The sequence below is a fragment of the Bos indicus x Bos taurus genome, chromosome 25 (genome assembly GCF_003369695.1).
Source record: "Bos indicus x Bos taurus breed Angus x Brahman F1 hybrid chromosome 25, Bos_hybrid_MaternalHap_v2.0, whole genome shotgun sequence".
NCBI lineage: Eukaryota > Metazoa > Chordata > Mammalia > Artiodactyla > Bovidae > Bos > Bos indicus x Bos taurus.
The window spans coordinates 20,597,839-21,146,481 of record NC_040100.1 but is presented as its reverse complement, the minus strand read 5'-3'; the positions used below and the strand labels follow the sequence as shown (position 1 = coordinate 21,146,481).

The following is a 548,643-nucleotide window of genomic DNA, read 5'->3' as shown; positions in this document are numbered from 1 at the left end:
TATTAACTCAAAAAGATTTTTATGAGTTGTATTAAGAATAACAAGATACAGGGGGGGAAGGGTAGTTAGGGAGTTTGGGATCAACGTGTACACACTGCTATATTTTAAATGGATAACCACCAAGGATCTATTGTATAGCACTGTATAACACAGGAAACTCTGCTCAAGGTTATGCGGCAGCCTGGATGGGAGGGGAGTTTGGGGTAGAATGGATACATGTATATGTATGGCCGAGTCCCTTTGCTGTCCACTTGAATCTATCTCAGTATTGTTAACTGGCTATACTCCAATACAAAATAAAAAGTCTAAAAAAAGAAAGAATAGCAAGGTGCAGAAAGAGCATTACAGGAACCTATTTTTGTAAAGCCATATATATGTATATATATGTAAATTATCTTATATGAATATGGATAATAACACAGAATGCAATATATTGGTTTGCTAACAAGGATTATGTGATATGCTAGAGATAGTATGTTATACTAAGAAAGAGGTAAAACCAGCAAAAAAGAAAAAAAAATTAAAGCTGATTGAAAAATATCATGTATCTATCCCTTTTATGTAAAAGTAGATGTATATATGTGGAATGTGTGTAGACATTTTAATGTGCATTTAACTCCTTGCACAAATGAAATAGCTGTTTGTATATTATTCAGAGCAATTTTAATCCCCGTATTTCCACACGCAGTTCTGTGCATAACGTTCACAAACAAAACAGAAGTCTCCTTTTCATTCTGATACTGAAAATAGTACTTCTGAAAAAAACACATGACCCTCTCCTTGCTTCATATATAGTATCTTACCTAGTCTTCAACTGAGCAGCAAGGAGGGTTTTATCGTTCCTGTTCTGTAGATGAGCAAACTAAGTATCAGAGAGGTGAAGTAAAATCCACCCAAGTTTAAAAACCTAGTGAGTGAAGAGGCAGTGATTCAAACCTAGCTTTGTCCCACTCCCTGTGAACTTCAACTCTGTTATACTTCCTTTCCCCTGTTCTCTCGACCTGCTTTCCCACGGGTTCACCTGGTCAGCTGGCTCAGTGATGACCCAGGAGGAAGCAGTCCTCATTCATTTGCCCACTGGCTCACTGGCAGACCACACTAGGGTTCGAGGACAAAGTCCCATTTGGGACTCCTTGGCCAGAACTTGGTCCCTACATCTCCCCTGGGACGTTTGTGGCTCCAGATGTTCTCCAGAAACTTACCAATGCTCAAATTTATCACTCAGTTGTTTCTCTATTTCCTCCCACCCTGGGTTGTGAGTAACAGAAGGTCCTCTTAGTGGAGAGAGGTGAGTAAGTGCCAGGGGACTGGGTTTGGAAGGAGCTTTCGAAGTCCTGCAGGCAGGGCATTCTGTCTGGGCCTCACAAGAGTCCTCTAGTGGTAACATTTCAAACTGCAGGCTTAAAATTCCGTTGGTGTAACCTGCAATGGAAACAGTGACAGACTTTCTTTTCTTGGGCTCTAAAATCACTGCAGATGGTGACTGAAGCCATGAAATTAAAAGATGTTTCCTCCTTGGAAGAAAAGCTATGAAAAACCTAGACGGCATTTTAAAAAGCAGAGACATTACTTTGCCAACAAAGGTCCGTATAGTCATAGCTATGGTTTTTCTTGTAGTCATGTATGGATGTGATAGTTAGACCATAAAGAAGACTGAGCACCAAAGAATTGATGCTTTCAAACTGTGGTGCTGGAGAAGACTCTTGAGAGTCTCTTGGACTGCAAGGAGATCAAACCAATCAATCCTAAAGGAAATCAATCCTGAACATTCATTGGAAGTTGAAATGAATTGATGCTGAAGTTGAAGCTCCAGTACTTTGGCCACCTGATGTGAAGAGCAGACTCATTAGAAAAGACCTTGATTCTGGGAAAGATTGAAGGCAGGAGGAGAAGGGGACGACAGAGGACTAGATGGTTGGATGGCTTCTCCGACTCAAAGGACGTGAGTCTGAGCAAACTCCAGGAGATATTCAAGGACAGGGAAGCCTGGTGTGCTGCAGTCCATGGGGTCGCAAAGAGTCAGACATGATTTAGCAACTGAACAAAAACACCAACCTACAACGCAAGCAAACAGATCCAGTGGTTGAAAGTCAGGCTGTTGGCGATCCACCGAGGCTTCTGGGGAAAGGAGTCCAGTGGCGACAAGGAGGGCCGAGGGAGTCTCCTGGAGATCCGATTATGCTGTGTATTCTTTCTTTTCATGGGTACTGGTTGCGTGCTTCTTTGTGCATATTTCATAGGTGGGCTGGAGTCCGTTCATGAGAGCAGACTGTTACATTTTCCAGAATTTTCAGAGTTGTCAGTTAATCACAGCCATTGTAAAAAATGAAATTATATTAACTTACAATGAAATATATATTTTTCGACAAATACAATAAATACTCAGAACTCATGACTTCCTAACTATTCTACTGTTCTCTCTGCCCTTGAGATTATTTACAACTTTGGTGTGTGTATGGTGGAACTACTACATAATGGTTGCTACCCGCATCAAATCGGCCCAGCTCCACTGTCATGAACATCACATTAGCAGCTTGTAGTCATCCGTAGCTGGAGTATTTACACCATGGAAATCAGCAGATGCGCTAAACCAGGGCTTGCTTTATTGTTCTGTGGATTGCCTAGAAAGAAAATGTTCACAAAGCATGTTAAATTTGAAGCTGTTCTGCATCTGTGAATAGTGTAAAAGAAATCAAGGAAATATTCTTCCTATTTGAAGTGTATTATCTGGTTCAGCAAAGAAGACTGAGCGAAGTTACGAAACAGGTCTTTGCTACTTCATTTCCCTCTTCCTTGTTGTTCGTGTAAACAAGAGTATCAACCAAGGTACACGTCAGAACTACATTTAGAGAGCCGGTTGTTAAAATTTTATCAGCACACCACTGCTGATACTTCAATAAAAAGTTAAAAACAAACAGAAAAGCTAGCTCTACGCTCTTATGGTCAAAGTGTGATGGGTCTCATTCATAGTAGTTTTGTTTAATTTCCTTAAGAAAATCTAATAATACTGTAAAAGAAAACCCCATTCCCAGCAAAAAACAAACCTTTGCAGTCTCCGCTCAAGGTTTGCTGAGCACCATGCTGCTGAGCAGTATCTACTTGTGGGGTCAGAAGACGTTGTCTTGTGTAGCAGACACTGTGATGTCCCACTGCTGCTTCCCTAAAGCAGCGAGCGGTGGCTGTTTACAGATCACAGCTGTCTTCCTTCTCCAGAGCATCGCTCTGGACTCCTGGGAGCTGCCTCTCCGGAAAGTCACCCCACCCCTCAGCTCTCTGTTGCCCTCCTGGCCTCAAGGAGGGACCATTCTGCGGTATTACTTATGCTCCGCCCCTCCCCACCAACAGACCACATCTTTGCTTCACCTCTTCTCAGGCCTTACCCTCTTTCTCACTCCCTGACAGGTTTCCCTGCACGAGATTCCCTCAGTGACCCCCTTCTCTAAGCTCTGACCCTACCTAAGATTCCCTGGATGTTCAGTCTTTGGGAGTAGTAGCACTTTTTGAGGGCAAGCTCCCAGCTCAAGTGGGCTGTGTGTGTGCTTAGTCACTCAGTCGTGTCCGACTTTTTGCGACCCCGTGGACTGTAGCCCACCAGGCTCCTCTGTCCATGGGATTCTGCAGGCAAGAATACTGGAGTGGGTTGCCATGCCCTCCTCCAGGGGATCTTCCCAACTCAGAGATCGAACCCAGGTCTCCCTCATTGCAGGCAAATTCTTTACCATCTGAGCCACTGGGGAAGCCCAAGTATACTGGAGTGGATAGACTATCCCTTCTCCAGGGGATCTTCCTGACCCAGGAATTGAGCTGGGGTCTCCTGCATTGCAGGTGGATTCTTGACCCACTGAGCTACTTCAACTCTTGCAAACTGATTTGTCTCCTGGGACTTGTTTCTAGTGCAGAATCTGAAAACATGTCACAATGATCAATTCTTCCCGCCCCCGCCCCCCTCCCCGGACCTACTGAATCAGAAATTCCGGGAATTTACCTGATGGTCCAGTGGTTAAGAATCCACCTGCTAATGCAGGGGCATGGGTTTGATCCCTGGTCCGGGAAGATCCCACATGCCGCAGAGCATCTAAGCCTGTGCGCCACAGCTACTGAAGCCTGTGCACTTAGAGCCCGTGCTCCATGACAAGAGACGCCACCGCAGTGAGAACCCCGAGCACAACCAGTGGAGAGTAGCCGCCACTAGCTCCAACCAGAGAAAGCCAGCGCACAACAACGAAGACCTAGCACAGCCAAAAGTAAACAAACAATTTAAAAAGAGAAATTCTGAGGGCGGAGCCCAGCAAGCTGTGTTTTAGCAAACCCTCCTGATAATCCTGAGGCACACTAGGGTTCAAGAACCATGGTTAAGTGTGTAAGACATCACTGGCTTAGAGAGATGATACACCCCATGGATAGTAGAGTTTCTTTCCACCTCATACTCAGAAGAAGAAGGAATTAACCACTTAATGGGGGATATCCCCCATGAATTTAAAGTCAGAGGTGGGTATATTAGGACAATCGGCTTCTTGGCAAAGCTAAGAAAGCAAGAAAGCATCTCCTCTCCTTTCTTTCTTCTGTCTTCTTTGCCTACACACTTTCCCTCAGGCTGGCCACAGCAACATGATTTGAGATGTTTAGATCAGGGAATCTTGCTTTGGGGTTGGAAAATGCTACCTTAGGAAGGAGTCAGTGATTTGATTTTAAGCTGCTGCTGTAGTCAGTTTAGGTTCTCATATTTGCTTGTGTTTTCTAAATTTTGGGGTGTCCTGAGATATCCTTCTGGATCCTACTGGCTTCTAGAACTTTGAAAAAGTGAGGCAGGTCAGATGCTTGTTGAAATAAACCACTTTATCCCGGAGGTGTTGATGGATCCACACGGTCCAAGCTGCCTCCTGAAGAGGAAATGAAACCCCTGAGTAAGTCCTTCCAGCCGTCAGGACTGGAACTGAGAGGAATGAGAAGGGAAAGCGGAGAGCAACACGACAGTAGTAAAGACACTGAGTGTGAGGCGTGCTGGCCACATACAGGATATTACATAGTTCTTGACTAGACACACTGTACATTTCGCACCCGGGACTCACTTATTTTGCATCTGTAAGTTTGAATCTCTTTCTCTCCTTCACCTATTTCTTTCCTTCCCTCACCCCAGGTCTCTTTTTCAAGCACCTACAGGATTGATTTTCATAGTTACCTTTTCTTGCCCCCTTGCCTGACAAGAGGCTTGGTTTTCAGTCTTTGAGTGGTCCTGAGAAAGGAGAAAGGGGGCTGGCCTCGAGGGGAGCCCAAGACCCCTCTCCACCCCCATCCTCAGACTTTGGCAAGATTATTTCACTTTTGTTTTTCTTGTTCATGGCTTTGAATAGTTCCTCTTTTATCTCCCTTGAGGCTGGTGTGGTAGAGAGATCTGGTACTGCTTCTTGCTGTGTGTGTGTGTATATGTGTATGCATGGGTATACATATGAGGGTTTTGTATGTATATATATGAGTGTGTATACGTGGATGTGCATATATGTGTATATATGTATATGTGTGAGTGTGTATATGTGTTTGTGCATATACGTGTGTATTATGTATATGTGTGAGTGTGTATATGTGTATGTGGGTACACGTGTATATATGTATATGTGGGTACACGTGTGTATATATGTATATATGTGAGCGTGTATATGTGTACGTGCATATATGTATGTGTATATGTATATGTGTGTGTATTTGTGTATATGTGTATGTGGGTACAAGTGTGTATATATGTATCTGTGTGATGTGTATTTGTGTATGTGCATATACTTGTGTATATAGGTATATGTGTGAGTGTGTACATGTATATGTGGGTACACGTGTGTATATATGTGAGCGTGTATACGTGTATGTGCATATACTTGTGTATGTATGTTTGTGTGTGTGTATTTGTATATGTGTGTGTGTGTGTATGTATGCACTGTGTATGTTTGTGTGTATGTGCACTGGCATGTGTATGTGTGTGTGTGATTTAGAAGAGTTTGGCTATAGATAGAGTTTTGATAAAAATTCTTTGCCCCTGGAGTCATCTTTCCTGGTCATTAACATCTTGGTAGCTACTCTAGTCACTTAGTCGTGTCCGACTCTTTGCGATGCCATGGACTGTAACCCGCCAGGCTTCTCTGTCCATGGAATTCTCCAGACAAGAATACTGGAGTGGGTTAAGGGTGGCTACAGCACCGACGAACAGCAGGGGGCAGTAAAGTGTAGCGGTTAAAAGTGAGGGCTTTGCCACTGTAGTTGGGTTTAACCCTGGCTTCAAACAGTCATTCCCCCATGCATCTGTGATCATGCAGTTCTCTCAGTGAGGAAGTTTTTGAATATGCACCCTCAAATATATGTAAAATTATTGATAATTATATACATAACTCCTTTCCTTATAGAAGAATTGTACATACTATAAAATATAACAAAATTGAAATTAAAAATAGAGAAAAATGGTAAAAACAACTTTTAAAAATGCTTTATTAAGATGTAATTGAACAGGGACTTCCCTGGTGGCCCAGTGGTTAAGAATCTGCCTTGCAATGCAGGGGACACGGGTTCAATCCCTGATTAGGGAACTGAGATCCCGGATTCCCCAGAGCAATTAAGCCTGTGTGCTGCAGCTACTGACATGGAGTGCTCTGGAGCCTGCAGGCCACAACTAGAGAGTCCACGTGCCGCCAGGAAAGACCTTGCATGACTCCACGAAGATCCTGCCTGCCGCAACTAAGACTCGATGCAGTAAAATAAATAAATATTTTTAAGATGTAATTGACCATAAATTGCACATGTTAAAAGCACACAATTTTATTCAGTTCGGTTCAGTTCAGTTGCTCAGTTGTGTTCGACTCTTTGTGACCCCCATGGACTGCAGCATGCCAGGCTTCCCTGTCCATCACCAACACCCAGAGCTTGCTCAAACTCATGTCCATTGAGTCACTGATGCCATCTAACCACTGATGCCATCTAACCATCTCATCCTCTGTCATCCCCTTCTCCTCCTGCCTTCAATCTTTCCCAGCATCAGGGTCTTTTGTAATAAATAGTCTCTTTGTATCAGCTGTAAAGTATTGGAGCTTCAGCTTCAGCATCAGTCCTTTCAATGAATATTCAGGACTGATTTCCTTTATGATTGACTGGTTGGATCTCCTTGCAGTCCAAGGGACTCTCAAGAGTTTTCTCCAACACCACAGTTCAAAAGCATCAATTCTTTGGCACTCAGCTTTCTTTATAGTCCAACTCTCACATCCATACATGACTACTGGAAAAATTTTACAGGTTTTGACATAATTCTTCAGGCCAGGCTTCAGCAATACATGAACCGTGAACTTCCAGATGTTCAAGCTGGTTTTAGAAAAGGCAAAGGAACCAGAGATCAAATTACCAACATCTGCTGGATCATCAAAAAAGCTAGGGAGTTCCAGAAAAACATCTATTTCTGCTTTATTGACTATGCCAAAGCCTTTGACTGTGTGGATCACAATAAAATGTGGAAAATTCTGAAAGGGATGGGAATACCAGACTACCTGACCTGCCTCTTGAGAAACCTATATGCAGGTCAGGAAGCAACAGTTAGAACTGGCCATGGAACAACAGACTGGTTCCAAATAGGAAAAGGAGTACGTCAAGGCTGTATATTGTCATCCTGCTTATTTAACTTATATGCAGAGTACATCATGAGAAACTCTGGGCTGGAAGAAGCACAAGCTGGAATCAAGATTGCTGGGAGAAATATCAATAACCTCAGATATGCAGATGACACCACCCTTATGGCAGAAAGTGAAGAGGAACTCAAAAGCCTCTTGATGAAAGTGAAAGTGGAGAGTGAAAAAGTTGGCTTAAAGCTCAACTTTTAAGTTGGCTTAAAACTCAAATCAGAAAACGAAGATCATGGCATCCGGTTCCATCGCTTCATGGGAAATAGGTGGGGAAACAGTGGAAACAGTGTCAGACTTTATTTTGGGGGGCTCCAAAATCACTGCAGATGGTGACTGCAGCCATGAAATTAAAAGATGCTTGCTCCTTGGAAGGAAAGTTATGACCAACCTAGATAGCATATTCAAAAGCAGAGACATTACTTTGCCAACAAATGTTCGTCTAGTCAAGGCTATGGTTTTTCCTGTGGTCATGTATGGATGTGAGAGTTGGACTGTGAAGAAGGCTGAGTGCTGAAGAATTGATGCTTTTGAACTGTGGTGTTGGAGAAGACTCTTGAGAGTCCCTTGGACTGCAAGGAGATACAACCAGTCCATTCTAAAGGAGATCAGTCCAGGGTGTTCTTTGAAAGGACTGATGCTAAAGCTGAAACTCCAATACTTTGGCCACCTGATGCGAAGAGTTGACTCATTGGAAAAGACTCTGATGCTGGGAGGGATTGGGGGCAGGAGGAGAAGGGGACGACAGAGGATGAGATGGCTGGATGGCATCACTGACTCGATGGACGTGAGTGTGAGTGAACTCCGGGAGTCGGTGATGGACAGTGAGGCCTCACATGCTGCAATTCATGGGGTCACAAAGAGTGGGACATGACTGAGCAACTGAACTGAACTGAACACCCACGAAACCACCACCAATCACCCTCACACCCCAAAGTGTCCTCATGTCTCTGTGATGCTCCTTTCCACCCTCTCTGATCTCCGAGCCCCTGATTTGCACACCACAGATTAGTGTGCAGTTTCTGGAGTTTAATATAAATGGCATCACACAACATCCATTCTATTTTTGGGAGTCTGGCTTCTTTTATTCAGCATAATTAATCTGAGTTTCAAAAAAATCATGGATTAAAGCATTAGGGCACTTTAAGAATAATGTTTTGTTCATATCCTGGCATGAAATACTTTGCACTCAGACTGTAGAGGTTCATCTTCATGTTCTGGATGCTAGACTCTTTTCCCTTTTTACATTGAATTTTTAAAAACTTGCAATTAAATATTGGAACAGGGAACACATTCTAACCAGATAAAAAGGTAAAAGTGAAAAGTCCCCCTTCAGCCAGTACCCACCCATCTAAGTTGCTCTGTGTCTTCCCACCTTCCAAGTCACTGCTTTGATTAGTTTCTTCGATGTCTTCAGGATTTACTTATGCAAACATGAATATATTGTTGTTGTTTAGTCGCTAAGTCACGTCTGACTCTTCATGACCCCAAGGGCTGTAGTGCGGAGCCAGTCTCCTCTGTCCATGGGATTTCCCAGGCAAGTATACTGGGAGTAGGGTGCCATTTCCTTCTCTGGATCTTCCCGACCCAGGGATCAAACCTGCATCTCTTGCATTGGCAGGCAGATTCTTTACCATGGAGCTAGCTACCTGGGAAGCCCAAATATGAATATATATATGCACATATCTTTTTGGATTCTTTCATATTTTTACAGAAAAGATAACATGTTTATTCACAATGAGACACGTTGTTTTGCAACTTACTTTCTTAACTTGCTCTATCTTGGTGATCTCTCTATAAATGTTTGTTGGAAGTACATTTGTTTTTTTACAGTTTCATTGTGTTTCAGAGTCCTGTAACTTATTAATCTGATGGATACTTGGGTGGTTTCCAGGGTTATTTTTTTTCTGAGAAAAACAATGCTGCATCAAATAACCTTGTGTATGTGCTATTTTACAAGTGTGCAAATGTATTTGTAGGGTGAATTTTTAGATGTTGGATTGCTGGGCCAGGAGTGTACAATTTATAACTTTGATAGGTAGTACCTTCATAATCTTCACAGAGGTTATGCCAAACAACACACCCAATTTCTGTGGGATACTCCCTATAGTCTCACAGAGTTTAACCAACTTTTGGATTTTTTCCAATCTCAAAAATGAATGTATCTCAGGGTAGTTTCGGAGAAGGCAATGGCAACCCACTCCAGTACTCTTGCCTGGAAAATCCCATGGATGGAGAAGCCTGGTGGGCTGCAGTCCATGGGGTCGCTAAGAGTCAGGCATGACTGAATGACTTCACTTTCACTTTTCCCTTTCATGCATTGGAGAAGGAAATGGCAACCCACTCCAGTGTTCTTGCCTGGAGAATTCCAGGGATGGTGGAGCCTGGTGGGCTGCCATCTCTAGGGTCATACAGAGTCGGACACAACTGAAGCGACTTAGTAGCAGCAGCAGCAGCAGCAGGGTAGTTTTAACTTGCATTTATCTTCATGAGACTCCAGTTGAATTAGATGCTTAGTTTTTAAACGTCTTGCTAATTGTGATGATTTCATAACATTATCTAACATCTCAAGGCATGAATCATGTCCAGTGCCTAGCTTTTGTGGTTTACCTGAGCTTTCCATGTGAAAGGAGACGCTTGGAAGAGTTGAGATTCTGATCTACTGCAGTTGAATCAAGCGCGTGTTACTTAACTTCTTTGAATCCAATTATATACCTAAAAAAGAGGGAAAATAATACTTTAAGTGGTGTTGTCATGAGACAAGGAAGATAATCCACCAGAGTGTATAGCACTCTTTTTTTCCTTACTCATCTTATGACAAATATCATTCACCTAGTTGTACTTATCAAACAAGGTCATAGACAAAAACCACATCTATGGAGTTTCATGGTAATAGATAATTTTGTCTGTACTTGATTTTTGAATTCCCTGTTGACTTAGGAACTGAATTTCCTGCCTAAAAGTAGCCTATTGTCCTGGTTATGAGAGTCTGTTTCCCTTAATTCTTAGCATGGAAGAATTGCATGGTCAGAGGAGACAGTATGCTGAATTCTCTGCTTCACGCCTTCTTGTGCTGAGGGAGGAACCACTAGTGCATTTGTGTGAGCCTGGTAATGTCTATTTGGCATGGTGTCTTGTGCTTTAGGGGCTTCCCTGGGGGCTCAGCTGGTAAAGAATCTACCTGCAAGGTGGGAAACCTAGGGTCGATCCCTGGCTTGGGAAGATCCCCTGGAGAAGAGAAAGTGTACCCACTCCAGTATTCTGGCCTGCAGAATTCCACGGACTGTATAGTCTGCTGCTGCTAAATCACTTCAGTCGTGTCTGACTCTGTGCGACCCCAGAGACGGCAGCCCACCAGGCTCCCCCGTCCCTGGGATTCTCCAGGCAAGAACACTGGAGTGGGTTGCCATTTCCTTCTCCAATGCATGAAAGGGAAAAGTGAAAGTGAAGTCACTCAGTCGTGCCCGACCCTCAGCGACCCCATGGACTGCAGCCTACCAGGCTCCTCCGTCCATGGGATTTTCCAGGCAAGAGTACTGGAGTGGGATGCCATTGCCTTCGCTATATAGTCTATGGGGTCGCAAAGAGTCAGACATGACTGAACAACTTTCTCTTGTGGTTTAGGGAGAGAAAAGGTGAGTGTGGAACATGCTTTGGGGTCACAAGTCTCATGCGTAATTCTTTCTGTGAAATTGACCTCATGGTCCCTGCAAAAGGAGTGGACTTAGGGAGTCATGTTTGCCTCAAATTGGCCAAGACTCTTAGGCTACAGCTGAGTGGATCAGACATGGATACCTGATCCTGGTGAAGCCTTAAAGTTTGAATCAAAGAAAGGAAAGTTTAGGGGCATTGGAGCTGTGATCTACTGAAGGATTTGGGCCACAGCTGATGCCATGGGACCCAAATTCAAGGGCAAGTCTAAATTATGGAGGAAAGAGACACTAGGAGTCTTTCAGAGGATACTGATCTGCAGAGGGAAGAGAGGATACACAGAAGAGGAAAAGAAGAGGTGGGAGATGCTTTGTGCCCGGAGAGGAAAAAAAGCCAGATTGTCTGGGAGCTGAATGCCTCACTCCAGGTTTCCATGAGATTCCTCAAATCCTGACACTAAAATTCCTTTTCTTTAGCCATTTAATTTCCTTTCATCAAATCCTGAGCCTTTGGATTATAAATGTCTAGGACAGGTGGCAATAGCTGTAAAGAACCCACCTGCAAATGCAGGAGACTTGAGAGGCAGGTTCGTTCCCTGGTTGGGAAGATCCACTGGAGGAGGGCATGGCAACGTACTCCAGTATTCTTGCCTGGAGAATCCCATGGACAGAGAAGCCTGGCAGGCTAGAGTCAGGTTTGCCTAGAGAATCCCATGGACAGAGAAGCCTGGCAGGCTAGAGTCTGGTTTGCCTGGAGAATCCCATGGACAGAGAAGCCTGGCAGGCTAGAGTCGGGTTGCAAGAGTCAGACACGTCTAAGCATGCATGCATGCTTACACGCAGGACGCTAAGACTATGCTGGGGAAGTGTAAAATCACAGCCAACACTTTTCAAAAAGAGTTTGATTTTATCTCCTCATGTTGAATATTCGCATATTCTGTTACCCAGAAATTTCACCAAGAAAAACTCTTTTGCCAAGAAAAACTCCTGCCGGTGTAAACAAGGATGTTTGTACCAGCATTATTTACAGGAACTGAAATCTGGAGGCCCATCAACCGGAGAGAGGGTGGATAAACTTTGGCAAAGTCACGCTGTGAATGTTAGCAGTCAAAATAATGGATTACTGAACAATACGGCTGAATATAAGCCCTGTGATATTAAGTGAAAAAAGTGCACAGCCGGGACCATGTCTGTTTTGTTCCCAGCTCTAGCACTCCATCCAGCACACGCCTGTTGGGTAAATATTTCTCGAATGAATTGGAAGAGCGATCTCCTAGGGAGACTGTCGTTTAAGTCCACCGGAGGCGGGGGACATATGCTACTTCCCTCCCAGCCTCTCATTCCTCCCTTTTTTCACCCATTTTGTCCTCTTCTGCTCTCTCTCTTTGCCCCACCTTTTCTTCTTTTGGGGCAGGAGATAACCAGTCCCAGTTTTTAGTTTTGTTGACATTGGTCACTGACTCAGCTTCTGATCTAATTGGCCTAAAGTTGGGCCCCCGGCAGCTGACACTTGAAAAAATGACCTGGTGGTTCTCATGGGCATCCAGAATTGCCCATTTGCCTTGCCAGTGTGTTTTGGTTTTGTTTTGTATGAGTGTGTGATGTAACCTCAGCTGATGAGATGAAGAGGAGGTCTGTTGAGGGAGACTTCTGGTTCCTCTTAGCAGGAACCCCCCACTATCCACCCATCTTTCCTTGTGTGTGTATATTTGAACAACTCAGAAAGAGTCACATGAAAGAGGGGAGGTGGTTGTTACCTCTGGGGATGAGGACTGGGGGATGGGAGCTGTCAGGAGAAGCCTCACTGTTGTCCAGGAATGCCAGAGACCAAGCCTTGAGTGTTGTCCCAAGATGCCTCCAGCCCTTGGGGTGCCCGAAGGCTGTGGGCTTCAGTGGAGAGATGGCAAGAATGGCCTCAGCCTTGACTCTGGGTCACGCTTCACTGACACAAACTGAGCTAAGAGAGACATGAAGCTCCCTGAGACTGGGGACACCGCCTCCCGATTCTGCCTCCAACCACAGGATCCAGGGAGGACAAGACCTCCCCCACCCTCCCCTTCGTCTTCGTCTCTGCTGGTCCCTCCTCCCTGCCCAGCCTCACTTCTCTGTTCTGTAAGGCTCCAGTGTTAGGCCGAGTTCCCTGGAAGCAGAACCAGACAGGGACTTTTGTTCAGCTGATTTATTTAGGATGTGAGGGAAGCAGGGCAGGGCAGAGAATACAAATCAAGGCAAGAAAGTGACCTCAGCTGAAGGCTCGCTACTTTTTGATCCCACAGAGAAGCTCTGGAGTGTAAATTCAGGACAGAGCAAATCCCCTCTGGGGGCAAAGGGGCTGGCCCATGGGCTGAGCTCAGCACTGGAGTGAGTGTGAGTGTGTGTGTGTGTGTGTGTGTGACCTCTCGGGAAGGGCGGCTCATTTCCTTAACCCTTTTTTTTTTGCCATATCCGGTGGCAGGTGGGATCTTAAACCCCTGACCGGGATCGAACCCATTTGCCCTCCACAATAGAAGCGTGGAATCTTAACCACTAGACCGACAGGGAAGTCTTAAAGTGGCTTGTTTTTGACCAAGCACAGTTTTCTAGAAAATGGAGGCTTCCTGAGTTACCAGCCAATACAGAAGCTGGGGTTTGGGGTGCACTGGGGTCTAAAGGGGAGAAGACAATGGCACCCCACTCCAGTACTCTTGCCTGGAAAATCCCATGGATGGAGGAGCCTTGTAGGCTGCAGTCCATGGGGTTGCTGAGGGTCGGACACGACTGAGCGACTTCACTTTTCACTTTCATGCATTGGAGAAGGAAATGGCAACCCACTCCAGTGTTCTTGCCTGGAGAATCCCAGGAATGGGGGAGCCTGGTGGGCTGCCATCTATGGGGTCGCACAGAGTCGGACACAACTGAAGTGACTTAGCAGCAGCAGTAGGGGTCTAAAGGGAACCGAGAATAGCTACTGCAGTTCTCCCTTCATGGACGCAGACAGGCATATAGGAAGGTATGTGTGAGTGTGTGTGTGAGAGAGAGAGAGAGAGAGAAATTGAGTGTTGGAAATGGAGAGATGCACTTTGTCATGTGTGCGTGCTCAGTTGTTCAGTTGTGTCTGACTCTTTGTGACCCTTTGGACTGTAGCCCACCAAGTTCCAATGTCCATGGGATTTTCCAGACAAGAACACTGGAGTGGATTGCTGTTTCCTCCTCCAGGGCATCTTCCAGACCCAGGGATCAAAGCTGCATCTCCTGCATTGCAGCAAATTCTTTACCACTGAGCTGCCAGGGAAGCCCCGTAACTGTCATAAACGAGACAAGAATTCTCTTCTTACATTGTCGTTTGCACAGGACTTAGCCTGCCCCGTCAGTCCTTTCGCTGCCTAAGGGGCAGAAGGGGAGGACATTCTTTTAAAGCCAGGGTCATTTAAAAAAAAAAAACAGCTTTATTGAGGTATAATTCACATACACAATTCATCCATATGAAATGTACTATTCAATGATTTTTAGTGTATTTACAAAGTTATGCAACCATCACCACAATTTGAAGTTTACATCATCCCAACAAGATGCCCTATGCCCTTCATTAGTCACTCCCCACCTTCTGTGAGCAGCCCCACCTTATCCGCAGGCAACCAAGGATCTACTTCTGTCTGTATGGATTTGTCTGTTTTGAACATTCCATACAAGTGAACTCTCATGACATGTGGTCTTATGTGCTTGGCGCTTTTCACTTAGCATAATGCCTTCAAGGTTCATCCATGTTGCAGATGCATTGGGTACTTCGTTTCTTTCTATTGCGGAATAATATCCCATTGTGTAGATATATCATATTTATTCATTCATCAATTGTTTCCACCTTTTGGTTTTGGGTGAATATATATTTTTTCATTTCTCTTCTACGTACCTAGGAGAGGAATTCCTGGGTCAACCAGTCATTTTTGCACTGTTTCTGTGATGGCTTCTGCTGTCAAGCTCTCCAGAACTGTCTTCTCGCCTTTTTCCAAACTCAATTCTTTAGCCTTCTTCCCCCTAAACCAGTTTGGTTTTCATTCTGAGATTTCCTCCCCGGATGAACAAAATTTTCCTGAAGGTCTATGAAAACAATGGCTTGGAACACTTGGGTTAAAGCCAGTGTTTCCATTGGCATTCATGAGGCATGGAGGTGCTCCAGACTGAATGCCCCCTGTGTCCTGGTTTGTTTCAGTCTTCATGCAAAATTCTATTTTCCTGGAGAACTCTGAAAAGAAAACATGTCAGTCTTTTACTGAGCACTGTCCGTAGAGAACGCAGAAGTTATAAGCACATTAGCAAACAATGGTCTGTGTGCTAAATCCAGCCTGTTCCCTATTTTTGCCTTTGTTTTCTTTTAACTTTTTATTTTACATTAGGGTAAAGCCAATGAACAATGTTGTGATACTTCCAGGTGAATAGCAAAGGGACTCAGCCATATGCATATACATGTATGCATTCTCCCCCAAACTCCCCTCCCATCCAGGCTGCCACACCACATTGAGCAGAGTTCCATGTGCTATACAGTAAGTTCTTGTTGGTTATCCATTTTAAATATAACAGTGTATACATGTCCATCCCAAACTCCCTAACTATCCCTTCCCCCATTCTTCCCCCTAGCAACTACAAACTCATTCTCTAAGTCTGTGAGTCTCTTTTTGTTTTGTAAATAAGTTCATTAGTATCATTTCTTTTTAGATTCCCCATATAAGGTATATCATATGATATTTCTCTTTCTTTGTCTGACTTATTTCACTGGCTATGACGGTCTCTCAGAGAAGGCAATGGCACCCCACTCCAGTACTCTTGCCTGGAAAATCCCATGGATGGAGGAGCCTGGTGGGCTGCAATCCATGGGGTCGATAAGAGTCAGACACAACTGAGCGACTTCACTTTCACTTTTCACTTTCATGCCTTGGAGAAGGAACTGGCAACCCACTCCAGTGTTCTTGCCTGGAGAGTCCCAGGGACAGGGGAGCCCGGTGGGCTACGGTCTCTGGGGTCGCACAGAGTCGGACACGACTGAAGCGACTTAGCAGGACAGTCTCTAAGTCCATTCATGTTGCTGCAAATTACCTATTTGTGTATAAAGCTAAGAATAGATTTTACATTTTCAGATCATTGAAAAAAGGACTAATGTTCTGTGATGCGGGGCAAACGATATGATTTCAAATTTTAGTGTCCATAAATAGTTTTGTCGGGATATAACCAAGTCCATTTGTTTAAACATTGTCTATGGCTGCTTTTTCACTGCAATGGCATAATTGTGTTGGAGGAGAAGGGGGAGACAGAGGATGGGATGGTTGGATGGAATCACTGACTTGATGGACATGAGTTTGAGTAAGCTCTGGGAGTTGGTGATGGACAGGGAGGCCTGGCGTGCTGCAGTCCATGTGGCTGCAAAGAGTCAGACAAGACTGAGCGACTGAACTGAACTGAGCTGATGGCTGCTTTTTCACTACAATGGCAGAATTGTGCGGTTGTGACAGAGCCTGTAGGATGCACAACACTGGAAAGATTTACCTTCTAGCCCTTTACAGAAGTGTGCCAACACTTGATGGTGCCAAGACCTAACTGCCTTGCAGCACTCAACCTGGCCTTTTAAGCAAAAGGAGAGGTGAGTGTTTTCAGTCCTCATTTAGAAAAGCACTTCATACGCACAATCCCCAAATTTACCTTATGATTATCCACATTTGAACCACAGTTATCCACAGTAACTCCAATTTAAGAATATTATACTGACTCTTATTATCAGACTCCTGTTCTTCACTTAGCTGGAAAACCACACTCCTGATTTTCCTTCTACTTCACTGGCCACTCCTTCTCAATCTTCTTTATCAATTCCCTCTCTCTTCCCAAGTTCTCAATGTTGGAGCATCTTCGGTGATTAGTCCTGGACCTTCTTATCATCTTCCTTCATTCACATCACAGATGATCCTATTCAATTTCCTTTTTTTTTTAAATTTATAAAAAGTTATTTATTTCTGGCTCTGCTGGGTCTTCATTGCTGCTCGGGCTTTTCTCTACTTGCGGTGAGTGGGGGCTACTCTCTAGTTGAGGTTCACAGTCTTCTCATTGCGCTGACTTCTTTTATTGAGGAGCACCGTCTCCAGAGTACAGGCTCGATAGTTGTGGTGGAAAGGCTTTGTTGCTCCAAGGCATGTGGGATCTTTCTGGATCAGGGATGGAACCCGTGTCTCCTGCATTGGCAGGCAGATACTTTACCACTGAGTCTCCAGGAAAACCCTCAGTTTCATAGTTTTAACACCATTTATTCAGTGATAATTCCCAAATGTGTAGTTCTGTCAATTCTTCAAGGAAATATAGCAATGAGAAAGGCATATATACCAAATAACAGAACTCCCGAATAGATGAAGCCAACATTTACAGAACTGAAGGGAGAAACAGACAGCTCTATAACAATACATTGTGATGTCAATATCTCATCTTCAATACTGGATAGAACATCTAGCCAGAAGACCAATAAGGAAATACAAGACTTGAACAACACTAGACCGACTAGACCAAACACTCAACCCAACAAGAGCAGAGTACACATTCTTTTCAAATGCACTTGGAACATTCTTGTGGATAAATCATACATTGGGGTCCACAAAACAAGTCTCAGTAAATTAAAAAATACTGAAATCATACAAAGTATCCTTTCTAATTGCAGTGGAAGGAAACTTGAAATCAATGAGAAGGGAAACTGGAAAATTAACAAATATGTGGCGATTAAACAATACACTCAAACAAGCAAAAGGTCAAATAAATCTCAGAGGAAATTAGAAAGTACTTCGAGATGAATGAGAATAAAAGCACAAGATAGAAAGCATATAACTCTTGTTTCAACTTCTCTCTTGGAATCCAGTTTGCCATACCCAATTAGCTATTTAACATCTTTAGTAGGATGTATAATAAGCAGCTCAAGGATTTTAAAAATTTCCCTCTTTAATATGCACTCTTTTCCTTCTATTCACCATCTCAGTTAGTGGTAGCTTCCAGTTGTTTGTCACCAAAAGCTTGGAATTATCCTTGACTCTTGTTTTTCTCTCACACCTTATATTCAATATATCAGCAAATCTTGTGGTCTCTTCTTGCAAAATAGGACCCACATTTGATCCCATCTCACCACTTCTGCTTCTAGCACCCGGATCTACCATTGTCGTCCATCCAAATTATCTGCAGTATCTCCCAGTTTCCATGTTGCCCCAGTTAAGTCTACACATAACAGCCAGAGTGATTCTTGTGATGTTATGAAAACAGAAATTGGGTTATCTTGTTCTCCAGCTTAAATCCTACCATCATTTCCTATCCTGAAGCTGAAGCTCCAATATTTTGGCCACCTGATGTGAAGAGCCAACTCACTGGAGAAGACCCTGATGCTGGGAAAGATTGAAGGCAGGAGGATAACGGGGCAACAGCAGATGAGGTGGTTGGATAACATCGCTGACTTAATGGACATGAACTTTAGCAAACTCTGGGAGATGGTAGAGGACAGGGAAGCCTGGTGGGCTGCAGTCCATGGGGTGGCAAAGAGTCAGACATGACTTAGCCACTAAACAACAGCAGATGTCCTATCACACTTAAAGCTCGTGTCCTAAAAGACTCTGCAGGACCCTGCAAGATATGACTCATACCTACTTGATGTTCATGACCTGTATCCTTGCCATCCTTTTTTTCTTTGACCTCAAGGCTTGTGGGATCTTAGTTCAATCCCAACTTGGACCCTTGGGACTGAAGCGTGGGGTCCTAACCATTGGACAGCCAGGAAATTTCTTGTATCCTTGCCATCTTGAGCACATCCAAGACACAAACAGTCTCTTGTTTTAAAAAGTGCTTTCACTCTGTGTCTTTTTTTCCCCCTAGAGACAATATATACTTTGAAACTTCCTGAGGTTAGGTATCTTCTTATGCCATTTACCATTTCTATTTCACATCTTATCCAATTTTTTTTTTTCTAATGAGAAAAGTGTGGGGAGTTTTGGGTTTTCTTTTTCTGTTGTTTTGTCATTTTCCTTTTGGTCTTTAACAGACCTTTGTATTCTAAGGAAATCATCTTTTGCCTTTTATATAGACTGTGAATATTTCCCCAGCTAGTCTTTTTGACCTTGAAATCTCTCTCTATATATATATCTTCATACAGAGACTTTAACTTTCACATAGTCAAATTAGCAAATCTTTTCTCTATGATTTCTGTGTTTTGTTTCATGTTTAGAAAGGCCTTCTTCAGTTCAAGGTTATAACAAAATCTAATATTTCTTCTCAAATTGTTTGGTTTCATTTGTATTTAAACCTTTATTCTATCTGGAATTAATTTTGGAAAGTAGGGGTACAGCTTTATTTTTTCCCCCAAAAAACAGATGTTCCAAATGACATTTATCCAGTAATCCACATTTCCCTCACTGATTTGAAATGTCATTTTTATCACATGCCACATTCCCACATGTATTTGGGTCTATTTCTGACTTTTTTGTCTGTTTCTCATCTGTCTATTCTTGCCCTATTACCACAAAGCTTATCATAACTTTATAATATTTACATTTAAAAGATATGTTAGAATTAATTTGTCATCATTACTTTTTAATTTCAAGAGCATCTCTTGCTATTCTTGGTTTTTGATTGTAAAAATCTTTTGTTCAGTCACTAAGTCATGTCCAGCTGTTTGCGACCCCATGGACTGCAGCACAGCAGGCTTCCTTGTCCTTCACTATCTCCCAGAGTTTGCTCAAACTCACTGAGTTGATGATGTGAGCCAACCATCCCATTCTCTGTCATCCCCTTCTCCTTCTGCCTTCAATCTTTCCCAGCATCGGGGTCTTTTCCAATGAGTCAGTTCTTCTTCGCATTAGGTGGCCAAAGTATTGAAGCTTCAGCTTCAGCATTAGTCCTTCCAATGAATATTCAGGATTGATTTCATTTAGGATTGACTGGCTTGATCTCCTTGCTGTCCAAGGGACTCTCAAAAGTCTTCTTTAGCACCACAGTTCGAAAGCATCAATTCTTTGGCACTCAGCCTTCCTTATGGTCCAACTCTCACATTGCACATAACTACTGGAAAAACCATAGCTTTGACTAGATGGAACTTTGTTGGCAAAGTAATGTCTCTGCTTTTTAATATGCCATCTAGGTTGGTCATAGCTTTTCTTCCAAGGAGCAAGTGTCTTAACTTCACAGCTGCAGTCACCATCTGCAGTGATTTTGGAGCCCAAGAAAATAAAGTCTGTCATTCTTTCCATTTTCTCCCCTTCTATTTTCCATGAACTGATGGGACTGGATGCCATGATCCTGAATGTTGAGTTTTAAGCCAGCTTTTTTCATTCTCTTCTTGCACCTTCATTAAGAGGTTCTTTAGTTTCTCCTTACTTTCTGCCATTAATGTGATATCACTTGCATATTTGAGGTTTTTGATATTACTCCTAGCAATTTTGATTCCAGCTTGTGCTTCATCCAGCCCAGTATTTCGCATGATGTACTCTGCATATAATTTAAATAAGCAGGGTGACAATATACAGCCTTAATATACTCCTTTCCAATTTTTAAACCAGTTCGTTATTCCATCTCCAGTACTAACTTTTGCTTCTTGGCCTGCATACAGATTTCTCGGGAATCAGGTAAGGTGGTCTGTTATTCCCATCTCTTTAAGAATTTTCCACAGTTTGTTGTGATCCACACAGTCAAAGGCTTCAGTGCAGTCACTGAAGCAGATGTTTTTCTGAAATTCCTTTCTCTATGAAAGGAATAGAAATCCCTTTCTCTGTGAAAGGAATAGAAATCCCTTTCTCTATGAAAAGAATAGAAATCCCTTTCTTGATGAAAGCAATTTCTGAATTGCTTTCTCTATGATCCAATGGATGTTGGCCATTTGATCTCTGGTTTCTCTCCCTTTTCTAAATCCAGCTTTTACATCTGAAAGTTCTCAGTTCATGTACTGCTGAAGCCTAGCTTGAAGGATTTTGAGCATAATTTTGCTGGAAGGTGAAATGAGCGCAACTGTGTGGTAGTTTGAACATTCTTTGGCATTGCCCTTCTTTGGGACTGGAATGAAGACTGACTTTTCCAGTCCTGTGGCCACTGCTGAATTTTCCAAATTTGCTGTCATATTGAATATAGCACTTTAATAGCATCATCTTTTAGGATTTAAAATAGCTCAGCTGGAATTCCATCACCTCTACTAGCTTTGTTCGTAGTGGTGCTTCCTAAGGCCCACTTGACTTCACGCTTCAGGAGGTCTAGCTCTAGGGGAGTGATCACACCATCAAGGTTACCCAGGTCATTTATCAACCTCTTTGTTGAGATATAATTCACATAGTATATAAATCACCACTTAAACTGCACAATTCAATAGACAGATATATTCACCATCACCACAGTCATTTTAGAATGTTTTCATCACCTCAAAAATAAACCTGTGGGACTTCCCCTGATGGTCTAGTGGCTAAGATGTCAAAATCCCATATGGGGGCCTGGGTTCCATCCTTGGTCAGGGAACTAGATCTCACACGCTGCAACTAAAGATCCCATGTGTTGTAGCTAAGACCTGGTGCAGCCAAATAAATGAATATTTTTAAAAGTTAAAAAAAATAAAATAAACTTTCTACCCTTTATCTGTAACTCTCTTTCTCACTGGCTCCCCTAGTCCTAAGTAACCACTAATTTACTTTCTGTCGCTATAGATTTTCCTATTCTTGACATTTCATGTTATAATGAAGTAATATCATATGTGGTCTTTTGTGACTGGTTTATTTTACTTGGATTGTTTTCAATGTCCATCCATATTGTGGCATGTATCAGCACTTAATTCCTTTTTATGGTTGAATAATACTTCATTGTAACATATATGTCTGGGTGTGCTCAGTCATGTCCAGCTCTTTGCAACCCATTGATTGTAGCCTCCCAAGCTCTTCTGTCCATGGGATTCTCTAGGCAAGAATGCTGGAGCGAGTTGCCATTTCCTCCTGCAGGGGATCTTCCTGACCCAGGGATCAAACTGGTATCTCCTGTGTCTCCTGCATTGGCAGGCAGATTCTTTTCCCACTGAGCCACCTGGGAAGCCCATAATTTATTTATCACATTTTATTCACCCATTAGTCAGTGGACATTTGGATTGTTTTCACCCAGTAGCTATTGTGAATAATGCTGCTATAAACATTCATGGACAAGTTTTTGTTTTACCACTTGTTTTCAATTCTTTTGGGTATATACCTAGGAGTGGAGTTGCTCATATGGTAATTCTGTTTAACTTACTGAGAAATCTCCAAACTGTTTTCGGTAGCAGCTGCACCATTTTACATTTCTACCAGTAATGTATGAGGGTTCCAATTTCTCTACATCCTGGCCAAGACTTATTATTTTCCATTGTTTTGTTTTGTTTTAAATTCTAGTCAGTCTAGTGGGCGTGAAGTGAAATCTCATTGTGGTTTTATTTGTGTTTCCCTGATGACTAATGATATTGAGCATCTTTTTCATGTGTTTCTTGGCCATTTGCACATCTTTGGAGAAATGTCTGTTTAAGATTTTTTTTTTTTCTCACTTAAAAATTGGGTTATTTGGGGGCGGGGAGCTTCCCTGGTGGATCAGCAGTAAAGAATCCACCTGCAATGCGCAAACTTGCAGGAGACACAGGTTCTATCCCTAGGTCAGGAAGATCCCCAGGAGAAGGAAATGGCAACCCACTCCAGTATTCTTGCCTGGGAAATCCCATGGACAGAGGAGCTTGGCAGGCTGCCATCCGTGGGGTCCTGAAGTGTTGGACACAACTGAGCCCAGCACAATAAAACTTTATTTAAAAAAAACTGGGTTATTTGGAACCTGCAGATTTTAGCCCACACATGGCTGCCCCATATCACAGAAGTTCCCAGCTTCCTCTGCAGGTAGGCTGGTTGTGAGACTAACTCTCCCTCCAAGATGGACTGGGAAATGATTTATATGACTTCTAAGGATATTTCCTAGGAGAGACAGGTCCTTTTTTCTGCTTCTTCCTTTATCCTGCTGCTGTTCTCAGAGCTCTGTGGCTGGAGGTCCACCCTGGCTGGTGTGCATCCTGGGTGAGGGCAACTCTCTGGGGATGGTAGAGCATCCAGGGAGAGGAGTTTCCTGGAGCAGCCCTGCCAGAACAGCCCAGGGCTGTTTGCCTCCAGACCCGACCATGAGACAGATGAAAACATCAATTTGCCGTTCTTATGTGAGGGTTCTTTGTTACAGCTGAACCTTAACCAAACCAGGACAGTAGCTATCTTTTTAAAAAATCAATTAATTAATTTTATTTTTGGCTGCATTGGGTCTTCATTGCTGCAAGAGGGCTTTCTCTAGTTGCGGTGCTCGGGCTTCTCACTGCGGTGGCTTCTCTTGCTGCAGAGCACATGCTCCAGTTGCTTGGGCTATAGTAGTTGCAGCTCCCAGGCTCTAGAGCACAGGTTCAACAGCTGTGGCTCATGGGTTTAGTTAGTCTGACACATGTGGGATCTTCCTGGCCCAGGGATTTAACCAATTGTCCCCTGTATTGGCAGGCAGGTTCTTATCCACTGTACCACCAGGGAAGTCCAGGACAGCTGTCTTGGAGGGAACTTCTTATGTAGTTACCTTGGGTAGCATTGCTCCAAGAACAACAGCTATTTGAAATTCTCAACTCTCCCTTCCTCGTGGTGACAGCCAAGCTCAGCTTCAGCCCACTCTCCTTTCCAAGTACTTCTGGAAATCTAACATGTGAAGATCCTTGCTCCCAACTAAACAAGCCCGGAGCTAATACCATCATCCAGGGGCTATGTCTTGTTTTTCCTCCCCGATTTGTGCACTCCACCCCTACTCTCTCCCAAAGAGGTAGCCTGTTTTGAAATATGCTTTCCCTGTGAATATCCATAGATTCTAATTAAATAACTCAGGAAACAGGCCACCTTGTGTGTGGTGTAACTTGATTATTGCTAGAAAAATGAGTTTGGAATGCATAAGTTCCCTGCTAAGCTGACAAATTTAAAAAGCTTAATTTGAAAAACTAACCAAGTTCCACTCATAGCATTAGGGCGGAAAGTTGGATTTGGTCAAGCCTCAGCCTGAGCTCTCAGCCTGAGGACACAGATATTTGGACTTCCCAGGTATCTGGCCTTGTCTATATAATATCTTATATGCTCTCCACCTTTAAGTGGCCTGCAATTTTATGGGAAAAAAGAGCTCTAACGTATTTTAAAATATTAGGACTTCCCTCGTAGTCCAGTGGCTAGGACTCTGTGCTCCCAGCGCAGGGGGCCCAGAGTTCGATATCTACTCAGGGAACTAGATCCCACATGCCATAGCTAAAAAGATCTCGCATGCTTCAACGAAGAGCAAAGATCCCAAATGTCATCACTAAGACCTGATTCAGCCAAATAAATAAAAATAAATATTAAAAAAATATTAAACTCGTTGTGAACACTGTAAAAACAATCTGAGTTTTTGTATTACTGAGTTGAAAGTGCTCTATATTTCCCCAACTATTTTTTTATATTTCTGAATTTGGAACAACAGACTGGTTCCAAATCTGGAAAGGAGTACTTCAAGGCTGTGTATTGTCACCCTGCTCATTTAACTTATATGCAGAGTAAGTACATCATGTGAAACGTCAGGCTGGATGAAGCACAAGCTGGAATCAAGATTACCGGGAGATATATCAATAACTTCAGATACGCAGATGACACCACCCTTATGGCAGAAAGCAAAGAACTAAAGAGCATATTGATGAAAGTGAAAGAGGAGAGTGAAAAAGTTGGCTTAAAACTCAACATTCAGAAAACAAAGATCATGGCATCTGGTCCCATCACTTCATGGCAAATAGATGGAGAAACAGTGGAAACAGTGGCAGATTTTATTTTGGGGGGCTTCAAAATCACTGCAGATGGTGACTACAGCCATGAAATTAAAAGACGCTTGCTCCTTGGAAGAAAAGCTGTGACCAACCTAGACAGCATATTCAAAAGCAGAGACATTACTTTGCCAACAAAGGTTCATCTAGTCAAGGCTATGGTTTTTCCTGAGGTCATGTATGGATGTGAGAGTTGGCCTATAAAGAAAGCTGAGTGCCAAAGAATTGATGCTTTTGAACTGTGGTGTTGGAGAAAACTCTTGAGAGCCCCTTGGACTGCGAGGAGGTCAAAGCAGTTCATTGTAAAGGAAAACAATCCTGAATATTCATTGGAAGGACTGATGCTGAAGCTGAAACTCCAATACTTTGGCCACCTGATGGGAAGAACAGATGCATTGAAAAAGACCCGGATGCTGGGAAAGATTGAAGGCAGGGGGGGAAGGTGATGACAGAGGATGAGATGGTTGGGTGATATCGCTGGTTGGATGGACATGAGTCTGAGACATGAGGCTCCGGGAGTTGGTGAGAGATAGGAAAGCCTGGCATGCTGCAGTCCATGGGGTGGCAAAGAGTCAGAGACGACTGAGTGACTGAACCGAACTGAACTGATTCTTGCACATGCGTTTTTCCAGTCAGACCTCTGTTATACTGAAGTTGGAAGTATTGCTTCTTCAAGAATGGCTAGCAACTCTTATGCAGCTTAAAAGCAGAAAATAATCCTGAATCCTGTTCAACAGATTCTTCAGATGAAATTCTCCCCAAAGCATCTCTCCTGTAAATGCCCTGAAAAGATGTGGCCAAGTATATATATGAAGTTGACTGGAATGCTACTTGTATGCATGAAGCAAGAAGGGGTTCTAACAGAGTGTTTTCCTGGAAGCTTGTGATGGTGTGTGGACGCAGGTTGTTAATGACTCGCTGACCTGATTTGCATCAGTGTAGCGCTGACTCAGAGATTAAGGCTGGAGGAGCTCTTTCCAAGATCAGCAGCCCAAGCTGGCCTGAGGTGATTATTGCAAATTCCCAGGGACTGTTATCACCTCCTGGGTTCAGAACCTAGCCTGACCTACACTCCTAGGGATGCACTGCAGTGATTGCTGGGCTTCATTAGGGAGCAGCATGGTTTCCCCGCATGCTTTAGTCCTCGGGGGGCGTTGAAAGGGAATCGAGAATTCTTTGTGCCAGTTGTCTAATCCTTGGGGTATCTGAAAAAGCAGAATGCACTTCTTAGATCAATATTTTCAAGGCTCATCTGATGTGAGACTCTGCCTGGGGCTGGAGGCTTGATTGTTTCCCTCTCTCCAGGGTGGGTATGAACTTGAACCCTTGAAATGAACAGCTAGCATCTTTTCCCCTTGGGAAATCTGTGTATATGTGTGATTATGATGGGGGAATACAGGGTAATGATACGTGCAAAGTTGAACTTGCAAAGTGGTGCTTGTTCCTTTACAACATGATTTTCTCAACTTTTTTTTTTTTAATTATCATCCCCATTGAAAGAGCATTGTTAGATTTTTTTTTCCTTAACTACCCCTCTCCCATGGAATTTTAATATTACAGATATGCTGTTGTTGTTCAGTAGTTAGTTCAGTTCAGTTCAGTTGCTCAGTTGTGTCCGACTCTGTGTAGCTAAGTTGTGTCTCTTTGTGACCCCTTTTGAGGACAGATGAAAGTGAAAGTCACTGAGCCGTGTCCAGCTCTTTGCGACTCCATGGACTATACAGTCCATGGAATTCTCCAGGCCAGAATACTGGAGTGGGTAGCCTTTTCCTTCTCCAGGGGATCTTCCCAACCCAGGGATTGAACCCAGGTCCCCCACATTGCAGGCAGATTCTTTCCTAGCTGAGATATCAGGGAAGCCCACCCTTTCCCCCCTTCCCTGACCTTGAGGATAGATGATCTGTCATAACTCGTGACTTTTTAAATGATGGCAGCATCCACCATAAAAAAGTGGGAAGATGGCCATCTAGCCAGTGTGTGAATTAGTGCATTTAAAGGGCTTTGCAAAGTGCAGGGTCTGTGGTGAGTGCTCAGAAAAATGAGAGCCCTTGCTGCTGTGGTCATTATGTTCAGGGTGGTCACAGTGGGATTTGTAACCCTCCCTCAGGCTGCTGTGGATTCTTTGGTACTTGAGGGCTGGTCAGAGGTCTAAGTCAGTTCCAGGCTGGAGCTTCTACCAGAGCCGACAGGGTTCATGGGGGAGCAACTGGGCTGGGAGGGGACTGCAGCAAGAGGACCCCCAGGACGCCCCATCGAAACATGGCCGCTGTTCCCAGGTGTATGCTCATGGTGCCAGGCAGGAGAGAGGGCCTAGTGGTGTTAGATCTCCTGATTTCTCAGAAATCGGGAATTTTGGAATTTTGGTTCTATATCTGCCTACGATGCAGGAGACCTGGGTTTCATTCCTGGTTCGGGAAGATCCCCTGGAGAAGTGAATGGCAACCCACTCCAGTATTCTTGCCTGGAAAATTCCATGGACAGAGAGGCCTGGGTGGCTATAGTCCATGCCGTGGCAAAGGGTCGGACATGACTAACTAACACGCAGAGCTATATTATGATTTTTAAGCACTGACTCAATTAGACATCAACAATGTTATATGGACCAAACAAAACAGATGAAACCAAGAAATGCTGACTTGTCCAGAGTTAGAAGCATAGCTGGGATTCCAATCCAAGTCCTCCAAACCCAGTGCTCCTTCCACTTAAAAGAGCCCTTCATCTATGCCTCACGACCCTCCCCACTCCAGCCCTCTTTGGAGCTCCTTCAAGGCCACTCCCACTGCCTGGGGAGGGGGCCCAAGTTGGGGCCTTCCAGTATTGGGACAAGGGTGTCTCGCTCCCCTCCCCAGCCGCCACCCACTTCCCAGAAGGGCTTGGATTCTCTCTCCAGATGAAGAAGGTCGGGACCTCAAGCCTTGCTCTTCAGGACCGGGGAGGCCTCGGGCTGGGAGGGCCGGGCCGGGCGGGAGATGGCAGGTCGGTGCCCCAGCGAGCGTGGGAACGCGGATTCGCCGGGCGTGTCGTGGCGGGGAGGCGGACTCGGGGGATGGGAGGCGAATCCTCGGGCGGGGTGCGGATCCTCGTGAGGGGGTACGTCGGACGGTGGAGGAGGGGTGGACCCGGGAAGGGGGACGGACCCGCGGGGGCGGGGGGGGCGGGGGTGGACCCAAAGTGGGGAGGAAGACCCGCGGTGGGGGGGCAGGAGGACCCTCGCGGGGGAAATGAACCCGCGGCGGGGGAGGTGGGGACTGATCCTTGGTTGGGGGCGCCGGCCCGCGGGCGGGGGGAGAAGCGGACCCTCGGGGAGGGGCGGAAGAGGACCCGGCGGGGGTGGGGACAGACCCGCGGGCGGCGGGGAGAGGCGGACCCTCGGGAGGGGGCCGGGCCGCGGCGGGGGGCCGGTGGGGAGTGGATCCTGGGTAGGCGGTCGGGCCCGCGGGGGGACGGACCCTCGCAGGGGGAGGAGGACACGCGGGGGGTGGGGACAGACCCGCGAACGAGGGGGAGAGGCAGACCCTCGGGAGGGGGAAGAGGACCCGCCGGGGTTGGGGACAGACCCGCGGGCGAGGGAAGAGGCGGACCCTCGGGAGAGGGCCGGGCCCACGGCGGGGCGGGCCCAGCCCTGCCCAGCCCCTCCCCGCCCGACTTCAGAGTCTAGGGATGAAACCGCCTGTTGTTCGCGCCCGCCCTGCTGACCCCGCCACCCTGGGCCCGGCTTTCCATTCGCCCGGGTCGTGGTGGGAGGCAAGGAACGCCGGGGTTCAGGAGCCTGGCTCCCCGCCAAGGCTGCGGCCTTCGGCCCCGGGGCCACAAGGCGGCCGCGCCTGGGCGGCGGAGTTGGGGGGGAGGACAGCGGTCCGGCGGCAGCTCGGCCATGGGCTCCCGCAGCTCCCACGCCGCCAGGATCCCCGACGTGGACAGCCTCCGGCAGGAGACCGGCTGTGAGTGCGGCGCGCCGCGTCCGGGGGCCCGGCGGGGTCCCGGGCGCCTCCGGTGGGGATCCCGGGGCCTGGAGAACCTAGGAGATCCCGGCAGCCCGGCTCGCTGCGGGGTGGGAGGCGCGTTCACCCAGGGGTCCCGGCTCCCGGCTTGCGGGCCCCAGAGTGGCCCCGGGCCGGCATTGAGGCGGACGGAGGTGGATGGAAGCCGTGGCTTTGGTCTCACGGATCTCCCGGGTCTCGTCACGCCCGCCCCCTCCCTGCCCTCTCTGCCCCTGGGAGCCCTCCTTTCAGCCAGCCCTCCGCCCCCCGCCCACCCCCTGCTGCCGCCGGGTGGACGGCGCGCGCCCCGGGATCCCGGCGCGTCCCCAGCGTCTACCTTACTCCCCTGACCCCCTTCTTTCCGCCCCTCCTCCCCGGCCCGCAGTCTCGCAGGCCAGTCTGCGCCGCCTCTACGACCGATTCAACGCTCTGGATAGGACCGGCAAGGGCTACCTGAGGTGAGCAGGAGCTGGCCTTCTGACCTCTCACCTCTGCTTTCTGACTCTGTCCCCTCCCTGGCCATCTCCTCTTTGAACTTTGTCTTTCCAGCCGCATGGATCTGCAGCAGATCGGGGCGCTGGCCGTGAACCCCCTGGGCGACCGCATTATAGACAGCTTCTTCCCAGACGGGTGAGCCTCCCGGGGTGGGAAGATGGAGGTGAGAGCTTGCCAGGGGAGGTCAGGACCAGAGGCAGAGGGATGGTCACGGTGAGCACCGCTTCTGCCCCATTGCCCACCTGCCCTCTCCCCTCCCAGGAGTCTGCGACTGGACTTTCCAGGCTTTGTCAGAGTCCTGGCTCATTTTCGACCTGTGGATGAAGAGGACGATGGAAACCGGGACCCCAAGGAACCCGAGCCCCTCAACAGCAGAATGAACAAACTTCGCTGTGAGTTTGTGCCCCCCTCCCCACAGTGAGACCCCAGATTTACCACGCCCCATGAGAGGCCCCAGGTCCCTCCTACTCCCTTTGGGAGCTCCGCCCCCGCCCCCCCCCCCACTCCCCCAAGATGAACTTTTGAGGGAAGAGAACCAGGGAAGACCCATCCTTTCCCTCCTCCACTTTCTTCCCAGTTGCCTTTCAGCTCTACGACTTGGATCGAGATGGAAAGATCTCCAGGCATGAGATGCTGCAGGTTGGAAGAACGCAGGGGCAAGAGATGTGACCCAGTTGTGGAAGATGGGGAGATGGTTTGTGGGTGGGAGATGCAGATGACTGGGGTCTTGGGTGGGCAATGGGAATGAGTGGTGTTGGAATGTGGGTTAGTTGGGAGATGGAATGGGGAACATTTTGGTATGAGGTTAGATATAGATCAGTGGCTGTCAATGTGGGGGTTGGGGGGGGGAAGGTTTTGCCCCCTGAATGATGTTGGCAGTATCTAAAAAGCATTTTTGGTTGTTGCGAATGAAGAAGGGGAAGGGGAAGAAGGGGAAGGGGCGGTGCTCCTGACACTTAGTAGGCAGAGGTCAGGAACTCTGCTGAACATTTTACAATACACAGGGTAGCCCTCTGCCCCCATGACAAGGGGTTATCTGGCCCCAAATGTCAATAGTGCTGAGACTGAGAAACACTGTGATGGAGCGGAGGATGGATTTGGGACTAATTGAAGGATGAGGTGGGGAAGAGGGTGGAAGATAGACGGAGGTTGGGTTAAGAACCCGCCTGCTAATACAAGAGACCCAAGAGATGTGGGTTCAAGCCCTGGGTTGGGAAGATCCCTGGTGAGGGCATGACAACCCAGTCCAGTTATTCTTGCCTGGAGAATCCCCTGGACAGAGGAGCCAGGTGGGCTACATTCAGTAGGGTTGCACAAAGTCAGACACGAGTGAAGCAACTTAGCATGCACGCAGTGAGCTTGCCGTATGTTGCTGAGGTGAACCTGGGATAGTGAAGGCCACATGGGGGGTTGGATGGAGAAGTGATGAGAATTATTGGGGGTTGTGGTGGGAAGTGAGTGGAATGGGGTGAAAAGTGAAGGAGGAATGGATTGCAAAATTGGTACTAACAGTTGGGGTGATGTGGACAAGGTTTGGGGGTTGGTGCTCGTGGTCCTTGTGCCTCCTCTTTATGGCTGTCTCTGTCTCTTCCTCCAACATCCCAGGCACTCCGACTGATGGTTGGGGTACAGGTGACAGAAGAGCAGCTGGAGAGCATCGCCGACCGCACAGTGCAGGAAGCAGATGAAGATGGGGATGGAGCTGTGTCCTTCCTGGAGTTTGCCAAGGTTAGGGTGCCCTCAGGCCTGGGGAGCTGAGATCAGGAGTCCCTGGGACAGGTGGACGTGGGGGATGATGTTGGAAGGAGGAGGGCATAAAGAGAGGGGTCCCCAGGGAATCATGGGGCCTCGGGAATGGGAAAGGAGGTTGGAAGCATAGAGGTTTGGAATTCAAGCCTCTTGACTACCACCCATCTCGCCCTCCCCAGTCCTTAGAAAAGATGAACATCGAACAGAAAATGAGCATCCGGATTCTGAAGTGACCCCCGTTGTGCCTTTGGGTAGCTTACATGGACCAGTTCTGCTTGGGATTCATCTGGGGAGGCACAGCCCCAGTGAACTGTATTCTTACGTCTACACTGAGCTCTATTTAGGGCCAAGGAGAGAAAACCGGAAGGGTGTGTAATAACTTACCTGATCTCAGATCTGTGAATGGGCCAGAAATCTTGGCGGTTTTAAGTGACCAAAAACCTAAATCAAAGTTAAAGAGGAATTTTATGGGCTCATACATTGAAAAAGTATGAAAGTGTCTTTAGAAAACTGGGAGTCTGGAAGTGTCTCAGGCACAGCTGGATCCAAGGGCTCAAAAGATGCTATTGGGACTCAGTTTTTCTCTGTTTCTCATCTCAGCTTTCTTTTGTATTGGATTCATTCTCAGGGGGGCTCTTTCCTTGTGGTGGAGGATGGTCACTAGCAGCTCCAGGCTTCCATCCTCCTAGCAGTGGGAAGAGATTTTCTTTTTTCAACAATTCCAAACAAAGAATGTCCTTAGCCCCACAGGAGCCTTGTCCCTTCTCCAGGGGAATGGAACTCCCTTTGGCCAGGACTGTGTCGTGTGCCAACCGCCAAAGCCAGGAAGTAAGGCCTGAGGGTAAGGGGTGGTTGCTTCAAGGAAAATGAAAGGCTTTTATCAGAAGGGGAAAAGATATTGGTCAAGCAAAACAAGAGATCTCCATTACTCTTGGGTTGACCAAGTGGAGGGATTCTTAAAGTCTGGTTTCTTAAATGGGTTTTCTCTGATCTCATAGGTATTTACCAGTGTGATGAGGATGGGTAGCTGGGGAAGAGGTGATATAAAAATAATAAAGAAGACGTCTTCCTAGAGTATGAGATAATTAAAAGGTTTGGGGAGTACTTCCTTTTTTTTCATAGTAAGATGTTCAAACATTGGCATTTCACAGAATAGAGTATAAAAGTCACATAAAATCTGGAGATCCTATGTCCGTCATGAAGCACTCTGGCTGTTCGTATAGGAGATGCCTGTATCCCTTCCCAAGCCTGTGCTGAAGTTGTCTTGTATCAGCGCATGGGAGGCAATTGTGCTTCGGTCTTCCTGACTCTGGCTTCAGTGATGTCAGACTTGGTGGCTTCAAACTGCTGTGTTGGGAGTCTTTACATCATAGACACTGGCAGATGCAACAGTCTGGGGCTTTTCTGCTTAGAAGAGCCTGTTGTTAAACATTTATTAGCATATCAGCTGCCTGGCATTAACCATTACTGTGTATGCCAATGACTTTTCCCCAGATTTATTGAGGTATAATTGGTGTACAAAAAACTACATCTAATTAATGTATGCAATTTGGTGAGTTTGGACATATGTATACTCTTGTATTACCATTACCACGATCAAGGTAATAAACATATCCATCATCTCCAAAAATTTCCTTGTGTCCCTGTGATTTTAATTTTTTTTTTAAATGAGTGTAATGTGTACTAAGAACATTTACTATGAGACCTATCTGCTTAACACATGTTTTAGTGCACAATATTGTTTACTGTAGGTGCTACGTTGTATGGCAGATCTCTGGAAATTACTCAGCTTGGATTATTGTTCAGTCGTTAAGTTGCGTCCAACTCTCTGAGTGCAACTCTCTGACTGCAGTGTGCCAGGTTCCCCTATCCATCACTATCTCCGGGGCTTTCCTCAGATTCATTTTCATTAAGTTGGTGATGCTATCTAACCATCTCATCCTCTGCTGCCCTCTTCTCCTTTTGCCTTCAATCTTTCCCAGCATCAGGGTCTTTCCCAATGAGTCGGCTATTCGCATCAGGTGGCCAAAGTATTGGAGCTTCAGCATCAGTCCTTCCAATGAGTATTCAGAGTTGATTTCCTTTAGGATTGACTGGTTGGATCTTGCTATTCAAGGGACTCTCAAGAGTTTCCTTCATCACTGCAGTTTGAAAGCATCAATTCTTCGACACTAAGCCTTCTTTATTGTCCACCTCTCACATCTCTATATGACTACTGGAAAAACCATAGCTTTGACTATATGGACCTTTATTGGCAAAGTGATGGCTCTACTTTAATACACTGTCTAGGTTTGTCATAGCTTTCCTGGCGGGCTACAGTCTGTAGGGTTGCAAACAGTTGGACATGACTTAGCGACGAAACAACAACAATGTGTATACCACTTTATTTTTTTGCTTCTGAACCAAACTTGGTCTCATTTTATTGGCTCCAACAACACAGGGCAGGAAGACTGAGAGGACTGACTCAAAAGCATTGGTAACAAGTTTTGGTGATCCAGATAGGGCAGATCATGGCTTTTTGGCCTGCACCGATCCCCTAGGCTCCAGTTTGCTCTCGTGGGAGGAGTGTGGTGGCTTTGGGAGGTTCGAGTTAGGATGACTGACTAATCTCCAAGTACAGTCTGATGCGGTAGAATGGTGGTGGCCTCTGGACGAACTCAGAACCCCTCTGCCCAGCAACCTGGTACCCAGGTGTGGTGTGCACCCAGCATAGCCCCCATAGTCATCTGGACTCTGCCCCCTTGAGCTGGTTCCTCCCACTGTGGCATCTCTGGGGATCAGAGACTGAAACTCACGCGTGTCTATCTGCTGTCTCTGGCTGGCCTCCCATGCTGCTGGATGCCTGGGGACAGGGGGATCCGTGGACCAGAGGGAGCCCAGCAGTCCTGCCTGCTGTCTTGCCAGCGGTCTGTCCTCTTGACCTCTGTACACGATGTCATGGCTGCACCAGAGCTTCTTACTGTCCTTGCTGACCTCCAGGGGTCAACAGTAGCATTCTCCATCATCACTTCCAGTTTAGTGAAGGAGCATGGGCAGCCCTGTGAGCCAAGAGGTGAGACCAAGAAAAACCCAGATCATGGGTACTCATGAAAAAACAGAATGAGTACACTCAGTCCAAGTTCAGGAAAAGGCACTAAAGACACCTGAGCATGAAAGGGTCCCAAGGGAGGCATGAGACCAGTGACCTGACTTCTTCCAGAAGTGGGCTGGGGAGACCTGTGAGCTGCTCTCAAAAAGCAGAGGATAAAAAGGCCCGGAGGCGAGGCCAGCTACTGGCTCCTGCCCTCCAACATCAACCAGTCAGCACGGGAACCTGGGCTAACCACCCACAGAGACTCTTGACTCTGATGAGTGCCCTCTGGCCCCCATTGAGGGACAGCAAGCCAAGGCAGCTAGGACCTAATCAGTGTGCCATATGTACACAAGAGGGACCTGGAAAAGAGAATGTGACACCCCCGAAAAGGGATGGAAATGCAAATCTCAGCTACTATCCTTGACAGCAAAAGGTTCAGAAAGATGAAGAATGTTGGGGTCAGGAGGCTCCTAAGCTGGCACTCCAACTGACCCTCAAGGAGTCCTGGCTGACTTTGGATACAAGGGCAAAGACTGCTGAATTCTTAGTGGACACCAGTGCCATTTACTTGGTTCTGAATGCTGGATTGCTTCCCAAGTGGCTCAGTGGTAACGGATCTGCCTGCAATGCAAGAGATGCAGATTCAATCCCTGGGTCAGGAAGATTCTCTGGAGAACGAAATGGTGACCCACTCCAGTATTCTTGCCTGGAAAATTCCATGGCAGGCTACAGTCCGTGCGGTCAGGACTTAGTGACTAAACAACAACAAAAACCGGATCAGGCAAACTTGGTCATGAAAAATTGTAAAATTATGGGGCTATCAGGGAAGGCCTAAGAAAGGACATTCATAGAGCTACTAGAGTGTGAACTGTATGAACACAGGTCACCCATTCCTTCCGGTTCATCCCTGAATCCCTGAATGCCCTTTACCCCTGCTAGGAAGAGATACCTTACAGAAACTGGGGGTAGTGTCTGTGCTAAGTTGCTTCAGTTGTGTCTGGCTCTTTGTGACCCCATGGACTGTAGCCTGCCAGGCTCCTCTGTCCATGGTATTCTCCAGGCAAGAATACTGGAGTGGGTTACCATGCCCTCCTCCAGGGGATCTTCCTGACCAAGGGATCAAACCCATGGTCTTTTATGTCTCCTACTGAGAACTGGAAGGTAGGTTCTTTACCACTAGCTCCACCTGGGAAGTAATCCCCAAATTGGGGGTTACTCTCCACCTAATCGGAGAAGGCAATGGCACCCCACTCCAGTACTCTTGCCTGGAAAATCCTATGGACGGAGGAGCCTGGTAGGCTGCAGTCCATGGGGTCGCTAAGAGTCGAATACGACTGAGCGACTTCCCTTTCACTTTTCACTTTCATGCATTGGAGAAGGAAATGGCAACCCACTCCAGTGTTCTTGCCTGGAGAATCCCAAGGACGGGGGAGCCTGGTGGGCTGCCATCTATGGGGTCGCACAGAGTTGGACACGACTGAAGCAACTTAGCAGCAGCAGCAGCTCCACCTAATGGGAGACAAACTGGAGACTGGTGTCCCCTTAGACAAAGAGGCAGAAGATGATAATGTTAATAACTGAGGACAAACCTCCCACACAGAGCAAGTCCATCTCCCTGGAGTAAATCCTGAGCTGTGGGCCCAGGGACAGGTAGGACCAGCTACCAGAGCCAGTCCTGTGGTAGTCCATCTAAAACCCAGACATACACGGCCCAATAGAAAGCAGTACCCTCTCTGCCAGCCTTCCCTTGTGACACAGACCGTAAATGACCAGGGCCTTATTAGACCAGGCCAATCGGCCTGTGGTACCCCATCCTCCCCCTAAAGAAACCCAATGGGGAATATTGGCTGGTACAGGACATCAGGGCGATTAATGAAGCCACTGAAGATGTACATCCAATTTTCCCTAATTGGTACACCACGCTGGCCATGCTGGGGCCTGATATTCTGCCCCAATCTCTGGAGAAATGACCTGAGGAAACAGACCAGACCCCCTGGACCACTTGTGTGACCCTCTCTGACCTGAAGCTTCTCTTCTGAGACACAACTGAAGTGTGGCAAGGGAGATTCAGGCTTGGCCATAAGCCTTGGGCCAGGGCCAAAGGCCTAGACATCTGCATTTTCAGGAAAAATTTGACATGGGAGTGTTATTCTTTTGCTAACATTTGGGCCGTGGATCTTAAACTGTTTGGGGTCCTTTGTCTCCCAAAGGTTAGACAAATGGGGATCGCCCATCTGGGGATGAGACCAGTCAGGACCGAGGCCTGGGGGCAACCACACAAACCTAGAGAAGTTCCTCTCCTCCGCTCAGGCCACCCATGCTCAGCAGGAAGCAGTTCCCGAAAAAGACCCAGGCCCTCAGCGTCCCTCAGATCCACACAGGGAGGAGTTGGACAAAAGGCATGGGGGGGGGGGGGTTTGTCACCAGCAAAGCCCATACAGAATCCCAGGGAATAAAAACAACCTGGGTGATAAAAAGTAAAGTCTGACCTTGTTTCCTCTGTGCCGAGTCTAGTTCACTGGCTTCCAGGACAGCACGTGGCCTGGCGCCAGACCTTCCCAACAGGATTCCTGGCGCAAAACGGTGGTGCTCATAGCTCAACCTCCTAGACCACATTTTTATCTATTCATCTGTTGATGGACATTTGGATTGATTATTGTGAATAATGCTGCAAAAAAACATGGAGTGCAGATATCTTTTCAAGATAGCCATTTTGTTTCCTTTGGATATGTGCTCAGAAGTGGGATTGCTGGATTATATGTTAGTTCTGTTTTTCATTTTTTGAGCAACCAACCCCAATGGCTGCTTCCTACAAGCATGGGGAACAGTCTGTCCTGGGGGCTTTGCCTGCTGTAGTCATGTGCTCAGCTTCTGTGAGAGGGGCTGGCTTAAGTGCCAGGGAGTCAGTGACCACGGGAGAGCTCTCAACCAATGAGAGATGGACTGACTGACTGAGGTGGGGTCAATCGTGTCCGACGGTTTGCAACCCCATGGATTGTAGCTCTCCAGGCTCCTCTTTTCATGGGATTTCCCAGAGAGAATACTGGAGTGGGTTGCCATTTCTCCAGGGGATCTTCCTGACCCAGGGATCGAACCCCCATCTCTTGTGTATCCTGCATTGGCAGGTGAATTTTTTTTACCACTGCGCCACCTGGAAATGGAAAGCTAAATACCTCACCTCTCAGGTGGGACAACAGGGGCGTGTTCTCTTCACTCTCAGACTCTCCAGCAGGCTTGAGCCCAGTTGCCCACGGTATTAGCCTACTCCCATGGCACCCTGTTTGGTTCCTTTTGTCCTGTCTCTCTTTCCCCTATCAGTGTTTCCTGGATCACCTCACGAGCAGACACCTTGCTCTCCAAACCTTGTCTCAGGGCGCTCTGGAGAAACTCAGCTTGACATGTGCCGGACCTTCCAGAACACAGGCTCATGATCCTCAGGTGTTGCTGGCGCTCCATGGGACACTTAGAAGGAGCCCCTGGTTAGGTGTCTGGGCAGCTCCTGGTGTTTTCTGAGTCCAGGGAGTTTGAGGTCATGCAAAGACTATGCACCTTTGGGGCTCTAGGAACATGGAATTATCTGAGGTGGTACATTGACCCCACTTAGACTTTCGAATTGTGATTATGTGATTCTGACAGATAAGTTTCACAGCTGAGGGGAGGGGGCAAAGCGGATGTTTGATTTCTGATGAAATTTTGGGCTTTTGTCCGAGGACTTCTGCTTGAACAAAGACTTTTTGATTGAGAGATGTTTCCTTGGTTTTTGGCTTCAGTGGAAGGTGGGGGGGAGGGTATAAATCTCACTGAATAGTTATTTTTTCCAGGCACTCTGGGGGAAGATTTGGTCATAGAGAGAAGAGGAGAGGGAAGGCGTGGGTGGGTGGGAATCATCCTTTATAGTTGGTCTTTTCCCCATTACAATGTTTCTCAAATTTTCCTGGCAGTACTATCATCTGATTAAAAGTTCAGACCCTTCGACCCCATTTGAGAGCTCCTGAGTCTCCAGGGAAGTCTATATTTTAAATACATGATTCTGATATTGGAGGTCCAAAGATTGAACTTTTAGAAACGCTGGCCCATAGGCTCTGGTTCCACACCTGCTCTGCATCAGTGACTAGTTGTTTAATTGCTAAGTTGTGTCTGAGTCTTTGTGACCCTGTGGACTGTAGCCCACCAGGCACCTCTGTCAATGGGATTTTCCAGGCAAGAATACTGGAGTGGGTTGCCATTTCCTCCTCCAAGGGATAGTCCTGACTCAAGGATCGAACCTGTGTCTCCTGCATTGCAGGTGGATTCTTTACCACTGAACCACTTGGGAAGCCCACAAGTGACTAGTGCTCCTGACCAGTAAGGGTCCCTGGAAGGACTGGGGGATTCCCCTAGTCTCTACTTGCTGTTCTGGTGGGTGGGGGAGCAAACCGCCCCCACCTTTTCTCAGCCTGAAATCCCCTGTATCTTGCTGAGCTCAGGAGGTTGGAGACCTTTGTCAGGCAGGAGGGTGGGGTGTCCATCTGGCTGCCGTGGTATAAACTGGTTGAACCTCACCCTCTTGATATCGACTCTGACAGAGTAGCCTGTGGATTTGTTCCATGGGGAGGCGGGTGCCTGACGACATGGGCGGGGAGCCCTGTGCTCTGAGCAGCAGCTGCCAAATGTCAGTGATTTATTTGCCACCCTCGGCACTGTTGCCTTACAGTCTGCGCGCTGTGCCATTATTCACTTATTATTTGCCAATGAATCGACTTGTTTAAAAATTTATGTCTTTGAGCTTATCAAGGGAACTGAATATTACTCTTGTAAATTACAAACTGCCATAAACAAAATAACCATACAAACACAATACACACAAAGGAACCAAAAAAAAAAAAAGTCAAAAAGGGAGATTAGCAAGCGTTAAAGAGTTGTAAAAGACAAAGCTACCTGAAGCACAACTCCTTTGTGATGATCTGAAGCATGGAGAAAGAGAACCATCTTGTCACTGAGTGATTGGGTTTATTTAAAGCTGTGGGGTCATCTAGGAAAATCATCTTGGGTACATGAGCAATGCCTTTCCTAACACATTGGGATCCACTGGCTTGGGGGAACTGGGAGGCAGCAATCCTGGGTCCAGGGACCATTTTGGAGGCAGCCATTGGTGGGTTGGGCATCCAGCTCCTCAGATGGGCTACTGGTCAGCTTGGGTTTGGTAGAGTGTGGCCACGTGGTGAGTCCACTCACCAGGTCAGGTCCAGGACAAGCAGCAGGGCGTTATGACAGATGAATTGTTACAGAGCTGGAAATGTTAAGAGCAGCAACCCCTTGCTGACATTTGTGTCCAGACCTGATAAGACTGTGGGCTTGGCAACAGGGCCTGTGAACCTGGCTGCCTGCTGGACTCAGACAACAGAGTCCTCCAGGGAGGGGCTGGGGGCTTGGTGCTTGGGATTCTCCCTTGAGAGAGAATAAACTCCCCGGAGAGGTGTGGGACAGGCTCTGAAGCTGACCCTCGCCTGTTGCACCAGAGATGCTGGGAAGGGCTTTTGCTGATCTGGAATTTTCTGGAAAAACTCATCTACATATTCCTGAAAATAAGATGAAAATTCCAAAATCCCCTTTCCTTGCCAAGGTGACTGAACCTGAGACAGCACGTGTAGGAGCCTTGGGGAGCAGCACTTAAGTAGTAATGTTGTGTAAAGCTAATTATGGCTAATCAGGAAAGTAATTAAGAATTCTGAACTTGACTCTCAAATACAATAGAAGGAAACTCTGGGTTGTCCTCTGCCCCACCCAGCCAACACCAATAAAACTCTTTTGATGTTTACAAAGCAAAATATAGACTTGACTCTTGGTTATACAGCTAACCTGAGAATCAGTGTGGTTCAGTAAAAATAACGAGTTTTGGAGTTCTATTAAGCCTGAGATTGAATCTGGATCCTTTTGATTACTCACTGAACAACCTTGGGTAAGGAACTTTACCCTTCAATGCCTCAGCCTCTTATATCTATGAAAGAGGTAGATAAAAGCAGTACTTTGTAGAGTGATTGTGCTTTATCCTTCCCCTAGTTCACCCCCCGCCCCAACCCCTGCTTTACTTCAGCTGAGGCCCCTTGGCACCACCTGTAAACCAGGACTCTGGTCTGTATCAGTCAGGAATCTTTCCGTTGTAACCAGCTTATGAAAGAATAGAAGTTTATTGTTTAATATAACTGAAAGAGAGTCCAAAGGGAGAGCTGGCAAAAGGTCCCAAAGGCTCAAGGATATCATCAGAAATTTGTCTTTTCACTCTCCATTCTGCTTTGTGTGTGCTTTCTGTGCCACTTTTGTTCCCCAGCAGCAATCTCAATGACAAGTGAACCTCTCTTTCCCTTTTCTCTTTCTCTTTTAGTGCTGCCAAAAGACCCAGAAGTGAACCTCAGCTTAAAGAAGTAAACCTCTATACTACCTGGCTATAGCCAGGTAGATGTAAAACTCTGATGGGCCAGACTGGTCATGTGCTCATCCCAGGAGCTGGAGATTGCAATCCCACTTGTACTAAAATATAGAGCATTGTGTGTGTGTGTGTGTGTGTGTGTGTGTGTGTGTGTGGTATGGATTCCTTAAAGGAATATCAGAATGCTCTTGTGGAAAGAAAAAGGCTGCATGCAATCAACAGGTAACTATATACCAGTTAGGGTTTTTTTGTTGGTTTTTTTTTTCGGCTACAAAAAACAGAATTACCAACTAACTGTGGCTTTAACAATTGAGACAACTGCCTCACATTATAAAATGTTTTTGGTGGTAGACAGTTCTAGAGCTGTCTCAACAATTTTATTAAAGCTCCAAAAATTTTTTAACCTTCCATTCCTCAGTATGCTGCTGCTGCTGCTAAGTCGCTTCAGTCGTGTCTGACTCTGTGCGACCCCATAGACGGCAGCCCACCAGGCTCCTCCGTCCGTGGGATTTTCCAGGCAATAGTACTGGAGTGGGTTACCATTGCCTTCTCTATTCCTCAGTATATTGACTTTTAATTCTCAGCTTTGTTGATTCTATTTACATAATGGCTGCTGTGGCTCTAACCATCACACCATCAAAGGAACAAAGTCTAGAACAGATGAATGGCTGGGGCAGCTAAAGTTAACTCCTTTCATGTCTATCTATTTTGATCATTGAGGAAATTTTTTTCCAAATGTATATCCCCCTCATAGATTGTCTTTTAGTTGTCATTGATCAAAATAAGAACACCTCTAGCTGTAAGAGGGGCTAGAGAAGTGAATATCTGGCATTTTCAGACTTTATCATGAGTGATGAAAAGAGAGAAATAACAGTTGTGTAGCGTATTATTCTAAATGTGACTGTGACAATGGAAAACTCCTAACGTTGATGGCTTAAGACAGCAAGAGTTTATTCCTTGTTTGCCCTGTATGTTGTTAGCTGTGGGTCAGCCCTCCTTGGCTCCGCATGGCTTCATGCTGCAGGACCCAGGCTGAAGGAGCAGCCCCCCTCAGGGGCATGCCTCATGCAGAAGGAAAGCAAAAGAGCTGCAGGAAACACGGCTAAGTTTCTCTGTGGACCTGCCTACTTGGACTTGTCTACTTGGATACCAGTGGCCAAAGCAAGCCACACTCCAACCTGAGGTCCACAGGGCAGGAATGTACTCCCCCTGCCAGGGAGTCATGATTTCTATCACATGATAGAACAGTATCTGTATAGCAAGTCACCCAAAAACTTAGCTTAAAACGACCAGCATTTTATTACAGCTGACAATTTTGTGCATCAGGGCAGGGCTCAGCGGGGCAATTCTTCTGCAGCACGTGGTGCTGACTTTGACTGAGGCCACTCTGCTGTATTTGGTTGGCCACAGGCTGGTCTGAAGGTTCTGACTTGGCTTTACTCACAGGTCTGGCACCTTGGTGGGGATGGCTTGCAGGCTGGGCTCCCTGGCATGGCAGTATTAAGGTTGTGGGCTTCCTCCATGGCAGCTCAGGGCTCCCAGAGACAGGGACCCTGGAGACAGGAAGTGGAAAATCCGGAACCTGGAAACATCACTTCCACCATAATGTACCAGACAAACCAGTCACAGAGCCCACAGGCGGAGAGGAGGTGGACTCCCTCTCTGGAGCAGAGGAGTTTTAAAGGATTTAAGGCCATCTTTTACTTGTCACGTGTGAATTTAGGAACAGACACATAATCTTACAGGGAAGGGAAGTGGGTTTTTAAGAAAATGATTTATTTTTGGCTGTGTTGGGTCTTCACTGTTGCGCAGGCTTCTGTCTAATTGTGGCGAGAGGGGCTACTCTCTAGCTGTGGTGAGAGGCTCCTCATTTTGGTGGATTCTCTTGTTTCGGAGTCTGGTTTCTAGAGCATGCGGGCTTCAGTAATTGTGGCACGTGGGCTCAGTAGCTGTGGCTCCTGGGCTCTACAGCACAGGCTCAATAGTTGTGGCCCACAGACTTAGTTGTCCCAAGGCATGTGGGACATTCCCAGATCAGGGATCGCACCTGTGTCTCCTGTAGGTGGATTCTTTACCATTGAGCCACAAGGGAAGCCTGGGAAGTGAATATTTATTAAAAATGAATTTTAAGATGGACCTTACCTTACCAATGAACATGATCATGAAATAAATATTATTAAAACATAGTTATGTTAAATAGTTAATAGCCATCATGAAATCTACATAATTAAAACAGAGTTATGTTAAATAGCACACATTATGCTTCATATATTTGTATATGCTTAACATATGTTTTAAAAGGTAATATTTATTATGAAACCGAACATTTTTTTTGGCATGTGGGATCTTAGTTCCCCAATGAGGGATCAAACCCATGTCCTTTGCAGTGGAGTCTTAGCCACTGGACCACCAAGGAAGTCCTGAAACCAAAATATTTAAGACAGTGGGGATATTGCTACAGAAGGACCAATGGGACAAAAAAGAAAGTACAGTCACACACACACAGAGTTTATACAGTATGATAAAACATGATATATTTATATATTAGATCCCCCCAAATCACATCACAAGATTAAATAAATGATTTAAAATAAAAAAGGATATAATGGAATATTAATGTAATCTTGAGTAGCCAAGCCTTTTCTAAGAATAATCACCAAGGAAACTATTAATAGTACTAAATATATAAAAATTCTGTATATCCAAAGAAACACGAAAGAAGTTAAAGGGCAAACTGAAGGATCCTTTACATTATATTAATATATGTTAAACATGGGGTTAAAATCTTTTACATATAAATAGCTCTTTCAAATCCTTTTAAAAAGATGAATATCATATAGGCATAGAGCAAGACAATTTTAAAAAGAAATACAAATGTCCAAAATCATATAAAAATATTCAGCCTCAATGTTCATTAAACTCTGATTAAAACCATGACTCTCCTAAGGATCACTCTGCTTTCATAAATCAAAAGCCTCAAAACTGGCCCTCCTCTTTGACTCAGAACTCTCATTCCTAGGAATTAATCCTAAGTAAATAATTATGGATGTGCAAAAAGATTGAACTACCAGATTATTCACCTAAGTCTTGTTTATAGCAGCATGAAAAACCGGAATCAATTAACCGTGTGCCTGTGGGTGGGGCAGCTGTGGGGTGCGCCGTGGCGGGGTCCCTTCAAGAATGAACTTGCTCTTCACTTCAGAGAGTGCTGGGGCTGGCAGATTCCAGCTTTGACCTGCTTGGGATGCACCTTACTCTCACGCAGAGGCCACGCTATTCTGAGGCAGTCCTGGCTGCTGAGGACCGAGCAAGGTGCAAGGGCCTGAGAGTTTTGCTTATCAGTGGGGCTCCTCTAGCAGAAACGGCTCCAGATTCCCTGCTGACATAGCTGAATCTTTCTTTGCCAAGTCCGCCTTGCTGTCTGAGGCGCCACTGGACCAGTCCTGCTTCCTCACTGTCTTATCTTCCCAGATGTTACTCCCAATGGCATTCCTCTGTCTGCCTCAGTGTCTGATTCCCGGAGAACCCGATGAACATAGAGGGTTAGGGTTCAGTTGGAGTTTCATCAGAGAAGTACAACCATAAAGGATGAAAGGGACTAAAGGACTTACTATAGAGCTCAGACGTTGCTCATCTGAGGTCATCAGTGGTCAGCTAGTCAGGATGTAAGGGGGAGGATTTTCTGAATCTGGTGTTGGGCCTGATGTCAACAACTGAGAAGAAAAAAACACACCTGAATTTGGGGAATGCAGAGATGAGCAGGAGCCGGTGAGGACAGAGTGGAACATGCCTCTGTTACCACCTGCTGTCTTGATGATGTGAGTAATTGGCAGGAGAAGCTGGCATCCTTCACCTGCTTCTTTCAGGATTTGGAGAAGCCAAAGAAGACCCAGAGTTGCCAGAGGAGCTGCAGGCCTGGCCACTGCCCCACACCAACGAGGTGAACCAGCAGAGGCGCTGCAATATGTGTGAGTGCACAGAGCCCTACACTGGCCTTAAGAGCATAAAAACGGCTGCTCTCTCACTTCTGCCTGCCCAATCCTACCTACGTTTTTCTCATGGCCAGCTATAACCCAGGTTATATAGGGAAAGGAATTCTTGGAAATATAGCTCCAGCTTAGCTAAAACTGAAGCCGAATGAAGCCATCATAATGGGACTGGTTAAAAATAGTACATATTCATAAAATGAGGTGGTATTTATCTGTTTAGAATGAAGCTGCAGATGAATATTTAATGTCATTAAAAGGCAACAATATATACATCATAACTCCATTTGTAAAAACTGTGGTGGTTTAGTCACTAAGTCGTGTCTGACTCTTTAACCCCCACGGGCTGTAGCCCATCAGGCTCCTTTGTCCATGGGATTTTCAGGCAAGAATACTGGAGTGGTTTGACATTTCCTTCTCCAGGAGATCTTCCTGACCCAGGGATCGAACCTGCGTCTCCTGTGTCTCCTGCGTTGCAGGCAGATTCTTTACTGACTGAGCCACCCAGAAAGTCCTGTAAAAATTGTATAAACATATAAAGGCAAATGTTCTAAGATATTAGAACAAACAAACAAAAGTCTGATTGGATCACTCTTCTCCTTTAAGCTCTTAAAAACAGTTTTCCACAACTTATAAGGTCTAGTATTTTGGTAGCTGCCCAGGTCCTCGTGATAGCATCACCTGTGCAGTCTTCTTAGGGCTTCCCTGGTGGCTCAGCTGGTAAAAAAAATCTGCCTGCAACGCAGGAGACCCGGTTCAATTCCTGAGTCGGGAAGATTCTCTGGAGAAGTGATAGGCTACCCACTCCAGTATTCTTGGGCTTCCCTGGTGGCTCAGCTGGTAAAGAATCCATCTGCAATGCAGGAGACCTGGGTTCAATCCCTGGGTTGGGAAGATCCTCTGAAGAAGGGAAAGGCTACCCACTTCAGTATTCTGGTCTGGAGAATTCCATGGACTGTAGAGTCCATGGAGTCGCAAGGAGTTGGACATGATTGAGTGACTTTCACTTCACTCACTGCATCCTTCTTAGCTTCATCTGTTATTCCTGCATGCCTATTATTCAATGTTCTAGGAGTGCTGAGGGCGTCCCTGGTGGCTCAGATGGTAAAGAATTCACCCACAAGTCAGGAGACTATGTGTCAGGAAGATTCCCTGGAGAAGGGAATGGCTACCCACTCCAGTATTCTTGCCTGGAAAATCCCATGGACAGAGGAGCCTGGTGGGCTATAGTTCATGGGGTAGCAAAGAATCAGACACGACTGAAGCCTTAAACATTCGAGGTTTTTACTCACTGGCACCGTGTGTTCTCTCACTGATTCTGGCTTTCCTTTTTCCTTGGACTGACTTTGCCCCCCAGACTTTGCCTGATTAATTCCTACTTATTATTCAAGACCTTTTCTAGTATTGCTTTTTTGAGCCATTTGCAACTCAGTGGCTCCCCAAACTGTTGGAACATCAAAATAATTTCCCTGGGAAACTTAATAAAATACAGATACTTGGGCTTCATCATAGACCTCCTACAATAAAAGTTTGCAAAGGTAGGGCCAGGAATTTTGTATATATGTATTTTGGAAATAGACTTGTTTTCAGGAGACAGAGACTCCAAATAATAATGGCTCAAACAAAATAGGCATTTATTTCTCTCTCACATAAAAGTCAAAGATGGCATGACAGCTCTGCTCTGGATGTCTGTTAGGAGACCAGATTCCTTCCACATTGTTGTTCTGCCATTCCTGGAAAGCCGTTCTCCACTACATGGCCAAATGGCTCACACTGTCTTCTGCATTCCAGCCAATGGGAAGAGAGGAAAGGTGAATAGGGAGAGAGCTTCCCACTGTAGTGCATTTCCTGGAGCCTGTGTATGTTACTTTCTCTCAGATCCATTGGCCAGAACTTAGTCTACTTAGATGCAAGAGAAGCTGGGAAATGTAGTCTTTATTTGAGATGGTCAAATGCATAGCTAAAAGTTCTGATTTTTAGGAGAGGAGAATGAATCTGGGAGAGAACTGTAGTGTCTACCAGACTATGTTTAAAAACTCAACTTCCCAGAATCTCATTCCTGATGGACATCAGGGTTTGGAAGTACTGGAAGTTTCTTAGAGCTATCCAAACCAGAATTACCTCTTTTTGATGGCCTTCACCTAAGAATGTTGTTTTCTTAAGAAAAGGGACAGTGTCTGTATTTCTGAACCCAACAGTTGTCTATAAATGCTCAATAGACTTTTGTCAAAGGAATTGAATGGTGAGTTCACATATCCTATGGGTATAACACAGATGTTAAGATTCCTTTTTCACTGATTACCAAAGTTTTCTAATAACCACATCACTCTAAACTATATCATTTGAAATGTCATATTTTTACTAATTTGTAGCTATTAAGGCATATCAGTAATAACGGCTCCTTCTTATTGAGCTAAGTCTTTCACAAGCATTACCTTATTTAATTCTTACAATAAGCCTGTGAGTAGGTATTTTTTATTAAGTCCATGTTATGAATGTAATGTAGTATTCTCAAGGTCATGGAGCTACTTAATGAAGGCCATGGTGCTTGCTCTTAATCATCAAGTGAGACACTGCTAGTTTCTAATCATGTAAGTATTTCTTTTAATTAAACATTCTCCCTGATTTTCCTTCAATTTCATATATGAATTTTTGTAATTGTACTTCCACAGGTTCTAACTTAATATTCAAGAGATCTACTTGTCACTTCCCAGCACAGAAGTAATTCACAAAACTATTTAATACTCAGATCACTGACTTTTTATTGAAACCTCTACCAATCTCTATCCTAAATCCGAGCAAAATTTTCAGATTCGGTTTTGAGCAAATGATTACTTAGTGAATTTTCATTACTATTTTAATTTCTGATTTATTTATTTTTGGTTGCACTGAGTCTTCCCTGCTGCACGCGGGCTTTCTGTAGTGGCCTTGAGCAGGGGCGGGCTTCCTCTTCGTGGCAGTGCACCAGCTTCTCATTGCGGTGGCTTCTCCTGTTGCCGAGCACCGGCTCTAGGGGCGTGGGCTTCAGCAGTTGTAGTACTCGGGCTCAGTGTTTGTGGTTCACAGGTTCTACAGTGCGGGCTCAGCAGTTGTGGGGCCTGGGCTCTAGTTGCTCTGGGGTACGTGGAATCTTCCTGGATCAGGGATTAGCAGGTGGACCCCTATTCCCTGTACCAGCGGGGAAGTCCTTAATTATTAATATTCATTAACCCTCTGGCTTGCCAGGCACTGAACTGAAAGCAGGTGTTACAGGGATTAGCAAAACAAACAATTTCACTGTCATGGAGTTGGTGTTCTGGAAGGAGGCAGACAATGCAACCAAACATGCATTAAAAAGTTAAGTTCAGATAAAGGTGAGTGCTGTAAAGAAGGTAAAATGGTGATTTTATAGGCAGTGATTGAGGGTGGGGTGGGGCTGGTTTAGATAAGGTGGTCAGTGAAGTGTTTTCTAAGGAAGTGTTGCTTGAGGTAGGGCCTCAAGGCTGAGAGCAAGTCTCCCATGGGAAGATTAGGAGGAAGAGTACTCTAGCCAGTGGGTAGAGTAAATGCATAGGTCCTGAGGCAGGAACAGAGAGTGTTTAGAAGTGAGGAGAGAGAGTTAAGAGACACATTGGAAAGAGGGGCAGAGGCCACATTAGGTACTGGAGTGGGTTGCCATGCCCTCCTCCAGGGGAACTTCCCAATCCAGGGATCAAACCCAGGTCTCCCACATTGCAGGCAAATTCTTTACCATCTGAACCAGCAGGGAAGCCCAAGAATACTGGAATGGGTAGCTTGTCCTTCCTCCAGGGGAACTTCCCAATCCAGGGATCAAACCCAGGTCTCCTGCATTGCAGGCAGCTTCTTTACCAGCTGAGCTACCAGGGAAGCCCTCAATATAATGAAGTTGGATTTTATTCTAAGAGAAGTGGGAAATTGTTGGAGAGTTTTATGTGGGATTGTAGGATGATCTATATTAAATGTAAAGAAGTTGATTTGGTTACTGTGTGGAGAATAAATAAGGGGGCAGAATGGAAGCAGGGTTTGGTGGTTCCTTAATAACTTGAAATGTGAAATTGATATGACCTAGAGATTCCACTCCTAGGTATATACCCCAAAGAACTGAAAACAAACCCTTGTACTTAAATGTTCTTAGTAGTGTTATTCACAATAGCCAAAAGGTAGAAGCAACTTAAATGTTTACCAAAAGAAGAATATACAAAATATGATATTTCCGTACAGTGGAATGTTACTTAGCCATAGAAAGGAGTGAAGTACTGACACATGCTACCACATGGATGAACCTTGAAAACATTATGCTAAATGAAAGAAACCATATGGAAAAGGCCACATGTTGTATAATTCCATTTATATGAAAGGTCCAGAGGAGGTGAATCCATAGGGACAGAAAGTGGATTTATGCCCGGGGACAGGAAGAATGGATTTTGACTGCTTAATGGTTATGAGGTTTCCACTTGTGGTGATGAAAAAAGGTTCTGAAAATAGATGGTGGTGAGGGTTGTACTACACTGTGAATGCATATAATGTCATTAAATTATAAGCCTTAAAATGGTACATTTTATGTTATTTTTATATAGTGATAATAATAATAAAAGAATTACCCAAGGGTTTAGTTAAAATGCAGCTTCTTGGGGACTTTTCTTTAGAAATCATGGTTCTGTAAGTCTGGGGAATCCAAGGGATTTGCCACTAAGAAAAAGAGAGAGCAGAAGCAAGAAGACCAGAATACAGGAGTAGGGGCGGCTTGGACCATGGTGACCGTGGAGGTTTGATTTAGAAAGGCAGGGGACATATCCTGGAGGTAGTGTCAACAAAACATGCTCATGGTTTGCATGAAAGGCAAAAGAAGAATCAAAGATGACTCACAGATTTTTGATCTGCACATCTGGTTGTAGAATGGTGCCCTTCATGTCGCAGGGAGATTCTAGAGCTACAAGACATTTGGGAAAATTAAGTTTTGTGCCTACCAGAGCAAAGTTATACCTTTTCTTGGAGAAGATGCCAATGCAGAGATTGCTAAATGCCTATTGTAGCCTCTCTACTTCCCCTTTCTTTAAAAATAAAAAGCTGATTTTATTTGGAGTGGCAAAGTGCCCAGCTAAAAGTCAACATTTCTTCAGTTTCTTTGCGGTTAAGGATGGCCAATGAGCTGTAAACAGGTCTTTAAAGCTCTTTAAAGGGCAATAATTTAAGCTTCGAGGGACAACCACTTTTCCCCTTCCTCTTCTTCTACGCAGTTAGAACATGAGCTCCATAGCTATAATATGAACGTGAAAAAGCTTGACCTTGAGGTTTGAAGTTACATGCAAAGAATCAGAAGCCTGAATTCCAAATAACTTTGAGGAGCTGCCATGCTTGTTCTAGCTTTTCACATTAGAGAATAAACCCTAAAATGTCTTAATTCACAGCAACTGGAGCTCTGTTGCTAGCTGCTGAATACAATTCCTGTCTGATACTGTGCCAACGCTAGAAAAATACATTTCCCTATAATTTCCAAAACTTCTATCTTATTACCCATCGTTCTCCAAGCAGCATGCTGAAGAAGCTGCCTAGAAATAGTTTATGCATAGTATGTCAATATAATGCATTAAAAAAATATATCCTAAACATGCTTTTGGCCTGATTTTTTCTAACCAACATGTCCTATCAGCAATATAAAGCAAGCATTTGTATTTTTAATGTGTTATTTTTGTGCAATCTCCTAAATTTTGATGTTTTAAGCATCATGCCTTTGACATTAGCTAAGAGGGGTATATTGAAGAGGTTGACTGCAGTTCTCTGGGTGTCAAAGATTATACTGGTTTCTGTCCCACAGATGAGAACATAAACCCTTCAGTGAAGATGGAACCATTGTTAAGTTCTCTAGGTATTTTCCTTACACTCATAACAGAGAGTCTGGTAGGGCCTGGACACTGATTTATAATTTTTTTGAGGCTCTAAAAATGGTTATTTAAAAAATTACAAACAATACACATTGATACTTATATGGAAAACACCCAAGAAACTGTTAATACTGCTACTTCTGAGCAGTGGGATAGAGGTCTGGGGAGGGGAGACTTTTACTTTCTAGATTATGCCTTAAATTTTTAAAATAAAATAGATTAACAAGAAGGTCCTACTGTATAATATAGAAAACTATCTTCAATATCGTATCATAAGCTATAATAGAAAAGAATATGAAAAGACATGTATATATATGTTAAGCATGTATAATTGAATCAATTTGCTGTATGCCAGAAACTATCACAACATTGTAAATCCACTATATTTAAAAAAGAACAAGAAAATGTAACATCACAGGTTTCGTGTGTGTGTGTGTGTGTGTGTGTGTGTGCGCTCAGTTGCATCTGACACTTTGTGACCCCATGGAATCCCCCACTAGGTTCCTCTGTCTACAGAATTTCCCAGGCAAGAATACTGAAGTGGGTTGCCATTTCCTTCTCCAGGTGGTCTTCCCGGGTCAGGGATCAAACCTGTGTCTCCTACATTGGCAGGTAAATTCTTTCCCACTTTAGCACAGGCAGATTCTTTACTACTGAGCCACTGGGGGAGCCCTCATCCTGTGTGCCAAAGCTGGGAGGGAAGGAGTTCCTAGCCTCGTGGGAAGGGTAGGTCAGCTCCTGGTAGATGGCTTTTGAGTCTGCATTTGGGCTTGTGCCCCGCAGAGAAGCTGAGTTGGGTGGTGTGTCTCATGAATTGAGAACTCTGAAAAGGCCATGTTGGGGCCCATCAGAGGGTGACACAGTGTCCTGAAGGTCACAGACTGCAGAGGCCTCAACGTGGTAAACAGGATAGGAGATGGGATATGAAAGCCCAGTTATGCACCGAGTTCAAGACAGAAACCGGTGGTCTCCTCCTCCACCCACCCAATCCCAGTTTAGAGAGGTGTATTCCTTAAATTCTTTGGCCATTTCTTCTCTGATTTACCTCCATATTTACAAATCTATGTCTCTGCTGCTGTTTCTTATCTTTTCAGTTATAGATACTACTGTCATGATCTGTTTCTACCCATGGAATGGCTCTGACACACACATGGGCTTTTCCCACCCCCACCCCCACCAACCAATTTTCTGATACTGGCTAGCTGTCCCACACTTCAGTAAACTCTGATACCCTCAACCTGGAGTTAGCCCTGTACCTGTGTGCATGCTAAGTCGCTTCAGTCATGTCTGACTCTTTGAGACTCTATGGACCATAGCTCTCCAGGCTCCTCTGGAGGGGAGGAGGAGTGCATGGGATTCTCCAGGCAAGAATAACTGGAGTGGGTTGCCAGGCCCTCCTCCAGGGGGGTCTTCCCAACCCAGAGTTGAACCCACATCTCTTATGTCTTCTTCATTGGCAGGTGGGTTCTTTACCACTGAGCCACCTGGGAAGCAGGTCACAGAAATTAAGGGCTCAGTCCTACAAGACTGTCTCCTCTTAAGAAGCCAGTCAGCAGTCAACCTCTTGTACTTTTGATTGATTGGCTATAAATCAGGGGTTCCCACAGCCGCCTCCTTCAGTTCATTAATTTGATAGGATGGATCATAAAACTAAGGAAAAGTTTACTTACTAGTTTCAATTCTTGTGAAGGATACAACTCAGTTCAGTTCAGTTGCTCAGTTGTGTCTGACTCTTTGTGACCCCATGGACTGCAGCATGCAGGCTCCCCTGTCCTTCACCAACTCCCAGAGCTTACTCAAACTCATGTCCATCGAGTCAGTGATACCATCCAACCATCTCATCCTCTGTCATCTCCTTCTCCTGCTGCCTTCAATCTTTCCCAGCATCAGGGTCTTTTCCAATGAGTCTGTTCTTCACATTAGGTGGCCAAACTATTGGAGTTTCAGCCTCAGCCTAAGTCCTTCCAATGAATATTCAGGACTAATTTCCCTTAGGATTGACTGCTTTGATCTCTTGCAGTCCAAGGGACTCTCAAGAGTCTTCTCTAACACCACAGTTCAAAAGCATCAATTCTTTGGCACTCAGCTTTCTTTATAGTCCAACTCTCACATTCATACATGACTACTGGAAAAACCATACCTTTGACTAGATGGATTTTTGTCAGCAAAGTAATGTCTCTGCTTTTTAATATGCTATCTAGGTTGGTCATAGCTTTTCTTCCAAGGAGCAAGTGTCTAATTTCATGGCTGCAGTCCACCATCTGCAATGATTTTGGAGCCCAAGAAACTAAAGTCTGTCACTGTTTCCATTGTTTCCACATCTATTTGCCATGAAGTGATGGGACTGGATGCCATGATCTTCGTTTTCTGAATGTTGAGTTTTAAGCCAACGTTTTCACTCTCCTCTTTCCCTTTCATCAAGAAAGAGGCTCTTTAGTAGTTCTTCACTTTCTGCCATAGGGTGGTGTCATCTACGTATCTGTGGTTATTGATATTTCTCCATCTTGATTCCAGTTTGTGCTTCATCCAGCCTGGCATTTCGCTAGATGTACTCTGCATATAAATTAAACAAGCAGGTTGACAATATACAGCCTTGATGTACTCCTTTCCCGATTTTGAACCAGTCTGTTGTTCAATGTCCAGTTCTAACTGTTCCTTCTTGACCTGCATACAGATTTCTCAGGAGGCAGGTCAGGTGGTCTGATATTCTCATCTCTTTAAGAATTTTCCACATTTTATTGTGATCCACACAGTCAAAGTCTTTGGTGTAGTCAATAAAACAGAAGTAGATGTTTTTCTGGAACTCTCTTGCTTTTTTGATGATCCAGCGGGTGTTGGCAATTTGATCTCTGGTTCCTCCGCCTTTTCTAAATCCATCTTGTACATCTGAGGAACAGATAAATGAAAGAGATGTACAGAGCAAGGCCTGGGGCAACAAAGTCAAGGGGCAGTGAAGCTGCAGGCATGCCCCCTTCCCAGCACCTCGATGTGTTCCCCAGCCCGGAAGCTCTCCAAACACCATTGCTTAGGGTTTTTATAGAGGCACAATTGATTAAATCACAGACCATTCGTGATCAACTCAATCCCCAGCTCCTTTCCCTTTCCTGGAGGTCAGGGGAGATTCCAACTTTTAATCCTGTGATTCTAACCCTTTAACCCCACGGTTGGTTTCTCCAGCAACCAGTCCCCATCTGGAACCCATTTAGGGGCCTACTGAGTCACCTTATTTGCATAAACTCTTATTATGAACAACAAAAGATACTTCCTTTATCTCATCACTCAGGGAATTTTGAGGGTTTTAGGATCTCTGTGCCAGGACCTGGGGACAAAGACCAAATAAGTATTTCTTCTATTGTTTTTAAATTTTATTTGTTATTTGTTTGGCTGTGTTGGGTCTTGGTCGCATCATGTGGGATCTTCCGTTGCAGTGCACGGACTCTCTAGCTGTGGTACCTGGGCTCCAGAGCAGGCAGCCTTCAGTATTATTGTGGCACTTGGGCTTAGTCTCTCTGTGGCATGTGGGATCTTAGTTCCCTGACCAAGGATTGAACTCTCGTCTCCTGCACTGCAAAGCAAATTCTTAACCACTGGACGGACCCTAGGAAAGTTTCCAAATACATATTTCTTATGATATTACCATATCATAAAAAGCAGAGACATTACTTTGCTGACAAAGGCCCATCTAGTCAAAGCTATGGTTTTTCCAGTAGTCATGTATGGATGTGAGAGTTGGACTGCAAAGAAAGCTGAGCACCGAAGAATTGATGTTTTTGAACTGTGGTGTTGGAGAAGACTCTTGAGAGTCCCTTGGACTGCAAGAAATCAAAGCAGTCAATCCTAAAGGAAATTAGTCCTGAATATTCATTGGAAGGACTGAGGCTGAGGCTGAAACTCCAATAGTTTGGCCACCTGATGGGAAGAACAGACTCATTGGAAAAAACCCTGATGCTGGGAAAGATTGAAGGCAGGAGGAGAAGGGGACGACAGAGGATGAGATGGTTGGATGGCATCACTGACTTGATGGACGTTAGTTTGAGCAAGCTCTGGGAGTTAGTGATGGCCAGGGGAGCATGGCATGCCACAGTCCATGGGATCACAAAGAGGCAGACACGACTTAGTGACTAAACTGAACTGAACTGATGCTATTACCGTATCGCAACATTATTTACTGACTTCCTAATATAAAGGATTTAACTCTTTTACACACTCTTCATTCATTTCCAGTCCCATCTTTAGCTTCGTCACAGCACAAGGTTTGGTTAAATCAATGTTTAGTGTTTATCCTAGTATGGCAATATAAATACCATATAAGCGGACCCACGTAATGTACTATGCTTCCCTTCCCTTCTCGTGTACGTTTTTGTTTTCCCTGGACTGAATAATCCCTTTGTTTTACTGTGCTTTGAACACACTCGTCACTAGTTCTGCCTGCATCAACAGCTTCTCAGTAATATCTTCACTCCAAGCACAGCAGGTAGTTTATCACTCGTCCCCCGCCTTCCCAAGACCTCTGCAGTCAATCGTATTTTGCAAAACTGGCCACAGCAATATTTCCTCTCCCACAAGCTCTTCCAGAGTCTTTTCACTCCACATCAAAGGCAGTGTTTATCTGACTTTTCTTGAACCTGGGTGGGAGCCTGTGATTACCGTGACAGATTGTGGTAGAAGTGACAGTGTGTGGTTTTTGACACCAGGACATAAAAAGACAGCTTGTTTTCTGCCTGGCTGTCTCTCTTAAGGCTCTTACTTTTAGAAGCCCGTCACTACTGAGAGAAAGCCCAAACCGGCCCAGATGGGCAGAGCACATAGTGAGGGCTGAGACCCCCAGCTGACAGCCAGCAGCAATCACCGGACAGGTAAGTAAATGACCCCTCAGATAATCACAGCCCTCAGGCTTCTCTAAGACTGTGAGCCAGTTGTGACTCCATGTTGGATCTGTTTCTTTGACTTTAACCTTTGCTTATTATTGCTTTTGTTATTATAATCATACATAATGCCCTACCTCAGAGAAGCAGGGTTCTCTGCCTGACTGTAAAAGTTCTTTCATTCACAGAGACAATCTGATGCTGTCCACTTGTTCAAGCCTGCAGAAAAGAAGTGAGCACATCCCCTCTTCAAGGCTGGCCATTCCAGGAGATATCTGCGAGACTTATGACCTTTGCACTTTACTTCCGCAGCTCCTCTCCCTCTCGGTTCTATAAAAGAACCTGCCATCCAGACCCCCCATAAGGTGGTTATTTTGAGACATTAGTCTGCCACCGTCTCGGTCAGCTGGCTTTCTGAATAAAGTCACACTCCTTGCCTTGGGCTTCCCTACTGTCTCAGTGGTAAAGAACCTGCCTGTCAATGTAGGAGATAGAGGTTCAATCCCTGATTTGGGAGGATCCTACATGCTGCAGAGCAACAAAGCCTGTGTACCCCAACTATCAAGCCTGTGCTCTAGAGCCTGGGAGCTGCAACTATTGAAGCCCATGCACCCTAGAGCCCTTGTGCTCTGCAGCAAGAGAAGCCTGTGTACTGTGACTGGGGAGTAGCCCCCACTGGCCACAATAGAGAAAAGCCTGTGCAGCAAGGAAGACTCAGCACAGCCATAAATAAATAAAAAATGTTATTAAAAAAATCAAGTTGTATTCCTTGCCTCAACACCTCATCTCTTGAATTTATTGGTCTTTTATGCAGTGAGCAGAGTGAGCTTGGACTCAGTAACACTTTGAGTCTTTCAGCTCTAGACATTGGGTAGCAGAGACAAGCCAACCCCTCTGTGCCCTGTCTGAATTTCTGACCCCCCAAACTCATATGCACAGTAAGTAGATGTTTTCCACCACTGAGTTGTGTTACACTGCCACAGTAAAGGGAATACTTCTGTAGTTGCCAGCCTCCAAGATGGCCCCAGGGATCCCTGTCTCTTGATACTCACATCTAGTGTGGTCTTCTCCCACCTCATGTAAGGGTTGGTCTCTGGTGACTGACAGAATACTGCAGAAGTGATGGCATGTTAGTCCCAAGGTTAGAATATAAGAGACATTGTGGCTTCTGTCCTGGGCTCTGTCCCCTTCTCTGCTGGATCAATCACTCTAGAGGAAGCCGGCTTCCATGTGGTGAGTGGCCTTTTTGGAGAGACCCACAGGACAAGTAAGTAACTCAGGACCCTTGCCAGGCACCCACATGAATGAGCAGATCCTTCAGCTCTTGTGAAGTCTTCGAATGACTGCAGCCTTGTCTGGATTGCAACCTGATGAAAGACCCTGAACCAGAAGCAGATTTTTGACCCTTAGAAACTATAAGATAATCAATGTTTGTTGTTTTAAGCTGCTAATCTTTGGGGTTGTTATCCAGCGGTGTTTAACTAATGTAGCTTCCCACCTGGGAGGCTCCCTTATCTTCTTGTTTCAGTCTGAACAGACTCTCCCTATGCCTGAAGTACACTGGATTTCCTTTCATCCTCATCCTAGGAATTCTCTTTCCTTTTCCCCTAGATCTCTGTTTTCCTCTTTATAATTTTAATTTCTCATTTTGATAGAGCATACTATTCAGTAGCATCCTAAAAAGAGTTCATTGAGGGAAATTATTTTGAGAGCTTGCATGATGGATACTGTCTTTTTCTGCCCTTATATTTGTTTGTTAGATATCAGGGTCTAGAATTTTAGGTTGAAAATATTTTTTTCATTCAAGAATTTGAATGGGTTGCTTCCTTTTTTGCCTGCCTTTCTATGTTGCTATTGAAAATTATGAATCTTTGTATGTGGCTCATTTTGGTTTCTGTTTTCCCTTTCTGAGAACTTTTCAGTTCAGTTCAGTCGCTCAGTCGTATCCAACTCTTTGCGACCCCATGAATCGCAGCACGCCAGGCCTCCCTATCCATCAGCAACTCCCAGAGTTCACTCAGACTCACGTCCATCGAGTCAGTGATGCCATCCGCCATATCATCCTCTGTCATGCCCTTCTCCTCCTGCCCCCAATACCTCCCAGCATCAGACTCTTTTCCAATGAGTCAACTCTTCGCATGAGGTGGCCAAAGTACTGGAGTTTCAGCTTCAGCATCATTCCTTCCAAAGAAATCCCAGGGCTGATCTCCTTCAGAATGGACTGGTTGGATCTCCTTGCAGTCCAAGGGACTCTCAAAAGTCTTCTCCAACACCACAGTTCAAAAGCATCAATTCTTCGGCACTCAGCCTTCTTCACAGTCCAACTCTCACATCCATACATGACCACAGGAAAAACCATAGCCTTGATTAGACGGACCTTTGTTGGCAAAGTAATGTCTCTGCTTTTGCATATGCTATCTAGGTTGGACATAACTTTCCTTCCAAGGAGTAAGTGTCTTTTAATTCCATGGCTGCAGTCACCATCTGCAGTGATTTTGGAGCCCCCCAAAAATAAAGTCTGACACTGTTTCCACCATTTCCCCATCTATTTCCCATGAAGTGATGGGACCGGATGCCATGATCTTAGTTTTCTGAATGTTGAGCTTTAAGCCAACTTTTTCACTCTCCACTTTCACTTTCATCAAGAGGCTTTTGAGTTCCTCTTCACTTTCAGCCATAAGGGTGGTGTCATCTGCATATCTGAGGTTATTGATATTTCTCCCAGCAATCTTGATTCCAGCTTGTGTTTCTTCCAGCCCAGCATTTCTCATGATGTACTCTGCATAGAAGTTAAATAAGCAGGGTGACAATATACAGCCTTGACGGACTCCTTTTCCTATTTGGAACCAGTCTGTTGTTCCATGTCCAGTTCTAACTGTTGCTTCCTGACCTGCATACAGGTTTCTCAAGAGGCAGGTCAGGTGGTCTTTTAGGAGGCACCAACTTGTAGGTGGTGGTCAAGCAGGCAGCTTCTAGGACCAGACTATCTGGTTTCAAACCTTAGTTCCAACAATTATTGTCTGGGAAAGTTTTTGCCTTCTCTATGCCTCAGTAAAGTGGGGATAATAATGGTACCTACCTCACAGTGTGGTGCTGCCCTACACCCATTGAGCTAGCTCCTTCTCAGATGAGTAAGTGTCCTAGACCATTTCTGGGGGAGCATTAGAATGGGCTTGGCAAGCTTTATCTGTAAAGGAAGAGATAGTAAATACTTTTGTCACTGTGGCTTATACAGTCTCAAACAGCTATTCAACTCTGCCATTATGGTGTGAAGGCCACCAGAGAAAACGTAAATGTATGAGCATGGCTGTGCTTCAATAAAACTTTATTTACACAGTGACACACTTTGGCCCACTGAGCATAGGTTGCAGATCCTGATGGGGAAGGCACTCTATCCTCTCCCTTGTGTGCTTTCTCTTTGACTCTCTCTCAGAGGTCTAGCGACGCCCCCTGGTGGAAGCATCTCAGACCAGAAAATCCTACTGTCTCCAGTGTAGGTCCCCCAATTCGATTATACTAAAATAAAAGCAGGGTTGTATTTTGCGGTGTTAATGAAATAACCTGAATGAAACTTTGGTGATAATGGGAGCCGATTACCAACTATGATATACCTGAATTTGCATTATTGTGGGCCTTGCGGTCACAGTTTCACTGTCCTTAAACCAATGCAGAAAATGCTTAACCCTTTATCTTTTTATTTTATATTGGAGTATAGTTGATATACAATGTTGTGTTAGTTTCAGGTGTACAGAAAAGTGATTCAGTTATACATATACACATATAAATTTCCTTGTATTATTTTAATATCAAGAAGACAACAATGCTATGGCACTTTTCATCATTAATCCCCGGTCATGCTTGGAATGAGAAGATGAAAACTACCATCTGGGGACTTCTATGGCAGTCCAGTGGCTAAGACTCCAAGCTCCCAAAGCAGAGGGCCCGGATTAGACCCCTGTTTGGGGAACTAAGATCTCCCATGTCACAATTAAGATCTCGAATGCTGCAACTAAAGATTCTGCACGCCACAACCAAGAGACCCAGTGCGGCCAAATAAAAAAATTAACAAAAATAAAAGGTTTTTAGGACTTCCCTGGTGGTACAGTGGATAAGAATCTGCCTGCCAATGTAGAGGACACAAGTTCGATCCCTGGTCCAGGAAGATTCTGCTTGTTGAGGAGCAAATAAGCCCATGTCCCACAACTACTAAACCTGCACTCTAGAGCCCTCAAGCCACAGCTACTGAAGCCCATGTGCAATCCCAGGGATGGGGGAGCCTGGTGGGCTGCCGTCTATGGGGTCGCACAGAGTCGGCCACGACTGAAGAGACTCAGCAGCAGCAGCATCATGTGTTTAGAGCCCGTGCTCTACAACAAGAAAAGCCACTGCAATGAGAAGTCCCTGCACTGCTAAGAGAGTAGCCCCTGCTCTCCACAACTAGAGAAAGCCTGTGCATAATAATGAAGACCCAGAGCAACCCAAAATAAAAATAAATAAACACATTTTAAAAAATAAAATAAAGTGTTTAAAAAAAGAAAAAGAAAGTTACTGTCTGATCCTTAAGAAACTGAGAGCTGTGCTTAGTCTCTCAGTCATGTCCAACTCATTGTGACCCCATGAACTGTAGCCCACCAGGCTCCTCTGTCCATGGGGATTCCCCAGGCAAGAATCCTGGAGTGGGTTGCCATGCCCTCCTCCAGGGGATCTTCCCAACCCAGGGATGGAACTCAGGTCTCCCACAGTGCAGGCGGATTCTTTACTGTCTGAGCCACCAGGGAAGCCCAAGGAACTGAGTAAGCAGGTAACTGAGAACGTGTTGACTGTGCCACAGTTGATTGATTTTCGGCCAATCAAGTTAGCAAAGACTAAAAAAACACAACAAAAGATACAATTAACACTTGTCAGGATATGATGAAAAGGGTGCTTTGTTGATTTCTGATGTCAGGCGAATTAGTCTGGCTAAATTAACCTTTTGTTGTTACTTCCATCCCTCCCGTTTTCTGTGCACTTCTTTCTTGGACCTGTGTGTCTTGCTTTGAGGATGGGAGTGGGTGGGTGGAGAGCAGTTTCCTTCTCACTTCCCATTGCCTCTTGGGGAAGGCCACCCCCAAAATGAGCTGCCATTAGATGTACCTTCCGAGTCTTGGTCCCCCAAGGACCGGGAAGAACCCAGGCCCATTTTTACAAGATGGTTGGTGGCTGGAGGAGCTTCCTAAACACTAATCAGGAGTTGCCCCTGCTGCTGTATTTCCAGCAGTGGACACATCGCACCACCTGTACAGTTCCTGCACCAGCTCACCCCACACCACATGGCCTTTGGCCACCCCTCACCTCAGTCCTCACCTGCCGCATCCCCCAGTGGCCATCAACAACCCCCAGCTGGTTTTCTCTCCTTTTCTGGTCCTTTCTTCCAACATCATTAGGCTAGTATTAGTTAACATGTAGCTTTTTGTTTTTCTTCATTTAAAATTTCAAATGCAAGAATGCTCCTTGTGAAAGTTAAAATAATTGAGAAGCATAGAAGGTAAAGAGGTGAGATTCCTTCCTTCACATGACTTATCCTAGCCCCCAGAGTTGACCATAGTGAGTAGTTTGGTTGTTTCTTTCTCTGGCTCTCTGCTTCTCTTTCTTTTCAAGACCCGCAGGGCACAACCTTGTCCCACTTGCTGCAGTGTGGCTCCCCTCATATTGAGGGTGACAGGAAGTATCCCTCAGAATGTGCAGATACAAGTAATGCTTGGGTGATGGCTGATGCTATTTTTGGGGAGCTGGTGGAAACGTGATCTCCAACCATGAAGGAGCCCAAGGATTCTCTCTCTCTCTCTGTCCTGTACAGAACCCTTATGCTTTTCTTTCCCACCTTACTCACACAACTAGTTCTCTTTCTCACTTCATGTCTCTGAGCCCTTCTAGGCAAGGATTTTCTGGGCCTCATTCCTAAACTGTGTTTCGGCCACTGCCAAACTCTGTGGCCTGTGTCAGATAAAATCATCAGATGATCCCCAAGGTAAAAAGCTTGGTGGCTGAACAAGCAGGGTGATAGACTTGGGGTTCTTCTGCTGTTCAATCTCCCGCCTTGCTCTGTGTCCAAATATGCCCCCGGGAATTCTCCCACCTCTCACTCCTCAGATCCTGAGCCCCATGGCATTTTACATAGCACCCGACTTCAATTTCTCCAGGGGTTCCTCTTTGCATCCATCAGACCCCTTCACTCCAGGCCACACTGCAATGGACAGTCTAATGGGCCAGCCACGTTCAAGCAGATCGCAATGCTACAACAGATCCCCCCTTCAAAGAGGGCCCCGGCAATGCACTGGCACCGGTTCAAAGGGATCAGGTCGACCTGAGAATCTGATCAGGGATTGGTGGGAGAGTAGAAGATGCTCAAAATCCCATCAATCAACAGGATTCTGAAGAAATTCAGAGGATGCTTTGAATCTCCTTCAAGTGTGTCTTAATGATGTTTTTAGAATGCTGGACTTCATTTCCAGGACTGCCGTTCTTGGTTGTAGGTTGCTCAACATGGGAGCATCCCTTTTTTCAGTTGGACTGAGAAAGGGAAAACTTCATTTTACTGTAATATTACCTGGTTTTAATTTAAGTTAGGGGGATGGAAAAGTAGCCTGAAAGTGTGTCTCGAGTTTATAATACTGTCTTACAATTAGATCTTTATTGCAACAAGATGGGAAAGTGGACTGAGGTCCCCTTGTGTTTAGGACTTTATGACCCTTTATCATAATCCTGATCTGTCTAGTTCCTATAATCAAAAACCTGAGGAATCAGAAAACTCTTCTGACATTCTAACTTCTCTCAACTCTCAGGGGAGAAACCAAGCTTCGCCCACTCCTGTAAGTTCGCTTACTCCTCCAGATTCTTCTTATCAAACTAAGATACCACCTCCCCAGAGGGATAACTCTTGTTGGGGCAAGAGTTATTTACTTTATCAGCCTGTTATCAAGGGTCAATTTGAACACTATCTGGTCTAAATTTTAGCTATGAATCTATGACTACAGAAAAAGAAAGTGTTTTTTTTTTTTTTTTTACATTGTGTGGCTACAGTACTCTTTAGACTCTAGAGAAAATTTTGTTTTGAAATTGCAAAACCTGCTCTTTTTTTGCATGTGCAATTAGAGAAAGCTAACTTGTTAAAATACTTTTTTTCCCCCCAGAATTCTGAACTTGAGGGAACAAGTACTTCTGGGAGAACTTGCATTTCTCACTCTGTGCCTTGAGACCAAAAGATGAGGAAGAAGCCTTTTAAAATTAAACTTATTCCAACTGTTATTTACAACTAGTGAGCTTTATATTGTGATATCTGATTTATGACTAAGTTTAGAAAAGGAAGCTATGCGATCGCTCATGTCTGTCTACATGTTTGTATGCATCACCTTTGTCTTTACCTTTAGATGGTATTATTAGAATTAATTTGTCAATGAACTCTACTTAATTGGCTTAAAGGATATTAAGTGTTTATGTAAATTCTGGAAAATACAGAAGGTAAATGACTGGAATTAATTGCAGGTTTGCATGAACTGGAAAATATTCAGTATTAAATTAATATCTGGTATTAATGTTTAGTTCTAAAAGGTCTTGTAGGTCTTCATAGAACCGTTCAACTTCAGCTTCTTCAGCATTACTGGTTGGGGCATAGACTTGGATTACTGTGATATTGAATGGTTTGCCTTGGAAACGAACAGAGATCATTCTGTCATTTTTGAGATTGCATCCAAGTACTGCATTTCTGACTCTTTTGTTGACCATGATGGCCACTCCATTTCTTCTGAGGGATTCCTGCCCGCAGTAGTAGATATAATGGTCATCTGAGTTAAATTCACCCATTCCAGTCCATTTCAGTTTGCTGATTCCTAGAATGTTGACATTTACTCTTGCCATCTCTAGTTTGACCACTCCAATTTGCCTTGATTCATGGACCTGACATTCCGGGTTCCTATGCAATATTGCTCTTTACAGCATCGGACCTTGCTTCTATCACCAGTCACATCCACAGCTGGGTATTGTTTTTGCTTTGGCTCCATCCCTTCATTCTTTCTGGAGTTATTTCTCCACTGATCTGCAGTAGCATATTGGGCACCTACTGACCTGGGGAGTTTCTCTTTCAGTGTCCTATCAGTTTGCCTTTTCATACTGTTCATGGGGTTCTCAAGGCAAGAATACTGAAGTGGTTTGCCATTCCCTTCTCCAGTGGACCACATTCTGTCAAATCTCTCCACCATGACCCGGCCGTCTTGGGTTACCCCACAGGCATGGCTTAGTTTCATTGAGTTAGACAAGGCTGTGGTCCTAGTGTGATTAGACTGACTAGTTTTCTGTGAGTATGGTTTCAGTGTGTCTGCCCTCTGATGCCCTCTTGCAACACCTACCATCTTACTTGGTTTTCTCTTGCCTTGGGCGTGGGGTATCTCTTCATGGCTGCTCCAGCAAAGCGCAGCCATTGCTCCTTACCTTGGATGAGGGGTATCTGCTCACCGCCGCCCTTCCTGGCCTTCAATGTGGGATAGTTCCTCTAGGCCCTCCTGCACCCACGCAGTCACGGCTCCTTGGAAAGCAGGAAGTCAAGAAACACCTGAAGTAACAGGCAAATTTGGCCTTGGAATATGGAATGAAGCAGGGCAAAGACTAATAGAGTTTTGCCAAGAAAATGCACTGGTCATAACAAACACCCTCTTCCAACAACACAAGAGAAGACTCTATACATGGACATCACCAGATGGTCAACACCGAAATCAGACTGATGATATTCTTTGCAGCCAAAGATGGAGGAGCTCTATACAGTCAGCAAAAACAAGACCAGGAGCTGACTGTGGCTCAGACCATGAACTCCTTATTGCCAAATTCAGACTTAAATTGAAGAAAGTAGGGAAAACCACTAGACCATTCAGGTATGACCTAAATCAAATCCCTTATGATTACACAGTGGAAGTAAGAAATAGATTTAAGGGCCTAGATCTGATAGATAGAGTGCCTGATGAACTATGGAATGAGGTTCGTGACACTGAACAGGAGACAGGGATCAAGACCATCCCCATGGAAAAGAAATGCAAAAAAGCACAATGGCTGTCTGGGGAGGCCTTACAAATAGCTGTGAAAAGAAGAGAAGCGAAAAGCAAAGGAGAAAAGGAAAGATATAAGCATCTGAATGCAGAGTTCCAAAGAATAGCAAGAAGAGATAAGAAAGCATTCTTCAGCGATCAGTGCAAAGAAATAGAGGAAAACAATAGAATGGGAAAGACTAGAGATCTCTTCAAGAAAATCAGAGATACCAAAGGAACATTTCATGCAAAGATGAGCTCGATAAAGGACAGAAATGGTATGGACCTAACAGAAGCAGATGATATTAAGAAGAGATGGCAAGAATACACAGAAGAACTGTACAAAAAAGATCTTCACGACCCAGATAATCATGATGGTGTGATCACTGACCTAGAGCCAGAAATCCTGGAATGTGAAGTCAAGTGGGCCTTAGAAAGCATCACTACAAACAAAGCTAGTGGAGGTGATGGAATTCCAGTTGAGCTATTCCAAATCCTGAAAGATGATGCTGTGAAAGTGCTGCACTCAGTATGCCAGCAAATTTGGAAAACTCAGCAGTGGCCACAGGACTGGAAAAGGTCAGTTTTCATTCCAATCCCAAGAAAGGCAATGCCAAAGAATGCTCAAACTACCACACAATTGCACTCATCTCACACGCTAGTAAAGTAATGCTCAAAATTCTCCAAGCCAGGCTTCAGCAATATGTGAACCATGAACTTCCTGATGTTCAAGCTGATTTTAGAAAAGGCAGAGGAACCAGAGATCAAATTGCCAACATCCGCTGGATCATAGAAAAAGCAAGAGAGTTCCAGAAAAACATCTATTTCTGCTTTATTGACTATGCCAAAGCCTTTGACTGTGTGGATCACAATAAACTGTGGAAAATTCTGAAAGAGATGGGAGTACCAGACCACCTGATCTGCCTCTTGAGAAATTTGTATGCAGGTCAGGAAGCAACAGTTAGAACTGGACATGGAACAACAGACTGGTTCCAAATAGGAAAAGGAGTTCGTCAAGGCTGTATATTGTCACCCTGTTTATTTAATTTATATGCAGAGTACATCATGAGAAACGCTGGACTGGAAGAAACACAAGCTGGAATCAAGATTGCCGGGAGAAATATCAATAACCTCAGATATGCAGATGACACCACCCTTATGGCCAAAAGTGAAGAGGAACTCAAAAGCCTCTTGATGAAAGTGAAAGTGGAGAGTGCAAAAGCTGGCTTAAAGCTCAACATTCAGAAAACGAAGATCATGGCATCTGATCCCACCACTTCAAGGGAAATAGATGGGGAAACAGTGGAAACAGTGTCAGACTTTATTTTTCTGGGCTCCAAAATCACTACAGATGGTGACTGCAGCCATGAAATTAAAAGACGCTTACTCCTTGGAAGGAAAGTTATGACCAACCTAGATAGCATATGCAAAAGCAGAGACATTACTTTGCCAACAAAAGTTCGTCTAGTCAAGGCTATGGTTTTTCCAGTGGCCATGTATGGATGTGAGAGTTGGACTGTGAAGAAAGCTGAGCACCGAAAAATTGATGCTTTTGAACTGTGGTGTTGGAGAAGACTTTTGAGAGTCCCTTGGACTGCAAGGAGACCCAACCAGTCCATTCTGAAGGAGATCAGCCCTGGGATTTCTTTGGAAGGAATGATGCTAAAGCTGAAACTCCAGTACTTTGGCTACCTCATGCGAAGAGTTGACTCATTGGAAAAGACTCTGATGCTGGGAGGGATTGGGGGCAGGAGGAGAAGGGGACGACAGAGGATGAGATGGTTGGATGGCATCACTGACTCGATGGATGTGAGTCTGAGCGAACTCTGGGAGTTGGTGATGGACAGGGAGGCCTGGCGTGCTGCAATTCATGGGGTCGCAAAGAGTCGGACACGACTGAGTGACTGATCTGATCTGATTAATGTTTAGACTTGTTAATCTAATTAATATAGGTATGTCTTTAGAGTCATCAACATTAAATATAAAACCTTTATTTTAATAGATGTCAAATAAGATTTTATTATACCTATTGCAATTTTGTCAGCATGTAAATAAATAAATAACTTGGTATGATAAAATTTTTACAAGTAAATTAAATGTAAATAAGATAAAAGCTTTTAGGTAAACTCCATAGGAATAATTATGCTTTAGGAATATCTATATAAAATAGTCTCTCCAGATTTTCATAAGTTGATATTCTAGTGTTGGACTCTTTTACATGATCTGTTTTGTATTTGTATTTGAAATCTAAGTTTCTGCCATTAGAGTGGTATATTAAGCATCATGACCTGTTTATAAATTTTGGAGACTAAACCTTTGACAGACATTATTTGCAACTGTTTTCTACCATTCTGTGGGTTGTCTTTTTGCTTTGTTTATTGTCTTCTTTGCTATGCAAAAGCTTTTGAGTTTAAGTAGGTCCCATTTGCTTATTTTTATTTCCATTATTCTGAGGTAAAAAAAAGATATTGTTGAGATTTATATCAGAGAGTGTTCTGCCTATGTTTTCCTCTCTGATTTTATAGTATCTGGTCTCACATTTAGGTCTTTAACCCATTTTGGGCTTATTTTTGTGTATGATGTAAAAGAATCATCTAATTTCAATTTTTTAAAATTACATAGCTGTCTGGTTTTCCCAGCACCATTTGTTGAAAAGTCTGTCTTTCCAATGTTGTGTAGTTTTGCCTCCTTTGTCATAGATCAATTGACTATAGGTACATAGGTTTATTTCTGGGTTCTTTATCCTGTTCCATTGATCTATATTTCTATTTTTATGCCAGTACCATACTCTTTTGATGACTGTAGCTTTGTAGTATAGCCTGAAGTCAGGGAGCCTGATTCCTCCAGCTCTGTTTTTCTTTCTTAAGATGATTTTGGCTATTCAGGGTCTTTTTTGTCTTCATACAAATTTTAAGATTTTTTTGTTCTAGTTCTGTGGAAAATGCCCTTGGTAATTTGATAGAGATTGCATTGAATCTGTAGATTGCCTTGGATAGTATAGTCATTCTGATAATATTGATTCTTCCAATCCACAAACATGGTATATCTTTCCATCTGTTTGTGTCTTCTTCATTTCTTTCATCAGGGACTTATAGTTTTCAGAGTACAGGTCTTTCAGGCAAATTAATCTTGATTTGACTGTATTTGGTAGAAATGAGGGTAATTTTAGAGAAAATAATTATGTTTCAATGAATATTAAATTCCAATTTTGTTAATGGAGGTCTGTATTTGCTAAGACTCATTTCCCAGGTAGTTCTTGCTGTTATGTTACATTAATGTACAGTTTAATTGAATTATTAAAAGGACACTCTAGGTTTGTTTCTGGAAGTTGTCTCAGTAATCTCTTTGGATGAAGATCAGATGCCCGATGATCTGCAACCAGGGGATTATGCATATTGGAAAAGATATAATTTAAAGGACTGTCTCCAACCTAGATGGAAGGACCCTTATCAGGTACTCTTAACTAGCTCACGTGCAGTGAAACTGAAGGGATTGTCTTGGATTAATTTCCAGTCACAAAGGAATCCTGCACTGGACTGGCCACAGAGAGGGTGACTGACCTCAAAATCATCTTAAAATAATTTTCAAACATAAGAGTAACTCCACGCACACCAGGATGAGAAGACGACGACATCAGAAGCAGGCAGCTTGCCCCAGATTCTCGGCCTGACTCATATGATCATTTATAATGTTTAGTGACTTCTTGGACCTTTGCAAATGAATCGAATTTTCTACATCATAGGCATGATCCTATGCTAGTTTTAAAAATCAATCTAATTGTTGGGTTTGTGGCTAATTACCTGTGCTTAATTAGTACTTTTGGGTTACCTTGGTGGATTTCTCCACTCCAAGGCTCTAATTGTTTGGCTCCATTGCTGTGTTCAGGAAATTTATTCTAGAAGAAAAAAATTATAGTCCTATTCAGAACACTATTGATATTACTAGATGGTATCCCCTTTCCTGGCCAATTAATAACGCCTGCTCTGACCCTGGCTGTAAATATGAATTTTCCTCTATCACTCAAGCTTGATCAGAGCAACAAGCAAAATTTCAGCCAAAGAATAAATCCTCCCACAAGCATGGGATGGATTAATGTGGTTAACACCAGGCTATAGTAATTTAAGTTTAAAGGCTCTTATATGCTGTGAACAGTTAAACTGTACTAGGGATAACCAGCTTAGTAACATCAGGAAATTAAGTCAGATACCTCATGGACAATACCAATATATCAGTTAAGTTCAGTCACTAAGTTGTGTCCGACTCTGTGACCCCATGGACTGCAGCATGCCAGGCTTCCCGGTCCATCACCAACTCCTGGAGCTTGCTCAAAGTCATGTCCATCAAGTCAGTGATGCCATCCAACCATCTCATCCTCTGTCATCCCCTTCTCCTCCTGCCTTCAATCTTTCCCAGCATCAGCAGATATATATGCCTATATATTTATTTATATAAAAATATATATTTATATATATTTCCCAGCATCAACATCAGCACATATATATGCCAATATATAATTTCCCTGAAAAATAAGAATTGGTACAGAATGAACTAAGTCAGATGACCTGGGATATATTGGGCTGCACCTAACAGAAGTTCTTGACTTGAATTCTTACTAATACTGCTAACTATATTATTATCTATATTTCCTGTTTTGTAAACGTATTGTTTCTTATGTTACCAAATGTGTGACTGAGCCTCTGATAAAGTGATGACCCGTAGCTCCATATGAGATCAATGACTGTAATAGTGAAAGTCTAGATATGAGAAGAAGCAACAGAGTGAATATTTTCTTGGGCCATAGAGACTAGTAAGAAAGGTGGTCCAGAGACTTTCTTAAAAAAATTATCTGTTTATTTATTCATTTGGTGCTCGGTTTTCATTGGTGCTCACAGTCTTTCTCGAGTTGTGGTGAGTGGGGGCTACTCTTCTTTGCTCAGGCTTCTCATTGCCGCGGCTTCTCCTGCTGTGGAGCATGGGCTCTAGATATGCAGGCTTCAGTAGTTCCGGTGCATGGGCTCAGTAGCTGTGGCACCCAGGCTCTAGATCACTGGGTCAGTAGTTGTGGCATACAGGCTTAGTTGCTCCATGGCATGTGAGATCTTCCCAGACCAGGGATAAAACCTGTATCCCCTGCATTGGCAAGTTAATTCTTAATCACTAGACCTCCAGGGATGCCCATCCCAGGGAATTTTGGCTGCTTTTAATAAGGCCTAGTCCTGTAAGAGCACATTGAATAGCCTATCAGCAAAATCTTCACCACACCTGGAAATGAGCATCCTTAACATGGAATGAAATGATCATGAAATGCTTCCAAATACATGGTCAAATTTATGACAATGAGCAGGCCTTGTCACCTACAAGTTAGCACTTGTCACCAGCACTTACCATCTGCCTCTACAAGGATTAAAGCATGAGCCACTGCAACTGCAGACCTGCAGCATCTTGGAAGGGGTTCAGGGTGGAGATCAGGAATGAAGTGCTCTGTGCTCTGAGAAAAACTAGAACAGGCCTTCAGCTAGTTAGATGCTTTCAGGAGAAGATTGTATGAGCCAAAATTCTTGCATCTTTTCATATCTAGAGAAACACAAAAATCATTAATGATGACACCTGCTTTAGCTATTAAGGAGAAAATTCCAATTAAAAGTGCTGTGGTTCAGACATCCAAGATAATACTAGGTGACACTATGGGTGTGTTTCAGACAAGTTCTTGTGCTTCTTGAGAACTTGTTTTATGAGCTCTGTCAGACTTGATGTCCCTAGCCATTCTTGAGACAACACTAGCTGGTAGCCAGTAGCTGTAACCTTACATTTTCAAGTGTCCTCTTGTAACTATGACACTTTTTACATGATAAAATTGCTTTAGATCATATATTACAAAAAGAGAAAAGACATGTGTAGTGACCAATAGCTCCTGTTACTTATGTGTTAATACCACGTTAGAGGTTAAAATTGACTTAGATAAAACTAGGCAACCAGCTACAAGTCTCCTCAAAGTGTCAAGTCCAGACTGGCTGTCATGCTTATTCTCCTGAAAAGAAATGAGATCTATTTTGTTATTAACATTCAGGTGGTCACTCACCCAACTACTTCTAACTGGATCTGCTACCCTGACACCAATCACAGTGGGATAATAGAAGTAGACAGCTACTGTATATCACTCCACATGGTTCCATTCCTCTGGACAGAATAACCCCAGAGCTGACTCTATCTGAACCAAGATCAGAATTGCTACCAAATGTAATGTAGTTCTTACTCCTACTTGGACCCCTGGTTATGATAATTCTTTTACTGGTCTTTGGATCCTGTCTACTTAATCTACGTGTCTAGTTTGTTCTTTTTAAGGACACAGTGTTTTCCCAGATGAGATGATGGTACTGCAGAGATTCCAGCCATTCCTCAGGACAGATTCTGCTGGAATAACAATAGAAGTCAGCCTGGACCACTTAATGAGACAGGACAAGAACTCTGTGACTCTGGCTAGGTAGGGTCTACGAGCCCCATGCTAGCCTGAAGAAGCTACAGAAGATAGACCTTCAACTTTTATCCTCCCAATAAAGATTTCTTGGGGCTCAGGTCTTTCTGGGGGGATTTGAGGCCAGAGATAGATAAGCTCCAGGTTAGACATTTACAGCCAGCCTCCTGTTTACACTTCCAGATAGAAATAACAACAGAAAGATAGTAAATAGCTGGACTTTTGTCTCTGGTGCTATGTTACTTCAGTTGTGTCCGACTCTTTGTGACCTGCCAGGCTCCTCTGTCCATAGGACTCTCCAGGCAAAGATACTGGAGTGGGTTGCCATTTCCTCCTCCAGGACTTTGTCTCTCGTGGACACTTTATGATAACAGTAATGGCAGGGGCAGAGAGGAACTGAGCCCTCTCATTCAGTTAAGAGATACAGAGACTACATACTTCTCATTCTTGAGATCAAGGAGACCTTTCTGGCTACGTGCACAGAAAGGATCTTTGAGGGTCAAAAGGGGTTGATGTCAGCCTACCCATAGGCCTCTTTAGTAGAATCCATCTTGGCTTAAGAGACGTTCACACACAAGGAGGACTGTGAGTTAAAGCAAATACGGACTCAGAGCCAAGCAAAGAAAGATGACTGGCCAAGAGGAAACACTGGAGAAATGACCCAAATAAGTGATTCAAAGTACCACGAGGGCACGGCTCTCTCTCTGAGCCAGCCCTGTGAGTCTATTCACATGTACTCTTTTTCCTCCTAATAAACAATTTACTTGTTTCACTACTTTCCATCTGTTTGTGGAAATGCATTTCTACACAACTGCAGGCCAGGGACTTGTCACTGGCCACCGGCTCTCATGGTCTAGTGGCTAGGATTCAATGCTCTCACTGCCACGGCCTGACCTCAATCTCTGGACTTCACTCCCTGGCCAGGGAATTGAAATCCTGCTCAAAGCCACTGCAGGCTGAGGCCACCTGAGAGCAAAGGGAATCACAGCCCTGGAGACTGGGCTGATTCCATGTATTTTCTATGACGTGCAGCATTTGACCACAACAACATGTTTTAAAAGTTGGCTCCTCCTAGGCTTCCTGGCCACAGTACGCTGGCTGCTCCTCCTCACTTCCTCTGAGGTCTTCTCTCATCTGCCCTCCTCTAAAGGTCAGTGTTCTTCTGGGCTCTATTCTCCTTTCTCTCAGTTGACTGGCCACAGAACATGAACCCTCTTTTTCAGACGTGCAACCACATACCCACTGTTGAAACATGTGCTGAGCTAAAGCTGAGTGCAGGGAGGGATTTTTTGGTGGTCCAGTGGCTAAGACTCCATGCTCCCAATGCAGAGGTTTGACCCCTGATTGGGGAACTAGACTGAACTGAACTAGAACTGGAGTTCTAGTTCCGAACTGAACTAGAACTGAGAGTTCACTTGCCACAACCAAAGATTCCTCATGCCTCGACAAGGATGGAAGATCCTGCGTGCTGCACCTAAGACCCAACACAACCAAATAAATAAATAAAATAAAATATTAAAAGAAATAAAGTTGAGTGGAGACCAAGTGTGGCTGAATGTCCAACTTGGGATGTACAAGTGAGTTCTAGCCTTGTTCCAACCAAGGTCCATATCCACGTGGAAGATTGTTACTGTTACTGCTGCTGCTGCTGTTACTGAGTGAAGCGTGAATCTGCTCATCTACTGGCAGTAAAGCCAACCTACGGACACCGGGCTGTGGTGAAGGAAAGTGCAGTGCTTATTGCAGGGCACCATGCAAGGAGTCCAGGACAGCTAGTGCTCAGAAAGCCTGAGCCAAGTTCCCAGTGGGGTTCAGCAAGGCAGTTTTAAAGGCCAGGTGAAGGAGAGGTGTCCCAGGGAATATGATTGGCTCATGGACAATTCTCAGATTGGCTGATGGTGAGGTAACAGGGAAGTGTCACAGGGGCTAACATTACCAGTCTTTAGGTGCCAGTGGGTCTCAGGGCTGTGCTCATGATCATCAGGTAGTTAATTTCTTCCATTTGGAGGGAGTTTTAGCTTCTGTAAAAAGCTCAGGAATTGTGCATCACATACTGTTTTCTAGGAATTTCAGAGAGGAGCTTAAAGCAAAGGTGTGGGGAAGGGAGTCTGTCCCAGAAAGGCTCTATAAGGGTCTTATTTGACTACCCTGCTGCTACTACTCCTGGTATTTTGGTTGGCCGAAGAGGAACTCAGACCTTATCGTAGAAGTAAACAGCTTTCACTCCCAGCACCACCATTACCAATATCCCTTTGCATCCACAGTGGTCATGGGAGTTGTTATATGACAGCTTAGGAAGGAAGTATGACGATTTGGGTCTGAGGCCATGAGGGGAGGCAGGAATAACAGGGGTGATGAGAGGATGTAATGGCATCTGTATCTGCTGGACTCCACAGAATGGGTTTGTGCCCCCATCATTAGAAGTGTGAAGAACATGTGCTATAGAATTGTTTTTCAAAAATCTTTTCTTAGGAGGTGGGTGGCGTATATAACACACAGAAAGAAAAATTCACGATTTCCCTGGTGGTCCAGTGGTGAAGAATCTGCTTTCCAATTCAGGATACACGAGTTTGATCCCTGGTTCACAAACTAAGATTCCTCGTGCTGTGGAGCAACGAAGGTACCACAACTACTGAGTCTGCCTGCCACAACAAACAAAGACCCAATGCAGCAAAAAAGAAAAAAAAATCATAAAATGTAAGTGGACAGCAAGAAGAATTGCTATAAAGCAAACACTCATATGGGGCTTCCCTGTTGGCTCAATGGCAAAGAATCTGCCTGCAATGCAGGAGATGTGGGTTTGAGCTCTGGCTTGGGAAGATCCTCTGGAGAAGGAAATGTCTACCCATTCCAGTATTTTTGCCAGGAAAATCCCATGGACAGAGGAGCCTGGAAGGCTACAGTTCATAGGGTCGCAAAGAGTCAGACATGACTAGCAACTGAGCATCCATGCATGCAAACACTTGTATAAATAACCACCACCGAGATCAAGAACTCGAACAATCAGCCCTCTAAGAGCCAGCCCCCACATACTTCTTTACTTTATAAACCTTTTCCTTCCCGCCTTCCAAAAGGAAACCATGTTCCTGAGTTTTTGGTAATCGCCCCTTTGCTTTTCTTTGCAATTTTATCACCTTAGAATGAATCTCTGAATCATGTCATTTCATTTTGCTTGTTTTTGAGCTTTATGTAGATTTATTGAAAATACTTTTTTTGTGGGTATTTTCTTTCACTTAACTTTATGTTTGTGAACTGCATGCATGCTATTGTGTGGAGTGCAATCTCACTGTTCTTTGGCCTCCCATCCACTGTGTAAATTAACCACACTTTTTAAAAAGAAGCTCATTCTACTGCTGAAGGACAGCAGGATTGTTTCCAATGCTTGGCTCTTACAAAGATGCTGTCTGTAGGACTGTTTTCTCTGAGAGCAGTTGCCGTGATGCAGCGACGGGAAGGGCCGCTCGTGTGCAGAATCCACTCTCTGTGGGGCCCCGAGACCTCTCTGCATTGTGAACTTTGGGAGGTGGCACTTCAACGCCAGCGCATTCTCACATGGGACACTGTCCGCTAGTGGTTCCTTGATGTGGCTTCTTGCATCTCAGTCTGAAGCAGAGAGAAAGAACTTGGCAACTTCGGTGTTTTCAGACTGCAGCGGAAAACTGGTGTGTGAGTGCAGATGAAGTTGCTTTTTATTTTTCCTGCCATGCTGTGTGACTTGTGGGATCTTAGTTCCCTGACCAGGTATTGAACCTGGACCCTCTGCAGTGAGAGTACAGAATCCTAACCACTGGACTGCCAGGGAATTTTCTAGATGTTTCTCTTTGGATATAGGGATGGGGAGAGGTGATAGGCTGAGAGGAATTGTAATTTGGGTTTAAGTGTAAATGTCCATATAGTGAATCCACTGTAGCCTCGTTCTGTCACACCTTGTTGACTAGTGGGGAAGGGGCTCTTGTCAGAGCACCTTGGTGGGTGAGTGTGTTACTCGCTGGGTCTCCGATGGGTTTTTGTTGGTGGCACTGGAGTAGAAGGGCCTGCCCCCTTCCCGCTGACTAATCCTTCAGCTGATACAGATCATCAAGATGATACTAGAATGAAACACTCACATCTGTGCAGATCAGCAACGACTGGTGGTGATTTTGCAGGGTCTGGAAGAGCCGCCTTGTGTGAGAGAAACAGGTCTGGCCCCATGCATTGTGTAAATGAAGCAGACTTTCTTTTCTTGCCTCTCTCTGTTTCAATGAAGATCATCTTCCAGAAGCTCCCAGTATCCTGGTTTCATAGATCCAATTATGTGATCCAAACTGATTACATGCTTACGTGTCAGGCACTGGTTGAAGTACTTTTTATGCATGTGTATTTACATCTCAAGCATCACTCTGGTGAGGAAATGTGTATTTGGTCAGCTTTTGCTGTGTGACAATCCCTCCTCCCTCAAAGGTAATGTCTTAAGATAACAAACATTTCTCACATTACTGTGGGTTTGTTGGGGGTTTATTCTGACTTGGGCTGGCTTGGCTGGAGCTGGATGGTCTAGGAAAGCCTCACTCACATGTCTGGGGGCTGGCCTGATGTCAGCTTGGGTGACAGTCACATGCTTCTCATCAATCAGCCCACACTTATTCACATGATGGCGGAAAGGTTCTTAACAGCAAGAGAGAGTAAGCCCTAATGTGCAAGCACATCTCCGGCTTCTGCTTGCATTGCATTTGCTGCTGTCCCATTGGTCAAAGCAAGTCACACAGTTAAAATTAGATTATGGAAGAAACCTCCTCAAGGAACGGCAATCAATTCACTATAGACTCTTATCACCCCCATTTTACTGATGAAGAAACTGATGCTTAGAGAAGTTAAGGAACTCACCCCAGCTCACACAGCTCCTATTGGGAAGAGCTCAGCTTCAAATCCAGGTCTATCTGGTGGTTAAGTTGGTATCTCAAGTTCTGTTTATATTGCCTCCTTCCTCAGACCTGAGCACTCGTGTCCCAGTGCATCAGCTTCAGAGAGGAGCAATGAACTCACTTAACCAGCCTCCCCCAAAGGGCCACTCAATCACAGAGCCTGGCAGTTGCCTTTGCAGCCAGCGGGGCTTAGCATCCTTGCACCTCTGGAGAAGAAATCCTCATGAATCCAGCTACTGCACTGGATTCTCTCCCTTGGATTAGTCTTGGGCGATCACATTCCATTGAATGTAGGAAATAGATGGAAAGAATAAAAGATGGCTGGAGAAATGGGCCATTTCGCTGCTCATAAATGTATTAGCTCAATGGGCAACCATTAAACACCCGCTGTGTCTGAGCTAGATCCTGATTGCTCAGGAGAAGTGCAGACAGGGGAACAGTTATTCTCTAAAGTGCTGTTTTCAACAATGTGTGTTAAAGTAACGTGTTGACGTGATGATGCTGTTAGGTAGTCAGAGCAGAAAAAAAGGGGAGTCCAAAATGGCGTTTAGAAAGTGGATGAAAAGGAGAACAAAGGAAAAGTCCAAGGACTGGAGTGGGAACTTCTGGTGGGAAAAAAGTGCCCCCTTCCTGATCAATGGCGGATATTGATGGGGCCCACGTGGGGTCTCACTGATAAGATGGGTTTGCCGACCTCGAAAACAAAGAATAAATCACAGTGATCCTTGAGACTGACCAAATTGCCCAAATGGCATCCTGTTACCTCACTGGTGCCTTTCTTCTCAAAGCTGCGAGACCATCAGATTCTAGACCTCCGGCTACTTGACCATGCCTCCAGAGGATTTTGCACTGGTGGGGTTTTTCATTGCAGCCCCGCTGGCTGCAAAGGCAACTGCTAGGCTCTAAGAAGGAATCCATCAGAAAGGGAGGATGCTGGTTCTCCTTAAGGGCCAGTCACCCTCTGTTTTCCCTCTAATAAATTCCCTTTTTCTTGCCTGACTGCCCAGCTCACTGTCTTTTTCTCTGTGCTTGCCTTACATATATGAGCCTTATTTTATGTATTCATGAACCAATCAGGTTCCAATGGGGAGGAGACAAAAAGTATTAAAAAAGGGAAGCCAAGACAGGTTGAGGCCACTCCTTCGGTGTGGCCTGCCCTCACTTCTCGGGGTGTACGATCTTCTGTCTGCTTAATAAACTCTTGGGCTGTTGCCGGGAGCTGGCATATTGCATATTGAGTGCATATTGCATATTGAGTGCAGCACTTTCCACAGCATCATCTTTCAGGATCTGGAATAGCTCAACTGGAATTCTATCACTGCCAGGAGCCAGCGTGAGGAACTCCACCCGTGGCAAAGGTCATGAGGAAGGAGGCTTGGCATACGCAAAGGCGGGATCCAGCCACAGGAGTCCCCCTGGAAATTCTCGAGCATCTACCCCCAAAACCAGAGTCTGCCTACTTTCTGCTTTGTGCTTTCACCTACACCTCTGACTTTACAGGGGGCTATCTCTCTCTGAAAAAAGAGTTAGCTTACAGCTCCAGTTAATAATTCCTGGGTGTGACAGTGTTTCAACCTACAAACTCCTTTGGAAATCCTCTAGCCTGCCTGAATAGGTTTTTCCGGCCACATGTGATTGTTCAGAGCCTCCCAACTGTGAGAGGCAGGAGATGTTCTAAACTGTCTAAACACAGATTCCTTTGAGTAGTTAAAAGATTGATTAGAAATTGTACTGGTGAAGGGTTTTTCACTTATTGGGCCAATGTTTGCTGCTAAGTCTCCATACTCCTTACCTACTGTGTCCTTGGCAGTGTATTGATTAATACAATGGGTGTATAGAAATGTAAGTAGTAGCCTCAATGTTTGTAACCTTGGACCCTTGAGTTAATTCTTTTCTTGATTGAGCCCACCTCACCTTTGCCGTATAGGAATGCAACTTTATTCAATGCTTTTTGGAGGCTGGCGCTTGACTTTAGAATAATCACCTTTAGAGAAAAATAAGTTTCTTAAAATGTTAACAGGCTTCCTGGCCAGAAGATGATGTAAATCACCTGAACTTTTGCATATGATAAGTTTGAAAGCCTGGCTTCGATTAGGACCAGGAACTGCTGTCCTTGCATGACTCCACCCCTTCCCCCATTATCCTCTATGCACAACTTAAGGTATAGAACTACTTTGGAAAATAAAACGCCCCTTTTTTGTCCACCGAAATTTGGTCTCCCCATGTGGTTCTTTCTTTCACCTTCTGGCTGAATTTTTCCTCTGAGGCGGGGAAGCTCGTCAAGCCTACTAATTTTGCCTGGGCTTCTAAGATCTGACTGGGGAGGCCTTAGTGTCTCCTCTCCTTCGGGAGGACGGGAGGATGCCTGCGGCCTTTGTAGGTGACGTAAATTCCCTGCTTTGGAATTTTATTCAGCCTCTTTTCTTCACTGAATTTTCCTACTGAGTTATCCTTGTTTCAGCCGCTTTTCTCCACTGAATTTCCTCACTGAGCTATCCTCATCCTATTACTCTTTATATCTTTGATAAATATTTAAATAAATAGGTCGCCTATGCCGTCTCTCCTTCGAATACCCTGGATCAGCCGGGGCTGGACCCCGGCAGGCTGTAACCGAGCTGTAACACTGTTGCATCATTTCAAAGCTTCGTTGTGATGAGACGGAACCAAGGGAAAGGAACACACACCCCCGACAGTGTTAAAGACAAGAGTCCCCAAATGAAGTCACTTGTGCGACCCTATGGACCGCAGCCCACTAGGTTCCTCTGTCCATGGGATTCTCCAGGCAAGAACGTTGGAGTGGATTGCCACTTCCTTCTCCAATACCAAGCCCCATATCAATCAAACCAAGACCTAATTACAGATTCGACTCTCCCAGAAATGGAATCTTACCCCAGTCAGTCAGAAATTGCCTGATCAGCATTAATTAGGTGGCCCGACAGACCCCTGACATCGGCTCTGAGGATAATAAGCTTGATCCACTTTCTACCTAGTGCAGCTTCCTTGTTCCTGCTCCCTTCTGCCCGCAAAATCTCTTGCCTTGTCTGTTCTTTGGAGCTCCTTTCTATCTGCTAGATTGAATATTGCTTGATTTGTGATTTGTTGAGTTGAATTTTATTTTTTAACAATGGATATCAAGAGTGCTTTTGAAATGTGGTGCTGGAGAAGACTCCTGAGAGTCCCTTGGACTGCAAGGAGATCCAACCAGTCCATCCTAAAGGAGATCAGTCCTGGGTGTTCATTGGAAGGACTGATGTTGAAGCTGAAACTCCAGTATTTTGGCCACCTGATGCAAAGAACTGACTCATTAGAAAAGACCCTGATGCTGGGAAAGATTGAGGGCAGGAGGAGAAGGGGATGAGAGAGGATGAGATGGTTGGATGGCATCACTGACTCAATGGACATGGGTTTGGGTAGACTCCGGGAGTTGGTGATGAACAGGGAGGCCTGGCGTGCTGCGGTTCATGGGGTCACAGAGTTGGACACTACTGAGCGACTGAACTGAACTGAACTGATCAAGACTAAGATGAAAGACTCTTAGACCTGGAAGCTACAAGATGGTAATATCTTAAGATTCAAGAGAGGTGGGAGAAGCAGGACATCTTTTCATAATACTGCTAGTGCAGACAGCCTCTTGTTAGATTGTCAGAACCTGTACTCAGGCAGGAGATAGATGGGTCCCAGGCTGAGCAGCTGGAGTTTCTCCCTTGTGGACATATACTCCATAACAGCAGGAGAGAGGAGCTGAGCCCTGCCCACGTAAGAGATAAAAGACCACTTATACCTTATTCTCAAAGTCAAGGAGACCTTACCAACTACACATGCCCAGAAAAGCTCTTTGGCGATCATCATCTCGTAGTTAGTGATGTCAAACCATCCATAAACTTCTTTGCTGGATACCATCTTGGCTAAAAATGTGTGCACACACAGGGGAGGACCTTGAAATAAACCGAATACAAACTCAGATCCAGGAAAAGAGAGATGATTGGCCAAAGGAAACCCAGAAGAAATGCCCCATAAAAGTGACTCAAACTACCACGAGGGTGTGACTCTCTCTGATCCACCCAGGTGTCCATCCACATGTACTGTTTTTTCCACCCCAGATCAGTTCCAGCTTCTATGCATATTTGAGCCCACTATCTCTTTTTAAATTTAAGGTCTACTCCAAAAGGACTTTTTTTTTTTTGATGACTCCGGGAGAATGGGGTGAGCAGGCAGGTTTGGGGTAAGGATTGGAAGAATAAAATATCTCCAAACTCCATATTAGATTTGCAATCAAGCTGAAATTCTCAGTCCCCCCAGGCCTTGTTATTTGTAAGAAACAAATGAAAAAAAGTTATTTGTAAGAAACGAAGACCTAGATTTGCATTTGAATGTGGTGCCAATCAGTGCTCATTAGCGGAAATACAGTGCGGCACCATTAGCAGGAAGGCAGCTTTGGCAATCGCTCATTAGCTTTGTAGATTCCAATAAGTATTCTAAGGGATGCTTGGTGTCTGATGAGATCCAGAGGCCACAATCATTTCCCACCGTTTCTCCCCAGGGAAAGGCAATTTTCAGCAGGGATAACTGTAGCCTCCTCTTCCTGCTTTTCACTCACACATGCCTCAGACTTCCCTGTGCTTCTAGGGCCATAGGATGTCAAAACTTTGAAGGACTGTAGGCCTAGAGAATCCCGTGGACAGAGGAGCCTGGTGGGCTGCTGTCCATAGGGTCACACAGAGTCGCACACAACTGAAGCGACTTAGCAGCAGCGGCAGGCATTTCTTGGTTAGGACATTACTTATGAAAAAAGTGAGAAGTCAGGAGAGAATCTGTTTATCACACACATTCCCTTTCTTCATTGAAAAGAAGGACTCTTGATGGGCTGAGGGCAGAAAGGAAGCACACTGTGGGGCCACCACTTTGTGGAGGATCCTGGATGAGACTTTCAAAGGAGAGCAGACCTCTCTCTGTCTGAAGGGCTGGAGAACTGAGCAGCCACAACTTTGGCCTTCAAGAAAAGTAAGCAGCTTTTGGCAAGAAAGAGCTCTCTGCAGGAGACCCTCTTGTCTTGTCACTAACCTGAAACCAGGCAGCCCCATGCTCTACTCGTCCTGGTCTTAGCACACCTCTCAAATCTCTTGACCACACACTACCTTGCCTAACCTGTTGGTCCTTTCTGTAGATCAAAGAAGTAGAAAAGAAGAATAAGTTCTTCACAGATAAGCAGATCTCTCCCCTAGCTTCCCCTTCAGTAATTGTGGGGACAAACTGTGAACAAGATGGCATCTAAAGAAAAAGCACAAGTTACCAAACTTGTACACAAGCCTGAACAAAGTGGGGATGACTGTGACTCTAACCCCCTGACCCCATCTCAATGATTAACCGAGACCACCTCCCTTTTCCCCTTAAAAACTTTTACCTCTGAGCAGAATCTTTGGAGATGGTTTTTGGGGACTCTGAGTCCACCATCTCCCAGGATTGCTGGCATTCTGATTGAAAGCATCTTTCATTTCTCCCAACACCTCTCTCTCTCCCCCTCTCTCTTTCATACTGATTTTCAAGCAGCAAATAGCCATTGGGTAACAGACTTGAGAGATTAACCGGGTCTCAGGGGCTCACTTAACTAAGGGAAACTTCTTAGCCTCTAGGCGTTAAGGGACCTCCTAGGGCAATAGCAAGCACATAGGAGCTCAATAAGACAGTGGCTATAAACCCAGATGTTAGAATTACATGAACTTCGGTTCAAGTTCCAGCCTTTCCACCAGTCTCCTATGGTGATTCTTGGGCACATTTATGTTTGAGAACTGCTGAGCTGGCCTGTCTTGTTTCTGACAGTTCATGCTCAACCCCAGGTGCTTGTACTTGAAAAGGGTGACTCCCAAGGTGAGGGCCACTCCTGTTAGCAAAGTGCAATGAAAATTTAATTTTCCCTAGACAGCAAGCATTGTTTTTCTTTTGTAATAGAACTTGCTTTAAAAAATTTTCATCTTTCAACTACCATCTGTACTCCATGAGATCTTGTTCTTCAGGGGTGGTGGCCTCTGCCCCCAGGAAGTGGCATAATTGATCTAAACAAACCACGTTTTCCTATTCCCTCTACTTAATGATGGGCTTAGAGGTGGAGACATGAGGCATTTCTGGCCAATGAGACATGAGTGGCGACTGTACTGGGGCTCCCAGTAGAGGTTTTCCTTGTTGATCAAGAGGAGACAAACAGGGAAGAAACAATCCCTCTCCTAACTCTGGATACTGTTGTGAGAAAATGCTGCCTGGAGCTTGGGCAGCCACTTTGAGGTCATGAGGAAGCTCCTAGGAAAGGATGGTAGAATGGAACAGCAGAAAGAAGGTGGACTTGATGGATGTTACAGAACTGCTGAATCCATCAGCTTTGCAGCCATCATTTTATTATGTGAGATAATTACACTCCCTCAAAGTTTAAAGACAGATCCATTGGTAGGTTTATTGCTGCTGAAACTTTCATAAAAAGAGAGATGGAGATGTACACTCTGGAGGCCCGAGAAAGGAAGTTCTGGGAGAAGGAGACCCTGAGGCCAAAACAGCAAGTCTAGGATCTGGACTGTATCTCTACAGTGGCGTGACCTTTATACTACAGTGTAGGGGCTAAAATGGAATCAGAGTACCTGGGTTCAAAGTCCAGGTCCACCACTGAACTATGTCATCTTGAGCAAGTTGCTTAACCTCAGTTTCCTCATCTGTAAAACAGGATCATAATAGTACTACACAGTAGGATTTAAAAAGCTTAAATTAGTCATCTGAAGTACCTAGTCCATGGTAAGTACTACATAAGTATTAACTATCAGGTGAGGAATACTTAACAATCACCTTTGTTTTTTCCTTTATATGTTATAACTTACCTTTGTAAAAAATAAACTTTTTATTTTGAGATAATTATAGATTCATACGCAGTTGTAAGTAAACATATAGAGAGATCCCATGCACTATGTACCCTGTTTCTCCTGATGGTAATGTTTTGCAACGGTCTTGTACGATGTCACAGTCAGAATATTGCCATAGCTACAGTGAGGAAATAGCCATTTCCACCACCACAAAGATTTCTCTTGTTACACTTTTATAACCACATCTACTTTCTCCTTACCTCCACCCCCGTCTTAATCTCTAGCAACCACTAATCTGTTCTTCATTTCTATGATTTTGTGATTTTAAGAATGCCGTATAAATGGAATCATTTAATAGGTGGATTTTAGTTTCCCTGATGGCTCAGAAGGTAAAGAGTTTGCCTGCAATGCAGGAGACCTGGGTTCGATCCCTGGGTTGGGAAGATCCCCTGGAGAAGGAAATGGCAACCCACTCCATTATTCTTGCCTGGAGAATCCCATGGATGGAGGAGCCTGGCGGGCTACAGTCCAGAGCGACTACAACTTTCAGTATGTGGACTTTGGGGTTTGGCTTTTTTTCCCACTCAACATTGTTCTCTGGAGATTCATACAGGTTGTTGAACGTATCAAGAGTTTGTTCCTTTTTACAGCTGAATGGTATTCCCTAATGTGGGTAGTCCATGGTTTGTTTAGCCATTTATCTAGTGAAAGACATTTGGGTTATTTCCAGTTTGGGGCTATTATGAATAAAGCTGCTGTAAATGTTCTTGTAGAGATATTTGTGTGAACATAAATTTTCATTTCTCTGGGATGAATGCCCAGGACCACAATTGCTGGGGTCGCATGGCAGTTGCATTTTTAGTTTTTAAAAGTAACTGCCAAATTGTTTTCCAGAGTGGCTATAACATTTTACATTCTCACTAATTATGTATGTTTCATCTTTGCCAACATTTGGTGTTGTCATTATTTTTCATTTTACTTATTTTGTTAAGTTTGAGGTGATATCTTACTATGGTTTTAATTTGTATTTCCCTCTTTCCATGTTCTTATTTGCCATCTGTATCTCCTCTTCAGTAAAATGTCTCTGCATATCTTTTGCCCATTTTCTAAATGGATTGTTTGTGGGTTTTGTTGTTGCTGAGTTTTAAGAGTTCTTTTTTTGTTATAATATTTATTTACTTACTTATGGCTGTCCTGGGTCTTTGCTGACGCATGGACTTTTCTCTAGCTGTGGTGTGCGGGCTTCTCACGGCAGTGGCTTCTCTTGTTGCAGGGCACGGCTCTAGGGCAGGTGGGCTCAGTAGTTGTGGCTTTCTGGGTTCTGGAGCACAAGCTAAGTGGTTGAGGTGCACGGGCCTAGTTGCTCCACGGCATGTGGGATCTTCCAGGATCAGGGATCAAATCCATGTCTCCTGCGTTGGCAGGCAGATTCGTTACCAGTGAGCCACTAGGGAAGCCCGAGAGCTCTTTATGTATTTTAGATACTCATCTTTTGGTGGATATGTGTTTGCAAATATTTTCTCTTGTTTGTAATCTGTCTTTTCATCCTCTTCAGATCAGATCAGATCAGTCACTCAGTCGTGTCCAACTCTTTGCAACTCCATGAATCGCAGCACGCCAGGCCTCCCTGTCCATCACCAACTCCCGGAGTTCACTCAGACTCACGTCCATCGAGTCAGTGATGCCACCCAGCCATCTCATCCTCTGTCGTCCCCTTCTCCTCCTGCCCCCAATCCCTCCCAGCATCAGACTCTTTTCCAATGAGTCAACTCTTCGCATGAGGTGGCCAAAGTACTGGAATTTTAGCTTTAGCATCATTCCTTCCAAAGAAATCCCAGGGCTGATCTCCTTCAGAATGGACTGGTTGGATCTCCTTGCAGTCCAAGGGACTCTCAAGAGTCTTCTCCAACACCACAGTTCAAAAGCATCAATTCTTCAGCGCTCAGCCTTCTTCACAGTCCAACTCTCACATCCATACATGACCACAGGAAAAACCATAGCCTTGACTAGACGAACCTTTGTTGGCAAAGTAATGTCTCTGCTTTTGAATATGCTATCTAGGTTGGTCATAACTTTCCTTCATCCTCTTAACAAAGTCTTAAAATCTTACTCAAATATTTCAGAGGCAGATAATTTTTGAAGGAGAAGGAAGGAAGCAGGAGCTTAGATAGCTTAGGTATCAGATAAGCATTAATTAATTAATTAGATAAGGTATTAATAAACACTTAATGAATGATATGTTTTCATAATAATAAATGTGAACTAGGAACACAGGGTAGAAAGTGAGATGGAGTGAAAGAAGGCATTTGTGACCCTCATGACCCACCCCACCCTAGCCCTCATGACCCAGAATTGGGAATTATCCTTAGTGAAAGCTCCCGTTTGAGAGAATTTAGAGAAACCAAGGCAAGAGGTAGATGAGACTCCCCCCAGGGTAGATCCTCCAAGACGAGAATGGGACAGTTGAGGAGTGAGTCTGGGTCCTGCCCAGGTAGAAAATGAGACCAAACTGTTCTCATTCATGAAGTCAGGGGATCTCCTGGACCACACAGGGGCAGAAAGGCTCCTTGGAGGTCAAAAGGCAAGTGATGCTAAGTGATGCTAACTACCTTTAGGCCTCTTTGGTAGAATTCATCTTGGCTAAGAGATGCACGGGCACATATGGGAGGATCCTGAGATACACCAAATATGCACTTTGAACCAGGGAAATTCAAATGATTGACCAAAGAAAACCAGGAAGAAATACCCCATACAAGTGATTTAAACTTCCACAGGGCACGGCTCTCTGAGTCCACGTGTGTGTCTATCCATATGTACTGAACTCTTTTTTTCCTTCTATTAATAATACACACTTTACTTGTTTCACTACTTGCCATCTTTTGGGGCTTCTTTCTCTGCAAAGCCAAAGGGCCTTGTCACTGACCACTTGTGTCGTGGCTAGGATTTGGTGCTCTCACTGTTGTGACCCAGCCTTAATCTCTGGCTGGGAACCAAAACCCTGCTTCAAGCTGAGGTCACCTGAGAACAAAATTACTTCTGGAGAACCATCTCTAGGCGGCAGCCAAGAAGATGGAAGAAAGAAACAGGGGGCTGAGGCAGGGCGTAAACTGTAGGATGGGGAAAACCACTAGAGAAGAGCATGCAGTTACCCTCGGCACTCAACAATAAGGACATTTAAGATCTCAGACAAGAATTACAGATGTAGACAGCTTTGGGTCAGTTTAGAGAAGCAACCATCAAGGTTGCTTGACCGGTTGCCAGGAGTCAAGGTGGAGAACTGAGCATGCAGCCTCTGTTTCTCATACTCACTCAGTGCAAGGGTTTCTGGGTCAAAGAAAGACAGGAGAGACTCTGGAACATTTGGAAAGGAAAATTTAAAAGTTTAAATCGGGCCAGTGGAACTAGTGGGAAGAAGGAAATGTCGGGAAAGATCTAGCAACTTGAGAGACCATCACTGAAAATTCAAAAATGTAGCTTTGGAGCCAAATCTAGCCTTTGTACCCCAACACTGAATTAGATCTGGGAGACAGAGTTTTGGGTGAAGTCGAAAAGAACAGCTGTAGTGCTTTGCCAGGCAAAAAAGGACACAAAAGGCTAATGCCTTAAATACTGTGTGTCCTAACTTGCAAGGGGTAGTGAGGAATGAGAGTGTTCAAGGAGCAGGATATGGTCAGCTCATGGACATTCTTCTGATTGGTTGGTGGTGAGGTATATGGGAGTGCGCATCATTACCATTCTGGTTCCAACTGGTCTGGGGTCTGGCTGCTTGTGGGCAGCATACTGTCCTTAGCCGTTAACTTCTCCTACCTGATGGGGCTTTCAGTATCTACAAAGCAGCTCAAGGACAGCATTGTAGGTATGCCTTGATGAGAGCCAGGACCCTGCCCCAAGACTGACTCTTGTTTCTCTTAACGGCTTGTTCTTCCCTTGTCTTACATCTTCCCCTCTCTTCCCCAGTTAACAACTGCTTGAACCTTCCAGGACTTTGGGGAAGGTCGTAGAGGCTGAATGAAGCCTATTTCCTATAATCAAAGAAATAGGGGACCCAGAAAGGCTTTTGTGCCTAGGAGTCCCACAGGGTCCTGCTTGGTATCAGCTTCTCAGACATGATGTTGGAACTGGCTCTTTCTCTCTGGAAAATGAGGGTTTCTGTAGAGTAGGGAGGGTGATCATTTGCCTGGATATGAAGTCCTTCTAAAGGGGAAATAATGTCACTAAAATGTCATTTAATCTCTCTTGTTTTACTTCCAATGATTTTTTCCCTCTTGTTGTAAAAATAAGGCATGTTCCTTTAAAAAAAGAAAAAAAAGAAATGGAAACTATTAACAAACTAAAAAAAAAGAAGGATAAAAAATCATATTCCTGCTACACTGCAAAGCTACTCTTTTATATTGGTTACATTGTATTTGTATTCCATTATATTTTGTATTATATTTGCATTACATTATAAACACATATTAATTTTACATTATTTTTTAAAAATGCTACAAAATTGGAAGCTTTTATCCTGCTTTTTATTTTTCCCTTTCCATTATATTGTGAATAGTTTTCCTTGTTAGTGTGGGTTTCTGGTCAAAGTAATTTTTAAGAGGAACCTGTACGCAGGTCAGGAAGCAACAGTTAGAACTGGACATGGACCAACAGAATGGTTCCAAATAGGAAAAGGAGTATGTCAAGGCTGTATATTGTCACCCTGCTTATTTAACTTCTATGCAGAGTACATCATGAGAAACGCTGGGCTGGAAGAAGCACAAGGTGGAATCAAGATTGCCAGGAGAAATATCAATAACCTCAGATATGCAGATGACACCACCCTTATGGCAGAAAGTGAAGAGGAACTCAAAAGCCTCTTGATGAAAGTGAAAGAGGAGAGTGAAAAAGTTGGCTTAAAGCTCAACATTCAGAAATCTAAGATCATGGCATCTGATCCCATCACTTCATGGGAAATAGATGGGGAAACAGTGGAAACAGTGTCAGACTTTATTTTTCTGGGCTCCAAAATCACTGCAGATGGTGATTGCAGCCATGAAATTAAAAGACGCTTACTCCTTGGAAGGAAACTTATGACCAACCTAGATAGCATATTGAAAAGCAGAGACATTACTTTGCCAACAAAGGTTCGTCTAGTCAAGGCTATGGTTTTTCCAGTGGTCATGTATGGATGTGAGAGTTGGACTGTGAAGAAAGCTGAGCACCGAAGAATTGATGCTTTTGAACTGTGGTGTTGGAGAAGACTCTTGAGAGTCCCTTGGACTGCAAGGAGATCCAACCAGTCCATCCTAAAGGAGACCAGTGCTGGGTGTTCTTTGGAAGGACTGATGCTAAAGCTGAAACTCCAATACTTTGGCCACCTCATGTGAAGAGTTGACTCATTGGAAAAGACTCTGATGCTGGGAGGGATTGGTGGCAGGTGGAGAAGGGGACTACAGAGGATGAGATGGCTGGATGGTATCACCGACTCGATGGATGTGAGTTTGAGTGAACTCCGGGAGTTGGTGATGGACAGGGAGGCCTGGCGTGCTTCGATTCATGGGATCGCAAAGAGTCGGACCCAACTGAGTGACTGAACTGAACTGAATATTGCTTAATAATAAATCAAGTGGCTGTATGGTAATTTCCTGAATAAAACATTCCCATTCGTTGGACAATTGAGCTTGTTTGCATTTGGAGCTATTAAATGGATGATTTGGTGAAAACTGCAATGAGAATACCCAGAGTCACTATTCAAATGAGCACTGACCAGGCTGAGTAGTTTACAGTTCACATTTATTTGATCCTCACAGCAACCCAACCAGGCAGAAGCCACTGTGGTTTATTCCACTTTTTATTATTAAACTATAAAAATAAAATAAAGCAATTCAAGGAGAACTAAAAGGACCTAATGGGAAGGCTCACTCCCTTTCCCTTGCCATCAGCCTCACTTATCCCCCTCCTCAGAGATAACGCAGTATATTTCTTAAGCATCCTTCCAGAAATTTTCTGTTCACATCCAAACACATAAACCACAGCATACATTTTACTCTGAAACTTCCTACCTGCCTGAGTGAAATATCTCAACATCTTTCTATGTTTAGTTATATCGATCTATGAACCAGCCACAATTATTTTCATTTTCATTTTACACTTGAAGAAGCTGAGGCCTAGGAGTTAAAGAAACATGCTGTTATTGGTTGAATTGTGTAACCCCCTCAAAGGGATGGTGAGGTCCTAACCCAATGCTCAGAATGTGACCTCATTTGGAAGAAGGGTCATTGTAGATGTAATTAGTTAAGACGAGGCTATAAGGAGTAAGGTGGGCACTAACCCAATATGACTGGTATCCTTATAAAAAAGGGGACATGTGGACACAGATACAGACATTTGCAGAAGGAAAACTAAGTAATAGACATTGGGAGACCACCATGTGAAAATGGAGAATAGCAGTGATACGCTTACAAGCTGAGGAATGTGGAAGAAATCGGAAAACTATTAGAAATTAGGAAGAGCCAAGTAAGGACTCATACAGATTTCAAAGGGAACAGAGTCCTGCCAGTACCTCGATTTCGAACTTCTAGCCTGGGGACCTGCGAGACAATCTAGTCAGGTATGAATGTGTGTATTCGTATAAAGCCAACACTTTGAGGTACGTTTCAGCAGGCCTAGGAAACCAATGGGCTTCCCAGGGGGCATGATGGTAAAGAATCCACCTACCAATGCAAAAGCCACAGGAGATGCGGGTTCCCACCCTGGGTTGGGAAGATCCCCTGGAGGAGGGCAAGGCAACCCACTCCAGTATTCTGGCCTAGAGAATTCCATGGACTGTATAGTCCATGGGGTCGCAGAGTAAGAATACGACTGAGCAACTGTCACTTCACTTCACGTCCACCAGGGGGCAGACCTGCGCCTTTGTGTTCAGAAAGGGGCAGAATACTGAAGTCAAATCCCTCTGAACAGATTGCCTATAAACAGTCCACTAAAGTAAGGGTCTGCCTAGAAAAGAGGGTGCAAAGAAACTTGGGGGCTCTCTACGAGAGAGAGAAGCAGGCCCCTGAGGGCATAGGCAGTCTGGTTTCTAGGTAGTTCTGTCATGAGAGGTAGGAGTCATATTATCTGTTTTTCCTCCAGAAAGATCCTGAGTCCATGCTATACGATGACCTTCTGAGGTTGATTGTGTGACAAGCACCAGTTGTGGGCATTGCGGTACAAAAGATCCACCTTTTTCCAGACTGTCTTAGCAGCTGTGTCTACGGTCCCATTACTTCATGGCAAATAGATGGGAAACAGTGGAAACAGTGGCAGACTTTATCTTCTTGGCCTCCAAAATCACAGCAGATGGTAACTGAAGCCATGAAATTAAAAGACGCTTGCTCCTTGGAAGAAAAGTTATGACCAACCTAGACAGCATATTAAAAAGCAGAGACATTACTTTGCCAACAAAAGTCCATCTAGTCAAGGCTATGGTTTGTCCAGTAGTTATGTATGGATGTGAAAGTTAGACTATAAAGAAAGCTGAGTGCTGAAGAATTGATGCTTTGAACTGTGGTGTTGGAGAAGACTCTTGAGAGTCCCTTGGACTGCAAGGAGATCAAGCCAGTCCATCCTAAAGGAAATCAGTCCTTAATATTCACTGGAAGGACTGATGTTGAAGCTGAAACTCCAATACTGTGGTCAACTGATGCAAAGAACTGACTCATTGGAAAATACCCTGATGCTGGGAAAGATCAAAGGCGGGAGGAGAAGCGGATGAGATGGTTGGATGGCATCACCAACTCAGTGGGCATGAGTTTGGGTTAAACTTTGGGAGTTGGTGATGGACAGGGAGGCCTGGAGTGCTGTAGTCCATGGGGCTGCAAAGAGTCGGACATGACTGAGTGACTGAACTGAACTGAACTGAACTACACCACACGACCCTATCCCCATTGGAAGCAAGTGGAGCCAGAGAGAGTCTGCACGTTCTTGCTGCTTCTCTGGCTTGAAAGCTGTCCTGTCTGCTCACACTGCTGAGCCCCGGCTGTTCAGCCCATCCATGGATTCTATAAAACACCCCACTAACCAGCCAGCACCCTTTTCTTTCTGCAACTCCCCACTCCTTTGCAAGCTCTAGTCAGAGCTAGTTTCTATTATTTGCAAAAGCACAGAAGCAAAAACCTGAGTTCACATGAATTAAGATGACTTTTGTGGATATAAAAAATAAAGGATTAAATGTATTATTTAAAATCATAAAGGCAAAAAAAAAAAAATAAGATAAAAATAAGAAAGCTGCAAGACCAACCAAGCACCCAGAAAAGAACTTACTGTGTGTGGACTCAGTGAATATATTTATTCACTGTCTGCAGGAATTCACTAAAAATAGTATCACATGAAACTGGAGAACCAGAAAAGGAGAGCAAAGCTGAGCTAAATTATATTTCTTTCTTAGCAATGAAGACAATATAGCTTCAAGTTAACAAATTAAGACATAAAGGTACTGTTATTGTTGTGTTGTTCAATCGGTCAGTTGTGTCGACTCTTTGCGACCCCGTTTATTGCACCAAGCCAAGCCTCCCTGTCCTTCACCATCTCCTGGAGCTTGCTCAAACTCATGTCCATTGAGTCAGTGATGCCATCCAACCATCTCATTCTCTGTTGGCTCCTTCTCCTCCTGCCCTCAATCTTTCCCAGCATCAGGGTCTTTTCCAATGAGTCTGCTCTTCCCATCAGGTGGCCAAAGTATTAGAGCTTCAGCTTCAACATCAGTCCTTCCAATGAAAATTCAGGATTCATTTCCATTAGGGTTGACTGGTTTGATCTCCTTGTTGTCTAAGAGAATCTCAAGAGTCTTCTCCAGCTGCACGGTTTGAAAGCAACAATTTTTTGGTGCTCAGCCTTCTTTACGGTCCAATTCTCACGTCCATACATGACTACTGGAAAAAACATGGCTTTGACTGTATGGACATTTGTTGGTAAAGTGATGTCTCTGCTTTTTAATGTGCTGTCTAGTTTGTCATAGCTTTTCTTCCAAGAAGTAAGTATCTTTTAATTTCATGGCTGCAGTCACCACCTGCAGTGACTTTGGAGCCCAAGCAAATAAAATCTTTTACTGTTTCCATTTTTTTCCCATTTTTGCCATAAACTGATAGGACCAGATATCATGATCTTAGTTTTTTGAATGTTGAGTTTTAAATCAGCTTTTTCACGCTTCTCTTTCACCTTCATCAAGAAGCTCTTTCGTTCCTCTTTGCTTTCTGTCAATAGAGTGGTATCATCTGCATACCTGAGGTTGTTGATATTTCTCCTGGAAATCTTGATTCCAGCCTGTGAGTCATCCAGCCCAACATATCACATGATGTAGTCTGCATAGAAGTTAAATAAGATGACAACATACAGCCTTGACGTACTCCTTTCTCAATTTTGAACCAGTCCATTGTTCCACGTCCGGTTCTAACTGTTGTTTCTTGACTTGCATACACATTTCTCAGGAATCAGGTCAGGTGCTCTGGTATTCCCATCTCTTTAAGAATTTTCCACAGTTTATTGTGATCCACACAGTCAAAGGCTCTGGCATAGTCAATGAAGCAGAAGTAGATATTTTTCTGGAATTCTCTTGCTTTTTCTATGATCCAACAGATGTTGGCAATTTCATCTCTGGTTCCTCTGCCTTTTCTAAATCCAGCTTGAACATCTGGAAATTCTTGGTTCACTTACTAGCTTGAAGGATTTTGAGCATTACCTTGTGAGCATATAAAATGAGCACAATTATATGATAGTTTGCCTTTCTTTGGGATTGGAATGAAAACTGACCTTTTCCAGTCCTGTGGCCCCTGCTGAGTTTTCCAATTTTGCTGCCATACTGAGTACAGCACTATAATATCATCTTTTAGGATTTGAAATAGCTCAACTGGAATTTCATCACCTCCACTAGCTTTGTTTGTAGTGATGCTTCCTAAGGCCCACTTGACTTCACACTCTAGGATGTCTGGCTCTAGGTGAGTGATCACATCATTGTGGTTATCTGGGTCATTAAGATCTTTTTTGTATAGTTCTGCTGTGTATTCTTGCCACTTCTTAATATCTTCTGCTTCTGTTAGGTCCCTACCATTTCTGTCCTTTATTGTGCCCATCTTTGCATGAAATGTTCCCTTGGTATCTCTAATTTTCTTGAAGAGATCTCTAGTCTTTTCCATTCTATTGTCTTCCTCTGTTTCTTTGCATTGTTCACTTAAGGCTTTCTTATCTCTCCTTGCTCTTCTCTGGAACTCTGCATTCAGTTGCTATTCTCTGGAACTCTGCATTCACTTTCCCTTTCTCCTTTGCCTTTTGCTTCTCTTCTCAGCTATTTGCAGGGCCTCTCAGACAACCATTTTGCCTTCTTGCATTTCTCAGAAGCACTTACCAGCTGGCACTTACCTTCTTTTTGCCAGTCCAACAGAGGAAAATGGTGTCTCATTATTGTTTTAATTTGCATTCCCTTAATTGTGTAAGAGATTGAATGTTTTCTCCTATGTGTATAAGCCATTTGTATTTCCTTTTCTGTGAATCGCCTTTTCATGTCCTTCACACTAATGGAAATTCTCTCTCTTGCCTTCAGTACTTTCTTTTTCTTATCTGATCGCATTATTACTCAGCTGCCTCCTCTAGGTTATTTTTGGCACACTTGAGCTGCTCTAAGTTCTCCTTTCCTCTTCCTCCTGCTCCTCTGCTGCCCTCTTCCTCCTCTTTGAATGTGTAAATGCCTCCTAACACTCATGCTTTGTTCTCTGCCTCTGTGAGGTGAATCAGACACCCCTGTGATTTGGGGGCTTCAAAAATCACTGCAGATGGTGACTTCAGCCATGAAATTAAAAGATACTTACTCCTTGGAAGAAAAGCTATGACAAACCTAGACAGCGTATTAAAAAGCAGAGACATAACTTTGCCAACACAGGTCTGTCTAGTCAAAGCTATGGTTTTTTCAGCAGTCACTTATGCATGTGAGAGCTGTACTGTAAAGAAGGCTGAGAGCTGAAAAACTGATGCTTTCGAACTGTGGCACTGGAAAAGACTCTTGAGAGTCCCTTGGACAACAAGGAGATCCAATCACTCAGTCCTAAAGGAAATCAACCCTGAATATTCACTGGAAGGACTGATGCTGAAGCTGGAGTTCCAATACTTTGGCCACTTGATGCAAAGAGACCACTCATTGGAAAAGATCCCAATGCTGGGAAAGACTGAGGGCAGGAGAATAAGGGGGCAACAGAGGATAGGATGGTTGGATGGCATCACTGATTCAATGGTTATGAGTTTGAGCAAGCTCCAGGAGATGGTGAAGGACAGGGAAGCCTGGCATGCGGTAGTCCATAGGGTCGCCAAGAGTTGGACGTGACGAAGCGACTGAACAGCAAGAGGGAACCTTCTGGCCAAGGATTTTCAAAGCTGGCTCTCTGCCTGTGAGGGTGCAGGAAAGACAGTGGGGAGAAAGTGTAGAAAAATCCATAAGTGAAAGCCAAATTATCATCCCATCCGTTTGCACAAACAGTTCTGCAAGAACCTGAGTTCAGTACTTGTTAGTGGTTAACTTGGGGGAGGGGATCTTATGTCTTTCTTTGTAAAAAAAAATTTTTTTAAATTAGATTATGGGTGAATTTTACTTTCTTTCATCTTAATAGTTTTCATGGAAATATTTAATAGAAAAAACAATAAAAGGGTAACATTCAAAGAGTAACAGTGTATAGAGTGAAAATGAAGTTTCTCTTATCTGAATCCTCGGGAACAATTACTAGTATCACTTTCTCTTGTAAGTTTTCAGACTTGTTCTGTTTATTGTCTGTCTGTCTGTCTGTGTCTCATATTTCGGTCTCTTATATCTTTCTCTCTCTCATCCTTGACTCTTTTTCCACTAGTGGGTATATCACACACAAACTTTCAAGCCCCAAACTGTATGTCTGGGGAATTGTTTAATATAATCCCATAAAAATCCACCTCATTAACAGTTGGCTTTGTAATATTCTTATGTGTAAGCTCTGTAATATATTAAACACTTTTCCTGTTAATTAGAAAAGATTATTCCCCATTTTTAGCTGCAAACAGTAACTGAAAAAATAACCTTGAGCAAACGCATCTGAGATTTGAGCATACGTCTAGGATAAATTCCTGAAACTAGATAGAGTTCTTGGGTCAAAGTTCCTCCCCCATTTAAAACTTTTGAGAGTTATCTAATAATTTCCTTTCAAAGGAGTTGTACCAACAAGTGCTCATACCAACAATGTGTGAAGATGTCTGTATTTATACTTCCTTTTAAACTTAGTCTCTTGACATTTTAATCTTAGCGGTTCTGATGGGTGAACACTGATATCTCACTGTTTCTTTACTCAGCGGCCAAGCTGAGGGTATCTGTAAAGATGCTTATAAATCCCTTACATCTCTTTTCTTGAGAACAACTTGTACGTGTTCTGCTTAACTTTGTTTGCTATTAGGTTATTGGTTTTCCATATATTAATTTTTAAAAGGTCTTTTTATATTAGGAAAATTAGCCCACACTTTGTTATATATGTTATGAATATTTTTCCTAATACATAGTTTGTTTTTTAATTTTGTTTAGTGTATATGTATGGAAATTAAAACTTTTCCCTATTGTAATTTACCAATCTTTTCTCTTATCACACCTCAGATTTGTGTCTTTCTTAGAAAGGTTTTCCCTTGTCCAAGATTATGAAAAAATTTTCCCATTTTTCTAGTAGTCTAATGACTTTATTTCTTTTTGTTATGTTTTATTTTTTTACTTTAACACTTTTGCCCCATCCAGAATTAATCTGATATAAGGAGTGAGGTAGGAACCTACCTCCTCTTTTGTTAATCTGAATGATTATCCAGATCTCCTAAAAGCATTTATTGATGACTCTGTCTTCTCCCCAATCACTTACAATGCCTCTCTTAAAGACAAATACCATATGATATAACTTATATATAGACTCTAAAATATAGCACAAATGAACCTATCTATGAACCAGAAATAGACTCACAGACATAGAGAACAGGCTTGTGGTTGCCAAGGATGGATTGGGAGCTTGGGACTAGCAGATGCAAACTAATATTTATAGGACTGATAAACAACAAGGTCCTACCATATAGAAGGGAACTATATTCAGTATCTATAATATTGGCAACTAAATTCAATATCCTATAATAAACCATGTGGAAAATAGAAATGCAATGAAAAAAAAATGTTTCTTGGGAATTCCCTGGTAGCCCGGTGGTTAGGACCCTGCACTTTCGGTGCTGAGGACCCCAGTTCAATCCCTAGTCAGGGAACTAAAAATCCCAGAAGCCACATGTTGTGGCCAAAATTTTTTTTTTTAAAAGAAAAAAGCTTCTCATATGGGCTTCCCTGGTGACACAGATGGTAAAGAACCTGCCATGCAGGAAGACCCAGATTCAATCCCTGGGTCAGGAAGATCCCCTGGAGAAGGAAATGGCAACCCACTGGAATATTCCACCCTGGAGAATCCCATGGACAGAGAAGTCTGGCAGGTTACAATCCATGGAGTCGCAAAGAGTTGGACATGATTGAGCAACTAACACTCTCTCATATCTTAGGCAGAAGCTGATTGATAGGGATACCGGCAGAAAATCTTGGCTAACGAAACTCTGAGATTCTGGTCAGTTCTTCGTTTTTCTTGCTGATACTGTTATCTTTCAAAAGGTAGAGGAAGTGTCTAGAGGAACCGTTGCCTTGACCCAAATTCTGGTCAACCAGGCGGAACAAGCTGATGAAGGGAAGTGACCAGAACCTCTGTAGAAAGTGATTGTGTCATTCTAGATGCTCTGCCTTCTCCCACGTTGGTTAGCCCTCCAGCTTCATCCAACCTGGTTGGCAACATCCCTTGTGGTCAGCATCCCTGACGGCCTGGCTCTGTCTCTAGCAATAGGAAGTCTGACAAGCAAGTTCCCCAAACACACCCTTCCCTCTCTTCCCTCCAGTTCTTTGCACACGTCCTCCTCTTTGCCTGCAACTCTTTCTGTCCTTCCTTTGCTTACGGCTCTTCATCCTTTATTTCTCAATTTAAAGGTTGCTTCCATTGTGGAACCTTTCCTGATACTTAAGCTGGATGCTCCCTGTGCTTTGTGCTAAGTCACTCATTTGTGTCCAACTCTTTGTGACCTTATGGACTGTAGCCCACCAGGCTCCTCTGTCCACGGAATTCCCCAGGCAAGGTACTGGAGTGGGTTGCTGTGCCTTGCTTCAGTGGATCTTCCCGACCCAGGGATCAAACCGGTGTCTCCCTCATGTCCTGCATTGGCAGGCGGGTTCTTTACCATTAGCGCCACCTGGGATGCTCCCTAGGAACTTCTGTTAATATTCCCGTCATAGTCTTCATCCAAGACCGGTAGGGTGGAGATGGAAAAGCACACTTACTCCAGGAGTCTGATGGTCTGGAAAGTGGCCTGGGGTAGAAATCTCAAGTGGAGATTTCTCATAGCCTATCTGCCCCAGGACCAGGAGTGCTGCATAATTTGTGGGGTTCAGTGCAAAATCCAAACTGTGGGGTCCTTTGATCAATCATTATGAATCTCAAGATGGTGATTGCAGAGCATTAAACCAAGTCTCGACTTCCCTGGTGGCTCAGATGGTAAAGCATCTGCCTACAATGTGGGAGACCTGGGTTCAATCCATGGGTCGGGAAGATCTCCTGGAGAAGGAAATGGCAACCCACTCCAGTATTCTTGCCTGGAAAATCCCATGGATGGAGGAGCCTGGTAGGCTACAGTTCATGGGGTCACAAAGAGTCAGACACGACTGAACGACTTCACTCACTTCACTCACTCAAACCAAGTCCGGGCCCTTCTGAGGGTGGAGTCCCCTGAGACTGCGTGGATTGCATGCCCATGAGAGTATGTGGAATGTTGGCCCCTGAGAGCTACGTGCATGTCCTAATCTGCAGCCCCTGTGCAAATGTGACCTTATTTGGAAGAAGGGTTTTTGCAGCTGTAACTAAACTAAGGATCTTGAGGTGAAGAAGTCACCTGGATTATCTGGATAATCCTCAGATCTAATGACACGTGCACTCCTAGGAAATACACAGGGGAGGTCAGACAGTAAGAGGAGACAGATGGAGAAGAGAAGAGAGACACAGGGGAGAAGGCAGTGTGAAGATGGAGGGAGAGATGGGAGTGATGTGGCCATAAAACAAGGCAGCCAAGGAAAGCTGACATCCCCTAGAAGCTGGAAGAAGCAAGAAAGAATTCCTATCTACAGTTTCCACAGGGAGTATGGTCTTCCATCACCTTAATTTCAGCCTTCTGGTTTACAGAACGATGAGAGAATAAGTTTCTGTTGTTTTTAAGCTACCTAATTTGTAACAATTTGTTATGGCAGCCACAAGAAACTAATATACACTTGAAGCTGGCTCTGCTCAGGACATGTGTTGAAACCCTGGAGAAATAAAATTTGTCTTTGCTTTGGAGTTACTAAGCCGGTAGGATTAAGTTCAGAGTTGCCAGGGCCACCATCCGGGTAGAACCCGTCTGAGGATGAAATCAACCCAGGGAAGCAAGGCCAAGAGAGGGAAACAGAGTGATTCTTGAAGATGTTGTTGGAAAACCTGGATCAAATTGTACCTGACAGTGAGTTCTAGCCCTGAATTTTTCAGTTATGTGAAATCTGAATTGAATCTTCAATTCAGTTTAAATTCAGTTTTTGTCACTCCCATCTGAAAGGGTCCTAACTACTACTCAGATATCAATCAAGAAAATTTGAGGCTTGGAGAAGAAGTTGTTACTGTTCAGTTGCTCAGTCGCGTCCAACTCTTTGTGACCTGATGGACTGCAGCACTCCAGGCTTTTCTGTCCTTCACAGAAAAATCTCCTGGAGTTTGCTCAAACTCAGGTCCGTTGAGTCAGTGATGCCATCCAACTATCTCATCCTCTGTTGCCTCCTTTTCTTCCTGCCCTCAATCTTTCCCAGGATCAGGGTCTTTTCCAAGGAGTCAGCTCTTTGCATCAGATGGCCAAAGTACTGGAGCTTCAGTTTTAGCACCAGTCCTTCCAATGAGTATTCAGGGTTGATTTCCTTTAGGATTGAGTGGTTGGATCTCCTTGCTGTCCAAGGGCTTCTCAAGAGTCTTCTCCAACACCATAGTTCAAAAGCATGAATTCTTTGGTGCTCAGTAGAAGTGAGAAATGCTCACAATGGTAGATTAGAATAAGGAGGAGAAAAGCATACCCAATGGAGTAGTATGATTACAAAAAAGAGCCTTTCAGTTAAGCTGGGTTTTAGAGGACATATATGAAAGATGGAAAGAAGGACAAGCTACCAATGATAGAGATGAGGTAAGATGTGGACTGCTAACAGGAGATTCTAAAGCAATCTTGGAACTGAAGCTGTGAACAGCCAGACCACGAGAAGAACTCCATGGTTATGTTAAAGCATGAAGAGGGACAATGGAGAAGAAGGCTCCTTGATGCTGTTGTGTGGATGGAGGAAAGAGAAAAAACCAAACTGCTCTGGGGGTCTCGTGGAAGCCTAAGTTGAAGATTCATGGAGTTAGGGAGTATTTGATGAGCAAAATTCCCCGGGAGATGGGCATGGGTTCCAGAGCCTATGGAGCAGGATGGATGGAGAGGGATGCTTATTTTTTTTTTTTTTGGAATCTTCTGTGTTGCTATCTGGACTGGACTGAGATATTTGGTCATGAGGCACTCTCCCCATTCATAATTTAAAAAATGCCAACACTAAACCATAAAAATGCCTAGGATGCATTTTTGCCCTTCCTTGCCATCCTTGTAGGTTCACTTTTTTACTTAAGCCAGTACTGTGGCACCCAGCTATGCCCAGGTATAAACAGTGAGCATCTCACTTTAGTGACTCTGTATGTATCACTTTCTGCCGCCTCCTGATGGTGCAACTGTAAGGACCTGTTCAGCTGTTCTGACTCAGTCACACACCTGGATGTGCAAGGGGCTGACCAACCACGGGGCAACTCTTGACAAATGAAGGATGGGAGCCATGGATGAATCACTCCCTTCTTGAGTCCCGTGTTCTGAAGAGCATCCCCCATGGCTCCTGCAGCACTGAGCCTTAGCCGCTCACATGCTCACCAGCTTGTTAACCTGTCCTCAGGGGGCTCTCACTCTTCTGCTTCATTTGTCTTCATCCTCCACCTCTTTGGAATTGCTTTCCAAGTTAAACTGGCTGTGTACAAGCCACACACGCCCCTCTCCCCCACCATCTTTCAGGCTCTGTTCTTTTTTTTTTTTTTTAATGAACCATTTTAAAAAATGGTCTGAGTCTGGTGGCTCAGATAGTAAAGAATTTGCCTGCAGTATAAGAGAGCTGGGCTCGATCCCTGGTCAGGAAGATCCCCTGGAGAAGGGAATGGCAACCCACTCCAGTATTTGTGTCCAGAGAATTCCATGGGCAGAGGAGCCTGGCAGGCTACAGTCCATGGGGTTGCAAAGATTATTTTTGGCTGCACTGGCTCTTGGTTGCTGCGTGCGGGCTTTCTCTGGTTGTGCTGAGCGGGGCTCCTCCCCAGTCGCGGTGCGCTGGCGTCTCCTGCTGCAGAACTCAGGCTCTAGGCACGTGGGCTCAGCAGTCGTGATGCACAGGCTTGGTTGTCCCACAGCATGAGGAATCTTTCCAGACTAGGGATTGAACCCTGCTTTGGCACTCAGGTTCTTAACCACTAGACCACCAAGAAAGTCCTCCGCTCTGCTCTTTTGAGGAACCGGGGCTGAGACAATAGTGTTGGGGGAGGTCATGGAGAGGATGTGATGGGCAGTTGACCCTCCAGCTGGACCCGGGCAATTGGAGACTCCTCGCCTCCACCCAGTCCTTGGAATGTGTGTTCAGCCCACTGTTCCCACAGTGAGAGCCACTCCAAGGACGCAGCCTTGAGTGAGCAGTGTGTTGTCAGTACCGTCTGGGCTGGTCATGTGACTGAGCCCCATTAAGGCCTCTCCATAAACTTTCCAGATTTTAGCAGGTGGGTGCAGAGATCTACTTGTATTGCTGTCACTGAGGACAAGCCTCGCATCTAAGTCCCTGGGCTTATTGCACCTGCCTTCCACCACTCTGGACTGGCTACCTCTTTCTGCTGTCTCTCCTCGCCCTCTGTGTATGTGTATCAACTTACCAACCAATAAAGAAAAATAAGGAATTCCACCAAAGTTTTGGTTCTTTCATGACTATTCCAATGCCCTTGAGTCACCGATGCTACTATTCAACGAGGTGGTTCCAGAAGACAGGGAAAAAGAAAGGCCCAGGAAAAATTCCAAACAGGACAGGGAGAGAGCAGAATAGGTTGGGGCCTAGTAAGAGACGCTCAGGGGGCTTCCCTGGTGGTCCAGTGGTGAAGAATCCACCTGGCAAAGCAGGGGACATGGGTTCTATCCCTTGTTGAGGAACGAAGGTCCCACATGCAATGGAGAAACTAAGCCTTTTCACCACAACTACTGAAGCCCACGTGCTCTTGAGCCGGTGTACCACAACTAGAATGTGTGTGCCACATTGAAAGATCCCTCATGAAGCAATGAAGATCCTATGTGCTGCAGCTAAGACCCAGTACAGCCAAAATAAATTTAAAAAAAAGAAAGAAAGAGAGAGAGATAGGCCCAGCCATGAGTGTGGCAAATTTAGGACACATTACCAGGAGCATAACATTAAAAACAAAGGAGGAAAAAGTTCCCCATCACTTGTGGAGCAGACGATGCTCAGAACACTGTGTCTCTTGTGGACACTCCACTCTGATGAAGGCAATGGAACCGCAGCATGCTTAGACAGAAGGTCAAGGAGGTCTTCAGAGACTTGTTACTATGATGCAGAAAGAAGTAGGAAGGTTTTACTTGCAAAACTGCTAGGAGTGAGGGATGGATGTGAGAGCTGTTTCCCAACGTGTGAAGTGTTGTCATATGGCAGCAGAAATAGATTTATTCTCGGAGTGAGGAATAATGTATGGAAGTTGGAGGAAGCCTGATTTAGATCAATGCAAGGAGAAACTCTCAAACCTGGAGCCTGCCTTCTGTCTTCCAGAGGATCCAGATGCCTGGGGTTCCCATGCATGACCTGGTTTCCCAACTAAGAAGAAGCAAAGCCAACGACGTCAAAGGATCTTAACGTGTCTCATTTCCTCCTTCCTTTCATTCATCCCATCAAACTGCTGAGCACCTCTAACACACCAGAAGGTCTTTATGGAGAATTGAAAACCTCCTGGTAACTCACATCTTTTGTTCCTAGGCTCTTTTCTTGGAAAGAAATCAAAGTCTCCAGTGTTGCTTTCTTTTGTCAGAGACTTGGAAGTGTGGCTCATGAATCTGAGCATGTCTGTGAGAACTGTCTCTATATCATGGCAACATGAGTCAAGGGCATTAGTGGATCATTCAGTATATGTTCATTGTAAACAATAGAAATGGACTCTGGCTAACCTTAGCAAAAAAGAAATAGTGGATTTTTAAATAGCTGCAGGTAAAACTAAAGGTCAGTCTTTGAGGCCAGGGATCAGGGATTTAAGGATCTAAGTAGCCAGAATACATGTACCTATATCATGCATCTATCTATCCATCCATCCACCCATCCATCCATCCACCCATCCATCCATCTACCATTCTATCTGAAACCTGTGCCACCATGTTGTAGAATTGTCTCCACAGGAAGCCAACTCTATGCTTTGCCTTAGTTGGAGCCTGGCTCTCTCTGGAGGTAATTTCTTCCTCCCCTGTCCATCCATTACCACTGTGAGCAATTTCAGTGTCCTTACAGATCACTTTCCCAAAACATTGGATGACTGTTCTACAGATCTCAACTAACCAACTTCTCCTTTACTCCCTCTTGGCCACACAATGACTTGGACATCAGCCAAAACTGCTCTATTTGAAAAACATTAAAAGGGACACTTCTACCCACTGATCATAGCTTCCCATCTTCCCACCTCTTCCACACCTTCATTCCCACTTAACCTATTTTTCATTCTCATCCAGGCCCCTGGGTCCCTCAGCCACTTTTGGCTCCACCCTTTTCACCAGCTGCAAGCCTAAGCTCACTCAAATGAACTCCTTTCAGATAACACTCCCAATTCTTCCACACCTCTGCCTTTCTAGCCATCTATTTTCTCAGTTCCTATTCCCAGGTTTTTCAATTTGACTGGAGAGAAGTCACAGGATCATTCTCTCTTGCCTTATGAAAAATTCTTAGTTTCCATCTTCTGTGCTTAATTTTGTGTGTCCACTTGGCTGGGAAACAGTGTCAAACATTATTCAGGATGTGTCTGTGAAGATGCGTTTGGATGAGATTCACATTTGAATCAGTAGAATGACTAAAGCAGATTGTTCTCCCCAATGTGTGTAAATAAAGTCACTCAGTCGTGTCCAACTCTTTGTGACGCCATGGACTATAGCCTACCAGGCTCCTCTGTCCATGGGATTTTCCAGGCAAGAGTACTGGAGTGGGTTGCCGTTTCCTTCTCCAGTGTGTGTGGGTCTTGTCTAAGTTGAAAGCCTGAATAGAGAAAAAAAGCTGATTCTCAACTGAGTAAGAGGGAATTCTTCCTGCCTGATGGTCTTTGAGCTGGGATGTTGAATTTTCCCTACCTTCACACTTGAATTGAAACATTGACTCTTCCTGGGTGTATAGCCTGTTTGCTTTTGGGCTGGAACTTACACCATCAACTGTCCTAGTTCTCAGGCCTTCCAGCTCAGACTTGGAGCTACACCACCATCTCTGTTGAGTTTCCAGCTTACCTACCCACCCTACAAATGTGGGGACTTTCCAGCCTCCATAATCACATGAGCCAACTCCTCATAATAAATCACTCTTTCTATATACACGGACTGTTAGTTCTGTTTCTCTGGAGAACCCTGACTAACATACCATCTTTAGCTTGATCCTTCTGCTAGTAAACATTCCTTTTATGAATCCTTAGTTGTTCTCTTTTCCATGACACAAGGCTTTACCACTTTCCTCAAACCCCTACCTGATTGTGTCTCCTTATTCCCAAGTTATGACTCTACTTCTAGAAAATATATAATTCAGCTCAGTTCAGTTCAGTCACTCAGTCATGTCCAACTCTTTGTGACCACACGGACTGCAGCACGCCAGACTTCTCTGTCCATCACCAACTTCCAGAGCTTGCTCAAACTCATGTCTACCAAGTCGGTAAGATCCACCGTCTCATCCTCTGTCATCCCCTTCTCCTCCTGCTTTCAATCTTTCCCAGCGTCAGGGTCTTTTCTAAGAGTCAGTTCTTCAAAACTACATAAGGCCCCAAAGCTAAAACAACCTCAACGTCTCCCTCCTCCCTTTTGTAAACATCTAAATTTCCCGGGTCCTTACCACCGTCACTCTATTCCTCTAGGACAAGGATCCTCTCTAGTTTTCAAGGGTAACTGTTCCATCTCTTCATCCACTGTATTTCCTCCCTTCTCCCCAGCAGCCTTGCTCCAGCAATGAATTCTCTATTTTCTGAACTTTCATCTTTGCCTTCTTTCTCCCCATATGATGATGTCTTATCATCTAAAAATAAAAATCCAACAAATCCCTTTTCTTAACACTACCTTTGCCTCAAATTCATGATCATATCACTCTCCATTCAAACTTCTAGAAAAGTATATGTGGTATACATTTTTTTAAACCACTGCACTGAATACTTTTGGGGCTTCCCAGGTGGTACTAGTGGAAAAGAACCCACCTGTCAATGCAGGAGACATAAGAGATGTGAGTTCAATCCCTGGGTTGGGAAGATCCCCTCTGGGAGGACATGGCAACCCACTCCAGTATTCTTGCCTGGAGAATCCCATGGACAGAGGAGTCTGGTGGACTACAGTCCATAGGGTTGCAAAGAGTAGGACATGACTGAAGAGACTTAGCATGCGCACATGCATTGAACACTTTATTTTTCAAATTATTTGTTTATGAATTTATTTGGCTGCTCTGGGTCTTGGTTGCGGCATGCTGGATCTTTGATCTTCATTGCAGTGTGTGAGATCTTTAGCTGTGGCATATGGGATCTAGTTCCCTGATCAGGGATTGAACACAGGCCCCCTGCATTGGGAGCATGGAGTCTTAGCCCCTTGACCACCAAAGAAGTCCCATGTGGCATACATTTAAAGATGTTTTTATTTGGAGATAGTTATAGATGGACAGGTGTTGTAAGAAATAATACAGAGAGATACATATGGTTTTGTCCATTTTCCTTCAGTATTTCTACTGTATACACCCTGTATAATTGTAGCACAATATCACGTATAATCAACTGATCTACTCAGATGTCACCAGTGTTACATAAAGCGTCATGTGATTTATCACATGTTTAGGCTTTTGTGAATACCACCGTAGTCAAGATAAAGGACAATTTCATCACTACAAGGACTTCTCATGTTATTTTTTGTGGCCACAACCTCTCTTCCTCCTTCTCTCTTACCCTTGAAATCAGTAGTACATTCCATCCAACTTGTATATATCAATATTTTTTTTGGAGGGGTTTTTATTTATTTTTTTAAATTTAATTTTATTTTTTAACTTTACAATATTGTATTGGTTTTGCCATATATCGAAATGAATCCACCACAGGTATGCATGTGTTCCCCATCCTGAACCCTCCTCCCTCCTCCCTCCCCATACCATTCCTCTGGGTCGTCCCAGTGCACCAGCCCCAAGCATCCAGTATCATGCATTGAACCTGGACTGGCAATTCGTTTCATATATGATATTATACATATTTCGATGCCATTTTCCCAAATCATCTCACCCTCTCCCTCTCCCCAGAGTCCAAAAGACTGTTCTATACATCAGTGTCTCTTTTGCTGTCTCGTATACAGGGTTATTGTTACCATCTTTCTACATTCCATATATATGCATTAGTATACTGTATTGGTGTTTTTATTTCTGGCTTACTGCAGTCTGTATAATAAGTTCCAGTTTCATCCACCTCATGAGAACTGATTCAAATGTATTCTTTTTAATGGCTGAGTAATACTCCATTGTGTATATGTACCACAGCTTTCTTATCCATTCATCTGCTGATGGACATCTAGGTTGCTTCCATGTCCTGGCTATTATAAACAATATTTTTTTTAAAACAGTTCAGTTCAGTTCAGTTGCTCAGTCGTGTCCGGTTCTTTGTGACCCCATGAATTGCAGCACGCCAGGCATCCCTGTCCCTCACCAACTCCTAGAGTTCACTCAAACTCATGTCCATCGAGTTGGTGATGCCATCCAGCCATCTCATCCTCTGTCGTCCCCTTCTCCTCCTGCCCCCAATCCCTCCCAGCATCAGAGTCTTTTCCAATGAGTCAACTCTTCACATGAGGTGGCCAAAGTATTGGAGTTTCAGCTTCAGCATCAGTCCTTCCAATGAACACCCAGGACTGGTCTCCTTTAGGATGGACTGGTTGGATCTCCTTGCAGTCTAAGGGACTCTCAAGAGTCTTCTCCAATACCACAGTTCAAAAGCATCAATTCTTCAGTGCTCAGCTTTCTTCACAGTCCAACTCTCACATCCATACATGACCACTGGAAAAACCATAGCCTTGACTAGACGGACCCTTGTTGGCAAAGTAATGTCTCTGCTTTTGAATATGCTGTTTAGGTTGGTCGTAAGTTTCGTTCCAAGGAGTAAGCGTCTTTTAATTTCATGGCTGCAATCACCATCTGCAGTGATTTTTGAGCCCCCCAAAATAAAGTCTGGCACTATTTCCACTGTTTCCCCATCTATTTCCCATGAAGTGATGGGACCAGATGCCATGATCTTAGTTTTCTGAATGTTGAGCTTTAAGTCAACTTCTTCACTCTCCTCTTTAACTTTCATCAAGAGGCTTTTTAGTGTTCCTATTCCATGATATGGATGTACTGTAGTTTAACAACTTGCCCACGTTTGATTGTTTCTAATTTCTTGCTATTATAAAGTTTCTATGAATATTTGTGTACAGGTTTGTGTGTGAATGAATTTTTATTTAGCTAGGATAAATATCCAAGAGTGCAGTGCATTTGCTAACTTTATATGACAAGCACATATTTTCTTTTATCTGTCTATCTATCTGGGCTTCCCAGGTGGCACAGTGGTAAAAAAATCTACCTGCAATGCAGAAGATGCAGGAGATGCAGGAGATTAGGGTTCGATCTCTGGGTCAGGAAGATCCTCTGGAGGAGGAAAGGGAAACCCACTCCAGTATTCTCACTGAGAGAATCCCATGGACAGAGGAGCCTGGTGGGCTGCAGTCCATAGGGTTAAAAAAAGTCAGACATGACTGAGTAACTTAGCATGCACTAACTATCTATCTATCATCTAAGAGCCTCTTGATGAAACTGAAAGAGGAGAGTGAAAAAGTTGGTTTAAAGCTCAACATTCAGAAAACTAAGATCATGACATCCGGTCCCATCACTTCATGGTAAATAGATGGGGAAACAGTGGAAACAGTGGCTGACTTTATTTTTCTGGGCTCCAAAATCACTGCAGATGGTGACTGCAGCCATGAAATTAAAAGACACTTACTCCTTGGAAGGAAAGTTATGACCAATCTGATAGCATATTCAAAAGCAGAGACATTACTTTGCCAACAAAGGCCCATCTAGTCAAGGCTATGGTTTTTCCAGTGGTCATGTATGGATATGAGAGAAAGCTGTGAAGAAAGCTGAGCACCAAAGAATTGATGGTTTTGAACTGTGGTGTTGGAAAAGACTCTTGAGAGTCCCTTGGACTGCAAGGAGATCCAACCAGTCCATCCTAAAGGAGACCAGTCCTGGGTGTTCATTGGAAGGACTGATGCTGAAGCTGAAACTCCAATATTTTGGTCACCTGATGTGAAGAGTTGACTCTTTGGAAAAGACCCCGATGCTGGGAAAGATTGAGGGCAGGAGGAGAAGGGGACGACAGAGGATGAGATGGTTGGATGGCATCACCGACTCAAGGGACATGGGTTTGGGTGAACTCCGGGAGTTGGTGATGGACAGGGAGGCTTGGCGTGCTGCGGTTCGTGGAGTCACAAACAGTCGAACATGACTGAACGACTGAACTAATCACTGTATTTTATCGTGAAAAAAAGAAAAACACTACATAAAACTCACAATCTTAACTATTTTTAAGTGTATAGTTCAGTAGGGCTAAGTATATTCATGTTTGATGTGCAGCAGATCTCCAGAACTTTTCATCTTGTAAATCTGAAGCCGTATCCCTTAAACAACTCTGCTCTCTCCCTTCTGCCAGCTCCTGCTAACTACTGTCTACTCCTATATGTATGAATTTGGCTGTGTTTGGGTACCTCATACAGGTATGAGGAAAAGTGGAATCATACAGTATTGGTCTTTTCTCTCACTGGCTTATTTTACTTAACATAATATGTTCAATGTTCATTCATGTTATAACTTGAGTCAGAATTTTCTTCCTTTTTATAAAATTAAAAAAAAATTTTTTTTCATTCTTATTTGGTTGTGCTGGGTCTTAGTTGCACCATGTGGGGGGTCTTTTAGTTGTGGCAAGCAGGACCTAGTTTCCTGACCAGAGACTGAATTCGGGCCCCCTGCATTGGGGGCATGGAGTCTTACCCACTGGACCACCAGGGAAGTCCCAGAATTTTCTTCTTTTTAAGGCTGTATAATATTCCATTGTATGTATATTCTACATTTTCTTTATCCATTCATCCACTGATGAACAGTTGGGCTGCTTCCACTTCTTGGCTCCTGTGAATACTAGTGCTGTTAATGTGAGTGTACAAATATCTCTGAGACACTTCTTTTGCTTCCATTGGATATATACTCAGAAGTAGGATTATTGAATTATAGGATAATTCTATTTTTAATTTTTGCAGCAACCTCCATGCTGTTATCCATAGCAGCTGCACCATTTTACAATCCCACCAACAGTGTATGAGGGTTTCAATTTCTTCACATCCTCACCAGCACTTGCTCTTTTCTATTTTTTTGTTTTATTTTTATTTTTTTTTAAAAAATAGTTTCCATCTGAATGGGGTGAGGTAATAGCTCATTGCAGGTTTGATTTGCATTTGTCTAATGATTAGTGATGTTGAGCATCTTTTCATACGCCCACTGGCCATTTGTATATCGATTTTAGAGAAATGTGTATTCAAGTTCTTTGCCCATTTTTAAATTGGGTTATTTTATTATTTGTTGTTGAGTTGCAGTGTTTTTAAAAAATATTTTCTGGATATTACCCCCTTGTCAAATATATGATTGGCAAATATATTCTCTTTCTCTGTAGATTGTCTTTTTATTCTATTAATTGTGCCCTTTGAGGCACAAAAGCTTTCAAATTTTATATAGTCCCAAGCATATCTTATTTTGTAAGAAACTGCATAAGAAACTGTTGTTCAGTTGCCTAGGCATATCCAACTCTTTGCAATCCCGTGGACTGCAGCAAGCCAGGCCTCCCTGTCCCTCACCATCTCCAGGAGTTTGCCCAAGTTCATGTTCCTTGCATCTGTGATGCCATCCAGCCATCTCATCCTTTGACACACTCTTCTCCTCTTGCCCTCAGTCTTTCCCAGCATCAAGAACTTTTCCAATGAATTTCATCTGTTTGCATCAGATGACCAAAATACTGGAGCTTCAGCTTCAGCATCAGTCCTTTCAGTGAATATTCAGAGTTGATTTTCCTTAAGATTGACTGGTTTGATCGCCTTGCTGTCCAAGGGACTTTCAGGATTCTTCTCCAGAACCACAGTTCAAAGGCATCAATTCTTTGGCATTCTGCCTTCTTTACAGCCTAGCTTTCATAACTGTACATGACCACTGGGAAGACCATAGCCTTAACTATATGGACCTTTGTCATCAGAGTAATGTCTCTGCTTTTCAATACACTGTCTAGGTTTGTCATTGCTTTCCTGCCAAGAAGCAACTGTCTTCTGATTTCATGGCTGCTGTCACTGTCCGCAGTGATTTTGGAGCCTAAGAAGAGGCAATCTGTCACTACTTCCACCTTTTCCCCTTCTATTTGCTATGAATAATGGGGCCAGATGCCATGATCTTAGTTTTTTTAATATTTAACCTTAAGCTGGCTCTTTCACCCTCATCAAGAGGCTCTTTAGTCCTCTTCGCTTTCTGCCATTAGAGTGGAATCATGGCTGAACCATTTTACATTCCCACCAACAATATATGAGTGATCTTGTTTCTCTGAATTCTTACCAACATTTGCTAGTAGCACTGTTTTTCAATTTTAGTCATTCTGATGAGTATGTGGTAATATATTTTTGTGGTTTAATTTGCATTTTCCTAATGGTTAATGGTGCTGAACATATTTTCGTGTGCTTATTTGTGATGTGAAATGGCTGTTCATGTCTTTTGCCCACTTTCTAATTTTTTATTGTTGAGTTTTGAGAGTTTTTAATATATTCTGGATACTTGTCCTTTATGGGTAACAAATGCTTCCTCCAGTCTGTAGCTTATCTTTTCATCCTCTTAACAAGGGCTTTCACAAAGAAAACATTTTTTAATCTTTATGATTAAATCTCCCAATTTATCATTTTTTTTGTTTGGTTTTGGTGTCATATTTAAGAACTCTACGATACTTTCCCCTTTTTTTCTTCTTTTAGAGAATCATTGCGCTCTTTCTTCCATAAAAATATTCCATCTGTGTGGTTTGGTGGAAGGGAAGCTAACAAGGGTACGGCCAATGAGAACACTCCATCTCCTGGGCCAGAGTGATTGGTTCAAGGGTGGTCAAGTCTCCCAAACTGGACCATTAAAAGCCCTTTCAGAGTCTTTCACAAGGGCCAGTTGGGGAGGATGCTCTCTACTTCTCCACGTGAACAAAGATTTTTCTGAAAAGAAGACAAGCAAGACTGAGAAATAGAGAGAAAAGGACACAGTGTTTAAGTCATGTAGGGTTTTTTTTTTTTTTTTTTTTGAGATTTCTATTTACTTATTTATGGAGGGGTCTTCATTGCTGTGCATGGGCTTTCTTTAGTGGTGGTAAGCAGGGGCTACTCTTCATTGCGGTGCCTGGTCTTCTCATTGTTGTGGCTTGTCTTGCTGCGTGGAGCAAGGGCTCTGGGCTCAAGGGCTCAGTAATCGTGGCACATGGGCTGAGTTGTCCCATGGCCTGAGTTGTCCCATGGCCTGTGGAATCTTCCTGGGCCAGGGGTAAAATCTGTGTCCCCTGCATTGATAGGTGGATCCTTAACCACTGGACCACTAGGGAAGTCCTCAGTCATGGAGTTTAAATGCCTGAATCCAGGTATATATTAAGCATACCTTTTGATATTTCTGTGATTGGAGAGACATCAAATCAATAATAAGAGCCACCCCACCAAGTCTCCACTCTCTCCCCAAGCTGGCTTAAATTAGGTTTGCAAGGCACACAATCACAATATTCTAGGGAATATGGCATTCTGTGTTTATCATTCCTCTTTTCTCTTCTTTATTTTACCCTTTAATTGATAGTATTTTTTTTTTTTTTACCATATCACAACTCTGAAACTGCTCTTGCTAAGGTTACTAATGACAAAAATTTTTCAGTCTCTGTTTCTAACCTCTTTGCCATATTTAACATAAAGTAAATGTCATATTTACTTGCTTCCTGATATTCCTATAGCATCTTTCTCTCTTTTTCTTTTTTATATTCCTTAGAATTGGCCAAATGTTAGGTTCCACACATCAGAAACCATGAGGAGCATCATCACACGCTATATATTTCAGTTCAGTTCAGTCACTCAGTCATGTCTGACTTTTTGCAACCCCATGAATCGCAGCACGCCAGGCCACCCTGTCCATCACCATCTCCCAGAGTTCACTCAAACTCATGTCCATCAAGTCGATGATGCCATCCAGCCATCTCATCCTGTCATCCCCTTCTCCTCCTGCCCCCAATCCCTCCCAGCATCAGAGTCTTTTCCAATGAGTCAACTCTTTGCATGAGGTGGCCAAAGTACTGGAGTTTCAGCTTTAGCATCGTTCCTTCCAAAGAACACCCAGGACTGATCTCCTTTAAAATGGACTGGTTGGATCTCCTTGCAGTCCAAGGGACTCTCAAGAGTCTTCTCCAATATCACAGTTATATCTTTACATGGAGCTAAAACCTTCAGGGGCTTCCCAGGTGACACTACTGGTAAAGAACCCGCCTGCCAACACAGGAGACATAAGAGACTTGGGTTCCATCCCTGGGTGGGGAAGATCCTGAGGAGGAGGAAATGGCAACCCACTCCATTAATCTTGCCTGGAGAATCTCATGGACGAAGGAGCCTGGCAGGCTACAGTTCATGAGATCGCATAGAGTCGGGGATGACTGAAGCAAGCACATCCTTTCACATCCTCTACATTTCATGTTGTTTAGTTGCTAAGTCATGTCTGATTCTTTGTGACCCCGTGGACTGTAGCCTACCAGACTCCTCTCTGTCCATAGAATTCTCCAGGCAAGAATACTGGAGTGGGTTGCCATTTCCTTCTCCAGGGGATCTTCCCGACCTAGGTATTGAACTCGTGTCTCCGGCACTAGCAGGCATATTCTTTACCACTGTACCACCAGGGAACCCCTACATTTTGTACCCTCTCCCTAACTATGCATTTGTGTATTTGTAATTTTGAACCCCAGATCTGGGCTTTGTTTGTAATTTTCTGGACACAATATTATATTAAGGATGCTTAAGTTTGATTTTGGGGTAACTACACCTCACAACTGGCTCATATTAGGCATACAATCAACCAGCACTTCTTCACAGAAATTTTTTTTATATCCAGGCAACTTGAGCAGTCTGGCTATGGGCAAAACCATCTTTTTGTTGTCTGGGAACTATCATGCCCAACACCTCAACTGATATACAATGATAATATATTACTGATTCAACTGTCTTAAACAGAAAGGAAAAGTATCTTGCATAACCAGAATTTTCAAGGTAGCATCTTCATAGAATTAATAAAGTCATTGGTTCAGCATCATCATTGAGAATCCTTCCCATTTTCTCATTTACCATCCTCAGGCTAGCACCTCTCACAGTCCCAAGATGACTAGAGTTCCAGGCATCACTGGGATAGACTACAAAAACGCCCTCTCATTTGTAGCTACGCCTATCAAGATACATACATACATATGTATGTATATATATAGTCCGTGTCTCCATCTAGTTAGGGCTTAGTCATGTGACTTGCTTAGGTCAATGGGACAATAGTGATGAGACACAAAAGAAGACCCTTGAAAAGTGCTTGCACGTTGAGTTGCTGTTTTCTCTTGCTGCGCTTTGGGACCTGAGACACTATTTAGTGATTAGCTTGCTGGCAGAAAAGAAATAAGCCACCCCCGACCCCTCCAGCTGACTCCCTGAAGACCAACCAGCTTGTCAATTGTCAGACACATGAGTGAGGCCATTCTAGACCATCCAGCACCAGCTGAGGAAGCCCAGACCACAGGAACCACCTGGCCAACCCACAAAATCATGAGAAATAATAAATGATTCTATATTAAGTCACCCAATTTGAGGGGTGGTTAGTTATGTAGCACAAGCTAATCAATTAATCACATGCAGCCATAACAACATGCAGTAACAGGTGAGTGCCCATCTTGACACCGTATCTGTTTTTAGTCAGGAATGTTTCCTTTTGTATCTTTGGCTAGAACCTCATCTGTCTATTCCTAAACCCACCCCTTGCAAAGGAAATAGAATTACTATGATTGTCTTGGAAACACACAGGGGCCATGCAGAGAGGAGCAGACCATCCCCCAAATGGGGCTCTGCCAAAAAATAGAAACCTTCTGTCTTTTTGGCAGGGTGCCCCATGGAGGATGGACCATGAGGGGCGCTGAGTTTTCCGTGGGCATCCAATAAGCATCTACCACAGGTGGGCTCCCAAAATTGCATTTTCTGAATCTTCTCATTCTCCCCACCTTCAACAATGGCTGATCAGACTAGGCGGGCACTGAGGCAGAAAGATGAATCCATGAGCGTCTCTCTGTATTTGGAAGTGTATTAGTGTTTATGGGGATGGGAAATGTATCAGATATGTTAGTGGGTTATGAGGAGGTTGTATTTCACAACAGTGGGGCGGGGTGTAGAGAGACACAGAGGGAACTGAGTTAATGTTTTTCCATTTTCTAGATCCAATCTTTCCTGGGTCTTGGCTAGCTTTCTGTTCTTGGCTTCATGAAACACTTCCATAATTCTTTAACTAATTTCCCCTTCATTTGCTTGAGCTAGCCCTAATGAGCTTCTGTCACTCATGACAAAAGTGTTTTTAACTCACTGTTCTTATGAAAAGATGCCCAACCTTCCTCATAATAAGATAAATGCAAGAGGAAATTACACTCAGATACCATTTGTCGCTTATCAGATTGGCAAAAAGAGAATATCCTAACGACTTTATTGGTAAGGCTGTGGGAAAACAGGCACTGTCTTCACGACTAGTGTGAGTATGAAACAGTCTGGCCCCCACAGAGGGTGAGCTGGCGGCAACTGTCAACCTTGAAAATGCATTTACCCTTTGACCTAGTGATCCACTGAGGTGGGGAGAACGTGGTGCGTGTACAGGGTCATTTTTTACAGTTTCATTTGCAGAAGTAAAGGTCTGGAAATAACCCAAATATAACCCACGAAGGACTGGTTAAACTATCCCAGTACAAGCTCACATGGAATACAATGCGGCTGTAAAAATTAATGAAATTCTCTATGCTGTAATATGGAAAAGCTTTCAGATAGTCTGTTAAAAAAGTGCAGAATATTATACATATTATACCTTTGGTGTCAGAAAGAGGGGAAAGAAGAATATATAAGAATGCTAAGTTGCTTCAGTTGCGTCCGACTCTGTGCGACCCCATCTATGGGGTCCAGGCTCCCCTGTCCCTGGGATTCTCCAGGCAAGAACACTGGAGTGGGTTGCTGTTTCCTTCTCCAATGCATGAAAGTGAAAAGTGAAAGTGAAGTCGCTCAGTCGTGTCTGACTCTTAGCGACTGCAGCTTACCAGGCTCCTCTGTCCATGAGATTTTTCAGGCAAAAGTACTGGAGTTGGGTGCCATTGCCTTCTCCGGTATATAAGAATATGTATTCTCATTTAAAAATATTTAGATGGGTAAAGTTAATAAAGAAATATGGAAAGATGAACAGAAAGTAAGAAAGGAATAAACCTGGTTACTTCTAGGGGCTGGAAAAAATGGCTGAGGTGGATATATCATTTTGGCTTTGGCAAATGTGAACACATTACTAAAAATGAGCATAAGCAAAAAATCATTTTCCAATTAAAATATCCTATCACTCTATTCTAGTCTGCTGTCTGAAGAACTCAGGATGGTAGGAAGAAAACATGCGAGGTTGATATCTTACTACTTGTTCATAAAAACACTTAAATCTGGAATGCACTGATGAAAATCCCAAAACAGAGAAGATGTGCAAGAAATATCCCCTTCACCGAATAGCTTCTCGGGTGCTTCCTACATTTGGCACTATGATTGCTTGCTGAAATCTTACCTCTCCAGGCTGCACTGCATCCAGAAGCCTGATTTTTTATGGATATGGGTATTTCTGCTCGGCCAGCCAAAGATTAAGCTGACCAGCCAAGCATATAAAAGAATTGCCAGACAAAGAAAGATGTTATATTAAAGATTTCTTTCCGACCTGCAGGGATCAGGTGGCCTCATAGAGAAATGACAAAATCTATTTTCTCTTCCTAGTATGTTCTTGCTGTTGGCACTCTCTCTTTATGGGAGAGGCTAAGTAAAGATTGCTTGCGGGGTGTTGGGTGTTGAGCTGGCACCCTCTTACAAGTGTGGGTAGCAGGTTGTGTGAGCCCAGGGAGCCGAGTCTCAGTGAGTGCCTGGTAGCCTGGCCTCTGGGGTCAGACTGAGGCGTTGGAGCACAGCCCTCCTACGTGGTGACTGAGTGATCCTGGACATGCATTCAAATTCTTTGTGCCTGTTTCAGTGAAAGGGGGATAAAAATTCTCTCTGTGTGATTATCAGGAGGATTAAGGGAGTTAATCTATAAAAAATAGTTTAGAACAACGCTTAGCACGTACGAAGTTCCCGATAAATGCTAGTACTAAAACAGAGAGGAGTAATAATTTTATTATAATATGACTTCAGGCTAAATAGCAGAGTTGGCAGGTATGCAAAACATTGCCACCCCTCACGACCCTCCACTCCCGACCAGTTCGGTGCAATCTTATGGAAGAAAGATTGAGGAGAGGTCTCTGGACACCAATTCTCAGTCATCTAAGATCATAAAAACAGTTTCAGAGGCTATAATGTGGCAGGCACTGTGCTCAGCTCTGAGGAGGATAAATTGATAAGATAGGACTTGCCTCTACCCTCCCAGAGGTCCTAGGCTCCCTGGGGAGACGGACAAGTTAAACAGATAGCCCCATCCAGGGTAAGTGCAATTGATCAGGTCGATTCAAGATGATTCAAGATGCGAGGGGACACAGGAGCAACTAATTTAAATTCAAGGAGCTAGGAAAGATTTCTTAGAGACAGGGATGGGTAGCAAATGATGCTGTCATCTCATATACCACCACTACACCAAATGATGAAACAACTCTCCCTCTCCTAGGAACAATGATAATAACTAAGTAATGATGTAATGATGATTATGAAATGCAGCTATACTCCGTAAAATTAATTAAAAATTCTAGAATCTGAGGTACAAAAAGCACAAAGGTAAACTTCAATTGTGGTGAGGCTGCCAGAGAACATATGTGTTAATACTTCCTTGCCATGGATTAATGAACTTCTCTATACTTTGCTTGCAGATTAAAAAAATATATAATTATTATGATTATGAAATAATAATGATGATAACATTTAACATATTTATGACTTTAAAATTATTTATTTATTTATTTGTTTTGGCTGCACTGGGTCTCAGCTGCTGTGCACAGGCTTTCTCTAGAGGTGGTGAGCAGGGGCTACTCCTAATAGTGGCTCATGGGCTTCTCACTGCGGTGGCTTCTCTCGTGGAGCACAGGCTCTAGGGTGTATAGGCTTCAGTAGCTGTGGTGCACAGGCTTAGTTGCCCGGTGGTATGTGGAATCTTCCCAGAGCAAGGGTGGAACCAGTGTCCCTGGCACTGGCAGGCAGATTCGTAACCACTGGACCACCAGGGAAATCCCCATATCTACAGCCCCTTCCAAGCTCTTGACATCATTAGCTCATTTAATCCTAACAACTTCTTTGTAGGTCTACCCTGAACCTCCTTAATTCAGCCTCACTTACTCACCCTGATCCCGGAAAAGACATCCTACCTTGGTTTAAAAGGTTGATGTTTTCTTCATCATGGGTTTTTTGCATTAGTTTCAATTTTTAACTGTATTACATTGAACTATTATGGATTTGCTTACTGGTTTATTGGTGCCCCTTAAATCTGGGACTCAAGTTGAGCGCGTCACGCTCCTCACCCTGGTCCTGGTCCTGCTGAGAAATGCTGAGTGAGGAAGGCTTAGGGCATAAGTGTTTATTCTGTCCACTTTGAGTTCTCTGTACAGATGGTGTTCCCAGTTCCTTCTTTTCAGATGGCATCATGGGAGGAAAGAGAAAACTCTTCCTATTCAGACTTAGTCTCTTGCATCTTGATTCCCCAAATGGGGACCCTGCCATACCGTTTCATGTTGCTTTCACATGACACCAAATCCCACTGAATCTCAAAACGAGAGTCATTCCTGATTTAACTAGCTATCAGTTATTCTGGGAACACCAAAGAGAAAGCTTCTATTAGGTCCTAGTGGGTTTTTAGCACTTGGCACTAGTGGTAAAGAACCCACCTCCCAGCGCAGGAAACAAGAGATTTGGGTTCAATCCCTGGGTTGGGAAGATATCCTGGAGAAAGGCATGAAAACCCATCTCAGCATTCTTGCTTGGGAAATCCCATGGACAGAGGAGCCTGCTGGCCTACAGTCCACAGGATGGCAAAGAGTTGAACACAATTGGGGTGACTTAGTATGCATGCACAGGCTTCGTTTAGCAAAGAATGAGCTGGCCTCTGACTTTCTTCCTTCAAACCTTGAATGAGGAGGGTGGCAGGGCTGGAACCCTCCAAGAGCAAGTCTGTCCTGGGAGCTGAGCTGTCATTATCGTGCTATCACTTCTGGGAGGACTGGAGGACTGTAATGGGAACAGAGCCTGTGGTCTGGATGTTTGTGCCTTCATGGCTTCATTTTCTCAGTTTCCTCTTCTAGAATTTAGCAAGCCAAACAAGAACTTTCTCTGACCTAATACTGAGTTTAATTATGGTGTGCTCATTATTATAGAGCATTTATCCCCAGTTACTTCCTGTTCAAGCTCCTGTTTGTTGCTATGTTCTGAGAACCCGCATAGACACTGGAGGCCCTGAAAGAAGTGAAGGGGAAACTGGAGACAGCCTCCTCCCTGAAGGACTCCTCAACCAAGAGAGTGGGGTATGTACAGACCATATGACGTCACAGCTGCAACCAGAACCAGCTGTTTGGAGTCAGGCCAAAGGACTTAAAATAACTGGTTGTAGACATTCCACTTTGGTTATTTATCTGAGACACATACAAGAGTGTTCACGGTGGAGTTTTCTGAAGTAGTCCCCAACTGGAAATAAACCAAATGGCCATTGACATTGACTAGATAAGCACATTGTGGTATATTCATGCAGAACAATGGGGGCTTCCCAGGTGGCTCAGTGATAAAGAATCCTCCTGCCAATGTAGGAGATGTAAGAGATGCAGGTTCTATACCTGGGTTGGAAAGATCCCCTGAAGGAGGAAATGGCAACCCATTCTAGTATTCTTACCTGGGAAATCCCATGGATAGAGGAGCCTGGCGGGCTACAATCCATGGGGCTGCAAAAAGTCGGACATGACTTAGCAGCTGAGCACCATGCAGAACAAAAAAAGAGAATGAACACTGACATATGTGTGTGTGTGTATATATATATATATATATAAAGCACAGATGAGTCTCACAGATATTATATACAGTGAAAAAAATTGGAAATGGTATGGTTCCCATTTATATGCAGTTGAAGAATAGAGACTAATCTTTGATCTCAGTCTTAAAAAGGAAGGAAATTCTGACACATGGCACAGCGTGGATGAACCTTGAGAACACTATGCTAAGTGAAATCAGTCAATACTACAAACTGAATGCTGTGTCCCCCCTGGAGCAAATTCATCTTTTGAAGCCCTAATTCCCAATGAGATGGTAGGTGCAGATGGCACCTTTGAAAGCTAATCAGGTTTAGGTGCAGTTGTGAGAGTGTGGCCCCATGATGGGACTAATACCCTTATGAAAAGAAGAGACACAAGATTCTCCCTTCCCTCCCTCCCTCCATCCCTTCCTCCCCTCTTCTCTCTGCATGCACCATGGAAAGGGCATGTGAGGACATAACCAGCAAGACAGCTCCCACAACAACCTGATTATGCTGACATACTTATCTTAAATTTCTAGTCTCCAGAATCATGAGAAATAAATGTTCATTTTTAAGCTACTCAGTTTAGGATAAGTTGTTAGCAGCCTGAACTAAGACCACCAGTCACATAAAGATATATACTATATAATTCAACTTACATGAATTACCCAGAATAGTCAAATTCATAGAGACAGAAAGTAGGAAGGTGTTTGCTGGTGGCTGGGGGGTCGGAGGACGGAGTGTGGTTTAACGGGGATAGAGTTTCAGTTTCCAAGATGAAAAGAATTCTGGAGACGGGTTGTTACTGAACCATACACTTACAGACAGTTTATAAAAATCACAATGAGCTATCACCTTACACCTGCTAGAATGATTGTCATCAAAAAGACGAGAGATAGCAAGCATTGGTGAGGCTGTGGAGAAAAGGAAACACTTGTGCATTGTTGGTGGGAATGCAAATTGGTGCAGCTATTATGCACAACAGTATGGAGGTTCCTCAAAGAATTAAAATTAAAACCACTCTGTGATCCAGCAATCCCACTACTGGACATATATCTGAAGGAAATTACAGCATTACCTCAAAGATATGTCTATATCCCCACGTTAATTGCAGCATTATTTATGAGAGGCAAGACATGAAAACAACCGAAGTGTCTTCAGTGGGTGAATGGATAAAGAAAATGTGGTACACACACACACACACACACACACACACACATATACACACATGTATGTATACACACACATACATATACGTATATATACATATACATCCATACACATGTGTATATATATATCATATATACATGCATACAAAGGAATATTATTCAGCCACAAACAGAAGGAAGTTCTGCCATTTGTGAGAACTTGATGAATCTCAAAGGTATCAGGGTAAATGTAATGCCAGGCAGAGAAAGATGAATACTGTATGACCTCACTCTGTGTAGAATCTTAGGAAGAACTAGACTCATAGAAACACAGACCAAATTGGTGGTTGCCAGAGGCAGGGGTGAGGGTGGGCAGAACGGGTGAAGGTGGTCAAAAAAGGCACAAACTTTCAGTTCAATTCTAAATAAGTTCTGGGGATGTATGTACACCAAGGAGACTGTAGTTAACAACACTGTATTGTGTTTTTGAAAGTTGCTAAGAGAGTAGATCTTAAAAGTTCTTATCACGATGAAAAAACAAACTATGTGAAGCAAATGATGTTAACTAAGCTTACTGTGGAGATCATTTTACTGTGTATCCATATATCAAATAGTTATGTTGTACACCCTAAAATAATACAATTTATATGTCAATTGTATCTCAATAAAGCTGGGGAAAAAGACACAGTTAAGATGGTGAATTTTATGTTATATATATGTTATACCAATTCATAAAGATAAATAGACCTAATCTATGATGAGAGAAGTCAGATAGTGGCTCTTCCTGAAGGGATATTTCCTGAGAAAGGGAAGAGGAAAGTTTTCTGTGAAGCTAGAACTTTTCTGTATTTTGATGGTGGAAATTAGATCTTGATGTATGTAAAAGCGTATACTGCTATTGACTTAAAATTAATGTACCTTATAGTTCATATGTTTAACTGCAACAAAAAGTTTCATTCTTTTTTTTTTTTTAAAGGTTATTTTTCTGGCAGAATCTTCCTATACAGAAGTGTCCTCTTCTTACCAGATATGAATATATTTTGCTATTTTTTTATATATACCTTATTTTAAAAAATTTTCTCATTTCCTGTATTACTGGCTTTTTGTTTAGCTGACTTTTTGTATGGAGCTATTTTAATTTTATTCTTATTTTATTTTGTGTATATTCTGTAACTATTTTCTTTGGGGTGACTATAGGGAATGTCCTAAGAGCAGCTATCGTGGTTACAGCATGGGCTCTGGGGACTTCTCTGGGGGTCCAGTGGCTAAGACTCTGGTCCTAATACAGGTTTGATTCCTGGTTAGGGAACTAGATCCCACATACTGTAAATAAAAGTTCGCTTGTCACAGCAAAAAGATCACGCATGCCCCAACTTAGACATGGCACAGCCAAAAACAAAAACAAAAACAAAAACCATGGACTCCAGAGTGAGAAGACCTGGACTTGAGTCTCAGTGCTGCTGGTTTATATAATATGGAGCCGAGCCTTGGAAGAGTTACTTAACCTCTCTGTGCCTTAATTTTCCCATCTGTATACAGCACAGGAATCATACATACAGTGGAGACATCAATGCATGTAAAGCATTTAGCACAGGATCTGGTTCAATGTTAGTGTCTAATCGACATTAGGGTTTTTTTCCCATTCACTTATTTTTATTGTGGTAAAGAATACAAAACATGAAATTTACAATATTAACCCCTGTTTGAAGTGGATGGTTTAGTGGCATCAAGAACATTCTTATTGTTGTCCAGCCTTCAACACCATCCAGCTCCAGAACTCCTTCATCTTTTCAAATGGAAATTCTGTATCCATTAATCCCTTTACTTCCCCCTTCAGTTTTTTAATGTGATAAATAACATGTAACACAAATTTTAACACCTTAACCATTTGGTGTAGAGTTAAGTGGTATAAAGTATATTTGTATCATTGTTCAACTATCCCCACCATCCAGCTCCAAAATTCTTTTCATTTTGCAAAAGTGAATCTCAATGTCTCATTAAACAGTAAGTCCCGGTTCTTCGGTTCTTCGCAGCTTTACTGCTCCACTTTCTGTCTCTGTGGTTTTGACTACTTTAGATTCCTCATGCAAGTTGAATCACACAGTTGTCTTTTTGTAACTGGCTTATTTCACTCAGCATAATGTTCTCCAAGTTTATCCATGTTGTAGCATATGTTAGAATTTCCTTTCTTTTTAAGGATGAATAATATTCCATTATATTATAAAAACATACCACATTTTCTTTCTTTCTTTTTTTTTAAGATTTATTTATTTATTTCACTTCTTGGCTGTGGTGGGTCTGTGTTGCTGCTGTAGGGCTTTGTCTAGTCGTGGTGAGCAGGGGTCGGGGGATGGGGTGGGAGGGGCTACTCTTCCTCGTGGTGTGTGGGCTTCTCTTGGCTTCTCTTGTTGGGGAACACAGGCTCTGCTCTGGGTGAGCATGCTTCAGCAGTTGCAGCGCGTGGAGCCAGTAGCTGCAACTCTCGGGCTTAGTTGCCCTGTGGCGTGTGGGATCTTCCCAGACTAGGGATCCAACCGGTGCCCCTTGCATTGCAAGGCTGATCCTTAACCACTGGACCACCAGGGAAGCCCTATACCACATTTTCTTAACCATTTATCTGTCCCTGCATACTTGGGTTGCTTATGCACGTTGGCTACTGTGAGTAATGCTGCTATGACATCTGTGTAAAAATATCTCTTTAAGATCCTGCTTTCACCATCTTTTAATCTTCAATCTGTTTGTGTCTTTGGATCTAAACTGATTATTTTGTAGATAGCTTATAATTAGAGCATATAATTTTTGATCCATTCTGCCAATATCTGTCTTTTGAGTATTTTACCATTAAATAAATTACTGATAAAGAGGGACTTACTTCTGTTCTTTTGCTATTTTTTCTATATGCCTTACAGCTTTTTTATTCCTCATTCTCAATAGTGCTGTATGTGTGTGTGTGTGTGTGTGTGTGTGTGTGTGTGTTTAGCTTTTTGTAGTGGACCATTTTGATTTTATTCTTATTTCCTTTTGTGTGTATTCTATAACTATTTTCTTTGTGGTTACTATGGGGATTACATTTAACATCCTAAAGTTAAAACACTCTAATTTTAATTTGTGCTAGCTTAACTTCAACAATCAGAGAAGGCAATGGCAACCCACTCCAGTACTCTTGCCTGGAAAATCCCATAGACAGAGGAGCCTGGTAGGCTGCAGTCCATGGGGTTGCGAAGAGTTGGACATGACTGAGCGACTTCACTTTCACTTTTCACTTTCATGCATTGGAGAAGGAAATGGCAACCCACTCCAGTGTTCTTGCCTGGAGAATCCCAGGGATGGGGGAGCCTGGTGGGCTGCCATCTATGGGGTCGCACAGAGTCAGACATGACTGACTCGACTTAGTAGCAGCAGCAGCAACTTCAACGATATACAAGACTGCTTTTACACAGTTCTGGTCCCATGTCTTAGTTATTGATACCACAAAATGACATTTTTTTTACATTGTGTGTCCAAAAACATAAAATAATAATATTTTTCATGATGTGTTAGTCTCTTAAATTATATAGAAAATAAAACGTGAAGTTACAAGGCAGAGTTACAATAATACTAGCTTTAGGCTAATCATTCTTTTGTAAAAAGTTGTGTATTACCCTCTTAGATCATGCAGAAAACAAAAAGTGGAGTTACAAACCATTTCTACAATAACACTAGCTCTTAAACTAGTCATTTGTTTGCCTTTACTGAGATCTCTATTTCTTCATATGTCTTTGAACTACTGTCTAGTATCCTTTCATTTCAATCTCCCTTCAGCATTTCTCGTAGGGCACATTTAATGGTTAAGAAAAAGTCCCTAAATTGTTGTTTTTCCAGGAATGGTGTTAATTTTCCCCTCAAAGTTTGAAGGACAGTTTTGCCAGTTAGGATTCTTGGTTGACAGTTTTTTTTTTTTTTTTTCTTTTTGCATTTTGAACATAGTCCACTGTTTTCTGGCTTCCAAAACTTTCTGATGAGAAATCTGATCATAATCTTCTCAAAGATCATTTGTATGTGATGAGTCACTTCTCTTTTGTTCCTTTCAAGCTTCCCTCTTTATCTTTGTTTTCTGACAGCTTGATTATAACCTGTTGCAGTGGGAATCTCTCTGAGTTTATTCTACGTAGTGTTAGTTGAGTTTCTTGGATGTTTATGCTCGTGTCTTTCATCAAATTGGGATGTTTTGGACCACTATTTCTTCAAATAATCTTTCTGCCTTTTCTGTCTCTCTTTTCCTTCTGAAACTCCCACAGAATATATCTTGATTTCTTGATTGTATCCTTTAGGTTCTGTTCACTTTTCTTCAATGTTTTTTCTTTCTGTTCTTCAATAATTTCAATTGTTCTATCTTCAAGTTCACTGATTCTTTTGTCTGTCTACTCAAATCTGCCTTTGAATCCCTCTAGTGAACTTTTCATTTCAGTTTCTGTACTTTTCAAACTCTTCCTGGTTCCTTTTCTTTTTCCTCCTAGAACTTTTGTAATTTTAATGACATTTTTTAGTCTAGAAAAAAATTTTTTTCTCATGTATTCAATTACTACTTATTTGTCTTAGTAAGTAAATATTGATTTCTTTTTTTTTTTCTTTCTGGTTTTCTTTTGAAGTTTTTTTCTCTTTTTCTTGATAGTTACATTTTTTTCACCCAACATTTTCTTGACTTTCCCTGTCTTCCTTTAGTTCTTTGATTATGTTTAAGATGGTTGTTTTAAAGTCTTTGTCTAGGAGGTTCTACATGTAGTCTTTCACTGGGATGGTTTCTGTTGGTTCATGTTTTTCTTTTGAATGGGCCAAACTTTCCTGTTGTGTAATATTAACTTTTAATCATTAATAATAATTCCCTGGTGGCTCAGATGGTAAAGAAGCTGCCTGTAATGCAGGAGACCTGGGTTTGATCCCTGGGTCAGGAAGATCCCCTGGAGAAAGGAATGGCAACCCACTCCAGTATTTTTGTCTGGAGAATTCCATGGACAGAGGAGCCTGGCAGGCTATAGTCCATGGGGTCACAAAGAGTTGGACATGACTAAGAGACTAAACACATGCAATCATTAATAGCAGCAGTCCTAGAAGGATCTTGACTTAAATTTTTAAAATTTCTGTTTCCTTGTATGCCAGATGGGAATTGTGACATATTGTTAATTCAGTAAATATTTACTGAGCTCTTCCTAGGTGGCCCCCCATTTCTTTGATACTCTTTTCATTGAGACTTGGAGTCTCCACTTGAACCTAGGCTTTGTGGCTATTTGATGAGCAGCATATATCAAAAATGACACTGTGGCAGTTTCCAGATCAGGCTTTAAGGAGCTACCATCTACTTTCTATCTCTCAGGACACTCACTCTTGGAATTCAACTACTGTATTCTTAGGAAGCTCAAGCTGCCAATGAGAGGCTCACATAAAGAAAAAACAAGTTCCCTGACTCAAAGCCCTGGGTGATCTCTCAACTAAAGTTCAGCACCAATCTATCAGCCATGTAAGTGAGCATCTTGAAAGCAGATCCTTCAGCCTCTAGTCAAGACATCACTACTGATGTCACATAGGATAGAGATGAGCTTTTATTTATATTTTCTACTTAAATTTTAAAATTTATTTTAAAAATCTATTCTTTAGATGGGACTTCCCCAGTGGCCCAGTGGTTAAGACTCTGCACTTCCAGTGTACGGGGTGAGGGCTCAAGTCTTGGTTGCGGAACTAACATCCCTTGTGCTGCACAGTGTGGCCAAAATTCTTTTTTAAAAATCCATTCTTTAGAATAGAGCTGTCCAAAAAATATAATGTGAGGCACATACATAATTTTATTTATTTTTTGGAAGCCACAGTAAACAAGTGAGAAGAAGCAGGTAAAATTAATTTTAGAGAGAAATTTTATTTAACCCAATATATTCAAAATATGTTTTCAATGTGCAATGAACATAAAAATAATTTATGAGATATTTTACACTCTTGTTCACACTAAGTATGTAATATTTTGGGGTGTATTTTACACTTGCAATTACATCTCAGTTGAGACTAGCTACATTCCATATGTGGCAACTGACTACCGTACTGTGAGAGTGTAGCCTTGTAATGAAAGAATTGGAAGGCAGACTATATCCCTGCTGCTATTTACAGTTGAGGAAAGCAAGACCCAGAGGGAGGAAGTGACTTGCCCAGGGGTGTGCCCTGTTGTGGACTGAATGGTGGCCCCCTCAAAGGTATGTCCATGTCTTTTTTCGGTTATTCTGGGTCATAGTTATGGTATGCGGGATCTAGTTTCCTGACCAGGGATTGCACCCAGACTTCCTGCATTGGAAGCATGTAGTTTTAACCACTAAACCACCAGGGGAGTCCCATATATGTCCATGCCTTAATTCCTTTGGTAAAACAGTCTTTGCAAATGGAATTAACTTAATGATCTTGAGATGAAGACACTATTACAGATTATCTGGGAATGCCCTAAACAGCCAGTGTCCTTGTAAGAGATACACAGAGAAGATTAGACAGACAGAGGAGAAGACTGATACATAGACAGAAATTGATGTGAAGATAGAGGCAGCCATGGGGGTGATGTGCCCATAAGCCAAGGAAAATAAGGAAAGCTGAGCCACCAGAACTTGGAAGAGGCAAGGAAAGATTCTTTTCTAAAACCTCCAGAGAGAGTAGGGCCTGTAGACATCTTGATTTCAGTCTTCTGGACTTCAGAATTGTGAAAGAATAAGTTTCTATTTTTTTAGGCACTTAGTTTTGCAATAATTTGTTATGGCAGCCTCAGGAAACTAATATATACAGCAAGTTTGAGGTGTGGACTTGAAAGCTCCTGAATTTCATCCCCAGCCAGAGCAGTCTGCTTTCTTATTGCCTCTGAAATCTTTCAAGTGGCCAGCATTCATTCTTTTACAAGCAGAGTGGATCACATGACCTAGAGGGCCCATGACCATTATATAGAGAGCCACTGTCCTTTTGCTCCAAGGAACACCATGAACTCTTGTCATCATCCTTTGCCTCATCTACTCAAATGACCTCAACTGCTCTCCCTGTTTCTACTCTTTCCACCTTCAGTTTTTTTTTATGCATAGTTTCCAGGGTAATCTTGAAAAAAAAAAAAAGAAAACCCTCCAAATATATCTAGCCAAATCTCTGCTCTCAATCTTCCAGTGACTTCACATTCACTGGAGTGAAGTCCAAACTCCCTACGACACATCTACAAGGCCCGGCTATTTTATGGACCTTGTTTGTATCTGTTCACTCCAGGCACAGAGAACTTGCTGCTTCTCCAACATGTTGAGCACAGTCCTTCTCCAGGCCCGTTACATTTGCTGTTTTTCTCTGCCTGGAACATTCTCTACCCTCATAGCCCCATGGCTCATCCTCTTATTTTATTCAGGTCTTTACTCAGATGTTCTGTTTTCATAAAGGATCTCCCTGGTTGCTGTTACTATTCATTCCTTTACCATGCTTTATTTTTCTTTATAGGATGAATCCCATGCCACTTAGTATAGATTTATTAGTTCCTTAGGTTTTTGTTCATCTTCACCTTTGGCTGTATGATGGCAGGAACTTTTGTCTTTTATTTAACAGTGTGCAGAAAAACACATAACAGATATTCCATAAATTCAATCCTGAATGAGTGAACAAATGAATGAGGAAGTAGAAGCATGCAGGCTCCATGGAATCATAACTTTTTTCCTAGAGAAGTCAGAATCTGGATATATAGGTGAAGTTCTACCAATGTGAACCAAAAAGTATATGTTCACTGGAATGGCTAAAAGAATGTATCCAAGGCCACCTGTTTGAGACCCCTGCCCTATAGGATCCGGGCCCACTGGGAACTGTGTTCCCCATCTTCAGATAGTGCAGCTGCTCCAGGAATTGAGTGGTTCTTAAGGATCTACCAGCTTTTTCCTCTTTAGGCCCAGGCCCCATGAGGTCTTATTTGTTGTTATAGACCAAAATCATCCAGAACTCTTCATTCAAAAGGCAGGATGTGGGCTGTAAGCTTCCAGCTCATCAGTTCAAAGAAAACCTACTTCAGCAGCAATGTCTCCTGGGATATTTTCGCAAGCCTCCCTGGAAGATGCTGGGGCCTCTTAAAGGACTAATAATAGACAGACACGTCCAGTTTCCCAAACATGTCAAACTTAAAAGTGAAGGCTATTTTTTCCTTGTTACCTTTGAATTACTACGTAGGGAAAGGACATTCCATTATGACAGTCATCGCTCTCCACATGCCACTTAATAACGATTTAGACTCAGCAGCTTCCAAGCGAAATCATCCTAGGAGGAGCTGAGCTTCATTAGGCAGAAGTTCAGTGTAACTGGTTCAACTCCATCCGGCCCTCCTTCAGCCCTTTGTCACCAGAATGCTTTGTGCTTCAGCAGGTTTAACCACTGTTCAATGACAATGTGACTTTGGGTGTCTCTTTTAATCACTCTGAGCCTTGCTGACTTTATCCATCATGAAAGTTCCTAAACTGACACAGGGTTACCTAGAGGACTGAATAAAACAGTGCAAGTATCTGTGACACTCACCTGGCACCTGATGTTTATTATTATTGAACACTTACTGGACGTGGGTGGGGGCAAAGAGGTAATGTCCTTTAAGTTTTCATTCATCCACTTGTTCACACAATTACTCATTCAACCAATGTTTATTGAGCTCTGGGGAGGTGTCAGGCACAGAGCTTGGTGCAAGGTGACATAAGGGTGAATAGCAAGAGGTATACATACTATGAAAATCTCTCCAGATGCTGCCACTTGCCCAAAACATCTGCGCCTGCTTGCTCTCAGAGCCTAGGACTAGTGCAGGAGTTCACAGTCTAATGCAGCACTGTGTTCCCAGAGTGTGGAGCATGGTGGGTAAATGTTCAAGTGCAGTTCATGCATGCTGTCATTTAGTCACTAAGTTGTGTCAGACTCTGCGATCCCGTGACCTGTAGCCCACCAGTCTCATCTGTCCATGGGACTTCCCAGGCCGTTCGCTTCTTGGATGGGGCACTAAATCACACTGCATTACTCATGTAGATAAGTATTACTCTTCGGTTGCCTTTCTAGCTTTCAGATTCCATCCAGGGGAGAGTCCCAGTTGAATGCTAGTGTGTCTTTAGCATCTCTCTAACATTTGGTAATCTCCCATAAACAAAAGAAGGCCTCAGGTGCAGATGTTTTGGGCAAGTGGCAGCATCTGGAGAGATTTTCAAAGTATGTGTACCTCTTGCTATTCAAACTCAGAAACTAGATAAATATTTTTCCCTAGATGGTGCACAAATGTGACCAGCATTTGTGAAGATGGGTCAGGAGTGAAAGCTGGGGAAACACTGGCCTCTTAAATTTCTCCCAACCCCCCTCCCCACCTATAAACATTTTTTTATTGGCGTATAGTTCATTTACAATGTTGTATTAGTTTCAGGTATACAGTAAAGTGAATCAGGTAGACATATATACATATATCCACTCTTTTTTTCTTCTTTTTTTAAGATTATTTTCCCTTAAAGGACATTATAGGCTTTCTTGGTGGCTCAGTGGTAAAGAATCCACCTGCAATGCAGAAGGCGTGGGTTCGATCCCTGGGTTGAGAAGATCCCCTGGAGAAGGAAATGGCAGCCCACTCCAGCATTCTTGTCTGGGAAATCCCATGGACAGAGGAGCCTGGTGCGCTACAGTCCATGGGGTTGTAAAGAGTAGGACACAACTGAGCGACTAAACAACAATAGGCCATTACAGAGTACTGAGTAGAGTTCCCTGTGCTACACTGTGTGTACTTATTAGTTATCTATTTTATATACAGTAGTGTATATATGTCAAGCCCAATCTCCCAATTTATTCCTCCCTCCACCTCCCCACTCCCTTTAATGGCCCCATTTTACAGTTGACAGAAACTGAGTCTCTTTGTGGAGGGGATGGACAGAAAGTAGGGAGTTTTCTTCTAAACGATCAGGCGAGCAAAGCCAAGAATTGTCTTCGTGGTCGAGTTAGACGTGTATGTATAAAACAATGATTACTCCTCCCTTCCCTCTGCAGTACGTGTGTGCGTCTTTGTGTGTGTGTGTGTGGAGCCACAGGCCTTTCCGAATGAGTGACAGCGGGAGCCCGTCCCTCCAGGAGCCGCGTGCTGAGTGACCAATGGCACAGATAGGCTGTGGATGGGTACCAGTCTCTGCAGAAGCCCGGTTGGAAACCGTCGCACCCACCCTTTCCACTCCCCACCGCTCCCCCTTTTCCTCCCCCCACCCCCCTACCCCAGCTCCATCAGTCTTTTTCCGCTCTCGGTTTCCCCGGGCGCACCCAAGGTGCTTATCGCCTTCTTGCAATCCAGGCCGAAGACAGGGTCGGGGGTGCGCGGCGCGGGGGGGCCGAGGCTCAGGTCTGGCGGTTGCAGACTGCGGTCCCCGGTGCCGCCGCAGCACTGCGGCTGAGAACGCTTCGCTGGGAGGCCGGCAGCCTCGGGGTGCTAATATGTAAAGCAGCTGGCGGCGCTGGGCGGGGCCTGGAGGCGATGCAAATGAGGGAGGCGGGGTCTGCCCGGGGCTCCGCCCCCCTCCCCCGCAGCTGGGGCCAGCGGTGCCAAGCGCAGCTGGACTAACAGCGGCAGCTGGGCGAGTGACAGCTCCAGCTCCGCGCGCCGCGGCCGCCAGAGCCGGCGCAGAGGAAGCGCCCGCGGCCCCTGGCGCCTTAAGCGGCCGCCTCCTTCCGCGCCTCCCGGGCCCGCAGCCCGCGGTCCCGCGGCCCCGAGCCGACACTTCTCGGGCTCCGGCTCCCCGCGCGCAAGATGGCTGACCCGGCCGCGGGGCCGCCGCCGAGCGAGGGAGAGGAGAGCACCGTGCGCTTCGCCCGCAAAGGCGCCCTCCGGCAGAAGAACGTGCACGAGGTGAAGAACCACAAATTCACCGCCCGCTTCTTCAAGCAGCCCACCTTCTGCAGCCACTGCACCGACTTCATCTGGTGAGAGCGCGCCGGCGCAGGGCACCTTCTCGGGGCCCCGAGGGCAGCGCCGCGCGCGCGGGGACCCTTGTCCGCGTCCCCCCTCCGCCCTGCGCCTCCGAGGGAGGAGAAGCCCCACATCCCCGGAGCTCCCCGCTACGGACCCTTCTGCCCTGGACTCCCCGGTGGACGGTCCTGCGGCTTCCCGCTCCCCCGGGTCCCAGACGGCCGACCGCGGGGTGCCTCCTGCCCTGTCTCCCTCCCAGTCGCCTCGGAGCGCCCTGGGGCCGCGGCGCGGACGGCTGTCCCTCCCCGGGAGGGCAGCGTCTCTAGTGCCTTTTCGCACGGGGTTCCCTGTCCCTCCGCCTCCTTCCGGGCTCGAGGCACCCTCACCCCCCTTCCCTCCTTTCCGGGGGCAGCGCCCTGAGTGTCCTCTCTCTATCTCCCTGCGGGCACAGGGCATCCTTTCCTCCTCCTCCGTGTCTCCGAGGGCAGCGCCCTGTGTTATCTCTTTACTGCTCCTCCCTGCGGGCCTGGGTTCTCCTTTCCACTCCTCGGTTTCCCGGTGCACATCACTGCGGGAACCCTCTGGTCCCCGGTCCTTCTGGGCATGGGGAGTCCTCTCTCCGTCCCTGTCCTCCCGGAAACACCATCGCCGCGGGGGCTCTGCCAGTCTCCCTCCCGATGCGTCTTTTTCTTTTCTCTTTCTCCGAGGGTACGCGGGCATCTCTGTGGGCAGATCTCCTGCCTGCCCTCCGCCCCCACCACGACGGAAACGCTCCCCCAACCCCGCCACCTGGTGGTCGCAAACTCCTCTCTCTGCTTTTTGAGGGGAGATGGAGGTTACCGCTGAACTCCTACCTTCCCCCTCCCCCTGAAAGGCGGAAGACTCTTGGGCACCCGCCTGTGGCTGGGAGGTTGCACCTGGGCCAGAGGGGCAGGGGAAGTGGGGTGACTCTGCGGGGGAACTAACCGGCGGCTGGGCCCCTCGGGCTGTCTGACATGCCTCCTTCTGCCTTTGCAGGGGCTTCGGGAAGCAAGGATTTCAGTGCCAAGGTAGGCTGTGGGGTTCTGGCCCATTTGTGCAAAGAGAAGGTAAAAAAAGACTTCCTAGAAGTGACTGAATTAGGCAGAGAGTGAAGGCACCACGGCTGTCAGAGTGACCCCCAACCTAGGAATTCATCACCACAGAAAGGTCTTGTTAATACAAGGGGTGCTGTATGTGGGGCAGAGGTGCTCCATCCAGGAAGGGCTGGTGGGGCTGAGAGGCCCCGCTGGCCAAGGAAGTGTATCCACCCTTTCTACCTTCCTGCAGCTATCCGAAGAGTGAACCTGTCCTGCCTGGTCAGTTCGCCAGATAGGTGCACGCATGAGTGCTAAGTCGCTTCAGTCATGTCCAACTCCTTGCGACCCCATGGACTGTACCCCACCAGGCTCCTCTGTCCATGGGATTCTTCAGGCATGAACACTGGAGTGGGTTGCCTCCAGGGGATCTTCCCGACCCAAGGATCGAACCTGCATCGCTTACCTTTCCTGCACTGGCAGGCAGATTCTTGACCACTAGCGCCACCTGGGAAGCCCCTCCCCACCGATTCCTGCTCTCATGCCTTTCCACATCCCTTGCCCCATGGAGGTCTCTACAGGTGGCCTCTGCCTCTGCAGATGGTGTATCCCCTAGAAAGGCGACTGTGATTGTCCCCTGGGCCTCTGCCCTCTCTGAAGAAGTGGTTCCAGATGGAGTGCTTCTCAGATCCTGGTTTAAATTGCCCTTTCTCTCTTCTGGCTAGGTACAGGAAGGCTCCAAGTGACTGCTTACCTGGGTCCTTGCATCAGGCCTGAGATCCTTGACCCTAGCCAGGGATGCGCAGCCTAGGGGTGACTCGGCTGTCGCTAGCTGCAGGTTCTCTCTCCAGATGCCAGATCACCTGTAGTCTTGTTTAGCCCTTAGGGTGTCAAACGTTTTCTTAATTTGATGTCAACATTTTAGAACTGAAGATTTCACAAACGTATCTGACTTTGCAGCTTCAAGTTTGCTGACTGTTGGTCCCACTTTCTTTTTAGACCTACCGTTTGGAGCTGAGAGCAGCTGTTTTCATAGGCAGGGTGCACATTCACCGTTTTGTCTCAGTCGATCGCGACCAGGCCTGCTTCACCCAGTTTTGGCCCCTGTAGGGCCAAGAGTTTCAACCTCTGGTCTGGAAAGTGCCTGTTTTTAGACCAGCTATGGCTGAGTTTGGTGAGAAATGTCACATTTCTGGGGAATGTCTTAGGGACCAGTTGATTGCCCTGATAAGCTGGGCAGAGATCAGGGGAAGAAAGCATTTGAATATTAAAGAGTCTGAGATGTGACTTAGCACTGACTGACAGTTTAGTTGTAGCACCTCCACCCTCCAGAGAAAGTAAAGTGATCCCTGGTGAGTGTGGGTGGCATTGTCAGTTGTACAGAATGCCTGCAGTGTGGCACTGCTTTCTTCTGAGACTTGTATGTCCTCTAACCTGAAATCTGAGCCGAGCCCGCTTAGCTGGTGAGTGTCATAGAACCCCATCCCCCTCCTCCTTTACCAGGATTTGGAGCCCCAGTTTTACACACTGCATGAGAGGATTTCCCACATCCCTTTAAATGGCAACATTTTGGTTCTGGTGCAAACTGTTGGATTGTTTTCTAGAACATTATTAACCCCTGGAGCAGAATGCCAGTGGTGTCTTAGCCCAGGAACACGTAGATCTTTGAGGTTACCTCTCACTTTCATGAATCAGTTTCTGCCTTTGTGGCTTGCTGAGGTCCAGGGTGATTTTTGAACATTTTAATGCAGCTTTTCTATCCCAGCTGCTCTGTAGTTATTAGCGATGGGAACGTTGCTTGCAACATGCAGGTAATGATACATCTGAAGCGGGAGATCCTTTTATTCAAAGAAGGAACAGTGGTCAGCATTTTCTGGTGCAGCTATTAAGGCAGAATTAAAGTTTCTAATGAAACATGGCAGCTTAAGAGGTCGCCATGCTTAATTTTTTAAATCGCTTTTCTTTATCTCCTCTCCAGGCAATGTAGGGTAGTGGGCATGTGCACAGCCTGTCAGGCTATCACAGTGGCTTGGAATCTTGGCCTGAGACTTTGCAGCTGTGTTACTTAGCCTCTTTGTACCTCAGGCTCTTCATTTATAAAATGGGTCCAGTAACAATACCTACCTTTAAAAATTGCTAAGTGGCTCCAAGTTGTTAACAGTATGTAAGATGCTTGGACCAGAGGTCAGCACAGACTCAGCACTCAGAAGATATCATCTCCTAGGATTGTCTCCAAACTAAACTAGTGGTGGGGCAGCTGTGTGTAAGAGGAGACTGGGCTGCAGGGTTACTTTGCTATGAAACCAGCTGCCATGTTAGAGTCAAAATCCAGCTGTGAACATGTGGTCACCTTGTGTTACTGCTTTGTTCATATATGCCAACTGGGCTGGATGGGAAGGAGCCAGAGAGGGGAAGGGGCAGTTTGACAGCCCTTGAAATTGAGTTGTTTAGGACTTCATGCTTAGGGATATTTAGGAAAGGGAAAGATTATCCTCTTATCCTGGGACTTCTTTGGCAGCTCAGTCAAGAATCTGCCTGCAAGGCCGGAAACCTGGGTTCGATCCCTGGGTCGGGAAGATCCCCTGAAGAAGGGAATGGCCACCCACTCCAGTATTCTTGCCTAGAGATTTTCAAGGACAGAGGAGCCTGGTGGGCTACAGTCCACGGGGTCGCAAAGAATTGGACACGGCTGAGCAACTAACACTTACTCCTTACTTAAGATTGTTCTCAGGTATGCTCAGAATTACCTGGGACTAATCTTGGAACCTCAGAGCTATTCCTTATTCAAGCATTTTGGGCACTGCGTATTTCCTCAGGGTGAATCTAATGAAAATGGGATCAGCATTGCATAGAAAATGCCTAAGGTTTTATTGTCACCAAAGTCAGAGGTCCAAAGGCCAGGGTCCTGTGTTCTTTTCAGTTTTCCACTCTACAACCCCAGAAGTGAAAATTATCTCATGGTTCAAGAAGGATGCTGGACTATCCAGTCATCACATCTTTATTTCAGCCAACGGTAGGAGGAATGGTAAAGGAAGGCGAAGGACACATGAACAGGAAGTTGCCTCTTACACTTCTGCCTGAATGCTGTTAGCTAGAACTTAATCAAATACCCACACCCTGCTGCTGCAAAGGAGTGTGTGGGAAATGTGATGTTAATTTCAGGTAGCCCTAGTCCCAGCTAAAAGCTAGGGTGGGGGGTTTTCCACCTCAAAAATAGAAGGGACTAGGGATCCAGCCTCTGCCATTCTTGGGTAGGAGGTGTGTAGGATGATCATAAGGCAAGGAAACCACTGAGCCCCAGGCTCCATGGTGCTGCCATGGAAATTGGGGATGCTAAGATGGAAAGTCCATAAACCACGGGAAATTGGAAATTTGTGTGTGCTCAGGGAGCTGAAGAATAGATTTTCTTGCTTTTGTACAAAAATCTAGATTGACTGCCACATAATTTCTCCCGTTTTGTTTCCACTCTCTGTATTTTCTATAAGACCATTCTCGGTGAGGTAGTTTAAGAATGTCTCTGGTGACAGGGGACTGGAGCTGAGAATCTGTATTATGACACTGCCTAAATTCTGAATAAGAAATAGGATCCCTCAGATAAGCAAGGCAGACTTGTCTCTGTAGCATTCTTTAGAGGAGCTGCAGACCTGCCATTTGTGCCTTAGTTGTAATTAAGACAAGGCTTTGGGTGGAATTAGACTCTTACCCCAAGAAGCTTTTGCAGTTTGGCAGAGAAGGAAAAAAAATTTTTTTTAAAGGAAGTGACATCATTAGAAATAGGGAGACAATAAAATGCAGAGATTTAGAATTCCTAGCATGTGGTTGGAGTCAGAAAGAACTGGGTTTGAATCTATGCTCTGCCACCTACAACTGTGTAAAATCGGGCAAGTCTTCCATATGTCGTGGCCTCAGTTTGCTCAGCTGTGAAATGGGCTGATAGTACCTACCTTATAGGGTTATGGTGAAAAGTAACGAAGTGGTACAAGAGAAGTATCCACTGTTGCTAATTCTAAGTTAGATGATAATTATTACTTCTTTAGCTGTAGGGAACTGTGTCAACAGGGGACAGAGTTAATACGGGAACTCATTAAATGACTGTGACTTTCATGTATTTAGGTGGGTTTTCTTCTTAGGTATGTTTCTTTGCAGACTTCAGGTGACATCAGTGAGTCTGGCCCCAGCCAGCCAGCTTGCTTAGATTATATTTTCTCACCCTTCTTGTGAGAAGAATCTAAACTTCCCATGGACTCACTAGAAAAACCCCAGTGCACTAATTTTCTGACTATGAAAACCTAGCATTGATGATTATAATGAATAAACCAGCTGTCCCCTTTCCTGCATAGATTAGAAAACGTGTTTTTAAGCCTTCTTTTTTAATTTTTATTTTTTATTGAAGTACAGATGATTTACAATGTTGTGCAAATCTCTGCTGTACAGCAAAGTGACTCAGCTACACACATGTAGACATTCTCTTTAAAATATTCTTTTCCATTATAGTTTACACAGGATATTGAATATAGTTCACTTTGCTTTTTAAAAACCTTATAATAGACATTATTCTTAAAAATCCCCAAAGTATTTCATGAATCCAGTCATTGCTGGTTTCATCAACTTTGACTTTATAGGATTCAAGTTTATTTTAGTCTGTAGTTAGCACATAGACATTAGAATATGTACTTTTTAAAAACAACAAAGATGAATCAAACGTTCATTTTATTTTTGGCATATTTTTTTCCCTAGGAACTTATGATGTCTTCAAGTTCACATTGAACTCTCTCAGTAAAATCATTAATAGGGCCCCCCCTATTTTTGGCCATGCTATGCAGCACGTGGGATCCTTAGGTCCCCGACCAGGGATTGAACACGCACCCCCTGTATTGGAAGCATGGAGTTTTAACCACTGGGCCACCAGGGAAATACCCAGAGGGCCTTTTTGTGTGTACAGTCACATGTCAGGCCACAGGCTACTGGAGCCTCTGTTATTCCACTTCTCTCCCTTCCCAGAAGTAGATCCCAGAGGCCTGTGAGTGAGACTCCACTTATCTCTTGGCTTCTTCTGAATGTGTTCTAGGGGTCCCAGGTGGATAAAAGGCACAGGCTTTTTGAATTTGTGTTTGTTGGCTTGACTTTTTATTTTTTTCCACCTGAAATGGGATTTGGGGCTCAAAGTCCCAAATGAAGTAAAAAATTTTAAGGGTAGATTAATGCTGGATCTGAACAAGAAGAAAGGTTGATTTGTTGAAAAGGCAGCAGCCAATTCATTTTGAGCTGTAGAGCACTCAGGGAGAGCTTGAAGCTTGGTCACTGGGCAACAGAATGCCTTTCTAAGTAAATATGGAAAATATGACCTTTGAAAATCTAGTTGATATGATATTCTGGTTATTAGAAACTCATTAAAAAATATATTATTTCTGAGTACCAGTGATACTCCAAGTACTGCCCGGAAGCAGATGCAGCATGCTTATGGTGCATTTGGGTCAGTAAAGAAAAAGATTCAGAGAACTTAACTGGTCAAAAGATAAACCAAAGGTGTGAAAATAATTTGTACATGTTCTTGCTGTTGGGGCCTCTGCCTCTGTCTCTTTATCCCTATCTTTTTGTTTCTGTCTCTGTCTCTCTCTACACATGCACACAGGCACACACACATGTGCATATACACATAAATAGACCAGTATATCACAATTTGATAACATGTGTCTCCTTTGGGTGCTTTTCAGCTACAAGTAGTTAAATTATTAAGTACAATTTTAATCCTCTGGTCTTTTGTCTTTGCAGCCCAATTAATTCCTGGGTTGGAGAGGGGAACCAGCTGAGAATTTCATTATCTGTGGCTCATGTTTTCAAAAGCTTGGTCCCTTATCATTCTTGGCATTTGATCTAATCACAAGGATTCTTTGACATCATTCATCCCGTGTCTTCATTGAAATTGTATAATGCTTCTCAGAAAGTTCTGTTGGATAGAGCTGCCTTAGACCCTAGCAGTAGGTTTCACAATAATCCTAATGTGAGCAGACTCTGGGAGATTGGGATGGACAGGGAAGCCTGGCGTGCTGCAGTCCCTGGGGTCACAAAGAGTCAGACGTGTCTGAGCGACCGAACAGCAAATGTGAGTGCATTTAACTTAACTGTCAACTCTTAACTCTTCTTAATATGAAATACCAAATTTAAGATTAAATTTAAAAGAAAAGAGGACATAAAAACTGACAAAAGATAAGAAAATGGATAAAATTAGAGAGAAAAGAGGCAGGTGAGGAGGGGATTTGGTGATGAGGTGGGAAGGAGGCCCTGCTTACCACTTGGTCCAGCACTTGCTTATGTTCTAAAGACACATACCAGAAACAGATGAGGCTTCACTGGTCCCCATCGGAGTGGATCCAGAGAGACCCCAGGGAAATAGCAACTTTGTGTCCTTCTCATCTTTCTTTTTAGACATTTACCTTTATGGGGGGTTGTGTTTAAAACACACATGGTTAAAAAATAAAGTAATACAAAAGTAAAAAAAAATTGTGTGATAGACTGTTGACCTTTTTATAGCATTCACAAAATCCAGAGCGTTTACATGTGGCATTTGGAGGTGTGATGAATGCTTGGAAATCTGGTGGGAAATTTGTCTATTTACCACATCCATCCATCCATCCTTCCTTCCTTCCAAAAAGTATTCACTCATTAAACTCCCTGTATCAGGAATTATGTTAGATGGCAGGAGCACAATGGTGAATGAGATTGAGAAGATTCTTATTGTCGTGGGGCTTCCAGTGTAATGGGAGAGATAAGACATTCTACCGATACAAATCATTGCAGCAATGTTTAATTTCACTCTTGTTAGAAAAACATATCATATATTAATGCATATATGTGGAGTCTAGAAAAATGGTAAAGAAGAACCTATTTCCAGGGCAGGAATAGAGATACAGATGAAAGAACAGACATGTGGGCAAAGAGGAGGGGAAAAGGGAGGGCGGGACGACTTGGGAGACCGACTGACATATATACACTGCTTTGCGTAAAGAGCTAGTGGGAACCTGCTGGAAAGCACAGGAAGTGCAACGCGGTGCTCTGTGAAGACCTAGAGGGCTGAGATGGGGTGGGTGGGAGGGGGCCCAGAGGGAGGGGATCTGTGTGTACATAGAGCTGCTTCCACGCTGCGTCCACACTAAATTGTGCAGCAGTAACTAACACAACATTGCAAAGCTATTATACTCCAATAAAAAGCTTCTCTCTTGTTAGACTTTGAAGGGGATGTTCAGGGTGCTGTGGGGGCATGTAGGGGATGCTAGCCTATGTAACAGTTGGGGTGGAGTCAGGGAATTAAACATCAAACAACTTCTCATTCTTTGAGGTAATCTGAGAAAGTCTGAGTTGTCAAGGAACTGGAGCTAAAAAATCTGTATTGTGAAGTGGCTCATATCCTAGATAAAGATACACAGGAGGTCTTATCTCTGTGACATTCCGTGGAGAAGCCCTGAATCTATCTGTGTCTTGGTACTATGAATATTGAGTAGAATTAGACAATTATGTTAAGATGGCTTCTCTCTCAGTTTGACAGACAGAAAACGTTGTCTCCTCTTAGCTAATAACTCAGGTGATGAGCTGGCTTCCTTTTTGTTCAGGGACTGCCGTTTGAGGTTGTTCTAAAGGAGAAAAATCACCATTTCAGAGATGGAGGGGCAAGTCTGAGGCAACAGACTGAGAATAAATAGAGCAATTATACATGTGTGTGTGTGTGTGTACACACAGAAATTCTTTTCCATTAGTTCATTACAAGATATAGAAGTATACAACTGAGTCGCTCTGCTGTACACCAGAAACTGAACATTGCAAATCAACTATATTTCAATTAAAGAGAGAGAGAGAGCAAGCAAAATCTATCAGCGAAAGGCATTTGTGAGCTAAAAGCCAGTTTGCAAGGGCACAAGATTAGTTGCATTTTCTGCTGAATACCTTCCTCACCCTGGGTCCATGGCTGATTTCCTATTGCTGGTTCATTCCATTGGCTTGGGCGGTGTGTTTTCTCTCGTTGGGAAGATAATTTTTAAGTAGTTTCACAATAAGCAGCATTGATTCACATGTAGAGGAAGATCCTTTGTCAGTTCTCTTTCCATCTTTCTGATTACTTCAAGAATAAAGTCTCAGTCTCATAAAAATCTGAGTCCTTTGTGTGTGTGTGTGTGTGTTTAATAAAGGGACTACAGGGAATTATAGAAACATACAGGTATATTAGTTTCTACCTGTAATCCACTTTTAACTAATGTTGAGCCTCATGCTGTTCTTCCTCTGGGCCTCATTTCTTACTGGCTCTTCCTCCTTGTGAGTCAGGAAGAGGGGTTTCAGTGTCTTCCCAGAAACGTTTGGTGTTGCAGGGAAGCTGTGTTGCACAGAATTGAAAGGCACAGCAGTTCAGACTCTGACAGTGTCTGGAAGAGATGATAGCGTTTATTCAGGATGATAGCCTTTATTAATGTTACTGTTGTTATCGTTGCTGTTGTTGCTACCTTTTCTTTTTTACTTTCTTTTTTTATTTTTTAAATAAGGGTATAGTGGTTTTATGGGGCTTCCCAGGTAGCACTAGTGGTAAAGAACCCACCTGCCAATGCAGGAGACCTAAGAGATGCGAATTCAATCCCTGAGTTGGGGAGATCCCCTGGAGGAGGAAATGGCAGCTCACTCCAATATTCTTACATGGAGACTCCCATGGATAGAGGGGCCTGGCGGGCTATGGTTGGTATGATTGGCAAGAGTCGGACAATGACTGAAGCGACTTAACATACACACATAGTCGCTTTACAGTGTTGTGTTAGTTTCTGCTGTACAACAAACGGAATCAGCTATGTGTGTGTGTGTGTCCTGTCCCTCTTAGACCTCCCTCCCACCCTCTTCCCCATCCCACCCCTCTAGGCCATCACAGAGCACCCAGCTGAGTTCCCTGTGCTATACTGCAGGTTCCCCTAGCCATCTATTTTACACATGGTAGTGTATATATGTCAGTCCTGGGAATTGTCCTTTGCTTGCTTGTCTATGTCTTTTGGATGTCTCTTTCCCCTGTAGCCCACATGCAAAAATTTGCCCTACTGGGTCAGAAGAACTCAGATCCAGACTAGGAGGGTTCTGGTCCTCCTTATTGAGTCTTGGCATTCGCTTAGTAAACAGAAATTAACTTTGCTCAACAGTAACAACGTTCCTGGGGGAAATTCTAGACTCTTCTTTCACCTTGCCACTGCCCACTGCCCAGTTAACCAAACTTTGTGTCTCTAGATAGGCAGTAAAAATTGGACTTGCTAGTGAAGGCTCAGAAATCAAATAGACACGATTTCCTATCCTGGCTTTGTCTTTCCATGGCCTTGTGACCCTGGGCTGGTGAAATATGATCCTGCCTTTATACACCTATCCTGATAGCTCAGTTGGTAAAGAATCCACCTGCAATGCAGGAGACCCTGGTTCAATTCCTGGATCGGGAAGATCTGCTGGAGAAGGGGTAGGCTATCCACTCCAGCATTCTTGGGCTTCCCTTGTGGCTCAGCTGGTAAAGAATCCACCCTCAATGTGGGAGACCTGGGTTTGATCCCTGGATTGGGAAGATCCCCTGGAGAAGGGAAAGGCTACCCACTCCAGAATTCTGGCCTGGAGAATTCCATGGACTGTATAGTCCATAGGGTCACAGAGAGTGGGAAAAGGCTGACTTTCACTTTCACTTTCACGTCTGTCTATCCATCTACCCATTTACCCACCAATCCATTCCTCTGTCCACCCAGCTGTTTTTCTGTTCCATCATCCATCCATCTATCCATCCAGCCATTTCCCCATCCATCTGTCCATCTGTCCATCTATCCATTCATTCAGTAAATATTCATTGAGTGCCTACCATGAATTGGGTACTGTTCTAGGAGCTAAAACTAGACCAGTAAAGGAGCCAGAGCCCCTGCCCTCAGGGACATTTATTGGAAGAACAGCAATTAAGTAACTTAGAAGAAATACATTGTTTAACATCAGGTTGCAGTATGGGCTTTGGAAAGAAAGAAGACACTGTGCTTGCCCTTGAAAATCTCTCTGGTCTTTGGAGGGGAGAGGAGAACAGCAGGACCAGTTACTTCCGGTACATAAATGAGAAGTATTACACCAAGGGTGTGAAAAGGCTTTGAATGACATCCGTACTCCTGGGAGGAAAGGAGAAGATTCCACACTGGAGCTGACATTTGGGAACAATCTTCCAGCAGGAGTGGGAGTTCCCAGATTGACAGGGGGTGAGGGCTGGGGTGGGTGTTTCGGGCAGAGGAGAGCAACATGGAGCCCTGGAAGAGTGAACGGGCTCCGCCGGGAACAGGAAGTGGGGGGTGTGCGTGCAGGAGGAGCTGGTGGGAGGGCAGCGTCATGTGGGGGCTGGGGCGGGGGGTGTCTGGACCTTGTGAAGGAGCATAGTGACTAGGAAGTGACTGTTGTCATTGCTGTAGAGCGGGATGTGTGGGGGTGAGTGAGATGGCCAAATGTTCGAAAAAGAGAATGAGATGTATTCTGAAACCGTAATTGCTGTGACTCAGTTCCTGAAATTCCAGGCTGGTGGGGTTGGAGGTCAGATAAGAGAAACTGAAATGACCATTTAGAAGCAGTGGTGGTGTTGATGGGCGGGGGGTGGGGGGGGGTGTTCCCAGAGCGTGGAGGGGCTGCTGCTATTTTGCACATCCTAAAGAGACATTTGGATTTTCGTGTCAGTCATATTGTTGATGATTCTATTTTGGGAGGTGGTTACTGGGTTATTTTTATGGTTCTAACAATAGGGATATCACTCTTTGCTGCATCTTTAATCGTAGAAGGCCACAGAAATGATGTTGTCTCTAGAAGGAATCCTCCTACTCCTTTTCTCCTCTCCTGCTCTCATGCACCCAGCTCGTGTTTATTGAGCACATGTTCCACTGGAGGTAAAGGATTTGTGCTTTGGAGACAGGATGGCGTCAATATAAATCTTGGCTTCTTTTTTTTTCTGCCGGGTGGCACGTGCGATCTTAGTTCTCCAACCAGGGATGGAACCCATGCTCCCTGCATCGGAAGCACAGAGACTTAACCACTGGAGCACCAGGGAAGTTCCTAAATCTTGGCTTCTTATAGTGGGCTTCCCAGATGGTGCAGTGGTAAAGAATCTGCCTGGCAATGCAGGAGACGCAAGAGATGCAGCTTCGATCCCTGGGGTTGGAATGATCTCCTGGAGTAGGAAATGGCAACCCGCTTTTACCTGGACAATTCCACAGACAGGGAAGCTGCCGGGCTACAGTCCACGGGGTCGCAAAGAGTTGGACACGATGGAGCAAATGAGTACACACATATGGGACCTTGATCCTGTTGCTGAAGCTCTTTGAGCTTTTGGTTTTTTCAGAGGTCAAAGGCTGTCATTAGAACCTAGTTTATAGGGCTCATGGCTGGTGTTTCCTGAGCTCCTTGCTGATTCACAGTAAGTACTTGATAAACAGAGTTGATTCCATTATTTCCACGGGGTGGACTCTGTCTTGTCCTTAACTCAGTCTATCATCTTGTTGGGAGGCAAGATGAATGCTCCCGAGTCAAGGACATGATGCAAGAATGAAGGTGCTTACGTGTCATGGTCAAGAGCACTCGGGGAAGCCGACAGTGGATTTGAGGGTGGAGCGCTCAGCTGTGGTGAGAGAGGCGATTTGAACGTGGCTGAGCTCAGTGCTTTCTGTGCTAGCTTCCTGGCTTTCAATGCTTTCATTGGCGGCAAACCTCAGAACTGAAATTGAAGTTGGATTGAATTGAAATCTGTGATTGCCCCACCTGCTGCCTCATTTTGAAAACGTGTTGATGGCATTTCAACTTTAAATAGATTTCGGACCAGTTTCCCTTTAAACTCTGGAGGTCCCTTTAGGCTGTGGGTGGGATGTCTACCATGCCCTTTGAAGAAGACTCCTATATAATGTGGGTGAAGGTAGAGAGTGAGGTCTGCAGGACTGTCTCTTGTCTGGATGTGATGGTGGGGGTGCTGATTCTTATGGAATAGCCCTATTTTGAAGACCTTCCCTCCCTAAAGGTAGGGTCCGTTCTTTAGAGTTTAGGCAACGTGGCAAAGGAGAATTTTGACAGTTGTCTGGATTTTTTGTGTGCCTCGAAAAATGTATGGTTGGAGGTATTAATAATTCTATCTGGGGCAACATTATTCTTTGGGAAGCAGCGTTGGCATATAGGATGGTAAAGGACCATTTTCCATTTTGGTTAGAGGTCCATCTTTTTGGTGGCTTGCTCTTCGTTGTTCCAGGATTAAGTCAGCATCCTTAACATCTGCCTTCTCTGGGCCCTCAAAAGCCTCTCTTTGAACCACACTGCAACTTGAATTTCACTTTCTAGCTGAAGACTCCAGCTGGTCTTGCTCAGTGTGACACAGCTCTGCCCGGCCCAGGGCTTTTGCACATGTTCTATCTTGAGCCTGAATCACTCTCCCCTCTCTTCTGACCCCACTGCCCTCCTACTCATTGTTCAGAATTTAGTTCAGCTGTCACTTCTTCAGAGAAGCCTTCCTTGATCTTCCAAATCAGGTTCTCCCCTGGTACAGCCTCCTAACCCCTTGTCACTTTCACATTTTCTAAGAAAAAAATGTTCATTCATTTATTTAGCTGCACCACATTCTAGTTGCCTCTTGTGTGACGTCCCTTGCGGCACCCAGGCTTCTTTCTAGTTGTGATACGTAGGGGCTCAGTAGTTGCTGTGTGTGAGCTTAGTTGCCCCACGGCATGTGGAATCTTATTAATAGTTCCCTGACCAGGGATCGAACCTCTGTCCCCTGCGTTAGAAGACAGATTCTTAACCATTGGACCACTACAGAAGCCCCTCCATATTCTAATTGTATGTTTATTTGACTGTTGAGTGTTCATCTTCCCCACTAGACTATAAGTTTCCAGAGAGGTGGGACTCCATCTCTCTCACTTCCTGCTGTTCCTGGAGTACCCAGGTCTATACCTGGCACGTGGTGTGTACTCGTAGATACCTTTTAAATAAATGAATGGTATGGGGAACATAAATCCACTGAGGGAGTCATTTGATTTGGGTTTTAGTGCTAGTTTTGCTGTAGCTTGATCTACAGTTTTCCTAAAGAGCGCATCACTTCCTGGTTTACAGGCTCAGATCATTTTTGTTTGAACAACAACAACAAAAATTGTCCTCATTAAAGCCTGTTGAGGAGTGATTTTCAGAAGTATGTGAACGCTTCAATCTTAACCTCAGCTTTGGCCATGTTTCTCGGTAAAGACAAAGAGTTTCTCCGCTGAAGTCCCTGACTTTAGGACCCTGGTAGGCTAGAGTGACAATAATTTCCTTTAACAGTATATAAACTGGAAGCTACTAAAATGGCTATCAGCAGTGCACAGTGGAATACTGTACAGTAACAAGAGTGAGTAAACTCCAGCTGTATAAGACACGGATGACTGGCAAAAAACGCCAGATGCACAAGAGTATGTTCCGTAGAATTCCATGTACTTGAAGTTCAGGGACAGATGAAAGTAATCATTTGTAGTAATCATAGGTGATAGCAGGTAGGGTGGTGATTACCTACAGGAAGACTGGTGGGGACTAAGAGGGGACACCAGGGTTTGGGTGATGTTGTTTCTTGATCTGGGTGCTGGTTACATGGTGGGTTCATGACCATCCACTGAGCTGAAGACTTGTACCCATCTTCTCTTATGATAGTACACTTCAACAAAAACATTAAAAAAACACTGAGCTTTGGAAATTTCCTAGTGGTCCAGTGGTTAGGACTCTGCCCTTTCACTGCTGAGGACATGGGTTCAAGCCCTGGTTGGGGAAATAAGATCCCACAAGTCATGTGGTACAGCCAAAAAAAGCACAGAGCATTAAGTCACTGAGAATCTGAGAAATGTTAGTGGGGACTTTTTCAGTTCTGCACACAGAAGTGAAATCTGTAGGGGAGACAAGCACCTTCTGGAGTCAACCACAGAGGGATGGTGCCGTTTGCCTTCTTGGGGGGACATCTGCTTTTCATTTCAATGTTGCCCATCCATTGCAAACTGTAGAACAAGGAAGCCAGGGCATCCTGACAGTTTTCCCACCCAGTAATGCGGCTCTGTTATTACCAGGAGAACTTGAGCTCATAAACTACTTTTCAGGCTTGCATTTAAAACATTCTCTCTTTGCTAAGGTATTAGTCAGAGTCTGTGAAAGCTGCTGTAACAGATAAGCCCTGACACCTTTGTGGCTTGACGGGAAGCATTTATTTCTCACTCATGGCACAGATCCACTGCAGGCGATCCTGGTCAGGCAGCCTCCCTTGCAGCCACCCAGGTCACTCGCCACTGGGCAGGAGGATGGGGAAAGGGAATATGAGAAAGCACACTCATTTCACAGCCACTTCAGCCTGGAAGGGACGCTTATTGCTTCTGCTCACATTCTCTTGGCCGGAGCTTGGGCACAGAGGTGCGTCAACCTCAGGGGGTCCTGGGATGTGTCGACCAGCTCAGGAGTAGAAGCAAATGGGTGCCTGCTGAGAAACAGCGAACCCTGCTCAAGCTCCCAGAGCCATGGTTTCCTTTGACTTCCTTGGAGCTGGGCTATTTGATTTTACCTCTAACTTGACTTCTTTAAACCTGAGAAGTGAAATGCTAGACCTCTTTATTTCGTCAAACACAGGAAGGGATGTTTGGAGGAGAACACAGTCTGTTTGTGTTGCTAAGGATGAAATAAAGAGACACTCTTTTTTGCTTTTAGCTGGCAGAACAATCTGGCTTTTGTCAGAATTTCCAGTTTTCCAGCCTGTCAGAATTCTTGCCGCTTCTGGTTGCCCGTGGACATCACAGACACTTTGGTTTGAGTCAGAGATGAGCTCACTCAGTTACTTCTTTGGAAAAGGCTTTTGCTCATTCGTCATCTCTCCTATGGAAGAATCCTTTGGTGGTTCTACTTTTGGATATTTGACCAGACACAATTACCTGGTGTTTAACAAACCACCCCAGTCCTTAGTGGCTTCACACCACCACTGTTTTATTTAGCTCATGTTTCTGTGGGTCAGTACCTTGGGCTGGGCTCAGCTGGGCGGTCCTTCTGGTCCAGGTGAGGATTGGCTGCTCGTGTCTGGGGCCCCGGAAGGCACACCTGAGACCCCTGAGGCTTTTCTCCAGGTGGTCTCATCTTCAGTGGGCTGGCGTGAGCTCGGCCACGTGGTGGTGGGTGCATGCCCAGTGCATGAGAAGCGGTCACAGGGCCTCTTGAAGTTTAGGCTCAGAACTTGCACAGTGGCACTTCTCCCATATTCTCTTAGTGAAAGCAGGTCACAAGCCCACCTGAGAAATAAGGGAAGAAAGAAAAGGGGAAGAGCCTATTCCTCTTGATGGGAAAAGCCGCAAAGACTGTGTGGCATTTTGGGGAACCCTAGCAGGCCAGTTTCACCGTGGCCCTCATGACTCCTTAGCGCTGGTACAGTGTGCATCTGCCAGACGGAACTCGAATCTGTGGCGGGTCCCAGGTGAACTTTGCTGTGTGTCGTGTCTGTCTCTGGGATCCCATGGACTGCAGCCTGTGTCTGACTCTTTGGAACCCTGTGGACTGTAGTCTGCCAGGCTCCTCTATCCATGGGATTTCCCAGGCAAGAATACTGGAGTGGGTTGCCATTTCCTTCTCTCAGAGATATTCCCGACCCAGGGATCAAACCTGAGTCTCCTGCATTGGCAGGTGGGCTCTTTACTGCTGAGCCACCAGGAAAGCCCACTCACCACTTAGACATCATAAAAGGACTCAGGTCACAGAGAAATGAAAGGGCCAAATGCTTTATGTAAAGGGCATAGCCCAAGGCTTAGTGCACATGAGGCACTGACTGCTACCACCATCACTACCGAGTATACCACCAAATATTGTCACATTACCACCACCCGGGTCCTGCTGTGGACTTGGCATTACACTAAGTACTTAAGATCCATAGCACGAGGGAGAGATTTGAGAAGGAGACAGACATGAGTGAATCCGTGTCATTCCACGTGGCCCGATGGATCACAGAGCTTCAGTGGAGTGAGATGAGGACTAGGGCTTGAGTTCAGACCTCAGCCCCTCCACTGATCACATGTGAGGGCTTGGGTGCCTTTCTTAACCCCTCGAATCTCTGGTTTCCTCATCTGTGAAATGGAGGTAACAACACAGAGCCCGCCTCCCAGGATGCCGCGTGGATTGAATGAGACCAGGAATGCAAAAAAACATGTGATTGCTCCTTAAATGTTAGTTCTGAAAAACAGTTCTCAAAAACATCTTTGAAAAAATGTCCTAAAGGTACCATTTTTACTTAAATGTCCTCCTGTGACCCTGGCCAATGTCATTGCAGCTTTGTCTTCAGAGATGGAGATTTGCAGACAGGTGGCTTATAGGAGGAGGAGCTCTTGGGAACAACATCTGTAAGGGAGGGAGGGAAGCAGGGAAGGGAGAAGTTGAACTGCAGTGCAGTTGTAATAGAGGCCAAAGCCAATCTGGTGGCTGGAGCTGTGATGGTCCTTCAGAAATGGGACAGTGGGATCTGCACCAAGTGGGCACTGGCTGTGGGCTGCTCTTGGGGAGCTGGAATTACCCTGGGCAAGGCAGCTTTCTTCTTCTTTTTCAAATTATTTATTCATTTGTGGCTGTGCTGGGTCTTTGTTTCTGCGTGGGCTTTTCTCTAGTTGCAGTGGATGGGGGCTACTCTCTCATTGCATTTGTGGGCTTCTCTTGTTGCAGAGCACAGGTTTCAGGCGCACCAGCTCAGTAATTGTGGAGCTTGGGCTTAGTTGCTCCATGGCATGTGGGTTCTTTCTGGACCAGGGATCGAACCCGTGTCTCCTGCCTTGGCAGGTGGATTCTTGACCACCGAGCTGCCAGGGAAGCCTAAGGCAGCTTTCTTCTTCAAGGGAGGAGTCCTAGGGAGGACTGTGAACCATTGGCCTTCTGAGGGAACTAGTGTCCTGATCCTGCAGGTGTGAGGAGGGTCTAGGGGATCCTCTGTGGGGCCCACAGCCTGCTTCCAGGTGTTTCTTAGAGACATTCCAAATCCTATCTCCTTGACTGTTCATAACCTTGTGGGCTTTTATCCTTGGTCCCTTCCCAAAACTGATTTAGTTGCCATGTAGGTTCATAGGCTGTATCTTCCAGCATTGAAATATAGAGAGTCTTAATCTAAGTAGGCTTAATCCAAGCAGGACGTGGGAATGACTTGCCCATGGTCATCTAGCTACCGGGCAGAGACCTGGTTTACATGCCTCCCCTTATTTCCTTCCACCATGCTCTCCTGAGTCACAGGCGATTCCAGCTTTATTCGAAGCCTGGACTCTGTAACCTTGGTGCCTTGACCTTCACCGTTCCACCTTCTTGCAGCTCCACGCTGGGAGGAGTTTTCCTAAATTCCTTTAAATATGTTTCTTAGACTGTGGATCATCACTCATTAGGGTGTCATGAAATCAATTTAGTAGGTTGTGAACACCGTGAAAAAAATAAACTTGAAAATATCAGAATGCATAACACTCACAACAAGTATGGTTTCATAAAGATTTTATTTCATGTGAACATTTATAGGCATGTGTGAACTGGGCCAGATATAAAATGTATTTCTCACTGTGGGTGACGGTCAACGTGGTTTCAAAGTCATTGTGAGAAATACAGACACGAGGTCTGGGGGCTTGTGAAATTGACTCTTGAGGTTCATGGACTGTTGAGGCTTTACTTATTTCTAGAGATGATGTACGTGCATTGTTTTCAATCCTTTATAATTAGATATTGTATTCTCATCCCATCCTGCTATCCCAAGGTTATTCTAATGATCATCTTTGAGCTTTAAACATATCACTGATGAAAGTTACTTTTCCACATAGAATTCTAAGTGTGGGATAGGAGTTTTCCTTTTTTTGTAAGTGAAATTATTGGTTTTGATGTAACTGCCTGGCCTGACCTGTCTCTTGGGTGAAGTGTCCCAGTGCTACGTCAAGTGCTGGCAGAGAGCTGTCCCTCTTCCGCAGATGGAGAACTGGTTATCCTGGGGGATAATGTGGGTTGAGGAAGAAGTGTTTTATGAACAGAATCAGCACAGGGGTAGGAAGGAGGAGGTGTTCAGGGGCCTCACGAAGCTGCCGGGAGATGTGGGAAGAGCGTGCAGGCAAAGAGGTGGGCTGTGTCGCCGGGGTGACTCTCTGCCGACGGCAGCCTCCAGCTGGGCCTTCCGAGGGCTGGGACTCAGGCTGTGTTTCTGTTCTCTGGTGTCCTTGATAGGTAGGGGCTCAAATGACAGCTGGCCTCATTGTGTTTCCCTTTTGGCTTTCTCTGATTTGGGGCCTAAGGGCCACTTGGGGGCCAAGGCACTCCAAGTGAGACCCAAAAAAAAAAAAAAAAAAAAAACCAGGTTCAAGAAAAAACAAAAATAAACAAATGGGACATAATTAAGGAAAAATGGTGCTGATGAACCTGTCTGCAGGGCAGCAGTGGAGATGCAGACAGAGAACAGACTTGTGGTCACAGGGGGGGAAAGAAAGAGAGGGACAAACTGAAAGAGTAACGTTGAAACACGTACCTTATATACATTACCATGTGTAAGATAGATAGATAGCCAATGGGAATTTGCTGCATGACGGAGGGACCTCAAGGCTGGTGCTCAGTGACAACCTAGAGGGGTGGGATGGGGTGGGAAGTGGGAGGTGGGAGGGAGGTTCAAGAGGGAAGGGATATATGTATATCTGTGGCTGATTCATGTTGATGTATGGCAGAAACTAACACAATATTGTAAAGCAATTATCCTCCAATTAAGAATAATAAATTTATTTACAAAAAGAAGAAAAAATGAGTCTGGGTTAGACCTGTTCCTGCTTGAGTGTGTGTGTTCCTAGGAGAGTCTCTATCAGCAGCAGAAGACTGGCCAGGGAAACTTCCATTTCCTGGACATCTTCACATAAGGCTTTCAAATGCTGCTGACTCACAATGACGTTTATTGAGAACTTACTATGTTCCTGGCATGGTTCTAAGTGTTTTACTTTGGCCACCTGATGCGAAGAGCTGACTCATTTGAAAAGACCCTGATGCTGGGAAAGATTGAGGGTGGGAGGAGAAGGGGACGACAGAGGATGAGATGGTTGGATGGCATCACCGACTGAGTGGACATGAGTTTGAGTGAACTCTGGGAGTTGGTGATGGACAGGGAGGCCTGGCGTGCTGTGGTCCATGGGGTTGCAGAGAGCTGGACATGACTGAGTGACTAAACTCAACTGAACTGAACCCTTTTAATCTTCACAACAGCCCAGTGAGGCTACTACTTTATTATTCCTATTTTATGCTGAGAAAACTAGGCACAAAGTTAAAGAGTTGTTTCCAAAGTTACAGGTTCAAACATAGATTTGAGTTCAGGACTGCATAAAAGGGATGGAGAGATGATGATGGTGACGGTGATGACGATGACAGCTAATATGTGAGGGCTTGCCGTGAGCTGGAGATTTCAGACTTCATCCCTTTGAATCATCATCCTTATTATCACCTCCATTCATCAGTGAGGAAACAGGCTTAGGAAGGGTAAAGAGTTTTCCTGAGAACTGCAGAGCCCAGATTGAATTCAAGAGCTCAGTTGGTAAAGAATCTGCCTGCAATGCAGGAGACCCCAGTTTGATTCCTGTGTCAGGAAGATCTGCTGGAGAAGGGATAGGCTACCCTCTCCAGTATTCTTGGACTTCCCTTGTGGCTCAGCTGGTAAAGGATCTGCCTGCAATGTGAGAGACCTGGGTTTGATCCCTGGTTTGGGAAGATCCCCTGGAGAAGGGAAAGGCTACCCACTCCAGTATTCTGGCCTGGAGAATTCCATGGACTGTATATATATAATCCATGGGGTTGCAGAGAGTTGAGAGACTTTCACTTTCTGTCTGAGTCAGATTCTGAGTTCCCAGTCACCAAGGTGAAGGGCTTGGGTGGGAGAGAGCCTTTGGGTGAGTGGAGGGCTCTGGCAGAGGGAGGGGGAACCGTGGTCAGGCAGGCTCTGGGGTGCTTGAAGATGATCTAGCTTATCCTTCAGAGCTAGGAAAGCTTGTTTGCCATAGCAGTGGGTGAAACTGGCAAAATCTGATGGACGAGAAAACTTCTTTGTGGGAAAAAATGTTTTCAGTAAATTGTTTTTGACCAGTGAAGGAGTTAGCACATGGGTAGATTTTTAGCTGTGGCCCTGAAAAAGGAATTCAGAAAGTGGCTTTAGGTCTGAGGTCTCTTGATGGTCATGTGACCACAGTCAGCTGATTTCTTTGTATGTGAGTTGCTGGGCTGGGAGGACAGGCTGAGAAGCATGAAGTCCTGGTGTCATTTGGAAGGAAGGGTTCACATACAGCAGACATGTCTGTGGGATGATAATACTTCCCTGAAGAGCTGTGCTCGTTTATCGAGGCCCTGAGCTGGATGCTTCACATATGATTGCATTTAAAGTCTGCAGCACCCGAGGAGATGGGTCTCATTTTCCCTCCATGAAGAAACTGAATTCCCTGGGAGTCCAGTGGTTAGGACTCCATGCTTTCACTGCAGGGGGCACAGGTTTGATCCCTGGTCAGGGAACTGAGATCCTGCAAGCCACGCAGTATTCCTCCACACCCCAAAAATAAAGGAATGGAGATTCAGGGATATTAACTTGCCCCAGGTCTTTTTTTTAGTATTTATTTATTTGGCTGTGTCTGGTCTTAGTTGTGGCATGTGGGATCTCTCTAGCTGTGGTGCACAGGCTTAGTTGCCCCGTGGCATGTAGGATCTTAGTTGCCTGACCAGGGATTGAACTTGCATCCCCTGCACTGCAAGGTGAATTCTTAACCACTGGATCACCAGGGAAGTCCCTGCCCCAGGTCTTGAAACTAAGAAGAATTTGAAGAGGATGACAAACCCAGGCCATCTGTTCTGAAGCTTGTGGTTCAGGGATTCTGCCAGGGCCCTTGATCAGCCTTTGGCTAGGGCATTGTGACGTATCATAGTGTGGTTTATGTGAATGAAAAACATTGCCTTCCATATTGGCAAACAAAGGATGCTGCAGCCATCAAGCCATCAGGATGGAGATAAAGGAGCTGCTGCCAAGCTCTCAGCCACTGCATGTGGGAGCCCAGGTTATGAATTGAGTTTTGAGGAAGTGGAAGCGGGTGAAGCAGAGTGTCAGTGAAGGGGGAGGAGAAGCAGGAGAGAGAAGGGACACTTGGCCAAGAAATAGTAGTTGAAGGATCAGGAACATTAAGCTTGAAGAAGAGAAACTTTGGAGGGGCAGAGCGAAGGTAGAATGTTGAAAGGAGAGAGAAAACTCCAGGGTTCAAAGAGAGCAGGACTCCTCTTAACGTGTTGAGGTTTACAGTGCTAAGTGCTGGCGAGAGCATGGTGAAGTAACAGCGGACCAAGGAAGGCCTCCTTCCGGGAGACGGCGAAACCATTTGGTGTCATTTCAGGGGGGCTCCAAAGAGCTCTGGTACCATGGTCCTTTATGTCTCAGTGTAGAAAAGAATTCAGCGAGGGACAGAGTGATAGATAAGAAGCGACATATTAGAATGGGACACTTGTGAGGTTTACAAGCAAGAGGTTGAGAAATGTGGCACCCCAAGAACTTAGCCTACAGTTTCATAATCAAAGGAAAAGTGGGGAGGAAGAAAAGAACTTGTTTGTCTTTCTTTCTTTCTTCTTTTTATTAAATATCCTGGGACAGTGCCCTGTATCTTCTGACACCCTCTCTTGACTCCTGATTGTCTGTGGCCCCTTACCCAGTGTGAGGTTTTTATTTATTTAATTTTTTTTAGCTGTGCTGGGTCTCCGTTTCTGCTTAGGCTTTTCTCAAGTTGCAGCGAGCAGGGCCTACTCTGTAGCTGTGGTGCGCGGGCTTCTCATTGCCGAGGCTTCTCTTGCAGAGCACTGGCTCTAGGAGCCTGGGTTTCAGTCGTTGCAGCTCATGGATCAATAGTTGTGGCTCGAGGGCTCTAGAGTGCTGGCTCAGTAGTTGTGGTGCACAGGCTTGGTTGCCCTGAGGCATGGGGATCTTCCAGGACCAGGGATCGAACCTGCGTCTCCTGCATTAGCAGGCAGATTCTTAACCATTGAGCCATCAGGGAAGCCCCTTGTTTGTCTTGAGTGGACGTCATGCTTCCATCATCAGCTCCTCCTCCCGGTTGAGCAGGGCAGTTTTCTTGTCCCTACATCGTCGAGCTAAGTCCACAAATTATTGTTTTTTATGCATGCAGAGAGGGTGTCCTAGGGATCGCTAACTCACTGAGCTCACCGGGCAGGTTGTGGATCTCATACCACCATTATTTTATTGTTTGGGCACATGTCCCATGCTTCTGTTGCACCATTTTGTTGCTAAGCAAGCCTGCTTTCTTGAGTAATCATTAAGTTACAGGGATCTTCCATATTTTTCTACCTACAATCCCATACTGGGATTTGGGCTTCCCTAGTGGCTCAGATGGTAGGGAATCTACCTGCAGTGCAGGAAACCCGGGTTTGACTACTTAATTACCTACTTTGTCCCTTTATTCTGTCCCTATCAATGAGAGGGGAGAGCACAGGTGGAATTAAAAAAGAAGGGAAAATGGGCGGGAAATAAAATAATTTTAAAGCCAGTTGGGGCTTCCCAGGTGATGCTACTGGTAAAGAACCCACCTGCCAATGCAGGAGACAGACATGGGTTCAATCCCTGGGTTCGGAAGATTCCCTGGAGGAGGGCATGGCAACCCACTCCAATATTCTCACCTGAAGAATCCCCATGGACAGAAGAGCCTGGCGGGCTACAGTCCATAGGGTCGCAAGGAGTTGGAGTTGGACATGACTGAAGTGACTTAGTACACACATGCATGCACAAGGCCAGTTGAGGGATTCTTCTTACTGGTCTCTACTTGCTTTGTGAAGTAGGAACAGAGGATTAGACAGATCTGGATTCAGATCCTGTGAGCCCTGGCAAATTTCTTATCCTTGACTTGGTCACTTTGAAACAAGGGTAAATGATAAGCGACAGTACCTTCTATAAAGATTTGTGACAATCACATGTAATAATGTCTGTGTGAGGTAGAGCCTCATTTTGGCACATTGAACAATAAAAGGGGTATGAATCATCGTCAGCTATTGAGGGATTTCTCATTTGGGTACTTGATGAAGAGGGATATCATAAAGAGCAGCAGAGAATTCAAGAAGAGGAGAAAGCTTAGGGGTAAAGATAGTGAATTCTACATGGGCTGTATTGAGTTTGAGACGCCTGTAGTATCTCCAGGTATAGATGTCCAAAAGGTAATTGGGAATAATGAGAAGTCAGAGATGACAGTAAATATTTGGGAGTTTTTAGTACAAGGCTGTTTTTTTTTTTTTTTTTTCAAAATACCTAGAGCATATTATCGGTGGTACGCAAAGATTTTAGTTGTGTGTAACACTAAATAGAAATACACACACACATATATTTCCCCCTCTTCAATTCTCTTTTTAATTCTTCTGGTTGTTAAGGAGAATTTCTCACTGTGGTGCTATCATGTCTTAGACACTTTTCTAATGCATGCTAATTTCTCTTTTAAATAAAAAGAATGAGGCAACCTCAGGCTCAGAGATATGTGGCTGCTAGGATTAGTAATTATAATTTTCATTGTGTTTTTTGTGCTTGTCTTATATTTAGAGCTAATGTTACTAGTTTTCCAATTCTGTTGGTTATTTCAGATAGTACGCTTTGAATGTTCATAGGAGAACATTTAACAAGTTATTTGGAGGTAGGTGATTTGAGGGTTACTCAGAGGCTTAACAGGGTCGTGAAAGACTGGGGATTCTCCCAGTTATTTGATCCACCATCCTCCAAGTGTCATCAGTATCTGCCTTCTTGGTCCCAGGAAGACTGTGATAAGTACCAAGAGTCATGTCCTCACAGGACAGCATACAAAACCAGAAGGAAGGGTACCCAGGACAAAGGATTTGTCTTCAAGGACCTCATGTCATGCCTTGGAACATGGCAGCTATTTTTGACCATGAAGGGCAAGGCTGGCATGCTGTGAGTGATAGTGTAGAAAAATAGAGAGGAATTGTGTCTTTCATGATGTCATTGAGCCACTGAATTAATTAACCTTGATATAGCCCTGATTGAATCCTTAAACAGCCCTATTTGTAGAAATTTGGTCTTGTTAGACCATGAATTCACTTATTGCTTAAGCCCTTTCAAGATGGGTTTTCTGTAACCTGCAGCTGAATGCCTTGTATCTCAGAGAATTTCAGAATATTGCCCTAACCTAATAGGAACTATTCCTCCCTTCTTTTCCTTGGCTGATTGTATTTTCTCTTGAGAGTGGGTCATATTTTCCTGGTTTTTCACGTGTTGCATAATTTCAGAATGTATCCTGGACATTGTGAGTGTTACATTGTGGGAACTCTGGATTCTGTTGTATTTCTCTGAGAAACGTTGATGCTTTCATCTTTGTAAGCTGTTGACTTGGACAGTAAACTATCTCTTGGACACCAGCTAAATGTCAGTCCTGCTTTTTATTTTATCTTGGGGCTTCTTTAAGGCTACCCTATGTGTGCATGGTTCGAGAGTCAGTCAGACACTTAGAGTTTATACAGGATGTGTGTGCTTGTTAAGTTGCTTTAGTTGTGTCCGACTCTTTGTGACCCTATGGACTGTAACCTGCCAGGATCCGCTGTCCATGGGATTCTGCAGGCAAGAATACGGAAGTGAGTTGCCATGCCCTCCTCCAGGGGATATTCCTGACCCAGGGATCAAACCTGCATCTCTTACACTGCAGGCAGATTCTTTACTGCTAAGCCATGGGGGAAACCCTTATACAGGCATACCTCATTTCACTGTGCTTCGAAGGTACTGTAGTTTTGTATTTTGTTTTTACAAATTGAAGGTTTTCAGCAAGTCTATTGACACCATGTTTTTCAAAAGCATTTGCTCACTTTGTGTCCCCAGGTCATGTTTTGGTAATTCACATTATATTTCAAATGTTTTCATTTTCGTTATATTTGTTATGGTGATCTGTGATCAGTCATCTTTGATGTTACTACTGTAATTGTGTTGGTATTTTTTAGCAATAAAGTATTTTAAAATTGAGGTATGTACATTGTTTCTATAGACACAGTGCTAGTGCACACTTGATATACACTACAGTATAGTGTAAATGTAACTTTAATCTGCACTGGGAAACCAAAAAAAAATGGGTGATTCACTTTATTGGAACATTTGCTTTAGTGTGGTGGTCTAGAATCAAGCCTCAGTATCTCTGAGGTCTGCCTGTACTCAGGAGTTGAGGCTTCTCTCTGAGCTTGCCCTAGTCCTGGATTCCCTCCGCACTTTCCAGTAGCTGTGGTTGACCTGAAATCTGTCCTCTGGCTCTGCAAGTCAGGAAGACTTAAGGTTTTATGTTGGAGTCTTAGCTGCCATTTGGTACTGACTGAAGCCTGTTCTCAGGGTAAAAGCTGCAAAATGGCTATTCTGTTCTTTCAAATTTCAGCTCCCTCCCTCTAGAATCTGCCTTCTAATGTTCATTCTTCAGTACATTCAGGTAAAAAAAGAAAAAAAATTTTTTGTCCAGAGTTAAACTTGTTATTTGTAGGAAATTTGGGTTCAATTGGAGTTTGTTCGACTGTACCAGAAACAAAAGCCTTTTTTCTTTCTAACATATGAGAAAATGGATGCCCAGAGAGGTTAAGCCACTTCCTCAACATCACAGAACTGGTGAGTAAGTGTCAGGGTCAGGCCCAGACCTGGGCTGCTGCACCCTGTGTCCAAGCTCCGTCCCAGGGATCTGGCTGCAGACTTGTGCCTCGGAATAGTCCGCCAGTTTGGGCTTAGTTTCATTTTGGCATGACAGGTGTCCGCCCTGTGAGTGGAGCTGCCGTAGCCACAAAGCTAAGCTGAGCAGTTTCTTGGCAGCCTTGGGACAGTTTTCTCCTCTTTCAGTCAGGATCTCTGGATGGGCTCCTTGAAAAACTTGGAATCGGCAGGCAGTGTTGTAGGCAGAGTCTCGGATAGAAACTTAGCAGCGCCAATAAGATGCCTCCTTATTATTTTGTTGGCAATTATTTTACCAAAGTAAGCTAGTAGTAAGTTGTGGTTAGAAGAGAGGAAGTTCAGAGTTCAGTAAGTTTTTTTTTTTTTCAAACATAAAAGAGGAAGTGACTGTTCTTATTTTGTACCAGTCTTGTCACTAATGGATATGGATTAAAATCTTAGCTAAGCTGAGGTCAAGCTTTGAACATTTGTTTTAAGAGTCTCCTTTGTAGAGCCACTGGCAGGATGTTTCTAACTTCTAAACAACCCAGAAGAATCCATGTGAAATCTTGTGACTTTATGTCCTTTACTGTTACTGTAGGGATGAAAAAAGCCCCCTCCAAAATGGTCATTTCCAGTTCTCTTTCTTAACCTTTCTCTCTGCTCAGTGATCTGTATCACCCTCAGGTACTATGCTTCAGGCTTCTTGCTATATTTCTGGAAGTAGCTCCACCTTCAAGATTTAAAAAGAAGCCTTATTGAGCACCTACTGTATGCCAGATTGGGGATACAGTGGTGAACAAGACAAGGGATTCCCTGGTGGTCTGATGGTTAGGACTCTGCGTCCGCCATAGCGGGGTGGGGGGGCAGGTTAGATCCCTGGTTGGGGAACTTAAGATCCCACACGCCGCTCAGTGTGTCCAACCAAACTGAACCAAAAAACCCCTAAAAACTGTGGTGAACAAGACTGAAAAAGTCCTTGCTCCTCATGTAACTTACATTTTCCTTGCTTGTAAACAAGCAAGGAGAAAAAGAGATCATTACACTATATTATGATAAGCGCTGGGAAAGAGAAAAACAGATTTCTTAAAGCAGAAACCTATTTTGGGGTGCTGTGATCAAACGGGAAACAAAAGAGAGACCCTTCTTTTCCATTTCCCCACCCTTTAGGCCCTTTAGTGGAGATAGGATAGTTCTTATCCCATGAAATCTTATAATGCAAGAAACTGTGGATGAATGTGCTGCTGCTGCTGCTTTTTTTTTTAGCCATGCAGCATGTGGAGTCTTAGTCCCTGACCAGGGATTGAAGTCATGCTCCCTGCAGTGGAGTCTGAACCAGTGGACCACCAGGGAAGCCCCTGCACGTGCTGCTGGAGCTGGTTCCTGTGTCTCAACTGATGCCTCTGGGATGGTTGGTTACTCCCTTCCATTGTCGTAGGTCTTACCCTTCACACTTGGCACCCCTTCGTGCTAGATAGAGCTGAGTGAAGGTTCTGGAATAGTAGACATAAGCCCAGAATATGGAAAGCTCTGGATGTCATGCTAAGAATCTACCTTTTAAACTTGGTCTTTGAACAAAAAAATTAATTTATTTAATTGGAGGCTAATTACTTTACACTATTGTAGTGGTTTTTGCCATCCATAAACTTGTCTCGACTCTGCATCCCCCTCTTTCAGGGTTCAGAACCTTTGCCTCACCGGATTGCCTCCAGGCTCTGTGGATTCCTTTTGAATTCTATCCCTTTCTCTTATTCTCCATTCCTAAAGCATCCATCCCATCCGCTTTTCTTTTTCACACCTGAGTATAAGTAGATAAGAGCAGCAGTTGTTAACTCTATTGATTGTAAAGTGCCTGTATTAAAAATGTTAATTATCACTCCTGGGAAGGGATTAAGCCTGTAGGCCTTCGGCAATTAGAAGAGCACAAAACCAGGTGTGCCTTGGCCTCCTGTTTCTCAGAGTAAAGAGAAAGCGTCGAGGGAGACAGAAGTGTCAGTCATGTGGTAATAATTATGGCTGTATTTATCCCCATAAGCATAGCTCTTCTGTCAATTATGGAATCAACCAGACTTTGTGACCCACCATGGCTGATGCAGTGAGATCGTCCTGCTGTGTTAAAGGAAAACATTAAATTCATAAGAAATGCTTAAGTGTCTGCCTGCCAATGCAGGAGACGCGTGTTCCATCCCTGGGTTGGGAAGATCCCCTGGAAAAGGAAATGGCAACCCACTCCAGTATTCTTGCCTGGGAAATCCCATGGACAGAGGAGCCTGGTGGGCTACAGTCCAAGGGGTCGCAAAAGAGTTGGACATGACTGAGTGAGTAAACAACAACAATAACACCTCATTAAGATCAATTAACTATCATAAGACATGGTATTAAAGATCTTTTTGGCATTTTTGACATCCCAGTCTAGGTACTCTCTCCCTTTCCCAGAGGTTGCATAATTGGTGTCTCTTTTTAGAACCTTTTCTCTGTTCGTATTTGTGTCCATACTGATTATGTGATACTCTGTGTGTGTGTCTTTCTAAATGGTGTCATATATCAGCTCATCATCTTGGAACTTGATTTTTCACATCGCAGAGTCTTGAAGAGCAGTCTCTGTTGTTACACTTTTAACTAGGTTCTCCGTAGTATTCTATTCCCATTTTTTATGGCTACTCTGTGTTTAGCAATGTTCAGATTCTTTTAGGGGTGGTGTTGTGGCAGGAAGGGGGACCCTTTCCAGCACCTGAGAGTGGGCTCTTGTGTAACACTTGGAAATGAATTGTCCGAGGAGACACTTGCTTACAAAGCAGGAGACTTTATTGGGAAGGGGTACCCAGCTGGAGAGCAGGAGGGTAAGGGAACCCCGGAGGACTTGCAACCCTGCAAGCCACTGTGCTGCGTGGCTTGCAGGCTCAGGTTTTATGGTAGTGAGATTAGTTTCTGGATTGTCTCTGGCCAATTGTTCTGACTCAGGGTCCTTCCTGGTGGCATGCGCATCGCTTGGCCAAGATGGATTCCAGTGAGGAGGATTCTGGAAGGTTGGTGGGACATACAGACTGGCATCTCGTCTCTCCTTTTGATTTTCCCCAAATTCTTCCAGTTCAGATCACATCAGATCAGATCAGTCGCTCAGTCGTGTCCGACTCTTTGCGACCCCATGAATCGCAGCACGCCAGGCCTCTCTGTCCATCACCAACTCCCGGAGTTCACCCAGACTCATGTGACTCCATCGAGTCAGTGATGCCATCCAGCCATCTCATCCTCTGTCATCCCCTTCTCCTCCTGCCCCCAATCCCTCCCAGCATCAGAGTCTTCTCCAATGAGTCAACTCTTCACATGAGGTGGCCAAAGTACTGGAGTTTCAGCTTCAGCATCATTCCTTCCAAAGAAATCCCAGGGCTGATCTCCTTCAGAATGGACTGGTTGGATCTCCTTGCAGTCCAAGGGACTCTCAAGAGTCTTCTCCAACACCACAGTTCAAAAGCATCAATTCTTCGGTGCTCAGCCTTCTTCACAGTCCAACTCTCACATCCATACGTGACCACAGGAAAAACCATAGCCTTGACTAAACGAACCTTTGTTGGCAAAGTAATGTCTCTGCTTTTGAATATGCTATCTAGGTTGGTCATAACTTTCCTTCCAAGGAGTAAGCATCTTTTAATTTCATGGCTGCAGTCACCATCTGCAGTGATTTTGGAGCCCAGAAAAATAAAGTCTGACACTGTTTCCACTGTTTCCCCATCTATTTCCCATGAAGTGATGGGACTGGATGCCATGATCTTCATTTTCTGAATGTTGAGCTTTAAGCCAACTTTTTCACTCTCCACTTTCACTTTCATCAAGAGGCTTTTTAGTTCCTCTTCACTTTTGGCCATAAGGGTGGTTTCATCTGCATATCTCAGGTTATTGATATTTCTCCTGGCAATCTTGATTCCAGCTTGTGCTTTTTCCAGTCCACTATTTCTCATGATGTACTCTGCATATAAGTTAAATAAGCAGGGTGACAATATACAGCCTTGACGTACTCCTTTTCCTATTTGGAACCAGTCTGTTGTTCCATGTCCAGTTCTAACTGTTGCTTCCTGACCTGCATACAAATTTCTCAAGAGGCAGGTCAGGTGGTCTGGTATTCCCATCTCTTTCAGAATTTTCCACTGTTTATTGTGATCCACACAGTCAAAGGCTTTGGCATAGTCAATAAAGCAGAAATAGATGTTTTTCTGGAACTCTCTTGCTTTTTCCATGATCCAGCGGATGTTGGCAATTTGATCTCTGGTTCCTCTGCCTTTTCTAAAACCAGCTTGAACATCAGGAAGTTCACGGTTCACATATTGCTGAAGCCTGGCTTGGAGAATTTTGAGCATTACTTTACTAGTGTGTGAGATGAGTACAATTGTGTGGTAGTTCAAGCATTCTTTGGCATTGCCTTTCTTTGGGATTGGAATGAAAACTGACCTTTTCCAGTCCTGTGGCCACTGCTGAGTTTTCCAAATTTGCTGGCATATTGAGTGCAGCACTTTCACAGTATCATCTTTCAGGATTTGAAATAGCTCCACTGGAATTCCATCACCTCCACTAGCTTTGTTCATAGTGATGCTTTCTAAGGCCCACTTGACTTCACATTCCAGGATGTCTGGCTCTAAGTCAGTGATCACACTATCGTGATTATCTGGGTCGTGAAGATCTTTTTTGTACAGTTCTTCTGTGTATTCTTGCCATCTCTTCTTAATATCTTCTGCTTCTGTTAGGTCCATACCATTTCTGTCTTTATCGAGCCCATCTTTGCATGAAATGTTCCCTTGGTATCTCTAATTTTCTTGAAGAGATCTCTAGTCTTTCCCATTCTGTTGTTTTCCTCTATTTCTTTTCATTGATTGCTGAAGAATGCTTTCTTATCTCTTCTTGCTATTCTTTGGAACTCTGCATTCAGATGCTTATATCTTTCCTTTTCTCCTTTGCTTTTCGCTTCTCTTCTTTTCACAGCTATTTGTAAGGCCTCCCCAGACAGCCATTGTGCTTTTTTGCATTTCTTTTCCATGGGGATGGTCTTGATCCCTGTCTCCTGTTCAGTGTCACGAACCTCCTTCCATAGTTCATCAGGCACTCTATCTATCAGATTTAGGCCCTTAAATTTATTTCTCACTTCCACTGTATAATCATAAAGGATTTGATTTAGGTCATACCTGAATGGTCTAGTGGTTTTCCCTACTTTCTTCAATTTAAGTCTGAATTTGGCAATAAGGAGTTCACGATCTGAGCCACAGTCAGCTCCTGGTCTTGTTTTTGCTGACTGTATAGAGCTCCTCCATCTTTGGCTGCAAAGAATATAATCAGTCTGATTTCTGTGTTGACCATCTGGTGATGTCCATGTATAGAGTCTTCTCTTGTGTTGTTGGAAGAGGGTGTTTATTATGACCAGTGCATTTTCTTGGCAAAACTCTATTGGCAAAACAGGACCTGTTGTTAAGATAACTCAGGCCAGTGGTTACTATGGTGCCTGGCCAGGGCGGGCAGTGTCAGCGTTTCCCCTGACAGTGTCTGTTATACACAGTACTACAATCAGCATCCCTGTTCATGTCTACACACATGCACGTGTTTCTCTAGTTCCTGAGAAGTCAATGGCATGGGGTGTACACGATTCAGATTTTAACAGACGTCCTCCAAAGTGACTGGTGTTACTCCCCCAAGCTATGTGTGTTTCTCTTTCACTACGTCTTCCTTAAATCGTAACATGGTCAGGCTGATCTCGGGTGGCCTTGGCCTTCTGTGGCTTGAAGCAGGATTTTGGTTCCTGGCCAGAAACTGAAGTCAGGCAGTGGCAGTAAGAACACTGAATCCTAGCCACTAGATTAGTGGCCAGTGGCAAGGCCCTGGCTCTTCGCGTTGTAGACATTAATTCCCACAAAGAAAATAGTGAAACAGAGTTTATTAGGAGGAAAAAGAATATGTGTGAATAGGCACACACAGGTGAGCTCAGAAAGAGGGACTCGAACACTTGTGGTAGATTAAATGACTTATATGGAGCATGTCTTCTGGATTTCCTTTGATCAGTCATCTTGCTTTGTCTGGTTATGAGTCTGTATTTGGTTTAATTCAGGATCCTGCTGTGTGTGCACATACATCTCTTAGCCAAGATGGATTCTAGCAAATAGGCTAGAATGACTTAGCATCACTCCCTTTTTGACCTCCATGGAGTCTTTCTGTACATTTATAGTCTTGGAAGGTCTCCTTGACCTCGAGAATGAGAAATATGTGGTCTCTGTCTTTTATCTGGGCAGGCCTCAGCCTCTTCTATTATATTTTATCTCAGTGTCTGTCCACAGGGGACAAACTCCAGCTGCTCAGCCTGGGGCCCATCTATCTCCTGCCTCAAAACTTAAACATTTTTGCCAATCTGAAGGGAGAAAAAGTGGCATTTAATTTTAATAGGCATTTTCTTGATTACTAATGAGGTTTCTTTTTATGTATTTCTTTGACAGTTGCATTTCGTCTCTGTAAATGCTCCCCTTTCACATTTTCTTATTACTTTGTAGGTATTTTTTACTTCAGTCTACTAAACACCAGTCATTCACTCATGTTGACTGAAAGAAAATGCAGATCTTAAGAGCTGTGAGGGCTTCCCTGGTGGCTTGGTGGCAGGGAATCTGCCTACCAATGCAGGAAACATAGGTTCAATCCCTGATCTGGGAGGATCCCACATCCTGTGGAGCAGCTAAGCCTGTGCATCCCAACTACTGAGTCCACACTCTAGAGCCTGGGGGCTGCAACTACGGAGCCCCTGCGCCCCAACTGCGGAAGCCTGAGCACCCTAGAACCAGTGCTCCACAGCAAGAAGCCAGTGCAATGAGAAGCCTGAGCACTACAACTACAGAGTAGCCAGCCCGCACTCACTGCAGCTGGAGACAAGCCCGGTGTAGCAGTGGAGACCCAGCGCAGCCAACAAACAAACCAGTCAGCAACATTAAAAAACAAAAGGAGTTGTGAGTTTAAGTTTTACTCAGGGAGCTTACTGAGGACTTTAGCCTGGGAGACAGTGTCTAGGCAGCTCTGAGGGACCAGCTCTGCAGAGATGGGGGAGAAGCCAGTATATGTATGATATTTGACCGGGGAGTGTATGTGTCATGCATACATCTCAGTAAAAGATTACTGTAGTCACAAGGAACAGATATCCCAAGTTAATGATTTTAATGCTTTACTACTTATGGGCAGATGCAAGATTCTGGATTCATGAAAATTTTCCTGAGATACATATTTGACTATCAGAGGGGTCTGTTTTCCCAAGTCTGTCCTGTGTCTCATCGGAATTCCCCTCTGGGTGCTCTGCTGGTCAGCAGCGGCAGTGGCTGGTGACTCCATCCTTGCGGAGCCGGTTGGTGAGCCACAGTCTTTGTTTTACACAGCATTCTTTGTCTGTGTTTGTGCCTGTCTGTTTTCATCAAATCCTGAGTCCTGTGTCACTCTAATATCTGAAATGACAGACTCCCTTATCTTGATTTGGCTCTTAAAGCCTAATAGTGTTTCCAAGCAATCCGTAATTCCCACTTTAAAGGTGAGAAAACCGAGGCTCAGAGAGTATACGTGATTAACTCAGAGTCTGAGCTGGTGCAGACATGAGCAAACGTTGAAAGCTTGAGCAGACCTAGAAATAGACTAGCCTGGGAATTCCCTGCTTGTCCAGTGGTTTGGGGTCAGAACTTTCACTGCCATGACCCAGGTTCCATCCCTGGTTGGGGAACTAAGGCCCCAGAAACTGTGGGGTGTGGCCAAAAAAGAAAAAAGAGAAATAGACCAAACTGCTGTGAACCACAGGGAAATGATCATCTCTGACCTTTCACTATTACCCAGACACTTCCACTTAGTCGTCTTGAGAGGAAAGTCTGTTTAATTATTCATCTCTTTTCCAAGTAATTGGTGACATGTTCTCCAGCTGGGAGATGGAATACACTTTATTGCTAAAATTGCCCACTACACATAAGACAGACGTTCCAGCCCCAAAGAAGAGTAAAAGAAGATTCTCTCATTGTGGGTCTGTCTTCCGAGGGTCTCCTTGTATGGTGACAGCAGCCTCTTGCTAAAATGCCTTGTGAACAGAAGGCTGGGGATACCAATGTTACCATTCATGGTCCATATCCACTTATCATGTTCAGAAATGACTTTGGTATCTTTTACTTCTACGGGTTCACAGAAAGAATTGAAAGTCCTTTATAGTTAGAGACAACGTCAGGGCATGTCTACAGGGTTTCCAGGGAGCAGAGCACTATCCCATGTCATAAAGTTGGAAACAAAAATTGAACTTGGACTTCTCCAACTGGTGTAAGCGAGGACCTCCCTATACTGGATGTGAGACGTTGATTTGAAATACTCAATGATACTTTGGGATGTGTACCAGCTTTTTAAGAGTTTCTATTTGAGTATTTATTTGGACCAGGCACATTAATAAGCCATACATATGACTTATCTCATTTAAGTTTCATAGTAACCTAGGACTAAAATAGATCTGTTTGTTGTTGTTCATTTGCTTACTTGTGTCCATCTTTTTGTGACCCAGTGGATTGCAGTACGCCAGGCTTCCCTGTCCTTCACCATCTCCCAGAGTTTGCTTAAACTCATGTCCATTGAGTCGGTGATGCCATTCAACCATTCATCCCCTGTCGTCCCCTTTGCTTCCTGACTTCAGACTTTTCCAGCATCAGGGTCTTTTCCAGTGAGTTGGTTCTTTGTATCAGGTGGCCAAAGTATTGGAGCTTCAGCTTCAGCATCCAGTCCTTCCAATGAATATTCAGGACTGATTTCCTTTAGGATTGACTGGTTTGATCTCCTTGCACCCCAAGGGACTCTCAAGAGTCTTCTCCAGCACCACAGTTCAGAAACATCAATTCTTTGGCACTCAGCTTTCTTTATGGTCCAGCTCTCACATCTGTGCATGACTATTGGAAAAACGATAGCTATACTGCCCTTTGTCGGCAAAGTGATGTCTCATTTTTAATACACTGTCTAGATTTGTCATAGCTTTTCTTCCAAGGAGCCAGCATCTTTTAATTTCATAGCTGCGGTCACTGTCTGCAGTGATTTTAGAGCTCAAGAAAATAAAGTTTGCCACTGTTTCCATTGTTTCCCCTTTTATTTGCCATGAAGTGATAGGACCAGATGCCATGATCTTAGTTTTTTGAATGTTGAGTTTTAAGCCAACTTTTTCACTCTCCTCTTTCACCCTCATCAAAAGGCTCTTTAATTCCTCTTCTCTTTCAACCATTAGGGTGGTGTCATCTGCATATCTGGGGTTATTGATATTTCTCTTGGCAATCTTGATTCCAACTTGTGCTTCATCCAACCCGGCATTTCACATGATGTCCTCTGCATATAAGTTAAATAAACAAGGTGATCATATACAGCCTTGACGTACTTACTCCTTTCCCAACTTTGAACCAGTCTGTTGTTCTGTTGTCCCATTTTATGAATAATTTGAGGCTCAGTTATTTAACTTCCTCAAGGTCATATACAAATAAGTAACAGCCATGATTCCAATTCTAAAATGTATGCTTTTTTTAAAAAAAATTTTATTTATTATTTTATTTTTTGGCTGCACCGGGTCTTCGTTGCTGTGTGTGAGCTTTCTCTAGCTGTCGTGAACGGGGCTACTCTCTAATTGCCATTTGCAGGCTTCTCTTTGCAGTGGCTTTGTTTGCTGCAGAGCACGGGCTCTAGGGCATGCGGGCTTCAGTAGTTTTGGTGCATGGGCTCAGTAGCTGTCCCTTGGTTGCTCCGAGGCATGCGGAATCTTCCCGGAGTGGGGATCGAATCCTGTCCCCTGCGTTGCGAGGCGGATTCTTTACCACTGGACCCCCAGGGAAGTCCCCAAATGTATGCTTTTAATCATGACACTAATATTACGATGTCAATTAATATAACCATTTCCTCTACATTTTTTCTTTAGTTCTGAAAAGGGTAAGTGTTTTTCCAGGAAAATTTTCATAAGGTGTTGACATGAGTGACATGGAGGGGAATGTGGCCAGCTTAGGAGGGGAGTACATTCATCTCAGCATGAACATTCATGGGGTTTATTTTTAACTGGTTACAGATCTTGGACTAAAGTTTGAATGCAGCTTGTCTACCATACTCTTTATTCTAATTTTGGTTTGAGCTGTTCTGAATGAATCTCAGAAGCGGAAGGGAATTCATATTTATTGAGCTTGACTCTGAAGTAGGTATTCTCATCTCAAAAATGGAGAAGTAAAAGTGAGGTGACTTGCACAGGGTCATTATGATGGATTATATTATTGAATCAAGTATTTGCTTTCTCCCTGTAAGAGGATCATATATTCTTACCCATTGCTTTGTGATAACATAGTATCTGCCTACAGGAGGAATGAGCTTTCCTGTTCTGTTGATGTGAGGTGTGGCCATGTGATACCCACTGACCAGTGTAATTGAGCAGCCGTGATATACTGTATATCTAAGTAGAAGCTTCCAGAGTCATTGCACGATTTGGCCCTTGCTCTTTTCCCCTGTGCCTCAGGACCAAGCAAGGACTGTTTCTTCAGCTTATATCCTGGCATATAAAAGGCACATGGAGTTGGGGGGGAAGTGGGAGGGAGTTTCAAGAACGATGGTGTGTGTGTGTGTGTGTGTATGCATTTACAACTGATTCATGTTATACAGCAGAAACCAACACAAAATTGTAAAGCATTTATCCTCCAATTAAAAATTAGAGAGAGAGAAAGAAGACACATGAAGGGAAGCCGCAGAGCACAGGCAATTGCGGTGACATGTAGCATGAGCAAGAGCTATGTTTTGCATGTTGTAAACCCCCACTGGAATTTGAGGTTGCTTGACATTGCAGTCTTACCTAGCAAAAGCTGACTAATACAGTTGTATAGCTAGTAACTTGGCTAAGCTGGAATTTGAGCCAGCTTGAATACCAAATTCTATCAATTCCATCAATGTTCTGTTCTTATTTCAGTTTTCCCTAGTATTCTGCTTTATTTGCTGTGTGCATTGTGTCCTTTAAAAAATGTCTTTTTAATGGTCTGCTTTTTCATTTAACACATTCATTTCAAAGAAACTTTATCACTGTGTAAATGGAAAAACAATATCACCCATAAAGAACTCGTAACTATAAAAAATGAACATAATTAAAAATATTATGAAATTCTCACAAGGTACTGTTGGCTGACAAGGATCTGAATTTGAAACATTCCCTCAACTTTGTTCCAAAAGGGAATTTAGCAGATATTAAAGTGATGTTCAAAATATACAAGCACCAAACAGAGACTTTCTCTTTTGAAAGAATCATGAGGATTGAAAATAATTTAAAAAGGGAACAAGTCCCAGTTATTATAGTTTGCTGTGATTGAATGCCGTGTCTATGTTCCACCTAAAATTCTCTCACATATGGCCAGTGAGTGATGCGCGCCTCCTCACGTGGGGAGTTTCCCTCCCTTTTGTTTCTATGTTAATGATTGTAAACTTCTGCAGCACAGACATGCTACGTTCATGTGACAGGTCCTCTCTAATGTGCTTTGTGTATTTACCCCATTATCAGGTGAGGAAGCAAAGGTGGGAGAGGTTTAGCCACAGCCTGGCAAGAGGCATGCATGATCACTTGCTCAGTCATGTCTGACTCTTTGTGATTCTTTAGACTCTAGCAAGCCAGGCTCCTTTATTCGTGGGATTTTCCAGGCAAGAAGTGGGTTGTTATTTCCGTCTCCAGAGGATCTTCCTGACCCAGGGATCGAACCCACATCTCCTGTGTCTCCTGCATTGGCAGGTGAATTCTTTACCACTGAGCCACCCGGGAAGCCCCTAGCAAGAGGCAGGGTTGGGATTTAAAGCCAGGTGTGTCTGGTTCTCACTGCTCACTGGGGAGTTTCAATGAATGAAGCCACTTGGGTGTTGCTGTTTCCTGATGTCAGAGCAGCTGCTGCTCCGGGGCATCAGCCTGGGGCCCTGGCAGGGTCTCCCTGCAGCGGTATTCACTGATCTGGACCCTGGCCAGGCTGCCAAGCACAGCCACAGAGCAGGCTGTCATGGACAGTTTCCGGCTGTCCCTACAGTCCCCTGTGCTTTCCTCTGTTCTGGCATCACTTTGGTGTTCAGTTCAGTTCAGTCGCTCAGTTGTGTCTGACTCTTTGCAACCCTCTGGACTGCAGCATGCCAGGCTTCCCTGTCCATCACCAACTCCTGGAGCCTACTCAAACTCATGTCCATAGAGTTGGTGATGCCATCCAACCATCTAATTCTCTGTCATCCCCTTGTCCTCCTGCCATACACCTTGGTGTATGAACTAGTTATTTCTTTATTACACACTACCCCCAAACTGCATGGAAGTGGGCATTCTGCAGACTTTGGCTGGGCTCACTTATGTGTCTGTGGTCAGCTGGCAGGTTACCTGGGGCCTGGAAGGCCTAGGATGGCTCCCCTCACTGGGATGTGTGTTTATTGGAGCAGAAGAGAGACTGGATGCTCTGTGTCTCTCCATCCACCAGGCTACTCAGGCTGGTTCATGGGCTGTTGGGAAAGGTTCCAGGGTCCTAAGAGCATAAGCATGCAAGGATTCTTGAGAAACACTTCGGAGTTGGCACACTGTCCCTTCTGCTGCTGCTACTGCACAGAAACCAGTCATGGGCTATTCTGGACTTGGGAAGTGGGGCATGGAGGAGAGGAGCCATCAAGCCACACTGCAGAGATTGTGGACACAGGGAGGAATGCGGACCCGGCCGTCTTTGCAGCTACTGTACTTGCTCCTTCACTAGCCTCTGAGTCTCATGAAGCCAGGCTGTGGAGCAGGGTCGCCTCTCTCTCCACGCACTCGGCCGCCCAAGGGGTAGAATGAATTGTGCACCAGCCACCATGCCCTCTCCTGTTCCTGGAGTTCGCCACGCTTATTCCCATCTCGGTGCCTCTCTGACTCCCCTTTGGACTCGGGTGGCTTCTCATCATCTCCATCTCAGCTCAGTCATCACCTCTCTGAGAAGCCTTTTCCACCTATGCTCCCTAAGTGTCCCTTTCAACACTCTCATCACACCACCCCCTGTTTTTCCTTCCGTGGCATCTATAGCCATGTAGAATTGTGCAGGAAAGGGGACCCCTTCCAGCGCCCAAAAGGGGGCTCTTGTCTAACACTCGGGAGTGAATTGTCCGAGAAGACACACATGCTGATAAAGCAAGAGACTTTACTGGGAAGGGGTGCCAGGTGGAGAGCAGCGGGGTAAGGGAACCCAGGAGTACTGCTCTCCCGTGTGGCTCGCAGTCTCGCCTTTTAGGGTGATGGGGTTCGTTTCTGGGTTGTCCCTGGCCAATCATTCTGACTCGGGTTCCTTCCTGGTGGCGCCAAGATGTTCCAGCGAGAGGATTCTGGGAGATTTGTAGGACATGTGGACTCGTGTTTCCACTCTCCTTTTGACTTTTCCCGAATTCGTCTGGTCAGTGGGAGCTTGTTAGTTCTGCCTTCCTTACCAGGACCGCCTGTTGTAAGATAACTCATGAAAGGGGTTACTCTCTTTCCTGGTCAGGGTGGGCAGTTTCAGTCTTTGGTTCCCCTAATAGAATCATTTGTACATCTCTGTCTTCTAGAAAGTAAGCTTTAGAAGATCAGGGCTCTAGCCTGTTTTGTTCTCTGTTAATTTTCCAGCTCCTAGAACAGAGGCTGGCACAAAACACAGATTGGTCCAGAGGATGCTATCTCAGTGCCTGGATGGCTTCCCCATGGCTCTGCTGGTGTCTGAAGGCCCTGTCCAGCAGCCACTCTGACTGCAGGAAGTAATCCTTTGCCGGCCAGCTTAGCAGGGAGGACTGGCAGGGTTCCCTTGACAGCGCCTTCCAGGTGGCTGCTTTCCCCAAGTCCATGTGGCCTCTGTGTGTCTCAGGCAGGGCTTTTTGGGTCACAAGTGATGGAAATTCACTCATGCAGCCTGAGGCCAAGAGGTAGAATAGTTCATGGTTAAATGCAAGGTCTCTGGAGCTACACTGTTTGGATTCGATTCTGGTTCTGCCACTTCCTAGCCAGATGCTCTACGGGGAGTTACTTAAACTCTCTGTGCCTCAGTTTGCTCACCTACAAACAAGGGAGAGGGAGGAAGGGGAAACAGCTGCCTCAGGGTTTTCAGGAAAATTAAATGAGTTCGTATATGTAGAGTATTTACTGCTCAGCTGATGGTAAGGATCTCTGAATTTAGCCACTGTTGCTGTCGTTACGATTAGCATTGGAGGCTTTCCTGCGTGATCAAAGGGCAGGAAGTTCAGCCAGGCTTCAGGAGTGACTGGATGGAAGAACTGGAAAACCGACCATTGGAAACTGTGCTTTTTCAGTGTCTCTATCTCTGGTTGCATTGCTCCCACATGTCTCCCTTGTTCTCCTTTCTCTGGCTTTCTCAGCCTGTGTTTATCCTGGGTCAGCCATGGTCTTTCTTACCATACTCACACTATTTTCCACCTGGGACAGATAGCATCTCTTAGGTCTAGTTCTAAGTTTCTGGGATAAGCTGATGGCCCATCTTTCGGTCAGGTGCCCTACACTCAGGCCATTTAGCTGTGCGCGCGTGTGTGTGCGTGTGTGTGTGTGTGTGTAGGGGATATGGATATGGAAGACACTCTAGCTGGGATCCTGCCCCTATACGTTTCAGAGCAGTCTTCCAGGGATTGGCAGAGACCCAGAAGACGTCAGCAATATATCTACTTTAAGGCTTCTCTTCTGCCTGCTTGTTGAGGCTCTCGAACTATAGTCCCACTCAGTCTCATCAAAATTATTATTTTTAAATATTGCCCAGCACTCTTACCTCTAATTATGCCAGACTCTTCTTGTCTTCTTCCTCTGTGAATCACTTGGTCATTTCCCAATCTTATATTTGGCTGTCATGAATATGGAAACATCACATAGAGTCTTAATTTCAAGGTTGGGTGGGGAAACTGCTCTTCTAAGCCTCTAACAAATAGACACCCACACCCACATATTCGTGTACTTACTAAAATAGTATTAGGCTAAGCATTCATTTCCACAAGTTTCTGAGGTATTGAAAGGAATGGGCAGCCTATGTGTGAATTTCATTGTATGCGTGAACTAAGAGTTCTTGAACTTGTCCTTAAATTTCCAACTTGTCCACGTACTTGATAAATAATGGATTCTGAAATCCTGTGTAACACTTCTGCAAGAGTCTGTCTATCCCTGAACAGAGATGAACCATGACATCTCACCAAGCTCCAGGAGTTGGTGAAGGACAGGGAAGCCTGGCGTGCTGCAGTCCATGGGGTTGCAGAGTCAGACACGACTGAGTGACTCAACTTAACTGATGACATGTCATGTTATAGATTGGTATTCACAAATTCAGATTCCTGCAGGAGCCTGGGCAGATAACTTAATTGCAGGAAACATCCTAGATTTAAGAAATATATAAAACCATAAGAGTTTTCTTCACTTATCCAAAGAGGTATATAATTTTTTGTAACATGCACTTTTTCTTGAGTGCAAGTTTTGGTTTTGCTCTTTTTAAAAGATATGGGTACAGAAGAATGATTTCTTTTAAGTGCACCATAGGGAAAGTAACCATCCAAGTGTAATGAGAGGTAACAACTGACAAGTCTTGGTAATGGGGAGACCACAGGGAGTGGTGGGGACTGTGGCAGAATAAATGGAGCGTGCCCCATCCCAAAGGAGTGGCCATGTAACTCAGGCCTGTTGTTGCCAGTGTGGCAGCACTGGCCTGGCCCTACCAGGGTTTTTTTTTTTTTTCCAGCAGAGACAATAAATCAAAATATTTATGGGAAATCTTCTAATTTAGGAATACTGATCATTTATTTAGTTTTTTCAAACTAAAAAACAGTTCTCAGACCAAACAATATGTGGGCCACCAATTAGTAATCACTGATGTAGATAATATACTTCAATGAGTCTCAAATCGTTAACTGTTTTTTTGGCAGCCCTCTCATACTGCTGACTCACTAGCTTTTTGTCTGATGAAATCCTTCAGTGATTCAAAAGTGCTTAATCTAAAATCCGCTTAATCCAAGTTGCATTCCTGGACTCAGAAATTGGGTTTCTGGACCTTCTGTTTGCTTGTGCTAAGTCCATCCTGTTACATGTGCTTAAGATGCTACTTCTGAAAAGAAAAAATGATGGTACTTCTGTCTTCCCACTCGTTTGATTCTTTCTTCAAGTTTTATCATAAAAATGGTGAGAGAGACAGAACTGAGGACCAGCAGCTGGTGTCCCCCTTTAGCAGAGCTTGGTTGTTGGTCCTACATATATTTTGCTTTGCTGGGATCCAGGGCAGGCTGCCCTTAAATGCACCTCAGTGGCATACTGATTATTTTGAATTAAAGTTACTTCAGAAATGACCGACACAAGAAGGATGCTCTGACCCTTCTGTCTGTCTCTGTGAAGGCAGGACACGAATCTCTCATGTGAAAGGGGCCTCCCTGCCTCTGGAGGTGGAAGACACTCAGTTGTATCACCAGAGATGGGACTTCAACCTGAGCACCTAAATAAACAAACGTTGTTACTTCTTTAATTTGCTGCTCCAGGAGCCCAAACTCTGTTTATATTCTTCACTCATCGAACATCCAAAAACCTAAGTTTCTTTGTCCTGTCAACTGCTCACAAATTTATTGTTTCTTGGCCTAAAAAGTATGAAAACCGCCTGCTTTGACCACTTCTTAGGTCCCATTTCTAGGAGACCTCTGTGTGCATGAATAAAATTTGTTTCTTTTTTCTCCTGTTAATCTGTCTTATGTCTTTTTTTTTTTTTTGGCTGAACCATGCAGCATGTCGAATCTTAGTTCCCGGACCAGGGATTGAACCCGTGCCCCCTGCATTGGGAGTATGGAGTCCTAACCACTGGAACATCAGGGAAGCCCCTTGTGTCAGATTTAGTCTTGGTTCAGCCACAAGAACTCCAGAGAGATGAGGGGAGGGTGGAATTTCCCTTTCCCTGACAGCTTCAGCTAAAAAGAGAGAAAATATTAAAAACTAGTGAGCTGTATTTAAGAACAGAATTTCACAATAAAATACCTGTATTTAGGCACCTTTTGAAAGACTGTGACAACTGGCAGCTCATCGACAGCAGGGCCTCATGCAATGCGGTTGACCCCTTTGGCTGGACGTGGCTCCTCCAGTCCCTCCGTTTGCTGCATTTTTTGGTGACCAGGCTGTCCCTGTAGGCATTACGTTTGTTATTCTTGTAGCGGTCTCTCCCCAGGTTGACATAAATTCACCGACTTATTCGTTCGTGCATGCACGCGTGCAGTAGTTTTGGAAGCCTGCTCTGTGTGGCAGGCAGGTGTAGCACTCACTGGAGAAGATACAGAGGTGACCAAGACAGGTACCTTCCCTCTCTTCAAGGATCCCACAATCTGCTGGGGAAGCTAGATATGAAAAGATGATGTCAGTCATTTCCTTAGAAGTGCCACAAAGGCAAATTGTGTTCGGGTGCCGCTTGACTTAGATGTTCAGCTTGTTCATTAATCCACCAAAGTGTCTGAGAAGACTGGGCACATTTTTTGCACTTTCCCAACAGACCATCACGAGTGACCTTGAGGAAGGTTTTGTTCAAGTCCAGAGACAGATTCCATATCATACTTCCCTCGTCCACCAGATTAGCACCGATCCTCGAACAAAGCAAAAACACAGAAAGCAAAACACAAAGTGAATGAAGTTGTCTGATGTGTTTCAAATCTCATTCTCCTTATGGGGGCTCTTTTGTCTACACAATCCACTGTTTCCTTTTTTGAAAAGCAAAATGACACTGGTGTACATTTTGGTGTTGTTATTGTTTTTATTGTCGTTCTCCAGGATTCTTTGGGGGTCCAAGGCACTGGTTTGGAGATCTCCTTTGGGAGATCTGTTGGTACCCTGGTGTGAAATTCATCTGGGCCCCCTATACTGGGAGCATATAAGAACATTGGGAGTGTTTTAAAGATGTATTTGCTCTGTTTTCTCCCTTCAGAATACCATCACTCAAAACAAGTAGGGAATGTGATTTGTGCTGGAATTTCCTTTATTCTGAGGTCTGGGTCTAAGGGAAGAGTGGATAGGGAAAAGGTTATCCCTTGAAATTCTTGTCTTGGTTAGGATCCTTGGTTGCAAATAGCATAAACTGACTTTAAGTTAAGCAGAAATGAATTTATTAGCGGGACATGAGAGAAATTAGCTATGTGAAGGAAAAGATGAAGACTTAGACTTTGGAAAGATCTGGAACGAGAGATGTTCTGGGGATGCAGAAAGCAAGATTTAACGGTTCATTCCTTGAAGACACCATAGGCAGGATGAATAACTTTGTTCAAGACGCAAAATCCAGGGAGTGAGCTTCTGATTGGCCTACCGTGAGTCACATGACCATCTCAGAAATGCTGACCCCACCAAGACCCCATGTAATGCTACTCCTCAAGGAGAACCAAGGAGAGTGGCTCTCAGGTGGGTGAACCTTGTGGATGTTGCCTGGAGTCTTCTTCCCTCAACCTAAAACCACTGTTGACTCTGTGGAGCTCATCACCAGTGGTGTGCCATACCATCACAGCTTCTTTCTGAGTATTTGTCTGGTTCCCTAGATTGTCCTATTTGATTCAAGTCAAGAGTGCTGGTTTTTCTAGGTGGGGCTCTAGTTCTCATTTATTTCATTTTAGTCTTTAAACTAAGAATCTGTATAAATGATAAAGGAAAAATGCCTGCATCGTCCTTCGTGTTGCCGGAGTCCTGCTCTAAATGTCTTGGTGATACCCACTCAAGACTGACAGTACTATGAAGTATAGTCAGTTCTTGCTACTTGTGATTGGTGGCTTCCGTGAAGTTGCTGGAAATGCTGAATTAGTGAATGTAGGACCATTGCTCTTGGGGAATTATGGGGTCAGGTTCCCGTGAGCCTCTGGCCATGACATTTTTGTCAACTAATCTGTAACCTTGTTTTATGTGTGTTTATGTTTAAAGTCATTTTATTTAATCTGTTGTTGACTTTTTAAACATTGAACTCGTGGCCAGCAGCACCACAACTGAATGAAACTTGCCTAACCACATGTATTTTCTTCGAAAGACACTATAACAACCCTCTTGCCCTTCGGGGCCAATTTTAATAGCTAAGTTTCCAACAAAAAGCACAGAAATGCAAAAAACATGGTATTGATTTCCCGAAAAAAGAATACTTGTTTATAGCATGAAAACTGAAACAAGGAGGCAGAGCGTAGCCTTGTCCAACCTCAACTGGGAATGTGTACGTTGATGACTCAAATCTTTCATCACTGTGTGTGTCCAAGAATGATCGTGAAAGTCCCATGAGTGCTGATTTTGGGGCTATAAGTAAATTTTATCAAGTAGGCAAATTTGCAGATATGGAATCTGTGAGTAATGAGTATTGACTTTAATACTGCTATCCTTGTTATACAAATGAAGTGGAATGGACGGGTAGAGAGAGATGAATTAACTTTGAGGGTAATGCAGGCGGGGATTGTGGAGCAGGGGCTGACTTTGCTTGCAGAAGGTGTGTTGTTATTAAGACAGTGGAATGTGGTGGGTGAGTGCAATGTGACCCCTGCCAAGAACTGGTTTTCATATTTTGTGGGCACTTAGGAAGCAGAGAATACTTAGGCCAATGGTCTGAAGAAAGAGGGCGGTGGGGGTGGTAAAGTGGTTTTCTCGGGTAAGCTTGGGCTGTTTTCATAGCCTGTGATGAGATGCAATGATACGCGACCCTGAGGTTTTCTATGTAATTTCTCCTTGAGATGAATTTCCTACAAACAGACGTCAGAGTAGTCTGAGAAAAACACTTGTTTGTGGTCTTTTGGATTTCTAAGAGAGAACAGCGAATAGGTTGGAGCATAGACTCTGGAGCCTCAACTTCCTGGGGTTTGAATCCTGGCTCTGCCATTAATTAACTGTGTGACCTTGGGTAGGTTACTTAACTTCCCTGTGCCTCTGTTTTCTCCTCTGTAAAATGGGAATAATAGTAATAACTATCTCATAGAGTCATTAAGAAGATTAAATTATATATATATAGAGAGAGAGAGGGGGGGGGCTTTCTTGGTGGCTCAGATAGAAAAGAATCTGCCTGCAGTGTGGGAGATCTGGGTTCGATCTCAGGGTCAGGAAGATCCCCTGGATAAGGGAAGGGCAACCCTCCAGTGTTCTTGCCTGGAGAATCCTGTGGACAGAGGAGCCTGGCAGGCTGCAGTCCATGGGGTCACAAAGAGTCAGCACGACTGAGCGACTAGCGCATACATGCACACATGTATATAAAATTTAGAATAAGGCTTGGCACAGATCACATGCTCTGAAAGTGTTTACTACTATTATTATTTGTCCCAGCTCTGAGACTCACACCACTAGACACTGGTGTGTGTATCCCCACCCATTCAGCGATCACTGTGGAAGCTGGGTCAGCTGGCAGCTCCTGGGTCTTTTCCACTCTGCTTGAGGGGCTGCCTGACTCACCTCCTCTGCTCATGCAGATGACAGCTAAATAAAAGGGCTCTTTCCTCTTAGCATTAACTTAATTATAGGGGCTTCCTTGAAGGGGGTGTGGGTAGTACGCTTACCAACTCTCCCCTCCCTCTCCGCTCCCCCAGCCCCCACTGGTACCTGAAATAGTCTGAGTGTTGACTCTTGCCTCCTCTTTCTCACACGCTCTTTTATCCCTGTGATTCTGCATGCCTAATCTTTCATCTCTGGATGGGTTCTGTTACTGTTTTATGTGTTTTCTCTGCCCTGGTTTGAGTTCCAAAAGGTCTGTTTGGGTCTCTGTGGGTGTCTGGCAGCCTCTGCGGGCCTCTCTGAATTACATAACTGAAGTTTTGTATTTTCTGTTCCTTGCTGGGGGTTCTTTCTGTGCTATAATTTGACTCTCAGGGTACTAGAATTTTCTTTTGGGATCCCTAGTGTTTCTTTAGACTTTCTTCTACTGTATACTTTCTTCTTTAAAATAATGCTTTCTTATTGTTGGAGCAATACATAATCATTACAGAACATTATAAAATACACAGAAAGCAAATAATCTCACCCCTCCTCCAAATGTGAATACCTTGGTGTATCCTTCTCCATCTCTGTCACACAAATGGGGTCATGATGACACTTGAGACTGCCTGTTTGTCAAGTCGCATTTCATTGTGTTTTTTTAAAAAATTGATTTATGTATTTATTTTATTTTTGGCTGCATGTGGGCTTTCTCCAGCTGTGGCAAGCAGGAGCTACTCCCTAGTGGCGGTGCATGGGCTTTTCCTTGTGGTGGCCGCTCTTGTGGAGCACTGGCTCTAGGCATGTGGGCTTCAGTAGTTGTCGTGCACAGGCTTAGCTGCCCCAAGGCCTGTGGGATCTTCCCGAACCAGGGATCGATCCCGTGTCCTGCTCTGCAAGGTAGATTCTTAGCCACTCGACTGCCAGGGAAACCCCATTGTTGCTTTTTTTTCATGTGACTCTAGAATCTCTATTGCATGGCTTGACTATCCTTTATTTAAAAGGTACCCCAAGGATGGTCATAGAGGTATTTCCCTTTCTCACCATTATAAACTTACCCCATGCCTGCATCCCTAATTAGGTCCTCAGAGCAGATTTCTAGAAGTCTTTAGTGGTGATGCTAATAGGAGTATTTGTTTCCTCTTGGCTCCCCCTGATGCTCATGGGGGCCCAGATTCTTGAGGCTCTGTGTTCATCTTCCCAATGTCAGAAAATGGACAGGACGGTTATTGTTGACTTCTTTTCTTCTGGCTCTTTCCCCAATTCTAGTGTTTTTTTTTTTTCTTCTCTTTTTATCTGGCTTAGGTAGCTTTCTATTTAGTTCCCTGAGATAGGTGAAAGTTTTATTGTTTTAAAAAATATTAAGATAATTTAAACTCATGGTAAAAAAAAAAACATATAAAATTCACCACCTTAGCCATTTTTAAATGTACAGTAACTTGTGTTCAACATATTCATATTACTGTGCAGCAGAGCTCCAGAGCTTTTTCATCTTGCAAATCTGAAACTCCGTCCCCATTGTAAACAACTCCTTTTTAAGCCCTACCCCCAGTCCCTGGTAACCAGCCTTCTACTTTCTGTTTCTATGATTTTGACTATACTGGATGCAGCCTACGGTGGAACCGTATAGTAGTCTTTTTGTGACTGGCTTCTTTCATTTAGCATGATGTCCTCAAGGTTCATCCATGTTGTAGCAGGTGCCGGCTTCCCTCCGTTTAAAGGCTATATAATATTCCATTTTACATATACACTATAGTTTGCTCCTCCATCTGTCAGTGGACACTTGAGTTGTTTCTTCCTTATGGCTATTGTGAATTATGCTGCCGTGAACATGGATGTTTGCGTAGACTCTGGCAGTTGGTGATGGACAGGGAGGCCTGGTGTGCTGCAGTTCATGGGGTCGCAAAGAGTCGGACATGACTCAGTGACTGAACTGAACATGAATGTGTGGACATCTCTTTGAGTACCTGCTTTCACTTCTTTTGGATGTGTATCCATACTGGCATGGCTGGAGTGGAAGCGTCTCTGGCAGACTGTCCCGGGGATGTGGCCCCTAATTCCTCCACAGCTCCAGCTGACACATCCATTCGGTCATTGGGCGTGTATTGGGCACCAGCCATGTTGTTGTCACCAGTCCAGGCTGTGGAGATAGAAGGGCTAAGGCAGATCCCTGCCCTCTTGGAGCTGATATTCCAGCAGGAAGGCAGATGATATCCAAGTAAGCAAATTGGAAAAAAACCAAGATGAGTTCCACTTGTGATAAATGCCATGGAGAGACTGAACCAGGAGACGGCAACAGAGTGATGTGGCAGGTGGCTTCTTTGGGTAGGGGAGATCTTCCTAACCAAGTGACATGTGACCTGAGAACCACAAGATAGAAGGAGCCAGCCATGAAGAATGGGGAAACTAATTGTTCTGAGCCCTTGGGATGAGCCGTATCAAGGCCATGAGGAGGAAGCCAACTTGACATGATCGTGTAGCTGGGTTCCAGTGGGTGTGGATGGAGAAGCAGGTGGGCAGAGACCATGTCACACTGGGGCCTTTTAGGCAGGGATAAGCTTCTGTGCTGAATGCAGTGGGAACGCGTATTAGGTGGGGGATGGAAAGGATTGGATCAGTATTTAAAACGTCTCCCACTGGCTGCTGAGTGGTAGAGACCAGATGATGATTTAAAAGATCGCTGTAGACATCCAGGTGAGAGATGATGAGAGAGACATGCTGTATTTGGGGAGACACTGGCCGGGTTGGGAGTTGGAAGGACTTGCTGGATCAGATGTAGGTGGGGAGGGAAATGAACACAAAACCGGATGCCTGGAACTCTTTTTTTTTTTTGGCCACACTGAGACAGGTGGGATCTTAGTTCCCTGACCAGGGATCAAATGTTTGCCGCTTGTGGTGGAAGCTCAACCACTGGACTACCAGGGAAGTCCCGTCCACGTTTTTAGAGCTCTTACCATATAACGTCTTCTTTGACTTCATGTCAGCCTCCTCACATTTTGTAGATCAGTGCTGGCTAATAGGAATATAACATGAGCCACACATGTCATTTAAAAATTTCTAAGTAACCACCTAAAAAGAGTCAAACAAATGAAATTAATTTTGATTAATGTTTTCTTTAATTCATTATATCCCAAATATTGCATATCAACATATAATCAATATAAAATGATTAATGAAATATTTTACTTTTTAAAAATATGGTGTCTTCAAATTTTGGCACATATTTTATACTTGTCCTATGTCTCAGCTCAAACTAACCACATTTCAAATATTCAGAAGTCTCATGTAGCTGGGCTACTGTATTGGCAACAGTTGTAGGTGAGGAAACAGAGGGTCAGAAAGTGTAGGTTACTTCCTCTAAATTACATTGGGATGTAAGCCCTAACTGGACTCTGAAATCCAGACTAAGCTTGCAGCACTGTGCCCATCCCCAGTGGCTAAGGCCTTCACGACGTAAGCAAAGCTCATAGGAAGTTCCGTAGACTTTCCCCTATATTGTAAACATGTGGGGCTGAGAACTTACATTTGTTATAAGTTTATGTTTTCCTTTTTAAACAGATCAACCCCAAGTCCCTTCCCTTAGCTCAAGCTTCTCTTTGTAGAGATTAATTCATCAGAAAAATGTGACCATTCTTTTTGTCTTTCTGTTGGCACGCTGCATCCTGCAGACACTGAGCACTTGGCCATCTCCTTGTCTTCAGGGGCATTCCAGCAGCCTTTTTGTCCATGGGGTTATTCATTTGTTCAGCAAATACTGATGATTGGATGGATATAGTAAGGAGAGATGAGATATAGGGGCTTTGGGATCAGACAAACCTGGATTTGAGAACCAAGTTCAACAGATGGATGATCTCGGGCAAGTTATTTTATTTCTCTGGGGGACTCCAATTTCCTCATCAGGGAACTAAATAAAATGATACATCTACCTTTCAGGGGTTATTGTGAACATGATGCTAGATGATACATGTAAAGTATCACTCAAAGGAATCAATAATAATAATGATAGAAATAATAGCAGAGATAATTATTATTAATCTTATATATAACAATTATTTAATAACAATAACAAATTTTGTTCATTAGAGCTTGCTATGTGCCAGTCACTATCCCAATGATGTTAACCTCCTCTCTCTTTACTCTTATTATTTATACTCATTTATTTATATGGCTGTGCCATGTCTTAGTTATGGCATGCAGAATCTCTTAGTTGCAGCATGTGAACTCTTAGTTGCGGTATGTGGGGTCTAGTTATCTGACCAGGGATGAAACCTGGGCCCCCTGCACTGGAAGCGGTGGAGTCTTAGCCTCGACCACCAGAGAAGTCCCCTCCTACTCTTATTGTTTCTTTTAGGGGTGAAATGTACTAATCATTATACCTTTTTATTAGCCTAATTAATCCTGTGTTTCTTAGACAGACTGGAGATTTTGAGACTTTTTACTATTTTTCTCAACTTTTTTTTTTTTTTTAAACACTCTTTACAATCCTGGTTGGCCCTCAGCTTTTTCACCCATGCTCCCTCCAGTGTAACCTACATCTGCACTGAATTTGTTTTAAAATGGGAAATGTGTATTTCCTGTGTGCTGGGAAATGTATATTTCAGGCTGTGGGAAGCTGGTGGGCAAAGTATGTTCTGGATGTCTTTCTAGAACCTGTAAGCTCTTCTGAACCCCCACCAAATTGCCCTTGTAACGAAGTGGCCTGGGTCGTGGTGTATTTCTTCTTGATTCTGTGTCAGGCACCAGCGGGTCTGAGGAGCATGATAGTAATAGCATTAGCACTCGCTAACTTTCACTGATTGATTGCCATGTGCCTGCACTGTGCATGTAGCACTATATCTGTTTTCTCTTTTAATCCTCAAACTGACCCTTTGAGATAAATATGTTGTTATTGTGTTAAAGATGAGAAAACTGAGGTTCTAAGAGGTTGACAGATTTGCTTGAGGTCAGGGGGCTGGGATTTGAACCCAAGTCTTACACTAAAAAGTGTTCTTAACCAGCATCTCTGCTATTTGTTGGCATTTGACTGAGTCTGCCACGGAATTCTGGAGAAGGCAATGGCACCCCACTGTAGTACTCTTGCCTGGAAAATCCCATGGACGGAGGAGCTTGGTAGGCTGCAGCCCATGGGGCCGCGAAGAATCTGCCGCGACTGAGTGACTTCACTTTCACTTTTTACTTCATGCATTGGAGAAGGAAATGGCAACCCACTCCAGTGTTATTGCCTGGAGAATCCCAGGGACGGTGGAGCCCGGTGGGCTGCTGTCTCTGGGGTCGCACAGAGTCGGACACGACTGAAGCGACTTAGCAGCAGCAGCAGCAGCAGCCACGGAATTCACTTTGACTTGTAGATGGATTAGGTCTTCCCTTGATAGGGCCTTCTCTTGCCTGGTTCCTCACTTGCTTCTGTTACTCTAGGAAATGGCTCTGGAGTGAGAGAGACTGAGGTTCCAGTTGCTGCTGGTGTGTCTTTGGGCAAGGCACTCAACCTCATCTTACCTCTTTAGAGTCTTCAAGAGGGCTGGGATATAACATGTTCAGGAGTGAAAAGAGTTTTTGGCCTCAGTAGGTGCTCAGTTAAAGGTTATTATTATTATTGCTCCTTTTTTTCCCTTTGGCGCCTCAGGTTGTACCTTTCCCCTTCTTTTCTGCCTAGAGCATCACACAATGGTGGTGTCTTTTCTTTGGGTCCATGGCTCTCCTTCTGCTGTTTGTACATTTCAGCCTGACTCAGTTCTCTAGATGTCATCTTCGTTTATTTTCAGCTGGGAGTCACTTGGGCCATGAACATTCTCTTATACCATTCCCTTCCCAAGGATGATTCGGGAACTAATCGCCAAATTCCCAGGCACTGCATAAAGTGAGCTGACAGGCAGTTCCCTTGAGTGAATCTCTTTACTTGGGGGTGCCGGCCCCATGACTAGCAGTTGTATGGATTTGGTTCTTTTCTCCCCAGCTGGGTTGCAGATGTCTTCCTAGGTCTGGACATTTTTTGGCCGAGTGAAATGTGAGGCCTTAGTTCCCCAGCCAGGGATCGAACCTCTGCCCTCTGCATTGGAAGTGCAGAGTCTTAACCATGGACCACCAGGGAAGTCCCTGTTTGTTTGTTTGTTTTTGAGTTGTTCTTGAGTGTTCCTGGGTGCTACTGCTAACTACAAGAATCTGACTTGCTGTACTCTGCTTTTCCACTTTCCCTTTAGGGCATCAGGTCGCCTTTCCATTTACTCAGCCTGGTTATACAGGGCCTGGCTAGAGGGGAACTTCAGGCAAGTCCTTTCTCCTTGGTGGGCTGCTGCAACCTCAGTGATAAATTTGATCCTCTCTCTTGACTCAGCTTGCCTTCTAGTACAGAGGCTGCATCTGGGTAGCTTTTGAAGTTGTTGAGACACTTGGGCTGAGCAGTGGAAAGCACAGCTCGGCTCAGCTAGAGGAAGCTCCGTAAAAGCTCTTTGGGTGGGCCTGCTGGCTTCCTGAGTTGGCAGACAAGGTCTCCTCCCCTGGGAGATAATGGGCCATTGTGGGCCGTAGCAGGGCCTGTGTTTCGGGGGTAGAACATTCAAGGCTTTCCTCCTTGCTGCCTTTTTGTATTCTCTTTATCCAGGAAGCTGAATATTGTTAGCAAGCACTATGCTGCTTGTTAAGTATTTCCCATTTTAAGTGTGTGCTGGTGCCAGAGAAGGGGAAATCCTCAAAACCCACTGCTCTTGACTCAGGCACCCTTGGTTTTGCCATAACCACCAGTTTGTCCCCTCTTCCTCCACCGACCTAGTCACGTCTGCTTGTTCTCAACCACAGCCTGACTGAGCCGTCCCTGTCTTTGTCTGTATGGAGTTACTGCACCCCACCTGCCAAGAAGGAATTTCTGTGTGGGGCCTGGGTAGCAGGCTTGTGCTTCCAAGATGGCTGGAAAGGGTTTAGGTAGCAAGCATGCAGTGTGTTTACAGGGGCCTCTGGCCTTCTGCTTGTAAGCCTGTGACAGCTTGTTTTACTGCTGGAGCTGTTTAGCATGTTAAGTGGTGACACAGTTGGATGACCAAGACTGGTGAAATGAATGTGAGACCTGCAGGTGTCTGAGTCCCCTTCTGCTGGTGGCATGAGTCAAGCTCTTTTTTCCTAGTTGACTTTAGTATTGCTAGTCAACATGACTGGTTATCCCTCCATCCATCCATTCATCCACCTATCCATCCGTTCATCTATATATTCACTCATCTACTCACTTATCCATTCACATACCCACTCATCCATCCACCTACCCACTCATCCATCCTTCCATCCATCCATATATCCACTTGTCGATCCATCTATCCATCCATGCATCCTTCCATCCTCTATCCACATTCAACATAGGATAATGTTTAAGAGCATAGACTTTGCAGTAATACAGCCTAGGTTGGAATTCCAACTCTGCCACTCCCAAGTACATGATCTTGGTTAAGTTTTTTCTTGAAATGAAAGTGAAAGTTGCTCAGTTGTGTCCGACTTTTTGTGATCCCATGGACTATACAGTTCATGGAATTCTCTAGGCCAGAATACTGGAGTGGGTAGCCTTTCACATCTCCAGGAGATCTTCACAACCCAGGGATCGAACGCACGTCTCCCACATTGCAGGTGGATTCTTGACCAGCTGAGTCACAAGGTAAGCCCAAGAATATTGGAGTGGGTAGCCTGTCTCTTCTGCAGTGGTCTTCCTGACCCAGAAATTGAGCTGGGGTCTCCTGCGTTGCAGGCAGATTCTTTGTCAGCTGAGCTATGAGGGAAGCCTCATAGCTCATGAGTTTTTTTTAACATCTCCTTATCTCAGCTTCCCCAGCTGTAAAATGAGATTGATGTTGAACGTAATAGTAGAGCCTGCCTCATAGTTTTGTTGTGAGGGTTATGTAAGTCTGGATGTATAAAGCACTTTCCATAGTGCATGTCTCATAGGCAGTGCTGTGTGTTAACAATTACTATTATTACATCTGTCCATCCATTTAACTGTTGTCTTTCATGATCACTCATGCTTTGCACTAAGTGTTTCTGGATTTTGTCTTCGCAAGCCATTGGTAGAGTTGCACTTTCTGGCTCCCTTGTGGGTAAGTTGGGCCATATGAGTGAGTTGCCCAGTGAGTTGTATTCCAGAGTGATGTATGTCACTTTCTGCTGGAGCATTTCATTGCTGATTCTTGACTCTCCAGAGTGATGTTTGAGGTAAGGCTTTTCTATCAACCTGATCCCAGAGACGTAGAGGAAATCCCCTAGCCAATCTGGCATGACCATGTAGTGTGAAAGGAGAAGAAACCTTTTGTTTGGGGGTTGTGTATTACCCAGCGATATGACCCAGCTCTCCTCACTAACTCTTGTCCCATCTGTCTGTATAAAGTAACACTACAGTCTTATTTTATTTCCTTTTCCGTTTCTTTGCAGCACTTATTACTAGCTGGCGTTTTCTTATATGTTTATTCATCTGTTAACTGTGTATAGTGTATTGTTATTTGTTCACTTCTCTAATTCTAGTATTTAGAATCAGAGCATTGCCCATAGTAGACACGCGATACGTATTCTTTAAATGAGTGTCAGTTAATGAATAGGTTTATTTAACTTTTAGAAAGTTCAGCTGAATCCTACATTCCACAGCTCCCTTGAAAATCCTCATTGAGGCAACTAATATTTGAGAAGGAACACACTGACCTTTCATTTTCCAATTTTATTACCTGAATTAAGAGGAAAAAAAATCCCTCAGATTTCATTGTCCCTCTGCAAGCCTCCTAATGCCCTTAGCCTATTGCAAGAAGTTGCCCAAATCCTATGAGACTGTTCGTGTCCAGATCTAGGCTCTGTTCTCTTGCTCTGAACCTTGTAGGGGCCTCTGCCCTCTCTGTGACAGCTGCCACCCAGAGCATTTGGGTCTTTGTAAGCCTAAGCATATCTTTTGCCACTTCTTTGAAACTAGGAGAGATACTCCCTAGGACTCTTAACTATTTCTGGAAGCAAAATGACATGTGCCCCACTGAAGACTTCGAAGACTGGTCATCTCCAACCACACTTCCCATCTTTGTATCAATTATCCTCAGTCATGGGCTGAGAGGTAAGCTCTGGTTCCTGTGCCATCGCTCGCCTCCTTCATACCTGGTTCTTGGTTCTGTTGATCCCTTGGTGGACTCTCCACTGTACTGTCTGGACTTGCCTATGTTGAATGCTTTCCCTTCCCCCTGCCTGCAGTCCACTCAGGAAGAACAACTTTTCTGGGGTCAGAAGTTTGCCTTCCTTTTGTTCTTTGTAGTTACTCTCCTCTAAGCCTCTTATTCAGTGACCCCTTGCTTTTTCCTGTCTTTCATCTATATACCACCAGCCTCTCCTCTCATTTATGGAAAGCACTGAGATCTGACTCATAATCTTCCTTCCCACACCAGTGCCTACCGTCATCTTAGGATATTTCAATATCCACAGAAGTGTGTGTATGTGTGCATGCTAAGTCGCTTCAGTCATGTCAGACTCTTTGTGACCCTATGGACTGTAGCCCACCAGCCTCCTCTGTCCATGGGATTCTTCAGGCAAGAATGCTAGAGTGGGTTGCCATTCCTTCCTCCAGAGGATCTTTCTGACCCAGGGATTGAACCTACATCTCTTATGTCTCCTGCATTGGCAGGTGGGTTCTTTACCAGCAGCACCATCTGGGAAGGCCATCCACAAAGGCATACCTAACTTTATAATTTTTCTACTTCCTTACTTAAATTATCTTCACTCCCAGAGCCTGTTAGGAAAGAGAGATATACTAAAGATGTATGCTGCTATTTGTAACACAGAATAATTGTAAATATCCAAGCTATCCAATAGGTAAATAATGTTAAGGCATGAGATAGACTGTTACACTGTTACAAAAAAAATATTTGTTGCCTTCCTTAGAAAAATGGTCATGATACATGGCTAAGCAGGAAAAAAACCAGATTATGAAATAAGATGCTTATCTTAATATATATGCTTAGGGAAAAAACAAAGGAACATAAGGTGTTCTTATATGTTTTTATACATGCTTATTGTTAAGTGGTGAGGTTATGTGTGCCATTGTTTGTGTGTGTATGTGTATGTATTATATATGTGTATGTGTGTGTGTATGTTTGCAGGTCATGCATCTTTCTCTAGTTTTTTCCCTTTATGCATGTACTAATAAATATATATATTTTAAATAATAAAAATCATAACTGATGTGCACGAGGCTCTCTTGGCTATTTCCTAAGGTACATTGCCCAGTTTCCTATATCAGGTATATCTCCAGGAGTTTGTCGGGTTTCCAGATAGCACTAGTGGTAAAGAATCTGCCTGCTAATGCAGGAGACACAAGAGACGTGCGTTCTGTCCCTGGGTTGGGAAGATCCCCTGGAGTAGGAAATGGCAACCTGCTCCAGTATTCTTGCCTGGAGAATTCTGTGGACAGGAGAGCCTGGTGGGCTACAGTCCAGGGGATGTCAAAGAGTCAGACACAACTGAGTGACTAAACACACACACATACATCAGGAGTTTGTCAGGGTTTATTATTATTATTTTTTTTAGACTCCCCAGTTCAACACAAATGCAGCAGGAGTTTTTAGTTAGAGGAACTAGTCAGTTGTGGTGATTTCAGCTCTAGATCCAGTGTTCAGTTGCACGGGGCTGTATTGACCTGTGGAGGTTGATGAGCATCTAAAAGAAGCCATTTGTGGAAGAAGATGCTGTGTGTTTGCCTATCACATTGACCCAGGAAAGGAGCTTTCACCCAAGACTGCACAAAAATTGTGCAGGGTAGTGTGCTGTGGTCCATAGGGTCACAAAGAGTCAGACACGACTGAGTGACTGAACTGAACTGACCAGAACGGTATTTGTCAGTGTTTTGCTTGGCTGACATCCCACAACTTACCTCCTTGTGCAGTTAGAATCCTTTCTAGGGTAATGTGTGAAAAACCATAGGCCTGTTGCCCACAGCCTCTCAGAGCTATAACACCAACAAGGTCTCAACAGTGTGCAGATTGGGAGATGGCTGGATCTCACCTCTCCTGGGGATATTTTCTGAAACAAATGCCTGTTAATAAGTGGCATGACTCCCTTGGTCTCAACGATAAAGTTGTACCTGTTACCGGGAGCCCTCGAGAGGAGACCTTTGATGAGGGTCTCAGCACGCAACATTTTAATTGGTGGTAGACTGATGTGTTGGGAAAGCTTGCTTTTTTCCCCCCAGTTGTTTCAGTAAGAATGTTGTGAAATAGCATACCCTTTGCCCTTCTGTGCTTTGTGTCCTGGACTTTAGAGGCTGACAACATGGCTGGTTAAAGAAAAGAAAACAAAACAAAACTCTGTTGCTTCAGGATGCAGTGTCGGCTGACTTGGTGGATTAAATCGTTTTAAGGTCATGAGCCTTAATTCTTACTTCAGTGATTCTCAAACTTTGTTTTGCAAAGCCCGAGAGCTTTTCTCTAAGGGATGAGCATGTTATTTCCAAGACAGTGTTATTTCTGTTTCATGTTAGTAAAAAAATTATTAAAACATACATTGTCTTTGTAATGTGATTTATACAGCCAAAGCCCTTGCATTCTCATTTCTCTCTTCTTCATACAAAGTCTTGTGTGAGTGAATAGATAGGTAGTTTTATTTATTTTGCTCAAGAGATATGTATTGAGTGCCTGTTGGTATATAGCACTAAGCAAACAAGACAAACATCAGTTTTCATCGGAGTGTAATAGAGTCTAAGGGGATGTTGTTTGTTGTTCAGTTGCTACGTCGTCTCCGACTCTTTGTGACCCCATGGACTGCAGCATACCAGGCTTCCCTGTCCTTCACCATCTCCCGCAGTTCGCTTAAACTCGTGTCCATTGAGTCGGTGATGCTATCTGACCATCTCAACTTCTGTCACCCCCCTTCTCTTCCTGCCCTCAATCTTTCCCAGCATCAGGATCTTTTCCAGTGAGTTGGCTTTTCGCATCAGATGGCCAGAGTATTGGAGCTTCAGCTTCAGCATCAGTCCTTCCAGTGAATATTCAGGGTTGATTTCCTTTAGGATTGACTGGTTTGATCTCCTTGCTGTCCGGGGAACTCTCAAGAGCCTTCTCCAGCACCGTAATTCAAAGGCATCAATTCTTCAGTGCTCAGCCTTTTTTATGGTCCAGCTCTCATACCTGATTTGCAGAGGAGGAAAAGATGGCTCAGAGAGATGAAGTAAATTCTTGGTTCTATATCAAGTTGGCATCAGAACTAGACTGTTACCTAGGTCTTCTGATCTCAGCCTATCATCTGACTAGGTCCTGTCTCCACAGTAGCATGTGACTGGAACCAGCTTATTATATGGGAGAAGGTCAGTCATTATCCTTTCAGCAGGATTGGAAATCTGGCTCCATTGGTCACTTAGTCTATAGGGTGAACTTGGAATGACTGGTGCTTATTTTTGAATTCCAGGGCTAGTCTGATGGAGGGTAGTGGAAGTCTTGCTAAGACCCTGGATGGGCTTCATCTTTGGATTATTCCCTGCCACCCTCCTGACTGAATCCCTCCTCTTTTTCTTAAAGGAACTCAGAGAAAATCCAAATTAAGAGTAAATAAAGGGAAAAGTAAGAAGGACACATGACAGAGAGAGGAAGGGAGAGGCTGGAAGAGAGACTGAGAGTTGAGGAATAGAAGGAAAAAGCCAAGTAAACTTGCTGGACTCGGAGTCCATAAATTGTTCATGGTGAAGGCCTTTGCCAGCAACACGGTGGCCTCTTTCAGCTCTTTTTCCTTTTCCCAGCTATGCTGACAAGCACCATGCTTTAGGGTGCTTTAATAGGGATTATACTAGGAGGATTTTCTAACATCCTTGCCTGGATTACTCCTTATCTGATTTCTCAGCAGTGGCCTTCAGTGGGCTCAGAGTATTCCAGGTTCAGCTCCCAGAGCAGCCCAGTGACTATTCACAAGCCCTGACTTAGGATCAATGCAGAAAACAGGAAGAGTGTAGGGGCAGGTGGGCGGAAGGAAAAAATCATGTTCGGAGACTGATAGTTAACATTTTTTTTTGCCATTCCAGTATTTTTTCCATGCATATAAATATGTATATTCTCATTTTTTATAAAAAGTTTCATAACATAATAATATTACTTTACATAATATTCTATAAAGTAATATTATCACTCTTTTGCACTGAGTGATATCTTGTAAATATTTTGTAGCCTCAAGTTTTTTTTCCTCTAAAAGATGTTTTATAGTGCCATAGACTTTCATTGAATAGATATTCAATTACGTGAGGAGCTCCTATTATTTAACATTATGTAATCACAGTTGTAAATAGCATCTTTGTATATTTATCTTTACATATGGCTACTTCTGAATATTTCCAAAGGATACATTCATGTATTAGTTAGCTTTTGCTGCATAACAAAAAATCCCACAGTTTAGTGGTATAAAGCAGCAGCTATTTATTTAGCTCCACAGTTCTGCAATTTGGACCAGGCAGTTCTTTTGGTCTGTGCTAGAATCAGCAGATGTATGTTTGGGACGAGCATGCATTTGGTGGACTGCATCCAGTCAGCTGGTGGGTTGCTCTGGATGATCGGTATCACATCTTCAGCCTGCCAGCCTTGTTTACACAGCTGTCACAGAGATGCAAGAGTAGCAGGAAGTCCTTGATACCCAAACTGTTTTCAAGGTTGTGCTTGTGACAAGTTTGCTTCTGTCCCATAGACCAAAGCATGTGACATGGCTAAGCCCTGAGCTAGTTTCAGAGGACATTACCAATGGGCAAAGCTACTGGATTAAACAAACAAACAAACAAACAGGACCTTTATTGCAGTCAACCCATCACAGTTCCCCAAACTGGGATTTCTGAGTCAAAGAGTATGACCATTTAAAAAGTTTGTGTTTCCAGGTTGCTCTACAGGGAGTTTGTAAGTATTAATAATTTATACCCTCACCTAGAGTGGTAAAGAATCTGCCTGCCAATGCAGGAGATGCAGGTTCTATTCCTGGGTCAGGAAGATCCCCTGGTGGAAGAAATAGCAACCCACTCCAGTATTCTTGCCTGGAAAATTCCATGAACAGAAGAGCCTGGTGGACTACAGTCCATGGGATTGCAAAGCATCAGAAATGACTGAATGACTGAGCACACGTTTCCAAATTTTCTTGATCACTGAATGTAATCATTGCTTTAATTTTCTCCTAGAGAATATGATTGTTGCTCTTGAAAAATACATGCTTATCGTAAAACACCAAAACAATGTGTGACCTTTATTGTTACTATCTTCCCAATACTCGATCCATTCTGACATTATTCCTATGTTACTGGGTTAAATTTATTTATATTTAAAATCTTGGAAATTATATTCATTGAAATTGTTCTGTAGTTTAATTTTTTTGGTTTGCTGTTATCATCTGTCCTTTCTCTTGACTTAAAAAGAGTCAAAATTGCAAAGGATTTATAACGTTCTTTAAAAATTTGGGTGAATTTTCTGTACCTCTAAATAAGACAACTTTGGGAGCATAATGCCCTTTTGGGTATTGCTTATTTGCCAATTTTAATAATTTATTCCATGAGCATTATTGATACACATTCAGGTCTATTCTGTTTTCCCAGGAATAAGTATTTAATTGAATTTCTAATTTATTAGTATGGAGCTGTATATATTGTTCTGTAGCGATCTGAACAATCTCCTTGCCACCTGTAGTTCTCTTTTCTCATTTTTACTGCCAAGTTCCTATTTTTGATTTTTGAATTTTTTCTTGATGAGCTTTGCAAAAATGTTAGTTTTATTTTCCCCCTCAAATAACCACACTTTAAATTTATCCTGTTCTGTTTCCTGATATTTTAATTCCTATTTTCCTCCTCACTCTTTTCTCAGTTTTATGGCTTCTTTCTAGTTTCTTGAACTAACTGTTCTCATTAAATTTTAGTGATGTCTATTGATTTGTCAAAGTTTGGGTTGTATGCAAGTCTCCTATTATGATGGTGATTTTTTTTTTTTTTAAAGAAACCATCTTTGTATATTTTAAAACAAATTTTGCTTTAGAATTCTGATTTTATTTTTATACTGTAGGAGTCAGAGTTTCAGTCTTCATTGTCAAGTCAGACAGATGTAAGCTTAAATCCTTCCTGGCTGTTCTAAGCAAATGATGGGCCAGTTTCATATTCTCCTAAAAGCTTGGTGGTAATAATGATGCCAGTGTAACTTTGGGTTTGTAAGTTAAATGATGTAATGAATATAAAGGGCTTAACAGAATACCAGGCACGTGATATCACTGTTCCTTTTTATTACCGATGTACTTTTTTGGGGGATGAGGCTGCACTGGGTCTTCACTCTGGCTTGTGGACTCTGCTGCAGCCTGTGGGCCTCTCGAGTTGCAGTCCATGGGCCTCTCTCTAGTTGGGCTCCAGAGTCCAGGCTCAGTAGTTGTAGCACCTGGGCTTAGTTGCCCCGCGGCGCGTGGGATCTTAGTTCCCACATCAGGGATGGACCCATGTCCCCTGCATTGGCAGGTGGATTCTGGACCACCAGGAAAGTCCCCTGATGTACTTTTTATGAATATAAAACACCCATCTTTGTTCTGTGTAATATTTTCATGCTTGAAATTTTCTTTGTGTGATATTAATATTTCTACTCATGGCAGCTTTCTCATTTCTTCGTTTTCATTTTGTGTCATTTTATTTTCCACACATCTCTTGTGAACCATATATATTTGAATTTTGATTTTTTTCCCTCCAAATTATGAATCTTTGTCTTTTAATGGAATGATTCAACTCATTCTCACTTTTGCAAAACAAGGGATTTTGAAAGCTTTTATCTCCTCCCTCTCTCAATCTTCTCTCCTTCTTTTGAAGATTTAACGACTAGAATTTTGTGAAAAAATTGGGATGTATTTTATTTCATCCCAATGAAATAAAAGAATGAGAAGAAGAAGAGGGCATCAGAGGATGAGATGGCTGGATGGCATCACTGATGCAACGGACGTGAACTTGGGCAAACATCGGGAGATGGTGAGGGACAGGGAGGCCTGGTGTCTACATCCATGGGGTCGCAAAGAATTGGATATGATTCGGCAACTGAACAACAACAACAATTTTATTTCACATGAATTGTTATTAATATTTGCGTTATTTCATATGATTCAAGAAGACTTTTTGAGATGCGACTCCTAAAATTTACTTGTTTCATTATTCACCTTTTATTTCAGGGGGCCCAATTCCCTCTTAATGAGTTTGATTGATTCATTAATTGAGTCAACAGATATTGAATGCATACTATTTGCAGACACCATACTAGGTGCTGTAGAAAAAAAAGTGTGTGATGTAGAGCTACTCTGTGTCTTCATCAGACCTCCTTAGAGGATGAGAGAGACAAAACAGAAGTAAACAGAAAAATACATTGAAAGTTAAAAGCAACTGTAAAGGAAACAGATTAGGGGCTTGAGGAGAGCATAGTGAGCATGTGGGGGGATATCTGTGTAGGAAGGTTAATCAGGGGGCTTCTTGTGTAGATGACATTTATGCTGGCACCTTAAGGAAGAGGTCGAATTAGCTCTGTGAATGAAGAGGGGAAGACGGGCCTTCCAGGCAGAAGGACCTCTATGTGTGAAGGCCCTGAGAGATGAAATAGCCTTATTCTAAAGTTGCTTCTAATTAGTTCTTTTTTATATTCACCAATTATCTTTTGAATTAAAGGCATACACAGAAGCACAGCTCATTTCTTACAGGTTACCGAATGTAGGGTTGGAGAGGGCATTTGGAAGCTAGATGGAATGGTCTCCATCCGTACACCCATCCATCCATCCATCTATCCAATAACCATTTCTGGAGTGCCTCCCGTGTGCCAGGCTCTGTGCAAGGTGTTGACTGTATAAAATAAGCACCCATCTATCCAATAACCATTTCTGGAGTGCCTCCCGTGTGCCAGGCTCTGTGCAAGGTGTTGACTGTATAAAATAAGCACCCCTTAGAGTGCAGAATCTAGTTGTGTAAACAGGCTAGAGGGCCCATGAGGATAAAGCTTGGTGGTTCTGTAGGAGTGGGATGGACCAGGGGTGGGGGAGGCATGTGCAAGCTCTGCAGAGCCCTGAGCAGGAGGGGGCTGTCGGGAAAGAGCTGAGAGCAACTCCTGCCAGATGGCTTCATTCTTCCCCCTGAAGGAAGTGGGGACTTCGTGCTGTGATATGATACACAAGAACAGCGTTTCCTGTGGGTTTGCAAGGGCATTTTGAATCTAAAGACTACAGCTTGTTGATGTGTGAAATAATTTTTTTTTCTTTTGCTTTTTTAGACTTTGTGAGGGGATAATCAGACTGATTTTTATAAGTGTAGCAAAAGGTACTTGGGGTGAATTTAAATGCACCCTTGTATTGGGTGGAGCCCTCGTCAAACGCAGGTATTACCTGTTGAGGGTTCTTCCAGGCACCCGCTGCTGGGGCATCCGGCTGTCACCCAGAAGCCCTTGTCCTCCAGTTCTGGAAACCAACTGATTTTTCTGCAACTGAACAGATCCTAATATTGGATCCTGTCTTATTCGACCCTCACTTCATGAACTTTATTGTCTTCAACTGTAAGATGAGGAGGGAGTAGATAACTTCATCTCTTGAGACCCTGCTTATCTTTATTTATTTTTATTGTTGTTTGGCTTTATTGTCTGGCTTATGAGATCTTAGTTCCCCAACCAGGGATTGAACCCAGGCCCTCAGCAGTGAAAATGCAGAGTCTTAACCACTGGACCACCAGGGAGGTCCCAACCCTTATCTTTAAAGTTCAGTCATTTGCTTATTCACTCACTCTTCCTCCTTGCCTTCCTCCCTCCCTCCCTCCCTCTCTCCCGTTCTTCCATCCATTTTTATGTCCATCTAGTACTTAATCAAGGGCCTACAGTGTGCCGGGTACTGTGCTAGGTACTCACCAATGGTGAGCAAATTAGACCCCGTCCCTACCTCATGAAGCTTACCGTTTAATAAGGATGACAGACAAGGAAATAATTATACAGATAATATGATTACTGTCATGGTAAGTGCTATTAATAAGAAGAGTAGAATGGGTGGGAGTATGTATCAAGATGATGTCTCTTATTTGGGGGTCAGAGGAGTCTGTCCTCACAAAGGGAAATTTAAACAAACAGTCGGTGAAGATTGACAGAAAAGCGTCCCAGGCAGAGGGCATGGTCTTTGCAAAGGCCTCGAGGCAGGAAGGAGTGTGGCAACGTTAATAAGATAAGACAAGTGCCTTATGAGGACCTGCTGTCTGCCAGGCACTATGCAGCCTTCACTGTGTGATCTTGATCAAGCCATCTCACCTCCTTGTGCCTTAATGTGTGTTATCTATAAAGTGGGGGTGGTTATGATCGTACTTATTTCGTTGGGTTGTCTTGAGGATCTAATGAAGTAATGACTGTGAAACCCTTAGCACTATGTCTAGACCATAGTAAGTGCCCCCCAAAGACAATAGTTGTTGCTGTAACTGAAAGTGGAGTGCGGCTGCTCACTACTCGAAAGCCAGTTAAGAGGTCAGGTTGGTGGAAGGGAGAGTTTGCTTAATTCTGGATGCCAGCAACTGGGGGCAGGGGGTGGGGGGAAGGTGGACCCCTGTCCAAAGTTGGACTCCCCACCCTATTGACAATCAGTAGGCAAGAGCTTTTATAGAGTGAGGGAGGGGCTCCATGCAGAAACATCACAGTTAGCTCTGACAGTCATCTTGAAATTGCTCATCAGTGATCTGACTACTGTCTTCTTTTTTTTTTTTTTTTTTTAAGTATTTTTTCAGCTGCATTGGGTCTTAGGTTACAGCATGCAGACTCAGCTGTGGCATGTGGGATCTTGTTCCCTAATCAGGGATCAAACTCAGATTCCTGCATTGGGAGCTTGAAGTCTTAGCCCCTGGACCCCCAGGGAAGTCTCTGACCATTGTCATCTTGATTATTTTAAGTACAGTTAATCTTCAGTTCCACGGTTGGTTTGTTCCCCTTTCTTCAAGGCCACTTCTTGGAATTGTGGCAGCTTATGTCGTGGCTCCAGTCTGGTCATCATGTAGTTAACTTTTTCCACCTGGTAGGGGTTTTAGTGTCTATAAGACAGCCCACAGAACATGGCTCAGAATATATAGCCCTTGAGAAGGAACTAAAAGTCCCTGAATATGCATACAAAGAAGGCAATGGCACCCCACTCCAGTACTCTTGCCTGGAAAATCCCATGGACGGAGGAGCCAGGTGGGCTGCAGTCCATGGGGTCGCTAAGAGTCGGACACAACTGAGTGGCTTCACCTTCACTTTTCACTTTCATGCATTGGAGAAGGAAATGGCAACCCACTCCAGTGTTCTTGCCTGAAGAATCCCAGGGACGGAGGATCCTGGTGGGCTGCCATCTCTGGGGTTGCACAGAGTTGGACACGACTAAAGCGACTTAGCAGCAGCAGCAGAATATGCATAATGACTACATTTTTATTATTTGATCTCTTTTGAATATATTCCTTTGTTTCTGCATTTTCTCACTTCTCTGATTAAACATCTTCTTTGGCTGAAGTTTTTCCACAGACAAAGGCCTGCGGAGGACATGGGGGACAAGACCCATAGGGTCCTGCTCCATTTCATTACTGTTCTTTGATGGATAGTGTTGAGTGAGAGAGTTCTCCCTGGGGCTCAGGACCTGTTCTCCATCCTGTGGGTGATCTCTTTCTTGGGGTCACTCTTGGCGTTTCTGCAGAAGTGGAAGTCTGCCACTCAGCACAGCCAAGCATGTGAAACAACTGCTTCTCCATCTGCTTCCGAGGAAGGAGGGGGTGTCAGGCGTCGTGGAACTCAGGGATGGCTGCTGGCATTTGTCGTGTTGGTTGGCATTGTGGCGGTCAGGGGTAGTAATGATCAAAGAACAGACGGCTTAGGGCAAAGACCACATTCCATTCCTTATCTGTTGGTGAGACCAATACATATGCTCCCTTTTCTTTCACTGCAGGAAGACATTTCCCCTAAATCACTCTGCTGAGAACCAGGGCCATTTCCCTGGTTACAAATATCAAATATAAATTCACTGGTATAAACGAATGATAGATGTACCCTTCTGAGCATTCAGACAGCCCCAGTGTCAAACTGTCTGTGTGTGTGTGTGTAAAAATTCGAACAAACCCTTGTGAATGACTTTCGTTTATTTGTAATTTTTTTCTTTTTTTTAATTGGAGCATAATTGCTTTACAATATTGTGTGGGTTTCTGCCATTTGTAGTTATTTATCCATAAGAACTGTCTGCATGTTATTAAGTGTGGAGAGAGAAGGAAATAAAGAAGGCACTCCATCATCTAACTCAGGTGATTTGTCCCCAAGGCCTGTCTGGAGACATTAAGTTTGTCATAACTTGGAGAGTTGCTGCTGGAATCTAGTAAAATACAGGCCAGGTTACACTGCTCAACATGATACAACACACAGGACAGTTTCACAGCAAAGAATTGTAGATTCCAAAATGGCAAAGTGCCAGGGTTGAGAAACCTTAATCTCACTCTATGAAGAACCAATTTTGTAAAACCAACAGAGAGGGGCTGGCATCAATTATCACCATTTCTAGGGAATTTCGTGTGTGTGTATGAGTGTGTATGCATGTGTTGATCTTTTTAAAAAAAGTATCAATTTTTTAATTGAAGGATAATTGCTGCATGTGTTTATTTTAATTGATATAATTCCTTTATCTTCTTTTTCTGGGTGTTTACTTATCTACTAGCCATTAAAATAGTTCGTTTTGAGTATATGATGCAAAGTTTGAAATCCTACAGGTATGACAGAGGTATTCAGTAGCAACAAATCTCCCTTCCAGCCCTGTCCCCTTAAGGCCCTTAAGTTCCTTCTCTGGAGGATAGCACTGTTACTAGTTTTGCATGTATTAATAAAGAGACTTCTTTGTCCACTTGATGGGAAGAGCTGACTCATTGGAAAAGACCCTGATGCTGGGAAAGATTGAGGGCAGGAAGAGAAGAGGGCGACAGAGGATGAGATGGTTGGATGGATCATCAACTCAGTGGACATGAGTTTGAGCAAACTCTGGGAGATAGTGAAGGACAGGGAAGCCTGGTGTGCTGCGGTCTACGGGGTTCCAAGGAGTCTGACACAACTTAGTGATTGAACAACAGTAAAGAGAAATTGCACACTTGAACCTTTTTTTGTACCATCAGCAGCACCTTCTGCACATTGTTTTTTGTTTGTCGCCTTTTTGTACTTGACTGTGAATCTTAGAGCTCTGTCTTCAGGCACACATAGAGCCGCCACATTCATTTTAACAGCTGCACCGTGTTCCCTTCTCCGGTTGTTCCATGTCTTCTGGTGATGGACGCTGGGCTCTTTCCAGTCTTTTGCTCTAACAAACAAGGCTGCAGTGAATATTCTCGTACCTAACCGTGGACGCACGTGTGTGAACACATCTTTCATGCAAAGTCCTGCAGATAGAATTGCTGGGCAAAAAGGCATGCGCATTTTAAACTTGGCCGGAGAGTTCTGACGGCAGTTGGATCTGACTCTGTGCGCCGTGCGTCATTCTCCGTGGGTCCCACTTCTGGTCCCTTTTCCTGTGGGGTTTCTGAGCTAAAAGCAGCACCTCTACCTCTCCCCCATTTGGAACTGATTACTCTAGAAGATGAACATTTTTCCAATCAAAATGCAGTGCCCAAGGATGCTTTGGAAATAGGAACAATATCTGTCATTCTGAGCTTTTGATGGTTTTGGATATAATTTTTCCAAATTGCTCATAGTCTTTAAGCACAGCAAGAGCCTCTCTCTGCAGCCAGTGCTTCCTGATCAATCCCACCCATCTCCCTTCCCCAGTGGGCTTTCTCCTAAGGGTAAGTAGAAGGCATGGGTTCTTTTGCTTTAAAAAAATAGCGTTAACTCCACGGGGGCGCCTGCTGCTTGATTGGGAGCGTCGGCATTTAGAGCTTGCTGGCTGCAATCTTGCTATGCAGACTGGAAGTTGTGGGGTGTTTTCATCTGCAGGAAACAGCTCGCAGCGGAAGGGGAGAGAGAGAAGGATAGCTGAGGAAATTAGAAGAGGAGGAAGCCGTGGGAGAGAGATGTCTTATTTTAAAGACGTCTTTGCCCATCTCTTTGGCATGTGAAACAGGACTGAAATGAGAAGTTGGGTTGCTTCTGCTGGACCTTCCCAGGAGCCAGCCTGGTTGGGTTTCCCAGGCTCCAGACTGTTGTCTGAGCTTGCTTGGGTACCCCCACCCCCTCCCCGGAGTCTCTCTTGTAAGAATGGGCTGGTAGCAGCACCTGCTCTGAAGTCCCAAAGGTTCAAGGGGCCAAAAAGAAACCCTGCAGTAACCATTTCTCAGCATTGGAGGCCACAGAACTCTGGTCTGCACATACACTCTCTAAGCTCCCGTCCCTGCTGCCAAAAGATAACCTGGGCTGTGTGTGTTGCTCATTGTATTTCTCAGCTCCTGGAGGGGGTACCTGGTACACAGTAGGTGCTCAATAAATATTCATTGAAAAAGGAGAAACTTGATGGCACTTAGAGCTCTGAGTCTGTTGGCATTTTTACCCCTGGGGAGAGACTTGATTTTAACTCACAGCCCATTGATAACCGGCTTTACAGCGTAGAGGACAGACTGGTGTGGAGTGGGCAGGGGTGTGCATGGCTCTTATTTGTATGGATAGTGTTCTGTCCTTTCTGAAACTTGGGTTTCTCTGCCGATGAGGGGAAATATCTGAGGAGGCAGTGAGAAAATAGTTGCTTCTGCCTTTAAAGAAAAAGCAAACCACTTTTTATTTTGAAATAGTTCTAGATTCTCAGGTAAGTTGCCAAGTCAGTACAGAAGAGTGCCTGTATACACCTCAGCCCATGTCCCCTGAGGCTGATCCTGCATGACTATGGCACGTTTGCTGCTGCTGTTTTGTAATCAGAAGTCCTTTGTGAACTCTGTCTTTGATTTGGATGTTAATAATAATAACAACAACGAAATGTTGATAATAGTTGTGGCATTAGTGGAGGTTAGCAATTAAGACAGCACTTACTCAGCACCAAGCCCTGTACTAAGCCTTTCTCCCTGTAGGAACTCATTGTCCTGTGAGGTGTAGGCACTTTTATAAAGATGCACATTTTACAGATGGGGAGACTGAGGCAGAGCCGTTGGGCAGACCGATCATGCAGCTCACTTCTGCTGCTGCTGCTGCTAAGTCACTTCAGTCATGTCCGACTCTGTGTGACCCCATAGACGGCAGCCCACCAGGCTCCCCCGTCCCTGGGATTCTCCAGGCAAGAACATTGGAGTGGGTTGCCATTTCCTTCTCCAATGCATGAAAGTGAAAACTGAAGTGAAGCCTCTCAGTCATGTCCAACTCTTAGCGACCCCATGGACTGCAGCCCACCTGGCTCCTCCGTCCATGGGATTTTCCAGGCAAGAGTACTGGAATCGGGTGCCATTGCCTTCTCCGTAGCTCGCTTCTGGCTAGGATGAAAACCGAAGTTGTCTGGCTCCAGACTCTCATTCTCCACCATTATTTTCTGCAAAATGATGATAATAGCTGTCATCTTTTGATGTGGATATGCTCAGGAGCTGGACTCAAAGTTTGACATGTATTTTTTTAAATTGGAGTATAATTGCTTTACAGTGCTGCATTAGTTTCTGCTGTACAACAGAAGTGAATCAGCTCTATGTGGAGATATATCCCCTCCCTCCTGGGCCTGCACCCCACTCCCCCCACCCCATCCCACCTATCTGAGCTCCCTGTGTTTAACAGCAGCTTCCCACTGGCTAGCATGGTAGACATGATAGTGTATATGTCATTCCTAATCTCCCAATTCACCCCACCCTCTCCTTCCTCTCCCTGTGTTCACATGTCTTTATGTCTGTGTCTCTATTTCTGCCCTGAAAATAGGTTCCACTATACCATTTCGCTAGTGGGAAAGAATCCGCCTGCTAATGCAGGAGATATAGGAGACGCAGGTTCAGTCTCTAAGTCAGGGAGATCTCCTGAGGAGGGCATGGCAACTCACTCCAGTATTCTTGCCTGAAGAATCCCACAGACAGAGGAGCCTGGCAGGCTACAATCCATAGCATCACAGTCTGACACGACTGAAGTGACTTAGCACATACCATTTTTCTAGAGTCCACATATATGCTTTAATATATGGTATTCGTTTTTCTCTTTCTCTTACTCAGAGGGCCGTGGTGAAGAGCACTGATTTTGCTTTCCTGCTTAGGAGAAAGATACGCAATCCTGCCGGTACTGCCACTTCATTCCTCTTCCATCAGTGGCAAAGATACTCAAAGCTTGGTCAGAACATGAACAGGCAGAGTACCTTAATTCCGAGAGTTAAAAAACACACTTGAATTAATCAGCAGGCACATGCCTCAGGACCATGAGAGGCTAAGATGTTTCTGCCTTAGATCTTGTTGGTAGCTGGCAGGGGAAATCAGCATAAAAGCAAAGTGCGGTCCGTGGGTTTTGGATTGAGAGGAGGAGATGCTTCAGGGCCCAGGTGGCGGGGGAAGGGTTCTTGGGGTTGGGGATGGAGAACAACTTGAACTTGTTTTCCACCCAAGGTTTTTGCAGCCCTCTGTGGATCTTTGCAAACCCGTGGGTCCCTCTGCCTGGAATACTTTTCAAATGCTGGACCCTTGCTGTGCAGTCTCACCCCCGCCCCGCCCCCAACCCCCAGCTCAGATGGCCTCTCCTCAGACAGGTCTTTGCTCACACAGTCTCCAGAATTCCTCTTGAGCTTCCCTGGTAGTCCGGTGGTTAAGAATCCGCCTGCCGATGTAGGGTACATGGGTTCGATCCCTGCTTCGGGAAGATCCCGCAAGCCACAGAAAAACTAACCCCATGTGCTCCAAGTACTGAGCCCATGCCCTGGAATTACTGAAGCCTGCATGCCTCGAGCCTGTGCTCCCCAACAAGAGAGGGAGAAGTCAGCGCACTGCAGCAAAGGAGAGTTTGTGCTCATCCCAACTAGAGAAAGCCAACAGGCAGAAACAAAGACCACAGCCAAAAAATAAATAAAATTAAAAAAAAAAACCAAAAACAAATCCCTCCCACATATTCACTGGACCGTAAGCTTCACAATGTCAAGGATCTACTTGTTGTGTTTCCAGCTGTATCCTTTACTGCTTAGAGCAAGGCTGGGCGCATGTTAGGGCTTCCCTGTTAGCTTAGATGGTAAAGAATCTGCCTACAGTATAGGAGAGCTGGGTTCGACCCCTGAGTCGGAAAGATCCCCTGGAGAAGGGAATGGCATCCCACTCCAGTATTCTTGCCAGGAGAATCCCATGGACGCAGGAGCCTGGTGGGCTATAGTCCATGGGGTCGCAAAGAGTCAGACACGACTGAGCAACTTTGACTACTACTAGTGCATATTAGGCTCTTGTTATGTCTTTGTTGACTAAATGAATGATGGTTTATTTCCAGTCCTTATTTGTCCTGGAACTCAGCACTTCAGCCACGAGCTTGTCTGCTTCCTGTGGAGGGTCAGATCCGCTCCCAAACTGAAAGCCTGCAGGGGTGTCAGTCTCATTCGCCACCCAGTGCCTGTGACAGGCCTGGCCTATGGGGAAGGGTGTGGGCTCTGGGGTCAGATTATCTGGATTCAGATCTTCTGCTTATGAGCTGTGTGATCCTCATCAGTTGCTGAGTCCCTCTGTGTTTCCACATGTGTACAAAAGGGATGCTACTAACATCTGTCTCATGGGGTTGCTGAGTTAATTAAATGAGTTAATATCAGTTAAAATACTTAGAAGAGTACCTGACATATAGTGAGTGTTTCATAACTATCAGTTTTTGTTGTTAGAACCCAAAATGTGTTTGGGATGTGAAGGTTGGGGAATCTTTATATAAAAGGCCCTTTCCTCTTTGATAAAATCTCCCCTAAGAAAGAGGTGAGGAGAGATGGAGATGATCTGAGAGGCCCCAGAGATCCTTAAAGCCAGGCTGGTAAAGAAATGTGACATCTCATGTCTCCCTGTTCTCTTGGAAAAGGCTAGTTTCTAGCTTGCCTGGTGTTTCTTTCCCCACTGTTTTCTACATTTGTTTCTTTGCATTGGGCCTGTTTTTTTTTTTTTTTTTTTTTAATAGCACAGTTAGGAATCCTGCTTGCTAGCTTGCTGCCTGGGACAGAGCGAAGCACTTCCATTTAGAGAAGCAGGCGGCCCTGGAATGCGGCTGCGGGCCTGCCAGGCTGACTCCAGGGCCCGGCTGCCCAGGAATGCACTTTGCAGCTTATACACGGTAGGGTCTCCTGTTCATGGAACTTCTCCTCTCTTATTCTTCTTTCGTGTCAGTTTTAAAAATAAAATAATACACACGCTTGCTTATCATTCCAAACAATGCAATGCATTTCCACATGTATTAGCATGAAGAAAACCTCCTTTCTATCCTGGCTGCCTCATTCCCCTCCCCTCACTTCCAGAGTAGGATTGCCCAGTTGGCACGATGCCCAGTGAAATCTGAAGTTTGAATAAACAAAGAATAACTTTGTATGTCTCTAGTATTGTATAGGGCAAACATTTAAAAATATATTTATTTAATTTTAAAACTTTGTATTTTGTTTTGTGGTATAAATCTGTCTCGGCTTCTCTGATAGCTCAGCCGGTAAAGAATCTGCCTGCAATGCAGGAGACCCTGGTTTGATTCCTGGGTTGGGAAGTTCCCCTGGAGAAGGGATAGGCTACCCACTCCAGCATTCTTGGGCTTCCTGGGTGGCTCAGATGGTCAAGAATCTGCCTGCAGTGTGGGAGACCTGGGTTCAATCCCTGGGTTGGGAAGACCCCTTGGAGGAGGGCATGGCCACCTACTCAAGTATGCTTGCCTGGAGAATCCCCATGGACAGAGGAGCCTGCTGGGCTACAGTCCACGGAGTTGCAAAGAGTCAGACATGACTGAGTGACTAAGCACAGCATAAATCAGCCTGCAGTACAGGAGACCCAGGTTCAATCCCTGGGTCTTGAATATCCCCCTGGAGAAGGGAATGGCAACCCACTCTGGTATTCTTGCCTGGAGAATTGTGTGGACAGAGGAGCATGGCTGGCTACAGTCCATGGGGTTGCAAAGAGTCGGACATGATTGAGCGACTAACATTTTCACTTTCACTTCACATAAGCGATTAACAAACAATGTTGTAATAGTTTCAGGTCAACAGCAAAGGACTCAGCCATCCATATACATGTATCCATTCTCCCCCGCCAAATTCCCTCCCATCCAGACTGTCACACAACAGTGAGCAGAGTTCCATGTGTTATACAGTAGGTCCTTGTTGGTTATCCATTTTCAATATAGCAGTGCATACAAGTAGGACAAACTTTTTATTTGCCAAGTTTGACAACCCAGCGCCTCCCCTGTTATTAGTTTCCTGTGTTTCTTTCTAGTAATTTTCCAAGCTTGTGCAACCCACACAGACTTTGATGGACTCACTGCTGGGGGAATCCCCAGCATCTGGAGCAGAACCTGGCAAGTTGTAGCTGCTTAATAAATGTTGGTTGAATGGATGAGTGACTGTACCCACCCATTTCTTTACATGGTTGAAAATATAAAAACATTGCATATTGTTTTTCTTCATGGGACTGCAATCTCATAGGATTGATAGAGTTACCACGCTTATTTTTAAGAGTTTTTTCATAGTATTCTCTTTGATGAATACTGTGGTCCCTTGACTGGGCTTCCCAGGTGGTGATAGTGGTAAAGAACCCGCCTGCCAGTGCAGATGTAAGAGACTTGGATTCCATCCCTGAGTTGGCAAGATCCCCTGGAGGAGGGCGTGGCAGTCCCACTCCAGTATTCTTGCCTGGAGAATCCCATGGACAGAGGAGCCTGGCGGGCTACAGTCCATGGGGTCGCAAAGAGCCAGACATGCCTGAATGACTGGGCACACACCCATGCATGGTCCCTTGACATGAGACACTGGCAGGGTTGACAGTCTCCTGCTCTTATAAACAATGCGGTAATGAATGTTCCTCACTGTATTTACCCGTTGGATTTGGGTTGGATACTATGCAAGGATAGATATAGCATTGGGATCACTTGGGCAGAGGTATGTGCTTTAAAAGGTGGATGGAGGGACTTCTTTGGTGGTCCAGTGGCTAAGACCCCATGCTCCCAATGCAGGGGACCTGGGTTCCATCCCTAATCGAGGAACTGGATCCTGTATGCCACAACTGGGAGTTTGCACGTCACAGCTGAAAGATCCTGCGTGCCGCAGCTAGGGGATCCCACATGCCTCAGCGAGGTTCGAGGATCCTGTGTGCTCCCACTAGGACCAGGCGCAACCAAGTAATAAGTAAATACAATAAATATAAGATGTGGATGGATGCTGCTGAATTTCTTTCCATAGCAGGTCTGTTTGCACTTGCATCAGACAGCTCCTCCCTAGATCCTTACTGGCACAAAATAGTATCAGAGTTTTCCATTTTGCCAACCTGATCGGTGGAAAACTGGCATCTCACTGTCTCCTTCATTTGCCTCTGTTTGTTTATGAGAACCTTTTTTGTGTTTGAAAACTCTCTGTAGTTCTCTTTCTGTCAACTGCCTCTTGTCTTTTGCCTGTTTTCGTCCCCTTACTTTCTTATTAATTTTTAACAGGTTTTTATTAATTGAAGAACACATCTGTTAACCTGATGTATGTTTCATATATAATGTAATAGTGTAGTATAGAATATAAAATCAGTTTTATAACTTTGAAAAAAAATGGTTTTTATTATGAAATTTTTTTTACCCTGCAGATTTTTTAAACATTCTCAACTAGTCAAATTTATGTATCTTTTCCTTCATGTATTCTACATTTTGTGTCTTGCTTGGAAAGGCCTCCCCCTCAATGAGATTATAGAGCAATTTTCCCACATTTTCTTTTACTACTTTAACTTTTTTTTTTTTTTTTCATTTAAATCTTTAATCCATCTGGAATTTATTTTGGTTTTAGGAGGGAGGTGAGGATCTAGCTTTATTCTCTACCAGATGGCCAGCCAGTTGTCCCAATACCATTTATTGAATAATCCATCGCTTCCCACAGAATTGAAATGCCGCCTTTATCATATATTAAATTGTGGAGGAGGGATTTTGTACTCATTTTCTGAGAACCTCCGGAGTCAGCAAGGATTTTAGAAGGTTTCAGCTGAGTAGAGGCAGAGGCCCTGATGACCTCAAGGAGGACATGAAACCAAAGCCCACAGTGGTTCAGACAAGCTCTGTGGGCTGGAGCAGGGGTTGCTTAGGGAACAAGAGGGGAAAGTGAGTTCCCAGTGGTGGGAAGGGTTTAACTAGTGCAAGATTTCTCAGCCTTGACACTATTGACATTTGGGGCTGAATAAATCTGTATTGGGGGCATCTTGTGTATCATAGAATGTTTAGCAGCATCCCTTACCTGCACCTACTAGTATTAACCTTTCCCCCAACTTATGACAATCAGAAATGTCTCCAGATGTAGCCAAAATGTCTCCAGGGGTCTCAGATCATCTCCAGTTGAGAAGCACTGTTTTATCAGACCAGGGTTGAGCAAGTCAAGCCCTTTCCTTTTCTGATATCCCACCATCCACAATCTCAAGGGTGCCAGACAGCTAGGAGCCAGGATGGGAGCTGCCCTTCTATCTCATAGACCAGAGACCGTGGTTCCAACCTGCCCCCCCGCCCCCCACCCCCACCCCCTGGGTCTTGCAGAGAATCTCCGGGGACTCCCTTGGGCCAGCCTGAGCCTTTCCCCTGACAGGTGCACCCCCGGTCTAAGGGCCACACCTGGCCGGGCATCCAGGAGCAGCGACTCAGAAACCTGAGGTGGCAGAAGCTTTGTGACTTGAGGGTGTGTCAGTTTATTGTTTTAGGAGTAAAGGAGTCATGTGTTTGAGAGATTGGGGTGGTAGGTGGGGAGAGAAATTCCATATTAAATAGGCAGGTGTGGGCGTGAGAGGAAAGAGAGATGGGTGAAGTCCCTGGAGCCTGGGAGAAGGAAGATACCGGAGGGGAGCAGTGGCTGCTGAGATTAGCCGATTAGAATGGGACCTGACTTCCTCCTGACAACTGCTGAGTAGGAACAGTTGTTACTGGGGGAGGGGGAGAGTGGAGGTGGGTGGGGACTCCCAAGTGGCTCAGTGGTAAAGAATCCACCTGCCACTATAGGAGACGTGGGTTTTATCCCTGGGTTGGGAAGATCCCCTGGAGAAGGAAATGGCAACCCAATCCAGTATTCTTGCCTGGAGAACCCATATGAACAGAGGAGCCTGTTGGGCTGCAGTCCATGGGACTGCAAAGAGTCAGACGTGACTGAGCCACTGAGCTCACATGCATGGCCATGCAGGAGGGTAAGAGTGACCTGAAGGTCCCATGGAGTGTGATGGATCAAGCAGAGAGTGTGGAGACAGCGGCTCTGGCAGATGAACAGCTTTTGCAGAAGCACCTGTGTGGAGTGTGTTGCACCAACATGCATCCTCCCAGGTGTGGCTCCAACATGGGATGCAGCTTCTGATGGGAAAGAGAGAGCCAGGCTCGGGATGCCTTGCTAAGGGGTCAGGTTTCCTTTTATTTCAAAGCACCCCTCAGCTACTCAATATGGGAAAACCACAGGAGGAAGGTGTGCAACAAGGAGTCAGTGGAGAACAGCCCACTGACCTCCCTGCCGCCTCCAGGGATCACCCCCTTTCCTCCCACATGTCATTAGAGTGCTCACCACACACCGCTAGAATGTATATCCTCTGAAGGCAGAGCTTTGTTTTGTTTTGTGCACAGTGCCTAGAACGGTGCGTGGCATTAAAATCCCATGGACGGAGGAGCCTGGTGGACTGCAGTCCATGGGGTCGCTGAGGGTCGGACACGACTGCGCGACTTCACTTTCCCTTTTCACTTTCATGCATTGGAGAAGGAAATGGCAACCCACTCCAGTGTTCTTGCCTGGAGAATCCCAGGGACGGGGGAGCCTGGTGGGCTGCCATCTGTGGGGTTGCACAGAGTCGGACGCGACTGAAGCGACTTAGCAGCAGCAGCAGCAGCAGCAGGTCATAAGGGATCTTAGTTCCCCAACCAGGGATCGAACTCTTGCCTTCTGCAGTGAAAGCACAGAGTTCCAACCACTGGACCTCCATGGAAGCCCCCAGCTGATGCTTAATACCCATTTGATGGATGAACAGATCCAGACTGCAAACCTGACGTCACTTATCCTTTTCACTGGGTGGTTCACGATCCATGTTCCATGTCAGTAGATACCTTCCCATGACACAAATTTTTCATGGTGCAGACTCTTGTGCTGTGCCCAAGGCCATCTTGTGCTTGGCCAAGTCCTCCTGCTCTTTGAGTTTTTTTCCCCATGTTTCTCTATTACAAATGCCTGTCTGTTCAGGCTGCTGTAACAGAAAACCACAGACTGAGTGGTTTAACAGTTTGTTGCTTACAGTTCTGGAGGCTGGAGGGCCAAGCTCCAGGTGCCAGCATGGTGAGGGCTTTCTTGTTGAGTCTCAGAGCTGTCTGCTCGTTGTTTCCTCATCTGATGAGGCCAGAGATAGGAGGCAGACTCTCTAGGGTCTCTTCTCATAAGCAGACTAATTCCATTCATGGGATCATGGCAAAACAGAAGGAACCAACATTATTTTGTCTTCTTTGTGGTTGGCTTCTGGTCATGTTAAGAGATGCTAGTTTTTTCATTCCATTTCCTTGGAGAAATTATTATTATTAAAATTATTAAATTTTATTAAAAGTTTTGAATACTCACATAATACAAAATTCACCATTTCACCATGTACAAATGTAAAATTCAGTGGTTTTTGTATTTACAGTATTGTGCAGTTATTACCACTATCTAAATTTCAGAACATTTTCATCACTCCCATAGGAAACCCAAATCCATTAGCGATCACTCCCCATTTCTTCGTCCTTATTTCTCCCTCTCCTAGCCACTAGCAACCACTAATCTGTTTTTAGTCTCTATAGATTTTTATCGGTTTGGGACATTTCATATCAATGGAATCACGCAACCGGTGGTTCTCTGTGACTGACTTCTTTCCCTTAGTTTCATGTCTTCAAGATTCATGCATGTATCAGTATTCCTTTTTATGGCTGGAAAATTTTCCATCAAGATTGATCACATCTTGTTTACCTGTTCATCAGTGGATGGACATTGGGGTTGTTTCCACAATTGGCTATGATAACTAATACTTCTATGAATATTCACATACAACTTTCGTGTGATTATGTTTTCAACTCTCTTGGATATTTACCTAAGAGTGGAATTGCTGGGCCATATGATTTATGTTCTGTGTTTACCTTTTTCAGACCATTTCCACTTTAAAAACACTTTATGTACATTGGCAGATGAATGGATAAGGAAGTTGTGGTACATAAACACAATGGAATATTACTCAGCTATAAAAAGGAATGCATTTGAATCAGTTCTAATGAGGTGGATAACCTGGAGCCTGTTATACAGGGTAAAGTAAGTCAGAAAGAGAAAGACAAATACTGTGTATTAATGCATGTATATGGAATTTTTAAAGTAAGTTAAAGAAAAATATGAATCGCATTGCAAGTGGCATGTGAATATGACAGATACCCAGAGAGTGGGGTGCAGTCCATTCACCTGGACATGACCCCCTCCTTACACCGTTTCCCACCTGTCTCTCCACCCTTATGTCCTTCCACTCCTTGGAGCCTCAGTGAAGCCAAACTGGTTTTCTCATCGTCCCTAAGAAGCTCTCTTTCCTCAAAGTTGCCGCCTCTTGGCCCTGACCTGGGGTGCGATCCAACTCTTGCTTATCCTCCAGAGAACTAGACTTCTCAAAATGCACCTTTTGCTTAAATCTATAGTTTAACCATCAATTGCGTGTTTTCTCCCTCTTGTTTCTCACTAACGGTTTTATTCATGAACCTTCTCCCTCCACTGTAAGCTCTTGACAGCTGCATCTATATTTGAGTAGTTCATTGTTCCCCTTGCTTGGTGGGTGCTTAATAGACACTTGGTAACTTGCCCTTCCTTGGAGCCTCCCCTCAGCCTGGAACCAGCCACAGGGTTGGCTCTTGGCCTGTTTGTGTTACCTTGGGTTTGTGGTTTACCCTTCGATTAACTTATTTCCACCTGTTTGGGTGTATCAGCCAGAGGTCTTCACATCCCAGGAGAGAGGGGTTAGTTAATTTTTTTTAGATGCAAGAAACAGAAACCGACTCGAGTCAGCTACCACTGGAAGGGGAATTCAGCACAAGGGGAAGGGGAATTTAGCAGAGACAGGGACTTCCCTGGTGGTCCAGTGATTACGAATCCGCCTTCCAATGTAGGGGACCTGAGTTTGATCCCCAGTTGGGGAACTAAGATCCCACATGCCGAGGTGGGGCAACTCAACATGTGCACGGCAACTACTGAGCCCACCGCCTCAACTAGAGAGAAGCCTGTGTGCCGTAAGGAAGATCCAGTGTACCGCAACTAAGACCCAATGCTGCCAACAAATCCATAAATAGAAACAAATGAATATTAAGAATACAGGGACATTGCTTGGGTACAAGAGGAAGGTCAGCCTGGTGAAGGGAAGGAGAATTGGGAACTGAAAGACTCTGAGGGGCCTCCATCACTCATCTTCACTTCTCCTCATCTGTATTCATCATGCTCACCTCCAGCTTTCCTTGTCTCTACATCTTAGATGGAAGATGACACCCCCTGGAATCTCAGCCTCCATTCTAAAGTCCTTGAAAGAATCTGATTGGCCCAGCTTAGATCTGGTGACCGGGGAACTAGGGCAATGGTATAGTGCAGCAGTACTGTGGAGTACTCAGCGTGGGGTCCCTGGAGCTGAGCCCTCAGTAGCATTCATTACTGAGTGAAGGAGCAGCTCTGGAGCTGTGAACCTCAGCTTCTTCTTTTCCAGCCTCTAGGGAAATCATGGGAGTGTGGGAGAAGAGCAGGATGTGACAAAAACAGTTAACATCAGACTTGGTAACCTTAAAAACTCCAGATGGAGATATCTTAGGGGAGGGAGGGGAAGTGTGGAGCCGCTGGTCAGTTCCACTTCTGGGAAAGGAAGCTCTCCTGATTTTTATGGCTCTTTGGTTGGGTAGGGGTTGTTGAAACATCTATTGGAACCTCTTACCTCCTTCTCAGAGTTCCTACTCAGGTGATTTTTGACTCTGAGCACCAGGAATGAAAAGGAAACTTTGTTCCCTGTAGCTGGGGGCTGTTGCCACTCTTCTGGATTTCCTTAGTCTAAGTTCTTCCCTGTTGTGCCACCTTCCTGAGGGCAGAGTTGACCCACCCTCCATTCCTGTTGAAGGGCTTAGAATGCTCCCCAGTACGTGCAAATATACCCAACTCCTTAAGTCTCAGTTACTTAATCTGCACAATGGGGCACATGCAGCCCACCATTGACATTTGTGGATTTGATCATTGTGGTTTCAGTCTCATTAGCTGCCTAGATCCTTGGGCCATGGTCCTGGGTCATCATCATAAAGCTTTGGTTTGAATTGGTTGCTTGGCAAGATTCGGAAGAAACAGAATGGTGTTGTGACCTAAATTGTGGTCTAGGGACTGAGATTTGCTTCCAAGTCTGGACACTGCCACATAGCTGGGTATCCTTGGGCAGATTTTTTTTTTTTTAAACTTTACATGATTGTATTAGTTTTGCCAAATATCAAAATGAATCCGCCACAGGTATACATGTGTTCCCCATCCTGAACCCTCCTCCCTCCTCCCTCCCCATACCATCCCTCTGGGTCGTCCCAGTGCACTAGCCCCAAGCATCCAGTATCATGCATCGAACCTGGACTGGCAACTCATTTCTTACATGATATTTTACATGTTTCAATGTCATTCTCCCAAATCTTCCCACCCTCTCCCTCTCCCACAGAGTCCATAAGACTGTTCTATACATCAGTGTCTCTTTTGCTGTCTCGTACACCGGGTTATTGTTACCATCTTTCTAAATTCCATATATATGTGTTAGTATACTGTATTTATGTTTTTCCTTGGGCAGATTTTTTAACTTTATGCTTCATTTTCTTGACCCATAAATGGGATGGTAATAGTACCCACCTCACAGGGTGGGCACTTTGGGTGGTTTAAATGAGTTAAGATGAGTACAGCCCTTCACAGTGAGCCTCAACACATGCTGGCCACAGCTCTTCTGCCAGGCTGGTTTCATTCATTCAGGTGATGCCTGGCCTCCAGGTGGACAGGGGGAGCCTGCCTGTGATGCTGTCTTTGTGATCTGGTCCAGCTGTGCAGGGATGCCCACTAGGCCTACTTTTTTTCCTTGGCAACCATTTAACAGGAAAGGTTGGGGCCAGCTAAGCCAGATGTCTAGGGTCCTGGTTGCTTCCTTTTTCTTAATCCTTGTTTACCTTTAACAAAACTGATGAGAGCCATGCAGCCCCTCTGGGTGGCCCTGCTCTGGCTGTTTTGAGTGTTTGCCTTGCCTTAGGAAACAGCAGGTGCAGTTGACAGCCTCTTTCCCCACCTCCAGCCTGTTAGCCCCAGTCTCTGGGGACTCCTTAGACTAATGCAGTTTTAATGAATACACATTACTGTTTACATGGCTGAAATGAGAGCCTGGCTGCTTATTTTATGCTGAGGTTTACAGCTCTGCCATTAAAAATCCTGCCTCCTTCGCTCTGCTTCTGGCCAGGGGGGCTGTTTCCTGGCGACCCTTCTCCCATCCCTCCAAATAAGGTCTTCACTGTGAGGTCTTGTGGTGTTAGAACACCTGCCTTGCCTAGAAAGGAGTCTTTGCCTAGGACAAAAACATAAATATGGGTTCTTCATTTTTAAAAATTTAAAAATATTTAAAAACTTCTCAATTAGAAAATGAAGATACACCAAGAGGAGAAAATAAAAATCACCCATAATTCCACTACTCAGGAAAAAACCAATTATTAACATTTGGTTTATATTTTTGCAGATTTTAATCAATACTTATAATAAGCATTTTAAATTAAAATTAGAAACCAAAATTAAAACACATTATTCTGAAATCTGCTTTTCATTCCCTGCAATTAATGTAATGTGAACATCTTTCCAAGACAAGAAACATAGATCAGTGGCATCTTTTATCAGGCATCGTTGTCTCCTCTGGTATGGCTGTACTTGAATCTCTTCGAGAAAGTTTAAATTAAATCAAATTTCAAATATTAATATACACTCATGGGTTAAAAATTGAAAAGGCACAGCAGAGTTTACCTTGAAAAGTCTCTCTCCTAACCTGGGTCCTTGGCCACCCAGTTTTGCTCCCTATAACAACCAGTATTACCTGTCTCTTGTGTATACTTCTGGAAGTAGCCCCAGAATATACATGCAAATCATATACATTTGTTTTCTCTCTCCAACACACACACATTCAAATGTTAGCTTACCTTGCTTTTTAAACTTAATATACCTTGGAGTTTGTTCTGTATCATTACGTAAAGAATGTCCTTATTCTATTTTATGACTGCATCGTGGTCCATGGAATGAATGTCCCTGGGTATGTTTTTTAAATTGTTCTGTATTGACTCAGAGAAACCTTTCCTGTGGTTTTGTCCAAGCTCCTTGTCCATATGGCCTGGCCAGGGACAGCTAAAGGAAGGATGCCCGTTCAGAGATTAGGAGGGCCCGCAGGTCCAGATTATGAATGGGATTGGCCTGGATGGATCTGAGTGACAAAGACGAAGAGCAGAGCTGGTTGAGCCACATGCCAGGTGGCGGTCACTGGCAAAAGGCCATTTGTGTCTTATCTGCCATTCTCCAGATGGACCACATTTAAAACAGAGGCATTGACCTTCATTTACACTTGGTTGAGAAAAGGTTTCAGCAGAGGCCCAGTGAGAGGATCAGATGTTTCTTACACTTTCTGGCAAGAGGTTGAAGGGTGTCAGCAGGTAAGTGATCTCATAAAGCTGATTCAGAGTGAGAAAGAACTGTGTGTCTGCTTTAGAAACATCCACCTGCCTCCCAGTTGAAGGCATGTGATGGACTAGTCAAAGCATTTCGTGTTGGACTTCCTCTTTCCTGGTGCTCTTAAGTCACTAGGCCAGATGCTTTGAATTGGTTGAGGAAACACTTCAAGTTAGTCTGATCAGAGGGAAATATGGGGGTCTTACTGAATGGGGTTTGTCAGCAAAGACAGTGAAGACCGCCTAGAGAGAGTGGGGATCATTTTGTGTAAGTAAATGAACCTTGTGACTCTCTAAACAGGAGGGGCGATTTGACTCGGGAATGGGGCATTTCCCACACTTGGAGGGATGGGAGGGAGCCCACAAGGATGGAGAGGAAACCAGGATGGTGCCAATGAGAAACTGAGAGGGTTTTTATGGGAACACCTAGGAAGTAATGATCTGTCATTGATGAATCAGGCCAGGTCCACCAGGAGAGACTTGCTCTATTGTGTTCCCCCTGGATTTCAGTCAATCCACATGACCAAGTTCTCATTATTGAGTGAAATCAAGTCAAGAATAGACTCATTGTTTATTATGCTACCTGTTTTGTGAGGGTTGGAATGAAACAAATATCCAACCAAACGTAATTATTAAACAATTAAAAATTGCTTTCTTAAATAGCTATTGAATTACATCAGACTCAAAACTATAATTGCCGAGAGGCTGTCAATGAAGAAAAATAGAGTGCTATGTAAAAAAACTTCTAGTGCTATGCTTAGAGAGAAGTTTATAGCCTCAACACTTTTTATGGTTAAAGATCTGTGTGATGCTCTGCTTTGAACATAATTTGGCTACTCACTAATTCTAGTGCACCTGTCATTGCTTGAAAAAGTTTCTGGTATACCTCTTTAGGAATTTCATGTAGACCCAGTTTTCTTTATTAAATCTTCTGAGGTGAATATTTTGAAGGCAAAGCATTCATTTTGTTGTGTAAATTTACGTATTTTGAGATAGTCATGTAGCTGTATTATCCACTGAATATATTTCTAAGTCCCACTTATTAGTTTTTCTTATTAAACAAAACAACATATCAGCATTGCGGTAATAAGAAAATAGGATCAAACAACAAGAAAAAAAAAAGGTAGGTAAGAATTTAGATAAACCAAAACTTGTGTAGCAGATAAGTGATATCTTTAAGGACTCGGGTTCCTTTGTTCTTCCTGCTCCATCAGCCTTAGCAGGTAGTTTTCTGTCACATGATGACAAAGTGGCTGCAGAACCTCCTACAACGTAAGGTACATTCCAGGCATGTGGAATATGGAATGGCCTACACCCTTTTTCTTGCAAGACTTTTTGTCTTTTTCACTGGAGAAGGGATAATTATACCCTTTCCAGGGAATCCGTCTCTATCTTTATTGGCCAAGACTCCAGGGCAAACAGGTTAGAATATTTTTATCTCGGCACACTGAACAGTATCAGGGTTCTGTTATTAAGAAGGAAAGGGGATACACATTGGTTGTACACCCAGCAGATCTGGCATAGAAGGACTCCCCTCCTGCCCTTAGTCCTCATCAGTGTGACAAATTTGTTTCATTCATAGAATTTTCTATATGTTTTGGCTTTATAATTGTTAATTTTTACCAGACAAAAAATGACTGATTTTTGTTTGTTTTCTCTGTTGGACAGAGATCATTTATGATTTTTAATTGGAGATAATAAATATACTTTTGAATGAATGCAGATGCACTCAGGGGCAAAGGGGCTTTCCTGTTCCTGGTTCTTTGCAGAGAAGGATGGTCTATATTTGTCTGGTATTGAGCTTTGAGATGGGTTTTGCAAGAGTTTGGGCGTTTCTCTTTTCACCATTTGAGTCTTTGACTAAAGGAGAAGAGAAATTTTAGACCTCTGGGAACTGACTCTGTCAGCTTAGATACTCGGAAGTGGCTGGGGAGAGAGAGGGAGCAGAGATCGAGGGCAACAGCTTCATCTTTGCGCTTCCCCACATCAGTCTCTTTTAAGCTATCGCCCACCTCCCCTCCCCTCTGCAGCTCAAAGCCCCCATGATGTTTTTCCTCTGTGCCTCTTCCCCTCAGCATCTCTCCTCTACCACTTGCCATGTGTGGGGAGCTGTAGAGACTCCCGCGATATTTCTGAGCCTCATTGTCTTTGTTTGATATTTGGGATCCTGGCTCATTGAGAACAGCAATTTGCTCCTGACAGCTTGTCTCCAACCCCTCACCCCCAACATAAACCCAAACTCCCATATCCCACAGGGCATCGATGAAGCACTTTTGAAGTCCTTGCCGGCTTGAAACTTTTTTTTTTACCATAAAGAGAGAGTACTTATTGATTTCCATGATTTTTAAAAATTGTGGTAAAATACCCACAACATAAAATTTACCGTCTTAACTGTTTCTAAGTGCAGAGGACTCTTTTCATCTTGCAAAACTGAAACTATCCCCGTTAAGAAGAACTCTTTATTCCTCCTTCCTCCCTCCCCCCAGTCCCTGGCAACCACTAGTCTATCTTCTGTCTCCGTGATTTTGATTACTCCAGGTTCCTTAGATAAGGGGTTGTATTTTTGTGACTGGTATAATTTACTTAGCACAGTGTCTTCAAGGTTCATGCATGTTGGAGCAGGTGTCAGAATTTACTTTTTTAAAAAATTTGTGTAATATCCTATTGTATATGTACACTACAATTTGCTTAGCCATTCATTCACTGTTGGACAGTTGGATTGCTTCTGAAACCTTTTGGCTATTCTGTTCAGAATGCTGCTATGAATATGGGTGGACAAATACCTCTTCAAGCGGTGCTTTTTTCTTTTGGCTATATACTCAGAAGTGGAATTGCTGGATCATATGGTAAATCTACTTTTAATGTTTTAAAGGAATCTCAGTGCTGTTTTCCATAGTGGCTGGACCATTTTGCATTCTCATCAATAGTGTCTAAGGGTTTCAGTTTCTCCACATCCTTACCAACACTTGTTATTTATTTATTTATTTATTTTTTGCCATACGATGATGCATGTGGGATCTTAGTACCCTGACCAAGGACTGAACACATGTCCTTTGTGGGGTATTAACCACTGGACCACCAGGGAAGTCCTCCTTTTTTTGTTGTTGATAGTAGTCATTTTAATGGATGTGAGGTGGTATCTCATTGTGGTTTTGATTTGCATTTCCCTACTGATGAGGGATGTTGAGGGGGCTTCACAGGTGGCATTAATGGTAAAGAACCTGCCTGCCAATACAGGAGACATAAGAGACACGGGTTCAATCCTTGGGTTGGGAAGATCCCCTGAAGGAGGGCATGGCAATCCACTGCAGTATTCTTGCCTGGAGAATCCCATGGACGGAGGAGCCCGGCAGGCTACAGTCCATAGGGTTACAAAGTTGGACACGACTGAAGCAACTTTGTATGCATGCATGAGTGATATTGAATATCTTCTTATGTGCTTATTGGCTATTTGTGTATCATCTTCGGAGAAATGTCTGTTCAAGTCAATTTCCATGACTTTGCATTATCACATCTGTATTGATTCAAGCAAGTCAACTGGAATAAACTCTGGCGTTTAGACTGATATTGTGGTTTTTCTGCAAATAAATTCTGCCCCCAAATAACCTCCAACTTTCTGGAAGCAGTCACCACGAGCACAGTTCTGAAGATAATTTTTTTAAAAAAGGAAATTCATAAAAGTATCATGCATCTTCCTTTTTTTTTTTGACACTAATGGAACAATTTAATGTAATTTCAGAGGGAAGCAGAGCTGCTGGAAAGGCTTGTGTGATGAGGGAAGGTTACCCAGCTCTGCTTTCAGGCAGCGTGTGGGAGCAGAGAGTGGTGTTCTCTGCAGGCTCTTAGGGAGGAGAGTGGGTGAGACAGCCCATTGCAGGCCCCCAAGGGCTTGGAGCGGAGTCCGGGGAAAGAGGATGGAAGAGGGGAAAGGCAATCCTTCAAGAGTCCTGCAGAATTGGGTGGAAATGCTCTTTCACCCAACAGATTCCACTGCCTTCTAAGTACAGGGTCATGTAGGCAGTGTGCCCTGGTGGAATGCTGATTAAGAAAACTGCTTTTGGACTTGTAGACTTAAAAATGATGCACAGCATGAGAGTTAAGTTTTATTTGGGGCAATATGAGGACTGCAGCCTAGGAGACAGCACGTCAGATAGCTCTGCAAAACTGTTCCAAAGAGGTAGCAGGAAAAGACGGTATATACATGATTTTGGTGAAGGGGAAGTACATGCAATCAAGCACATATTTTTTGCAGGTTTCTGCTGGTCTCATGAAGCTTCTGCTTGTCACAAGAAACAGTTGTCACCATGAAGGATTTTAGTTCTTTACTAGATATGAGGAGATACAAGAACTGGGCTCATAAAATCAGCTCTTGAGAACATTTAACTATCTGAGGACCTGTCTTGCCAGTTTTCCCAGAGCAGAGTGCCTTATTTCTGTTCTCCACTGTGAACTTCTTCAGGGGGGTGTTGAAGGTCAGTAGCTGCAGCAGCACATGATTTAATCCTTGTAGAGATAGATGGCAAGCACCCATGCCAAGTACCAATTTGTAGTTGACAGACTTTGAGTCTTTCTAGGCCTCAGTTTCTTCATCTTTCAAATGGGAACATTAACAGGCTCTACCTCATAGGGGTCGTGGTGGGGTTTAAACAAGAAAAGGCGAGTAAAATGCTGACACCTAGTGAGGGATTAAGTTATTAAGAAGGTGCTAGAGACTTGGTCTGGGCCCTTGGAAATCTACTGGTCTCATGAAGAGACAGCCTGGTTCCTACAAAATGCATAGTGGGAAGAAATAAGGGCTAGGATGTGATATGTTCTCTGGTGACAAGAATGCTGGGGAATGAACCTTAATTCTGAGTCATAATTCTTGGGCAGGCATCAAAGTGCACATCACGAGAAGAAGGCATTTGAGTTGACTCTTGCAGGCTCCGTTGGTTCCCAACCAGCAAAAGCTTAGGAAAAGGGCAGGACAGGCAGGGCAAAGGGTTGCGGCCATGATGGTTCATGGTTAATTACACTGAGATGTTTATGTGTTACACTGAGTGTTGTGGTACATGGAGCACTAAGTAAGATCATGAAAACACCGAAATTCACTGGTCAGAAAAGACTTTGGATGATTAAAATGACATATTCATATTTATATGTGAACACATACATAAATGTAAAAGGATTGAACTCAGGTTCTACAGAAGTCAGGCAGGAAGCATAAATGAGTGAAGTGGGTTGGGTATAAAAGTGATGGTGTTTGGACTTGTGTTGAGCTGCAGAGTAGATGCCTTATTGAAAGGCATATCAGGTGACTGACTTAATTCAGAAGGAAATTCATTGCTTTATGTAACTGAGAAATCTAAGGGTATCTGCCTTCAGGTATAGTTTGATTCAGGGACTCAGTATGTTATCAGGATATGGTTTCTCTCATTTCATCTTTCAGTTTAGTTCAGTCACTCAGTTGTGTCTGACTCTTTGCAACCCCATGGACTGCAGCATGCCAGGCCTCCCTGTCCATCACCAATTCCTGGAGTTGACTCAAACTTATCTCCATTGAGTTGGTTGACGCCATCTGCCATCCAACCATCTCATCCTCTGTTGTCCCCTCCTCCTCCCACTTTTAATCTTTCCCAGCATCAGGGTCTTTTATAATGACTCAGTTTTTCACATCAGTTGGCCAAAGTATTGGAGTCTCAGCTTCAGCATCAGTCCTTTCAATGAATATCCAGGACTGATTTCCTTTAGGATGGGCTGATTAGATCTCCTTGCAGTCCAAGGGACTCTCAAGAGTCTTCTCCAACACTACAGTTCAAAAGCATCAATTCAAAAGCATCAATTCTTCAGCACTCAGCTTTCTTTATGGTCCAACTTTCACATCCATTCATGACTACTGGAAAAATCATAGCTTTGACCAGATGGACCTTTGTCGACAAAGTAATGTCTCTGCTTTTTAATATACTGTCTAGGTTGGTCATAACTTTTCTTCCAAGGAGCAAGTGTCTTTTAATTTCATGGCTGCAGTCACCATTTGCAGTGATTTTGGAGCCCCCAATATAGTCTTTCACTGTTTCCATTGTTTCCCCATCTGTTTGCCATGAAGTGATGGGACCAGATGCCATGATCTTAGTTTTTTGAATGTTGAGTTTTAAGCCAACTTTTTCACTCTCCTCTTTCACTTTCATCAAGAGGCTCTTTAGTTCCTCTTTACTTTCTACCATAAGGGTGGTGTCATCTACAGATCTGAGGTTATTGACATTTCTCCTGGCAATCTTGATTCCAGCTTGTGCTTCATCCAGCCCAGTGTTTCTCATGATGTACTCTGCATATAAGTTAAATAAGCAGGGTGACAATATACAGCCTTGACGTACTCCTTTTCCTATTTGGAACCAGTCTGTTGTTCCATGTCCAGTTCTAACTGTTGCTTCCTGACCTGCATACAGGTTTCTCAAGAGGCAGGTCAGGTGGTCTGGTATTCCCATCTTTTTCAGAATTTTCCACTGTTTATTGTGATCCACAAAGTCAAAGGCTTTGGCATAATCAATAAAGCAGAAATAGATGTTCTTCTGGAACTCTCTTGCTTTTTCAATGATCCAGCAGATGTTGGCAATTTGATTTCTGGTTCCTCTGCCTTTTCTAAAACCAGCTTGAACATCTGGTAGTTCACGGTTCACATATTGCTGAAGCCTGGCTTGGAGAATTTTGAGCATTACTTTACTACTGTGTGAGATGAGTGCAATTGTGTGGTAGTTCAAGCATTCTTTGGCATTGCCTTTCTTTGGGATTGGAATGAAAACTGACCTTTTCCAGTCCTGTGGCCACTGCTGAGTTTTCCAAATTTGCTGGCATATTGAGTGCAGCACTTTCACAGTATCATCTTTCAGGATTTGAAATAGCTCCACTGGAATTCCATCACCTCCACTAGCTTTGTTCATAGTGATGCTTCCTAAGGCCCACTTAACTTCCCATTCCAGGATGTCTGGCTCTAGGTGAGTGATCACACCATCATGATCATCTGGGTCGTGAAGATCTTTTTTGTACAGTTCTTCTGTGTATTCTTGCCACCTCTTCTTAAAATATTCTGCTTCTGTTAGGTCCATACCATTTCTGTCCTTTATTGAGCCCATCTTTGCATGAAATGTCCCCTTGGTATCTCTGATTTTCTTGAAGAGATCTCTAGTCCTTCCCATTCTGTTGTTTTCCTCTATTTCTTTGCACTGATCACTGAGGAAGGCTTTCTTATCTTTCCTTGCTGTTCTTTGGAACTCTGCTTTCAAATCGGTATATCTTTAAAAGAAGGTTAAGTAAGTACTCACTGTACCATATAATGCTTCACAGTGTATTGTGGTGACCATCCAGTCTTGAGTTACTAACTTATGCTCTCAAAGTAGTGAGTTTGCACAAGTCATCAGAGGGTTTTCTGATACTGAGCTGATGTTGGCATCACTGTAGTCCCTGGCATTCTTTCTAGTCCCAATGACGATTAGCATGGTGTAGCTAGGATGGGAGGGGAGAGATTGCTCATTGTGGTCATAAAAGGGACCTGGCCAACAGACCCTCTAAGTTGAAGTATGCTTACATAATCATTAAGAAAGGAAAAGAGACCATGGCACATCTTGCAGTGGTTCTTGAAGTTCTCCCTGGCTGTACCCATCACTGCCAAACACATATCATCACCTGAAGCAAGTCACATGGCCATACCTACCTTCAAAGCAGGTGGGCAGGCACCATACTACTCTGTGCTTGGAAGGAAGGGTAGTCAGAACCTTTGCCCTAGTGTCCACTGAACTTCTGTTTCTGAGTTCCTCTTGCTAACCATTTATGTTTCTTCTATTGACATATATAATTAATTTTTTAAGACTGAGCACAAGAGTCTAATAGTCATCTTTGTTTTGTTTTCCTAACAGCCCATGTCAGCTCTAGATCCTGATTTTAAAATTCGAAGCCTCTCTAGGCCCACCTAGTTGCACATCATTTGCTCATTTAGTGAGTAGACCCCATGTAGCTTTGTTCTGGATCTGAGTAAAACTCTTTAACAGGCTATTGAGATTGGCTATTTCCTTGAGCCTTTTTACATTCCATTAGACAGAGCCTTCTAGGTCAGCATCTGACCATGAGTACATTTTGGGTACATTTATTTAACCACTTTGTGATTTACCTCAAATCCTGAGCCCTTAATGCAGGGAGAATGGAACATGGCCCCTAAAAGCGTGCTGAGAGATGGGGGAAAGGAAAAGGAGATAGAAAGTGCCCTAAATAGGAACACATAGAAATCATCCTTTTTGGAGCTATTTCTCGTTATAGAATCTCTGCTAGGGGTGTCTTCCACTGGAATTCCTGTCCTTTACTCTGGGAACGTCTCAGTGCATCACTGTCCAAAAAGAGGCATCATTTTCCCTTTTTGTTCTGTAGGACACACCTCTGGGATACCCTCAGGCCTGGCTGGTCATTATGCATCTGTGGCCGTGGATGCCCTCTCCTGTCCTAGTCACACCTTGACTCTGCCTAATTAACCATGATGTGTGTATTCTCTCTGTTTTGTTTTTCAATTATTTATTTGGCTATGCCAGGTCTTAGTTGAGACACATGAGATCTTTAGTTGTGGCATACAAACTCTCAGTTGCAGCATGTGGGATCTAGTTCCCTGACCAGGGATTGAACCGTCTTTGGGAGTGCAGAGTTGTAGCCACTGGACCACCAGGGAAGTCCAGTGTGTGTTCTTATGGTTGGAAAGAGAGCTTGTATTCCTGCAGTTTCTAGCAGAGCGCCAGAGACTCCATCCTTGACACTGTCTTGTCAGCCCTGTGATGCTAAACCCCAGGAGATCGTCCTGTCCCTCTTCCAAACAAGGAGATTTCTTAAAAACCTGAAGCAAGGATCTCAGTCGGCCAGATAGCTTCCAGGCTTCAGAATACTGCCTGGCAAGATTATTTCAATCAAGAATTTTCTTAGAGGCCTCAATGTACGATTAGCTGACTTATTTATCCATTGAAGTATTAATTGAATCCCTACTGTGTCAGGTGGTGGTGATGGGGGCATTGTCCAACAGTGATCACAATGGTAGGTCCCTGCGGTGATGAAAGCATTGTCTGGTAGAGAGTACAGACCCATGAAGAGGCAGGCACTCATGCAGGGCCTCCTTGCTATGGCCCCTCTAAGTGTGGGATCCTGAGGTGAGCAGAGTTGGGGCATCTAAGTAAAGCCCTCAGGGAACTTCCAGGGCTAAGTGATGTTCAAGCCTAGCTTTCAGGGTGACAGATTTAATTCAGTAAAGGGCGTGAAGAGAAGGAGAAGGGCTTCTCAGCAGAGGGAACAGTGAATGCACACAGAAAGGTTCAGGAACCAAAGTCAGTTTGTCTTGACTGGCACAGAGCATCTGTCCTTGTCTATTTATTAGGTGCGGGATCTGCTCGGGAAAGAGGAAGGCAGGAGCCTGCTCATAAACAGCTCATATGTCCCATTAACGAGCGTAGATGTTATTCTGAGGGTGCAGAAGTCTTTTTAAAATAAAGTGTTACATGATTGGATTTGCCTTTTAGAACCGCTCTGGCTGCAGTTGAAAGGTGAATTTCCCCGTGGCAAGGCTGGAGGAGGGGGCTTGGGTGGAGAGGCGGGTATAGTGATCCAGGCTGGACTTGATGCCTGGATTGCAGTCCGGGTTTGGAGGGATGTTTAGGGAATGTGGTTGAGAGATCTTGGTGATTGGCAGGGGAGTGGGAGGAGCGTGGGAGAGGGAGGAGTCAGGGGTGGCTCCCAGGCCTCCAGCTTGATGCGGGGTGGGTTGGTGGTGCAGTTCACAGAGATGGGACCCATAGGCAGAGTAACATGTTTTGAGGGAACTCAGAGTTCCCGTGATAGGTGCCTAATTGATGTCCAAATGGCACAGACTGGCTGGCGTGTGATCCTCAGACCTGGGGCTTTGGGCTGGATCTGGGCTCAGGACAGAGATTTGGGACTTGCTTGCCTGTCAATGGTAATTGCCGTCATGGAGTGTGATGAGCTTTCCCCAAGAGTTCATGTCGACTCTGGTGAAAGAAGAAGCAGGCCCCAGGCTGAGGGCCCTGGCTTTGGAAATATTGTTGAAATGTGTAAAAATGAAAGTGCTTACAGAGTTATTTCAGCGAACAGTTATTGAGCAAGAGCTTGTGCAAGGCACAGTGGCATGTGTGTTGTGGGAGGCCCTCCGATTGAGGGAGCTCGGCATTGTGTAAGGAAGTGATCACTATTGGGGCAGAGAAACTTTTTGTTGTTGCTGTTCAGTTGCTAAGTCATATCTGACTCTCTGCGATCCCATGGACTGCAGCACGCTAGGCTTCCCTGTCCTTCACTGCTTCCGGAGTTTGCACAAACTCATGTCCATTGTGTCAGTGATGCCATCCAACTGTCTCATCCTCTGTCGCTCCCTTCTTCTCCTGCCCTCAATCTTGCACAGCATCAGTGTCTTTTCCAATGAGTTGACTCTTTGTATCAGGTCCAAAGTATTGGAGCTTCAGCTTCAGTATCAGTTCTTCAATTGAATACTCAGGACTGATTTCCTTTAGGATTGACTGGTTTGATCTCCTTGCTGTCCAAGGGACTCTCAAGAGTCTTCTCTAGCACCACAGTTCCAAAACTTTTTGTAAATGCCCATAGTGTAAAAGAGATGGTGATAAAAGACTAGAGGCTGGGAAGAAATAGAGGGCAGTGAACAATATAGGCTGGAAAACACACTGCTGTTTGGGGGACTGGAGGGCTCCCTGGAGGAGGTGACTTTCATTTTAAACTGGAAAAATAACCTCAGTACATGGTTTTCATTTAGTACTCTGGCCTGGCAATGGATGTGAATAGTAGAGTAGCTGCTCTTTCCTCATAAGCAAAACTAAGAAGGTAACTTTTGTATTAAACTTTTGTTTAAAGAGATCTTTTGTCAGGTGGAGCTGGAGTTTGGGAATGGAGGAGAACTGAGGAGGACAGGTGGGTGAGGGGGCGCTGTAGGAAGGAGAGGAGGCGTGAGGATGTTCTCAGGAAATGTGAGTCCTTCCTCATGGCAGGAATCCAGGGCGCTGAAAGACATCTTGGGACATCAGAGTAGAAAGCTGGAGGAAGGTTTTGAGTGCCATGCTGCAGAGTCTGGAGTCCAGCATGAAGGCAGAGTACAGTAAGTCCCCTACATTCAATGAGTTCCATCCCGAGAGTGTGTTCATAAGTCCAATGTGTTCATAAGTCCAGTAAAGTTAGGCCACCTACCCAACTAATGCGATCAGCTTTGTAGTACTGTACTATAATAGATTTATAATATGTTTCACACAAATCATAGTAAAAAACAAAGAAAACATTTTAAATCTTACAGTATGATACCCTACAGTATACCAGCTGGCATTCAGGGACTGGCATCCAGTGAACAGGCAACAAGAGTTCCTGACTGGAGGAGGGAGAGGGGTGGAGGCTGGTAGAGATGAAGGATGCTCAGCAATAGGAGGTGGAGGGCAAGCTTCAGTTTCACTGATGCCTGATGTTGATGGTACAGGTTCTGGTTCCTGCTGCTGCTGCTAAGTCACTTCAGTCGTGTCCGACTCTGTGTGACCCCATAGATGGCAGCCCACCAGGGTCCCCCGTCCCTGGGATTCTCCAGGCAAGAACACTGGAGTGTGTTGCCATTTCCTTCTCCAATGCATGAAAGTGAAAAGTGAAAGTGCAGTCACGCAGTTGTGGTTCCTTGCTGGATTCACTTCTGTCTACCCTCTTGAGAAAATGATCCAGTGATGTCCGGGTAGGAGGTCTTTTTTTTCTCGTCATAATTGACGCTGCAGCACTGGCTTGCATTCTGAACGGCTGCTGCACCCTTCACGGACTGTTCTATGTTTGGGTCATGTGTCTCAGAAACTAACAGCGCCCCCTCAGATAAAGAAAACCCCCTCGCCATTTCCTGGGTTGTGAATCTCTGTGATTCCTCAAGTTACTTCGTCTTCCTCTTGTCTGTCTATGTCCTTTCTCTGGGCATGTTAGCATCTTTGAATGTTCACCACTTGAAGGTTTCTCTGTGGAGAACTTACTGTTGGTAGGAATTGGAAGCTGATGTGGCTTCCAGCGCACACTGGCTCAAAGTGTGAGCTTTTGAACCAGACAGTCCTTGGGTTCCGAGCTGGTTCCTGCTGCTTCCTGGCTGTGTCGTCTTGAGCAATAATCTCATCTGTCAAACAGGAGTGAAATACCCCAGAGGAGGCTGTGAGGAGTGAAGTAAGATAACGCATAGAAAGCACTTGGCAGTGCAGAAATACAGCAACCCCTCAGTACATGCTGCACTTTAGACATGCTCATACCCACAAGAACTCCAAGGCTGTCCTCTGGTTTACTTTGGGCACCTCAGGGCCTAGGATCATGTCTGGCCTATAGTAGATGCTCAATAAATATTTCTTGGATAAAAGATGAATAATGCCAGTTTTGTTTTGGAAGGGATCTTTGGAAAAATACTTGGATAAAGGCTTCAGGAGAAGGTGAAAATTCCCTTTCTCCTGGTGCCTCGGTTTCAGAGATGAGAGGCAGACCTTTCTGCAAGATAGAAAGGGGGAGCTTTAGGGGGATTCCTGAGACCATCCGGGAGGGAGCTGGTGAGGGGGTAGGAGACAGTGTCCTGTGAAATGTGCCTCCCCCCAGGGAACCCCCTGAAACTTTCTGTAACGGTTTGCATCTGTGATGCTTCCATCTGCCATCTGCTGTGGTCCAAATGGGATTTGTAGAGGCAAGTGACTCTCAGGCCTCCTAGTAACTCTGCTTCCATGGGAAGGCAGCTGCCTCCCAGCCAGCCAGTGTCTTCAAGATGTGGGAAGCTTGCATCTGGAGGAGGAAAACAGCCTGAGGAAAGATGGCAGGAAGTGTGTGGTGGGGACAGAGATGAGCCTCACTTTGTGTGGATGGACTGGTGCTCCAGGTGGACTGTTTTTTCTTTCCTGCCTGAGTTTATGGGGTTGCTCTTTTGAAGAGCATTTCAATGACTTGTCTGCAGATTCTAGGAAAGAAGTTAAAATTTGGTTGTCAGTGTCTGCCTTTCTAGATTTCTTCCTTCTAACTTATTGTTGTTATGACTCCAAACGAAAAGCATTTAGTACTTATTATGGGCTTCATTGGGTTGTTATGATTGAATACATGCAGGCTTTTAGTGCAGTATCCAAGACATAGATGGCATTTAATCTTATCATTGTTATTATTGGTTAGCCCCAAGTCCACTTAATTCCCGCAGCAACATTAGTGGTCGGTACTATTACAGTGTTGATGTTAGAGACACACCTTGACAATTTCGTGGTCATACCTTGTGGCTGAACAGATGCCTGGTCATGCCTGAAGGAATCGGAAGCTCCTAGAGGTTGATGACTGGCTCACGATCATTCACAAAGCAAGTAGCAGAGCCGATTGCCATGGTAACCATTTCTAAGCATCAGCGCTCCAGGATGGACTTCACGATTCTCAGTCTGGCTTTGGCTGGTCCCCAGTGCCAGGAGTGTCTGGTCAGAGAAGTAAAGAAAGCGGTTAATTCCTGAACAGTGCCTGCCATGGCTCAGGGGTTGGTGAAGACCACGCTCTCAAGGACCACTTGAGACACTCAAGGTGTTCACTGTCACCTCACCGTCCAAGCTTTTTTTTGTTCATTTCCCCTGATGCTCTTCACAGCCCCAGGAACTAACCAAGGGGGTAGTTTTCTCTATCAGCCATGGGAAGGGTGCCTCGGTTGTCCCGAGGTCCTGGGGCTCTTGGTAGGACCGGAACCAGACTTCCGTTTCCGTATTTCCAGATTCGGTTCTCTTCTGTCAGTAGACCACGAGGGCCCCCAGACGAGACAGATGGCAGACAGCTCCAGGAGTTTAAAATAGACTGAGCTCACTTCTGAGGTAGACATGTGCGTGGAGAGTGAGCTGGAAGGCAGGGACCCCTGTGTGGGAAAGCATTTTGGCAGAAAAGAGCCCAGAGTGGAGCGTTGAATGTGAGCATGAGTGTAGTTAGGTGGGTGTGAGAGTGTGAGAAGGGACTTGGGAGGGAGCCAGCATGAGGCAGGGCAGGGATGGGGAGGTATGGGAGCACCTGTACGGCTTCCTCCCTCCTCTCCAGCCCTGCCTGCCAGCTGCGCTCCCAGAGATGAGAGGGTCAGGTGGTCATACTGGCATGCCTGCAGTTTTTTCCTTCCCATCCTTCTGGCCTGCTGGGTCTTGGAAACTGATGTTTCAGGAGAACGGTGAATTTCCTGCAGAGAATTTGTACAGCCCCTTTAGGGTGATTCAAAGTCTATGCATTCCCTACTTTTTGGTAAAGAGGCCCCAAGGAATGATCCATCGCATCCACCTTTGAACCATGTGATGAAGTTGCCTGCCCATTGCTGATGGACCAGGCATGTCTTCACCTGATTCTTTCTCTGGGACTTGGACTTCGCCCTGAGTGATGCCAGCTAGCCTCTAATAACTCTAGACTAGAAGGCAGTGTGGCCTCAGGGACTGTGCGATGTGCACCAAAAATCAGAGGAAGCCTCACTGTTTCTGGAGCGGGTTCAGAGGCTGGGTTCAGAGATCGTGTGGACAGGGAGACAGAGTGGCTGTCTTGGTTCTTGATGGTCCTGCCTTGAAGCCAAACTAAGTGGCTGGCCTTGGTTTCTGTGAGTTACTTTGTTTCCTTGTAACAGGCTTCTTTCTTTGCTTGAGCTAGTTTTAGTGGGATTCTGACCGTTGTAATCCTAGATGCCCTGAGGAAGAGGCTAAGGAGATACAGGTGGAAACCTTGGCCATTATGGCAGTGAGGTTATCGGGATCTCTCTGGAGGGCACATTTTGGGAATTATCAGAGTGCATTTCTGACTGGAAGGGGTCTTGTATCTGAGGGATCTGGGGACTGAAAAGTGGGAACAGATGCTCTGGCAGAAGATGTTGGTCCATGCAACAGCCATTCCCCCATCGCTCCTGGTTTTACTTAGTGATAGGGTGCCCAAGGGACCAAGTACGAGTGACCCAAGATAGTTCTGTTTCCACCCTCAGTGACTGCTCTTGAGGTGAGCATGGGACCTAGTTTTGGCCAATGTAAAAGAGAAAATAACTCATTTTCCTCTCAACCCTTCCTGTCTTAGAGGTTGTCAAATATGAAAATAATGGTTGGAGCTATGGTGACCACCTTAGGACGATACACGGATGCCTAGAATTGCAGCTGACAGCCTGGAGCCACTCACAGCCCCAGAAACTTCCTACTCCAAGCGGTTCCTGTGTGTGATATTTGTTGATGAGCCCCTTTTGTTTAAGCAGCATTTAGTTGACTGTTATGTTAATTGAAGCTTAAGGCATCTTTTTTTTTCCTTAATTGGAGTATAATTGCTTTACAATGCTGTTAGTTTTTGCTGAACAAATGTGAATCAGCTCTATGTATATAGAGATCCCTTTCCTCTAGAGCCTCTCTCCCACCACTCCATCCCACCTGTTTAGGTCTTCATAGAGCACTGAGCAGAGCTCCCTGTGCTATACAGCAGTAAAGCCCAAAGCATTTCAGCTGATACAGTTAGGCTTTGTGATTTGGAGATCTGGGAGGAAAGCAAGGCATGTACAATAATCTCTTTAAGCAGAAAAATTAATGCTTTGCTTCATGAAGACCTTTAGCTCTGGTATTAAAGGCTGGTTTATAAAGCTTTGGCTTTGAGAATTGTGTGAACTGATACCAACCTGCGTATCCATCCATCATCCACACACTCATCCATCCATCTTGCATGCGTTCATGTTTCCATCCATCATCTGTCCATCCATTCGTCAGTCCATCTCTCTATTTGACTTTCTTTTTATGAAACTTTCCCTTTGAGTGATGGAAGATTTCCTTCTTGGCCTTGCTTGATTCTGTCTGTTGTCATTTCAGTATAAATGCTTCTCTTTCTCCAATTAGATCACATTTAGAGAGATGGGATTAGGTGGTTTTAGCAGAGTGAGAAGGATGTTCTGCAGCAGGCTCTCTCTAGGGACACCTGGTCTTTCAGTGTGTCTGGCATCTTAAGAGAAATGTTGACTTTTAGACATTGGGGGGAAAGTGTCTCTTCAGTTCTTAGGATGTTAAAATCTCCTATGTCCCCTTATTTCACTCCCTGGAGCTGCCTCAAATATACTCAAGCACTGTCGGCCTTAGGCCTGGATGCGTTGGCTTGAAAGGGCCAGAATCTGTCTGCAGAAAAATCGTGTGGGACTGACTTCAGGAAATACTTACTTTTTTCATAGCAGTTTTAAGGGGGAAGATACTCTTTATTTTATTTATTTATTTTGGCTGTGCTGGCTTGTTGTTAGTAGCAATGCTTACTAAGGCCCACTTGACTTCACATTCCAGGATGCCTGGCTCTAGGTGAGTGATCACACCATCGTGGTTATCTGGGTCATGATGATCTTTTTTGTATAGTTTCTCTGTGTATTCTTGCCGCCTCTTCTTAATATCTTCTGCTTCTGTTAGGTTCATACCATTTCTGTCCTTTATCGTGCTCATCTTTGCATGTTCCCGTCGTATCTCTAATTTTCTAAATTAGAAAGTGAAGAAGAACTGAAGAGCCTCTTGATGAAAGTGAAAGAGGAGAGTGAAAAAGTTGGCTTAAAAAAAAACCAAAACTGAACATTCAGAAAACTAAGATCATGGCATCCGGTCCCATCACTTCATGGCAAATAGATGGAGAAACAATGGAAACAGTGACAGACTTTATTTTGAGGGGGGGGGCCCAAATCACTGCAGATTGTGACTGCAGCCATGAAGTTAAAAGATGCTTGCTCCTTGGAAGTAAAGCCATGACCAACCTAGACAGCATATTAAAAAGCAGAGACATACTTTGCCAACAAAGGTCCGTCTAGTCAAGGCTATGGTTTTTCCAGTAGTCACGTGTGGATCTGAGAGTTGGACCATAAAGAAAACTGAGCGCTGAAGAATCGATGCTTTTGAACTGTGGTGTTGGAGAAGACACCTAAGAGTCCCTTGGGGTGCAAGGAGGTCCAACCAGTCCATTCTAAAGGAGATCAGTCCTGGGTGTTCATTGGAAGGACTGATGCTGAAGCTGAAACTCCAATACTTTGGCCACCTGATGCAAAGAACTGACTCATTAGAAAAGACCCTGATGCTGGGAAAGATTGAAGACAGGAAGAGAAGGGGACAACAGAGGATGAGATGTTTGGATGGCATTACCAACTCGATGGACATGAGTTTGAGCAAGCTTCAAGAGTTGGTGATAGACAGGGAAGCCTGGCGTGCTGCAGTCCATGGGGTTGCAAGGAGTCAGACACAACTGAGTGACTGAACTGAACTGAATTGGGTCTTCATTGCTGTCACAGGCGTTCTCTAGTTGCAGCAAGCTGGGGCTGCTCTCTAGTTTCAGTGAGCAGGCTTCTCATTGTGGTGGTCTGTCTTGCTGGGCTTCCCCAGTGGCTCAACTGGTAAAGAATCCCACCTGCCAATGCAGAAGATGCAAGAAATGCGAGTTCTATCCCTGGGTGGGAAGATCCCCTGGAGAAGGAAATGCAACCTACTCCGGTATTCTCGTCTGAAAAATTCCATGGATAGAGGAGCCTGGCGGGCTATTCCGCAGAGTCGGACACGACTGAGAATGCACGCTCACACATTCTTGTTGCCGAGCGTGGGCTCTAGGGTGCACCGGCTTCAGTAGTGGTGCATGGGCTCAGTTGCCCTGCGGCATGTGGAATCTTCCCTGACCATGGATTGAACTGGTGTCCCCTGTATTGCAAGGCAGATTCTTAACCACTGGGTCACCAGGGAAGCCCCTATTCTTTATTTTCTGATTATTAGGAATTGTATCTGCTTACGTAGATACACTGGCCTTTGTTTAAAAAAATCAGTTCCATAAAATATTTCCTGTTGATAAGATTTGTACCCATCTTGGACTGTTGTAGACAACGGTCTACTTCTGATTATAATGGAACGTGTTTGTATGTGTGCCTGGCCCCTCCTGGCCTGGCTGTTACTGGGGTGGTGGTGATGGGGTTCCTCGAGGCTGGGATGCTGGTTCTGGTAGCCTGTCTGGTGGTTTCTGACAGAGGTCCTTGGGGTTGTATGTGGGGAGCAAAGAGAACAGGGAGAAACACAGGGTGATAGGAATGTGAACCACATGCTCAGGAATGACTGAATCTGATTTCATTTAGCAACCAGAGTTCTTACTTCTTAAGCCAAGTGGGTTTTTCTTTCTGAACTTGGCCTTGGCTGATGCTTGAGTCTTTGCTTGAGTGCAGGTAAGAGGATGTCTTGGGCGGCAGCCACAAACCTGGCTGAACAACGGCTCACCTGGAGGCTGTGTTCATACATATGGAACCTCACCTCAGATCTACCCAGTCAGGAGGTTGTCACGAGTGGCTGTGTGTTAGACTGAGCTGGGGAGCTTTTAAAAGTCCCAGTGCCCTGGCCCTACCTCAGACCTGTTAAATCAGAATATCTGGGGATGAGACTGGAACAGCAGCCTAGTTTAGTAAAGGCTCTCAGGTGATTAAAAGGAGCAGCCAGGTTTGAGAGCTACAGGGGAGATAATCTGGACTTTCTATAAAGCCTGATGCAGTCAATCTTTTGAACATCACGGATTGGACCATGGTCACTTAGCAGTATAGACAAGACAGGCTCGCCTCACCTTCATGACTGTAACAGACTGTTACTAACGGGCCCTTGGAGAAATAGCAAACCGCAGGGACCCAAAAGGAATATAAAGTGAAAATTAAATCATGTCAGTCTTGGGCATCCATATCCCAGCTCTACATCAAAAATCTTTGAAGTTAAAAAATGCAGTGTTTTAAAATGCAATTTTGGGTAATATATAGCTCAAAAAAATACAAGCTCAAAAAAATACAAGAAAGGATACAGGTTTTAAATTTTCTCATTCACATCTTTCCTCCACCCACCCACTGCCCACCCTTTCTTGGGGTATCCTTCCAGAAGCTTTTCTTCTCCTCCCTTGTTTTCATAGAAAAAGGTGGCATACTGCAACCCACTTTGCTTTTTCTGCTAATATTTGGTTGGTAGCCTCCCGTGTGCTGGAATGGCTGGCATTTGTTCTGATTTGGTTTCCCTGGTGGCTAAGAAGGTAAAGAATCTGCCAGGAATATGGGAGACCTGGGTTTGATCCTTGGGTTGGGAAGATCCCCTGGAGAAGGGAAGGGCAACCCACTCCAGTGTTCTTGCCTGGGAAATCCCATGGACAGAGGAGCCTGGCTGGCTACAGTCCATGAGGTTGCAGAGTCAGACATGGCTTGAGTGACTAACACACACACATGCCATGCCAGTCTTTACATATTTGAATTAGTCTTGCCTACCTCTTGACTTTGCATCTTGGAGAACTATTTATGTGAGTACAAAGAGAGATTCCTTTTTTTTTTTTTTTAATATTTATTTGTTTGTGCCAGGTCTTAATTGCAGCATGTAGGATCTTTAGTTGTGGCATTTGGAACCTGGTTTCCCTGATGGCTTAGCTGGTAAAGAATCTGCCTGCAATGCGGGAAACCTGGGTTCAATCCCTGGGTTGGGAAGATCCCCTGGAGAAGGGAAAGGCTACCCACGCCAGTATTATGGCCTGGAGAATTCCATGGACTGTATAGTCCATGGGGTTGCAAAGAGTCAGACACGATTGAGTGACTTTCACTTCACTTCTTTGAAACCTAGTTCCCTGGCCAGGGATTGAACCTGGGTCCCCTTCACTGGGAGTGTGGAGTCTTAGCCCCTGTACTACCAGGTAAGTCCCCCAAAGAAAGCTTCCTTAAACTTAAAGTTAGACGCAAAGTTTTCCATTGTATGGATGATTCATAATTTATTAGAGCAGTTCTCTGTGATGGACTTCAGATTATTCCCAATTTGGGGCTGTTTCAAACAATGCTATTAAGAAGAATGCAGTAAATGTATCATTTAGATATGTAGAAATTCATCTGTAGAATTCCTGTAAGTGCTATTTAGTGGTGAAAGGGCATTTTCTGGAGTCAAATTAGCAATGAGAAATGTGGAGAAGATCTCATGTTCTCCAGCATTGCTGTGCCAGGCAACTCTGCTTCTGAATTGTACTAGATGAACAGCTATATTTGCTTTTTTCCTTTGTCTTTGAGGAAATATCAGAAGGAGCAGCTGAAAAATTTTCATCTGATGATTTTAGAGGAGATGTTTCAATTCTCCAAGGCTGGTTCTTGGACCACCGGCATGTATCCTATAGCATTTGTGAAGAATACAAACCCAAGGCTTCACTAGAACTTTTGGGTAGAGTGTGATCAGTTTTTAATAGGCTCCTCAGATGATGCTTCTGTTCACTGGACTTGGAGAACCACTGTTGTGGGGATTTGTTTTGGAGCAGTGCCCTGGGAGGAGACCCTCTCATATGATTACAGAGTAGGGCCACTCTAGTTCATCCCATCCATGATCTGTAACTGCTGTGAACATCAAAAGTTCTATGATTCCAAGTAGACTTGGTCGTGGCAAAGGCTGAATATAACATTTGACTATCAGTCCCTCTTTGCCCTCACATGACTAAGATAACATATAATAGGAGAAACACTATAGACAACTTAAAAATTAATGACCAGTTGTTGGAATCTCAGTGATAGCTCCATTATCTGTAAGACAGATGGGGCTGGCTTGGGTTCACTCACTCTAGGCATCACCCCTGGATACAAAGATCAACTGGAAACAGTAGAAAAACGCTTCGTCTCTCTGCCACCATCCTGTTCCTAGACTAGGAGACCCAAGTGAAAAGTCATCCTTCTTCTACTCAAGAGTATTTTTTTGAAATAACTGAAGGCTTCTTACAACCCTTGATCTTCCCGCATTCACTCAGAGAAGTCAGACAGGTAGAGGAGGCAGTTTACTTGTGCACTGGCTGGTGTAGGGAACTGTTGATAGCAGACTGATCCTTGAGGGTGAGGCTTGCATAGGTAAGGTGCATTGTTGTGGTGGTCGGGAAGATCTCCTTTGGAAGGTAAGGTGCATTATAGAGACCAAAGGAGCTACATTGTGCATCTGGGGATCAGAGAACGTAGGAGCAGAGAATAGAAGAGTCTGTTTAAGGATAACGGAGCTGCAGGGGATGAGTGCTTGCTAGAAACCTGGTGCTGTTTACATTGGCCTACCCTCCAGTGTGGCTTGACAAGGGGATTTGACCATCTCGAAAGTGGGCAGAGAGGGCTTCCCTGGTCGTTCAGTAGTAAAGAATCCACCGCAGTGCAGAGACATGGGTTTGATCCCTGGGTTGGGAGGATCCCCTGAAGGAAGGCACGGCCAGCCCCTCTGGTGTTCTTTCCTAGAGAATCCCATGGACAGAGGAGCCTGGTGGGCTACAGGCCATAGGGTTGCAAAGAGTTGGACATGACTGAAGTGACTTAGCATGCATGCATGCATGCAAAGTGGACAGAGAACAGGACCAAGGATACTCTATGCAAACTGTCTTTTGACAAATACAGGATCTGGATGTAGATTCGCAATGAGTAACACAGAGCTTACGACAATGCAGTCTACAGAGTTTTGAGGGACAATATTGGATTCTCAGTCATGCTGTCATTAATATGTGAAGGCGACAGAGCGCCAGTTTTCAGATATAAAAAGGTTTTGGAAATCTACCACCAATAAAAGAGTTATGTGAAGAGGTCCTCTCTCTGACTGAGAGAAGTCTAATACTAAGAACTTCAGGATGGAGTTACAGTTTAGAGGAAATGCGATGAATCCTTCAAGTAATTAAATGTAACATTGAGTCCAAATAATCACTCTTAGTCTTATGTTAAAATAGATGGCAGAAGATTTATCAGTCATAACAAGTATATCATCCAGATGTGGGGGATGTTGATAATAAGGGAGGCTATGCATGTTGTGGGGGTATATGGGAAATCACTGCACCTTCCCCTCAATTTTGCTGTGAACCTTAAACTGCTCTAAAAATTAAAGTCTTAATAATAAAATAAAATAGATGTTAGATGTTAAAAATATTTGTGAATGAAAGGCAATATGGTGTAAAAATAACTTCATAATCTTTTATGAAGATTTGAGTTTAAAATCCTAGTTTATGTTAATGAAGACTGCAAAGAAGATAGTAGGGGAGTGAGGTTAAGAAAAATGTATTCAGTTTACTGTCTTTTATATGGAAGACTTAATCAGAAAATATGCCATCAACTTTCTCTGTTAAAAATGAAGTAAAACTAGAAGTTAATAAAAAAAGATTATAAAATCAAGAACTTAAAATTGAAACACTTTCCTTAATAACCCTGGGACATATTCAGTATGGTGCTGGATGTTCTAGCCAGCGCTAAGCATGTAATAAGGCAAGAAAAGGAAATAAAAGGCATACAGATAAGAAAGGAAGAAATAAAACTGACTTTATTTGTAGATGACATGATTGTACGGAAAATCTGAAGGAGCCTCCAAGGCAACAACAAGAAGACAAAAAAATCCTACTACAACTAATTAATGAGTTTAGCAGTGTTGCAGGGTACAGGATAAACTACAAAAGTTGATTCTATTTTTATATACTAGCAATGGACATGAAAGACTCAACATTAGTTCTTCCCAAATTTGTGTACTGATTTGGTGCAATTCCTATGAAAATCCCAACAGAATTACTCTGTGGATAAAACAAGATTATTATATAATTTATATGAAAAGACAAAGAAGCTAGATGAGCTAAATCAGTTTTGAAAAAGAAGAATGAAGTGGGCGTAATCAGTCTTATTGTAATATTAATAGCTACAACAATCAGGACTTGGTGGTATTAGTGGAAGGGTAGACCCAGAGATCCTTGGAACAGAATAGAGAATAGAAGTAGACCCATACAAGTGCGCCCAGTTGATTTCTGACAAAGGCACAAAAACAATTCAGTGGAGAAAATACATTCTCAACAAGTGGCGCTGGGGCAGTTGTTTACCTATGGGCAGAAAAATGAACCTTGGCCCAAGTCTTACACCGTACAGAAAAATTAGCTCACAATAGATCATGGACTTACATGTAAAACATAAAGCTATAATACTTTTAAGAAAACACAGGAGAAAAATCTTTGGTATCTAGGGCCAGGCAAAGAGTTCTTTAGGTATTACGCTGGAAGCATGAACCATAAAAGAAAAAATTGATATGTTGGACCTCATCAAAGTTTTAACACTGTTGCATTATGAAAGACCCTGTTAAGAGGATGGAAAGACAGACTACATGTTGGGACCAAATATTTGCAAACCTCATATCTGCAAAGGACTATGATCTGGAATGTATAAAGAACCTGCCAAACTCAACAAATAACCTAATTAGAAAATAGGCAAAAGATATAAACAGACATTTCACTGAAGCAGAGATACACATGGTAACATAAGCACATAGTCTCACACATGCACAGACACACCCCACAATGAGATAGTATTGCACACTTACCAAAATGGCTAAAATAATCAACAATGACAGTACCAAATACACATGAGGATACGGAGCATCTCAGTCATTCTTATATTCTTGGTGGGAATGTAGAATGGGACAGCCACTCTGGAAAACAGTTTGGCAGTTTCTTAAAAATGAAACAGGCAACTGTGATATGACCCATGAATGATTCTCTAGGGCATGTATTCCCAAGAAATGGAAACTCATGCTCACACAAAAACCTCTGTGCAAATCTTTATAGTGTCTTTATTTGTAATAGCCAAAAGCTGGAAGCAGCCCAAATGTCCTTCAGTAAGTAAATGGCTCAACAAATTGTCGTCTGTCCACATCATGTACTATTAGTCAGCAATAAAAAGGAACAAACTACTGATACACTCAGCGACCTGAATGAATCATCAGAGAATTATGCCAAGTTAAGAAAGCTTATCCGCAAAGGTTCTACTCTACTGTATGATTACAATTACATAACATTCTCGAAATGTCAAAATTATAGAAATGGGGAACAGATTAGTGACTTCCAGGAGTGAGGAGAGGGTGGGAGCAGAGAGAAGTGGGTGCGACTGTAAAAGGGCAACGTGAAGCCTCCTTGCGAAGTGTTCTGTATCTTCACTATATTAATCTTAGTATCCTGGGTGTGATATCATATTATAGTTGTGCAAGGTGTTATCTTTGGGAGAAACTGGGTAAAGGATATATGGACTCTCCCTATTATTTTTTATAACTGCATGGGAATCTACAGTTGTCTCAAAATAAAAAAATATTAAGTAAAAGTTTCAAAATTAGGCTATTTAGTATAGTTTATAAACTATAGATGACACCAAGTCAGTATTCCAAATTCATAGTCATCAATGCTTTTTATAACTACAACCTCACTTCTTGTTACATATCAACAAACTGTAACTAGAAGTGGGGTCCAGCTGCTTGCTGCTCAGAAGCCAATAAAGAGGCAGAGTTGATCGAAAGGAAAGTTTGCTTGATTTTGGATGCTGCCATGAAGGTGTGGGGGAGGGCGGATGCCTGTCCAAAGGCCTACTTGCCCCCGTTGACAGTCAGTGGGCAAGAGCTTTTATAGGCTGTAGTGGGGCAAACATACAGAAACAATACAGTCCTGAGAGTCATCTTGAAATTGGTCATTGGTGGTCTGACTTGCATCATCTTGATTGTTTTAAATACAGTTAATCTTTAATTCCAGGGTCAGTTTGTTCCCATTCCCTTGAGGCCAATTCTCAGAATTTGTGGCCGCGTATGTCATGGCTAAAGTCTGGTCACTGGGTAGTTAACTTCTTGCACCTGGTAGGACTTTTTAATATCTGTAGGACAGCTCACAGAATATGGCTCAGAATATCTTCTATACCCCTTGAGAAGGAACTAAAGGTCCTTGGGTATGCTTAATGACTAAACCATTATTATTTGAGCTCCTTTGACCGTCTTCCCTTTGTTTCTGCATTTTCTCCCTTCTCTGATCAGATTTATTCTTTGACTAAACTTTGTCCGCAGACAAAAGGCAGGCTGAGGACATGGTGATAGGCGGAAAGGACCATAGGGTTCCGCTCCATTGCAAAACCATCAATTAAGCATTTCACTCAAGAAGTAAGGGAGAAAAAGTTCACAAGAGAAACCTAAGGAAAGCAGGAATAAAAATGCAGGATTGGGTCTCCTGTATTACAGGCAGATTCTTTAGAACCATCTGAGCCACCAGGGAAGCCCTGTAACATTTTATATCCTGTTGTAATAAAGCATTAGAATGTGCAAAAAGCATTGTGTTGATAACTCAAAGAATTAGCCCTGGAAAACAGGACAAAGCAAAACCAACAAAAGCCAATAAAATAGATCTACTTTTTTTTTTTAATTTAAATTTATTTATTTTAATTGGAGGCTAATTACTTTACAATATTGTATTGATTCTGCCACACATCAACATGAATCTGCCACAGGCATACACGTGTTCCCCATTCTGAACCCCCCTCCCACCTCCCTCCCCGTACCATCCTTCTGGGTCATCCCAGTGCACCAGCCCCGAGCATCCTGTATTGAACCTGAACTGGCAATTCATTTTGTATATGATATTATACATGTTTCCATGCCATTCCCCCAAATCACCCCACCCTCTTCCTCTCCCACAGAGTCTAAAAGACTGTTCTGTACAACTGTGTCTCTTTTGCTGTCTCGCATACAGGGTTATCGTTACCATCTTTCTAAATTCCATATATATGCGTTAGTATACTGTATTGGTGTTTTTCTTTCTGGCTTACTTCACTCTGTGTAATAGGCTCCAGTTTCATCCACCTCATTAGAACTGATTCAAATGTATTCTTTTTATGGCTGAGTAATACTCCATTGTGTATATGTACCACAGCTTTCTTATCCATTCATCTGCTGATGGACATCTAGGTTGCTTCCATGTCCTGGCTATTATAAACAGTGCTGCGATGAACATTGGGGTACACATGTCTCTTTCAATTCTGGTTTCCTCAGTGTGTATGCCCAGCAGTGGGATTGCTGGGTCATATGGCAGTTCTGTTTCCAGTTTTTAAAGGAATCTCCACACTGTTCTCCATAGTAGCTGTACTAGTTTGCATTCCCACCAACAGTGTAAGAAGATTCCCTTTTCTCCACACCCTCTCCAGCATTTATTGCTTGTAGACTTTTGGATCACAGCCATTCTGACTGGCGTGAAATGGTACCTCGTTGTGGTTTTGATTTGCATTTCTCTACTTTTAACAATCATATGTTTAAAATGGCCTTCCCAGGTGGCGCTAGTGGTAAAGAACCTGCCTGCCATTGCTGGAGATATAAGGGACACGAGTTCGATCTCTGAGTCAGGAAGATCCCCTGGAGGAGGGCATGGCAACCCAGTTCAGTATCCTTGCTTGGAGAATTCCCATGAACAGAGGAGCCTGGGGGCTACAGTCCATAGGGTCACACAGAGTCAGACACGACTGAAGTGACTTAGCATGCCTGCACATGTATAAAATGAATCTGTAAGATGAATATAATACATATAATGAATATATGTGTATCCACAGTATGCAAATTGGGAATGATAAAGGACAGGAATACAAGGATAGAAAACATTATAAGCTAAGACATAATACTATACAGGTATACATGGATTTATATGATAGCTTTATTTCTTTGTTTATTGGCTGTGCTGCGTCTTCAGTGCTGTGTGAGGGCTTTCTTTAGCTGCGGTGAGCAGGGGCTACTCTTTGTTGCAGTGTGTGGGCTTCTCATTGGGGTGGCTTCTCTTGCTGCAGAGCACAGGCTCTAAGCATGTGGGCTCGGTAGTTCCAGTACACAGGCTTAGTTGCTCTGAAGCATGTGGAATCTTCCTGGACCAGATATTCAACCTGTGTCTCCTGCATTGACAGGCGAATTCTTAACCCCTGGACCACCAGGGAAGTCTTACCATAGCTTTTCTACTACTCTCTTCTGATATTGGGCAAGTTATTTACTCTCGCTAAGATCAATCTCTTCCACTGTAAAATGGGGATAATAATGCAGCGTTTGTGTAGATTCTGTGTGCTGATATGTTTAAATAGCTCAACCCATCGCTATGTGCTTCATAGAATTCAGATGTTAGCTATTGTTAATTTTTGGTATTAACTTTGTTAATAGTTAAATGTCTAGGAAAGCAAAAATGCCCAAATTATCGACCATAAAAGAGAGCCTGCCTAGACTAGGCCTGGAAAAGTTTTTCTTATAGGGACAGAGTAAATATTTTAGGTTGTGTGGGGCATTCTCCAAGAACAACTCAACTCTGCCATTGTAGCATGAAACCAGCTATAGATAATTTGTAAAGATGTGGACATGACTGTATTGCAATAAGACTTTATTTATTAAAACAAGTGGAAGGCCAGCAGGGTGTAGTTTACTGGTGTCTGGTCTAGACCAAGAGCAAAGAAGGAAATAATGAAAGTTTCAAATCCATTAGCAAAACCCCCAGGACAAGTGATCCTTTTGGCTTTCAAAAATTTTCTCTAAACCATAGAAAAAGAAGAAAACAATCTCAGTTCTTTCCTCTGACCTAGCATTATACACAGAGAAGGCGATGGCACCCCACTTCAGTATTCTTGCCTGGAAAATCCTACAGACGGAGAAGCCTAGTAAGCTGCAGTCCATGGGTTTGTGAAAAGTCAGACACGACTGAGCGACTTCACTTTGATTTTTCACTTTCACTCATTGGAGAAGGAAATGGCAACCCACTCCAGTGTTCTTGCCTGGAGAATCCCAGGGGCGGGGGAGCCTGGTGGGCTGCCGTCTGTGGGGTCGTACAGAATCAGACATGACTGAAGCGACTTAGCAGCAGAAGCAGCAGCATTATATAGGCACACAAACCTGATAACACAATATATAAAGCATAATATAATATCACTTGTAAACACAGAAAAGATTAATCCTAAATTAAACCTGGACAAGTTGAATCTTTTTAATATTAAAAGAACAATGTATCATGATCAAGGAAGATTCATTCTAGAAATACATCATGGTTTATTATTAGGAAGTCTATTAATAAATTCCATCAATATCTCAGAGGAAGAAGTGTGATCATCTTCATAGATGCCAAAAAAGCATTTGTTAAAATTTCAGCATTAATTTTGGGTAAAAACTCGCAGAGAAAGAACTAAGAATAAGAATATACTTTCTCAGCATGATACAGACTATCTGTGGCCAACCAGTGGTCAAAATATGCTATCTTTTGTGATAGTTGAAGCATTTCTATTAAAGTCAAGAATAAAAGAATGGTGGTTAAAGGATCAACACTTATTTGTAAAAAGAATGCCAAACTGACCCTATTCATAGGTTACGTAATATTTATTTTAGAAACTCTAAAGGGATCAATTGAAAAGCTATTAGTACTAATAAGAGTTATAGCTAAGGGGTTAGTTAACAAAACCTGTCAACCAAAATCAATAACTTTCTAAGTAGTTGGATAAATGACATAATGGAAAATAATCCCTTCTGATCTCCAGTACCACCTCACTGCCCACCAGCTCCTTTTCCTCCATCTGCATGCTTGGCAGACAGCCAGCAAAGAGTGCTATAACCCTCAGTGACAGGAGGACATGTGGAAACTTGAATATTAACCATAGATTGGCAAAGCCACTTCTGCCCTGTGTCTGCAGCATTGCCTGCATAATGAGCATAATCAAACCTCTCTTCTATGGTATTGAGCATTAACTCTGATTTGTGTGTGTGTGTGTAAGAGATAGCATCTCAATGATGGTTCATTAAAAGTTAATTTCCTTTCTGCTACCTTCCTTTGTTGTTGTTTAGTGGCTCAGTCATGTCCGACTCTTTGTTACCACATGGACTGCAGCACACCAGGCTTCCCTGTCCTTCACCATCTCCTGGAGCTTGCTCAAACTCATGTCCATTGAGTAGGTGATGCCATCCAACCATCTCATCCTCTGTTGTCCCCTTCTCCTCCTGCCTTCAGTCTTTCCTAGCATCAGGGACTTTTCTAAGAAGTCGGCTCTTCTACCTTCCTTGGATTGGCTAATTCCCTTAGCACTTGAAAAACACCAGGAAGCCTGGTCTTACACTCCTTTTGGGAAAATAAGCACGGATTCCAGAGTTTGAGGCAGCTTAACTTCTGTTCCTTGTCTGGTTTAACTGCTGCTGCTTCTGAACTTTGCCCTTATTTCAGGAAAGGAGAAAAAGAAATGATTCACAGTGATCCTTTCTTCAGGGCAGTGACCATCTCTTTCATCTTGTTTCCCCTGGAGTATTCAGGACAATCCTGGGGATAGGAATGTAGAGATAAAGTCAGGCAAAGAGAGGGAATTCCTTGATTGACCAGTGGTTAGGACATAGCACTTTCACTACCAGGGCTCAGGTTAAATCCCTGGTTAGGGAACTAAGATCCTTCGAGCTGCACAGTGTGGCCAAAAATAAAAAAAGAAGGCAAAGAGAAATGGCAGAAACCGGAGAGGTTATGGTGAAGGAGAAAGATTTTGGACTCAGATGTCTTGAGTATTAACATTCAAGCCATTGCTTATGATCGACCAGCTTTGTTGCTTGGGAAATTCCATTGAACCACTCTGAAGATTTAGAGTGTTCTGGGTCGTAAAATGAGAAAATGGTGTCATCTACTTTAAGACATTGTTGTAACGACTACACATATGTGAATGTGTTTTATTTAACTGTGTTGCATACATAAAAACCCTGTAAGTTAATAGCTCATGTATAAGCTATACATGAGCTCAGTTCAGTTCGGTTCAGTTCGAATTGCTCAGTCATGTCCGACTCCTTGTGACCCCATGAATTGCAGCATGCCCCAGTACTTTGGCCACCTCATGTGAAGAGTTGATTCACTGGAAAAAAACTATACAGACTATGTGCCTTTAAAAATGTAAAGTTGGACTTACCTGATGGTATGGTGGATAAGAATCCACCTGCCTTTGCAGGGGGACATGGGTTTGATCCCTGGTCCCAGAATATCCCACATGCTGTGGAGTAACTACAGCCCATGAGCCCCAACTCCTGAGCCCACGGGCTGCAGCTACTGGTGCTCTCGAGCCGGTGCTCCACAGTCAGAGAAACCACCGCAGCTGGAGAAAGCCTGTGCGCAGCAACAAAGACCCAGTGCAACCGTAAATAAATAAAAATGGAAGGCTTTCCGAGATGCCTAAGACAGCTCAGAAACAGGGACTGTGTTTTTTAAATTAATTTTTATTGGAGTATAGGTGCTTTACAATATTTGTTAATTTCTGCTGTACAGAAAAATCAACCAGCCATACATGTACATATATCCCCTCCCTTTTGGACTTCCTTCCCATTCAGGTCATCAAAGGGAATGCACTTTTATAGGGAAAGTTACTGAATGGAGTGATTTACATTTTTTCCACCCTGCCACACAACTCTTGCATGAAAGAGCAACGAGCTTGAACCCCACGGGCAGCTAGGAGTGTGGTTCTTCCTCCCCCTGCTTTTATCATCTTTTGTTTCTTCATCATCAGTATCATCAAACCTAACTTTTATTGTGAGTTCACTACATGTCAGGTGCTGTTCTAGGATCTTGTTAATGAATTAATTCATTTTTTTCCCCTCACAACATGGAGGGAAAGAGATGGTAGGGGAAAGGCACTGGGTCTCCAGATTTTGCAACAGGTCACTGCTGGCATGGAGGTGGCAGCTTCTTTCCATATGGATCTGGATTAGATGCATGATTGGTTTGGTCTGGTCTCAACTCTCAACTTCCTGTATGTGCTGAGATAGAATCCTATCTTAGGAGAAAAATTTGGAGAAAACACTGAAGCTGGAGTGTTCTAGTCTTGCCTGCAGTCTCAGAAGGGTGCCGTTACTTCCACTTTTCCGAATCATCTACAAGAGGGACTTTTAGTGTATCCAGAAGATGGGGTACCAACATAGTATTGGCAAGTTGTGAAAAATTTCAAACTGTATCCGGAAAGGTTGCCTGACTGTATTGCCTCAAAGTCTGTATAATTAGAATCCCATGATGTCATCTTTGAGCTTTAATATAGCTTAAAATTACCCTTCTGTAGGTTGTGTTTCTTTCTGAAATGTTTTAAATTTAGAAAATTAACTTGTTAAACTTTTTTTAAGTTAAATCTTTAGATTTTTTATTCACCCTGCTGTGGGCGAGCTGAAATGACATACGCTTGCTTGAGTCATCCGAGTCAAATGTTAGGGCACTCTGGCTGTCCTGGGGAAGCCAAGTTCTTCATGGTCTCAGATGGTGCTGTTTGGCCAAATATTTCTTCTTGGTAGGACTGAGAGGTGCAAGTGGCCTCCAGTATGCCATGCATTACTCCAGCCAGGTCCCCTTCCTGCTGACACTGGTCCTTGAGTGACTGGAGGGGAGCTACAAAGGAGACAGGTCTTGATGGACTAGATTCTGGGAGTTCAGTAATTTTTCTCCATCACCTGTTCATAAACTCTCATGGGTTCTAGGTCATGGTGCAACTCTAGGTCAATCTTCTAAAAGCCAGTTTGCTGAAATTAGTTTGAGTTGACTAGTTTCATATCAGCATTTTAGGGAATGTCTGATTTGTCTCTATCCCAGTTCCCTGTAGTTGCAGGCCGAGAAGCACTGAGAGGGGATAATGAAGGACAGAGAGAGGAGTGGGCTGAGGGACAAGGAAGGGTGCTGATAAGCACAAAGAAAAGGGGCTGGAGGCAGAGAGGAGGCTGTGGAGGAGGATGAGGGGGTGGAGAGTGAAGTTCTGAGCATCACGGGGCAGCAGCCCCCTCATTTCAGTGACCAAAGATCCAAGTTTTGGACTTTTCAGGCCCCTCGGGGACAGCTTGACAATTCTGGCTGTGAGAACATGAAAGGCTAGGTCTTTCTTTTTTTCACTCAATTCCTACTGTGTGTGGTGAGTGTGGGTGAGCTCGGGGGAAGGTTATCCTGTTGTCAGGAGGTAATTTACCACTGATGGGGGATATTCGGAAATGATGTGTGTGATCCTTCCCCTGCCACCTTTGGGACTTATTATTAATTTCCTCCCCCCCACTTGTCACAGCTGTGAAAATCCATCTTCTGATGTGATGGATGACAGATGGCAGGGCACCTGCAACCCTCATGGAGGGATGATAGGCTATGCCTGCACATAATAGGTGTCCAGTAATTATTGGTTGGATGAGTAAGTGAAGGGTTTGTTAAGTGATCTCTCAGCTTCCTGGAAGTCACAGACCAGGAGCTGTAGAATCTTAATGCTGGGGGGGCCTACTGGCCTAGAGATCAGTGAGGGATGGAGGAAGCAGTGGCATCTGATAAATGTTCAGTAATTGGCTCTCTGGTTAAAAAGCAAAAGCAAAAATGCAACTCTGGTATTGTAAGATTTGTGTGTGTCCAGTCGTGTAAGACTCTCTGTGACCTCCATGGGCTGTAGCCCACCAGGCTCTTCTGTCCGTGGAATTTTCCAGGCAAGAATACTGCAGTAGGTTTCCATTTCCTTCTTCAGATAATCTTGCTGACCCAGGGATTGAAGCAGCATCTTCATGACCCTGGGATTGAGGCAGGAGATCCTGCATCGGCAGGCCGATTCTTTACCACTTGAGCCAGTTCTCATGGTGTAAATATCCTGTCCTGGTCAGTTTCATGTGATGTGCCTGAACACAGAACTGAGAAGAGATGCACAAGCTGACTGTAACACACCCCTGGAGGAGGGAATATGAATGGGGCAACATGAACAGCAGTCAAAAGCTCACACAGCTCCCTCCCAGCACAGCTTTGTGTGCATGGCATACACCCTCTCATTGCAGTTTATCCCTGCAATGACTCTGAAATCTGGGATTTCCCTCCCGCTCTTACAGATGGGGCATCCTAAGCTCAAAGGGGTTCAATAATGTATCTACTATTGTAACCAACAACAGAGTGGATTCTAAGGCCCGTGTCCTCTCTGCTCACCTCACTGGGCCCACCTCAGAGGGGTTAAATAATGTATCTACTATTGTAACCAGCAGCAAAGTGGATTCTAAGGCCCATGTCCTCTCTGCTCACCTCACTGGGCTCACCTCACTGCTCAAGCTCAAGGTCACAGGATGAGTTTCACAGGGCGCCTTTGGATATTAGAGACTAACAGGGCTGGCTAATTCTGCCAACACAGTATTGGAGAGAGGCTTTATTCAGGAATGGCTTTGCTAAAGAGGTGACCAAAGAATGCACAGAGAGTTGCCTGGGTTACCAGGTGGACATAGTGGTAAAGGGTGAGTTATATCTCCTGTCTAACTCTCAGTTTCCCCATCTGTAGAAGGGGGAAACTGAACGTCTACTTCAAAGCCTTGTTAAGAGGATTAAATGTGATGTAAAGCACTTAGTATCATGCCTGCTACATAATATCAATAGATTCACATAAATGCTGATTTTCAGCAGAATTTTTCTACTTGAATTCCTTTTCAGGCTTTGTCAAACTTTAATATACATTTGGGTCACCTGGGGATCTAGTTAAGATGCAAATTCTGATTTAGCGGCTCTGGGGTGGAGGCTTGAGATTCAGCATTTCAAACAGGATTGCAGATGGTGGAGAATCGCATGGATAAAGAAGCCTGGTGGGCTACAGTCCATAGGGTCGAACAGAGTCAGACACAACTGAAGTGACTCAGCACACACACAGCAGGTTCACAGCTCACACTTTGAGTCGCCAGGGTCTGGGTTTTGGTGTCCTGCTGCTAAAACTCTCTGCTGTTTCTTCTCAGGACCTCCAAGATTACTCTTCACAGGGCGGGACCCCAGTTCTTTCGAGCAGCCCTCTGCTCAGCCTTCCAGGGGCATCTTCTGTGCTGCAGCACCAGCTTGCTGTGGGAAATCTGGTTTCCCCTCTTTTTCATTTTCCTTGAGCTTAGTTTTGGTTCTGCCAGGGCTTTGCTGTGCAATCTTAGCCAAATCCCTTTTCCTCTTTAGGATTTAATTTCTTCTTCTTCTTCTTTTTTTTTTTTTTTTTAAAAAAAAAGGATTTAATTTCTAAATTTGCAAAATAAGATAGTAGGACAAAGTGACCTTCCAATTGGGGCTTCTGAAGTTCTGTGAATCTGTGATTACAGCTGGTTGGTGCATTCTGCCTCTAAGTCATAAGGAGAACTGGACTCCTTTTCTGGGCTGTGAGTTTCCAGGAGGGTCTCCAAAGGCATTTGGAGGAGTACAGTTAGGGCTTAGGAGGAGGAAGGATAAGGATTTAATCCAGACTTTCTGGAAAGATGACAGGTAGACCTGGAGGTAAAGGGGAAATGTTAGGGCACAGGAATGTCCTTGCTTTGGGGCCTAAACCACATTTCCAGGGAATGGCTACTAATTACTGAGTGTATATGTGCCAGGAGCTGTGCCAGAAACTAATAGGGGACGGATGTCATGCTTTCTGGACTCTTAAGCATCATTTTTATGTTGGGAGATTCCCAGCCTTATAAACCCCTGCCCCATGAATGTAGAATTCAGAAATCCACTTTCCCAGCCCCCCTTGCAGCTAGAGCAGAGACACATGACCTGGGGTCTGCCAATTGGTTGCATCTTGGTCGGACTTTGAATCAGCTTCCAGTGATGAGAATAAGCAGACACTGGCAATCCGATATGGAGAGAGGTGGTAGGTATGTCCAGACCAGGCAGGCGGCTGTGGAAAGGCTTCTAGGAGGATGTGTGGCACGTGAATGTTGGATAGTCACAGTGTCCATGGGGTAGATTCTAGGGTGGTGGCAGTGACTCCTCTCAGGATGGGTTCTGTGCTATGGTTTAGATGTTCCTCTGGGCTGTGGGGCCTCTAGTCAGATTCTGTTAGCCTCCCAGAGATTAAATGGTCTTTCTGCCTAAACTGGTTAGAGTGGGTTTCTGTTGTTTGTAAATAAGAATCTTAGCTGTCGAGAGCACTCTAATATGCATTGTCTCATGGTAGCCCAGTGAGGTATTAATAATATGGTAGTATAGGGCTTTCCTTGTGGCTCAACTGGTAAAGAATCTGCCTGCGATGCAGAAGACCTGGATTTTATACCTGGGTTGGGAAGATCCCCTGGAGAAGGGAAAGGCTACCCACTCCAGTATTCTGGCCTGGAGAATTCCATGGGCTGTATAGTCCATGGGATCACAAAGAGTTGGAGTCAACTGAGTGACTTCCACTTTCATGATAATATAACTAAGCTTCCAAGGTGTTGCTAGTGGTAAAGAATCTACCTGCCAATGCAGAAGACATAAGAGACTCAAGTTCTATCCCTGGGTCAGGAAGATCCTCTGGAGGAGGGCAATCCGCTCCAGTATTCTTACCTGTGAGGGCTTCCTTGGTGGCTCAGTGGTAAAGAATCTGCCTGCCAATGCAAGAGACATTGGTTAGATCCCTGAGATGGGAAGATCCCCTGGGGAAGGAAATGGCAACCCACTCCAGTACTCTTGCCTGGGAAATCTCATGGATAGAGGAGCCTGCCGGGCTACAGTTTATGGGGTTGAAGAGTCGGACATGACTTAATGATTAAACACCAGCGTGGTACTATATGGTAATAACCCTCTTTTTACTACTGAAGAGGTGAACTAACTTGCCCAAGGTCACATGGCTGGTAAGTGAAGGAACCAGGATTTGAGTCCAAATAATCTGGCTCCAAAGTGCATATTTTAAACCACCACCTATCTTCTGTAAGAGATTTGTGGATGTGGAAAGGCCCTTGTAGATCACTCGTAAATAGTATGGGCTTCCTCAGATCCAGGTCTAGTCACATCTATTGGGTTTTCACTGGCTACCCAAGGAGTTGTCGTAATAGAGCCAGCTGTTCTAGTGACAGTGATTCAGGCATATACACTTGAGTTTGGCCTGGAGCTATACACTCTGCCACAGAGCTTGCACTTTGCACTCTGTGCACATTAGATGATTATACTCTTCCAGAGTCTATGGGTGGATGCTGGGGGCTGAGAATGAGATTGAAAGTCAGAGGGGAAAGAAAGAACTGTCCTATGGGGCTTTCTTAGAAAAGAAAAGGAAAGGAAGTCTTTGCTCAGAGACTGATTAGAAAGTAAGCCTGGCCGTTGCCTACTTATCAGCCGTACTGTTTACTATGACAAAGCATTTAATATTCCTGAGGAGAGAATGGCAAAAGAAGTGGTTTGGCTAACTGGTTGACCTCCACTGCTAGGAATTTTCCTGGGGGTTCATGTGCTGCCTTCCCCTCTCTTTGTTTATCTCCTTTCATTCCTTCTTACATCTCCTGTAGTTTTCTTCAACAAATATTTTTGAGCACCTGGTATTTATTGATTCAACCAATATTTATTGAGTGCATACTGTGTGCCACACGTGGTTGTAGGTGTTAGAGACACAGCAGTGAAGTGGGCAGACAAGCTCTCATAGTGTCCGACTTGGTGGCAGAGGAGGTGGCCTGGTAAGCACAAAGCCAGCAGGTACAAGCTGTTTTAAGGGGAATCTCCACCCGCAGTCCTAACTTTGTTCCCTGGGAATAGACCATTCACATCCCTGTTTCACTGATGAGGAAACTGAAGCCGGAGAGCTTGAGTCAGCTGCCCAGGGTCTCACAGTTAGTGCCAGATCTCTCTGAGATCTGTCAGAGGCACAGGAGTCCAGCTAAACCCGACTCCAGGTTGCATCTCAGCCTGGGATGGGACTCAGAGCCTTTTTCCTTCTTCAGTTGGGCCGAGGGACCAGACTCCTTCCCTCTCCCCCTGTTGCCACCACCCATTATGTCCCAGGGAGCCTGGCTGTGGGGCGGATGTGGTCCCCCCAGCTGCCCACTTCCTTGCTGCTTCTGCCAACAGCGGCTTCAGCCCTTCTGAAGTGAATTTTTTTTTTTTTTCCTGTTGATCCCTCTAGGGGAAACAGATGTGGGTGGGGAGGGTGGTGAGCACACCCACACTCACCTAAGCCCGGAAGTACCCCAGGTTCCAGACTCCCTTCTGAGATGTGTGGGCCACTGGAGGCCCCAACTGCCCCCAGACACCCTCCCACACACCCCCCACCCCTGCATTGTGTTCCTGCTTTTCCTCTGGTGGATAAACCTCCTTCCAGTCCTAACTCATTGTTGGGCAAGACTTCCTGCTTGAGACCCAAGTTCCTAGTACTAGACCAGCTAAAAGCCAAGCAGTGTGGTTAAGAGAAGGAGGCCCTGGAGTTGGACAGACCTAGGCTCATATCCCAGTGCTGCCACTGGCAAGCTGTGTGGCCTCAAACAAGTTGATTAAGCTCTCTGAGTTCCTCTGTGAAATAAGCATGGATGTACCAATATCAGAGGGCTGTAGGGATAAGGCACCGGAAGGTCTTATAATTAGCTCAGTGCCCAGCACACAGTAAACAATAATGCTGGTTATTTCCATTACTGGGTGGAACAGAAGGGATCTCTCCTGGTGTCTTCAGGCCCCTCTGGCCTGGGACCTCCATTTCTAAGGCTTTTCTCTGCCTCCCAGGGCAGGGCTTCCCTGCAGTTTCACTTTAGCAAAGGCGTCTCCTTGCTCTCTGCTTTGTCTCTTGGTCTATTTCTTCCCTATTCTCCACGGTGAACAATCACACACACACACAACACACACCCCGCCCCGCCTTTTTTTTCTGGTCCCCATTTCTGTCTGTGAGTGAGAGACATGCAGAACACCCTGATTCACCTCTGGGGAGGACTGGGGAGTGGCCATCATTGAAAGAACACTTTGGGCCCTGGATAAAAAGCCCTGTTCTTCCTTGTCTCCAGCTCCTGCTCCCAGATCCATTAGCCTCCTTGAATCATCCCCAATCCCAGAAGAGCAATGGGGATGGGCATTTGAATAATAAGAAACCTCTACAGCTCAGATAAGTAGCAATATGTCCTGTTTCACTTGATTCACAGAGGACTGCTGAGTATCTGTCGTGTGCAAAGCACACAGGAGGAGAGGGAGAAGTAGCAAAAGAAATGGAATATCCATCCTCCAACCTGTGAGGGGCTTGATGGGACCTTTACTCCTCCGTTCACCATTCATTCAACCCACATGGGCCTCAACACTGGGACTTAACTGTTCTTTTCCATTTTTGCCAATCAAATGGGTGCAAAAGTATCTTGTTTTCATTTGCATTTCCCAGGTATTCATGCAGTTTGGCACATCTTCGTGTGCTTGTTGCTCATTCATATTTCTTTCTCTGGGAATCCCCTCTTCATATTACTTTGTCCATTTTTTGGTGGGCTTTTTCTTACTGATGGATACTAGCTGTCTTTAATATAGTGGAGACCAGTCCCTTGTCTGTGCTATGTGCTGACAATAAATCCCCCTGGTCTGTCGCATGCCTTTCCTTTTTGTTTATGAATCGTTTCGCCACGTGGGCCTGTCACACTTTCATGGTTGGATGTTTCAGTCTTCTGAATGGCTCTGGGTTCGTCTCCCCTCTGATAGCACTTTGATTTCTGCTGACTTGTTTGTTTCCCATCTGTCAGACAGTGAGAAACTTGAGGGCAGGGACTACAATTTATTTATGTCTTCATGTCTGTCTCTTCAGGGACCCGTGCAAGGCTGGGCATAGAGTTTGTGCCTGAATGAGTTTTTTTTTTTTTTTTTTTTTGCTGAAAACAGGTTTTATGCCTGAATGAGGGAGTGAATGAAAAAGCTGTGTGCTGCCCTCCCTGCAAAGATGGGGTCTTGCTGCAGAGAAGGGAGTGAGTCAAGGTGTGAATCAGAGCCTCTTCCCTGGTTCAGCTGACATTTCAAAAGCCCCGAGCAGAGCAGAAAAGACCCCTCATTCCAGGGAGCTCCCCCCCCCCCGCCCCAACCCATTTCCTGAGCGGGCACAGTGCAGTTCTGCTGGTTATTGTGCCTATGTGTGTACCTGCATGTACATGTAGGGCATTTATCATTTAAAACTGAGTAGGTCTTGCATTCTGTGTATATGTGAACAAGGCTGAAATATTCTCTGAGAGGACCTGTGCTTGTGTGTGGGTGCTCGGGGCACTGAGTGGAGAGGAACAGAGATGGCTGGGGGCGTGTGAAGAATCTTTGCCACGTACTGCTTACTGCATTTGCCACTGGGAGGATGGGGTGGCTGGAGGGTGTTCAGCGGCTCTGGGAGGCATCCTTAAGCCCAGCTTCCTGAAGTCTCTGGATCTGTGGCCACGTAATGCTCTTCCTCAGCCACGTGGCTGGCTGCTGTCCCCGCTGCAGCAGGCGCTTCCGTTTAGTTCCCAGAGGCTTGGCTTCTCCATTGTCATTTTCCAAAGCCGTGGAGAGTGCCAGTTAGATTGTTATACCCAAATAAGTGGAAATGTGTGAAAAAATAGTAAATATTTACTGTACCTTTTGTGGAGCAGGTTATTGCCATGGAAATGCTCTGCACATGGATCTGGTGACAGAGGGAAGCTAGTTCAGGAGCTTGGGGAGTGTTTGGATGCGATGCAGCTGGAGCTGGCAGGTTTAGGAGTGAGCGCTGTGGGTTTGGAGTTGCAGTGCAATAGGGTGAGACTACGAACCTTGGTCCCCAGGTGGCCTGTAGAGAGAGGGCATTTGGTTATGGCTTACCACGTGCAGGGTACTGTGCTGAGCCTTCCATGTGCCTTATTGCATTTCATCTTCATACCAGCCCTGTGAGATGCCATTATCCTCCTGGCTTCCTGGGGGCACAGATGGTAAAGAATCTGTGTGCAATGCAGGAGACCCGGATTCAATCCCTGGGTTGAGAAGATCCCTTGGAGAAACGAATGGCTATCCACTCCAGTATTCTTGCCTGGAGAATTTCATGGACAGAGGAGCCTGGCGGGCTACAGTCCATGGGGTCCCAAAGAGTTGGACACGACTGAGTGACTGACACACTTCCTGGGGCCCAGAGCCTGAACAGCTTGTGGAAGGGACTCAGTCAGTGAATGGCAGAGTCCCATGACCATGATTCTCCAGAGCCTGAGCGTTCACCACTAAGCCCTCTCTCTGATTTACTCCAGAGGAAGCTTAAATAGCCATCCACAGCAGGTTTGTTTTCCAGTGTTGGATTTGTTGCCAACGTTCAGAAACCATAGACTATTTCCAGCTTCTCTTGAAAATGTGGATGAGCTGGCTGTTGGCTGGGGGCTTCCCTTCCTGAGCGTCTGCTCCTCAGGGGCTGCCCGATTCAGGTGGGGCACCTGCTGTCCAGTTGGCACTGGGCACACTCCTGCTGCAGCTCAGAGAGAGCTCTGAGCATCACACTCAGGAGCTGTTGGAATTAATTGAGAATTTGCTACTGAGAGCTTTTCATCCTGTTAGGAAATGATGTTTCATTTTAGCTATTGTTTTCATTTACCAATTAGAGCTTTGGGGATTATTTGATTTTCTTCCTGTGGTCTCAAGAATTTGTGAGTGGTTGAGTGAAGAACTTTATGGCAGGAAGAAAGGGCTCCAACAGGAGATGTGATGTGTTAACATATTCATTCATTCATTTGTATATTCATTCAACATGTTCATTGAGAGTTAGATGCTTTAATTACAATGGACGGTAGTCTTTTCTTCAAAGAGCTCACCATCTAATTGGGAGAGATGTAAATCACCATTACAAAACAATGCAGAAATACCATGATTGAGGTGCTCCCAGGCTATTCTGAGAGTGTACAGGAGGACATCTGTTCACATCTTGGGGATAGATCTGGGAGGCCTTCCAAGAAGAGGTGATGTTTATTGATAATCAAGTTAACCGAGCAAAGAATAATTAGAGGAAGAACATTTCAGGCTGATGGAAAGGAAAGCATGGTGCATGAAGAGAATGCCTGAGAGTTCAGTATGGCTGAAGCAGTGTGTGTGTGTGTTTCTATGTGTTTGGTGGTACTCAGTCCATAAGTAAAATCACATAGTCATTTGTATCTCCTGGTCCAAGTTCTCTTGGGCACAGGGCTGCCAGGTTGGTGGGAAAGCAACCCCATGGGGAACAATAGAATTAAGTCTGGGGACAGCATTGGGGGCTACAGAGATCATTTTACAGCCAAGAACAGCTGTATTAGGTTTATTTGGTAGAGCACATCTCTCTTTGTGTGTTTTGAGGACTTTTAGAAAGACTCCCTTCTGTTTGAAGTTTTTCTCCTTACAGTTATTCCTTTGGCTTGAATCTTGGTCTGAAGTTAGAATGCAGTGAAATATCCCTGAGTGCTAAGTGGATTCTTCTGGTTGCAAAGGAAAGACTTGTCTAGAATACCTTGGGTAGAGTGAGGGTTAACTGCAGGTGTGTATGGGGAAATGGGATGGAGGGGACAGCGTTCTCCTCAGCCATATGGTTACCCCAAGACAGACTCTTTTACCACCCCTCTTCTAGAGCTGGGACTGTGGGCATCTACCCATGTGGGTAGATGTTCACCAAAGCTCACCAAAGCTATCTGCTTACGTTTCTTATCCTCTACCCAAGAGAGGCCCTCATTGGTTTACTTTGACTCTATCCAGTATGGATAATTTATGCCAAGCCACATCATCCATTTATCCATCCATCTATGTATTTGTCTATTCATCCATCCATCCATCTAGTTCCATAACAAATGTTCATTTAGCACCTACTCATCTGTCAAATACTATGCTGGATTCTGGATGACAGTAATGAATAAGACAGCTACAGTCACTGTTCTTAAAGAGTCTATAGTCAGAGGGCAGTCAGACATTAAATGTGGTGAATGGCGTAAAAGGACTAAAAAATACATAAATCTGAGACTTATAAGTGGGACATGGATGGGTAGACAGAAGGAGGTATCAAGGAAAGCCTCCTAGGCTGATTTTTGTGTCCAGGGGAGCTTTGTTAGTTCATAGGACAAAAGTCTCAGGGGCTGTTCCAGGGGGAATTCCTTAGAAAGGGGATTGGGCTCTGCAGGCTCTGTGCACTTCCTCTGGGAAGTGTCATATCAAGACCCATGGTTGGAGATTTTCCCCAATGTGGGTAAGCTTATCTTTGCCTTTCCATGAGAGTCAGTGTAGATGATACGGAGTAAAGAGAGGAACGAAAGTGTTAGGGAGTGGTCAGTGATGAGCGCACACACACTGAACTGACAGTGTATCATGGGCAGTAGAGCCAGGACACCTTGGTTCAGCTCAGTTGCACTGCCTACTGTGTGACATGGCTTCATGGCCCACTGCCTCCTGTGTGACGTGGCTTCATGCCTCGGTTTCCTTGTCTGTAAATTATGAATAAAATACCCACATCATAGGGTTAGAGTGAAGATTCAGTGAGTTGATATAAGGCACTTAGAACAATGCCAGGCACAGGATAAAGGTAGGCACTTATTAAATGCCAGTCATTAGTGTGAGTATCATGATCATCATATGGTGTCAGCCAGTCTTGTCTGCTTTTGACAGCTCTTTCTTTGGTGAACTATAACTGGCCTTTCATCCCATATGTATGATACATAAAAACGTATCTTTCCTATCTGACTACTTCAGTTCATTACTGTTCTCAGGCAGGTTCTTCACTGATTCTGTGGCCCCATTCTTGCCCCCATCCCCAACACAGCACAGTGTCTTAGCCTGGCCCAGTGTTCTGTATCTGGGGATATGTGAGCATTAGGGCAGGTGGATGTATTCTCTAGGGAGCAGAATAATGATTAAGGTTGATTATAACATCACAAAGGGCTTCTCTAAGTAGTGCTAGTGGTAAAGAATCTGCCTGCCAATTCAGGAGACACAGATTCAATCCCTGGGTCGAGAAGAACCCTTGGAGGAGGAAATGGCAACCCACTCCAGTATTCTTGCCTAATAAATTCCATAGACAAGAGGAGTCCATGGGGTTGCAAAGTGTCAGACGTGACTGAGCTGCTGAACACACACACCGTCACAGAAGCACATGGAGAGATGAGATGCAGGCCCCTGGCCTTCCAGGGCTGGGTATCGAGAAGTACTGGACTCAACCCCTTTGCTCCCCTGCTCTGGGTGCTGCTGAGGGACCTCAGCAGGCTCCAGTGAGGCATTTGCTTCTCCCATGCTGAGCAAGACCTTCCGAGCAAGACCTTGGAAGGGTCATCTTACCTCTCCTTTGGTTGCCTCTGCCCTGAACTGCCCACAAGTGACTAGTAGGTCGGTCCTGATGGAGGCGAGCCTGGTAGATGTGGGATAACCAAGGCCATGCAGCCGGAGCGAGGCCAGAGAGAGGGTGACTTGCCGAGGGGATGACATGCCGTGGGTCAGAGTGGCCTCTGCTCGGCAGGGCTGAAAGGACTTTTCCTTTGAATTTGAGCTTTGTTCCTGCACTGACTTCTGGTGCCATGGGATTCTCATTCATCAGATGGGACTACTTCATACTTACTCATTCGTAGGCTGTTGTCTGCATTTCTGTTTTTGTGTTTTTTAGTTATCTCTGTATTTTTGGTCACTGAAGAAACACTTATTATAAAAGAATGTAACAGTGTATAACTATGTAGTCTAGATAGAAAGTTTCTACCTTATAGAGCCTGCAGACTTAAGCTTTAGCTGTATTATCCTGTGAAATGTTTTACTTGTAAATATAAATTTCTAATTAACAAAAATGAAAGCATAGCCTGTATGCAATTTTTACAGCCTACCTTTTTGTGTGTGGGGGGGGGTTGTTATATCTTGGACTTTTTCCTAAATGAATACCTTATTAGATCTACCTTTTAAAATGGTGCTTCCCTGTTGGCTCAGTCAGTAAAGAGTCCGCCCGAAATGCGGGAGACCTGGTTTCAGTCCCTGGGTCAGGAAGATCCCCTGGAGAAGGAAATGGCATCCCACTTCAGTATTCTTGCCTGGAGAATTCCATGGACGGAGGAGCCTGGTAGGCTACAGTCCATAGGGCCACAAAGAGTCATACATAACTAAGCGACTAACTTCTACTTTCAACTTTATTAAATGGTGATGTAGTATTTCATAATAGGATGACTACCATATTGGGTATTTATATTTACTTTTATAATTTGACCAATATCCTATTGATGGGGATTTGGATTGAATCCACTTTTCTCTCTTTTTGAGTAGTGCATCTGTGAACATTCTTGGTCACTTCAGTGACTATTTCTGTAGAATAGTCTTTGAAATAGAATTTTTAGGGCAAAGGATGTGAACACTTTCACTTGTAGTAGATTTTGCTAAATTGCACTCCAGAAGGTTGTGCCAATTTATGCACCCACTGGCAGTGTGTGAAAGTGCCTCTAAGAAATGTCTTTTAAAAGATAAAATACCTATTGTTAAGCCATGAAACACTTCTCTAATAATTACTGAAAATTCTTCCAGCTGTGGCATAAGATGTGAGGCGTCCCGAAAGGACTGAAAGGTCTTGGGAAACATGGGAGCTTAATGTATTAAAAGGTGACATTTTGCATCAATGGGAAAAGGAATGGTTTATTTAATAAATGGTGCTGGCGTAATTGGATGGCCACATGGAAGGATGCAAAATTTGACTCCTAACTCACATCTTATAAAAAAAGAAATTATGGGGGGAGTAAATTATAGACAGAGTAATGATTTTAAAGTACAAATAATATAAAGAATATTAGAGGAAATTTTAGGAGCATATACAGGTAAGGCTGAGTGGGAGAAACCCAGAAGCCATAAAGGAAAAGATTAGAAAACTAATTTTTGATTATGCAAAAATGATTTAACCTTTTGGAAGGAGAATGTATTCATGAATTGCTTATTAAATTAAGAGATACTATTGAAAATAGACCTAGTGGATATATACAATGGTATCCAATATGAATAAAGTTGAAGTTAATAAAAAGTTTTTTTTTCTAATTTTATTTTATTTTTAAACTTTACATAATTGTATTAGTTTTGCCAAATATCAAAATGAATCCGCCACAGGTATACATGTGTTCCCCATCCTGAACCCCCCTCCCTCCTCCCTCCCCATACCATCCCTCTGGGTCGTCCCAGTGCACTAGCCCCAAGCATCCAGTATAGTGCATTGAACCTGGACTGGCAACTAGTTTCTTACATGATATTTTACATGTTTCAATGCCATTCTCCCAAATCTTCCCACCCTCTCCCTCTCCCACAGAGTCCATAAGACTGTTCTATACATCAGTGTCTCTTTTGCTGTCTCGTACACCGGGTTATTGTTACCATCTTTCTAAATTCCATATATATGCGTTAGTATACTGTATTTATGTTTTTCCTTCTGGCTTACTTCACTCTGTATAATAGGCTCCAGTTTCATCCACCTCATTAGAACTGATTCAAATGTATTCTTTTTAATGGCTGAGTAATACTCCATTGTGTATATGCACCACAGCTTTCTTATCCATTCATCTGCTGATGGACATCTAGGTTGCTTCCATGTCCTGGCTATTATAAACAGTGCTGCGATGAACATTGGGGTACACGTATTTGAGGACAAGAGCAGAAGGGGGTGACGTATGGTTGGATGACATCACTAACTCAATGGATATGAGTTTGAGCAAACTCCGGGATTTAGTGAAGGAGAGGGAAACCTGGTGTTCATGGGGTTGCAGAGTTGGACGTGACTTAGCAGCTGAACAGCAACACGCACCATAATTGTTTATATTAATGTTATTATTTGCATTCTGTACAATTGCCAAGATCCAGAAGCAACCCAAGTATCCATCAACAGATGAATGGATAAAGAAGATGTGGTATACCTAAGCGTAGAATACTACTCAGCTGTAAAAAAGAAATGACATGCTGCTATTTGCTATCATGTGGATGAACCTGGAGGGCACTGTGCTTAGTGAAATAAGTCATACAGGGAAATACTGTATATTAATCACTTATCTGTGGAATCCAAAAGCTACAATAAAGTAGTGAATATAACAAAAAAGAAGCAGACTCACAGACGTAGAGAGCAAACTAGTTGTTACCAGTTGGAAAGAAGGAAAGGGGGAGAAGTAATGATTAAGAGGTGCAGATTGCTATGTATGAAATAAATAAGCTACAAGGATATATTGTACAGCACAGGGAAGATAGACAACAGTTTATAACTTTAAATGGAGTTCAGTTCAGTTCAGTCGCTCAGTCCGACTCTTTGTGATCCCATGAGTCGCAGCACGCCAGGCCTCACTGTCCATCACCATCTCCCAGAGTTCACTCAAACTCACGTCCATCGAGTCGGTGATGCCATCCAGCCATCTCATCCTCTGTCATCCCCTTCTCCTCCTGCCCCCAATCCCTCCCAGCATCAGTCTTTTCCAGTGAGTCAACTCTTCACATGAGGTGGCCAAAGTACTGGAGTTTCAGCTTTAGCATCATTCCTTCCAAAGAACACCCAGGGCTGATCTCCTTTAGAATGGACTGGTTGGATCTCCCTGCAGTCCAAGGGACTCTCAAGAGTCTTCTCCAACACCACAGTTCAAAAGCATCAATTCTTCGGCGCTCAGCTTTCTTCACAGTTGAACCACTGTGTTGCACACCTGAAGCTACCTTGGTGTTGTAAATCAACTACCTCAAAAAGCTGCTATAAACATTTGCATATTTTTTTAAAAGAAAAAGTTTTAGGACATACGCTTGTCCAGGAGACACTGGTCAGGGCTTGAAAGTCTATGACTTTTAATCTAAGTAGAATTGGATGATAAACTAGAAATTGTATGGCCCCTAAACATAGTAAGCTCTGAAAGAGTAAAGAAAAAGGAAGGAAACATTTTCTGTTTCTTTTATTTTTTACTGTTTTGAACAACTTGAGTACCCACCCAAAGCCTCAGTTGTCCCAGGAGAGAGGAGACAAAAACACTCCATCAAAACAAAGCTTTAGCCACGCATTCTAGTTCTCAGGGGACACAGAGCTCCTTTCCCTTTGTGCCTGGTCCTACGTGAAACCTCAGGGCTCCCTGTCCTTCTTGAAGTCTGGGTCTCTCAGACTGTTCCTGAGAGTTTTCAGCAAATCCCCTCTCCCCACCATTCACTACAGTATTTGTACCATCCTCTGAATCAGCCCCAAAGACACTTCTTTGTATTAATCCTTTCCCCATTGTAAGGACTCCCCCAATGGCTCAGTGGGTAAAGAATTCAATCCCCTGGAGGTGGAACTGGCAATCCACTCCAGTATTCTTGCCTGGGAAAATCCTATTGATAGAGGAGCCTGGTGGGCTACAGTCCAAAGGGTTACAAAGAGTCGGACACGACTAAGTGACTGAGCACACGTTGTTTGGCTATCACCAGGGAACGGTGGTTGATGGACCCACTCTCCTTCAACTCCTAGCTCCATTATTCTCTACCTGTAGGGTTCACTGATCTTAAAGTTAGAAGTACATTTAGAAGGAGGCAGGCAGATGTGGCTTCCAATGCTTGCTTTCCCACTCTTGAGGTGAATGAGCTTATAAAAAGTTCTAAACCTCCATTTCCTCATCTATAAAACGGGGATAAAATGGTCCTGGCTTCCCTAGTGGTGCAGTTGGTCAAGAATGTGCCTGCAATGCAGGAGACCCGGGTTCCATCCCTGGGTTGGGAAGATCCCTTGGAGAAGGAAATAACAACCCACCCCAGTATTCTCGCCTGGAGAATTCCATGGACAGAGGAGCCGGTCGGGCTTCAGTCCATGGTATTACAACCAGTTGAACAGGACTGTGAGACTACTTTCACTTTCAAAATAGTCCTACCTCCTTGCACTGCTCTGAAGATTGTTGTTGTGATTATTGCTGAGTGCCGCACTTGGCATTTAGGAAATGCTCGATAAATGTTAGCTACTGGCGATGGTTATTTCTTCTTCTCTTTCTTTGTTACTTTAAGTGGCTCCTTACCGATGCCTGCAGAAATAGATTGATTTCGTGCCAGGGTTTAGGAGAGCTCAAGTTCACTCATTGCCTTAGGGGTAGCAGTGGTGGTTCAGAGCCAGACGCTGGATCCAGTCTGCCAACCGTCATTCAGCTCCTGGTTTTGCAGCTTAACTCCTGTGTGCAAATTACTTATCATCTCTGTGCCTTATTTTCATCATTTGCAAAATGAGAATAATAATGGAAGCTCATATAGCTAATTCTTACCAGGATTAAACAAATTAATATTTATAAAACAGTTAAAGACTGTCTGGCTCATTGTCAGTGTTATATAAATGTTTGTTAGGATAATTACAAAATAAACACTTAGATACATTACTTACCCCCTGCGGATCATGTCAAGGATAAAGGAAGCAGTACGCTGAAAACCCTGGTGAGCTCTGTGCATATGAGAGGTGTTATGGTGATTCATCATTATGTGCCTGGCCATTTTCCATTTTGCTTTTAGAATCAACCCCGGCCAAAAAAGGAGCTCTAACTGTTGAGAAACTGACACCGTGGGGGCAATTTCTGAATCTCTCTTTGTCCCTTTCTACTTGATCTTCTAAAACCTTTCACTAATGCGTCTTCGGGATAGGACCAAAAAAAAAAAAAAAAAATACTGAGTGAAGGTACTGTTGCTGTTTTGCTTCCAATAGTGGGAGTGAGTGATGTTTTCCAAAGGGATGGGTGGACAGGCAGAGCCTAGCAGGAAAGCCTTCTTGCTAAATTGAGGACTTTTGAACACAAATAGGCACAAGCTTGCTTGCTGTTTAAATAGAATATCAGCGATTATTATTTATCCAGCCGGAGTCTCCTGGGTTTGGTGCTGCCTCAGATTAGCAGTCTGCATTTCTGCTGCCACTTGTCGTCCCCCTTTCCATAACCCTGGATAGAAACCACTTCCCCAGAGGTCACCCCAAGTAAAAATATCAGCATGTGTTTATTAGCACCATTTCCCAGGCGCTGGGCTAAGTATGGATTTATCCTCATTTAATCTTCACAGCAGTTCTGGGTGATATTCCCCCATTCTACAGATGAGAACACTGAGGTGCAGAGAGACTGAGAACATGCGGTGGCAGACACTGCTGGGGGTTGCTTGTGTCCCTCCCCCATCCATGTCATTGCATTCTGGCCTGACTCCTGCCTGGCAGCGCCTGCATCTGTTTGTCTGAGGGCTTGCTCTGGACACTGGCTCATTCTGTCTACTTGCGTGTTAGGCTGGACAGGCAAAGAGTGACCCCTCCCCTAGGAGCAGTTCTCGACAGTAACTGATGAGCGTGAGGGAGAAATACTTCTGAGGCTTGTGATTCCTAGAGTTCCCCAGCAGGACGAAGATCTAGTTGCCCAAACTGGTAACGAGCTTGAAAATGCATCCTTTTTAGGCTACCTTCCCTCCCCGTCTCACTTCCCCACTCCGTACTGGTACTCCCGGGAATCACTGCTCAGAGGAACTGCTTGCGCTTCAGGCAGCATCTTAGGATCTGCTTCTGGGGCATCCCAAACCGTGGCCCAAGATCCTAACTTCAATGGCCTTTTATGTCTTCATCTTCCTGGTGGCATCGACATGACTGATGGCTGTCCCTTCTTAAAGCTCTTCCCCTTTTCAGCTTCTGTGACAGTTGGTATGATTCTCTTTCTTCCTCTGCTGCCTCCTTTTTTTTCTCATTCACTGATTTTTTTTCTTCTTCTTCTTTTTTTTTTTGGTTACTCAATTTTAGGCACTTCCAGTGTCTCCATGGGCTTCCAGGTGGTGCTGGTGGTAAAGAACCCACCTGTCAATGCAGGGAGACATAAGAGACCCGGGTTCGATCCCTGGGTTGGAAATATCCCTGGAGGAGGGCATGGCAACCCCTCCAATATTCTTGCCTGGAGAATCCCATGGACAGAGGAGCCTGGTGGGCTAAAGGGTCGCGAAGAGTCGGACAGGACTGAAGCGACTCAGCAGCAGCAACGGTGCCGAGCACATAATACATCCTCAATAAGTGGCAGCTCTTATTAGCCTGGGACAGAAAGTGAAACTTAGCAGGCCCTTTGGAGAGTTGAAATTTGCATTTTGAAAATTCAGGGGAGAGAGGGAGAGGCTGGGATGCCTCCTTTGCGGCACATCAGTGAGCAGCAGCCGCCTCATTGCTCTCCTTGACGGGGGCGGGGGGAGTCTCACTTAGGGGGTGGAGGCCACTGCCCTTCTGGTGGGAGGTGGTCTTCTCTGATGTCGCTGGGGTGTCCAGGTTGGTGGAGTGTTGCTGGCACATGTTGGCCTGTTTGATCGAAGGAGGGTGGCCTTGCCCCTCCTGGGGAAGAGGCTCATTAAGGTTGGGGAGGGGTATGTTTCCGAAGACTTCAAGGGTTCCCTGGAGTGGCTGCATGAGGCAGTCCCCTTGACTCATTTTGTCTCAATTAGTTGTTGATCCCTACACGATGTTTCTCCCTCTGGTTAGCCACAGGAATGGGTCATCCTTGGACTTGACTCTCAGCTTGAGAACTTCCCGAGTCACCATTGTCATTACAGTAAACCCTCTCCTGGGTTTATTGAGGGTGTGCTTGTGACAGCGTGCTGACACTTCGAGGACTTTAGGGCTGCCGGGAGGATTAAATGCCTTAGAAGGCATGTCTCTCTGTGCTGTGAACTGTGGTAGCCACAAGCCACATGCAGTTACTTAAATCTGTTAGTTAATGAAAGTTAAATAAAATGAAAAAATCCAGTTTCTCAGTCCCAATTGTTGTTGTTCAGTCACAAAGTCGTGTCCAACTCTTTGAGACCCCATGGACTGCAGCATGCCAGGCCTCCCTGTCCTTCACTCTTTCCCAGAGTTTGCTGACATTCATGTCCATTGAGTTGGAGATGTTATCTAACCATCTCATCCTCTGTCGTCGCCTTCTCCTCCTGCCCTCAGTCTTTCCCAGCATCAGGGTCTTTTCCATGAGTCGGCTCTTTGCATCAGGCGGCCAAAGTATTAGAGCTTGAGCTTGAGCTTCAGCATCAATCCTTCCAATGAATATTCAGGGTTGATTTCCTTTAGGATTGACTGGTTTGACCTCTTTGCAGTCCAAGTTACTCTCAAGAGTCTTCTCCAGCACCACAGTTCGAAAGCATCAATTCTTCAGTGCTCAGCCCTCTTTATGGTCCAACTCCCACATCCATACGTGACTACTGGAAAAACCATAGCTTTGACTAGACGGACCTTTGTCGGCAAAGTGATGTCTTTGCTGACACAATATTGTCAGTCACAGTGGCCACCTTCCAAGGGACAGTGCATATAGAGAACATTTCTCTCATTGCAGGAAGTCCTCCTGGGCACGACTGGTCTAGAGCAGGAATCAGTATACTTTGGCTCATGGATCTACTGGCTTAATTTGTAAACAGAATTTTGGGGGCACATAGCCATGTCTGTTCACATGTTGTCTGTGGCTCCTTGTTTGGGCTACACAGAAGATTTGAGTAGTAGTGACTGAGACGGAGGAGCCTGTGGAGACTAAAATAATGCTCTCTTAGCCTTGAAGAAAAGGTTTCCTGACCTCTGGCCTTGTGCTTGATAAGGAGATGTGTGCTATTTTTTACTTATATAAAAATAACTTTAGTTCCCTAAATAACCTCCCAAAGTCACTATTCTCTCCATCTCAGAGATGGGGAGACGGGACTGTAGTTCTATACAGCACCTTCCAGGAGGGCAAAGACCTTATCCGTCTCACTTGTCATTTACCCTTATGTCTGGGGCAGTGCCTAGCACACAGTAGACGTTTAGTGCATGTTTGATGAACAACGAATGGATAAGTAAATGTATAAATGACTTTATGTGCATGCCAAGTTGCTTCAGTTGTGTCCGACTCTTTGCAACCCCATGGACTGTCGCCTGCCAGGCTCCTCTGTCCATGGGATTCTCCAGGCAAGAGTACTGGAGTGGGTTGCCATGACCTCCTCTAGGGGTTCTTCCTGACCCAGAGATCGAATCCACATCTCTTAGGTCTCCTGTATTGGCAGGCAAGTTCTTTACCACTGGGCCCTACAATGTCTTTATGAACAAATACGAAAATCTGATCAGCTCCATTGTACAGATGAGAAAACAGAAGCCCTTCAAGAGGGGAGTTGCCTTGTCAGAAGGATGTGCTGCTGGATGTGTAGAGCTGGGGTTTTAGTTGAGTCGTCTGTGTGTTTCCTTCCGCGCCACCACTCCACCCCTCTGGAAGCTGCCCAGATGCAGAACGGGGCCGCCCCTCTCCCTGCTGCAGCCAGATGGTTGTTTAGTTGTGCGTATCTTCATCTCCAGCTGCTAGCCTCAGCTGCTCTGTGGCGCTCTTGGACTGGACGCTTCCTTTCTCCTGCTGAGGCCCTTGGGTCCAAGTAGGTCGGCCAAGTTTGAGTGATCTCCCTCTTGGCCGCTGCAGCTCCTGCAGTTTGAAGAAACACCATCTGTGATTTGATGTTTTTCTTAGAGCAAAACTAAGAGGACCATGGGGGTATCTTCAACTGAGATGCCAGAGGCCAAGTGAAACTGTGTGCCTTAAACATCTTCTCGGGTGGCTCCTGGTAGAGCATCTGCTCACAGTGGCTTCCCCATTGAATTGAGTCAAAGATGCGTTAAATGAATCCAGAGCATCACTGCTTCCAGCCGTGAAGTTCCAGAATTCCATCTCTGCTGGGCAGTGGCTTCATTAGGGCTCTGAGGACTAAGGCAAGGGGTCTCTGAGGTCTGGATGTTCCCTTCTCATCGCAGGGGGATCTCTGTGGCCTGGCTGTTCCCTTTTCACTGCAGGGTTGTTGATCATGTGCTCTGGGGCTCACCTGCCTGGATTTGAATCCTGCCCTCCTTGCCTGATGCTGTGTGATCTTGGTTAAGTTGCTTTCTCTTCCTGAGTTCACCTTCCTCCCTGCACATCAAGTGTAATAATAGGACCTACCACACGGCTGTAGTGAGGATTAAAGGAGCCAATATGTGCTTGGCATCTAGTGTTGTTGTTGTTCAGTCATCAAATTGTGTCTAACTCTTCCCAACCCTGTGGACTGTAGCATGCCAGGCTTCCCTGTCCCTCACCATCTCCCAGAGTTTTCCCAAGTTCATGTCCATTGAATTGGTGATGACATCCAAACATCTTATCCTCTGTCACCCGCTTCTCCTTCTGCCTTCAATCTTTCCCAGCATCAGGGTTTTTTCCAGTGAATCGACTCTTCAGGTAGCCAAAGGATTGGAGCTTCAGTCAGCATCAGTCCTTCCAATGAATCTTCAGAGTTGATTTCCTTTAGGATTGACTGGTTTGATCTCCTTGCTGTCCAAGGGACTCTCGGAAGTCTTCTCCGATACTACAGTTTGAAAGCATCAATTCTTCTGCGCTCAGCCTGCTTTATTGGCACTTCGTACCCTCTCTGTAGGGGATGATGATAATCCTGTCCTCTAATCTTCTCCTTCCGATGAGCAAGGACTGTGTCTTTCCTGCCTTTAAATCCCACACTGTGAGTTGGAGCAGTCTCATAACTCAGTCATCTGCAGGGGTCTGGGAGGAAAATTAACTGAGCACGTTGAGCTGGGTGGAGATTGCTGTGAAGTGGAGAATCCAAGGTGGTCTTGGAGGGGGAGCAATTATTCCTGCTTTCAACACATGCCTATTGAGTATCTTCCACGTGCCAAGCACTGTTGTAGGCGTGGAGACAGAGAATGAACCAGAGAGAACTCTCTGCCCTCTTGCAGTTTACATGTTAGTGGATTGGGGTTTAATGGCTTTGTCACCAGACAAGAATATGGGCCCACTGTTGCCATCACTTCTGTTTTTTGGAAAGAAAAGCCAGAAATCTGGATTTTTAAAAACCATGAGGGAGTGTGAGATTAGCAGTTACAAACTAATATACACAGCCTGTTCTACTGTATAGCACAAGGGACTTTTGTCACTCTCCTATGATAAACTGTAATGGAAAAAAATATGAAAGAGAATATACATAACTGACTCACTTGGCCATACAGCGGAAATGAACACAACATTGTTAATCAGTTATACTTCAAAAAATTAAAAAGCGACAACAACAACTATGAACCGGCGGTGGTTTTAAGTACTGGCTGTGGTTATATATTATTTTGTGAAGCACCGTGCGGTGCTTCATCATTCAGTTGTATCCGATTCTTTGTGACCCCATGAACTGTAGCCCACTGTAGCCTGCCAGTCTTCTCTGTTCATGGGGCATCCCCAGGCAAGAATACTGGAGTGGGTTGCCATGCCCTCCTCCGGGGGATCTTCCCAACCTAGGGATCGAACCCAGGTCTCCCGCATGGCAGGCGGATTCTTTACTGTCTAAGCCACCAATGTGGGCCAAACTCTGGGATCCCCAGCCCTCCAGTTGGCAGCCCCTGCTGTGAGATGCTCCCAAATGGTTCTAGGAGGAGGGGAGTCTCTGCTCTGCACATCAGCAGCTGGGCTGATGTCAAGGTCATCGGGGCAGAGGGCATCTCCTCCCCATCCTGCAGGAGGTTCCTGTGGCATTTCTGCCCACAACACAGATGACACTGCTGTGCTGCAGACTGCAGGCAGTGAGTGTGAATATTCCTTCTCTCATCCTTCCTGTTCCCAGCCCCCATCCAGCCTATATCAAGAGGACAGAAGCAGCATCCGTAGTTACCCATGGCGGGGAAGAAGGTGGTGGCTGTGGCCGACGTGGAGAAAATGCAGTGGGTCCAGGAAGCAGCCTTTGAAGCCAGATAATTAATTATCTTTGTTGCCTGAATCTTTGTTAAAGTGGAGAACTGATCTAAAAGCCTGAGTGGCAAGGATGGGGAATAGGATTGAGGAGAAAAGAACTTGAAGATGCTACCAGGAGCAGTGCCTAACAGTGGGAGGTTTTGGAGAGAGTGGTGAGATTCCTGCGAAAATGTGAGACATGCTTATGAAGGTACTTTGTGTTCGGTACATTGAGCACTGTGCTGCAATGCTAGCTTTTATAGGTGGTTACCCCTAAGTGGGGCATGTACTCTCTGGTTTGCCTCTGTCCCCCACCTCCTGCTGTTGCACTTCACCCACTTGTTTGACTCATTTAGCCACTGTCCTGACCTTCATAGGTCTCAGAGCTGGTGGCCCCTGCTTTGTGGAGGCCATATGGCAGAGTGCTTGAGATGGTGGACTCTAGGCTCAGAACGAGCCTGATCTGCCTTTCACTATCTGTGCGATTCTGGACAAGTTCTTCTGCCTCTGCCTCTGTGATTGTACCTGTCAGGATCCCAGCAGGAAACACATGCCCCAGAGGCCTTCAATGAAGGGGTTCTTTAACACCTCTAGGGGGGAAGACTCTGGAGAAGACTCTTGAGAGTCCCTTGGACTGCAAGGAGATCAAACCAGTCAGTCCTAAAGGAAATCAACCTTGAATATTCACTGGAAGGACTGATGCTGAAGCTCCAATACTTTGGCCACCTGATGCACATAGCCGACTCGTTGGGAAAGACCCTGATGCTGGGAAAGATTGAGGACAAAAGGAGAAGGGGGTGACAGAGAATGAGATGGTTAGATAGCATCACTGACTCAGTGGGCATGAATTTGAGCAAACTCTGGGAAATGGTGGAGGACAGAGGAGACTGGCGTGCTGCAGTCCATGGGGTCTCAAGGAGTCAGACACGACTTAGCAACCGAACAGCAACAACAGGGAGGAAGAAACTAGTGGAGTTAACTTGTGGGGACTCTGCAGCCTAAGGCAGAAGGAATTGTTGGCACAAGTGGTGGTCTTGAAGGGACATAACTGCTTCCCAATGGTGCCATCAATTTAAGGAAGAAGCGGGGGAGGTACCTAGCCTTTCTCCTCCTCTCCAGTCACCTGTTGGTTCTACCTGTCTGAGGCCAGCTGGAAACCAGGAGGCAAGGGGCCTGGATGATTCATTTTGTAGGGGTCAGCCTCCCAGGGCTCAGGTCACAGCAGAGGCAGGTGAAGACCGGATCTGGGAGGGAAGCAAGGAAAAATGGTTCACTGATCCTCCATTTCCTAACCTCGAAAGTGGAGGATAATATGGCTGCCTATCTCGGAGTGTTCTTGGGGTGAAAATACTCCCTCAGGGTGCCTGCCCTGTAAATGCTGAGAGTCCCTGCGGGTTTCAAGGCCTTCCTAGCGACCGAGGGCCCAGAGAGAAGTGTTCTGTGAGTTGTCTCATCATACAATTTTAAGATGAAGAACTCTTCCCCTCCATCCCCTGTAATGGGAACATGGGATGTTGGCTTCTTTTGGGGAGCGTGTAAGGTGGAAGGCAGCAGTTAAGAATTAAGACTCCAGAGTCAGATAGTCTAGGTTCTAGCCTGACTGTCACTTACTGTCAAGTTTCTTAGCTTCTTAAGGCACCCCCCCCCTTTTTTTATCTGTAAAATGGGGCTGTTGGTAATTCCTGTATCATAGCGTGGTGAGGATTAACTGTAAAGAGCTTAAAGCAGTGCCTGGAACATAGTAGGCAATCAATAGATAGTAGCTATTACTGCTGTTGCTGTCTTCCCCTCCTCCACCCCCTCTACATTTCTGTTATTGCCACCACCACCATCATCACCACCATCACCAACACCGCCCCTACTGTGGGTTGAGTGCGTGTGTGCTAAGTCACTTCAAGCCTGTTTGACTGTTTGTGACCCTATGGACTATAGCTAGGCAGCCTCCTCTGTCCATGGGAAAGTATCTAGGCAGAAATACTGGAGTTGCTATGTTCTCCTCCAGAGGATCTTCTTGACCCAGGGATCGAACCTGAGCCTTTTAGGTCTCCTGCATTGACAGGTGGGTTCATTACCACTGGTGCCTCCTGGGAAGCCCTACCTACTGTGTGTTAAGCAAAACTGACCTGTTACCATTAGAGAATTTCCCACTGCATGGAGTCCATCCACCAGCTCTCCCGGGAGCTTCATTGATCATCCCGTTAATCCTCTCGTCCTCCCACAGATATGATATTTCAGGGAGTGATTGATGGGTGTGTGTGTGTGTACGTGGGGGAGGGTGGGCTTGTGCCTGACTCCGGGGACACGGTGCTTTGTTATGCAGAATAGCTTGCCTGTCATCCCACTACGAGCCCCTTCCTTGAAAAGTTCCAGGCTATTTTTGAAGCCTTCGTGGCTCACATGTTCCTTTCTCCATCATGTCAATGCCAGTACAGAAACATCGGAACCTTTTGGCAGAATGTAAAGCAAAAGAGATTTCAAAGTGCATGGAGGATGAGTGTTGCTCAGATGACAGGGTATTAAGACATGACAAGAATGCTGAGTTTCCAGACTGCAGCAGCTTGTGCGTTTGTATTTAGCCCTCGTTGGATTTCTTGGGAAATCAGCGGAGGTGCCAAAGGCTAACGTCATCTCTAAGAAGGCACCAAAGGGTAGAAACACCCGCTGACACTCCCCCCCATAAATACACTCCGGAAGATCAGGAAACGATGCCAGAATGAGTGGGTGGTTGCCCTGGGCAACTCCAGGCTCCGGGCCACAGGGCGCTGCAGGTGAAGCAGCTGGCGATGGAGGGAAGCACATGAGCACCGGCCGCCCCAAAGCTTTGCTGCTGATGCAAAGCCCAAAACCCACACTGGAGTCTCCTGGTGTGCAGTAAATTCGTGCATCTAAGCGTGAAGGTGCCAAACCCTCACCATTTATACACTGTATTACAAATGTCATGTTTTATTTACCCTTCCTGTTCTTTCCTGAAGGGTAGGGAATGACTTTGGGCACAGGTAGCCCTGCGTTCTTGCATGCATGTTAAGTTGCTTTGGTCGTGTCTGACTCTTTACAACCCTACAGACTGTAGCCCACCAGGCTCCTCTGTCCATGGGATTCTCCAGGCAAGAATACTGGAGTGAGTTACCATGCCCTCCTCCAGGGCATCTTTCTGACCCAGGGATCGAACCCATGTCTCCTGCATTGGCAGGTGGGTTCTTTACCTCTAGCGCCACCTGGGAAGCCCTCTCTGCCTCGTACTAGCTCTTTGATCTTTGGCAAGTGGCTTTAAGATTCTGGTAATCTCTGGGCTCTGTGACATCCTAGCGGGGTGGGTTGGAGGGGGTGGGAGGGAGGTTCAAGAGGGAGGGGAAATACATATAGTTATGACTGATTCGCTTTGTTGTATGGCATAAACCAACACAAAGTTGTAAAGCAATTATCCTCCTATTAAAATAAAATAAATTTAAAAAGAAAAATGTTCCAGGAGTCTTCCTGAACCACTGTTTCTTCATTTGAAGGGAATTGTTGCAGCCCTCATGGGGTTAGAGATCATGGTGTTACAGGGTTCCTGGAGCTCAAAACAGGTTTGTGGAACTGCCCTGTTACGTTCAGTGCTCAGATAGTCCCAGGGGAATCAGTAGACCTCCTTCCACAAACGGGGAGACTCAGGCGGTGAGTACCTTGTCCATACCACTCACCCCAGGGTGAGCAGTGGTGCCTGAGTCTTTGGGGCCTCCTTGGAGGGAGGCAGTATGGAGTAGTGGTTAGGGCTTACCTACCCTCTGGAGTCCCTTGGGCAGGTTTTCTAAGCCTAGTAAGTCTTCCCTTTTTCTGTCTGTGAAGTGGGGATAATCATAGGCTTGCTTTCTGTGGTTGTCATGAGGATTACATGAAATAACTGTATAAGCACTTAGCCTGTGCTTGGGAGATGGTGAGCGCTCAACATGGTTGCTGTTGTTGCTGTTAGCGGTATTGTTGGTGGTAGCAATGGTAGTCATGGTGGTTGTTGCAGTTGTAGTAGTAACAGCAGTAATGATAACGTGGTTCCGTTGGTTCATGAGTGTTGACCTCCGGCAGCATTGCAAATCTTTGTTCTTCTTCTCCCTTCCTCTGAGGACAGACAGTGTCTAATTACTCTCCCCATGATCCTTTCTCCAGGGCCACTATTGTCCCCCTTTTCTTCCCTGCCCTGTGCCTGGTGAGGTAGACCTCTGTGGACCGCGTCTCCTGAGCTCTCCTGCTGACAGCCTTTGTCCTGAGTTGGGCCAATGGGAGGTGGTAGCCAGAGACTAAAGGGCTGGAAGAGGGAGGGTTTGGGGTTCTTTCCACCCTCACCTCCCTCCCTCCGTCTCTGGCTTCCTCCTGCAGTGACAGCTCCTGGCCGGTGGTCCTTCTTCCTTGATTCAGCTCTCACTGCGATCTTGTTACTCTGTGTCTTTAGATTATACCTCTAACCCTAGGTTGTGGTAACAATTTCCCACAGTTTCTAGTGTTTTAATTGAATATCTAGAGTGAATTCTCGTTCCCACAGAGACCCCAAGAGACCTATAAACGTATTAAAAAATAATGTATTGAATTGTTTTCATTCTAAAAATTGAAGAGGTACAATCATTTTGGAAAAAGTGGTGGTTTCTTATACAGTTAAACATCGAGTTACTACATGACACAGCAGTTTCATTCCTAGGTATTTACCAAGGTAGGTTAAATTATATGCCCACACAAAGACATGTAAATGAATATTTATAGCAGTTTTATTCATAATTGCCAGAAGCTGGAGGAAAAAAAATCCCCAAACAGCAATCAACATATGAACAAATAAACATACCAGAGAATAACTGTGTAATGGAATATTATTCAGGAATAAAATAACTAACTACTGATATTGACAACTGCATTATTAATCATTAATAATCAAACATTAATCAGAATGAAAGAAGGCAGGCATAAGATATTGTATACTGTGTAGTTCCATTAATCTGTGCTAACAGAAAGCAGATTGATGGCTATGAAGGGCGGCATCTGGGGTGAGGGGATTTCATTGTAAACAGGAACTTTTGGGATGATTCAGATGTTCTGTCTCTTGATTGTGGGTTTACATGGGTGTAATACATCTGCTGGACTTCCCTGGTGGCTCAGACGGCAAAGCGTCTGTCTACAACGTGAGAGACCTGGGTTCAATCCTTGGTTGGGAAGATTCCCTGGAGAAGGAAATGGCAACCCACTCCAGTACTCTTGCCTTGAAAATCCCATGGATGGAGGAGCCTGGGAGGAGCTTGGCGCAGGCTACTATCCATGGGGTCGAAAAGAGTCGGGCACGACTGAGCGACTTCACTTCACTAATACATCTGCTAGGCATCCCTGGTGGCTCAGACAGTAAAGAATCTCCCTGCCAATGCAGGAGACCCCAGTTTGATCCCTGGGTCAGAAAGATCCCCTGGAGAAGGAAATGACAACCCACTCCAGTATTCTTGCCTGGGAAATCCATGGACAGAGAAGCCTGGTGGGTTACAGTCATGGGGTTGCAAAAGAGTCAGGCACGAATTAGTGACTAAACAACAACACATGTATTCATGGGCCTGTTTCTGAATTCTCTCTTCTGTTCAATTGGTCTGTTTGTCTGTCCTTGCTCCATACCAGGCTGTCTCATCACTGCAGACTTGTAATAATACTTGATATATGGTGCTGTAAGTCTTTAAGCTTTCTTCTTCCTCAGGCATCCTTGGTTCTTTGCATTTCTGTAGAAATATTAGAATCAGCATATTCATTTTCACACACACACATGTGCATAATGCACTAATTTCTCTCAACAATATTTTATAAAATATTCTGTACTTTCTGTGCAGATTTATTTCACATAGTTCTTTATATGTATTCCTAGGTATAATGATACTATTGTGTAACTTATGTTTTAAATGTTTGTTGCTGGTATATAGGGAAGCCCTGGTGGCTCAGTGGTAAAGAATCCACCTGCCAACTCTGGAGACCTGGGTTTGATCCCTGGGTCAGGAAGATCTCCTGAAGAAGGAAATGGCAGCTTACTCCAGTATTCTTGCCTGGGAAATCCCATGGACAGAGGAGCCTGGTGGGCTACAGTCCATAGGGTTGCAAAGAGTCAGAAACTACTTAGTGACTGAACAACCACAGGATAAAGGAGGGAAAACTTGGGGGCCATAATTTCTTGCTCCATGGTATTGGACTTAAATGAGTTGAAATGTATTTCTGTGTGATAATTTAAGCTTCAATATAAGTTTGCTTAATTCTTTGTCGAGTGAAAAAGCCCCTAACCTCATGAAATTGATTAAATTCTACATTTGCTTTATCATATAAAAATATTAGGGAAATTAAGTATTATAAAAAGAAGATCAAGACCTCAAAGTCCTTACAACCAGAGATCACTCCCACCATCAACATTTCAGATGTAATGTGTTTTCTTCCAGTTTTTTTCTGTACTTAGATTTTCCACCCTCAGTGGTCTTATTCAAATAAAAAGGAAAGCAAGTGGAAAGTCTCCATCCTGTGGCATTTTTGTTATGACTTTACTTGTCTCAGGCACCTAGGGTGATGGTGAGAAGCTTGTGTTCTATATCCCAAATATACTGGGGGGGATGAAAATGTTCGGTCTGCTGAAGGAGACATATTGGGGGAATGGGTGGGATGGGGGCGTGATCTTCGGCTTCAAATCTCAACCAGTCAATCAGTCAGTTAAATATTATTGAGCTTCTTTCATGAGCTCACACTAGGAGTGCGGAGGTGAATAAAGCCTGTGGTTTCCCTGCTTGAATGGAGTCAGTCTAGGAGGGAAAGGTATTATTATTAATAGTGATAATAACAGTGACAATGGCAGTCGCTAATATTTATGATGAACCTACTATGTGCCAGGCACTAAGGCTTAATTTTTCTGTTCAAGTTTTTAATATGTCGTTCCATTTAATCTCCCAGTAGTCTTTGAGTAGGTACTCTTTCTAATCCTCATTTTATTATTGAAAAGAATAAAGTGGCTTAGAAAGTTTCAAACGGGATTGTACAATAAGCAGATTAAACTTAGGCTAGCAGGTCAGGAAGACTCTGAGGAAATGACATTTCACGTGTGATCTGAAGGATGACAGACATCAGAGAGAAACGATGCTGGCTTCAGAGAACCTAGACAGGGGCTGTTCCCCCCCCCCCCCCCCCGCCCCACACACACACAGAGGGAAGTAGGCTGGTTTTGAGTAGTAATTTGGGATCAGATTGGACAGAATTGGTGACCGGAAGTGAGTCGTGACACTGAGGGAAGTCAAGGGTGGCTCCCAGGGTGAGCGAGAGGAAACATCAGAAGTGAGGCAGAAGTTTAAGTTTAAATTCAAACCAAAGCTCTTGATTATTTTTCCACTGTCAAAAATATAAACACTACATTCAGATAGTCAATATCAACATAATATTTTTTTCTGTGAACACTGATGAACTTCTGAAAATTTGAAAAACCCTGATTTTATAAGCTTTAGCTAATTCTTTTTAAAATCTTTATCATTGATTTATTTGGGTGTGCTGGGTCTTAGTTGCACCATGCGAGTTCTTACTTGTAGCATGTGGGATCTAGTTCTCCAACCAAAGATTGAACCAGGGCCTCCTGTACTGGGATGTGGAATCTTAGCCACTGGGCCACTAGGGAAATCCTGTTTAGTTAATTCTCTAAGTTTGGGTTCAGAGGTGAAGTACTGTAAATGTCTAATGTAAAGAACTATAAGTGTACCCCTGAAATAGAGCAGTAGCAACCCTGTTTCCTCAACACACTTGTTTCTAGTGTGGAACTGAATATAAGGTGGATACAAATGGAGACTAAAGTAGTTGAAAAACCAAGCGTTTTCCTAAAATTCCCTCTTTACTTCCCCCAGATCTTTGATGAGATAGGATACTGTTAGTTGAATGTTCAGCTTCCCAGGTGACACAGTGGTAAAGAATCTGCCTGCCACTGCAGCAGACTCAAGAGATGCAGTTTGTCCCCTGGGTTGTGAAGATCCCCTGGAGAAGGAATTGGCAACCCACTCCAGTATTCTTGCCTGGAGAATCCCATGGACAGAGGAGCCTGGTGGGCTACAGTCCATGGGGTCGCAAAGAGTCGGACGTGACTGAACATGCACACATTTGAATATTCAGATCCCTTTTGTAGAGTCTGGGAAGCATAAATAAAAAGCAGGGATGGAGACAAGGGACTTAGTTTTTTGGATATATATAGCTTCACTGTTACCTATGCTAAAGTTGTAAAGAAAAATTTATCAATATGCTTGGGAAAAATTTGTCTTTATGGATATCTTATTTTATCAAACTTGTCTAGTAACAGGGTGAAGGAGAAGGAGTGTAACTGCTATTAATTTTAAAAATTGGCTACTACATGTTTTTCTAAGACTTTTGGATGTAGCTGTATTTCCTCTAAAGTATATATTCCATCATGTTAAATAATTTGTTTTTATTAAAAAACAAACAACATGAATGAGGCAGAAGAACAAGGATTTGGTTTGGAGCATCTTCAGTTTGAGATCCAGATGGTGGTACTTAGCAAGGAAGGAAGGGCTCTGGGCTGAGAGGTATAATTTGGAGCCACCAGCACAAACAAATTTGTGAAGTTTGTAGACTGACAAGGTGGTCTGTGGGGAGAGTGTTCACAGGGAATAGACCAGTACCTGGATAGAGCTTTGAGGAATTCCAGTAGGTTAATGGCAGGGTGGGGTGGGGCAGGGGGAACAGGAGGAGGAGCCAGGGAAAGGTAGAAGACGCCACGGAGGGCAGGATGGGGAGGTTACAGGGAAGCAGAGATCTGTGCGGTCTAAAGGACTTTCTAGTATCACTATTGTCCTTAGGAGGTTGAGCGCTCCTTGTTCTGCAATGAAATGAGAAGCTCAGGGACACTGTAGGAAGGGGTGGGGTCAGATGTCTTTGAATTGGTCAGAGTTTTTTGGTTCTTTGTAAGCAACAATTGACTGTAGGTGTCTTAAAAACCAAGTGGAAGGGTATGCAATTGTACATTCATGTCATGGCCAGGCCTTGGAAAGAACAGGGTCCAGAGTGGCTCTTGGCTCTAGGTGGCAGGAAGTCATGGACCACCTTCTTATGGCAGTACTACTGATTCAAGAATCAAATTCCCAGGAGGAGAGTGATTGGCTGATCTTGGGTCACATGCCACTCCTTGGCCAGGGGGAGAGCTGGGCACCTTGATTGACAGCACCACCAAGACTAGACATCATGGAGCCAGGCCAGTTTCCCAAAGGAAAGTCAAGATGGCACTTACCATAAGGGAGAGTGGCTGCTGCTGTGCAGGCAAAACCCACAGATGCCCACTGTAAACTCCACGGCCGTGTCTTGGATTGGATGTTCCCATGACAGGCCCTGCCTTCTTGCAGAGCTGTTGCTAGTGTTTTGCCTGCTGGAGGATTAAGTTTCTCTGTTTGCTTTTTAGAGTAAGTTTGGGGACTGAGATTGACATGAATTTATCTCTGGGCTTCAAGCCACTAGCTCTGGAGGCACAGTTTGGCAGATACGACTCATGTTATTTCTTGACATGACAGTCAAGAAAAGACTTGGCCTTGTGGCTATATGGCCCCTCCTTCGTGAGCAAGGCTAGGAGCTGGTAGTAGACAGATGGTGTAAATCTCTGTTGCGTCAGAGAGGTGGGTGTGACCATCCTACAGGCACTTACTAAAAAGAAGCCCAAGTAATTGGCACCTGTGGATACAGGAGATCTGTCAAATCTTATACCTTCCGGCACTTTCTCTTACCTGAGCAAACTTCTAAGTGCAGCCATCCTTGTAGGACTGTGGTATTTAGAGGATAATGGGCTTCCATGATGGCTCAGTGGATAAAGAATATTCCTGCAATGCAGGAGACACAGGCAGATGTGAGTTTGATCCCTGGGTCGGGAAGATCTCCTGGAGGAGGGCATGGAAACCCACTCCAGTATTCTGGAAAATCCCATGGACAGAGGAGTCTTCAGGCTACAGTTTATGGGATTGTCAAGTGTCAGACACGACTGAGCAACTAACACTATTTAGAGGATAAGGGAAGGATGAGACACTATATCACAGGTTTCCTCAGTTCACCAACATGGACTGATCCAACTGAGTGTTCTTAATAGCAAGTCCCTAAGTAAAAAAGCCCTGTGTATGAGACGGCAAAAGAGACACTGATGTATAGAACAGTCTTTTGAACTCTGTGGGAGAGGGAGAGGGTGGGATGATTTGGGAGAATGGCATTGAAACATGTATAATATCATATATGAAATGAGTCGCCAGTCTAGGTTCGATGCACGATACTGGATGCTTGGGGCTGGTGCACTGGGACGACCCAGAGGGATGGTATGGGGAGGGAGGAGGGAGGAGGGTGCAGGATGGGGAAAAAGTGTATACCTGTGGCGGATTCATGTTGATGTATGGCAAAACCAATACAATATTGTAAAGTTAAAAAATTCAATAAAATAAATATACTAAAAAAAGAATTCTTAAATCACAAAAAGAAAAAAAAGAAAGATATATTTATAGGCACACATGAAACACAGGAGAAAAGAGAGGCCCTCACTGCCCACCCTCCAACTTCTCATCTTTGGTTTATTAGTCATAAGTCCTTTGGTCTCAAGAACCAAAAACCCAATTCAAGTTGGTTTAGACAAAGAGGGATTTGTTGACGTATATAAAAAAGCCGAGGGGTTCTCCCTTCAGGCTTGGTTAATTCCAGGTGCTTCTTTGCGGTTATCAGATATCTTTTGGCTCTGCTTTTCTCCCTGTTGATTTCATTCTTAGGAAAGCTTTTCCTTTGTGATAATAAAGATGGCAGCGTGCATGCACGTGTGCTCAGTCGCTTCAGTCGTGTCTGACTCTGCAATCCTGTGGACTGTAGCTAGCCAGGCTCCTCTATCCATAGGGATTCTCCAGGCAAGAATATTGGAGTGGGTTGCCATGCCCTCTTCCAGGAGATGTTCCTGATCCAGGGATAGAATTCACATCTGCCCGTGTCTCCTGCATTGCAGATGGATTCTTTACCCCACTGAGCCACCTAGGAAGCCCAAAGACGGCAGAGGCAGACTTATTCCCCACCCAACTTAGCAGTACTCCTGGAAAATAAATCCTTTTTCCTAATAATTCTAGCAAGAGTCCTAAAGCTGATTCTCACTGGGTGGCTGAGACACATGCCCATCCCTGAATCCACACTGTGGCTGGGGTCCTGGGTCCCCCTGGCATCCAGGAGAAGGGAGGGCATCCTTAGCCAGCTCATGGAAACTGGGGATCTGATGCCCCAAATAGAAGCAGAGAGGATAGAGGCTGGTTGGGCATTTCGGGACCAGCTCTTCTCCTGGTCCTCCTGGTCTGAGAGCTCTAGGGCGGTATGTCTGGTGAACAAGGGATGTTGATGTTTCCTCTTAGGCCATGGCTTTTTTGTCTTGCTGCCCCCGCCTTTGGGGCATGATCAAAGCCAGGAGGCCACGGGGTCAAGAGCAGTCTCCAAGTGTTATCCAAACAAGCAGGATATTCCCAGTAGCTGTCCTGCCCAGACGCCTTCTCCCCGGGGTTATAGCAGAAGTTGGTGGCCGTGGGGGAGGGAGGACTTTCTTCTCATGAGTTTGTTTACTTCTGAGTCCTATCCTTTACCTCTTGTTGGCTCCACTGCTTTGTCTGGCTTAGTTAAATAAGTTTGGTAATGTTGTGAATGAAAGCATTCCTTTCCTGCAGTTGCTGACCCCTGTAAGGCTCTTGCTCAGTAGTGCTAGGCTGCTGCTAAAGAAATGACGTTTGCTCTTCCTTCCATCTCTTATGGGAGGAAATCACCATCATTAGAACTCTGCGAATTCCCTTTAACTCTGGGTAAATGGTTGACAGTCCATATGATGGAATAGGATGCAGTTGTGGAGACAGGATGAGGTCACTGTCTACATGTTGAGATGGCATGGGCTCCAAATGTGGTAGTTTGGGGAAATGCATGAGGAGAGTGTGCAGATCAGCAGCGCTCTGCACCATTTGAATCATCCGTTCCCAGCCTCTTAGTGTGTGCTCAGTCATTCGGTCGTGTCTGACTCTTTGCGACCCCATAGACTCCCCATGGAGCCCACCAGACTCCTTTGTCCATGGAATTCTCCAGGCAGGAATACTGGAGTGGGTTGCCATTTCCTCCACCAGGGGATCTTCCTTACCCAGGAATTGAACCTGCGTCTCTTGCATTGGCAGGTGGATTCATTACCACTAGGGCCACCTGGGAAGCCCTCCCAGCTTCTCCAGTCTTCCTCCCAATAAATCTGAATCTCTAGAGGGACTTGAGCCCTGTTTTGTTTTGAAAGCTCCAAGCGACTCAGCGTGCATCCCAGACTGAGAACCAAGGGTGTAGATTTGTAATCTTATGGATGAAACTAAAGAGGCATAGTTAAAACCAAAAAGGAAATAGAGAATTATGCTCCACATATAGGCAGGGACTCATACATGCTCACACAAATGCAGAGAATATTGCTAGAAGACTGACAAGAAATGAGAAAGAGTAGTTCCCTCTGGTAATGGGGTAGAGCCTTGTCTGTCAAACATATGCTAATCAGGAATGTTCGAATTTTAAGCCTTAAGCATGATAAACAGTTTAAAAAAGAAATCCTAACTGCGCACCTAAGGCCGGCCAGGCAGGGCTGTGAGATGACTCTGGGCTCATACAGCTTGACTGTGCTGCGGCCAGCCACCCACAGACGGGCAAATACCACCCACCACCCCGGCCACAGCTGCCTTCCTCTTGACTCAGCCGGTGAGAGTGACTTCTTGAGTGAGAGAGGTGACCAAAAGCCCAGTCATTCATTTATTCATTCACGGTCAATGTACTCATTCATATTTTTATTAAGAATCAGATGTGGGGCAGGTATGTGCCAAGCACAGGAATCTGGTCTCATCCTTATGACTATACATGAAGTGAAAGTGAAAGTGTTAGTCGCTTAGTCACATCTGACTCTTTGTGACCCCATGGACGGTAGCCCACCAGGTTCCTCTGTCCGTGGGATTCTCCAGACAAGAATACTGGTGTGGGTTGCCTTTCCCTTCTCCAGGGGATCTTTCTGATCCAGGGATGGAGCCAGTAACTGATCTTGTCCCCATTCTGTGGTTGGGGATATTTGAGCTCAGAGATAATGTGTAACCAAGGTGATAGTATTTGAATCAGGAAGACTAGCTAAAACAGAGCTTGTGAACTGGTGGGACTCAGATGTCTTTGGATGGTCAGCATGGAGTTTTCAAAAAATCCCATCTGGCAACACGGGACTAGCGCTCCCCGGGCCATTGCTGGACAGAGTTGAGTATCCCAGGGATGGGCATGTGCCGTCCAGTTCATCCCAGCCGCCCTTCCCTGCTGTATTACACCAGCCTGGCTTCACTCAGTCACACAGCCTGGCCTCTGCAGGGTTTTAAGTTTCTAACCCTTGCAATGAAGTAGGTGCATGTGTGCTATCTTTTCAGTTGTGTCTGACTCTTTGTGACCCTATGGACTGTAGCCTGACAGGCTCCTCCATCCATGGGAGTTCCTAGGCAAGAATACTGAAGTGCGTTTCCATGCCCTCCTCCAGGGGTTCTTCCTGACCCAGGGATCGAACCTGTGTCTCTTGCGTTGGCAGATGGGTGCTTTACCGCTGAGTCACCTGGGAAGCCCAGGGAAGTAGGTAGAATGAGCCAACCATTACTTGTCCCCTGGGGCTCCCAGACTGAATTATCCTGTGGAACATGTCATTTCTACTCCAGTCTGGCCTGCGGTCTGCTGATTGGAGGACTAAGCTCTCTGCCTTTAAATTTCCTCATGGCCATCATGGGATGGACTGTTGGTAGTGAAGTATTTATGGAACAGATTTGCACAGTAGAGAATGAGTGAAGTATAGAAAAGGACAGTCATCCAGCCTGGCAGGAATGTGGGGCAGTGGAGTGAGAGGAGGCAAGAGTAAAGTTGGATGCTGGTTTCATTGTGAATGGATGCCAGCCTGTTGGATTGGAACTTTATTCTTTAGGCCAGTGCTGTCCAATAATACTTTCTACAGTGAGTGTCCAATACTGTACCTTCTAGCCACATGTGACTGTTAAGCGCTTGAAATGTGGTTAGTGTGAATGAAAAGCTGAAGTATTTTTTAAACAATGGATTGTTCACCTCATTTTTAAAAAATATATTTGTTTATTTATTTGACTGTGCCAGGTGTTAGCTGGGGCATGCCGGGTCTCTGATCCTCACTGTGGCATGCAGCATCTTTAGTTGCAGCGTGTAAGATCTAGTTCCCTGACCAGGGAGTCAAACCCAGGCCCACTGCTTTGGGAGCATGGAGCCTTAACCACCCACTTGACCACCAAGGAAGTCCCAAGAACTGAATTTTAAATTTCATTTAATTAATTCAAATTGGCATAACCCCATATCGCCTGTGGCTACCGTATTGGACAGTGTGACTTTAGATGATAAGCAGCCAGTGAGTATGTTGGAGCAGGGAGATAGTATCAAGCTGAGTTTTCAGAAGATGAATTTTTCAGAAGTGTGTAGGCTGTATGGGGTGAGGGAAGTAGGCAGAAATAATATTAATGGTGTTTAGGCTGCAGTCCATGGGGTCCTTAAGAGTCGGACACGACTGAGCAACTTCCCTTTCACTTTTCACTTTCATGCATTGGAGAAGGAAATGGCAACCCACTCCAGTATTCTTGCCTGGAGAATCCCAGGGACAGAGGAGCCTGGTGGGGTCGCACAGAGTCAGACATGACTGAAGCGACTTAGCAGCAGCAGTATATGTTAGACACTTACTTGGTCCTCACATGACCTCATTTAACCCTCACAACAACTCTGTAAGAAAAGCACTATTATTTTTTCTATTTTATAGACTAGGAAAGCAAGACACAGCAAGGTCAATGAACTTAAGGTCATAGATCTAATAAATAGTGTGGCCTGGTGTCGTGTTCAGGCAGCTTGGCTGCAGAGTTCAGACTGTAAACCTCTCTAACCTGGAAGGAAGTAAATAAACCTTCACTGAGAAACTTCCTTTGTGCCCTGATGCTGTACACTGGTACATGATGTTTCATTTAGATTTCATGGCAATCACATAACACTGATGACCTTATCTCCTCTGTGATTATGGAAGCTTTGGTTCATAGAGATGAGACATGGCAGGCTTATCAGTTTCGGGGGAAACCAGTCAAGGCTTCATTGCAAAATTCCATTTCTGAGTTACTGAGGGCAGTTAGGGTGGAATCAGTGGGGAGTGTACAGGAGGATATGGTATAAAAGGTGTTGCGAAGGAAGAATCAGTAGGATTTAGCAACTGACTGGATGGCTGGGGTGAGGAAAGCGGGGGAGGATTTCTTCTGGAACAGTGAGATGAATGACAAACACAAATGCAGCCAGGCCGTATGAGCTGAGAGTGTGTGGGCTCCAGAGGAAGACAAACCTGGTTTCAAACGTAAGCGTGGCCACTGGCTAGCTGGACGCCCTCGGGCAAGTCATTCCTCTCTGTGTATCAGCATCCCTCTTGTTAAAACACAGATCAAAACACCTTCCTCCTGGGGCCGTGATGGGGCTAAGCTGCAATAACCATGGATGTAAAAGTCCTTTGCCAACTCAAGTCCATGGTCTTGTGAGTCATGCTTCTGAATAGTAGGGAGGCTGGGTGGAGGTGGTGACCAGGCCTATCTGCCTTTGATCATGGAGATGGTTCCAGAAAGCATGGGAGGGAGCACCACCTCATCTTGGACACTGGGCAGTTTCATGCCTGTGAGTCGTCTTTGACCCAGGAGGAAAGAGGGATCCTGCACACCCATCTGAAAGCAACATTTGCACACTGATGCCTCCACCTCAAATGACCCTTTCCACCGAGCACTTTGTGTGTGTGTGTCTTGTTTGACCTTCACAACAACTTTCTAAGAGTAGATAATGTTCTATACATCTGTATCTCTTTTGCTGTCTCTCATACAGGGTTGTCGTTACCATCTTTCTAAATTCCATATATATGTGTTAGTATACTGTATTGATGTTTTTCTTTCTGGCTTACTTCACTCTGTATAATAGGCTCCAGTTTCATCCACCTCATTAGAACTGATTCAAATGTATTCTTTTATTGTAAAGTAAAAAAAATAATAGTTTAAAAAAAAGGGTAGATAATGCTATCATTCCCCTTTTGGAGGATATGGGTGCTCAGCGAGGCATAGTAATTGGGCTGATGTCTTTCAGCTTGAGGTTCATAAAATAGTGGTTCAGGGGACTTCCTTGGTGGTCCAGTGGTTAAGAATCCACCTTGTAATGCAGCGGTCACAGGTTCGATTCCTGGTCAGGGAACTAAGATCTCACATGCTATGGAGCAGCTAAGCCTGAGGGTTGCAACTACTGAGACTGTGTGCCAGAGCCTGAGCACCACAACTAGAGAGTCTGTGCGTCACAATGAAGGATCCTGCATGGCACCATGAGGATCCCACGTGCTGCAGCGAAGACCTCACACAGCCAAATAAGTAAATAAAAAAAAAATTTTTTTTTTTAAATGAAAGTTCAAACTGAGGTTCATCTGATCCAGAGGCCTGGCCTGGAAGTCTTGCAGATGGTGGATTTCTCTCTTGAGGAATGGCTGTCTGGGGGCTTCCAGAGAGAGATGAGAGCTCAGGAAGGTGCTGAAGGCCCCTCTGTCTCTTCTTCCAACACAGACATCTGCAGCAAGTGCTGGAATGAATACTTCTGGTTAGTTTGGATTCAGGGACAAAGATTGCTTCCTAAAGATGACAGTTGCCCATTTTAGACTCTAGTGAGAATAGGGTACAAGAGATGGATCGACTCCAAAGAGAGAAAATAAAAATTTAACAACTTGATCTAGTTTCCTCTGGATACAACAAATGAATTGTAATGGTTAGAGCTGGGCATTTGTGGGTGGGTGCAGTATGAGGCAGAGTTGGGGTCCCATTGCTTCCTGGGGGCAGATACTCCAGAGAGGTCTCTTGGGCTTTTGTCTGTAGTCTTCTGCTTCTGGGATCATCCAAGTATTTCTGATCCTTGGCTGGTATAGTGGTTTCCTATTGCTAGAATAACAAATTACCACACACTTAATGGCTTAAAATAACAGATTTATTACCTTATAGCTCTGGAGGTCAAGAGTCTGAAAATGGGTCTCATGAGGCTAACATCAAGACAGCAGGATGCCAAGATGTCAGCAGGACGTCATTCCTTCTGGAGCCTCTGGGGACCGTCTGTTCTTTGCCTTTTCTAGCTTCTAGACACCATCCACATTTCTGGGAGTGTGTTCCTTTCCAGCAGTAGCATCACTCCAGCCTCTGCTTTTGTAGTCGTACCTCCTTCTCTGACTCTGACCCTCATACCTCCTTCTAATAAGGATCCAGTGGCTAAGACTCCATGCTCCCAGTGCAGGCGGCCTGGGCATTCAATCTCTGGTCAGGGAACTAGATCCCACATGCCACAACTAAGAGTTTACATGCTAAACGCAAAGATCTCACATGCCACAGTGAAGATCGAAGATCCTGCATGCTGCAACTAAGACTCAGCACAGCCAAGTAAATAAATTTTGAGGAAAAAAAGAAAAAAGTATTCTTTTTAAAAAAAGGACTCTTGTAATTGCATTAAACTCACCAGGATGTGTTAGTGTTATTCTCTCAGTCGTGTCTGACTCTTTGAGACCCCATGTACTATAGCCTGCCAGTCTCCTCTGTCCATGGAATTCTCCAGGCAAGAGTACTGGAGTGGGTAGCCATTCCCTTGTCTAGGGGATCTTCCTGACCCAGGGATTGAAACCGGGTCTCCCACATTGCATGCAGATTCTTCACTGTCTGAGCCACCATTCACACAGTCCAGGGATTAGAATGTGGACGTCTTTGGTGAGGCTGGGGGAAGACGTTATTCTACCTGTAGGCCTATGACTCTCATGATTTTAATGTAATGGGAGGATTGGAGATAAATGGTGCTTGGAATCTTAATCTCTTCCTCTGTGGGAGCCAAGTAGCAGTTCACTGCCCCCTGTTCTAAAAATTCAGTTTATTTATTTGTGGTTCTGCTGGGTCTTCATTGCTATGCTGACTTTGCTGTAGTTGCAGAGAGCGGTGGCTACGCTTTAGCTGTGGTTGCATGGCCTTCTCAGGGCAGTGGCTTCTCTTGTTGCAAGGCGTGGGCTCTAGAGCACAGGCTCAGTAGCTGTGGTGTATGGGTCTAGTTTCCCTGCAGCATGTGGGATCTTCCCAGACCAGGGGTCGAACTCTTGTCTCCTGCATTGGCAGGTGGTTTCTTTACCACTGAGCCACCAGGGACGTCCAGCAGTTTCCCCTTTTAAAATAGGTCTTGCATACATTCTCCCACCTGACACTCAGACATTTTCAGTGCTTGTCTGGTACATATACATTTGGGTTTGAGACTGCATCATGTAGTCCTAATAAAGCATGACAACGGTTAGATTCAGAAGGCTGTAGGCTGCAGGCTTCTAACCTCTATGGAGCAAAGAGTTGTTGCGTAAATCGTGAAGCATCTAGGAATTCTTGGTTCTTACCAGGTACCTGTTTGAAAGCAGGACCTAGAACGTGTTTCAGCAGTTTCTGTGAATGTTGGCTCTTCTTTAAGAAAAGCTAGTCTTACCCTGAATTTGCCAAACGAAATGAGGGGGTGTTTATTTGTATCACAAAAGGATTTAGTTTGTTTCTTTAAATAGCCTAAGCCCTACTCCTTTTCTTTGAAGTGTTTTAGTTAATGGGAAATTTGATTTGCAGAACTTTTTAGAAACACGATGTGTAAAGTAAATACCTGTGCTAGAAGCTCATCGACTTTTCAGCCTGTTCCCAGCTTCTCTGTAGAGCATGCTGGGGCACAGCCAAGTCCCTTGGCATACTGAGTCCAGCAAGGTGGAAGTAGATTGTTTATTTTCGTGGCTAATTGGAAGGCTGGCAGGAGAGACCTTGTCAATGATTGACCTAGTCCTACACTTGACTGTGGTGGCAGAATGTGGAAGGCCAGCCGGGAGCTATAGCTAGCATTACGTTGATTGGGTTTTCTTCTTTTTGTGTGGCTGATAATGCCCATTCTTTGTGGATTCACTCACCGAATATTTGTTTACTCAATATATGCCAGGACATGTGGTAGACACTAGGAAGCTAGAGATGAGCTTCCCTCAAAGAGAGTAAGGATAGATAAGACCTTAACTGATATTTTAGATATTTTGAAGAAGGGCTCTAGGCTAAAGTAATTGCTTATCAGTGGTGAGCTGGGGGGAGAGGAACTTTCCTAAACATTTCTGGGTTAAGGGAGAAGTGAAAACTTCAGTAATAGGCCAATTAGAAACTTACAACAATGATGGCAGTATGAAGCATAGGAAGTGGTCAAAGCTGTGCTCGAAAGTTTTTAGCCTTGAAATGTTAAACTTTTAATGAAGAAGAATGGGAAGAAATTAGCTGAGCAGTCAGTTCAAGAAGCTTTAAAATGAATAATGAATAATAGCAGGAGACATTTGTTGCATACTCGGAGAAGGCAATGGCACCCCACTCCAGTACTCTTGCCTGGAAAATCCCATGGATGGAGAAGCCTGGTCGGCTTCAGTCCATGGGGTTGCTGAGTCAGACACGACTGAGCGACTTCACTTTCACTTTTCACTTTGATGCATTGGTGAAGGAAATGGCAACCCACTCCAGTACTCTTGCCTGGAGAATCCCAGGGACGGCGGAGCCTGGTGGGCTGCCGTCTATGGGGTCACACAGAGTCGAACACGACTGATGTGACTTAGCAGCAGCAGCAGCATGGTATGTTAGGCTAAGTTCTGAGCATGGATTATTTCATTTAATTCTGACAATACTGCTGTGATATGAGTATTATTACTATTATCACCATCATTTTTCAGAAAGAAAACTGAAGCACAGGTAGATAAGATAATGTGCCTAAACATTATAGTTTGCAAATGTTGAAAGTGAAAGTGAAGTCACTCAGTTGTGTCCGACTCTTTGCGACCCATGGACTGTGGCCCACAAAGCTCCTCCATCCATGGGATTCTCCAGGCAAGAATATTGGAGTGGGAAAGCAGCATCAAAACCTGGCCATCTGACTCCAGAATTCATACTTGCAACCCAATAAATAATACAAGAACAAGTACACATAAAATAAGTAGGACAAATAGCAGTAAAACTAACAAGTAAGAAAGAAACAGTAGAATTGATAAGTATATCCATCATTTGCTTCTTTAAAATGAAAGAATAATAAAATGGACACTAAGGAAGACAAACCTCTGAAAAAAAATAAAGAGAGAGAGACTCCCCAACAATATAATAGACGAAAGCTTGAGAAAGGGCCTGGCACCATCCCAGATAAGATGATGCAGTTGAAACACACAGAGGAGACCACTGTGGATCATTCCAAAGGAAAATATAAATTCCCAAAGTTAGTTTGAGAAGAGCGTGAGGGAGAAATAAAGCCGGTAAAAGCTCTAAGCTGGATAGGACTGTTTGCTCGTCATCCCTTTTATTCCACATTGCTCTGGGAATTTTACATATGGACATATAAAGGGAAACACAAGAGGCATATCTATCAGGGAGGAGGAAAGAAAAATGTTATTACTGGGGATAACATGATTCTCTACCTGGAAAACTCAAAGGAAGCAACTGAAATCCCACAGCAACTCTCATGAATTTTAAAAATACTTAGAGAATAAATACTCTGAAAATTTATTGCTTTCCTATTTGTAAATGATAACCACTCGGCAAACAAAATGGAAAAGATGTCAAAATCACAATAGCAGAGAAGTAGGACTTCTCAGATAATACGAAGTTATAAATATGTAGAACTATAGAGAAAAGTGGGCTTCCCAGGTGGCACTAGTGGTAAAGAATCCAGCTGCCAATTCAGGAGACATAAGAGACATGGATTTGATCCCTGGATTGGGAAGATCCCCTGGAGGTCATGGCAACCCACTCTAGTATTTTTGCACAGAGAATTCCGTGGACAGAGGAGCCTGGAGGGCTACAGAATCCATAGGGTTGCAAAGAATCGGACACGACTGAAGCAACTTAGCACGCACACATTCATAGAGAAAATTAAATACTGGGATACATAAAATAAAATTTTAGCAAGGGGGCACTCTATTCCTGATAGAAGTACTCATTGTTATGCAAGTGTCAATTATCAAAGTCCCAATAAATTTTTTTCTGGGGGTGAGGGTAGGGAGTTGACTAAATACAATAAAAATTCCATTGGTATTTTTAAAAGCTTGATAAACTGATTCTGAAGTTCACTTGGAACTTGGAATGATTGCCAGTAGAATGTTGAAAATAAGGATAATGAAAGAAGACTTGCCCTGCCAAGATATAACATATTATAAAGCTACTATAATTAAATCCCATATTTCTTTATTATAAGACAGATCAGTGGAACAGAACTGCAGGCCCAAAGACAGACCCCAGTGTATATAATTATTTAGTACATAATTAGGTTGGCGTTTGAAATCAGTGATGAGGGGATGAATTATTCAATAAAAGATGCTGGCACAATTGATTACCTATTTGGGGAAAAAAATGGCTAGTTAAATTCCCATGTCATTTCAGATACAAAAAAAATTACAAATCGATGGAAGTTTAAAGTGCATATGATGCCAGATAAAAGTAAAGAGAAAAGAATGGTATAGATAGGAATTTGGATCATATGGGAAGGCCTTTTGAAATGTAGTTGGACTAAGTTTTCTTTGTCCAGTTTTTTTTCTTTTGGTAGTCTGCAAGTTATTCTTGTTAGCACACTATTTCAGCTTCAGTCAGTTCAGTTCAGTCACTCAGTCGTGTCCAGCTCTTTGCGACCCCATTAATTGCAGCACGCCAGGCCTCCCTGTCCATCACCAACTCCCGGAGTTCACTGAGACTCACGTCCATCGAGTCAGTGATGCCATTCAGCCATCTCATCCTGTCGTCCCCTTCTCCTCCAGCCCCCAGTCCCTCCCAGTATCAGAGTCTTTTCCAATGAGTTAACTCTTCACATGAGGTGAAAATGCAGTTTCTCCATACCTATTAACTCTTGAGGAATAAGACAAGGATCTTAGCATGTTGCAACTTTGTAGTCTTTTTCCCGTCCTTGTCTCTTAAGACTTGTCCCCCAACCCTCACCTTGCTTTTCTCTTTGTTCTTTCACCACTGTTTTATGCCTCTTTTATTCATTTTGTTGGTTTTTTTTTGTGGAGTGTATATTCTCTATTACTTCTTTGTGGGAAGTAAAATTTCCAAGTTCTTGTATTTTGGAAATGTCTTTATTTTGTTCTTTCACTTGAATGCTCGTTTGACTGTGTATGGGATTTTAGGTTCAAATGACTTTTCCTAAACCTTTGAAAATGTTGCTCCATTGTATTCTATTTTTTTTTTAGTTTTTAAAAAATTATTGCCACAATCAATTTAGTTAAATTTTTTAAAGATTTTTTTTATGTGGACCATTTTAAAGTCTTTATTGAATTTGTTACAGTATTGCTTCTGTCTTATGGTTTGGTCTTTTGGCCGCGAGGCATGTGGAATCTCAGCTCCCTAATCAGAGATCGAACTCACCCCCCTGCATTAGAAGGCGAACTCTTAACTGTTGGAAGTGCCTCCATTGTATCCTAGAATGCAGAGTTGCAGATGAGAAATCTGATGTTAAAATTATTTTTGTTCCTTTGTCAGTAACTTTCCCGTCTTCTCTTCCTTTCCTTGCTGGACACGTCCTCACAGTGATATCTCAGTCAGTTCAGTTCAGTCGCTCAGTTGTGTCCGACTCTTTGCGACCCCATGAATCGCAGCACGCCAGGCCTCCCTGTCCATCACCAACTCCTGGAGTTCACTGAGACTCACGTCCATCGAGTCAGTGATGCCATCCAGCCATCTCATCCTCTGTCGTCCCCTTCTCCTCTTGCCCCCAATCCCTCCCAGCATCAGAGTCTTTTCCAATGAGTCAACTCTTCTCATGAGGTGGCCAAAGTACTGGAGTTTCAGCTTTAGCATCATTCCTTCCAAAGAATACCCAGGACTGGTCTCCTTTAGAATGGACTGGTTGGATCTCCTTATAGTCCAAGGGACTCTCAAGAGTCTTCTCCAACACCACAGTTCAAAAGCATCAATTCTTCTGTGCTCAACGTTCTTCACAGTCCAACTCTCACATCCATACATGACCATTGGAAAAACCATAGCCTTGACTAGACGGACCTTTGTTGGCAAAGTAATGTCTCTGCTTTTGAATATGCTATCTAGGTTGGTCATAACTTTCCTTCCAAGGAGCCTTGGTAATTCTCACTGTTAGTCATTTTTCTTTTTATTCGTATCTGTTGACACTTGATAGTTTCTTTCAATTTCATGGCTCAAATTCTTCTTAATCTTTAGAGAATTTCCTTTCATTTTCTTCAATTACACCTTCTTTACTTTTCTTTCTGTTCTTTCCTGAACATCCTTCTGTATAGATATTAGAATTTTGAGATCTATCCTACATGTTTTGAGTCATTTCTTTTATTCTTTCTTGCCTTTTTTTTTTTTTTGCAAAATTCTGGGGAAATCACTCAAATTAGACTTCCAATTTGCTAAGTTCCTCTTTAGTTGTTCTCCACTTTGTATCAGCCCAACCACTGACTTTCCAGTTTGGGCAATCATATTTTTCATTTCCCGATCTTTGTTTTTCTTTGACTCTTTGTTTCAAAATGAAAGTAGGCTTATTTCCCTTGATATTATGTAATTAGCATATACTCTTTTGTCAGCATTTCAAACAATATGTATGTAAGGTTGTCAGTAAAAATAATCTGTAGTCCTATTGCCCAGTGATAACCATCACTGGCATTTTTTGGCCACTGCTCATGTATTACTCATGTAGGGCTTCCCTGGTGGCTCAGATGGTAAAGTGCCTGTCTGCAATGTGGGAGACCCGGGTTCGATCCCTGGGTTGGGAAGATCCCCTGGGGAAGGAGATGGCAGCCCACTCCACTACTCTTGCCTAGAAAATCCCATGGACAGAGGAACCTGGTATGCTACAGTCCATGGGGTAACAAAGAGTCGGGCATGACTGAGAGACTTCACTTTCACTTTCATATGTTACTCTCAACATTCACAGACTTATAGGCACAGAGGACTTCCCTACTCACAACAAACTTATATATGCTGTTTGACACAGATGTCTTTATACAAAGCATATATTACAAAATGCAATAAATCATAACAGAAAAAGGAGAAAGAAATTGACCCCTTTGGAACTCTTCTTTTTAGCTTTGCCATCTTGTGGAATCTTGGTTCCCTGAGCAGGGATTGAACCTGAGTCCGCGGCAGTGGAGCCACAGGGTCCTAACCACTGGGCTGCTGGGGAATTATCCCCAGGTTCACTAATAATCAGTCAAGACTAATGTTTCTTTCCCATCTATTACCCTTTCTGTCTCCTTTCTGTCATGTTGAATTATTTTGAATTGAATCACTTTATTCATAAAGATTATAGGATGTATCCTTAGAAGTAAGAATAACAAAAAAATCATAATACCCTTATTATATAAAAAATTATAATTCCCTAATACCAATAACAAAAATTCCCTCATATTTTCAAAAAATCAGCCATTCATTTTTCTGATTATCTCACAATTATTAAAAAACTGTTAGTTCATTTAAATTAGGACCCAAACAACATCTACATATTGTGTTTAGTTAACACCTTCTTAAAATCTCTGTATTATGTTCCTCCTCTGCCCTGCTATTTTCCTCCTGCAGTTTTTAATTTTTGTTCATTTATTGTTGGTGTTTTGAGCAGTTTTAGGCATATAGAAAAACTAAAATACAGTTTCTGTACATTCCCTCAACTTCATTTCCACCCTAGTTCCCCCTATTATTAACGTTTGCGAGTGACATAAATCAGAAAGAGAAAGAGAAATACCATGTTAACTCACTTGTATGTGGGATCTTAAAAAAAAAAAAGGAAACCCAAAACACCAAAACCAAGAAGTGAACTTGTGGATACAGAGAACAGATTGGTGGTTGCCAGAGATTAGGGTCGGGAGCGGGTGACATGGATGAAAGTGGTCAAAATAAATAAGTTCAGGGGATGCAATAAATAGCATGGTGACTATAGTTAGTAGTACTGTAGTGTATCTTTGGGCTTCCCTGGGGGCTCAATGGTGAAGAATGTGCCTGCCAATGCAGGAGATGTGTTCCATCCCTGGGTTGGGAAGATCCGCTGGAGGAGGGCATGGAAACCCGCTCGAGTGTTCTTACTGGGAAATCCCACAGACAGAGGAGCCTGGCGACCTACTGTCCACGGGGTTGCAGAAGAGCCGGACACAACGACTGAGCATGTAGTGTATATTTGGAAGTCACTAAGAGAGTAAATCTTAAAAAATCTTATCACAAGAAAAAATTTACAACTATGTGTGGTGATGGATATTCATGACTTAGAGTGATGATCATTTATAAATGTATATATGGAATCATTATGTTTTACACCTGAACCTAATATAAGATTATATCAATTATATCTCAATTAAAACATGAAGAGAACTGTATTTGATACCCTATTATAAGTCATAATGGAAAATAATATTAAACAATGTGAAAAAATGAAATAACATGCCTTAGAGTGTTGTTAGGAATATTAAGTGAATTAATATGTGGAAAGCACTTTTAAAGAATCTTGCATTAGTGTGGTACATTTGTTACAATTGATGGGCCAATATTGATACATGGTTATTAACTAAAAGCCATTGTTTATCCTAGGGTTCACTTTTTGTGTTGTAGATTCTCTAAGTGTAGTTGTCAGTACTATTTCATCCATAGTAGTCAACATAATTAGTAATTTGCAAGTTGTAACACCGGTGTACCCAGGAGTTTGACTTCAATAGAAGACAAGTGGCAGAAACTGAAGGCATTGTTTATCTGATTATAAAGCCTTTGAGTATAAAGTTCAGGCCTAATGTGTCTTCCTCTTCCCCTCCCTTCCTGTTCTCCACTTCCCCTCTCCCTTCCCTCCTACCCTCATTTTCTCTTTTGCAGTCTGCTGTTTTGTCGTGCACAAGCGGTGCCATGAATTTGTCACCTTCTCCTGCCCGGGCGCTGACAAGGGCCCAGCCTCTGACGTAAGTAACAGGCGCTGGTCACCTCTCTCTGTCCATAGTCAGTGCATCCTTTTGGGTGACTGTGAGTATACTGAGACAAAAAGTCAGGATGTCACGGTCCCTACGGCCTCTGAGACTATTTTCATCTTAATGCGAAAAAAAAACCAAAACATTTTGAGAGGGGTGCATGACTTCAAGAAACCAGTTTCCCTTCTATGATTTAGCACAATGTCTTCATCTTTATGGCTGAGGCATGGGGTTGATGAGCAAGGGTTAAATTGTGAACTCTTTGTCAGGGCCCCAGAATTAGGAGGAAGTGAGATTTTCCTGCTCCGTTTAACCCAAACTGTGATTACTGTTGAGGGATAAGGGATGCTCCTGGGTAAAACTGGCAAATAAACTGTTTTGATCATTATTGCTTTATTTTAATATGGTTTGAAAAATGTATCTAGTAGTGGTTTGTCATTTATGGTGAGGATTTAAAATTTCCTACATAAGTAAAGGTGTTTAGAGTTAAACAAAAGATAGGGCTTCCTTGTGGCTCAGCTGGTAAAGAATTCACCCACAGTGTGGGAGACCTGGGTTTGATCCCTGGGTTGGGAAGATCCCCTGGAGAAGGGAAAGGCTACCCAGTATTCTGGCCTGGCGAATGCCATGAACTGTATAGTCCATGGGGTCAGAGAGAGTCAGACATGACTGAGTGACTTTCATTTTCACTTTCCTTTCAAAAGATAGGGACTTCCCTGGCAGTCCAGTGGTTAAGAATTCACACTTGCAGTGCAGGGGGTACAGGTTTAATCCCTGGTTGGGGAACTAAGATCCCATATGCTGTGTGGTATGGCCAAAAATAAATAAATAAAAATTGAAAAAGATAAACTGACTTAAGGAAAATATTAAGTGAATGACAGCCTGAGTGCTGTGTATGAGTGCTCTGTGGCTAAAGTCTTGGTACAAGTTTACCTAAAGTTTGAGGTACATGTGGATCGCCTATCCAACAGCCATTCCTCACCCTCACTCTTCTTTCTGGCAAAGGCCACCTCTTAGTATAAAGCTGAAGATGCCTGCTGCTTGCTTTCACAGGCTCCTTTGTAGCTAGTGAATGAGCACGTGACCCAGTTCTGCTCAGTGGGACCCGAGGGGAAGTCTGAGCAGGGCTTCTAGGAAAGACATTCCTTTCTGATAAAGGAAGATACTCCTTTCTTTGTTCTGGTGGACATTTTTGAGTGGGCACATAATGAATGCATGGAGTTGTGGCAACCCTTAGGGTCAATGAGAAAGCTATGACTGACATCCTGAGCATGGCCGAGTGGAAGAGTTAAAGGAACCTGGGTCATGGATGACGTTGATGAACTGCTGAGCCAACGCTGAGTTCTCTTATGCTCAGACTGTGTATGTGAGATAAGAAGCACCTCTTACTGGTAAAGTAAGGGTATTCTTTTCCATGCAGCTGAAACCGTCCTGGCCCTTCCACCACGCACGCAGTGCTGTTGGCCCAGTCATGAACTCTTAAGTCTGTCACCCCAGTTCTCTTATTTTGTTCCTGCTTTGGTTCACCTTCCTGGAATTTTCCCCACTGGCTTTGTCTCCCACTGGTCTTGTCTTGATCACTTAGAGTGGACAGCTGATCTCAGCTTGCTCAAAGTGGGTAGTCACTACCTTCTGTTGTTGCATGTGCTCTTGCTAGCCTTCTAAAAGTGGTCATCTGCCATTTTGCTGCAGATCAGGGGCAGGCCATGCACACTCTAGAGCTGATACTGCCGTTATTTTGCAGACTGTGCTATTTGGGTTTAGGAACTCCAGGCAACAGAGAACAACCAAAACCCTCACAGGCCTATTTGCAGAGACGAGGATGGGACCATTCTTCATGTTCTCTCAGATCACATTCCCTGACCCTTTTAGTGCAGTTCCTTCCCGTGTACCCAGGAGAGAAGGTAAGTTTGGGGGACAGCCTGCTTCCATTATGCAGCTCTGAATGTTCATGCAGATCGAGGCGTGATGCTCAGAAAGCAGCCAGGAGGATGCTGTTTCCCATAGCCCTTCTTTATTCCTTGGCTTTTTATGTTGCCTGAGGGAGAAGGAGCTCAAACTATTTTATGTGGAAAGGGAAATTTTGGTCCCTGAAACTGAAAAGCTCGACCCAGTGAATCAAGGTGCTGAAATGAGATCTTCAGGGATCTCTTTCTCCAGTTCTTGGCTCAGTTTTCTTCTGGTTTCTTCTGTTTTCTTCTGGTTTCTGTTTCAAGAAGGCTTTTCTCCTATGGGAGCATGTTGGCCGTGGTACCTTTAGTCTTCATGTCTTGTCAGTGCTGCAGTTCTAGAGACAAGAGCTAACGTCTCAGTAAATCCTGGGCCATATGTGACTGAGGATGGTTATGCTGATTGGCACGCCTGGTATGGTCTTACCCCTGGAGAGGTCTGAGAGTGGGAGAGAGGTGATCGGTCCCTTGAAGGAAAATGAGAGAAGCGGTATTGTGTACTGGTTAAAATCACACTATGGATGGAGCCAGCATTTCGAGGCTCAGGTATGCTTGACCTTGGGCAAAGTACTTCAGTGCATTTATGCTTTAGATTGCTCAATTGGAAATGAATAAAGCAGTTGTCCCTACCTGATAACCTTGGTCGGAATATCTGGTGTGTATGTTTAGGACAGTGTCTGGTACATACTGAAGATGATAATGACAATGGTAATGAATAACAGTGAATGTGTGCTGGGTAGACAACGAGGACAGATGTCTACCAGGGAAGTCTGTTGAATGAATAGGTCCTCTGCCTGCCACCTGGCAGTTGTCCTTCCTAGGCATGTGTAGGCGCCATAAGTTGTAGGAGACCCTGCTCTGTGTGAATGGAACAGTGTAGTCATTCATTGCCTTGGGCATGGGGAGAGCAGGTAGTCCTCCCTACAGCTGGCATGCATAGATTTGGCAGCCAATCTCTGGACACAGTTCCAAGAAGGCCAGTTGGCACCAAGGATGATGAATTGGTCCAGACTCCTGAACTGGGTTGACTTTGTTCATTGACCTTTTTCTGTCCATGGTTGGAGACATGATTAAATATCTGACCACACCTGTTCACCTACCTGGCCAGGCTCTCTGAGGCTCATGCAGATCAGGAGGGGTGCCCTCCTCTTGTATGACCTTGGAGGAGCAGGTATGCAGCGAGCTCATGGACTAGAAAAGTGCTGCCTCCATTTGTGAGAAAGGAATTGTCCTTGTTGTCTTCTGCCCTCTGCTATTCCAAGTCCAACCTGAGCTGAGGAATATTCTGGGTATTAGTAGATCTTTGTGTGGTTGGCAGCCTTCTAGATCTCTATCATGGCATATTAGGCTACCTGATGGGAATTTTATGAATCAAGCTCTGTCCCAGTGAACCCAGCTACTGACCCAACCATTCAATGCCAATGGGAATAGACAGTACATATGGGCACCCACCACTGGGGGACCTCAAAACATGGCAGAGTTCCTGGGTGCTACGTCTGATCATCTGTAGGGATCCTACTGGTTCTGAGATCTTCTCAGAATTAGAAAGAGAAGCTTGTCTCTGAGGGCTTGGACTAGGATAAGTCAAGTGCAGGACTTGCCCTGGGCACAAAGATTAAGGGATTCTTGCTTGTGTCTGCCTGGTGGCTGGATGATCTAGGCTGGCCCCATTCACATGACTGGCAGCGAGCTGGCTGTGGGCCTAGGTGCCTTGATTCTTCTCCACATGGCTTCTCATCCTCCAGCTGACCAGCTCTGGTTTGTTCACATGGTGGTTTCAGGGTTCTAAGAAGAGCACATCCCAATGCATCAGTGCTTTTCCAGCTCATGCATCATGTCTGACAATGTCCCCCTGGACCAAGTAGTCTCATGTTATTCTTCAGTAGCTCAGTCGTGTCCGACTCTTTGTGACCCCATGAACTGTAGTCTGCAGGTTCCTCTGTCCATGGTGTTCTCCCAGCAAGAATACTGGAGTGGATTGCCATTTTCTACTCCAAGGGATCTTCCTGGACCAGGGATCAAATCTGTGTCTCCTGCATTGGCAGGCAGATTCTTTACCACTGAACCACCAGGGAAGCCCCCCAAGTAGTCTCATGGCCAAGCCCAAATTCAAGTGGTAAAGAAATAGACCACTCATCATGGGAGGGGAAAGAATCTCTGGTCAAGCTACTGCAGATCCTGTTGACTCAGGGGGTCACTGTGGAACAGAATCCCTGGAGGCCATCACACTGGGCTTCATAAAGGACTCTCAGGTCTCACTGTGGTTCAGAGAGTCAGACGGCCTCAGTAGGACAACAGGCCTCTTGTATTCCCTGCCCCAGCTCCCTGAGTGACTTAGCCTCCTCCAATGACAAATGGAAAGTTGGGCAGTTTATGGATCACTCCCAGAGACAATGGGCTTCCCAAGTGGCTCAGTGGTAAAGGCTCCGCTTGCCAGTGCAGGAGACAAGGGTTTGATCCCTGGGTTGGGAAGTTCCCCTGGAGGAGGAAATGGCAATCCACTCCAGTATTCTTGCTTGGAGAATTCCATGGACAGAGGAGCCTGGTGGGCTACCGTTCACGGGGTCACAAAGAATCGGACACGACTGAGTGGCTGAGACACACACACACCCAGAGACAATGGTGATTAAGGATGTGGACTCTGAAGTCAGTCATACCGTCTTAGTTCATGTTAGTTGCGCGTGAGGTGATCTCGGGTGGTCATTTTTCTTCTCTGTGGCTCAGTTTCTTTATCCACAAACTGGGATGTTAGTACCAACCACATAGGTCTATTGTAATAATTTTAAAAAATCCTTAAAATGAAAAAGAGCTAACTACATCAGCATCAAAAGGATTAACCACAGATGGATTAAAGAGCCATTGTGTGAAAGCGCTAAGCACAGTGCCTGTCACGTCCTAAGCCTTTGGTGCAGGTAGCTGATGGCTTTCCACTGATCTCCCTAATTGTGGATGTACTGATAATTCTCTCCATTCCTCCACCTACACCATGCACTCGTGTTTTCATTTCCATTGTGAGAGTGCTAAGTCACTCAGTTGTGTCCGACTCTTTGCAACACCATGGACTGCATGTAGCCCACCAGGCTCCTCTGTCCATGGATTTCTCCAGGCAAGAATACTAGAGTGGGTTGCCATGCCTTCCTCCAGGGGATCTTTCTGACCCAGGGATTGAACCTGAATCTTCTACGTCCCTTGCATTGGCAGGCAGGTTCTTTACCACTAGCATCTGGGGAGCCTTTCCATTGCCATTACTTTATACAAAACCTGAAATTTTGCAGTACAATGCTGAGAAAAAGAACCTAGACTCTGGAGCCAGAAAACCTTGGTGTCAAAATCCAGTGCTGAAGTCCCCAGCTCCATTGATCTTGGTAAAATTATTTCAGTTCTGTGATCTTAGTTTGTATCTTTAAAATGGGGCAAATAATACATAAATCATAGGTTCGGGGTGAGTAGTCAATGAAAAGCTACTTGAATCACAGCCAGAATAGTGTCTGGCACAAAGAAGGCACTCGGAAAATGGTTTCTAAATTATGATTTATCCCTGGAGGAATCTCTCCTACTCAAGAAGGGGTGCAGGTTACACTCTGACCTGCCAAGAAATAATAGCTAATAATAGCTAACTTTGTTGAGCAGAGGTTCTGTGCCAGGCATTACAAAAGTATAAAAGGACTCTTTAGCTGGTTTGTCTAAAGATAACTCCTCCAGTGTTTTATGGTTTTAGGAATAATAATTTCTTATCATTCATGGTCAAAGTACTGAATAAAACTCATTGTTATGCCTTGTACCCTCCTGATTCCATCACTAAATCAGTTCAGTGAAAGATGCAGGCAGTAATGTTGAGTTTTGTGTTTCTTAATCAAGTCTTACTTTATGAAGAAATATATTAAAAATGATAAATCATGCATTAGATGTTGAAGACTTAATAAAAGAGAAATAAAAGAAAATTTAAAAAGAATATATTACATTCACATATTAAAAGAATATGCATATAAATGCTAATGGGTTTGAAAATCTGGTTGAAAGGGATGATTCTCAAGGAAATTTTAAATTGGCAATTTTATCTCAAGAAAAAATTGAAAACCATAACAGGCAAATAATCGAGAGAAATGAGAACATTGCTTTTCTTCTCCCAAAGCTCCAGAATAATAGGCTTCATGGGTAAATTATTTTAAACTTTAGAAGAATGAAGAATTTCTGTTCATTTTATTTTATTTTGATTTTCATAACAGTGAGCCTGTTGTCTTAAAATATCTTTGTTTCCTTTTTGTGACATGCTTTACTTTTTTATTGAAGTATAACTGATGGATAAGATTATGTAAATTACAGGTATACAATATAATGCTTCACAATTTTAAAGGTTATACTTCATTTGTGTGTGTGTGTGTGTGTGCGCGCACACACACACACGCTAAGTTGCTTAGTGGTGTCTGACTCTTAGCAACCCCATGGACTGTAGCTGGCCAGGCTCCTTTGTCCATGGGGGTTCTCCAGGCAAGAATATTGGAGTCGGTTGCCATGCCCTCCTCCAGGGGATCTTCCCAACCCAGGGATCAAACCCAGGTCTCCCACATTGCAGGCAGATTCTTTACCATCTGAGCCACCAGGGAAGCCCATGAATACTGGAGTGGGTAGCCATTCCCTTCTCCAGGGGATCTTCCTAACCTAGGAATCGAACCAGGGTCTCCTGCATTGCAGATAGATTCTTTACCAGCTGAGCTACCAGGAAAGCCCATACTCCATTTATAGTTATTATAAAATATTGGCTATATGCCCTGTCTTATACAATATATCCTTGTAGTTTATCTTATACTTAATCTGTTCATTTTAAACTATATCAAATTATAGAGAAAAAGTAAACGTTCACAATTTAAAAAAATCAAAAGTGCAGTAAAGCCAACTCAAATTGGCACTAGATAAGAGATTGGCTCATGGGAAGGACATTGAGAAGGATTAAAAGCTTCAGGGATAAGAGTCTCAGATACTGAAACTGAGGATCCAGTACTTGTAAGATGCTTTCTCATTATTGGCTGTATCAGTCAGCTTTGCTGTGTAACAAACCATCCCAAAATTTAGTGGCTTAAAATGTTTATTATGTTTGGTGATTGTGTGGGCTGCTTGGGGCATTCTTCTGATCTGGGCCTATTCAGCTGATCACTGCTGAGCTCTCTCGTCCATTTGGTCAGCTGTGACTTGGCTGGTGCAGGATCACCTAGGGTAGCCTCAGGCACATGGCAGCCTCTTGCCTGGGCACTTGGTTCCTCCTCCATGTGGTCTCCTTTCCTCCATCAGTTTAGGCTCATCTGCACACTGGTCTCAGGGTGCCAAGCACAGCAAGAGAGGAAAGCCCCCACAGCATAGGTGTCTTTCAAGCTTTTTTTTATGTCACAGTGGTTGTGGCCAAGATCAGATTTGGGGTGGAAAAACAGACTTCACCTCTGGATAGTAGGGGCTGCAAAATCTCGTTGCAGAGATGCACGTGGGACGTGGGGACTTGGGGCCATTTTGCAGTCTACCATTCTGCAGCTGGCCCTCATCTGCTGTGCCAGCTGTCTCCTTGGTCCTTCCAGATCATCTCTGCTTTCTCCTTGAGAGACTGACCTGTAAGGGCTGCATCAGTGGGGGTTCCCTTACTCTCTGACTTCTGGTTGGGCTTAAGATGAGGGATTGATAGGAGACTGGAGGGTGAGCCCAGGGCGTTTGTCATAAGGTCTTCTTGGCTTTACCCTTTGACAGTGTTCCCCTCCTAAGGCAGTCTGCAGCTGTTCCCTCCCAAAGTCTCTCCTTTTCCCTCTGCTTGTGCTGGCTCTCAGTTACTGCACCCTCCCTCTTGCTTTCTCAACAGCATGCCCACACTTTTCTAAACAGTCCTTTTAATGGAATCTGCCTTAAAGTCTCCTAATTTGAATATGCCGTTCGTTTCCTGCTGGGACCCCAGCTGACTTGTCCTTGCTTTATTTGCTCCTATTGGAGACAGGACATGCCTGTAAGTACGTCTGGTAACCTGTTGACCCTAGGGAAAGATGGAAACCTAGTTGACACAGTGGCCTTCCTTCTTCCTGCATTCATAATCAGTCCCAGGAAAGGGTTCTGATTGGTTGGTCCTCAGTTGTTAGGGGAATGAACTCTTACAGTTTAACACGCCTGGACCATATAGCATCCCTCTGACTCAGAGAACAACATATAAGAAGAAGGAATGGGAGACTTGAAGGAGCTGACAAAATAAATAGCTGCCACACTGTATTGTTATAAGCTAGCTTGACCATGGTAACCAGCATACCCAATAAAGCTGGCTTACAAAACTAAACTGTAGTCAACTTAGAGTGTAAATTTAAAGATCCTAAGTAAAACATATCAGATCAGATCAGTCGCTCAGTTATGTCTGACTCTTTGCGACCCCATGAATCGCAGCACGCCAGGCCTCCCCGTCCATCACCAACTCCCGGAGTTCACTGAGACTCACGTCCATCGAGTCAGTGATGCCATCCAGCCATCTTATCTTCTGTCGTCCCCTTCTTCTCCTGCCCTCAATCCCTCCCAGCATCAGAGTCTTTTCTAATGAGTCAACTCTTCGCATGAGGTGGCCAAAGTACTGGAGCTTCAGCTTAAGCATCATTCCTTCCAAAGAAATCCCAGGGCTGGTCTCCTTCAGAATGGACTGGTTGGATCTCCTTGCAGTCCAAGGGACTCTCAAGAGTCTTCTCCAACACCACAGTTCAAAAGCATCAATTCTTCGGTGCTCAGCCTTCTTCACAGTCCAACTCTCACATCCATACATGACCACAGGAAAAACCATAGCCTTGACTAGACGAACCTTTGTTGGCAAAGTAATGTCTCTGCTTTTGAATATGCTATCTAGGTTGGTCATAACTTTCCTTCCAAGGAGTAAGCATCTTTTAATTTCATGGCTACAGTCACCATCTGTAGTGATTTTGGAGCCCAGAAAAATAAAGTCTGACACTATTTCCACTGTTTCCCCATCTATTTCCCATGAAGTGGTGGGACTGGATGCCATGATCTTCGTTTTCTGAATGTTGAGCTTTAAGCCAACTTTTTCACTCTCCACTTTCACTTTCATCAAGAGGCTTTTGAGTTCCTCTTCACTTTCTGCCATAAGGATGGTGTTGTCAGCATATCTGAGGTTATTGATATTTCTCCTGGCAATCTTGATTCCAGCTTGTGTTTCTTCCAGTCCAGCGTTTCTCATGATGTACTCTGCATATAAGTTAAATAAACAGGGTGACAATATACAGCCTTGACGAACTCCTTTTCCTATTTGGAACCAGTCTGTTGTTCCATGTCCAGTTCTAACTGTTGCTTCCTGACCTGCATACACATTTCTCAAGAGGCAGATCAGATGGTCTGGTATTCCCATCTCTTTCAGATTTTTCCACCGTTTATTGTGATACACACAGTCAAAGGCTTTGGCATAGTCAATAAGGCAGAAATAGATGTTTTTCTGGAATTCTCTTGCTTTTTCCATGATCCAGCGGATGTTGGCAATTTGATCTCTGGTTCCTCTTCCTTTTCTAAAACCAGCTTGAACATCAGGAAGTTCACAGTTCACATATTGCTGAAGATACTATTTAATTCTTGGCATAGACATATTGGTTCAAGTAGACTTTTTTAATATGAAAGAAACAATTTAGAGATAAAAATAATGAAAATTTTTGGTTAATGTAACAAAATATAAGAACAAGATAAAAATTAGCCAAGGAACTGTGCAATCTCAGAAGTAAAAATTTCAGTTTATCAGTTGCCTTGCACGTGCACTCAGTCGTGTCCAACTCTTTGCGACTCCATGGACTGTAGCCTCTGCCCATAGAAGTCTCCAGACAAGAATACTGGAGTGGGTTGCCATTTCCTTCTCCAGGAATCTTCCCAACCTAGGGATTGAACCTGTGTTTCCTGCATTGTAGATGGATGTTTTACTGCTTGAGCCATCAGGAACTAACCCAGTGTAAGTGGATTGAAATTCTCTACTAAAAGGCAAAGACTAATCAGACTGGAGAAATATACAATTCGAGGCATTGTATGAAAGAAATGTACTAGGTTAAAAATAAAAGAGTCAAAGATATAGCCCCCCCAAAAAACCACACATACATATAGAACATAATCTTAATAATACAAATCAAAAGAAATAGGATTCAAAGTAAAAAACATGAAAAGGAGGAAGAGAGGGAAAGTGCACTCTAATATATTACTGGTGATATGAATGTAAATGAATATTGGGTTGGCCAAAAAGTTCGTTTGGATTCTTCTGTAAGATATGATGAAAAACCCAAGTACACTTTTTGGCCAATCCAATGTAGTCTTCCTCAAGAGATAATTACCAACATGTATCAAAAGCCTTAATGACCTTTTTAGCCTAAGAATTTTGCTAAGGAATTATTTAAGGATATATGTATATATTTATAAAAAATTGGAAGCAATCTAAATGGCTGGAAATTAGGGTTTATGTAAGTAAAACATTTCCGTATGACAGGAGGCTGCACAGTGATTAAATGTTACAGTGTCTGGGTGATGGGAATGTTCTTTCTGTGTCTTGTTGAGTTGGCACCTGTATACACGCACACAGTATTCAAAACTCATGAAACTGTGTGCTTAAAAGAGGGAGGGGGACATATATACCTATGGCTGATTCATGTTGAGGTTTGACAGAAAGCAACAAAATTCTGTAAAGCAGTTAACCCTTCAGTTAAAAGATAAGTTAATTTAAAAAAGAAAGTCTGTACCTCACTGTATATCAATTATACTTCAATAAAAAGTCATCTGATTAAAATGTTATTGATATGGGACTATATAGTCATTATGAATGAAGAAAGCAGACAACAAAGCCCATGTATGGTAGGATATGTCTACAAACATACACCCTTGTGAAAATACAAGGCCACATTTTCTGAGCACATTTTGGTGTCCCCTTGTCAACTCTGCTCAGTATCTTATTCCAGACTGTTGGCAGAACTCTGAAGATCACTTTGGGAATTTCTGTAACTGTCTTCTGTGATCTTGTTTTTGGTGCCACTTCACCTCCAGCATGGACTCAGGCTTCCTGCTTAATTTGATTAGAATCAAACCTGAGTGAAGGCTTGGGTATAACTGTAAGGAACTATAGTTGCTTCTGGATGTGGTCACTCTTAAGATACTCCATCAGCTTAGTCCCCACATGGGCCTCTTCAGTGCTCCTGGTAAGATTCTGGCCCATTGGTAGACTCACCTTTGGCCCCCAAGGAGGGAAGTCCTAGCTCTGCCAGTCTGGGGTCCACTCACTTCCTGCTTCAGCACCAGTGGAGTGGGACATCCCTGTCTTCAGATAAAGGGCCCACCTCCTTTTCCTTGGCATTGTCTGGTCTCCCTGGCTCCAAGAAAGCAACATAACAGTTGGCTGCACTCTTCTCAAAGCCTGGGTTGCTTAGTCTTACATAACTCCAGGCAGGGGCACCCCACCATTCTGTTCTGATGATGCTCCAAGACTGTCTGGCTCTTCGAGGAGGTGAAGCAACAGTTAGGGTTGAACGTCCCTCTTGGCATCATGGTACGATTGCATCATTACCTGATAGCAGAGCTCATTTGTATCTCTCAAGGATAAGTAGTACCAGGGGCAATTCAGCCTGTAAACAGTGCAGACTCTCTCTCTCTCTCATATATCTACTACCTATCTCAATCTGGCAGGGCACCAGGACTCTTATTTATTACTTAACACTGTAGTCTATAACTTCTACATTCACGATGAAAGTGTTCAATAATTAGGGTGTATGTTCCAAATGAGAAAAGAACAGCTTACAAGGCAGAGTCTGAGAGTTGACCTGTCTTGCTCAAAGGCTAGGCTTCCACTTAACATTTAAAGAGCTATTGTATAGATTTTTGATGTAACTTCGGAAGACAGAAGCAGGCCTGAGAACCGTCTGTGCAGGCTGAGGAAGAACAGTCTAAACTGACTCACTGGTTCCTATTTAAGGATATTAACGCCTCATCCCAGTAGAGCAAAGACCGGTTGTCACCAGTTGCAGAGGGGATATCTGTGGTAGGTGTGGGTTTCTTCCACGGCTCTTTTACTAATGTTGTTTGGTTGCATGCAGCAGAAGCCACCTTGAGTTAGCTTAAATATCCACCTGCCAGTGCAGGAGACACAAGAGATTCGGGTTTGATCCCTGGGTCGGGAAGGTCCCCTGGAATAGGAAATGGCAACCCACTCCAGTACTCAGTTCAGTTCAGTTGCTCAGTCATGTCCAACTCTTTGCGACCCCATGAATTGCAGCACGCCAGGCCTCCCTGTCCATCACCAACTCCCGGAGTTTACCCAAACTCATGTCCATCGAGTTGGTGATGCCATCCAGCCATCTCATCCTCTGTCGTCCCCTTCTCCTCCTGCCCCCAATCCCTCCCAGCATCAGGGCCTTTTCCAATGAGTCAACTCTTCGCATGAGGTGGCCAAAGTATTGGAGTTTCAGCTTCAGCATCAGTCCTTCCAATGAACACCCAGGACTGATCTCCTTTAGGATGGACTGGTTGGATCTCCTTGCAGTCCAAGGGACTCTAAGGAGATCCAACCAGTCCATCCTAAAGGAGATGGTCCTGCCTGGAAAATCCCATGAACAAAGGAGTCTCGCAGGCTATAGGCCAGGGGTTTGCAAAGAGCTGGATACCACTGAACCACGGAGCATACACAAGCATAGTGAGATTTATTGAAAAGGGTATAATGTACTTTAGAGAACTGGAGGAAACCTCCCTAGACAACCAAATCAGTTGTATCTGATTTTGGTATTTGTGTTGCTTTGGCCCTAAATTCAAATTCCAGAAGAAGAAACATTATTCTCTGAAGCTTAAGTTACTTAACCAGCCATTTTCTTGGGCTTTTAAAGTCTTCCCTCTTTAGGGAACTAAATACAGTGTGGGTGGGTGGCTTTTTGAAGGAGAATTGAGACACTTATACCTCATCACTGAGGCAGAGATGTTTGCAGGTGAAAACCACACATGTCCACTACAATTTCTCAATGCTTCTTTGCAGAATACAGACAGGTTGAATGCTTAAGGATTATTTGGGTAGCCCACTCAGAACAGATCTCAGCTGAAGAAATACAGACAAGGGTCTGGGGATCTGTATTTTGAAGTCCTTTGGGTAATTCTCCTGGGGAGTCAAGTTTGGAAACCAGCAAAAGGTCCTATCTCAGAGTGGTTCTAAAACCAGAATGGTGGGGTTTGAATTCAAGGTTTGCCACTAACTAGCTGAATAAATAATCTTGGGCTAGGTATGTAACTTCTCTGCCTTGGTTTTCTCATCGGTAAGAAGAGGATAAAATAGCATCCTCCTAACAAGGTTCAGGCAAGGGTTAAATGAGTTAATCCATGTTGAGGGTTTCTCACCGTGCCTGGCAAATAGTAAGCGGGAGTTAATATGGCTACCGCCAGCGGCCCCTTCGAATCTTAGGATGTGAGTTTAAGATTGGAAAAGACCCTGATGCTGGGAAAGATTGAAGGTGGGAGGAGAAGGGGATCACACAGGATGAGATGGTTGGATGGCATCACCGACTCAATGGACATGAGTTTGAGTAAGCTTCCCTGTCCATCACAGGAAAGCCTGGCATGCTGCAGTCCATGGGGTCGCAAAGAGTCGGAGATAGCTGAGCGACTGAACTGAACTGAACTGAACTGAGCCTTATTTTTGGCATGGCATGCGTCCATCTTGCTTGCCACAAAATGGATACACAAAGGCACCTCCCGTGAGCTGGTTGAGGGGGAAAGTCTAATGAAAATGATGGTAATGTGGTGAAATGCAATTCTTTTGTTGGTGAAATGCATTCTGCCCAATTCTTCTCCCATTTGCCGCTTGCGGCTGATGGCATCTGCAGTGCGGAACCCGCATGTAAAGGTCAGAGTGAATTGCTTCTCCACAGCCCTCTGTCCCCTCACTGTCACAAAGACAGAGCTTCGTGCTGTGGATGAAGAAGCACGACCCCAGTATGCAGTGTCTGGAGAAGGGAAAGAGCTGTTTCTCTGGTGCACGAAGATCAGAGGTGCTGGAACTAAATGAGGCAGGCATGTCTTGTCTTATGAATTATTTTGACTTCTCCTGGTTAAGGGGCGAGACCGGCCTCAGAGACTGATAAAGGCAATTTCCCAGAAGACCTCAGCCTGTGGAGGCTGCAGACGGAGGGGGAAATAGAGCATTCAAAGGTAGATGACCCAGAAAGAGACATCTCTCACGTGAAAGGCGCTGGTCCTGGAGTCAGAAAGGCTCTGCCTCCAGCTCCAGTGGTCTGGACTCCTGGGATGTCTGAGTAGCAATATTTTATTTAAATAGTAGTATCCAAGAGCTAGCATTCATAGATAAGATTCTGTTTTAAGCACTTTCCGTAGAATCTTTCTTTATTCTTCGTTTCACTCTAGGAGGTGAGTCCCATTGTTGTCAGCCCCATTTTACAGATAAGGAAACTGAGGCTCTGAAGAGACTGAGGGACTTGCCCAGGGTCCCATGACCAGCGAGTAGCTGAGCCAGGATTCACACCCAGGCAGTCTGGCCCAGCTCCTGTTCTTACCCCGCACCCCAGGCTGCCTCGTTACTTCAGCCCCATTCACCTGGAAAAGCTAACTGAAACAGACAGCTCTTTTCTCCAGAACTGCCTTCCCACATCTGCGCCCCCAGAAACTGTCTGACCTCATAGCCTGGGTTCCGCTGGGTCCAGCTACACAAGTACACTTGCCCCAGACTGGACCCATCAGACCCCCTCTTCCAAGAATTTAGAATCTGGATTCAGAGGTGCTGCTTTTAGTCTGGGTTGGTCACACGGTTTTTGCAAACTGCTTCTTGTACAGGAAAGGGTCCATCTTGGTGAATTTTCACACAGTGAACATTTCTCTGTAACCAGAACCCCAGAAGCCCTCCTGTGTACCCTTATCATCCCTACATCTCCATCCCCTTCCATCAGGGTAACCACTACCCAGGCCAACAGCCGTTTGCTTGCTTGCTTTCTTTTATTGAGCTATTTAGTTTTATTTTCTTTTATTTCATTTTATTGTGGAGAGAACAAAACATCTGACCTACCCTCTTTGTTGAATTTGTTACAGTATTGCTTCTGTTGTTTTTCTGTTCTGTTTTTTTTTGGCCCAGAGGCCTGGGGGATGTTAGCTCCCTGACCAGGGGTGGAACCTGCACCCCCTGTGTTGGAAGGCGAAGTCTTAACCACTGGACCACCAAGGAAGTCACTCTTAATACACTTAAAAAAATGATTTTATTTATTTATTTATTTTTGGTTGTGCTGCTTGGGCTTTTCTCCAGCTAGGACGAGTGGGCGCTACTCTCCAGCTGTGTGATCCTCGGGCTTCTCATTGTGGCGGCTTCTCTTGCTGTGGAGCACAGCCTCTAGAGCACAGGCTCAGTAGCTGTGGTGCATGGGCTCAGTTGCTCCATGGCATATGGGATCTTCCAGGATCAGGGATTGAACCTGTGTCCTGCATAGGCAGGTGGGTGTTTTTTTTTTTTTTTAATCACTAAACCACCATGGAAGCCCTCCTCTTAATAAACTCTTAAGTGTACTATCCTGTATTGTTGACTGTAGACAGTGGTGGGCAGATCTCTAGAGCTCACTCATCTTGCTTAACTGAAACATTGATTAGTAATTCTGTTTCCCCCACCCCAGCTTCCAGGACCCATCATTCCACTCTTTGATTCTGTGAATTTGGTGTGATTGGAATTATATAGTCTTTCTGTTATATTTGTCTTTCTGTGTCTGGTTTATTTCACTTGACATAATGTCCTCAAAGTGTATCCATATTGTCCCGTGTTGCAGTGTATCGTTCCTTTTTAAGCATGAGTAAGAGCCCCCTGTATGTATATACTGTGTCTTCTTCATCCATTCATCTGTGTGTATGCATTCAGTTTGCTTCCTCACCGTTGCGAATAATGCTGCAGTGAACACAGGAGTTGTAAAGTCTCTCTAAGATCCTGATTTCAGTTATTTTTGGATAAATACCCATAACTGGAATGGCTGGATCATATAGTATTTCTCTTTTTGAGGAGTCTCTAAATGGGCCTAGGACTTGAGTAGACATTTATCTGAAGACATACAGGTGGGTAACTGGTATCTGAAAAGATGTTCAGCATTCATCAGAAAATTCAAATCAAACCCTCAGTGAGACCTCACACCTGACAGGCTGGCTGTTATCAAAACAAACTCCAAAGACAAGTGTTGGTGAGGGTGTAGAGAAACCCTTGCTCACTCTTGGTGGAAATGCAGAATAGTGCAGCCACTATAGAAGGAGAGTGCCTGCTTTGAACTCTGTACACATGGAGAGAGCCTCTCTTGTGTCTGGCTGCCTTCCTTGGTGTTTTGTTTGTGGCCACGTGACTTTGAAAAGGTGCATGCATTCATCAGGATGTCTGGCTTCAAAGCCAGCCAGCACTGGGCAGGTTAAGTAAATGAGTCAAGTGTGTGATAACAGGGACATTGCATCTAGAGTGTGTGTACTCTGTCTGAAAGGAATTTTTTAATTCCTGTTCTTTAAACAACCAAGATCCAGGTTTTCCAATTTTTAAAAGAGACATCTGAATCCCCTAAATGTGGGTGCTGACAGATAATTCGAGAACGACATATATGGTGCATTTAAAAAACATGTTTGGACTGGATTTCATTCTGTACATTTTGTTGTTCAGTTGCTAAGTTGTGTCCAACTCTTTGTGACCCCATGGACTGTAGTCCCTGCCCACCTCGCCACACCCCCAGGCCCCTGTGTCCATGGATTTCTCTAGGCAAGAATACTGGAGTGGGTTGCCATTTCCTTTTACATGGGATCTTATAGACCAGGGATCAAACCCATGTCTCCTGCATTGGCAGACAGGTTATTAAGCAGTGAAGTCCTCATTCTGTCTACCACCAGTTTATAACTTCTGAAGCTGGGAACTGTCAGTGGAAAGTCATGTCTCATGTCCCCAGCCTAGTCAATGAAGGGAGAAGGAAAAATATGGTCACCCTGGTTAAGGAAACTGCTGCTGCAGTGTCCCCCTGCTGTACTTGAACTCTCCGTGTCCCGTGGGATCTGCGGCGGGGTTGGGGTGCAATGTATGGGGGGAGTTATCTGGCAGCCACTTGCTTCTCCTACATGCAGTCTTCAGGGAGAATCATTCATCATTCCGTATATTTATTAAGGGCCTGCTGCTGCCAGGGACTGCTCGGCGAGGATTCAATTCAACTTTCTATATTTGCTCAGTTACCCCCCACCCTGCATCAGACCTTGCCATTCTTAATCCTTTTTTAATAGGAAGACCTGGGCCAGGATGCCTTTCCCTCAATTCAAGCCTCACCTTTTCCATATATTGAGAAACATTTCAGGAACTTTTGTCTTTTACTTGGCACCTTTCCCTGATTTTCTGGGCTGAAATAGATTCTATTTTTAAACAATTCCTTCTGGTACTTTCAGCAGTAGTTTGCAGGTGAGAGTAGAGTAAAATGTTCAGGTTCAGGTTTCTGGTCTTGCTTGTTGTTTGAAAGTATGGACTCTGGAGCCAGCCTGCCTGGGTTCAAATCTTGGCTCTGCTGCTTACTGGCTGCGTGACTCTGGATAAGCCACTTAACTGCTCTGTGCCCCAGTTTCTTCATTTTCAAGATGAGGACAATAATCTATCTACTGGGTGGGGATGTTGGGTGAAATAAGTTGGTTCATGCAAAGAGCTTAAAACAGTGCCTTGTGTGTTATGTAAGTGTTTGTTTGACTCAGAATCTTGGACCTGATTGCTTTCAAACTCAGCCCATTGGTTCTGACTCTCCTGTGATTCTGCATCTCAGCCTTCCTGTTGCAACTCTCTGCCTTTGATTCTCTTCACCCCTTGACTGAATCTCCAAAATTCTCCTGACCGTGGGTCAATTCTTGAGGCCTCTTCTGTGTTCCTAGACTTTCCCCACCCTCATATTCTCCCCATCGCTTTGTACCTCCTAAATAATAATCAAACCTGACATTTACAGGTGTATCTTGGAGATACCGTGGGTTAAGTTCCAGACCACCAGTAATGCAAATATCACATGGATTTTTTGATTTCCCACTGAATGTAGAAGTTATGTTCATACTCTACGGTATTCCTTTTAAGTATGCAGTAGTATTATGTCTAAAAAACAATGAAGTGAAAAAGTGAAAGTGTTAGTTGCCCAGTTGTGTCTGACTCTTTGCGATCTCATGGACTGTAGCCTGCCAGGCTCCTCTGTCTATGGGATTCTTCAGGCAAGAATACTGCAGTGGGTTGCCATGCCCTTCTCCAGGGGATCATCCCAACCCAGGGATTGAACCAAGGTCTCCCTCATTGCAGGCAGATCTTTATCATCTGAGCCACCAGGTAGCACCCCCCAAAAAAAATAGAAATTAAGAAACAGTGTATATATCTTAATTTTAAAATATGTTATTGCTAAAAAATGCTATCATGGGAGCCTTCAGCGGGCTGTAATCTTTTTTTGTGGGTTGAGGGTCTGAAATATCGTGAGACTTATCAAAATGTGACAGAGACAGAAAGTGAGCAAATGCTGTTGGAAAAATGGCGCCGATGGACTTGCTAGATGCAGCGTTGCCACAAACCTTTAATGTGTAAGAAACTCTTCTGCAGTGTAAGAAAACAAAACGAGGCGCACCCCCCACAGACAGTTCTGTCCATCCGCACAGACAGGACCTTCGTCCAGGCCCCACCCACTCTCCCTGGACCAGCTGCCTCTTGTCCCGACGCCCCGCTTCCTCTCTGTCTCATCAGCCTGTCATTTCCGCATTGCTGCGGAGTCATCTTTCCAAAAACCGGGTGGGATCTTGTCATCGTTCTTGCTGAAAACACGTCAGTGGCTTCCCACGGTTTTAGAGGCGCCGTTGATTCTCTGAGGGTCCATAAGCAGGATCTTCATACGTCCTTCTTTGTCACACTGGCCCGTATACACACCTGCTTATTCTGTTGCCTTGGGATCCTAAGGAGCGTGTGCCCCTGCTGTTCCCACTGTTCTCACAAGGGTCCCCTCTGGGACATGAAGGATATGGTTGCCCTGCTCCCAGGCCCTGCATGCTGTGGCCCCATCCATCCCTGTAGCCTCTTCCTGACTCCTCTCTCCTCACCCCGAGACTGAGCTTCCTTCTTTCAGTCTCCCATCCTTCCCAACAGCTCTTCCCCCACAAGGCACGTGCCTTGCTCTTCCCCTTGAACTCAGGGAGTCTCAGTTCTGGTTGCATGTTTGAATCATCTGCAGAGCTTTAAAACTGAGTGCTGGTGCCTGGGCCCATTGCAGACGAATGAAGTCAGACTTTATTGACTCAAAGCCTCTCAGTTGATTTTAATGTGCTTTGAGGCTTAAGAACCCTGATTGACTTGGACTCATCCTCTAGGCCACAGCTCAGCTCCTTAGGGAAGCCCTCCCTGGCCTCCCTGACCAGGTCACTTCTGCCTGTTTTGCACTCCTAAAGCCCCGCATACCTCTCCTTACTGTCACACATCATAGGGTCGCTTATTTATATGATGACCAAGAGCCTAGCTGCGTGACCTTGAACAAGTTACTTAACTTCTCTGTGCCTCAGTTTTTTCCCCTGTACAATGAGAATAATAAACCTGTTGTACAAGGTCAGTGAGGGTCAAATAAATTAATTATATATAAAGCTCTTAGAGGGCTTCCCAGGTGGCTCTAGTGGTAAAGAAACCACCTGCCAATGCAGGAGACATAAAAGATGTGGGGTTGATCCCTAAGTCGGGAAGATGCCCTGGAGGAGGGCATGACAGCCCACTCCAGTATTCTTGCCTGGAGTGTCCCATGGACAGAGAAGCCTGGTGGGCTACAGTCATGGGGTTGCACAGAGTTGGACACGACTGAAGCAACCTAGCCCACATGCACAGAGCTCTTGGAACAGTGTTTGGCATATGTTAGCTCTTACTGTAATGGTGATCATGGTGATGATGATGGTTATCCCTCACTGGAATCTAGAGAGCCCTTGAGGTGGGGTCAGCATCTGCTGTTGGACAGCTCCCCCCCCCGGGACAGCACATAGCACGTAAGAGCTCTTTAGTAACTGCTGACAGGTGTCCCAGTGATGCTCTTGGTGACAGGGTAATCAGTTGGTGTGCACAGGACTTGTCTTCTTCAGTTAGGTTCCTTGTCTGTATGGATCTATTGGTTTAGTATCCATGCTTCTAGTGCCCAGAGTTAGAGTCGTTAGGATCAGAACCTACACGGGCTTGTGCTGTCCAGAGTCCCAGGTGCTGATGGTGGCCTGGCAGACGTTCGCTTCAGCCACGTCCTGCATGTCCTTCTACGTAAGAGCTCTTTCTGCTCTTCTGAAAGGCAGGCGTGGGGGTGCCCAGGGCTTCTGTGGCAGAGGAAGCTGTCAGGAAGCCGGCATGGTGCTCTGAGTCTAGGAATCAAGCTGACAGCATCTTTTAAGTTAAGTAACCTCAGTAACCTCGTGTCCTGGTCCTGCGTTTGGGTGACCTGCACACAGCAGGGAGCAGGATGCCCCTCCCTTTGTTGGCTGATGGTGCTGTGGGGGGAAGGGGAAGCTAGGGGAGAGGCTGGGTGTGCATGTTTTGTGGTTGATGGAGGATTTATTTATAAAACAAGGGTGTGATCTGTGGCAGTGTGTCTGGTCCCTGAAAGGCTACTGTATACTCTGAGCAGTGAATTCACAGGAAGAGGCAGGGCAGAGCTGTGTGAACAGCCTGGAAGGCAGAGTGTAAGAACTCGAAGGGCCCTTGGGGAATACCCAGCTCAACTTCCTTGTTTTTTCAAGGAGGAACTGAGACCAGAGCATGGAAGTGACTTGGCCAAGATCACAGGTGAAGTCTTTATTTTAAGTTGACATCGATCAAGTGCACACTGTCTGCCAGTCACTGTGCTGATAAGCACAGTATAATCATGATTTCACGAATGTTCACAAATCTAAAAGCCAAAACATTTGTTTATTTATTATATTCTACCCACATAGAGTGTTAACTAATTGCCAAGCACCGCGCTGAGCTTTTTACAAAAATTAACTCAATAGCATCTCATGATCCTATGAACATTTAATGCTATTATTATTGTTTCTACTTTAAAAATGAGGTGGGACTTCCCTGATGGTCCAATGGCTAGGACTCTGCACTCCCAGTGCAGGGGGCCCAGGTTCAATCCCTGGTCAGGGAACTAGATCCCACATGCCCCGACTAAGAGTTCTCATGCCACAAAGATCCTGCACGTGCAACGAAGATCGAAGACCCCACGTGCCACAATTAAGACCCAGCACAGCCAAATAAATAAATACCTTTTAGAAAATGAGGAGGTGGAAGCACAGCAACGTTAGGTAATCTGCACCAAGTCACACGAGAAGTCGTTAAGTCTGGGATTCAGCCCAGGAAGCCCAGCCTCACAGTGTGTGTCATCCTGCTGTAGCGTCTCCCCATTTGACAGGTGAGAAAACTGAGGCTCATATAGCTTGAGGAACTTGCTCAAGGCCGCATGACTGGGAAGTAACAGAGCTGGGACAGAATTCGGACCATCTACCTTGAGAATCTGGCTCATGAGATCTCTACTAAGTCCTCTCTTATGGGGGCCGGGGTCTCACGGCTGAGGGATTTGAATTGAAGACAGGGGATGGGGGCTGAGGCAGAGCTTGGAGCCAGGCAGGGGGCAGAGGACTGTATCAGCCCGGCCTGCCTGTATTGAAGCAGGGTGTCTGCATCTGAATAGCAGGGTGTCTGCAGAGCCCTGTCAAGTGCCCCAAGTCCAGGTTCCACCCTCTGTCCTTCAGATGTTAGCTCGGACTTCACCTCCTCGGGGAAGCCTCCCAGATCTGGTGACGGAATCCCTCACCGTTAACTCTTTAAGCACCCCGAGCTTCTCCTGCACGGCACTCAGAAGTGTGCATTTGTTTGTACCTTTTTACTGTCACCTCCCAGCTAGGCTGGCAGCCCGTCAGGGTCCTGCAGACCCTGTGTTTGATTTTGTTCATCCAGCTTCTGACACATACCAGGCACTCAACAAACACTTGGTGAGTAAGTGGATCATTGCCAGGTGGCACTTGTAGTAAAGAACCTGCCTACCAATACAGGAGACATAAGAGATGCGAGTTCAACTCCTAGGTCAGGAAAATCCCCTGGAGAAGGAAATGGTAACCCACTCCAGTATTCTTGCCTGGGACATCCCATGGACAGAGGAGCCCGGTGAGCTACAGTCCACGGGATCTCAAAGAGTTGGACACGACTGAGCGTGCACACTCACATGTGGGCTTCCCTGGTGGTCTAGTGGCTGAGGCTCTGTGCTCATAATGGAGAAGGCCCAGCTTGGATCCCTGGTCAGGGAACTGGATCCCACATGCCTCAACCAAGAGTTTGCATGCCGCAACTAAAGATTCCACGTGCTGCAGGCTAAGACCCAACACAGCCAAATAAATAACATAAAAATAAATATTAAAACACACACGCACACACGCAGACACACTTGCGGTGTTAGATGTTGAAAGAAAGATCAACAAAATTTAAAAGGCAAGTGAAAAACTGGGAAAATGTTTACTGTGTATATCATGCGTGAGTGGGTAATGTTCTTTACGTTGTATAGGAAGCTTGTTACTAATCATTTAGAAAGAAGCAAACTTGAATTTAAACATGGGCAAAGGCTGTGGACAGAAAATGAATGATAACAGTGAACATTTAAAAATATTTACTTCCACCAGTGACCGTTAAGCAGTTTTCAGGCAGTAATGCATTGAGCTCTCCCATCAACTTAGGCAGTAATTATTATTATTATCCAGTTTTTAGATGTAGAAACTAAGACTTGAAAGGGTTAAATAATTTGCCCTGTAGTCTGGAAGCTAATAACTGCAAGAGCTGTGTCTTAAATTTGAATGTGGCTATTAATTAACCCCTGATGTTGACACTGGCTCCAGTGCAGATTGTAACCCAGGAAATCATATTTAAAATCCTACTGAAGTTGACACAGCGGAAGCTTGTCTTTAAATGGAACAATTACTTATTTGCCCAAGGGGTGGGGGTCGTAGCAGCCGTGGGTATCACAGCCTCCCGCAGGCACCGGAGCATCTACACAGCTCATCAGCACGATTCACTCTGCTCTCCCGGAACACAATGAAAGATCTTCTCCAAATTACAGTGTCCCCCTTCCAACTGTGTAATTACAGCTTCTAACATTCTACGCATTTCATGTGCACAGAATCTCAGTCCACATCGTCCTAATTAAGGTTCCCCTGCCTCTTTGTCTCTCGGGAATTCTCAGCATTTTGTCTGCAGTTTGGGACATGGCGATGCTGTTGGGTTACCCGGCAGGCTGGTACGTGCAGTGGGAGTTTCGTGATGTCCAGATAAACATGAAAATATTCTACTGTCATCAAAACTCTGCTGCTGCTGCTGCTGCTAAGTTGCTTCAGTCATGTCCGACTCTGTGCGACCCCATAGACGGCAGCCCACCAGGCTCCCCTGTCCCTGGGATTCTCCAGGCAAGAACACTGGAGTGGGGTGCCATTTCCTTCTCTGATGCGTGAAAGTGAAAAGTGAAAGTGAAGTCGCTCAGTCGTGTCCGACTCCTAGGGACCCCATGGACTGCAGCCGACCAGGCTCCTCCATCCATGGGATTTTCCAGGCAAGAGTACTGGAGTGGAGTGCCATCAAAACTCTACAGAGCTATATAAGGAAAAGTTGTATTCCTTTCCACTTTGTTCCCTCCTGCCTTCCTAAAGAAACACTTTTTTTATTAACTTCTCTTGCAGCCTCTCCTTCTCGCATTTGCTTTTGCAGACCTGAGTAATTTAAAATACACTTTCTTATCCTACCTCACTTTCTCAACCCAAAGGTTGCCTGCAGCATAGTTCTGCACCTTGGGTTCTGCTTTTTTTTTTTCTTTTTCGACTTCTCTTAAAAATATACTCTTAAGATTTTCTCCACGTTAGTGCAGAAAGCTTCATTTTCATCCTGAATGGTAGTCCATTGTGTAACTGCAGTAAGATTTGAGTATCTCCATCCCTATGACATTTGGCTCATTTAAAATCTTTCACTATCATAAACGATGCTGCAGTGAACAACCGTGTGTGTATAAAATTTCCTATGTATGTGGGTTTATCTCCAGGATCAAGTCCCAGAAGTGGGACAGCTGGGTCAAAACGGGAGAAGTATTTGGACTTTTGATATACATGCCCATTTGCCCCCACAGGGTAATGCTGATCGGCTTACTCACTGCACATATGTATGTCTGTGTTTCTACAGCTTGTTAATGCAGTCCGGTGGGATGAACATCTTAAAATTTCATTGTAAGGGTTGTCTATTTCATTTTTAAGGTGTGTTAGAAAAAAACATAACTTGCACACCGATCCCACAAGTTCACACTCTTAGTTTTATTTTAAAATAGGTTAAAATAGGTTTTAAAATAGGTGAAAGTGGCATTCTGAGTGAAAAAACAGCACCAAGTATGAATTAATAATTTTATTGGTAGAATGTAGGCATGCAAAAATATGACAGCTCAAGACTGAAGTTCGGGAGGTGTTACCGTGATTATCTTTTCTCTTTGGAATAATACACTCCAGAGCCTGTACGTCCTTCATGCAAGGCGCATGCTGGGAGCTTTAGCCGTCACATCCAGTCGATGAAGTGGGTACTGTGTTTATCTGCGATTTATGGACAAGGAAGCAGAGATGCAGAGTGCTCAAGTAACTTGCCTGAGGCCTCACGGTTAACTCCAGAGCCCAGGCTTGCAAGCTTCCTTTTCTTCTGACCCTATTTCCAGCTGGGGTCTCCAGGTTTGCCTTGCCTGTCTACCTCCTGGGAAACATACCTTCGAGGCTTCTGTGGCCTGTGAAGGGCCAGGGACGACACAGTCTGAATTTATAGGCTGCCCTGACTTTCTCCTCTGACTGACGCTGCGGTGCGTGCTCTCATGACCTTGGTGTTTCAGCGCAGCTTCCGTATTCCTGCAGCTTTGCCTCAGCTCAGCCGAATTTCAGCCCACCTGTGCACAAAGCCATACAGCCCATTCAGGCTGAGAGAGGCTATTTTAGGTTGTGATTTAGAGATTTAAAGTTCTTTTTTCCCCCTGATCTGTGCTTCCTTCATCCTTAGCTGCATGAGCCTGGAGGCAGGTGATGAGCGGAAGATGCTGAGCTGGGATGGACCTGTCCTTTGGTCCTGGGGAGTAGGTGTTCACAGTGAAGACTCTGGTTTGGGGATGGGGGTGGGGAGCTCCGAGTGACCTGACGGTGGCTGGTGCCACATTTGTGTGGGATGAGGGGTGTCATATAGCTGTAACCCCCTATTGGGTTGGAGGCCCTCTGGGAAGGCTGAGGAGCAGCCAGGTGACACTCAGGTGTCCCCACTCTGCTACCTGCATATTTGGAACCTGACAAATGTGATTGCAGTCCTGTCTCTTCTTCTTTCTTGCTTTGTGACCTCGGAAAAGTTCCTTCTCTAAGCCTCAGTTTGGTCATCTGGAATACCAGGATTATAACTCCTATGTCATTGGTCTTTATGGGGGTTTAATGATATGATATCCAGGTGGTGCTAGTGGTAAAGAACCTGCCTACCGGTGTAGGAGACATAAGAGACACGGGTTCGATCCCTGGGTCAGGAAGATCCCCTGGAGAAAGAAGTGGCAACTGACTCCAGTATTCTTGCTTGGGACAATGGACAGAGGAGCCTGGTAGGCTGCAGTCCATGGGGTCACAAAGAGTCAGACAGGACTTAGCTACTAAACAACAACGACAATAATGATGTGATATGGAACCCTTAGCACAGTGCTTGGAAGAGTGCTGAGTTCATGGTGGCAGTGAGAGTCACAGTAGTCGATAATCATTTTATTCTTGTTATTTGACAATGTCTTGCATGAGGATCAGACGTGGAAGAAAACTTGGAAATCCAAGTGTGCCTAGTATGAAGCATGATAGAGCTCAACGCCATGAAACAGTGGGTAGAGGCATCATGCCAGGATCCTGTGAGAACCTGATTGCTTAGGGATGGGAGAGAGGACCAGGTGGGAGAGATGACTAGAGGTCAAGAGGTGATGCTGCGGGAGGGATACAAAAATTTCAAGCCCATTTCTGAAAGCTCTTGGCACTGAACTGCATGAACTCATCATTCAGGAGTATGAGGTTATGTCCACATGTGGTTGGACCCCAGCCAGTGACACCTAGGAAGAAAGGACCCCAGTCAGTGGACTCCTAGGGAGAGAGGATGGGGAGTCTGGCAAAAGTCACAAACCCAGATTCCTACAGGGGCCAGGTGGGGAAGGGAAGAGAGTGAAGCAGGCAAGGTGTGAGACAATAGAGAATGATGGGAACTGTGGAGAATTAGAAAGCTTATGCTTTATCTAAAGGTGCCATCGCTGCTCCGCCCAGAGGAATATGTGTCCAGTGTTGCCCCAACTTGTGAGTTTTCAAAAGGAACCAGAAATCTGCATTTTTTTCTGACATTTCAGGATTTTTAAAATATTTTTAAGACGCTCCATATGGGCCAAATACCGCCTGTTTGTAAACTTAGTGTGGCCTTTGGCATCCAGATGGTAACCTCTGAACATGAAGAAGGACCCGGGCCAGGAATGGGGTTGGGCTATAGGTACACTGGAGGGGGTCCAGCCCTTGTGGGCTGGGCTGGGGAAGCCAACTGTAGAACAAGGTCGGGGAGGGATGGAGGCAGGGCTGGGCATTGCGTCTTTGACTGGGATCCAGACAGACCTGGGGGGAGAGTTCTGACTTAGAGGCCACGTGGATCCCTGACCTCATCCTGGTCAATAGTCACAGCCTCAGAGGCTGGGAAAGGAATGTACTTCAGCTAAAGGCAGGGCTGCCATTTAACCTGTATCCACCAGCACGACTGGACCAGTTGTGAAAATGATGAAGTATTTACCTGCTGGTTGGTGAATAGCCACTGGGCCGTCGGAACCTCCCCCTCCCACCTGCCACCCATCCACTTCTTTCCCTGGCAGCTCCTCCCCACCCTACCTTGTCATGATCTGGCAACTAAAGGGTTAACTCCCAGCGTAGCTAGGCCCTGCAGTCCATTCTGATCGTCAGTGGGCAGTATGGGCAGTACTTGAGCCAAAGTGATTGTAAATATCTTGACAATTATTCCACCCCCGCCCCTCCTCCCAGTGCAGGTAGCAGATGCCTGCTTAGGTTGGCTTAAGTACAAAGGATAAATTTTAGAGGACACAGGAGAGTCAGATGGAACTGGAGGGCAGAATGCCAGGCCCCTAGGAGACTGCAACCAGGAGCTCCATCCCTGGGGTCATGAAGCCTTTGTTCCTTTCTCCCTGGAGCCTGCTGTCAGTAATCACCACCTCAGCCCTACGGCTCTACATGTCCTGACGGCCCGTCCTCTGACACTTGAACTGAGCATCCACCTCTCCACCGGTCACCTGTGTCTGGTTTTGGGGGAGGGTCATCTCCAGGTGCAGACCTGCCCCTTGGGCCTGGGCAGACATAGACAGGCACCCTGAATGATTCTCCTTGAAGGTCCTAAGGACCCCAGCTGTGGGCGTGTGGCTTTGTTCCAAGCTCTCCCAAGTGGAAGGAGGGAAGGGACCAGAAATCAATCCGGAGATGACCTGTTTTCTGGGTCGTCTGAGAGATCAGAGCGGGTGTCGGGGGTGGGAGTGGGGATGGGTGGAGTTGGTATTTACAAGCCTTAGCCCTCCTGAAAGAGAAGGCAAGGGAATGAGATTGGAGGAGCCTCCATCAGCCTCTAAATAAACCACAGAGAAACAGATTTCCTCTGCATCCTGCCTGAGTGGCCTTTCTTTCTCCCGTCTGGTGTAATTCATCTTGCACAGGACTGTCCAGGTCATGTGCATCGTCTAAGGCCTCTTTGTGCTTCATAGCAGTGACTGCGGCCCACTGCTGCCATCACAGCTCACGGACCTCTCACTATGTGCCACCTACTGTGTGCCATGCAGTGCTGGCAGTGGCTGGGCAGCCCTGGGCAAGTCACTACACCTCTCGGTCCCTCAGTTTCCTCATCTGTAAAATGGGGGCAGTAAGCAGTACAGACTTCATAGAGGTGTTATGAGATTCAATGAGTTAATGTCTGATAACTCCCTGCAAGTGGCTCCTGGCATGAATTAAACACTCAATAAATGTTGACTCTCACTCATTAAGTATTTATCAAGCACCTTCTGTATGCTAAGTACAATATATGCTCTGGGATATCATGGAGAGCAAAATTGCCTCATGTTGCATGCAGCTAAGCATGAGAGAGATGCAGTTAAACACACAGCTACAACGCAGTGGTATAAATACTGTGATGGGAAAGATAGGGGTGAGTGTTAGACAGTCTGTCTGACTCTTTGCTACCCCATGGACTGTAGCCCGCCAGGCTCCTCTGTCCATGGAATTGTCCAGGCAAGAATACTGGAGTGGGGTTGCTGTGCCCTTGTCCAGGGGATCTTCCCAACCCAGGGATCAAACCCGGGTGCCCCCCTGTAGGCAGATTCTTTACCATCTGAGCCACCTGGGAAGCCCAAAGAGGTGAGGGGCATGGCATTTATTTTCTTTTGCTTTCTCTCTGCCATTAAAACATAAGTTCCACCAGAGGAGGTATTGTCTCCTTTGCTCACAGTTGTACCCTCAATGCCTGGGAAGAACCTTGCTCTCAGAATACATTTACTGGGTGAATGAACAAAGGAAAGCAAAAAGGAAGTGCTATTTTAGCCGGACCTGAAGGATGAGGCGTTAATGTAGTTGGGGGTTGCAGAGGAAAGAGAGAATACCCTGCTGTATTCCCACTTTGGAGCCAGGCAGATGTGGGGTGAGTCCCAGCCCTCCAGGGGCCGTTTGGTTGACCTTGGAGAAGGTCCTCTCTAGACTGGGCTCCTTTCATCGTCACTGAAATCAGCATGAGTAACACCTTCCACATGGCTGTCACTGGGCATATGGACAGCTCGCAATCACTGTGTTTTCTTCTTCCTTCCCTTTCTTTGTGCATCTTGGCACCTCCTGCTGCGAAAGAGACTTGCTAAGATGGAGAGGGGTTTTTGTTTTTTGTAAAATTTTTAATTGGAGGATAATTGCTTTACAATGTTGTGTTGGTTTCTGCTGTACTGCAGTGCAAATCAGTCACAACTATATGTATATATCCCCTCCCGCTTGAGGCTCCCTCCCACCCCCCATCTCACACCTCTACGTCATCACAGAGCACCAATCTGGGCTCCCCGTTATATAGCAGCTTCCCACTAATTATGTTTTACTGATAGTGATGCGGGGAGCTCGGCTTCTGTGCATCAGTGCTGGATTGAACCATGGAGACAGGGTTTTGGGTGAAGTAGAAAAGAATAGCTTCATTGCTTTGCCAGGGCAAAGCAGGTTCCTGCCCCTGAAACTGTGTGTCCCCACCCAGGACAGTTTGGTGAGGAGTTTTATAGCGATGGTTTAAGGATGGGGTTGCTGATAGGATTAGGGTCTGCAGGGCATACACTCCTTTAATCTGGTTAGAGGTAATCTTGAACCAGGACCCTGCCTGAAGGCTGTGCTGTGGTTTCTGCTCTTCCCGTTGGCAGTGTCTGGTTAGGAATGCTTGAGGTCTTCTCCCTGAGATTTCCCACTAAGATATAGGCATGGAGGAAAGTGCAATGCCAGCAAAGAGCAACTTTATTCTTAGTGGAGTTTTGCCTCCGATCTCTAAGTAGAGCTCATGAGGCCCTTGGGGACTCCTTTCTATTGAGGCAGGCCTCAGTCAGTCAGTTTAGTCACTCAGTCGTGTCCGACTCTTTGTGACCCCATGAATCGCAGCGCGCCAGGCCTCCCTGTCCATCACCAACTCCCGGAGTTCACTCAAACTCATGTGCATCGAGTTGGTGATGCCATCCAGCCATCTCATCCTCTGTCATCTCGTTCTCCTCCTGCCCCCAATCCCTCCCAGCAACAGAGTCTTTTCCAATGAATCAACTCTGCATGAGGTGGCCAAAGTATTGGAGTTTCAGCTTCAGCATCAGTCCTTCCAATGAACACCCAGGACTGGTCTCCTTTAGGATGGACTGGTTGGATCTCCTTGCAGTCCAAGGGACTTTCAAGAGTCTTCTCCAGCACCACAGTTCAAGCAGTTAAAATATCCTCAAAGCTAATTCTTGGCTCAAAAAGGTTAACATATCAGGGAACCCAGAAGCGAGCACAGGAACCAAGAGGAGAGAGAGAACTTGCCCCAGGACTTGGAGTGGAGTTGGTCCAGGCCAGTCATGCCCACCCTTCTTAGGGTGAGACCATGGGACCAGGAGGATGGAACCACCACTCAAAGGTGCCCGTGGCTTTAGGGCCTATGAAAGCTCCACCCACTGAGGTTGGGCCAGTCAGCGTCCTGGAATTTGATCAACCAGACTGGCTCTCATCTTCCTTAGAGGCCCAGGTGGCACAGTGGTAAAGAATCCGACTGCCAGTGCAGGAGACCCTGGAGATTCGGGTTCGGTCCCTGGATCCGGAAGATTCCCTGGAGTAGGAAATGGCAACTTGCTCCAGTATTCTTGCCTGGAAAATTCCATAGACAGAGGAGCCTGGCGGGATACAGTCTATGGAGTTGCAGAGTTGAGCCAGCCAGGGGAGTGAGAGAAGCCTTGAGCTCCCCCTTCAGGCCAATGCGGGTCAAGAACAGGTGGGTTTGAGGTGTTCATTTCTCACCTTTTAAGGTGGATTCACACGGGGCGGGCAGTGGAAAGCATTTTATGGCACAGAGCACTGGGACTGTTTCCAGGAACCTGATTTTTTTCTTTCTTTTTTTTTAGTCTCGTTGCCCAAGGATGGAAACATGGCTGGCTAAGCCATCAACAGGGAGCCTGTAGTTTTTGTTTTTTGCTTTCAAGCCCTGATGCTGTTACTGGGGTAGCAGCTCAGTCCTCGAGCAGGAGAGGTGGTGGCTGGGGTCCTTCTGAATCCTGGAGCTCTGCAGGTCCCACAGCCAGAGCAGAGCTGACCCTGCCTCTTCACCTGGGCTGTTCAGGGCTATGCAAGGGTCACCCCTTCACCTGCTTGACGTGACCACAGAGGTTTGGAAAATCAGGAAGGAAACACTGTAGCTCATTAAGAAGATGAAGGCCAACAAAAGCCTTCAGGGATGGAGGATATTTTAGGCAGACTTGTTGAAACAGAGTTTTCATGCAGCAAAATTCAATTTTTAAAACATATGTACAGTAACATTCACATGGTTGATAATATAGCTTATTCCAGTCACCCCATAAAAGTTCCCACATTCTGTCAACTTGTTATCAATTCCCTTTCCTCCTCTGATCCTTCTTAACCACCCATCTGTTTTCTGTCCCCATAGTTATGCCTTTTCTTTTCTTTTAGTTTTGCCTTTTCTAGAATGTCATTTAAACAGAATTAAACAGCATGTATTTGACATCGTTATCTTACCCTAATGCTTCTGAGATTCAGAAAGGTTACCTGTATCAGTAGTTCATTCCTTCTTACTGCTGAGAAGTATTCAATTGTGTGGATACACCACACGTCGTTTATCGATTCACATGGTAAATGTTGAGTACTTAGCTTGTTTCCAGACTTTGGATATTATAAATAAGGTGATTGTAAACTTTCAGGTTTTTCTGTGGATTCATGTATTCATCCCCACTCCAGTACTCTTGCCTGGAAAGTCCCATGGACAGAGGAGCCTGGTAGGCTGCAGTCCATGGGGTCACTAAGAGTCAGACACGACTGAGCAACTTCACTTTCACTTTTCACTTTCATGCATTGGAGAAGGAAATGGCAACCCACTCCAGTGTTCTTGCCTGGAGAATCCCAGGGACGGGGGAGCCTGGTGGGCTGCCGTCTATGGGGCCGCACAGAGTCGGACACGACTGAAGCGACTTAGCAGCAGCAGCATGTATTCATTTCACACCTAGGAGTGGGAATACTGTGTCATATATGATAAGGGGATGTTTACCTTTATAAGAAACTGCCATGCCACTTTCCAAAGAGACTCTACCATTTTGCATTCCCCCTGTATTGCAGGAGGGTTCCAATTAGGTTCTCTCCACATCAGCACTTGGTATTGTCAGTATCAGTTTTCTAAAATGTTAGCCACCCTAAAAGGTATAAAGATTATTTTTACATTTTGAAAATAACAGGTTCCTAAGGAGAAATGCTCATTATTTTTATAGCACATAAAATAATTTCTACTTATCGTGTCTGTTTCCTTATTTGTTCATTTTCTGTCTCTATTAGAATGTGTTTTGGAAAGGCACTTGCATCAATAAATATATGTGAATGGATGAATGAATGGATTAGGGAAGAGATAGGTGGCTTACAACAAAGGCTAGAATGTCAGCTCAGCCTTGGGTTGGAACCTGGGGCCCTTGTCTTCTCTTCTGCAATATACTCTTTCATGGAGGAAGCAACTTGCAGGCTGGGTTGGGAAAGAGAAGAAGACTTTTGTTTTTTAAATTAGAGCATCTCTTGAAGGAGACAGACATCATGTGGAGCCAGAGAGTCATGAAGGGCATGGCATGTTTGGGAGTATGAACCAGTCCTGGGTACAGAAAATGTAATGTGTGTTGGAGGCATCGTTGGGATCACATGGGCGATGTAATAATAATAATGCAAAAGCTTTCACTGCTTACTGTGTGCCGGGCGGTTCGAAGCTCTCTCCATAGGTTAATTCATTTATTACTCCCAATGGTCCTGTAAGCTTACAGCACTATCAGTCTCCTCATTGTCCAGACAAGGGAAGTGAAGCACAAAGAAATTAAATATCTTGCTCAAAATTATGCATCTAAGAAGAACCCAGGCGGTTTATGTTCCCAAGTCTGTGCCTTTAACTTCTGCACTGCACTGCCAGGTTAGGAAGGGCACGTTAGTTAGTTAGGGAACAGTGTGAGCCACTGTAACAGATAACCCCCAAATATAGTGACTTGAATAAGACAGAAGGTAGGTTTTCTCTCAGATGTCTGTCTAAAGGGACAAAGTACAGGGCCAGTGGGTCCAAGGTGGTCACTTCCACTTCTCACCATCTTCCGGCCAGTGGGAAGGGAAGAAGGGGCCTAGGAGGCTGTACCTTGCAGGGTGCTAAGTCACTTCAGTTGTGTCTGATTCTTTGCAACCCTATGCACAGTAGCCCACCAGGCTCCTCTGTCATGGGATTCTCTAGGCAGGAATGCTGGAGTGGGTTGCTATGCCCTCCTCCAGGGGATCTTCCTGACCCAGGGGTCGAACCCACATCTCTTACATCTCCTACATTGGCAGGTGGGTTCTTTACCAGTAATGCCACCTGCGAATCCTGGGAGGATGTATGTGCTTAGTCGTTCAGTCGTGTATGACTCTGTGACACCATGTCACAGAGTAGCCTGCCAGGCTTCTCTGTCCATGGGGATTCTCCAGGCAAGAATACTGGAGTGGGTTGCCATTTCCTTCTCCAGAGGATCTTCCCAACCCAGGGATTGAACCCAGGTCTCCCACATTGCAGACAGATTCTTTACCATCTGAGCCACCAGGGAAGCCTGGAAAGATGTACACCTTTCTTTTAAAGGAATGACTGAAACACATACATCCCATTGGTGAGAACTCAATCACATACACACGCCAAGTTGCAAGGGAGACTGGGAAATGTGGTCTATAGTTGGACAGCCATGAGCTCTGCTGCAACTCAAGGGTTCTCTTATTGAAAGGAAGACTGGGTATTGGTGGAAAGCTAGTAGTCCATGCCACAGTCTGCAAAGTATTCACTGGACTTTGAACAGATGGTGGTGGTGGTTTAGCTGCCAAGTCGTGTCTGACTCTTGCGACCCCATGGACTGTAGCCTGCCAGGCTCCTCTGTCTATGGGATTCTCCAGGCAAGAATACTGGAGTGGGTTGCCATTTCCTTCTCCAGGGGATCTTCCTGACCCAGGAATTGAACCTGAGTGTCCTTGCATTGTAGGCAGATTCTTTACCAACTGAGCTACAAGAGAAGACTTTAGATGAAGAGGTCCTAGCAAATGGCCTCTAAGTGGGGAGGTTTCAGGCCTTGGGTTTTAGATAATTCAGAAGTTGCTCGGAAGATAAAGGAGAGAGAAGTAGACAAGGGGACCCTTCTACTTCGTTCGTCTGGAGTTTTGTTTGCTATCTCTGCAGTCCTTGCTGCTGGCAGGAGTCAGTAGGTTGGGTTCTCCGATGGAGTGCTTCCAGGCACAGTGAGTATGTGTGCTGGGTGAGAATGGGAGCCATCAGCTGTCTTAGTCATTCATTCATTCATTCTTCAGTGACTGTTTATCCAGCCTGGTGTTTGGGTACAGCACTCCTGCGATGGTCCCAGCAGGTATGATGGATGCTGGGGGCCAAGTGCAGTTCTCAGCGTGTTCTCCAATGATGCTGAGTGCAGTGTGAAACCTTGGCATGCCACACTGACACCAACCTCTCTTGTTGTTTCTTTGGCCCTCAGGACCCCCGGAGCAAACACAAGTTCAAGATCCACACATACTCCAGCCCCACGTTTTGTGACCACTGTGGGTCATTGCTCTATGGACTTATCCACCAGGGGATGAAATGTGACAGTAAGTACATGTGCCCTCGAGGAGCCTCTGCTGCCCCAGCTGCTTCCTTATGGTTTGGGGCCCAAGTCTGCAGCACATTCTCCCAAGTCCTGGGTGGGCTGGGTACCCCCGGCGTGATGCTGAGTAACAATAACCAACAATAACCATTTATTTAGGGCACAATTCTTCAAGGCTGTCCTTGGGGCCTGGATTGGCCTTGCTCATACCTGGGTGATGGGGTAGCAAGTTGGTGCTGACGTAGGACCCTGAACTTGGGCATGCAGGTTCCAGGGGGCTCCCCATCCTTCCGCCAACCTTCTCTCCCCACAACTCATTTACAGTTTTTTTTTAATCTGCCTGCTGCCTCCTGGAGGTTGGGTGGGATGAGAAGGGATGCCATGCCCCCAGCTCCTGTGGAATCTCCTGAAATGCCCTGTGGGGTGACCCAGCCTCTCCTGACTTCTCAGACTGGAATGAGGGACCCCTAGTGAACATGGGACTCCAGGCATAGCCTGGAGCAGCCGAGGGGCTTAGGGGAAACCAGCCACCCATTGAAAGAAGCACAGGGGCACTCCAGGAGTGTGGACAGGGAGCCAGTATTTATCACGTCACACAGGAGACTTCAGCCAGTCAGATTCAGTTTGCATATTCCATTCGTCTTGCCCTGGGTCTTAAGTTTTTTTCTTGCAGTTAGTTATGGTGGATACTGTGGGGGCTCAGCTCAGGTTCCAAGATGATGCCCCTCCCAGGGCTGGTTCATGACCACAGATTGGCAGATGCAGGGGCAAAGGCTTGGCCCTCTTGTGTCAGTCTGGGACAACACTGAACGGTCCTCTGAGCCCCCGAGTCCCTCCTCTTGTCAGCCTTAGGGCATCCTCATGGGCCCAGAGCCCCTCACTGTAAACCTGCTCACAACTTCCATTCTCAGACTCTTTCCAGGGAACCCAGCCTATCATCAATATTTAAAAATCGGGAGAGGTCAGGATTCCTGCTTACTCCTGAAAAATGGGAAAATCTTGGCAACTTTGGGCGTGCACCCTGCAGGGCTGTGCCCTCAGTGGGAGCTGCTGTGTTCTCTGGTTGGCCAAGACCACCACACCCGCACCTTTCCTCACTATGTTAGACACCCCCGTGTCACTGGGGTTGGTGACTCTGGCTTCAGAGCCTTTGCGGGTGTGCCAGGTACCTCAGCCTTCCGGGAAGGACAGACACCTTCCGCCTCCTCTGTCCATGAGGGCTGGGGTGTCGGGGTTTTGGAGAGGGGGAGTTGGAGAAGCAAGCCCTTCGGGTGAGACCGGAGCAGGGCAGGCTGGTCTCCGCCCGCCTCGGAGGGAAGGAGGGGAACCGGAGGGGTCCAGCCTGGACCAGCCTGAGCCGCGCGCCCTGCCTCTGTCCCCGCAGCCTGCATGATGAACGTCCACAAGCGCTGCGTGATGAACGTCCCCAGCCTCTGCGGCACGGACCACACGGAGCGCCGCGGCCGCATCTACATCCAAGCCCACATCGAGAGGGAGGTCCTCATTGTTGTCGGTAGGTGGCGCTGGGGCTCCCTCGCCGGCTCCGCTCGACCTGGACCCGGCTGGAGCGCTGAGTCAGGGGAGCGAGGGATGGGCGGCGCGGGGGCGCGGCGGGAGCTGCGGTGATGCTACCTTCCTCCTCGGCCCCTGGCCCCATCCCACTCCAGCCTCTCCCCGCCGTAGGCATCCTTAGAAACTGCACCCTGCAGGGCGAGGCTCTCAGCACCTTCTGTGCGCTGGAGCTCAGAGCTGGAGCCGCCCCGGGAGTACGTTGGTTTTCTCCAAGACCTCAGAGGTGTTGTCACGAGCCAGTAGAGCAGACAAGATGCTGAACACCTTAATTTTATGGCAGGCTCTGGCCGGTGGACTAAACCTACTCTGAAGCCAGACACTGTACTTTGAAATGGTTTTCATCCTAATAACGGTGGAAAATAATTCAAATTTAGATTATTTCTGTTGCCTTCTTAATTTTCATTTATTGCTACCCTGCAGATCTATTATTTCCAGATTTTTGTATAACAATGATGGGCAATGCAATTGGTTTATCCCTTCCATGGGGAAAAATAAAGGTTTCCAACTTCGTTGTTGTTCCCCACCCCCTTTCGCTCTGGATCTTTGGAGCCTGCAGTTCTGTTCCCTTTATTACCATAGCAGAGAACGGATGCTTGGTTCTTCCCCGAACTTTTCCAGTGGGAAAACAGAGTCTTGATGATAAACACCCAGTTTGGGAGAGTGTTACATCTTAGGGACGAGAAGAGATGCGGTGTTTATCCCTGGGGCTTTCTGCGTATTTGCAGTGTTTCTTTCTTAAACCTGAGGGTTACTGCTCTGGTCCTGTTTTGTTATTCTCCATACTTTTTGCAATTCTGAAATGCTTCATACTACAATATAAGAAAGAGGGATAATAGAGCCTGCTGAAGAGGTGCAGCATGGTGTCTGGCCCTCCTAATGGAGCATTTAGGAAATATGTGGCTCAGACACATACAGCTCAAACGGAATGAAAGTGCAGCTGGCTGGTTGGGTAACTTAGCCATGTGTGTTAGGTGGGTGTGCTAAGTTGCTTCAGTTGTGTCCAACTCTTTGCAACCCCATGGACTGTTGCCAGCCAGGCTCCTCTGTCCATGGGATTTCCCAGGCAAGCATACTGGAGTGGGTTGCATGCCCTTCACCAGGGGATCTTCCCAACCCAGGGATGGAACCCGCGTCTCCTGGGCCTGCTGTATTGAAGGCAGATTCTTTGCCTCTGAGCTACTGGAGAAGCCCAACCTAGCCATAAAGCTGTGATAAATTCAATACTGAACTGGGCCAGAATGGGACTGAAACTTTGAAGGAATTCTCTCCCCAAGGTTTATGTCAAACTTCTTAGACTTCATCACTAATTAACTTATACAAAGTTTTATGACTTAGTATCTTAGAAGACAAATCATAGAAAGGATTTTTTAAAAATTTATCTCAGGCTCCAGAATGGTTCAGCTGCTCTGAAGAACTGTGCCTATACCACGTAAAAGTTGAAAAATATCCCTGTAAAATATAAACTGTTTTAAAGTGAGGTTCCTGACACCCAGTGGGCTCTTAAGGAATGTATGTTTCACTTGATTTGCTTTTTCCTCTGAGAGGAAGATGAGCAGCTGACTTTGTCCCAGTGGAATACCTGAGGGTCCCCAAGGAGTAGAATGTCTCTTAAAAATAGGCTTCCCTGGTGGCTCAGATGGTAAAGAATCTGCCTGCAGTGCAGGAGACAGGTGTTTGATCCCTGGACCAGGAGAATTCCATGGACAAAGGAGCCTGACAGGCTACAGTCCATGGGGTTGCAGAGTCGGACACAACTGAGTAAGTGTCACTCACTCTAGGAGTAGAAGCCTCAAGAAGAGCTGAATTCATCCACTGTCTATAAACTTCCTGGGTGGATGGGGCAAAAATGAGGCTCTGCTCCCCTCTACTGTTATTTTCTAGGAACTACACTGACTCATATGTTACTATGGACAGCCCCGTCTTTAACCAACCCATTGAACGCACATTGCTTAAAACCAAAGGACAGCATAATGCCCTCAAGGTCCATCCATTGTTTCCACCATAACAAGATAAATAATTCTGTGGCATTATAGAGGCCTTAGCTAATGCAGGGATGTAATCGTATTGCATTATGCAAATGTATCAGATCAACATATTGCATACTGTTAACTTAAACACTGTGCTGTGCTCAGTTGTGTCCGACTCTTTGCGACCTCATGAACTGTAGCCCACCAGGCTCCTCTGTCCATGGAATTCTCTAGGCAAGAGTACTGGAGTGGGTAGCCATTTCCTTCTCCAGGATATCTTCCCAACCCAGGGGTTGAACCCAGGTCTCCCGCTTTGCAGGTGGATTCTTTACCATCTGAGCCACCACGGAAGCTCCTAATCTAGTATGACCTCATCTTAACTTGATTGCATTTGCAGAGACCTTGTCTCCAAACAGGGTCACATTCAGATTAGTCTTGAGCATATCTTTTAGGGGGATGCAATTCAATCTATAATGAGGGGAAGGAAGGGAAGTAGGGGCTCCCTTAAAGTTAGGGACTGAATATCTGCATACTCAGGGTTCTGCTAGCACTAACTGAGTAGCTATCGGTGTATTAATAGTGGTTTTTTATTTTCCAAGTGCTTTGATAGGGGGTCATGCAATGGAGGTAGTGGTGTTGCCAGCATACAGACAAGGGAGCTAAGACTCGGTGAGGCTGGACGACTTGCCTGATGTCACGTGCAGAGCAGGGATGAGCACCCAGCCTCCGGCCTGCAGGTCACCGTGCTCTGCTATCACTAGCTCACCACGCCAGGCACGGTCCGAACCTGGCCTGAGTCAGTTGATTGATTGATGGTAGAAGAACCTGATGCTTTGACTGCGCTTCTCTAAATATAGACCTGAGTTGGAGATTTTGCTTCAAGTGATTTATTAGAGCTGTTCATGAAATGAGGCGTGAGGATGGAGCAGGGACATGCTGAATGGGAGTGTGATTTCCGCTCAAGACCAGCTTTGGGCAGACTCCATGGGGTTCTGGAACACGTGTGACAGTGCAGGGTGAGCTTCTCCTAGAGGCTGGAGGGCTGTTCTGACAGGTCCATTCTGTGGACTGAGTTGAGTCCCCCTAAAATCCACATGTGGAAGCCCCAGCCCTGTGAAATGCTGTTTGAAGTTGGAGTCTTTGGGACAATTAGGGTTAGATGAAGGTGGGCTTTTGTGAGGGGCTTGGTGGCTTTATGGCCACAGGAGGACACAATAAGGAGGTGGCCACCTGCAAGCCAGGAAGGGGGCTGTCACCAGGACCTGCACCTTGATGTCGGACTTATTGCCTCCAGAGCTGTGAGAAATAAGCATCTGCCATTTAAGCCACCCAGTCGATGGTATTTTATTACAGGCTGGGCTGACTGAGACCTCGCTCCCGGCTACTGAGATTGAAAGCAGGAGGGAGGTGTTACCTCCCAGGCTCCGTGGCTTCTGTGTGGCTGAGGGCAGCTCTCTGAACACGGGGCAGCTATGAGCCACACTCAACTGCAGCTGGGAGCTGGGTGTGGTGGCTAGCCTGGAGGGGGCCTGGGAGGGGCCCGGGTCACCTGGGTATCCCTCTGATCTCCCCAGCATCCTTCTGGTGTCATTGTTGGGACTCCAGGCCCTGCTCCTTGATCTCAGCCAGACAGAGCAGAGGGAGTGAGAGGCCAGATGCGGCCTGTGGTGTTGAGTTGCCCCACTTCATCTGCACTATAGAGGCATGCCCAGTGGTGTGACTCGCCACTCACCAGTCTTCTGCTCTGAGCGTCACATGCTCTTTGAAATCCCACCGTCTCCAGAGATACAAGGCTACACGTGCTTCTGAAAGATCTGAGGGTTCCCTCATCTCCTTTGGCTCCTGAAATCCAGGCTTCGTATCTGCCATCAAGGATCTTGCAGGGGAAAGCTCGGGATGGAAATCTGATCAGTCCTGTTTCTTTGAAAAGCTCATCAATGGTGTCTCATTGCCCTCGTGTGTGTGTTAGTCGCTAAGTCGTGTCCAGCTCTTTGCGACCCCATGGACTGTGAGGCCCACCGGACTCCTCTGTCCATGGAGTTCTCCAAGCAAGAATACTGGAGTGGGAGGCAGTACAATCAGAAGCCACCATCAGAGTTGTAAAATGCTCCTGGAGGTTATGAAGCCCATGTCCTTATATATAAAACACCTCCCCCATTCAATTGAGTATCTCCTTATTAACACACCAACTGATGTCCCATTTTTATATTTCTGTCTATATTGCAGCCATCTGCAAGTCCTTAACCATATTCATAGTTTTATCTCCCAGAAATTGGGACTGTTCTCACAAAAAGCCGAAGGAGCAGTTTTTTGGATGTTTCTCTTTGGAACACCCATTCAGTGTTCTTACCACTGTGCTGTTCTGTACACAACCTCATTAGCCTAAACCATCTCCTGGAATGACTTAGGAACTCCCAATATTTTGTGTTTAAATCCTTCCCAAAATCTGACATCCCCACATCCAAAGAAGAAGAGCAGGGGTCCAGTGGTTGGGTCCAAGCTTCCACTGCAAGGGGGATAGGTTCGATCCCCAGTCTGGGAACTTAAGATACCACTTGCTGTGTGTAATGCGGCCAAAAAAGTATTTTTAAAAATTGAAAAAAAAAGAAGAGCATTAGAGAGATGTAAATTCTTGACAGGCTATTATGAAAGGGTGAGGTTCGCATCCATCTATAGACTAGATTCCAAGAGAGATTTTAAAAGCATTGTTAAGAGAAAGGAAACTGATGTTGAAAGCTCACAGAAGCCCCTCTTGTTATGTAAAGAACTGCCTACCTTCTATGTGAAACTGTTAGTGTTAGCTGCTCAGTCCTGTCTGAGTCTTTGCAACCCCATGGACTGGAGCCCGCCAGGCTCCTCTGTCTATAGTATTTCCCAAGCAAGAATACTGGAGTGGGTTGCCATGCCCTCCTCTAGGGGATCTTCCCAGCCCAGGGATTGAACCCACGTCTCCCACGTTGCAGGCGGATTCTTTACCGTCTGAGCCACCAGGGAAGCTTCTGTGGTTGTATCGACTAGCACACTTGTTCTCTAGTTTAGACTGGGTTTGGCTGATGGTCAGTGGTGTAAAACCAATATGGCAGAACAAGACTAGACGAGCAGAGGGCAGTCCTGGGTATGCTGTACCTGAGGGGTGAGATGGGAGGTAGGGGTAGTTGGGAGTGATTGGGTATCTACAGTGTGAGAAAGGTGGCATGTTACAGGTAGGAGGGTGGGATGAGCTCAGTAAGCACAGACGTTCATTCAGGAAGGGCTTGGCTCCCAGATTGTATCCATTGACAAATAAGATCTCATCTCTGCCCGCGGGAGCTCACAGCTTAGTGGGAGAGACAGATACAGATAATTATATTACAGTGTGGCAAATAATGTGATTGTGCCCTGAGAGCACCCAGAGGGGCACCTGAAGCTTCTTGAAGGAAGCCATGGCTGAGTTGACTCTATAAGATATATAAGGGTTATCTGGGTAGAGCAGCTTTGTGTCCAGGAAAAGAAGAAAAATGACATCAGCTCTGTTTATTGAGTTCTTATTTCATGCCGGGAGCTCTACAGAGGTCAACTCATTAATCTTCAGAGCAGTCCTCTGTCGTAGGTATTATTATTGTCCCCATTTTACCAGTGAGAAAACTGACGCACGGAGTGGGTTAAGTAACTTTTACTGGAATCACACAGTAAGTGGTGTGATCTGAGCCCAGGCAGCCCGGCTCCATGGCCCTTGGTCCCACTGGGATGCTGAGTTCCAGGCAGAGGGATATGGTGCACAGAAGTCTGGAGGCTGGAAATGGCAGAGGGTCGGGGAGGCTGTTAGCGGTTCGGTGTGGCTTCCCTTCACTACGTTCTGGTTATAAGCTTCTCTAGAATCTGCTCACTCACTCCCAATCATTCACTTACTCATTAACGGTGTGTATGGAGAGGGACTGACTTCCCTGGTGGGCCAGTGGTTAAGACTTCACCTTCTAATGCAGAATCAGGGCACCGGTTCTGAAGGTCCCACAGGCCCCTTGGCCAAAAAACCAGAACATAAAACAGAAACAATATTATAACAAATTCAATAACGGCCCACAAAAAAACCACAAAAAATCCTTTGAAAATATGTCTTGAGTTTCCACGGCTTGTCAGGCATGTTCTGGACTCTTGGGACCCAACATGGGGAAAAACAAACCTCTTTTCCTGGACAAACATCACAACCTGGGGTCTTGCCAGTTGCAAGAGACTCTTGGAACTTTTTCTCATCTTTCTTCCTTTTGTTTGCTATGGAGAATGTCCTTCTTGTCAGGTTACATTCCTTGCCCTTTAAGTTTTTTTCAGATACTCTCTGTCCATTTATTTTTTGAAACCTTTGAGCTTTGGGAGTTTGGAAAACACAGCCAGAAAAACCTGAAGGCTATTTCTGCCATTTGCCCTGTCACATCCTTCCCCGAGTTGGTTCTCTATTTAAGGGGAAAGGGAAGGAGGGAGGAAAAAGGAAATGTAAAGAAGAAAAATTCAGGTGGACTAATATCTCAAAATGACTAATATCTCAAAATACCACCCAGCAATTACAAGGAGATAAAATGACAACAAGCTAGGCTGCTAGGGCCCACTAGGGGGCAGTCTTTACTTTCAAAGCCATTCCTTCCCAAAGGCTGTCTTTTTGGAGATGTCCCGATTTGCAGAACAACACCATCTTTGTCCATAACGGATGGTGTCACAGCAACAGTTACCCACCTTCCCCCGCCCCGCCACTAAACAGCTGTGTCACTGGGGCTCAGAAAAAGAAAGTAATATCTCAAGGTCACACATCCTAGCGTGGGGATAGGACCCAGTTCTTGTGGGTTTCCTACTCCTTTATACATTATGGGTTAGTATTTTTCTCCAACATTTTGTTACGAAAAGTGTCCGACACACAGCAAAATTTAAAGAATTTTACAGCAGTCATTTATCAGTCACCTAGATCCTGCCATTAACACTGCTTAGTCATGTATCCATCCATGTCACTCCCCATCCATCACTTTGTCTTATTTTTGACACATTTCAAAGGGAATTGAAGACATCAATTCAGTTCCCCCTAAACCTTTCAGCCTGCACGTCATCCACAAGAATTCAAAACAAATTTGTAATTTCTTTAAATTTGTGAGGTAAAATTTACATACAGTGAAATGTCGTTATCTTAGGCATTCCTGTGGCTGAGTTTTGACATGTGTATAGCCCTAACCCCTATAGAAAAGCTATGACAGCATGTTGAAAAACAGAGGCATTACTTTACCAGCAAAGTTCCGTTTAGTCAAAGCTATGGTTTTTTTCATTACTCATTTGTGGATGTGAGAGTTGGTCTATAAAGAAAGCTGAGTGCCGAGGAATTGATGCTTTTGAACTGTGGTGTTGGAGAAGACTCTTGAGAGTCCCTTGTGCTGTAAGATCCAACCAGTCAATCCTAAAGGAAATCAGTCCTGAATATTCATTGGAAGGACTGATGCTGAAGCTGAAACTCCAATACTTTGGCCACCTGATGCGAAGAACCGACTCATTGAAAAAGACCCTGATTCTGGGAAAGATTGAAAGCGGGAGGAGAAGGGGACGACAGAGGATGAACTGATTGGAAGGCATCACTGACTCAATGGACATGAGTTTGAGCAAGCTCCGGGAGTTGGTGATGGACAGGGAAGCCTGGCGTGCTGCAGTCCATGAGGTTGCAAAGAGCTGGACACGACTGAGGGACTGAACTGAACTGAACCCCTATCATGTTAATCCTCTTTTTTTTTAATGTCACAGCTGCCATTAAAGATCTGCTTAAAGCTGTGAATACCATTCTCAGAGAAATCCCTTTGTGTACAAACGTGCCTGGCCCCCTACCCCCGCACACCCCTCCACGTTTCAGTAATTAGGGCTTCAGATCTTTTAGATTACATCACACTTAACAGTTGTTAATTTTTTTGGGGGGGGATCAATAATACAGGAAAATAGGTTTGTTCAAAACATTTCACTGTGTACTCATTAGAGAGCAAATTCCCTTAAAACAAATCTATCAAGACACCCACATTATTTTGCTTTTCTTCAGTGTTTTTGTGATGAAGTTGCGTTAAATCCTATCTCTATCTGTGGAACCATCTTTCTAAATGAGTTTACAGATAGTTGTCTGCTCACCCCTGAGGCCAGGGTTCCCTGCCCACCCATCATGGGAAGCCTTTTGACTTTTGAGGTGGGAATTGGCGTCTGGACACTGAAGGAGATGGAGTTGGCTTGAAGAGATGGAGGGAGCTGAAGTGTTCCTTCTCTTGTTCCCTGAATGTTTAAGCCTCGTGAGAAAGGTCAAGCCCAGACCACTGTCTGAGGCCCCCAAACCTGGGCACATACTGGGCATGCAGTCATTGTTCCTAAATGCCTGCTGAATGGCATGGCTCGGGGTGCTGCCAGGACCTTCAGGGCTGTGACTCTACTGCCTTTGAGGGACGTGGTCCTACAATATCTATTAAGATATGTATATATATGCACACTCTGACTCTCAAATTTCCCTTTTGGGAATCTAGCCTATCGAAATAAAACACTAGCATGTAAGGAAATAATGCCCAGAATAAGCATGTTTATTGATGTTTTCTTTGCAGCAGCAAAGAATTGGAATCCGCCTAATTAGGCTTATATCCATTTTATAGGATATTATGCAGTTGTTGAAAACAGTGAATCAAAATTGATGTGTGGGGCTTCTATGAAGCAGGTCATTTTGGTTTTTAATATGGGAGCTTGCTACACAAATATACGTATTTCACTTTGTGAAATACTTCACTTTGTGAAAATTCATCAAATTGTGCCATTATGAGTTGTATGATTTGAAGTATGTATATTATACTTCATAGTATACTTTTATTAACTGAGAAGTTTAAATAGTAAAATTAAAAAAAATAAAATGATAAAATTAAAAAAATAAAATAATAATACAATTCTAAAGAATCAAAGTCAATATAAAACACCAATGGATTAGAGCTATAGCTATTGACCTGGAACAGGCAGCCCACTGCCTGTTTTTGTAAATAAAGTTTTATTGGGATAAAGCCACACTCATCATTTGCATATTGACTCTGGCTGCTTCCATAGCACAGTGGTCAGTTCATTGAGTGGTTGTGACAGAGCCTGTATTGCCTGCAAAGCCGAAAGTTTTTTTTTTTTTTTTTTTTTTCTGGTGCTTTCCGAAAACATTTGCCAATCCCTGATCTGGAGGCACATTTTTGATGTATTATTAAGTGAGAGGGTTAGGTTGCATAAAAATATTTTTTGTATGATCTCATTTCCAAGAAATAACCGCCAGGCACTTCCCATGTGTGAAGTTATGTTTGGATGTTTTTATAAGGGTGGGAAGAAAGGTATGGAAGGGTACAAAGCAGGCTGTAAATGCTATAGGATTGCAGAAGGATTGGGAAGGTGGGGATGGAGAGAGGCTGGGGCTGGGAGAGGCTGGCTATCTTCTCTTAATATGTCTTGCTTGCGTGCGTGTCTGACTCTTTGAGACTCTCTGGATGGTAGCCCACCAAGCTCCTCTGTCTCTGGGATTTCCTAGGCAAGAATATTGGAGTGGGTTGCCATTTCCTTCTCCAGGGGAAATTCCCAACCCAAGGATCAAACTCATGTCTGGATTCTTTACTACTGAGCCACCTGGGAAGCCCCTAAAGTTTTCAAAAAAGAAGAAACGAAACCAGAGAAATCTCTAAATAGAAAAAGCTAATTTAATAATGCCTCCACCAACGATTGGAGTGAAAACTGAGTGGCTGATGCCAGTGATGGGTGATTGTGGCTTTGAGGACGACTGGGGCAATTTTCAACTGGGGCGGTCCTCAGCCAGGGCAGAGCGTGTGTTCTAGTTCTCATCCTCACCTGTGGGAATCTTGGGTAGCACCCACCCTGTGAGCTGGCCTGTTCTGTGACCCTCATGGCATTTCCATTTGTCACTGTCTTGCATCCCTCGTCACTACAACACGTCCTCTTCTCTTCTTCCTCCCTTTTCCCTCTTCTCCTCTTCTGCCTTCTCCAGGAGGCAGCCCACGCTGACTTGACCCTCAGTCCCTCAACCCCACCTGCAGGTCTCTGACTTCTTTAACTTAAAAAACTCCAAATACTCCGGTGCCTTCTAACTCTGTTTCCCATGCTGTCACCTCCCCAAGCTTCCAAGTTCGGGGGGTGTTGCGCTTCAGAAATTGTAGAACCCGGTTGCACCAAGTGTGGTCTGTGGACCAGCGGCATCAAGTATCACCTGGGAGGGGGCTGGAAAGGCAGAACCCCGGGTTCCTTCCGGATCTGCTGAGTCAGAATCTGCATTTCAGCAAAATCCCCATGTGATTCGTGTACACTTTGTTTAATTGGAGGCTAATCACTTTAGGACACTGTGTTGGTTTCTGCCGCACATCAGCATGAATCGGCCACAGGTGTACACATGCCCCCTCCCTCTTGAACCTCTCTCCCACCTCCCACCCCATCCCACCCCTCTAGGTTGTCACAGAGCACCAGGCTGAACTCCCTGTGCTGTGCAGCAACTTCCCATTAGCTAGCTATTTTACATATGGTGAGGTATGTATTTCATCTTTCTACTCTCTCAGCGTGTCCCCTCACCTTCCCCTGCTGTTGTCCGTAAGTCTGTTTTCTATGTCTGAGTCTCTATTCCTGCCCTGCAAATAGGTTCATCAGTACCGTTGTTTCTAGAGTCCATATATATGCATTAATATATGATATATTTTCTCTTTTTGACTTACTTCACTCTGTATAACAGGCTCGAAGTTCATCCATCTCACTAGAACTGATTCAAAGCCATTCTTTTTTATGGTTGAGTAATATTCCACTGTATATATGTACCACAACTTCTTTATCCATTCATCTGTTGATAACTATCTAGGTTGCTTCCATGTCCCGGCTGTAAATAGTGCTGCAGTGAACACTGGGGTACATGTGTCTTTTTCAGTTATGGTTTTTTTTTTTTCAGTTAGGGTATGTGTTCAGTAGTGAGATTGCTAGGTTGTATGGTAGTTTTATTCCTAGTTTTTATTTTTATTATTTTTTTAATTTAATTTTATTTTTAAACTTCACATAATTGTATTAGTTTTGCCAAATATCAAAATGAATCCACCACAGGCACACATGTGCTCCCCATCCTGAACCCTCCTCCCTCCCCCCTCCCCACACCATCCCCCTGGGTCGTCCCAGTGCACCAGCCCACTGTTCTCCATAGTGGCTGTATCAATTTATATTCCCACCAACAGTGCAAAAGGGTTCCCTTTTCTCCACATCCTCTCCAGCATTTATTGTTTGTAGATTTTTTTTATGATGGCTATTCTGACCAATGTGAGGTGATACCTTGTAGTTTTGAGTTGCATTTCTCTAATAATAGGTGATGTTGAGCATATTTTTCATGTGTTAATTATCCATCTGGATGTCTTCTTGGAGAAATGTCTGTTTAGGTCTTCTGCCATTTTTTGATTGGGTTGTTTGTTTCTCTGACGTTGAGCTGCATGCACGCATGCATGCTTAGACACTTCAGTCGTGTCTGACTCTTTGTGACCCCATGAACTGTAGCCCACCAGGCTCCTCGGTCCATGGAATTTCCCAGGCAAGAATACTGGAGTGGGTTGCCATTTGAGACGCATTAATCTCCAAAATATACAAGCAGCTCAACCTCAGATTCCTGTGCCCTTTAAAATTCCATGCACTTTTCCTGCAGACAAGCTCAATGATGCATCTCGTCCACTAGGTGGCAGGCTTTACCGCTCTCTGCTTCTGCCGGGGCGGCCACAAGTGGAAAGTCTGGGTGGAGAGTGCCCCGCAGCCCACTGTGGCCATGACATTTCACCTGTCAGCATCTCTGGGCCCAGAATCCCGTTTCATCGATGGTCTGAACCTACCTGTGTGCCCTGGGATATCCCCCTGCAGCACAGAGCGCCCGGCTCTTGTAACGTGACCCAGAGCCCCTCTCTGCTTTGCCTCTGTCTCCTGTTGCAAGGGGAGAAGGCGCACCTTCCTTTTCCAGTCGCAGCCCCACCTGCTCTTCTCATTGACTTGCTGCAAGTCTGTACAATGTAGCCCAGCATGCACGCCAACAGAGTCTAGGATCACAGAGCCTGAGCAGGGGGCTTTGGAGTCGGGCCTGGTTTGATCCAACGTCTCTTGTGTGCTGGGCACCGCTTGCCATCACGAACAAGGCAGCGGCTGCTGTTGTGTCCTGTGTTATTTCTGATGAGGGAGGTGACCACTGAGCAAGCAGAGTCCCTTCCCCATAGTGATAAAGGCTGTGTGTGCATGCGTGCTGAGTCGCTTCAGTCATGTCCTACTCTTTGCAACCCTGTGGATTGTAGCCTGCCAGGCTCCTCTGTCCATAGGCTTCTCCATGCAGGAATACTGGAGTGGGTTGCCATTTCCTGCTCCAGGGTGTGCAGGAGATGAAATAAGGCAGAAGGCAGTGTTCTCATGTAATCCTATCCAAAGCCCCATGAGATGGTTACTAACACCATCTCCGTTTTCCAGGTGGGGAAATGGAGGCACAGAGAGGGAGGTTCATAACTCCCTCAAGTCCCACGGCTCCGAGGGGGTAGAGCTGGGGTGTGAACCCAGTGTCAGTTCCTGAGTGTGGCTTTTTTTTTGGCTGCTCTGTGAGGCACACAGGGTCTTAGTTCCCTGGCCTGGGATTGAACCTGTACCCACCACAGTGAAAGCGTGGAGTCTTCACCAGCGGACGACCAGGGAAGCCCCCCCAGAGTGTGAGGCTCTTGATCACCCTCTGTCCCCTCTCTGTCCCCTCCTTGGGGGTAGGGGAAGTAGTGGTGGCTGCTGCTAGCAGCAGCTCTTCTCTGGAACACTTCCTGTGTGCCGGCCTTGCCCAGACTCCACGAGCGCAACCTCTGCTGTTAGGGCGGCTCTCCCCAGGCTGCCAAGGAGGAAATGGGTGCCGGGCTCAGCTGCCTTCTGCTGATGCAGACTTTGCTTCCTAGCACTCCGTTTTTCTAGTATCTTCCACTTGCCCACTTTTCTCCTTTGAGCGTATGCGAGCCAGTGTTTGCTGGGCTGTGAGGCTAATGTTAATGATACTTCTTTAGGCCGGCCTGCCTGTTTCCAGAAAGGCCAGCATCATTGGCCAAGACCTGCCCAAGAGGCTGGCTGGATCCCTCGGTTGTGAGCGGTGGACCAGTGGGGGAGGCCTTCTCTCTCAGCCTCACTGTGGAAGGGTCAGGGGCTCTCCCTTCCTGCTTGGAAGGCAAGGAATACCTGGGTGGCTCAGGAGGATGAGGTGAGGCTGGTGGAAGGACCCAGCCTGAGAACCACGTGGCTGTGGGAACTCCATAGGCCATGTGTGCGAGCATTTAGACCAGCGCCTGGGAGGTAGTCGGGATGCCGTATGTAATTGCTGTTACTCTGCTCAGCATGGTTTACCCAGCCCTGTACGAATTCCTGGACTGATTTTTGCTGGATTTGCCAAGTTTGGAGTTTCCTGTTTGGTGACCTTTTTATTTCCTCCCAGAGTGGCATGTTTTTAGGATGTGGTTTCTTAGGTGAGAAGTTCAGCTTCTTGGAGACCCAGTCTGTAATGGGCAGGCAGAGAGAGGGGTCAGTGTGTGAGTCACTCAATCGTGTCTGACTCTTTGCGATCCCATGGACTGTATCCCGCCAGGCTTCTCTGTCCATGGGATTCTCCAGATAAGACTACTGGAGTGGGATGCCATTCCTTTCTCCAGGGGATCTTTCTGACCCAGGGGTTGAACCCGAGTCTCCTGAATTACAGGCAGATTCTTTCCATCTGAGCCACCAGGGAAGCCGTAATAGGTATCAGCTCTACCTCTCTTGTTACCCTCCTGGGTACTGTATGTCCTGGAAGATTTACATTTAATCTGACTCTTTGATGAGGAAGGGAGGCATTTGGCTGTACCTGAAATGATCTGAGAGAGGGTACCTGCCCAGCTGAGGAGTTCAGGGAACCTGGGTCCTAAGCCTGCCACTTTAAGACACATTCCAGTTATATATGCAGCCAACATGTAGTAAACACTTCCTGTATGCCAGGCACTTTAAGGGAAGCATCACATGTAATACTCACCTTGAACCCTGGAGGTTTTACCCGCTTTGTTCAGGTGAAGAAGGCACAGCTTGGAGACGTTAAGTAATTCGTTTAAAGTCGCACAGTTGTGAAGTGGCAGATCCCTGGTTCAAAGCTGGGCTGTCTGGTTCCAGAGCCTGTGCTCCTAAGCTCTACCTTGTCCTGCCATCCTGGGTGCTTGAGCTGGTGGAATTGAGGGCACCCAGAAGGTGAGAGGGAGGGGGTAAAGCTCACAGCAGTTACCTTGAGAAAGTGATTTCACTTTAAAATAAAAAGGTGTTCAGGTTACAAAGGGAAACATCAAGATACAAAGTGGTTTCAGCTTCCGGGAGAAGCAGATCTTCACGGGAAAACCCACTGCCCAGCTGGTATCAGGGATGCTGGGCCTTGCAAGGCTCCTGCATTGTTCAGGGAACCAGAGCTACCATGCGGACCCTGGAACAAGGGATTCATTGGAGGATTTGACCTTGCACAAGCTTGGAGAAGCTGGGGATATGAAGGGTGTGTTGGGGTCAGAGGAAGACCAGTGAGTGGTCCAGGCAGATGGGGTGCAGTTGGTAGGTAATTCAGTCAGGCTGCCAAGAAGTGAAAGTGAAAGTTGCTCAGTCGTGTCTGACTCTTTGCAACCCCATGGACTACATAGTCCATGGAATTCTCCAGGCCAGAATACTGGAGTGGGTAGCTTTTCCCTTCTCCAGGGGATCTTCCCAACCCAGGGATTGAACCCAGGTCTCCCACATTGTAGGCAGATTCTTTACCAGCTGAGCCACCAGGGAAGCCCAGGAATGCTGGAGTGGGTAGCCTGTCCCTTCTCCAGCTGATCTTCCTGACCCAGCAATCGAACTGGAGTTTCCTGTATTGCAGGAGGGAGGATTCTTTATCAGCTGAGCTACCAGGGAAGCCCAAAGGGTCTATTAATTAACCTCGTGACGCTTCTACTAGCATCATCCGATGGGTCACCCAGTACATAAATGCTGGCTGCTTCTTACTCATTTGAGGACAGTTTTGGGGGGCCCAGAATCTTTCAGTTCCCAGGTAAAGCTGCCCCAACTCTTTCAGCCACTAGCTTTGTGCATGTGTTAGTCACTCAGTGGTCTCCAACTCTTTATGACCCCATGGATTGTACGCCGCCAGGCTCCTCTGTCCATGGAATTCTCCAGGCAAGAATACTGGAATGGATAGCCATTCCCTTCTCTAGGCCCCTTCCCCTACCCAGGGATCGAACCTGGGTCTCCAGCACTGCAGGCAGATTCTTTACCATCTGAGCCACCAGGGAACCTCCAGCTTGCTATCTAATCCCTAATTCACAGACCACAACTTCAGACACTGCACAGCAGAGCTGTGAGTCCTCCCACCAACACAGACCCAGAGCTCCTCCAAACAGAGCTCTCATCAGAGTAGCGTCCTTATCGAGCCTGACCTGACTGAGAGAGAACCCTCCAGGGGTGGCAGAGGAGAGAGGGATCGTTCCCTTCCTTGTTCTAGATGAGCGATTTCGTACTTTACTGACGGCAGCTCGCTGCGAGAGGTAGGTTTTACCCACCACGTGCACACTCACAACTGAAGCCAAACCACCATGATGTAATACTCACCCCTACTTACTCACGGTGGGTGCTCGGGTACAGTGTCATCTCCATTCTATTCGGTCCTATCCCTGTTCCTTTCAGAAATCCTTTAAGAAAAATGGTCTTGACGCTCAGGTTTTGAATTCATGCACCATCGCCAGGTGCGTTGGATTCCCTGGTGGCTCAGATGGTAAAGCGTCTGCCTGCAATGCGGGAGACCGGGGTTCAATCCCGGAGACCCGGGTTCAATCCCTGGGTCGGGAAGATCCTCTGGAGAAGGAAATGGCCATGTGACATTATTTGAACCACACTGCTCTGGACCACATTGTTCTCTTTCTGTGTCCTCGGATGACACTATTGTTTTTGGGGCTCAGGGTAAGGCCAGCCACGTCACACGGTTGATTCATTTTAGGTTTACAGTCCGTTAAACTGCCTATGCCAACTCCGCCAGGTGCTGTTAACCTATGTTTCCTACATCTTTGCTGCTTTTTAGGGTTTTTTCCCTTCTTCTCTTTTTTTTTTTTTTTAGACATGAGGTTGGGCCAGATGCATTTCATCTTACTGGATTTCATCTTTGCTGTAGGGTGGAGTGGGGAGCTTTGTGTAACCTCTCACCCTAGGCCAGGGTCTTCTGAATGTCCCTTCCCCCTGACACTGTTCTTTGTATCAGGTTGGTGCCATTTCTCCACTCCCTCCCCCATCTTTGTTTATTTTTTTGTTTTAAAATATAGGTCTTACTCAGGCATGGTGAAGCCAGTGGATCAGGATGTTGTCAGTGAAAAGATAGTTTATTACTTGTAGTGCAGAGATATCACTTTACTGACAAAGGACCCTGTAGTCAAAGCTGTGGTTTTTCTAGTAGTCATGTATGGGTGTGAGAGTTGGACCATAAAGCTGAGAGCTCAAGAATTGATGCTTTCCAACTCTGGTGCTTAGCGACTGAACAAGAGGAAATGCCACAGCACACAGGACCACCTGGGGAGGCACCAGGGTTGGTCAGGAGGCAGAGCAGGTGAGGCGGGCCTTTCTTGTGGTTTCCATGGGGAGGAATGGATGAGGCAGGTGAAGCAGACTTGGGAATGGCTTTGTTGTCGTTCAGTCACTTAGCCGAGTCCAACTCTTTGCGACCCCTTGGACTGCAGCACACCAGGCTTCCCTGTCCTTCACCATCTCCTGGAGCTTGCTCAAACTCATGTCCATTGAGGCAGTGATGCCATCCAACCATCTCATCCTCTGTTGCCCCTTTTTCCTCCTGCCCTCAGTCTTTCCCAGAATCAGGTTCTTTTCTAATGAGTCAACTCTTCACTTCAGGTGGCCAAAGTATTGGAGCTTCAGCTTCAGTGCTCTCAGTGAATATTCTGGATTGATTTCCTTTGGGACTGGTTAGTTTGAATAATTTTAGCAGGTTCTGGAGTGTAGGGGCTGTCTCTAGTTGTCTGGCCCTGGCATGATTAGTGCAGAGAATGGTGGCCTGGGGTATAAGAGCTCCAAGAGCTTCCTGTGGTCATCCCTCTGTGTATCTTAATCTCCTTTTATAAGGACACCAGTGAGATTGAATTAGGACACATTGTAAAGGCCCCATTTTAGTTAATACATCCTTATATGCCCTGTTTCCAAATGCAGTCACCTTCTGAGGCACAGCAGAGAGAGGGTAGGGCTTAAACATATGAGATTTGTGGGGAGGGACACAATTCAGCCCATAACGTCTCATAATCGGAGGTCACCCAGAAGGCAGTTGTGATCCAGAGATAATGAGAATGTCTTCCAGACCTCTGGCATGGCCTGGCCCACCTTGCAGGTCCCTGGGGTTATACTTGTGACACTCCAGAGCTTTGTAGGCATTATAGGCAGGGAGGGCCATGTGTCTCTGTCTCATTCAGTCTCTTTTGGCCATCTCAGAAATCCCCAATTGCTTCCAATTGTCCAATTTAAAGTTCTGCTTATAAGCATCATAACACCTTTCCCCTCAACTTGTCTTTTTCAGTCTTGTATCTCTGTCTTCTCTTACTACCTTTCATTAATACCATTTCCTGTATAACTGACTCTAGTTTCCATACTACTTTCCTTCTAGACAATTTTCCCCTTGGTCTCAGCCTTGCCCTTCTTTTATTTCAAGACACCGTTCACAACAAAATTTAACTTTGCAATGACACCAAAGTGTTATGAGCGTAGAGAGGAAGAAGGGAGATTGAGAAGATCTTTTTAATTTTGAAAAAAAAAAAAAAAAGAGCTCCATGAAGGAGGTGGTGGGAAAGGTATGCTTACAGCTGACTTTATTACCTCTAGGAATTGGCTACCTTGGGAAGGACAGTCTCTCCTGGGTCAGCAAGGCCCCAGATGTCAAAGAAAACAGAAGTACAGAAAGTAAAAAGCCATGATTCATACATTTAAAACCGTTTTTATTTAATGATATCATCAAACTTGTATAGGTGCAGAGTTATTAATGAAAAAAAAAAAAAAAAAAACCAATGGTGCATTGCAGAGTCTATGATGGAAGGCATTGTCCGCTCCCCCACCCCAGTTCCACTCTTTGGAGCAGTGCTCCCGAAACGAGAATCACCCACAGAAGGCCCTAGTGCCCCAGGGATTCTGCTTCAGCAGGTCTGGGTGCACTTGAATTTCTAGTGAGTTCCCAGGGGAGCCTTCCAGGGGACCACGCTCTGAGCACTGCTGCCTTGGAGGGCATCATTTGAATTTCCTCTGGTACCTGAGCTCTAGGTTTTAATGACACGCTCTGTCACTGTTTCACTTCACTTCTTCGTGGTTCCAGCATCCTGAGCAGAATTTAGCTCTCTGACAACACCCCTCTGGTGTCCTCCCCCACATACCCGCAGCACAGGCATATCCCCTCTTCTAGTTCACTCCTTCAGCAAAAGGGTCTTATTATCCAGCATCTTGTAAGGTATCAAGCACTGAGCTGCTTGCTGGGAGTTGCCTGAGAACAAGACAGTCTTGCTTCCAGTGGAGCTTCCATTCCAGTGGAAGGCTCCACGGGCTCTACCTCTTAAGGACCTGATAGAGTTTGGAGCCATGTGGTTGCTGTCAGAGTTACTCAGCTCTGCTGCTACAGCATGAAAGACCACAGACCGTATGTAAACGAATAGGCTGGGCTCTGTTCTACTAAAACCTAATTTACAAAAACAGGTGATGGGTTGGGTTTGGTGTGCAGGCTGCAGCTAGACCTCTGTTGTAGGGTGTGCGACAGACAATAAAGTAGGTCTGATGCATGTGCTCAATTGTGTCCAACTCTTCGCAACCCCGTGGACTGTAGCCTGCCAGGCTCCTCTGTCCAGGGAGTTTTCCAGGAAAGAACACTGAAGTGGGTTGCCATTTCCTACTCCAGGGGATCTTCCTTACCTAGGAATCAAACTCGTGTCTCTTGCATCTCCTGCATTGGCAGGCAGATTCTAAAGTAGGTAAAGAAGTAAAATAGACAGTATGTCAGACGGCAAGTGTTAAGAGAAAAAGAAAGTAGGAAAGGAGGATTGGGAGTCTGAGAGAGAGGGCGGGACTTGCAGATTTAGATAAGGGTGGCAGGAAAATGTCACTGAGATGGGAACAATTGAATAAAGACTTTTAAAGTATTTATTTATTTACTTGGCTGCGCTGGGTCTTAGTTGCGGCATGCAAACTCTTAGTGAGTGGCAGCATGGGGGAATCTAGTTCCCTGATCAGGGATCGAATGTGGGCCCCCTGAATTCGGAGCACAGAGTCTTAGCCACTGGACCACCAGGGAAGTTCTGAATAAAGACTTTGGAAGATGAATGAGGGAGTCGTGCAGCTTCCTAGAGGAAGGGTATTCCAGGTAGAGGTACCGCCAGTACAACGACCCTGTAGCAGCATCGGGCTCCGCACGCTTGTGGAAACAGTGAGCAGGCTCTTGAGTGTGAGTGGGGTGAGCCAAGGTGGGGAGAGCAGGAGAGGTGGACAGGTGACATGGAGGCAGCTGCTGGAAGTTTTTGTATTTCCTTACAAGGAGCCACAGTAACGAATCCCAAGAGTATATTGTGGCTCTAGTAGTTCTCATCACTCCTTGGTATCTGCATAGGTTGGTTCCAGGACTCCTGGTGGGTGCCAAAGTCTACAGGTGCTCAACAGGTACTCAAATTCCTTATAGTCGACGCTCCTCCCCAACCCATGTCTGCAAATACAGAGGGCCAGGTGTATATGTACAACTCCATTTCTTGTTTTCTCAACTATAAGAAGTACCTCTTGACTTTATTTTGTAAGAGGTACCAGGCACTGTACAAACACTGTGCCATTGTGTGCATGCATGCTGAGTCACTTCAGTTGTGTCTGCCTCTTTGCGACCCTATAGCCTGTATAGACTGTAACCTGCCAGGCTCCCCTGTCCTTGGGAGTCTCCAGACAAGAATATTGAAGTGGGTTGCCATGCCCTCTTCCAGGGGATCTTCCTGACCCAGGGATTGGACCTGCGTCTCTTACGTCTCATGCATTGACAAGTGGGTTCTTTATCACTAGCGCCCCCTGGGAAGCCCCTTTACATGCATTACTTCATTTAATTCCTATGAGATAAAAACTAATATTTCTCCATTCAGTAGAAGAGGAAACTGAAGCTCACAAAGGTTCAGTGACTTGGCTAAGGCCACACACTAGTAAGTGCCAGAGCTGGGATTTGAACCCGGGTCTGTCTTTATTAGAGATCTTAGCACCCACAGTATCCTGACAGGCAATACTGTAATCCTTCAGGAATACTGGCAGAACCTGTGGCTTTTGGACAATAAAATGCAAAACCTTTGTCAAGGGTGTGCATCAGTCAGACAAAACAGGAAGTATTCCGAGAGAGGGGAAAGGTTCTTTGCTGTGGGAACTCTGACCAAGCCTCTGACAGCTCATTTATGTGATGGTGGTGTAGTTTGACATTCATAGTACAAGACTTGCATGCAATTAGCCTGAATCGTTTTAACACAGTCTCCTGAAAACATTTGGAATTTTCCCTCTGTCTGGCCTTGTGCGTGATGTAACTGGGGCTTTATTTAGTTGGTCATCCATCCCAGAATAGCGAGCTCTTCATCTGCCTGCATCACCGTGGTCTGATTGAGGTCTTGTTTTCCTGGAGGGCAGAGACGGCTGTGTGGACTTGCTCTGCGGACCCTGCTCCCAAGGGATCATTTGTGCAAATACGACGACGGCAGAGCCCCTTTTCAGCCCGTGACAGAATGATTTCTCCCAGTGTGTCTAAGCGAGAGTCCTGTTAAGTATGCAATGCAAATGAGATGCAAATGAAAGGGCCGCCTTGGTTGGGTGGGGAGGTCAGCGCGCTGGGGGCTTCTGCCCTCCTCCTCATCAGTAGGCTGATGAACCTGGCAGGTCCTTTGACGGTCATCTTTTCTGCCCACCAAAGGGTTCTTAATGAGGGCAGAAACTGACTGTTCCTGCGTCCCCTTCAGATACCTGGTGATTGGAAGCTAGAGAGATGGTGCACTTTGCACGGGCTGTCAGACTCCTCTGAGTTGTCATCAGCTGCCTGCTGGGCTCTGAGAAGGGCTGGGGCAGAAGGGAAATGGCGCTAACAGACTGCTATTGTCTGTTCCTCCTCCCCTGTGGAGCTGCGTGAGGCAGCCACGGATGGCTGGGTTTGGGGCTCTCACGCCAGCTTCCATGGTCCTCACTGGCTGCCTGCCTCGGCTCAGAGAATGGGTCTCCCCAGGGACTTGGAATAAGAGCTAAGAGCCTGTCTCCCCTCTACCCTACCTGCCCCCCCCAGCTGAGGATCAATGATGCTTTGATTTTATTTCTTCTTCCAATCTGACTCACCGTCTTCGCCTGTAGCTTGAGAAATCCCAATCCAAGCAGCCTTTTGAAGCGAGGAAAGAAAACTGAACAAAACGGCAGGAAATTATGAAATAGTGGAGAAAGACACGTGGGTACATGCACAGAGCCAGCAGCTCCAAAGGATGCTCCATGGCATCTTTCTGCTATTTCTCCTTGTTTTGCAGGGGCTTGCACCGTGCAGTTCCCCAGCCGAATCGTTAACATCTTTCTAAATGCAAATATAAAATGCACACAGCAAGGGCCACCTCCTAAGTGCCAGGCACACTGCTCAACTCTCTACCTGCATTAGTACATTAAATCTCAATTTGCAGGTAGGGAAACTGAGACCTAGGGAGCTTAACTGACTTGCCCAAGGTCATTTGGCTAGAAGGTGGCAGAACTGATGCTTGATCCCTTGAAGCCCAGGTCCTTAACCACTGTGACAAATCGAGGCTCTAGGAATTGAAATGGTGATTTCAGCTGAGGGATGCATGAGCTTTCATTATTTCCCCGGCCTTCTCATCCAGGCTTCCTGGTGAGAGACAGACCTGGGCTCATCACTGTCTCTGCTCATCATTAGTTCAAGAGACAGCTTGGGGGCTACAGGGGCCCCAAAATGGGTGAGATGGGTAGAGAGGCAGATCCTGGACTTGAAATGTCGTGTCTCCAGATTTCTTCAGCAAGGGGCTGCCTGCCAGGTCTCCAGGGAGGGCCTGGTGACTGAGGCTTGGGGTCTGAAAGTTAATGTATTAGACAGGCCTGTTGCCATGGCCTTGCTCTGGACATTTCTTGGGTCCATGGCATGTCAACAGGGGCCAGACTCAACCCTCATTCACGAGCACATCGGACGTGTCTTTCCGCAAGTGTTTATAGCATATATCATGGGAGTGATGTCCATGGCCAGCACTCAACAGACATTTATTAAAAACAAAAATCTGAACAAGAGGACAGAATCTTGTCAACAGTGTCCTATAGCCACGGGGACATGTTTTAGATCATGCCCTCATGCCCTTCCCAAATGGAAACTTTTGGGAAGGGGAAGGGCCACCAGTGTCTCTTTGGTCTCATTAGATCCTCACGACAACCATGTGAGATAATACCTGTCCCCTTCCCATTATTATTATAATTCTACAGAAGAAGAGAGTGCAGCTTAGAGAGGTGAATTTACTTGCCCAAATTCCCGCAGCTAGTGAAAAGCAGGGCTTGAATTAAAATATAGATGTTACTGATTGTAAACCTAGGTTCTTAATGCACAGCATTCCTGGGGAACACAAAGGTATTTCCTTTTAGGCTTCCTTCCTCCTTTTTCCTCCCTCTCTCCCTCCTACCTTTCCTTCTTCCCTCAATCTCTCCCTCCCTCCCTTTCTTCTTTCCATTGTTTTTTGAGTCTTTCCGGTGTGGGAGGCCACTTGCCAGACACCAAGAGGGTTCTGTGAATGAGTATGGCCCTTTCCACACAGAGTATTTCGCAACTTACAAGAGAGCGAGGAAGAGAACCCTCACTCTAAAGCGGGGCGTGGGTGAAGTGATAACCCAGCTTGAAGGCGCACGCTGTGGGAGGTCCCTGCTTCGGAGGGAAGTATTCCAACTGATGAAGCTGGGAAAGGCTTCACAGAGTCAAAGGCAACGGAGTTCGTTCTGGAAGGGGAGGACTAGCCCCTTGCTAGGACTCAGCTAGGAGCTTTGTCTGTTTCATACTTTGAAAGATGAATAGAAGCTTTCATGGGCTTTGGCCCTCTGAAATCCACTCTCCACACCCAGCCGGAGGGATCCTTCTAAAATGTAAATCACCTGTGCCCTTCCCTTGCTTAGACTAGTCCGAGGCCTCTCAGAGTTTTCCATTGAAATCCAGACCCTGGCCCCTGCTCTGACAGCCTGCAGGAACAGCATCACCCAATAAGCCTCCCTCCAAGCTCATCTTCCCTCTTTGTCCTCCCTCGTCCTTTGTGATAGCCTCCTCGCTGCTCCACCACGTGAGTGTCCTTCCTTCTTGCAGCTGCTCTTCCTTCAGCCCAGATTGTCCTTCCTTGAGTTGTACATGTGATGGATTCTGGTCACTCCCTAGTTGTCCACTGAAAAGTTACCTTCTCAGGCCACCGCGGAGCCTTCTCTAAACCATGAATCCCCTCCCATATTTTCTACTCCATTACCCTGTCTAGTGGCTCAACTGGTAAAGAATCCCATGCAGGAGACCTGGGTTCGATCCCTGGGTTGGGCAGATTGCCTGGAGAAGGAAATGGCAACCTGCTCCAGTATGCTTGCCGGGAAAATTCCATGGACAGAGGAGCCCATGGAGTCACGAAGAATCAGACACGACTGAGTGTGCATGCACATGCACCCTGTCTGGTACTGTTGTGGTATTTGTCACATGTTGTTATTATGTTGTTTATTTGTTTCTTAGCTGTTTCCCTCCACTGGATGGAGGGAAGAACTAGTCTTATTTTTTATACCACTGTGAGCCAGCACCTGTGCAGATACACAATGAATGCTTGTTGAACAGGTGATTAAATAGGTGGAAAAATGAGTTAAGTAGCAGGCTGTCAGGATGAAATGGCCACGTGAATGAAGACCCTGGGCATGAAGGGCTATTGGATTTCTGATGTGTTGAGATTACAGAGTGTGTCTGTGAAGAGTGATTGATGCCAGGTCATAGAAGACCTTGCTCACGCATTCTAGGGATTTGGGATGTTATTCAGTGGTTGATGAGCCATTCATTGGGGGTGGTAATTACCTAATCTAGATATTGCGGGTGACAGCGAACGGGAAGGATTTCAGGAGGATGGATGAGAAGATGCACACTTCAGTTAAGGAAGTGGCAGCAAAAATGGACAGATGAGAGCACATTGATGTGGAGAATCACAGAGAGGATGGAGGAGTCAAGAGTTAATTGAGACTGGTGGCTCAGGAAGATGTGTGCGTAGTGATAAGCAAGCAGGGCTAGAAATCAAAGAAGCTCGCTTGGAGGAAAAGGCGATGCTCTTGGGTTTGTAAAGAGGCTGAGTCTGAGATGTTTCGGGCTCACAGGGGTGACTGTGTCCAGCAGGTGGATGGATCTAGATATCCAGACACCCAACTGGGAAAACAGAGCAGAGAGCACAAGTTTAGGCACCAGTAGCCTCACAGTGGAGCTGGAGCGGTGGGGCATGCCAGGTCCAAGAGGGCGGGGAGTTCGAAGTACATCAGGGTTGGGACCCTGGGAAATGCAGCTACTTTAAGGATTAGTGGAGAAGAGGAACCACTGAAGGAGAAGAAAAAATGGTGCTCTGAGAGAAAGAAGGAGAAGCAGAAGGATTGAGGGTCACAGGAACCAAAGCAAGCAAGAGTTCAAGAAGGTGAACACGGCCAGCCGATTAGATGCTGCCAACTGGAAATGGCAGCAAGAACAGGCTAAGCATGGAGACAGTCTGGGAGTCGATCATTCAGTTTAGGGATTTGGACAGTGCTTATTCAATGGCCTGGTGGGAGGAAGAGCCAGGATGCTGGGTGCTAGGAGGGGGAGGTGGAAAGAGAGGTGTGGACAACTCATAAGTGAATGTGGGCTGCAAAAGGAAGGGGTCAGGAGAGGAAGCTGAAAAGAAAGTTATTTATGGCAAACTCGGTCATTTTTAGAGTGTGAATGGGAAAGAGTGTGAAGGAAGGGCTCAGGATGCATGGGAAACGGGGGCAGAAAGTAGGCAGAAGGGGTCCCAGACCTTTGTCGTCACATAGTTAGGTGTTCCGATCCCAGCTCTGCCACCTACTAGCTGTGGGTCTTGGGCAAGTGAGTCAGCTCCTCAGAGACTCAGCTTCCTTGTCTGGCAAACAGCGAGAGCACACGCCGCAGGGGTTCAGGAGTGCCAGGGGGTGTGTATCATGGTCTTTACAGTACCTAGTGCCTGGGGAGATTTGAGGTAGTGGACTCTGTTCAAACTCCTTTATAGATGCCACTTAGAAGAGACCACAGAGACACTTGCTAACCCTTAGTTCGCGTTAGGTGGCTCCTGTTCTAAACTCTGAACTCATGACACTGATCAAGAGTCTTTGTGCAGTGGAGACGGTGGGGTGCCACCCCGACCCCCCTTTCCTAACGGAAGCACTTCTGCCCAGGCATGCGGAGCGTTGGCAGCTGACCACTCACAGCTTAGTTGTCCAGGAATTGCCCCCAGGAGAGCCGCATTGTCAAGGGGCAGCCCACACCCAGGGACTGGTCGCTGGTGGAGGTTGGGTACAGACGTGTCCACTGGGGATAGTCTGAAAAAACACCCGGATCTCAGCACTCCCTAGTAGATTGGGTGAGGCCTGTTACAACTTCATTGTCATTTCACTCCTCCTTCTATTTTATTCTGCTTTCCTCATTCTCTACAGGGGTTTTTCCCAAGGATAAGACCCAACAAGATCCCTGTGCACAAATCTCCATCTCAGTGTCTGTTTTCAGAGAACTTGACTTAAGACACCCTGTTTAGCGTTTCTGTCTTTCCCCTAAACTGTAAGCATCTTGAAGGCACTGGCTATGTCTGTCTTGTTCATTGTATTGCCAGTTCTAGGCACATAATAGATGCTCATTAATTGTGTGCTGAAGAAACAAATGAACTGATTTCTTAGACACATACACAGGAGTGCCCTGATACATACAAGTTTCCAGAGGTGTGAATTACAGGTCACGGTTATCCACGAGTGCCTTCTGTGGGCACGTGAGCCTACCTGGGGCCACCCGGTGGGAAGCCATTCCTCACGATAGCTCTGTGTCTTCTGTGAGTGATTTTCAGATTTATATCAGCAAACAGTGGTCACGATTTACAAAATGTTCACACAGGAACATTAGGGCTGCATCAACATCATTTTTGTACAGAGAGGTTGTTCCTGAGGGCCTTTAATTTTCTAACTTTCATTATTGGGAGAGTAAAATGTATCACTTGCAACCCAAAATTGATTTTTATTTCCCCAAAGAAGCCCATAAAAATAAATAACTTCCCAGGAGGGAAGAAAGAAAAGAACTCTTTACACTGGGCAATTTATTAAAAAAGAGAACAGGAAGCCTGGAGGGGCAAAGCTATCTAAACATTTAGATTGTATCTGTTTTCCTCTCACTGTCTCTTTTTTTCTAATTTGAGTCTTACTAGACTTTGAAAACACCCATGCTGTTGAGCAGGTTCACTAAGGATGGCTTCATGGGACATTCTAGAGCGTTGGCCCATGATTTGCATCTCCTGTGTTGCCATTGGAGGAAATGTAATCTCATTAGTAATTGTATCAGTAAGCTTTTGCTGTGTAACAGATCACTCCAAAGGGTGATTTGCCTTAAAAAGACAAACATTCTGTCCCCTTTGTGAGTCTGCTTGGAGATTTCTCCGACCTGGGCTGACTTCTCTGGGGCTGAAGGGTCTAGGATGACCTCAGTCCCATGCTCTGTGGTTTGCTCAGTGTCAGCTGAAGCGACAGGGCCGACCTAGCCTTGTATTTCTCATCATTCCACAGGCTAGCTCTGGCTTATCGGTGTGGTTGTAGTCATAGGCGTCTCAGAAGCAGTGAGAGCAATTCAACTCAAGCCTCACCTCACAAGCACGTTTAGGACTCTGCTTATATCACATTGATCAATGTTTCAGTGGCTGAAGCCATTCACATGACCAAGTCCACATTCAGAGAAAAAAATGGGCATTTATTCTTTCACTGGCATAAATAGGAGAATGTAGGCAGGGAAGATAGTGAGTAGTCTCATTTTACAGCTAATAAGCTGAGAATCAGAGAGGTTGAGCAACTGGCCTGAGGTCACACAGCAAGCTAAGAACCCACTGTGTAACCAGCCAGGGTGAGTGAAGCCACCCTGTGCTGCTGCATGCTGTCTCCCCTTCGTTCATTCCATCTACCACTCTGATATCCAGGAGGGTAGCTCTCTGGGGTCTGTTAGGGAGCTGGCCCCTCACTCAGCCCCGGAACGATGCTCTTCTTTTACCAGTTACTGCTCACGCTTGCCTGCCATGCGGGTTGTTCTCTGCTTGCACACCTCAGTTTCCCGTCTGCTCTTCCCTGTGCCTCGGGAGACTGACCCCTGTGGAGGGCGTCACTTGGGCCCTCTGGCTTCTGCTTGAGCTCATGCAGTAAGAAGGGCTGGCGAGGGGATTGCAAGAGAGCAAAGGTGAGGTGTGAGTTGCTCAGTTATTTCTGACTCTTTACGACCCCATGGACTGTAGCCCGCCAGGCTCCTCTGTCCAAGGAATTCTCTAGGCAAGAATACTGGACTGAGTTGCCTTTCCCTTCTCCAGGGGCTCTTCCCCACCTAGGGACTGAACCTGGGTCTCCCGCATTGCAGACAGATTCTTTCTCGTCTGAACTACTAGGTACTCTTCCCCAGGCTCTCTGCTCTGTGCCCCAGCTCCAGGGTTCACCAGGCTCTGGTAACATTGTTTCCTCCCTTTGCCTTTCAGCCTAGGGTTGGCAGTGACATTCACATCAGTGCTAGTCTCTGGGTGCCTCACCATGCATTGTTTTAAAAAAACTATTTCCTTTATTTTTGGCTGTGCTGGGTCTTTGCTGCTGTGTGCCGGCTTCTCACTGCAGTGGCTTCTCTTGTTGCAGAGCCTGGGCTTGAGGCATGCAGGCTTCAGTAGTGAAGCTGCACGTGAACTCAGTAGTTGGGGCACATGGGCTTAGGTGCCCTGTGGCTTGTGGAATCTTCCTGAACCAGGGATCAAACCCACGTCCCCTGCATTGGCAGGCAGATTTTAAGCCACTGGACCATCAGGGATGCCCCATCCATTCTTGATTCCTTTAATCCTGGCCTCATATTTCTGGGTAGTTCCTTATTTAAAGCCTCTTGAACCATCTGAATCGGATTCTGTTTCCTGCTCAGGCCTATGTGGATATACTTTCACTAGGTTATATTTTCTTATAAGGCGAGAAGAAAATAGAGTTTGCAGCATGTGATTTGAGGAAGTGAGTTTCTTGCTGGGCATGCCCACGAAGCGGAGTGTGTAGCCTCCACAGACGCTCATGTGGCAGGAAGAGTGTTGAGAACTTCAGCGCTAGAGTGTGAGGTTCCCATTGTCTAGGCTCTGTTCAGGGAATTCTGAGGACTCTGGCAAGGGCATTCCGAGGTGTTTCTGGCATCTGTGTGGTGGCGAAAAGCTAATAGCATCCCGAATGCCCGTTGATGAAAGAATGAATGGCTGAATGGTTTGTGGTCCAGGCAGGCGGTGGTATAATAGGCAGTTTGAAAAGAACGAGTTCGTTCTCAATTGACTGACATGGAGAAACAGACAAGATGTATTGTTAGGTAGGAAAAGCACTTCGCCGGCTAACAGGTACAGTGTGATTCCATTTTTGGAGAATAACTCTCCCGATCCCTTTGTTTCCAGGCAGTTGTCACAGCGAGAGAAAGTGGGGAAGGATAAACACAGGTTGCTAGCCTGGGTTTGCTGGGGAGGGGAATTCGGGTGTAGGGTGGGGGAGGAGAAGGGAGTGTGTGAAAGAATGGGGGCAAAAAGGTCAACGGGGAAGTAGGCATGGATTTACTCTTTTTTTCCCTAACTTTGTGAGATACTTAGATCATGGATTTTCAGATGAACTTTTTTCCTCTAAGCACAGCTTTAGCAGATTTTCACAAGGTTTGAAGCTTTTGCATTTCTATTATGATTTCTTCTTTTTCCTATGGGCTATTTAAAAGTGTATATTTAATTTTCAGACATTTGTGGATATTCTTGTTATCTTTTGTTACGGATTTTTGGTTCGTTTCCCCTGTGGTCAGAGAGCACACATCATTTCATTCTCTAGAAACCCTGGTAAATATTCCTCGTGCACTTGTAAAGAATATCTGCTCCGTGGTCGTTGCATGCAGTATCCACGTGGGCAGATTAGGTTACGGTTGTGTCACTGTGTTGTTGATATTTTCGATATCTTTGTTGACGTTTATTTTGCTTGCTTGTCGTGTTGCTGAAGGAGCTATGGTCAGGTCTCCTATTATGACTGCATTTTCGCCTCTTTGTTTTCTCAATTTTTGCTTTGTATATTTTGAAGCAGTGTTATTACCATAAATTATAATTGTTTTCTCTCTCCTTGGTAGATTGATCATTTTACCATGTGTCTCTTTATTGCAAAGATACTTCTTGCCTTACTGCCTCTTTGTCTCATATAAAGATACAAACTTTCTTTTGGTTATTGTTTAGTGATCTCTCTCTCATGAAAGTGGTTGACAATGAGTCACTGAAAGTAAAAAGAAACAAATGCCCCAAATGTAGGGATACAGAAAAAATGAAAGTGAAAGGAGAGAGAAAAAATATGTAAAGTGAAAATGATTGAAAAGGAAGAAGATTTGAATATTCTTTTCTCTTTGCTTTCAATCCTTATATTCAGAATGTCTTTTATAAGCATAATTTTAAAATCCAGTTATTTGATTTTTAATTTGAGCATTTAGACTATTCACATTTAATGCAGTTGCTGATATATTTTAGTTTATGTCTGTGATCTTCCTATTTATTTTCTACTGGTCCCGTGTGCTTCACGTTTCTTTTCTCTCTGTTTTTGCCTCATTTTGAATCACTCGAGTATATTTTATCATCTCACTTCTATTAACTTGTTAATCATGTATTATTATTTTCATGTTGGTCTACAGAGTGCAGCATACATCACTGATGTATTTTTATTTTATTTACTTATTTGGCTGTGTCGTGTCTTAGTTGTGGCACATGGAGCCTTTGCTGTGTCACGCAGGGTCTCCTGTTTCAGTGCGAGGCTTCTCTAGTTGTGGCATGAGGTCTTAGTTGCTCTGAGGCACATGGACTCTTAGTTCCCACTGCAAGGTGGATTCTTAATCACTGCAACGCCAGCGAAGTCCCATCCTTGACACTTATAGAGTCCATTATATTACTAAATGGGCTTCCCTGGTGGCTCAGAGGGTAAAGAATCCGCCTGCAATGCAGGAGACCTGGGTTTGATCCCTGGATTGGGAAGATCCCCTGGAGGAGGTCATGGCAACCCACTTCAGTATTCTTGCCTGGAGAATCCTCATGGACAGAGGAGCCTGACAGGCTACAGTCCATGGGGTCACAAAGAGTTGGACATGACTTAGTGACTAAACAACAACATATTATTAAATAACCCTAGGTCCTTAAACATTTTAGTTCCACTTACCCTGTCCCACCCTATTTTTACATGTCATTTAAACTATACATTATTATTGCTTTGTACAATCAATATTCATTTACAGTTATGAATATATTTATCCTTTTTGTTGTTTTTTGGTTTCTTCCTGCATATACATATTTCCATCTGGAATCATTCTCTTTCCCTTTAAAGAACCCCTTTAAGCATTTACTTTAGTCTTGGCCTGCTGGAAATAAATTTTAAAATATTTTTTTTCACATTCACTTTTGAAGAATGTTTTTGCTGGGTATAGCATTCAAAATTAGCAGTTGTTTTCTCTCAGCACTTTTAAGATGTTACCCCATTGTTCTTATTCTTTTTCTTGTTTTCTATTCCTTTGAAAGTAATGTGCCTTTTTTTTTTTAATTTGGCTTCTTTTGATTTTCTCTTTATCTTTGATTTTCAACAGTTTGATTATGGTGTTCTTAGGAGTGTGTGTGTGTGTGTGTGTGTGCGCATCCATGTGTATTTATTCTGTTCTTGAATTTTTAGCTGGACATCTTTCACCAGTACTGGTAAATTGTTGAGCATTCTTTGCCCCATTCCTTGTCTTCTTTTCATCCTGGTTTTTAATTACACATGGATTAGCCCTTTCCACTGTGTTGCACCATCTCTGACACTGTATTCAGTGCTTTCCATCCTTTTTATTCTCTCTGCTTTAGTCTGATGGTTCTATTCTGTATTTTTCTCCTTTTTTTGGCTGCGCTGGGCAGCTTGCACATTTTAGTTCCCCTACCAGCTATCTAACCCATGTCCTCTGCAGTAGAAATGGGGAGTCTTAACCACTAGTCTTAATCACCAGGGAATTCCCTAGTCTGTTAGTTCGAAGTGAGTTATTTTTTTTTTTTAAGTGGCAAACAGTTTTTAATTTATTTTTTAGTTGGAGGAAAATTGCTTTACAGTGTTATGTTGGTTTCTGCCATACGACGCAAATCAGCCATAATCATACGTATATCACCTCCTTCTTGAGTCTCCTTCCTGAGTCTCCTTCCCTTTTCCCCACCCCACCCCTCTAGGTCATCACAAAGCTATTTTTCCAGTCGCTTATATGCCCTCAAATGGCTTCTAATCTGCTGTTTAACCCTTACACTGAATTCTTAATTTTAATTATTGTATTTTTAAGCCTTTCTTGTTTTAGAATACTTTTAGATTTACAAAAAAAGTTACATAGTACAGAGCTCTTGTAAACCCTTCATGCAGGTTCCCCTATTATTAACATCTTATCATTGTAGCTTTGTCAAAACGCGAACATTAACAATAATTGGTACATTACTGCTAACAAAATTCCAGATTTTATTTAGGTGTTAGTAGTCCTTTCATTAACATCCTTTGTTTGTTTTGGGATTGCACCCAAGATACCAAGTTTTACTTAGTTGTCGCATCTTCTTAGTTCCCTTGGTTCATTACCATTTCTCTGTCTTTGGTTTTCATGCCCTTGGCAGTTTTGAGGAGTTCCAGTCAGGTGTTTTGTAGATTTCCCTTCAGTTCAGGAATTACTGTATTTTTAATTCTTAAGTCCACATTTTTAAAATAGATTATAGCTCTCTAGTGAAGTTCTCCATGTTGTCATCCCCCCTTTTTTAATCCTCTTGAACACAGTTATTCTTAAGGTCCAGTGACTAGGTCACCTGTGAATCTGTTCTGGTGCCTGTTTTTCCTTCTGGTCCTGTTTCTCGACATGTTTGTAACTTTGGTTTGAATTCCAGACATTTCATGTATCAAATTAGAGCTTTGGTTGAAGTTGTCTTCTTCCTCTTGTTCATTTTCAGTCTGATGATGGAGCCGCTAGAGGTTTCCAACTGTGAGGCTGAAGACTTCCGCGGGCCCTCCTCCTTACCAGGTCCCGAACTCCAGTTTTTGTTTCTCTAGCACCAGAAATCAACAGCACATTTCTATTCTGTGTCGCAACCTCTGTTTTTGAATTGGCAAAGCCCCCGGGGAAGAACCAGCGCCTCGTGTCAGGTTAGCTTCTTTGATCTTCCATTCTCGCCAAGATCTTGGCCCCCCAAGTCCTGCTCTCCCTGGCAGCTCTGTTCCTGGCTCCAAGGCTTCTAACTGCTTCTTAGCAGCTGCCGTCTGCCTGGCTTCTCAGCCTTTTGCCCTGTGCCGAGAATGGTTTCTGCCCCTAAGGAAAAAGTGGCACACAGAATAATGTGCTTATTTCAATTCCAATTCCTTCAACATTCCAGTTCCTTGAAAAAATATTTTGTTTATCTGGCTTTTATAGTTGTTCTCAGCTGGAGCGTTGAGCTTCTGTGAGCTGCTTCATCACCGCCGAAGTGGTATGATGCTAGGTGAAAATGTAAAATATGAAATAGATGTATGGCTTTATAATTATGTACAAATTGAATGTTAATGTGGGTGAAGACTAGAAGGTGAATCTACAAATTAAAGCATTTATTTGATTTTAGGATAAGATCAAAGAGAATATTTGCTTTGGATTCTGTTACATCTATAATTAAGTTAAAAAAATTTTTTTAAAAGACGAGGTGGTGAGAGTATCCGTGATAGTGTAAAGAATGCCCATTTCTTCTAGGTCCTGCTAGGGAGACCCTAAGAACTCTGGGGAATGAAGACCCTGAGGTTAAAGTCACTAAATATCTTCTGGGAGTATTGATACAGAATAGTAGCCAAGGGGACTTCCCTGATAGTCCAGTGGTAAAGAATGCACCTTCTGATGCAGGGGGCGCAGGTTCTATCCCTCGTCAGGGAAATAAGATCCCACATGCCATGGAGCAGCTAAGCCTTCTGGCCACAACTAGAGAAGCCCACGTACCACAAAAGACACCCATATGCTGCAAGTAAAGAAACCTGCATAATGCAAAAAAGGCCCAGCGCAGCCCAAACAAATAAAGAAAACCAGAATGATAGCCAATAGCAACAACTAAACTTATCGAATGTTTACTCTGTGCCAGACATTCTGTTTATTCATGTAATTATTTGTTATTTTATTTATTTTTTTTAATTTATTTATTTTTTAGTTGAAGGATAATTATTTACAGAATTTTGTTGTTTTCTGTCAAACGTCAACTCATGTAATTATTATAACATCCTAGGTTAGCCCCATTTCTTAGACAAGGAGACCAAGACCCTGGGAAGTTGGGTGACATTTAGGGCACACAGCACTGGGTGGCAGAGCTCACATTAAAGCCCAGGATCTCTGGCTTTCTGCCTGAGCTCCTTGCCACCCGAGTCTCCTAGTTTGTTCAGGACGGTGGCTTTAGATCAGATAAAGGTACTTAAAATGCAGGAGGTGCTGTGCTGGAGGAAGTTTCGTCCAGTCCCCATATCTGGGGGCAAATGAAGCAGAAATTCTCAGAACAGTCTGTTCTTAAATCAGTCAAGACCTTGCCTTTTCTGAACAGGTTGGACTCCTGCCTCCCAGAGAGAGGTAGTGAAGTGTGGCAGTGAAGAGCTTCGGCCCCAGGGACGGGCAGTATGTGTATACAGCATATGTAACTGGTGCTCAGGGAATGTTGTTGTCAGTATCACCAGCATCATTGGCCAAAACGACCCAAATCACAGAACCAGTAAATTCTTTCTGGGCTTGAGGCCTTGGGCGCCTCCCAAGGTGCTAAGATTCATGGTCCTTCTCCCCTTCAGCGAGTGTCTCACACTGTGCTGGACGGTGGGGTCATGACCATCACTCAGGCAGGTGCCATGGATAACCACAGTCAGGGATTACACGTGTTGTGCCAGACAACAGGACAAGATGTTCTAAGATGGGCACCGACCCATGCTGCCGTTGGAGCTCTGCAGAGGTTTTAGGGCATGGAGAGAGAAGAGAACACCTCACTCATCCTGTATCAGTTCATCCCTCAAACGCTGATTAACCATCTGCTACATGCCAGATGCGTGCTAGGCCTGGGAGTACAAAAGTGACCACAAACAGACTCTCCTCTCATGAAGCTTTAAAAAGTTATCTGTTTATTTATTGGCTGCATGGAGTCTCCGTTGTGGCATGTGGGCTTCTCTCTAGTTGAGGCACGTGGGCTCTGCAGCCCCGAGGCCCGAGGGATCTTAGTTCCCCAACCAGGGATCAAACCCACATCCCCTGCATTGGAAGGCAGATTCTTAACCCCTGCACCACCAGGGAAGTCCTCTAATGAAGCTTTTAACCTTGCATGAAATCAGGGAATTTAATGACATTTAATGATCAGATTATTGAGCACCTATAAATACTATGTCTTTAACCCAGTCCTAGGCACTTGATGGGTCAGTATAATAATACCAGAGGCGTTGCTGAGTGTGTAATAGGTTTGATCCCTTAGCATGCACAGTGGCCCCTAAACCCTCCCAAGCTGGTGAGGTGGCACAGCGATCATTCTCACATTACAGATGAGGAAACTGAGGCTCACATTAAGTAAAATTTAAATAAAATTGTAAATAAAACTGAGGCTCATGTTAAGTAAAATTTTCGAGGATTCACACAACTAGAAAACGGCATCACTTGGACTTGAATCCAGGTCTGTCTGAGGCCAAGTTCTTAGCCATGGTACCATGCTCCTTCCAGAAACAGTAGAAAGTCACAATCCCTTCCCTTTAAGAGTTCTATTAAATAGAACAGGATAAGTAAGGCAAGGGCACATATCTTTAAAGCATACTGTGCTGCTGAACATAAGAAAGGAATAATCCTATTGGGTGGGTCAGGTGAAGTCAGGAGAGGCTTCCGGGAGGAGGTGACATTAGAGCGCTATCTGTAAGAAAGAGTGAAGGGCCAAGGGAGGGAATCTGCTGGGTAGAGTTTGGTGTACACAATGACCTCTGGGGGGAGTTGGAAAGTGAAAGTGTTAGTTGCTCAGTAGTGTCCAACTCTTTGCAACCCCATGAACTGTAGCCCACCAGGCTCCTCTGTCCATGGAATTCTCCAGGCAAGAATACCGGAGTGGGTTGCTATTTTCTTCTCCATGGGATTTTCCTGATCGAGGGATCAAACCGGATCTTCTGCATTGCAGGCAGATTTTACCACCTGAGCCGCCACCAAGGGGGAAGTTGGAATACTCCTGGGTTGGTGTGGGGATGTGGGTCAGGGCTCAGGACCAGGCTGATACTCTTGGTTCCTGAGCCTTGTCTCAAGGGCTGGTGGGGTCCAGAGAGAGGAGAAGGAGCTTAACAACTTCGTCATCATGATACACCCTTAATATTCCATCTTCGGCTTCTATTGGAGGCTTTCTGTGTCTCTCAGAGCTCCGTATGGCTGGTGTGGAGAGAGGCCTGGGCTTATCCTCTGCCTGGGACACACTGCATCTTCTGCGTCGCCAAGAAGACAAACAGGATTAGAAGAAAGGAAGCAAAAGGAGCTCGTCCAATTTCCAGTGATGCTTATGTGTGTCCAGAGTCGAGAACTCTAGAGCAACCCAGCTCTCCAGGGCCGTTGGTTGTACTTGTGATTTGGGGTAAAGGTGCTCTTGTAGGAAAGAGTAAACATCTGCCTGACTCAGCCAGTCTGCATGGATCCCTTGGAAAGTTGCTGATGGACATGATCCTGGTCCTGTCCATCTCCTCCAATAGAGACTGGAACTTGCAGGGAGCAGCAGGAGGTCAAGCATGGCAGGAGTTTGGGATCCCTGTAAAGAGGAAGGGGCAGGGAAGGCAGGAGAGTTATCATGGGTAAAGGAGCCAGTTTTTATGATGGACATTCTTTAGAAAAGGGTATCTATTTTACTGATGTTTGCTGCTGCTGCTGCTAAGTCGCTTCATTTGTGTCTGACTCTGTGCGACCCCATAGACGGCAGCCCACCAGGCTCCACCGTCCCTGGGATTCTCCAGGCAAGAACACTGGAGTGGGTTGCCATTTCCTTCTCCAATGCATGAAAGTGAAAAGTGAAAGTGAAGTCGTTCAGTCGTGTCTGACTCTTCGCGACCCCATGGACTGCAGCCTACCAGGCTCCTCCATCCATGGGATTTTCCAGGCAAGAGTACTGGAGTGGGGTGCCATTGCCTTCTCCGGTGTCTGACTCTAGATTTCACCAAAAATGAGCTCAAGAATATTCTGGCCATATGTTTAGATTTTTTAAATAAAATGGACAGGGAGTCCCCTGGTGACCTAGTGGATAGGATTCTGGGCTTTCATTGTTGTGGCCTAGGGTCAGTCCCTGGACAGGGAACTAAGATTCTATAAGCCACACAGTGTGGCCAAAAAAAGGTAAATAGACAGTCAGCTTTAAGGGTGCACAGTATATTCAAGAATTAGACAATCTGGGGGATGGCATAGCTATACACTTAGGTTTACAAGTATAGAGCCAGGCCCTGGAATTGGAGGAAAAACCAGCCATTCAGAACTGAACAGAGGTCCTTGGTTGCTGACACAGTCTCCCTTGACTTCAGATTTGAGACAAACAGAGGGAGTCTTGTCACTACAGAAAAACCAGTGAATTCAGGACAAACAGTAACAGGATAGATTGGCCAGAGAGGCAGTTCAGATTGTGGGATTCAGCCTGAAGCGAATAGGGTTGGCTGGAGGCTGGACATGTTGAACTGAAGCCCAGGATCTATAGACTAGAGCAAGCATTTCTGTCCTTGGGATTCTCCAGGCAAGAATGCTGGGGTGGGTTGCCATTCCCCTCTCTGGGGGATCTTCCCGACCCAGGGATCAAACCCAGGTCTCCTGCACTGCAGGCAGATTCTTTACTGTCTGAGCCACCAGGGAAGTCTAACCCACTGTTAAACCAGCAATCCTAAACCAGTGCCTTCTCCTGAAATCACCAGTTTCCAAACAAGTAAGATGCTCTTCCCAATCAGTGTGATGGACACATTCTGGAGGGACCATGGACATCTTTGGGCGCTCTGCCAGGTGTTATTATCATCACAAAGGTGCCCGACGCAGCTTGCTGCTCTCTCCTGGGCTCATGGCAATTTGGGTCAAGGTTAACTCACTCTCTAGCTCTTTCTTTTGTTTTTTAAATGTATTGATGTGAAATTCATGTAACATTAACTTGACCATTTTAGAGCGAGCAGTTCAGCGGCGTTTAGTACATTTGTGCAACTACCACCTCTGTCTACTTGCAAAACATTCCATCGCTCCGAAATAAAACCCCACATCCATTAAGCAGTTATTCCCCATTCCCCTCTGCCCTCAGCCCCTGGCAACCATTGATCTGCTTTCTTGAGGTCTCTCTTTTTAAGACTGTTTAAAGACAAAACTATTTGGCACCTCAAGTATCTTTGAAGAAGATAATCACATAATGCTGGTTATCTAGGCCAGGGGTCCCCAACCTCTGGGATCTAATGCCCGATGTTTTGAGGTGGAGCTGATGTAATAATAATAGAAATAAGTGTCAGTTGCTCAATCAGATCCTACTGTTTGTGACCCCATGGACTGTAGCCTGCCAGGCTCCTCTGTCCATGAGATTCTCTAGGCCAGAATACTGGAGTGGGTAGTCATTCCCTTCTGCAGGAGATCCCCCCAACCCAGGGATCAAACCTGGGTCTCCTGCATTGCAGGCAGATTCTTTACCGTCTGAGCCACCAGGGAAGACCTAAATGTACAATAAATGTAATACCCTTGACTCATCCCGAAACCATCCCCCTCCTCCCAGTTGGTGGAAAAATTGTCTTCCACGAAACTGGTCTGTGGTGCCAAAAAGGTTGGGGACCACCCATCTAGGGCAGGTTGTCACAACATCTAAATCCTTTATCAGTTTGCAAATAATCAATATGCCGAGTGCCCTCTGTCTCCTTGGTCTCCTCTCCAGGACCCCTCAAACCTTTTCCAGTGAAAAGGTTAAAAATGTCTGGTCCAAGGGGAGAATTCAGATCCACTCCAGGGCTTTGGCTGTGTCCATTTGGCTGGGTAGCACTGCTTTCTCAGTGTTTGCCTGTTAGCCCTGCGGCTGAGGCGAGCATTCAAATTCTTGCAGATGTAACGACCTCTACTAATTCAAAGGCTTCCTTCCATTGCTCCCTTGTTTGCATCCCACCTGCCTCCAACAGGTGTATCATCTTTTTAAATGTCTTAATCTAAAGTTCAGTATCTCCCCCTCCCCATCATTTTTTAAAATGGTTTTCTTTTTAAAAAGTATTTATTTATTCATTTTAATTTTTGGCTGCTCTGGGTCACTGTTGCTGCTTGAGGGCTCTCTCTAGAGAACGGGTTTTCAGCAGCAGGGTGATGTCACAGTTAAGGGTGTAGTGTTTGCAGCCAGAGTCCAAAGCCCTCTTCTACTGTTAACCATTTGGACAAGACACTTAACCTCCTCAGCTCTCAGTTTCCACACTGTTAAAATGGGGAGAAGAGTCATATGCATGTCATAAGATTTCTGTGTGGCTTACATGAGATAGTTTATGTATAGCACTTAAGGAGTGCTTGGCTCATAGTAACAGCTCATTTGCCACTAGCTATTAGAATTTAATCTTGACTTCTATCATATTTTGGAATAAATCGTTTTTTGGCTTCCTAAAAAAGAACAAAAAGAGCATGGACTTAAAATCAGTAGGCAATGGTGAGTCAGTGAGGTTTTTTGAGAGTGGGAATGACATGATAAGATCTCTGCTCTGGGAAGATTAATTTGTCTGCAGCTCACAGGCTGACCTAGAAGGAAGAGAGGGTGAAGGGAGGTTCACACAGTAGTCTGAGCGTGGCTCGCAGTATGGCAGCCACTCATCAGCCACCGGTCATGCATAGCTACTTACATTTAAATGAAAGAATATTTGGCAAAACTAATACAATTATGTAAAGTTTAAAAATAAAATAAAATAAAATAATAATATTAAGTACATGCCATGTGGGACAGCAAGCACTTCCATCCTCCCAGGAGGTGGTGGTGGATGGTGCTGGTGGAGAGCAGTGGTTCTCACCCCTGAGTGGGCATCAGAATAACCTTGAAGGTGCATTAGCATCCAGACTGCTGGGCTCCCCTGCCCCTCCTGTCAGTTTCCAGCTCAGTAGGTCTGGGGCGGGGAGCTGGGAATCTGCATTTCCACCGCGTTTCCGGGAGATGCTGATCCTGCTAGTCTAGGACACCTTTGCTTTCTCCCTTGGAGAACCCACTGTCTGGACCAGCAGTTTTCAATTCCTGGTGTGATGGAAGGGTTTTTTGTTTTTTAACTTTTTATTTTGTATTGAGGGTATAGCCAATAAACAGTGTTGTGGTAGTTTCAGGTGAGCAGTGAAGGGCCTCAGCCGTACATATCCATGTATCCATTCTCCCCCAAACTCCCCTACCATCCTGGCTGCCACAGAACGTTGAGCAGAGTTCCTTGTGCTATACCATTGTCCTTGTTGGTTATCCATTTAAAATATAGGAGTGTGTACATGTCCATCCCAAACTCCCTAATGAAGGAAGGGGAGTTGTTTTGAGCTTGTTGACAGGTGTGTGTCTTGTTTATATGACCCAACTAAGCCTGTTTGGGATTTGGACTGAGTTTCTTCCCGAGACAGTCAGGCAGCGGTGCTGCTGGGGGGTCTGTCTCGTGACGGAATGTGTATAGGAGCCTTCGCTGAAGGAGGAGTAAGTGGGTCTCTCTTGGAATCTGGGGACAGAGGGACTGATCAGGTAGTGAGGAGTGATCCCTGCAACCTCCTGTGCTTGCCTGCCAGGCTGGACTCTGCTTTGACGTCTGCTGGAAAGGACAGTAGAGAAAGAGATTTGCACAACTGAACAGCCGAGAACGTGCTGTCTCTGTTCCTCGGTCCCCCCCTAACAACTTTCTCCCCAAGGCACGAATGACTCATGTCTAGTTGCAGGGTGGGGTGGGAGTCGGGGGGAATGGCCTCGGGGTGTGACAGAATTTAATGAAGCAGGAAGTGGGAGAAGCACACCTCTTAAACCCTCAACGTATTACCCCATTACCCGCCACACGTGTCCCTCACATCCACGGTTTGAGCTGCAGAAAGAAACAGCATAGAGTTCATTCTCAGTGAGCCAGGGGACAGCATCCGCTGATGGGCAGGGTCCCTGAAATGTTCACCAGAGTCTGAGCTGAGCTTGGAGTATCAGGCAGAGACCTAGGGTGGGGCTGTGATAGACCGGAAGCAGGAAAACTTGCCCCACGCCAGCTGTGAGCCCTTTTCTACACACTCATCGGATGTGCATGAGAGCACTTAGGACATTCTTCCAGAATGTTCTCTGTACCAGCCAGCAGATAGCTGTGACCCTCCTCAGGTGGCTCTCCCACAGTCCCAGTGGCTCTCTTGAGTCCCTCCCTGGACCTCCCCCCAGCCCAGCAACTAAATTCACACCTGAGCATCTAGAGGGACCTCCAAGACCCTGTTCGATTTCTGAGGATGGCATCAGTACTGGTGAGATGGTACTTGTGGCATTTGGAAGTATTTTGCATATAATGTGTGTGTGTGTGTGTGTGTGTGTGTGTGTGTGTATGTGTGTGTGTGAAGGGAATGGCTATTCCCTTCTTGCCTGGAGAATTCCATGGACAGAGGAGCTTGGTCTGTGGGATCACAAAGTCAGACACGACTGAAGTGACTTAGCATGTATGCATAAGTGTGTGTATATGTATGTAGATACATACGTACACAGTAGTGAAGAGTGGGGGAAGGTGGGGAGGATTCAGTAGGTGCTTCAATGAGCTTGAGATATGAATAGTTTGGTAAAATTATAATAGAAAGTGGGAAGGATGCATGTTTCCTAAAGGCTGGTTAAGACCCATTGCTTTAATCATCCGTTCATCCATCCACCCATCCATTTAGGACAAATAGGTCCAGGAGGAGAATTCTCCCTCTTTCAGTGCTTCTGTGCCATTGAGGATGTTTGACAGTACCTAAGGGAGAACATTCCTCTGTTGGGACTTCTCTGAACAGATGTTTTCTTCCCTCATCATCCCCAGATGACAGTAGAAGAAACAGAAAACTTATCTTCAAATGACAGCCTTTTCCTCTGGCTGCCTGGGGAACATGGCGTGAGAATGTGGCTGTCAGGTTTTAAAAAAATCCGTTGGATCCCATGATTCAGTGATGTGGTTAATGTAGATAGGACTCTTCTATCAAAGCAGGGAGCCCATTGAAGAAATGAGAAAATATGCATTGGTTCTCCAGAGAAGGGAGGTAAGCCCTCCTTCCTTGGGGCCAGGGGGCTTTTGTCCCGAGCCTCTGGAAATTAAACCCATCACTTAGAGAGCAGATTGTGGGGCTTCTGGCCACTGCTGCTTGGGCTGCGCAAAGCTGCCGACGGACAGTTTTGATTGAATGTCGAAATTAAGCTGCCAAGCCGCGACTCTGCAGCTCCAGGGACCCCATGTTAGTATTTATGTCACATCTTTAGAAATAATCACATTGTGAAGCAGTGCCCAAAGCCATGTCAGCAGCTACTGCAGCTCAGGGTTTGAACGTCACCCGCCTGGCGCTTCTGCTGCATCTTCTCGGCATGGGCTGGTGGAGGAGGGGTAGGCACACCGTCTAGGAACCCGATAGGGTTCCTGTCCTGAGGATGCAGGCAAAGAAGCCGTACGCCTCGTCTGTCCTTGTTTTCTCCCAACTGGAGGCCTGTCATGGTCTCCAAATGAGAAATAAAGCTAGCTTGTTGGGTGGCTTACTCACAAACCATCTGTCCTGGGCATAAGGGAAGACCCCCCCAAGGGCCGGCCCGAGGGGAACAGATGTTCACGGGGACAGGTTTATTCTTGTTTTTCTAGAGCGTGGTCTGCAGAGCACCCCCTCTATCTGCACGAATCCCTGCATACTGTCCCTGCATCCCCAGAGGGACCCGGTGGCATTGCCCACACAATCGGGGCACGTCAGGCACTTGGAGACTGCACTTGTGAGACCCCAAGGGGTGACTAACCCACATCCTCTCCAGGGAGGGGAATGGTCTCTGGACCTCTAGGTCTTGAGGCTGTGCAGAGTCATAGCAGGTGCCGAGCAGCCTCGGTAACTGCAAGGCTCTGAGTGACTAGGGAAACCTCTGTAGAAAATGTGAGTGAAAGTGAAAGTTGCTCAGTTGTGTCTGACTGTTTGCGACTATATAGTCCATGGAATTCTCCAGGCCAGAATACTGGAGTGAGTAGCCTTTCCCTTCTTCAGGGGATCTTCCCAACCCAGGGATCGAATCCAGATCTCCTGCATTGTGGGCAGATTCTTTACTAACTGAGCTATCAGGGAAGCCCTCTGTAGAAAATAGATGACACTAAAGTGGGTTCAGTGGATTATAGAAGGTCGGCTTTTCAAGTTTCTGGTTTCACGATGAAACCAGTTACAGAGCATGAAAGTTGCATGGTTTAGGCAGTGATGTACAGATTTGGGGGAATCAGTTGGTTGGGTCTTGGGCCATCCACATTGTATCCAGTTCCAATTTGTTGAGAGTAATTGTGTACAAGACTGGCCTCCCATTAAGCCAAGAATTCTTTCTCCCAGATTTAAAATAGCTTGTTTTTTTAATTGGAGGATAATTGCTTTACAGTGTCGTGTTGGTGTCTGCCGTACAACAGCGTGCATCAGCCATAAGTATACATCTGTCCCCTCCCCCGTGAGCCTCCCTTCCACACACCACCACCACTGTCTCCCTCTTCTTGGTCATCACAGAGTAACTTTTTTTTTTAAATTAAAAAAGTAATTCATGCTCAACAGAGACCATATATTTAACTTCTCCTTCTTCTGAATCCCCACTGAATGACTAGGAGATTAAAAATGGGAAAAATTTATCAGAACTGCAAACCAGAGAGTGTCGATTGCCTGCCAGAACCACTGAAGAATTTCTGTAAGGTACAGCTGAGACAATACAAGCTAATTTTGTCTCCCTTTTCCAACATCTAAGCCGCTTAATGTTTTTCTTTTATGTAATTGTATTGGTTGGTGCTTCCAGAATGATGTTAAATTATAGCGGAGATGTGGGCATTTTTAATTTGATTGTGGCCTTAAGGGAACTAGAAATGCCTCCATAGAGTTTCACTAGTAAGACAATGAAAACCTTTGATACATTTATTATGCCAAGAAAAGCATGTATCTCTTCCTGTTTTTCTAAGGGTTAAAAAAAAGAATGATTATTGAATTTTGTTGCTTGTCTTTTTGTCATTTTTTGAGATAATTACATGTTTTTCTCCTTTGACCTAGTTTTATAGTGGATAATATTAATAGATTTTCTAAAACTATAAAGGGTTTTGTTTAGAGAGTCTGTAATCAGACTTGAGTTTTTGAAAGCTCATTTTGATGTAGGGACATGGAGGAAGGGCAGAATGGAGCACGACTGTTGGCGAGAAACCAACTAGGAGAGAAAAAAGGAATGTTCACACAAGAACCATATGTGTGACTGGTTTACCAGTCGCTCATTACCTGCCAAGGACAATACCACTTTATAGGCTTCAAGTGTAACTCAGTAATCACATAACCCTATGATCAATGATTATTGTTAAGGTTAGATAACAGTGTGGATAGTAAGAAGGGCTCAGGGGCACTTGCCTGTTGATCTGGTGGTTAAGAATCTGCCTTCCATTGCAGGGAAAGGGGATTTGATCCTGGTTAGGAACTAAGATCCCACCTGCCGTGGGGCAGCTAGGCCTGTGTGCCGCGACTACTGAGCCTGTATGCTCTAGAGCCAGTGCTCTGCACCAAGAGAAGCCCACGTGTGCTGCAACTGGAGAAATCCGGTGCGCGGCAACGAAGACTCAGTAAAGTCAAAATCAAAAAGAAAATTAAAAATAAGAAGGAAAAGGGCTCAGGTACATGAAACGATAAAGAGGTAGAAGGAATTGTATATAGTCATAGGTTGTACCAAGGGAAGGCAACCAGGGCGATTTCCAGATTTCTTACTGCAATTGGGTGGTGAATCATTAAGCACTCATCAAGAATGGCATTGAGGAGAGGGAGCAGATATGTTCTGATCTGTAATGCTGGTGGGTGGGGTTCATGACAAGGAGTTGATGAGTATTCCTGGACATGATGTATCTGTGGGGCATCCAGTACCAGATATATGATAGACAGTTGCATATTCTGTTCTAAAGCTCAGTGAAGCACTTTTAGTAATAATAAAAATCATGGGAGTAGGGAAAATGTGGAAATTCAAAAGTAAACTTATGTTTAATCTATAGTTCAGAGAGAAAATCTTAAGGAACATTAGAAAATATTTTGAATCCATGAAAGAAAATAAAAATGCAATGCACCAAAATTTGTGGAATCCAGATAAAGAAGTGCTTGAAATGAAATTTATATTGTGGAATTCAACCAAACATCAAAGGAAGAAATAACCCTGATTCTTCTAGAAAATGGAATAGGAGGGAGCACTTCCTAACTTATTTTATGAGGCTAGCATTGCTCTGATACCAAAGTCAGACAAAAACAGCACAAGGAAACTACACATGATTATCTCTTATGACCACAAATGCAAAAACCTTCAACAGAATCATGCAGGTCAAATACAGAAAGAAGTAAAAAGAATAATACAGCATGACCAAGTGAATGGGTTTCCCTGGAGGCTCAGATGGTAAAGAATCTGCCTGCAATGCAGGAGACCAAGGTTCAGTCCCTGGGTTAGGACTATCCCCTGGAGAAGGGAATGGTTACCTGCTCCAGTATTCTTGCCTGGAGAATTCCATGAACAGAGAAGCCTGGCAGGCTATAGTCTATGGCATCACAAAGAGTCAGACACGACTGAGCAACTAACACTTTCAAGTGAATTTTATCCTGGAAATGTAAGTCTGGTTCGTTAATAATAATAATAATAATAATAAAGTTAGTGTATTCCACTGTATTAATAATCTAAAGAAAGAAAAAGCATATGAATATGTTTGATGCAGAAAAGGCATTTGATAGATTTATTAATAATATTCATTTATGATAAAAGCTGTCATCATACTAGAAATAGAAAGGAACTTTCCTGAGGTGTTAAAGGACATCTAGAGAAAAATCTGCAGTATACTTAGTAATGAAAAACAGCGTGCTTTCCTGATAAGCTATGAAACAAGACAAGGACATCCACCTTTACCCAGTCTATTCAGCATCATACTGGAAGATCTAGTCAGTGCAATAAGATGATAAAAAGAAACAAAAAATTGGAAAAACAGATTGAGAAATGCAAATTGGAAAGGAAAAAAAAAGTCTCTATACATGGAAAACATGATTGTCTATGTAGAAAATCCAAAAGAATCTGCCAAAAAACCTCCAAGAACTAGTAAAAGATATAAGGTCAACACACAAAAATCAATTGTATTTTCATATATCAACAGAAACTAAAGTTTTTAAAATACCGTTTGCAATAACTTCAAAACAAATGTAATATTTTGTTATAAATCTAATAAAATATGTCTAGAATCCGTATGCTGAAAGTTATAAAACACTGCAAGAAATCAAAGAATACTTAAATAAATGAAGAGACATGCCTTGTTTATGGATTGGAAGACCCAGGATATAGTAAAGTCTTCAGTTTTTCAGATTGATCTGTAGACTTAATAAATTTCCAATCAAAATCTCAGCAGGAGTTTTTTTATTGATATGGACAAAGGGATTCTAAAATTTAATGAAAAGGCCAAAGAACTAGAATGCCAACACAGTTTTTAAGATGAAGAATAAAGTTGGTAGAATCACAGTACTCAATTTTCAGACCTAAGACAAAGCTTCAGTTATCAGGCAGTGTAATTTTGGCAAAGGGATAATAAATACATAAATAACTGGATCAGAAGAGAGAGTCCAGATGTATACCCATACAAATACAGCCCATTGGTTGTTTTTTTTTTTTAAAGATATAAAAACAAAGAAATGGAAAGACTACCCAGTCTTTCAACAAATGATGTTGGAATGACTGGCATTCATATGCAAACAAAATGAACCTCAACTTCTGTTCATAAACTTATTGAAGAACTAAAACAAAATGGATTATAGATCTAAATGTTAAATTTAAAGGCATAGAAATGGAAAACATAGGAGAAAAAAATTTTATGACCTGGAGTTAAACAAAGAGTTCTCAAACATGACACTAAAAACATGACTCATGAAAGAAAAAATAATTAACTGGACCTCATTAAAATAAAAAAACACTTTTGCTTTGCAAAAGGCACTGTTACATAATGAAAAGACAAGCTACAAACTGGAAGAACATATTTGCAAAGCACATATCTGAAAAAAGACCTGGATCCAGAGTAGAGAACTCTCAGAGTCGTAAGTGTGCAAGCAACTCCATGAAAAAGATGGGCCAAAACACCACCAAAGATGGTGTAAGGATGGCAGGTTCACTCACAAGAAGAGGCTCAGTGTCACTGGAAATCAGGGAAATGCAAATTAAAGCTACAGTGAGATACCACTATATACCTATTAGAATGGCTAAGATAATAACGACAGAGCTTCCCTGGTGGCTCAGTGGTAAAGAATCTGCCTGCCAGTGCAGGAGACACAGGTTTGATACCTGGTCCAGGAAGATTCCACATGCCACAGAGAAATGAAACCTGTGTGCCACAGCTATTGAGCCTGTGTTCTAGAACCCAGCAGCTGCAATGACTGAGCCCACATGCCACAGCTGCTGAAGCCCGTGTGCCCTACAGCCCGTGCTCTGCAACAAGAGAAGCCACCACAGTGAACAGCCCATGCACCGCAATGATAGAGGAACTCCTGCTCGCCACAGCAAGAGCAAGCCCAGGCAGCAACGAAGATCCAGCACAACCAAAAATAAATAAATAAAATTATTAAAAAAACAATAATAAATACTGTGAATACAGTGTGCTGGAAAGGATGCAAGGTGAGAGAAACTTTTATTTATTGCTAGCAGGAATGCAAAATGGTACAGTCTCTTTGGAAAACCTTTTGGTATATATTTATACATATATATATATAACACCTATATGTGTATGTGTGTGTATATACATATATATATACACACACGAATGTATGTATATACACACTTACCATATGCTTTAATGATCTAACTCCTAGGAATTTACCCTAGAGAAATGAAATTTCATGTTCACATTTGAATATTTGTAGCAGCTCTATTCATAATGACCAAAAACTAGAGACCGCTCAAATGCCCTTGAACAGGTGAATGGATAAATGAACTGTGGTTCATCCATACAGTGGAATATTCCTCATCAATGGAAAGAAATGATTAAAAACTATTCATATGCACAACCTGGCTGCCTCTCAAAGGCACTTTGCTGAGTTAGAGAAGCCAATCTCAAAAGGTTTCATCCTGTCTGATGCTACATTTATATGGAAGATGTGTCATTCTTCAAAAGATAAAACTATAGTAAATGAGAAATGGAGCATCGATTGCTAGGGGCTGAGGGTAGCGGGTGGGTTGTAACTATGAAGCAGCAGCTCACAGGATTTTTCTGGAGTGATTGAACTGTCCTATGTCCTGGTAGGATGGTGGTTACATGATTCTATACATATGTTAAAATTCACGAAAGTATACACAAAAAGTCAGTATTACTGTATGCTGATTAAATAATTAAATGCCATAGACAGAAAATAAACAGATAAAAAAGACAGGAAAAGGAGGGCTTCCCAAGTAGCTAAGTGGTGAAGAATCCACCTGCTAATGCGGGAGACACGGGTATCATCGCTGGTGTAGGAGGACCCTGCACGCTGCAGAGCAACTAAGCCCGTGCGCCATGACTTCCGAGTCTGCGCTCTAGAGCCCGCGTACCGCAGCTGCTGCAACGGGCAAGCTCTGGAGCCCGTGATCCCCAACAAGAGATGCCACTGCAATGAGAAGCCCATGCCCCACAACTGGAGCTCCTGCTCCCCACAACTTGAGAAAAGCCCACACGGCAACAAAGACCCAGCACAGGCAAAAATAAATAATTATTAAAAAAAAACACAAAACTTTCACACACACACACAAAAGACAAGGAGAGGAAAAGAGGGTCGGAGGGAGAGAGAAAGAGAGAGAGACTGAGAGTGGGGGAGGGCAGAAGGATAAGGCAGTAGGCATGAGATGAAAGAGGAACTAGCTAAGGGGAAGGCGTAAGCAAGAAGGATATCATATTGTGATAATAAAAAATAATTTAAAAAATAAATTAAAATGCATAGAAACAGTTAACAGAGGAGTGCTTACTGCAGAAAATATAATCAGTCATATGGAAATAGGCTTAAGGAATACTCCCAGGTGGCAGGGGAAAGGAACAAAAAGATGACTATAGTTATGGGGGAAAAAAAGGTGTGGAGGATAAACAGCATGGATCCACAGGTAAATGGAATCAGGTGTTCCTGCAGAAACAACCAGGGCAAATGGAAAAGCACCTATTTTGAGAGCAGAGCTCAAGACAAGCAAGTAGTAAACAGTACAAAAAAGAATTTTTAAAAGAATGAAACATAAAATCCAAGATTAAAAAAATAGTCACGTGCCTCAGGTAACACAGGGTCAAATACATAAAAGCAAAAACTGCTAGAAATGAAATGAGGAATTTATAGAAATGCCATTGAGGGATGGTTTTAAAACATATTGTGTCCGTCTTTGACAGATAAAACAGGTAAAAAAATATGAGTATAGATTACTTAAATAATATTCTTAAAGCTCGTGCCAAATACTTCTCTCTTGAAGCCTGAACTCTTCCTTAAGAGACTCGCCTTTTCCCTAGTATGCACAAAATTGATGATATGTTAACTTGCAAAGCAGACCTCTTCACAAAATGCCCCAGAAATGGCTCAGCCTACATCTTCTGATGAAAACGTGATAGAACTAGAAATCCATGCCACAGACATAATACAGAAGATCATTGTGCGAACCAGATGGAACAGGAATCAGACAGGAGCCTTAAAATGATGAACTCCTGAGATTGTTTCTGTCGGGAAAGGGAAGGGTTGGCTAGGCATGCCCAGTAGGGTGACAGGTGGTGTGGAGGGCCAGGCGGTTGTTGGAGGTCATGGGTGTGTCATGCATCAAGCTCTCCATGTATTATTCTTTTCTCTGGTGCTCTCTCGAAGCCGTGTATCACTGACAGTCAGAGGTATGCAGACAGGATGTTGTTCAAAAGACACAATATTAAAGCCCATGGCCAGAAGTGCTTGGAGGAGCTTTCCATATTGGCAGGGTTAGGAAGAAAAGTAACATCACAGCAGCTCACTGATGGCCCAGAAGAAAGGAAAGAGTTCAGGGATCAAAGGGTTTGATATGTATTTAAAAAAAAAATGGTATAAAGGGAGCAGAGGATTAAAAAGATAAAAGGTTATTGGGGAGTTCAGAGGAAGAACCATTCATTCCAGGTGAGACTCCAGGTGGCTGAACTGGAATGGAGAGGAAGCTATAATGTAAGAAGAAGGGAGGGATTTATCACAGTTGGCATCAGAACATCATTCTTTGACTACCTCCTCCAGGTTCATTTATATGAAAATCACTTTGGAGAGATACTCTTTTAGCCTTGAAATTGATCTTAATAGTTATGTAATTTGATCTAAATTCTCTCAAAGGAGACAGGAAATCAACATTTGTTGAGACTCTGCCATGTGCTTTTCACTATACTTCAACACCATTATCCTCTGTAATTAGAGGAACCATGTAATTTATTGTCCGAACTAGACTCTCTTGAGAGTAAAAGAACAACAGATAGAGACTGAGGTTGTTCTTCGTAAACTGGCATGGATGGCAGTCCTATAATTATCAGACATCCTTTTGAGTTGTATGCGACTTTATCAGCATTTCAGAGACAGGGAAACTCAGCGAAGTCTTTTATTTATTTATTATTTTGGCTGCATTGGTTATTTGTTGCTGTGCACAGGCTTCTGACTGCAGTAGCCTCTTTTGTTTCAGAGCACCGGCTCTAAGGCAGGCTTCAGTAACTGCACGCAGGCTCAGTAGCTGCGGTACTTTGGCATGGTACATGTTGCTCTGTGGCATGTGAAATCTTCCCGGACCAGGGATTAAACCTGCGTCTCCTGCATTGGAAGATGCTTAAGTGGATTCTTAACCACTGGACCACCAGGGAAGTCCTCAGAGGAGTCTTCTGACTAAAGGCACCCCGTTAGTGAGAGTCAAAGGCAGAGGCAGAACTTAGACCCAGGTGTGTGTGACTCTGAAGTCTAACTGTTGCTAACTTAGTTCCCGGCTTACCTGCATTAGCTCCCCATCATCGTTTCACTTGCCTTGGCTTGACAGGCTCCCTTCCAGACAGATACTGTGATGGTCCCAGCTGGAAGTCTGTCTCAACACAGATGATTCGATGTGTGATGACTCTGCCGCTGCCAGCAGTGACAGGAAGCCAGCTGTTCTCAGAGCCTTTGGCCATGATGCACTTGAGATGTCTTAGCTCCTGCGTGTGGGCTACCCAGAGACCCTAGGCTTGCTTACTTTGTAATCAGAGTCCATCAGATGAGGCCAGGGATGGCCAGTTAAGATGATGGAAGGAGATGCTGATGGATCCAGGGCTCACAAAAACTATAGCATCAGAGAAGCTTGGGATTAGAAGAAGCAATGAGTGAATGCTGCAGCTGCTCGGTCGCTTCAGTCATGTCTGACTCTTTGCAACCCCATGACTAGCCCGCCAGCCTCCTCTGTCCACAGGAGTTTTCCCAGCAAGAATACTGGAGTGGACTGCCATGCCCTCCTCCAGGGGATCTTGTTGACCCAGTAATTGCACCCAAGTCTCCTGTGTAGCAGGCAGAATCTTTACCACTGAGCCACTCAGGAAGCCCATAATAAGTGGGCTTATTATCAACAAAATGCAGATCTAGGAGTAGACAGCTGAAGAAGTTTCGGCTTAAGGAAGTGTGACGGGGCAGTGGGGAGGAACTTGGGATTAACTGAAGGCCCAGTAAACTGTCATCCATCAGATCACTGAAAGAGAAGGAGGTGGGTGCAGAGCAGGAGAGCCAAAATGGGTGGATGGCTCTGAAAGTTTTCACCTGATCAATCTCTTTACTTCAGTCCTGCTTTGGTCCTGGCGTGTGTGCCACGGGTGTCCAGCTGGTCTCAGTAAGGCCATCCTGGGTCTGTTCACCTAGGGCCCAGCCATTCAGACCAGGATCTTTGCAGACTCGGTTGCTCTAAAAAGTCTTTGGGGAACAGAATGGGGGTCTTTGAAGGCCAAAACAATGAGTTCTTGGCGGCGGTAAATGGACCACAACTGAATTGATTTTTTAAATTAAGTTTTAATAACGCAGTTAATATAAGAATGCATTCTCTTTGTAATAATTTCAGAAAATGACAATTAAGGCTTAAGTTTCTTTTGCCCACGAACCAGGTGCCTTTACCTCTTCCACAGATGTAGCCCTTTCTTCAAGCCACTTTTGGATTTATCCTTCTAGACTTTTTTCTATATATTTGCATTCACATGTGACCTTATAGAAAATTTATTATACTTGTCTCAAAGATTTGGAGGGCCTTGTTTGTTTAAACACAGTCCCAAAATTATAGAAAAGTTTCAAGAACAGTACGAGGATTTCTGTATTCTCTTTACCTGATTTACCATTTGTTCACATTTTGTTTCATTTGTTCATCATTCTCTCTATTAAATATTTTAATATGCGTGTATATGTTTTTGTGAGCCATCTGAGAATGAGTTGGAATCGTGGTCCCCATTTTTTCCTAGATAATTTAGTATATATTTTCTAAGGACACAGACATTCTCGTGCATATGTACAGTTATTCAACTCTGGAAACCTAATATTGGCCCAGTGCTATCATTTAATTCATAGTCTCAATCCAAATTTCATCAGCTGAACCACTGATGTCGATCTTCAGTTGAAACCACTGACTTTTTTTTTAAACAAAGAAGTATTACATTGTAATAGCCAATCTTCATTTTGCTGGTTTAACATGTTAGCACATGTAGATAGCCCAGTGTTATAGAGCCATACATAATATTTCACTGTGTGAACATGCTCTGGATTATTTACCCCTTCCCCTGTTGATGAGCATTCACGTTATTTCCTATTTTTTTTAATTGAAATATAGTTGCTTTACCATGTTGTGTTAGTTTCTGCTGTACAGCGAAGTGAACCAAATATCCATGTACATATATATCCCCTCTTCTTGGATTTCCTTCCCATTTAGGTCACCACAGAGCATTAAGTAGAGTTCCCTGTGCTCTACAGTAGGTTCTCATTAGTTATCTACTTTGTACGTAATAGTGTATATATGTCAATCCCAGTCTCGCAGTTCATCCCACCCTGCCTTTCCCCCTTTCGTGTCCATACATTTGTTCTCTATGTCTGTGTCTATTTCTGCCTTGAAAACAGGTTCATCTGTACCATTTTCTTAGATTCCACGTAGATAAAATGCGTTAATATACAACATTGATTTTTCTCTTTCTGACTTGCTTCACTCTGTGTAACAATCTGTAGGTATATCCACATCTCTACAAATGATCCAAGTTTGTTCTTTTTTATGACTGATTAAATTTTGCTGCATATATGTACCGCATCTTCTTTATCCATTCATTGGTTGATAGACATTTAGGTTTCTTCCATGACCTGGCTATTTTAAATAGTGCTGCAGTGAACACTGGGGTGCATGTGTTTTTTTTTTTAATTTTGTTTTTTTTTTCAGGGTATATGCCCAGTAGTGGGATTTCTGGGTCATATGATAATTCTATTTTTAATTTTTTAAGGAACCTTCAAACTGTTCTCCGTAGTGGCTGTATCAATTTGCATTTCCTGCTTTTTATCTCTGCAAACATCCTCAAACATAACTGAATGCTAGTGGGGATTGCTTTGGATGACTGTTCTAAGGACATTTATAGTGAGGACAAATAAGGACTCATGACGTTGAAGAAAGTACCTTCAAAAGGAGAAGTTCTTAATACAGAGAAGCTTCTGGTTCACATAGTATATTATGATGACTTTAAAGCAACACAATTATTCAGACTTTCCAATACTTATTAAAAAAAATAAGAAAGTTCTTATTGAAGAGCAATCCTTAGGAAGATAGTTAACAGTAGAGCTATCTTTTATGGATTCAGCACTGTATTAGGTAATCACACCAGAATGCAGAGGCCTTGTTTGCTCTGAAGGCCTTTGATGGAAACAGCCAGATCTTACCCCCCAACCAGCTTCACTCCCAAGGCAAGCAATGTTCTCTTGACTGGGACACTTTTCTGTGCACTTAGCAAGCTTCCACCAGGGGGGACAGTTGCTATTTCTGCTTTGTGTGAAGCATTTTGTACCATCTGGGCTGGCTGAATTTCAACAGAGATAGTAAAGAAACATTTATCAAGAAAAATCAAAGTCAGTCTCGCCAAGTGTGGTCTAGAGAGATTTGCTGTCTCAATACATATACAGCTCTCTTGCTGCTGGGAAACATGACTCTACTTTGAAAAGCTTCAGGAGGGACAGGCCTTTGGATCTTAGCCTGAAGCTACTTTCAGCTGCTCACGATACAGTGACTTTAGTAGCCAGAGCACTTGGAGATGTGAATACCAACAGTCCCAGAATCAATTCCACTTTGTTCCTTTTCATAGAAATTTTTGGCCCCTTTGGGAGAGGATAGACCCAAAAGGAACAGAAGTAGAAGAAAGGGTCTATCTGTAAGAGTTGGGGGAAAGATGGAGTCATGCCTCAGTTAGGCTTGGAAAGTTAGGGGAAGTAGACGGCCAGGGAGAGGTCATTCTTAAACCATTAGTTATGAGATTGGCTCAAGAATACTTGTCCTACAAAGAGTACTCTGAAGGAGCTGTGAGGTGCATACTTACAATAGAAGAATGTTCTGGTGATTGTCCTGTGCTGTCAGTTTATAAGACAGGGGAGGGCGTGTGGTCTTTGAAGAAAGACAAGCTGTTTTCACTTGCATATGTGTTGCCAATCAACCAGACAGACAAGTTTCTGGCACTTCAGAGCCTCTCAAATCATGTTTTTATGCAGCTCACTAGGGTGATGGATGTGTCATTCCAAGATCCAAGCCTGGAAACTTGCACATGCTGTTTTCCTTGGAAGGCTCAGTGAATGAGAGAAAGGAACAGTTGGAGATTGTATGTAGTCCATGGGGAAAGTGTACGGGCATATTAAGAAATTATATCATCTAGGAAAGTTTTACCTAATGTGTGCTGTATGGACCAGCAGTATCAGCATCACTTGGGAACTTAGAGAAACAGATGAGCAGGTGTCACTCCAGACTTAATGAATCAGAGTCTTATCTGTGGGAGTGGGTCACAGGAATATGCATCTCACTGGTCATCTGGGTGACCCTTGTCCACACTAAGGGCTGAGAAGCATTCCTTTGGAAGGGTTCAAATGGAAAAGTCAGATGCTTTATTCTCAAGAAAAAATTTGGAAATGATTACGTCTTCATAATAAAAACAAACCAATGTAGTAAAAAGAGGGCACTGAATATTAATTGTAATAACAATGAAATAGCAATAACATGAAAGTGAAAGCAATAATATAGCTAGCATTTATTGACTATTTCTCTAGGTGTTAACAATGTATATTCTTTATCTGATTTCACCCTTTTAACAGCCCAGTGAGGTATGTTCTTTCCATTTTACTGATCAAGAATTTGAGGTTCAAAAATGTGAAATAACTGCTAGGCAAGATGCAGACCCTGGATTCTCATAGCCCTGTATCCACTATTCTATATGACTTGACTACTGTCTCCTTAGAAATCAACTCTACTTTGAATTTGTTGTTGTTGCTCAGTCGCCAAGTCATGTTCGACTCTTCGTGATCCCAAAATTGCTTTGAATAACTTGGTTGTATTCTGCTAGGCACTGGGAATAGGAGGTCAACATAAGATATTGAAGACGAGATCAACATTATGTTGGCACCCCTGTCCACAATGCTTAGCAGAATGCTGAACACATTAGGGACCTGCTTATTGAACTTAACCAAATCAAAGAGGTAAAATTCTTACTTTTGGTACAAAAATGAGATACAACTTGCAAGATGACATGGAATAGGAATTCAGCCTGTGGATAAGTGGAAGAAGGGGCCATGTGCTAGAGTAGAGAATGGTGTCAGTGCAGAATAAGTTATAGCGTGCCTCCTGGGGTCCCTTGTCACTCCTCTGACAGTCCACTCAGCCCTTTCTTCATTCCCTTTATTCAGTCTCAGCCCTTCACTAGCTATATGGTCTTAGGCAAGTCAGCCCCCCACCACTCCATCCCAAGCAGTGGTTAGTTGTCAGATAAAATGAAAGGAAAGAGGAGCAAGGGAGTTGAGAGTAATTTTCAAGAGTGAATATAATGCCTCCAAAACTTTAAGCTGGGGGTGAAGGGAGTAAAGACGAGAGGGAATGAGGAGAAAGAGAAAATTTTATATTGGGCTCAATAGGTTGATTGGTGATGAAAGACTTGTAGCAGTGGGGTACTAGAGTTAATGAACAGGAAAATGGGAAGTAGCATAGCTTGTGGGATACATGAAGCTGAGTTAAAAAAGTAGTGTAACTTCTGGATGATAAACACCAGGAAGGAGGTGACTGTGATGAGGTGGAAGCAGAGGTTGCAGGGAGTGATGGGGATGCTTTATTCTTTACTTTTCTGATAACTTGTTGCACTTATGAAGCACTTAGAACAAATACGGAATGATGGTGGTGGTAAGGGGTATCTTTGTCATATTCTTGACTTTAATGAGATTGCATTTACCATTAACTTTGGTGTTATTATTTCAGATGTCCTTTGTCCTGTGGCGATTTCCTGTTATTTCTAGCTAATTGCAATGATCCTATAGTTTTCTCCTTTGACCTATAATTATGATGAATATTTTAATAATAGATTTCTGAGGTTGAGCCATCTTTGCATTCTGGTAAGAGTCACTGTTTGTTAGCCTTTTAGCAGATAGTTTGATTCAGTCTGCTAATATCAATATATTACTTTGGGTTTTCCTATCATAAATGAGGTGGTTGGCACTGTATCCTCAAGATCTAGACAGTTTTCATTTTCTTATCGCCTTCCCTTGGCCATCTATGTTACTGGTTTTTGAACTGACTCCTAATTAACTTCTTCCCGTTTCTCCAGACTGATGTCTTATGCTGCCTCATCCTTCTTATACTCAGTTGCATCCCAGACTGTTGACCTTCTTCTTCCTTTCCCTGCTAAACCTCCTTTACCCAGGGTGTTCTTGGGCACAGGTGGAGCCTAGCTGTAATGCTGCTGTTTTTCCAGCCCTCTCACCCTGGGCTGTCTAGGCGCTGGTTAATGGGTGCTGCCTGGATAAATAGGTCATTTTGGTTTAGAGGGCAATTCTTTCTCTTTTATTAATAGCTTTTACTTTTTTATTAATTACCTTTTATTGGAGTGTAGTTGCTTTATGATATTGTGGTAGCTTCTACTGCATAGCAAAATGAATCAGCTATACATATACACATACCCCTCCCTCTTGGATTCCCCTCTTATTTAGGTCACCATGGTGCATTAAGTAGAGTTGCCTGTGCTGTACTGCATGTTCATATCAGTTGCCTGGTTTTCTTTTTGAATTCAGATAAAATGCACCATTAACCATTTTTAAGTGTATAGCTTAGTGGCATTTACTGAATTAACAGTTGTGGGCAACCATCGTTTCTATCTAGGTCCAAGGAATTTTTGTCACCCTTAAAGGAAACCCCATAACCATTAGGTAGTAACTCCCATTCCACCTACCACCAACTCCTGGCAGCTGCTACTCTGCTGTCTCTTTGGATTTACCTGTTCTGGATGTTTCATGTAAATGGAATCATAGAATATGTAAATTTTTATGTCAGAGTATACACATGTTCATAGCAGCACCTTTTACAATAGTCAAAAGTTGATCAGCTGACGAATGGATAAACAAAATTTGATATATTCATGCAAGCAGATATTCAGTTCAGTTCAGTTGCTCAGTTGTGTCCAACTCTCTGCGACCCCATGAACCGCAGCACGCCAGGTCTCCCTGTCCATCACCAACTCCCGGAGTTTACTCAAACTCATGTCCATTGTGTCAGTGATGCCATCCAACCATCTTATCCTCTGTCGTCCCCTTCTCCTCCTGCCCTCAATCTTTCTCAGCATCAGGATCTTTTCAAACGAGTCAGCTCTTCGCATTAGGTGGCCAAAATACTGGAGTTTCAGCTTCAACATCAGTCCTTCCAATGACCACCCAGGACTGATTTCCTTTAGGATGGATTGGTTGGATCTTCTCGCAGTCCAAGGGACTCTCAAGAGTCTTCTATTCAACCATAAATGAAGTACAATATGTAGGATCCTAGAAAGGATTAAGCTAATTGGAAGAAACTAATTTTTCTTGGAGGCCTTTTGGAAAATAAACTAAAAAAATTATGGTTAATCTAGGGGAAAGGCAGTTTGAAAGTCAGAAATCAATTTTAAACCAACGTAGAGTCTACATCTTTTCAGTTTATCTCACTTCGTATGCCAATTAGCTGTTGGTGTTAATAAATGAAGATTCCCATTAAATAAATGTGATGCCAGGAAACCTTTTCACAGGTTCTACAACCATCACTGGTTGGCACTTTAACTTTTGGGGGTTCAGTTCAGTTCACTTGCTCAGTTGTGTCCGACTCTGCAACCCCATGAACCACAGCACGCCAGGCTTCCCTGTCCATCACCAACTGCTGGAGTCTATCCAAACCCATGTCCATTGAGTCAGTGATGGCATCCAACCATCTCATCCTCTGTCATCCCCTTCTCCTTCTGCCCTCAATCTTTCCCAGCATCAGGGTCTTTTCAAATGAGTCAGCTCTTCACATCAAGTGGCCAAAGTATTGGAGTTTCAGCTTCAACATCAGTCCTTCTAATGAACACCTACGACCGATCTCCTTTAGGATGGACTGGTTGGATCTCCTTTCAGTCCAAGGGACTCTCAAGAGTCTTCTCCAACACCACAGTTCAAAAGCATCAATTCTTTGGCACTCAGCTTTCTTTGTAGATATTAATGCTAAAACTGGTTTGTTTATTTTCTTTCTGTTTTTAGTAAGAGATGCTAAAAACCTTGTACCTATGGATCCTAATGGCTTGTCAGATCCTTACGTGAAACTGAAACTGATTCCTGATCCCAAGAGTGAGAGCAAGCAGAAGACCAAGACCATCAAGTGCTCCCTCAACCCCGAGTGGAACGAAACATTTAGATTGTAAGTTAAAATTACTGCATCCCAGTCTGGGTGGCAAGGTTGGGTTGTGGACCACCTGAGATTGGGAAGGTCCTTTACCAGCCTGTCTTTCCTTCCCTCTGTCCCTGACTCCTTCTCTCCCTCCCTTTCTCCCTTCCTCTCTTCCTTTCTTCCTTCTTCCCTTCCTCTCCACCTGCAGTTTTGCATTGCAAGCCAAGTAAAAATTGGAGCTTTTTTCATATACAGTATTGAGAATGTCTCTGATGTGGGGGAGTGGAAAATACTGTGATGTGTTGCTAGGTGAAGCCAAATTGTGGGAGTTGCTCTGGGTCTCAGCAAACATAGAATGCAACCCATAGGGTGTGGGGATGACCTGCTTAGGGCTGTGTGTGTGGCTGATGCTGGGCCAGCCGCCAGCCACCTGCTGGGAGCTCTTTGCTAGCTGCCATGCAGGGTCTTCCCTGGCTAGTGCTCCAAGAACATGGCATCACTTTTTGATGCATCTGAGCTAACAATTATGAGATACATCAGCCGACAGTTACTGAGCATGTGCTGTTTATAACAAGCACTGTATTAAGGGATCTGGCTTCACTAGTAATTTCATCCCCATTTTACCAATTGGGCTTTAAGAGGTTAAAGAACAGGCCAGTATCCCACAACAAGAACAGGGTAGGATGGGATTCAGTGACAGTCCAACTCCAGGGAAAAGTGAATGTGTTAATTGCTCAGTTGTGTCCAACTCTTTGTGACCCCATGGATTGTATCCTGCCAGGTTCCTCTGTCCATGGAACTTCCTAGGTAAGAATATTGGAGTGGGTAGCCATTCCCTTCTCCAGAGGATCTTCCTGACCCAGGGATAGAACCCTAGTCTCCTGCACTGCAGGTAGATTCTTTACTGTCTGAGCCACCAGGGAAGCCCTCCAACTTCAGGGATCATGGACCAAAAGCATGACTTCTTGTGGTGCCCCGTTTCCTCCTTCCCCTCTCAGAGCAAAACTGGGGGCTCATCTCAGCCTCCATCAAGGACATGCCCTAGAACAATTTTCCCCAGACTGGCCCCAGCAAGGCTCTTTCCTTCATACATTTCCTCAACCTCATTATCAACCTGTATGTGTGCAAACACTCACATAATTACAGGACTGGCATTCATAGTTCTTAGAGTGACTGTGTCAGTAGGATTTCCTGAACATCGTGGATCCTGGACATACGGCAGCGCAAGTGGTTAGAACTGCCTGGTCAGAGCTCGCCTGGGTCCTCTTCCTGTTTAACCACAGGCTGTAAAACAGAAAAGCTCTGCCTCCCTAGGGAGCTTGCCCGGGATGAAAACTGAATTTGTTTCTTGGAACAGCTTGTAATCTTTAAACATTGCTACCTTCAGGCTTTGCCTCTTGTACATTTCATATGCTTGAGAAATCACGGTAACCTCACTGACTTTTTTTTTCCCTCCTTGCAGCCAGCTGAAAGAATCGGACAAAGACAGGAGACTGTCTGTAGAGATTTGGGATTGGGATCTGACCAGCAGAAATGACTTCATGGGATCTTTGTCGTTTGGGATTTCTGAACTGCAGAAAGCTGGTGTTGATGGCTGGTAAGGAAGCTTTCACTTTGAGAGCAACAGTACAGCTTGATCCATCAAAACCTGAGATCAAGAATGGTTCCCTTTTTCTCCTAAAGACTGAAGCAGAATCACAAGTGAAAGCTGGTAGATTGGCTCTGCCACATCAGTTCAGTTCAGTCGCTCAGTTGTGTCCGACTCTTTGCGACCCCATGAGTCGCAGCACGCTAGGCCTCCCTGTCCATCACCAACTCCCAACTCCGGCAGTTCACTCAAACTCGTGTCCATCGAGTCGGTGATGCCATCCAGCCATCTCATCCTCTGTCGTCCCCTTCTCCTCCTGCCCCCAATCCCTCCCAGCATCAGGGTCTTTTCCAGTGAGTCAACTCTTCGCATGAGGTGGCCAAAGTTTTGGAGTTTCAGCTTTAGCATCAATCCTTCCAATGAACACCCAGGACTGATCTCCTTTAGAATGGACTGGTTGGATCTCCTTGCAGTCCAAGGGACTCTCAAGAGTCTTCTCCAACACCACAGTTCAAAAGCATCAATTCTTCGGCACTCAGCTTTCTTCACAGTCCAACTCTCACATCGATATATGACCACTGGAAAAACCATAGCGTTGACTAGACGGACCTTTGTTGGCAAAGTAATGTCTCTGCTTTTGAATATGCTATCTAGGTTGGTCATAACTTTCCTTCCAAGGAGTAAGCGTCTTTTAATTTCATGGCTGCAGTCACCATCTGCAGTGATTTTGGAGCCCCCCAAAATAAAGTCTGACACTGTTTCCACTGTTTCCCATCTATTTCCCATGAAGTGATAGGACCAGATGCCATGATCTTAGTTTTCTGAATGTTGAGCTTTAAGCCAACTTTTTCACTCTCAACTTTCACTTTCATCAAGAGGCTTTTGAGTTCCTCTTCACTTTCTGCCATAAGGGTGGTGTTGTCAGCGTATCTGAGGTTATTGATATTTCTCCTGGCAATCTTGATTCCAGCTTGTGCTTCTTCCAGTCCAGCGTTTCTCATGATGTACTCTGCATATAAGTTAAATAAACAATATACAGCCTTGACGAACTCCTTTTCCTATTTGGAACCAGTCTGTTGTTCCATGTCCAGTTCTAACTGTTGCTTCCTGACCTGCATATAGGTTTCTCAAGAGGCAGGTCAGGTGGTCTGGTATTCCCATCTGTTTCAGAATTTTCCACCATTTATTGTGATACACAGTCAAAGGCTTTGGCATAGTCAATAAAGCAGAAATAGATGTTTTTCTGGAACTCTCTTGCTTTTTCCATGATCCAGTGGATATTGGCAATTTGATCTCTGGTTCCTCTGCCTTTTCTAAAACCAGCTTGAACATCTGGAAGTTCACGGTTCATGTATTGCTGAAGCCTGGCTTGGTAAATTTTGAGCATTACTTTACTAGCATGTGAAATGAGTGCAGTTGTGCAGTAGTTTGAGCATTCTTTGGCATTGCCTTTCTTTGGGATTGCTGTATAGATAACATTTAGTCCTCATGCAAAAATTCCATGGACAGAGGAGCCTGGTAGGCTACAGTCCATGGAGTCACAAAGAGTCGGACACGACTGAGCAACTTCACTTTCCTAGACTTTTCCGTGAGAAAAAAAAGAAAGAAAGAATTAGTTGTCAGTATTTTCAAACTCAGGAAATTTTCAATAAAAGTTTGGGCCTACAGGGTAACAAGTGAGAACAGCTGAGTAGTTAATACTGACTTTTGACAGGATGTGGTGGTGGTGGTGGTCTAGTCGGCTAAGTTGTATCTAACTCTTATCACTCCATGGACTGTAGCCCACCAGGCTCCTCTGTCTATGAAATGTTTCAGGCAGGAACACTGGAGTGGGTTGCTGTTTTCCTATTCCATAGGATCTTCTTGGCCCAGGGATTGAACCCAGGTCTCCTACATTGCAGGCAGATTCTTTACTGATGGAGCAACCAGGGAATCCCATTTGCTGCAGTCCTCATTAGTCCCTATGGTTTTACATCTGTCCCACTTTACACAACAGTATGACTTAAGAGGCCCCATGAGCACTAAAATGGCTCTCACACTGTATTTAAAAGGTATGTTTAATTCACTGTTAGATTTTGACTCCTTAAGAAGATGCCTCTTCACTGGGACTGCTTACCAAGCCTGGCCACCACAGTACTGGGGGGTTACCGTCACTCACGCTAAATTGCTTCAGTTCTTTCCGACTCTTTGTGATCTTGTGGACCCGCCAGGCTCCTCTGTCCATGGCGATTCTCCAGGCAAGAATACTGGAGTGGGTTGCCATGCCCTCCTCCGGGGGATCTTCCTGACCCAGGAATGGAACCCTCATCTGTTATATCTGCTGCATTGTCAGGTGGGTTCTTTACCACTAGCGCCACCTGGGAAGTCCTGGTTACTTTCACAGTCAGCTGCAGTATTTCCCTTGTTCTGACATGTTTGCTTCTAACAACAACAACATCTTTGCCCAATATTCCCAGCGAAGAGGCTGGGTAGGTCCTCTTTGGTGACTGTTTCTTTCCCAGTTATCTGAGCAGAGGAGTCGGAAGAGATGGTCCAGCTTGGCACTAGAACTATGGGAGAAGTAGTAATTTGGCAGGGGTCCTGTCTCTTTAAGAGAAATTGTGTCATTTCTGAATGGTCCTTGCTCTGGACTTTTTCAGTTATAAGTGAAAGACAATCAGAACCAAACTGGTTTAGCAAGAAAGAGAATGGATCATCGGAAGCTCACAAGGGACCTCACGTCCTTCCCATTGTCCGCCTTACAACTTCCTTGTCTCTCCTCCACATTTATCATAGGCATTTATTCACTTTATTTATTTGTGCTCACTCCATCCTAGTCATTAGAAATATATCAAGTATAAGACAGACATGCCCTTGTGAAACTTAGCTTCTAGAAAAGAATGCGAAACCTTGAAGAAGAAATCATACAAATAACTAATCAGTGACTACATGGTGAGAGACGTGAAAGGATGCAGAAGCTGAGACCATAAAAAAAGTGTGCTGAAAAGTTCACTTGTACCCTTTTGGGGGAACTTATCTACAAACAAACAGAGTTACAGAAGCAGAAGACAAACTTATGGTTACTGGGGGTGGAGGGGAGGATAGGAGGGATAAATTAGGAGATTGGGATTGATATAGACACATTACTATACATAAAATGGGGCTTCCCAGGTAACTCTGGTATGCCTGCCAATGCAGGAGACATGGATTCGATATCTGGGTCAGGAAGATACCCTGGAGAAGAAAATGGCAACCCACTCCAGTATTCTTGTATGGAAAATCCAGTATTCTTGTCTGGAAAATCCCATGGACAGAGGAGCCTGGTTGGCTACAGTCCATGGAGTCACAAAGTCAGACATGAAAGAGCAGGCACGCACATTCTATGTATAAAATAGATAACTATTAATAATAAGTACCTACTGTATAGCACAAGGAAGTCTACCCAGTGTTCTGTAATGACCTATATGGAAAAAGAATCTAAAAAACAGTGGATATAGGTATATGTATAATTAATACACTTTGCTGTACAGCAGAAACTAATCAACATTATAAATCAAATATACTCCAATACAATTTTTTAAAAAAATTTAAAAAGAAGTGTGCTAAAGCCCAATCACAAAAGTTAAAGACATAATTCTCATAAAAAAAGATAATGAGCATTTGTTAAAGTTTTCCTTGGCTCATGAGTGAGGAAGCTGGGAAGATGAATGCCTAATTCCATAGGTTTGAGGAATTTTTTTCGGGCTTCCCTGGTGGCTCAGATGGTAAAGAATGGGTTTGATCTCTGGACCAGGAAAATCCCCTGGAGAAGGGAATGGCTACCCAGTATTCTTGCCTGGAGAATTCCACGGGCAGAGGAGCCTGGTGGGCTGTAGTCCATGGATCACAGAGAGTTGGACACAACTGAGCAACTAACACTTTCACTTATACTTTCAGACAAAGGAATGCTGAAATAACTTGGCTAAGTTAGATGTAAAACTGGCTGCTGTTAAACAGGGCAGTAAAATCACAATTTTGGAGGTTATTGTATCTACCAGACCGAAGAACAAAATCTCACCTCGGATTTCTAAAAGTTGACATCTGTCTTTGCAGACTTGGGAGACCATCTGTATCTTACTGGATTGTGAATAATAAATAATAGGACCAAGAGGAAGGAGATAACTAATTAGAAAATGCTCAAGCATGACATTAAAAGGTCACACCATCATCCTTTTGCCTCTTCCCCAAGTTCTGGATAATTTTTCTTGACGTCTGGATGATTTGACTTTGCAGGCTCTCAGCATTGCTACTCAGATTGCTTGTTCCTTCCTCTTTAAATCAAGTGTAAAGAGGTTAAACAGAAAGAATGCATGATCCCTGGGGGTATAAATGAGACAGGAGAGAACATAATAATAATAATTATGATAACAATAGCTGCTTCTTATTGACTCTTTCTAGTGCCAGGCTCTGGGCTGATCTCTTCCCAGGTGTCCTGAAGTCATACATTGATACAGTGTTAGTCAGATGTGAGGGAAAAATATAGCTGCTTTATTTTCTATAATGGACCTAGACTTTCTTATGCGGTTTTGTGACCTCCTGGTGGGCAAGGAGAAGGGAACCTTCACTGCAGATGGTGGCTTCTGGGCTTCATTGCTGCTGGGTGATCAACCCTGCCTGGTCCCTGAACCAGCGCCCACAGAGGCAGGACAGTTCTCTCCCCAAGCCCCCAGCTGTGGGGGCATCCTTCTGGCTTCATGCTGGAGTCCCAGGTCCTTGGCTGTTGCCTCTGATTGTGAGGTCCCTTCACAGTGCCTGTCCTCTTTGTCCCGCCCCGTGGGCCACTGCCAGGCCCCACCCTGATCAGCACTTCCATGACCTCTTATTTTTTGAGTCTCCTGCGTGGAGATCCAGGAGCTCCATCTCAGAGCCCTCTGTCTTTCCCTCTGCAGCTGCTACTATGCTGTGGCCCTCCGTGCAGGTCTCTGCCCAGGGCTCTGGAGGCAGGGGGCCCAAGCCCTCTGCTTTCACCCTGTCCTCTCCTGCCTCCTTCACGTGGTTCTCCAGGCCCCTAAGGGCAGGGCTGTCTCCCACAAGGGCCACATCCTTCTTCCTGGGCCAGCGCCCGCCATGTCTCCTCCCCTGAAGCAAACGGCAGAGTGCAGAGAGGACAGAATGGCTTGATGATAAGGGACGGGCCACCAGGAATAAGTCCAAATACGACTGCATTTACACTTCCATCAGCTTTTAATTCTCCCAGCACTGCTGGGTGGAACATTGTTCCCTGGATCAGAGTAGTTGATCGGGGGTGAGGTGCACACAGCACATCAGTGACAGTGCTGGAGATCAGGTCCAGGTCTCTGTGATGCCAGCATCTAAGCACCTACACATCCCATTCTACCCCCGGTATGGTGGGGGCCTAGAAGGCAGACTGGAAGCTTGGCTCTTCTGACCAGTTAGATGCCTTGTGACCTCAGACTTCGCCACCTGTACCACAGCCTTCTTAGCAGGTCTGATTCCATTCATCAGGAGTAATTATAGCAACCTGCCTCCATCTGTCTCTTGGGATAGTTGCAAAGTTGATGAAATAATAGTAGGAAGGGAACTTCTACAAAAATAAAAGCCCTCTTCAGATGCTGTAGATAAAAGTCCTCTTCAGATGTAGGGCCATGTAGGGCCAAGATATCTATGATGCTGTCTTACCTTGAAATATACCAAATGCTAGAAATTTGGGTTCTTGACCCAGGTATTTTTTTTTAAACAGATATATTTTTTTAAACATTTATTCATTCATCTGCATTGGGTCTTAGTTGCGTCATGCGGGATCTTTCATTGTGGCACACGGACTCTCTAGTTGGGGTGAACAGGCTAAGTTGCTCCATGGCACGTGGGATCTTAGTTCCCCGACCAGGGATTGAACCCACGCCCCCTGCATTGCAAGGTGGATTCTAAACCACCAGACCACCGGGGAAGTCCCAACCCAGGAATTCTTTTAACCCTGTGCGATCTAGGGTGTGTCCCATTCCCTCTGTGAGACTCAGTGTGCCCCTCTGGAAGGGGACGAGCGCTCCCTGCTCTTCTGCGGTTCTCATTTAAGGCCGCCTGGCAGAAACAGCAAGGAACGCGTCCAGATGTGACGCACCAGCCCCGGGCCCGCATCTGCTGCTCTGCTGCCAGTTCTGTGTCTGTTGTCAAACCCTCTCCTTTGTTTCTAATTTTGTGTCTTTATACCGTGTTCTTTCCTTCCCCTTGTTTTTTCAGAAGTTTATCTGTTTCACTGTTGTTTTTTTTTACTTCTTCAAAGAGTCTGGGATTTGTATATCAGTTCTGTGTTTCTGTTTTCTCCTTTCCCGTAGGTTTGTTTTGTGGTTGTCTTTGAATTTCAGTTGAATATTTGGCTAATTTATTTTTTTCTCTCTTAACTTACGCTGCTCTTTAAAAATAACAGGCAAGCATTGGCGGGAACAGAAATTTCTGTTTTGATACATCGCATTGAGCTTTTGTGGCTTACTCGAAGTTTGCAGTTGTATTTTTAATTTTCTTTCTAACATGCTTTTCCTTAGGCATGTTTTATAGCTAGAGGCTATAACTTAACTTAAAGTCTTAACTTTTTGTTTACCTTTTTATTACTAACGTTCAGTGACAGTTTTTGTGCTTTATAGCCAGAGAATATGGCCTGTGCATTTTTCATGTTTTCCTTGTTTTTTTTTCATTTAAATTTCATTTTTTCATTTAAATTTCATTTTTTCATTTAAATTTCATTTCATGTTTTTTTTCAATTTAGCTTAGTGTATGGTCAGTGTTGCTAATTGTTCTGTGTACATTTCAATAGAAAGATTTATTTACTATTTGTAATCTTGGGCAACATCTTTTTAGTAGCCTCACATATCCCATTCTTATAGCTATGCCTCAACTTACATAATAATATTCTTATTATAAGATGTGCAATGTTTACCTATATAAATAATTCTACAGTAAATATACTTATAAGTGAAACCTTTGCTTTAAATATCTCAGTCGCTAAGTTGTGTCCGACTTTTGTGACCCCATGGACTGTCCATGGGATTTTTCTAAGCAAGAATACTAGAATGGGTTGCCATTTCCTTCTCAGGGGGATCTTCCCGATGCAAGGATCAAACCTGTGTCTCCTGCATTAGCAGGCAGATTCTTTATCACTGAACCACCTGGGAAGCCCTTGCCTTAATTATTTCCTAATAAATTCTTAAGCCTGGAATCAGTAGCTTTGAGGATATATGCATTATTAAAGTATTTACCATATTGTTCTATCATTTTTTTCAGTTAATTTACATTCTCACCAGTGCTGTGTGAGACTTTTCCTTTCACCCACGCTTGTCAACATCTGGTATTATAAATTTCAAAGATGATGCAGAAGCTATACATATTTTGTTACTAAATATATATATATATATTTAGATAATATACATGCATAATGTGATATACATTTTATATGTACTTTAATAATATAAATGTTTATTATTTACCTACATTTGTTACTAATTACGTTGAATGCTTTCATTTGTATATTGCCTTTTTTTTGTTTTCATAAGCGACTGTGTACTGTGTTTTGCCTATTATTTTCTTACTAATTTAGACGTTTTTATATAAGAGGGATAATACTGTCTTTGCTGAAATATGCGTTGCAATATTCCCTTCTTTCATGTTGTATGTTAATTTTGGGAATATGCATTTTTTTCTTAGTGGTATATAAAACATTCCATTCAAATCTAATTAGCATAATAAATATCAAGCCAACTGCCAGGAAAAGTTCTCAAGTTTGTCCTCTAATGCCCTAATTGTTCACTGGATTATCCATCCTAGTGTTCACTGTGTCCAATGGATTTTAAAACTTAGAATTATATATATTTTTTTTCTGAAAGTAGTTTTTCCTAAGTTCAAATTGTTCCTGCTTCATAGATGCATTCACCTCTTGGAACTCACTGAAAATATGAGTTAGATATTGTTTGGAATTTTGTTTCTTTTGACACTGGTTCTATTTCATGGAAACTGGATTCCTCGTTGTTTCTCTTTATTTGAGAGAGGTTGTTCATGTGCCCTCCATATAGAATGGTGAGCATAGAAATGTGAGTGTGTGTGTATGTGTTAGTCGCTCAGTCATGTCTGACTCTTTGCAACCCCATGGACTGTAACGGTCCAGGGGCCTCTGTCCATGGCATTCGCCAGACAAGAACTCTGGAGTGGGTTGCCGTGCCCTTCTCCAGGGGATCTTCCCGACCCAGGGATTGAACCTAGTTCTCTTGCATTTCAGGCAGATTCTTTACCGTCTGAGCTACCAGGGAAGCCCAAGAAACCTGAGTGTCCTGTTCTAATCTATCATATCCAGATGAAGGGACAAAGAAGTCTTTTGTATTTTTGAAATTCTTCTTTGTCAGGTCTGGGGTCCCGGTCCTGTAGATACCGGGGGGAGGGCTATGACCTGAGACAGCTGCACAGCAGGCAGCCCTGCTACCTGATGGTGGGGCATCTTCTGCCTGCTGGGTTTGTGCATCTCAAAGCTGGAAGGGATCCCTGTTCCTCCTTTCTGATGGGTTCACTGTCCATATCCAGAGGCCATAGTGACAGCGTACTGGCCACAGCGAATGTGAGGGGTGGGGGGCTCCTGTTTTGACCAATGCCCCAGGCGCTGGTGTGTCCTGTACCTCCTGAATATGGATCAAAATTAGTGATCCTCATCCTATCTCTGGTGGTCTGATCCGGGGTTGCTAGTGGGGTCCTGTGAGGTTCCCATTGACTGATCACAGCTGGTCAATCCCTCTTAACGTATATCTTCCAAAATACTTTCTACTCCAAATGGATTAGGTAGTGCATGGTTGAGATGCTGGCCATATAGAACTGTAACTGGACAAAACTATTCTTCTGTTGGTGTTGCTTCAGTTCTTGAGTTTGCTGCAGAGAAAGTCTCAGAGGGCCCTGATGTATTCTAAATGCTCTTTAACCCCTGCTGTTTGCTGAGCTCCCATTTTAACAAAGTAGGGGGGCAGGCGTTAGTCTCAGAGCCTTTGGTAAGCAATACCATCTACTTGGTTTTTTTTTTTTTTTCACTTTTTATTAGAGTATCATTGCTTTACAATGTTATGTCATTTTCGGCTGTACAACAAAGTGAATCAGCCACATGTATGAGTAACTTTGATTTGCATGTGTTTAATTTTTCACAGATACGTACTTTCTGCTTAACAAATGATATTGGTTTTCTTTACAAGGAAGAGATATAGAGTGTCCTTTTAAAGTGAATTTATTATTTAAAAAAGAGGTGATTAAATGAAAGCATTAAGTTGATAATAACATCCAGATTTAGCAAAATCCACAAAGGTGAATGAATTTTGCCAAAGACGGCTCCATGCTCTCTTACTAGCACTTTAATTTGTGGAACTTCCTGGAAGTCCCTGCTTTGTGGATAGCAGCCTTCTTGATTTCCAGCAAAGATACAGATGTTCTCTTATTTGTATATTTCTTTGGGTAATTTCAGTGGAAGTTTGGAAGATGAGCATTGACTATTAAATGTGGAGGCGTCTGGGCTCAAACTGGCATCTTGGCTTTGAGTCACCTATCTGTCTATTTTTAGAAGCTGCCGAGGAAGATTTGTGAATGGAGAAAAACATTGTGATGAAAACTGTAAATTTTGCTTAGGAAGTCTTTGGGAGTGAGGAATTTGGGGTTCTTTTTTCGCCCAATGACTTAATTGTCTTTGGAATGTCCCTTTTCCTTCCTCACGCTCATCTCAGTCTGACTAGATGAAAATATCTTTGTGGCCTAGAAACAAATTGAAACCATTTTGTTTATTATAATAATATGAATATCAGTAACAATGATGATGATGCCTTTTATTAAACACTTGCTAAATGCCAGATTTTATTTTCTTGGGCTCCAAAATCGCTGCATGGTGACTGCAGCCATGAAATTAAAAGACACTTGCTCCTTGGAAGAAAAGCTATGACCAACCTAGACAGCATTTTGAAAAGCAGAGACATTACTTTGCCAACAAAGGTCTGTATAGTCAAAGCTATGGTTTTTCCAGCAGTCACACGTGGATGTGAGAGTTGGACCATAAAGAAGGCTGAGCGCCAAAGAATTGATGCTTTTGAACTGTGGTGTTGGAGAAGACTCTTGAGAGTCCCTTGGACTGCATGGATATCCAACCAGTCCATCCTAAAGGAAATCAGTCCTGAATATTAATTGAAAGGACTGATGCTGAAGCTGAAACTCCAGTACTTTGACTACCTGATGTGAAGAGCTGACTCTGATGCCAATAAAGATTGAAGGCAGAAGGAGAAGGGGATGACAGAGAACAAGATGGTTGGATGGCATTACTGACTCAGTGGACATGAGTTTGAACAAGCTCCAGGAGACGAAGGACAGAGAAGCCTTGCATGCTGCAGTCCATGGGGTCACAAGGAGACGGACACGACTGAGTAACAACAAAATGCCAGCCACCAGGCTTATCATCTTACACACATCATCACGTGTCAACTTCACCATGATCCTATGGAAAAGGCTTTTATTCCTGTTTATAGATGAGAAGAATCAAGGCTCGAGGGATCTTCCTAGCTCATTCAATTACCCAAAGAGGCAAGGGAAGAGGTGAAATTTGGACCCAGGCATGGTTTGACTCCAGGACTTGTGTACTTTCTCAGGAGCTTGACTACCAGACACTTTGGGAAGGTGTCTGTGTAGAAAAACAGCATCATTGAGTGAAGTCCATAGTCTTCCAAGCGCTGCCGAGTGCTGAGTGGCAAGGTGGCAGTGTGTTACAGTGGAAGGGAGTAGGAATGCTGGGACAGCGAAATACAGTGATACAGCGTGATACATTAGCCTTCTTTCAGAATCAGAAAGCACTTTCTTGTTGTCAGTCACTAAGTCGTGTCCGATTCTTTACGACCTCATGAATTGCAGCACACCAGGCTTCTCTGCTTCACTATCTCCTAGAATTTGCTCAAACTCATGTCCGTTGAGTTGGTAATGCTATCTAGCCATCTCAACTTCTCTTCTTGCCCTCAATCTTTCCCAGCATCAAGGTCTTTCCTAATGAGTGGGCTCTTTGCATCAGGCTGCTGAAGTATTGGAGCTTCAGCATCAGTCCTTCCAATGAATAATCAGTTGATTGGTTTGATCTCCTTGCTGTCCAAGGGACTCTCAGGAGTCTTCTCCAGCACCACAATTCAAAAGCATTAGTTCTTCAACACTCAGCTTTCTTTATGGTCCAACTCTAACATCCATTAATGGGCCCCGCAAAATGGATAGAAACAATGACTGTTATAACCAAGAAAATCCTGTGTGTCTATGTGTTTGTACAGGCTGACAAAGAACTTTGCATTCTATAAACATATTTTTTCTGATGTCTTTCTGATGGTTATAAAAATATAAATGAGGGAAGAGATAGGGAGTGTGGAATTGACATGTAAATACTGTTATATTTAAAATGGATAATCAACAGAGTCGTACTGTATAGCACAGGGAACTTTGCTCAATGTTATGTGGCAGCCTGGATGGGAGGGGAGTTTAGGGGAGAATGGACACATGTATGTGTGTGTGTGTATATATATATATATATATATATTTATATGGCTGAGTCCCTTTTCCATCCACCTGAAACTATTACAACATTGTTAATCAGCTATACTCCAATATAAAACAAAAAGTTAAAAAGAAAAGCAAACCTCTTCCTGGAAAACCAACGGGGAATTTGAGTTTTTTGCATATGAGCCACCTGTTCTCCTTGTGTGGCCCTGTAATAAACCTTTCTCTGCTGCAAACAAAAGTTTCTCTGCACATACATACACATAATATACCTACCTACACACACACACCCACCCACCCCCACACACACACAGATACATCCCCAAACCAAACACCCATCAACACATGTTTTTAAAGCAGTTTTCTGTAGACCCCTCTCCCTTATCCTAATCATCAGAATATGAAGTAGCATCATGGATTTTGTCTTTCCTTTGCTCCCTTTAGGTTTAAGTTACTGAGCCAGGAGGAAGGCGAGTACTTCAACGTGCCCGTGCCACCGGAAGGCAGTGAGGGCAACGAGGAACTGCGACAGAAATTCGAGGTGAGATGTCTTTCTTTCAGCATCGGTGGGAACCAGCTGAGTCTGCCTCCGTACTGTTTTTCTTGTTCGTGGTGTGATTTCTACCAAGGCCTTTCACGATCCTGGGCCTTGGAAATGTTGTTCCACCTCCCAGAAAACTACATATCCTTCAAGATCTCAATTAAGTGTTCCCTGCCTTCTGACATCATTCTGCCTCCTTGTCTTCAATCAGATTTAGACCTTTCCTTAAACGTGTTCATTCGCTACCTGGGTCATTTGGATGGTGGCTTGGACAGGAATGTCAGTAACAATGAATGAAAACAGTGGATAAGGTAGTGATTATATTCTGGAAGCTGAGTCAAGTAGGCTTGCTGAGGTCTGGAATTTGGATTTGGATCTGTTGTCGGTGGGATGGTGCTGTATTAACGCATGGAATTAACTGTGCTTGAAATACCTTTGGGTGCATCTTCCCAAGATTAAGAGCCCTTGGCTCTGACCTTGGGCAGTAGCGCTGGTCTGTTTCTACCCCAGGCAAACCCCTTCTCCCCTGTGGGGCCACATAAACTCCATTTTCCAGGAGTTTGGGATGTATATGGGATGCGAAGGTGTGTAGGACATATCCCAGTTTTACAAAGAAAATGCTTTGGGGAAATAGGTTTGAGTTCTTTCATTAAGTGTGTATTGAGTGATTTTAAAGTAGTTTCATAAGGGAAAACTCATTATTTTGTTCACAGGAACTTAATATACGAAGTCTGATGGGAAATCATCAATTCTAGATAAGCAATGATGGTCTACTAACTCTGAAAAATTGTATGAAATATCTAAAATGAAATAGGTTACTGTCATTGTTATTCGTCCAGTAATCACGCAAGCAAATAGAAGCAGAACGTGACCAGGTAAAGTTCTGTGACAGAGAGGTCCATGGTGCTTTGAGAAGATGTAAGAGGGAAATATAACATCTGAGAGGGCAGGGAAGGAGCCTCTGAGGAAACAACACAGGAGGTTAACCAAGTAAAGGGGGAAAAAAGCCTTTCATTCCAAGAGGAGAGCAGATATAAAGGCCCTGTGTTGGGCGATCTGTTGCAACTATGGGATGCTCAAAGATGGCCAGTGTGGCTGGAGCAGAGAGAGCAAAGTCTGAGTTCAAAGTGCGGCTGGGAGGTGGTGGGGGTCAGAGTAGTGCTGGCTTTGGCAAGGGTTTGGGCATTATTCCAAGAACCCTCTTAGAGTCCCCTCAGTTAGATAGAAATAGTACTTGGATCCTGACCCTTGTCTTGAGCCTGCACCCTCCGTAAAACCTGGTGATTGTTCTGACCCAGTGGGACTTCCCATCATGGAAGCAAGTGGAGTAAACATGTTGGCCGTGGGCTCATCAGTCATTCTCCAGGGAACTCGATCACAGGTTCATCCTCACAGGGCCACTCAAGCCCAAATGAGTGGATGAAAGTTAATAACTGGACACTGGGAACTTCCCCGCTGGTCCAGTGGTTAAGAATCCGCCTGCCAATCCAGGGGACACGGATTTGATCCCTGGTCTGACAAGATCCCACGTGCTGCGGGGCAGCTAAGCCTGGACACCACAACCACGGAGTCCACGTGCTGAAAATACTGAAGCCTGAGCCCCTAGAGCCTGTGCTCCACAACAAGAGAAGCCTCTGCAACGAGAAGTCCCAGGACTGCAGCCAAAGAGTAGCCGCTGCTCGCTGCAACTAAAGAAAAGCCCGTGTGCAGCAGCGAAGACCCAGCATAGCCAAAAATAAATAAATAAATAAATAAGAACTGGACACTGATTTTTTTTTTTTTTTAAAAGGTAGGACTGGAGGGCAGGCCTTCCACAGAGCTCTTTCCAGTTCCTTCCCTCAACTTTCTGATGGAGTGGTGTCCGTTTGCTGCGGAGTTAAAAATGTCCTCTTGTGGATGAAAAAAAGAAAATAAGACCAGTGTTTTCTTATATAAAATGAAGTCTCAGTTTTGCAAAATAATTTCTTCTGTCTTAGGGCAGCTGGGGTGACATTTCAGAACACCCAGGAAAACATTTCTTACATGAACAGAGCATTTGTCTGGGCCAGTTATTGGCTTGAAGGAAAGGACTGTTTTATCTGCGTGCAACAAAACGTGTCCCTTTATTTCCTGAAAGAGCCTGCAAACGCTTGTTTATGCCTGAGTGGTAATCGCTCCACACCATAGTTTGTTGATTAAAAAAATGTTTCCAAGAGACCGAAAATTGTTCCCAGACACATAGAGGAATTTCAGTTGACCTTGAACGTGAGAAATGTAATCCCTGTGCAATAACCAATTAGCACCCAGAATGACTCAGAAATTACTTTCAAGCCTCTTATCTGGAGAAATTCTGAGTGACGGTAAAATCGAGCTGCAGAAATTGGCGTAATAGAATTTCATGGTAGGGTGAGCTTGGTGAAGTTACTGCTCGTGGTCTGTTTCAGGACGTCGGAGGAGACCGTTTGGGGACTTCTGTCCGGCCATGGTCTTGCTGATAGGCTGGGGAAAGCTCCACCATTTTGCTTGGTTCCAAATGGGTCTTCTGAGAGTTGTAGACATTTTTTTTGGGTGGTTGATTTTTAAATTTTTTATTAATAGTTATTTTTAATTAATTGATTATTGGTTTACAATAATGGTTTGGTTTCTGTCACACATCAACATGAATTAACCACAGGTGTACATATATCCTTTGCCTCTCCAATATTCCTCCCATTCCCTCCCACCTCCCGCTCATTCCCACCCTTCTAGATTATTCCAGAGTCCCAGTTTGAGTTCCTGAGTCATACAGAAAATTCCCATTGGCTATCTATTTACAGAGAAATTTTTGATTTAATAAAATGCTCACTGCTGCTGCTGCTGCTGCTACTAAGTCGCTTCAGTCTCTCTATGTGCCTTTTATTAAGTGTTTTAGAAGTATTAACTCATATAATTCAATCCTTACAGCCACCTTGACTGGTTGGTACTCCTATCATCCCCCTTTATCTTTTACAGATGAGGAAACTGAGGCCCAGAGAGGTTAAGCAACTTTCTAACATCTCTCAGCTGGTCGCTGTCTCACTTTGAGTTTCCCCAGAAACAGACTCTCAGGATTCAAGTCCACATGGTTTCTTTAGGGGCTTCTCAGGTGGCCCTAGTGGTAAAGAACCTACCTGCCATGCTGGAGACATAAGAGACTCAGGTTCACTCCCTGGGTTGAGAAGATCCCCTGGAGGAGGGAGTGGCAACCCACTCCAGTATCCTTGCCTGGAGAATTCCATGGACAGAGGAACTTGGCAGTGACACCGAGAAGCATCTAGCGTAGTGAGGACGTGAGGCAGGGAGAGGAAGCGAGTTGGGAAAGGATGTACTATCAGCAAGATACCACTGTGGGCAACTGGAGTTTAATCCTGCTTTAGCTGGGGTTTAGCATGGGCCATAGGGTTTCCAGTCAAGGAGCAAGCAGCTGAATTATTATCCACCAGTCCCCCTTCCATCACTGGCTGCTTCTGGGGAATTAGCTTGTCAGCGGTTTCAACTTGGCCTGCCAGTGGACTATACTTGCTCCTGCAGTCAGGAAATGAGCCTGTAGACAGAGTCACAGGTGTCAGCGGCCAGCAGCCCAGGTGTAGAGGGGCGGGGGTCGGGGGGCGCCAAAGGGTCTTGGCTGGATGACTGGGGCTACAGCTGTGCAGCGTAGCCTGTGCTGTTCAGGTGGTTCGAGAGCCAGCTTGCCTATATTTGAGTCCCAGCTCTTCCCTTCCTTGCTGGGTGCTGAAGGCAAGTTACTTTATCTCTGAGCTTTTGATTCCCCATCTGCAAAGTGAGGGTATCATGATACTTCTGCTCTCTGGAGGGTCTGTGGCAGTGAATGAAACAATGCACTTTAAACAGTCTGGGGACTTCCCTGGTGCTCCAGTGACTAAGACTCTGTGCTCCCAGGGCAGGGGTTGGGGTTCCAACCCCTGGTCAGGGAACTAGATCCCGCATGTTGCAGCTAAGACCTGGTGCAGCCAAATAAAAAAATTGAATAAATAAATCAGCCTGGCATGTGATATTATTCAGATGTCAGCCCATCATTATCATCCTCCCAGAATACATACAGAATAAATAATGCTCCAGACCTGCCCCTCCTGGTCTTTGGAAGGGCTGCTTGGGGGTTCAGAGCATCAGCGTGGACTTGTAGTCTACTGGGGTCTCTGCCACCACTGTTGGGTGTGAAAGTGCCCTAGGAGCTCCTTGCAGAGGGTAGGGGTGGTAGAGGAGTTTAGTTTAAGCCAATACAGGCATTCTTCATCTGAAACGGAGCCCTGAAGCCTGGCAGCCCAGGTGCCTTCACCCTCCCCTGGTGCAGCCTGGCAAGAGGCAGGGCTCTTTCTCAGAAGCACCTCTGTCTGCTCTCTCTTTGAGCGCTGAGTCCTGGGGCTCTAAATTGCAGACATGAAAAGGCGACCATTAGTGTATCCTGTTTCTGAAGGCATATTCAGCCCAGCAAGACAGAAGATCATTTAAATTTGGGCCTCAGTTTTAAAATGTGTTTGCTCTTCGATGGAGGACCTTGCTAGGCACGAGGTGGCTGGGAGTTCAGAGGGACACAGGACAGGATTCTTGTTCTCCAAAGATCACAAGCCCAAAAGTGTCTAGGATCTGGGCAGATAACAAGGAGTGGGGAGAGCTTGGTGTGAGACAGCAGGGCTGGTGGTGAGAGCGGTAAATGAGATAAACTGGAGCCCGAATGTCCCGTCTACAGGCACGGTGGCTTATGGATGGGCCCAGTGTTGGCAGATCTACTTCTTTAGAAGAAGCAAGGATTTGGGTTTTTAATATGGTATCTTCACCCCACTCCAGTACTCCTGCCTGGAAAATCCCATGGATGGAGGAGCCTGGTGGGCTGCAGAACCATGGGGTCGCTAAGAGTTGGACACGACTGAGTGACTTCACTTTCACTTTTCACTTTCGTGCATTGGAGAAGGAAATGGCAACCCACTCAAGTGTTCTTGCCTAGAGAATCCCAGGGATGGGGCAGTCTGGTGGGCTGCCGTATATGGGGTTGCACAGAGTCAGACATGACTGAAGTGACTTAGCAGCAGCAGCTCCTAATTTTTAACAGATGTCAAGCAATGTAAATATTAGTGCAGACCAGGCCAACAGGCTATTAGACTTCTGATCTAGCATGTAGAGGCTAAGATAACATGCTTAGTTCAGGCTCTGATCACAAAAAGCCATAGACTGACATTTATTTCTCATAGTTCTGGAGGCTGGAGAGTCTAGGGTCAAGGTGCTGGCAGAATTGTCTGGTGAGAGTCTGCTTCCTGGTCCATAGTCATCTTATCACTGTGTCCTCACATGTGAAAGGGGCAAAGGAACTCTCTAGGGTCTCTTTAATTGGGGCACTAATCCCATCCGTGAGGGCTCCACCCTCATGACCTAATCCCCTCCTGCAGGCCCCACCTCCTAACACCATCACCTTTGAGGGTTAGGATGTCAGCATGTGTCAGCTTTGGGGAGGACACAGACATCCGTCTACAGCATAAGCCCACTTTACCTAAGAGGAAAGTCACACAAGCAAATTGAGATGGAGTGTGGAATTCAGAAGAGAGAAGGTTTCTTGCAGGACTGAGGAATGAAGCTGTTTCCCACTTGCTGCTCCTTGAAGAACAGGAAAAAATTTTTCCTCTAAGCAATCAAAGGGAGAAATGGGAGAGTGAGCATGCCTCACTCCTTCCCCTTCAGGGGGTGTGCTGGGCCCTGCAGGTGGAGGGAAGCAGATCTCAGGGCTGGAACAGGGACTGGGAACCAGGCACGGTCAGGACATGGATCTTCACGGGCTGGAGATTGGAGTGTGTGAATCAGGTGGGCCCCGAGTCAGGGTTCAGAGACATCATAATAAAGCAAGGGGATGGTGGCGGTGGGGAGGGAGATAGTGGGGCAGGAGGGAGGGAGGGGACGTGTTTGGATCAGGACAGCCAGGGAAAATCTCTGGGAGCTGGAGGGTGAGGATTCGGGATGATAGGAAGACATGGCCTCCAAAAGCAATGTGGCTTCTGTTCTAGACTCTTTTCTTTCTTTCTTAAATGCTTTTAAAAAATATGAACTGTTTTTAAAGTCTTTATTGAATTTGTTACAAATTGTTTCTGTTTTATGTTTTGGTTTTTTGACCCCAAGGCATGTGGGATCTTAACTCCCGGACCAGGGATCAAACCCACACTCCCTGCGTTGAAAGGTGAAATCTTAACCACTGGACCACCAGGGAGGTCCCTAAACTCTTTTCTTGTTTACAGTTTCCCTGGCTATCTGCTTTTAACTACCCCTTCCATGCCTTAACGCTCAAATCCATCTCCAGTTCTTATGTCATTTCTTAACCCGAAACCCACATGATACAACTGCTCACTGGGTATTTATTTACACTGGGTTGTCCCAGAGACACTTAAATCTCGACAAATCTTTATTAAAAAATAACTGGACCAAGAATCCTCTCGAATACCTTGCTAGTAGCCAAAATGCAGAGAAAACACAAATGCCTGTAAACAAGAGAATGAACTTAAACAGTGAATGCTACTCAGCAGTACAAAAGCAAACCACTGATTCGTGCATGCAGCAAACGACGTGAGTGAATTTCAAGACCATTATGATGAGTGAGAGAAGCCAGGCGCGAAAAACGACATACCCCATGGAGGAAAACTTAACACTCTCACAGTACGTCTGATGCCAAGCGTATGGGTTTTCCATCCCAAGAAATTCTCCAGTTCTCTGTGGACACCAACTAGGTGTTCTCCAGTTTAATTCAGTTTGGACACTAGCTGCTCAGAGTCAGCACAAACCTCATAGGTTAAGGGCTCATTCCTACAGGACATCCCCCCTGCAACTTTCTTTTTTTTTAATTTAATTTTATTTTATTTTTAAACTTTACAGTATTGTATTAGTTTTGCCAAATATCGAAATGAATCTGCCACAGGTATACATGTGTTCCCCATCCTGAACCCTCCTCCCTTCTCCCTCCCCATACCATCCCTCTGGGTCGTCCCAGTGCACAAGCCCCAAGCATCCAGTTTCGTGCATTGAACCTGGACTGGCAACTTGTTTCATACATGATATTATACATGTTTCATTGCCATTCTCCCAAATCTTCCCACCCTCTCCCTGTCCAACAGAGTCCATAAGACTGATCTATACATCAGTGTCTCTTTTGCTGTCTCATACACAGGGTTATTGTTACCATCTTTCTAAATTCCATATATATGCGTTAGTATACTGTATTGGTGTTTTTCTTTCTGGCTTACTTCACTCTGTATAATAGGCTCCAGTTTCATCCACCTCATTAGAACTGATTCAAATGTATTCTTTTTAATGGCTGAGTAATACTCCATTGTGTATATGTACCACAGCTTTCTTATCCATTCATTTGCTGATGGACATCTAGGTTGCTTCCATGTCCTGGCTATTATAAACAGTGCTGCGATGAACATTGGGGTACACGTGTCTCTTTCCCTTCTGGTTTCCTCAGTGTGTATGCCCAGCAGTGGGATTGCTGGGTCATAAGGCAGTTCTATTTCCAGTTTTTTAAGGAATCTCCACACTGTTCTCCATAGTGGCTATACTAGTTTGCATTCCCACCAACAGTGTAAGAGGGTTCCCTTTTCTCCACACCCTCTCCAGCATTTACTGCTTGTAGATTTTTGGATCGCAGCCATTCTGACCGGCGTGAAATGGTACCTCATAGTGGTTTTGATTTGCATTTCTCTGATAATGAGTGATGTTGAGCATCTTTTCATGTGTTTGTTAGCCATCTGTATGTCTTCTTTGGAGAAATGTCTGTTTAGTTCTTTGGCCCATTTTTTGATTGGGTCATTTATTTTTCTGGAGTTGAACTGTAGGAGTTGCTTGTATATTTTTGAGATTAGTTGTTTGTCAGTTGCTTCATTTGCTCCCCCTGCAACTTTAGACTCCAATTATAAATATGCTGGTCTCCTATTCTCCCCTGATTTCATGGAATTTGTTGCCATTCAGAGGCATCATTTTGCTATTCACAACAGCAAGCCTCTCCCCGATTGCATTGAGGACCAACGTGGGCCTCATCCATCCATTATCCTACAAAATATGTAGCTGGAAACTTTGCTGGTTGTCTGGGATATTGTGGAATATAAGACATACTCCCTGCCCTAGAAGGTTTCCAGTCTGTTGGGAAAACAAGCAAACAGACAGTTAACCTGCAGCATAAATGGAGAGTGAGGTGGATGAAGGGAGCAGATAGGGACGTCTTATCCAGACAGAGAATCCAGGAAGACTTCCCCGAGAAAGTGAGAATGTGGAGCAGAGAATGTGGGTAACTAGGTTGGTGAAGGGGAGAGAATAATCATCCATACGGGAGCAATAGTAAGTGTAAAGGCTCTGAGGTAGGAGGGCCCTGGGACTCTAGGATGTGAAAGGACAATGAAGCTGGGTTGTAGGGAAGAAGGACCCAAGAAGTGAAGAGATTGGAAAAGAGGAGAGCCTGATCAGACTGGGTCATCTGGGCCCATGAAAGCACCAAGGTTCTTAAAAATGCTGGGTCAGTACTGAAGCATTTTAAGCTTGGTTGACTTGGTTGAGTGTGAAGGAGCAGAAGTCCCAGTGTGTGTGTTAGCCACTCGTGTCCAACTCCTTGTGACCCCACAGACTGTAGCCCGCCAGGCTCCTCTGTCTTTGGAATTCTCCAGGCCAGAATACTGAGGTGGGTTGCCATTCCCTTCTCCAGGGGATCTTCCCAATCCAGGAATCAAACCCGAGTGTCCTCCATTGCAGGAAGATTCTTTACCATCTGAGCCAGGGAAGCCATGAAAGTCACAGTTGCTGCATGTAAAGCCCAGTGTGGAGGGAGCCAGGGTGGGTTGTCCAGGTGAGAAATGATGACAGGTGGAAATGGAAGGAGGAAGGAATTCTCAAGACAGCTGGGAGGAAGCAATGACAGTTTCTGGTGGTGGACGAGACACGAGGGATAAAAGAAACATGGAGGTGCCAAGTCTGGCCTTCACGTTTTGAGTTTGCACTGTGGATACTGGGCTGTGCTTTTCACCGAGTCAGGGGCATAAGTTGCAGGATCCACAGCTTGCCACGGCGCTTGAGTTTGAACACTTAACGCAGGCATCCTCCAACTCTGACGATGTTTTCTATGTGCTTCTCCCTCCAGAGAGCCAAGATCGGTCCTGGGCCCAAGACTCCTGAAGAAAAGACGACCAACACCATCTCCAAATTTGACAACAACGGCAACAGGGACCGGATGAAATTGACCGATTTTAACTTCCTGATGGTGCTGGGAAAAGGCAGCTTTGGCAAGGTACAGTGTGGCTGGGTGGAGGCACCTGCTGCAGAAGGAACCAGCTAACAAGGCAGGCACATTTGCTGTTCATATGGGGCTTATGTTCCAGGGAGGGAGAGAGTGAAAAGTAAATAGAGCTACACTCCAGTTGGTAACCAGTACTGTGAAGGAAATAAATGGAGTGCTGTGTCACAGGCAGATAAAGAAGGGACCCACTCATGGGACGAATTGAGAGAGTATCTTTGACATAAATACACGACCATGTATAAAGTAGATAGCTAGTGGTTCCCTCTGCTCTACGGCACAGGGAGCTCATCTCTGTGCTCTGTGATAACCTAGAGGGGTGGGATGGGGGGCTGCTGGGAGGGAAGCTCAAGAGGGAGGGGTTTTACATATACTTACAACTGATTTACATTGTTGTACAGCAGAAACTAGCACACCACTGTAAAGCAATTATACTCTGATTAAAAGGTAAGTTTTTAAAAAAGAAAGGACCTACTCAGACTGAGAATGTGATGTAGAAACTGAGACCTGAAGGTTGAGAATTAACCAGCCATACATTCAGAGACCTAGGAAAGATTGTTTGTGGCAGAGAGAACGGCAAGCGCAAAAGCCCTGAGGTAGGGAAGGGCTGGGCACATTCTAGGCACTGTCAGAGGTGCTGGGCCAAAATGCCATGAGGTGAGGGAGGTTGTGGGATGTGAGGTTGCAGAGGTGGGAGGGGCCTGATCTTGCAGAGCCTTAAGAGCAGTAACGAGGAGTTTGGATTTGACTCACAATGCAGTGGGGAGCCACTGAGAATCTTAAGCAGAGAAGTGACATGATCAGATTCAGTTTTGGAAAAGATCACTCTTGCAGCTGAGAATGGAAGTGGCTCTTTTCAAACAGCCGCATGGTTGAAGGATGTCTCTGGGACTTGTAGAGCGATTCTGGATGCTTTTATAGATACCAGGAGATGCTGTTTTACTGAAGTTGAGATTGCATTATAAGTATTCCTGACTTGTTTAGTGTTGTTTTGAGTCCTTTAATCCCTGTGTGTGCCACCAACACGTCTCACATCAATCTCATTCCATGAACTCAGGTGTGCAAAAAGTATCAAATTTCTTTCCCATCTCTATAGCATAAGTCAAAACTCTGGGAATTATCCTCTACTCCTCCTTGGCCCCCCTCTTACCCCAGGTCCGCATAATAGTGAGTCTAGATAGGTCCTCCTACAAAACATATCATGAATTTACTGAGTTCTCTCCATCTTCACTAATTCAGTCCTAATCTATACCATACATTACCACCTGGACCACTGCAGACGTTCCCAACTGGTTACCCTGCTTCCACTCTGGTGACCTGTAATTAATACACTTCCATGCAGCAGCCATAGTTATTTTTAAAAGCTTTACATTAGGTCAAATCACTCCCCTGCTTGAAATCCTCCAGTGGCTTCATAAACAGAATACATTCTGTCCTGTGTCCTGGGCTTACATCGCTCTTTAAAATCTGGTCCTTGTTCTCTGTTTGATGCCTTCTTTTTCTTTCCTTCTCCCCATCACCCACTGTGCTTGGGCCGCATTGGAGGTTCTTTGAAACGTACAAAGCTCCTTCTTCTCTTAGCGCTTCTGTGATGCTGTTCCCTTCCTTTATTATTTGCAGAACTGGCTCTTTCTTGTCATTTCCCTCTCTACTTAGATGTCACCTCTTCTGAGAAGCCTTCCCTGACCACCGCTCAGAAGAGCCATGCATTCGTTCTCCATTATATTTAACTTTCCCAGCACCCACCACCAGCGGATACTTCTCTTGCTTGTCTATTCATTTGTCTCCTCATTCTAAGATCTGAGTTCCACAAGAGCCAGGAGCTGTGTCGTGTTCACCGCCCTACTTCCAGTGCTTGTGGGTTGAATTCATGCAGGACCTAGACTGAATGCATGAATTTTCTCGAAGGGCCACAAGGTCCGTCCTGCTACTGCAGTGAAATAAGAAATCTGAGATGGTGGCACAAAGGTGGAAGAGCCTTGGCAGGGAGTGGGACTAGAGAGTAGGAGCACAGAGTAAGATTGCTGAGCCGCCTGGAGGTTTGGGAGGCTAAAGAATCGGCAGTGGTGATAGCAGAGGTCCATGCCATTGTGTGCTTTTTGCCAGCAGTTCTGAGCGGCCTGAGGGTGGAGACGGAGTAGCGTCAATAGATGGTGGATTTGAGCTAAGTATGGGGATTAGCCCTAGAAGATCACGGTAATAAGGGAGTCAGGGTTTCAGGGGAGAGGGATATCCACTGCAGATCCAACAGAGGCTGTTCTAATAGGTACTCAGGAAAACTGTACTGAATAAATGTGTAACAGTGGCATCTAGACCGGAGGAAGTCGTAGCAGGAAGAGGTTTATCACCTTGGTGTGGGAAAGAAGTCTAGAGGCCTAGGGATGAGAAACAAGTGGATGAGGCCATGAGATTTTTTTTTTTTAAGGAGAAAGGGGTTAGATTCTAAAACCCTGGCTCTTGCTCTTTTGTGGATGTTCTTCTCGCTCTTTCTGGAAGCTTTTTAGTTTTTAAGATTTATTTATTCGATGGCACTGAGCCTTAGTTGTAGCTTGTGCCGTGCGTAGTCTCTCAGTCGTGTCCGACTCTGCGACCCTGTGGACTATAGCCTGCCAGGCTCCTCTGTCCATGGGGATTCCCCCAGCAGGAATACTGGAGTGGGTTGCCATGCCCTTCTCCAGGGGCATAAAAGGGTCCTTATTGTGGCATTCGAACATTTAGTTGCCATGTGCAGGATCTATGTCCCTGACCAGGGATTGAACCTGAGTCCCCTGCATTGGGAGCATGGAGTCTTAGCCACTGGACCACCAGGGAAGTCCCAAGGCCAAGAGATTTAAAATGCTAGCTCTTGGGGCATGTGGATTTCAAGGATGGGGTGGTTTCCATGATGACAAGGAAGAAGGTGGCCTACATGAAGAAGAGGTTCTAATAAGCTGAGGCTGTCAGGCAGTTTTAAAAATTAAATTACATTTTTAATAAGCAGTATATTCCCATGGTTCATAATGAAAAGGATATTAGAAGGATAAACACTGAGAAGTCTTGCTCCCACCCAAGTTCACATCCTTCTGTGCCCCCTCCCTGCTACTGCCCCTCCATATATAAGCTGTTTTGTTGATTTAATTTGCATCTTTCCAGTTTTCTCCCTGCTAATTTAACAAATATAAATATGCATGTTTATTCTTGTCCTTGTTGTCTCAAAAGTTAGCAGACTGCACACACAATTCTTCACCTTTTGGATCACTCAACAAATGGGAAAGGTTTTTCTTTGGCCGTACTGCGTCTTCATTGCTGTGTGGGCTTTTCTCTAGGTGCGGCAAGGAGGGGCTACTCTCTGGGTGCGGTGGGCAGGCTTCTCATTGGGGTGGCTTCTCTTGTTGTGGAGCACTGGGCTCTAGGGCGCTTGGGCTTCAGTCATTGCTGCTCCTGGGCTCTAGAACCCAGGCTCAGTAGTTGTGATGCTCGGGCTTGGTTGCTTCTCAGCATGTAGGATCTTCCCAGACCAGGGATGCAACCTGTGCCCAATTAGCAGGTGGATTCTTTACCACTGAGCCACCAGGGAAACCCTGATTGGAAAGTTTTTGAGGAGTGGAAGTTCCAGAGGGTGTTGCAAAAAGGACTAGGTTTGGGGGGGGTGTAGAGGAATTGGAGAGCAGGTCCTTGGGGAATAGTGAGGGAATTAGAATAAATCATGCGTTTCCATGGAAATGGTTATAATAATTGAGAGTTCTGTTCCAGTCTGGGATGTGGCATCAAATGAATCACAGAGGAAAACAACAGTATGTCATGAAAGCAACTAGAATAACAAAAACCTCTGCCATCCTTTAAAGCGTAGAGCAATCCTGGGCAACTCACGTTTTGCCAACCACGGTTTTAGACAAATGTGGTTTTATATTTGAATGTCTACTTTTTACCGTTTTGTTATCTTGTGGGCTATATACATTAAATCCCATACATGGAAGAACAAGGCAGCAGTAATGCTCCCCCTTCCAAAGATGAAAGACGTGGACCTTTGGGTAATCTGTTCACACGTCCCCTCCCCCAGGCCCACAGTGTCAGATGTGGCTCAGAAAAGCCTGCTGTTCAGCACGGCACTAATTTGTGGAGTGACTAGAGAGTGACACACGCGTTTTGCTAAGACCTGTGAAAATGAAGCAAGGGACAAAGCAAGTGTGAAGGCCGTTGAGTTCCAAATGAGTAAACTCTGTTGCAAAAACTTGAACAGGAGGCACAGTTTGGAGAGTTCGTTTGCTTTCCTGGCCATGAGAGAGTGTTTCCCAGGAGGGTCATCGTACGAGGGCAGGGCATCTCAGCATCTCTGGCTTTCTTGGAGACGGATGCCCTCTAGGACTCTTGTTACAGAGCATTTGCATGTATTATTTTGTTATTTAATGTTTATTTTTATAGTTTTATCCTTCGCTCTATTTATTATGATTTCTTTTTTTATATATTTGTGTATCTGTTGGGCTGTGTCGAGTCTCAGCTGTGGCATGTAGCATCTTCATTGCGGCGCGCAGACTCTGTAGTTGAGGCACGTGGGCTCTGGAGTGCGAGGGCTCAGTGGTTGCGGTGCATGGGCTTTGTTGCTTCTCAGCACGTGGGATCTTAGTTTCCTGACCAGGGATCGAACCCTTGTCCCCTGCATTGCAAGATGTATTCTTAACTACTGGACCACCAGGAAAGTCCCTTTTATGATTTCTTGAACCTTCGATTTCTGCTTTGCCAACCTTTACACTTTTCAAGAATTTTACCTCTGTGGTTGTCGAGTGATTTCTGTGGTTAAAATTGTGCAGCAGATATGTGAATTGGACAGATGGGCACTGTCCAGACCAATTATACAAGGGAAGTTTATGAAGTAAGCAGAGAAAGTCCCTGATCAGGTATATATGTGTGTGTGGTCTTTGTGTGCTCAGTCCAGCTCTTTGTGACCCCATGGACTGTAGCCCGCCAGGCTCCTCTGTCCATGGGAGTCTCCAGGCAAAAATACTGGAGTGGCATGCCATTTCCTCCTCCCAGGAATCTTCCCAACCCAGAATCAAACCTGCGTCTCCTGCAGTTCCTGCATTGCAGGCAGATTCTTTACCACTGAGCCACTTGGAAAGACCTGGTAAGGTATATACACAACGCAAATGCAACTATTTACATTGTAAACTTGATTCCCCTAATTCTGAAGTACTAGAAGATAAACGGGTTTCCCAGGTGGTGCTAGTGGTAAAGAACCCACCTGCCAGTGCTGGAGACATAAGAGACACAGGTTCAATCCCTGGGTCAGGAAGATCCCCTGGAGGAAGGCATGGCAACCCCCTCCAGTATTCTTATCTGGAGAATCCTATGGACAGAGGAGCCTGGAGGGCTACAGTCCAGAGGATCATGCAGAGTTGGACAAGATTGAAGCAGCTTAGCATGCACGCATGCACGCCTGCACCGTGATGAATATCCATTGAATATTTAATTAATGCTAATATCACTTGCCTTCTGACACTTCAGATGTGCTTGTGGTAATGATTTGTCTGATCCAGATCTTTTTAGAAAATTATGCGGGGAAGTTTGAGTGAGGGTTTTCTTATTATTTCCTTATACTTGTGGACTCTTGCTCATGGAGGGTACTGGCCAACTGGGGGACTTCGGGGTGTAGGGAGGGCAGGTACATGTCATGGTGGACATATAGGTAACATAAAAAAGCTCAAATCCAGCAGCACAAAAGATCTATCACAGGAAATGATCAGAAGTAGAAAAAATGAAAATAGCCCAAATGTTCATCAGTAGTATGAAAGTTAAACATATAATGGTGTATCCATGATACTTTCAAAAGAATATGGTCTTTCTATCTTTCATATCTCTGTTTGTCATTGTGGACAGACATCCATGACACAGTATCAAGTAAAAATAGAAGCAAACCACAGAACGCTATGATTAGTGGTGTAACATAAACTGTACACAGAATCATTTTATTTAGGTAATATACTCAGAGACCCTACTCTCACTGGACTTCCCCCCAACATTTTATCAGGAAAAAATGTTAAAAATATAGAAAAGTTGAAAGAATTATACAGTAAGCATCCGTAATACCCAGTACCTAGATTCTACATTTAGCATTTGACTATATATGCTTTTTTGCTTTTTAAATATTTATTTGTTTGGCTGCATCGGGTCTTAAGTTGCGTCTTGCAAGATCTTTCATTGCAGCTCTTGGGCTTGCTAGTTATGGCTCAGGGGCCTAGTTGCTGTGCTGCATGTGGGATCTTAGTTTCCTGACCAGGGATCGAACCTGCATCCCTTGCTTTGGAAGGCAAAGCACTTAACCACTGGACCACCAGGGAAGTCCCTGACTGTATATATGCTCGATCACATGTCCATCCTTCTTTTTGTCTCTACATTAACCTATCTTTAATGCATTTCAAACCAAAATGCAGACATCAGTACACTTGACCCTGAATTCTTCAGCACGCACCTCATTTCACCAGAATTTAATATTTGTTTTTGATCATTTTAAGGTAAAATTTGCACACAACAAAATGCATGAAGTAGCATGTCATTCTGTGAATTTTGAAAAATGCATGCTTAAAAACCTAATGGGAATATAAACATTAATCAAAAAACTTCACACTAAACAGATGTAAAGTACAACTGTGATGTTTGCTGTATGCTGGGAGAACCTGAGGGAGTGGGCTTGGCTCTGGCTGCAGTCAGGAAAGGCTTCTTGGAGAAAGAGGCTCTTGAGTTTTACCTAAAGGATGAGCTAAGTTAACTGTGCCAAGAGGGGAGGGAGTAAATGGAAAATCTCAGAATGTCTCTTCTGGGACTCTCCTGGTGGTTGAGTGGTTAAGACTCCATACTTCCAATGCAGGGTCCGTGGTTTCAATCCCTGGTTGGGGAACTAAGATCTCATATGTGGCATGGCCAAAAATGAAAAAAAAAAAAAAAAGTCTCTTCTTCCTGACCCCACAGCAAGCCCAGCCTGGTTAATCTGTGTGGCAGCCAAACACATAAGCTAGGTAGGGTAGATTCAGTTGTCATAGCAAACAGACCCCCTAAATCTGTACTGATTCAGACACAATAGAAGTTCAGTGTTCATTCATGCAAAGTCCAAGACGGGTGTTTCTGGCCTTGCCCACGCTCTCCATCTGGTGATTAAGTGACCCAGGTTCCTTCCATCCTACATGGCTCCATCAGTCCCTACAGCCTTGTTTTTGTCTGTACTCAGAGAGCAGAGGGGGAAAGAGTACAGAGGAGGCACAAGCTGCTTTTTAAAAGCCCTGATGTGGATGTGGTACCCGTCACTTCTGCCTACACGCTGTTGCAGAGAATTCAGTCACGTGCCTCAGAGCAAGGGATGCTGGGAGAGCAGTTTTGGTGGGAGGATAGTGGCCTCAGCCATAATCCCTACTTTTCAGCTCTGGTTGGAATTTTTCTCGATGACAAGAAAGACCTTCTGACTTTAACCTTTAGAACTCCTCATTTTTCATGCCCCACAAACAAAAACCATTAAGCCTCTCTTGATGACATTTCCTTGTGTTCAAATCATGGAACATGCCGGGTGTGAGTCCTGCTTTTCCTGAAGCATAGCATAAGCCAGGAATAAATCAAGTAGGAAGAAGTCAGCAGCTTATGAAATTAAAAGGAAAAGTGGAAAGTCTTTGGAAAAGCAGGTATTACTTTTATCTCTTCAAAAAGCTCCATTCAAGTCTTTTGCTTTAAATGCATCGAAGATGATCAAAAATAAAAAGCCAAGAGGTGAGAGACAAAACCATTCAGCTTCTTCTGGTGTTTGACTTTCCTCGAGTAATGACCAAGAGGCTGATGATACTAAGTGTCTGAATGTCACTGAGGCAGCTGTTGGGGGTTAACCCAGTGGCCCCCGGAGACTCAGTATTTGTGTACCACTCTCCAGGGTGCTGACGCCATCTCCCATAGCTCAAGATTCAGACTGTATAACAGGGTTGAGTATAGCCTTGACCAAGTTTCCCAGCTATTAGCTATTCATGCACCTGTAATTTTTTGAAACATGTATGTACTTCCTTTATATTATCTTAAATATTTTTTCTTTAAATGATTTAGTTGACTTCCTTCTCTTCTTCTTAGCATTGCCCTAAGTGATAATGTGTCTGAAATCACAGGCTTGATCTAGCAGTTACATATTTGTTTTAATATATCTCAGGAGAACGTATTAAAAGAAAAGTAATTTTGTCCTTGTATTGCTGATGGTACAAATACCACATTTTACAAAAAGAAAACTGTCTTAAAGGTCTTTCACTCACATGAAAATTTGGTACTTCAACTACCATTGTATTCCTAAGAACATGAAGACTTCTGTTGCATTTTTGTTTATCTCCAGAAGGTACAGAAAGTCTCTGATCTTTCCTCTCCCCTATATCCTCTCCTTTAGATAAGGAGCATGCTCACCATTTCCTGAGTCCTTCAAGATGTTTTCTGTGATCTTGACTTTCTCTTTCTTGTCCTTTACTCACTGACTATATCAGAGAATCAAACTGCTCTTTTGAGATTTGCTGCCTCCACTTCCTTCCCACTCACCTCTGCCTTGTCCTTTTGCCCTGTGACATCTACCCTCAGCAACCTCTGTTTCACCCATTATCAGTGATCGCATAGCTCCTAACTCTCCAGATCTGAGCGTGAAGCATGGCGGCTGCTTATGAAAGCAGCAGGCAGACATGAGGGAAAGGAACTGGGGCTAAGGTTGGAACCAATACCTGGAAGAAGTCATCATTTTTATAATAACTGCCTGCTGATGGCATAATTAAGGATTTATTCATTCAACAAGTATTAATTGATCATTCACTATGTGTCAGGCAGCCTTATAGGTGATGCTGAAAGCTCAGTTTCTCCATACATCAGTGCCGAATCAAATCTTGGAGACAGAGTTTTGGGTGGAGAAGGCAATGGCACCCAACTCAAGTACTCTTGCCTGGAAAATCCCATGGATGGGGGAGCCTGGTGGGCTGCAGTCCATGGGGTCGCTAAGAGTCAGACACACTGAGCGACTTCACTTTCACTTTTCACTTTCACGCATTGGAGAAGGAAATGGCAACCCACTCCAGTGTTCTTGCCTGGAGAATCCCAGGGACGGGGGAGCCTGGTGGGCTGCCATCTATGGGGTCGCACAGAGTTGGACAAGACTGAAGCGACTTAGCAGTAAAGAATATGTTTATTGCTTTTCCAGGCAAAGGGGGACACAGCAGGCTAATGCCGTCTGAACCACATGCCCCACTTGGGGAAGATAGTGACAAGTTTTACAGTAATTGTTCACAGAGGCCGTGATCAAGCTTGTGGATATTCTTCTAATGGGTTGATGGTGAGATAAGTAGGAGTCAACATCACCGACCTTCAGTCCAGCTGGTCTGGGGTCTTGTGGGCAGCATACCATCATTAATTATTAACTTCTCCCACCTGGACGGGGTTTCAGTATCTGCAAAATAGCTCAAAGATATTGTTGTGTGTATCCCTTGATGCGGAAACAGGACCTTGCCCCAAGGCTGCTCTCCACTGTTTCTCCCTGGTCTCGCATCCCCTCCCCTCCCTAATTAACAACTGCTTGAGTCTGCCCATTGGAACTCAGGGAAGGTCATGTAGGTCAAATGAAGGTTGTTTCCTATAATCAAAGAAGTGGGGGACACAGAAAGACCTTGTGCCCACAAGCCCCACAGGGCCCTGCACGGTACCATAAGTGCAGAGAAAATGACTGTGAACAAAACAGGCAAAATTATCTGCCCTTGTGGAACATATATTCTCGTGGTGGTGGTAGTGAAGAGGCTGATGCTATCGCCTAACATTCTGAGTCCTCACTCAATGCCAGGCTTGTTGTAAGGGCTTTGTATGTATTGGCTTATGCTTCTGCTTTAATATAGTTGCTAATATCCCCATTTTACAGTTGAGGAAATGAGATGCAGGCAGTTGAAATAAATGTCAGAGAGCTAGTCAGTGGCATTTAACAGACCGGGTTTGGTTTGAATACGTGTGATCAGAGGCTCTTAACTGCTTGATACTTTTAACACCTGTATTTCTAGTTTCAACAGTGGTAGTCTCAGTTCAGTTCAGTTCAGTTGCTCAGTCATGTCCGACTCTTTGCATGAACTGCAGCATGCCAGGCCTCCCTGTCCATCACCAACTCCTGGAGTTCACTCAAACTCACGTCCATCGAGTCGGTGATGCCATCCAGCCATCTCATCCTCTGTCGTCCCCTTCTCCTCCTGCCCTCAATCCCTCCCAGCATCAGGGTCCTTGATGAGTCAACTCTTTGCATGAGGTGGCCAAAGTACTGGAGTTTCAGCTTTAGCATCATTCCTTCCAAAGAACACACAGGACTGATCTCCTTTAGAATGGACTGGTTGGATCTCCTTGCAGTCCAAGGGACTCTCAAGAGTCTTCTCCAACACCACAGTTCAAAAGCATCAATTCTTCGGCACTCAGCTTTCTTCACAGTCAAACTCTCACATCCATACATGACCACTGGAAAAACCATAGCTTTGACTAGACAGAGCTTTGTTGGCAAAGTAATATCTCTGCTTTTAAATATGCTATCTACGTTGGTCATAACTTTCCTTCCAAGGAGTAAGAGTCTTTTAATTTCATGACTGCAGTCACCATCTGCAGTGATTTTGGAGCCCAAAAACATAAAGTCTGACACTGTTTCCACTGTTTCCCCATCTATTTCCCAGGAAGTGATGGGACCGGATGCCATGATCTTCGTTTTCTGAATGTTGAGCTTTAAGCCAACTTTTTCACTCTCCTCTTTCACTTTCATCAAGAGGCTTTTGAGTTCCTCTTCACTTTCTGCCATAAGGGTGGTGTCATCTGCATATCTGAGGTTCTTGATATTTCTCCTGGCAATCTTGATTCCAGCTTGTGCTTCTTCCAGCCCAGCGTTTCTCATGATGTACTCTGCATAGAAGTTAAATAAGCATGGTTGTCTCACCATGTCACAAATGTATTCTAGAAGGTTAACTGTTAACCCCTCTTATTTTCTCATCCTCCACCCCCTTCTCTTTCCCTCCAAGTGTAAGCAGAGTTTGCATGCCTTGTTTTCAGACTGAGCCTCTGCCGTTAGACAGACGGCATGCCCATCATGCTGGAAGGCTCCTGGTGTTCTGTTCTCCTTCCTCGCTCCGTGTTTGTCGATCACCTATCTATGTGCCAACGCTCGTCAGCAGGGATTCCGAGGAGGGCTCCTGAGAATTCACTTCTCTCTTCTAGTGTCTGCACCTCTCACCTCCTCTGCAGGGTTTGCTCGTGAGATCCTCCGAGTCTGGGAGGCATCTCCAGTGTGTGCAGTAACTTTTCAGCTGGTTTCTCTTCATCCGTCAACTTTCATTTCTTCTAACCCTCACCAGCTCTGTCAGCCATCCCCACCCTATACAGTTCCACTCACCCATCTCCATTGCCTCCATTGAGCTCATACCAATTGCCAGGGACCATGCTATTTTTAAAAATGATTTTATTTGTTAATTTTTGACTGTGCTGGATCTTCATTGTGGGGTTTTCTCTAGTTGTGGCGAGGACGGGCTGCTCTAGTTGCTTGCACAGGCTTCTTACTGTGGTAGCCTCTTGTTGCAGAGCATGGGCTCTAGACCACCGGATCAATAGTTGTGGTGCATGGGCTTAGTTGCTTCAAGACATTGGGATCTTCTGGGACCGGGGATCGAACCTGCGTCTCCTGCATCGGCAGGCAGATTCTTTACCACTGAGCCACCAGGGAAGCCCCCAAGCTATGGGTTTACATGGATCACATGTATTAATTCTCACCACAGCCCTGCTAGGTAGTTACTGATATTAACCCTATTAGACCTATTTGAAAACTGTAAGTCAGAGAGGCTGAGCGACCTCCCCGAGACCACACAGCTAGGAGGAGGCAAGACCAGGGCTTGAAGTCAGGTTTTATGATTCCAGTTGCCTCTTTCCTTCTCTAACAGCACTCTTCTCTACTTTGGGGTCCACTCATCTCCACCACACTGTTAGTCTTTTTTGAAACCATTTAAAATGAAGACTTTATGGGCTTCTCCTTACATCATGAAAAAAAAAAGTGTAAAACTCTATTTTACAACTGATTCAAGGACAAATATATTAAAATTGCATGTTAAAGCATCTTCTTCAGCTTAAAAGTTAATTTTTTCCCTTGTGATTTGGAAAGAAATGAAAAATACTTTCATGAGCCCCTGAAAAGATCGTGGTCCCCCGTGTGCTTGAAGTTGGCCCTGGCTGCTGACACCAGTGCCCCAACAGTGCAACCTTCAAGCTCTCTCCCCAAAAGCTGCCGGGGTACTTAACTAGCATGTGCTTTGAGTTTGGGCAAGAGAGAGAAAAATACAGAGCTCCACCCCCAGACTCTAGTGTCTTCTCCTGGATCCCAGTAAAGCATTGAGTTACCCCAGGAAGAAATTGCCTGAAGAGATGAAAAGGCAGTTTAGTTTCTACCGGTAACAAAGGCCTTTTCTGAAGTCTCGGAGCTCCCGTTGTGGGAGTCTATCCTAATTTTAATCTCATTAGTGGTATGGATTCACACGCACACATATACATCCATACATTAGAAGTGGTTATATAATCCTACAGACAAAAGCTCTTCCCTTTACTTCAACCTGCTCTGCTATCTTCCTGCACCATATGGTGAGTCTTTTTATCATATGGTTCACAGATAGCTCAAAGTCTTTGCTACCTGTTCCCTTAATCCTTTTCCAGAGAACCTTTTGACATTTGCTGTCTGATCTTGGATTCCTGCCTTCTCTTTGGTTCTATCCCAATTATGGCTCCTTCCTCCCAGCCCCCAGTCTTTCGTATGCAATTCTTATTGCTGAGTATTTTTGCCAACTCATCTTCCCAAGTCACTTTCTGAATTCGTCCAGGTCTCTCATCAATGAAGTGACTTGCTGCTTTTCCGTAGCCCCGATTTTCACCCCTTGTGTGTGGAGCTCAGTCGCTCAGTCATGTCCGACTCTGCGACCCCATGGACTGTAGCCTGCCAGGCTCCTCTTTGAAAGGATTTCCCAGGCAAGAATATTGGAGTGGGTTGCCATTTCCTCCTCCAGGGAATCTTCCTGACCCGGGTATTGAACCCACATCTCCTGCATCTCCTGCATTGGCAGACAGATTCTTTACCACTGAGCCACCATGTAAGCCCCAGTTCACCCCTCAGGAGATAGTACATTACAGAACAAGAAAGTATAAGAGTCTATTTTCCCAATAAAATGAATTATATCAAAGAAAGTGAAACATTTGGAATTTCAAGTTTTCTTGTCAAGCCAGAGTGAGGAAAGGGGGGATTTATTGGGCAGACACAGCCTATTTTCCCCAACTTCCAAAGGCAGGAAGTGCAGCTGGGATGAGAAGCTTCCAGGAATCCAGCCATTATTGTCTTCATCCTGGGGAACCCCCGTCTGTCACCCCAGCTTCTTGCTGATGTCTCTTGTTCTGACTGTGCCTCAGCAACACCTCCCTCAGCCTTCCAGCACTTCTCCATTCTCAATCGAATCCCCAAATCTAGAACAGCCTAGAATTTAAAGCCCTAGGAAAAAGACTGATGGGCCAATATGGCTCAGGGATCATGAGATCCAGTTAGCTTTGGCCGGGAGGACAGGTCACTTTTCCAACCATCTGTCAGGAAGGACAACAGGAATGGACTGTCTGAAAAGCAGCTGTGGTCTGGGAAGCTCCTCAAAGAGAAGGAAGAAAATGCTGGGCTGCATGGCACATGGGCCTGTGTTCCCTTCCGATCTGTAGATTCTTCAAAACATTGCCTGGCTCTTTGGGGAAAATAATAAAAAGTTAAATCTAGTTCTCTTACGAAGGGTCAGATAGAGCCTATTAACATGGGATCTCTGTTTCAGGCGATAATTCATGGCCTCTGGTCCAATTAATGTGCTGTCATAGTTCACCCTCTGCGCATCCATCTCAACCGCATCTTTACTTGCTATTTCAGAAATTCTTGTCCTGTTAAGATGAATCCCTGTTTACTAAGCATAACCCATAATCTTTTCTACAACAAACATGATTGCAGAGGCCTATAGATTATAATCCAATGCCCATGGTAAATATTTGGAATGTACAAGTATGGATGGTTAATATAACTAAGCATGCCATAGTTTGTTCAATCCTTACCAGTCCCTTGGTTCCATTTCATATTATGTATTGTGGTGCTAGTGGTAAAGAACCCACCTGCCAGTGCAAGAGACAGTTCAGTCCCTGGATCGGGAAGATGCCCTGGAGAAGGGCATGGCAACCCACTCCAGTATTCTTGCCTGGAGAATCCCATGGACAGAGGAGTCTGGTGGGCTACAGTCCATAGGGTCACAAAGAGTCAGACATGACTGAAGCAACTTAGCATATATGCATGCGTTGACCTCATTGAACATTGCTGCAGAGATTGATAATATAGTCTGAGCACTGAGAACCTAAGTGTTTTATATGCATTGCTCATTTAATCTTAACAATGATCTTAGGAGGTGGGTGCTGTCATTATTTCCATTTTGCAGATGAGGGAGTGGAGGCTCAGGGTTGAGCGCAGAGACTCCAGATTCATGCGGCTGTGGATGCACGTTCAAACCCGAGTCTGCCTCTTGAAGGTATAGCCGCTATGCCACACAGCCTCCAGGGCACTCAACATACTCCACTCCCCTCAGAGAAAGCCCATTCTCTCTCAGTCTGTGACACCAACCACAAAGGGAGGCTTGTGTACACAGAGCGCTTCAGATTATAGAGAAATGGGATTCCTTTGTCTGCCTAATTGTTGAAATGAATGATGAACCCTTAAGGGTTTCACTATGTTTTCTTTTGATGAAAGGCATCAATTGTTGGTTTGTCTTCCCTGAGACTGTTTAAAAAGCAGTTGAATTAAATCTGCTTTTATTTTAACCATCTAGCTTTGTCAAATACGATGTATGATTCAAAGAAAAGTAACTAAGCCAACCTACAGGTCACCAACATTGATTTGAGCTCAAGAGAACACGTCAATAACTCGAATTGATACCTATCAATTCCACTGTATCAGTTCTCTGATATGAATAATTAGAAGTAATACAGCCAGAGTTTTGAAATATAATAGTTGTTTTGAATTTCTTATTACAACCCAATCAGACATTTCTTATGGAATCCAATGAACCATCTTCATTTAAAACACAAGGGCTCAGCGTTTCAGGTTTAAATCTTCATATTCCTTCTCCTCTTCCCAGCAGTGACTGTGAGTCATTCCTTCCATGGGTGTAGTGACATTTGCCCAACAATAGCAGGTCCACAGGAGCCAGAGATGACTCGGCCAAAAGTACCTCCATTCTAAACTTTGTTTCACACTTCCACTGGCTTTCTCTGCTAGTGGGGAAAAAGTTGACACTTGATTAAATCTAGTGGGTGACATGGCATCATTTTAAAAGGCTTAAATCTTAATCCCACCTGTCATCCTGACCTCTGATCTGAAAACTCAATTTATCTGTCACTCAGCTCCATGCTTCCCCCATTATAAACATCTCCCACTTGAGTGGTACATTCATTATAATCAATAAACCCACATGGTCACGTCCTTATCACCTGAAGTCCACAGTTTACATTAGGGTTCATTCTTGGTGGTGTACGTTCTACATATTTAGACAGATGTATATCGACGTGCATCAACCGTTATAGTATCTTACAAAGTAGTTGCACTGCCCTAAAAATCCTCTACGCTCCGCCTGTTCATCCCTCCCACCCCCTTACCCCCTAGCAACCACTGATCTTTTTACTGTCTCCATGGTTTTGCCTTTTCCAGAATGTCATATAGTTGGAATCATACGGTATGTAACCATATAAAGAGATTTTATTTTAAATAAGGAAAACCTTACATAATAAATCATGAAATAACCCAGTTGATCTGCATGCTGAGTATCACTGCTCTTATTTTTGTCTTGCCAACTTGAACACTGTACCCACAAAGTGATGCAGTGCTACCCAGATCCACTCTATTAACTCCCAATTAGCATCCTTTCCCACTATACCGCTTCTCGATTTTTCCTGAAGTACTTCTTCAATTTGCAAGTCTACCCAAGTTGCTCCTCCAAAAGGAGCTATTAGAAGCCAGAAACCATTTCTAGATGGCTAACTTCCAGTTTGCTGCTAGAAGCAAATGTATTTAATTCCCTTAAACCACATGATTTTGTATTCTATTTAGTGAGTCCACCATCAAATACAAAATTTGAACACACATATGTGTGGATATATTATGCTTAGAAAATATGACCCAAAGTTTAAACAATAACAGTACACTTTGAAGAATTAAATTAGGGCCTCCAAGATAACCTAGAATATGTTAGAACATCCTCGTGTCTGGTGAAAGTTGACATTTGGGAGAACCTCACAAGGTAATAAAGAATTCATCAACCATGATGGGCATGGTGAATTGAGTTCTGGTTCTAGGCGTTAAACTCTTAAGATGCCATGTGGCTTCCTAGGTGGCTCGCCAGTAAAGAATCCACCTGCCAATGCAGGAGACACAGGAGGTGTAGGTTCGATCACTGGGTTGGGAAGATCCCCCTGGAGGAGGAAGTGGCAACCCATTCTAGTATTCTTGCCTGGGGAATCCCATGGACAGAGGAGCCTGGCGGGCTACAGTCCACAGGGTTGCAAAGAGTCAGGCACGACTAAGCGTGCACACTTTCTCTCTTAAGATGCTGTGTATCATCGAATCACTCTCGCGACCCTATGACTTGGTGGACTGTGGTTTACATGTACCCCCACATCCACCTCCAGGGTCTCCTGATTGGAATGGCTCTGTCCCTCATTGCATGCCTCTGGTTATCAGAGGTTGGGGGGTGCCTAAGCCAACTCTTCAAACCCAGCCCAGTCTGAAGGAGGGCTTTGCCAGAGAAGATGAGTCTAGAGGGGCCTGGAGTTCAGGGTGTATCATCACTTCCCCGTTCAGAATGTTAGAAGATGACAGATGGTCTGCTGATTCTGCGGGGAAGTCCCGTCTGGCCTGAACATGCCGCTCCCTGCGGGAGAGTCCTCTTAGCCTCTCCAGGAGGGCTCGTGCCAGCCCCACCTCTAAACACAGACAGTACGACCTTGCCTTTCACTCTGGGCTGCGCGTAAGGATCTCCTGGGAAATAGATTTTGCAGAAATTTTGGTCTATGGCTCTGGTTCACTCTCTGCCATCTGGAGAATGTGGGAAGGAACTGCTGTCCCCACTGAAGGAGCCGGAGCATCCCTCTTATTCTCTGTATTTATTCCTTCGCTTTAACAACATTGACTGGGACTTCCCTGGTGGTCCAGCGGCTAAGGCTCCAGGGGGAACTAGATCCCACGCGCTACAGCTAAGAGTTCACATGCCGCAACTAAGACCTGTGTTTAGTGGCTCAGTCGTGACCAACTCTTTGCCACCGTATGGATGGATTGTAGTCTGCCAGGCTCCCCTGTTGATGGGATTTCCCAAGAAAATACACTGGAGTGTGTTGCCATTCCCTTCTCCAGGGGATCTTTCCGACCCAGGGATTCTCCTGCATGGGTACGCCAATTCTTTATTGTCTGAGGCATAAACAAAATGGCTTGATATATGCCAGGCTCTGAACGTCACTTGTATTATGTCACTTGCTCTCACAACAGCCCTAGGAAGGAGGACTGTCACTGTGCCCCTTATATGTATATATGAGGGAACCAAGAGTCAGGGAGGTTGACTAACTTGCCCGAGATCACACAGCAAGCACATGATAGAGTGATGCTTTGAATCCAGAACTGAACTTGTACCTACTGTGATTTTACAGCTCTAATTAGATATAAACTTTGAGCTTATCAGTTTTGTCAAGGTCACAGTCTCATTCTTACATCAAAGAGCTTGTCAGGATACCTGCTGTGTTGTAAAGAGAAGAGGATGTGGACACTCACCTTCATCTTGTAACCCGGCTGCACCCAAGTCTCTCTCAAAATCCTCCCCCAAAGTGGGCGAAAGCCCCCAAGGAGAACAGTGGCCAATGTTTGCCCAGTGCTCCAACCCCTGATGACAGTACCATCCTGATGGCCTCTCCTCATCCTCCCCCACGGCAGGCCAGGCCTAGCACAGGAAGGCCCCCACTATTTAGAAGATTCCTACTTAATTGGTCTGGAGTGTGGTCCAAGCATCAGCTTGTAAAAGCTCCGCAGGGAGTTCCAGTGTGCAGCCTGGAGAAACAGGAGTTCAGTACAAGCAGGCTTGCGAGGCAAAGCCAAGCAAAGGGGAGGGGAGGGTGGGGGAAACTGGATTTGCCTGAAGACAGAACTGAGCTGGTCTAAAGTACTCTAGGTCTTCAGAGGGAAAAGGTGGAGCCAAAGTAGGAGACATTCCCAGAGGGCAAGGGGACCCTCAAAGAGATGGAACCCAAAATAGAGGAGGGTTCATGCTTGCCAGAGATCAGCGCCCCACTACGTCCCGCAGACTCGCACCCAGCCTTGTCCACAAGCCAGCTCTGTAGTGTGGTGGGTGTGGGAGAGGCGGGCAGAGGGGCTTGGGGTCCCCCTGGAGGCCTGCCTGCTACATACCTGGCTTTGACTTGCTTCTGCATCCCTCTCCCGTGCACCCTCAGCTCCCTGCACCTTACAGACCCTCTCCTCCCGAATTACTGTTTGGGGACTCTGTGAGCCCCAGATGTGTCTCTCTAGTTTAAGATGCACCGTCTGAGTTCATCCAGTTACCATCTTTTCCTGGCCCCTGTATATTAGTCAAACTTGTGGGCTCTGACCGCGCTCGATGGAATGGTCTCCCTTCGACGTCCTCTGACCCTGTTGCAGGGATGTTGCTAAGAACATCCTCCATGGCAGCCCTGCATGTTCACGATCCACACGAGACATTTCTTCTAGACCTAAGTTCCAGGGAAAGCTTATTTCTCTCTGCAACCAATGATTTTCTTTATAGGAAATATAAACTTTTGTCATCGTTTCACGTAATTCTGGTTGCTTTGGTCTTTAGGAAGCTAATAGTACAATACATACAAACACACATACTATATTTATAAAATACACATACACATATATATACATGCATACCCATCCACACACACGCACACACACACATGTTGGGGGTTGGGCAAAAAGTTTATTCGGGTTTTTCTGTACCATTCTTAAATGCATACTATGTACTACATAATCATTTTTAACCAGGTTTACCAAGGTGTAATTTACATAACATAAAATCCACTTGTTTAATATTACATAATCTTGAATGCTGCCTCAAATATATTGTGAATTATAAGTTGGATGTAACCATAGATAAATTAAATGATGCTGAGAGCTAAATCACTAAAGATTTTTAGTGACCTAGACCTAGGGTTTCTTTTTAATTCCTTTCTCCTCATTCATGGGCTGCCCAGGTGTTCTAGTGGTAAAGAAGCCACCTGCCAGTGCATGAAACATACAAGACTTGGGTTCAATCCCTGGGTTGGGAAGATCCCCTGGAGGAGGGCATGGCAACGCACTCCAGCGTTGTTGAGAATGCCATGGACAGAGAAGCGTGGCTGGCTATAGTCTGTGGGGTCATAAAGAGTTGGGCACGACTGAAACAACTTAGAAGTCACACCTCTCACTCAGATCTTTTCATTTATTTATTCACGAAATATTTATTGAGTGTTTAGACGTGGGTGATGTGACAGTGAAGCAGTCAAACCAAACAGCTGCTCTCCTGGAGCTTACCTTCTAGGGAGGGAGAAAAGAAACAAATGGAGGGGAACAGGATGCCAGATGTGGTGAGTGCTGGGAAGAGGAAGGGAGTGGGGAGTGGCAGAGGGGCTGCCACTTGATGGAAGGTGGTCAGGGAGGACCTCTTCGAGGAGGTCACACTGAACGAGGTAAGAAAGCACGCTGTTGAGCATCTCCGGGGAAGAGTCCCACAGGCAGGACAGAGTGTCCGTGGAGGTTGGGAGCAGGTAGAGTGGAAACAGAGAATTATGCAGGAGGCAATTGCAAGAGACCAGGGTGCGAATCATGGTGGCTTAGATCAGGAAGGAGGTTGGGGGTGGACGTTTTTTGAAGGTGTAGTTGATAAAACTTGAGGCACTGGATGAGAGATGCAAGAGAGAGCAATTGAGGGAGGCTCAGTTCGGCTTTGGACTTATAGCAGGCGTCTGTTGAAGTTGGGGGAGTGGGGAGTGGGGCCTTGGTCCCCAACTGTCATTGCCCTCTCCTGTCAATAAGCACACAGACACACAGTTCCCTCGGGGCCAGTCTCCTTAGCCGGTTAAGAGCTGTGTTCAGGGCTCACAAGCCGTCTCCTCGGTCATTCTCTGAAAAGATGAAGCTGATGATAACCAGCGAGGCTAGTGGGCTGAATTGTCTCCACCCAGTATATATATTCAAGTTTAACTGCTGATCCTGTGAATTCCACCTAGACTGGTGGTGATTTAGTCACTAAGTTGTGGCCTACTCTTGCAACCCCATGGACTGTAGCCTGCCAGGCTCCTCTGTCCATGAGATTTTCCAGGCAAGAATATTGGAGTGGATTGCCATTTCCTTCTGCAGGGGATCTTCCCGACCCAGGAATTGAACCCAGGTCTCCTGTATTGCAGGCAGATTCTTTACCGACTGAGCTATGAGGGAAGTCCAACCTGGGCAGAGGGTCTTTGCAGATGTCAAGTTCAGATGAGCTCAGGGTGGCCTTAATCCAATGACATATCTCCTTATAAGAAAAGGCCATTTAGACAGAGACACAGGGAAGAACAGCATGTGAAGATGGAGGAAGAGACTCGGGTGATGTGTCCACTGGCGGAGGATAGCTGGCAACTGCAGAAGCCGGGGGAGACCTCTGGAACTGATCATCCCTCAAAACCTTAAGGAGGCACAAACCCTACCTCAATTTCTGGTCTCCTGAAGTGTGCAAGAATAGACTTGTGGTTCTTGTTATTGTAACTAGTACCAGTTCCTAAGTACTCTTCATTTCCCCAGAACGGTGCTGAATTCATATGTACTGTTTTCGTTCTTGATCCCCTCAAGTTTCCTTAGCACCACCCAAAGCTGAGCATTGGTAGTTTCCCTGTTTTCTAGATGAGGCAATTAAGGTTCAGAAAAGGTAAGTGACTTTCCCGAGGCCACACAGCTAGTATGTGGTGGAACTTGGATATTTACCAGGTCTCATATTTCTAAAGTCCGTGACCTAACCATAATGCCATCTTGTCCCGTCCCCCAAGAGCCAAGGTTCCAGGCACATTTTCCTGTTTGGATTTCCCAGTAAAGTTCATCTCCACCGACTTTCCAGTTAGGAATCCCTGGGCTACTCTCCACTTTATCTGCTGTCATTGGAGCTGCTGCTGTTTATCACATCTCTCCCAAAAGATTCTCGGGGAACAGATGTGGCTGGGAATTTGATAAGAACATCACTTCAGCACAGCCTTTCAGTCTGTTTGGAATCCTCACCCAGGAGATGGAGGGACAGCTGAACAAACAGCCCACGCCCTCGATGTTGGTATTAACTGAAGTGGAAGCTCCAGAAACTGCAGACAATAAAAAACCATGTCTACAGAAAGGAACATTTTAGAGCATGGCATTGCCATTGCTGGTGCTCGGGCTGTTTTTCTGCCATTTCTTTCTCTTGTTCCAACCCTACTTGAGGGCACAGGAGGAGGCAGGTAAGATCTTCTCAGCCACTTACTCCTTAGAAGCAGGGCCATGTCTATCCTGTTTGTAGGTGCATTACCAGTGCCTAGCATCATGGCTGGCACAGAATTCCCAGGAGGCCTCAGGGACTGGATGGATGAACTGGAATCATGGCTGCAGCACTAACTCAGACTAAGCTCATCTGGACAAGTCGATGACTGGTTTGTTCCTGGTTGTATAAGAAATGGAGAAATGACCTACTGTTCTGTCTTTGGCCATGAGTTAGGCCATAGGGGCCAAAGCCTCAACAAGAGAGGTGGGTAGGGAAAGCAGAACAGGGCCAGGATCTGGAGTCAGATTTGAAACACTCCAGCAATAATATGCAGATGGTGCAGCCTCATGACTCAACCCTTGATTCATAGGGCTCAGAGAATCAGATGGTTAAGAGCATGGACTTTGGAGACAGATAACCTCCAAGGGTCACTTCCTAGTGGAGTGACTTTAGACCACTCACCTCACTTCTCTAAGCCCTGGCTTCCTCCTCTGTGAGTAGCAGTAGCAGTACCTGCACTGCATCTGTGTGGAATTACATGAGATGATGCACCATGTAAATAAGAAGTAGGGGTAGTTATCATTATTAGCCCCAAACTAGCCACCTTCCCTTATATGCTGGTCCCCCCAACATTGCCTGCTTTCTTCCTGGCACATATACGGGCCCATTCCCTTTGAATGTCCCCTGTTCTCTGTCCAGCCGCCCCTCCCCCGCCGTCACCTTGTTGCCAGTGCTGACGATTGTTTGCTACATCTCAGAGAGCTGGGAGTTAGAATCTGGAATTTGAATTCTAGAACTTGAGCACTCACTTCCTATCAAGGTTTATGGATCCAGGTTGGTTTCATTTGAAGAGAACACAGTTTGCTTCCCTTTGCCCGGAATATGCCTCCCCCATCTCCACCTTGCTAGTCCTGGCAGTTCTTCAGGTCTCAGCCTAACCATCACTTCCCCAGGGCATCTTTTGCTGGCCCACCACATCAGGTTAAGTCCTCCGTGTGAACACTCACAATGGGCGCCGTGCACTTCTCTTTCAGGAGTTTAATCATAATTGAATGGGAATCATTTGTGCTGGTGTGTAAGCTTCCTGAAGGCATTGTCATTCTGCATCCTCAGCGCCCAGAATATCCCAGACACTTAATTCGTGTTTACTGAACAAATGAATGAATTGGCCAGTCTTCTAGGTCCGGGATGAAACTAGAAAAGGTGACTCATTTGGAAGGCAGGATGAATTCTGTTTCCATTGCCCATCTCAACCGAAGCCTTAAACATTTTTGGATTGAAAAGAGTGTGCATAATTAAACACAGGACATAAATAAAGCCAGGTAACAGGGGCCACAGCTGACAAGAACGGGTTGCTTTAGGGCACATGTGAACTTAGATGAATCTATTCTAGTTGCCTCCTGTTGTACCACAGATTGTCCCCAAACTCAGAGGTCTAAAACAACAAGTGTAGCCCGCCAGGCTTCTCTGTCCATGCAATTCTCCAGGCAAGAATACTGGAGTGGGTAGCCATTCCCTTCTCCAGGGAATCTTCCCGACCCAGGGATCGAACCTAGGTCTTCCACATTGCAGGCAGATTCTTTACCATCTGAGCCACCAGAGAAGCCCAAAGACCCCCAAACGACGCCACTCATATGTTATTACCTCTCATGGTTTCTGAGAGTCAGAAGATTGGGAACACCCCCTGGGTGGTTGTGGTTTGGGGTCTGTCCTGCAGTGGCTGGAGCAGGGACGGCTGGGGCTGGAGTTCCCAGTGCTGTGTGGACAGCAAGTTCTTTGTGTCTTCTGCAGGCCTCTCCTGTCCACATGGCCTCATTGTAGCGTTGCTGGCACGGTGGCCTCGGGGCTCCAAAGGCAGGTGTCCCAAGAGAAGCTGACAGAAGCGGCTGCCTCCAGAGTCACGCAGTGTTCCGTTCACTGGAGCAGTCACAGAGGCTGCCTGCACTCCAGGGACAGGGCACACACAGACTCTGCCCTTTGAGAAACAGCAAATGTCTGTAGACATGTTTTGAAACCGCCACAGAATATCACTTCCTTCGTGGTGTGGGGGAAGCTCTCAGGAAGCTCTCAAAAAGCCCTCCAAGGATAGGATTCCTATTGAAAGGAAAGCTTGATTATGTTAATATTAACTTGTCTTGCAGTTCCCTTGACTGCAGAAAAAGTGTTGGGAAACTCAAGAGTTTTACCTGTGGAACGTCCTCGCTCTTACAGTAAATGAGTCGATTTGATAATACTTCACAGACTTGCCCACGTTCACGGGACAGGGCACAGACTCTGCCCTTTGAGAAAGGGCACATATCTTGGACCTTCAGCGGCTTCTCTGGTGGCTCAGATGGTCAAGACTCTGCCCACAGTGGGAGACCTGGGTTTGATCCCTGGGTCCAGAAGATCCTCTGGAGAAGGGAATGGCAAACCACTGTGGTGTTCTTGCCTGGAGAATTCCAGGGACAGAGGAGCCTAGAGAGCTGTAGTCCATCAGGTCACAAAGAGTCAGATATGACTGAGCAACTAATACACACACACACCACACACACACACACACACACACACACACACACACACGCATGGTTCCTCAGAGCAACACATTTAGTAATTAGAATCAAGGGGAGGTGCTTGTTAAAATGCTCACTCCCAGGCCACAATCAGAGCTTCTAGACCAGAGGTGGCACTTGAAACCTTGTCTTGTAAGCAAATATCCCCATGTAATCCTGAGATCGGCAGGTATCTGTGCTGTGCGCTCAGTTGCGTCGACTCCTTGGGAACCCACGGACTGTAGCCTGCCAGGCTCCTCTGTCCATGGGATTTTCCAGGCAAGGATACTGGAGGCACTGTTGTTTATAAAGAATGGAATTTGCCTTGTTTTAGGTCATGTACTAACCTGATGCTATTTGACTCCCCAAAATGTTTATTTTGTATTAAGAATGTGAGCTCCTCAAACAATAATTTTGTCTTACAGGATCTTTAAGAAATAAAAATCCACTCAAGGTAGTATAAATAAAATAACAACTTTATTGGGGAGATATGGAGGTTTCTATGGAAACGGCCAAGCCTCCTGAGAGATTGGAACCAAGAACTGGAAAGCAAAGCCTTTGATCATTCCCTGACATTCTTTTCCTCACCCTACACCCCACCACCACCTCTGGGCCATTTTTCTCTGCCTGTGTGTGGTAGGAAGGAACCACTTATTGCTTCTCAGCCTTTTGGCTAAGATCAAGTGTAGGAAAAGACCACTTTAGGCAGATCTGTCTGTTTCTCTCTTCAGGACCCCAGACTGACTGCTGGGAGTATCCTAATTCCACATTCTTAAATGAGAGCATCTGATTGGCTCAACCTTAATTGATTAACTGATTGGCTTAACCTCAGTTCTCTACCTCTGATCCAATCAGCTGTGGCCAGATAGACCCCCTGCCCAATCAGAAGATTCTGGTAAGGATCTGGAAGAACTGAAAAGTATGTTAGGGTCCATTTCCAACTTAAACTTCAGCCACTTTTGATAATGCAGTCACTCTTGATTTTTATCTATCTTTTTTGAAATACATGTTCTAGAACAAACTACCAGTGTTGGGCACACCACCTGTTTTTATAAATAAAGTTTTATTGGGACACAACCACACTCTTCACTTGTGTGAATGGCCTTCTGGTACTGGCTTATTCTCCCCCTACTCCTGTAGCTTAGGAAAGGCAAGGTACTGAGACTCTTCACACAAAAAAATAACTGTAACTATGAATGCAACAGTATTTTCTGAGATGTAAAGCACATAGTATTGATGATTTGCAAGACGATTTTAGTTTAGTAATTTGAGTTTTTAAAGGTGGTAAGTAGATGTGATGTGCAATAAAATTAAATTGCAGCATGATAAGGTTAGTCTCTCTTTTTTTATGTTTTCTCTTAGTCTTTCTAATTACTTGAACCAGAAAGCCTCATTTGTTGACTGCATGCCACCAATAGCTAACATTTGCTAATATCACTTTTTTCCTTAAACAAGGAGAAAATGCAGGGTCTGGCTCAGCACTTTCAGCAGCCAGGAGCATCCAGCTAGAATCTCCTAGCGCTGCTCTGTTCATATTTATTTTTCTGCTCATCTTTCATTTAAGGATGCGATAGGCTTGCCATTAATGGTGGTGATCCAGAGTTTCCTTTTCAGATAAGTGTGGTTAAGTAAAGATGTGACTGGGTTTTAAAAATACTGATGAAATACCAGTTTATGTGGTAGGGGAAAAAATGTGAAAAAAAAAAAAAAGGCACATGAATGGTGATTGAAGTTAGGGAACACCCGCATCAAGTAGCTGGCAGAGCTGCAAAGCAGTCCCATGGTCCAGAGGAGGGAGTGACCCTTTTGGTCTTGTGGACCATTGGGGGATATAGACGAAGGTGACATCTGAGCTGAATCTCAGACTCTCAGGGCAGTGAACGAGTGTGAGAGGACTCTGTAGGCCGTGGGAGTAGAATAGCCACAGGGAAAGAGAGAACAGGACGTGGTCATGGAATTGTTTCACTTGAGGGAGCCACTGAGGGACTTAAGGCATCTGAGTAGCCTGGTCAGATTTGCATTTTTTAATTAATTAATTTATTTTAATTGGAGGCTAATTACTTTACAGTATTGTAGTGGCTTTTGCCATACATCAACACGAATCAGCCATGGGTGTACACGAGTCCCCCATCCTGAACCCGCCTCCCACCTCCCTCCCCATCCCATCCCTGAGTGTCGTCCCAGTGCACCAGCCCTGAGCGCCCAGTCTCATGCATCGAACGTGGACTAAACAGTCATTAGCTCAAGCAGGTTCAGCTCTCTGAGCTTCAGTTTGTTTATCTGTAGAATGGGGGTAGTTGAAACAGACATATGGTGCCTGCGCCTGGTGCCTGGGGAAATTCCCAGACATCTGTCTTGCTCCTCCTCCAGCCAAGGGGCTGCACTGACATTCAAGAAGTCCAGGGCCCCTCTCCTGGGTTTTTGGGTGGTGGTGGTTGGGTGGGGTGAGGTGTTTACAAGTATTCAGGATTGTTAGACGGTACATTGACCAGTGGTGACGGGACAGCAGGTCTGTCCACGCTCGAAGTGCTGAGCCCCTCCTGTGTCCTGGGGGGTCATCCCAGCTGACGGCTCGGCTTCTACCAGCCTTCACTCCCTCTACACATTCACCTCTGCTCATGGCCCTCCCTGCTCTTTCCCCAGCCCTGGCCTCCTGGGGAATCTGGGAGCAGAAAATGCCTGTCTTCAGCCTACTCTTTACAGCTTAGTGGAGTCACTGTTTGTGCCTTGGTGAGGGCTAGGGAAGGAAAAACGGCTCTGGGTACCCGTGAGGGAGCAGAGAGAGATGGGAAATAAGCTGAAGACACACAGTCCAGCACTTTGAGCCCTGCCCTGCCCAGGCAACTCCTGCGAGGATCTGCTCAGCTTGGCAGCTCGTATTTCTGTGGTGAGGCTTGGGGAGAAAGAGGCTGCAAAAGCCCTCTTGCTTCGGAAGTGTGTGTGTCAGGGACTTTCTCCCTAAGATTTCTAAGTTCCTGGATCTGTGTCGCCCACGACCACCCCTGGCTCTGATGAGAGAAAATGATGTGGCCAGGAGACTGCACAGAGGGGTGGGGACCTCGGCTGAGAGCTCCCTGCAGGAGTCCAGGGAAGCCTCTCATATCCAGGCAGGAGCTGAGCGGAACATGGGAGCTGCCCTCCTGCCCCGAGGCTCCCTCTGGCCCCCTGAGGCCTCTCTTGCTGTGTCTGATCCTCCAGCCAAGTCAGGGGTGAGCATTTTCATTTCCTCAGCCACCTAAACTCCTGGAGGATTCTTCTGGAGCTCTGACAAGTGGAGCATATAAAGGCAGAGACCTTGAGTTCAGGTTCAGTTCAGTTCAGTTCAGTTGCTCAGTCGTGTCTGACTCTTTGCGACCCCATGGACCACAGCACACCAGGCATCCCTGTCTATCACCAACTGCCAGAGTTTACTCAAACTCACATCCATGGAGTCGGTGATTCCATCCAACCATCTCATCCTGTGTCATCCCTTTCTCCTCCTGCCTTCAATCTTTCCCAGCATCAGGGTCTTTTCGAATGAGTCAGTTCTTTGCATCAGGTGGCCAAAGTATTGGAGTTTCAGCCTCAGCATCAGTCCTTCCAATGAATATTCAGGACTGATTTCCTTTAGGATGGACTGGTTGGATCTCCTTGCTGTCCAAGGGACTCTCAAGAGTCTTCTCCAACACCACAGTTCAAAAGCATCAATTCTTTGGTGCTCAGCTTTCTTTATAGTCCAACTCTCACATCCTTACATGACCACCAGAAAAACCATAGCTTTGACTAGACAGACCTTTGTTGGCAAAGTAATGTCTCTGCTTTTTATAAGCTGTCTAGGTTGGTCATAACTTTTCTTCCAAGGAGCAAGTGTCTTTTAATTTCATGGCTGCAGTTACCATCTGCAGTGATTTTGGAGCCCCAAAAAATAAAGTCTGTCACTGTTTCCACTATTTCCCCATCTATTTGCCATGAAGTGATGGGACCAGATGCCATGATCTTAGTTTTCTGAATGTTGAGTTTTAAGCCAACTTTTTCACTCTCCTCTTTCACTTTCATCAAGAGTCTCTTTAGTTCTTCTTTGCTTTCTGCCATAAGCATGGTGTCATCTGCATATCTGAGGTTATTGATATTTCTCCCACCAATCTTGATTCCAGCTTGTGCTTCCTCCAGCCCAGCATTTCTCATGATGTACTCTGCATATAAGTTAAATAAGCAGAGTAACAATACTCCTTTCCTGATTTGGAACCAGTCTGTTGTTTCATGTCCAGTTCTAATTGTTGCTTCTTGATCTGCATACAGATTTCTCAGGAGGCGGGTCAGGTGGTCTGGTATTCCCATCTCTTGAAGAATTTTCCTCAGTTTGCTGTGGTCCACACAGTCAAAGGCTTTGGCATAGTCAATAAAGCAGAAGTAGATGCTTTTCTGGAACTCTCTTGCTTTTTCTATGATCCAACAGGTGTTGGCAATTTGATCTCTGGTTCCTCTGCCTTTTCTAAATCCAGCTTGAACATCTGGATGTTCACGGTTCACGTATTGCTGAAGCCTGGCTTGGAGAATTTTGAGCATTACTTTACTAGTGTGTGAGATGAGTGCAGTTGTGCAGTAGTTTGAGCATTCTTTGCCATTGCCTTTCTTTGGGATTGGAATGAAAACTGACCTTTTCCAGTCCTGTGGCCACTGCTGAGTTTCCCAAATTCGCTGGCATATTGAGTGCAGCACTTTCACAACATCATCTTTTAGGATTTGAAATAGCTTAATTGGAATTCCATCACCTCCACTAGCTTTGTTCATAGTGATGCTTCCTAAGGCCCACTTGACTTCACATTCTAGGATGTCTGGCTCTAGGTGAGTGATCACACCATCATGATTATATGGGTCATGAAGGTCTTTTTTGTATAGTTCCTCTGTGTATTCTTGCCATCTCTTCTTAATATCTTTTGCTTCTGTTAGGTCCATGCCATTTCTGCCCTTTATTGTGCCAATCTTTGCATGAAATATTCCCTTGGTATCTCTAATTTTCTTGAAGAGATCTCTAGTCTTTCCCATTCTGTTGTTTTCCTTTATTTCTTTACACTGGTCACTGAGGAAGGCTTTTTTATCTCTCCTTGCTCTTCTTTGGAACTCTGAATTCAAATGGGTGTGTCTTTCCTTTTCTCCTTTGCCTTACACTTCTCTTCTTTTCATAGCTGTTTTTAAGACCTCCTCAGACAACCATTTTGCCTTTTTGCATTTCTTTTTCTTGGGGATGGTCTTAATCTCTGTCTCCTGTACAATGTCATGAACTTTCATCCATAGTTCTTCAGGCACTCTGTCTATCCAATCTAATCCCTCAAATCTATTTCTCACTTCTACTGTATAGTTGTAAGGAATTTGATTTAGGTCATACCTGAATGATCTAGTGGCTTTCCCTACTTTCTTCATTTTAAGTCTGAATTTGGCAATAAGGAGCTCATGTTCTGAGACACAGTCAGCTCCTAGTCTTGTTTTTGCTGACTGTATAGAGCTTCTCCATCTTTGGCTGCAAAGAATATAATCAATCTGATTTTCATATTGACCGTCTGGTGATGTCCATGTGTAGAGTCTTCTCTTGTGTTGTTGGAAGAGGGTGTTTGCTATGACCAGTGTGTTTTCTTGGCAAAACTCTATTAGCCTTTGCCCTGCTTCATTCTGTACTCCATAGCCAAATTTGCCTGTTACTCCAGGTATTTCTTAATTTCCTACTTTTGCATTACAGTCCCCTATAATGAAAAGGACATATTTTTTGAGTATTAGTTCTAGAAGGTCTTGTAGATCTTCATAGAACCATTCAATTTCAGCTTCTTCAGCATTATTGGTAGGGGCATAGACTTGGATTACTGTGATATTGAATGGCTTGCCTTGGAAATGAACAGAGATCATTCTGTCATTTTTGAGATTGCATCTAAGTACTGCATTTAGGACTCTTTTGTTGACCATGATGGCTACTCCATTTCTTCTAGTTCAGATAGACTGGGTTCAAATCCTGGCTCTGTCCCTAACTGAATTTTTGGTGTCACAGGTCACTTACCTGCCGTGGGCCACCTATGAGATAGAGCTCTTTTCAATTCATTAATTTAAAACTTATATTTGTTTATTATTGAAGCATAGTTGATATACAATATTGTATAAGTTGCAGGCATACATTGTAGTGATTCACAAGTTTTAAAGGTTAAACTTCATTTATGGTTACTATAAAATATTGGCAGTATTTCCTGTGTTGTGTCATATACCCTTGTAGCTTATTTTATACCTAATAGTCTGTGCCTCTTAATCGGCCAGCCCTATGTTGCCTCTTCCCTATGAAATGCAGTTCTTAATGGTACTGACTTCCCAGAGTCTTAGGCAAAGTGAATGAGAAATAATAAATGAGAACCACTCATTGTCTGGCACATGGTACTCAAAATAATGTGACGATTGATATTATTGCCTGCAAAATATCTGACCCAGTGTGTGCAGTGTGTACTTACTTGGATCTGATTGCCTCTTCGTCCAGGAAGCCTTCTCAGAAGCCCCCAGACCAGGTTAGGTCTTGAACAACATGGTCCTGCCCCATGCTTCTAAGAGGCTTCTTGAGAACGGTACCTGCGGGTCACTCTTCCCTCTGGCACAGTCACAACCAGTGAAAATAATGATGTGTCACGAGCCACGCTGATTAACATGCTCTGATTGTGACCACGGCTGTGTGGAAGGAAGCCCCAGGACACAGGAGGGGATGTTAAAATATTACATTAATCATCCCTGTAATTAATGTCCAAAGTCCTCCTTCCTCCCTGGAATGCAGCATCAGGAAACGTGCCTGCTCATCTAATGGTGTTTCTCCATGCTTAGCAGGCTCTTAGTAAATATTAAATAACTGAAAGAACAAGAGAACCATTGCCCCCAATTCAGTTTTATCAGGAATTCAATCATTCCTTCCTTCAACAAATACTTCTTGAACCTCTGCTGTGTGCCAGGCACACTATTCCAGGCTTGCGGGGGTACACCAACAAACAAAACAGGCAAAGATACTTGCCCTCATGGGGTTTATGTTTGACTGGACATTGATATGTGTCCCAGAGGGATATCTTAATACATGCTCATCACTCTTGAAACTGTCTTCTATTTTTAAATTTTTTCTTTTGAAAAATTGAAGGATAGTTAATTTACAAGGTTGTGTTAATTTCAGGTGTACAGCAGAGTGATTCAGTTTATATTACCTATATTCCTTTTTTAGATTCTTTTTCCATTAGAGGTTATTATTAATACAAGATGCTGAATATAGTTCCCTGTGCTGTACAGTAGATCCTTGTTGTTTTGATGTTGTTGTTTAGTCGCTAAGTTGTGTCTGACTGTTTTGCGACCCCATGGACTATAGCCTGCCAGGCTCCTCTGTCCAAGGGGTTTCCCAGGCAAGAATACTGGAGTGGGTTGCCGTTTCCTTTTCCAGGAGATAGTCCTGACCCAGGAATCGAAACCGAGTCTCCTGCTTGATGGGCAAATTCTTTACCACGGAGCCCCCTGGGAAGCCCCCTTTTGTTTACCGATTTTATATATAGTAGTGTGTCTCTGTTAATCCCAAGCTCCTAATTTATCCTGCTGCTGCTAAGTCACTTCAGTCGTATCCGACTCTGTGTGACCCCATAGACAGCAGCCCACCAGGCTCCCCCGTCCCTGGGATTCTCCAGGCAAGAACATGGAGTGGGTTGCCATTTCCTTCTCCAATGCTTGAAAGTGAAAAGTGAAAGTGAAGTCGCTCAGTCGTGTCCAACTCTTCTCGACCCCATGGACTGCAGCCTACCAGGCTCCTCCGTCCATGGGATTTTCTAGGCAAGAGTACTGGAGTGGGGTGCCATTGCCTTCTCCGTAATTTATCCTTCTACCACCCCCGCTTTCCCCTTTAGTAACCATAAATTTGTTTTCTATGGCGGTGAGTCTGTCTCTGTCTTGGAACCACCCTCTTTTCGATTGGGTTCAGCCATTCAAGGTTCAAGGTCCGGGGGAAACTTTATGTATCATATCAGCATCCACTGAGGGCGCGTGGAAGGAGCTTTGAATGGATCTGAATGACCCTCAGCCACCAGTGGCTTCACTGGGGGCCCCTTCAATTACACTGACATGCCCACTGTCTTGCAGGTCATGCTCTCAGAGCGAAAAGGCACAGATGAGCTGTATGCTGTGAAGATCCTGAAAAAGGACGTGGTCATCCAAGATGATGACGTGGAATGCACGATGGTGGAGAAGCGGGTGCTGGCCCTGCCCGGGAAGCCGCCCTTCCTGACCCAGCTGCATTCCTGCTTCCAGACCATGGTAACTACCTGGGGGCTGGACCCCTCCACCTCCGGGCTTCCAGGCTTTGGCCAGAGCAGTTCTAGCAGTGGCCACCCCATAGAGGCACCCAGGCCCTTCCCATCCTGGAGACAGAAAGCTGTCAGGCCCAGGGATGGCTGTGGAGCATTTTTCTGAGGTTGCCACTGAGAAGCGCTCTCCCCTGAGGCAGATGCTGTTTCAACAAAGATAAAGGAACTCAGGCAATTGGTTTTATAACCAACTGAGCAGGGCCTTCCTCTGGCAGCAAGAGGTGACTTGGGGACAGGAACTCAGGACTTTCAGTCCCACAATCTCAGATGTTCTAGCAGCAGTTACAGATGGGGATGAGGGCAGAGGTCCTCACAGGTGCCCCTACAGGGTCAGGGTCGGGCCTCTGGATCCTTCAGATAAATGTGTGATTCCATGCTGCAGGTTGCATGGCCCTCATAGGACTCCCGGGGCAGGGGGCACAGCCTGGGTAGGGGCTGATGAGCTCAGAGCCAGGCTTCTAAGAAGAAGAGGAAATCTATGTACTATCTGCTATTCACTGTGATTCTACTTTCATCTGTGAGAATGAGAGACATCCTTCGAACAACCTCTTTCCTTCCCCCTGTGCACACTAGACCTGGCTCTCCATCCACTGTGGCCATCAGACCACAATCTGGGGCCCCATTCAACTCACTGGGCTCTGCTGTCACATCCCCCATTGCATTGACTGGTAACTCTCCCCCTGTCTCCTTTGCTTTAAGAGCACGACCTTCTCAGAAATAGGACCTAGCTTTCTCAGCCATCTGCCTCATCTATGAGCCTTTCCCAGGTACCAGACACTGTGTGTGTGGAGGGGGTGGGAGTAGGGGAAGGAAGGCAGAGCAGAGCCCAAATGCAAAGAGATAAGAGTTAATTCTTGCTTTGGAAGCTTCTCAGGGCAAAGGCCTAGAGTCTTAAAGATGCTTTAAGGGCACGTTCAAGATTATTTTGACTTGCTCCAGTTTGCACCCTTCGTTCTGATTTTAGAACCCAACTCCTGTGTGCGATGGGATGCTATTGTAACTTGTGTGTGCTTTAAAGTTTCTTTTCTCCTCCAGCATCCCCAAGTCCTGTGCTCTGCTAAGTTCGACTGAGTCCCCCGCCAGCCTAGAAAGACCCGGAACTGGGTTTGGGATGGGTTTTCTCAGTGCAGGCTGTACCCTTGTGGTAGAACTACCTGTGGTGAGAGGGGCAGAGTCAGAACCCGGCTCCTTCCTTGGTGTGAGAGTTTCTTGATACATATTGGGGTCAGAGGGACCTGGGTTCACATCTCAGCTTTGTCATTTTCTGGCTGAGTGGCCTTGAGAAAATCATGCAACCCCGCTGGGCCTCAGTCTCTTCATATGTAAAGGGATAAAAGTAGCTGCATCCAAGGTTGCTATGAGGAGGAAATGAGATTACACATGAGACGTGCTTAACACGGTGCTTGTTACCTGGTAAACACTCTTGTGTTCTGCTCAGCTGCTCAGTCGTGTCCGACTCTTGTGCGACCCCATGGACTGTAGCCCCCCAGGCTCCTCTGTTCATGGGATTTCCCAGGCAAGAATACTGGAGTGAGTTGCTATCTTCTACTCCAGGGGATCTTCCTGACCTAGGGATCAAACCATGACTCCTACATTGGCAGGCAGATTCTTTACTATTGCACCACTTGGGAAGCCCCCAAACACTCATAAATGTTGGTTATCCACTTCACAGACATTTAACATTGGCCTTGGCCTGGACTGGTACTGAGCTATAAAGCTGAGGAAGCTAGGTGCTCTTTTTGAGAAGCTAGGTCCTGTTTTCTCCTCTTAAAGCAAAGATGACAGACACGGGGATGTTACCAAACAATGTAAAGCTGCTGTGATAGCAGAATCTGGAGAAGTCAAGGAGTCCCTAGGTTGTTCCTTGATGCCACAGGGGCATCTGCATTTTGGGTGAAGGGATGGTTTTTTCTGCTGGGGCCCTGCCCCGAATCCCAATCTCCCTGCCACAGGTCAAGAGAGAGGGAACATTCTAGGGAAATGTGTGCAGTATTTCTTTCGGAGGCTTTGACCCACCAGCCTCTTGTCGGGGTCTGCTGGTGACAGTGGGCTATAAGAAGATTTTCACTCTGCTGCCGGCAGAGAGCGGAAGTCGTGTTTGCCAGTGTGTGGAGCATGTACCACCATGCAGTATGGTGCTGGGTAGTTTGAAGGGTGATTTTGGGTGCTGCACGGATTTTAAATTGTGTTCTTTTAAGTTCACTGTACATTCTTCTGAGTACCTTGAGGAGGATGTTTCTATGTGATGCTGCTGCTGCTGCTAAGTCCTTTCAGTCGTGTCCGACTCTGTGCGTCCCCATAGATGGCAACCCACCAGGCTCCCCCGTCCCTGGGATTCTCCAGGCAAGAACACTGGAGTGGGTTGCCATTTCCTTCTCCAGTGCATGAAAGTGAAAAGTGAAAGTGAAGTTGCTCAGTCATGTCCGACCCTCAGTGACCCCATGGACTGCAGCCTTCCAGGCTCGTCCATCCATGGGATTTTCCTCGAAAGAGTACTGGAGTGGGGTGCCATTACCTTCTCTGTCTATTTGGTGCTAGCATGGCCATTAACATCTTTCTAACACTTGCCTTTTTAACAGAGAGAGAGGGGACCAGGCTTCAGGTTCTGAGCTTTGACAAATAGCAGTTTCTTTTACTTACTTATTTTTAATTGGGGAATAATTACTTTACAATATTGTGTTCGTTGCTGCCATACATCAACATGAATCAGCCATAGGAATACAATTTCCTTTAAAAATATTTATTTAGGCTGTGCTGGGTCTTTATTGTGGCATGCGGGATCTTTAGTTGCAGCATGGAACTCTTAATTATGGCATGTGGGATCTAGTTCCCTGACCAGGGATCGAACCTGGACTCCCTGCTTTGGGAGGATGGAATCATAGCCACTGGACCACCAGGGAAGTCCCTAAATAGCAGTTTCTAAGTCATTGTTTTGCTTTTATTTTATATATTTTTTACGGATTTCTTTCATTTAAGACAGCACTATAAAGTCTTTCAATTTTTAAATTTTGAGATATTATAAGACAAATATGAAGAAACCACACACAATTAGTGTTTTAATAATGAGTTTTTATAGAGTTAAGCTCCTTATACCACCATCCAGGTCAAGAAAGAACTTTGGCAGCCACTCTAGAAGTTTCTCTGTGTCCCAATCTCCATCTCCCCGCAAATGGTAGCTTGACTTCTTTGCCTATCTCTATAGTTTTATCACTTAAGTTTTATCATCCCTTGATAAGATAGTTTACTCTTTCCCCTTGGTAGAAATTTGCTGTGTCTTTAATATAATGATTTCCTTCTCCATTCTTTCCATCCTTTCTTTTACTTGCTAAAGAGCCTGGGCTGTCTGACCCATAACATTTTCACAGTCTGAATTTTTCTGATTGCTGTCTGAGGGCCAGCGTATCTGTTTCCGCTGTCCCCTGTTTTTTGAAAATTGGTATCTGAACCTAGAGGCTTGGCCAGACTCAACTTTGATCCCTTTGGTAAGACCAGGTGGCTGTTTTTTTTTGTTTTTTTTTAATCCAAAGGCACATAATGTCCAGTTGCCCCTCTTTTTGTATGTTGGCAATGAGAGATGCTCTGTGTCTGGGTCCATGAATTCATAAAGGACTGTGAGGTGGTGATTTCCTAATTCTATCATTTCTTTTTCTTTATTAGTTGGATGCTTTTATAAAGAGAGACTTCCCTCACCTGTTTCTTTGTCCCCTGGTGGTACAGTTCATCTAGAAATCAGGATAGATAGATGAGGCTTTTCTCTTACTTGACAGTTTTCATGAATTGGTTCACTATTATGCCCCAAAGGTAACTAAAGTTTGCTTAATAGAGTTTTTGTAAAGAAAAATGTTAAGTGAGCAACAATTCACATCACACGAGACTTGGCAGAGATGGAGAAGGACATACTTCTTACAAGTTCAAATCTCTAATGTTACCTTGGGGAGTGAAAGCCTGCAGGTATTCAAGTCACGACTAGACCCTTAGACCTCTAGGTTCCCTCATTCCCACATCTCTTTTTTCCATTGGCAGTTCCTACATTGACTCATGGAGATCACCAGATGAAGGACAGTTTCAGTGGTAAATACACTAAGAAGGAGACCTTGTTCTCAAGGAAGAGTCTGGGCTATCTTGGAGCAAAAGCTTTCAATTTCAGTTGGATGTGTTGAGATTAGGGGAAATTGGTCGTTGGTTGTTAATACTCATTAAGTAAATATCTTTATTTGTAATTTACTGTTTTAAACATGATACAGTGGATTTGAGGCTCTTCTTTTAACGTTGAGTCTTGAATTTCAGTATGCTTTCTGGAACTGGGGAGTAGGGCCTGGGCGTGCATGGAAACAGCACAACATCTTGGGTCCCCTCCACGATATCCACGAGCCGTCACCTGCCAGGGAAGAGAGAGTAACAGCCAAGAGCATTGAGTGGATTCGAGTCTTGTGTGGGGAGAAAGGCCTCCTCTTGAAAACTGACCCCATCCAGCAAGGCTGGGGATGGAACTGGTTGCTTTCCGGTTGGTGAGGATCAGATGAAATTGTTATCCCGTCTGTATTTGCAGGAAAAATATGTAACTTCTCACATGCCTTATGTGGTGGCCAAAATTTTAAAAAACAAAACAAACAAACAAAAGTACTTAACTTTAAGTAGCAGAGTTATGCCTGGCTCAGGGAGATGCACTTCCTGCGAGCTGAGTGTGAGGCCCTTGGGGGCTGAGCAGGGTCAGCTGAGAGGAAAGCCAAGACTTCTCCTATCTCACATCCAACACCACATCACTGAGTGAAAGGCCCCCATTGAAATGTTTTTGTTTACTTTTTCCTTTGGCTAAGCACTTGTATTTTAAGTTTCAGTTCAGTTCAGTTCAGTCACTCAGTTGTGTCCGACTCTTTGTGACCCCATGAATTGCAGCACGCCAGGCCTCCCTGTCCATCACCAACTCCCGGAGTTCACCCAAACCCACATCCATTGAGTCGGTGATGCCATCCAGCCATCTCATCCTCTGTCGTCCCCTCCTGCCCTCAATCCCTCCCAGCATCAGGGTCTTTTCCAATGAGTCAACTCTTCGCATGAGGTGGCCAAAGTGCTGGAGTTTCAGCTTTAGCATCATTCCTTCCAAAGAACACACAGGACTGATCTCCTTTAGAATGGACTGGTTGGATCTCCTTGCAGTCCAAGGGACTCTCAAGAGTCTTCTCCAACACCACAGTTCAAAAGCATCATTTCTTCGGCTCTCAGCTTTCTTCACAGTCCAACTCTCACATCCATACATGACTACTGGAAAAACCATGGCCTTGACTAGACAGACCTTTGTTGGCAAAGTAATGTCTCTGCTCTTTAATATGCTATCTAGGTTGGTCATAACTTTCCTCCCAAGGAGTAAGTGTCTTTTAATTTCACGGCTTCAGTCACCATCTGCAGTGATTTTGGAGCCCAGAAAAATAAAGTCTGACACTGTTTCCACTGTTTCCCCATCTATTTCCCATGAAGTGATGGGACCAGATGCCATGATCTTCGTTTTCTGAATGTTGAGCTTTAAGCCAACTTTTTCACTCTCCTCTTTCACTTTCATCAAGAGGCTTTTGAGTTCCTCTTCACTTTCTGCCATAAGGGTGGTGTTGTCAGCGTATCTGAGGTTATTGATATTTCTCCTGGCAATCTTGATTCCAGCTTGTGCTTCTTCCAGCCCAGCATTGCTCATGATGTACTCTGCATATAAGTTATTTCAGAGATTTGATAATGCAGTAGGGCTTCCTTGGTGGCTCAGTGGTTAAAAAAAAAAAAAAATCTGCCTGCCAAGCAGGAGACTCGGGTTTGATCCCTGGGCTGGAAGATGCTCTGGAGAAGGAAATGGCAACCCACTCCAGTATTCTTGCTTGGGAAATCCCCTGGGCAGAGGAGCTTGGCAGGCTACAGTCTATGGGGTCGCAGAAATGTTGGACTTGACCTAGAGACTAAACAACAAGAATAATGCCTACAATACATGACACACAGGTCCAGCCATCTTAAGCCACATGAATGATGGCCTCCGGATGGGTCCCAGCATCACCTCCATTTCACAGATGAGGGCATTGAAGCCATACATAATAGCTCGTACATTTCAGGGCCAGGATTGGAAGCCAGGCAGCCAGGCTCCAAGGGGCTTTACACTTCATCACTACACGGTGAGGTCTTCTGAGTGCATGTTCCCCGATTCCCACCTCTTTTGACTCGCCTGGGGCGGAACTGCCAGCAGCCAGCCTGTCTCTGGGCTCTAGCGGGGGCCCAGTCACATCCCTCACCTGCTCCGTAAAATATCACCCCTGCTGCATCCCTCCACTTTCCACCCCTGCTCCCTGCATCCCTCCACTTTCCACCCCCACTCCCTGGAGTGGACCTGACTCCCATCTGAGCATCTGCCATCATGTGGGCCAGTGAATACTCTGCTTCATTCCAGCCTCACAAAGAATCGTGTGGTGAAAGGATTTATCTGACATCCCACCTTGAAAAAGAAAGGATTGAAGATCTGGGACATGGAGGGTAGTTTGCCCTCGACACAGCACTGCTGAACCCAGAACCCAAGTGTTTTCTAATAGATTATATTGAGTTGCTACCAAAATGGCCCTAACAGACAAAAACAATAAAAAGCGGCAGCTGTCGTTAAGTGTTCAGTGAGTGTCATACTGTGTACTCAACACTCTACAGATAACCTCTCATTTTATCCTCCGACACCACCCTGGGTGAGCCCTGGAACTGCCCCCAGTGTTGAGATAAGGATGCTGGTATTCTGAGAAGTAACTTGAGCAATGCCATGTGGGAGCGGGGGAATGGCAATCCCAGTTGTCATCCACAGTGCCCTCATCTGTGAAAAGGGGATGGGAGGCTGGGATTTGCTCTGTAAGACTCTAGAACCCTCAACCTCGAAGCCTTGCTAGCTTGCTTCTGTCTTACGTCCAGATTCCTTTTTCTAGCTTATAAATTGTCTTCACTGTCATGATCATGTCTGATTTTAACAAAGACACCATAAGCACATACTACTGTTCACGCTTCCTCAAAGGAAGCCAACCCTCAGAAATTTGCAATGGCTCAGGTTACACCGTAAGTGACATGAGTTTCCATGGTGGCTCAGATGGTAAAGAATCTTCCTGCAATGCAGACGACCTGGGTTTGACCCCTGGGTCGGGAAGATCCCCTGGAGAAGGGAATGCAACCCACTCTAGTATTCTTCCGTAGACAGAGGAGCCTGGGCTTCCATCCATGGGGTCACAGAGAGTCGGACATGACTGAGTGACTAACACTTTGATTTTTGACACTATCGGTAAGTGGCAGGTGACCTAATGCCCCTTCAGGTGTTCATTTCACTAGGAAAGCATCACCCACTTGTCTCACAAGGATATTATGATGATTGGAAAGACTTTATGGTCCGAGTGATTTTCAGATTTAGGGAGCCGTGCATAAAGATGAGACAGAGGACTATTAGCCCAGCTCAGGTGAGCAGGAAAGCCCAGGAAAGTGGTTGTCATCACCTTCTGGAATTACATCTCCCCTGATCCCAGATTGGTGCTCTGGAGGTGGAGCCTGAGCTGGAGTAGACAATATCCCTAAAGCCAGCAGCCCTGGAAGTCAGATCATTACTGCCAGTCTGCAGACAGTACTAATGCTTATTGATTCTGTCAACAAGTATTTATTTGTTGACATAAATGTGTCAGGACCTAGCTGCACCACTGGGAGGATGCATCCATGAACAGAAGAGATAAAAGTCCCCCATTCCTTTGGAATTTACATCTGAGTGGGGGAGACAGATAATAAACAATAATAACAAAAAATAAGGGGGCAAGAGATGATGGATGAAGACAGAGATGCTATTTTTGATTGGATGATCAGGGGCGGTGTTTCTGATAAGGATGACATTTGAGCAGAGACCAGAGCAAATGAGGGAGCTAGGCATGTGGATATCTCAGGGCAAAGTGTTCTAGACAGCAGGAAGAATGAGTGTAAACGCCCCAGGCAGGGACATGCTTGGCGTGTTTGAGGAGCAGCGACCAGGCCAGTGTAGCCCGAATGGAGTGTCATTTTGTATCTTGTGACCCAGAATTCCTTTATGAATCAGCTACCTTAAAAAAAAAATGACAGATCTAGTATAGCATGCTGCAGACTTGATATGTTTTTCTTGCTACAGACTTAGAATTGGGAAGATAAAAGCTTCTTAATAAAAGAAAAAGAATCTTGATGCTGGTCAGAATAGATAAAAGGGAAAAAGACTCCCCACCAATGTATGAAACAGTTTTTGTCATCCTTAAAATGATGCAAATTTAATTTCAAAAAACTTGTTTAGAAAAGCAAAGTTACATCAGAAGTATTCTTAGACAACTGGATTTTTTAAATCCTTGAAAAATATGCATGGCTCAATTTAACAGAAGATGTAAGATATCAAATTCTATTTAAGAGATTGTTCTAAATGTGTTAAAATTGGATTTGCACATGGAAAAGAATCAGAGATATAGACAAATCAAAACATTTATTTGATTTAGGGAGGTGCCTGTGGGTAATTGTCTTCATTTTGAATTTATATTATTTCAGGAGAGTCTGTGATAAAATACCTTAAAAGTGTTGAATGTACCACAAGATGGCAAAAGTTAATACTGAAATTGTTGTTCACTCGCTAAGTCATGTCCGAATCTTTGCAATCCCATGGACTATAGCGTGCCAGGCTTCCCTATCCTTCACCATCTTCTGGAGCTTGCTCAAACTCTTGTCCATTGAGTTAGCGATGCCATCCCACCATCTCATCCTCTGTCTTCCCCTTCTCCTCCTGCCTTCAGTCTTTCCCAGTACCAGGGTCTTTTCCAGTGAGTTGGCTCTTTGGATCAGGTGGCCACAGTGTTGGAGCTTCAGCTTCAGCATTAACACACAGATGCAAAAGCCATCAGAAGGGGGTTGAATTTTCAGTGAATTGCTCATTAGAGGAACTGGTCTTAGGAGAATGGGGTTTAGGCCAATTTTTCTAGAAGTACAAAGGGATAAGTAGGAGCTTCTCAGTCAAATAAATCTAGGTCTGAGATTCCTGGCTGTGTGACCTCCAGGAATTCACTTAACAGATCTGAATATTGGTTTCATCATCTTTAAAGTGACATAAGAAGTGAAGATTAAAAGAGATGATATACAAAGTGCAGAACAAATAATAAATGAGGCTACCCCTTTGAGCTGTGCTGTAGGGGCACCTGGCTGCCTAGGCACAAAAGGATTGCGTTTCCTCCAGCCTTTTTGCAGTGTTTCCCAGGGACAGTTGTCAGCCCGGCACATTCATGCAATTTCCCAACTGCCAGTGGGCACAGGCAGTTGAGTCTCCTTAGCAAAACATCTATTTTAAATGTTTTCTTTTCAATTGAACATATGCACTTCTTTTTTTTTTTTTTAAATAGAATTAGATTTCATGAGTCATTGAAGGACAGAAGTTACTTCCTCCCCAAATTTGCTGTCGTGGCCCAGCAAGAACTCAGTTGCAAGGCATGCTGGGAGGGACGTCAACCCAGAATGCAAAAAGGGACAGGGAAGGGGATGAGAATGATTCCGCTTGTAGAGCTGGCCCCCGGTGACATGTCCATTGAGCACGGAGAGTGTCTAAGGGGTCCTTGTAATTTGGGGTCAAGTTTGGGTTGGCACCGGTATCCAAGGATATGGTTAAATGTAAGGGTGTTGCCGTAGGAAGCTCTTGGCAGTAGTCTCTATGGTTGAGTTGCAGGAAATAGAATACCCTTCTTTCAAATTAGCTGTTAAAAAAGAAAATATTGGAAAGAAACGACCGAAAGGCAGAACCTGAGCCTCATGAAGATCTAGAACTTCAAGGCTTTCTAGACTAAATCTGTTTCTTTCTCCGCGCTTTCTTTGTTTTTCCCTGATCATGGTAACATGGCTTCCATAGCCCCTGTTTGCCTATCCGCCAAATTCCCACATTCCAATTCAAACTCAGGAAAGAGAATCTGATTGGTTCAGCATAGGTCAGTTGCTTTATTCCTAGTCCAATCACCTAGTAATTGACTACTAGTTCAGTAGGAAACTTTAAGAAGGAGTTGTATCTACAGGGAAGGAATAGTTGGTGCTCTTGTCAGGTGGGAGACAGCATCTTGAGGCCAAGGAGATCAATTGGGTTGGAGCAGGACATAGCCTGCTGCTAACAGTACAAATAGGGTGTTCAGTGTCTCCAAAGAGAGGAAACCGGAGAGATAGGTGTCTGGGCCTTAGGCAGCTAAAGCCATCTAAGAATCTTGAGTGCAGGAAAGGATCCAGGAATACAACCCAGGCATACAGAGCTGGGGTGGGTAGGAATGGACACAGCCTGCTTCTCTACCCTCTTGATGGTGACCTTTGTGTATTCATTCAGTAATCAAAGGTCCATAGAATTCCAAGGAAGAAGAGAGATGGCCCTAGCCCCAGTCCATGGGGTCACAAAGAGTCGGACACAACTGAGCGACTGAACTGAACTTGAGAACTTTGCTTTCTATGTGGAAGGGCAAAGCTTAGAAAGCTGAAAATACAGTTAGAGGAGCATCAGATTGCATGATTATGATAGTGATTCTTAGGCTACAGAATACAGAGGAAATAAGGTGTCACACCCTCATATGAATGAGGCTCCACCAGTTTGCATGGACTCCGTGTGCATCATCTGTTACATCTTTGCAAACTGTTTGGAGGAGAAGCTGTTCCTGTCCCTTCAAGGAGGCAGAGGAAGTTTAAGTAACTAATGTAAGATGTCAGAGTAAGCAGGATCTCTAGGACTTGCACTCAAAACAAGCTCATGCCACAGCTAGAGCCCTTAACTGCACAGCTTCTTGAGAGAAACAGATGGATCTCTACAGTAAGAGAACAGTTTACAGGCAAGATTGATTCACTGACCAGCTTTGGAAAATCACTCCAGATCATTAAATAGATTAACACTTACTGCAACTCGCCTTAGAGAGGGTACATGCTTAGAGTTGCTCACGTTGCTGACTTTCTCTGTCCGGGGTACCTTATGAAAAGTGTCAGGTGTCCTCCTGGCAGTTACATGGGCCTCATGTCACATCCCACTTTCAGCTGACTTAGAGGAACAGTGATTATCTCTTTAAATGCCCTGCCCTTTCCATGACCCCCCTGGTGAACTCTGCACATGCAGTCCAACCATGATTTTATTTTTTATTTGGCTGCCCTGGGTGTGAGTTATGGCATGTGGTATCTAGTTTCCCCACCAGGCCCCCTGCATTGGGAGCGTGGAGTCTTAATCGCGGGACCACCGGGGAAGTCCCTCGTCATCATCCTCATACTCACACGCCAAATTTGAGAAATGCTACCCAACCATTTTGCATGCTGCAGTGACAGACAGATATTTAATTTATTTACTGATTGAACATGAGAGGTCATGGGGAAAGGAAATTTAAAATTAACTGGAGTCGTTTCACGCTTCAGGGACAAGGGCAGTGTGTAAATGAAGAATCACCACAATAACGAGGACAATTAGGGAGGAACACTTTGAAAGTTGAGCAGACTGGCTAGTTTGAGGGGAAAGATGGTGAGCTTGCCTTTCGGAGCCTTTAATTGGAGTTGACGGTGGAACACCCACGTAGAAACGTCCTGTAGCCAGCTGGAGCTGACTGGAGCTCAGGAGAAAGGGAGAGGGTAGAAACCGAAGTCAAGATTCATCAGCCTAGAGCAGTGAGAGTTGATGTTTTGAGCTGTGACAAGTCCTCTTTGGAAAACAGAGCAAGTAGCAGGAGCCAAGCTGGACTTGGAGTCCAGACTCAGTACATACTTTCTAATGTCCACGTAGGAGAGGCCAGCAGATAGGTCCTGATCCAAACCTACTGCACGTGACTAGGAGAAAGATCTTTAAAACTTTGGAATAATTTTATAGAAACAGTAGGAGAACAAAGTCAAATATTAGGGCATTATTGGGGGGGGTGCGGGGCGGTGGGGGGGTGGAATGGGCTTCCCAGGTGGCTCAGATGGTAAAGAATCTGCCTAAAATGTAGGATACCCAGGTTCAATCCCTGAGTTGGGCAGATCCCCTGAAGAAGGGAATGGCTACCAATTCTGGGTTTTTTGCCTGGAGGATTCCCTGGACAGAGGAGCCTGGTGGGCTTCAGCCCATTGGATCACACAACTGTGCAAACTATCTATGGGGGGGAAATAATTATGCTAGAATTGGAGGTGTTGGTTGAAGGCCATTTCATGAGCCGAAGTCCCCAGAGCTCGCTCTCTCTACCTGTCGTGCAGTTTCTCTGAACACATCGTACTTGAGATGATGGCTTGAGTTAGTCATGTATTTGTCTTAACCAAGATTCTGAATTCTCTGAAGGCAAGACCTGCATCTTACCAATTTTGTTCCTTTAACTCCTGATACTGTGACTTAACAAAAATAAATGTTCAGTTAAAGTTCTAAAAAGTTCACTTCCCTGCTCAGGATGGGCTCTAGGTTGCCCTTGGCAGTGTTTTCCAAAATGAATCTTCCTTGCTCTGGAGTGGGAGATGAACTTGGTGGTACAGGGACGTTTGTTTCTAAAATAAGGCATTTAAGGGATTGATGTACCAAAAGCAGACTGGTTATAGTGTAGAGTCAACAGAGTCCAGGTAGGCATTTATTTTTTTTACAGAGGAAACAGTGACTCTCCATTTGTGAATTTGATATGAAGTTTTAAAATTTTTAAGTAACTGTGTTTAAGTGAAAAAAAAAAGGTGAGTTAATGAAAAAATATTTTAAAATAAGTAACTTTTAGTAAATGAGTTAGATGATATACTCTGTAAAGATCTTAAAGTGAGAAGACTGAAGTTTGGGTGGCTGGCCCCACCCTGCCTTGCTTGACTCTCCTTTTATAACTCCATGCACTTTACTCTCCCTTGCCAGAAGTGTTGTTGATGCTGTTCGGTTGCTGAGTCATGTCTGACTCTTTGCGACCCCATAGACTGCACACCCCAGGCCTCCCTGTCCTTCACCATCTCCTGGAGTTTGCTCAGACTCATGTCCATTGAGTCAATGAGGCCATCCAACCATCTCATCCTCTGTCGCCCCCTTCTCCTTCTGCCCTCAGTCTTTCCCAGCATCAGGGTCTTTTCCAGTGCGTCGGCTCTTCACATCAGTAGCTGTAAAATCAGGGGCTTCAAGTGCTAGTAATATTTTTTTCACAGTACGCATCAAAATAAACACAGAACTATAAAGGTAAAACCATATGCATCCATAGCCCACCTAAAATTATCTCCCTCCCCATTTAGGAAACGTTGCTATTTGGAAATTTATCTGGTCTCCCCACTTGCCTGGGGAATCCTTATTGTCGGGCACCGTGGATCATTCACAGCAGCATTTCTGGCAGTAGGAGAGCCTGGCATACAGTGGGCATCATTAAGTATTTGCTCGGAAAATGAAAGGACAGCAAGATGCCAGCCGTAACGTTTAATAGCTGAAGCGCCGGTGTGCCAACACCACACTCGATACAGTTCAGAGACGACAGATCTCAGGGTGGCCCCACATACAGTTTGAAGTAGAAACAGACCACAGAACATGGCATTATCCACCCTGGAGTTCTCTCCCTGATGTTGGGATTCTAACTAATGAGTTTGGGGGGCGGGGGCAAGTTGAGTTCTTTCAAGCAGAAAGCAAGCTCCTGAAATCTCTCCCTCACTTACTTCTCTCTCTGTGGCCGATGCCATCTGCTAGTTTTAAAAATAATTTTTAAAAGCAAGTGTTTTGGTTCTCTTCAAACATGTAGCAAAGACAGATGCTATTTTTAGGCTTGTTTTCTATCAAAAAAAAAAAACCCCTAAGAACCAGGGGCTGGGTGTCGGCAGTTCTGGCTGACTGTCTCCACTCTGCCACTAACTTGTAAGTGACCTTTTTGCAAATCTCATATGCCTTGGACACTGAGAACAGAAGTGATAATTCTGTCTCTCATTAGAGATGTTGAGAGGGTGAAGTAGCGTCGGGGTGAGAAAGTCCTACGATAGTTCAAAAATAATTGATTAACCCATACCCCTCCCTTGTGGTCTGCCAGCTTTTTTGACACATGGCTGGATTTCTATATCCCCTCCCTTCTCCCCTGGACAGAGAGCTCCCAGACGGAAGAACACACCCACACATCCATGCAATGTATGGGTGAGAACCTTGCACAGGAAGCTGTATAATAAGAGGTTACAGGTTTAGAAACCAACCTGCCCAGGTTCAAATCCTGCCAGAAATGGTAGTCCTTGTCACATTGAATTGTTTAGAGAGATAAAAGAGATAAAATATATAAAGCGCTTTGTCACATAGCAAATGCTTACAAGGTGGTAGCTTTATTGAATGGCTGTTATTCTAATTATTGTACACTCAGTATACATTTGACAAATGCACATATGACTGTTATGTATAAGACAAAGTTCCGTGCACTGTAAGGAAGATTTTGTTTTTTAATGGTAGATTAAACCTTTGCTGTATGGCCATCATCATGTTGTTGTTCAGTTGCTCAATTGTGTCTGACTCTTTGTAACCCCCTAGACTGCAGCACGCCAGGTTTCCCTGTCCTTCACTACCTTCTGGAGTTTGTTCAAACTCATGTCCATTGAGTTGATGATGCTATCTGACCATCTCAACCTCTGTCACCCCCTTGTCCTCATGTTTGAATGCTTTATATATGTATCTACTCTATAGGACAGGTGAATCATGGCAGAGATAAAGCTGGAGGTTTGAGAGGTTAAGTAACAGCAGTTACACAGCCAATAAGGGATGGCGAGAGACTTGAAATCCTGTATTGATTTCATAGGGACCCTTTGCCCTCCACACCACTTCTCTACTAACTCCGCTCCTGGTCTAACAGCCCCGCACAATAGTCACTTCATGACTTTTGACAGTAAATCCGTCTTTTAAATTGGCAACCCAACCACCTCAACATATAAATAAAACCCAAACACATATTTCACAACATGACCAGTCTGGAAGCCACACACAGGATTTTTACAGTATCCTGTTGGTTACAGAAGTCAGTCCAGTTCGTAGAGGGAAGGGACAACACCAGGAAGTGAGCATCGGCAGTGAAAACCACCGGAGGCGGCGCGGCGTGGAGGCTGGCTCCCACGGCTGCCTGTTACCTGTCATACGATTGTTCACTTAGTGGTCTTCACCCTTAAAATTAGCTTTCTCTGAAATGATGGCCATTAAGTCGCAAGGCTGATGTGCTGATTGTATTTTCCAGGACAAACGAGAGTAAATTTAGCGTTATTAATTTTTTCCTAATTATTTATTTTTTTTTTTACCGTGCTGGGTCTTCACTGCTGCACGGGCTTTTCCCTGGTTGCGGTGAGTGGGGGCTGCTGTCTAGTTGCGGTGTGTGAGCTTCTCATTGCGGTGGCCTCTCTTGTTGCGGCTCCAGGGTGGTAGAGCACAGGCTCAGTAGTTGTGGCGCGTGGGCTGAGTTGCTCTGCGGCATGTGGGATCTTCATGGATCATGAATCGAACTTGTATCTCCTGCACTGGCAAGCGGATTCTTTGCCACTGAATCACCAGGGAAGCCCAGTGTTACTCTTTTTTTCTTTAATTTCAGAGACTTTTCTGGTGGTCCAGTGGCTAAGACTCTGCGCTCTTAATTTGAGGGGCCTGGGTTCGATCCCTGACTGGGGAACTAGATCCCACATGCTGCCTCTAAGAGTTTGCATGCCACAACTAACTAAAGACCAGCACAGCCAAATAAACAAAAAGATTTTTTTAAAAATGTCACGTTCTCCCTGTGTTCACTTGTGTACTTTCAATGGCACAAATGCTCCATTTGGGGACTCAAGGCACCTGCCCTGTCGTTGAGTCCTGGGGGTTTGGATCATAAATCTCAGCTATTACCTGCTCTCCATCTGGGGCCCAAGAAACTCCAGAAGGCTGACTTTGCTCTTTGCTGTCTCCTCCCAGGATCGCCTGTACTTCGTGATGGAGTATGTGAATGGTGGTGACCTCATGTACCACATCCAGCAAGTGGGCCGGTTCAAGGAGCCTCACGCCGTGTAAGTGGCGCTGTGCTTTTTCCCTTGGGATGAATGAGTGGGTGGTTAGTTCCTTTGGGTTTTTAGCCAAATAAGAATTTTAAATATCTTGGGCTTCTTCTTTAAGAGAAATGCGTGGCCGGGACAGAGGGTGTTCTGCTGAGATGGGCTACTTGTTTCTTGCTTAACACCCGCTAAGAGCTGGAAGCTTGAAAACCACAGCTATTTCTTGACCTCCACGTTTTGCCCCTGGCGCTTAAGGAAAGCCCTAAAAATTCCTTGGGGAGTGTCGTTGTAGGTTTTGAGTTTTCCTTTGCGCATATTGGTTGAGAGCTTACCATGTGCCAGGCTCAGAGATTTTAGAGACTTGCTCACAGTCACAGAGCTCGTGTGAGGCAGACCCAGAGTTCTGACCCAGATCTTCCTTGCTCACGTTCTTGCTCCATCTTAGCTGTCCTCATTCCAGGGAGATGAAAGCTCAAGCTGCATAGTGACTACACTCTGTGGCTCTTGGAGTGGGGAGACTGACTCTGGATTTTTGGAAATCTGTTTCCCCTGCTGAGTCCATTCCATCACCTTCAGCACACAAGGCAGCCAGTCTCTTTTGTCTGGAACACACATTTCATCCTGGGTCTCCCTGCGGTTGGTGAATGGGAGTGTGGCAAGTCACAGGATCAGCAGTGCTAACCTCTCCTAGGGAGGTTGTTGGGCTCCTACTGTCCCTCCAGAAAGCCCCTAGGGCTCACCCAGGGCCCCATCCTGTCCTTGCAGAGGCCTCCTGGCGCCCGTGCAGCTCAGCCTTGCCCCCTCTCCTCCCCCCTGCCCAGAACACGAGCACTGATTCTGGGCGGGTTACCATTCCCATGCTTCCAGGTCATGCCATTTGTGTGTCTTGGTACAATTCTAATGGGCTGCTTAGAAGTAAAAGGACTTCTAACATCTAATTGACCACTGACCTTTATTCCATTATCATATGAGACATTGTCAGGACACTTTACAGAGTTCCCCAAAGCCCTGCCCAACCTTTACAACTGGGCTTTCTGGTTGTCCCCAAATCTCTCTCTTAAATTTTGAAACTGAAAAGCTAACACTTCAGCCAGATGCTGTTTCCAATTCTGGCTGTGCTATTTATTAGCTGTGTAACTTGGTCAGGGTATTTCCTGTCACTAAGCCTCAGTTTCCTCATTTGAGGAACAGGGAGGTAATTGTAGCACCTCATTGCTGTTGAGTCACTCAGTTGTGTCTGACTTTTTTGTGCCCCCATGGATTGTAGCCCACCTGGCTCCTCTGTCTGTGGGATTTCCCAGGCAAGAATACTGGAGTGGGTTGCCATTTCCTTCTCCAGGGGATCTTCCCAACCCAGGGATTGAACCTGTCTCTTGCATTGGCAGGCATATTCTTTACCACAGAGCCACTACCTTATAAGGTTATTGTAAAGATTTAATCAGATAATAACCTGAAATGATACAAGGTTAATGGTAAGCCTTCAACAGATGTTAGGTATTGTCATTGAGATATTTTAACTTGTTGTCATCTGAAACAATCCTTCTCTAGCCAGTTCATCATATCCTGTGGCTTCCTCCCCACTAAAAAGTTGCTGAACCTCTGCCCACCCCATTTGGTCCTTAAAGCAGCCTCATAGCTCTCTAAACCCTGTTCATCCGTCTAGACTCCCATACTTTGTTTTATGAGCTGTGTGGTTGACCATCCATGGTGAGACATTCATGCCCTACGCCCAGTTCAATATTGTATTGAATTCTGAGAGTTGCCGGGCATATGGTGTCCTTGAATTTCTCCATTGTGGTTTTTTTTTTTTAATTTCAGATTTTACGCTGCAGAAATTGCCATCGGTCTGTTCTTCTTGCAGAGCAAGGGCATCATTTACCGGTAAGCGAACACTGCTGTACTTTCCATCTCTCGGCTCCCTCAGCTCCTCCCTTCCCTGCCTCTTTCTTTAACTGCTTTTAAAATTAGAATCCATGGTGGGGGAGGAATCCTCCAGTACTAACTTGGGCATGTGCTCTGCCAGGCAGCATCGCCCACTGCCCTGGCAAAGTTTGGGCAGCTTTGTATGATGATAGAAGATCTTGACGGACTCTGCCTCCAGAGATTGTTCAGAGCCTCATATGTGAGACCATTTGCTCCAAGAGGAGGAGGCTAACCACTGGGGACCCAGCACATCCTTCTCTTCCCCGTGGACCCCACATTTGGGGAGCAAGCAAAGACTCTTGGCTGGCAGAATGTGCTGGATCATATTATTATGAAACAAATCTCTTTCTTTCTTTCTCTTTCCTTGTTTCTCTCCCTCACTTTCTTTCTTTCTTTTTGTGCTATGTAACTACAGTTTGGGAATGGATCTCAGAGTAGCTTGCCCTGAAAGACAGGATTAAGTTCAGGACTTGGCATTTGCCCGTTTTTGGAGGAGCAAGCGTATGATCATAGTCGGATGAGTCATCCCACTTTATATCTCATGCAAGGCAGACTGTGGAGCCTGGGGCTGCTATTTGTCAGTGAGTCCACGGTGTATAATTCTTATACCACATGGATGCAAGCATTCCAGTGCAGGCTTGGGCTGGTTTGTTACACAAGGGAGGCTGGCATGTGGCATGGGGCTTCCGAAGGACGCTTGCCCCGAGTGAGGGTCTTTTTAAAAGATCTTGAAGAGTCATCAAAGTCCATTTGATTCACTGATTTGATAAACATTTATTGAAAGCCCACCATATCATATACTGGCCTCTACTCTAGGTGGGGGGATGCATTGTGAAGAAAACAGACAAAGGCCAGCCTTTGTAGAGCTCAGATTCCAGTGGTGGAAGACAGATCCCGTAAATCATAAAAATGCTGTCTGTAGTGAGAAGTACTATGGAGGGAAGTCAAGTAGGGGAGGGGGCTGATGTGGGCTGGGTGGTGGTTCTTGCCTGACATTCCACAGAGAGCATGAGATTGGGGTCTGAAGAGTTAGGGAAGACCCTCGGAAGCCTGGTCTTCCTAAAGCAACTGAAGGACATGGAAATAAAAGGCATGAAGAGACTAGCCTGGTGATCTCAAGGCAGAAGGTGGAAGTGAGGCTGCGGGCCCTGGTGGGATGAGGGATGGAAGATGAGGGGCCTTGCCAGAATCCTGCAGAGTCCTGGGGCTTTTTTTTCACTCCTTGAGGTAGCAGGTCCTGAGTGCATCGAGTCCCCACTCTGCCTGTGTGCTCCTGATAACAGAGGAATGAAGATCAAGAAGGAGAGTGGCTTTACCTGGCACAGCCCTGATCTCAATAAAGAAATAGAAACAGCGAGTAATCATAATAATTTCAACTGTAAATAGTGTAGTCATTCTACCCATGCTCACCCTCAATGAACATGTGTCACCATGTATGCATGAAATGGGACCCGTGAAGCCTCTGATTCCCCCAGTTTCCCCTTTGACTGTCATAGTGGGAGCATCTTGTTATACTGAATGTAATTCTGGTGTTGAAAGGTACGCATTATCTTCCGTATGACATGAAGACCCCTACATTCAAGTTGATGACTTCAGCTGGTGGTTAAACCAAAGAACAGGGGATCATGGGTAATTGTTCACTCTACACGATTTTCTCCTTACGTGCTGACATTTGAACCTGACTCCTCTATGGGATGGGCTTCCACCAGAATAGAATCAGGCACTTAAGCATTGCTGAGAAGATAAAATAAGGGACTATAAGTTTATTGGAAGAAAACTCAGTCCCAAGGAAGGGACCAGGACAGGAAATGATTTGAGTTCTTGCCAACAGGGCTGGGATTCAAGGCAAGGTTTCCAATATATTAGGGAACTAGACTGGAATCTGGGATCCATTGGTCTAGGTCATAAAATCCAAAGATTAGGATTCTAGGTGCTAGACCGTGCCTGAATGCAAAGCTTTTTCTCCTAACTGTACATTGTTCCTTTCCTCCTCCATTATATTTGTCATCCTTTTAAGCCACTCACCCTCTGAACCCCTTTCATTTGTGGGTAGGAATGTAATCCATAGCTTCCTCTAAAGATTTAACACACCAGATACTTTTGCAGCCTCCCTATAGGAAGAGCAAACACACAACTCAGGCTCTGATGCTCGTCACATTCACTGAAGACGTTGAATCGGAAGTTAGTGACCAAGAAGCAGAGCCTGTAGAATGGAGAGTGGATGTAGTCATCAGCTATGTCTAGTTTCCAGAGGTGTGAGAGGAAGTGGTTCTTAGGAATAGCACCCCGAGTCCAGCATTAGGGCTTCATGGAACAAGGGACAATGTCTATACCCAGTGGTGACATCAGTGGCATCTTCACTGGGTCATTTCTGTGCTGGTTAGTCATTGTTCATGGCTGCATAGCCTCCAAGTCTGCTTTGCCAGCCTTTTTGGAAATTCTCAGAGCTCCCCCAATTCCTTCCTAAAAACTCCTTTTTTTGGTTGAAATAATCAGAGTTGGTTTTTGTTGCTCACAATCAAGAACTTCGGTGGAGACAGCAATTGATAATCAAATGGAAACTGCAGAAAATTTACATGACAGAAGATAAGTGGTTTTATAAGTTCACAGAGATTGGTTTTATGGTGGCAGAGTCTTTTTAGGGGCTTCCCTGATGGCTCAGCGGGTAAAGAATCCACCTGCAGTGCAGAAGACTCGGGTTCGATCTCTGGTTTGAGAAGACCCCCTGGAGGAGGGCATGGCTACCCACTCCAGTATTATTGCCTGGAGAATCCCATGGATTGAGGAGCCTGGCAGGCTACAGTCCAAAGGGTCGCAAGGAGTCATACATGACTGAGCGACTGAGCACACGCACACAAAGTCTTTTTAAATGTTATAAATGTCCTTCTTCTTCATTTGGATCTCTGGTTATTTTAACAGCTTTTAAGTAAAGAGGATGAGGACTCATAGTAGATGTGTCCTCTCTGCGGACCGTGGCTAGAGATGTCGGGCGAGGGGAAGATGAAAGACTTCCAAACTTAGTGTCTGATTTATAGATCGCCATCCTTGGAACGTGTATTGATTTTGCTCTTGATGGAATTGTAAACATGAAGACATCTGGCCAGCCCCCTTTAGAAGCATAGATGAGGATTCATTACATTAAACAAAAGAATGGAGTGGACTATCAAAACATTATTATGTGACAGCTTGCTCCAGCCCCATGACCTGCTGGCTCTTAGCACTTGAAGCTCCTTTTCTATAATAGACGGAGATGTCATCACTTTTGGGGTTGCCCCAACTGCCTGTTTAGGGGCATGTGGTCAGGCTGAAGGAAATGTCATGGGTCTCTGTTAATCAAATCACATGCAGACGTGGTATGTTTATTGCTTCCGAGTCTAGCTTTTCTAAGTTCTAAGCTGGCCTTCAGAGACCACTGTGGCTTGTAGAGAAGCATGAAGGTTGGATGTGGGTAGTACCATGGACAGCACTAGAGATCCTAGGATGTTGCTTCTGTTGGTAAACAGTGGAGTGCAAATGGGCTTCCCCTTGGATGAAGAGACCTCACAGACACAGATAGGAGATGCCAAGATATATTTTCAGGTTGTATTCTTTTAGCAGAAAATTATGACAGCAACTCGATTGAAATGAACTTTCGTTAAAAGAGGCGTGTTATGGCTGACATTGGAGAAGGCTGTGGCACCCCACTCCAGTACTCTTGCCTGGAAAATCCCAGGGATGGTGGAACCTGGTGGGCTGCCATCGATGGGGTCGCACAGAGTCGGACACAACTGAAGCGACTTAGCAGCAGCAGCAGCAGCATGGCTGACATAACTGAAAAGTCTAGGACTGAGGCTCAAATGATGTTATGAGCATTTATTCGCTCCCTCTGAGTTCTGCTATATCTATAGTAGCTTTGTTTTCTCTACCTGGTGACCTCTTGCGCATCTAGACTTAGTTTCTACCACCCGAACAATCCTGATGTTAAGAGTTCATCTTTTTCCTGATGGTGCCAGCAAAAATGTTGGGGCTGATGTTAATGTTCAAAGACTTTGATCAGCTTATATGGGGTTACATGGCTCTTCCTAAACTGTGACCAGAAACCGTGATCCACTGTGACTAGCAGGATGGAGTATTTCCACTGGCCAGGACAGGCCCACATGACCACTCCTGGAAGCAGGAGTTAAGATCAGCATCACCAACTTCATATGGCTTGAGAATCAGGGAAGCTGTTTCTTCAAAGAAATATTAGGATGTTCTTACCCCAAGATACTAGAATAGGTGGAGCCACAGATGTCCACCAGCAAGCAAAGGCGATTTGAGGGAGAGATCTGAATTGAATGGTAGATTCCTTAACCTCTGAGGAAGTTGGATTTCTAATGGGATTGAGGAAGTCTGGCCCATAGATCATACCTACTCATGGGTGCTGAAACACCCAAGTGATGACTTTGGAATCAGTGTTAAGGGAGGAGGAAAGTGTAATGATATTGTAGTCATCAGATATGCTGGAAATGTGCAAGGGTCCCCAAACATCAAACTCTCCCCATCAACACAGATGAAATAGAATGAGAGTGGAGCCTGTGTTGTTTAGGGCATCACTCTTTGAAGGTGACACCTTCCTGATTCTCTGTTACAGTAACCTCCCCCCGTTCCTGTCCACCTCATCATTCTTTTTATTTCCTTCATATCATTCATCAGAAGCTACAAGAAGCATGCTTGTAGATTTGAATACTTGGTAATTGACTTTATCCCTCTACTAGAATTTAATCTGAATAAGAGCAAGATGCTTGATTATCTTGTTCATAATATACTTATCTCCAAGCATAGTGTCTGTCACAAAGTAGGTGGGCAACAAATATTTTTTGATTGGAAATCAGTAGAAACCCCTGGGTTCATGACCTAGAAACTGGCTTAGGGGAGCTTGGGGTACTTGGTGGTAAACAAGATGATCTCAATCAGTTTTTTTTTCTTCATGCTCTTCAGAGATATTTTTTAAATGATAGTTTTGTATAAAACCTTCCTATGAAATGTAAGGGATCCTGATGTTGCAAAGGTCAACTCTAGAGATGCCCCCAGATAAAGGACACTTCTGTGGATGCTCTGCCCAGATGGAGGAAGCTTCTGTTTTATTTAGCTGTCTGTGGATTGCTCTTCTCAGAGTTGCTGTCTCATTGCATCCTCCCGAGACACTTGGCATAGTTGCCGCTGCAGGAAAAGAGAAGCACAGAGGTTTGCAGACCCTCGTGTCTCCCTGCCAGATCATAAGCTGTTGGAGGGTAAGGACTGGGTTGTACTCACTGCTGTGCCCCCACCAGGCATGGTACAGCGTTCTGCCTGTAGTGAGTGGATGTTGGTTGACTCAAAAGAAATAGCATTTAATTCAGCCCCTGAATCTGTGTCCCCACAGTGACCTGAAACTTGACAATGTGATGCTGGATTCCGAGGGCCACATCAAGATCGCTGATTTTGGCATGTGTAAGGAGAACATCTGGGATGGGGTGACGACTAAGACCTTCTGCGGCACCCCAGACTACATCGCCCCCGAGGTGAGCTGACGCCAACCCCTCAGGCGTGTCTGCGTTGTGCTGATGTCCTCCCTGAGCCTTAGGTGGGAGAGGTCCGAGGGGTACCAGACAAGCAGGACCTCAGGCTGGTCCATCTCCTAGACTAAATCGTTCCTTTGAGATCACACATGTAAATTAACTTAGCACACATCCCAGAAGCGCAGACCCAAAATACATCAAGGTTTGGGAGAAAATTTAAATAAAACTCAAAAGAACCATCCACCACACATCAGTAAGATTCTTTGTCAAGCTGCTGTGGCTCATGGCCATATGATACCTCCTAATTATGCCACTGAAACGTGTGTTCAGGGGAGACGGAAAGGCAGAGAAGGAGTAAGAGAGAGAGAGATTGATTCCCGGGACAGATGTATGACACAGGGTCCGTGTGTGCATAGGTATGAGGTAGTTGTGCTGAATCCTAAAAGACTCAGCTTTTTTCTTCCTGTGATTAAGATATAAATGAAAGTGTGAAGATTTATTTTAGTGCCTCCCCCTCCCTTCCCAGAGGAAGCGGTCAGTTGCAGAATGGATTTCCCCAACGTGTCATGGTACAAAAATTTGTGCCAGATGATAGCCTCCCTTTTCCTCTGAATTGGTGCTCAGGAAGGTGGCATCCTGCAATCTGTTACTGGATTTTTATGGAAAGGAACTGCGAGCTTGGCATAGAGTCTTGGAAATGGACATTCTCGAATTCCTCTCTTCTTGACTGTTAAGGCTTCATATGTAACAATGGTGATGGGAGGACCCCTGTCACTAAGTAGCTTGGCACTAAATTGAAAACCTGCCTACTCTGTTACCAAAACTCTTCCTCTTTTAGGAATCTAGTTTGCAACATACACACACACAGACACACAAACACACACCATACTCGGAAGGATATGTCTTCAAAGCCCTTTCTTTGCTGCAGCACTATTTTTAATAATGAAAAATAGGACACAGTCTCAGTAACTACCAGTGAAGTAAAAGAGTTGCAATTCATATTAAATATTATGCAACCCTTATAAAGATCAGAGCACACCTGTCTGTACTAACTTGAACAGTGTTTGTTAATCAAGGGATGGGCAATAGACTGAATGATTTACAGTATGGAATACTATGCTGTGCTTAGTTGCTCAGTCGTGTTCAACCCTTTGCGATCCCACGGACTGTAGCCCACCAGGCTCCTCTGTCCATGGGATTCTCCAGGCAAAAATACTGGAGCAGGTTGCCATGACCTCCTCAGTGTGGAATACTATTAAGCCTCAATTCAAAAAGTGAATGAGATGTATATGCAGATATTGAAACATTGTTGAGAGGAAAAAATTGAGTTACAGAATGATAAATACAGTATGATGCCATTTATGGTAAATAACAATACACAGAACACTGCTATATGTTTCTTACAAGTATGTAGATATGCGTGCAGAAGTATAGAAGATGCATGAAGATTCCAGACTGGTTTTACAACACTGGTTACCTCTGAGGATAAGGCCGTTGTAAATCTTAATCTGTATACCGTTTTATCTTTGCACAAGGCAAATGTATTTGTGTATTACTTAAGGAATTGAAAAGTAATCCTTTGAGCACTTAACTCTTTATTAGGACCCAATGGCATTTTCCCTTTGTGACATACATTGCTTTATTATCATTGTGTTAATTAGTGAGGATATCAGATACAGTTCCTTGATCTGCTGTGAGTTCAGTGATCTCTGGTTCACAAGGCCTGCTGCCCTTTACCATCACCTGGGGAGTTTTTGTTATTTTTTTAATTAATTAATTTTTCCCCCTCCACACAGCACGCAGGATCTTAGTTCCCCAACCAGGGATTGAACCCTTGCATTGGAAACTCAAAGTCTTAACCACTGGATGGTCAGGGAAGTCCCTGGGGAGCTTTTAAAATGGGGATGGCCAGGCATCACCCTAGATGAATGGAATCAGAATCACTGCAGCATGGACCCCCACATGTGTGGTTTTCAAAGATTCTTGGATGCTGGTAAAGCCCCAAGTTGTGTTACGGGGGAAACTGCCTCCTCCTCCAGCCTGCAGCCCGCAACCTGCTGGTGGGAGGAATAAACTGCAGGTCAGGTTTCCCCCTGCTTTGCCATTAACTAAGCCCCTCGCTTCTGGCAACTTCTTTCACCTCCCAGGCTCTATTTCCCTTTGTAAAAGGATTAACTTGTTAGGTTGTCATGAGGATCAAAAGAGACATGAAGTACTTTAAAAGTGTGAAAACACTTTCAATAAGTGTTCTCACAGAAAGCTTTCCTTCATCCATTGCAAGCAGTTCTCCTCAGAGGACACTTGTGATTTCAGGGCAGACGCCAAGGTGGGAGATGGAGGTGGATAAACAGACTTATAGCCAAGCTTTATAACCAAGCTTGCTCAGACACATTTGTTGAATAAAACCAACTATCACTGAATTAGAGAACTTTCAAGTCATAGCTGACATTTTGAGGGCATAATATATGAGAGGCACGTATTTCTCTTTCATCCTATTAAAACTCTGTGACATAGATATTATTATACACTTGGTTTTGTAGATGAAGAAACTGAGACCTAGAGACATTAAGTGACGTCACCCGGGGTCACAGGCTGGGCAACAGCAGTCAGGATTCCAACTCTGGACTGTGTGGCCCTCAGTCCTCAACCCCTTAACCTTTGCCGTATCACCTTCTAATCCCTTTTTTTTTTTTTTAACTTTTTATTTTGTATTGGGGTAGAGCCGATTAACAATGGTGTGATAGTTTCAGGTGAACAGCGAAGGGACTCAGCCATACATATAACATGTATCCATTCTCCCCCAAACTCCCTTCCCATTCAGGCTGCCACATAACATGGAGCAGAGTTCCTTGTGCTATATAGTAGGTCCGTGTTGGTTATCCATTTAAAATATAACAGTGTGTACATGTTGATTCCTAACTCCTTAACTAATCCCTTTGATAGTTAGTTTTCACCCCTATATCCTAAGAGGGGGCTTCCCTGGTGACTCAGAGATTAAAGCGTCTGCCTCCAATGCGGGAGACCTGGGTTTCGTCCTTGGGTCAGGAAGATCCCCTGGAGAAGGAAATGGCAATCCACTCCAGTATTCTTGCCGTGGACAGAGGAGCCTGGTAGGTTACAGTCCACAGGGTTGCAAAGAGTCGGACACGACTGAGCTACTTCACTCACTCACTTCACTCACATCCTAATGGATGGTCACACAGCTGTTCTAGGCTTTACCATGCTCTGGCAATTTGGTCATAAGTATGAAAACCTTTAAAACTACATATACCATTTGATTCACCAGTTCTCCTCCTAGGAGTTTATCTTAAGGAAAGAAAATTGGACAGATGTCCACATATCTAATTGCATGGAAGAAACCTAATCAGTTGGGTATTGATGAAATAGATTTTGGTATATCCAACCAATGGAACATTATGCAGAGGTGAAAAAGCTGGTTATGTTGATGTACAGATATTAGCATGGTAATTCTAAATGAATAAAATGCTGTATTAAAGTTCCATATATTAAAGTATTTATGTAAAGTACATTCATACACACAAAGTTTAATATATATTAATAGACAAAAATCTAGAGGAAAATAGACCAAATATCAATCATAATGTCTCTCTTGATAAAGAACTGTTTTAATTGTATTCTCATATTATATCTATATTTTAAATAAATAATAATAACTGCTATTACATTTTTTAACTTAAAAAATTTTTAATTGTGGCAAAAAAACACATCACCATCTTAACCATTTCTAAGCATACAGTTCAGTAGTCTTACATATGGTCACATTGTTGTGTAAATGTTATTACTTTTATCATGAGAAAGAAAGACAAGTTTTCTCCTTTAAAATGCTGTGCTGACTGTATTAAAAATTAAAAATAACCATACTAAGTGCTTTGAAAAGGCAATGTGACATACACAGATGCCTTCCCCGCCTGCAGGTATCTCTGTAAAGGATATCCATCTTCTTAAGGTAAAGAAATAGCTTCGGTGGACACTGGACTCCCTGTTCACTCCTTTAGACAGAGGCCCACATCTGGAACTGTGACGGCCAATTTAATCTTTCACAACGGGCGGGTGTCAGGCAAAGGAAGAACTCTCCCCCTACCCCCGCCAGCCCCAGGGATGCTCCACTCTTATTGTAAGAGAAGTGTATATTCATTCTCAGCCACTGCAAGAACCTGCACATCTCCCTGACGGATGCCTTCTGTTTTCCAGATAATTGCTTATCAGCCCTATGGGAAGTCCGTGGATTGGTGGGCATTTGGCGTCCTGCTGTATGAGATGTTGGCTGGGCAGGTAATTGAATTTTAAGTGACTTGTAAGGAAAGTCCTCCCCCACCCCCATCCCCGTGGTTTCTTTGAGAGTGTCAGCCGGATACCAGCTCACAGCTCTGAACCTCTGTAATTTCCATGACCTTGGGGTTACCCTCATCTATTGACCCCATTTCCTTATCCTCTTCCTGGAAGCCCTGGGTATGGCTTGGCTGTGGACCCCAGGGAGCTGGGCACGCTGGTTTGGGGCAGTTGGTGGGGGGTATAGTTCCTGCAGGACTCCTCCCACCCTGCGCTCTGCTCCGCAGGCACCGTTTGAAGGGGAGGACGAGGATGAACTCTTCCAGTCCATCATGGAACACAACGTGGCTTATCCGAAGTCCATGTCCAAGGAAGCTGTGGCCATCTGCAAAGGGGTGAGTGAGCCCCTTAAAGCTGGCAGCCAGGACCACCACCTACAGGGGTGCAGGGGTGCAGGTCGTGCCCTGCACAAGGATGCTGCGCCTGGGGCCGGGGAGGGGTAGTGGAGGTCAAACTCCACCCCTGGTCCACTGGCCAGCCTGTGAGCCCGGAACAGACCTGCTGCCTCCCAGAGGAAAGGGAGCTTTCTTCTAACTCACACAGAAACACCATAGAGGCCTGCCTGCAACAGCATGTGGCGGGGCTCCAGGCTCTAGGCCAGCACAGAGGAAGGCTTATGGAATGAATGAGGTGGGGAGCCCAGAAACTTTGCCAAAGAGCTGGAACCCGGGGAAGGTACCCAAGAGGGGTACGACATGACTGGTCAGCCTCACTCAGTGCTGGGGCCTACGAGTTTAGTTAATAGTAAGAGCATGTGCCTTTTGTCCTAAGAAAATAATCACAGTATTGAGTTTAAGGGATCCGCTAGATAAGTTGACCCAAATTGAGTGTCTCCCAACCCCTACTCTCCCCCTAACCCACAAATGACTGAAAAGTTTGCAAGTTTGTACATAGTGATGTATGCAAATTTACCTGTGAACAAAACAGGACACCTGTTTTGGGTAAGGATTGCTTGTTTTTGTTTTTTGTGTTTGGCCAGGACATGCTCACAATGACATGGGTGAATACCTGGAGACCAGTGGTCCTCCCCGTTGGCACCATCAGGATGACCTGTGGTGCTTTTTTCAAAGGCACACACCTCAGCCTCTCCCCTAGAAACTGAGTTTAGCATCTATCTGTACTGTGAAAAAGTCACCGTGTTGCTTAAAAACCACTGCCTTTTATTATTCAAATATGGTAAGTCTTCAACTCTGATGAAAGAATGAAAGGAACACTGTGAGACCCCAGAGAACAGGGCTCAGGGATGCTGCCTTTATGAAGTTTTCCTTCCCAGCAGTCAGCAGTGCCAGCACGGCTCAGGGTTGGAGCGTGCCCACCTGTGTGTCCGGATAAACCAGGGCTGCTGGTTCTAGATCCTCATGGTGTTTGCAGATTTCTCGTTACCCAACCCAACTCTGCCCTTCCTAACCCATCACATGGCATGTGAGCTGGCCTGAGTGAAGGAAAGCTGAACTCAGGAGGTTTATAACACCTGGGCCAACCTCGATCTAGAAGCACCTTGTCATGCCGCCTGAATTCCCACTCTGAGAATCACCTAAGCTTGTGTGTCAGCTGCATAGGTTAGGATGCAAATATCCCTGGGGAAGACATATGTGAATTCATCTCAGTCCCTAACATCTCAAAATTTATAGTTTGAAAATAGTTTTCATAGGTATGAGGCAGGAAGAGGGAAGGGGAGGTACAGGGCGTGGAGAGGTTCATGTGCTTGCTTAGTCACTCAGTCGTGTCCGACTCTTTGTGACCCCTATGGACTGTAGCCCACCAGGCTCCTCTGTCCATGGGATTCTCCAGGCAAGAATACTGGAGTGGGTTGCCATGCCCTCCTCCAGGGGATCTTCCCAACCCAGGGATCAAACCCAGGTCTCCTACGTTGCAGGCTGATTCTTTACCGTCTGAGCCACCAGGGAAGCCCAAGAATACTGGAGTGGGTAGCCTATCCTTTCTCCAGGGGATCTTCCTGGCCCAGGAATCGAACTGGGATCTCCTGCATTGCAGGTGGATTCTTTACCAGCTGAGCTGTTCATGAGAAGCTTAAACAAGGCCCTTGGCAAAGAGAGGGCATAGAACAAGGCCAGGGCAAACCCCTACAGTCATCATACAGGATGGGGAGAGAGGGAGAGACTGTACTGGAAGCCAGTCTTTCCTTCAGATAAGAATGTATCCTCTCCTCTCCTGATTTTTCTGGGCAGAAATCCGCATTTGAGTTCAAGTCTGAGCATTATTAACCCTATGACAGCCGGGAAGTTGTTCCACCTCATCTGCAGATTGGGGATACACATATGGGACTGCCCATGCGATCAGGGTTCTCTGATCAGGAGATGAGTTGATACAGGGTGGGGAGAGAGGGAGCTCTTAGTTTGTTAAATAGTTGCCAACATTAGAGAATGGATATGTGGACACAGGGAGGGAAGAGGGTGGGGTGACTTGGGAGATTAGGATTGACACGTATCGCTCCCATGTGTAAAACAGATAGCTAGCAGGAACCTGTTATAAAGCACAGGAAGCTCAGCTCGGTGCTCAGTGATGACCTAGATGGGGGTGGATGGGAGGGAGGTCCAAGATTGAGGGGATATATATGTCTACATATAGCCGATTCTCTTCATTGTACAGCAGAAACTAGCACAACTGTGTAAAGCAGTAATAGTCCAATAAAAACAAAGAAATAAAATCACTGGAGGGAAAAAAAAGAAAAATGGCGACCTTTAAAGATCAGGGGATTTCCTCTAACATTCAGCTTTCCAGTTTCTTTCAAAAAAATCTGATCTCTCCACGCTGGTCTGTCATTCCTGGAAGGCATCCGTCAGCTGTATTGGAAGCCGGTCTGTCCTTCAGATAAGAATGTGTCCTCTCCTCTCCTGATTTTTCTGGGCAGAAACCCGCATCTGAGTTCAAGTGTGAGCATTATTAACCCTGTGACAGCCAGAAAGCTGTTCCACCTCATCTGCAGATTGGGGACACACGTATGGGACCGCACACAGGGTTCTCTGATCAGGAGATGAGTTAATACATAGAACTCAATTGAGAGTCTGTCACTGTGTTCCAAAACCCTTGGGTTACAACTCCTGCTGTTACTAACGCTGGCACTTCCATGTTACATGCTAACCTCCTCTTGATATTCAAGTTTGCATTCCCCCTGCCTTGGATTTTTAAAGTGGGGGGTTTGGGAATTCAAGACTATTTGTACATTTCAACCCTTCCGCTTCCTAGGTGCACAGTCTTGAGCATATTACTTTGCATCTGTGGGCTTCTGTTTCTTTATCTCCGAAGATGGAATAATAATCCTCACTATGCAGAATTTTGGAAGAGTGTTAAATGATGAGGTAACAGAAGAGGAATCTCCTCGCATAGTGTTGGCACATAGTAGGTGCTCCATGCATGTTCAGGACTTTCCCCTTCACAGCCCTGCCTGCCTAGACAGCTGGAGTTCTAAGTGGGTCATGGAGAAAAGGGTTTTCCAGGTCAGCTGCATTCAGCTTCAGCTCCAATTAGCAGTTTCCCTGGTAGAACAGATTTCTATTAATTTCAGACCCATAACCTTCAGGATTAGCGAGGGTGACTTTCTTACTATTGGGTTTGGGGACCTTTCTGAGTTGAGTTGGCTGAGGCCCGTGTGGGCTTTTTCTTCAAGGTTGATGCTCCAGAGAAGGAGTGATGCTCAAGTGAACAGCCAAATGCTTCCTCCTGAACCGTGGGCCCCAGGGGATGCGTCTGGGAGGTGATCAGAGATCGGAAGAGTGATTAAGTCCAGCTGTCTGCATGGCTGGCTTCCGGCGCCGGAGCTCAGCGTGCAAGAGCTGAGCACAGCCTCGCATTAGTTAGTGCTGGGGTGTTTCTGCAGTGGTTTTCCTTCGCCTAGCATTCTCCTATTTACATGGAAAGTGAGCTAGGTTTTTGAAAAAAAGTCTCATTCCATTTGAAAATGTCCGCTTATCTAGGGGTCCCCAACTTCCAAGATCTAATGCCCGATGATCTGAAGTAGACCTGATGTAATAATAATGAGTGAAGTGCACTCATAATTATATAATTATAATCCGCTTGAATCATCCCCAAACCACGCCCCCACCCCAGTCAGAGGAAAAAAATGTCTTCCTTTAAACTGGTCCCTGGTGCCAAAAAGGTTGGGGACTGCTGTTATCCATCCCATTAAAGACCCTATTTTCCACCATAAAAAAAATTAGTATACAGTTTGCTCGGATCACCACTCCCCCTTTGAATAAACTTGAAGCAGACAGAAGCCCCAGTTGGCCATACATTAAGGTGAAAACAGTAAGGAACTATAAGATGGAGCTTCAAGACTCTGGGTCAGGCTGATCTGTTCAAAGCGCAGCTCTGCTACTTAGCTGGGTGATCTTAGGCAGATGCCTGCTTCTCTGGACCCAGTGTCTTTATGTGGAAAATGAGGATAATAGTTTCTGAGGCCTTAATGTTGTGAAGATGAAAGAGTAACGGATAATAGCTGTGAGCCCGGGCACACAGGAAGTGCTTAGGACACGGAAGCTGTTATTTTTTTATATATAATTTAATTTATTTATTTGGCTGTGCTGGGTCTTCGTTGCTGCCCGGGCTTTTCCCTAGTTGGGGTGAGTGGGGTTGCTCTCCAGTTGCAGTGCACTGGCTTCTCACTGGAGTGGCTTGTCTTGCTGTGGAGCATGGGCTCTAGGTGCATGGGCTTCAGTAGTTATGACTCGTGGGCTCTGCAGTTGCAGTTCTCGGGCTCTAGAGCACAGGCTCAGTAGTATCGGCACACAGGTTTAGTTGCTCCGCAGCATGTGTGATCTTCCCAGACCAGGGATTGAACCCGTATTTCCTGCATTGACTGCAGGTTCTTTACCACTGAGCCACCGGGGAAGTCCCGGAAGCTGTTGTGGATAGGGTTGCTGGTTGTGCTAACCAAGGCCTCGTAACCTTTTCTTTCCTCCCATTCTAATCCTACACAAAAGTCAAGATTCGGCCCAATTTCCTTGCCCTCCCTAAACTTTTCCTGACCAAGTGAGACCACAGATCATCCCTGGGGAACCACATGGAATCTGTGTCTCTAAATGTCCAAATTTTAGAGGTCAGCAGAGGTGAGATCCAATCCCAGCTCTGCCATCTACTGTCTCTGTGAGTCCTTGCCAGTTGCTTAACCCTCTGAGTGTCAATTGCCTTGTCACTCAGGGGGGGAAAAATTAAAACACCCAACTCGTTGGGTCATTGTGAGATTCGGGTAAGACTAGGCATAAAATTTATAAAGAAGTAGCTTAGAAACAGAATTGCAGGGTTATTTTTCCCCTGGAAGATAAAGCATGTGTGGAAAGTATGTGCTTCTCTGTGTGTGGGGGTGTAGGAGGGTAGTTTCTGATGACAGATTATCTGTAGCAAGAATCAGGCTGAGCTGAAAGTCCAACAGAGTAGGTGTGAATTGCTGAATTCATCCCTTCCCCCCATAATCCTCAAGCCCTGGGCAAAAACCTGAGGAGTCTGACATCACGGGCTTCTTGGTGTCAAGTCAACTCCAGGAAGCTTCATGGTCTTGTATGTTTCAATCGTCTTGCTTCTTCTTTTGATGGCCTCTTGCTGATCTTTCTTTTTTAAAAAATTAATCATCAACTCCTCCGTCTTGACTCTCTGTGCATTTGCTTAAGTCTTGAGATCAGAGATATTTTCCTGCTGCTTTGGACTCATTTACAAGAGGGAGCCTGTCTGGTTTCATCTTAGAACGTCTATTCATCTTATTATTTAGCTCTGGCTCAGAGACCCAAAGATGGAGGGTTTTGATAATTAAGTAATTTAAATGGGACACCAAAGAAACCTCAGCGGAGTTTAGTGTAATGTGTGATACAAGGGAAATGAGCTGGGCTAGGTTTTGACTATTTAATGAGCTTTTGGAAAGTAATTACTTGAAACTTGGGTCCATTTGACTAATATTTTTTCTTCTGTCTTGTCATTTTCACAAGCGCTTTACTGAGAAATGCAAACATTATCTGAATGAACGTGCCCTTTGCTTTGGTCAAACTCCCATTTCCTCGTGGTAGCAGGAGGAGAATTTGAAGATATTGAAACTGTTCTCATTAAATGCATCAGTAATTGCGTAGAAGTCATTCTTAAATCAAAACGCACCATGTGATATTTCTGACTTGAAGTTCAGGGCCACAGTCAGGCTGAAGTGTGATTAACTGTAATGGACTTTGCTCTGGGACCGGGAGCAGCAGACACTTTTGTTGGGTCCTCCTATTAGAAAGACCTGGCTGGGAAATTACTGCTGGGATGAAAAGCCAAAAATAAAGATTTAGTTGGGAGTCTTTGCGCTGTCTTCCCTCATTCATAGGAGCGATCATTTCTGAAAGTCCCACATTTCCTCTTCTGAAATTCATTCTACATTTCTCTTTCTCTTGAAGCTGATGACCAAACACCCAGGCAAACGTCTGGGTTGTGGACCTGAAGGTGAACGTGACATCAAAGAGCATGCATTTTTCCGGTATATTGACTGGGAGAAACTTGAACGCAAAGAGATTCAGCCCCCGTATAAGCCGAAAGCCGTAAGTAAACCGTTCTCTAAAGGCAGTTGGGTCCACATCATAATGTTTTTTGGGTCCACGTCGTAACAGGCTCTTTTCCTCTCTCCGATGTGTGTGCCCATGGTGCCCTCCGAGGGGTGGACCTCGATGAACATGTCTATAAGTGTTCATATTTATACTCAAAGACAGCGGGTACAAAAATGGAGATTTCCGCCCGCACAGCCTCAATATATGCGGGAAAGACCATGGATGTTGTGTTTTTGTTTTATTGATTCAATTATTGTAACCGTCTGAGCTGGCAGCTTTGGGGGAATGGTTTTTGGGTGAGCCGAGTTCAGATCCATTTTTGGACTGCGATAAAGAATCTAATTTTGCCCTCGGTCTTTCCTTGGTTCAACTGTGTCATTTTCTCTTCAAACTGACATTGAAAAGGTCATGTTGTTTATCTCAACAGTATTTAAATTTAATTTTGAAATATACACTCCATCTGAGTCAGTAAAGAAGACAGAACGCCCAGCCAGCTCCCACCCAAGGCGAACCAGATTGAAGCAGAGGCTGGCATGCTCATAAAGCCCTCCCAGAGCCTCTGGGTGTGGATATGGCTCTCGGGGAATTGTTGAAAGAGTGAAAGTCTCACATTTCCCAAGGTCGTGTGCATGCAGGAGCACTTCCATCCCTAAGGACTCAGCAGGGAGGAGGAGTTTTCTCCTGGATTAATCAGGACCGTGATTCTACTGGAAGGATGTTTCTTTGTTAAAGTACAGGGGAGACCTGGTGACTTTATTATGGGTTGCAACTGCTGGCTAAGGCTGAAAAGTAGTAAGGCTGAACGTAAACGTTGTTATCAAAACCAAAAGTCATGAGGATCTCAGATGTGAAAAATGATAGTGAAAGTGATGCTTGTTTTGATATTATTATTATTAATTTCATGGCCACTTACCTGGCCATATTAAGCAGTTCACACATAGCATCTAAGCAAATCCTCAAAACAAAATATTACGCAGGTGCTGTCATTCCACGTCATGGAAGAGGAAATGGAAGCTCATAAAAATTGAGTGCTCTCTCCAAGTTCATTCAGCCAGTGTGTGAGGAAATGAGGATTCTGAGAGTCTGACTCCATTAGAGGCAATACCAGGATGCCCCGGGGACAAAGGGCATGTAGTTTAAGGAAGCCTCTCAGGTGCTTCTCACACTTCCCAGCCCTGCACACCCCAAATGATTAGATTCACAGTATCCCTGCTGAGTCCTGTTTCTCTCTGGATAATTCCTGGTGCTCAGTCTTGGGGTCCTTTAGGGGCAGTGAGTTCCACATTGTGGTCCTTCTGATTGTTGCCAGTGTATATAGCGATACCAAATCAGCCTCCTCAGAATGTCCATCACTGAGTCCTGTTCTGTCAACCAGAGCTTCTTTCTCTGATACTCCAAAACCTGCAATTTCTGGGCTCAACACGCCCCTTGTCCACCTGTAAGCATGTCCCATATGACGTCACCTATTGTCCTCCAGGTTAGTAACATCCATCTTGAAATGCAGACACAGGGTTGAGCACAGTATTCCTAATCGTGTCTGACTCTCATGAATACAGTGGATCCAATAAACCATCTCTTGATTGCTTTACCTCTGGAGAACTTGAAGGAGTCGTTTCCCCTCTCTGCTCCTCTGTTGCATCATCTGTAATACAGGGATGACAACAGTTTCTCTATCAGGGGAGGGTCATGATGCATAAAGTACTCAGTACATGACCGGTACACAGCAGGCACTCTGGGAGAGTTGATGATGACTTTTGTTAGCAACATGTCACCTGTTGGTCAATGTCTCGGGTGCAGGGTCTTTGAAGGGGCAGAGCAGTGAGGGTCCTGCTGGTGCTAGTCCCTAAGATAATGTCCATGTGTGTACTTGGGGTTCGTGTGTACACCTACATGTCATAGGCAGTATCATCATTTTTATTATATGTAAGAAAAGATCAAAAAGCAATCTGAAAGACAAGAATGGGTTCTCCAGTCAGGAAACTGGGAACTTGAGGGGACACACACACCCTATTTGGGTTTTGCAGGGCTGTTCATGAGGTCTCAATATGCAGATCAGCCTCTCTCCACTTGGCTAGAGGAGAGATGTATATGCCCCCATCCCCACCAGAATTGAACCACTGACATTTGAGGTTCATTCCTTGCTTAGAGAGCAGTGGTTTTCAAAGAGTGGTCCCCAGACCATCAGTATCACCTGGAAACTTTAGGAATGAAATTCTCAGGCTCCCACCCCAGACCTCCTGAGTCAGAAACCTTGCCATGGGGCTCTCAAGGGGAATCTGATAAATGCTCCAGTCTAGGACTCACTGCTGTGGAGTTTATGGTCAAAAGCTCTTGCAGGGAAGCTAAACAGAGGCCAAAGGAACGTGGCAGGGAGAGAAATCTCTTTAAGGGGAAGACAGTGGTTTTTACACAGTCTGAGTGAGGAGAGGTGCCTTCCAGGAACAGGTCACAGACTCAGATGGCTACAGAGGCCAAGCAGGTAATGTCAGTGAGAGAGGTGGGAGTGGTTTAAAGAGGGGCAGACGGGGGAGCTCGTGGTTCTCAAGGCTCAACAGGTGGGTGTTCATCTCCAGCTGACCAATTGGAGGGTCCTGTGGATCATCAGTGATTATTATTTTCTTTTTATCTTATTCATGAAAGTAAGAGTGATCTTTCCTTGGGGACCTTCTATGAGGCAGGCATGGGGCCAGCCACGTCAGTCCTATGGGAGATGCAGGCTCTGCACTGCTGCATCCTCCTCAGGACTTTTGTATGAAATCTCACTATTTTAAAAAACATATCAGCAACAACATTTTAAAAGTTAAATGCAACTCAAGTCAAATAAAACACCCATGAACCATACGTGGCTGTCAGTTTATAATCTCTAGGGTAGAGATCTTGCAGAGTCTGGTTGATGTTTAGCTGGGTCCCATAAGTGCTGGTTACTTACAACCAGAGTCCACTTTGGCAGGTTAAATACTTTGAATAAATACCCTGGCCCACAGAGGGTGCTCAGGAAAAATGAGCTGTTCTTATCATTGATAACACAAAATGGTTACAACAGCTAGTGATGATCCATAGAATCCTTCAACTGTTCTGTATTGGATATGGTTTCCAACCAGCTGATGTCTTGAAATGTTTGTGTGGCTTAACAGTGACCTTCAAAGTACAGTGACTGGACTGGGCTATAGACTTCAAGATGTTCTACCATCACCTCTAAGGAAACAAGACACTGAATAAAGAATTTCTGATTCCTAGGGTAAATTCAAAATAAACATAATAATGTATACACTGGACTTCCCTGGTAGCTCAGCTGGAAAAGAATCTGCCAGAAATACAGGAGACCCCAGTTCAATCCCTGGGTCAGGAAGATCCCCTGGAGAAAGGATAGGCTACCCACTCCAGTGTTCTTGGGCTTCTCTTGTGGCTCAGTTGGTAAAGAATCTGCCTGCAATGTGGGAGATCCCGGTTCGATTCCTGGGTTGGGAAGATCCCCTGGAGAAAGGATGGGCTACCCACTCCAGTATTCTTGGGCTTCCTTGGTGGCTCAGACAGTAAAGAATTGACCTGCAATGCAGGAGACCTGGGTTCAATCCCTGGGTTAGGAAGATCCCCTGGAGGAGGGCATGACAACCCACTCTAGTATTCTTGCCTGGAGAATCCCCATGGACAGAGGAGCCTGGTGGGCTACAGTCCATGGGGGTCACAAAGAGTCGGACACGTCTGAGTGACTAAGCACAACACAGCACAATGTATACACATCACACACTCATTCGATTCGACTTGGGTATGTGCCTTTCACAAAGCAGTTGCCAGCCCTAGAGCCCCCAGCCCCCACCTGAGGATTTCACATTTTCCCTTTCCCCACACTTTCTGAAAGGCCCTGGTGAGTGTGTGCAGAGTTCCATGTGCTTCTCAGGATATTGAAAGGCGTGCATGTATCTGTCAGTGTTCTTGACTCATGCATGCTATTAAATAGAGTGCAGCAAGAGAAAGAAAAACCACGGGGCAATAACAGAGGATTATATTCAAACACCAGTGAAGGGTGCTATTATTGAAGGCTCATTAAAATAATTTTAAATGGATTTTTTAAAAGTCGTTCTCAGTGCATCTTTTATTGTGGCAGGAGCTGTTCACATGGTATCATGGGAAACTACTGAAATACACTGGCTTCATGTACTGTTTCAGGGTACAAGAGTAATTTTTTTAAATGTGCATCCGATTGTGTCATTCTCTTGCTTAAATCTCCCCCTCCAACCCCCTCCCTCCCGACTCCACTCCATCAATGGCTCTCTGCCCACCCCTGGGATAATGTCTATTGTTCCTCAGCATATATGGCTTTTAGAGTCTTCCTTGAACCAGCCTCTACTGCCTCCCCAGGCTCCTAACTTCAAGAACTGGCACTGCTGAGTGTCATTCAGCTCCTCAAACTCAAAGTGCCTTCCTTCCCTTCCTGGCTCTGCCCATGCAGAGCCAGCCACCTGGGAACCCCGGAGCCGTCCCATGCTCCCTCCCTCCCTAACCCTCCTGGTACCTTCCTCCTTCCTCCTCATCAAATCAGTAAACTGTCACCCACTCAGGGAAGCTCTTGTCAATTGCCAAGTAGAGATCATCTGCTAAAGTCCTATCAACAAACTCATCACACTTTGTCGTAATTGTTCAGTGTAAGGTCTGTCTTTCTGGCGAGACCAAAAGACTGTCTTTTTCAGTGTTGGATCCCAATGCTTAGCATAATGTTGAGCACATAACGGGTGCTTAATAATTTTTACTGAATAAATGAATGATTCAATGAAAGGCTGTCAAATAAGATGTTGCAGTGCACTGTGCTGAGGAACATACTGGATTCTTTAGGGATATTTATTAGAGCACAGAGGGGGTTTTTCTCATGCCCAGCAGCGAAGCTCAAATAAATTGGTTGTTGTGTAAGTTACCCTATTTATAAAGGGCTATAATTTGGGTACTGAATTGTATCTGTCATAGCATCATTTGGTTGTGTGATGAAAGATCTGATGATGCAATGCATGAATTGTTGCACTTTGGATGGGGAGGGCTGTGACTCCCACAGCCTGTCATTGTCCAGCCAATGGCACAGGCATCATGATGTAGCCTAGCAGAGCTTGTTAAACGTTAATATGCGCACAGAGTCTCTTGGACATATGATTAAAATGTGGGTTCTGATTCAGCCAGTCTACAACAGGGCCTGAGATGCTGCATTTCTATGATGCTCCCAGATGAGATACTGCCACTGGATCACAGCAATAGCAGGGGCTAGGACATGGTTCTGTGGGGTGCCACCACCCAGTGAGTGGACTGGTAGATGCTGTTGTAATTGGTGTGCCATGTAGCATGGTGAAAGCTGTACTGAAGGGGTGTATAAGCTTTAGTACAGAATGTTCTTTGTATGTGACTTGGGGTGCCCGGCAGGGTCTTCTGGGTCAGTGTGTGGTGAGTGGGAGCTGCTGGTTTGTGGGTGAAGGGCTGAGTATGTGACTGGGTGTGTCGTGGGGCAGTGGGTTGAGAAGTGGTGTGATCTGGTTCTGTCCTCCAGTGGGGGTGTTATGGATCATGCATTCATCACCTGTTTATTGAGGTTAGGTGCTCTTCTAGGTCATAGAGACACAACAGTAAAAATAATAAAAATCTCTGCCCTTGTGAAACTTAATCTTCTCGAGAGAGTAGGGAAATAATAAACATAGAAATCAGTGGGTATGTTTGTTAGAAGTTGATCAGCGTTATGGAGGGGTGGGCACTTGGAGAGCTGGGTCACAGAGAGGTCAGTTTTATTTTCTCTATTTATTTATTTGACTACATTGTGTCTTAGTTGTGGCACTAGGGCTCAGTAGTTGCAGTGTGAGGGCTCCTCAGTTGCTCGAGATGTATAAGATCTTAGTTCCCTGACCTGGTATCAAACCCTTATCCGCATTGCAAGGCGGATTCCTAACCACTCGACCACCAGGGAAGTCCCTGAGAGGTCAGTTTTAAATAGGGTCGTTGGAAAGTCTCGCTGAGAAAGTGACATTTCAGCAAAGATGGGAAGAAGGTGAGGGAGGGAGTGAGCCATGTGTATATCTGGGGGTGAAAGTGATTTGGTAGTATTAACAGATGCAAAGGCCCTGAAGCAGGAGCTTGCCTGGCACATTTAGGAAGGAGCAGAGAGTCCAGGTGCCTGAGCTGAGCAGGCAAGGGAGAGAGTAAACGGAGATGAGATCAGAGAGGCCATGGGAGGAGACATTGTACAGGTCATTGTAGGATCTTTGACTTTTACTCCAACTAAGATGGGCAGAGAAATAGCTTGATCTGACCTGTTGTGGGGACAGGGGTAGGTTGCTGACCCAGGTGAGAGGTGCTCAGCTCATGGACAGGATGATGTTCTAGCCTCCAAGTTGGGTTCATCTTGGCTTCCTCAGTCCCTCTCCAGTTCCTTGCACCTGGTGGGTGCTCAGTAATTACCCCAGGGGCAGGAAGGAATGGATGAAGAAGACTCCGGACTACCTGCATAATTGCCCTCAGGTATAAAGTGATGGCTGAGTGTTGGGCCTGGTGAGAAGTAGGGTGAACTGATGAAATGGATAGTCATGGAAGCTTCTGGAGTCCAGAGTGCCAGCTTGAGGGCATAGAGCAGGGCATGGTTATCCAGTGGATTATACTTCTGGTCCATGTGAATGACGTCATGACATGGAACGCTCCATGTGCCAAGGTCTGTAACCAGAAGTTCCCACTGGGTGATCAGCTTGGAGTGTGGCTGTGCTGTAGTGGAGGGTGCATTGAGACCACTCTGTGGTGAGCATGTTTTATTGGAGAATTTGTAGTATGAGGTGCTATAGTCTCACAGATGTTAGCAAGATAGGCTAGCATGTGTGTGTTAGTTGCTCGTTCGTGTCCGACTTTTTGCAATCCCATGGCCTGTAGCCAACCAGGCTTCTCTGTCCATGGGATTCTTCTGGCAAGAAAACTGGAGTGGGTTACCATTTCCTTCTCCAGGGGATCTTCCCAACTCAGAAATCAAACCCAGGTCTCCTGCATTGTAGGTAGATCCTTTACCGTTTGAGCTACCAGAGAAGCCCAGGCTAGCATAAGGTCTTTAAATCAAAACGCCTGAGCGAGTGAAGTCCACTGGTGTCTGTGACACCTCATGCAGGGCTCACTGTGAAAACAAGGAAGAGGCCCTGACCTTGGGCTTGAGGCTGCAGCTGCCCCATGGAGGCAGCCCTTGGGTCAACTTGCCCAACAGGCAATGCAACAAATTGAAGAAGGAGAGTAAAGTGTTAATAACAGGGCAACAAGGATGTCCTGTTTCGTTACAGTCCAGAGAGCCTTCATCGCTAGGGTGTGTACAGCCATCTGCCCACTGGTAAATGTGGCTCTATTCTTGTTCTAAGATATATCTGATCATTGGTTCACTCTGGGCGGGAGTTGAGTACAGCTGGGCGGGACATAGACATTAAGAAGAACCCTTTCCCTACATCCTTTCATCCCAGCTGGCCATTGGTTACTATCTAGATGTGATCAGCCTGCTCACCCCTCCTTCCTTCCCTCCCAGCCTCGGTGTCAGGCTCTCAGACTCCAGCCCCCCACGTACAACAGGCTGATGCCAATCATTTCTGCTCTGGTTACCTCTTCTCCAGTCTCACTTTTTGTAAAGCTCTGTAGAATTTTGAGGCATCTGCATATCTGTAAAGTCTTGGAATCTTGCAAACTAAAAAGCAAACAGAAAAACCCAGCAGAGCCCCTTATCCCCCACTGTATTTTATTGAGCCTTTCATTTAATATTGTTTCCAAAATACCGCAGAGGTTACTTACTGGATCGCATACTGTTACTCGCATCTTCTGGGCGTCTAAATGCCGAACTGCTTCAGAGACTCAGTCGTGCTCACAGGACTTGGTTTCTTAGTAATTCTGTCATCTGAAAACACTGTTTATGTAGCTGAGGTCAAAAGCGTCAAGCACTGCTTTAATGAGCTGCAATTCTGTTCATGTGACATTCTCCTCCAAAGCCAATTGCCCTTTACACCGTGTGAGTAAGTGTCTCTGTGTGTGTATCTGAACGTGTGTTTGATGTGCTGACATTTCTGAATTGAAGCCACAAAGCATAACCTTTGTATGTTTGCTATTAAAACTCCAAATTCAAGGCTTAAGAAAGGGAGCTAACTTTGACTTAATATGATTTATTTAAGAATAGAACTTAGCTCCCCCAAGGTACCAAATGCTGAAGAGAATAATACCGTTTTGAATATTAGGATTTAAAATACTTTTTTATAAAAGCTGTACTATTCAAATACACTGGAAAAAACATCGAGCTCTTCCGGCAGAGCCAGGCAACTGTGTTAAGGGCCTTCCAGGCATTACCTCACTTAACTCTCACAACCCTATGAGGTAGGTGTCATTGTCACCGTATTGCAGATATGAGGGCATGAAACTTGGAAAGGTTAGGACATGTGCTCAAGGTCCAGCGGCTAGGAGGTGGAACCATGGATTCCACATGCCCAGTATCTTGCAAAGATTATTCGAAGCACTTGGAGCCCCTTTTAATAAGGTCTGTGATCACACTGATGGGAGAGAGCCATGATAACAGCATCTAATGGTGTCTGTTACATAATAGAAAAAGACTAAGTATTCTTACAGTTCAAATGAATTAAAATTTATTTTAAAATATGGCAACAAACAAGTAGCATATTCACACCTTTTACAATTTTCTGGCAGAATTTTTAAAAGATGCAAATCTGACTTGTTCCTTAAGGCGCTGATTTCGAGGCTGACAAAGACAGTAGACACTGAATAACCCCTGGATACGGGGCATGGCAGCATCTGAAATGAGGCACTCAGGACAGGCTTATTAAGAAGTAGACGTTTCCCCACCCGGTTCTGTTTATTCTTTTGGTTATTCAGAGTGTGGAGTTTGCAGAGATCTTAATCAAAATATTAGGCGACCTTCCTACACTGACTAACAAATAGCCAAGAGTTGTTTAGGACATGCAACCTAGAGTCTGTGTATCTCTTTATCTCCTTTTCCATCCGTCCATGGAGAACCTACTTAAGCTGCGGATTCAGCCGGACTCCCTTTGAAAGATGGTTCAAGTTGACAGGTCCGTGAACCAAATGAAGTTTCTAAATCATTTGCCAGGTGCATGACTTTGAGCTGTCCCCTGGCAGAGGAGGCAATGGTTTGATTGAAATGGTAGGTGGAAAGGCCACATGCTGGGAGAAAGCATGAAGCTGTTAGGATATATCTGGCCATGACCACTGAAATATAACAGCAGTCAAAAACTGAAAATACTTTAGAAGTGGAATTCAGCTCCTCCATGCTGGAGACAAGGAAGCGAAGGCCAAGTTTTGCCCAAGGGACTTACATGGGGAATATGACAGAACCAGAACAAGATAACTAGCCTTCCATTGAATGCATGCAGGACCTTAATAATAACAACTATATATGACAGTAACAATAAAATGGGTCAGCCATATTCTATGAAATTATTCAATTTTAGTAGAAAGTGGAGCACACTATCTAATTTAGTCATCTCATTTCACCTTCACAACAACCCCCTGAAATAGATGCTATTATTACTCACCCTGTACTAGTAAGGAAACAGGCTCAGAGATGTTAAGTAACTTGCCCATGGTCACAAGCCAATTCAATTTGAAATCCTATCAGTCTACCTCCAAAGCTTATATTCTTGCTTCCGTGATGTTTCTTCTTTCATCTCCCAACCCGGCTACACAGATGTGGGATTTGAACTGCTCTTGGTCAAGTCCCGAGTTTAAATACATTCCTGGGGGATGGGCTCTGTTGGGTGAATGTCCATAAAGTCGAGCTCCTCAGTTCTGCTGTCAACCCTGCCCAGGCTGTAATGCTTATCACAGCTCCCCAGAAAGCTGTTGACCAAAGGTTGAGAGAACTCGAGGAGATGAGCCCATGGATCCAGGGAGCCTGGGTCAAGCAGAAGGAATATGGACAGAGAGTCAGCAGAGCCAGGATTCAAACACCAGCCTTGGGAATCTCCTGGCAGTCCAGTGGTTAGGACTCAGCGCTTTCACCGCTGTGACCTGGGTTCCATCCCTGGTTGGGGAATTAAGATCCTACAAATGATGCGGTGCAGTGAAAAAAAAAACCCAACAAACAAAACTTCAGCCTTGCAATTCAGCAGCTGAGTGAAGGTGGGCAAGTAACTGGACCCCTCTGAGCGTCCTCAGTTGTAGGTGCTCTGATCTCAGCCAGGCTCTTAAGCCTTCCCCATCAGTCCCTCTCTGAGTCCCCTGGAAAGTCCCCAAACCTTCTCTTTCCTGAAGGTCCCCCAACTAAAGTTCTGGTCGTCTTGGTCTCAGCAGATAGCCTCATCTCGTAAGCTGAGAGGAAATGGAGGCATGTGGGTGCCCCTGGGTGGGTGGCTTTCCTGCTCTTGCACAGTCATCTTGACCTCTTTGACCTACCTTCCTCTTTGTGTCAACAAACAGGTTCTCTTCATGAAGATGTTCCTTTCTGTTCTGAACCCCCATTCTCCTGTGTCCTTTGCATGTCTACTCTGGCCAGTCTGTGTCCACAGCTTCTCCATATATTAATCAGAACTCCTAGGGTTGCAAATAGGAACCCTGTTCAAACTGACTTAGTATTTAGTTGTGACTGAATCCAGAGTCTGGACCGTGTCAAAAACAATCCATTTTTCTGTATCCCTTAAGATTGCTTTCCTCTCTGTTGACTTCTTTATTCTTCAAAGTTTTTCTTGGGCACATAGCTGCTCCAGACCTACATCCCATTGTTTCTGCAATTCCTGCTGAAAGAGAGCTTCCTTTTTCTAAAATTTCCTGCGGCTTGGAACTCAGTCTTGTTGGAAGATGTTCAGTCATATGTCCATCTCTAAAGCAATCACTGTGGCCGGGGGATGGAATGTTCTGATTGGCCAGATCCAGGGCACCTGTCAAGGGACTGGGTCTGCCCCTGTCTAAAGTGGACATCTTGCAGAGGGGAAGGAGTGGATTCTCCCAGAAAAATAAAGCTGCTCGCTGTGCCTGCAAACCAAGCAGATGCCCACTCTGGCTCTTTTCAGATTCATTCTGTTCAACACAGAAACATGCAAAGTCTCTCATCTTAAAAATCTCTTCCCTCTAGACTGAGATCTCTCCATTCTACCACTGCGGTATCTTTTCGTGCAAACTGGATGGAGTTCTTGCTCCCTCCATTTTTTTACCTTCCATTCTTTCCATGGTTCAGTGCAATCTGGCTTCTGCCCCCACCATTCTATTGAAATCCCTCGCATTGAGTCAGCAGTGACCTCAAAATTGCCTCCTCTCGTAGACTTGTCTTTTCTTTCTTGACCTCGTCAAACTGGGTACTTTGATCTTCCTTCCTTAAGAAAAAAATCTGAAAAGAGTTTAAAACTTCCAGCAGCATCAAAAGCTATGCAGGGAAATTAAGTACCTCCCTGTAGACCCCTAACTAGGCTCCTTCGTTCTTCTTCCCAGAGCCACCCACTGTGATCGGCGTCCTGGGTGAGCTTCTGGAGAGGTCCTCCACCTCACACATGAGGGTGTCAGTGCTCGTCTTCAATTCCCACCCCTCACTTTGTTCCCTTCCATCTTGGAGGTTTTGGTTTTTTTTTCATGGCACTGAGCTGGCTGACTTTCCTCCTCCTTCCACAACCATTCCTGCTTGAAAAATTGACTCCATGGAGAAGTTCTTTCTTTTTTTAAGTTTTTTTTTTTTTTAAATCACCAAAAGCATTTTGTATTGGAGGTATAGCTGATAAACAATGTTGTGGTAGTTTCTGGCAGACAACAAAGGGACTCAGCCATGCACATACACGCCTCCGTTCTCCCCCAAACTGCCCTCCAGGCTGCCACATCACAATAAGCAGAGTCCCATGAAGACTTCTGATGACATTAGAACTTGGAGGACCAAGACATGCCCATGACCCAGAGAGGGAAAGATCCAAAGTGTATTTCTTGTTTATTTACAAGTACAGTTTCTTAAAAACAATCACAAAATGCCCTCCAATTAGGGTATGAAAAACAACAACTCAGAGGTGGCTTGTGAATCTGCTTGAAATGTCTTTCCAAGGGAGTGAGGCTGGGATGGGAGACAGGAGGTATCCCTTTTGTGCCTGGGTCCACATTTTCTTCACTGTCTCTCACCAGGAGCCCAGGGCCCGACCTCACCTGGCTTCCTGCATACTCTGCCAACCTTGGTGGGACAGATTTTTGTGTATTAAGTGCCTGTAACTGTTAACAGTATATTCTGGTGATCTCAGAGAGACAGCAGTGAGGGGTCTTGAAGAGAGATCTTAGTTCCCTGCCCAGGAATTGAACCTGGGTGGCTTGGATGGAAACCAGGAATCCTAGCTGTTAGTCCACCAGGGGCTAGAGGCTTGGAGCAAAATTCCTCTGGCCCTTGTCCCCATTGAAAAATGAATTTCTCAAACAGGCAAAAACTGTAAAAACAGGTACAAAGTTTATTATCAGAGACACAGCATAGCATGTGGGGGAGCACACACGGTGAAACAGTTTGTTTATTAAGACAGAAGAAGCAAGGCAGAGAGACACACCCGGGAGGGTGTGGGCGTTTTCCCCAATGGAGAGGAGCCCTAGTAAAGAGGCAGTTAAATCATTTCTATAGGGCAGTTCTTCCGGATCTTTGCTTACCTTTGGCTGGCTATCTTATTTCTTTTCCACACTTGACTTGGCCTAGGGCCCTCCCCAATATGCTTGCACAGGTTTTGGCCAAGATGGATTCCAGTGCAGAGGCCTGTGGGAGGTTTGACAGCACCTATTATGGGATGGCACCCCCTCCTTTTGGTTGTTTTATCTCTTTGCTCCAGCAGAGCTCAGCTCCTGCCACTTTGTCCTCTGAGTGTCTAGGGAAAACAGATCTCCAAGTTTCTCTGCTGGACAAACTCCAACTGTCCAGCCCAGGGGCCCATCTACCTCCCACTTCACTAGGGTAGGTTGGGGTATGGCAGGGCCTGTAGGACCCCTCTGTTGCCAGGGTACAGCCACCCCCATCAGACTAGCTCACTGGATGGGACTGGCTGAGTCACAACTCAACTGCAGCTACCAGCTACCATGTCAGATTTTTTTAATGTGCATTTTGTCAAATCATTCTCACCGCACCCTGCAAGATAGATCCATTTGACAAAACAGGAAACCTGGCCAAGGGAATTTAGATAACTTGCTTACAGATTATCTGCAGATTGATGGTGCTAAGATTATTACCCAGGTCAACTTAACTTTTTCTTTTTCAGCTTACTTTTAAGTCCATGTCACATGATCAGATGCAATTTGCAAGGCAGTGAGATGTCGCTGACACCCTGTGGTCTCTGGAATCAAGCAGACCAGACTTCGAATCGTGGTTCTCCTCATTTACCTTGTATGACCCTGGCCAAGTTGTTAACTTTTCAAATTTTCTGTTAAGTGGAGATAATCTTTCCTGCCTATCTTATGGATGTGTGAGAATCAAGGCTATAAAAACATAGGCAAATAAAAGGGGCAATTTCTGTTTGAGGGCTAGTTTATTTGAAGCCAGCAGCAGCTTAGGTTTAGGATGAATTTTAAAGGATGGATAAGAATAATATGTTACTTTGTTGACATAGGAAAGCATTTAGAGTATATTTCATCTAGTTTTAAAAAGCAGCTTAAAGTGATGATACATTTTTTAGAGAGTAAAAAGCATTCATCGATCAATTCACCCAGCTATCCAGGACATAGACCAAAATGTTAACATAATGAAGGTATTGGGGTGGTAGAATTATAAAGGACTTTGTTGTTTCTTTCTCTTGGCACTTGTGAACAAGTTGTTTGTTTCTGCATAAATGGATCAGTTGTCAGATCTGAGCGCAAATCTTAGTCAGTTACTTAAGCTCTAAATCTGTTCCTTGTTGTAGAGCAGACTTCATAAACCTGTTGGATTAAATGAGATCATGCTTGTAAATCACTTATACAGTATCTGGCTAAAAATAAGCACTTCATATATACTACCATTTATCCGTTGAACAGCACTCAGTGCCAGCTCTGTATCGGGATCTGAAAATTCAGGTGTGGGCCAATCAGATGTGGCTTCAGCTCTTGTGTGTGTGTGCATGCTAAGTAGCCTCCATCATGTCCAGCTCTTTGCAACCCTATGGACTGTCGCCCACCAGGCTCCCCTGTCCATGGGATTCTCCAGGCAAGAATTTTGGAGTGGGTTGCCATGTCATCATCTATATTCCATCGAGATTGTAAACTCATACAGTAGCTCATACAATCTAGATGGAACTATAGACAATGACAGATACACAAAGAAATAAACATGTAGATCTGGATATTCACACATTTTATTTCCTATGAAAGAAATGAACAGGTTGTTCTGAGAGAGAATAACAGGAAGAGGAGAAAAGAGGGAGCTCCTTGACTTGGAGGTGATCTGGAATCGCTTTTCTGAGGAGGTAGCATTTAAATTGAGACTGAGGAAAACACACATTGCATGTTTTTTAAATGAAAATTTGTTAAAAAAAATGAAACTTGCTATCCAGCACAAAAGACCTCTCTCTTGCCGATTTCTTCTTAAATAGACACAGAGATCAAATATTCCCGATAGTAAGGGACCTTCATTATCAGAAAAGGAGGCTTTAATCTTTCCTTCTTTGCCAAAGGCCAGACACTTTGGAATATTGTCTGACTTTTCTCGGGAGAAAAACCTTGGTCTACAGACAACTTTTAAAAACGATCAAATGTGTGTGTGGCTCTGTCCGTGGCTGGCTGCTGCTCACTGGGTGGGACCCTCCTGCATTCTCCGCTGCGGAGAACCACACAGCCTAAAAAGGATCCCGAATTTCATTGAATTTGCACATTTAAAAAAAAGAGAGATTCCTTTGTCTTTTACTCAGACTGTATGCTTGGGTGTCTTTTCATCAAGACCTAGGTTCGGTTCCTAAAGATGCCCTGATGTCTTGATGGAGGCTGGGCAGGAAGCTCCCCTGTGCCACTGGCCTCACGTCGTCAAGCCCGGTTAAGCAGCGAGAAGTATGGGGCAGACCCTCATCCTCTTCTCCAGCGTTGTCTGTGGCTGATCTCTTTTCATTTCTGTTTCTTCCCTGGGCTCTTTCCTTCTAAGAAGCAATATCTTTCTTTTTGATCCCACTCAGCTTAGATGTCACCTCCTCCAGAAAGTCTCCCTGGACTTCTTCTTTCTCCCTGAGCTAGTCTTCTCAGGTTCCTCACCTCTGGACTCCGTGGCAGCACGTGTCACACGGCTCCATGCTGTCCATGTATGCATCTGTCTCCTCTGCTGGACTGTAAGCTCCGTGGTGACAAGGACAGGGACATCTTATACGCCATCTTATATCTGGTACCCAGCAAATCAGTAGATGGAAGATGCCCATTTAGATAAGCAAATATTAGCCTTCGTCATCATTCCCTTAGCACCAAAGTACACACTAGGACAGCTATTAGGGAAATCTTAGGGTTTTTAACTAACATGAAGCTCATTAAACAGCACCAGGCAGCTTTTAACAATTTGGTTAAATATTTCCATTCCCTTTATTCCTATTTCCCCCCTTTTCTCCACTTCAATAGCTCCCTCATTTAAAATGGGCTTTGTAGGGACTTCCCTGGCAGTCCAGTGGTTAAGACTTCGCCTTCCAACAGAGGGGGTGTGGTTTGATCCCTGGTCTGGGAGTTAAGATCCCACATGCCTCATGGCCAAAAAATCAAAATATGAAGCAGAAGCAGTATTGTAACAAATTCAATAAAGACTTTTAAAAAAATGGTCCACATTTTAAAAAAATCTTTAAAAAGATACTTATTAATAATACTACTTGACTGTTATTTAAATTTTCAAAAACACAAAAGCATAAAAGGTAGAAAAATCAAACAGTCTGTAACTCTCCCAATCTCTACAAGCACATATATAATACACATGCAGATAGTATGTCCACATTTATGTCTATAATTTATAAAATGGGAACATTGTACAGTTATTAATTATATATAACTGTTATTTGAGATTCTTCTACATCTTATTTTAATTTTTAAAAGTGTTTTGCATGGTAATACATAAAAATAGTTATATCATTATTTATTCAACTCTTTTCCCTATTGGTCAAGAGTTGATTTCAAAAAAAATTTTTTTTCCCCTCTAACAACTCTTTGATGAACACTCTGTCTCTTGAACCTCGGAACGTGGGACCTTAGTTCCCTGACCAAGGATGACGTGTGGAGTCTTAACCCCTTCACCACCAGGGAGTCCCTTCTTGTATTTCGATGGGCTAAACCCAGGTGTGTAGAGGAGGGCTCCAGGAAAAGCTCCTGGAGGAAGTGACTGGAGACAGAGGATGTGTAGGCAATGACGGGGAACAGGGTGGGAGGCAAGGCTTCCTGGTGGAGGAGACAGCTTGTGCTCAGGCTTGGAGGTGAGCATGCATGAGCGTTCCAGGAACTGGGAGGATTTCAACACAGCTGGAGGGTGTGTTGGGGATGGGAGCTGGGCTAGGGGAACGTGGGCAGTGAAGGGGCTGTTGGCCAGGTGACCAGCGCCGAGTCCTAAACAACCTGTAAGCCATGCTGAGGAGTGTGGCTTTGGGCCATGGGGAGCCACCACAGACAAGAGCAGGAAAGTGACATATCCAGGTTGGCACTTTGAAAGATCTCTGTGGTTGCTGTGACTGAGCCAACTCCACATTTGACAGCTAGACTTGGAGCTGTTATTAACACAACGAAACAGAAATTAGAAGGAAGGGAAGAAAAAGAGGGGGGGAAAGAGCTCACATGTAACAGTTCACAGATAACATTTTCAAGTGGTCTTGGCTCTTAAATTTGGGGGCTCAAGTGAACACATCATGATCCTCACTCCCCTTTCCAACTGTGGAAGAGGTTCCATGTGACTTTAAATAACCTAGTTGGCTTTGGCCCCCTTTCTGTTCCAGGAGCCCCAGTGATGACAAGGGGGTTGGGTGTTCTTCTGAGTGAGGCTGAAGCGTTCCCAGCCAGAGAAGCAGGTGTGGTCCACGCTGCGTTTGTAATTAGATCCCAGCCGCGGAGCTGCCCATTCTCCAAGGACACAGCAGGCGCAGAGCTGATCGGGCTGTGCCTCCCAAGGGCTGACGTCTCCATTTAGGGACTGCTCCTGAAGCTAATGGGCAGTGACAGCTCCATTTTAAAAACACGGAAACACTTAGGGAGGCTGTGATGTGCCAGGCTCGTAAGCTGCTTATTAGCAGGGAAATCACGCTCCCTCTGTATTGTGCCTCCTTGGTTAACCCCTGTTCCTGCATCTCCTTTCTGCGATCTCACTTAAAGATTTCATTGTTCTCTAGGCAGTGGGGGGAGTGATGGGAGAGGAGGCCGCAGAGCTGCCAGAAGCTGTTTCTCTGTCTCCCATCACAGCCTCTGGGGAGGCCCCAGCAAAGCAATAGCCTTCTGGTGTGGATGGGAAAGGGATGGGTTTGGTTTTTTGTTTTTTAAAGAAAAATGGCCCCTGAAGACTCTCTGTGTCTCAGCTTCCTGTGCTGGCTGGTTGGGGTCCCAACACCCAGAAGCACCCACAGGGCTGCCTTGTAATACGCCATCCCACTCCTCCAGGCCCTGCCGCTGACATCTCTTTGTGTTTTCCAGCTCCATCCCTTCTTTTTCCACAACAGCTCCCTCTTTTTCCACAACCCTGTCCACCATCTCTCTCCTCTGGATGATCGCAACCATCTTCTACCCTCCCCGCTGCCTCCACCATCAGTCTAGTGGCCACTCCTTTCCAGTCCCAGCAAGGGGACTCCTGTCTGACCTTTGACATCTCCACTGGACTCTCCAACTTACCACAAATGAAACCAAGGCTCCATTTCTTTAACCAAACATGCTTTACCCCAGTGTCACCCACTCACCAAGTGGCTCAGACCACAAGTCTTCTCATACCCCACAACCAGTCCATCAGCAAATCTTATCAACTCGCAATTCAAAGTAGACCCCTCCCCAGTCAAAGGCATCTTCCCATCTTCCCCACTGTCGCCTCCCTCCAGGCCACCATCCTCTCTTGCCTGGATTATTGCAGCATCCTCCTGATTGGTCTGCTTCTACCTTTCCCCCTTGTTCACCCATCAGTCTGTTTTGGACACAGTCCCAGTGACGTTGCTGTCAGAGCCTGCCTCCTCAGTGCTCAGAATTCTCCAGCCGCTTCTCATCAAGCTGATCTGAAAAGCCTCTGTCTTCACAGGGCTGGCGTGGCCAGCAATCTGGCTCCTGGTCCTCTCTTGAGCTCTCAGACCCCTGCTTGCCCCTTGGTCACTGCTCTGGCCACACTGGCTTCGTGGCTGTTCAGTGACCATGCCCAACAAGCTCCTGTCCTGGGTCCTTTGCCCTTGCAGTTCCTTCTACCCAGAATGTTCTTCCTGCCAGTGTGTGCACAGCTCCTCCTGGCTGAAGGCTTGCCAGAATGTCACCTCCAAGCTGACTCATTTATCAAAAATGGCCTCATCTTCACTCTTTCCCCCTGACTCTGTTTTTCTTAATGTCACTTATTTCCATCTGGCATTATTATTGTTTTTGTTGTTTGGGGGGAGTTTTGGCCATGCAGCCTGGCTTGTAGGATCTCGGTTCCCTTGAGCAGGGAGGGAGTCGGGGTGCCGGCAGGGAAAGAACCAAGTCCTAACCACCCGACTGCCAGGGAATTCCTCATCTGGCATTAAAATATACATTTACAGTTATATTTTTATGTATTTATTGATTGCCTTTCTTCTCCAGTAAAATGTAAGCTCTGTGAGGCATGGATTTTCTATGATTTACTATTAACACAGGGCCTGGCATGTAGTAGGTACTCAAGAAGTGTTTCATGAATGAGAAAATGAATAAACAGTGAAAGGATCTGGATGGTATTCCTGACCACACCGTGTTGACCTTGATGGCAAAAGTTTTGTGCGGACAAAAGTTTTGCCCCACTGGCCAGCAGAAAAACCCTGAGTCTTGGTCATGTGGTTGGGAGTCCCTTATCGGTACTGAGGCCAAGCTGTCAAAACAGCTGAAACAATTTAGTTTGGAATAACTAATGTGCTTCTCCAAGTCTGACACGAGTCTTTAAAAATGCAAGGCTGTTTCCTCAATGCTTAAAACTTCAACATCATGGAAACACACCATCATAGGAAGTGGATACTGTCTGGGAGGAATTGTAGTGGAAAACGAGAACCAGCGATGCTCACAGCTCTGCTGTGTTGATCACTTACTCAGTGCCAGGCATGGTGTCAGTCACACACGGGATCTCATTTTATCCTCATCAGAACCTCATTTGAGAAAAATTAGAGTTGTCTCTAGTGTACAAAAGAGGAAACTGAGGCTGGAAGGGAGTTGGCCAGGGCTGCACACGTAGCAGGCAGTGACGCCAGGATTTTAACCCATGTCACCGTTACTCCACTCTGGCGGTCATTCGCCAGCCCACCAACCATTTTGCAACATGGCACTGGGAGCCTGGACTCTGACAGACAAACCTGGCTGACACAGTGGCTCTGCTATTTGTTAGCAGTGGGACCCTGAACAAATTACATCACCTCCTTGGCCTCAGTCTCCTCATCCATACAATAGGGATGGCTGTAATACCCACTTCACAGGGTCTTTGGGAGAATGAAATAAAAGTAATACAAAGAAAGAGCATTCTAGCATGCCTGGAACATACAAAATGCATAATAAACATTAACTGTTATAATTATTAGTGTCTTCCCAAGTGGCTCAGTGGTAAAGAATCCGCCTGCCAATGCAGGAGCCGCAGGAGACTCAGGTTCAATTCCTGGGTAGGGAAGATCCCCTGGAGAAGGAAATGGCAGCCCACTCCATTATTCTTGCCGGGATAATCCCATGGACAGAGGAGCCTGGTAGGCTACAATCCATGGGGTTGCAAAGAGTCAGACAGGACCGAGCGACTGAGCATACACGCACATCGCAATTGTCATTACTCCCACTGTGTTTTTAGGTTGTTTGCTTCCTGTAGATACTGAAACACTTAGAGATTTCATGCAAATGGGTTTGCTGGTGAAGAAGGAAGAAAATCAGGCCTAGTGACTCAACTCTTCTCATTAGATGGGGACTGATGTGTGCATGTGTATGTGCTCACACGTGAGTGAAGAAATGTACACACGCACACACACATGCGTTACCACTCTGTCTCAGACCAGGACCTTTTCATAGAGAAGGACAGCAGGAGGCATGAGAAATGGTGATGGTTTCTTCTCGAGAGCTTGGGGAGATCCCAAGCACTGGGTTGGCTTTCATCCCACACCCTTCATTCCCATCTGGAGGCAGAATGGCTGCATTTATTTCCTGGTACCTTGTAATTAAGGGTCAATGACTTCTCCCTCCAACCAGGGCCTCATAGTGGCCCTGCCATTGCAGCCACCAAACCCAGGTCTGGATGTTTCTCTCCATTAACTGGAGCATGTAAACTCTTATATCTGTGGAGTTGGAGAATGTCTCCAGAGATGACTGAGAGCCAAAGGACAGCGCTTTAAGGGACCTGCTGCTTAATGTTGGGAATCTCCAAGGTGAAGTATAAACAAGTCACTACTTCAAATCTTGTACCACAAAAAATATCTCAGGGACCTTAATCCCATCTCCTTCAGGAATGAGCTTGGCCAACTCCTTAGGGTGGAGTTGGGAGAACATGCCACATGCCACCATCCCCACCATCCCATGCTGCCATCCAGCTCCTGACTGCCCAGAAGGACACCACGGGCAGCTCATGAGCTCCAGGAACTGAAGGTCGGGAGCCCAAGGTCACCTGCCAATCCGTGGTCATGAGAATTTTGCATTTTATGTTGCTCTCATTTCTGATCATCGAAACAATCTCTCCGAGGTAGTGAAAGGGAAGGGCTTGGAGAAGCCACACCCAGTTTCGTTTGGTTCTGTTCTGTTTTCAGTTTCGTTTAGTTTATTTTTTCCACCCACCACAAATTCTTCTCTTCCCCTCTCATAGTGTGGGCGAAATGCTGAAAACTTCGACCGATTTTTCACCCGCCATCCACCAGTTCTAACACCTCCTGACCAGGAAGTCATCAGGAATATTGACCAATCAGAATTCGAAGGATTTTCCTTTGTTAACTCTGAATTTTTAAAACCTGAAGTCAAGAGCTAAGTAGCTGTGTAGATTTCCGTCCTTCATTTCTGTCATTCAAGCTCAACGGCTATTGTGGTGACATTTTTTTGTTTTCATTGCAAAGTTGCATCCATGTTTTGTTTGCTGATGAAACTAGAGTGACCATGTTTCAGGACCCAAATGTCCTCAGGTAGTTTTGGAGCATCTCTGTGAGATGGGATTATGCAGATGGCATGTTGACAATGTGGCTGCATAATTAGCACATTATCAAAGTCCTTGTAGCATTTATTTTCCCCAGCATGTCAGCGATGTAGATCCAGCGGGGACAGAACATGCCTGCTTTCTCCCCCTTGTTCCTGCACTGCCATTCTCATCCCTTTTCCAACGCCAACCATCCAATCTAGATTTTTTTTCCTGCCAAACAAGTGGATAATCGGATGCTAGCAGTATTCTCCCGCTTCCAGTCCTGGAGCTTGGCTTGTATCCAAGTAGATGGTTGCTTTGCCTTAGGGGGAATTTCCTCCATTCTTCCTGGTTTGGAGGCCCCAGGAGCTTTGGGGAAAAAACATGCTAAAAATAAAATTTTATTTGTTTTTTTTTTTTTAACTCAAAAATTAAGAAGATTATTTAAGTCCTTTTAAAATTCCAAGAGTGTGCTTTTAGACAGTTTCAATCTAAGGGCACTTCCAGGAGTCATAAGGCAACCAGCTTGGGTGCTACCTTAATGCTGTAATTTCTGGTTCCCTGTGTCCCCCGATCACCTTCATCCCCAAACTACTTGAACAGGGCATTTGGACTAACTCCCTGAAAAGACATGGTCACTTTAGCAAAGTCCCAAAGGGCCATGGTTTTACATTACATTTCAAACTTTATTTGCTTTGGGGTTTTATTTCTGTTGTTCAAATGCAAAAAAAAAAAAAAAAGTTACTCACTTTTGTTACACATGCTTTGAAATACGTGTCCAGATGTTATTAACCACAATGACCTGCTTTGATTTACCGAGAAGACGGCTCTAGAGCCTGGCAGACCCATGCCTGCTCAAATGGGATTTGTCTAGGTTTGTTGCTGGCTTCAGAAAGCTAATTAAGTGCTCTGAGAAAGACACCATGTCTTGAAAGCATAGACAGTTGTATTCTTCACTTTGATGTTGTTTTGCAAGATGTTTGTGGAAATGTTTGTATCTGGATATCTGTTATGTGCCATTTTTCTTCTAGCATCGAGATACAATAAAAAAAAAAAAAAAGCAAGAAAGAAGAAGAAATACTATTTCAAGGAAAACGGCTGTCTATGAAAAACATGGACCCAAACTGCAGAATGGGGCCTCCTGAGGCTTCAGGACAGAAAAAAATTAAAGCCAGATCTTAATCTTGGCCCCAGTGTTCAGCCAGTCAGAGAGACTGAAACTGTGGATCATTTAGGGACTCCTGGGGGCCTTTGATGGGGTGGGATGAGCTGGCTGGGGGGGTCTCAATGAGATCAGAGCTCAAGGCCCACATTCTCACCAGAGGCAAGTTTAGGGGCCAGTTAGGGGCAGGGCTGGGGCTGCTGAGTTTGTTATCAAAATCACTACGCCTCTCAGCTCAGACTCATCCTTTCTAGCAAATAGCTTCACGAGCCCCCAGAAGCCCAGGGAAACCCCTTGATTGGGGAAATTCCGTTTCCATCTGAGCAGATGAGGACAGCAGGTGGTCCCCCATCCCACCTCCTGTCCCCCGCTGTCCTCAGGCAGCCCTGAAGGCAACTCTTGTCACAAGTCAAGTGATTTCCGCAAGCGCCAGGGCTTCTAAGAGACCATCAAGGGAACTCAAAACACTTGACAAGTGTCCTTGAAGGGAGACTTCTCATCTTTAAGAAAATTGTGATTTGATTTCTACTTGGGCAAAGCCCCCTGCTGTTCACTCCTTTCTGCCTGCTCTCGTCTCCTTGCTGGGGGTGTGGGGACCATCCCTGTGGCCACTGTTGTGGGTCACAATCTAGATGTCAAAGGAAGCAGATGGGAAGCCCTAGCTCTCAAGCTTAGGAGGCAAGAGAAGGAGGAAAACTGGGGAAGACCCTCCTCATTGTATTGTTGGGAAACCGGCATCAGGAAGGAGGAAGTGACTTGCCCAAAGTCAGCCAGTTGGAATGCAAACCCAGTTTCCTGAATCTCCGTACGGGTCTCCCTCCTCTGTGACTGCCGTCTCTGAGCCATGCCCACCAACAGACAGCTTATTTGAAGTCTTTCATCTGGCTGTTGGGTCACCAAGCCTTTACTTGGATATACTCTCAGGAAGATTAAAACCAAGGAGAAACATTGGGCCATCGACAAGTCATTAGAGACAACTTTAGAGAACAACGTAGGATGGGTGAATAGATATAAATAGATAGGTAGATAGATAGAGATAAATAGATATAAATAGAAAGAATATACTGTGTGTGTATATATATATGTATTATATTTACTGCACTCTACATTTTCCAAATTGCTAACATTATTTTTCAAAAGTTTAATAGTTTGCAGAAGTAGATACTCAAGCCAAAGCCTCTGTTCCCCTAATACACTGAGCTGAGAGTTGTTCAGGGAAGCCTTCTGTGAAAGGGAGGGATCATTAGAATTCTTGCAGTTGCCTATTCCATCAACATTTCAAGTGCAGAGGAGACTGAGAAGCAGAGCTTTCAACAGATGTAATCTCAGCGGAATACTTTGCAAACACATCCAAGAAAGATTTTTAAATTAATTTTTGTGATTGTGCATGTATTCCACCCTCCTTTCAGTCACCTAGCCAGCATTTAGTGAGCACTAACTGTGTGCTGGGCTCTATCCTAGGTGGCAGAAGCATGGTGGGGAGCATGAAGATGCAACCCAGGAAGGTAGTCATTAAACAAGTCATTAAAAGCACGATATGATCTAGAGATAACTCATCTCTAGGTTAATCAGGGAAGACTTCATTTAAGAAAGGAAGAGTCATCAGAAGACTTTGGGGTTCTTTCTCTCTGGAGACCACATTGGAGGCTACAGGAGATGCAGCAGCACCCTCTCGACCCAGATTTCTGGTCCAGTCCTATAGTGCCAAAGTGGGGAAAGAGAGGCAAGAGCTGGGGTGTGTTTCCTTCTAGAAGGCCAAAGACACAGTCTCCATACTTGATGCAATCACAGAATCATCAAGATGTGAGCTGACAGATGCCTGTGTGATAAGAGGGAACTAGTTTCAGAACTCAGTTCCAAGTCGTTAGTCCAGATTCCTTTCAGGCCCTCAGGAGACACTGCCCCTGGCTTGATACCACCTGGTTCTTCTAGATGAGACAGCTTGATGCTTTCCAGAAGAACTTAAATTAGAGGGTCGTTTTGTAAAAAGAAACTAAGAAAATCCAAAGAAGCCTAAACACAGTCCAGGGTAGTCATGGCTAGTTGTCTACCAGGATCTTAGAATCCCTCTTTCCCTTTGTTGGACTCCTCATTGACCTTCTCTTCTAAGAAAGCACAGGGCCACGGTCAGAGTGACCATCTTGGGGAATTACTAGGAAGCCAGTGGAATTAGTGGGGCTTCCCTACTGTCTCAGATGGTAAAGAATCCACCTGCAATGCAGGAGATCTGGGTTCAGTAATCTTCCTGGGGTGAATGCAACTATTTTCATGTAACTCCAGATACTATCACCCTGGAAAGGAATTTTCCCAACAGAGAGGCCCATTCTTTCCCAACTTTTAGGGTAAAGTTCAGGGGTCTTTTCTATTGAGGATCTGCCCACAATGGCAAGTCCTGTTTGGATCATGTGGCTGATTGAAGCATCACCAGTACAACAAATGGGGTAGGACTTTAATAATTGAGGATGATGCAAAGGGAACCTCTGCTGGATACCCACAGGCAGGGAAAGCCATGCCAGGGGACCTGAAAGGAGGCAGATGCCTGTCTTCTAGCCTCAGGTATTCCCAGGGCCCACACCCAGCCCTGGAGCTCTCAGATCTTGAAGGAGCCTCACACAGTTCTATCCATATTGGGGCTCACAATGGATAAGGGCCCATCTGAGTGACCCACAGAATCAGTGGGAACAAATTCCATTATTTTGCTCTAGAGTGAGATCTCTAGCTTGGGGACAACTGTGAGTTGTCAGAAGTCAAGAGGCTCATCTTTCATTAAGTCTTCATTCATCTATTCACTCATTCAGCAAATAATCATGGAAGGCCTGCCATGTACCAAGTCTTGGCACTGGAAATATACAGACAAGGACTTTAGCCTCCTGCAAAGAGGCAATAAATAATCATGACAGTTTCTGACAGCAGCAAGTACAATGAACACAATTAGAAAGATGTTTAAGTATGACTAGTGGGGTTCAGGGAGGGAGGCACAGACAGTATTAAAGGAAAAGCTGGCATTCAAGCCTTTCTCTGAACACAGGAAAGAATGCATTCAGTGCCTGGGACAGCACAGGACAGGCTGGCAGCTGGCAGGATGAGAAAAAAGTAGAGTGGGTGGGGCATGGCAGGAGATGCCTACCACCCAAAAATCAGCTCCACCACTATCTTCAGCTCACTCCCCTCTGACCACACCTACTGAATTGAATTCCTCATATTCCCCTCACTCCACACCCCCACACATACACCACAAGAGTAAGTGGGGAACTTCGTAGGAACATTTTACCCATCTCAGTGGAGTAGTCAAAAAGAAGGCATTCTTGTGAGAGGCATTTTGCAAAGGACAATGAGGCCAGCAATGAGAAATCCTTGTCAGTCAGTGCCCTTTAGGGGTTAAACCTAAAGCAGAGATAATGATCAGCCAAACTCTAGCAAATCAGTCAGTTCTCTCCCTTCTTGACAATCTGACACCACTCTGGCTTCAGCCAGGTAACCTGCCCAGTACCAGTGAAACCCATGTGTTATCCTTGGTTGTCCTTGCAATACACCAGCCATCAAACTGTCCCCCAGTCAGAGAGGCTAAGATGAAGCCTAATTGGGAATCGTGTGGTCAGGTAAAAGTCACCACCCCGCTGTGCAATCTTGGGCAAGTCACTTTACCTTCCTGTGCCTCAGTTTTCTCATATGTCAGAGCACTGGGGCAAGGAGCTCTACCTGCCCCCAGGTGGGTGGTGAAGATGGGAAGATCATAGGCTGGAAAGGACCCTGAAGAGGTGAGAGCATCATACAGATGTGAGATCTTTTCATGAGCCCACACTCTGACATTCCCTGGTGAAACTTGGCCCAAACTATATTTAGTAAACTGGAGACTGATGTCCCCTCCGCACCCCCACCCCCCCAAAATGAAACTCCAGACTAACTAGGAGAATGGAATATTTTAAGACTGTCTTTCCAGACTGAGTTTGTTAACCAGATGCATCATCAGAAGACCTCTGATGATCATCAGAAGAACCTCTGGCTGATGAAGACTCAGATTCTAGTCTGTGGTTGGATTTCTGAGCATCCCTTCAAAGCCTCGATTGCACCAGGGAATGTGGGATGGATAGTGATCCCCTCCTTTCGTTGAGCAGTGATGTGATGTCCCCATTCTTGCCACTCTGCCTTCTGGGGATGAGTGGTTGTGAGCTCTTCTCCTTTTTAAAGAAAGAAGCCTCCTAGCCACAGGGGGCGCTCTTGAATGATTTTCTCCTGGACGCTCTACCGCATGACTATTTCTATGACATTATACCTTGTAAGAGGTAGATTCCAACTCATCTCAAAGCCGAAGAAAACAACAGACACATACACACACCATATTTTCTGGCAATCCTTAAAGAAAGTCAATGTCTCGTTTCCTTTCTTAGAAAATTTCCACAAAGTCTTCTCTCCAGAAGCCAACATACGATGTGAAATGAAAGCCAGGGATTAGTATTGCAGTGCAGCTGCTAAAACCGGTCAGCACAGGGCTTCTCCCAACTCTGCCCATGAGACGTCATCAGCTTCCCAATAACTGGCATGTCTCGGTCACATTTCCTCCTCCTTATGCCATGTTAATGTGTTTGCTTTCCATTTGACAGAGAGACAAGCGAGACACCTCCAATTTCGACAAAGAGTTCACCAGACAGCCTGTGGAACTCACGCCTACTGATAAACTCTTCATCATGAACTTGGACCAAAATGAATTTGCTGGCTTCTCCTATACTAACCCAGAGTTTGTCATTAATGTGTAGGTGAATGCAAACTCCATTGTAAGCCTGGAGTGTAAGACTTCAGGCCAAGTGTATGTATCAATTCTAGTCTTCCAGGATTCATGGTGCATATGCTGGCATTCCACACATGGAGAGCTTGTCCTAGAGGGCTTTTCTTTGTATGTGTAGCTTGCTAGTTTGTTTTCTACATCTGAAAATGTTTAGTTTAGAATAAGCGCTTTATCCAATATTAGAGGTACAATTTTCCAAACTTCCAGAAACTCATCAAACAAACAGACGATGTCAAAACTAATGTGTCTGATACCAAAATGCTTCAGTATTTGTAATTTTTAAAGTCAGAAGCTAATGTTCCTGGTAAAAGTTTTTACAGTTATCCTATAATATCCCCCTTGAATGCTAAGCATGACTGGTATTTTTAAAAATTGTGAGTAAGCTTTGCAGTTACTGTGAACTATTGTCTCTTGGAGGAAATTTTTTGTTTAAGAATTGATACGATTAAACTGAGTTAATATATGCCAACTCTTGTTTACATGTCTGCTTTTAAATACAGTCTGGTGCAGGGGTTACAAACTGGGAAGTCATAGCCTGATCCCATAGATGAGTTTCGTTTCACTTGCACAGAATTTCATTTAATTGAAATTGTTGTCAACATTAAAAAATGGAATTTTTCTGTAGATTTCTGGACTTTCAGATTCAGTTGAAAAAAAATCAGAAGACTGGCAGCACTGGGCCTATATTTCCATGTGGAAATAATTCAACAGAACTGAGAAATGGCCATCTCTTTAAAAGCAGTGCATCCTCTCATTTTACCACAGTCTCCACCACTCTCTATTGTCCTACATTCTCATCCACTTCCTGGATGCTGTGGCCCTTTGAGGTAAAGATCTCTGCTATTTGCCAGTCATAGGTTTCATGACCTTAATACTTTCCTGTGCCCATAATTAGGGTATCTGGCCAGTCATCCAGTTGAGTGGTTGGTATGTAGTCAGTCCTCAAACACAAAATACATGATACAGTTTCATGACAAAAGTCAACAGGAAGGTTGGCATCAGGACAGAACACTTCTGTGGTCTATGAGGATGTCACTCGCATTTGTGAAACTGCTTACCTCGTAATATTTTCTGCTATGAGGACGTCACTCGCATTTGTGAAACTGCTTACCTTGTAATATTTTCTGCTAGTCCCATATCTGTAACAGACAAAACAAACAGGGGTTTACCCTTTTCTCAACAGCCATACTTGTCCAATGAAGCCAGAAGAGAAGGGAAAAAAATAAGGGAGATCGCTTCTAAAAGCTGTTGGCATGATAAGGAGACCCATTCTCTGAGATCAAAGTGGCATGTTAGTGAATCACACTGGGTATGAGCTTGACACCTTCTTCTCTGAATGAAATCAGGCTTCTGTTTTCTTTTTGAAAGCTGTAGTAATCCAATCGATAACACCTGCCTTTGAAGCTGCTAATGTCATGGGGTTGCGGAAAAGAGCAGATCTGTCACTGCAAGTTCATCATGACTCAACAGACTTTATTTATCTCCTCCCTCCTTGGAAGACCCCCAGGAAATGGGCATTGGGCAGATACAGTGAAACCACTGATTCTAGTGTACTCTGCAGAATTTCAGGAACACTGCCAGTTACATCAGGTAAAGCTAACTTAAAGAAGAAACTATGTTCAGTGCATCACATTCAGAAAACAAAAATATGTGAATTGCTATAGATGTGTGATGGCATGTTCCATTTAAGATGATATTACAGAAGTTGCTATTGCTACTTCTGATTCCTCCATATTTCTTGCCAGCCCTGCATATTTCCTCCCTCTGCTGGATATAAACCAGCCTTTCATTTCATAAATAACTGACCACGAGCTCTGAACCAGGCATAGTTCTGGGTGCTGGGGATATAGAGACCAACAAGACAGTTCAAGACTTTCTACACACAGGCACAAGAAGACTGAAGAAGTTCCAGCCTTTCATCTTCCTGGGCTCGCATCCAGTGAAATAGGAGTGGGAGCTCCTGTAAGAGCCCTGCAGTTTCCTCTGACTGGCTCTGCCTGGTCCCGTGTACATCCCTGAACCAAGCCCTGTATCTGGGGTGGAGAGAGGTCGTGGGTAGGCTATTTTGATTGGTCAAGCCTAAACTGTATTAGTTATCTACTGCCGTGTAACAAATTACTCCAAAACTTTGAAACAGCAAACATTTATTACACAACATTCTTGTCTGTGGGCAAGAATCTGGTTGGTGTGGCCTCTTATAAGGTTGCAGTTAAGCTGTTGGCCAGGATTGCATTACGTATGAAGGCTCCACTGGGGGACATGGGATTCACTACAAGCTTAATCTCACGATACTGACAGCCTCTGTTTCTAGCCAGATAAGCAGCTGCCTAGGAACTGTGTCTTTGGACATGGTAGCTGGCTTCCCCAGGGAAAATGAATCAAGTGAGAGTCTAATCTGGAAGCCATCTAATCTCAGTGGCAACCCAGTCTCAGAAGTGACATCTCATCGTATTACTGGTTTATGTTCTTCAGAAGCAAGCCCGTAGGCCCAGCCCATACTCTGGGGAGGGTCTTATACAAGGTGAGAGTTCCAGGAAGTGAGGGCCTCTAGGTGTCATCTTGGAGACTGCTGCCACATGCACCATGAGCTGCACCCCTGGCGCTATGGGTAGAGTGCCACCCAAACCACATTAACCGAGACGGGGTGAGGGACCACTCTCTAAATAAAAGTTTCAGAAGCTGTTCTTGGAACAAGGGGAATGTGTTCTGAGGAGACAAACTACAGTGGTGGATTCTCTGAAGATGGAAATTTAGAGTAGCCCCAAAGATTCCTTAAGGTTGGTGATGTATGAGAGACTGGTCAATACTGAGAAAAAATTAAAGGAATGACTCCCTTGTCATTGCATGTGGTCCACAGAGGTCCCCATTGCCAAGTTCACCACCAAAGACAAGAGCGTGAATTTGACCTTCAGATGAATTATAGTCTTGGCCTTCCAGGGACTCAAAATCCATCAAGAAGATGAGTTGGTGGAAACGTACACATGATACAAGATCAATTATTTGAGTGACAAACCACTTCAATGCTTAGTGTCTTTAAAAAAAAACAACCATTTGTTTAACTCACAGTGATGATTTTTCTGGTCTGGCCATCCCAGCTCATCTCTGATGGACTTGCCTGTGTATGTTCAGTCAGCTAGAAGGACAGCTGGTGACTTGATGGTCTAGGATGACCTCACTCACATATACAGTGTTTGACAGACTGGCCGGTCTAGAGATGGCTCAGTTGGAATGGTTTGGTTTTGCTCCATGTTCTCTATTTACCCTCCAGCAGGGTAGAACATGGGGCTTCCCAAGTGGCTCAGGGGGTAAAGAATCTGCCTGCAGTGCAGGAGATGCAGGAGACATGGGTTCGATCCCTGGGTCAGGAAGATCCCCTGGAGGAAGGCATGGCAACCCACTCCAGTATTCTTGCCTGAAGAGTTCCATGGACAGAGGAGCCTGGCGGGCTACAGTCCATGGGCTCGCAAAGAGTCAGACATGACTGAAGCGATTTAGCACACATGCGGGGTAGAACATAGCTTTCCTCATAGGGTGGTTTTGAGGACCACTGAAGAGCAGCAGTGGGAAGCAAACCCCAGTGCACAAGCACTTTTGAAGGCTCATCTTATGTCATGGTTGCTGCTTCTCCATAAGGGAAATTCAAGGGGTGGAGAAATGGACTCCACTTTTGGATGGGAGGCACTACAAAAACACATTGCAAAGGCAAATCGAATGATGGGGAAATGTATGGCCAGCTTTGTATCTACCGCAGAGTCCATCAGTGGCACCATTTGTGAACTTAGGGGGCTTCCAAGAGTTAAGGTAGATGGGATCAAGAAATTTCCGGGAACATCTCGGGCTGTACCATGGTCAGGCCACTTAGATCACCAAAACTCTGTCTCTTCAGTCTCAACATACAGACACAGTGCTAGAGTTCAGGCTTGTTAATTGGGTAATGAGTCAGCATGAGAGCTGGTACAATAGGTTCTTCATACCCATGACGACAAAATTCTGCAGTATTCACGTGTTACTCCTGCCTTGATTCTTTTTCTCAAGTCACATACACACTGAGATGCTGGAGAATTCAGGGAGGAATGGAAAACAAGCTAAATGATGACCCAATCTGGGACACCCAATCCACTACCGCCTATCAATCTCTAGCTCTCCAAATCTGAAAGCCAAATAGCTCAGGTCTTGTATCTGTGCTGGCTTTGATATGAGACTGCTTTGACACATGGAATTCTGCTGTCATCACATCCTAGACAAGCAATGCTGCTGCTAAGTCGCTTCAGTTGTGTCTGACTCTGTGTGGCTGTAGGGACTGTAGCCCACCAGACTCCTCTGTCTGTGAGATTCTCCAGGCAAGAATACTGGAGTGGGTTGCCATGCTCTCCTCCATGAGATCTTCCCATCCCAGGGATCAAACCCATGTCTTTTATGTCTCCTGCATCGGCAGGTGGGTTCTTCCACTAGCGCCACCTGGGGAGCCCAGACAAGCAATGGTGGTTCCAAAAGTGAGTCCTGATTTCCCCAAACAATAAAGGTTTGCAGTCCAGACATCTCAGCCAATGACTGAACCACACTCAATCCATTATGGGTTTTGTCCCATAAAATGCTAGTCTTCCTAGCATATGGTCTGCCAATATCAGGCCAGATGTCAGGGTGAGATTACAATGGTATTTGGACAAAAGATGCAAGAACATTCAATTCTGTTTTCAGCCAATCCATGAGAGAAATATATGAATAGAAGAAAATGCCTAGTAGATGAAAAGTTGATCACTATTGGAAGATTTGACTTCATACCCCAACGTGGGATCCTAATCCTAAGGTGATCTGGATTGCGTGGAGAATTCCTATCAGGTGGGTTGTGTTTTGTATCTATTGCTGTTAACAAGTTACCCCGAACTTAACACTTAAGACATATTTGTGTGTGTGTGTGTGTGTGTGTGTGTGTGTGTGTGTGTGCGCGCGCGCGCGCACGCACGCGCTCAATTGTGTCTGACTCTTTGTGACCCTTTGGACTATAGACCGCCAGGCTTCTCTGTCCATAGGATTTTTCAGGCAAAAATACTGGAGTGGGTTTTTATTTTTCAATTTGTTAATGTGGTGTATTACATTGATTGATTTGCGGATATTAACAAATTGAAAAATAAAAACCATATGATTATCTCAATAGATGCAGAGAAAGCCTTTGACAAAATTCAACATCCATTTATGATAAAAACTCTCCAGAAAGCAGGAATAGAAGGAACATACCTCAACATAATAAAAGCTATATATGACAAACCCACAGCAAACATTATCCTCAATGGTGAAAAATTGAAAGCATTTCCTCTAAAGTCAGGAACAAGACAAGGGTGCCCACTTTCACCATTACTATTCAACATAGTTTTGGAAGTTTTGGCCACAGCAATCAGAGCAGAAAAAGAAATAAAAGGAATCCAAATTGGAAAAGAAGAAGTAAAACTCTCACTATTTGCAGATGACATGATCCTCTACATAGAAAACCCTAAAGAATCCACCAGAAAATTACTAGAAATAATCAATGACTACAGTAAAGTTGCAGGATATAAAATCAACACACAGAAATCCCTTGCATTCCTATACACTAATAATGAGAAAACAGAAAGAGAAATTAAGGAAACAATTCCATTCACCATTGCAACGGAAAGAATAAAATACTTAGGAATATATCTACCTAAAGAAACTAAAGACCTATATATAGAAAACTATAAAACACTGGTGAAAGAAATCAAAGAGGACACTAATAGATGGAGAAATATACCATGTTCATGGATAGGAAGAATCAATATAGTGAAAATGAGTATACTACCCAAAGCAATTTATAGATTCAACGCAATCCCTATCAAGCTACCAACAGTATTCTTCACAGAGCTAGAACAAATAATTTCACAATTTGTATGGAAATACAAAAAACCTCGAATAGCCAAAGCGATCTTGAGAAAGAAGAATGGAACTGGAGGAATCAACCTACCTGACTTCAGGCTCTACTACAAAGCCACAGTTATCAAGACAGTATGGTACTGGCACAAAGACAGAAATATTGATCAATGGAATAAAATAGAAAGCCCAGAGATAAATCCACGCACATATGGACACCTTATCTTCGACAAAGGAGGCAAGAATATACAATGGATTAAAGACAATCTCTTTAACAAGTGGTGCTGGGAAATCTGGTCAACCACTTGTAAAAGAATGAAACTGGACCACTTTCTAACACCATACACAAAAATAAACTCAAAATGGATTAAAGATCTAAACGTAAGACCAGAAACTATAAAACTCCTAGAGGAGAACATAGGCAAAACACTCTCTGACATACATCACAGCAGGATCCTCTATGACCCACCTCCCAGAATATTGGAAATAAAAGCAAAAATAAACAAATGGGACCTAATTAACCTTAAAAGCTTCTGCACATCAAAGGAAACTATCAGCAAGGTGAAAAGACAGCCTTCAGAATGGGAGAAAATAATAGCAAATGAAGCAACGGACAAACAACTAATCTCAAAAATATACAAGCAACTCCTACAGCTCAACTCCAGAAAAATAAACGACCCAATCAAAAAATGGGCCAAAGAACTAAATAGACATTTCTCCAAAAAAGACATACAGATGGCTAACAAACACATGAAAAGATGCTCAACATCACTCATTATCAGAGAAATGCAAATCAAAACCACTATGAGGTACCATTTCACACCAGTCAGAATGGCTGCGATCCAAAAGTCTACAAATAATAAATGCTGGAGAGGGTGTGGAGAAAAGGGAACCCTTTTACACTGTTGGTGGGAATGCAAACTAGTACAGCCACTATGGAGAACAGTGTGGAGATTCCTTAAAAAACTGGAAATAGAACTGCCTTATGATCCAGCAACCCCACTGCTGGGCATACACACTGAGGAAACCAGAAGGGAAAGAGACACGTGTACCCCAATGTTCATCGCAGCACTGTTTATAATAGCCAAGACATGGAAGCAACCTAGATGTCCATCAGCAGATGAATGGATAAGAAAGCTGTGGTACATATACACAATGGAGTATTACTCAGCCATTAAAAAGAATACATTTGAATCAGTTCTAATGAGGTGGATGAAACTGGAGCCTATTATACAGAGTGAAGTAAGCCAGAAGGAAAAACATAAATACAGTATACTAACGCATATATATGGAATTTAGAAAGATGGTAACAATAACCCGGTGTACGAGACAGCAAAAGAGACACTGATGTATAGAACAGTCTTATGGACTCTGTGGGAGAGGGAGAGGGTGGGAAGATTTGGGAGAATGGCAATGAAACATGTAAAATATCATGTAGGAAACGAGTTGCCAGTCCAGGTTCGATGCATGATGCTGGATGCTGGGGGCTGGTGCACTGGGACGGCCCAGAGGGATGGTATGGGGAGGGAGGAGGGAGGAGGGTTCGGGATGGGGAGCACATGTATACCTGTGGCGGATTCATTTTGATATTTGGCAAAACTAATACAATTATGTAAAGTTTAAAAATAAAATAAAATTAGGGAAAAAAAAAAAAAATACTGGAGTGGGTTGCCATTTCCTCCTCCAGGGGAACGTCTCAACCCAGAAATCAAACCCACATCTCCTGTGTATCCTGCATTGCAGGCAAATTCTTTACCCAATGAGCCATCGGGGAAGCCCATATTTACTAGGTCATAATTTCTGTGGGTTGGGAGTTCAGGCACAGTTTAGTGGGGTTCTCTGCTTCAGAAAACCTTATAAGTTTCAGTCAAGGTTTTGACTGGGATTATGATCTTCTGTGAAGGTTCAACTAGGGAAACATCCACTTCTAAGCTTGCTTACATGGTTGTTGGCAAGATTCAGTTACTTGCAAGCTCTCAGACTGATAACCTCAGTTCCTCACTTGCTCTTAGCTGGAGGCTGCCCTCAGTTCTTTGCCAAGTGGGTCTTTCCAAAATGTTGGCTTGCTTCATCAAGGTGCACAAGCTTAGAAAGCAATATAGGAAGAATATCAGTAAGAGGGAAGTTCCATTCTTTTGTAAATTAATCACACAAGTGATAGTACATCATTTGCTGTATTCTTCATTACAAACAAGTCATTAGGTCCGGTCTGCTCTTAAGAAGAAGGACATAAGGACATACATGAGTGAGGCAGAGACCACTGGAAGTCATATCATATACTACCACATGAGTATAAAGAGTATCCTCTAATACAGCAGTTCCCAACCTTTTTGGTACCATGGACTGGTTTCATGGAAGACAATTTTTTCACTGGCCCAGTGGTAGGGGATGGCTTTGAGGGATTCGAGCACATTACATTATTTGTACACTTTATTTCTATTATTATTACATCAGTTCCACATCAGGCAGAAGGTTGAGGACCCTTGCTCTAAGAGATGTAATATGGGACAGGGACTCATTGGAAAAGACCCTCATGCTGGGAAAGATTGAAAGCAAAAGGAGAAGGAGGCAGCTGAGGATGAGATGGTTAGATAGCATCATAGACTTAATGGACAGGAATTTGAGCAAACTCTGGGAGATAGCGGAGGACAGAGGAACCTGGCATGCTGCAACCCATGGGGTTGCAAAGAGTCAGACATGAGTTAGCAACTGAACAACAGCAATGAAAGACAAAGGTGGGGAGGTCTTATCACTGTGTCCAATGGATGTACTCGATCTTGATCAACCAGACCAACCCCCTTCTTAGAAGTGCAGTGAAGGTGGGGAGGAAGCACTATGACCATCCTTTCTCTGACCAGGAGTTTCTGAGCCAGTGTGGGTGGCCAGGCTGTCACCATTCATCTGAATGAATATTACTTTTTTTTTTCTTGCATCAAAAGTTTTGAGTCCTTCATAAATAAAACATAAATCACACTTATTTAATCCCACAGAGTAGAAGCACCCTTAGTCTCAAAATAGAGGCTCAGTTCAGTTCGGTTGCTCAGTCATGTTCAACTCTTTGCGACCCCATGGACGGCAGCACGCCAGGCTTCCCTGTCCCTCACCAACTTCTGGAACCTAATCAAAATCATGTCCGTCGCATCAGTGATGCCGTCCAACCATCTCATCCTCTGTCATCCTCATATCTTCCTGCCTTCAGTCTTCCCCAGCATCAGGGTCTTGTCCAATGAGTCAGTTCTTTGCATCAGTTGGCCAAAGTGTTGGAGTTTCAGTGTCAGCATCAGTCCTTCCAATGAATATTCAGGACTGATTTCCTTTAGGATGGACTGGTTGGATCTCCTTGCCGTCCAAGGAACTCTCAAGAGTCTTCTCCAACACCACAGTTCAAAAGCATCAATTCTTCAGCACTCAGCTTTCTTTATAGTCTAATTCTCACATCCATACATGACCACTGGAAAAACCATAGCCTTGGCTAGATGGACCTTTGTTGGCGAAGTAACGTCTCTGCTTTTAAATATGCTCTCTAGGTTGGTCATAGCTTTTCTTCCAAGGAGTAAGCATCTTTTAATTTCATGGTTGAAGTCACCATCTGCAGTGATTTTGGAGCCCCACCCCCCCACACACACACACACACAAAATAAAGTCTCTCGCTGTTTCCATTGTTTCCCCATCTATTTGCCATGAAGTGATGGGACCAGATGCCATGATCTTAGTTTTCTGAATGTTGAGCTTTAAGCCAACTTTTTCACTCTCCTCTTTCACTTTCATCAAGAGGCTCTTTAGTTCTTCACTTTTTGCCATAAGGACGGTGTCATCTGCATATCTGAGGTTATTGATATTTCTCCCGGCAATCTTGATTGCAGCTTGTGCTTCATCCAACCCGGCATTTCACATGATGTAGTCTGCATATAAGTTAAATAAGCAGGGTGACAATAGACAACCTTGACTTAACTCTTTTAGTTTCCTTTAATCCCCCTAAACACAAGCAACATTGGATTCACATCTCTGCCCTAATCGGGCATCAGAAAGCTGAAAGGCACAGTGAAACTTTAGTTTGAGGAGCTCTTGGGGATATTTGACCCCAAGATCATCTTCAGGAAATTCTACTAGCTGTAAGTGAACAGAGCACAGGGAAAGACTTAGACGGAAAGAAGGTGAAAATATTTTAAAATATGATGTGAAGGGGGAGGAAACTTTGAATGGACAGAGGAGCCAGCAGAAGAAGCCCCCAGATCTCATCCTCCTCATCTCTTTGCTCAAACCTGGGCTTGAGGATGCGCTTCTCATTATTATGCTACAAAGGCTGAAACTTTATCAAGCATCCCATGACTGCAGAGAGAAATCACTAGACCTGAATATGAATGGATAGATTCATTCATATTGATTTCTTTCATTCATTCATTGCATCTCTCTTTAGGACTCATGTTATTCCAGATGGGGAATGGAACCTGGGTCATCTTCTCATGCAGTCGATGCTCTGAGAGGGATACGTACTAAATATCGTGAATAACAGTGCTGATAGCCATACCTTCTATGGAGAAGACAAAGCAGGGTGGTGGGAAGAGACTGGCAAGGGTGGGGATGACTGAGTCCTCAGCTGCTTAGCCCGAACACTCAGGCAAGACCTCCTTGTAGTCTGAAGTCAGTGATAAGGACCAGAGCAAAGCATTCCAGACAGAAGGGACAGCAAGTGCCAGAGCATGAGACCTGGGCTTCCAAAGACCAGAAAGCAGCCCATGTCACCAGAGAAAGGCCAGACCCAGCAAAGCGGGACCAGAGAGCAAGGCAGGGGTCAGATCTTGTAGGTATTAGTAGATAGTGATGAGAAGTTTAACTTTGTTCTAAGTTCAGGGAGAATCCCTTGGACACTGTATTAGTTTCCTGTTGCTGCTATAACAAATTTTCACAAACTATGTGGCTTAAAACAACACCAATGTATTTGCTTGTAGTTTTGGAGGTCACAAGTCCAAAATCAGTCTCCCTGGACTAAAGTTGTCCACAGAGCTGACAGCTGCTTCTAGGAGAGCATCTATTTCCTTGCCTTTTCCAGCTTCTCGAGTCCACCTGCATCCTGTGGCCCGTGGCCTCTGTCAAATCTTCAAAGCACGTCACTCCAGCCTCTGCTTCTGTTGTTGTATCTTTTTTACTTGTAACTTTTCTGCCTTCCTTGTGATTATATTGGACCAACCCAGATAATTCAGGATAACCTCCCCATCTTGTGATCCTTAACGCATCCATAAAGTCTCTTTTACCATGTAAGATGATATATTAATAGGTTGAGATTTCCCTGGTGGTCCAGTGGTTAAGAATCCACGTTGCAATGCAGGGGACACAGGTTCAACCCCTAATCAGGGAACTAAGATCCCGCATCTCAGGGCAACTAAGCCAGTGTACCATAACTACTGAGCCCATGCATTACAGCAATCCCCCCCCACACACACATATGTTGTTCAGTCACTTAAGCTGTGTCCGACTCTTTGCAAACCCATGAACTGCAGCATGCCAGGCTTCCCTGTCCTTCACCATCTCCCAGAGTTTGCTCAAACTCATGTCCATTGAATCAGCAATGCCATCCAACCATCTCATCCTCTGTTGCCCTCTTCTCCTCCTGCCTTCAATCTTTTTCAGCATCAGGGTCTTTTCCAATGAGTTGGCTCTTTGCATTAGGTGGTCAAAGTATTAGAGCTTCATACATATATATATTTATATATATAATTATATAAATATATATTTAATATAAATATAATATAATATATATATAATATATACAATATAATATAAATATTATATATATATATTTCAGGGATTATGGGACACCTTTAGAGGAACTTTATCCTGTCTTCCCACAGACACATGAAGCAGAGGGCTGATGTGATCTGGTTGACCTTAGAGGTCTATAGGGGTGAGGATAAAGGAAGATCAATGAAGCCATCACAATAGTGCTGCTGCTGCTAAGTCGCTTCAGTCGTGTCCGACTCTGTGCGACCCCATAGACGGCAGCCCACCAGGCTCCCCCGTCCCTGGGATTCTCCAGGCAAGAGCACTGGAGTGGGTTGCCATTGCCTTCTCCAACGCATGAAAGTGAAAAGTGAAAGTGAAGTCGCTCAGTCATGTCCGACTCCTAGCGACCCCGTGGACTGCAGCCTACCAGGCTCCTGCGTCCATGGGATTTGCCAGGCAAGAGTACTGGAGTGGGGTGCCATTGCCTTCTCCATCACAACAGTGCAGGGGGAGGCAAAGGTACAGTTTACCTTGACTGCTGCAGTCGTCATAGAGATGAGAGAGAAAATCACAATGATTGATTCGGACTACCAGCCAAACTGGTATGCTGACTCTCAGCTGAATACACTTAACCAGCCCAGCACCAGTCTCTATAGAAACCATTTGGGTCTGCATGGCTTTTCTGAAGGAAAGAGGTCTGGACTGGAAGAGAGAGAAACATCCCCTCCAATGACATAGGCAGGGTGGGGGCTGGTCCTGTCTGTGGGTGGTACTTGGGATAAAGGGCTGTTGAGGAATAAGGGACCAGACAGGGGATGAGTGGGAGAAGGGCTTTAGCAGTGATGTGGAAAATCTGGTCGAGTAAGCTGAAGAATGACACCCCTCCACAATCTCCCACCAAGGTATTGAGTCCTAAACCTGGAATATGTAAAAGTCACCTTCTTTGGAAAAAGACTCTTTGCAGATATAATTAAATTGAGGATCCTAAGATAAAGAGATCACCCTGGATTACTAGGGTGGGCCCTAAGTGCTACAACAAATATCTTTATAAGGGAGACAAGGACATAACACAGACACAAAGAGGAAGCAGACCACAGATGCAGCAGAGAAGGGTGTGGCCACAAGCCAAGGAATGTCGACACAGTGGCTGGGAGCTGAAAGAGGTGAGGAATGGGTTCTCCCCCGGAGCTTCCAGAGAGAGTGCCACCTGCCAACACCTTGATTTCGGTCTCCAGACCCATGAGAGGCTCCATCTCTGTTGTTTCAGCCCACCCAGTTTGTGGTCGTTTGTTATAGCATCCCCAAGTAATGAATTCATCTGGTGGGGACCAGATCACAACTTAAAGTTTGACTCAACTGCTGGTAAATTGACCAAACTAGAACTCTGAACTCAAGCCTTCCATTGTGGACATGCCCCCAGGCAGGTGAAGTCAGAGATGGACTCCCCATCATCCCAGGAAACAAGATGAGAAGAAGCCTAGGTCTCTCTGACAGTCAGGGACCCCTGATGCCTTTAAACCCCTTCTATTGGCACCACCCTCAGTCCTGAAACCGCCTCTGTGGGTGCAGCCTTCCTGTGGGGCCCCTGAAGACAGACAGCCCTGGCTCTGTATGGTTCAAGCCTGGGGACAACTCGCCTCCCACGACAATACACCCACTTGGGGTTGGCTCAAACGCCTCTATGTCTGATGCTGCAGAGAGTGGTGGAAAGCTACAGAGAATGGACAAAACTCACAGACCATCTGTTCATCTTCTGTGTTTTGTGAATTTATTTTCAAATGTTAAGCATTTGATAGCAGTTGTCAGGCATTATCTTAAAAGCTACCATTTGGGTAAAGACGTTCTTTTAAAAATCCAGGAGGATCACTCAGAGATCAGTGATTCTCCAGGGTGTGGAATCAGGGATGAGTTGTATTTTGAACAACATCTTCAAATATTATCGTATAATTTTATAACCAGAAAAGGGAAATGATATGTCTTATTTCTACAATACAGACTTCAGGAAGGAAAGCTTGACCAAATCTTGCTTAAAAGGCTGTGTAGAAATGGGGGAATTACTCAATCAAGAATCACAGGGTCTGGGATAGGGGTTTATTGGAATTTCCTGGCCATGGTGAGTTTTTATGTTTATCAGAAAGGGACACTTCTTTTTTGTTTTTTTCTTTTCAGTAAAAGAATATGTTACCTTGACTTGATTCTCAGAATGCTTAGAAATGCTTCTAGGAGTACAGCCACCTAGAAAAGGGTGTGTCTATGGTTGTAAATGATGAGCAGAATGAACCAACTTCTAGAGAGATTTTGTTCTCTATGTCCTACAGTTCAGGGGCTTAGTTGGGAGACATAAGAATGACCCTCCAGCTTCAATACCTTCCATCAGGAGCCTCTATGTTAAGTAGGACTGTCCTTGGGTATCACAGAAATTACACAGCTAATTCCCAAATCATGACCCTAGGCACCCATAACTTAGCCCTCTTGGCTAACATGACCATGAGAACTGAATACTGACCTCCTGGAACATGCTTCTCATTTCATTGATATAACTGCAGAAAATCTTGCCTAGGTTAAACTAAAGGGGTTACTATAGAGTATGTGTGCATGCATGCTAAGTCACTTCAGTCATGTCCGACTCTCTGAGACTCTATGGACTATAACCCACCAGGTTCCTCTGTCCATGGGATTCTCCCAGCAAGAATGCTGGAGTGGGTTGCCATTCCCTTCTCCAGGGGATCTTCCCGATCCAGGGGTTGATCCCGTGTCTCTGATGTCTCCTGCATTAGCAGGTGGTTTCTTTACCACTAGTGCCACCTGGGAGCCCCACTATAGAGGAGTGGCAGAAACCCAGACTGTGCATCCAAAGTGTTCAACTACCAGCTCTGCTACATACCAGCCGCACAACCTTAGAAAGTTACTTAGCCATGTCTTCCCATCCTTAGGAGGGGTGTTGTGTGTGTCACTCAGCTATGTCTGACTCTTGGCAATCTCATGGACTGTAGCTCACCAGGCTCCTCTGCCCATGGGATTCTCCAGGCAAGAATACTGGAGTGGGTTGCCATTCCCTTCTCCAAGGGACCTTCCTGACCCAGGGATCGAACCCAGGTTTCCTGCATTGTGGGCAGATTCTTTACCAACTGAGCCACCAGGGAATTCAGTAATAATACTCTCCCGTAGAACAGTTGGGGAGATTGAATGAGAGAGTGCCTAGAGCATAGTATGTTTCATTTGTGTGTTAGCTATTATTTCCATTATTATAGGAACCAGGCAGATAAGGCAAATGCCTGAAGCATTCCAGGAGTAGGGTAATGGGAGTGTTACGAGCCAAGAGTACCTGGTCTGGAGAGTGCCTTGTTCTATCTGAAGTGAACAGCCACTACATCGTCTCCAAGAGACAATCTGCAAGGATGCAGCCATATTTTTCATCCCTTAAAAGAAGCTAGAAATCTATATTTTTATATAAAATATCCTGAAGTAAAAATAAGGGCCAGTAATTCTAATTTCTTGAAACTTTCTTTGTGACTCCATGGACTATAGCCCACAAGGCTCCTCTGTCCATGGGATTTTCCAGGCAGGGAGTGGGCTACCATTTCATTTTCCAGGGGATCTTTCTGACCCAGGATCAAACTGGCATCTCTTGCGTCTCCTGCTCTGCATGTGGATTCTTTACCACCGAGCCACCTGGGAAGCTTGAAACTCTGGGCTGTGCAAATAAAATATGTCCATTTAATGCATACATCAGGCAGGCTGCAAGCTTGAAACCTCAAATGTACAAGATCAACAGATGCCCATTTTCAGCTCTTTTAAAAGGCTTCTAAGGATATCTGGTGGAGAGAGTATTTCATCTTTCATTATTATTTACAATATATTATGTTAAGTAGGATTATGTAAATTATTATTTACAATATAATAATTTAGCACTTATAATATGCTAAGCCTTATCATAGGGCTTTATAATAATAATCCAATTCTCACAACAACCCTATAAGGTAGGTACTATTATTCTTGTCATTTTATAGTGGAAAAGACTGGAGCTCAGAGGATAAATAACTTGCTCAAGACAAAAGAGCAAAAGAGAAGGTGGTCAAACCAGATTCTGAATGCGAGATGGCTTTTCAAAATTTGTTACAAATCACATGAAAGATGTAAACCCCACACAGAATGTTGGCATGGCCAGAGCTGTTACCAAAATGTGTATTTATAATAGTATATATCACTGAGTGACCTTGGATTAGCAGGACCATGAGAGAATCTGAGCAAACAGAGCTCAGCAGAGCCTTGTCATGTAGACGGAATTGCTTGTGCCCATCAGAAGTCAATACATGGTCCCTTGAACCATATTTCTGATTGGTCTGGCACTAAATTAATCACATAGATGATGGTAAACCATTATAGAGCATTCACCATGTGTCAGTCCCAGTTCCAAACATCCTGTGAATATTACCTAACCCCGGTGAAAGTGCTAGTTGCTCAGTCATGTCTGATCTTTGTGACACCATAGACTGTCGCTCACCAGGCTCCTCTGTCCATAGAATTCTCCAGGCAAGAATACTGGAGTGGATTGCCATTCCCTTCTCCAGGAGATCTTCCCGACCCAGGGATTAGACCCAGGTCTCCCACATTGCAGGCAGATTCTTTAACACCTGAGCTACCAGGGAATACCTAATGAGACGAATACTATTCCTATCATCTCCATTGTATGTGGAGGAAGGTGAATCACAGAGAGATGGATCCATGTGTCCAAATCTACACAGCCACGACTGGGGCAGGGTTTGAATCCAGGCGGTCCAGTTTCTCAGTCTATGCTCTTGACTACTCCATTTTGTTCATATATCAATTAACAATGTCAATTACCTGTGATTATCTCCACTGCAAAAATGTCCATGAGCAAGAAAAAACACAGCAAGGAGAGAGATTTAGCATTAAGTTGCAGACAAAACTGAACATTGGGGGTGGGGGGGGGGGAGGATGTAGTAGCTAGCTTTGGGAAGCGGCAATTATCCCTAGGTTCCATCGGTGTTAAGTTTATGATCGCCTCATAGAAACTGTAGGAGCTGGATGGTATTATTTAACTCATTTTATAGATGAAAAAGCTGTGACTCAGAGATGCCTTGAATAAGGTCACACAACTGTTAAGTGGTCAAATGAGGGCTTGAATGCAGGTCTATCAAATTCTACAGCCTCAGTGTTTAAGCCTCACATTACAATGTTCAAGTAGTTGTTTCTTCCAGAACGACTCTGTGAAGGGAGGTGGGAAAAACTAGAATAAGGACTAATTGTTCAGCCATGGAGTAACTTCCACAGAGTTTCCATAGAGAAGTCCACATGACTGAGCAGTGCCTGACACCCCTCAGATACCCTGCACCCTGAAACCAGAGGATCATGGACTCTCCCTTATCCCTCTGGCTAAATGTGAAGAATGTCTGCCTGCTTTGTTACCTCCTGGATCCCCAAACTTGGCTGGGTATTGAACTTGTATGTGGTTTACAAGTGGCAGAACCCATCTCGAAGTGGAGTACTTAGAAGAAAAAGAATCATTTTCTGTTTGTTTATGTAACTAGAAGAGCCTTGAGCTTTCTGGCTTCACCGACAGATGGGTCCAGGGACTCATGCAATATCAGAAGCTGTCCCTTTCTTCCTTCATCTAATTTTCTTCATTTTCTTGGTGGCCCCCAGAAGCTCCAATCACTACCCCCAGAGCTCAGTAATACTAATGAGAGGAAAATTTAATTTTTCTAATAGCCCCAATAAAAACTACAAGACTGAGTTTTACTGACTTGGCTTCAATAGCCATCTCTAACTTAATTATCTTAGCTAGAGGGATAGATATTGCATTCTCCAAGCCTGGGTCACATGCTCACCCCTAGAGTTCTTTTGAATCACACGGGGAGGTGTGGCTTCCCAGAGGAAAACGGTGATATAATTTCTTAAAATTTGTTTAATTAATTCATTTATTTTATTTTGGGCTGTTCTGGGTTTTTGTTGTTTCACTGGCTTTTCTCTAGTTGTGGTGAGAGGGGTCTACACTCTACTGCAGTGACTCCACTTGCAGAGCACCAGCTCTAGGGTGCATGGGCTCAGTAGCAGCACAGGCTTAGTTGCCTCTCAGCACATGAGGTCGTCCTGGCCCAAGGATCAGACTGGTGTCCTCCGCACTGCAAGGTGGAGGCTCTTACCCTTTGGACCACCAGGGAAGCCTGGTGATATAATTTTTAAAAGAAAGGGAAATGAGGTCTGGGAAGTAATAACAGGTGTCTACTAAAAGCTCAGACTGTACAGTCTCCTACTTCTTGGTGCTTAAGATTATAGGCACACATCTATATCGTCCCTAATGTGTTACCTGCCTCACTCATTTTTTTTTAATGTTTTTATTGAAGAATAATTGCTTTACAGAATTTTGCTGTTTTCTCTCAGACCTCAACATGAATCAGCCATCAGATCAGATCAGATCAGTCGCTCAGTCGTGTCCGACTCTTTGCAACCCCATGAATCACAGCATGCCAGGCTTCCCTGTCCATCACCAACTCCCGGAGTTCACTCAGACTCATGTCCATCGAGTCAGTGATGCCATCCAGCCATCTCACCCTCTGTCGTCCCCTTCTCCTCCTGCCCCCAATCCCTCCCAGCATCAGAGTCTTTTCCAGTGAGTCAACTCTTCGCAAGAGGTAGCCAAAGTGCTGGAGTTTCAGCTTTAGCATCATTCCTTCCAAAGAAGTCCCAGGGCTGATCTCCTTCAGAATGGACTGGTTGGATCTCCTTGCAGTCCAAGGGACTCTCAAGAGTCTTCTCCAACACCACAGTTCAAAAGCATCAATTCTTCGGCACTCAGCCTTCTTCACAGTCCAACTCTCACATCCATACATGACCACAGGAAAAACCATAGCCTTGACTAGACGAACCTTTGTTGGCAAAGTAATGTCTCTGCTTTTGAATATGCTATCTAGGTTGGTCCTAATTTTCCTTCCAAGGAGTAAGCGTCTTTTAATTTCATGGCTGCAGTCACCATTTGCAGTGATTTTGGAGCCCAGAAAAATAAAGTCTGACACTGTTTCCACTGTTTCCCCATCTATTTCCCATGAAGTGGTGGGACCAGATGCCATGATCTTGGTTTTCTGAATGTTGAGCTTTAAGCCAACTTTTTCACTCTCCACTTTCACTTTCATCAAGAGGCTTTTGAGTTCCTCTTCACTTTCTGCCATAGGGGTGGTGTCATCTGCATATCTGAGGTTATTGATATTTCTTCCGGCAATCTTGATTCTAGCTTGTGTTTCTTCCAGTCCAGCGTTTCTCATGATGTACTCTGCATATGAGTTAAATAAACAGGGTGACAATATACAGCCTTGATGAACTCCTTTTCCTATTTGGAACCAGTCTGTTGTTCCATGTCCAGTTCTAACTGTTGCTTCCTGACCTGCATACAAATTTCTCAAGAGGCAGATCAGGTAGTCTGGTATTCCCATCTCTTGAAGAATTTTCCACAGTTTATTGTGATCCACACAGTCAAAGGCTTTGGCATAGTCAATAAAGCAGAAATAGATATTTTTCTGGAACTCTCTTGCTTTTTCTATGATCCAGCAGATGAGATACCAAAGGAACATTTCATGCAAAGATGAGCTCGATAAAGGACAGAAATGGTATGGACCTAACAGAAGCAGAAGATATTAAGAAGAGATGATAAGAAGACACAGAAGAACTGTATAAAAAAGATCTTCACAACCCAGATAATAACGATGGTGTGATCACTGACCTAGAGCCAGACATCCTGGAATGTGAAGTCAAGTGGGCCTTAGAAAGCATCACTACGAACAAAGCTAGTGGAGGTGATGGAATTCCAGTTGAGCTATTCCAAATCCTGAAAGATGATGCTGTGAAAGTGCTGCACTCAATATGCCAGCAAATTTGGAAAACTCAGCAGTGGCCACAGGACTGGAAAAGGTCAGTTTTCATTCCAATCCCAAAGAAAGGCAATGGCAAAGAATGCTCAAACTACCACACAATTGCACTCATCTCACACGCTAGTAAAGTAATGCTCAAAATTCTCCAAGCCAGGCTTCAGCAATATGTGAACCGTGAACTTCCTGATGTTCAAGCTGGTTTTAGAAAAGGGAGAGAAACCAGAGATCAAATTGCCAACATCCGCTGGATCATAGAATCAGCCATAGGTATACACAAATCCCCTCCCTTCTGAACCTCCCTCCCCTCTCCCTCCCCATCCCACCCCTCTAGGTTGATACAGAGCTCCTGTTTGAGTTTCCTGAAACATACATCAAATTCCCATTGGCTATCTATTTTACATATGGTAATGTGAGTTTCCATGTTTTTCTTTCCATACATCTCACCGTCTCCTCCCCTCTCCCCATGTCCATAAGTCTATTCCCTATGTCTGTTTCTCCATTGCTGCCTCGCAAAAAAATTCTTCAGTACCATTTTTCTAGATTCCATATATATGCATTAGTGTATGACATTTATCTTTCTCTTTCTGACTTACTTCACTCTGAATAATAGGCTCTAGGTTCATCCACCTCATTAGAACTGACTGGATAATATTCCATTGTGTATATGTACCATACTTCTTTATCCATTCATCTGTCAATGGATATCTAGGTTGCTTCCATGTTCTAGCTATTGTAAATAGTGCTGCAATGAACAATGGGATATATGTGTCTTTTTCAATTTTGGTTTCCTCAGGGTATATGCCTAGGAGTGGGATTGCTGGGTCATATTGACCTACCTCATTTTTAATGGAAGGTTCTCAGTGTCTCTGAAGCCTATAAGAAAGGCAATAAATTTGTTTGCTAGCATATGTAGTGGACAATTTCCCTTCTGGAAAGAGCAGTATTCCTCATGGTTCTATCCATCTCTCATTCTCAAGCATATGGTTCAGGCAGGGCTTATCCACCAAAGGCTTCAAGCACAAACCTAAACCTGTCTTATACCTTTGGCCATATGATTGGTTCTGAGATGATTGCATGATTTTATTCTTACGAGAGTCATCATATAACTGGCATTATAAAAAGAAAGAAAGAAAGAAAGACTGCTGGGAAAGAAAAGCTCTTTCTTTTCAACAGGGGTTGGTGAAAGGGTAGGTTGTTGGCTGGGAGAGGCTAGAAGCCATCTTGCCAATGGAGGGAATAGTTCTGGCCCCCAGATGATACCAGAGCTGAGAGATGGAATTTGAGCCCCTGGACCCAGACGTACTCCATTTAAGCTAACTGATCACTATCCTTTTCTTTTGTGAATTAAACCAATTTGACATGGATTTTCTGTCACTGGCAACTAAAAAACAGCTACTCGACTGCGACTGAAAGTGAAAGTGTTAGTTGCTCAGCCGTGTCCAGCTCTTTTCAAGTCCATGGGTTGTAGCCTGCCAGGCTCCTCTGTCCACGGATTTCTCCAGGCAAAAGTACTGGAGTGGTTTGCCCTCTCCTTCTCCAGGAGATCTTCCCGATCAGGGATCAAACCCAGGTCTACCACATTGTAGGCGGATTCTTTACCATCTGAGCCACCAGGGACTGCTGCTGTTGCTGCTGCTGCTGCTAAGTCGCTTCAGTCGTGTCCGACTCTGTGTGACCCCATAGACGGCAGCCCACCAGGCTCCCCTGTCCCTGGGAATCTCCAGGCAAGAACACTGGAGTGGGCTGCCATTTCCTTCTCCAATGCATGAAAGTGAAAAGTGAAAGTGAAGTCGCTCAGTCGTGTCCGACTCTTAGCGATCCCATGGCCTGCAGCCTACCAGGCTCCTCTGTCCATGGGATTTTCCAAGCAAGAGTACTGGAGTGGGTGCCATTGCCTTCTCTGGGACTGCTACTACCTGGATTCAAACAGCAGCCCTGCCATCTTTACAAACTATATCATTCGGGTAAACTGCTTAACCCCTCTGATCCTCTGTTGCCCCCTCTATGGAGGGGAAATCTTTCTCCTGTGGGATATCAGTATAGTAACTGAGGTTATAGCTGATTAACACTGATCACAGTTTTGGGAACACCATGTGTGCGTCATACATGTAAGTACTATTGGTGTTGGAAAAGCTGGAAAAACCAAAATAAGTGTGATGGAAACTAAATTTGAGTGTCTATCAGGGCCTGGAAAAAATTTGATGTAGCTGAGTTGACTCAGTTCAGTTCAGTTCAGTTGCTCAGTCGTCTGAAACTCTTTGCAACCCCATGGACTGCAGCACACCAAGCTTCCCTGTCCATCACCAACTCCTGGAGCTTACTCAAACTCATGTTCATCGAGTCGGTGATGCCATCCAACCATCTTATCCTCTGTCCCCCACTTCTCCTCCTGCCTTCAAGTCCTTTGCATCAGGTGGCCAAATTATTGGCGCTTCAGCTTCAGCATCAGTCCTTCCAATGAATATTCAGGACTCTTCAGCTGAGCTGGCTGGACACAGATAATAGGGAGTGCTGGAGACACTGGAAGGGCAAAAGCCTGATTCAAAGACATTCAAGCTTTAAATTTTAAAATCTCTGTGAGGGACAAGCAAAATAAGGGCAAGAGCTACAAGCTCTCCAACCACCAGAAAACAATTGAAACACAAATGTTTCAGGTGAGACCACAGCTATGAGCCAGGAGGTCCGATTGCCCAATTTCAAGTGTGTCGGTGAATTTCAGATCTAGGAAGCAACATGATGCCCCCAACCTTGATGCTCTGCCACCCTTCTCAAAGCAAGAGCACCGAAGGGCTCCTGGAGTTCAGGCTCTCCTTAATTTTAAAACCGAACATGACCACTCTTTATTTTTAACCTTCCCTTCCCCTCGTCTATGCCTTCAAGCAGCTTTTCTGGGGAGGTAGTGTTTGCGCCCACACTGGCAGATCTGAGTCCCTGGCCACGCGCCGGCTGCGATGGGGACGTTGCCATGCCCACCCACCCCAGCAGCCTGGAAGCCAGCCTTTAGAGGGGCTCACTTGAGAGCCGCATGAACTATGAGGAGAGTGGAACCCAAAGTGCTACAAGTGACCCAGGTGTGGGCGAGGTGCCCTCCATGCTGGCTCACTCTTTTGAAAGGAGCATGCTTCGGGTCTGGTAGGAGCATCTGTAACAGTAAGGTTCTCAGAGGCGGACCTGGGGCTTACGGTACTCATTGCCACATGGTAAATACTGCCCATGGACCAGCAGTTGTCACATGTTGTGCTTTTAATCACATTAGCCTAATAGAGAAGGAAGCCCAGAGAGGTTAACAAAGTTGCCCTGAGTCACACAAGGCTCTTCAGTGGGAGAGCCAGGATTTGAACGTTGAGGCTGTAAATCTAGCACTTTAACTTCATCACCATACTGTAATGCCAACCAGGAGGCAGAATGCAATGATGTGCTGACATGAGTTTTCTGAGCCCTTTGACAGCTGCATTTATTTTTGCTAATTGTTAAAGAATCATCTGATCCATACATCCATTTCCTCTCAATATGACTAGTTTGATGGTCTTAAATTTTGACGTGACACATGTTAAATGATGCATGTTGACAGATTCTTTGACATCCCTCCCATTAAGAGATGGAACTAATTTCCCTCCTCTTGAATATGGGCTAGCTTCTATCAGGTACAGTGAGGTGATGGAAGTAATGCCTTGCAGTTTACAAGGCTAGCTTGGAATACAGAAATTTTGCCAGGCTCCCCACATCCTGGGATGCCCACTGGGACCCAGCTGCCATGCTGCATGGAAGCCCAGGCCACTCAGGGGCCACACGGCGGTGCTCCCTATAGAAGCCCCTTCTCAGGTTCTAGCTCGCAGCCAGCACTAACCATCAGAGGTGCAGATGGGAAAGACTTTGTGATGATTCCGCTCCCAGCCACCCAACTGCAACCAGAGATAACCCTGAACAAGAACCACATAGCTGATTCAGTCAATTCCCAGAACAGTGAGAGACGATAATAAATGATTGTCATTAGGAACAGTTATTGTGAATTAGTTCCTGTAAAAAAAAAAAAATCCATTCTTAGGCTCTGGCAAAAAATAAAATTAAATTAAAAAATGAGCTTATTGACTTGCATGATTCGATTACAAACAGAATAAACTCCAATCCTACAAAATCAGGTGTGGGCAACTCTCCTACCTACCTTTCTGTCAGTGTTTTTCAACAATCAGGACAATGACGATGATGATGATGAAGATAATTTGTGCCTTTCCTCCTTGACAGCTTTGTATGTGTCACACAGAGAGCAAAGTGATTCAGTTAGATATCTATCTGTGCTTTTTCAGATGTTTTCCATTATAGGTTATTACAAGATGTTGAATATAGTTTCCTATGCCTTACAGTATGTGTGTGTGTGCTCAGTCGCTTCAGTTGTGTCTGACCCTTTGCGACCCTATGACTGTAGCCCACCAGAATCCTCTGTTCATGGAATTCTCCAGGCAAGAATACTGGAGTGGGCTACCATGCCCTCCTCCAGGGGATCTTCCTGACCCAGGGATTGAACCATGTCTCCTGCACTGCAGGCAGATTCTTGCTGCTGAGCCACCAGGGAAGCCCATGCTACATAGCAGGTCCTTGCTGTTTGTCTATGTTATATGTAGTAATGTGTAACTGATAGTCCTAAATTCCCAATTTATTCTTCCACCCTTTCCCCTTGTCAACCGCAGGTTTGTTTTCTATTTGTTGTTTAGTTGCTCAGTCATGTCCGTGACCCCGTAGACTCCAGGTTTCCCTGTCCTTTGCTATCTCCCTGAGTTTGCTCAAACTCATGTCCATTGAGTCAATGATGCAATCCAACCATCTCAGCCTCTGTCACCTCCTTCTCTGTCTGCCCTCAATCTTTCCTAGCCTCAGAACCTTTTCTAGTGAGTCAGCTCTTTGAATTACGTGGCCCAAGTATTGGCGCTTCAGCTTCAGCATCAGTCCTTCCAATGAATCTTCAGGGTTGATTTCCTTTAGGATTGACTGGTTTGATCTCCTTGCTGTCCAAGGGACTCTCAAGAGTCTTCTCAAACATCACAGTTCAAAAGCACTCAGCCTTCTTTATGGTTCAACTCTCACATCTGTACATGACTACTAGAAAAACCATATCTTTGACTATATGGACCTTTGTCAGCAAAGGAATGTCTCTACTTTTTAATACACTGTCTAGGTTTGTAATAGCTTTTCTTCCAAGGAGCAAGTATCTTTTCATTTCATGGTAGTCACCATCCACAGTGATTTTGGAGCCCAAGAAAATAAAGTCTGTCACTGTTTCCATTGTTTCCCCATCTATTTGCCATGAAGTGATGGGACTGGATGCTGTGATCTTAGTTTTTTGAATGTTCAGTTTTAAGCCAGCTTTTTCACTCCTCTTTTGCTTTCATCAAGAGGCTTTTTAGTTCCTCTTCACTGTCTGCCATAAGGGTGGTGTCATGTGCATATCTGAGGTTATTGATATTTCTCCTGGCAATCTTGATTCCAGCTTGTGCTTCATCCAGCCTGGCATTTCACATGATATACTCTGCATATAAATTAAATAAGCAGGGTGACAATAGACAACCTTGACAGACTCCTTTCCCAATTTTGAACCAGTTTGTTGTTCCATGTTTGGTTCTAACTGTTGCTTCTTGACCTGCATACAGGTTTCTCAGGAGACAGATAAGGTGAAATGGTATGCCCATTTCTAAGAGTTTTCCACAGTTTGTGGTGATCCACACAGTCAAGGGCTTTAGCATAGTTAATGAAGCAGAAGTAGATGTTTTTCTGGAACACTCTTGCTTTTTCTATGATCCAACAGGTGTTGGCAATTTGATCTCTGGTTCTTCTGCCTTTTCTAAATCCAGCTTGAACACCTAGAAGTTCTTGGTTCACATACTGTTGAAACCTAGCTTGGAGAATTTTGAGCATTACTTCGCTAGCATGTGAGATGAGTGCAATTGTGCGATAGTTTGAACATTCTTTGGCATTGCCCTTCTTTGGGATTGGAATGAAAACTGACTTTTTCCAGTCCTGTGGCCACTGCTGAGTTTTCCAAATTTGCTGGCATTTTGAGTGCAACACTTTAACAACATCATCTTTGGGGATTAGAAATAGTTCAGCTGGAATTCCATCACTTTCACTAGCTTTGCTTGTAGTAATGCTTCCTAAAGCGCACCTTACTTCACACTCCAGGATGTCTGGCTCTAGGTGAGTGATCACACCATCATGGTTATCTGGGTCATTAAGACTTTTTTTGTACAGTTCTTCTGTATATTCTTGCTCTCTCTTCTCAATATCTTCTGCTTCTGTTAGGTCCATACCATTTCTGTCCTTTATTGTGCCCATCTTTGCATGAAATATTCCTTTGGTATCTCTAGTTTTCTTGAAGAGATCTCTAGTCTTCCCCATTCTATTGTTTTCCTCTATTTCTTTGCATTGTTCACTTAAGAAGGTGTTTTTATCTCTCCTTTCTATTCTTTGTAACTCTGCATTCAGTTGGATATATCTTTCCTTTTCTCTTTTGCTTTGTTTTCTATGTCTGGAGTCTATTTCAATTTTGTAAAGTTCATTTGTATCACTTTTAAAATTCCATATTAAGTAATATCACATCATGTTTATCTTTTCCTGACTTACTTCAGTTAATATGATAATCTCCAGGTTCTCCCATGTTGATGCAAATGGCAGTATTTCATTCTTTTTTTATGGCTGACTTATTCACTTCTAACATGGGAATAAAAACAATCCCGGTCTAGAAATAAATAGAACCAGGACTATGCAGAATGTATATTAAGAAAAAACAAAAGTTAATCAAGGGAATTTAAAATAAGATCAGATGAATGGAATTAAAGAATTATTTAATAATGTCAGTTCTTCCTAAATAAATACATGGGTTTGATACATTTCTAATAAACATCCCCATTTCAATTTCTTTTATATTTGTTATGTTTGTTTTCCTCTAATGGAGAAGGAGAAATTTGACAAAGTGACTCTAAAATTCACCCAGAAGAATGAACGGGCAAAATAGCCAAGAATAACCTAAAAGTGAAGAGTAATTAGGGAACACGCTGAATACAGATATTAAAATAAACTATAAAATTTCAAAGATTAAAATAGCATAGTACTTAAATATTGAAACATAGATCAATGGAATAGAGCAGATAACTCTGAGACAATATTTCATGTATATGACTTTATTAGATATTAAAAGTGGCCATCCAATATTATAGAGAAAAGAAATATTCAGTGACACTGGGACAATTGATTAATGTTGGGGGTAAACAAAGCAAAATTAAATCTTCATTTCATTATACATCAGTGTAAATTCCAGATTGATGAAAGCATATAAAGTAAAAGTTAATTAAAACTAATAAACAATCTAGGCAAAGTTCTGAGTAAGAAAGCAGCTTGATCACTTGATCATAGACATCTAATGTGTACCTGCTCCTCCTTTCTCCTCAATTCTCCTGTTGAAATATACATATAGATATGTATTAATATACATCAGCAGTGCATGCATGCTCAGTGTCTGACTCTTTGCGACCCCATGGACTGTGAACAGAATTTTCCAGGCAAGAATACTGGAGTGGGTTGCCGTTTCTTTCTCCAGGGGCTCTTCCTGACCCAGGGATCAAACCTTTTGTCTCCTGAGTCTTTTGCAGTGACAAGCGATACCACTGTGCCACTTGTGAAGCAAATATATATATATATATATATATATATATATATATATTCACACACATACATGCACATGTATATATATGTATACTATATATATTTATATATGTTAAAATTTTATTTTATCGAAGTATAGTTGATTTATAACGTGATGTTAATTTCTGCTGTACAGCAAAGTGATTCATATTCTTTTCCATTGTGCTTTATCACAGGATATTAAACACAGTACCTTGCTGTTTACCCATCCTATATGTTTTCATCTGCCAGTCCCAAGTCCCAATCCATGCCTCTCCCAACCCCCTCCACCCTGGCAAGTCTGTTCTCGATGTGTCTGAGTCTGTTTCTGTTTCATAGATGGGTTCATTTGTGTTGTGTTTTTTCTTCTTTAAAGATGAAGGGTAAAGCTTTATCTGACAATTACAGAGGGCTGCCATCCATATATTTGAAACTTTAAAATATTTATTCCCAATGTGATAGGAATGAGATGAAATTTAAAACTGGATCTTTGGTGATGTTGGAGATAAGTAGGAAAAAAAAAAAAACCACTTAGTTAATCTAATCAAGGAGAGGAAGAAAGACAGGTGTCATTGGGAGTAAGCAAAATCAGAATTACAGTTAAGGAAAATAAGTTTAAAATGCAGAATATATTATGTATAACTTCATACTGATAAAATAGAAAATTTGGATGATATAGATTATATTATAGGAAAACATATATGGACCAAAAAATTGATTCCAAGGGGAGGATGAGAGATCTGAGTAAAGGGAATTCCCTGGTGGCCCAGTGGTCAGGGCTCCTCACTTCCACTGCAGCAGGCACGGGTTCTATCCCTCCATCTCTGGTGGGGGAACTGAGGTCCACAAGCCGGCAGTATGGCAAAAAAAAAAAAATCATCTGCATAATATACAGAACCATGGGGGAAATTGAAAAACTAGTCAGAGAATGACCATGGACTCAGTGGATTTCATGGGTGAGACCATACAGCTAAACAAACAGGAAGGGGTTGGCAGCATCTATACTTCCCTGTCTCTGTTTTGGGTCCAGCAGGAGCCAGACAGGTGACCTAGGAGTGACACAGGCGGAGGACCTTAGAGAGGACTAGACACTGAGGTAAAGAGAAGCGGGTGTGCCTCACTAAAGAAGCAGATGCTACTCCTCCAACCAATGGCTGGCTGGAATGTGGGCCCACAGTTTAACTCAGTGCAGTGCAAATTGTAAAAACCAGATGGTGAAGAAAAGCATCAGCAGGCTGAACAGAACCTATGATCTACCAATTTGCAAATTCTCCTGGAAATGTTATAAATACATAGGATTTAGGAAGGGACGACCTAAATACCATTGTCTGGAATCATTTTGAAAATTGTTGCTCAGAAGAGGTGATTACCCCCATCAGTGCTTCAGGGTGGGACATGTTGCTGAACAACTTTGGGTCAGCACTGAGGCAAGTCAATTGAATAAGAGAAAACAAAGATTTCATCTTTTGCCTTAACCCATGCACCTCTTTGGCTGTGACAAAGGAAGGATGGACAATTCTGGAAAAAGATAATTTATTCATTCATTTAATCAACAATTGTGTATTAAGCACCTACTGTGTGTCATGTGCTATAAATATTGTAAGCATGGGATACAGTAGTGTAGAGTCAAAGCTATGGTCTTTCCAATAGTCATGTGCAGATGTGAGAGAGTTGAACCATAAAGAAGGCAGAGTGCCAAAGAATTGATTTCTTTGAACTGTGATGCTGGAGAAGACTTCTGAGAGTCCCTTGGACAGCAAGGAGATCAAACCGGTCAATCCTAAAAGAAATCAACCTTGAATACTCATTAGAAGGACTGATGCTGAAGCTGAAACTCCAGTACTTTGGCCACCTGATGCGAAGAGTTGTCTCATTGGAAAAGACCCTGATGCTGGGAAAGATTGAAGGCAGGAGGGGAAATGGGTGACAGAGGATGAGATGGTTGGATGATGTCCCTGACCCAATGGACATCAGTTTGAGCAAACTTTGGGACATTGTGAAGGACAGGGAAGCCTGGCATGCTGTAGTTCATGGAGTTGCAAAGAGTTAGACATGACTGACCAACTGAACAACAAAAAGTGTAGTGAATAAAATAGAACATTTCTCTGCCCTCAGTGAACTTTATGTTCTAGAGTTTGTGAAAAATAAACAATGGGCAAAACTCAGGGTCCTCTGGTCAGTTTCAATGTTAAGAACCTTAGTTTTGTAAGGAGGACTCACTTCTAGGCATTCAAAAGCCCAATGCAGAAATAACATGAGACCTGGGACTTGCTTCAGAATAAGTCAGTGGGGAGGGGCAGTTAGCGGGACATAGAGATGAAACAGGATTGGCCATGGGTCGACGGCTCTTGTAGTCGGTGATGGGCACAAGGACATTCATTCATCTGCTATACATTCCTCCCAATTTCATATGCCTGAAATTTTTTCATAGTGGCAAGGTTTTTAAAGTCCAATTCAGTTGAAGTCAAACGTGAACCTCGCATTCAATTCCAAGTCTTCGCTTGTCTCCAGCCCCAGCCTGACCGTGAGTGGAGGGGCTCCGTGTGGGAGCGGGAGGCAGGTGAGATGTCCTTCCCTGCTTCCCCTCCTCTCCTGTTGCTGGCTGCTCTGGGGCTGAGGAGGGGGAAGAGGGGTAGGAGGTGAAGCTCTTCTTAGATGGTGTCATCAGTGGTCCTTTTGTGACTGCTGAAGCCCTCTGCATTGCTGTCATTCAAATGTTGCTCTCTCCTAAATATGGTTCTGTGGAGAGAGTTTGAACTGAGTTAATTTCCTCGGTCTCCACATGGTACTCAGTGCATCTTTGCCACACCAGACCCTGGGAGTCGAGGCTGCCTTCCTGATGCCCTCCCTCCTCACCCTGTAATCGACGGATGCTCCAGCCAGCCTCTTGCCTTCATGGTTCTCCAAGTGGGACCCAGGCACCAGCCTCTATGTTCATGTGTTCATGCATGCTCCATGTACCTGATGACACTTAGTTTCTCTCCAGGGTTCCTCCCAGTGCATTTTGCTCCAGGTGCCAGCCTAGAGCCTCCACATCAGCAGCCCTGGCCAGTCTCCCTTCCTGCAGGTCCCTCATCCCATCCATGAGTGGATTGAACCCATTCTCACTTGGCTTGATGGGGGAAGAGCCACCTACTCCTCCACCAGGGTGACGGGACACAAAGAGGCAAAGCACCTTCCTCCCCCAGGCTCCTGGCTCACTGTTTCCCCACCTCACTGGAGGCCAGTCCTCAGTCCATGTAATCTGCCTGGGAGCCATTGGAGAGAGGGCTGCAGGACCTGTCTGGCCAGCTCTTCATGAGCCCTGGGGAGTCATCTGGCAGCTCTTTGGCTCTGGATGTGGGAATATTTCTCACTTATTGTTTTCAGCTTTGGGGCTTTGGCCAACATTCCAAGCCAACAGGAAAAGCCCTAAACCACATCCTGTTCTACTGATTTTAGGAAGGTTTCCCAAGTGGTTTTAAGCCTCTTAGTTGTCGAGGTGTTTATCTCATCTCTCAATAAAGACACCTTTTGAATCTCTAACTGCCTCTTGGGCCATTTTGTTTTCCTAGTCCATATGTCCCATGGAAAGTGATTAACCACGTAATAGTCAGTTGTTCGTTATTCTGAAGGTGGCGGATTAAAACAAATCTCATTAAGAGAGTTGGCTTCTTTGGCATCGTTGTTTTATTTTTAGCTGAATTGACGTTTATTGAGAACTTCGTATGTGCGAGGGGCTATGTTAAGCACTTATATGTAATCCTCATTATACAATAAGGAAGTCCTACTGACCTTAGAAACTGGTCCCATTATTTTACTTATGAGGAAAGAGAGGCACAGAAGGATTAAGTCATTTTCTCAAGGTCACACAGCAAGTGATGCAACTGGGACTCAAATCCAGGTTTCCCTGACTCCAAACCCCATACTTTCCATCCTGCATTAAGTATGTGGGTACATGCTTAGTCTCTTCAGTAGTGTCCAACTCTCTGCAACCCTATGGACCTGTCAGGCTCCTCTGTCCATGGGATTCTCCAGGCAAGAATACTGGAGTAGGTTGCCAATTCCTTACAGTATTTGGTCTTGCCATTGATATAAGCCTCTATCCCACAAATCTGTGCAGGATGAGGGGAGGACAAAGGCTCTTTCTCCTGGTTCTCCTGGTGAGGTTTGTCCAGGACACCATTTGGGGATCTTATATCTTGAGTCTGATCTCCTTAGGTCTTAGAGAAAGGCCAGTACACTTCTCCCATAAAAGTGGACAAGAAGGTGGAAGGGAGGCAGATGCCCTAGGGAGGCTTGGGGCCAAAAGGCAAAGGACTCTATCTGTGATTTTCTTTTCATCTTCTTGGTCTCCACTACCATTTCTATCCCATGGAGCAGAGCCAAGCCTCTGACGTATCACTAAAAAATACAAACCTGATCAAGTCGCTTCCTGCTAAAACCTCTCACAGTTTCCCACCTCCCTCAGGAAAGTCATGTGATTTAACATGATTCTCAGTGTCTCCTGTTTCTCACATGTGCTATGCTGATAGCACACATGCAACTTAGTCTAAGACGCCAACATCTTTAGCCCAAGTTAGTGCAATAGCCTCTTAATTTATCTCCTGGTTTTCACTTTTGCCCCAGTGGAGAATAGCCACTCAGTGGCTAGAAGGAAATTTCCAAAGTGTGGGTCAGCTCATGTTACTCTTATGCAATGGCTTTACAGTGTTAAGGAATACGCAGGACTTCCCTGGTGGTCCAGTGGTTAAGAATGGGTCTTTCAATGCAGGGGATGAGGTTTGATCTCTGATTGAGGAACTAAGATCCCACATTCCATGGAGCAAGTAAGCCTTCAAACGGCAACTACTGAGCCTACACGCTGTGGAGCCTGTATTGCCACAACTAGAGAGTCTGTGTGCTTCAGTGAGAGATCTACATGACACAGTGAAGATCCCAGATGCTGCAACTAAGACCTGACACAGCTGAAGGAAAAAAAAAAACTAACTTGATGTACTGCTGACAAAGGTCCGTCTAGTCAAAGCTATGGTTTTTCCAGTAGTCACATACAGATGTGAGAGTTGGACTGTAAAGAAAGCTTAGCACCAAAGAATTGATGCTTTTGAACTGTGCTGTTGGAGAAGACTCTTGAGAGCCCCTTTGATAGCAAGGAGATCCAACCAGTCCATCCTAAAGGAAATCAGTCCTGAATATTCTTTGGAAGGACTGATGCTGAAGTTGAAACTCCAATACTTTGGCCACCTGATGCGAAGAACTGACTCACTGGAAAAGACTCTGATGCTGGAAGGGATTGAGGGCAGGAGGAGAAGGGGACAACAGAGGATGAGATGGTTGGATGGCATCACCAACTCAAAGGACATGAGTTTGAGCAAGCTCCGGAAGTTGGTAATGGACAGGGAGGCCTGATGTGCTGCAGTCCATGGGGTTGCAAAGAGTTGCACACGACTGAGTGACTGAACTGATTGACTGTCTTGAACCATTGAGGGGGGAAAAAAGAAATGCTCAAACTGTTTACCCTGGCCCACTCACTCTATATTATTGAGCCCCAGTCCAACTCGCTGACCTCCTTGGCTAGGATTTTCCTTCTTGTTCATGAGATTCCTGCCACTCTGTCCACCTCAACAAGTCATGTTTATTCTCCTTTCAGAGCTTCTGCACTTGATGATCCTTCTTCTGGGAACAATTTCCTTGGTTCTTCTTCAGGCTGACTCCTTCTCCACCTTTGATTTTTTTCAGCTCAAGCCACCTCCTCGGAATGCCCTCCTTGATTGTGTTCCTTAAAGACTTCCTTCTGCCACTGCCCCTACTGTGTATCCTATCGAGTTACCCAATTTTCTTTTCTTTTCTTCACAGTACTTATCACTACTTGCTTCACGGTATTTATCACTAAATTTTTGTTTGTTTGCTTATGTGTTCATTGGCTGTCTCCCTCACCTAGAATGCAAGTTCCTTGGGGGCAGGGAATCCGTGTTGCTCACCACTGCATCCTCAGTGCCTACAGAAGACCTGGTCTTTGTAGATGTTTGTTGGATGATCTCGCATGGCAAAATGGCCCTGCGTGGTCTGGCATCTACCTAACTGTAGTGCACAGTGAACATCTCATTTTTATCTCCCTTTTTCTAGTAACAACACCCTCAAATTCCTCATAGAATCAGCCCCTTACCCAGTCTCAGTTCACACAAATTGATTTGGTCTTCCTCCCTGTGTGTCCAGAGGCAGAATGATAGCACAGACCTGAAAATCAGTGAATCTCATTTCCTGGATACTACAATTGATTCAGGTAGATCTGAAGCAAATGGGTCAATGAGAAACTACCCCCAAGACATTTGTTCTAACTGTTGATTGAGACATATCCTATTTCTTCTAGGGTTGCTCAGCTGGTAGAAGGCAAGCCAGGAGTTCCTTGTATGTGAGAAGAGAGCCAGGCTGAGGATGGAGCCGGTGGAGAGGGAGACAGGGCTGAGATGAAAAAGCAGACTGGATGCCATTTGTGTGAAGTCTGGGATTCAGTTGCTCACGAGCTTATCTACTTTTGTGCTTTTAAGTCACAGGCACTGATTGATTGCTCTTGCTTTTTGTACACCCTTTCAGTTGGATTTCTGTCAACTCTAATCAGAAGCTTTGTGGGGGGTGGGGGAGGACAAGATTGGGAGTTTGGGATTAGCAGATGCAAACTAGTATATATAGGATAGATAAACAGCAAGGTTCTATTGGACCTATATGCAATACCCCATGATTAAACCATAATGGAAAATAATATGAAAAATAATACATATATGAAAAATAATATATATATATATAACTGAATCACCTCACTGTACATTGGAAATTAACACAACATTATAAATCAACTATACTTCAATAAAACATTTTAAAATAGAAATTTCATGACTAATAGGCTACCTCTCTAATTCTACTTCTCTTCATCTGTATAAATTAGGAATTACCACTGATCCTTGAACAACAGGATTTGAATGCTCTGTTCTACTTGTATACTATTTTCAATAGTAAATATATACTATACTATATACAGTTTATATATATGGTACTATATAAACCACAGTTGGGTGAATCTGTGGATGCAGAGGAACTGCATCCATGTGTAGCGGGCAGACTATAGGTTTTTTGTGGATGTTCAGCTGAACAGAGTGCTGGCACCCTCTAACCCCTCGATTGTTCCAGAATCAACTGTATGCTCATCTGCTAAAATTGAAAAGGGGTGAAATAAGAAGTCTGTTTTTGTCATGTAATAATAACTTTGGAGATGATCGAAGCCACCTTAGATGATGGCTCCATAATGCTATAACAGACCCAAGCTTCTCCAATTTTATTTTATTTTCAGACATCTTAAACATGTACTTGTCACCTTCCAGTAACAAGTCATCTGGTCAACCTCTGAAACTGAGTTCCAGTTCTATGCAGGAAGAAATATAAGGTAAGGACAGCACACCATGGGTTAGTAAAGTCTGACCACCAGCTCCCTTGAAGGAGATTTTACACACCACAGAACAACTATTTTTCCCCCCATTTTAAAAATTCTAGTAAAATTTATGTAACATAAAGTTTGCTATTTTCAATGTACAATTTAGTGCCACTAATTGCATCCACAATGTTAGGTAACCATCACCAAAATCTATTTCTAAAACATCTCATCACACGAAACAGTTTCTTAACCGTTAAGCATAACTCCCCATCCCCCTCTCCTCTTAAGCCCTGATAACATCTAATCTACTTTCTGCTTCTATGAATTTGCCTATTCTAGGTACTCCTACACAGAATGGTATGATATTTGTCTTTTTGTGTCTGGCTTATTTCACTAAGCATAATGTCTTCAAGGTCCAATCATGCTGTAGCATGTATCCAAGCTTCATTTCTTTATATGGCTGAATAATATTCCACTGTACATATAGGACACATATGCTAATCCATTCATCAGTTGATGGACACTTGTGTTGTTTACACCTTTTGGCTATGGTATGCAAAACACTTTAATTACATTTTATTGGTCAGAATTTTGTTACAGGATCACCATTCTCTTCAAGGAAAACTGAAAGATGTGATTTTCTTTCAAGTAGTCAAAGAGCATCCCCAACTACAATTGGAGTTTTATTAGTTAAAAACAAATGAAGAAAGGTCATTAAGGAAACAACTAGCAGCCTCTGCAGCAGTCCACCCCTATGCCAGCGAATGTCTTTCCACATATAGCACACCCTGACATTCTCCCAAAGGAAACAATCACAAACTCTCATCCATTGAGAGGTTAGGGTTTCTGGGCAATTTGTAGTCTTCTTCAACAGATCTGGGTGTGTCTTCTCCTGGTCTAAACTAAAAGATAACACATTTGCTACCAGTTCACCCATTATTTAATTTTGCAGGTGGAACCAGGTAAACATTAAGAGCTTCTTCTTTTTATTTTATTTTATTTTTAAACTTTACAATATTGTATTAGTTTTGCCAAATATCGAAATGAATCTGCCACAGGTATACCTGTGTTCCCCATCCTGAACCCTCAGCCCTCCTCCCTCTTCATACCCTCCCTCTGGGTCGTCCCAGTGCACCAGCCCCAAGCATCCAGTATCATGCATCGAACCTGGACTGGCGATTCGTTTCATACATGATATTATACATGTTTCAATGCCATTCTCCCAAATCTCCCCACCCTCTCCCTCTCCCACAGAGTCCATAAGACTGATCTATACATCAGTGTCTTTTTTGCTGTCTCGTACACAGGGTTATCGTTACCATCTTTCTAAATTCCATATATATGCGTTAGTATACTGTATTGGTGTTTTTCTTTCTGGCTTACTTCACTCTGTATAATAGGCTCCAGTTTCATCCACCTCATTAGAACTGATTCAAATGTATTCTTTTTAATGGCTGAGTAATACTCCATTGTGTATATGTACCACAGCTTTCTTATCCATTCATCTGCTGATGGGCATCTAGGCTGCTTCCATGTCCTGGCTATTATAAACAGTGCTGCGATGAACATTGGGGTACACGTGTCTCTTTCCCTTCTGGTTCCTCAGTGTGTATGCCCAGCAGTGGGATTGCTGGATCATAAGGCAGTTCTATTTCCAGTTTTTTAAGGAATCTCCACACTGTTCTCCATAGTGGCTGTAGGCAAAGGTGGGTATATAGAGCATTCACAGGTTCATAGAAATTATCCAGCCCAACTGAGTAAGAATAACAAAATTTCTCTTTTCTGGGAATGGAAGAAGTTTCTTGGCTAACAAGGAGGAACTCCTTTATCTGTTACTTTCCATTACTTTCTCTCTGACCTCTGGAAGATTCTTCTTTGTCTATATCTCTCTCCCTGGACTCATCAACTTGGGGACAACAAGCTTCCTCTTGGACTCAAGAATCTTTCAGGGGTTTACTTTTTAGAGGTGTCCTAATCTAAAGGTTGCTACCCAAGCTTGGGATATAGTTGGTAAAATAATTCCTCTAAAAAGCAAATAAATTTTTAATATTTTCTGGAAGAGTATTCATGGCCAAACATCTCCTCTGTACATAATATACAAGCATGAAGAGTATGCCATATTAATGCCACATCACACTCCAGTCATACTAAACTCCTTTCATTCCCTCAAGCTCTTTATGTTCCAGGGCATTGCACATACCAATCTAAATGCCTGGAACACAGTTTTCCCTGATCCTTACTTGGCTACTCATCTTTAAGGGCTCTGTTAAAATGGAACTTCCTCTGTGAAGCCTTTTCCAATGACCTCCAGTGACATGAATCAGCCCTGATTTGCACTTCCCCTAGCAGACTGCTAACCAGCCTTCATTGAGGTTTTAGGTAGAGTTGCTGAGAAGCTTAGCCTGAAGCAGGGAGTCATATGCAGGTAACTTCTAGAAGTAGTGTCCTTTAGGGAAAACCTAGCAGAGTATGGGAACCAGCATACAGAAAGGCAGTGAGTGCCCACCTGTGACTTCCCAGAGAAGCAGTATTAGCTTTGCCAGGGAACTTGCTAGAAATGAAAGATTCCATGAACCATCCTAGAAACTCTGGGAATGGAACCAGTAAGCTGACTTTTAAAAATTATTTATTTAGCTGCTCTGGGTCTTAGTTGTGCCATGTGAGATCTAGTTCCCTGGTCAGGGATTGAACCCAGGCACCCTGCACTGGGAGTGTGGAGTCTTAGCCACTGGGCCACCAGGAAAGTCCCATAAGCTGTTGTTTAACCAGCCTTGTAAGTGATGCACAACTCAAGTTTGAGAAACACAGGGAGAGGGGACAAAGTCAAATGAGAATGTGGTCCCAGGTAAAATCTGGCCTTGGCCTGACCCACGGGGGACTCTAGAACATAAATTGCACCACAGAATTCTCTCTGCCTTTGGCAAGAAGAAAGACTTTTGCATCCCTGTATCAGCCACTCATTGACTGTAGGCTGTCCCTGGCATAGGGATCCCTTGGGGAGGTAGCTCTTATCAGCTAAGAACAATTCTTCCAAGAAGGGACAACCACGGGCTGGCAGAGGGGGTAGGAAGGTTGGGGCTACAAACGCACCAACCTAGCAAAGGGAATCTAGGCATCTATGGGAGACTAACAGCATCTGTTTCAATTGTTCTTATTTGTTCAGTTATCTCTGTTCTTTCCTTTAGACTGAGTTCCAAGTGATCAAGAACTAAGTCTTTCTTATTATTAACTTACCAGTGCCTTTCGTGGTGTGTGAAATGTAATAGTTATTTATTAAGTTAATTGATTAATCAAATGCTGATTGAGTGCCTACGGTACCCTGGGCACTGACCCAGGGTCTTGTAATTTACATGTGAATTCTTTTGCTCTAGTGGGGAGGTGGCAATAAACACACAGATGCATATACATACATATGAACATATGTGTATATGTATATAAGATGGTGTCAGATATTGAAAAATGCTATAAAGAAATAAAAAGCAGAGGGAGAGGACAGAGAGAAGAATGAGGTGTTATTTTAGAGCAGTTAAAGGATTCTCTGAGAATGCGACATTTGAGCTGAGATATGAATGAAGTGAGGGACTGAACCACGAGAAGGAACATCTGGTGGAAGTAACTTCTATGTGAATTCAAAATTATTTCTAAATAAATGTTTTCTTATGAGAAGGATATCTCGGGGGAGAGCATTCCAGGGAATGGTTGGATGAATCACAGGAAACACCTGGGATTTCTATACTGATAAAGCAGGAGGTGACTGGAAGAGATGGACAAGTGGCATGCTACTTACTCTTCTCATTTATTTTTTATTCGACTTCATTTATCAAAGTATACCTGCTCAAGATTTTCTGAAAATCAAATAGGGCCAAAGGGGCTGTCAGGAAAAGCAGCTCCTGGCCCCATTCCTGCTCCTCTCCCCCAAAGTTACCATGGTTAGCTGGTAACTTTTCTGTCTTGAGCGAACAAATGAAAGGCATTCAGTCATGTCTGACTCTTTGTGATCCCACGGACTTAGCCCACCAGGCTCCTCTGTCCATAGAACTCTCCAGGCAAGAACACTGGAGTGGATTGCCATTCCCTTCTCCAGGGCATTGTCCTAACCCAGAGATTGAACCTGAGTCTCTTGCATTGACAGGCAGATTCTTTACCATCTGCATCACCCTAGTTTAACTTGAAAGTCGCTCGGTCATGTCCGACTCTTTTTCTAGTCCATAGATTCTCCAGTGGGTAGCCATTCTCTTCTCCAGCGGATCTTCCCAACCCAGGGATCGAACCCAGGTCCCCCACATTGCAGGTGGATTCTTTACCAGCTGAGCCACAAGGAAAGCCCACTCCAAATACAGTTGTTGAATTTTTATGGTTCCTATATTGATTCCCTTATAACTTTCAATGGCATACTCCAACCTCTAGAGCTTCCATCAGCTATCGACAGCATACCTTGGCTGTTCTCTGTGTAATACCTGGATGTTGCAGCCCCACCATTCCTTCCCTCCTCCAACCATCCAGCTCCAATCATAGGTGCAGATAGGAGGGACCTAATTTTCAAGTATTTGAGTGCAAAAGAATAGGGGATTTTGGTTACTGAAAGAAGGTCAGTAAGGCTAAAGTTTAAATAACATGAGGATGTGTTTTATAACCATATTTCATTTTCCACACCTTGAATCTAGAAGTGACAAACCCATAACTGAACTATGTGAGAATATAAAGGGGAGTTATGGGATGGCAGATAGGGCGCCCTCAGTCCACATCTGCTTAGTTTTCACCATTTCCTTAACTGACATTCATGTGGGTGACTTTACCACAGACGAGTTTTTCTCTTTCAGCTTATGTTTCTTGGAAGAAGGGCATAGACAAAGGTGAAGCTGGGGGGTACACTCAGCCCAGTTGTACATCTGGCAGAGGCTCCAATACCTTCAGAGCCTTACACCCTAACATGTTGCCTTCTCACTCGTGATCATGTTTTACTGCTGAACCCCTGGGCATCATCAGAGTGGCCCCAGAAGAGAATCAACATGGATTTTTCACAGCAGTCTTTTGAGAGGTCTCAAAAGTTCCTCCTACTCTGAGAATTGTCCTCTCTCCCTCAGCTCACAGGAGCTGGTCCCAGTAGCTGTGTCCATACCACCACCACCCCGTCTCAATGACCACAGCAGGTCGGGCTGGAAAGTGGCATGAGACACAATCAGTTTATCTCCCCTGAAAGTTTTTAATTGAGACTAAAACTGCCCTTTTGAGTCTGGGTGGATCTCTTGGATAGAGGAGACATAAAACCTCAAAATCTAGCTTCCATCTGGAGGATCAACAAATAGAGATGGCAAAATAATCTTTTTCCAACTAAAAATATGGAAAGAGGCAGAGATGAAAAATAGAGTGACTTTCAAGCCTTTTGATGGCTTTTATTCCCTGGTTTTATCTCCTTGCTGAGGCCTGATAATGTCTTTAGGTAAAGGTTTCTTGAAGCAGCACCATATCCTTATATCAAAACTCCAATTCCTTAAACTAACTCCAATGAGTTTCTTCTATTTACAGCCAAAATGTACTAGCAAAATATCCCCTACTATATAATGGGTTTCTTGAGGGGCAGGTAGGAACCATATTTGTGTATTCTTCAAACAGCTAAGCAGAATGCTTTGTGCATAGTAGGTACTCACGAAGTATTTATTGAATTGAATCAGCTGCTGATACTCATTCCTAAATGACACAACCACTTTCAGGGGCCCTGACCCCTGCTGCTGCTGCTAAGTCACTTCAGTCATGTCCGACTCTGTGCAACCCCATAGATGGCAGCCCACCAGGCTCCCCCGTCCCTGGCATTCTCCAGGCAAGAACACTGGAGTGGGTTGCCATTTCCTTCTCCAATGCATGAAAGTGAAAAGTGAAAGTGAAAGTGAAGTCGCTTAGTCATGTCCGATTCTTAGTGACCCCATGGACTGCAGCCTACCAGGCTCCTCTCTGACCTAGGAGAGGAAGAACAGAAAAAATACAGATGTACAGACTAGCTAAGAATCCAATCACCAGACTCCTCTGCCCATGAAATTGTCTAGGCAAGAATACTGGAATGGGTAACCATTCCCTTCTCCAGGGGATCTTCCCAACCCAGGGATCGAATGAATCCAGGACTCTTGCATTGCAGGCAGATTCTTTACCATCTGAGCCACCACAGAAACCCCTAAGAATCCAAAGGAAGCTGGTAAAAAGAAGCCTTAATAAGAGTCTCAAACATCAGTTGCAAGCTATCTGAGTGCCTCCCGGTCTCCTGCCACATTCGTAGGATCAAAGAAGGTCATCAGCAAACAGAAAGAGCCTGGCTCCATCACTGTTATAAAAAGATAGTGCTTTGAATCTCTTGGGTCCCTGATGGATCTGGTGAAAGAGCCCTCTAGTGGTAAGAAACGAGCGATTACATTTAGGTTTAGAAGCTGATTCTACGCATCCATGTACACACACCTACACATTCAATTGAATGAAAGGATGAGGTCACCCCCTAGTAAGTGGGGAGGCATCATCAGGAACTAACTGACGGCCTTCCTGCCTCTGCACTCCCACTCCACTCAGGTGTTCTGATTCTCCAAACGCAAGTTCAGATCTTCCCATACTCTGTGATCAGCTTTGAACTAGTCTGTGATCAGTTTTGGACCTGGGGAGGGGAAGACAGGGGAGGGGAGAGGCAGGGGAGAACCCTGCCTCACCAAGCCAAAAGCTCAGTATACGTTTTCACTCTTGTTATGTTGATCCCTTTCTCTCCTTCAGAATTGTCCACATCCTGAGCAGTGATGTCACCTTCATCTGCCTGAGCTCCTGACCCTTCTCCCCAACCCCACACAGTTTGCCTGGATGTTTGATTCCATTCTCCTGGACCTTCTGGGAGCCATACCTTGTGTGTCTGGGCTTCTATTACAGACCACGGAGGTAGAGAGAGGGCTGCTGTTGTTTTACTGTGAGTTTGGTGAATGGATTGATTGGAGCACACTCTGCCAAAGCCCATTGACCTTCCAATCACGTGATCCTGCTTAAAGAAAAGACTTTTCTCACTCCTATCAGAGGAAGGGCAAAAACAGATCCTGGAGTAGTTGCTTTGGTCATTATTAGTTATTTCATATTATTTAAGTTTTTGAGATGAGGAAGGGAAATTTCACTAATCTAGCAACTCTTTTCAGGGAAGACCAGCTTCACCTCCATCTTACATAGGGCTTTTTCCTTTCCTTTTTTTTATTTTTTTTAAGGAAGCTTTATTGAGAAGCAAATTTCATTTCAGGAAAGGAAAAACAATAAATAACTTATAGAAAGCTTGGTACATTTCCCCCCATTACCTCCTATCTTTCTTCTGAGATATGACTAGTTGTGGTCTTGGCCCCAAGTTTATCTGTTCCATTTTGGTTATGTGGCAAGCTTTCAGTATTTCTACTTCCTGCCTACCAATCAGTGTTTGTGATCCACGACACATGCATATGCAAGTAAGTCTATGTAGGGGCATAAACCTACACTACACCTATACTTAGGCATGTACACCCACAAATGCATATAGCTATGCATTTGCAGCAAATAGGCTTATAACACTGTAAGCAGGTACTGTCATACACAGATATACATATATATATATATATATATATATATATATATATATATACACACACACACACATATCTGCTTTACTTCTACAACAAATTCCCAGGCATTCAGAACTCATAGCTAAATTGGACACAGCACAAGTAAACATCTAAACACAATCACGTGATGACTACTATGTATTCAAATCTACACATGCATGTGCAGGTATATCTAACACCAAGAACCAAATATTTAAGTGAATTTAAGACCAAAAGCATACAAACAAAGTAGCAGAGTCACCAAGAAATCGTGAGCTGCATTTGAGAACTCTTCCGTGAATTGTTGCTATTCGGTCTTCTGGATAGAAGCTCTCAGACAGAAAGCCAGAAATGTCACCAGGGGACTGTATGTGTCTGCGATTACCTACCATTATATTTTTGTCCAGTTAAATAACATTCAAATATGACAGCTGGTTATGAACACATCTCAGGGACTGCAGAAACAAACCAAGCAGCCTTGATTCCAAACACCCGACCTCTGAGTCTCTGTCCCATCATGCCACAGAATAGAAATAATGAGGGCATTCTGTGGACTTAGTCTACTTGGCATGCTCAAGTATATGCCAGAACACATGGTGATAAAAAGCTATTTGAATTAAATGCTGATCCTTGGTGGTTCAGATGGTAAAGAATCTGCCTGCAATGCAGGAGACCCAGGTTCGATCCCTGGGTCAGGAAGATCCCCAGGAGAAGTGAATAACTACCTACTCCAGTATTCTTGTTTGGAGACTTCCATGGACAGAGGAGCCTGCCAGGCTGGGTGCATGAGATAGCAAAGAGTTGGACACGACTGAGCAACTAACACTTGGAACAATGACTATTTCCAAGGAAGAGTCTCACTAGCTTTCAGGTGTGCACCAACATTTGCACTTGGGACTAACAAGGAAAGCAGACCTAACTTCACTTGCTTCCTGTCTAACTTAGACAAGGATGTTAACAAATGATCATCCAAGGGACCTTTGAAGAGAATCTGACATTTTCAGCGACTCTCCCACCTTGACTCCATCACCACCACCATC

The 548,643-nt window shown here is 44.7% G+C and overlaps 2 protein-coding genes and 2 non-coding genes across 5 annotated transcripts; 3 read left to right on the top strand and 1 right to left on the bottom strand.

The window, feature by feature from the left end:
• The first annotated feature begins 28,762 nt into the window (after positions 1-28,762).
• Positions 28,763-32,978, top strand: CHP2 (calcineurin like EF-hand protein 2). Its single transcript, XM_027527611.1, has 7 exons — positions 28,763-29,062; positions 29,487-29,559; positions 29,651-29,731; positions 29,858-29,988; positions 30,174-30,235; positions 31,202-31,324; positions 31,525-32,978. Exons 1-7 carry the CDS (start codon positions 28,996-28,998, stop codon positions 31,576-31,578), a joined length of 591 nt encoding a protein of 196 aa, XP_027383412.1. The 5' UTR covers positions 28,763-28,995; the 3' UTR covers positions 31,579-32,978.
• A 41,830-nt stretch (positions 32,979-74,808) lies between these two features.
• TRNAE-CUC lies at positions 74,809-74,881 on the bottom strand. The gene has a single exon. It is a non-coding gene; the product is annotated as a tRNA-Glu (tRNA).
• A 55,371-nt stretch (positions 74,882-130,252) lies between these two features.
• PRKCB (protein kinase C beta) lies at positions 130,253-505,929 on the top strand. 2 transcript variants are annotated; one of them, XM_027526433.1, is made up of 17 exons: positions 130,253-130,630; positions 131,634-131,665; positions 294,439-294,521; positions 328,780-328,891; positions 330,272-330,400; positions 388,603-388,759; positions 390,192-390,326; positions 402,270-402,366; positions 411,488-411,634; positions 443,850-444,023; positions 459,936-460,027; positions 461,831-461,893; positions 467,319-467,457; positions 471,667-471,747; positions 472,032-472,139; positions 478,182-478,322; positions 499,213-505,929. In XM_027526433.1, the coding sequence occupies exons 1-17, from the start codon at positions 130,458-130,460 to the stop codon at positions 499,369-499,371; spliced, it is 2,022 nt and encodes a 673-aa protein (XP_027382234.1). In that variant the 5' UTR covers positions 130,253-130,457; the 3' UTR covers positions 499,372-505,929. The 2 variants fall into 2 exon arrangements, with proteins under 2 accessions (XP_027382234.1, XP_027382235.1); XM_027526434.1 differs by having other exon boundaries at positions 130,260-130,630; positions 505,279-505,929.
• Positions 315,525-315,597, top strand: TRNAG-CCC. The gene has a single exon. It is a non-coding gene; the product is annotated as a tRNA-Gly (tRNA).
• Positions 505,930-548,643: the final 42,714 nt, after the last annotated feature.

Coding starts and splice junctions, on each gene's coding strand:
- CHP2 (XM_027527611.1), top strand. CDS start 28,996: ATGGGCTCCCGCAGCTCCCACGCCGCCAGGATCCCCGACGTGGACAGC. Junction 29,560..29,650: donor ACCGGCAAGGGCTACCTGAG/GTGAGCAGGAGC, acceptor TTGTCTTTCCAG/CCGCATGGATCTGCAGCAGA. Junction 29,989..30,173: donor CAGAATGAACAAACTTCGCT/GTGAGTTTGTGC, acceptor CTTTCTTCCCAG/TTGCCTTTCAGCTCTACGAC.
- PRKCB (XM_027526433.1), top strand. CDS start 130,458: ATGGCTGACCCGGCCGCGGGGCCGCCGCCGAGCGAGGGAGAGGAGAGC. Junction 131,666..294,438: donor GCAAGGATTTCAGTGCCAAG/GTAGGCTGTGGG, acceptor TCTCTTTTGCAG/TCTGCTGTTTTGTCGTGCAC. Junction 460,028..461,830: donor TTCAAGGAGCCTCACGCCGT/GTAAGTGGCGCT, acceptor TTTTAATTTCAG/ATTTTACGCTGCAGAAATTG.